This window comes from Pelodiscus sinensis, chromosome 24 (genome assembly GCF_052426305.1).
Source record: "Pelodiscus sinensis isolate ZL-2025 chromosome 24, ASM5242630v1, whole genome shotgun sequence".
Taxonomy (NCBI): Eukaryota; Metazoa; Chordata; order Testudines; family Trionychidae; genus Pelodiscus; species Pelodiscus sinensis.
Genome location: NC_143075.1, coordinates 9731555 through 10296846, shown reverse-complemented (window position 1 = coordinate 10296846; position 565292 = coordinate 9731555). Strand labels below are relative to the sequence as shown.

The 565292-nt window shown below is 47.7% G+C and overlaps 4 protein-coding genes across 5 annotated transcripts; 1 reads left to right on the top strand and 3 right to left on the bottom strand.

The window, feature by feature from the left end:
- Window positions 1–180934: 180934 nt before the first annotated feature.
- On the bottom strand, window positions 180935–225874 carry C1QTNF12 (C1q and TNF related 12). Its single transcript, XM_006127143.3, has 8 exons — window positions 224539–225874; window positions 208819–208938; window positions 206252–206363; window positions 204844–205025; window positions 196858–196966; window positions 195774–195864; window positions 184779–184857; window positions 180935–182832 (listed from the first exon to the last, which is right to left on the bottom strand). Exons 1-8 carry the CDS (start codon window positions 224707–224709, stop codon window positions 182734–182736), a joined length of 963 nt encoding a protein of 320 aa, XP_006127205.2. The 5' UTR covers window positions 224710–225874; the 3' UTR covers window positions 180935–182733.
- Window positions 225875–234069: 8195 nt separating this feature from the next.
- UBE2J2 (ubiquitin conjugating enzyme E2 J2) lies at window positions 234070–252016 on the bottom strand. The gene is made up of 7 exons (XM_075906103.2): window positions 251800–252016; window positions 244315–244445; window positions 244020–244060; window positions 242128–242230; window positions 241857–241995; window positions 241039–241119; window positions 234070–237602 (listed from the first exon to the last, which is right to left on the bottom strand). The coding sequence occupies exons 2-7, from the start codon at window positions 244443–244445 to the stop codon at window positions 237318–237320; spliced, it is 780 nt and encodes a 259-aa protein (XP_075762218.1). The 5' UTR covers window positions 251800–252016; the 3' UTR covers window positions 234070–237317.
- Window positions 252017–297575: 45559 nt separating this feature from the next.
- On the top strand, window positions 297576–334601 carry SCNN1D (sodium channel epithelial 1 subunit delta). Of its 2 annotated transcripts, XM_014575523.4 has the most exons (13): window positions 297576–298202; window positions 310726–311051; window positions 314281–314536; window positions 316628–316821; window positions 321360–321463; window positions 321690–321853; window positions 322614–322712; window positions 323610–323727; window positions 325603–325681; window positions 327189–327246; window positions 328933–328988; window positions 329930–330005; window positions 332527–334601. In XM_014575523.4, the coding sequence occupies exons 2-13, from the start codon at window positions 310735–310737 to the stop codon at window positions 332938–332940; spliced, it is 1935 nt and encodes a 644-aa protein (XP_014431009.3). In that variant the 5' UTR covers window positions 297576–298202; window positions 310726–310734; the 3' UTR covers window positions 332941–334601. The 2 variants fall into 2 exon arrangements, with proteins under 2 accessions (XP_014431009.3, XP_075762386.2); XM_075906271.2 differs by lacking the exon at window positions 310726–311051 and having other exon boundaries at window positions 297577–298202.
- Window positions 334602–346358: 11757 nt separating this feature from the next.
- ACAP3 (ArfGAP with coiled-coil, ankyrin repeat and PH domains 3) lies at window positions 346359–564905 on the bottom strand. The gene is given in 28 exon segments (XM_089773021.1): window positions 346359–352166; window positions 366225–366286; window positions 366811–366921; window positions 368120–368229; window positions 369319–369539; window positions 370349–370441; window positions 375740–375835; window positions 376239–376343; window positions 378868–379082; window positions 379945–380039; window positions 380168–380237; window positions 381721–381929; window positions 384928–385039; window positions 386240–386340; window positions 387610–387661; window positions 392068–392180; window positions 408081–408092; window positions 413684–413758; window positions 415116–415211; window positions 417833–417877; window positions 424294–424477; window positions 431790–431848; window positions 455798–455851; window positions 457403–457522; window positions 469324–469381; window positions 506787–506847; window positions 506850–506902; window positions 564859–564905. Coding segments are annotated over 28 exon segments (2736 nt in total). The 3' UTR covers window positions 346359–352059.
- Window positions 564906–565292: the final 387 nt, after the last annotated feature.

The following is a 565292-nucleotide window of genomic DNA, read 5'->3' as shown; positions in this document are numbered from 1 at the left end:
AGTCCCCTTTATTTCACTAGTACTTAAATTAAAATCAAGACCGGAGTACTCAGCACCTTGGACAATTAAAACCATAAATTATTGTGATAAATATCAAATAGAACTATATCTTGTTCTGTTCTAACAACAGATTTAAATAACAATCTTTTGGTCTGCAATTACCTATCTTTTGCCTCAGCTCAAAAAATAATTGTTTTGGAAGATGTGATCCATTTTTTTATATGTCCCTATATGTTCTGATCGGAATATTTATGCTTGAAAAACTCAAGTGCCTGAAGTTAAAATAACTTCTAATTTGTCTGACACTGTGGATTTGATTGATACTTTAAAACTTCCAAAGTTGAGTTTTTAATGACTGCATGTTGAATGCTCAGTTAAGTTGACATAGTGTGCAACATCTGCAAGCCAAGTAAATTGCAGTTCAGTAAGTTTAAAAAGCCTCTCAAGGTTGGTTCTGGGGTAAAGAGTCTGCTGAGCTAGTCAGCAGAAAGAATTGGTGACCCAGAACTATAAATCCAGAATTGTTAATCAGCTTCACAAACCAAATAACTCAAAAATTGTATTTCTTTAATTAGGAGGTCACATGTTAAAATCTACTGTTAATGCAATGTTAAGATTAAGTATCAAGCACTTGAAAGTCAAGTAACATAAAACACTGCTTACTTGATATTTGAGCCCTAATTATTGCACTAAAGTGTTTTGTTTGCATTTAATTGTGAACCTAATTTTAAAAATATTTAAAATCCCAGATCCTGAACAATACACTCATATAAAATACTAGCAAATTTACCCAATGTTGCTTGGGTCCATAATTCGGGAATTCCATCAAGCGTATTTTGTTTTTCATCCCTATAAACTCTTATCATTTTCCATGCTTTAACAAAAAAGGACTATAGTCAATTTGATTTCCAATAACATTTTCTTCTAGTTTTCAAACCTTAACAATTGATTTAACTGTTCCAAAACAGAATTACTCCAAAATTCAATGTTTAATCACTTTTCTGTGTGGTTGATTGAGAACCAATCCTATTCCAGGTTCATCCTATGCTTCTGGCTCATCTTGGTTCACACCCTTTCAACATTTGCTCAATTATGCCAGTTTTGAAGACTATAACTGCTTTAGCAAGTCTGTTTCTTTTGTGTATGGCTTTACAAGAAGCAATCCCATTTTCCTGGCACAGCCAAACTCTTACATTGCTTTAAGTTATAAGAGGAAGCTGTATACTGGATTTGGTGGTCCTAGCTCTTACCATTTAAGAGGAGTTCTTGATCAGACAGACTAACTTTCTAGAGTATACAGAGAATAGGATTAAATAACAAATATATTTTAAATTCCCATTGACATAATTGAGGCTAGGATTTCACCCAGAATGCCTAAACTCTGATCCTAACAAGTAAAAAGTATTTTGGCCTATCCTTTAAAGATCCTTGTATTGAAGTTAATGGGAGTTTTGCCACTGGTATAAAAAACCAAGATCAGGTCCAAAATATATTAATTTGTAACATTTTTACATCTACCATATGTTAACTTAAAAATATGGAATCAAAACTTTAGTTAAATAGCATTTTAGTTGGCCTTTAAGGGAGTTCCTCATAAAGAAATGTGTGTTTGCTGTTTGTTTGTTACTATTATGGTGTTGGGGGGGGGGGGGGTTATGCTTTCACTCCCACAAATTTCCAATCAACTTCAGGATCATAGTTGACGTAAAATTTATTGTCACTTGGTATTGGACATAAGCTTCCAATAAAGCATGTGTAGGTATGGTCATCCACAGGACTCTTCTCTGGAAGACAAGAGGAAGATGGTTCACCTCAGTTGATACAGGCTGCAAGTAACTAATTGAAGTAGTATAGTCATATTACATTTGTGTTCTTTGCAGGGCTGTAGTAAAACTATTCTGTTTGACAACGTGAAAAGCATTTTAACTGTTTTGTTAGTCTCTGGATGATTTCTTTAATAGTTTTCAAATTGTGTATCATCCATGTTTGAAGTCAAATTTTATTTTCCTTTGAATTATTCTTAAAATGGCATACAGAATCACTTGTGATTGTGTTTAATGTATAACAATGAAACAGTTGAGTTGTCTTCAAGATTTAAAAGTCTTAACAATTAAAATCTTTTTGCTATTTAAAAAAATTGACCTTTCAATTGGCTTTTCAGTGAGGCATGCATCTGTTTTAGGTAAATCGTTAACTGACTTCTAAATACTCTTCTTGGAGCTGCAAGAAACCAGCTATCAGGAAAAACAATTACCTGTGCTTAAGCATTTGATTTCCCTGCTGTCTAATCTTGTCCATATAAAGAATGCTTTAAAATGCTCTATTGTGGCAAATACTACATTTTATCTTTTTACATTAATTTATTTTGGCCTTTGAACTACCGGAGGAAGTATTTCATGCCACAACTGTGTTTGCCATGAAATAAATGTATTATTTTTGTAACTTGTATTAAGAAAAACATGAAGGGTATTGGAATGTGGTTATGCTTTGCACTCCCACATCTTTCCAATCAACTCCAAATCACAGCTGAAGTAAAATGTCATGTTTGGTACTTGACATAAGCTGTCAATAATGCGTGTGTAGAAATGGTCATTTAGGACGTGCTGTCCATAATACTTCTGTAGATATTGCTTCATCTACCTTGTGAAATAACTTTAAAACTATTTTATTCCTTTGCTAGTTAATTTTTATCTTCTAATAGAAATGACTATTAGTTTATATACAATATCCAGTCAGCTATGGGATGCTGAAAGTTGCCAGTTATAAAATGTGCATTTAGAAACAATAAAATAGTTTTGTTTTTTTTTGTTCCCTCCTACAGTCTAAAAAGAATTGAGTGAAGTTGCTCTTTTTAAGCTATGCAGCATTGCCAGTTGGAAGTCACAGTTGTCTATTCTTTCAGCCTTTATATAGAGAAGAATGGTAAGGAAATAAAAGTACTCACTGTGAGAAGCATCTTGTTGTACTGCATATTATAGCTATCCATCTCCTTAGTTTTATGTCTATGTGCTGGAACTTATTTATTAAAATGACTTGCTATAGTGATCACTTTTTTCCATACCATATAAGAAGTGATCAGTATCATATATTTTTCTATACCATTGCATGGTAGAGGTATAAAGAGTTGGCTCAACGAGGCAGTCCTGGCATGCGCAATATTTTCATTGATTTCAATAAATGATGTAAGGTTACCTTCATGGCCAGAATCCCAAATCAGCATCTAGGCCCATTAAACAATGCAAACAAGTCCAAAACACAGTGCATTGCTTACATCGACATTTTCATAAGTTCTTTTTTTCCCCACCTTTACCACTGCAAGATCAGGTCCAATGATATGAACGCATACGATAAATAATGTACATAATACAAAGAAAATACTAAAAAAAGTTTGGGAAAATGATGAACATAGTAACTTTTATGTTTAATTGTTACTAACTATGAAAGGGTTTGATCCTGAGTACAATGAAGTCAGTAGAAAGAATCTCATTGATTTATATCAGTTTGGGAGGGGGGAGGTCATACCCTACCTGAGAACTTCCCCAAAATACTACTGAAGTGAGATGTGAGTGGAATAATGTGATCAACTGAAAGCACATTTTCAAAATAACTTTTCTATTTGCTGAGTTCTGCTCTTAGGCTAGGTCTACACTGCAATGGTAAGCTGGAAAAAGAAATGCAATGTGCAGCATGCAAATTGTGTATCTTTTTCTGCTTTACTGTCGAAAGAGGCTTTTCTGAAATCTGGCGCATCTACACGGTGCCAAATTTTGAAAAAAAGGACTCTTTCGATACATCCCTTATTCCTCGTAAAATGAGGTTTACAGGGATGGCAAAAGAGCATGTCCCCTTTTTTCAAATTTTTCTGAAAAAGCAGACCAGTTCCTTGGTATCCCAAAAAAGCAGTGCAGTTTAGACACAGCCTTACTGAAAAGTTACTTGACTCTTTCCCATCTTCTCTTTTACTGCCAAATGCTTGTAAATTAGTATTGAAAATTTGGACTCCAGATCAAAGAAACAGCTGAAAACTAGCACTGACAAAGGCTTGTCTTTGTTAGAATAGTCCTATGTGTTTGACATTTTGCAGGTAAATTAGTTACAAGTTCAAGATGAATTTGAGTTAGAACCAATTATTCCTCCCACCTATGTACAAATTGATTTTATTTTTTTTGTTGCGAAAGGTTAGCAGTTTTCAGCATCAGCTCTTCAGGAACCCCATTAGTTTTTCTTGGCAGGAAAGAGCATTTGTAAATTCTAGCTGAAGTACTAATACTTAATGTCTCCTTTTTACTATTTTAATCTTCCTGTAAAAGCATTGCAGTTATTCTTGGAATACATCATTTGGGAAGACTTAGCAATTTTTGAGGCATCACTAGCCATGTTGGTTCATTTCTAGTGTGGTATAAAGAGAACAGCTCTGGCCTCACTTTGAATTACTCTGACCTAATTAGAAGAGTTGACTGAGATGCTCAGCGCACTGTGACATCTGTTTTAAGTATTTATATTACTGCATTTGCTGATGTACAGCCATGAGGAAGCAGTTATTTGATGACAGTGCTTTTGAAATGTGTCCATTAATCATTTATAGCTACTTTTGTAGGTGGGATCTGACAAACCTGTGTTATCACTTTAATGACAACCAAAACTAAAGTTAAGATCTCTATTGAACATTTCTTATAACTCACTGCTTTCACTCATGCTTTATTGAAACTCAGAATATGGTTTCATCCCCTTGTTTTATAAGTTAAGAAATCATTTGAATTCTAAAATGACAATAGCCCATATAGCTTGGTCTCAGGTATGTGAGTTTTAAAAAAGGTCAAAATTGTGCAGTGAGACAATGGGAGCCAATCAACTTTGCTATACAAACCTTAACATGTTCATTATTTAACTTGGGTGCTTAAGGTTTGATCTGGAAAAGCATCTAAGTACATTTAAATTTAGACACACGAGCGCAGGTTGAACCTCACTCATTCACCACCTTTGGGACTTGGTCAGTGCCAAACCAGAGAATTTGCCATAGCACAGGAGGTAAATATTGCCTCGCAGCATTACCAACACTTCCAGCTGCTTACTGAGCTCTTAAATGTCTTTAAGACATGGGGTAAATTAGAGCTAAATAAGAGCACAGAACACAGAATCAGGACTGGAGGCCAAACCTACATTTTATGGGACTACGAGAAAATTGGTCACACCCATGGTAAGTGGACATCCAGCTAAGTAACATAATGCCAGACCAGAGTGTGCTGAACTAGAGAGATTCAACCTGTAGTCCCTTTGACTTCATTGAAACTGCTCAGGTGAATAAAATTATGCATGTTCTTAAGACCTTTGCTAGGTGAGTTTATATCTGCAAATTTAATATTATTTAATGTAAGATTGTACTTTGTTAAACATCTGAAAAAGCACATTTCGAAAGGAACAGAGGTTTTAGTGGCCATCTGGCCATGGAATAGGGGCAGTAGATCAGCAGAGGCTACTCAGGCCCCAAGGATGAAATAATCTTGTAGCGTGGGAAGGAGAATCCTTTGACGAACGTGTTGTGAAGTTCTTTAAGAATTTAAGGGTTGCAACCAAACCAATTTTGTGCAGTTGTCTTCAACTGAGGACTAGTTTAAATACTAGCACCACTACTGACATGTCTCCTTACATGTAGCATGTAAACTATATTCAACACAATGGTAAGCAGGACAGACTTTCAACACTGAAGTTGGGTTCCCCCTCCCCATATACACAATGAAAAGTGGAAGCAGACTTTGCCAAAGGACACAGGGCCATCCTGGCAAGGCTATGGGACCTGGTGCAATTCCCCCTCCCCACACATGACCCAGGTGCAGGGCTCAGGGAAACCACCCCTTTGACACAGGCTCTGCCCTACCCCCGCTTCACCCCTTCCCCAAAACTCATTCTGCTCTGACCCTTTGCTCCCTCCCCAAGCAAATGCAGCTGTATGGAATTATGTGGGGCTGGCACTGAGCAACAGCAAGGGTCACCTCCCCCCCACTCACCACACGGGCGGCGGGAGCTGGAGCAGCCCTGCCCCACCGTAGCACCCTCTCCCAACCCACTGTGCCCTTCTTCTCCTATGTGGCAAGAAGTGGAGCACTCGGGGGCTGAAGCGCTCTGCTTCCCACCACTGCAGAGAAGTCGAATGCAGCAGGCCCAGAGGATGGTGTGGGATGAGGGGGGACAGAGCAGGCTGTTGGGCAACTCCAGCTCCCACTGTCCACATGGTGAGTGGGGGAGGGTGACCTCTGCTGTCAGCCCATGCTAGGACCCATAATTTTCCCAAGTCCCTCCTATCCATAGGCTGGTTGGGGCAGCTGCTGCGTGGGGCGTAGGCCGGCTGCCCCGATTTATCTTATAGACAGGATGGCTCTTATTATGGGTGTGCCAAGTCTCCCGTGGTCCCATAAAGTGTCGTTACCTAATTTAACAGTGTTTTACATCCCTAACTTGAAGCTTGCTATTATGTTCCCACTCAGTCTTCTCTTCTTCAGACTAAACAAACTTATTCCCCCCCATCTTTCCTCATAGGTCATGTTTTCTAGACCTTTAATAATTTTTGTTGCTCTCCTCTATACTTTCTTCAATTTGTTCACATTGTTTCCGAAGTGGGGGTCCTGGAACTGTAATACTTCATCTGAGGCCTTACCAGCACTGAGTAGAGTGAAAGAATCACTTCTCCTGTCTTGCTTACAATACTCCACCTGCTAATACATCCCCAAATGTTTGCTTTTTTTTTTTTTTGCAACAGAATTACGTTATTGACTCATATATACTTTGTGATCCGCTATAACCCCTAGATCTTTTTCTGCAGGGTGTCTGCAAATCTTCAGGAGGAAAAAAAATTCACTGAACATTCCGTGCTGCGTTACATCAAGGAGCCGAGCTACATATACATGCATTTAATTTGGAAATGGCAAGCTTCTTACTGGGATGGGGAAAAGGTTTCTCTTTGTCTTGAAGGATGATTATAGAGAAGACAGGGTACATGTATACTTGGTCTACATATTTTAGGGAGATGAGTTAAAGCCAGAAATTCTCCACCTATAGAGACTGGAAAAAGACTTTTACCTTTTTGGAACTTTTTAAAAAAGCCAACTGCTCTAGAGAGGTGGCCTACTCATTCGAAGCAGAGGAGTGGATTCCATGTTTAATTATGGCCTGTGAGCCAGAATAAAAATTCAGCACTTTGTACCTTAAACCACAAATGATTCCCCATTCATGTCAATAAGGGTTTGCACCAAGAACAAGGAGAGAATACCAGTGTTTTTGCAGCTTCAGAGGGGTAGCAGAGTAAGTTTGTACAGGATAAACTTAAAAAACAACAAATGGTCTGGTAGCACTTTAAAGACTAACAAAACATGCACAAGGGATTCATGAGCTTTCATTGGCACAGCCCACTTCTTCAGATGACTGGAATGTTGTATGTCCAGAACCAAAATAAATAAATATACAGCTTTTATTTATTTCAATGCCTTGTTTTTATGATCAGCATCACTTTGTGGATGTATCTAGACTACACCTCTCTGTCGACAGAGAGATATAGATTAGGCATGTCGAAATTGCTAATGAAGCAGGGATTTAAATATCCTATGCTTCATTAGCATAAACATGGCCGCCGCTTTTTTCTGAAATGGAGCTTTTTAAAAACAAAAACCAAAAAAATCCCCGGCAGTCTAGACGCAGATCTGTGGAAAATAAATCCTTTTTCAACAGCTCCTGTATTCCTCAAAAAATGAGGTTTACAGGATCTGTCGAAAAAGGATTTATTTTTGACCGATCCGTGTCTAGGCTGCCATTTTTTTTTTTAAAGCTCTGTTTTGAAAAAAAGCGGCAGCCATGTTTATGCTAATGAAGCACAGGATATTTAAATTCCTGCTTCATTAGCAATTTCGATGTGCCTAATCTACATCTCTCTGTCGACAGAGAGGCATAGTCTAGACACAGCCACAGGCTGTGAGTAAAAATATGCTCTCCGTTACACCCACCACTATTTCTACCTTTGTATTTATTTCTTCCCTATCTTCCTCTTGTTGCCTCTCACTCTCTTTCCTTTCTTTGTACCCTCTGTGCTAGCTTCTCTGTTTTCTGCCTTTTCGTCCTTGCATCAGCTCCCACATCCCACTCCTCAGGCTTTCTCCACCCTCCCTTTTCCCATCTGATCTGCAAAAATGACCTGCAGTGGATTGAGGCAAACAATCAAGTATCGTCCTTTGGCTTTAGAGCTGTCACTCGACGAGATTAGAATGATGGACTGGAACTGGAGAAGAGGGTTGTGTTTTAGGGTAGCACCAGAGAGCTCAGAGAGTCAGGGATGCCAGTGCAGTCCAAACTCTCAAACTCACGGCTTATAACGATGGCAACTAGGGATGTAAAATCCCATTAAATTAGTTAACTGGTTAAACATTAATTTTAACCGGTAAATTGATTAAACTGGAGGTGGGCACTGGCTCCCTATCCCAGCCCACACCAGCCGCTGCCACTTGCAGGACCGCCACTTCCAGCCCCATGCCGGGCTGTCTGCTCCCAGTCCATGTGGGCTGGGAACCAGCAATCCCACAGGGGTGCTTGGCAGGGTTGGAGCAGTCCTCCATGTGCAGTGGGCTGCTCCATGGGTATTGGTTAACCATTACCTGGTAAGCATCACCCATCTGCTATGCTTGGTTCATATTGGGAAGGTTATCTCTGAAACCATGATGGTTGTAAACATACATTTTTCCCAACAGAAATCTTAGATTCTGTAGAATCTGAATGTGTCATGCAGGTCATACCAACATATTGGCTCTGGCCCGAGGGCTAAATGTTTGGCACCCTGTTTCTACAGCCATGTCTTGTTCTCTGTCCACAACAAATCACAGACAAGCAAGAGTTATTCTGTCCTGCAATTTGGGCATAACCCAAAAGTCCACAGGGAATGCTATGAAGTCAGGAAGAAAGTAAACTTCCGTTAAAAGTTCCGTTCAAAAGATAACAGCTACAAGTGATGGATGATCACTGCTAATGTTGTGTAAAGCATCCTGAGCAATAACATAAAATGTGGCAGGAATGAATGTTTTTATTCATTTTGTTGTTGTATTGCCGAGGAAAGTGCTTATGGGAAGATGTATCCTGTGGGTGCACTTTTATTATCGTGTACAAAGTACCCACAGTGTGGCAGGTGGCAATGTATACTAGATTTCAAGGCACACAGCAAGTGATGTGAACTTAGGTAATAATCTCCATGGGTTTGGAGCAATTGATTGTAGGGCTGTTCTGTAATTCAAACGATCTTGAATCCCAAACTCATTTCATAAGAAGAGGACATATTATTCATACGGCAAGCAGTAGCAGATGTCGGGGCATTGCGGATTGGCTTCCAGTTAAGAGGAGAAATCAGTGATGGGGAGTCTGGGTATATTTTTAACGCAATATGTTTACACTATACAAACCAGTCCTGAAACAAAGATGATCAAATAGCATGCAGGTAATTTCTTGTAAGAATTTCAGTTAGAACTTTAATGCCTTGTTCCCAGGGAGCAACTCTACCTGGAAAATTGACTCTAGTTAGACAGATTAAGACAGAGAGCAATCTCTCTAGCTGCTTGCTACAGCACCCTAAAATGAAACTACATTTCATTAGATTCTGTAGAATCTGAGTATATCACACAGGTCACACCAATATATCAGATCTGACAGAAGGATTAAATGTTTGGCACCCTGTCTCTATAGCCATGTCTTGTTCTCTGTCCATAGCAAATCACAGACAAACAAGAGTTGTTCTATATTGTTGTTCATAACACTCACAACACTACAAAGACTGGACAGTGCTCACACACTAAGAAAAGGCATTTATTAGACTACATAAAACTTCCCTCGTGACTGCTGTGAATGTTTTTGGACATATGATTGTTACACTAGAAATTAACGTGCCCTGTTGTCATTTTCTATTATTAACCCAACTTATTTTTTGCCCAGTTAGCCTATTGCGTGTAAGAATTTCACAAGGTAAAGTGCCTAATCTGTATAATTGTTCTTGCTAGAATTGTGAGTATATCTTTTAGAACAATGGTTTCCAACCTTTTTAACCACAAGATCACTTTTTCAATATAAATGCAATGTAAGATCTACCTCAAACCCAAATACCCTTGCCCCACTTCTTTCCTGCCCCTTCTTTGAGGCCCTGGCCCTGCTCCACCCCTTCTCTGAGGTCTCACTCTGCTAACTCCATTCCCCTTCCTCCTTGATCCCCATTCACTTTCACCAGGCTGGGGTAGGGGGTTGGGGTGCAGGCTCTGGTCTCGGGCCAAGGGGTTTGGAGTGCAGGAGGGGCTCCAGGTTTATCCCAGCATGGGAGATTGGGGTCCAGAAAGAGGTTCCGGGTACAAACTCTGGGAAGGAGTTTGGGTTCAGGGGAACTCACGTCTGGGGCAGGAGGTTGGGTGCAGGATAAGGTCCAGAGCTGAGCCAGGGGTTCAGGAAGCAGGCTCTGGCTGACCACCACTTAACTGAGATAGCTTCCGGGTAGTGGAGCAGTGGGGTTAAGGCAGGCTTACTCCTGCTTTGACCCTGCACCACTCCTGAGAGCAGCTGGCATGTACAGCAATGGCTCCATGGCACCACGTGCTGCCCCTCATCTACAGGCACTGAGCCCACAGCTTCTACTGGCCACGGTTCCCCACCACTGATCAATGGGAGCTGCAGGAGTGCTGTCTGCTGGCAGGGACAGCATGTGGAGACCCCTCCCACCTCCCGCCTTGCCTTTCTCAGGGGCTAAAGGGACATGCCAGCCACTTCCAGGAGCAGCAATTACCACAGGGATAATGACTCCAGCCACGCCAGGTTAGGCATTTTAGAACTCGCTACTCAAAGAATTAAATTTAAGTGCAAGAGAAATGAAAATTGTGAAATGCACAGACCAGTCAAAAACCAAAATAATTAGTAACAACCACCCCCCATGTATGTGTTGGGTTGGGAGATGAGAGTGAAGGCCAGTTCGTGTTTGTGAGAATGACAGAGGCACACACAGTGTGTGAGAGTGACAGAGATTTGCATTGCCAAGCTCCCTCCATCCCCTTCTCTCTGTGTGGAGATAGAGGACAGGAGTGGGGGGGGGACAACCTGACATCAGTGGCCTGACATCAGCCCTTCTCCATTCCACACCCTGCACAGCAAGCAGGAGGCTCCTGGGGGCGAGGGAGGAGCAGCTTCAAGGCAGAGGGCAGGAACAGCATGACAGTGGGTGGAGGGGCAACTGAAGTGCCAGCACTTGATAGCTTCCCAGCCAAACCAGTCAAGATCACTTGTCAGAGGTTCCACGATCTACTGGTAGATCCCCATCTACTGGTTGGTGACCACTGGTTTAGAATTTACTTGTCCAGCGTGTGTGTCACATTTCATACTATATATAAATGAACTCATTTAATATCATGTAATAATGCTGCATAGTCAATCAGTCACAAAGAAACATTGCAAGTTATAGGATGTTTGGTACTAGTTGAACCTCCCTAATCCAGCATCCTGGGGATCTGACCAGTACCCAAACTGGAGAATTTGCCGAACCACAGGAGGTCAATATTGTCTAGCAACATTAACAACACTTCCACTTTTCGCTGGGCTCTTAGGAAACATTTAGGGGCACATTAGATCTAAATAACAGCACAGAACACTAGGAGCCACAACTGGTGGCTGTAAACAAAGTTTATGGGACCGTGGGAAACTTGGCCACACCTATGGTAAGTGGACATCCAGCTAACTAAAATCGTGCCGGACCACGGAGGTTGCCAGACCAGCGAGTGTCAGATTAGAAAAGTTCAACCTATAGCATAAAACTATCCTGACACAGAGAAAGGTTAGAGATGTTGGAGGATCTGGGTCCAGTTCTTGATTGTGCTTGTGGTTTGCTATGTGACTTGAAGAAAATAATTTAGGTTTACATTTTTAGTTTTGGGGGGGCCTCATTTTTTGAGTGCCCCATTAGAGACACCTTGACTCTGGTATTGCATGGTGGTGTTCACCCTGAGTCCAGTCAATAGGAGCTGCAGATGTTCTGAATCCCTGCAAATCAGGCCCAAAGTATCTATCTGAGCACTCAAAAACTGCAGCTGCTCTTCAAAAGTTAGGCCTTATCTTTTCGTGTTACAGTGTTTATATTTCTCTCTCTGTCAAATGGATATTGTAACACTTATCCTGAGTTTAATTAATATTTGTAAAGCACTTTATAATCTGACAATCACAAACACAATCTATTATTTCACTAGCATGAAATCAAAGTATCTCTTTGTCGTTGGTTATAAATCTAGTCTAGTATTAAAACTTTAATAACCCATTTAACTTGAGTGCTCCCCCATTCTCATTAATAACCCTAGATATGCTAGGCAGAGTAGGGAACAAACAATAATAAATCAACATATCCATTATTATTTGTATCCAGGGCAGCAATTACGTGCTGGAAAATTCTCTATTTATTCATTTCAATTGATTACTTTCATGTAGCTTGCCATGTTGCAAGTTCAAAGACCAAAAAGAACAGAATGTTAGTAATAGCTTGTCCAAGGATAATAAGCATTTGCACATTACATTGCTTGGAAAAATTATTTTGATCTTAACATGCGACATGAACAGAATACACTTTGAAAATTACAAAAAGGGATCCTGACTGCAGCAGAATTGGTCCAAGCTCACCTAAAATTGGAAGCAACCCTGACCTGAACCTGTTTTTGAGTCTGAAAAAGCCCTTGTGAATTTTCTCCATGTTATTTTTCATCATAAAGTCTGCAGTCTTTGTTTTAGGCCCCTTTGGCCTAAAACAATTGGCTGGTTTTGCAAAAGTTTCATTTTAATACATAGGCCTGAAAAGTTTGCATAGTCCAGATTGATTGCTTTAGTTGGGGTTGGTCCTGCATTGAGCCAGGGGTTGGACTAGATGACTTCCTGAGGTTTCTTCCAACCCTAATCTTCTCGATTCTATGATACCCAGCTTTTGATGGTTCATCCAGATCAGTCCTCAGAACCATTTGTTGTTCACACAATCAAATCTGGCCTAAAATGAAGGGAAGAAATTACTGTTATATTTCAAAAAACCTGAAACACATTTCCATTCCCAACTGACCTTCACTGCTCAATGTAGGCATCAGACTTTATGTCTCTTATTTGACTCAGACATGGAGGTGTTGTGGGTTTGTTGGTCTCAATTTCTATCTCTGCCAAATTTCTTTTATGATCTTGGGTAAGTCATTTAATCTTTCTGTATCTCCCCAGCTTTGCAGTGGAGATGACAAAATTTCATTCACCCACCCCTTGTTGGTCTTGACTTGCTAGGCTGTAAATTCTTCAGGACAGGGAGTGTCTTACTGTCCATGTGTATAACACCGTCGGATCCTCTCTGCATTACAGTAATACAAACTGTTATAATCTTCTCTAGTAATTCTGCCCTTGATTTGCTTTATCATCTCAGAGTTGACAGATGACCTCAGTGGCATGAGGTATTAATGCTCTTCAGCGGGAACATACAGGTAATCCTTGACTTTACAACATTCGACTTATGACAAATGGTACTTGTGATATTTTTTAACTGACACCCTGATTCAACTTACGATGGTGGGTTTGACTTTACGACCCTCGTTCCTGCGACGCGGTGGATTGCAGTTCTGAGTTACAACATAATTTTCAGGAACCAATTGTGTCGTATGTCTCAGAACTGCCTGTATACAAACAAATAGGATTTCCTTGGTTCGTTTTAATTTCTAAGCACTAATTGAATTAGCAGGATCCATTAATTTAATGTATTTGCACTACCTCTGCCTCTTCTGCTGACAGAGAGCCTCACTAATTTACTAATAATTTTCCTGCATCAAATGTTGACTATGACAGCTACTTAAAATTCCACTAGGAAACATTTAGCTGTCAACATCATTTGCAGATGGACTGTTGCCTGGAATGAAAGCAAATAATAATACAAGAAAAGTACCACGTTTAATTGAAAGAATGAAAGTCAATTTAAAAAAAATTAATTCATGGGAACAAAAATGAACACTGTGCAGGTTACCGACTCTCTGAGCACCTGTTTGGTCCCATTTGCTAGGCAAGAAACTAAGAGGGACAAAGGGCCAGATTTTTAAAAGTATGTAGGCTCCTAAAGTGATAGAAATGTAGCCGTGTTAGTCTGGTGTAACTGAAACAAAATACAGGACTATGTAGCACTTTAAAGACTAACAAGATGGTTTATTAGATGATGAGCTTTCGTGGGCTGGACCCACTTCTTCAGATCAAATACTTTTTGATCTGAGGAAGTGGGTCCGGCCCATGAAAGCTCATCATCTAATAAACCATCTTGTTAGTCTTTAAAGTGCTACATAGTCCTGTATTTTGTTTAGGCTCCTAAAGATGTTGATAGGCACATGGTGGATTTTTAAAAGCAATTATGGGCCCAATGGGAGTTCGGGGCCTAGAAAATCCTACTAGGTGTTTAAATAGCTTTAAAAATGTGTCTGTAAGTGAGATTTCTGTGAGGTCTTTACAGCTCAAATCCAGCTGCCCAGGTCAAAGGAATAGAATTCCAGGTAGGTGAGCCAGTCGCATAATGAGCTGTAGGTTTGCTGGGGGTATAAGGAAAGGGGCTGCGGATGCAAATCCTGCTGCCTCTTCTCTGCTAAAATTAGTGTTAGAGAGTCTTCCCTCCTTTCCCTGGTTTGGCTCCAACACCACTCCCCTCTCATCTTTAGCCCACACAGCGAGAGGGCCTTTTTCTCTATCAATTAAATCATTGCCAATAGCATTTCTAAACTCCTACCCTAATGTATCCAAGCTCCATATCTGGAGCACCAAAGAGAGAGAGCAGATCCTCATTCCTTGCTCTAGCTCACAGGGAGATGTACATGACAATACATTTCTATCTCGTGTGGATCGGTGCCTTGGCAGTGCCATGGATAAGACAAGGTTACTGCTACTAAGGGCATAAAGGGGTGTAAATCGCCGTGAGCCGACAGCTAAACACCATGGGGGGGCAGGCGCAACACTGTTAGCTTAATTGATAGCTAGCTAGAGGGCTCATCATCGTTACCAAGAAGAGGAAACTGGTATGGATCCTCTGTGCTGGCTGCTGCTCAGGTACTCAGGGGAAATGAGGCAACGTGGGGACGAAGAGAGGTTCCAAATCGGGGCAGGAGGGGGGTGAGTAAACCCAAGATTGATTTGCCAGTCACTGGTGAGGCAAAGTCCCTGGCCATAGCTCGGGTCATGCTCTGCTTGCCATTGCACCGACAGGCAACTGTAACAGACTCAGGGTAAGCACGTCAAGCCAACATTTCTGCAGCCCATCTTCATTATCCAAGACCCGGCACAGGAGAGAAAAAAACTGTGCTGCCTGCACAGCATTGGGCTGCAGAGTAAAGTCCTCTGCTTTCCCGCTTCTCTCCTTCAGGGCTCTGTGCTGACAGGGCTAGAGGAGAGGGTAGGAAGGGGGGGGGGGGGGTAATGAGCTTTTGCCATCTCTCTCTCACATTTTCATTGCTCGAGGTTCCTGAAGAAACTGCGAGCAAAGGGCTTGGACCGAGAATGGCTTTTGTGAGTTTGCCGGGAGGCACTGTGAATAATACATGAGTTATGCTTTATGCAGGTCCTGGCTATGTTACATCTTAATTTATTGTCTCTTTGGGACATGGCATGTCTTCATTGCCAGATTGGTTCTGGTTTGTATAGACTTGGATGACTGAGTTTAGATAACTTCAGAAATTATTTCAAGCCCATGCAAATATAAATAAGCAGTCACGGCCATAAAACCTTGAGCCTAAACTCGGAAAGGTTTCCTGCTATCAGGGCTGGTGACACATTTTGCTGGACCCTGAGCAATGTGGGGGGAAGGCTGGGCTCCGGGCCCCTGTAAGGGGCGGGACCTCAGGTGGAAGGGGCGGGGCTAGGAGCAGCCAGCCCTCAGTGCTGGCCAGACCATGCTGCACTTCCCCCAACTGGCCCTCCATGCCACCTGGACTGCACCATGCAGGACTCCAGTGGTGATTTAAACCCAGGCCCTTTTAAATTGTCAGGCCCCTGGGCAACTGCCCCCTCTGTCAGCAGCCCTGCCTGTTATACAGCTATAATTCTGGCACAAATGAATGCAGATTGCTATAGCAAAGTATAAAGAGGTAAGGGGGGGGGGGGGAGAATGAATTCAGATAATAAAGTAACAATTGCAACAACCCAACTTCTTCATTCCCAACAGGCTGGTCTGGCCAGGACCAACTGCTGCATAATTCAGTGGGCTTATTATAAACTAAAGAAAACTACCATTGTGTATTTATTTGTATTACAGGAGCACATAAATGGCCCAAACTCCGAATGAGCCCCTTTGTGCTAAGCATTGCTGGTACACACAGGAAGAGGCAGTGTCTGCCCCCCAAAAGCTTACAGTTGCAACAGACAAAGGAAATATTATTGTCCCCATTTTACGGATGAGAAACTAAAGCACAAAGAGATGCCTGTGGCAGAAACAACAGTTAGGTGCCAACTTTCCCTCTAATCACAGGATGTTTGACCCCGCCCCTTTGCCCCAGCCCCGCCCCCACTCTGTCCCTTCTTCAAAGCTGCCACTCTGCTCCGTCCTCACCCTGCCTCTTTCCACCCTTTTCCCCTCAGTGCACCCCATCTCTTCTCCTCCCCACTCCTCCCAGCCTCCTGCACATCATGAAACAACTGTTCACGGCAGGCAAGAGTCACTGGGAGGGAGAGGAGAGGAGAGAGCTTGGCTGTGGTAGGTGGAAAGCACCCATTTCTCTATGGATGCTTCAGACCCAGAGCACCCATGAAGGCAGGGCCTATGGTTGCTCCAGTCTCCTGGGTCCCATTCTTCATCAACGATTTAGATATTAGCATAGAAAGTACGCTTATTAAGTCTGCAGATGATAACAAACTGGGAGGGGTTGTGACTAATCTGCAGGATAGGGTCATAATTCAAAATGATCTGGACAAATTGGAGAAATGGTCTGAGGTAAACAGGATGAAGTTTAATAAAGACAAATGCAAAGTGCTCCACTTAGGAAGGAACAATCAGTTTCACACATACAGAATGGGAAGCGACTATCTAGGAAGGAGTACGGCAGAAAGGGATCTAGGGGTTATAGTGGTCCACAAGCTGAATATGAGTCAGCAGTGTGATGCTGTTGCAAAAAAAGCAAACATGATTCTGGGATGCATTAACAGGTGTGTTGTGAGCAAGGCACAAGAAGTCATTCTTCCGCTCTACTCTGCGCTGGTTAGACCTCAGTTGGAGAATTGTGTCCAGTTCTGGGCACCACATTTCAAGAAGGGTATGGAGAAATTGGAGAGGGTCCAGAGAAGAGCAACAAGAATGATTAAAGGTCTAGAGAACATGACCTATGAAGGAAGACTGAAAGAATTGGGTTTGTTTAGTTTAGAAAAGAGAAGACTGAGTGGGGACATGATAGCAGTTTTCAGGTATCTAAAAGGGTGTCCTGAGGAGGAGGGAGAAAACTTGTTCATCTTGGCCTCTGAGGATAGAACGAGAAGCAATGGGCTTAAACTGCAGCAAGGGAGGTTTTGGTTGGACATTAGGAAAAAGTTCCTAACTGTCAGGGTGGTCAAACACTGGAATAAATTGCCCAGGGAGGTTGTGGAATCTCCATCTGTGGAGATATTTAAGAGTAGGTTAGATAAATGTCTATCAGGGATGGTCTAGACAGTATTTGGTCCTGCCATGAGGGCAGGGGACTGGACTCAATGACCTCTTGAGGTCCCTTCCAGTCCTAGTATTCTATGATTCTATGATTCTAAACCATCCTCTCCACAGAATGAAGAGCAAGACTGATATGATCTGAAGGGGAGAGACTGATCTGAAGAGCCTAGCAACACAACTAATCACAATTTAAAGGAAGCCCTTTACCTCTCTTCCTAGTCATGTCTAAGATTACTGACATGGCAAAGCATTGGCACCCTCAGCTTTCACACCTGCTGTGTAATTTTTGTATTTCACCAGCTGTGACTAGTCAGTTCAGCTTTACTTTTGCTTGTAGCTAACTAGAAGATTTACTCGGCGTTGCTCAGGTCCTTCAGAGCAGGGCAGTGGTGCTGCTCCAATGGCAGCTGCTCCCAGAGGGCCAGGGCTGCGCTACCCAGCTGACCAATAGCTTCTTGTGGTTGGGGATGGGAGAGGGCTGGGCTGCCCACCTACCTCCTCCCTTCCCCCCCCCCCCCCAGCTGCTCCTTGTGGGAGAGCAGGACTGCCCAGCCCTCAGCTGGTGGGTGGGTGGCTCTTCCTGGGCGGGCAGGGGAGGCGGGGCTGCTGGCCAGTGGGACTCCCCTCTCCATCCAGCACTGCAGCCAACAGCTAGGGGGAGGAGTTTGGGGGCGGCAGGGGCCACTTGGGCCAGTGGCTGACAACATGGAAAACCTTGGCCCCAGGTGGGCACTCTCTTGTTGGTGCGGCTGCCCCTGTGGTCACTGTGCAGTATAAATGTCACCCATGCTCGCTGTCCCACCTGGTCATTGCAGAGCAAGAGGATCCCTCCTACAGGAACCCTCCCTTTCCATGTTATGGAAACAATTGAATTCCAAGCACATCCCATTTTCCCCGACCTTCTTTTAAGTTGGGATAAAGAGGAAGCTGCATACTAAATTTGGGGGGTCCTAGTGCTTACAGTTCAGGGAATTCTTGAACAGACTCACGGATGGATGCCTGGACTCATGGACAAAAAAAACAGACAGACACAGAAACTCTCTAAAATATGACCGTAGACGTCATTTGCCAATTCTCATGCGAAACCTCAGTTATCACATGTTTTGCTTTTACAAGATGGTAGGTGGATATGTACATAGACAGGTCTTTTAATTGGACATTTAAAGAAATCATAGACCATCACATTTGATTTGTGAACACACCCGCATGTTGTTTATATTTGCTAATTGATCGAGTCATGCCAGAAGATATCCCAAACTTCAGGCAATGGGGTATACATTTTCAAAAGTGGCTGGAGATTTTAAGGACTCCAATTCAGAGTATCAGGTCCTGTTGAGGTGTTTCAATTTAGGTACAAATCGCTAGTCAAATGTTAAAATGTGGGCTTTGCAATCTATGTATTTTATGACTTACATGAGCCGTATCCTCCTGTTATCTGAGAACCTTAGGCTACATCTACACTGCAGGCTTTTGGAGCAAGAACGGCTGTTCTTGAACAAAAACTTGCAGAGCATCTACACGGCACACGTGTTTTTGCACAAGTAAATTTACAGTACAAGCATCAGAAAACAGGGCTTTTTCCAGAAGAGTTATTCCTCTCCCGATGAGGAATAAGCCCTCTTGCGCAAGAGCTCTTCCACAAGAAGGCAGTGTAGACAGACAACGTGAATTTCTTGCGCAAGAAACCCCTATGGCTAAAATGGCCATCAGGGCTTTCTTGCACAAGAGAGTGTCCACACTGCCATGGATTCTCTTGCTCAAAAGCACATCTCTTGCACAAAAGCACATGGCAGTATGGATGCGCTCTTCTGGAAGACCTTTTGCACAAGAACTCTTGCGCAAAACAGTTCTTGCACAAGAAGCCTGCAGTGTAGACGTAGCCTTAGAGTGTGTCTGCACTGCAGTTGGACACCCATGGCTAGCCTATGCCCAATGACTTGGGAAGGCAGGACTCAAGCTAAGGAGCTGTTTAACTGCAGATGCTGAAACCTTGTGCAGTGGAAGGATCCCAGAGTTTGGTCTGCAGCCGGAGCCTACATGTCTACATCTTGATTAAACAGTCCCTTAGCCTGAGTCAGCTGGCACAAGCAAGCCAGGAGTGTCCAACTGCAGTGTAGACATATCCTGAGGTTGACTTTTTCTTGCCCTGGTGCCCTCTTGAGTACAAAGTGTGCACAAAGCCAGGCGACACAAAGGACGTGGTCTGCCAAAAGCATGCTGGGAAATGCCCTCCCCGTCATCTTCTGGCTCCCTATGAATTCCCATTTCCTATGGTCACAAGGGAAGCACTCTGCTCAATTGAATAATTCAGCACCAGATTAAATTTTAATTCCTTTTCCTGCCGCTGCCTTGAGATTGATGAGTTCTCTTTTGTTTCTTTTATACGTTATTATTGGTTTAATTAAACACAGAGTGGGCCCTTTTTAGTGAAGGGAGTTAGAAGCATCTAGCATCTATCCAAGAGGTTTGATTAATCAAACAATCCTACATGGTCAACATGGAATTAGTGTGCAGATAAAGAGAAAACAGAAAAACCTGGTGCTGGTGAAATCTCATTGGCTTTGGCAAAGCATGGACCAGGGCTAGCCTCTTTGTTCAAAAGTGCTTCTGGTATCAGGAAACTGGAGCAGCCTGCCCTGTAATCTGTTCATTTGTGTAGCCATGCAGGAGAGATTCAAATGCCACCAGCTGATTAGCAGAGTACCTACAACTAGGCATTTTGTTTCTATTGGTGGTGCACATTCACACATGCCTCAGTGCACGTACAATTATTCCACACATGGATGTAAAAGATTAGAAGGAACATTGGACCAGAGTTGCCTTCTTGTAGAATGAGCCTGGAACTTCAAACCAAACCATCTATCCCAAGTTCTGCAAGGAAATCCCCAGTGTCTCAGGAAGCCTGCAGAAGACTGGGGGGTTAACACAATGGGCCGGTCATTCTACATCACTGTGAGGGACTCTCCATCTTTTCTGGGAGAGTTGTTCTAGATAGCCCCATGTTCAAGCCTATTTGTAAACCAGCTCACTGGTCCCTACACCAAAGAACATCCTCCAGCTACGGCATGCCAGAAATCTTCTTCAAAATAACCCTCAGTCAAGTTCCTTTCCTTTGGGTCTGTAGGGACCTACCTGTACTCTACAGGATTATATGCCCCCAGGCAGCTGCTTGGGAATCCCAGCAAGCTTCTTTCTCCCATCACCTGCTCCTTGCAGGATTACACTCTGCAGGCTGTCTGCCTAGAAGTCACATGTAAGCTAAGTTTGCTTCCCTGCCTCTGCTGGTTTTTATAAGGACCAGGTGGTCTTCATGCTATCCCATGACCGATGGCTGCATACCTCATCTCCACCTGGAGGCATATGATCAGATTATAGTATAAGTGGGGTAGCTGCCCCTATTTGCTTTCTCTAGCTTGAATAAAATGAGCCGAAAGGTTTAGACTCACATCAGCTTGTTTCACCAAATGTTCACCCTGTTTAAAAGAAAGACCGTTTTTTAAAGAAAAAAAATCAATGACATTTTTAAAATATGTAGGTGAAAAATGTTCAAAACTAAAATGAAACTTTCTCTTTCATTTCAAATTGACATTTTTCAGCGGGTTTTTGAAAGCCAAAACAAAAAAAATTCACTTCAAAATTAAATAAAATGTTTATTTCATTTCTCTTCACTATTAGAAAAACTGAATTTTTCTGTAATGCTTTCAGAATGAAATTGTTTCATTTGAAATTTTTCATGGCAATTAAATTGAATTTCTCAATTCGCTATTATGATATATTTAACTGCAGTATATCATACAGCCACTAGATGTCATCGTGTGTTTATAGAGTTCCAGACAAGGCTTGGTCTCTGGAAAGGAAACAATGCTGAAACCCAAGCTGTGTGGAATCATGTTTGTGGCTAGAATTGTAGTTATGTTTCTTAATAAATACAGCCTTTTAAGATAGACTCTGAGGGGAGGAGGTTGCCAGCGCAGTGAGGAAGCCTATAGGAATGAATGGGGACCAAGACAGTATTATTAATTGCCAGAGGTGTCCTTCTATGGAGTCGAGGGTAAACAATAGGGCTACGTCTAGACTGGCATGATTTTCCACAAATGCTTTTAATGGAAAAGTTTTTCCATTAAAAGCATTTGTGGAAAAGAGTGTCTAGATTGGCACGGACGCTTTTGCGCAAAAGCACTTTTTGCAGAAAAGTGTCCGTGCCAATCTAGATGCGCTTTTGCGCAAGAAAGCCCCGATCGCCATTTTCGCCATCGGGGCTTTTTTGCACAAAACGGTTCTCAGCTGTCTACACTGGCCCTCCTGTGCAAAAGCATTTGCACAAGAGGGCTTTTTCCCGAATGGGAGAGTCATTGTATTTACGGAAGAACACTGACAATCTTACATTAGATCGTCAGTGTTCTTGCGCAAATTCAAAGCGGCCAGTGTAGACAGCTGGCAAGTTTCTCCGCAAAAGTGGATGCTTTTGCGGAAAAACTTGCCAGTCTAGATGCAGCCCAGGAGCTTACTCTGAGCCATATTCCATCCTCATCCTGATATTGATAACCACCTGATTAAACCAAAGAAGCTTCCAAATATACTGAGAGAACATAACATATGCTCTAAAGTCTCAAAAAATAAAGTATATTTCATGCTGGCAACATGTCGTAGCTGGAAACGAGCTCTCGATGTGACTGACCCTCAGCTGGTGCCCAAGTCCCTGAGTTTTACAATAGTGAAGAATTGACATATTGGAGCTAAGAGGGGATAGGATTCCAGTGACCATTACCCTGTTTAAGAAATGAAACCAGTGCTTGAAGGCTCTTCTTTGCTTGTGTGTTTGTGCTCGGATGCATGTGTGTGATTAAAGCTGGACAAAAAATTTCCATCCAAGTATTTTTTAGAAAAACACGGTTGAGAAACAGCTTTAAGGAAACGGACATTTTTGCAAAAATATTTTACATGTCATTTCAAATTTTCTTGTTTGTTTAAAAAAAAAGGCAGTGGTGGTTCAGCAACTAAAAACCCTTGGGCTATGTCTAGACTGCAAGCCTCTTTCGAAAGAGGCTTTTTCGAAAGATACTTTTGAAAAAGCCTCTTTCGAAAAAGAGCATCTAGACTGCAAGCGGAACTTTCGAAAAAGCAAGCCGCTTTTTCGAAAGGCAGTCTGGATGCTCTCTTTTGAAAAACCCTTGTTTGCATTCAAGAACGCCTTTTTTCGAAAGAGCACTTTCGAAAAAAGGCGTTCTTCCTCGTAAAATGAGGTTTACCACCGTCGAAAGAAAAGCCGCGTTCTTTTGATTTAATTTCGAAAGAACGCGGCTGCAGTCTAGACACAGGTGAAGTTTTTTCGGAAAAAGGCTACTTTTTCGGAAAAAACCCCTGAGTCTGGACACAGCGGGTTTTGGCTGTCAGGTTTGCAACATCACCTTCAAAATTTCAAAGACAAAAGTTTTCTGACCAGTTGTGTGTGTGCCCTCCCCCGCCACACACACACACACACTTTGTTTAGTTAATTAGCAAGTAGGAACTTGATTGATGGATTTTCTTAATTAATATTGATGTGCTAAGCTACTCTTGGAGTCTATCGAAGTACTCCTTTCTGCAAGACAGCAATTGCTCACCTGACAGAAAAAAATCCATTTGTCATTTTCTTTTTCTCTCTCTCTCTCTTTTCTCTTTCTCATTCTTTGCTATTGATTCGGGTGAGAAATGTGGAGAAACTTAGAAAATAGAGAGGGTTTGGGTTTTTTTGAAAAATCAAAAGGCCACAACGATCCTATCTGCCTATTTGCTTATCACTCAGGTCCTGATTTCTGGATGCTGCCATGGAAACAAGACCTCCTAATATGGAACAGTGCATTTTACTTAAGATGTTACCTTTGGAAGGTTAATGAAAATCACAGGTTCCACCTTACGGTAACTCAGTGGATTTCCCTGCTTCAGTTTGATGCCTAAGAGTTGAGGAAGCTGATCTATTCTGCAGAATCTATTTATTTTTCAAAAAGCTTATTAATTCCAGCATAAAAATCAATCATGCCTGATTACAGCACAAGATAAGAAACCATTTCGAGAATTTGGGGGGGAGGTTACTCCTAGCTCTGACACTGCCCCACCACATGGCCTGGAGTGGGTCACCCAGGGCCTGATATTCAGAGATGCTGAGCACCTACAGCTCCAACTGAAGACACTGAGAGCATCTCTTGAAAGTAAGCTGTAACCCCCAGTGCCTCCGTTTCCCCATTAATGGGATGAAGATGACAGAGCATCTTACAAGGCTGCAGCATGGCTTCATCTACAAAAGGCCATTGGAAGCCTTCCAAGAAAGGGACTGTGGAAGCAGAAAGCATTATTACATTATTATAAAAACACAGCCTGGGTCCTGAAACGCTGCACTGGAGGCAGATCCTGAGCCTGGAAAGTTTCTGAGGACAAGCAAAGGGGTAAGAAAACAACAGCCAAGATCTAATTTCTCAGAAGTAACAGATAGGTCAGGGAGGATCTAAGTGAAGTCTATAATAGCTGCAGATAAGATCAGCCGGGGTTACTGTTTTCAGCTCATCCCAGACACTAGGACTGGAGGCACTGAAATAAATTTTAAAACCTGAGACAAATTAAGTGCAGTGGTCAGGAAGCCAAAGGGTCCTACAGAGAAAGCTCAAGAGCGAGAAGTAAATAAATATCGCAACAGGGTGGAACCAACTACCCGGCAAGCTCCCATCCCGAATGCTGAGATCAGTGGAGAAGACAGCGAGACGCCAGTCTCAGGGGGAATCCAGAACACAGGCAGGGGGTGAAATGACCTCAGTTTTAGTCCGAACATGTCTCTTCTGTAAGAAAAAGGACTTTATCCACATAACAAGGCACGCGAGCCTGACCTTTCTTGCAACTGGGGCTCTGTTTGCTGGTAGGACCAGAGCCTGGTACACAGTAGCAAAAGAATCAGATTATTGCTTAGCCCTTGTACATCACCTAGGCTATGTCTAGACTGCAGGCTTCTTTCGAAAGAGGCTCTTTCGAAAGCATCTTTCGAAAGAGCTTCTTTCGAAAGAGAGCGTCTAGACTGCAGGCGGATCTTTCGAAAGAGCAAGCCGCTTTTTCGAAAGAGAGCACCCAGCGAGTCTGGATGCTCTCTTTCGAGGAAGCCCTATTTACATTGAAGAACGCCTTCTTTCGAAAGAGGAACTTTCGAAAGAAGGCGTTCTTCCTCGTGAAACGAGGTTTACCGCCATCGAAAGAAAAGCCGCGTTCTTTCGAAATAATTTCGAAAGAACGTGGCTTGAGTCTGGACGCAGGGGAAGTTTTTTCGGGAAAAGGCTACTTTTCCCGAAAAAAACCCTGAGTCTGGACACAGCCCTAAAGGCCAGATCTCAGCTGGTGCAAAGGGGCACTGGCAGCAGTGAATCTGGTTTCCAGCAACTCAGGAGCTGGCCCAGGGCCAGCTGTGCGAATAGCAGCCCTTGCTGTTGATAACGAGGTAATGGCCACTGTGTGTTACTTTAGTTGTCGTCCAAACCTAGAATCATAGAATCGTAGGACTGGACAGGACTTTGAGACACCATCTAATCCTGTCCCCTGCACTCATGGCAGGTCAAAGTGTTATTCCTGACACGTGTTTGTCTGACCAAACTCCAATGATGGAGATTCCACAATCACCCCAGGATATTTAATTCAATGTATAACCACCCTAAGTGTTGGGAATTTTTTCCTAATGCCCAACCTTAACCTCCCTTGATGTAATTATAGCCCAGTGCTTCTTGTCCTATCCTCAGAGGTTAAGAAGAACAAGTTTTCTTCTTTTTCTTTGTAACAACCTTTTATACCCTTGAAAACAATTATCATGTCTCCTCTCAGTCGTCTCACTTCGGCTATGTCTACACTTCACCGTAGTTTGAAATAAGATATGCAATTTGAGCTACGCAAATTATGTATCTGATTTCGATCTTATTTCAAATAGTTTATTTCATAGTTTGGCGCTGTCTATACAGGGCCAAATTTTGAAATACCTGCTATTCCGAAATGTCCCTTACTCCTCTTACTTACTTTCTCTGGAGGGTAGACCTTGACTATACCTTGACCAACAAATGTGGATCTTGAAAAAAAAATTGATTATCCCTGGTATAAACATTCCCACTGCATATGCTCTTTCCCTCCCTGCTGTGAGTCATGGATCTCTTTCTAAGCAAAAGCAAAACTACGCCTTCCATGTAATCAGAGTTAGTTTATTTCACTGCCTTCCCTTTCATGGAGCACCTTTTGCTTTGCTTGGCAGTCAGCAAATGCTGATTTCGCTTGGCTTTTGTGAGTGAAATGGGCTATAACAGAGACTCAGAAACAACTTGATCAATAATGTCCACGTTTATTTTAAGAGCGGTTGTGATTTGCGGAAAGCCAGCGTCTTTTTCAGATTTGCGTCACACTTTCTGCTTCTTCTGAAAGATAATGAAGGAGAGAAAGAATGAAGGACAATGGAAAAGGAAGAGAAAGCTGTCACTCAGAAACCATTTGGATGTAGGTCTCAATCAAGCCAACTCCGATGTATGTGCCATCGACTTCACTGGGGTTACTTGAGCTTAAAATTAAGTACGTGCTTAAGTGTGTGCAAGATCTGAGATTTACCTCTTAGAGAATCTAAATACATAGTGATGGATGAGGACAAAAGGGAAACTTTAGGCATGTTTTTGCCCTTTTTAAACAAAAATTTGCTAGTAAATTTACAGAGCCCATGAACATGAGTGTGAGATGTTGCTAGACATGGTGCCTCCTTAGATATATAAATGTGCAGTTCAGGAACCAGATAGAAACATAGACATGCATCTGATGAAGTGGGTCTTTGCCCACAAAAGCTTATGCTCCAGTACATCTGTTAGTCTATAAGGTGCCACAGGACTCCTTGTCGCTTTTGCAGATCCAGACTAACACAGCTACCCCTCTGATACAGATAGAAATATGAGCATCATAGTGGTAAGCACAGGGGTTATCTTCATCCATCATTGCCATGCAGGAGGGAATGCACCTGCAGAACTACACTTAAAGGCTACGTCTACACTGGCATCCTTTTCCGGAAATGCTTAAAACGGAACAGTTTTCCGTTATAAGTATTTCTGGAAAAAGCGCATCTACATTGGCAGGATGCTTTTCTGGAAAAGCACTTTTCCCAGAAAAGCGTCCATGCCAATGTAGACGCACTTTTCCGCAAAAAAGCCCCGATCGTCATTTTCGCCATCGGGGCTTTTTTGCGGAAAAGAAATCTGTGCTGTCTACACTGGCCCTTTTCCGGAACAGTTTTCCAGTTTTCCAAACGGGAGCAGCACAGTTTTTCCGGAAAAGCACTGATGATTTTACAATAGATCGTCAGTGCTTTTCCGGAAATTCAAGGGGCCAGTGTAGACAGTTATTCCGGAAAAGCGGCTGATTTTCCGGAATAAGTGGCCAGTGTAGACACAGCCAAAGGGCAGAGCTGCTCAGGAAAAATATATTTCGTATGAAAATTTTCAAAAGAAAAACTTTTTATTTTTTGCTTGGAGTTTGGTTTTTGTTGTGGGTTTTGTTTGTTTGTGTTTTTTTTGGTCTAACTTTTTCCACAGAATTTTTCAGTTTTTGAAAACTGAAAAGTGTTGGGACTGGAACTTTTTCTTTTTGGTTTTAGTAGGCGGAAAGTGCAGAATCTGGCATACGGTTCTAAGCTCTGCTTTCCAAGATGAGCATGCATCTGTCACCAACATCAGTAGGAGCTGCCAGCATGTAGAAATGCCTGGGGGATTTTTGTAGGCACAAGGAAAAGGCCTGTGCTGGAAGCTGGGGAATAAGCTGGAGGAACAGACAGGTATCTAAGGGTACATCTACACTGCACGCTTATTTCAAAATACAGGTGACCCCCGCTTATGACTTAATTGGTTCCTGGAGAACCGTCATAAGTCGAGCCGTTGTAAGTTGAACCCTTATTTCCCATAGGCACAGTGTTATAAATGGCAGTTTCATTTCTGGAAACCCATTTCATACTCTAAAAATACCAAAATTAACTATGGAAATAGAGGAAAACTAAACTAAATAGTTCAAATAATGCACAAAAATAACTAAAAAGTGACGACCTATGTGGTGGAGACGCACGCAGTTCAAGCATCAGCTGCAGACTAGCGAGTCTGACTGACAGGGGCAGCCTGTGCGTATAGACTGACTCGGCCATCGCCTAGGGCGCCGCGTTAAACATGGCGCCCAATGATGATGTCATGCCATTGAGGGCTGTGGAGGTGGGGGTGGAGATCGCGCATTCTGCCTGGGGCACCAGCTGCCGGCAGCCCACCTCAGGCCACCCCTGCTGACTGACCTTGTGCATTTCCTGTTTTGGGATGAATCATGGAGTCTGCATCGTACACCGTCATAAATGCAAGCTGCGGACGTAAATTAGGAGTTTTAGGAGCTATCACGCATAAAAAAATGGTCATAAATGTGTGTGTGTGGGGGGGGGTTTGTAAGTTGGACATGGTCGGGCAAGCTATTCCGGAAGAAATACTCTGAAATAGCTTATTTTGAAATAGCACATCTACACTACAGGGAAGCCTCAAAATTAGTCTGAAGTAGGCTCCCCTAATGTGGATGTGCTACCTCAATTTAGAGCCCCAGGAGGCAGTGGGGAGTAATGACTTTGAATGGCCTCGGGGAGGAGTTATTTTGAAATAGCAGCAGTGGAGTGTCCACACGACTGCTATTCTGAAATAGCTATTTCGGAATAGGCATTATTCCTTATGGAATGAGGTTTACAGAAGTCAGAATAAGCCACCCGTTATTTCAAAATTATTTTGAAATAACGGAATTGCTGTGTAGATGCTTGCATTGCTATTTCAGAATAACGGCCGTTATTCTGAAATAACATTGTTGTGTAGACACCCCCTAAAACAGAAGCATAGTCTAGTTTAGTCTCCATGGCCCATTCAGTTACCGGTTCCAGTTGAGTCTGTCAGCCATTGAGTGCCAGTTGCTTTGGTGGTTCTCTGACGTGGACACCAAGCTCACCAGGAATGGACAGAGACCTTCCAATTCATGTCACCCTGGCCACTTAATGAGATTGAAGCATGACCACTGACCATTGCAGCTCTCACCCAGAGACCGACTGGTTAAAAACCTCAGCGACACCTTGACAATTGGCCTCCAGGTCCCTCCTACAGACCATTTTCCTGTCCTTGGGGAATGTTGGAAAGGAACCAGCATTGTCGAGAGCTATGGAGGGGGGACGCTAATTGAGATATTTAATACTCGTTTGGGAGTGCATCAGTGTTGAAATCATCGTAACTTGGCTATAAAAGACTCTAGTGTCAGAAATACAGGAGCGTTTTTCATGCTGTTCTGGGTTCTGGCTCCAGCCTGGCTGCATTGCTCTGTGGAATCCGTTATTAAAAAATTAAACCAACAAATACTGTGTTAAAGTAATGCTCAGGGTCGGAGTCTGGCCTTCCAAAGGCCGGAGTGTGTGCTGCCAAGTCTGGAATCGCATCCTTCACCTACCCTCTTCTGCCAGAACAGTTCAGTTCAGACAGGGTCTGCCTCAATACAGCCTCAATTCTGTGAGGATGAGCATCTCAATGCCCACTGATTCAGCAGAAGAAGAGAGCACTCAGTGCCTCTCAGACAGTGCTCAGTAAGGGGCAGAGTCGGGCCTATAGAGTATACAAGAGAATACGTTAGGCCCAGAGGGATGTGTTGGCAGAGGCCAGAAAACACTGAGATATTCATTGGTCATCTTTGCTCTCAAGGTGACTTGCATGACTAAGGGACACAGGAAGCTTCTTACGTCACTACGTGAATCATGAACCGCTCCATTTACAAGGTTCCTATTGTCCGCACTATCCTGCTGTGGGGAGAATGGGAGGAGAGAAAGTGTTATTCTCAAAAGGAGCACACAGGGTCTTTTTCAGGGGAGAACAGAATAGGCCGTGTTTATTGAAAATACAACATGAAAAGCAGCATATGCATTTACTCTCTCTCTCTCATACACACACACACGCGTCCAGCAGATGTTCTTAGAGTTACCAGTTTGTCGTGGCCCAAGTCAAACTAGTGGCCAGTTCCATTGAAGAGTGAGGAGCTGGGTTCTGTCATCATGATCCAAAGCTCTGAGGCAGGACTGAACCCAGAGTTCCATGGAAAAGCACCCCGTTTTTATAGGCGGAAGGTTTCATGGGAGTCTATGAATTTTGCAGCATCATGCTGCAATCCTTGATCATAGGTGGTGTTAATCTTGGGGTTTTCCAGCAGTTATCCTTTGCTGATTATTGTCAGGCACCCTGTTGTCATCTCTTGTTTGTCACCTCATCTCTGGGAGCGTCTGCTTTTCTCCAAGGTTCATCAATTCTGCTAATTTGTTTAGCTTCAGGCACAAGGGGTGTTTTCCAATCATCTCCGAGTTGCTCATGTCTTGTTGGCCATCTGGACATTCGTGATGGTTTTCACACTTCTCCTTAACTAGGCACACAACCCTTCACTCACACCACACAATTTTACAGAGAATTTCAGACAAAGGATCACACAGTTACTACAGAAATCACAAAATGACCCTTACATAACTTTGAGTTTGCAATGCAGACAAGAAGCACAATTTAACTTGGGATGCTAGCAAGAAGCAAGGGTGGCTGGTAGAGTGAAAACAGAGAATCAAACACGAGCAAATCATTGTCTAGGACTTATTACCATCATTATACTTATATTCTTATACCAACACTAAAATACTACATTTTGGCTACAATAATTCCCACTTCCCTCCTCCCTTCCCAGCCTGTAGGATGCAGGATGACTCACTGTAATGCTGGTGCAAAGTTCCCGGCTGGAAGAGGTCTCTATGCACAGCACAAGAATAGCTTGAGAGCAGGGATGCCAGCTTCCCCTAGGCTCGGCTCTGCCCTGCCAAAAGGTCCTCAGATGAGGAGGCAGTCCAGGCTTCCATGCCCATTCACTACTGGGTCTCTCAGCTCAGGCTGCTAGCACTCAGGGCTGTGTCTAGACTGGCCAGTTTTTCCGGAAAATCAGCCGCTTTTCTGGAAAAACTTGCTAGCTGTCTACACTGGCCGCTTGAATTTCTGCAAAAGCACTGACTTCCTACTATAAGAAATCGGTGCTTCTTGTGGAAATACTATTCTGCTCCCATTCAGGCAAAAGTCCCTTTTGCCCAAAAGGGCCAGTGTAGACAGCTGAGATTTGTTTTCCGCAAAAAAGCCCCGATCGCGAAAATGGTGATCGGGGCTTTTTTGTGGGAAAGTGCATCTAGATTGGCACGGACGCTCTTCCGCAAAAAGTGCGCGGAAAAGCGTCCATGCCAATCTAGATGCTCTGTTCTGAAAATGCTTTTAATGGAAACTTTTCCGTTAAAAGCATTTCCGGAAAATCATGCCAATCTAGACGCAGTTAGGGAGTGATGTTTTGTTGTGCTGCTGGTTTGTTTCAATGAATGTGGACATCTGTCAGCTGACTGAGCAGCTGGCTCCTTTCATGCTGGCCACCCAATGGCCATCAGATGCTCGCGACATTAGGTCACAGCACCTACCTCTGTAGGATCTGAACAGGTGCCTTAGAGGCAGAAGGCTCCAGAGTCCATTGGCACCCTAAGGATTTTGCTTGAATAAATACCAGTTCTTTCATGACGCTCCTGCTTCCCGTTCTGATTGTTTCCGCAGGGCTCTCCCTAGGCACACACAGAATGTGGAGCTGCGTAGGGCACCAGGAAAGTAGAGGCATCGTTGCCCCACAACTTCTTGGTGCCCTACGCAGCTGTGTGTTGACTATGCAGCGGGAGGAGCAGGCAGGAGGTGCAGATGCCAGTCTACAAGTGGCACAACTTGAGCTGTGGGCTAGAAACAAGAGCAGGGGGTAACCGTGCAGCTAGCGGAAGGGAAAACAGCTGGAAGGGAAAACACCCCTGACCTCCCCAGCTGGCCCTCTAGTTGCTACTCACCAGCTGTTTTCCCTTCCGCTAGCTGCACGGTCACCCTCTGCTCTTCCCTCTAGCCCGCAGCTCAAGTTGTGCTACTCAGAGACTGGCATCTGCACCTCCTGCCTGCTCCTCTGCCAACCTCCCTGCCTATCTCCTGCTCTCCGCAGCCCTGGCCCCTATAGCCCCTGCCCTCATAGCCCTGCAGAACGGTCTCCCCACCAGCTGAGTGGCTGGCTCCCCTATGGCTCACCTCCCACTGCGGGGGGAACGTGGTGCAGGTGCTCGGGCTGTGTAGGGCACCGTGATTTGTAAGGGCAGGGCTGCTCCACAGGTTCCCTGTGGGGCGATGTTGCATTTTTTTGGCCACAGACCCCTGGGAAAGGGCTTCCTTTGGGAGTTATGACCACAAGGGGCATTTTGTCATCCCAAACGCTGCACAGAACTGACGTACTAAGGAAACATCCCCGGGGCGGGACCGGGGGTGGGGAATCCTTAATGGAGAAATAAGTTGCTAGCAACGCGGGCTCCAGGGCCGTGGGAATAAATCAATATGTGACTTGAGGTTTTTTCCCTCCGCCGAGCAGCAGAAGCAATTGATCCACTTTGCCAGCTGACTAGTTGCCCAAGAAATGCCAGTGCAAGCAATGAAGCCGATAGAATTTTGCTTTTCTCTGCACTTCTAGGATTTCTTTTTTTAAACCCAGGACCAGGCAATCTCCAAACCGCTACATTTCTTTCCTTTTACATCCTGGAACATCACCCTGGGCCACCCGATCCCAGCAATTAGGCTGGGAAAGGGTATTGATTCCTATAACTGTATCTTAAATCCCTAAAAGTAGGTTATGGGAGAGACAATAGAGGCAGCTTCTCTCTGGGATGGCAGTGCTAGCGGGCGCCATGGTGATACTCTGATATATGCATGACTCTCCTACTTTCCTATGTGGTTTCAACTCCCAGGCTCTGCAGCAGCGTGGTGGGTGCACACACACAGCGCACAAAAGGCACAATCCTGCCGCACGGGGTTAGTCTGATAAGATCCCGCCCAAAAAATAAAATAAATTGTGTGTCTTTTTTTTTTTTTTGCAAGGGCTGTCATTAGATTAGACTCCCCCGGGTGACGCGAAATGCTGTGCGCTTGTGGGGAAGCGAGAGGGCATCCAGGAAGAGGAGCTCAGGGCTGTGTGGTCCCCGGAGCCATTTGGGAGGCATGGGATGAAGTAGATGGACCCGGTGCTCTTGGAAGAAAGAAGGATAAAGGGGGCCCAGATTGCAGGGAGGTTGGGGGACTCTTCCAGTGGTACAGTGGATAAGGTAACTGTCTCCGGAGCCAGATGTTGACAACGGGCAGAGCCCTGGCATAACCCCAAAACTTGGCTAACTCTCCACCCGCTTGTCAAAGGTCCTTGTAGCCCTCTGGTGTGGGCTCGTGCGGGATGCTGAGTGTTCCCATCCCTTGCCCAGGCTGGCGCTGCTCTGACCTTGAAAGCTTCTTTACCTGTCTGCAGAATCTGATGACGTGCCTGGCTCCCTGCAGCCAGGGATCCCTTCTGCACAGCACCCAATGACCCACAGCAGAACTCATCGCTCAGTAGGCTCAAGGACAACCCTTGGCTAGACCCTTCTCTTTGGGCATCTCCAAAGCGGTGTTAATAGACTTTAATTTAGACACCTCTTGGCTGTGCCAGCCCTGGGCTCTCCACACAGCTCAGGGGCAGAGCTCTGCATGTGTGGAACCGCCGTGCTGCTCACCCTCCGAGAAAGGGCTTTCATGCCACTAAACCCTGGTATCCTACCCGCTTTCTTCCACCTGCCAGACTCGGGCCCTTTCCTGGTATAGATCTGTCAAGGGCCTGCACGGAGGCAGTGCGGTCTAGTGGAAAGTGCACCAGATTGGGGGACAGGACATTTGGATTTTATTCCTGGCTTTGTGACCTTGTCCAAAATTGCTTTACAAAATGGCTGCACTTCTCTTCCCTCCCCCATTTTCTGTCTTCTCTGTTTACAGTTACACTATAAGCTGTTTGGGACAGACACCGCCCATCACGATGTGCACGCAGCTGCTCTCAGATGAAGCAGTCAGGTGCTATTTTGCTGATAATGCTCCTGCTATTCCAGAGCTTCCTCCTACTTGCACCTACTCGGAGCCCTGCTAGGTGCACCCCTCCCACCCCCTACCCTAATCTGTAACCCAATTATCCGGACTTAAACCCTAACCCTTTCTGATATGGTGTCTGTATCCTGACCTGCAACCAATGTTCCTCTAATCTTTTCCATCAATGTGTGGAATAAATTTTATGTGCAAATGTACACCACCAGGAGAAACAAAAACACCTAGCTGTGGGTGTTCTGCTAATCAGCTGGGCAGCATTGGACTCCCTGCAGAGTGGCCAGACAAGTGCACAACTTACAGGGAACGCTGCTGGCAACACCCTGGCTTCTGGTGCAGCATTGGGCCTCTCTTGGTAAACAGAGAGGCAGCCCAGCTTGGACTCCTATGTGTTTTTAAGCTGGATTTGTCCCACGTCTCCAAGAAATAAGACGAGCGCATTGCTCCCCTGCTTGTTCTCACTGATCATGGCTGGCCACACTTTTCAGCAGAATTTGGGAGTGGGGAGCTTTCAGCAGGCATCAGCTGGACTTCAGCCCCCCCATCCCTGTGATTCACACTAGCGCTCAATCGTGTTTCACCAGACGATTCTAAAGCAAAGGCTGTGCCTGGCAGGCTGCCCCCTCTCGCAGGGCGGATTTTAATGCCTCCGATCTGACCTAGGAGGCGGCTCTTTGGTACGTTCCACTGAGGACGAATGAGGCACCATCAGGAGAAAGAGAACTGATGGGAGGAAGGACATGCTCTGTATGCATCTTGTATTGAAGCTGCCACACATGTGCCCAACTCCTGTTATTGGCGTGAGCTGATTTGGAGTGAGCAGAAACCAAATCTTTTCATCTGTCAAAATAAAGGAGACAAAATGAAATCAAGACAATAGAGGGCTTCGTTTCTGGGTTCTGATCATGTGATCTGATTATCAGGGAGGGTGGCATAGTGAAAAACTGGAGGTGCCCTGTTTTTGCATAGGAAAAGAAACCCGAGTTGGGTTTTCCTTAGTGATGGGTGATACACCCTTTGTACAAAAGAGGGCACTAGAGTGTTTTAATTGGTAACTCATGTTTCTCAGCTGGTGCCTGTACAAGTCAATTCCAGCTCATAACTGAAAGCAAATGAATACAAAAAAAATTGGGGCTTACATTTGACCACAGTACATAAATTATGTTCACAAAGCCATCCCCCCATTACACTCGAGAGGGATTTTTTTTCAGCAAAGGAGAGTTAATGTTTCACTTCTAAGCAACGATCAAATTCTCATTGCAGTTCCATCCGTGTGAACCTGGAGTTACTTCACAAAAGCTAGTGGAGTTGTTTCAGATTTACCCCAGTGTTGCTGAGAGCCGCAGTTGGGTTAATATGTCAACCTGAGCTAACCCAAAGGAATAAATTGTTCTTCACTGTGATGCAGATTGTGTTTGAGTCTGGTTTAGGTTTGAGTCCAAGCCGTGTTTTGGGTTCCAGCTGATCAGCACTGAGATCATACGGGCTTCTAGATGGAAAGATTTCAGTCCCACAATAGTAGACGTTGCACTAAGTTATCCAATAGGCAACATTTCTGTCCTCTTAAATGGTGCAAATCGAGTGAAGTGAGTGTCTCTCGTGAGCTTTCCATCATCTCATGGCTGAAAACTTCAACTAAGTTTCTGACACTACCTGAACCAGAAAATACCTCCCCCCCCCTTCCCCCTTTTCTGCCTTTGGATTCTCTCCAGAACCAAAAATCATTCCCAATTCCCAGGTGCTGTGTCAGAAGCTGTCCTGAAAAATGAAGCCATTTTAGGTGTGAAGTTCTGGGTCAGGCTCTCTCTCGTACCTACAGGGATTGATTATTTTAACTCCGAGTGCCTCATGAAGAGGGGGGGCTTTTCTCATATCGGTTGCAAGAAAAATCCTCTCAGCTGAGGAACTTTCAGGCCCCAGGGCCTGACAAACAGGCTGTGTGGCAAAAGGCAGCAAAACAGCAACGCAGTGATACAGGCGTGCACAGCGAGGTTCCGTGGCAAAATGACACGTGGCAGTTCCCTTCTCCAACAGCTGGCTGGGCGGGAACATTTTGGGATCATGCACAGTGGTCCAAAGCAACTCACTTCTGGCAGAGCCGAGCCAGCCACAGGAATGGCAGGGCCACTTCCTGGCACCGGGGCAGGCTGGACTTTACTGGTAGCTTTGAGCAACCTGTCCTTGGGTAACACCCCCCTGCACCCCCCAACACATGTAGGTGTTTGGCAGGGCAGAAATTTGGCAGCTAGGAGAACAGATTCCCCTTGCTGGTGGAACCAGTTTGAGCTGGTCAGGTAGCAGTAAATATTTTCTATGACATTTTTCAAAAGAAACATAACATTTGGGATAGGAACGGGGGTGCTGGGATTTGTAGATCGCATTCACAAACACTTCCTGGCTACGTCTACACAGGCATGATTTTCCAGAAGTGCTTATAACGGAAAAGGTTTCCGTTATAAGCATTTTCGGAAAAAGCTACATTGGCAGGATGCTTTTCCGGAAAAGCACTTTTTGCGGAAAAGCGTCCGTGGCCAATCTAGACGCGCTTTTCCACAAAAAAGCCCCGATCGTCATTTTCGCCATCGGGGCTTTTTTGCGGAAAAGACTACTGTGCTGTCTACACTGGCCCTTTTCCAGAACAGTTTTCCGGAAAAGGACTTTTGCCCGAATGGGAACAGCATAGATTTTCCAGAAAAGCACTGATGATTTTACATTAAATCGTCAGTGCTTTTCCGGAAATTCAAGGGGCCAGTGTAGATAGCTGGCAAGTTATTCCAGAAAAGTGGTTGATTTTCTGGAATAAGTGGCCAGTGTAGACACAGCCTCTGGGTTTTTTGGGCCCAAAATCAAAACTTTCCCATTCTTCCAAAAAAAAAAACCCTAATAAATATTTAGAAACAGACATTTTTTTTCTCAAAATGGCAATTTTTCATCCACATTATTTCTTTGATCAGCTCTAGAGCTAAAAGGTGTCAGAGATTGGAAATTGGTCCCAGTCTCAGGATGGCGGTAAAGGGAGAGAGGGAATGTACTAGCCTTTTCCACCTCTAATGTAACCTGATTCCACTGTTCTCTCTGCGTCTGGGGCTTGTTCCTCTTCACACTTCTGTATTAACCGGCTTGGTGGCTTATCATCATAACCTTTGACCCCCCAAGGCACAGGCCAGCCTGAGCCTTTCTGTGCTCCAAATTCACTTCTATCAGGCATCTCTGCTATTCAGCGCTCATGCACCAGAGGGGGATATAGACCTGGATGAAGGTGAGCCTAGCTCAGAAACAATTTGGATGGATCTTGGGAGTCATATAACCCAAGTAAATGGGCTCACATTGAAACAGGAGACAGCTCTGAGCAGAACTAGCTGCCCAGGACAACACCAGCACCAGCTGGGATCTGGGTGCAGTTGGTATTGGCAGCAACATTTGGGTAAAATCGGAGCAGGGAGCTCGCCCAGTGGAACTGCGGAATATCAGCTCTTCCCTCCCATGGGTCACTCACTATATCTAGGGCCTGACATGTTCATGGCCATGAAAAACGCGCCACAGACCATGAAATCTAGTCTTTTAGGTGCTTTTCCCCTGTACAGTACAGAGTCACAGAGGAGACCCGGGTTCCTCAAATTGGGGGTCCTGATCCAAAAGGGTGTTGCGTATGTGGGGAGGAGAGGAGTATCTCACAGTTATTTTAGGGAAGGTGCACCATTGCCATCCTTAGTTCTATGCTGCTTTCATAGCTGTGTGGCTGGAGAGTGGCAGCTTAACAGGCACTCAGCTCTGAAGGCAGCACACCTCCAGCAGCAGCATAGAAGTAAGGGTGGCAATGCCATCCCATGCCATCCTACTTCTGTGCTGTTGCCTTCTCAGCTGGATGGCTGGGTAGTGGCATCTGCTGACTGAAGGCCCCGTGTTCTTCAGGCTGCAGGGCAGAGGTAAGTGTGGCAATACAACACCATGCCATCCTTATTTCTGTACCGCTGCTGGACGCTGCTCTCCCTTCAGAGCTGGGGTCCCTGCCAGCAGCCACTGCTTTGCAGCTGCCCAGCAACTTCTTCCTTATAGATACCGCTGCTTCTGTCACTTCCACTCCATCTAATGAAGTGGATTTTACCAGAAACGCTGATGCCCTAATAAATCTGTTAGCCTGTAAGGTACCACAGGATTGCTCGTTTTTTCTTTCTGTGAAATTCACCTCATGTGGAGGAGCCAGCATGAGGCCTAGACGCCAATTAAGTACCATTTCAGCCCACTTCTGAGTGCATAATTGGGGTCTCACCCTTGGGGGGCTTTCTGCAGAGGAGAGAGGGAGAGCAAGTGTGCATCTGAAGCTCTTGGCACTGTTCATAAAAGCAGGGGTTTGATCTGCTGTGCCTGGCCCTCCCTCCTCTTATTATGATTCAGGTCATTGGTCTGCAGTGCTCTGCCCCAGAGGTGGCTGCACATCAGTGGTGTGTATAAATTTGGAAGTTCTTACTCTGGCAAAGTTCCTTTTGCCCCTGATGGGAGTCTGTCCTGTGGAAGGAATGCAGGATTCCGACTACCATGTGCAAAGTGCTTGGGGATGATTGGGGCTGCCTGGCACCCTACAAATAATAAATGTATAAATAAAGGCACCGTTAAAGCCATGAAAATTCAACTCCTCTTGCTGTGCACTGCACGAGCACGTTCCTGCTCATCTGGGGACCATGAGCTTTGCTGCGCCAAGAGGCTAGGCTCTGATTTTGCAGTTTGGATTCCAGGGGAAAGTGGGCAATCTTCCAGTCCAGACAGCTCTAGGACTGAGCCGTCATCACAGATCTAATCACCTCTTCTGAAGCTGGATGGCAGGCTCATAGTCAGACTCATAGTCTCCTCAGCCCTCAGGACAAGGCAAACGGAGCATCAGGAACAGCAGAGGGCGGAAGTGGTATTTACTCGGTGTCTAGGCCTCATGCTGGCTCCTCTGCATGGGGTGAATTTCTCTAACAGAGAGAAAAAAACAAGGAGCCCTGTGGCACCTGAGAGAATAAGAGATTGATTAGGGCAGGAGCTTTTGACAAGAACAAGATAAAGTATAAATACTCAAGAATCACCTGAATTAAATTCTGTCTTCAAAGGCAATCATTTGAACTAGCTGTAATTGGCCAATGTCCTTAGTTTTCAGGAACACTGACATGCCAAGCTGTGGCATTTTATCCTGTCAGGAAAAGGTCATCCTTCTACAAATTGCTATCTACACCCGGTAATATACAGTTAGATTGGCTGGCTGAATAGGTCAAAAGTAGGGTAAAAACAATTGTCTGAAACTGATCATAGAATCATAGAATCATAGAATACTAGGACTGGAAGGGACCTCGAGAGGTCATCGCGTCCAATCCCCTGCCCTCCCGGCAGCACCCGATAGACATTTATCTAACCTACTCTTAAATATCTCCAGAGATGGAGATTCCACAACCACCCTAGGAAATGTATTCCAGTGTATGACTACCCTGACAGTTAGGAACTTTTTCCTAATGTCCAACCAAAACCTGCCTTGCTGCAGTTTAAGCCCATTGCTTCTCGTTCTATCCTCAGAGGCCAAGAAGAACAAGTTTTCTCCCTCCTCCTTGTGACATCCTTTTAGATACCTGAAAACTGCTATCATGTCCCCGCTCAATCTTCTCTTTTCCAAACTAACAAGCCCAATTCTTTCAGTCTTCCTTCATAGGTCATGTTCTCTAGACCTTTAATCATTCTTGTTGCTCTTCTCTGGACCTTCTCCAATTTCTCCACATCTTTCTTGAAATGTGGTGCCCAGAACTGGACACAATACTCCAACTGAGGCCTAACCAGTGCAGAGTAGAGCGGAAGAATGATTTCTTGTGTCTTGCTTACAACACACCTGTTAATGCATGCTAGAATCATGTTTGCTTTTTTTGCAACAGCATCACACTGCTGACTCATATTTAGCTTGTGGTCCACTATAACCCCTAGATCCCTTTCTGCCGTACTCCTTCCTATATAGTCGCTTCCCATTCTGCATGTGTGAAACTGATTGTTCCTTCCTAAATGGAGTACTTTGCATATGTCCTTATTAAACTTCATCCTGTTGACCTCAGTCCATTTCTCCACTTTGTCCAGATCATTTTGAATTATGATTCTATCCTCCAAAGCAGTTGCAACCCCTCCAAGCTTGGTATCATCTGCAAACTTAATAAGCATACTCTGTATGCCAATATCTAAATCATTGATGATGATTGCTTTGCATTCCACACTCATTGGCCTCCTGAATTAGCCTGGGCTAATCTGTTCACAGTTACCATGGGCTTTTCTAAAGTCTGGGAAGTTTAAGAATAAGGAGTCAAGTCCTCAATGTTATAAATGGATGCAGTTTATTTGAGATAGATGGGCTGTTACATTGCGGCACTGAGTGTATTGTTGTGTTTCTGCAGAGCAGTTGCAGATTTCAAGGCCTTCAGGTCAGTTTCATCCTTTGGAGGACAAATCAACCACACACATTCTGTGTGTTTTCTTGGTGCAACTTGTTTACTTATTCTATATAAGTTTATACACACCTGTCCTTAAACTGAGGTGGTCACAAAGAGCAAGCACGCAATCCCCGCTTTCAGAAATCTCAGCTCAAACACAAGTGCCAGCTTGCCAGGGAGCAACGGCACCAAGAATTGATTGTCATTACAGAGATCAAGGCAGAGCGTAAGCTCTTCCGCTATTGGCAAACAGGTCCTTTGATAAATTTTAAAAAATAAATAAATAAAACCCAGCATAATGAAACTAACAATATTTCATGTCTTTGAGGGCTGAACATTCACCATATATTAAAGACAAGAACTTGGAAGACTATAAGCCAGGGGTTCTCAAACTTTGTGATACTGCATCCCCCCTCTAAGTTGCTCATGACCCCCCAGGAGGGTCGGGACCCACAGTTTGAGAAATGCGGCTATAAGCAATAACACCATCTGAGGAAACCTGCTGTAATGGTATATCCGAAAGGATTGCTTCACTTACTATTGAAGCCACCTGGACTGAAAAAGAGGAATCCAGTTGGGATAGCAGAAAGAATTTAGATAGGCAGAGTGTAAAACAACCCAAATCAGGATTTAGCCAGGCTACCAATTACCACCACAATTCATTCATACAAGAAGCTCCACGGGACCTCTACTGAGCACCAGAGCTTAGCAACTCCCATGCCTTATGTATTATGCACATTTGTCCAAGATGATATTCCAACCACATGTCAGTCCCAAGAATATACAGGACAGTATTGATTTGTACTGTGTCAGAAATGTTTGGGGGCCCCATTGCTGTCAATGCTATTTAGGTCATCTAGCGAGCTAGTGAAAGAGACAGGAACAGACCCCAGAAATCCTAAATCCCATGCCCTCCAAGTAATTTTCCTATAGGTAAAATGAATCCCATTCTATTGAGGGAATAATCTATGTTGTGTTGTGGCCGGTCCACTTTCCAATTCCCTTGCACCTCCGTTCCATAATGGGTAGCTCATGCATTTGGCTAATTAATCAACACATGGTATATTCATCTGACAACAAAGACAGAAAGACATATAGATGACCAGAGTTCCTGCAAGAGCAATCCTGGGAAAATTGCTAATAGATAAATCAGTTGTAAATAAACTACAGCCTATTCCTCCTCCTCTTCTTCTTCTTCCAGTGGTGTGAAGTTTTGGAGCATGGCTAGCAAGTGTGTGCTTGCTGTAAAGGCCAGACGCTGTGCTCATGGGAAATACCTCATTTACAAAACCCCAAACATTTAGATCTACGTAATACCTCCGACAGTAGTTCAGATGGGCCACAAACTGCTTCAACTGCCGCTGTTTACTTTAGAAACAACAGAAAATGAATGTGGCTCTCAATCATATGCATTCTGGGACTCTTTTTGGAAGAGTAATTAGAGCCCCTTCCATGACTAATTACATTTGCCTGAGAATGGAAACATTTTCTGGAATGAAAATCAGCTTGTTTCACATTGCACAAAGTACTGCTCTTGTGCATCTGCTACTCCGGTTCTCTGCAGGTGTTTGGCTGGATTTCTTAAGCGCCTTCCTGTCATCACAATAAAGTCTTGTGTGAGTGACAGTCTAATATACTTGGCTGGTGTTTCTGGGCACCAGTGAATGGAATCAGATGTCTCCACACGTGTGAATATGTCTCCTCCTTGTGGTTGGTTCACAAAGTGGATGTAAACTTTAATAGTATTGCCAAAAAGTCACGTATCTCATGTCAACCTTCTGTCACAGGCATGTTTGTTTAACTGAGCTGGCAGAGACCTGGTTCTGAGTTCTCTTCTCCTTGCTGGGCTTGCCACACATTGTTAAGGTAGGCATCATACCAGCAATTAAAAATAACAGACACAGTGATCTGGTTTTCTCTTACAGGTGGAAGCAGTAGAAGCAGATGGCATAGAAAAAAATCAAATCACATGGACGTGATATCCAAATTGTATACATGTTGGTCATCATGTTACACGTATGCAACATGGAGTATAAAATGCAAGACCAAGATTTCCCAAGCCATTCACAATGAGGGGTCAGGAAGGGTTACCCATTGTTCACTTTCAGCAGAGAAGAGCACAGAGAGAATTGTATTTGTGGTGCTATAAGGCTTGGTCAAACCCCAATAGACCAGTGGGACTTCAATGGGCTTTGCATCCAGCTATGAGGGAAGACTGAAAGAATTGGGCTTGTTTAGTTTAGAAAAGAGAAGATTGAGAGGGGACATGATTGTGGTTTTCAAGCATCTAAAAGGGTGTTACAAGGAGGAGGGAGAAAAATTGTTCTCCTTGGGTTCTGAGGATAGGACAAGAAGCAATGGGCTTAAACTGCAGCAAAGGAGGTTTAGGTTGGACATTAGGAAAAACATCCTGCTTGTCAAGGTGGTTAAACACTGGAATAAATTTCCTAGGGTGGTTGTGGAATCTCCATCTCTGGAGATATTTAAGAGCAGCTTAGATAGCCATATTTAGGGATGGCTAGATGGTGCTTGGTCCTGCTGTGAGGGCAGGGGACTGGACTTGATGACCTCTCAAGGTTCCTTCCAGTTCTAGTGTTCTGTGATTCGATGATTCCTGCCTTGCCCAGGGGCTAGGAAGGAAAGTCTGTTTCCACAAGAAAAATCAGCTTTCATTGAGGTTCCTTCTTTTGAATAGCAAGGAATGATGCCTGAAAGATTCAGCAGCCCAGTTCAACTAAGCATCCAGAGATCAGGGTGTGAACCAACATTTATATCTATCCTACCTTGGCATCTCAGCGTGGGCTGGAAATCTCATGGGAACAATCTCTTTCTCCAGATTTCTGACTTGTGCTGATCCCAGTTGGGCCAGAAATTGGCAGGGAGAACCAGATACAAAGAGATGCATGAAAATAAAAACAGAATTGTGAAGTTAAGCCAAACTCCAAAAAGTTGTGTTGCCCCTAATTTTACCAATTTGCCCATTCTGATGCTTTATCCACCTTACAGGCTGCCATCCTGAAGGCCCAGGGAGGTAGAGTGACTACACAGTGAGTCCTGCATGTTCACACAAGAAATCAGCCTCTTCACATGAGTTAAAACCTCTGGGATCCTCCTTGCCACAAGACTAAGCGGAACCAAAATGACTCCTAAACTGGATCCAGTGTTGGTGGTGATGGAGAAATTGAATAGACTCAGTAAGAACTTATCTGCTGGGCTACTCAGTGTACCACCCATGTTCAGTAGAACACAGCCCTACTGCTGCTGAAGCTCTAAGTATGTCTGGAGACAATGGGGAACAGTGCCCTATGTCATTACCTCACAGACACTAACCTTCCCCTCTCACCCCCACTCTGTTCTAAAAATTGATTTGTCAATTTCACATGCATTTGTTTTTTTGATTGTACCACTTTGGTATATATGGTTGTGCCGATTTTCTTCCACGTATTGATCTGAGGAAGTGGGTCTGGCCCACGAAAGCTCATCACCTAATAAACCATCTTGTTAGTCTTTAAAGTGCTACATAGTTCTGTCTTTGGAGACAATGGGGTCTGTGTAATGATAAATATTGTAGACCACCCAGGCTAAACTCCCTTGCTGAGCATCTAGGGACATCCAGAAGAACACACCTGAATGTACCAGGTATGAACACACCAGAGCGGAATGTGTCAGGTGAATCGAATCCCTGAGCACACAACATTTGTCTTGATAAAACACACCTGAATTAGAATACACCTGCTGGGTTGCTGAATGTAGCAGGAATAGATTCCCATTCTATTGGCATCAGTAAAATGTTCATGGGAGCAGAGAAGAGCTGTGGAGGAAGAGCAGCCAAGCAATCATAGATGTTTCCCTACTTCCCTTCTAATGGCTCCTTCCTTCTTTTTTTTTTTTTTTTTACACAAATATGAGGCCAGATCCTCCACTGGAGTAAACAGGTGCAGTTCCATTGAAATCAAATGTACAGCCATTGAGAACCTGTTCTATTCATTATGGCCAGCCCAGCAGCCAGCAGAAAGAGATCTGTAGAATGATCTTTTCTTAACCAGTATGTGCAATGGCTTTATTCAACTTGCATTTCCCTCCGCTGTCTGACAGCCTGTGCATTGTGGCATGAGTGCAAACCAGCACTCTTTCACTCAAGCACATCTCCCTCCCTCAGCCCCCACCAAGAAGCCTGTCTTACCAGATGATTGCTAATGATCAAATGAGCTCCCTAGGCATCCATCTTCTCCGAGCAAACACAATAAAGAGCCAGGTTTTCTCTTGTCTAATGTGTTAGTTGCTCACCCCTGGTCAGATGGCCCCAGGTTGTGATGTGACACATTTGCTGCTGTAAAATTGATGTTATCACTCCATGGAGTGTTGCATTCAAAGCAAATAGACGCCCCCCCCACCCCCAAGGGGATATTTTAATGACTCATTTCATGGAATGTGTCTTAGCTGAAGGCTGTAACCTTTTCTTCCATGTAACTGTTAACAATGCATCATTCTTTTGGCTATTGGGCACTTTCCGCACGGAGCCCATCTGAACATACAGAGACATCCCATCCCACCCCACACAACAGCATGGGGCAATAGGTGTCCTAAAGCCATGCCTGTGCTATGTTTGATGGAGGATCCAGAGAGAAGAGAACAAGCAAAAGTAGCATTAAAGGAAGAGACACCATCAATTAACAAAGCAAATGAAAGATCAAACCCTCAGCCAGTTAACATCACTGCGGCCCATGTTGTTGGGACGTTAGCAGGACTGTTGTGTCCTCTGATCTGTTTCAGCCCTATGTTGAATATGGCCTTCAGAAAAATCCATACTGAAGCAAAGACTCCCACCAGAACTATGAAATTTTATCTGATGAATCAACAGCCTAAAAGGGATTAGAAGAGCAGGTTGGTTACTACAGGCCACTGCTTTTCATTCTGTCTGCAAAAGTGGGTCTTCAGGTGGGGGGGGGAGGTGAATTCAGAGGAGATGGTGGCTTTGCAGACCAACAGTCCAGTCCTAGTGGGCAGAAAGCAAAAGTTTGTGAGAGAAACTGAGCTGGGTTAGGTTTTGGTTTGCAAAACCAAAATATGTACTCTTCAGACAGCTAAGAAACAGGCTTCTCCTCTCTATTACTAAACGATCAGCTACATCCATCAGTTATACAAGCTAAATGATCAATGACATTTTCCTTCCCCTGCCACTCTGGTAAAGGAAGCCAGTACCCCCCATGCATTCAAAAATCCTGGCTCAGGCTTCCCAAAATAATGAGATAGAATCACAGAATACTAGAACTGGAAGGGACTTTGAAGGTCTTCAAATCCAATCCCCTGCATTCACAGCAGGACCAAGACCATTTAGAATATCTGAAGAAGTGGGCTGTGCCCACAAAAGCTCATGATACCATCTACATGTTTTGTCTATAAAGTGCTACCAGACCATTTGTTGTTTTTTAAGTTTATAGAATATCCCTGACAGGTATTTGTCTAACCTGTTCTTAAAAATCTCCAATGATGAACATAAGAACGGCCAAACTGGGTCAGACCAAAGGTCCATCTAGCCCAATATCCTGTCTGCCAACATTGGCCAATGCCAGAGTGATTCCTCTCCTGTCATCCATTTCCAGACAAACAGAGGCTAAGGACACCATTCCTACCCATCCTGGCTAATAGCCATTGATGGACCTAACCTCCATGAATTTTTGAACCCTGTTAAGATCCTAGTCTTCATAACATCCTCTGGCAAGGAGTTCCACAAGTTGATTGTGCACTGTATGAAGAAAAAATTCCTTTTGTTTGTTTTAAACATGCTGCCTATTAATTTCATTTGGTGGCCCCTAATTCTGGAAATTCCACAACCTCCCTAGGCAATTTATTCCAGTGCTTAACCACTCTGATAGTTAGGAAGTTTTTCCTAATGTCCAACCTAAAACTCCCTTGCTGCAATTTAAGCCCATTGCTTCTTGTCCTATCCTCAGATGTTAAGGAGAATAATTTTTCTCCCTCCTCCTTGTAACACCCAGGTACTTGAAAGCTGCTGTCATGTCCCCTCTGTCTTCTCTTCTCTAAACTAAGCAAACACAATTCTTTCAGTTTTCCCTCAATAGATCATGTGTTCTAGACCTTCAATACATGTTGTTGCTCTTCTCTGGACCTTTTAAAAACCACCAGATATTACACATAGTCACTGTGGGGTGCTTTTTCTTGGCCTTTGGAATTGGAAGCTTTGGGGTTCATAATTCCATGCTTTTCTCAGCAGCCATACAAAATCCTTATGTATTTCTTTTGACGGAAAGCTATGATTCTCACGTCATCACAGGAATTCAGAAGCTGGAGCTTTAAGAACAAATACCCCCTGTTCTCAGCCTCCTGACGAAACAGTGAGCATCCACCATACTGCAGTCCCACTTAAATTGCACTTCAAAGCCTTCAATGCTGAAGTCTTTTGCTAGCTCTCTAGTTTCAACCCAATATGAACAATGTTAAAGGCACTGTGCAGAAGGTGGGTACAGTTTAGGGTTAAACTCTATTGCTCAGAGTATTCTTGAAAATAAGTCACTTTCAAAACTGAGCTCTGGGCATTCCCAGCCCCCTTCTCATGCATACACACCTCCCAACACTGGGTAAGACAAGTACAGTTTTCACCCAGGGGTCAGGACAGCTTAGAACAGAAATACTGTGTTAGAGTCAGAACGGGCATGATCTCATTTTGAGAGAACCAGAGCTACTGAGCAATGCTTGTTTGTTTAGTAATGTGTGAGCAGGAATGTGTGAAATTGCAAGTTGACAGAGCCAATTAACTTCATTCTGACATGAAATATCGGAGATCCTGACAGTAAAATGTTGATTTCATGCATTGGCTGGTTCAGCCAAGAAGTTAGCTTGTGCTGCTCCTCAGATACAAGATGGCAGGTCTCCCGAGGACTAAGAACCAAGAGATTCCTATCCCAGATCTGCCACTGACTCTTGCTGTGATGCATGTCGTTTGACTGCTCTCTGCCTCAGTTTCTCCATGTGTAAAATAAGCATAATGCTTCTGACCAGCCTCCAGGGACAATGATAAGAATTAATCGGGTAATGTTTGTAGATTCATAGATTTTAAGGCCTGAAAGGAGGTATTGCCACTGTTTCATCTGACCCCCTGCACACAACACGGGCCATAGGCTTAGCACTTCACAGTAGTCAGTTTTTGCATTGCAGGTGAAAAGTGCTACAGATGCACACTGTGGGTGTGTCTACACAGCAGGGCCTAACTCAAAATAAGCTACACAAATTGAGCTACATCAATTGTATAGCTTATTTTGAAATTGGGAGCGTCTACACAGCACTTATTTTGAAATAAAGCACTTTTCCTCCGACTTCCCTTATTCCTCATACAATGAGGGTTACAGGAGTCATAGTAAGAAGTCCTCCAGCCTGACACCATTTCGACATTATTTTGAAACTAGCCAATTAGCCTGTCATAAAACGGGATTTTCAGGTCTTCTCTCCTGAGCTCTCTGGCTCCGTCTCTTTCTCTCCTCCTACTGCCTCCCCCCCCCCAGCTCTCCTCCGCCTCCTACCTCTCTCTCCCTCTCTTTCTTTCTCTTCCCCCCCTCCTGCCTCTTACTCTCCCTTTCTCTTCTCCTCCTTCTCCTGCCTCTCTCTCCCCTCCGTCTCTCCCTCCCTCCCTCCGTGGTGGCTCCGCTGAGTGTTGCGTGCTCAGCCGGGCCACCGTGGGGGAGGAGGGGCGGGGCGGTGACGTACACAGTCAGGGGGTGGGACTCAGCGCCACAGCGGGAGGGGAAGGGGGGACGGTGACGTACACAGCCACGCCCCCAGCCGTGTACGTCAGCACCCCGCCCCTCCATGCATGAGGAGCACGGACCCCAAATGGCCACTTACCGCCGCTTGCTCCCCCGTTGGGGCCCAGCTGAGTAGCTCAGTGCGAGCGCTGCTCAGCTGGGCCCCGGCAGGAGGGGAAGGAGGGCGGGGCGCTGACGTACACAGCCAGGGGGAATGGCCGTGTACGTCAGCGTTACAGACTCAGGGTATGTCTACACTACCCCGCTAGTTCGAACTAGCGGGGTAATGTATGCATACCGCACTTGCTAATGAAGCCCGGGATTTGAATTTCCCGGGCTTCATTAGCATAAGCGGGGAGCCGCCATTTTTAAATCCCCGCTGCTTCGAACCCCGTGTAGCGCGGCTACACGGGGCTCGAACTAGGTAGTTCGGACTAGGGTCCTATTCCGAACTACCGTTACTCCTCGTGAAACGAGGTGTACCGGTAGTTCGGAATAGGCACCCTAGTCCGAACTACCTAGTTCGAGCCCCGTGTAGCCGCGCTACACGGGGTTCGAAGCAGCGGGGATTTAAAAATGGCGGCTCCCCGCTTATGCTAATGAAGCCCGGGAAATTCAAATCCCGGGCTTCATTAGCAAGTGCGGTATGCATACATTACCCTCCTAGTTCGAACTAGGAGGGTAGTGTAGACATACCCCCACAGACACTGGGCTACAATATGTATGATAACTGTCTGCTATATAGATGTACCCTGTGTGATTGGCTTCAGACTCGACTGCCTGCTCTTGTAGCTGTCAGCTGTAAATGTTTTGGTGTATTCTTCGGAGGTCTGCTGTGGGTTTACTACAGATTGTCCACAATACAAGATCTCTGTGCTCTTACGGCTTTAGAAATAACGTGCATCTGGCCAGCTGGTAACTGGGTACGCTGTCTGTGCAAGGGAGTAAGCATCTTCTTTATGTTGCTGCATGGGTTACACACACCACAGAGCCGGGCAAGCAGGTGCACAGAGCAAGTGGGATAGGCAGAATTAACTGCTTGGAGTCTTGGTTTCTCCCCTTCCGTTGTGCCTGCCAACAACTGAAAGCAGCACAGAGGACACTGTCATTTAGAACCCCCAAAAGGTCCTGTTAGTTATTAATCTCTATTGGACTTTCCACATCAGCCCTTTGTGCGTATTTTTAAAAAAAAGCATTGTGAAAGAAACTGGCAAAAGACCAGGCTATCAGGGGCTCTTCCCATCCTTAATATAGCTATCAGGTAGGTCAGGATTATGAACCCCATTTTAAGGTGGGGAAACTGAGGCATGACACAGTGATGTGACTTACTCAAGGCCATGTGTTGAGTCAGCAGCAGTGGGGCTGCTGCGGAAATAACAGGGATGATCATGATGTGAGTTAAGGATGAAATTCATCCCTGGGCAGCTGCTTAGGCCAAAACCCTGTATGTCACTTTGATCCTTAAGGGCCCTAAAGTGGAATCCAAGTGGTGCTTAGATAGTCCTGTCTTTATGCACAGGGGCAAATTGCACCACTGGTGCCAAGGCTCAGCTTTTTTGATCATGCATTCCCTGCCTTTTAGTAGGCTTATGTTTATACAATTTCTGGCCATGGAGCCTGATATAATTCATCAGCGAGACAAGCTGAGTGAGGTAATACCATTTATGGGACCAAATCCTGAGGGTGAAAGACACAAGCTTTTGAGCTACACAGAGCTCTCCGTCAGGTCAAAAGCTTGCCTCTTTCACTAATAGAAATTGGTCCAGTAAAAGTTATTACCTCACTCATCTTGTCTCACTAATATACTGGGACCAACATGTCTACAATGACACTGAAAATAGCTTGTTAGAGTTTGATCGTTTTCTTTTTCAAACCTGAGTCTACATAAGTCCTCCTGGAGTCAGGGTGACCTGTTGAATGTTGAACTAATATACTTTTTAATCTGCCTTCATTCTTCAGCAATGCAGAATGGCTCCGGATTGATTAAATAGGCAGCCGCCGCAGCAGTTTGATCAAGCACCACAGAACCTAATCTGCACAGCTGAGTTAACCAGTACATCATCTCCATTGTGGTCTCACTCCCTATGAGTTGCTAGGTGACTGGGCAACAAAACGGCAGATAATGTTGATAAATGCGAAGTAGCATATATTGGAAAACATAACCCAATTATCTGCACAAAAGGATGGGGATTAAATTAGCTCTTATCACTCTAAGGCAGCTATGGCTAACCTGCAGCTCATGATCCACATGCAGCTCTTCCCCCCTCAGGGTGTGGATCGCAAAGCGCCCCTTCCCCCCCACCACCACTACCATGCCCCTGAAAACAGCTCTCTCCTCCCGGCTCCCTGTAGAGTATTAAAGATGGTGTCGGGACGCAGGAGCCTGAAGTGGCCAAAAAGCTTCCAAACGTGTTTTCTTAAAGGGGCAGTCCTTTTCCTTTTTTTGTTTTTTGTTTCTTTTGTTTTGTTTTTTGCCCTGGCTCTTTGCGCTGGATCCACTGAGATCTTGGCTCTTTGCCCGGAATGGGTTGGCCACCCCTGCTCTAGGGAGAGATCTTGGAGTCATTGTGGATAGTTCTCTGAAAACATACATTCAATGTGCATTAACAGTCAAAAAAGCAAACAGAATGTTAGGAATCATTAAAAATGGGATTGAGAATAAGACAGAGACTCTCTTATTGCCAATCTATAAATCTATCATGCGGCCACATCTTGAATACTGCATGCAGAGGTGGTTGCTTCATCTCAAAAAAGATATCTTGGCATTGGAAAAAGTTTAGAAAAGGGCAACAAAAATGATTATAGGTACGGAACGGCTGCCATATGGGGAGAAATTAGTAAGACTGAAACTTTTCAGCTTTGAAAAGGGATGAGTAAGGGGGGATATGTAAAGGTCTATAAAAATCATGACTGGAATGGAAAAAGTAATAGAGAAGTTATTTACCCTTTCCCATAACACAAGAACTAGGGATCCTCCACTGAAATTAATTAGTAGCAGGTTTAAAATAAACAAAAGGAAGTATTTCTTCACACACTGCACAGTCAACCTGTGGAACTCCTTGCCAGAGGAAGTTCTGAAGGCCAAGACTTCAACAGAGTTCAAAAAAGAACTAGATAAATTCATGGAGGGTAGGTCCACCAATGGCGATTAGCTAGGATAGGCAGGAATGGTGTCCCTAGCCTCTATTTGTCAGAAGCTGGGAATGGGTGACAGAGGATGGATCATTTTATTCCCTGTTCTGTTCATTCCTTCTGGAGCACCTGGTGCTGGCCACTGTCAGCAGACAGGACACTGGGCTAGATGGCTCTTTGGTCTGACCCATTATGGCTGTTCTTATGTTCTAACTGGGTCACAGCTTAAACCTCGCTTGCCATGAAGTGGCATAATCCCACTGACCTGACTGGAGCTACACAGAGATATTCCATCTCACAGTGTGCCCTGTTAGTTCAGAATTCATTGGAAGGCCCTTGACTCAAAGAGAGGGCTCCTCTCCCATGCTTTCCATGGGACACAGCCCCCTTCTTCTTTGTACCTTCCCTCTCCTGCTTCACAGACAAAATGGCAGAGCTGCTCTTGCTTAGCCCTCTTAGGGTATGTCTAGACTACATGGCTCTGTCGAGGGAGCCATGTAGATTTGTTTATTGGGCAAAGGGAAATGAAGTGGCAATTTAAAAATCGCGGCTTCATTTAAATTTACATGGCTGCCCGCGCTGAGCCGACAAACAGCTGATCAGCTGTTTGTGGGCTCAGTGCGCTAGTCTGGACACTCCGCGGTCGACATCAAAGCCCTTTATCGGCAGCCCCGGTAAACCTCATCTCATGAGGAATAACGGGGCGGTTGACAAAGGGTTTTGATGTCAGCAGGGGAGTGTCCAGACTAGCGTGCTGAGCCGACAAACAGCTGATCAGCTGTTTGTCAGCTCAGCGCGGCAGCCATTTAAATTTAAATATCAGAGGGGTAGCCGTGTTAGTCTCAATCTGCAAAAGCGACGAGGAGGGTCTTTGCCCACGAAAGCTTATGCTCCTAGACTTCAGTTAGCCTATAAGGTGTCACAGGACTCCTCGTCGCTTTTAAATTTAAATGAAGCCGTGATTATTTAAATCGCCGCTTCATTTCCCTTTGCCTACAACCCTAATCTACATGGCTCCGTCGAGATTATGAGACGCATAGGCACTGCCAAGAATAATCTAATACCAGGAAGGCATACATCTGCTTGGGTAGGATACACCACACAAGTCGTGAAGGATGGAGCCAAGGGAGGTAAGAAGATGAATGAAAGCAAAGGACAGAGAAGACTCAAAGCTGTGTTGTGCTGAAACACTGGCATTGGATTCTCCCAAGGAGTGGCAACCCAGGGCTGTGTTGGTTTTCTCCACAACTCAGTCCAAACCCCTGGGACCGTGAGCCTTCTTTCTCACAACGCCACATTGTGTGGCCACAGCACTGCAGGCTGGTCCCCTAGCTCCTGGAATTAGATGTTGCCTCCAGCTATGCTCGCCATACTGGGACGCCTTGTCGCATGGCAGCATCCCGAACCCCCACCGTGCCCCGTGGCAAGTTCTCTGTGTGAGTGTTCACACTGACAGGACCATGGAGTTTACCCAGATCCCCCTGGGAGAAATGAATGAACAAACCACCGGTGCGGAACCCAAACATGCTCTTGGTGGGGGGCTTTTGAAAAGACTGCCAAAGGGCCTGGCAATCCATGAGCCCACCGGTGGCACTGTCACCGCAATGCCGTCCCTGGGCACAGCTCATCCATCGTGCTTGTTCTTCATCTCAGGGCCTCCTGCTACTGAGGCCTAGAAGAGATGGACGTTTTCATCCGAGAAAGCCAGGCATGGTCTGCGGCTGCTGTTTTCCAATAAAAGAGGTGGTCTCTGTTTAAAAATAAAATGTTACGAGGCAGGGGAAGATAGTAGCAGCTGCTACAGCCGCCATAGACAAGGATCTCAGGTTATTCCAGGATGAATCCTGTTTTGCAGTAGCTTATAGGCAGGAGCTTGTGGTCTGCACACAGGATGGGACCAGGAACGTCAACCCTCTCTCTCCATCTACCCATCCTTTTATGAATCCATCCAGCCATCCAGGCAGATATCCTCCATCCAGCGGCACTGACAGCCTCTATAGGCCCCTAGGCAAGGTGAAAGAAGGGTCCTGGCTCCGTGCTCACGGAAGGGGCGGGGCAAAGGCTGAAGGGGTGGGGCTGAGGAGGACAGACAGCTTTTAGCACTGACCAGAGTGTTGCACAGTCCCTCCTCCAGCCCAGAGCATGTGGCGAGGTGCTCCGGCAGCAATTTAAAGGGCCCTGGGCTCTAACCACCACTGTTACTTCGGCAACAGAAGCGGCTGGTGTCCAGGGCAACCACCGGGTTTCCCCTCCTCCCCCCGTCGGCAGGCCTCCCTCCTCCCCATTATGGGGCAAATGACCTTTCATTGAGCCTCACTTGCTCATGACAACCCACTGTGCTCCACCTTAGAGTGTACTTCCAGGGGGTGGTTTATTGTCCAGTCAGGACAGGAATGCTGTAAAGGTGATTCACCAGGTGTGCAGGAAGGAAGGGTCGCTCAGCTCAGAGGCCTGTGATAGAACAATAGTGCTCAGGGAGGGAGAAGAGAATTGGAAAGACACTCTGAGGCAGCAGATGCCCAGCAGCAGCAGCAGCAGCAGAAGAGATGGGAAACCCCAGCTTGTGGGGGTGGAGAAGGGTGTATGTAAGGGCTATTGAGAAGAGAAGTGAGAGTACAAAAGAACACACTAGAGACTAAAGGACAAGCCTGATTGGGCTAGTTTACACTGAGCACAAGGGAAACTGAATCATGAAGCTGAGGAAGGACTCTGCACACCATGTACCAGTTATGGGATGTTGGGACATTATGGTTCTGGCAACGGAATCAACAGCAACTGGTATCAAAGCAGATTGCTCAGTCAACTTGTGTGTGAGCTTAATAGTGAGGCAGCCACATGACAGAGATCGTGAGTAGCGTCTTCTGTGCAGCCACTCACAAGAGATTCAAATGCCACCCAATTAATTAGAAGAGTGCTCACAGCTCAAGGTTGGTTTGTTTTTCTTACTGGTGGTGCACATTCACATGTGCCTCAGTGCACATACAATTATTCTGCACGTGTGTGAAAAAATCCACACATAGATGGAAAAGATTAGCGGAAACATTGGTTGTGAGGACCTCCAGAACTGGGGGACACAGTTTTCAGGGTCAGCAAGCTGTGATACAGAGACTTATTGACTGTTGTGGATGGATGGAGGAGAAACCGAGAGGGAGATTATCCACACGAGGACTGGGTGGGACTCACCCTTATGCTGTTTGGCTGGGGAGTTCATAAGAAAGATAGAAGCGAGGGGGGGATTATTGTGGGCACCCCTACTGCATAAGAATGGGGGGCATCCTCACAAGCAAAGGAGCCAATTACACCATGAGAAGTGTGTGGGTGGCTAGGACAAGGAGACACACTCTAAGGAAAACTAGAGTGATTCAGGGGGGGCATAAGATGGCAGGAAAAGCCCATTATGGAGGGTGCTAAGAGAAAGGAAAGGCCTGCGAGTAGAGGCCCTGACTCCACAGAGGGGATCTGGTGCTCTACAGTGAATACTATGCAGATAGACAGGATGGGCCTAATCCCAAGTCTGCAAGTGCAATGTTTGTAGCATGACTCCCCAAGCCAGTGATACGGTCCTGAGGAGAAAGGGGCTAGGTGGATTCTAGGGCCAGGACCTGCAAAGAAAACATTCAGGGTCTGTCTACACTAGCCCCCTAGTTCAAACTAGGGAGGCTAATGTAGGCATTCGAAGTTTAGGACTTAGTTCGAGTTAACGTTTGACTGCCGGGTGCCATGGGCAGTTAGTTCGGACTAGGAGGATTTAAAAATGGCGCCTGGACGGGAAGATGAAAATAAAGCCCGGGATATTTAAATGCCGGGCTTCATTTGCAACTTCAAATGCCTACAATAGCCTCCCTAGTGTAGACATACCCTCAGCGAAGGAAAAGAGGAGTCCTTAGATTTAAAGGGTAGTCAGGAAAAGAACACATGACCTTTTTGGAGGAGCAGTTAGACGAATGAATTCCTCCTCCTGCCTCCCAGGTCTGCACACTTAGGGTATTCTGGGGTACTATGGAATCCCTAACACCACCAGTACGGAGAGGGGAAAGCCCTACATTCTGTGCTCTGTTTTTACTGCTTCCAGAACTTCTATTAACATCTCAGCCCTGAATTCCTGTTGGCCTGAGGACATCTTAAAGTAGCAGGGATTAAATAAATGAATGTAAACATTACTCATCCTGAGCAGACAGAAAGATGAGGACCCTTGCAGATTGACAGTCTAGACTGCCAGGCGGGGCAGGGGGGCGGCTGAGGGGAAAGAAATGGCAACTAACAAAGGGTGGGGTTGTTGGAGGGGGGGATCTTCAGAAAGTGAGGGGATGAATTACAGCTACTGTCACTGCAATGTCATCACCTCACTTTCTACACCTCTCCCCTCACTCCCCCTCCACCCCCAAAGAGCAGGAGCCAAAATCCTCACAGGGAGAAAAGCTGTTTGGAGGAATCCAAAGCAGCCTGAAGGTTTCCGCTTTCAAAGCTGCCTGAAGCGCTTATTAAATGACTGAAAATCTGACTCGCTCTGGGTGTGCCTTGCATGGTGTGTGCAGGTTCTGTGGCAGCGGCAGGTAATGATTTAGGTCAAATCTACACTGGCACTTTACAGCACTGTCACTTTCTGGTGCAGGAGTGTGAACCTCCCTTCCCCTGAGTGTTGCAAGTTACAGTGCTGTAAAGTGCCCATGTGAACCAGGCTATAGTGCTGGGAGCCATGACCCCAGCGCTGTTAGTTACTCCCCTCGTGGAGGTGGTTTTTATAGAGGGCTCTTTCAGCACTTGTGCGGTGGCCTCACTTTCCATTTAAATCGCTGCCACGACTGCACTTTAAACTTTTAAGTGTAAAAAAAGCCTTAGGCACTGGCAACACCAGGGCTCAGTAAGGAACACATGGCAATCACAATGCTTTCAGCAATAGCTTTCACACACAGCCCAGAGAGATGTCAGCATGTCAGGTTGGGAATAGGGATGCTGCTGAGGATAAAGGGGTTATCTCCTTTAAAATTGCTACCCGGAACCAGGGTAAGAGCAGGTGGAAGGAAATGAAATTAAAATTGTCCTGGGGATTTCCTGGAGAATAGTAGCACTGAAAGTCCTGGCCTGAGTGGTTACTGCAGGGCACTGTGGGACACCCTCTGGAAGCCAAGAACATTGACTTTCACAACTCTGCATCTGCGCTACTATAAAGTTGATCATGCAAGGTCAAATTTAGCATCACTCATGAGAAACAGGAGTACCAAAATTGACTTTGATGGCCCTTAAAGTGGGGCATCATTTCAAATTTTGGTAAGGGGGAGCTGATCCATGCACACCATGATGGGAGGAAGACTGAAAGGCAGGTAGACTGAGGAAAGCAGAGTCAGCAGTATTACTGAGCATGCTCAGTACAAGCGAAGCAACAAATTGTGGGGGACCAATCCTATCTGCCCACACATCACCTCTTTCCAAGGCATACCCAGGCACTGGAAAATTATAAAGTTTTTTTGCAGATAACTTAGCAATTAGCTGACAGGAGCACTGTATCTAAGTCCTATATAAAAGAAAGAACATTAAATAAATATTAGACCCACTTAGCTCTAATACTAAGTTAGCTGACATCTTATGGCAAATCACTTAAGGGGCACTGGTTAGCCTTAAAATCTTAATGTATATTCTCACTTTGTTATTAATGCTGCAGAGAAAGAGAGAGAGAACAAGAGAGAGAGAGAGAGAGACTGTCAGGGCTCTGGACTCTATCTCAGCTCTTGAAAGAGAATGTGTGTGAGGGGTCTGGTGTGTTACCAGAAGGGGCAGGCATTTGAACTCTATATAAGAACATCAGAACGGCCATACTGCCTCAGACCAAAGGTTCTGTCTTCCAACACTGGCCAATGCCAGATGCCCCAGAGGGAGTGAACAGAACAGGTAATCATCAAATGATCTACCCCCTGTTTCCCATTCCTACATCCTGGAAAAGAGAAGCTAAAGATACCATCCCCGTCATTTCTGGCTAGTAGCCGTTGATGGACCTATCCTCTTTGAACTTATTTTGTTCTTATAGGAACCCTGTGTATAGTTTATAGTTATTGTTTGGGCCTTTCCACCAGCTCCACAGGATGACCACGAAGAAATAATTTGTTTTGTTTCTTTTAAATCTTCTGCCTGCACATTTCATTGGATGATCTTCTTGTGTTATGTGAGTGAAGGAGTAAATAACATTTCCTTATTCTATTTTTCCACACCATTCATGCTTTCCTAGACCTCTAACATATCCCCCTACCCTTTAGACATTTGTTTTACAGTCTGAGTCGCAGTCTTGTTTACTTTTCCTCATACGGAAGCTTGTTTCTTACCCCTACTCATTTCTGTTGCCTGTCCTGTACCTTTTCTAAATCCGATATATCTTTTCAAGATGGACTGACCAGATCTGCATGCAGTATTCAAGGTGTCGGCATATCATGACTTTATATGGAGGCAATATTATGTTTTCTGTTTGATCTATTTTTCCCTAATGATTCTCAATATTTTTAGACTGTCTCTGCACATTGAGCAGATGTCTTCGGGGAACTATCCACAATGATTCCAAGATCTCTTTCTTGAGTGGTAACAGCTATTTTAGACCCCATCACTTTTGTATGCATAGTTGGGATTATATTTTTCCATGTGCATTACTTTGCATTTATCAACACTGAATTCCATCTGCCTTTGTGTTGCCCAATCATCCAGTTTTGTGAGATCCCTTTGTAATTCTTTGCAGTCAGCTTTGGACTTAATTATGTTGAGTAATTTTGTATCATCTGCAAATTTTACCACAGCACTGTTTACCCCTTTTTCAAAAACAGTTTATGAGAAGTTTAACAGCAGTGGTCCAAATGCAGATCTTTTTTCACTATCTTTTAAATGGAGTACCCGAAAATGTTTTCATGATGCTCTAATGATCCTTCAAATACATGGATAACAAAGTCTTTTGTTATCTTAATGACCTTGCCTCTTCCAAAGGCAAAGCTGGGAGCAGCACAATGCAGAACTGCCTCTGGAGCTAAGGCATGCACTTTAAGCAGACCTCACATATGAAATCCAGGGGTTCAACCTTTAACCGACTCCCCTATTCCCCCCCATAAATGATGCCCATGCCTTAAAGTCGACAGTATGGGCTTGGTGGTATGGACCCATTGTTTAGAAATTTGAGCTAATGTGGCTAAACTTAAAAAACAACAAAGGTTCGGGTAGCACTTTATAGACTAACAAAACATGTAGATGAAGCAAAATGCGGGACAATGTAGCACTTTAAAGACTAACAAGATGGTTTATTAGATGATGAGCTTTCGTGGGCCAGACCCAACATGTAGATGGTATCGTGAACTTTCGTGGGCACAGCCCACTTCTTCAGATGACAGGAGTTTGACCTAAACTCCCAGTGCAGACCAGACCCAAGTTTGCATAATGGCAAAGTTAGGTTCCTTTTTAAAAATCCATCATGGGTCCTTATTTGCTTCACTATCATCTGTAGGCCTTCTGAGGTCTTTTCCGCCTTTCCCACTCTTTGACAGTATTCAGAGTGTGAGCCAAGTTGGTTTAGTTTTATTTGGATATGTAGTATTTTTTCTGTTCTTTTGTTGGATGAACATAACTCATAACATCTGGTTTTTGGTGCAAATTCTTACATTTATAAACTTAGCATCTTGTTCTCCACAAATAATTTCTAATTGTTATTTTGAAGTTATTCGAGTTTCTGACATGCAAAGACACCCATGGGAGATATGGGGGAAAAAGTAAAATTATTTCATTTTCCCACCCAAAATTTGAAATAAAAAAAAAATTAGCAGCTCTGTATCTGGGACAGGGTGGAGTGGAGTACAGGAAAAAATATGAAGAACTGAAAAATTATTTCCTGTTAATACTGAAAGTTTAAAATTCCAAATTTGATCAATACTTCTTTAATTTGAAAAATGTCAACTTGCCATAAAAATGACTACTTCTGTGAACAGCCTAATTGGCAAATTCATTCCCTTATACATAACCATGGATAACCAATGCCCTGAAATGTATAAAAACTGGTGAAGTGAATATATATTTTTATTAGAGTAAATAATTGTGAATATTATTTGAGTTATTTCTTCATCTCAATAAAAAGCCCAACCTCAATAAAATGTGTTCTTTGTCTTAAACTGACCACAAATATTCCTTGTATTAGGATTGGGGCAGAGGAAAGTGATCAAAACAACTCTTGCTTAGTTGACAATAATGCTAATACACAAGAAAGCTGTGTGGCCAAATAATTCTTCAGCTCTACACTGCACTGATTAGGACTCAGTTGGAGTATTGTGTCCAGTTCTGGGCACCACACTTCAGGAAAGATATGGAGAAATTGGAGAGAGTCTAGAGAAGAGCAACAAGAATGATTAAAAGTCTAGAGAACATGACCTATGAAGGAAGGCTGAAAGAATTGGCTTTGTTTAGTTTAGAAAAGAGAAGATTGAGGGGGGAAATGATAGCAGTTTTCAGGTATCTAAAAGGGTGTCATAAGGAGGAGGGAAAAAACTTGTTCATCTTGGCCTCTGAGAATCGAACGAGACTACCCTAACTGTCAGGGGGAGGGTCAAACACTGGAATAAATTGCCCAGGGAGGTTGTGGAATCTCCATCTCTGGAGATATTTAAGAGTAGGTTAGATAAATGTCTATCAGGGATGGTCTAGACAGTATTTGGTCCTGCCATGAGGGCAGGGGACTGGACTCGATGACCTCTCAAGATCCCTTCCAGTTCTAGTATTCTATGATTCTATGAGGGAAGATGGAAAGAATTGGGTTTGTTTAGTTTGGAAAGGAGAATACTGAGAGGGGACATGATAGCAACTTTTAAGTACCTAAAAGGGTGTTGTAAGGAGGAGGGAGAAAAATTATTCTCCTTAACCTGTGATGATAGGACAAGAGGCAAACGGGCTTAAATTGCAGCAAAGGAGGTTTAGGTTGGACATTGGGAAAAACTTCCTAACTGTCAGGGTGGTTAAGCACTGGAATAAATTGCCCAGGAAGGTTGTGGAATCTCCATCATTGGAAATATGTAAAAGCAGGTGTGACGGGGCACCCTGCCCTGCACCCGAGCCATGGATGCCTGTGTGGTACAGCGCGGGCCAGTCAGCGAAGTGGCACTCTGGCCCTGCGCTGAAGATGCCGGAGTGGCGCAGTGCCAGCTGGCTGGCGAGGCAGCGTTCTGACCCCATGCTGCGGGCACCAGCACAGGGCAGCGTGACCCGGCCACTCCCCCCCCCCCCCCCCAGCGATGCTGCGCATGCTCCCTCTGGTGCCAGGAGCTTTAAACACCAGCGCTTTGAGAGGAGAAGGGGGCAGCCACGGGGTGGAGGAGTACCACCCAACGGAGAAGGAGCGAGAGGCAGTTCAGCCTCCGCCCCGCCGGAGGGTTCGGAGACCCAAGACTTGGAGGAAACCCCACCAAGAGGAGGACCCAGGAGTGCTACACCTCTTCCCCAGAGACTGCCCTGGGTCCAGAGGACCGACGAAGTGAGGATGGGGCTGACAGTGGTAGGGACCGAGCGAGAAATATAGCACAGGTAAGAAGTGGCCCAGGGTAGGGTGGCAATCACCCGGGAGGTTGACAGGTTTCAGGGACATGACCCCCGTCAACCAGGTGGAGGCGATTGCCCTTCCTTTAGGGCCCTGTGCCGGGACCCGGGAGTGTGGGTGGGCCAGAGTCTCCCTACCCCCGCTGAGGGGTGGAGAGTGAAACTTCCCCCTCCCCCAGCGACAGGACTGGGACAATTGAGAACTGAACCTACAGGTTATTTAGACTGTGCTAATGTGGTGGGGCTGAACTGTAGACCCTAGGTGTTGACCTGATGAGGTCAAGGGTGAAGAGTTATCATGACGCCCACATGGGAGGCGACCCCTGGCAGGACCATTGGTTTGCCCAGGGCAAGGTGGGAATCCCATGGGCGGGGCTAGAATAAAACAGGCGGGCCTTGTTTCATGGTGGCGACCTCCTGACAGCAGGTTAGAAAAGCATCTGTCAGGGGTGGTGCTTGGTCCTGCAATGAGGGCAGGGGACTTGACCTGATGGCCTCTCAAAGTCCCTTCCAGTTCTATATTCTATGATTCTATATTTCTTATCTTTTCCCTCATAATTTTAACAGTGATGCAACAAAAGATATGTCACGTGTCCAGTGCGAGGGGTGTGTTACATCTTCCTAGTAGATTTCTCACCCAGATGGTGGGGAAGTCCTTGAGGATCATGATTCTCAGCATTCTTCTGAAATGATGGCTTAGCAGCTGGTTGTAGACCTTCCCCAGCGCTGAGTGACACTACTGTGCCAAAATTCCATTGATTATGCTATAGGTGCTGACTACATGGGCAGGAGCACCTATGGAAACTCCTCTTCTGAAATAGCTATTTCAAAATAGCGGTTGTGTGGATGCTCCACTGTGCTATTTTGAAATAGCTCCTCACCAGGGCTATTCTAAGTAATTACTCCTCAGGGCTTCCTGGGGCTCTAAGTAGAGATCATGCATCCACATTAGGGGACCCTGCCTTGGACTAATTTTGAGCCTTCCCTGCAGTGTAGATGTGCTATTTTGAAACAAGCTATTTCAGAGTATTTCTTCCAGAACAGTTTATTCTGAAATAAGCATGCAGCGTCGACGTAACCTTAGGGTGAGTATATATTGCACTGTAGGTCGAAATAAGAGATGTAATTTCAGCTATGCAAATTGCATATCTTATTTTGATCTTTCAAAATAGCTTATTTCATAATTTGGCACTGTCTACACAGCGCCAAATTTCAAAATAACCCACTATTCTGAAACATCCCTTACTCCTCGTGGAATAAGGTTTACAGGGACATCAGAATAGTGAGCCTGTTATATTTTGAAATAATGGGTTTGCTGTTAAGACATGGGATAGCTATTTTGGGATACCCCGAAATAGTGCTGCAGTGTTTATGTAGCCTTAATGTGGACACATTACCTTGACTTAGAGCCCCAGGAAAAACTGAGGAGTAATTACTTTGAATGACTCTGGGGAGTAGTTATTTCGAAATAGCAGAAATGGACTGTCCACACTACAGCTATTTTGAAATAACTATTTCGAAATAAGTGTTATTCTTGGTGGAAAGCGGGAGTTATTATTTCTAAATAACCAGCCCCTTATTTCCAAAAAATGGGCTTGGTAGGCTACACCTAGACTGCAAGCCTCTTTCGAAAGAGCGTCTAGATTACAACCCGTACTTTCGAAAAAGTGAGCCACTTTATCGAAAGAGAGCACCCAGGCAGTCTGGATGAAAAAGCACAGTTTGCATTACATAGCGCCTTTTTTTGAAAGAGCGCTTTCGAAAAAAGGCGTTCTTCCTTGTAAAACAAGGTTTTCCGCGGTCGAAAAAACTGCCGCGTTCTTTCAATTTACTTTCGAAAGAACGTGGCAGCAGTCTAGATGCAGGGGAAGTTTTTTGAAAAAAGGCCACTTTTTTCGAAAAAAAACCCTGTAATCTAGACACACCCGTAGTGTGGACGCTCCGCTTGTTATTTCAGAATAAGGGGATTTATTTCAGATTAACTCCCTCATGTAGACCAGGGCATTGTGTGCACAGACTGCCAGCCTGGGTAGCTCACTCAGGGTTGTGCATCCACTCACAACCAACCTCTCTGAGATCAATCTGTCATGATCGGTGGAACTCAGGGAAGCCGACAGACTCGCTGGGCCCCTGGGCAAGGTCGGGGGCAGCTCTTCACACCCAGAAGCAGAGGGGCCTCGGGAGGAAGGGGTGGGGCTGGAGGCAGACAGCCCTCAGAGTCATCAGGACTGCACTACATACTGCGTCATTCCTCCCTCCCCTGATCCAGCCCTCAGAGCCGTCTGGAATGAGCCATGGGGGGGAGAAGGGGGGCTGTCAGCAATTTAAAGGGCTGGAGGCTCCGGCCACTGCTGTGGTCATAGTAGTGGCAGATGCGGCTGGGAGCCTCAGGCCCTTTTGAATCACCAGGTCCCGGAGCTGTTGCCCTCCTCCTCCCTCCCCTTCCCTGTCAGCAGGTCTGGTAGAACTAGAGCCTGGAGGCCCAGGTTCCCTGGAAGCGTTGTCATTGATCCAGGGATGAGGAGAAGCGGGGAGTCTGACTGGAAGCAATTGAGACCCATGGACCCAACAGTGCACAGGGGTCAATAAAGTGCCAATGGTTCATGTTAACCAGCATCCGGCTTCACTTTTTGCAAATGAAGCAGTCAGGAAAAATGGCAAAGCGACGCACAGGGCCAAACGAGAAATCACGTTTACCAAGCAAATCCGGAGCTGGGAAAATCTATTTGAACCCTCCAAAGGAGTAGGGAGAGAGACTGGCAAGAGGTCCATCCCTATATCCCACAGCAGGAGTAGGGAGAGAGATTGGCAAGAGGGTCCATCCCTATATCCCACAGCAGGACTACTCTCCCTGGTGGCGAGTACCTTTCCTGCCCATGGTATGAGAAACAGAGTCAATCATCTAGCTGGGTGGGCATGAGATGCAGGCTCTAGCACGGTCCATCCCTTCTTTAAGTCCCCTTTGTAATGGCGCTGAGGTTATCTGAGAAGTGGGGGAGCAGGGTATAAGGAGGGGAGGTGATTGTTCTAGCCTCTCATGAAGGCACAGGAAGCCCTTTCCTTCTCCAGCATGGCTTTGGCTGGTTGCACTCAGACAGTGCTGAGGCCGTGATGGAAACAGTCAGAAATACAGCATAAGCAATTTTCCGAAATGCAACGTACAAATAAACGTATTAGCCGTCTTTTCCTCCGCGGCCATAGGACCGGCTCCCAAAAGCAACACAGCCAGGCACTTATTACAGGCTTAATGAGCTGTTGAAAAAAACCACTATTCATCCTCAGCTACTTATTTTCTCCCCCTCCTCCCCCTCTTCTGAAGTCATAACTCACACCACCGCAGAACCACACAGGCAGACTTCAGGGCACACGCTTCTAAATAGCCATGTGCTGCCTTGTGGGCTCTGACCTGATTTGACTCTGACCCCAGTTATGTTATTATAGCCTTCATTTGGGTTTGGGCTTTCAAGCCACAAATGTTACAAAAGAGTTGGTGGGGGGATCATTCCTTTCTCAGGTTATCAGCCACATTCCCCCCTCTGTAAAAATCAGCCACTAATTAAATGGAAAGGGGCTAAGTGCATCCCACAGGTGGGTAAAGATCCCTTTTCCTATTTGATAGATGGGGAAACTGAGGCACAGAGTGATGATGTGACTTGGTCAAGCTTGCAAAGCAAGTCAGTAGCAGAGTTGGGAACACAAACCCAGACTTGCCATGTTCCCAGACCAGCATGCTCAGAGTTAGAGCACCATGCCTCCACCTAGCTTGCTTTATTGCCTTTCCTCCTATCCTCTACAGCTCACCATTACGGTTGGTGCTAAGTAATACCTCTGCCTCCCAAATCTCGTAGCCAGTGCTGCACTAGGGCTAGTTTATTCTGCTCCCGTGCTGGCAAATCACGGTATCACTATTGGTGTATGCATGCGCATATGAGTGTGGCTGTGCATGCACACACTTGCTACTTGTGTTTCTTTTCCTTTACCAGCAACTTCTGGACTGCCAGTTCCCTAGGTGCTGATTCGCTTTCCAAAATAAAATAAGCAGCTGTAAGAAAGCACACTCGACCCTGTATCTCTTTGTCCCTTTATTGTGAGCAGAGCTGCCAAGAGGCAGATCCCGAAATGCCTTTCCTTCCTCCAGCCTGGCGCCGTCTGCTGTATGCCTTGAATTTTTTCCAGTCACAGAACGATCTTTAGATTGCAGCTGAATGGCAAGTATTAGCAACGTTGTCCGCAAATGGGATATGGGATTTGGCCTCCCCTCTCTCAAGTAGTTAATAGACTGACTAGCTCCCTCCAGTTCAGTTGCGGAGACCTTTCTATCACCAAACACACTTTACTAACCAGCTCTTATTCTGATTTATTTACATTAAGCATCCCGGACTCAGCAGTTCTGAGCCCCTTGCATACATATAGCCCCTGCGTGCTATAAGGAGCTATCTACCGAAGGCAAGTTGGGGGGGTTCATTGTAGATCCCTCTCTTTAATCTCTTTTTTAAAAGAACCACAAAATGTATTGGGAGGGGGGGTTAAGTTTGGTTATTTCAAGAGTATGAATGTTTGCACCAAAGGTTTTTAGAATGGAAAAAAACCCCAACCCAACATCCAAACGCTTTGACAGAATTTGCACAATGGTAGAATTGTGGGGGGGGGGGGGGGTAGGGGAGGAGGAATCTCCCATTGAACCATTTCCCAGAATTTCATGGATTCATAAGTTTTGAATGAAATTTTGGAGACCGAGGGAAGTTCATTTACTCCCTCTGCTCCCAATATGTTTCTGTTTTATGCTCTGTGTGTGTTGCCAGGCAGGACTAGAAGCTGACATGCAGAAATACTGCCGGAAAAGCTAATCACCTCATATTTTGTTTTCCAAACAAGCTTAGCAGTTTGGAGAAGCTTTGAGACATTTCAAATCAAAATTCTGTCTCCCACCCACAGCTGATCCCAAACTTGGTCCTTTTCCCTGAAGTTCACCCCTAGTTATAGTATTCCTGTGAGGCTAATGTGAGCTGCAAAAATTATATTTTGAACACAACAAATGTGTGTGTGTCGAGTTCTAGAGGTTTCGCAGGAGCCTATCGCTCATCTACAGGCTTATTGAGATGAAGGAACAAGCGAAAACCAATATCGACTGCTTGCCTTCCCCCAAAAGTCTATTAAAAAAGTAAGTTGTTTGAAAGCCACAAACTACACCAAAGTTGGTCCTGCTCCATCGTCTTAGTCCACAAAGCTCAGGACATCTTCAGACCCTGTTGCTAATAGTGGGATCCCATTTATAAAGAGCTTCTAAGGAGACATCTCCCATTTCCTTGTGATTATCCCCTCCCAACCCTTTCTAAATTAGATCCAGATATCCTTGGCAGATACACACTTGCTTCCCCTCTAGATGCTCTGGGTTTTGCAGACTGCAATGGTGGGCGAGGCGCAAGTTTTATTGCTTGTTTTCCTTTTCGCGACATGCAAAAAGAAGTTTATTTATTATAAAGAAATATTTGCACTTATGGGGAATCTATGCCAGCCTTTCAAAGCACTTCACACACATTGGCTAATGCTCATGACATCCCTGTGTGGTAAATACCTATTTACTGCCATTTTACAGATAGGGGAAGGCCTAAAAATCTCACAGTTGTGTCTGGTTCAGCTCCCGTCAAGGAGAACTGGATTCAGAGCCAGGTTAGTAGCAAAGCTGGAATATAACCCTACCGTCTTGCCTCAGCGCCCCTTTCTCTAACCACTAGACCACATCCTCTGCTCTGCACCGCCCTTTCCCTCCAGGACAATAACGAACCCACTATTCTATGGAAAAAGGCCTGAATACCAGGGCTACGCTATACTAATTTTCAGGAGAACAGGAGCCATGAAGACGTCCTAGACTTGTTCATCACAATCTCAGGCTGTTTTGGTTTAAAAAAAAAAAATCCAGGCTAAATTTTGCCACAGACACTGCCAGCTGCCTAGTTCCCCCTTAGCCAACACAAGCTAGAGTGTAACCAAGATTCCTGGGCAGAATCTTCCGCAAGCAAATGTCAGTCTGTGGGTCCAAGCTCCTCTCTTCAGAAGAAACCCAGCAAACTTTGCACTTGTGACGGACAAATCTGCCTGGATGAAATAAAAACTGGCCTGCGCCTTGACCTGTCACTCACACAGGAAATACCAGCCAAACTTATCTGTGAAAATTCTCCTCTTTGCTGCTGTTTGAAACTCCTCTGACAAGCAGCTAGTACAAAGGGAGCCTGATTGGAAGCTCTGGGTACTATTGTAATACAAGTGCTAACTCACAATGGTTCTTAATAGATAGACAAGGTGCACGAGGGAATAGTTTTTATTATATTGATTTTTGCTGGTGAGAGAGACAAGCTTTTGCATAATGCATTTTGGAAAACATAATCCCCACTGTATGTATAAAATGGTGGAACTAAATTACCTGTTACAACTCAAGAGAGAGATCTCGGAGGCACTGTGGATAGTTCTCTGAAAACATCCACTCAATGTGCAGCATCGGTCAAAAAAGCAAATAGAATGTTAGGAATCATTGAGGAAGGGATAGAGAATAAGGGTATTTCTACAAAGCAAAGTTATTTCAAAATAATAGCCGTTATTTCAAAATAACTTTCCTAGCATCTACGTAGCCAAACCGCTATTTTAAAATTAATTCAAAATAGCGGAGCACTTATTTTGAATTTGTTAAACCTCATTCCACGAGGAATAATGCCAAATTCAAAAGAGCTATTTCGAAATAAGTGCTGTGTAGACACTTATATCGAAATAGGAGGCCTCCAGCCTTCCCAGGGTGCCCTGGTGGCCACTCCAGTCTCAACCAAGAACACTCCTCTCCCTCCCTGGATCCCTTAAAGGGGTTGACTCTGGCCACAGTGCCTATGCCAGCTCCAAGCCTGCCAGTCCAGAGCCAGCAGTCACTGCCCCTGACCCAGTGGCCCAAAAACATGAGCCAGCAAACCAGGGGCTGCCAGCCCTCCACTGCTCCGCAGGAGCAGTCTGCCAGCTCCCAGGAGCCTACCAGGGCCCAGAGAAGGTGGGCGCCTTCCTGGTCCAGAGTGGAGATCATGGACCTTATTCAGGTTTGGGGGGATGTCCCTAACGTCCATGATCTCTGCACTAGACAGAGGAATGCGGCCATCTATGGCAGAATAGCTGCCAGCCTGGCCACCAAAGGCCACCTGTGAACCCAGGAGCAGGTTTGCATGAAAATCAAGTTGGTCCAGCAAGACCCGCACCCCTGAGCCCTGAGCTTCCCCTCCCCCTTCTTCCCCTTGCTTCCCCCTTCCAGCTCCCTCTTCCCAGGTTTCCCCCTCCTCTCTCCCACCCTCTCTTCTCCCCTCTCCCTCCTCCTTTCCCTAGTCTCACCAGAGTTTCATTCCCTCCCCCCAGAGTTTTGTTAAATAAAGAGAGTTTGTGTTCATGAAAATACATGCATTTTATTTGACATCAGGAAGGGGGGTTAGGGAGGGGTAAGTGGAAGGACATGAGGGAGGAATGAGGCACAAGCCCCCAGTGGCAGTGGAGCAGACGAGGGAGGCTCTTAGTACTCCTCAGGGTGGAAGCTCTCCCACAGGGCCTCCTGGATACTGACAGCCCCCGATGGACCTCCCAGAAGGCAGCCTGCAGAAAGTGCAGCCAGGCTCACAGCAACGTGTCCAAGAGAAGCACCGGAGTGCCCAGGGGCAGCTATGGCTCCATGTTGCAGTGCTGTGGTGTCCCGAGTGAGGGCAATGAGAGCACGCAGAGACAAAATGCTTTGCTGTCCCTCATCGAGGTAGACAAGCAATCAGGGAAACCTGAGAACTGGCTGTCCAGGGGGGTCCCTTTAAGCACAGACCTCAGATAGCCTCAGGAAGCAGCCCCACACAATAAGTCCTGACCTGGTTCCCTGCTGGAACTGTTTCTGACCAGCCTTAAATGCAATGCAGAATCCATTCAGTGTGGATACACTATTTTAAAATAGAAAATGCTCTTTTGAAATGCATTTTGTGTGTAGACGCATTATTTTGAAATAAGATATTTTGAAATAACACTGTAGTGCAGACATACCCTAAGAGAGAGAATATCTTATTGCCTCTTTATAAATCCATGGTACGCCCACATCTTGAATACTGCGGGCAGATGTGTTGCCTCATCTCAAAAAAGATATCTTGGCATTGGAAAAAGTTCAGAAAAGAACAACACAAATGATGAGGGGTTTGGAACGGCTGTCATATGAGGAGAAATTAATAAGACTGGGACTTTTCAGCTTGGAAAAGAGATGACTAAAGTGGGATGACAGAGATCTATAAAATTATGACTGGTGTGGAAAAAGTGAAGAGTTATTTACTCTTTCCCATAATACAAGAAGTAGGGATCACCAAATACAATTAACGAGTAGCACGTTTAAACAAACAAAATGAAGATTTTTTTCACACAACACATAGTCAACCTGTTGTGAAGGCCAAGACTATAACAGGGTGCAAAGAAGAGCTTGATAAATTCTTGGTAGACAGGTCCATCAGTGGCTATTAGCCAGGATGGGTAGGAATGGCGTCCCTAGCCTCTGTCAGAAGCTGGGAATGGGTGACAGGGGATGGATCATTTGATGATTCCCTGTTCCGTTCATTCTCTTTGGGGCACCTGGCAGTGGCCACTGTTGGGAGACAGGATACTGGCTAGATGGACCTTTGGTCTGACCTCAGGGCTGGATTAAGGGGTTAACCTATAGGGGGCGCCTGATGGCAGCTGTAAGGGGCACCTTGCGCCCGATTGCAGCTGCAAGGTGTGCCGTGCGCCCAGGGGCGGAGCCGTGCATGCGTCATGCGCCAGCTGTCCGGGGCGCAGGAATGGCTCGAGCCAGCCCTGTCTGACCTAGTGTGGCCGTTCTTATGTTGCACTTACACAGCCCTGAAGAAAAGCTCTTTCTAGCTGGAAAGCTTGTCTCTGTTTCCAACAGAAGCTGATCCAATAAAGGCCACCTTGTCTCTCTTGTATCCTGGGACTGACCCAGCTACAACAACATGGCCTGCAATAATTCTTAATAGCGTTTCACAGCTACCTACTCAAGCTGATATGGTGTGCCCAGGGTCCCTTTATCTGCATGAACGATGATGTATCTCATCCCACAGCCTATTACGGAAACGACCCCTGGTCTCCTCACTAGGGGCTCCATCCTGCAATGTGCTTAGTGTTCTGGCCCCGATCCAGCCAAATACTGAAGCACAAGCTCACTCTAAGCATGGGAGAGGCCCCCTTGCAGTCACTGGCAGGCCTATACCCTGACTGAGAGGCCCAGGGCTGGTTGTCTCCTGATGATGACGGCCACTACATCAACGTAAGGCATTTTTGCGATATTTTGGATCTTTGAGTATCGCCCAAACCAAAACATCGCCGCCGCCGCCCCCTTCCAGCGAACCCACCCGCTGTGTTCTCTAAACCAACATATTTCTGGAATTCCAGGAAGCCCGGCTGAGCTTCATGAATACCACAGAGTTCACAGCATGGATGACGGGGAGTTTTATCCTGCACTTTCGGAAGGGACCAGGCTCTAGCTAAGGAGCGAGGGCTCCTGCGTTAGCAGCCGAAAAGATGGTGGTGTGAGACCTCCGCATGCTGCTGGCAGTCTCCATGATGCCACCGCTCCTGAAAGTTAGCAACTCACAGTGAACTAACTTGAACTTTAGGAGGGGGAGCCAAAGGGATTTGATCTTTTTGTTTTGGTAGCATCTCGCTGCCCATGTCACCGACCAGCATGCTAGGGACTGTACGTGTGCTGTTCACTTAGACTGTGTTGGGTTCGGACGGTCTATGTTTGTGCAGGTTCTGCTCTGTCACTAGGATTCTTATGGGCAATGACCAAAACACTAATCATCACATTTTATAGGCCCAGAGGTGATCTGTTTTATTTCAAACGACTGTATTGCCATCTGTGTTCCCTCTAAGCTGTGGTGGCAGCGCAGCTTCACAGTGAATTAATCAGCTGCACCCAGTCAGAAGATCAGAGCTCCATGCATGGAGCTGACTGACTGGGCAGTGCTGCCTGGAACACTGATGCCAACCTGTTTGAAATTCCAGAAGGGCAGAATCAACCAGAGCAAAAGGCCAGAGCTTAATTTGTGCCTGGGCAGAGCCCCGGCACCTCCAAGCTTGGCAATTCATAGCCCCGGTACCTCCGGGTTTGGCAATTCATAGCCCCAGAACCTCCGGGCTTGGCAATTCATAGCCCCGGTACCTCCGGGTTTGGCAATTCATAGCCCCAGAACCTCCGGGCTTGGCAATTCATAGCCCCGGTACCTCCGGGCTTGGGTAATTCATAGCCCCAGCACCTCCGGGCTTGTCAATTCATAGCCCCAGCACCTCCGGGCTTGTCAATTCATAGCCCCAGCACCTCCGGGCTTGTCAATTCATAGCCCCAGTACCTCCGGGCTTGGCAATTCATAGCCCCAGTACCTCCGGGCTTGTCAATTCATAGCCCCAGCACCTCCGGGTTTGGCAATTCATAGCCCCAGAACCTCTGGGCTTGTCAATTCATAGCCCCAGCACCTCCGGGCTTGTCAATTCATAGCCCCAGTACCTCCAGGCTTGGCAATTCATAGCCCCAGTACCTCCGGGCTTGGGTAATTCATAGCCCCGGTACCTCCAGGCTTGGGTAATTCATAGCCCCGGTACCTCCAGGCTTGAGTAATTCATAGCCCCAGTACCTCCGGGCTTGGGTAATTCATAGCTCCAGTACCTCTGGGCTTGCTGAATCAGTTATGAATGTAAAAAATGGCTTGAGCCCCAGTATTGAATTGCTTAAGCTCTCTAGCACCTCTTTCATTACAAATCAACATTACAAAGGGCCCACCCCCTCCAACACAGAAGGGCCCAGAGAGCCAGGAATGGACTAAACGTGGGGTGTACCAAATACTAAAACATGACTTGGTGTCACCTTGACAGCTCTGGAGACTGGAATCTAGAAACAATATGGACAGGGCAGAGGGAGTTCTCAGATCTATGGCCCTTCTGCCAGTGTAAGTAGACCTCAACCTGCAGAGACAACCGCAACCTGCGCGCTGATGATCAATTTACTCTTGAGATTTTCCACGGAGGATGGCAGCTAAGGGCTGAGTAAGGGTTCGTCTACACTGCATGCTTATTTCAAAAGAAGCTATTCTGGGATAGTTATTCCGAAATAGCTTATTTTGAAATAGCACGTCTACACTGCAGAGAAGCCTCAAAATGAGTCCAGGGCAGATCTCCCTAATGCAGACGTGCTATCTCAATATAGAGCCCCTGGAGGAATAACTTAGAATAGCCCTGGTGAGGGGCTATTTCAAAATAGCAGCAGTGGAGCATCTACACATGCCTTATTTTGGAATAGCTGTTTTGGAATAGGTGCTATTCCTCGTAGAATGAGGTTTAGATTTCGGAATAAGCTACCCGGAATGGCTGTTGTGACATAGTGGGGGTGTTGTTACATTCTTTGCTGTATTGTGCTGTGTGTATACGTGTACATGTACCTCAGTCCCGCCCCCCATTGCAGCACTCTCTGCATGAGGAGGGAAAGGCTAAGCATGACTCACTGCAGATGTGTTTTGGGTTCAGACACCTGAAAGCCATACATAGGAGATAACAACTCCTGCCCAGAAAGGGAGACAAAGGATAGGCAGGGCTGACTCCAGGCTGGGGGCGTTGGGCCTGTGGGAAGAGTCAGTCTCCTCTGGGCTAGGTGAGAGAAAGGGCTCAGAGCAGGAAAAAGGGGGGGAGAAGGATCCAGGACCCCTTCTCCCCAAGATGAACAATGCTGTCTGTTCTTGGTCCCTGTGCTGACATCGATCCTGTGCTACGCTGTGTCCCTGTGAACCAATAAAACTACCATTCTGCCTGCTGGCTGAGAGTCACATCTGGCTGCGAATGGGGGTGCAGGGTCGGGGACCCCCCGACATGCTGTGACAGCTGTGTAGACACTCGCATTGTTATCTCAAAATAACGGTGCAGTGTAGATACATTCTAAGTGTCTGACTGTGACACAATGTGGATATTTGCCCATGGGGAGCCTGCTCCCAGCTCATTTCACTCAAGCCAGTTGTTAACTGGGCACCAACAGCCTCTGTGGACCCCCGGAAGGGGCAGGGACTTGGCTGGAAGGGACAGGGACAAAGTAGGCAGCCCTCCCTGCCACCCAGAGTGCACCAAGATGCGCCCCCAGCCTTTACTGCTGCCCGGAGCACACAGCATGGTGCTCCAGCGGCAATTTAAAGGGCCCAGTAGCAGCAGTAGCTGAGAGCTCCAGGCCCCCAACTGCCCTCTTGGAGCCTTCCCCTCCACTGGTGGGTGTGGCTATTATTTGTTGTTCCCTAGGTAGTTGTCCATCTCCAGTAACACAGTAACTATGCTGTGTAAAGGATCACCAAGAATTCACGCCTGGGACTGGGTAACTAATAATATCCCAATGCACCAGCTCGCTCCTTAGCACTTAGCTGCCACTCAGGAGACAGCTGGGGGTTGGAGAGCAGGGGGTGATGAGGGCCAGGAGCTAGGTTCATGGAGAGAGCTCTGAAAGCGACTCAGAAGTGGACTAACAAGAGGTGCCTGTCAGGACTATCATGCCAGAGCAGAGATGCCCACCTACAGTCTGTCTGGTTGCCCACACTGCTATCAGTCCTTCAGTTTCGCAAGCCCTGGTGCAAACCAAGAAAAAAGAATCTTTGACATCATTTGTAAAACAAGCCGTCCCTTCTGTCAAACCCAGTAGAAGCTTTTGGTGATGGCACCAGAAACCCATTGAGTAGTTCCATTCATCTGGCCACTGCCTTCCCCTCTGTTCATCCCTCCCACCCCCGCCCGTTTCATTTCAGCCCAATCTTTCTGTTCCTCTTCTGGCTCCAACTTTGAACGCAGCTGCTTGGAGAGAGCCTGGCGCAGAGAACTCGCCACCCACTGTCCAGACGTATGGGATATTTGTGGATTTTGTACCCATATTTGTTTAGCGGGGGGCTCTGATAATTCTCCTTTTCCAGCAATGAAATATTTCCTGAAAGATGAGAGCTGCAAAGTACTCTCCACATGCCAGAGGACAAAGCCAAGTGGCTTCCTTCCAAACACAGCGTAGAGCTGGTAACTGGCTGTCTCTGCAGAGGTCTAAAAGCATTGTACTCTCAACTCCTCCTTTCCCGTCAAGAAATCCCTACTAATGGCTTTAACAGCGAGTGTTCATTTCATTTAATCCCCAGTAGTACTGGTTCCCCAGGAAGAAAGCATTGTAGGGAACACTGCAATAAACTACTGCTGCCCTCTACTGCATAGATTTAGAACTGCTCATCTGTGTGTCATAGTGCAGAAAGCTAATGGGGATTTTCCTTTAGCTCAAGTGGCGGAGGCCTGTGCTTTTTCAGGGGAGGAGTCTGAGTCTTATCCCTGATGTTGCCAAGCAGTTCCAGGTGTGACTGTGTACAGGAGAATCACATTCAAACAATCTTAGATGGGCCGGAGATTTTCTTCAATATCAATTCAAGTCAACAAGGAGTGCAGCTGAAAATAGCCTTAGAACTCTGCCATATCCTGAGTGGCTTATAGAAGTCAGAAGCATTGGCTAAAACTAGCTTAGCAACCATATAAAAGTTAACTCACATTACCAGGAAACAAAAATATGTAGCAGGGCATTTCTAGTACTGATCAGAAACATTTACGGTTCTGATTAGTTGTGGCACGGGGGCATTAGAGGCTAGTGCCTTAGAACATTGCAGGATGTTCAGTAAAGGGCACCAAAAACTGCTTTTAGAGTGGGGTGGGCAAAAGGGCCTCTGCGGGCCGGATCTGGTTCTCCAGGCGGGTTAATCTGCCCTGCAGAGGTACTGCCATTCCCCCGCCCCTCCAGGCCAATCAGAACGTGGGGGGAGTGCACAAAGTCTCCTCCTGCTGCCAGTTGGTGCAGGCGACTAGAGGGAAATGCCAGCTGCTCAGAACAACTGGTGGTTCTCTGTGGGAGACAGGGGAAAAGACTTCACCTGTACCCACAGACCAAAAAACAACCACATTGGTGGAGGTGGAATGCAACATTTCATTTGCCCTGAAACAAAAGGTTTCAAGTGGAGGGTTTTGCAGAGAGAACAGAAGGACATTCCAAATCACAACATCTTTCTGAAACAAAAAAATCAAAACACCTAAATATTTTTTTTTAAATCTCCCAATCAAAACAAACTGAAATTGACCCAACTTCACAAATTGTTTCGGTCAATTGGAATCTACATTTTTCAATGGGGAAAACCCCATATTTCCCATGAAACCTCTGCCTAGCTGTGCTGAGGCCAAACAAACACAGCAAGCCCAGAGAGGAAGGTGTGCTGTGCATCATGGATGAGGTGGGCAGAGTTTACCTGGCATAAATCATTCACTTACTGCTTTATGCAGGGCTAGCCTTCTGTGCTGTAATAAAAGTAGCACCCTCCATCTTTGCCAGGTTGGCTGTTACAATAGGATTTCCATGAAAGGAAAAAAACCTGAAGGTTATGCATAAGACAGTACTCTTGGCAAATCACAGGAAAGGCCAACTGAACTGAGCAAGGGTGAAAACCTACACTGCAGAACACCAGAGGGTGCTAGAGTAAGACAAGGTGGCAGGCAGTGTAGCTTTTCATAGAATCATAGACTACGAGAACTGGAAGGAACCTCAAAAGGTCATCAAAGTCCAATTCCTCATCCTCACGGCAGGACCAAGCATTGTAGACCATCCTTGAAAGAGATCTATCCAACCTGCTCTTAAAAATCTCCAATGAGGGAGATTCCACAACCTCCCTAGCCAATTTATTCCAGTGCTTAGCCACCCCGACACTTAGAACACTTTTCCTAATATCCAGCCTAAACCTCCCTTACTGCAATTTAAGCCCATTGCTTCTTGTCCTAACAAGAAGGTCAAGGAGAACAATTTTTCTCTCTCCTCTTTGTAACACCCTTTGAGGTATTGAAAATTGCTATCATGTCCCCCTCTCAGTCTTCTCTTTTCCAAACTAAACAAACCCAATTCTTTCTGTCTTCCCTCATAGGTCTTGTTTTCTACACCTTTAATCATTTTTGTTGCTCTTTTTTGGACAGTCTCCAATTTCCCCACATCTTAAAATATGGTGCCCAGAACTGGACTATTCCAAATGAGGCCTAATCAGTGCAGAGCAGGACAGAAGAATTACTTCTCAGGTCTCTCTCAGAACTCTCCTGTTAATGCATCCCTGAATGATGTTTTCCAGCCAGTTATGCACTCACCTTATGGTAGCCATATCTAGGCGATACTTCCCTAGTTTATTGATAAGAAGGTTGTGTGAGACCATATAAAATGCTTTACTAAAGTCTAGGTATATCACATTTACAACTTCCCCATTATTTATAAGACTTGTTATCTTATCAAAAAAAGCTGTCAGATTGGTTTGACATGATCTGCTCTTTACAAACCCATGCTGGCTGTTACCTATCACATTATTTTCTTCCAGATGTTTGCAGATGAATTCCTTAATTATTTGCTCCATTATCTTCCCTGGAACAGAAGTTAAGCTGACTGGTCTGTAGTTTCCTGGGTTGCTCGTATTTCCCTTTTTATATATGGGCACTCAATTTGCCCTTTTCCAGTGCTCTGGAATCTCTCCTGGCTTCCATGACTTTTCAAAGATGATAGCTAAGAGTTGCCTATATAAAGTCGCCAGTTTTATCTCTCTGATTGCTGCTAGATGACTTCACACCGAATCTGAGTGCATCAGAACTCTGGGCTCTTATAGGTTGCAACCTCTTACTGTCACCAGATGGAAAGGAAAGTAGAATGGTGGTCATCTCCCATGCACCAACAGAGCCCAACAGTCCTACCATTCTCCTTGCTGAGATGTTGGGATTTCAGAAGCCACTCTGCAGGCCTGGTTTTGGGAGGGGTGCATATATTGTTCTGTCTGAGGAAACAGACCCCAAACCAAACCAAGAGTTAGATCTTAGGTGTGTCAACCTTGCCCGTAACCCTCAGATGAAAGACATACCTGAGAGGAAATATTTATTTTAAAGTACATTCCTGGTGATCACATTTCTGGCAGTTTACCTCCAGCACTCTAGGAATCAAGAGTCTTGGGCCCAAGCCAAACATGACATTATCTCTGTGTGCTCTTAATCCTGCTTCGCATGGATTTGCAGCTGGCTGCAGGCACTTGACAGAGACTCAACTCTCCTTGTTCCTTTGACTCCTCTCACCTCAGCAGCATTTGACATTCGAGAGGAACTCTTTAGAGCTGGAACTAGACTCACTGGACAAAAGACCTTACAGTCTTTTGGAACCAAGGGAGGGAATCGGAGCGAATGGGTAAAGTAAGAATTTGGGAATCAAGACACCCAGATTCTGCTCCCAACGATGACATTTTATGATGTCCTGCTCTGGACAAATAGCCGTGGGAGAAATGGTCATCACAAGGCACAGGAGGAATCTAAAGATAAGCACTTGCTCGCTCCATCACCTTGGGTGAGACAGTTAACTTCAAATCATTACAACACAAGAGGTCAGCAAAATGGGACAGTGCAAGGCAGTGCTTTCTCCACCCAGGGCATCCTCTTGTGTCAAGCTGTGATGCTGCAAGGGATTCTTGCACCTCCTCCTAGATGTCTGCCTCTCACCAGTGTTATATCGTTTGATGTTCCACAGTTTAGAAAGAAATCACTGGAAACACAGAGAGCTTGAGCAGTTGCAAGTTTCCATTTATTCCAGAACACAGAACTAACTAGAACCAGCCCAGACTGGCTGGGCTGATCCCTAGTGACCTAACTCAGTTACTATGACAACAAGATCTATATCTACAACAACCCAATATACAACAGCTAGGTCTTCAATCCTCTGGCCAAGTCACACAAAGTTCTGTCCCCTTCCAAGGTAACAACAGGGTCTAACAAAATCCAAGAAAAATATGCCAATAATAATTTTTGCATGACTCTCAGGGTATGTCTACACTAACCCCTTAGATCGATCTAGGGAGGCTAATGAGGGCAACCGAAATTGCAAATGAAGCGTAGGATTTAATTATCCCGTGCTTGATTTGCATGTTCCCGGCCAGTCGCCATTCTAGAAATTGACTAGCCTGAAGTAACTGCCCGCCTCTACACGTGGCAGTGAAATGGGATTCCGAAATAAAGCCCTAACTCGAATTAGCTGGTAAACCTCATTGCAGGAGGAATACCAGCTAATTCGAGTTAGGGCTTTATTTCAGAATCCATTTCACTGCCGCATGTAGACGCGGGCAGTTACTTCAGGCTAGTCAATTTCTAAAATGGCGACCAGCCGGGAACATGCAAATCAAGCACGGGATAATTAAATCCCATGCTTCATTTGCAATTTCAGTCACCCGCATTAGCCTCCCTAGATCGATCTAGGGGGCTAGTGTAGACATACCCTCAGGCTCCTCTAAAGCATTCTTAGACCTTGTCTATACTGTCAAGTTTTGTCACCAAAAAACCTTTTTGGGGGACAAACCCTGGACAGTGTTCACATTGCGAAACGACAAAATTCATGACAAGCATCCAGTATTGGCGACAAAAACTTCCACCTCTGCAAGGGACTTTTATCTCTCCCCCTTCTTTTACTGTCAACAATCATGTAGTGTGCAATCCGGTAGGTTTCTTGTGAAGTTTATTAAACTCAGGCGTGTTTCCCATAATGCCTGATTGGCCAGCGCTTTGAACACTGCTCCTCTGCAGCCCCATGAATAGATGTGCTCCTCCCACCTGCAGTCCCGGGGAACTTTAAAATCCAGTTCCTGCTGTCTGGCTCATTACGTAGTGCTCCTCAGGCATCTTCCCAGAGACACAGGGGTGGCTTGGAGCACTGTGGAACATTTGGATCTTATCATTGTGTGGGGTGAAGAATCGGTGCAATCACAGCTATGAGTGACCCTGTAGAGACTGAGACACGCACGGTCACATTTCTCGCGCCCTGTGTGAAAAGGGGTCTGAGCGAGACACCCTGCAATGCAGAGTCAAGATAAAGGAACGCCGGCAGGCCTACCAGAAGGCGAAGGAGTCAAACGTCCAGTCCGCACCTTCTACATGTCATTTTTTTTAAAGAGCTGGACACAATCCTGGGTGGGGACCCCATGTCCACGCTCAAGGAGAATGTGGAACAACTAGAGGCTGTATTTCTGTGAGCTGGCTGAGTCCTGCCTAGGTCCGCGTTATGTCCAAACAGAGCATCAACGTGCACAGAGACACCAACAGAATCTTGCTGGGAGATGGCCTTGAAGCTTTGCCTGAGGTACTTATTCATTTCCTCAAAGATTCCGTGGCAGGGCTGCTGTGTCCCCACCCCCGGGGTACGACACTCTCCCAAGCTGATCTTCTCACTGTGCTCCCAGAACCAAGGGGGCACCAAGTTTGGCTGCATAAGGAGCAGGGTGCCCCCCGCTCTCATCCAGAAGCTGAGTCCAGGTTTGCCTGTCACCTTTCAGCAGGGATATGTCAGCCAGAATCACGGCAGCCTGGGGACACGTGTGGGATTAGTACAAATTGTTTCCATGTACTCCTCCTGCACAAGCACAGACTGCACTTTCTTGGGGACTCATGCCCTTTCCCCCACCTTTACAACTCATTCAATGCTTCAGAGAAAAGGGAGCAAAGTGGAACTATGGAGATACGAGTCTAAACAGAAACTGCTGAGTCCATGCTAAAGCTCTTGGAAGACCAAAATGAGATGCTGAAGTGTCTTATCAAGATACGGAACGAACAGAGCTAAAGGCTTCCCTGTCAATACATGCATAACTCTTTTCACAGCAACCGTCCTTCCACACCTACACATCAGCCTTAAAGGCTGAACATGCAAAACTCTTTATCCAGAAACCCTCCCTCTATCCCCATATGCACATTTTCACAATCAGGTAATGCTTTTTCCCAACACACTTCATTCCCAATGAAAGCAGCTGTGCCTTTGACAGATGGCTGTTAACGCCATTGCGAGGTTTTCCAATAACTCTTACCCTCCCCTACCCCTGAGCATCCTGATGGAAAAATGCAAGTTTCTATTTTTTATTTTGTGTGACACAACCCACACCCATCACTCTGGCTTTCGTTGAAGCCTGAAATATCCCTAAGGTTTCATGAGAATGCCTTGCTCAGGGTGACCAGTGGTATGAGGCAGGGAAGCAACCCCAACACTCAGAAATGTCAGTACCCCTCATTATCAAAGTGGCTCCACAGTGCTTCCCTGATATTGATGGCCTCCTCTGACAGCACAAGGGCCTGGCTGTTCAAAGTGTGCACCCAGGCACTGTGCCTCAGTGCTCCACCCACGGGCAAACACTTCACCCTTACTCTCACACAAATTATGTAAGCAACAGCATGTGGCCACCACCTTGGGGATATGATCCTCCAAAAGGTCCAGCCTGCCATAGAGACACCTCCAACTCGCTTTCAATCTACCAGAGGCACGTTCAACAACCATGCGGCACCAGCATAGCCTGTTGTTGAGCTGCTCCTTACTGCTGTCCAAGTGCCCTGTGTAAGGCTTCATGAGCCAGGGCTGCAAGGGGTAAGCTGTGGCGCCGTGGATCACTCTGGGCATTTCTACATCTCCCACTATCATTTCCTGGTCTGGAAAGAAAGTGCCAGCTGGAGATGCATCATGCACCTTTCCAGACCAGCCCACAGATATATCTGAGTAACTCCCACAGTGATCCACAAGTGCCTGAAGCAAGGTGTGGCGGTGCTACAATAGGAATATGTGCACCCTTGATAGCCCCGCCACAGTATGGAAAGCCCATCTCAGCAAAGCCTGCCATGATGTCATCCACATTTCCCAGAGACACACTCCTATGCAGCAAAATGAGATCCATTGCCTCGCACACTTGCATAAGTGCTGCCCCGGCGGTAGGCTTCCCTGCTCCAATGGCCACCAAGGGTACATCTAGACTACAGGCTTTTGTCGATAGAAGTTTTGTCGACAGATACAGTCAACAAAGCTTCTGTCAACAAAGAGCGTCTAGACTGCATCCAGTTCTGTCGACAAAGCAAGACGCTTTGTCAACATGACAGTGTAGACGCAAAGGACAGTGTAGATGCAATAATGCCTTCTGTTGACAGAACTCTGTCGACAAAAGGCGTTATTCCTTGTAGAATGAGGTTTACAGCCGTCGACAAAACTGCTGAGTTCTGTCGACATTATGTCGACAGAACTCGGCGGCAGTGTAGACGCAGGTATAGTTTTGTCGACAAAAGTCCACTTTTGTCGACAAAACCCTGTAGTCTAGACACACCCCAAGAGAGCAGCTCCGACTTGGGCATCCATGCACCGCTGCTCAGGGGCCAGCTCAGCACACTGCTCCGGGAAGGTTTCTTTGCTCATCCGAAAGTTCTGTCGCCACTGCCCTTCCTCGCACACCTGCGTGACAATGCGATGCCACCCCTCAGTGCTGGTTTCCCTCGCCGAAGAGCGACGGTCTATGGTGCACCACTGCTTTGTGACAGCCCAATGCAAATGCCACTTCGGTGCTGTCTCTGTCACCACTTGTCATCCTCATCCAAGTCTTCCTTTGCTGCTATTAGTGGCATAAGTAGCCCTGTTGCAATGAAATAGCAGCAAATGAAAGGGCTTGCAGCTCCTGGCTCCTAGCCCTGCCACTACAATGTTGCCTGGGAGCCTCCCGGGTTGCTGTGGCTATTTAAAGGGCTCGCGGCTCCGGCCCCTGCCAGGGTAGTGCCATGACCAGGAGCCATTTAAATAGGATTCTGCTGCCTGAGCTACCGCTTGGACATTCGGTGTCATGGGCACCAGGATACAAATAGAAAGCGGCCAGATGCAGTCTGCAGGACGGATCAAAGCATGAGGTGGGTCGGTCCAGCCCAGGCCACATCTTGCCCAGCTCTACCATATTGCCATCAGCTGGGGGCTAGCTGCTAGGTCCCAGGCCCGGCTGTACCTGCCTTGCCTTAAAGGGCCAGCCACCTGTGACAGAACAAAACACTTTGCCTAATGAATCATTATTTATGCATATTACAATAGCAAAAGCCTAAAGGTTCTAGTCAAGAGACTCACTGTGCCATTATGTTTCTCACTGTATAAACACCTAGTAAGAAGCAGCCCCTGCACTGGAAAGCTTACAATCTCAATAGACTGAGGAAGGAGAGAGGAAAAACTATCATCCTCTTTATTATATTTTTTAAGTCCTTTAAGATCTTTGGATAAAAGTTGCTAAATACTTGCAAAATATTATTGTTGGACATTGGCAGTCTGGCATTCTCCATAAAGGGAAACCATCAAGATACAAATCACATATTTTTCATAAGCAAATATCTTCATTATGTTGCTCTCAAATAGAACTGGTGAGAGACATTTATTTTTGTTTTGTTTTAAATGTATTTTGATGAAAAATGGTTCTTTTTCTCAACAAACATTTCCAGGGATTTCGCCCCCCCCCCCCCATTGTTTCAATGTACAACAGAGCTGAAAAGAGTGCAGATTTTTGTCTTTTGTTGACTCCCCTGCCTCCTGAATATTTCAAGCCAAAAACATTTTTTTATAAAGAGTGTTTTTTATAAAGTGGGTTTTTTGAAATTTTTTTACAGAAATACTGCCCCTTTTCAGATCACCTGTGCTCATAACACCTTACTTTATTGAAGCTGAAAAGTTTCATTTACATTGTCTTTTTCATTGTGATGTCAGTTTGCTTTTTTCCACCCCCTTTCTTTCTCTTATACAAATTAGCAGTGAATTAGACAGGATTTCTCCGCTTCTGTGTATGGTTAATTTCACTATCATTTTTATTAATCATTTGCTTCATTTGTATCATCATTGCGCCCAGGGGTGCTGGAACAATTTGTATAGTGGAGATGTTGAGAGGCTTTCCACCAAAGTGTAAATCCTGTATACAACAACGGGTTTCAAAGGGGTAGCCATGTTAGTCGGTTTCAGCAAAAACAACTAGTCTAGTGGCACCTTAAAGCCTAACAATTTTATTGTGGAATAAGCTTTCGTGAAAATTGTTAATGTTTAAGGCCATGTCTTCACTCTGCGGACGATGCCGCTCCCGCGATCGATCTTCCAGAGTTCGAATTAGAGAGCTAGTTAGACTCACTAAATCAAACTCAGACAATTTCCCCCATTGACGTCTGGTACTCCTGCTCTTGCCAGGAGTAAGGGAAGCCGACGAAGCATTTGCATCCATCGGCCCCCTGCTGTGGAGACTCTGCCAAGCTCTGTTTAAGGTAAACCACCCCCAGCTACATATTCTACGTAGCTGGAGTTGCGTTCCTTAAGCCAAGCTGCCCAGTCTAGTGTAGACCTGGCCTAAGATGCCACCGGACTCCTCATTGTTTCTGTTGAAATCTACTTCAATTCCCCCAGCACCACAACAACCTCTATAGTAGCACCTGGTTGTTGGGCTGAACAGGGTCTCACTGTGCTGGGCAGTGTGGAACAAGCATAAGATATCTGTGTAGGAGTGTAGTGGGGCGGACGGCCGCCCACTGAGCTGGAGGAGGAGGAACCCCTCTGGACGCCATGTCGGGCTGAGGCTAACCCCGCCCTGTCCCCTGACCGGAAGCCAAGGGGCGGGCCCAGGGCTATAAAAGCCCAGGCAGCAGCCTCAGTCAGGGCTGAGCCTGCCAAGCGGCTAGAGGCCTCTCCGGGACTCCCAGCCTGGGGAGTGGGGGCTGAGGCCTGGCCTGGGCCTTCTACCTGCCGGGGCCCAGAGGCAGACTACTGGCTCCCTGCCTGGGAAGCGGAGGCCCAGCACAGCCAGCCTACCCGCCCGGACGCAACGGCGGAGCCACAGGGCCAACCCGAGCCTGTACCCCAGCGCCTGCCCCGGGACCCGGAGAAGCGGCCCCAGCCACGGCTACCTCGACCGGAGGCGCCGCCGGGGACTTCCACGGACCCTGACCTGGAGGCCTGGCTCAACCGCCCGACCCTGCCAGCACCGGGAGCCCAGCTGAGCCCCCGTGACCTGCAAGCAGCCACGGACTGGACCGGACCGGACCGCCCCGGTGGGACGCGACTCTCCTGGACTCCCTGCCTCCACCGCCGAACACCCAGGTACTGCCGGAGGGGGAGAACGGAAGTGGCCCAGAGATAGTGGGGGATGTTAAAGGCCCCTAGGCCGGCGCGTTTCGGGCTGGAGCCCACGCTGAGCCAAAGCAGCCTGCACTGCTGCCCTAGGGCCCTGGGCCGGGGCGCAGTGGAGTGGGTGGGCCTGCGTCCCCCCTGCCACCCACGTATTGGGTGGCAGCCTCTCCCTTCGCCACTGCCACAGGCGATCCGCCTGCACCCCTCCTGAACAAGGAGCTTCCTGACACTGAGTGTTTGTTGCCATGCCCTGAACTGAGGGCCTGGCCACTGCTTACAAACTGACTGTGTTTGTTTGTCGCCACGCCCTGAACTACAGGCCTGGCCCCTGGTTATAAACTGATTGTGTTGGGTTACTGCCGCACCCAGCACCAAAGGCCTGACCACCCCTTATAAACTGAGGGTATGTCTACACTACCCCGCTAGTTCGAACTAGCGGGGGTAATGTAGTCATCCGCAGTTGCAAATGAAGCCCAGGATTTGAATTTCCCGGGCTTCATTTGCATGAAGCCGGCCGGCGCCATTTTTAAATGCCGGCTAGTTCGGACTCCGTACCGCACGGCTACATGCGGCACGGACTAGCTAGTTCGGATTAGGCTTCTAATCTGAACTAGCTGTACGCCTCGTGGAATGCGGATGACTACATTACCCCCGCTAGTTTGAACTAGCAGGGTAGTGTAGACATACTCTGACAGTGGTGGTTTGTGGCTGTCACCCCCTGAACTAAGGGCTGGACTGCGCCTGGTGAACTAACGGGGTGGCCTTAAAGGGGCAGCACAGTGGGGCGGACTGGCCACCCACTGAGCTGGAGGAGGAGGAACCCCTCCGGACAGGCAAACCGACTACAAGGAGATAGAGGTTTTTTTGGTCTGAGACTGCAGAATAACCTTCCATATGCGCTGATCACCAACTTCCACTTCAAATGCAAGGTGCACTTTCCTGACCTGTCTTCTCCGGCAGCGTGTACAGCCCCAAACAAAACCCTATCTCAACAGATCACACCTGTGCACAGAATTCTCCCTCTGGGGAGAAGACCAAAGGAAAAAATGAACCACAAATGACAGATGTTAATAATGCTGCTTAATGCAGTCATGGAAGGTGATCAGGTCGTACCGTGAGGAGGCAATATAAGAACCTCTATAGAATAGACAGGAAATGTGTAGGCTCCTAGAAACTACCCAACTGCTGTAATACTTGAACTGCAGAAACAGTAGGGGAGTGTTTGTTTATTTTTCTTATTTAAAACTCCTTCATGTTCAATATTTTCTAATGTTCTTCAGCATGGCTGAGCTCACTCTTAGAAAAACTAAATCGGAGGGAGGTGGATCAAATGTAACAACAGTGTCTCTTTATATTACAGGGACATAAAAAAGGGGGGAACCATGCCCTTGTCTAAACTACAAAGGAAAAAAAATCTTGCCAATGTTTTCCTTCTCTTGGCTGCATTGCCTGCAGCAAGCAAGATGATAAAGCGATTTATGGGGCTGAAACGCTGCCCACATCCTGTTAGGAGATAGAAAGATGAAGCAAAACACCTATTTGTGATATGCCAAAATGCCGTCTCGCACAAATGCTCAGTGGCATGGAACTTTGTGTGTGCAGGTTAACCTCTCTAGTCCGGCACTCTCTGGTCTGGCAACATCTATGGTCCAGCATGATTTTAGTAGCCAGATGTCCACATATCTACATGTTCTACTTTTAGGACATGTCCACATGTCCTAATCTCTGCACTGATTAGGCCTCAGTTGGAGTACTGTGTTCAGTTCAGGGAACCACATGTCAAGAAAGATGTGGAGAAATTGGAGAAAGTCCAGAGAAGAGCAACAAAAATGATGAAAGGTCTAGAAAACATGACCTGTGAGGGAAGACTGTAGGAATTGGGCTTGTTTAGTTTAGAAAAGAGAAGACTGAGAGGGAACATGATGGCAGTTTTCAAGTATCTAAAAGGATGTTACAAGGAGGAGGGAGAAAAATTGTTCTGTTTGGCCTCTGAAGATAGGACAAGATGCAATGGAGGAGCAAACTGCAGCAAAGGAGGTTGAGGTTGAACATGAGATCTGAAGAAGGCACAAGCAACCAGCAAACATATAATGCTGGCAACAATCTTCTGTCCATCTTCTCATTTGTAGGAAACCGATCCATTCATTATTAACAAGGGGGTGTGCTCATCCCATCCTCGCTCAGACCACGCTGCGGCTGAGGGGGTGAGTGACTGTTCTGTATAATAAAATCGCAGGATTATCAGTCCCTGTGTGTGTGTCACTCCGAACGTCTGCTGAGTCAGTGCGAAGCGATGGAACCAGCCACAAACAAGGCTGTGTGCTCCTTTTCTTTTAGTCTGTCACCAGGGTCAGCCATTTGGGGGATTTACAGCCTGTTGCCATCCAGTTCGAAAGTGCTCAACTGTTGTGACTTTATACATTATAGCAGCAGTAAGAGATGCACAGGGAGAGCTATCAACAGCCCGAGACCACTGTTATGTCAGAGAAAGCTCAACCAACCAATACTCTTGCTCTACAGCTAATTTGCATATAACTATTTCTTTAGTGGTATGAGGGAGACTGCACAAAACAGGGGATTATTTGCTCCAAGTGCCACACCCTGCAATAGCACAAGCTTTCAAGCAGTAATTTGCAATAATTACACCCACCACGGTTCATCAGTTCTCTCAAAGGCATGTCTGTGTCATTAGCTCCATTTTACAGATGGGGAAACCGAGGCACAGAGGGGTGTTGTGACCTCCACAACGTCAACCCGTAGAGCAGTGGTAATGCCAGGAATAGAATCCAGTATCTTGGGCCCCAATACTGTGCTGTATCCACAAAGGTTATGCTGCACCCCACAGCTTTTATAAGGTTGCTATGCTTTGCCACATAGCAGCTAGAGGTACTTTTTTAAGAGGAAAAAAAAAAAGATGGCTGGAGAGCCTGAGCTGCTATCTCCATGTAAAATATTCTAAGCTTTAGCCCTTTTTTCATTTTCTTTTAATATCAAACCTTCTGTCAATGAAAACAGCATAAAATTAAGAAGCATTAAATCTGTAAAGCTGATAAATCCCCCAGGTATCAAACTGTGAAATTCACAGGGCATTTGAAGTGTTTGTAATGCCTTACAGGATCCATTCCGTCCCATGGGGTAAATGAAAGATTCGATGCAGCTGTACATTTGCCCATAGAAATTTGACAAAAGGGCAGAGGGAAGGATGATTACTCTGGCCTGTGTGTGTCATATACTCGACAGAGCTGCTCCCAACATTACACACTCTACTGAGAAGAGACATAAGCCAGGTGAAACCGACATTTGCTGAATAGGGGTGCCCTCTGAGTTCGATTTAGCAGGTCTTCACTAGACCTGCTAAATCAAACCCTGAAAGATCAACCACAGCAGCATCGATGTGTAGTGTAGACATGGCCCAATTTGCACACACATGTGCAGATTGGGCATTTGGAGCACATATCTCAGCCATGCACAAAAGGGCAGGCGCAGTTTTGACCACAAGGGGCATGTTTTCTCTCTTGGGCTGTGTCCAGACTCAGGGGTTTTTTCGGGAAAAGTAGCCTTTTCCCGAAAAAACTTCCCCTGCGTCCAGACTCAAGCCGTGTTCTTTCGAAATTAATTCGAAAGAACACGGCTTTTCTTTCGATGGCGGTAAACCTCAATTTACGAGGAAGAACGCCTTCTTTCGAAAGTTCCTCTTTCGAAAGAAGGCGTTCTTCAATGTAAATAGGGCTTCTTCAAAAGAGAGCATCCAGACTCACTGGATGCTTTCTTTCGAAAAAGCAAGCCGCTTTTTCGAAATTTCTCCGTGCAGTCTAGACGCTCTCTTTCGAAAGAGGCTCTTTTGAAAGATGTTTTCGAAAGAGCCTCTTTCGAAAGAGGCTTGCAGTCTAGACATAGCCTTGTATACACCCTTTTTACACAGATAGAACTCAGTGAACACAAAGGAGCTCCTCACTTGACTTATTCAGGTGGGAGAGGAACATCATCAGGCACAAGCTTCTCAAAATGGAGCTCAACTCTCCTCATGACTGTCTCCAGCGGGGATGGTGAAAATAGGTCAGAAAAGACTGTCAGTCCCCCAGACTTGTTTCCTGCCCCCGGTCCCCTAGGATTTATTCATTTTGAAAACTGACCCTTTTGAAAACTGACCCTTTCAGCTATACGTCTTTGTCTTATTGCTCTGGAGACCTTTGCACTCCAGTGTGCTGGAAATGGAAAGGTTCCTCTGGTGGTATTATCTATTTTTTGGGCTGGTTGCACCTCTATGAACCAGAACTCTTTGGTCTGGCAGCATCTGTGGTCCAGGAGGACCACGGATGTTCCAGGATCAGAGAGACCCAGCGGGTTGCTGAGGGTGAGGAGCTCTGGGAGCTGGCACAATGCAGGGGGAGGGGAAAGCCCAGTTGGGCTGGCAGAGGAGGCAGGAGCTGGGAAACCTACCTGGTGTGTGGCTCAGCTGGGGAGGGGTGGGAAGCCAGGAATGCCGGCATACGGGGGGGGAGGGGGAAGCCTGGTGCACGGTACTTAGCTGGACTGCTGGTGGGAGTCAGGGAGCCACAGCTGGGCTAGGTGTGGGGAGCCGGGAAGGCCACCCAGCTGGGCTGGGAGGGAGCCGGGTGGAGGGGGGACAGGAAGCCCAGTGTGCGACCCATCTGGGCTGCCCGGAGAGCGGCCAAGCAGGGGGTGGGGTTGTCAGCAGAGGGGCCAGAACTGATCTCCCCTGGTCCAACAAAATCCCTCATCCAGGCCCAGTCACTTCCCGAGGCTGCCGGACCAGGCAGGTCCAACCTGTAAACATAAGACCCTACTGGGCTTGGTTGCCACACAAAGACAGAACAAAAGAGACGATCCCTGCCTGACATTTCCCGCAGGAGCCGAAAGGAGAAATACTGGAAATCTTGCAGGAAAGCCTCTTCTCGAGACAACTGCAGCCCAGTTTTACAAACTCACCGGGTGTCCCGAGCCTCTGTTTGCCAGAAGCCAGGAATGGGGGGACAGGGGAGGAATCACATGAGGACTCCCTGTTCTGTTCACTCCCACTGGGGCATCAGGACAGGACACTGGGCTAGATGGACCCGCGGTCTGACCCAGTCTGGCCGTTCTTATGTTCAGAGAAGCAGCCACAGTTTTGAGGTGCTTCTCCCCACCCCAAACATTTTGCAGTTCTCCCATCTCTAGCTCCCACACTCAGTTCCTTTGGACACAATTGTCCTGGGAGATGAGAGCTTCCCCTGTCTTCTCCCAGGACAATTTCTATAGGGGAGGAACGCTCTGCCAGGGAGTTAGACCTGCGCGTCCGCAAAGCGATAAAAGCAGATTGACTTGGAGCTCAGAAGGAGCAGGTTTGCTTTGTAGCCGTGCCAGTGCTGGCTTCTGGAGCTCATTTCATGAGCAGCGAGTTGGCTGCCTAGTACCTCAGAGGCCCAGGTTCATTAACTTGTGCTGCTGGAGCCAAATTCACTCTGCCCAGGTGCTGGTTTGCTCAGCCGCCCTAATTAAAGCCACCTGCATGAAGGGTGGGCAAGACCAGGATGCCACAGTGACAAAAGTTCCTCAGGAGCACCGGCTGAGTCCAGGTTCTGAGCCCCAGGCAGGGAAAGGCACTTTAGTATTCTCTCTGCTCTAAGGACATGCAGCCTGGGAAGACAGATTCAATGCCTCTGGATGCTGATATTTGACTTGGCCCCCTTTTCCCTAGGGTAATTCCCTCACCCTAGGTTACAGGGATGCTCCAAGCCTGTCTGAAGCAGAAGTGAAAAAAAAGGACTGGCAACAACAAACCACGGGTCATTTCAAGAAATGTTCGTACGGCTGCCAGCGTCAGACCTCAACTGCTTCACTGGCTGGGGCCCCAAATTGTGGGATTTACCACTAGGAAGAAAGCAACATACCAAAGGGGCTGGCCAAGGAAGGAAGGAAGGGCAGACGCAGACCTCTGGAGTGGGTCTTTTAAGCACTTTCTGGGGGCCTTGCTGGTGGTTGAGGATGAGAGGGGGTGCTGGAGCCTGTGACGGGGCACAGCTGGGAATCAGCAGTTATGGGTTCTCTCCCCAGCTTTCCCACTGACCTACGATGAGTGAGTCACTTTGCCTCTGTGTCCTCATCTCCTAATTCTTTGTTTCTGTCATACAGAGTTCAGGGAAGTGACTGTCTCTTCTTATGGGGCCGGTCATGCACGAGGCCCTGATTCAGGCTACGTCTAGACTAGATATCCAGCAAAAACCCCGCTGTGTCCAAGGAACTATTTGCTCTTCCGCTTTTTTTCACGGAAGAGCAAACGCGCTCCTTTGGGGAGCCCTGTATATCTCATTTCATGAGGCATAAGGGCTCTGCCAGAAGAGGAGGCTTTTCCGCCATTTGGCCCCGTCTAGACTGGGCCAAATGGCGGAAAAGCCTCTTCTGCAGAAGTGATCAGAAAAAGCGACACAATTTGTGTCGCTTTTTCTGATAAAGTCCCATACTCTAGACCTAGCCGCAGTTTGCAGTCACCAGCTGTTCCTGCAAGATCAGTCATAATGAAAGCAAAGCAGCCTGGAAGTTCGGTGCAGAGCCAGTCCTGTCTGGAAGCGTCAGACTGAATACGGGAATGTCTTCACTCACACCTCTCCAGCGGCCCAACACAAATGCTTCTGTGTGGTCACTTACTCCCCTGACAGGGGGGTTAGGCCATTTGAACTACAGGTTGGACCTCACTGGTCCAGCACCCTGAGGACCTGACCCGTTCTGATCAAGGGAGTTTTCCAGACCAAGAAGGGTCAATTCCAGCTCCTCTGCTGACGACTGCTGGGCACTCCCACGGGCCCCCCAGCCGGTTGCGGTTCCCTCCTAGGCTGCAGGCCCGGGCTCCCAAGCTCCCCTCATGGCCACCAACCTCACTGCTGGCCCCTGACCACCAGGCTCTGTTCTCAGCCCCAGCTGGGTTCCCTGTCCCTGGGCTGCTGGTACAGCTCCACTCCCTGCCCTGGCTGGGCTCCTGGCTGCCAGCCCCACAGGCCCGGCTCCATTCTGCTCCCAGCCCGATCCTGGCCACCAGCCCCCCGACTGCTGGACTGTCTCTGCTCCCAGCCCTGGCTTCAGCTCCAGGATCAGCTCTGCTCCCCCGGCCACCTACCCACCAGCTGCCAGGCTCCTGACCCACCAGCCCCTCCGTCCCCTGACTCCCAGCTGGCCCATGCTCTCAGCCACCTGGGGTCTCTGGTCCAGCAACATCCACGGTCCTGCTGAATCATGGCTGTTGTCGGACCACAGAGTCCTGGACCAGAGAGGTTCAACCTATACTTCACTTAGGGGAGTGGATTTTTCATATCTCTGAGCAACGTAGCTGGATCAATGGAGGTTTTTAGTACAGACCTGGCCTAAAACTGTGCTGCCCTGGATCACAGTCTTTTGTTCTTTTGGGCAGAAGCCATCTTTTTGTTCCTTGTTTCTATAGCAGGTGGCGTAATGGAGTCCTGGCCCCAATATGGTCTCCCGTGCTCCATAAGACAAACAAGAAATCCGGGGGGCTAGAAATTTAGTATTTTTAAATTAAACCTTTAATTCTGCGGAAGTGGAGGGAAGATGTGTCTGTGCCATACATCACCCAGACTTGGCTCCAAGTGAACCTTGATTGGTCTCGTCGCCAGCTGGGAGGCCTTTTCCTGGAAGCCGTACAACGGGCGTTTCACTGAGAGGCTCCGATCAGACAGAAACATGAGCAGAGCGATAAAACCAAGCGAGGGCTGTGTTTGTTTCTCCACTAAGCTACACAGAGCCGCGAGAGGCACCGCCAGACCACACAGTTCTGTTAGTCAGGTATTTTTTAAAAAGGGAGACAACTTCATTTTTGTTTCACGAGTGCATAAATAGAGCACGTGTGTGGTCTCCAAAGGAAAACATTCGCCTGCTTTCTAACGTCTCCTGCTTTCTTCGGAACCAGTGTCCAGCAATGCTAAGACCTGATGGTTATGTATTTAGTGTATTTATGCACGCAACCCACCACCCAAATAACACTCCATGGGGAAAGATATTAAGGGGCTCTGTTTTCAAGGAATGCCAGCCCCTTCTTGTTATTTTTTGCAGCCACATTTATTGGTGCCAGCAGTTCTGGGCTGTCCGTTTAATTTGCAGGCATCAGCTACCTCATGGTGGGCAATAATTTTTAAAAAGAGTCCACTTCCTAAATTTCTGAAGTGGCCCCGGGCCACTCCGGAAGGGGCGGGGCCTTGGGTGGAAGGGGCGGGGTCAGGAGATTTCTCGTGCTCCCCCGCACCGACCCTGATTGGCCTAGGGGTGGGGGAGCGCGTGAAGTCTTTCCTCCCCCCTCCCCCATTTAGAGAGAATCGCCAGCTGTTTTAAAACAGCAGGCGGTTCCTTCTCAATGCCAGAACGGGAGGCGACCTCACATGCTTCCCCTGCCCTCAGGCCAATCAGGGCCTGGGGGTGGGGGAGCACACAAAGTCTCTTGCCACACCCTGCCAGGGGCGTGGGGCTGTTTTAAAACAGCCCGCATTTCTCTCTAGCCACTGTGTGCCTTTGGGGGTAGGGGAGGTGAGGTTCCCCCATCCCCAGGTCTCCATTGGCCTGGGGGTGGGCAGCAACAGGGTGGCTATGGGCCAGATCCACTGGCATGGTGGGCCAGATCTGGCCCGTGGAGGCCCCTTTACCCACCCCCGAACTAGCTGACTGGTGAGCAATAGGGACATTAGATGCTTTAATGCCAGCATTGGCCCCTACAGTGAATCGTGGAGGCAAAAGTGTGGGGACACTTAAAAATCAGACTCTTTGGGTTCTGTGCTGGAAAGCAGTCGGAGCAAAGGAATGCAAGGCGATGAGCTGCAGTCTCAGGGGCTGTGTCTGGGCAGCAGCCGTGAGCATCTCCTGTGACTGAATTGATCTGCAGAGCTAAGAGCATGATCCTGCACCACTGGATATCAAAGACTGAGGGTCTGATGGTACAATCCTTGAAACTAATGGAAAGACTCCCATTGACTTCATGTGGCATTGGAGTGTGTCTTCAGGCCCCTAACTGACTCATATGCTCTGTGGATCAGATCTAGAGGAAGACACGTATACTGAACAGGGGGGTACACCTAGGGCAATGGCAGCCACCCAAGGGTGCTAGGATGTTGAAGGATGGCTCACATTAGACATTAGTGACTTGGGTCAAGTCCCTGCTCTGCCACAGAGTCCCTTTTTGACCTTAGGCAAGTCACTTAGTCCATCTGGGCCCCAGGCCCCCATCTGTTAACTGAAAACAATAGCACTGCCCTGCTTTGCAAAAGCATCATGGACTTGTCTCCACTAGGGATGTAAAATCCCATTTAATTGGTTACCTGGTTAAATGTGATGTTTAATCAGATACCTGATTAAAGGGGGTCGGGTGGGGAGGGGCACCAATCCAGCTGGTCTGGAGCAGCCCTCTGCCCACCAGGATGGAGCACCCCCCACCTTCCCGCTCCCGGTGGCCAGGTCAGTCCCTGCCCATGGCGGGTGGGGAGCTGCTCCAGCCCCCACCAGTTAACTGGTTAACCTTTCACATCCCTAGTGTACATTATGCCAGGGATTGACTCTGCGGTGATCGATCCACTGGCTGTCACTTTATCATGTCTGCATAGCCACGATAAATCAATCCCCAAGCCCTCTCCCATTGATGTTGGTACTCCACTAGAACAAGAAAAGTAGCCGGCATCAATGGGAAAGCAGCCCCCACCGAACTTACAGCATGCGAATTGCTGCCATAAGTATGCCGACTTAGATCACTGGCGGGGGTTAGTATAGACAAGGCCTCAGATACCAGGGGGATGGGAGCCATATAAGCAACTAATGCTATGTCCGTATTTACAGTAATAGAGATGTAGCCGTGTCAGTCTGGTCTTGCTGAAACAAAAGACAGGACTATGCAGCACTTTAAAGACTAACAAGATGGTTTATTCATCACCTAATAAACCATCTTGTTAGTCTGTAAAGTGCTGCATAGTCCTGTCTTTTGTTTCATATTTACAGTGGCATCATGCAGTATAGCTGCTTGCTGCAGTGAAAGGCTCTGTCAGTGGGGAAAGGTTCTGGTAAGGGGGAAGGCCGCAGGGCTGGACATTGCTAAAAGCAGCAGTGTAGACATGGGATGCACAGATTAGCAAGTTGAGAGCCGGTATTGGATCTGTACCTGGGGGTTCAGGTGTAAGATATTGTACTCACCCAAGCTGTCCCTACATGATTTCTATAAATCTACATGGCAATTTATACCCATGACAGTGGGGTGCACAGTGTCTGTACTGTGTGTTGCTATAAATATTGATGTCTTTTTAGATACATTTTAGTTCCACAAATATGCCTTAGTTTGGCACCCAAATTTGAAATATGACAAAGAGGGCCACAGTAATCCCTTCCCCACCCCCCCAACTCCATAGAGTATTTTCCAAAGCCTGCTGGAGTTAATAGCAAGTCACAGGAAAGACTCCTACGAACTTCAGCAATCAGACCCTTTGTCTCCAGGGAGAAATCTACAACTAAAACACCCGAGGGGGAACATCTATAGCGCTGGTCCCCAACCTTTTGAGGTTGTCGGGCGCCGGGGGCATGGCCGTTCACCCGCCGGGTGCCAGGGGGTGGGGACACTTGCGCGCCCGGGGGCGCCCCCCCCATAGCTGCATGCCCGGGGCTGGGGCCCCCCCATAGCCACGCGCCCGGGGCCGGGGCCCCCCCATAGCCACACGCCCGGGGCCCCCCCATAGCCGCACGCCCGGGGCCGCCGATGCCCCCGCAAGTGCCGTGCGCCCGGGGCCGGGGCCGTCGCTTCCTCCCCCCCGCAAGCGCCGCGCGCCTGGGGCCGGGGCCGGGGCCGGCGCTTCCTCCCCTGCCTCCCCGCAAGCGCCGCGCGCCCGGGGCCGACGCTCCTCGCAAGCACCGCGCCATGTGCCCGGTGCCAGGCCAGCCCCGAGCACCTGGCGGGCGCATGCAAATGCCCCCGCGGGCACCGTGTTGGGGACCACGGATCTAAAGCAACAAGCATCTGAACATGAGAAGAGGGATCTCCTGGCTCAGAAGGATGTTAACAAGGAGAGGGGAGAAGGAGGACTCAGGAAAGGACTCACCCCAAATCCCTCCCTATGCAAGAGCAGCCACAAATGCTAATCAAAACTGGGCCGCTGCACCAAATTAATAGATCTTGGTTAACCAGACATTTTCCCTCCTCAGCTCCCCTCTCACTTTCTTGAGAAATCATGTTAGTGTGCGTGTTTCACCCTTGTTCACATGACTTTCCTTCTAGCCCTACCGATCACTATTCTACTCTAATTTTCATACTTAATGCAAAGCAGACCAGTCTCACGGTCTTTTCAGCAAGCAGACGGGATCATTCCCTCCTCCCATCTCTTAAATATAAAAAACATGCGGCATAATCTTCCCTTCAGTCATGAAAAATACAATATAATCTTAAGTAAATATTAGCGTTCCACTTACGTAAATACAAACTGCAGTGGAGGACTGGAGCGCTGAGCCTTTCAAAACCCCCGGCTGAAAATATTTCTTTGGAAAGGACAGTAAAGGTCAGGCGTGAACGGTATTTTGATGTTTGTGATAAATTAGGAAAAGAGTTGTGCTTGAGAACGAAAGAAATGAGCAAGAACTGCACCATAAAGTACTTGAAAAACGTGGAAATGAGAGAGTGCTTTGAATGAAATTTTCTTGCTTTGTTCCTGAATCAGTTTCCCGTGACTACAGGTAGAACCTCTCGGCTGTGTCTAGACTGGCCAGTTTTTCTGGAAAATCAGCCGCTTTTCCGGAAAAATTTGCCAGCTGTCTACACTGGCCACTTGAATTTCCGCAAGAACACTGACTTCCTACTGTAAGAAATCAGTGCTTCTTGTGGAAATACTATGCTGCTCCCGTTCGTGCAAAAGTCCCTTTTGCACAAAACTTTTGCACAAAAGGGCCAGTGTAGACAGCTCAGATTAGTTTTGTGCAAAAGAGCCCCGATCGTGAAAATGGCGATCGGGGCTTTTTTGCGCAAAAGCGCGTCTAGATTGGCACGGACGCTTTTCCACAAAAAGTGCCAATCTAGACGCTCTTTTCCGAAAATGCTTTTAACAGAAAATTTTTCCGTTAAAAGCATTTCCGGAAAATCATGCCAGTCTAGACGTAGCCCTCTAATCTGGCACTCTCTGGTCTTGCCTTCCCCAGCTGGGCTTTCATCTAATGCCCAGGGGGCTGGGTATGCACGGGCAGGCCTGCCGACAACTGTCCCATATTTCAAAAGGTTCCAGGCTCCTGGCCACCACCCCTGCTACTGCAGTAGTGATGACAGCTGGAGCCTCTGGCCCTTTAAATTGCTGCTGGAGCCCCACACGGTGTGCTCCAGGCAGCACTGACGTCTACCTAGGGGGAGACTTCCAGGAATGCGCAACCACCATGACCCCTGACTTTGCCCAAGAAACCAGTGAGGCTGTTGCCCACTGTGCACAGGGAATGCAACGTGAACACTGATCCATGCCCCCACAAGGGCAGTGTTAATCTGTATCTTCCCCTCCACCCTATAATGAACATTCTGGTACCAGCAGCTGTCTGGCAAGAAGTAAACATGTTGATGGCTTAAATCAGGAAGTTGCAAAAATCAAATGAGGTCTTATTTTCCAGCTGTGTCAGGAAGTCTTTCTAGCTCCAAAATGCCACCCGCTTGGAGAGATCAAATAGCCCTTCTTCGACAGCGTTCGAAGGGCTTGACAAATGTTCACATGCGTTCATTATCAAGACTCATCCCTGTAGGTCACAATTATTGATCCTGCTATGCTAAGGAAACTCAGTCAGTGAGAGATGACAGGACTTGCCTGAGATCACACGGGGCGTCTGTGATAGAGCTAGAAATAGTCCTCATGTCCTCTAAATCCCAGTCTTGACCATCCTCTCCGGCAGCAGAAAATAGTTCCATAGCAAAATCTGGACTTCATGCCTGAGCAGATTAGTTCTGTTCAGTTTTATTGGTCTTTAAAATATCAGAGTCTTTCTATGTTCAGAATCTGTCTGAGTTGTTCCCCATTTTTACTTTCTTCTTGCATTGATTTCACATTCTTTCCTTTGTTTAGCACCCTATTTTTATCACTCCTGCTCTGAGCCAGATCTCCACCGCAGACACTTTTGATGCTGATGAAAACTTTAAAAGGGGAGCCTTGTTAAAAACGTCTGCTCCTCGCCGGCGTCAGAAAAAGAAATGGAGCGTGTGTTTGACATCTTTACCCTGGAGGGTGACGTTTAATAGGCCTGTTTGATTATTATACATTTGCATTGTGCCTAGTGTGAGTTATTTCCCTGAAGCGTGAGGTGTTTGTCCCCAAATCAAAACCCCTAACAACCAATCCAATCTCCAATTTAAATGTAGCACAATTGTACCCAACACCAATGTTCCCTGTAATCTGTTCTGTCCATGTGTGGGGGTTTTTCCATCCATGTGTGGAATAAATTTTGTTGTGTCTACTCAGGCATGTGTGAATGTGCACCACCAATAGAAACAAAAAACCTAGCTGTGGGCGCACAGTTAATTAGCTTGGTGGCATTTAAACTGCTCCTGAGAGGCCACAAAAGCACACAGCTTACAGGGAACACTGCCCAAGACCGACAGAAGAAGAGAGAATTCTCAGCTCCTGCCTTCCCTTTCTTTACCTCTAGCAGGAATGTGGCTTCATCACAACATAACTCAGTGGGGCAGATCCAACTCTGAGAGAAGAGAAACATATTACTAGCATTGGGAAGGAATTGGTGTGAACACCAGGCTCACAACCCCTCCTACGAGCTTTGCTGCAAAACTCGGTGAGTGTCATGTAATTCTTTTGGGGTAGTGTTGACAGAGAGCCTAGGTGAAGCTTATTCCTGGGCCAGGATGCCATGTTGCACAATAGCAGAACAAAAAGGCAGTTTCTGACCCAGAGAGTAATAAATGCATTGGGGTGTTTTGGAGACCAAAATTAGAAAATTTCACAGGGATTCTGAAGCAAAAGCCATAAATTCTCCAAGGTTTGCTAGGGTTTGTGTCCATTTCTTTGAACCAGGACTGAATGTTGAGCTGGTAACAGAGGGTTTTGGAAGAGGTTTTAGCAAACGTATTGCATAGCTATGTTTAACTCAAGGGGTTTCCGCCAGCAATTCTCTTCCTATGTTATCCAGCAGCAGATGGATGTCAAAGATCAAACAGATTTATTATATCAGTATTTCTCAATCAGAGGTACATGTACGCCTGGGAGTACACTGTGATTTTCCAGGGGGTGTACCAACTCATCTAGGTATTTGCCTAGTTTTACCACAGGCTACCGAAAAAGTGCTAGCAAAGTCTGTACAAACTAAAATGTCATACAGTGACTTGTTTATACTGCTCTGTGTGCTATACACTGAAATGTGAGTACAATATTTATATTCCAATCCATTTATATTATAATCACAAGGTAAAATGAGAAAGGGAGCCATTTTCCAGCAAGTGTGCTGGGACACTTTTGCATTTTTATGTCGGTGGTTTTGTAAGCAGGTAGTTTTTAAGTGAGGTGAAACTTGGGGGTACACAAGACAAATCAGACTCCTGAAAGGGGCACCATTATTCGGAAAGGCTGAGAACCACTGTATCACCTCGCCTGAGTGTAGCTTTGATGCCTGCTGCCCTGAGAAATCTTCTCTCCCCTTTGCATGGTATCACAGTTAAAGTATCTTTGCAAGATTTTCGAAGGAAAAGGGAACTAGAAGCAAATCCTGAAAATATAGGCAAATGCTCAGATAGTTGGAGCTTCCACATCACCCCAGATCAACCACATAGCACAGCCAGTACAAACAACCCTGCTGACCGGGTTACACCCCGGAGAAGGCCGCTGCCAGCCACAGGAGCCCCTGGAAAGTCGCAGCAGACACACACAAAAAGCCCCAGACAAATGCTATCTGTGCTTTGGAGACAAGACACTTGATTGATCTGTGCCTTGATTTCCCCATCTGCAAAACAGGGATAAGAATGATATTTTCCCCTCTTTGGAGCAGGGTTGAGTAGGGATTGTTTGCAATGCACTTTGAAGATGAAAGCACTGACTTTTTTTCACTTCTGGACAAGCCTGCAGCAAATTTTTGAACTTCCCGGTAGCCTCTCCATATGGGCCCCTGTGCATCCACACCGGCTAATCACCTGCCGGTGGCAGCATGGTCCAATGGGTAGAACCGGCTAGCATGTGCTGAGGATAGCAAGTCCAGCCTCAAAAAATCCTACTCCCCCAAGATGAACAATTATGACAGAAAAGGAAAACTTTGTGAGTTTATTCCCACTATCAGAAAGATGTGGAGAAATTGGAGAGGGTCCAGAGAAGAGCAACAAGAATGATTAAAGGTCTAGAGAACATGACCTATGAAGGAAGGCTGAAAGAATTGGGTTTGTTCAGTTTAGAAAAGAGAAGATTGAGGGGGGACATGATAGCTGTTTTCAGATATCTAAAAGGGTGTCATAAGGAGGAGGGAGAAAACTTGTTCATCTTGGCCTCTGAGGGTAGAACAAGAAGCAATGGGCTTAAACTGCAGCAAGGGAGGTTTAGGTTGGACATCAGGAAAAAGTTCTTAACTGTCAGGGTAGTCAGACACTGGAATAAATTGCCCAGAGAGTTGTGGAATCTCCAACTCCGGAGATATTTAAAAGTAGATTAGATAAATGTCTATCAGGGATGGTCTAGACAGTATTTGGTCCTGCCATGAGGGCAGGGGACTGGACTCGATGACCTCTCGAGATCCCTTCCAGTCCTAGTATTCTAAGATTCTATGATCAGGAAGTATTGCAATAAAAGGTGAGCTGGCAGATTTCATAGCTAGGCTAGTCTGTCTTCACAATGGTTCTGTTAGGATGTGTAGCCAGATCCTAAACTAACCCTGCCTTTCTGGGATCTGTATACATAGATCTTAGGTGCAGACGCACAATGCCTCAGTGACATCTACTCCTATAACATATCTGAGGATCTTGCACTGTTTCTGTTTCACCTCATGTGGCCCTTTAGTTGTAAGTACCCAGGGGCCCTGACAAAAATAAATGCCAGTTGCCAGTAAAGGCTAAGAGACAGGGAATTTGTGAGCTAAAACTCCCGGCTTTGCAGTGAAACCCTGAAAGAGCCAACCTGCCCACTACTAGACACTCTTAACCCCCATTGAGGCGTGCAAGCGCTGGCGAATAATCACCTAAATCCAGCTCTCTCTGGCTATGCCTAGACTACAAGCCTCTTTCGAAAGAGAGCATCTACACTACAAGCAGATTTTTTGAAAAAGCGAGCCACTTTTTTGAAAGAGTCTAAATGCTCTCTTTCGAAAAAGCAGTTTGCATTCAATAGTGTCTTTTTTCAAAAGAGTTCTTTCGAAAAAAGGCGTTATTCCTCGTAAAATGAGGTTTACCATGATCAAAAAAACTGCCGCTTTTTTTATTTACTTTTGAAAGAACGTGGCTTCAGTCTAGATGCAGCTGAAGTTTTTTTTTAAAAAAGGCTACTTTTTTCGAAAAAACCCTGTAGTCTAGACACACCCACTGTGAAGTTCTCTCCTTGCCATGTCTCTGATTCTGTTCTCTGATGCTGTGAGCATGCACAGCCCATATTAACATTTTCCAGCCCGTGAACTGCAGTCCAACTGGGGTGGGCAAACAAATGACTTGTCACCGCCAAGTATGGACCAACCTTGGCTCCAGCAAGAAATTTCCAGCCGCGATGGAGCCAGACACATTTACATTCCTCTATTTGAAGTAAAACCCTAATCCTCTGGAAGATTTGCAGTCTGAGCCGGAGCGCTGCTCTCGCCGACTCCTTTAAGGTTTCCATCTGTCTTACAGCATGGGGCAGCAGTGGGCTTTCAAAGAAAGAAGGAACTGTGGGAAAAAACAGGCTGGGGGCATGGTAGGGGGTTTTGTCCTGGAGTCCAGAATTCATGGCAAATGCAGAGTTACTGCGCTCTAATGTGCATTTACACTTCAAACTAACCGTGGATTAAACCCCTGTGTAAAAAAGCCCAGCGCTTTCATTTTCAGAGTGTATCGCAAATTTTCCCTACCGAACCCTGCTCCAAAGAGGGGGGGGGGGAATCATTCTTATTCCCATTTTGCAGATGGGGGAAATCAAGGCACAGAGCAATCAAGTGTCTTGCCCGCAAAGCTCAGAGCCAAGAGTGGTACCTGGCTTCACAGCCCCATTTAGCCCGCTCGCTCATTCTGCCTGCAAACACAGACGTATTCTGTATGTTTCTGATGGTTTCCCCTACAAATGTTTTTTTTTTTTTCAAAGGGTCACTTCCAGTGTTATCAAGGTGCAGTGTTTATTCCTCCTCTTTCTCCCCAGGGGTAAATGGGTTATTCCTCCTAAAGAGGGGCTGGGTACCTCTGGAAGTCAAAAGGGCTGTTTCATGCTGACTGGAGCAGGAAGGGCCCTGCATACCCACAGGAAGTTGAGACATGTTGACTGTGGACTAAGTGGGGTAGGGAAGGGTAAGTCTAAAAAGCCTTGCAGCGTCATTCACACCTGGACAACGCGAGTGCTCAGAGCAGTGAGGCCTTTTTTTCTGTTTGTACAGCACCTAGCACCAGAGGGCCCTAGCTGTGAGGGAGGGGTCTCTCCCTGCTACCACATTACAACAGATACACAATTCTGTTCATGCACTTTGCCCAGGTGGAAACAGGACAGAATGTAACAGGCAGCAGAGAGCCTAGTTCAAAGGGCTCAAGGACCAAACATAAACACCCTGGGACTTCTTTGAGCCTCAGCCCAAAGGGAAGGGACCCTGCACAGCCTGTCTCTGCCAAAAGACAGGCCTAACGTGGAGCTACTTTCAGCCTGATTCCAAAACAAGAAGGCCGGCCGGCCGCCCTGCCTGCCTGCTTCTGCTAGCAGCAGCATTCCTTCTAGCAACACTAATTCTCTCCCTCAACCCCTAATGCCACCCTACCTCTTCTTCTTATGTTGTACTAGGGGTGGGGAGAAGGCAATCACCCAATTTCCCCCAGCTGGTACAGTCCCTGCTGGCTGTCACCCAGGAAATCCTGACCCTCAGGGCCAGTAACTATGCTTCTTTCTCCAGGAAGAAAGAGAGAGTGAGAGTTTAACCTCTTCTCTGACAAACTCTGGGCTGGGTTTCACCACCTTCTCACAAGGCTGCTTTCTGCCAGTCCAGGAGAGAGCCAGGCATATGGTACTTTCTCACCCTCTCCTAGACGTAGAGATGGGAGGAAGGTGCAGAAAAAGCTCTCAGTAGTTGGTGGTTAAGCCTTGATTTCAGTTTTGACACTCCGCCCAATGAGAAGAAGAGGCCTCCAAAGTACCCTCTAAGCTGCGTGGCAACCTAGCCCCACATCTGCTTAATCAGCCCCGCCCAGTCAGCTCCATGCAGGAAGCCCTGAGCCGGAGACTGGGTGGGGTGGATAAGCAGCTGCAGGGTTGAGTTGCTGCATAGCGAGCCTTAGGGAACCTTGGAGGGCAGTGTATTGTGGCTGCAGAAGTCAAGCAGGAGGGGAAATAAAATGAACATGCAGGTTCTTCATTTGCTCTGGGGTGGGGTTGGAGAGGACAGGGCAAGGGACAGGGTCAGGATGCAGGCTGCCCTGGGAAGAGAGGACAACCCCAGCCCTCTCTCCCCACGACAGCTTGGGACCAAGTGAGAAGCACCTCTCCATGGCCACTGCAGCTCCAGCAGGCACAGCCAGCGGAGGAGTGGATGTCCCCAGGCTGGGGCAGGTCCAGGTTTTCTGCCCCTTGCACTCCACAGCCAGAGTGAGCAAATTGTGCACTTTCCCTTGCTCCCTGATGAAGGGGAACAGCCAGCAATATCCCCATATGAATTGGGGGTGGGTGAGGAGGGGAGCTTCAACCCCTGGCCCCCTGCCCTCCTTAAGGGGCTCCTGTGGGGTGGGTGGCTGGGGACTGGAGTAATCCCAGAGGGGGGTGATGCATCCCCCCCATCCAGCCCCTTTCATGTGCCTGGCAATTCTGTCTCTTTTCTCCATGATTTTCTAAGTAGCAATCCCATTCCAGGCACATCCCATTTTCCTGGCACAACCAAACCCTGACCTTGCTTTAAGTTATGATTAGAGGAAGCTGTATACCAAATTTGGTGGCCCTATCTCTTACCAATTAGGAGGAGTTCTTGAACAAATGAATGGACAGACAAATATGTAGTATTTTCCAGCTGCACCAAGAGGCTGAAGCATGCTAGGGACTGTCACTGTGCTAGCAGTCTATATACTTATAGTGAGACAGCCACTGCCCCTAAAATGCTTACAAAATAAATGGACAAGACAGGCAAAGGGTTGGAGGGGAAGTGACTTGACCAAAATCAGAGGCAGATTTGGGACTAGAACTCAGGTCTTCAGTATCCTAAATTGGTGCTATTTCTACCTAATTATACTTACAGCCCTCCACAGATACAAAAGTTGTATCCACATCAGCATTCATAGCTGCAAAAATGAGCCGTGGATATCTGTATCCATCCATGGATATAAAATACAGATATCTGCAAATTTGCAGTGTTCAAGATACAACATTTGTATCTGTATCTGCATCCTTATCTGCAGATATCTGTGTCTTTGCAGTGCTCTAACTATGCTGTCTCTCAGAGTTGGTCTAGCAAGGCAGAGTTTGGGTTTAGATTAGGTGGAAGCTCAGATTAAGGGTTCAGGTATGATGCTGTGTCACAGATTTGCATTCAGCAACAATGAAATATTGCAAAAGATTTCAGGCACCTTGATCTGCTGTCTGTATAAAGACTTAAGTTGCAGCCAAATAGTGACAGACACATATAGGTTTGTAGGTGTGGACCCAATTTAGAGACAAAACTTTAGGGACCAGTTTTGATATGGGCTATCCAATCCAAACAGTCCCTGAAATCCAAGAGTGCATTGATTCAAGGACCTGGTTTGGATCCATTTCTGGCATGTATACATATTGCAAGAATGCAAATGGGAGGAGGAATAGTCCAGATTCTGAACCAACCTCCCAACCTCTTAGGTCAAGACACTTGACTTCTGCCACACCTGTGCCAGTAGCAAGTCTTTTTGGTAGTTGCTGCATTGGCTCTCCTTCCAAACCAGATCCTGCTGGTCAGGAAAATGAAAATGGGAGATGGGAAAAAAAATCTCATCGGCAACTTCTGTTGATCAGCACCTCTACCTTTGAGGCACGCCTCCCTATAGAATGGCTGTCCACACCAGCACTGGGGACAAACAGAAGGCCACAAAAGGAAAGAGGTGCATTTTAAAAAACACCTGCAGAAAGAGCAGCCTACTGGTGTCAAGTGAGTCAACAAGAGCTGTTTTGCTCCTACATGGCCTAGCACACAGTTTCCTTTGAAGGATGCATTTGGGGTGGAGGAAAACCACTTCCTCTGCATGGTTTTGCCAGATAGCTTTTAAAGCTGTTACACTGATTCCAGCAGATGGTAAATCCTCTGCATATCCCCAGAAGAGAGATTATTAGGAGGAGAATTATAGTAGTGCCCAAAGGAGCTCTGGTTCCCATTGTTCTAGGTGCTGTACAATCAGTAGGACAAAGTCCCTGCTCCGAGGAGATTACAGTCTGAAGAGACAATGCAAGGAGTAGGAGAGGAAGTCACTTGTCCAAACTTGCATAGCAAGTCAGTAAATAAACCACAAACAGTCCTGTGGCATCGTAGGGACTAACAAGTTACAGACTAACATGGCTTCCCCTCTGAATAAATAAACCAAGAACAGAAGTTGGGAGTCCTGGATCAAGGCCATAGCTACTAGACCACACTAAACCCAAAGGGGCTTGTATTTCAGAATAAGAGTGCCTTCCCATGAATTGATTTACTCCTCTGGAAGTGGATTAAACTAATTCAGAATAAGGCACTTCTTAGTCCAAAATAGGAGTGTCCACACATGGTCCTGGTCTACACTAGAGAGTTATTTCGAAATAGCTCCCCTTATTTCGAAATAACAAGCGGAGTGTCCACTCTCCCGAACCCACTATTTTGAAATAACCTACAGGTTATTTCAAAATAATAATTCCTACTTTCCACAAGGAATAACACTTATTTCAAAATAGTTATTTTGAAATAGCAGCAGTGGAGCGTCCACCTACTGCTATTTCGAAATAGCTACTGTCCAGAGTCATTCAAAGTAATTACTCCCCAGTGCTTCCTGGGGCTCTAAGTCGAGATAGCGTGTCCACATTAAGGGAGTCTGCCTCAGACTAATTTCAAGGCTTCCCTGCAGTGTGGACATGGTAGTTCAATGTTGTTATTTCAGGAGTTATTATTTCAAAATAATTTCCTAGTGTAGACATGCCCATAGAGTTAATCGAGAAGAGTTAATCTGCTTTAAATTCATGCTTTAGTCCAGATTAACTGTCATGTGTATAGACAAACCTGAACGCAGCCAACACAATGTAGGGTCTCTCTAAAGCAGTCACATCTACACCCCACAACATTCCTGTTGCATTACACAAATAACAAGAAGTGTAAGGAATCGGGTGTTTTCCTGCTCCCCATCATGCAGAAGGTGTAGTGTCCCCAGCATTAGCCAAGGGAATGGAGTCCCAAGTCTCTGTATGTCAAAAGCTGGGAATGGGCGGCAGGGGCGAGATCACTGGATGATTCCCTGTTCTGTTCATTCCTTCTGGGGCATCTGGCATTGGCCACTGTTGGCAGACACAATACTGGGCTAGATGGACCTTTGGTCTGATCCAGAATGGCCATTTTTAAGTTCTTAAGAGCTAAGTTGCTTTTTAAAAACACGGCATGTTAATGTGGTTTCTTCCCAGAAAGTGCTAAGAGCAAATTCCCGTATATCATAGAAAATATGCAGTGGCTATTTGTAGGTCTAAACACTGGCTTGAGCCAGGCGTTAAGCTGGCAGGTGCAATGCAAGCTTCCTACATGCTTCACTGCCAACATGCCAGGTGGACTGGCAGCTGCAGGGCTGTGCCTCTGTAATGATATCCAACACCCTCTCCTACTTCAGGCCTCGGCAGAGATTGGTGGTTGCACCAAATTGTGCCCAGCAGCTGAGATCAGCAGGCTCAATTTACTTCTAGCCAGAGCTGGGTTTGAACCCATGTCACCAGGCAGAAGGGTCATGAAGGGCAGGCCCCACACTTCCTTATGGGCCAAGTACTGGGGCTGAATGCACAGTTGATGTCATTTTCTTGCTGAATTCTCATAAAGATCACTTACAAGCCATAAATGAGTTCTGCTTCTGGCTTTCCAGTCAAGGGATTGGACTCATTGCCCCAGGCTCTCTTTTTGTTCAGTCCAGACATTGTGAAACTCTGATTCTCCTGCTTTCTCCCTTGATCCCCTTCAAGGCCTATTGCTGGCTCAGGTCACTTGTCCATTTTCCAAGCCATACGTAGCCCACTCCTTGAGAGCTTGGCCTATGTGTATATCGCTGCAAGGGGCTCTCTTTGAATGTCAGACCTCCCTCCTCATGCCTGTTGACCTTTGCAGAGGGTGCCAAATTGCCCTTTGCAGTATAATTTGGGACCATCTGGTTGGAGGGGCAGAATAGACTCAAAGGGGGGGAATACATTTGTCCTACAAGCTGCCTCAGGCTGTGTCTACACTGGCACATTTTATCGCCAAAACCTGTCTTTTGGTGACAAAGCAGTGAGGATGTTTTCATGGAGATGTGACTTTTGCCAGGAAAAACACCCAGTTTTGGCGACAAAAAACTTCCACCTCTGTAAGAGACTTTTTTGTCTTTTCCCCTCCCTTTATTGTCAACAAAGAGCCAGCTGTTTGTTTCATCAAGAGAACTAGCTCCCACCAGTATCCCACAATGCCTGCTCTGATGGATGTGCTGTGTTTTGTGATCTCTGCTGCCCTGCAGGCATGTGCCCCTCCCCTTTCAAAGCTATGGGAAGTGTCTGACTGCTGAGTTAACTGCTCCATTTGGGGAACAAAGAACAAATCATTGGACTGCTCCTGTCCTGCCCTGCTAGGAACACAGTGGCGGGCAGATTGCTGCTGCAGGGTGAGAGCTAGAGGGACTGCTGTGCTGCTTTGACATTCCTTAGCACGGAGAGCACACAGAGCTACGAGGGAATCCAAGAAGCACAGGGACCAGCTCTGTCTTCCCACCACATTGCACCGTGGGATGCTGACCCACATGGATTTGCTCCATCTGTCGACAGGGTGCTCACAATGTGGAAATGTTAATGATGGGAGGCAGAAAAACTGGTTTTCACTTTTGACGACTTTTGCATGTTGACAGCACTTTCATGGCCAACCCTTGCCAGTGTAGACAAAGTCTCAGAAGCAAAACATGGTTCTGTGGAGGCTCTTTTGCCCGAGCCAGCTCACCTGCCACTGCCCAAGGTAGCGGTGAAAAAGCAAAACAAAGAAACCTCGGTGATTAACTGAAGCACTGGCCACCTGCACTTACATGCACTACCCCTTCCCAATAGCCATCAAACCAGAGCAGGAAGCATAGGTGACTTGTTGTAGCACCCAGGAAGCACACTGTGCCCCTACCAAAAATTTGCTTGGTAAGTGAGGTGCTCCCTCCTGCCCTCTCCCTGTTCCTCTGGGTGGCTCTTCTGGCACACCCTTGCTCTCGGAGGGTATGTCTACACTACCCCGCTAGTTCGAACTAGCGGGGTAATGTATGCATACCGCACTTGCTAATGAAGCCCGGGATTTGAATTTCCCGGGCTTCATTAGCATAAGCGGGGAGCCGCCATTTTTAAATCCCCGCTGGTTCGAACCCCGTGCAGCGCGGCTACACGGGGCTCGAACTAGGTAGTTCGGACTAGGGTGCCTAGTCCGAACTACCGGTACACCTCGTTTCACGAGGAGTAACGGTAGTTCGGAATAGGCACCTAGTCTGAACTACCTAGTTCGAGCCCCGTGTAGCCGCGCTGCACGGGGTTCGAAGCAGCGGGGATTTAAAAATGGCGGCTCCCCGCTTATGCTAATGAAGCCCGGGAAATTCAAATCCCGGGCTTCATTAGCAAGTGCGGTATGCATACATTACCCTCCTAGTTCGAACTAGGAGGGTAGTGTAGACATACCCACAGGTACTAGTGGCCTATTGCAGGAATGTTTAGCCAATTTCCTGTTATAAACATCTTGTCATGTTTACCGGAGAGGAAGCGTTTTAGCAGAGCAACCCACAGACGGCTGTTTTATTTTATGACAGCAGAAATTCTGGATTCTTTATCGGGTGTAACAACTTCCCCCCTGACCCCTCCCAGCATGTAGAAATGCAACACGACCTCTGTTGGCACCCAGAAATACTAAAGCCCTTCCTTTATTGATCAGACATTGGAACCCCAGAAATATTGGAGATCACATGTAAACCAACCAGTTGGGCCGACAGCCACTGTGGGTCTGGGCACAAGGTGTGAGGGGGTGGCTCCATGCTCCTGGAAGAGGTGGGGTCTCAAGCAGAAGGGGCGGGGCTGGGGCCGCCAGCCCTCAGGGCTACCCGGAGCAGAAGGGGTGGCTTGGCTCAGAAGCCAGCTGCAAGCTCTAACCCTGGGCAAAGGGGGAAGGCTGTAAGCCCAAACACTGGCCAGTGAACAAGGGACCCTTGCCACAGTGCGTTGGGTCTGTGCCCCCTTGCTAGATCCCCTGCAATTAGCACAGGTCTCGGGGTCCACAAGTTTTTAGAGTGGGACTTCCTACTTCTTCCAGAGTTGAGGAAAGGGGGTGAGTGGTAGTGGCACCAGAGAAACTCCAGGAAGCCTCAGGTTGTGGTCCAAAGCCGATGGAAAACATTGCATTGGCTTTGGTGGGCTTTGGTGCGTGGCCTCCTGAGAAGTACCTTGCAGAGATTCTGTCTCATGATTCTTTCATGAGGGCTTCACTCAGGGAAGGGGATAATCTAGGAGACGATGGCTCAGCTTGTAGCTCCTTGCTCTCTCGGCTTGGAGAACCATAGAAAGCTGAGATGGACTAGCTTAGTTGGGCCTACAACGCCCTCTCCAGCCCCACCAAGATGGGTCCATGCTGCGTTCTCTCTAGTCTCTGCCTTTAAGTGCCTTGAATAATGGTGCTTGCTCTGCTTCTCTTGTGAGACCATTCCACAATCTCACAGCTTCCCACCCACACCCCGCGAGGCAATTCTGGGTCGGCTGCCTCAGTTGTCCTTGTTTATAGCTTCTTCTGCCACCCTGGATAATTCCTTTGCCTCCACGGTGCCTGCTTTGACGTTTCTCTCCCTCTGCCATGGCCGCTAGCTAGACATGTTCTTTCAATTTCCCCCTCATAAAACAGTCCGTCCAGCCCCTTTTGATCATTTTCATCACCCTTCTCTCAACCCCCTCCGAGGCTGGGCCCTGCCTACAGGCCTGGCAGGCCTCTCCAGGATCCTACAAATGCGAGGGTCAGCGTCTCGCTGTTGGCCCTTGGCTCCCAGGCCTGCTTTGAAGTCCCGCCACCACCAGACTCCAGGCTGAAACCCTTGTGTGCTCATTTGCATAACAAAGAGTCAAAAGGAAGCGATATTGGGACAGAAAAACGTTCCTTTGTAGCAAATCCCAAAAGCACGCCCGAGCCCTTGTTCTCCCTCGTCCTCTTAACTTATCCATTTCCCCCTCCCCAAAACCTTCCTTTGAAACACCCTAATTAAATAACGCACGCATACACACATTGCCAGTCTTGTGGTCAGGTATTAATCACGCCTGTTATCGGATCCTGCTCAGAAATCACGTATACCTCCAAATGCCCTTGTAGAACGGGGCCGTCCATGTGAGCTGAAAAATACCACAACCCCCTACAGCTCTTGCACTGCAGCGCAGCTTGCTGGGTATCAGATGCTCTTGAATAAATGAATGATTTAAGATTCAGATCTCGGAGCCTGTTTGGGGGCTAGTTCTGGAGACAGGGACATTCCAGCGGCATTCTAGCTAAGTGGTTAATAAGCTTTGATTAAAGATTGGTACAGTCTGGAGGGGGGAAGGGGGAAAGACTAGCTAGCAGTAAGGCCGTAATCATACAGCATCTACTGCTGAAGAGCCATCCTTGCTCAGTCGGCTAAAATGCCATAAAAATGGTTTAAGCTCCCTTCGTTTTCCAGTCACTTTAAGGCCAAGGGTTAGGGGTTCATTTCAGACTCTCCCTCGTATTTCTAACTCCTTTATTGCCATCTGAGCTGGGCCAGCCCCAGGGCACAGACCCTGAAACCCAGCCCAGCTTCTGTCTCCTCTCTCTTCAGTGGGCCGGGGGGTCACCCACTCATCTGAGGTGGCCACGACGTCTTGCCAGTGACAGCCACGAGTAAATTCCCAATCAGGGTGAAAGTGCCTCTGGCACAGTCCCAGGGAACGTTGCTGCAAAGAACAAGGAGAGATGGCCACATGCCATTGGGCTTGGACATACACATGGCCGCCGTGTGGGCCAGTTGGCTCCCATAGACAAATACTCTTTTGTTCTAGTTTCTTTACGAGGAGGAAAGGTAGCTGCAGAATGGAGCCATCTCCATGTGGCCTGCCCTTTAACTCTTTCATGCTCAAACAAGGGCTACTCAACTTTGGCAGCCCCGGGGGCCACAATGATACTTACAGCACATACCGAGGGCTACAACTCACGTGTGGTTACATATACATGCAAGTATGTATGCAAATGTATGCAAATAGCTTTTTTCACACTGAGGGGCATGAATACAAAAATTAAGGCAAGGCTACACAACACACAGGCCCCCGTTAAGTCAGTTCTGCTGATATTAATACAATGCAATAGTTACCCCATTTCCACACATATGACAGCACTTTTAATGAGCAATGACAGTCCAGGAATTGAACTACTAAAATGCATGTCAGCCCAAACCACGCCACGGGCCGCAAACAAACGGGTTACGGGCTACATGCGGCCCGCAGGCCGTGTGTTAAGTAGCCATGCTCTAACTCAAGAGCAACCAGCTCTTCAAGCCACTACACTGACGTGATGCTGTTGCATAAATGTGTCTCCCGTCCCTCAGTGGTTTTACTTCCCTTTGAGTTGTGCGCCTCCTTCGCCATGATGCCTATGGTTCAAGAGCTGGTGTGCTGTGACCACTACAGCTCATGGTCTCACTAATTTCACTGAACTCTCGCACCTGTCCGTGGCAGAGGTGGGCAATAATTTTTGAAGACGGGCCACTTCAAAAGTTTTGGACGTGATTGTGAGCTGCCCCGTAAGGGGCGGGGTCTGGGGTGGAAGGGGCGGGGTCACATGCTAGCCTACCCCAAGCTTTGCTCGGCCTGGGGTTCCTGCCCCCTAGGTTCTGGACAATAGAAGGGACCTGGAACAGATGGGAGGGTGCTGGGGAGTGTTCCCTCTAAGATTGTCCATCCATGAGCAGAGTGAATTTTTTCTTGTGCACCAACAATGAGATCACATGAGGGCGGGTGCCACTGTGACACCCACCAGTGGCGCTGCTCCCCAAGAGACTCTCCCAGGTCCTGTGGGGAGAAGGTGAGACGTGCCCCCTCACTGGGAGCGCTGCTCCCTGGGCCGCCGGTGTGCAGGGCAGGGACGGCCCCAGGCTGCTTCTCACAGGGCTGGCTGTGAGTCCCCGCCTGGGGCAGAGGGAAGCTGCTGCCAGTGTCCAGGTGCTGGGGGTGGGGTAGTGACATGTGGGGAGCGCAGGGGACAGCGGGTTGGAGGACAGGGGGAGTCTGAGAGGCAGAAGAGAGGTGCGGAAGGGGGGAAGAGAGGTGCAGGGGGCCTCCGCCCCCGGCTGTTCCAGCTTTGGGCCGCTGCCACACAGCCAACCCAGGGAAGAGTCGGGAAGCCACTTTGCAGCCCTGAACACTGCTCCAGCCCTGGGGAAGGGCCATAGCTGGCCCCCGCTTCTGGAGCAGCCCCCCAACATGCAGCCTTGGCTGCCAGAGTGGCCTTGGCTCCCCACCACATGGCCCCAGTCCCCTGAGCAGGCCCCTGACTGGCCCTGGCCCCCTGAGTAGGACCCCGGCCCTCAAGCAGGCCCCTGAGCCAGCCCTGGCCTCCCAAACAGGCCAACATTCCCCCAAGCAGCTGGCCCCAGAGAAAGTCCTGGCACCCCCTGCCCTGCCACACAGCAGGTCCTGGCCCTGGACACAGGAGCAGTCCCTACCCCTCCCGCCAGCCTCAGCCTTCCCCCCACATGCCTCCTCATCCTCCCTCCCCCAGCAGTCCCCTCACCATGCCACCCCAGCCCGAAGCAGCCACCTGCCACGCCACTCGCCTTCCAGCAAGGTGAGGGCTGCTGCACAGTTCTGCAACGTAGGTGGGCTGGTGGAGAATTTTCTGTGAGTGTCCATGCAGGTGCGCACCTTAGCGGGAACTATGGTGCTGGGGGCTGGCCTCCTCCCAGAGTTGTCTGGGGTGGAGGCTGGAGTTCATACAAAAGGGCTCGCAGCTCCTGGCCCCGCTGCTAACCCGTTGCCTGGCAGCCGCCTGGCAGGCTCAGACCCTTTAAATAGAAGCAGTTGAAAGGGCTTGTGCCTCCCCAGCTCCCAGGAAATGCTTTAGGGGGTGGGGCTGGGAGCTGCCGTGTGGGTAGGGTTGCCATATAGTTTCACAAATAATACCAAACATGACGGGGGAAAAATTGGTTGAGCCAAAAAAAAAAGCCGCACCAAAAAAAGTCACAGCACCTTTAAATCCCACACTCCCCGCCCCCACCAGACACGACAGGGGAAGACTGTCCCAAGCAGCCTTCCATCCAAGAAAAACATGGGTTTTTTTTTACCGGACAGAAGCCGCGAATACCGGTCCAATACCAGACACCTGGCAACGCTTCGCGCGGGCCGGATGAAGGAGCTAGGCGGGCCGGATCCAACTGTCTGACAGGCTCTTGCCCCGCCCTGGTCTGTGGCATTCACTTCTTGTCTCTTGTCTTATATTTCGATTGTAAACTCTTTGGGGCGGGCATTGTCTTGTTCATAGTTTATACAACACCCAGCCTTGCAGGGCCCTTATCCATGACTAGGGCCCTGTAGGTGCGACCGCACGACACATGATTCATGATCAACATGGCATTGAGAAGAAATGGTTCATATTTTTAAATTTATTTATTTACTTATAGTGGGGAGAAATGGCCTGATCCCTTTCAAACTCTCACAGTGGAAATCAGATTTGGCCTTTTTCACACAAGTCGTGGGTCTGGGTTTTGACCAGCTCTAAGATGGCATCTGCAGAGAACATAGGCCCAAACTCTGCTGGCCCTTACTGACACAGATAGTATCAATTTCAGTGAGACTGATTCCGTGAGCGGGAACCTTTTTTGGGTGGGAGGCTGCTGACCCACAGAAAAACCAGTCGGGGCCACACACAAGTGAGCCACTGACAGAGAAACAGAAAGGCTACGTCTACACTGGCATGATTTTCCGGAAATGCTTTTAATGGAAAAGTTTTCCATTAAAAGCATTTTCGGAAAAGCGCGTCTAGATTGGAAGGACGCTTTTCCGCAAAAGCACTTTTTGCCGAAAAGCGTCCGTACCAATCTAGACACGCTTTTCCGCAAAAAAGCCCCGGTCACCATTTTCGCGATCGGGGCTTTTTTGCGGAAAACAAATCTCTGCTGTCTACACTGGCCCTTTTGCACAAAAGTTTTTCAGAAAAAGACTTTTGCCCTAACGGGAGCAGCATAGTATTTCCACAAAAGCACTGACAATCTTACATGAGAGCGTCAGTGCTTTTGCGGAAATTCAAGTGGCCAGTGTAGACAGCTGGCAAGTTTTTCCACAAAAGCAGATGATTTTGCAGAAAAACTTGCCAATCTAGACACAGCCAAAGACACTCCCCACACATCAGAGCCTTGGGGGGCCAAGTTAGTGGATTTTGTGGACCCCCTAGGCTCTGGGGTGGAGCCAAAAATGAAGGGTTCAGTGTGTGTGATGGGGCGGAGCTGCTGAGCAGGAGGGAGGATGCAGCAGTGGGTCTGTGCTCATTACTGAGGGTCCTAGGAGCTACTGCAATACACAATAATAATCATTCCACTACTGTGCTTTGTAAATAGATTGGTAAATTACCATAAGAAGTTCACACTCCATCTGTTCGGATGGCAAATAAAAGGTAGGTAAAATCTGCAGGTCTGTGCCAAGATTGAAATGGAAAATTTGCGCCAAAATGAACCTTTGTGAGCTTCTCCAAAACCCTGCGATCATTCCTCTCCGATGTGCTGTGCCTCTTCCGGGTAAGGAGACTGACAGAAAGAAAGTGAGAATGTGTCTATGGAAAATGTTGCACAGAACTCCACTGACCAGGGATCAGATGGGGACGAAACAGAAATAGAAGTGTGATGTAGAATCACAGAATGGTAGGGTTGAAAGAGCTGCTCTGAGCTCATCTAGCCCACTGCACTGAGGCAGGATCAAATAAACCTGCCAGGTATTTGTCCAACCTTCTGTGAAAAACCTGCAATGATGGAGCTTCCACAATCTCCTTTGGACGCCTCTTCCAGAACTTAACTATCGTTAGAGTTAGAAAAGATTTGGGCAGATTATGCAGTGATCAGAACGGCTGTTGCCTATTCTAAACCGTGCGTGTGTATGTGTGCATGCACACTCACAAGCTGTGCTCTGTCTCGGGGACTTCATATTTGTTCCTCCTTGTTTTATTTCCCTGGTGCTGTGCATGCCAGCCCCACACTGGACCTGCAAGGGTTAACCAGAGCTACCTGGCGGAGAGAGCCCCACCCCCTCAGCCCTGCTGAGCATGCTCCAGCTGGAGGACAGCTATAAAGGTGGGTGGAGCAGCTCAGTCTGGGTTGACTGCTGCTGGGGGAGGAGGTAGTGGTGCTAGAGCTCTGGGGGAAGAGTGATGGACAGACTGTGCCATGGTGGGAATAGCTGGAGAAGCCTGCCCTTCTCCTCCCCACCCCCAAGTCTGGAGGAAAGTGATAAAGAAGGCTCTTTCTGTGAGTCTGGTAGGAAGTAGCCCAGGGTGGGGAGATAGATTCCCTAAGAGCTTGGTGTGTTTTGGGTCTGCTGAGCTAGAGGTGGGCCACCCTACCACTGACAGGGCCCTGAGCTGGGACCTGGTTGAGAGGGTGGGTCTGGGTCTCTGCCCCATCTTTATTAACCCCCAAAAGGGGATGCTACAACCGTGTTTGGTGAATTGGCCTGCTATGCCATGCTGCCCTGTGTGAAAGGACATTGATATTGACTTTGGGACTGCAACCACTAGGCCTCACTACCCTGAAAGCAGGAAGGGTTGCTGCTGACTCTAGCCATTAGACCTTGCTGTCCTGAGAATAGGGAGAGTTGCTACTCACTCTGGTATCTAAGCCCCACTGCCCTGAGAGCAAGGAGTGTTCCTACAAACACTGCCCACTGAGCCTCACTACCCTGAGAGAAGGGGGTATTTTATTGACTGTGGCTGTTAGACCAGACAGCCTCATTAGAGATGGGGTGCAGTTATTGGCCCGGAGCTGTAATAGGCATTAGGACACACACAAGATAGAGGACTCTTTGGGAGGTCTAGTGCCCTGGTATGCCCACCCTGTGCCAGTCCCTTTCACTACATTAATATATCCTACAGCTTGGACATATGCACTATCTGGCAGTGTGGCAAATATCATAAATAACATTGTAAGCTATTAAAAACAGCCAGCCTCTCTGGTTTTTTCACCTTAAGGTCAGGGAGCCAGCTAAGTAATGCCCACTATCCTAGCATGTGAACCTCCTCTATGGTTAGTGTGTTGTGACATCACCGTGAGCTAGGGAAGTATTGTCTTCATTTTACAGAGAGGCTAAAGCAGAATTTCTCTGAAACGGGCCTCCGTTCCAGAGAGCTCCCTAATACAACGTAGGGAAGCAGCAAGGCAGTCCCTGGTATCAAACACTGGCCTAAAGAAGTCATGAAAAGTCTCAAGGGAGCCTGTGGGAGAGAGTGAATTGAGGCCAGCTGTTTAGGCAATGCGTTAATTGCAAGCCCATCCTTCCTCCGCAGGAAGGTAATGGAGCTACCATTAACCTGCTCCTTGCTTTCTCGTTCACTCAGTTTGGACAGTGAAGCACATCTGGTTTGCTCAGTCAGTGTCCTATTAAATAATAGTTCTTTATGATAATGATCCTGGGAGCACCTGGAAGTCCCATCTAGGGTCCACGGAGCCAGGGGTGAACAGACACATAGTAACATACAGTGACTGCCCTAAATCTTAGTTTAAATCTTTTATTGTTTGTTTATGCTGGTTGAACCTTGTCTAATCCGTCACTCTCTGGTCGGGCAACATCTGTGGTCTGGCATGATTTTAGTAGCCAGCTGGCTGTTTATCATGGGTGTGGCCAAGTTTCCTGCAACCCCACAAAGTTTGTTTACGGTCCTGGCTCTCAGTGTTCTGAGCTGTTATTTAGCTCTAACTTGCCCCAAATGTCATCTAAGCACCCAGTAAGCAGCTGAAATGTTGGCAATGCTGTTAGACAATGTTGACTGCTCGTGGTTTGGTAACTTCTCTGGTATGATGCCAGACTAGAGAGGTTCGACCTATAGTTTGTTTCACTTCCAAGTGCTCATGCACAAGCAAGAAGCCTCAGGCTATGTCTACACTGCAGGCTTTTTGTACAAGAACGGCTGTTCTTGCGCAAAAACTTGTGGAGCGTCTACACTGCACGTGTGTTCTTGCGCAAGTAAATGTACAGTAAAGCATCAGAAAAGAGGGCTTCTTGCACAAGAGTTGTTCCTCTCCCCACGAGGAATAAGCCCTCTTGCACAAGAGCTCTTGTGCAAGAAGGCAGTGTGGACAGGCAACAGGGGTTTCTTGCTCAAGAAATCCCTATGGCTGAAATGGCCATCAGAGCTTTCTTGCTCAAGAGAGTTGTGGCTCTGCTCTTGCGCAGTGGCTCTGCTCTTGCGCAAGAACTCTTGTGCAAAACAGTTCTTGCGCAAAAAGCCTGCAGTGTAAATGTAGCCTCAGTGTTTGAACCTCCAGCTCGTGGGGAAATGTTTAAACATTTTTTTAAAACGCCTGCCTGCATAAATAAAAATAAATACAAATACATTCATGATTTGAATCTGCTTTTGTATTATACCTATTTCATAACCTGATTTCTGGGCTTAACCTTTCTGACTCTGCCACTTTAAGCCAACTTCCTTGCCATAAGCAAGCTGGAATGTCATGAGACTCCATTATGTGAATACTAAACTAATAAAAGTGAACTTGATCACTAAAGATCTGGTTTTGAGCCTTGGGAATACACACTTTGGAGTGCCTCAAAGCTTTCACAGTATCCCATGGTTCTAATCATGAGCATGACCATGGACAGAGGGTGAAGGTAGGGCTAGGGGAGGCAAGCCCCTGGCCGTGCCCCCATGGGAGCCAAGCTGCGTGCCCCAGCACCATGGGGAGGTGGGGTGGTGTGCAGCCCAAACCCCTCCCTGGCCCCAGCACCAGGGTGAGGACTGGTTGTGCAGCCCTAGCCCCAGAGCATGGAGAGAGAGGAAGGCGTGGGGCCCCAGCCTCCCTGGGAGGGCAGGTACTTGGGGCAGCAACACGCTTCCCCCGATAAGCCTACAGTAGGTGTTCTGGGGGTGGAATGTGGGCGGGGCCAGGCTGGGGATTTGGGAAGGCAATGCTCAGGTTCCATAAGTGCCCCCCATTGGACCTTGTGCCTCCTACAAGACTCCTCTGGCTCCCATAGCTCTGTCCTCTCCTTGCCTGCAGAGGGTGGTAATACAATGATTTGTTGTGTTCCTTACAACGATGCCCGAGAACTGGGCTGCTTTGTGCCTGGTGCTGAACAGCTCAAGAGTAGCATGATCACAGCTGGACCCTAAGGGCTAACTCCTCTGGTTCTCTAGGAAGATCAAGGCACAAAAATATTTGGTTATTTGCCCACTTGATACACAGGAAATCTGTGGCAGAACCAAGAACAGAACAAATAATCTCCTTTCCCTTATTTTTTTGCCTGTCTTATCTATTTAGAAGCTTGTAAACCAGGGGTGGGGAACCTAAGGCCTGGGGGCTTACCTGGATCTGGCCCCTGAGTCTCAGGGCTGCCCCCCCCCCCAGCTTTGGGGAGCCTGTGCTGGTTCTCCAGTTCCAGGGCCTCCCTGCTGGGCTGGAACACACAAAATCTAACTAGCCTGGGACCTGCTAGGCCCTGGTGTGTGAGGGAAATGTGGAGAGAGTCTTTCCCCTTCTCAGTTGGAGGTGGACTTTTTTTTGCTTCTTTTTTATGTGCAGCCTCCACCCAAAAAAGGTTCCTCGCCCCAGCTGTAAGCTCTTTTGGGGCAGGGACTATTTCATATTCACACATGTGACCCACGCACCTACTGAGTGTGGGACACTGTTTCGTCTAGTGCAGGGTTTCCCAACCTATGGGTCGGGATCCAAATATGGGTCGCCATGACATTTCAAAAGTGTCGCCAAGTGTCTCCCCAGGTGGCTCTGCCCTCCCCCAGTTTTTGAATTGCCCTGGGTCACCAAGTCTTCCTGAATTGTCAAAATGGGTCCCCATCTGGAAAAGGTTGGGAACCGTTGATGTAGTAGCACTGAGACCACTTACAGAGAAAAATGAGTCTGTTCTATAGCCCTAGTTACTAGCCAGCTGGCTTTTAGCTCATGCGATAGAGGCTCAGACCCTAAGCTCCAGAAGTGCCAGGTTTGAGTCTGCCTGCCGGTGTTCCATAAGCATATTCCCATTAAGAATATGGAATTCCCCATCACAGTAGTTGCTATTTTGTAACCCTCCACCAAAGACCCAACTTACAGTAGCAGAGAGCCAGGCTGGCAGGGACTCGGGAGGTCACCAAGTCCAGCTCTGCAGTGTTGTGGCAGGACCAAATACAATAGAGTAGACCATCCTTGGCAGGTGTGTGGCCAAACTGTTCTTTAAAACCTCCAGGCTGTGTCTAGACTGGCACGTTTTTCTGCAAAAGCAAAAAACTTGCCAGCTGTCTACACTGGCTGCTTGAATTTCTGCAAGAACACTGACTTCGTACTGTCTGAAATCAGTGCTTCTTGCGGAAATACTGTGCTGCTATCGTTTGGGCAAAAGTCCTTTTGCGCAAAGCGGAAAATCATGCCAGTCTAGATGTAGCCCCAGTGTTGGGGATTCTGCAACCTCCTTTGCAAGCTTATTCTATAGCTTCACTATCCATAGAGTTAGAAAATGTTTCCTAGTATCTATTCTGGGAGGGGTGGGTGAGATTCTGTGGCCTGCACTGTGCAGGGGGTCAGACTAGATGATCATAATGGTCCCTTCTGACAAAGTCTATGAGTCTATCTGACTTAAATCTCTCCTGCTGCAGATTTAAGCCCCTTATCCCTTTCCAAAGCACCTTTTTATGAATGAAAGGGTATAAATAACAAATCTAAGGATAAAAGGCAAAGCTGGGTTGGGACAGGGGAGGGGGGAAGACTTTGAAGGTTTTTAAAAAAGCACATTGGGGAAAAAATTGACGTCTCTTTCATGGCATTTTTTGAAAAGGCTGAAATGGGATTTGAGTGACAAGCTTTCAGATTCCTCCGCACGCTGTTGCAAATGAAGAATTTGCTGCCCAAACCACACTTGCTCAGCTGGCCCAGGTCCTACTGCGCTGATGTTCTTTTCTTTCAGTCCAGACCATTTCACTCCCTTCCCCCAGCCCCAGTTTTTACTCAGGACTGAACCAGGGTTTTCTACTCCTGGGGTTTGATTCACTTGTTCTCTTGTCAATTGCACCTAGAGGCCCCAACCAAGCTTGGGGTTCCATTGTGGTAGGTACTGTACAGACCAATCCCTCCCAGGCAATCGTTATTATTATTGTTATGCCTAGGGACTAGCTAGGTTTGGGCTCCATTTTACAGATGCGGGAAACTAAATGATTAAGTGACTCACCCAATGCCCCAATGGGAAGTCTGTGTCAGAGAACCGAATCCTGTTCTCCCCAGACCCATTGCCCTGTCTCAATCACACGACAATCCTTCATTTCCAAACATGTGTTGTAGGGGTCCACATGGTTGCCAACAGCATGAGAAGCTGGATGCATGCAATAAGGGAGTGTCAATCTGTCCTCAGGACACACTGCTAAGCAGGGCACAAACCCACACTGGATGTGAGGTCACTGACTGACGATCAAGTGTGAACTCCTCAGGTATTATAATAGCCTCAAACTGGAATCACAGACAGTTCCCTTGGGTACGCTGCTCTATCTCACCACCCCTGTAAGCTTGGCTCTGTGATAGATGGTGCTTTATGTCAACAATCACAATATTCAGGTTCTTCCAGTCTTAAAGAACCTGTCACTTAGTCCAGGTCAGTTGTTTAACCCACTCACCTAGTGTGGTTCACTGCCCCATGTAGTGGCACTTAGACCACTTACACCAAGAGATAGCGCAAGGGAGCTCTGCAGCTCTTTTTTGAACTCTGTTAATGTTCTAGCCTTCACCGCATCCTCTGGCAAGGAGTTCCACAGGTTGACTATGCAGTGTGTGAAGATAAACTTCCGTTTGTTTGTTTTAAACCTGCTGCCTATTAATTTCATTTGGTGACCCCTAGTTCTTATATTGTGGGAATAAGTAAATAACTTTTTCTTATTCACTTTTTCCATACCAGTCATGATTTTATAGACCTCTATAATACAGATAGGGACCTAAAGATGTATTGACTAGGAAAAGGAAACAGAATTATTTACAAGGTTAAAGCAGGTAAAATTACCCACGCAAATGAGTAATAAGCACGTGCTGTATGGTCCTTTAGGGTTAACACAGGCCAAGCACAGGGGATCTTTTGCTTATGCCTAGTATCCTTGTCCCTCAGAGACCAAACAGCATAAAAGAGACAGTTCCTCCTTGTTAGAGCTTTGTATGCCTCCCTCACTTTCCACTTCAAGCTGCAAATACAGCTGCTGGGATGAATTCACTTGCACATTTCCTCTTCATAGGGAGAAAGAGAGCAACCAACAAAGTCTTTGTCTTCTGATGTTTCACAACAGTTTGTCTGGTGTTGATGGGCCTTCTTTGTTGGACAGGAGATGACACCTCCTGCTATTAACACTTGTTAATGCTTCTCTTCTGTGACTTACAGAGCAAACCCTTAACTATTATCACTTACTAGAAGATTTATGGGGGGCCTGGGGCTAGGGAGGGGGCGGGGAGGGCACCTGGGAAGGAGGGGCAGCCCAAGGATAGGGGAAACCAAAGGGCCTTGCTATCAGCGCTCCCCATGCCCATCCAGGGGACAAGAGGAGTGCCACAGTGATCTCTTGCTGGTGCTCCCTGAGTCCAGGCCTGGAGGTGGAAGTGGGGTCATGCAGGCTGGCCCCAACAGCGTTGTCTGGGCCAGCCTGGGGAGGGGGGAAGAAAGAGGAGGGGGCCATTTAGGCCAGCCCCTGTAGTGCTCTCTGGGCTGCCTGTGGAGGGGGAAGGCCAGGCTGCACTGGCCTGCCAACGTGACCATGCTGGGCAGTCTGGTGGTGTTGGAGGGGCTGGGGCCGCACTGCCATCTCCCAGGGCTACTTTGCCGGGTGGGGGGAGGGGTGGCAATGGTGCCAGAAGGGCTGCCTGCCCCCAGTCTGGAGGGGAAAGCTTTGGGTTGGGGGGGGTACTTTCCTCGACTGGTGGCCAGCAAGAGGACAAGCCCTCCAGGGGCTGCCCACACTCTGGGGTTAGGGGTGTCACTCACCATGTGCCACCTAAGCTCCGGAGCTGAGGGGGCCACCTGCCCACCCCGTGCTCTAGGGAAGGCTGGGACCACGGGCTGCCCATGCTCAGGGGGGCCAGGTCGCGGGCTTCTAGTGCTCCGGGGGGACCAGGGTGCCGATGCTCCATGCAGACTGAAGAAGGCTGTGTGCCACCCATGCTGGAGGGGGGAGGGCGGACTGCCTATGCTCAGTGGTGTTGGGGGCCAGGGAAGGCTATGGGCCATCCATGCTGGGGGGCTTGCCCGTACAGTAGGGGGGCTTGGCTCCCATGGAGGATATGGGTGGCAGGAGTGGGTTCTTGGGCAGAAGGGGCATGGCTGGGGGCTTGCCTCCCCCAGTCCTAGATTTGCCCACCGCCCATGCCCGTAGAGCTCTAATGCAAAGTAAGTACAGCCAAGCTAACAAACTCCATGATTTTTCAACACACGTTGGCATCCTTCTTGAGCAAGCGGCCTCTGCTAAAAGCAAAAGCATTCAGGGTCCAGAAAATGTGGAAATCCACACCTGTCCATCCATGGATCTCGCAGTGTAGCCCAGGGTCAACTCGGGTGAAATGAATTTATTTCTGCCTCATTTTTGTGGAATATGGTATCTCATACAGGTTAGTTTTTACCCACGTCTTCTTTGAACACGACAACAATCTGTCATTCTAGATTTGTATCCCGTGGCTGCCACCCTGGAGTCCGAGGACTTCTAAACATGCAAACAATCCAGACTGTGGGTACCTTTATTCACATTAAGTGCTCCTGTGCTCTGCAGAGGTCAATGATGGAGTAAGGTGCTATTTAATGCGTGCGTAATCTCTGCAGAGACCCGCATCTCGTAGGTAGAGATAAGTAGGATTCATCAGAGCTGGTCTCTTCCTGCCCTTCTCCTGTGGCCTGAGAGCAGGCAGGGCAGTTCTGCTGTTGTCGGTATCAGGAAGGGAGTGAGAGGATACATTAAAACGTCACATGTGTTCTGATTCCCTAGTGAGGAGACCACCACCTCTAATGCATTTTGGGGGCTCACGGGGAATCACATGGCTCTCCAGTCAGTCTCTTAGTAGGTTAGTTTCCACACAACACTTCTTCCTACCAGCCCTACAGTGCAGGAATCGAAGGAGGAGAGCCTTTCAAACTCATACACAAAACATTTACAGTCTGTCAATCCCTCCGCCCCCCTTACCATCACTCTCTTAAGTTTGTTTACAGTGCTAACAGTCTTGATAATTAATGGCTTCTCCTTAGCATCACCTGCCACCAATCACCATGATTTGCCAGGTCCATGACCGCATTGTGCCGGGTGTCGCATCTTTCTCATGCCTTCCCTTCTCCTACCCTGTCTGTCTGTCTGTCCATCTGCCTCTCTCTCACACACACAGTGACAAATCCAGTATGCAAATCCCTGAGGCAGCCTTGAAAAATCCCAGTTAGTGCCTAAATCACGTCTTTCCTCCACTGGGGCCAATCAGGAGCAATTCTGAGGAAGCCCAGGGACTGACAGTGAGCTAAAACATTTTACGCTGCAGCAGTATCAGGCATTAAGAGTTTACATTCCAAGCTGCAGTGCCATATATGGCCTTTTAGTTCATATCTAGCACACGGCTACTCTGCCTGCGCAGCATGACCCTGAGGTATCACTCTAGTTTATCACTTTGCTGAGTGGAGTGGTGTTGCAACCATGTTGATCCCAGGCTATTAGAGAGACAAGATGGGTGAGGTCACCTCTGTTATTGAACCTGCTTCTGGTGGTGAGCGCAACAAAGCTTTCAAGCTCCACACAGCTCTTCTCAGGATCTGCGGAACGCTTGCTGGGCGCCATTTGTAGGGGGAGGGGAAGTGGTTAATATAAGTTATGTTCTTTTAACTTAACGTTTAGGTGGCCTGTTGGCCAGCAGATGGAGCTAAGATACCTCCCACCATTGGCAACAAACTCCAAATGATTTCTGAGGATCTCTTAGCCAGGAGATGCCCCCTACCCACAAAGCACAGGTTACAGAGTGTTAGTTCCGGGCCTATAGAAGTAAAGAGAGCCTGTGACAGAGTTCATTCCCTCAAAGCCATTTCACTACAAAGATGTGTTTCAAGGGTGTGATGCAGATGTGGTACACGGCAATTATATACACACCAGAAAACCTTCCCTTTCTCTCTCCCTTTTGAGTATATTCTCATACCCAGTGTGTAATCGTCTTATTTTTAACTTTTACAATTTTTTAATGAATTTATTGCCAGGGAAAGGTGTAAGTGAGACAGCCCTTGAGACTTAAGGCCTCTGTTTATCCACGGAAAAAGTGTACTGTGGGTAGTGGCAGAGAGAGCTTCTTCCACACAGCTCTGCAGATGGGCCTTAACTCATCCTAGCAGTAATGAGCCATTCTGTGTGTCTTGACTATTCATATCCTGTACTCTCCATGGAAAACAACACAGGGACTAATTACAATGGAATTTTTATTGTGATGAGGACACCAATTCACTGGGAAGAGCAGTGGCATCACCAACTTACTTCACATACCATCAGTCACTAAACAACTTTCACGCACTGCCAGCTTAAGTGCTAACACCTTACATTCTGACCAGTGTTCCCTATAAGCTGAGCACTTGGGTGACCATCCAGGAGAGATTCAAATGCTGCCCTGCTGATTAGCAGAGTGCCCACAGCTGTCAGAATGCATTTCTACTGCTGGTGCACATCCACACATGCCACAGTACACATAATAAAATTTATTCTGTACGAGAAAAATCAGAACACTGGTTCTGAACTACAATCAAATCACTCTGTAATTTTATTACTAATTCCCTGAGACATTCAACCTGCTAAGAAGAAACATTGAAGTTGCCATTAAACAAACATCTATTGATTAAAAAAAGCAATAGAAAATATTTTTCGGAATACCGCTATGTAGATTAGACTGTAACAAGGGACAGCTCCTATTTGGAGAGGTGGTGAGGTTTAGTGAGAGCTGATTAAATGGAATCCCCCAAATGTTATATTTTATTTAATTTTTTAAAAATTAATTTAAATTTTAAAAATGTAAGGTCCATGAACATTGAGAAAATCTTTCATTTTTTAAAATAAGCCTTTTCGTTTCTAAAAAAAACCAATTCCCCATTTCTACAGAAAGCCCCTTTCTAAAAATCTCATTAATTTTACAAACAAATGTAGTTTTGGGGGAAAAAATTGCAGGTGACTTGTATTTTTTTCTCAAACACACAGAAATTTATTAGCAAAAACATTTTCTGCAAAAATATTTGAATTGGTTGCAAAGCCTTTTTTTTTTTTGGTCAAAAAATTGTTAAAATTACAACAAAAATCCAGCAGCCCTACTAAATTTAACTTAATTCTATGCGCTGTTGCTCTTGACAATGCTGAATGACATACACCAATCCTAGCACAACTTCTGCTCCATGACTGGGGCGTCCATGTGCGATGACAATGCAAATTAGTAATAACAATCAGAATCAGATCAGTCTGATCACATCCATCTCCCACAGCATGCCTCCCTGAGCAATGTTCCCTCTAATCTTTTCCAGCCAGGTGCAGATTTTTCCATCCATGTGAGGGATACTTTTTTCTATGTGCACCCAGGCATGTGTGAATGTGCACCACCAGCAGACACAAAACAGATCGTGGTGGTTGCTCTGTTAATCCGCTGGGCTGCACTGGAATCTCTTATGAGTGGCCTCACAAGTGCACAGCAGATAAGGAACACAGCACATTTTAAAATCGACGTACCTAGGTTCTTCCCGGCACCAGCTTATGCTGTGTCTATACCTATTCTGCTGCCTTCCCTAAGCCATGTGTGGTTTTCCTCAGATAGGTAAAACACAAACCTGGGGGCTACCTGGTAGAAGCCCCCGAGGTAGCTTCTTGTGGCCAGTTGGTTACCATTGCCCGCACACTGGAACCAAAAGGGGTATGTGTCTCTCTGGCAAGTTGCAGAGATTGGCTGAACTGGAGCCAAGAAAAGAGAAGAGGTAGGGGGTGTTAAAAGCTACTGTCTCGCCTCTTCATGCACATTACACGCACGAGTGCCTTCAGCAGCAAGGGCCTGGAGCTCAGACAATGCGCTGAAAGTCTAATGTGTTTCAGATAAGGCCTTTGACTATTACCTGGATTGACAGCCAAAGAATGGGAGGAAAAACCCTGGCTCCGGCCTACCCAGCCGAGCAGAAAGCATCCTAGCTTGCAGGCTAACCTAGGTCAAGTGATTTGGCGCCTTGAGTGTATTAAAGCTATTTATAAGTGAAGAGAGGGATTTATAGGACTTTAAGAAGGGGAACAAACTCTCCGAGTGGGGCTATATATATATTTTTAATCCATGATATGTCCTGGCTTGGTGCCATTAATCCCATTTGGGAAGGGTGCTGTTTTGCTTAAAGAGTAATAAAATGTTTAAAAACCCACCAGTGCTTAATGACAGCCTGGACACGCACACCTGAACAGCCATGCAATGGAACCTCACTCGAGAACAAGGCATTTCCGCAGAGGACAGTGAGAACAGAATGGGGAGAGCACAGAAAGCTGCATGCATGCCGGCTTTTGGTGATGAAAGCATCAAATCAAGCCTATATAGCGAATGAGGGATTGCTCTGTATTTGTGCCTTTTCAGAACAGCCCCGGGTTCTAGGCAGTGTTCTCTGTAAGCTGAGTGCTTGGGCGGCCACCCAGAAGAGATTCAGGTGCCATCCAGCTGATTAGCAGAGCGCTCACAGCTGGCAGCATCTGTTTCTAATGGTGGTACACATCTGCACTTGGTGCATATAACAAAATTTGTTTCACACGTGTGGGGAAAAAAGGAGGGAACACTGGTTCTAGGCCCTGAGGCTTCACCCTTGACTCACAGAGGACAGGAATAAATCCAACAGGCAGTTACTCGAGGTATAATTGTATTACAAGCAGTGAGGCCCAAACAAGATGATAGCCTCTGTGTGCTAAATACTGTGCAAACACATAGTAAGAGGTTGCCCTTGCCGTCAAAGACCAAAGAGTAATATAAGGCAGAGAGATGTGGCGACAAGTCCCTACGATTACACAGTAGGTCACTAGCAGAGCTAAAAAGAGGACTCAGCTCTCTGGCATTCCAGCCCTGTGGTTTGTTCATTGGACTACATTGCCTCTCTTCCTATCCCGCCTGGGAGCCCCTGGAGTACATGGGCAAACCAGGGTGTCCACGTGCTGCTCTCGGGCAAAGAGAACTAAGAGCCATTTCACTAACAGCGGTGGGCGAACCATAGGGGGTCCGGAGTCAGAGTTTGCTAGAGAGAAGCGCCCAAAGGCTCAGATGAAGCCAAACCTTCTGAAAGGGCAAATCCAGGCTGGGAGACCTGCAGTGATGTGTTTTCCTGTGAAGTTTCGGACCGCTCCAGTTCTGTGTAGGCAGGTACGGCATCTCCCAGTCATTCCGGGCTGTCAGTTCTGGCCTCATCCGGCAGGCAAGCTGCCATATAAATAAAACCGATCGTGGCCGAGCCTTCCCTGCATTTCATTTAAAAACACTGGGCCTGCAGGTCAGTGGCTCGCTGGCCCGTGAGTTGTGAGGCCTTTGTTTGACGGACTAGCTCGCACATCCATTGCTAGAAATCCTGTTGACATGAGCGAAAGCCCCTCCGATACGGCAACTGCAGGCTCAGAGATGCTTGAGATGGAAGTGGTTGGTGGGGCTGTCTAGGTCCCCCCTCTTCCACTGAAGGCAGCTTGTGCACTGCAGCAGATTTACCCAGTTGCCATTTGTCCCACCCAGTGTTAAATCTCCCCAGAAATGGGGCTTCTACCTTCTCTCTTGGGAGACCATTCCATGGCTCAGCAGAACACACACCAGTCTTCCTGTAAGCTGAGCGCTTGGGCAGCCATCCAGGAGAGAGTCCAGTGCCACCCAGCTGGTTAGCAGACGGTTTCGAGTGGTGGTGCACATCCACATGTGCTTCAGTGCACATAACAAAATTTATTCTACCCTTGGATGAAAATTAGAGGGAACATGGATCATGCCGTTGGGCCTGATCTCTGGACTGGTTTACCTGGCCTTAACTTCATCCCTGCTTCACCCTTCGGGGCTAGTGGCAGTCGTGTTCCTTGCAAACCTTACCGGATGAATCCAGCAAAGTCCCCCAGGAGGAAGATAAAGCACACTATCCTCATTTGACAGTGGGAAAACTGAGGCAGAGAGCAGGCGGAGCCTGTTGTTGGCATTGGAACTCAGCTCCCTGAGGTGAAGGGCAGTCACTGGCTCCCCAGGCTCAGGCCATGCTCTTGTACTGAAGCAATTTTGGGCCCCCCTAGGATCCAAGACAGGAAACGCTCATTCAATGGAAAAAGCGACAAGGGGGAATTGCCCCTTCAAAAGTGAGTGGCCAGACAACCTCTTGGGAGGCTTAGAGAGCAGCCTTTCCCACCACTTGTTCCCTCTCTTGCAACCATTGTGTGCCGCCATAAATAACACTGGCCATAAATTCATTGATGCTTCTGCCAGATCTCATTGTTCAGAGCCCTGCTTATGGGACCCTCGTTTTATTTGCTCTAAGCTGAGTCACTGATCCTGGGGGCTTTGGTCACATGCCGGGATGGGTGCTGCATGCCATAAGAGCGACCGCCCTCAGGCATGTGACAGGCATGACCCTCTCTGACCTTACTGCAATGCTGATTGTGTTGGGGAGCTCTGGATGAATTACAGGCAGCAGACTGGAACCAGCATCTGTTCAGTGAGCATGACCAGGCTGTTAGCCTCCCTGGTTTGAACAGAGCACAGAGACACTGCGGCGGGGCACTGCGGCGGTGGCAGGGGGATGTGTTATCATTCTCTCGCCCTTCTTTGCATGTTTCTTTTTCTTTTTTTTTTCTGCTGTCATTTAAAACTGCCTCCCATTTGTTTCCATCTGAGCAGCCCCGACCGCACTTCACTCGTTGTTCCTGAAGCTTGGATTCCGAGTGACCAAACACCAGAATGGAAATCAACTTCGCCCACTCCGGCAGGTCATAAGAGGAGATAAAGTTGGCTGTTGAGAAAGCCCTCTCCTCTGTCATCTCCAGAAATGGAAAGTGGAATGGCAGCTGATCGATGGATCTGCATATGATAAACTGTGCCCACTAAGTTTAGATGTACAGGAGCGTGTGTGTGTGTCTGTCTGTCTGTCTACAGATTCCTCTCTGGAGATGCTTTCAACAGACATCACAATATGCTTATCTAATAATATCGCTGCCCTGTTTCTGAAAAGTCCCCAGTTGCCTAGAAAAAATTTGCTGGGAGCGAGTTACTTGCTTCCAGGTTACTAACAATAACAACAAACCCTTAAAGGAACCTGTCTGTGTGGAGACATCCTATCCCACTCCCCATAACTTGAAAACATCTGGCATCTTCACAAGTCTCATTCCCAAGGTGTTTCCCTCATTCTCAGTGGCACTTGGGGACGCATTGCACAATGTACAGCCCTTAACCTTGCAAATGCCTAATAGGTCCCCAAAAGACCCAACCACAGTAGGCCTGATGGATTGGACTGGCCAGTTCAGGAAATCCGAGAAATAAATGGAGCAGGAGCTGGAGGTAGGTCAAGCATGGAGCCATGGTGATTATTATTCATTCCTAATAACGAGGTTTTCTTTTTTCCTCTAAGAAGGCGTGTGTTGGTTTCCCCACTGTCATCAGCCTGAGCTCTTTGATCTGAAGATCAAAGAGCAGAGGATTGGGTGGGGGAGGAGCTGGTCACAGAATATTAGATTTCTCCAACAAACAGCATAGGAGAACACAAAGCAAACAGTCTGACAAATGCCATTGGCCAAGGGGAGACACATCTCCTGAGGTGATTCATTAGGGAAATCAATGGACGCAGAAGTGCCATCCATTTTCTACAAAATCCCAGCCCTCCTGCAGTGCACCAGTTTAGTCAGTGCCAGTACTATCTATGTCCATCTCAGGGAACACCTGACAGGCCACAGCTACAGCATCCCCTAATACCGCACTGGGTTCACCCGGGTTAAGAAGGGAAGAAACCCATTGAGCTAACTCACCAGTCCAAAAACGTTTCTGCCACCACCCACGTTTTCCTCTTGAAAGTGTTCCATCAAACTACCCACAAGCCATGTTCCCTTCATGTTTTCCATCCATGTGCAGATGTTTTTTCCACTGTGTGTGGGATAAATTTTGTTGTACGCACCAAGGCAGGTGTGAATGTGCACCACCAGTGGAAACATACAACCTAGCTGTGGGTGCTCTGCTAGTCAGCTGGGTGGCATTTGAATCCCTCCTGAGTGGCTGCACAAGCGCACACCAGACATGGAAGAGTGACCACCAGATGTGACAAATAAAGCCATAGCTTGTGGTGGCATCGCTGCATCCTAGTACATAGAACGCAGGGCAGGCCAGTCGTGACTGAGAACAATCACCTTCCTATTTGGTGACATAGCTGTGAACAGCTGGTGGTCTCAGGCTACTTCAGACTACGGGGCTTTTCCAGGATACCGGAGATATCCCAGAAAACTTCACTGCATCCAGGGAACGCGTCTGCTCTTCTGCTTTCTTTTGCAGAGGAGCAATTTTGCTGTTTCGGAAGCCCTGTCTTCCTCCTTCCATGAGGAAGAGGGCTCCTCCGAAAGAGGTTTTTCCAAAACGTGGCCCAGTGTAGACGGGCCAAATTTTTGGAAGAGCCTCTTCCGACAAAACTATCAGAAAAAGGTACGCAAATCGCACAGCGCAATTTGCGTACCTTTTTCCGACAAGGCAGTGTAGTCTAGACGTAGCCTCAGTTCCCAGTGTCCAGGGGGTATGCGTCCCTATCTCAAAATCACCACCTTTGGCACTAATGAGTACTAATGAGTTCAACAGGGAGGCCAAAGATTGAGTAGGGCAGGGTATGTCTACACTACAAAGTTAATTCGAACTAACAGCCGTTAGTTCGAATTAACTTTCATAGCGTCTATACATACAAACCGCTAATTTGAACTTAATTCGAACCAGCGGAGCGCTTAATTTGAACTAGGTAAACCTCATTCTACGAGGACTAACGCCTAGTTCGAATTAAGCAGTTTGGAGTAAGGGCTGTGTAGCCCCTTAATTCGAACTAGTTGGAGGCTAGCCCTCCCCAGCTTGCCCTGGTGGCCACTCTGGGTCAAACCAGGGAAACTTTTCTGCCCCCCTCCCAGCCCCAGAGCCCTTAAACGGGCACGGTCTGGCTACAGTGCTCGTGCCAGTTGCAAGCCTGCCAGCACCCAGCCAGCAGACTATGCACCTGGCACATCAGGAGCCAGCCACCCGCTGCCACCCAGCCCTCCGCCTCTTCCCAGGATCAGGCTTGCAGCTCCCAGGAGAACTGCCCAGGGTCACAAGAGTTGAGTGCCTGCCTGGTCCAGTGCGGAGATCATGGACTTCATCAAGGTTTGGGGGGAGGCCTCCAACGTCCACGACCTCTGCACTAGGCACAGGAATGCGGCTATCTAGGGCAGGATAGCTGCCAGCCTGGCCACCAGAGGCCACATGCAAACCCAGGGGCAGCTTTGCATGAAAATCAAGTTGGTCCAGTGAGACCCTCGACCCTGAGCCCTGAGCTTAGAACATAAGAACATAAGAACGGCCGTACTGGGTCAGACCAAAGGTCCATCTAGCCCAGTAGCCTGTCTGCCGACAGCAGCCAACACCAGGTACCCCGGAGGGGATGGACCGAAGACAATGACCAAGCGATTTGTCTCATGCCATCCATCTCCAGCCTTCCACAAACAGAGGCCGGGGACACCATTCCTACCCCCTGGCTAACAGCACTCCATGGACCCAACCTCCATGAATTTATCTAACTTCTCTTTAAACTCTGTTATAGTTCTAGCCTTCACAGCCTCCTGTGGCAAGGAGTTCCACAGGTTGACTATGTGCTGTGTGAAGAACTTTTTCTTATTAGTTTTAAACCTGCTGGCCATTCATTTCATTTGCTGTCCTCTAGTCCTTCTATTATGGGAACTAATGAAGAACTTTTCTTTATTCACCCTCTCTGCACCACTCATGATTTTATAGACCTCTATCACATCCCACCTCAGTCTCCTCTCTTCTAAGCTGAAAAGTCCCAGTCTCTTTAGCCTCTCTTCATATGGAACCTGTTCCAGACCCCTAATCATTTTAGTTGCCCTTTTCTGAAGCCTTTCCAAAGCCAAAATATCTTTTTTGAAGTGAGGAGACCACATCTATACACAGTACTGAAGATATGGCATACCATAGTTTTATACTTCCCCTCCTCCTTCTTCCCCTGGCTTCCCCCTTCCAGCTCCCTCCTCCCAGGTTTCCCCCTCCCCTCTCCCACCTCCTTTTCCCAGTCTCCCCAGAGGTTAATCCCCTCCCCCCCCCAGTTTTGTTAAATAAAGAGAGTTTCTATTTTTGAACACACGTGTCCTTTATTTTTTACATCAGGAAGGGGGGCTAGGGAAGGGTAAGTGGAAGGAGGTGAGGGAAGAATGGGGCATGAGCCCCCAATGGGGAGGACTGGGGTGGCTCTGCGGGCTCCTCAGGGTAGAAGTTCTCCTGCAGGGCCTCCTGGATCCTGACAGCCCCCCGAATTGACCCCCCCAGATGGCAGCCTGCGGCAAGTGCAGCCGGGCTGATGGCCGAGTGTGGGCACTCAGGCACTCCAAGACAGGACTGCTTTGCTGTCCCTCATCGAGGTAGACAAGTAAGCAGGGAACCCTGAGAACTGTCTGTCCGGGGTGGGGGTCAGGTCCCTTTAAGCACAGCCCTCGGCTAGCCTGAGGCAGCAGCTCCACACTCTAAGTCCTAACCTGATGCCCTGCCGGCACTGCTTCCGGCCAGCCTTAACTTCGGTTCAGGGTCCACTCAATGTGGACATGCTATTTCGAATTAGAAAAACACTAATTCGAACTAGTTTTTAGGTCTAGATTCACTAATTCGAATTAGCTTAGTTCGAATTAACTAATTCAAATTAAGTTAGTTCGAATTAGTGCTGTAGTGTAGACATACCCTCAGTGACTGTCCTCCTAGCTGATCCCTCACTGTGCCTCATCCCAGGGGAGGGATGAGACCTGCTGGAGAGGTGGAACAGGTAAACCAGGCACTCCTGTCCCCCCTACCACTACACCCGCCCCCCCACACCCTCAAAAAACTGGTACCTGACTATAGCTGTCAGCCTGTAAAAGCAAAGGAACAAACAAACAGGTACTTAAAGAGTACTTAGAACCCACTCTATCAGCTTCATTTAGCATGGACACTCTAATGCTTGGGTTCCCAAACTGGGGGCGTGCCCCTCTGGGGGGCATGAAGAAATTCCAGTGGGGGAGGAGGTGACCCAGCATCCCACCCCACCACCGTCAATCCTCCCCCCTAAGTTTTGCTGCTATTTTTGGTTTTTGGCCCTGGTGAGTTCCTTTTTTTTTTGGCTCAACAAGTTTTGCTGCTATGGGGGCGGGGGCACGTGTAGGTTTCTCAAAAATCAAAAATAATCTGCGTCTTCACACAAGCAGTTATTTTGACATAAGTTACAGAGCCAAAGAACGTCACAGAGATCTGGCGCTACACCCCAAAGGCTGCACGGGGGTGTTTGCACCATGATGCCGTGCTGTGGCGATGCAATGCTGCTCTGCAAACTTCCCAGTGCATTGGCCCAGCACCAAGTCATGAGGGTCTCCATGATGCTTCCTCTCTGCCACCACCAGCCTCTAGGAGGGATGGAGGGTTTGTGCAGTGAGAGAAGAAGGGGATCGTCTTGCTGACCCTAAAGCAGGGCTTCCCAACCTATGGGTCACGACCCAAATATGGGTCACCATTACATTTCAAAAGGGCCGCCAAGTGTCTCCCCAGGTGGCCCCTTCCTCCCCCCCATTTTTGAATTGCCTTGGGTCACCAAGTCTCCCTGAATTGCCAAAATGGGTCCCCATCTGGAAAAGGTTGGGAACCGCTGCCCTAGAGCATGATGGGTGTTTGATACAGGCTGTAGATCACATGGGCACAGCCTCTGTTCCCTGGGCTCGGGGCTGCAGGCAAGTTTGTTATTAATAGGGGTTTCATTTACAAACCAACCAACCTGCGCGGCTTCCCATTTCAGAGCAGCCTTCCCCAGCTGCCTGCAGCAGCAACATCGCTTAGCTCTCGCCCTGTTCGCCCCGGCACTTGGCTGGCAGTGGGCCAGAGCTGTCACTCAGCATCAGACAGACGCCTTGTCAGCATGCTCTTAGCTGTCACAACACTGTCAGCCCTGGCGTCTAGGCAACAGGGAGAAGATGCTTAACAAGGCCCAATTTGTCTGGCTGCGCAAGGGAGGGGAAAGCGGGGAGCTGCAGGGGGACCGTGTCTGACCCAGTGCTGGCTAGGAGAATTTTAGGACAAGATGGAAGATCACATAGGCTGAAGCAAACAAGTATTTCCCCAGACTGTATATGCCATTCATTAGATACAAGCCTTTCTATGTCTGTTTGCCCTTCCACATCCATCTAATTCCTTCCTTCATGTCTTTCTTCCACCTTTACTAGGAGCAGCCTTCCACTCCCGGGGTGCTAAGCATGGCTATCCAGCGCCTCTACTGAAAAGTCTCAGAGGTAGTCTGTATCTGCAAAAACAACGAGGAATCCTGTGGCACCTTAAAGATTTATTAGGGCATAAGCTTTTGTGGGCAAAAGCCCACTTCATCAGATGAATCGGAGTGGCATTTGCAGAGGCATGGGTAAATATTTATACAAGTGCCCTCTTTCTATTGTTATCCTTATATTTACCTCTGCCTCTGTAAACTCCACAGACCCCACAACCTCTCCCCCCCCCACACCCTCTGCCACTGAGACCCTGCACCTCCACCCCACTCCTCCCCCCAACCTCTCCCCCCAGCCTGCTCCTGAACCCTACCTCCTAGCCAGACCACCTACCCTTAGCCTGCTCCTGCACCCATTTTGTCATCATGGGTGGCTGGCTGGTGATCCGTGGAAAGGTTTGCATTGAGCGGGGTGGGCCACAGGCCAAAAAGTTTGAGAACCCCTGATCTAAACTGACACATCCAAGGTCAGCACAGGGTGTGTGCCATGGAAGCAGAAGAGGTTCCTATTTAAAGTCCTTGAACAATGTACCATGTTAGTCTTTTTAAATGGTTACTTTTAGAGTACAGCCTGGCTCCAGAAAAGGTTAACTCAGCCTGTCTGGAATGTATTGCCTTACATGCCGTCTTTGGACCCCACAGCAGAAAGCAGAGATGGTGGTTAGGATGATCCCCAAATAGCATGAACAGAAATAGACACCACTCTACCACCTGTGCCCTCCTCAATAGTGGAGGGGACATTACAGGAGCAGGAGAAGGCAGGGACAGAGCTTGCTGCTCCCCCAGCTGATTCTTGGTAGCATAATGGCCTGCACCTGCCCATAATGCAGCAGGTTCTCTGCTGCAAGGATTCTGCATCACTAGCCCCTCATTAGTATCACAGTGTAATGCCAGCAGGTGACACATTGTTCTTTTGATCTGGCAAAACTCACTTCAGCTTCACCATCTGTTTTGTTTGCCGAGACTCCTGCTTTCTGCTGCTTTCCACCTGGGCTGACGAGGTCCCAAGACAATCCTGTGACTTGCCTCGTGAGGACAAAGAGCTGAGCCCAGGCAGGATTTGAACCCACGGACAATGGGAAGCCTCAGTCCTTTGTTGTAATCACTGGCTCAGGAGTAAGCCAAAATGCAATCCCAGCAAGGGATATGACCTACAACCATCCCCCACTTTCAGACAGAGGTGCAGCCAGGGAGGTTCCTGGGCTTTGTGGAGTGTTTGTGTGTGTCAAAAACCTTATACTTGCTGACAACTAATAGGGATTTTCCTTGAGCTCTACGGGTGGGGACTGTGGTTTTGGAGGTTGACTGTTCTCTCTGTTACTGGGATACTCTATGTGGCCATTATGTGCATCCTTGTGAGAACTGTGAAGTTCTGACTAGTTGCAGAATTGTTACAGTACTATAGGCAACATGTCACTAGTACAGGTCGCCTGTCTCTCTCTATTCCATGCAGCTATCGCCATACAAACCTCATTGTGCTTGTTGCTAAACAACACCCTGCTTAATAACATACCTGTCTCACTCTGGGGGCTGTCACATCAAGAGATTTCACTCAAGGCTGTCTCTGGTTAACCCCAAACAAAACAAAAATTGCTCCTGGCTTAAAGAAACATTCCTTTAATATTTTATAATCCAGGCTTTTCCGTCACAGCTGAAATCATGTTCCAAGGCACTGACTGAGAACACATTGTGCCTTTAAGTAAGAGAATATCACCTGGATTTTCCATGCGCTCATGCGTACTCCTAGTGTGGAGTGGATTTTCCATTAACTGGGCAGAAGGGACGTGTTCAGATGGAAATGGCCAGCAGTAACTTTCCCTCAACATAGCGGCACATCATTAACATAATTGACATGCCCCAAAAAAGTATTTATTTGTTAAACCACAAAATAACATTGTTCACAGAAATTTTATTTTTTCTTCCGAAATGTCCAGCTCCAACCCCCCAAAAAAGTTTTAAAAAAATCAACTAGCTCTATTTCTTTCATTTGTTCGCTACTGATTTGATGTGGAAAGGACTCAGACGACTACCGAAAAGGATGGTCGAATCAGATGGGTTCCTGATGTGGAAAGGACTCAGACGACTACCAAAAAGGATGGTCGAATCAGATAGGTTCCAATGACCCAGGAGGAAATGCTTTCCTATACCCGTACAACGTGTGCTGTTACACCATGCTTCCCTACAGCCATGTCATCAAACATGAATTGGAACCACAAAGTCTTAAGTAAAAGTGGCCGGATTCTGAAAGGTGCTCAGTGTTTGGCATCCCACAGCTTCCAGTGAGAAAGCATTCACAGCTCCTAGTTTAACTTCCCTGGAAGCTGACGAGTACTCAGCACTCTTTGAAAACCAGATCACTTATTTAGGTGACTAGAGATTGAGGGATTGATTTTTAGTTATTCGATAGTAGGACCCAAAGGCCCAAATCCTAGTCCAGCCCCTAGTGCTGGGCATTCTACAGACACATAATGAGAGACAGTCTCTGCCCTAAAAGTGCTTGTGGTTCAAGAAGACAGACGAAGGATGGGAGGGAAACAGAAGCACAAAGAGGGGAGTTGAACTAATATAATAGAATCATAGAATACTAGAACTGGAAGGGACCTCAAGAGGTCATCAAGTCCAGTCCCCTGCCCTCACAGCAGGGCCAAAAGCCATCTAGATCATCCCTGACAGACATCTATCCAACCTGCTCTTAAATATCTACAGTGTTGGAGATTCCACAACCTCCCTACGCAATTTATTCCAGTGTTTAACCACCCTGACAGGAGGTTTTTCCTAATGTCCAACCTAACCTCCCTTGCTGCAATTTAAGCCCATTGCTTGTCCTATCATCAGAGGTCAGGAAGAACAATTTTCCCCCTTCTCCTTGTAACACCCTTTTAGGTGCTTGCCCAGAAGGGAGCCAGATCTAGAAGCCGAATCTCCTGACTTCCAGTTCAGCACCCTTTCCCCTGCCTTCACCTTCCTTTAGCTGCCTAAACTTTGAATAGTTTGTTAGTTGGAGCCTCCGTCTGGCAGTAGACTAGCAGCAGCTGAGACGGGTGTTTGGACAGGCTCAGCACTAAGAAAGGCTCACTTTGGAGTGGGAGATAGATATGTGGATATCACAGCCACAGGGGTACAGGAGCAGGCAAAAGATGATGAGGTGGGTTGAAGCAATGGTAAAGAGGCCTTTGTGCTGCAGTGGCTTTTGGATGGGAGACTAGCTCTGTGGAGGCCTTCACTCTCTGGTGGAGCTGGTATGAGAAAAGAAACACAGCCCATCATTGTGGAGAAGACAGCAATGGGCTACCTAGGCTAGTGAGTGAGCCACATGAGTGGCCCTCCTCCATCTCAGTGAGCCACAAGACTATCATAACCAAGATGTTCTCCCGGGATAGTTTTGCTCACTGAACTTGCATATCTAGAATTTTGGGGGCGGGGGAGCTGATTGAACCAGAGCCAACTTTGATTGGCCGCAGAGGGAGTGCACGGCTCTTCCAGTCAATGTTGTGTCCAATCAGCACGCGCCTCACTTCATATGTCCTTGCATTATGTGTGTGTTGCTTTAGTAACACCAGTAGGAAAAAAACTAAGTGGATGGAAACCAGCAGCATCTGGGAATCCTGCACATGGATAACGGTAAACAAACTGTTTTGTGGGTTACATGTTGAATGGCAATGGGCCCGCAGGCTGCCCACTGCTGCTTTAAGACAAGAGCCGTACCCTATATCATCACGTTAGGGTGCGACCCAGAGCCGTTCGCTCTAGGGCCTGAAAATGGATCCTTGATCAAGGCTCACGTTCTAAAAGGAGAGTGTCAAAACCAGGCAGGAGAGCTAACCAGCAATAAAACCAGGAGTGTGCGCACTGGGGAGCTGTAGCGTGAAAAGCAAACAGCCCCTGAGCTAGGGCTTGTGTACTAATTATTTAAATTCAGCTGTGTTAGAAAGAGTATCTTGTTACCCAAGCTTGCAGCTAAATACCCTTGATTTGTGCAACCTGAGAAGTGTTTTCTGCCTCTTTTCAAACTTCCTGCTTCCTTTATCCCTTGCAAAGGAATTTGAAAGGGCATCTCTTGTATGCCCAGAAAAGCCCTCCAAATGTCTGTCAGTTACTGTCACCTTGGATTAATTGGTGCGATTACCTGTCGCGTTGCATCAGCTCACGCAGGGTTGAATCGGGATGGTGATCCAGCTGTTACGTTAGTGTAAGACCATGTGTTTAATGAGATCTTCATGCTAGGGGTTTGGTTTTTTTTTTTCAAATTCCTCTTTGTCTGTAGGAAGACACTGTGAAGTGTGAGCCTGGTGAAGGAGACAAGATCCTTGCTTGACAATAAAAAGAATTTTAATTTAATCTCTCCTCTCTTCATGACTATTAGACTTGAGCCAGAATGTCTGAGTCAGAAATCGGATCTGAACTTCTCTCGATGGTCTGAGGAGTTGTTGGAGTCCAAAGTTTTAATTCTGGCCCCATGTCTACTAATAAGTGGTTAATCTAAACAATTCTGAGGCATCCATTCAGAAGAGAGATGGATAAGTAGCATTACTCCTCACCTTAATGAGGCTACGTCTAGACTGCAGGCTTCTTTCGGAAGAAGCTTTTCTGGAAGAGATCTTCCGAAAAAACGTCTCCTGAAAGAGAGCGTCCACGCTGTCAAAGCGCATCAAAAAAGTGACCTGCTTTTTGAAAGATAGTGTTCACAGTGAATGGATGCTATTGCTCATGTAAGCATGATTACTATGGACGGAGTGGCTACCAGAGCACCTGTGCTTTTTCCTCTATCCTCTCCTTTCAAAAGAACTCCTCCTTCCCAGTCCACACACGCCTTTTTCCAACAGAGCTCTTTCGGAAAAAGACTTCTTCCTCGTAGAAAGAAGTTTACCAATGTCGGAAAACCCCCTCTGTTCTTTCGGATTTTTTTCGAAAGAATGAGATTGCAGTGTGGAGGTAAGTGAAGTGAAAACTCTGTAGTGTAGACATAGCCTGAGAGAGGAACTGAAGCACAAAAAGGTGACTTACCATGGCGGAGGGTCACATGAGAAGTGAGTAGAAAAACCAGGACCAGAACTTCTGACTCTGTGTCTCCTGCTCTCTCAGCTTAACCAAAACCGAGGATCAGCTGGGTACATTTCACCTAAAATTCCCTGTCATTGCAGAGGCAGCATCAATCTCTCCTGCTCTCTCTGTCAAGTTAATCTTCTGAGGGCTGAAATGCATTAGTCTAGCTATAGTTTTGGGGGTGTCTGGATGAAATGTTATGGCCTGTGATTAACATGGGGTCAGATGATCTTGTGGTCTCCTCCCACCTTAAACTCAATGAATTTGTCTGAAGGAAATCAGTGAGTCTTCCAAGGTTTGCCCAGTGCTTCCCAAATGGGAAATCACAATGACGTGGGAAGGATTGTCTCCGTGTGTCTCTGCAAAGTTTCATGCATGGTGTCATGTAAGGGCCAGATCCTCAGAGCTGAGCAAGAAATGTTATTCCCGTCTTGCAAAAGTTTTTGAGGTTTCACATTTTTCCCCCTATCCAGAATGTGGGGAGAGGCAAAATCTCAAAAAAGTTCACAGTGACCCTGGGTTCTGTGTAGTTCTAGCCGTGTTGTGTCTCTTTCGCCAACAGAAGTTGGTCCAAGGAAAGCTACTACCTCACCTGCAGTGTCGCTCCAACTTCGAATTCTGTCAATCAAACATTATCCTTTAATTTTGACCTTTTACAAAACATTAACCTACTTTTCAGTATAAATAAACTAAATGTTCAAAACAGCCATTTTGAACCTGAAAATGAAAGTGCCAGGTTAGAAAATTTTAAAATGGGAGGTATTGACTATTTCAAAACTTGTTGGGGGTTTTTTTCCAAAAAAAATTTCAAACCAGAGGGTTCATCAAAACTGACCTTTCTCTACCAACAGTTTCAGTTTTGGGGAACTGACATTTTTGGGTGAAAAAAGCAATTACTTGGAAAATTCTCAACTAGCCCTACTCTCTGCCTCTTCTATACCTTCCTCATCTCGTACAGCGCTACACTCCCCCCCCCCCCATCCTCAGCTATGACCCATACTGCTGTTGGTGCTTGAACCTCTACTAATCCTGGTATTTACTCACTTGCATAATCTCACCAAAGTCAATGTGATTACTTATAAGAATGGGTGCTTCTTAACGCATGTAAAGATTACAGAATCAGCACTTAATAAATACCAATAAATCATAAATATTGATGTATCCGTTCAGAGGGAATGTGGGTAGTGAATAAGCTGAGACGAGGAATATACCTGCTTGCTTTTGCTACAACTAACATTCCCAGCAGCAAAAGAGTGGTATTTGAGGACTGTATTCTTACTAGCTGAGAGGTGATGGTGTGTAAGACATGCAAGCCGTGTATTCAATTGATATCACCCTAGCCAATGTGCATTTGTGTTTGTGTTATGCCTATGTGCCTCTGATGGTTGCCGGAAGCACCTGCTGTCGAGATGCCAGACAGAGATGATATCGAATGAAACTTTGGCACTCTAATTGACATACTTCTGCAAAGCCAATTTACATTCCTTGCTCTGGACTTCTGGTGCCAAAAAAAATGTTCCTTGGATCCAAATCTAACTTTGTGGCTCCAGTTCGCCTCGTGAAGTCTCACTGGCATTAAGCTAAAATGACGTTCTGGCTCCCAGCACTATGTCCTGGATGGATCCCTAGCGGCTTTTGCAAAATATATCAGGACAAGTGCAAGGCGGCAGTTATGAGATTGTGATGAAAAGTGGCTCTAGCTGCTACATTGCCCAACCTTGTTTCCATCTTTGTCATGAAGGGCTTCTCAGGACGGTGATTTGGATAATAAGGGCTTCTCAGGCACTGTGATTTCATAACAATTTTCATTTGGAAAATGGAGTGTCTTTCCCTCCTTCGCTCCTACCTCACCCCATTCCCAACCTTCCTTCCCCTCCCTTCCCAGCTGCTCCTAAAGAACACCGCTGCACACAAAGCAGGCCACACTGGGTCCCCAGCTGGAAGAAAACGGCAGTGTTCCATCGAGTTCAACGTGATTTACGCCATCCAACATTCTGTCCTGGTGATCACACACAACAGACATTGCTTTGAGCTGTCCCATTTTAACCCTTTCTGCTCTGTTGGCTGCTGGTTGAACAGCCTCCAGGAGGTCCAGAACCCAGAGCAGAGCGAGACCTTATACCTTGCTTCACAATTCAGACGTGTGCAAAATGTTCCCAGCTCTGTAAGTGATTACGCCATAAGAACATAAGAATGGCCATTCTGGGTCAGACCAAAGGTCCATCTAACCCAGTGTCCTGTCTTCCAACAATGGCCAATATCAGGTGCCCCAGAGGGAATGAACAGGACAAGGAATCATCAAGTGATCCCTGCCCTGTCTCCCATTCCAAGCTTCTGACAAACAGAGGCTAGGGGCACCATTCCTGCCCATCCTGGCTAATAGTCACTGAAGGACCCATCCTCCATGAATCTAGCCATCTCTTTTTTGAACCCTGTTGAAGTCCTGGCCATCACAACATCCCCCAGCAAGGAGTTCCACAGATTGATCGTGTATTGAGTGAAAAAAAAGTCCTTTTGTTTCTTTTAGACCTGCTATCTATTAATTTCATTTGGTGACCCCTAGATCTTATGTTATGGGAACAAGAAAATAACTTTTCCTCATTCACTTTCTCCACACTAGTCATGATTTTATAGATCTCAATCATATCCCCCTTAGTCTCCTCTTTTCTAAAATAAGAAATCCCAGTCTTTTAAATCTCTCTTCATATGGCAGCCATTCCAAATCCCTCATCATGTTTGTTGCCCTTTTCTGAATTTTTTCCAATGCGAAGATATCTTTTCTAAGATGAGGCAGCCATATTTTACACCCTGCTGTCCAGATGTAATTGACTAAATGGGGTATAGTACAATAGAGAATCAGGCCCCAATTATGCCTGTAGTCTGGGATCTTTCCCATTCAGGCTCTCAAGCCCCATTACAGCTTGAAAACTGAACTTGTAAGTTCCCTCTTCCTGAGCAGTAGCAGATTTTCCGAGCTGGCCAAATCAGGTTCTATATCAGAGCACAAATTGGTGACAGCATCAGGGTGTTTTCTTGATGAACTCTCTCTAGACATGCAATTTGCTTTCTGTTTTCTGCTCCAGATGATATAACCAGCAGGCAGAAACCTCATGTGCAGCACCGCTGCCCTGTGCCAAAACATAGCTCGGGTGCCTTTGTCTCTCCGAGGGACCCACAAACACCCAAGCCAAAAGTGCCTGCTCCATCTTCTCTCCCTCTTCCGTTAACTCACGCTGACTGCTTCAGCACACATGGGAACAACCCCAGGCCACTGCTGAGGGAGCAAGGTTTGGCCAGAATGACTGAGGTTAAGTCTACACTGGCACTTTACTGAGCTGCAACTTTCTGGATCAGGAGTGTGAAAAACAATCCCTCCTCATCCCAAGCTTAGCAAGTTACTGTATGTGACGGCGTGTTGGGGGTTCCCCGTCTCCTGCACCCCGAGATGGCACAAACAGACTGCACCAGCCAGTGGAATAGAGGAAGTTTATTGCCTCTCCAGGATACAGCATAGCACAGATGTAGTCTGGTCACAGAACTGGGCTAGGATGCCTCAGGCCCCCTTGAGTTGGGGGGAGACTGGGCCCCTAAACTCCAGCTCCTCTCCCTAGGCTGTCTCCTCCATGCTCTCCCACAGTAACAACTAAATTCCCTTGCAGCCCTGCCCCCCAGTCCAGGGCAGCATTCACCTTCCTTTGTTCCTCTCCATGGGGGGTGTCTGGCCACTGGTTCGACAAGTTTGGCCTTATCTCTGCCTAGCGAGATTTTCCCTGCTGGGTCTTGCTCCAGACAGCAGGGGTCACCTCAGCCCAGCAAGTACCCCCACTACGTCACACTGTACTATAAAGCACCATTGTAAACCGGGCAACAACCGGTGCCATTAGCCACTCCCTTCATGGAGATGATTTATCTGGAGCACTGGGAGAGCTCTTCCCCACACTTTATAGCATAGACGAAGCCTTAGCTATGAACCACACAGTTGTTCTCTCCAGCTCCGTCTAGACTGGCATGATTTTCCAGAAATGCTTTTAACGGAAAAGTTTTCCGTTAAAAGCATTTTTGGAAAAGAGCGTCTAGATTGGCATGGACGCTTTTCTGCAAAAGCACTTTTTGCGGAAAAGCGTCCGTGGCCAATCTAGACGCACTTTTGCGCAAAAAAGCCCCAGTCGCCATTTTCACGATCGGGGCTTTTTTGCACAAAACAAATCTCAGCTGTCTACACTGGCCCTTTTGCGCAAAAGGGACTTTTGCCTGAACGGGAGCAGCATAGTATTTCCGCAAAAAGCACTGATTTCTTACAGTAGGAAGTCAGTGCTCTTGCGGAAATTCAAGCGGCCAGTGTAGACAGCTGGCAAGTTTTTCCTGAAAAACGGCTGATTTTCTGGAAAAACTGGCCAGTCTAAACACAGCCTCCCAGTCTCCATCTTCTCTGCAGAGAATTTTTACCTCAGCCACCCTTAATGGTGGTTCAGCCCATGTTCCACACCCCCTCTTGACCTGAGCTGGATCTTGTGGATTGCATCCATTAGGATAATGGGGTTAGCTATTTCTTAGATGCAACCCTGTATATGTATGTACATGAAGCCCTGATTCCCTGGACACAGTAGGATTCAAATAATAGGAGACCGTTTCTTTGTTCACAGTTCTAAGCCTCTTTTCAGCCTGCACTCTCTCCAAAAGCTCTCACTCTTTGCTACAATCAGTTTCTCTTTGGTGCTTCCCTGCTGCCTTCTTTGTCTGCCTCTGTGGTGTTTCAGTCTCCTCCCCACCACACAGCTCCACCAAAACAGTGCTCAGGTCTGGGCTACACTTCTTCTTAGCCTATGTGTAAAATATGTCAGGTGGCACATGCCCAGGGTTCATCATCAAATATGGTCTGCTAATTGGATCATTAACATCCCTGGTCCAGGCCAGATACCAGAGACCTAAACTGGCATAACGACATCACTCAGGCTACGTCTAGACTATGGGGTTTTTCCGGGATACCAGAGATATCCCGGAAAAACTCCACCGCGTCCAGGGAACGCATCTGCTCTTCTGCTTTTATCTGCGGAACAGCAGACATGCTCTTTTGGAAGCCCTGTCTTCCTCCTCCCATGAGGAAGAAGGGCTCTTCCGAAAGAGGAGGCATTTCTGAAATTTGGCCTAATGTAGACAGGACAAATTTTGGAAAAGTCTCTTCTGAAAAAATCTATCGGAAAAAGGTACGCAAATTGTGGAGCCCAATTTGGGTACCTTTTTCCGATAGATCATTGTAGTGTAGACATAGCCTCAGGGGTGTAGGTATATATTGTGGCAGGGTCAGGCCAGAGAGCTGCTGCGGTGGGGGGGGGGGGGAGGGGGGGGAGGGAGGCAGACCCAAAAGGGTAAAGACCTGTAAATAGAAGCAGAGGGCTGCAGGACAATTAGATGCAGCTGAGAGGGAGCTGGCTCAGGCAGATTGGGGCCAGCTGACTCCCCTGCTGGCTGGCTGAAGGCCTTTAAGAGCCTCAGCAGTTGGCTGCTGGGGGGAGAGTGGGAGGATGGAAGAGAGGTGCAGGAGAGAGCCAAAGGTTAGAGAGCGATTCATACCAACGTTAGAACAGAAACAGCCAGGGATGGAGTCCCAGGAGGCGTGGCTGGGTTACCTACCAGAGACACCTGCTGAAAACCTCAGCCCCTGGGGTTGGCAGCAAGAGGCTGGCCCCAGCGGCGGTCTGGGTGTGTGGGGCCTTTGCCACAATATACTGATCCAGGACCAGCAATTCTGGGGGGAAGCAGTTGCCCTGGAACCAGAGATTTAAAAGAGCCTGGGGCTCCAGGCTGCCAACTCTGTTACCGTGGCAGCAGCTGTGGCTGGAGAGCCCCAGGCCCTTTAAATTGCCACCAGAGTCCTACATAGTGCAGTCCAGATAGTGTGAGGACCAACTGACCGAGGCCCCGCCCCTTCTGTCCAAAGGCCCCCCCCCCCCAACATTATCCCATGCCTGGTGAAGTCTGTTGCCGGCCTTGTACTGTCCAAAGGCCCGCCCCTTCCAGAGCCACGTCTCGTCCCCCCCCCCAACATTATCCCATGCCTGGCGAAGTCTGTTGCCGGTCTTGTACTGATCTAACGTCCTGCGTGGACTGCGGGAGAGCCTGCTGACATAACCACTGCCTCTCAGGGAGGCAGATTAATGATCCCGACAGCAGCGCTCCTCCCCGCCATTTGTGCAAGGCATCTTCATTAATGCACTGATGCAGAGTTTCAAGTGGAGACACGCTTCCAGTTCCCGGCCTTTGCATTCTGCCCTCATAACTCAGTCCTGACCAGCCTTCTGCAAGGCCTGTGTTTTCAGGACTGCTATTGTTTTACCTACCTCATTCCTTCCGTGAGCTTAATAACTTCTGATATTTATTCTAGGCGAAAGGTGGCTGGTACAGCTACCAGCTTCGCTGAGGTCCCCTCCATCCCCTGCCATAACACTACTAATCCATTCTGCTCTCTGGGAGCTGTATAAGCTCTTAAAAAGGTACTTAAAAAATCAGACTTCTGTTTTTATTGGCGTTTGGATAAGCCCAAAAGAGTCTCATGAAATTTAGTTTTGAAAAAGTTCCTCCTTGTCTACTGTAGTTTCTGTCCAAAGTAAATGGGCCCACGCTTTAAAGTTAAATAGAAGTCAAGGCAACAACCATGCCTTTGAGGTGGCTTAAAAAAAAAAGTATCATCTGCATTGGCAATACATTTCCTTCACATTAAAGACTAGGGCCTTATTTTTGCATTTCGCTCTGTTTGCCCAGTGGCATTGCTTGAGCAAGTGGAGTGATTAAAACATTCACAGTCAATTGGTGAATAAACAGCTCAAACGTTCTTCGCTGTGATTGTAGCTCTTTCTGGGTTAGGGTTTTGCGTAGCTGCTCATCACCACAGTGTCTACACATCTTGCAAGGCAAGAGAAATCAATGGCACTAAAGAGGTCCCTGCAGATTTCATGCACTATCTGCCCCATCTCCCTTTTAGGAGAGATGCTATGAGCAAGATTTTAGATTTGTTTGGGTGGGATTTCAGGACTGGAAGGAGCATTAATGCTTTTGTCAATACTCTGAGGGCCTCCCTTCACTGCAGTTAACTTGGGTTATCCCCACTCAGGTATTGGAGGAGTAGCCATGTTAGTCTGTATCTGCAAAACCAATGAGGGGTTCTGTGGCCAGAGCCAGCCTGTCCGTGGGATGGTGCGCTTTGGGGGGGCTCTCTCAACTGGCCTATGAATGGGCTGGGCATGGGGCGGCAGCATGGGTCACCCCGACCCCCACACTCACTGGGTGGGAAGGAGCGGAGCAGGCTGCTATATGGAAGGGTGGGGGGATATGACCCTTGCTGACACATGGCTCCCATAATCCCCCCGCTTGCCTTGTGCTGGACAAGGGACAAGGGGGCATGAAAGGAGCAGGAATGGGCAGGGCTTGAGGAAGGGGTGGAGCAAGGACACAGCAGGGGCAGAACAGAGGTGGGGCAGGGACTGCAGTGGGGGTGGCGGATTGCTCTAGGCCTTGCACCTGGGACATTAGAGGGAGGTGGGGGTTGCCCCAGTCCCTGTGACTCCCTAAAGACAGCCCTGCCTGTGGCACCTTAATGATTAACAGATTTATTTAGACTTTAATGGAAAAAAACCCACTTCCTCAAATGCAGTAGATGAAGTGGGTTTTTCCCACAAAAGCTTATACAGATTGGATCCCTCCCCCCCCCAGTCCAGCATCCTCAGGACCTGACTTATCTCAAATGAAGGAGTTAGCCAAACCAGTGCCCAGCAGGGCTCCCAGCCACCAGCCTGCTGCTGGCCACCTGGGCTCTCTGGTCCAGGAACATCTGTGGTCATGCTGGATCACAGATGTTGCTGCACCGAAAAGTCCCAGTTTAGAGAGGTTCATCCTATACCTAAACAAATCTGCTAGTCGTTATGGTGAAACAAGACTCCTCGGTATATCCCCACTCAAGTGATTCTTTTGAGTTATTTTAGCTTATGCAGAATTACCTTCAAACTGCTATGTCTGCATTGGTATGAAACTTAACCATGTGTCATTAAGATTTCCAGAGGCACATCATCTTCTGGGTCTTTGGAGGGCAGTATGCTAAGTCTCTTGTGAATGCTTTCCCAGTGAAATGTGTGAGACCTTGTCTATCTTTTTTGGGTGCAAGGAAAGCCCTTGGAGGGCCAGCCCCTCTTAAGACCATAATATTTTCATGCAGTAAGGCAACGTTCAAGCCGTAACTACAGTATACATTTATAGTGGAAAGGCCTATTTGAGGAAGTGCTGTGCTTAGCCTCATGCTAATCTTTATGTGCAGTTGGATTTCTTAAGTGCCTTTTTAAGAGCAATCAAAAGCAGCGCTGTAGATGAGGTCCGTTTTCTTTTTGCTTGTGTCAACCAAGCTGGATAGTCTGACAGGCAATAAAACATAGACCTGAAAGAAAAAGGCACCAAACAGAGAGAAAATACAACACAAGGAGGAACCATTTTAGTCTTCCTGTCGGGCCAGAGATTCCAAAGTTCTTATTCTTTATCCTGCTACTTAGTCACTGTTTAAAAACAATTGGCTCTCAGGATTAGTAGTAAATAAACCTTAAGACAGAACAAGCCTGGCCAAAAAAAGAAAGACTTATTTTGTGGAGGAACATTGTAACCACGGGGCTTAACAGCAATTTCTTTTATGCCTGTGCTTTCTAGTGTGACTTGTGTATCCAGCTAATGCGCTGGGAGCCCAGTGCTTTGAATAATTGCCGAATGAGGCCTTTCGTTCTGGCGCTCGGAGGCAGAAAGTATTCCCAAGAGGAGGGCATTCAGAGGGGCCAATGCTCACAGGAGGTGACCACCAACATGCCTCTGAGAGGGAGTGAGACCTGGCCCAGGGATCCAAGCTCAAATCAACTGAACTTTGGCACCATCGGAGAAGAGCTAGGATCCCCGGCTTACCCCAGCATCGCAGGGGCTTGCTTGCATCCCCTCTTCCCGCTGCCTCCAGCTCTTTGCTAGAACCCTGCCTTGCAACTCACGGTGCCCATGTGCACCCAACTATCCCTGTGCTGTAGAATTGTAGCCTTCTTGATGCCAAGGCTTAAAGGACTGCAGAAGAAAAGAATGGAGGGAAGGGGGGGCAGGGATTTGATAGCAGCCTTCAACTTCCTGAAGGGGGGTTCCAAAGAGGATGGAGAAAGGCTGTTCTCAGTGGTGAGGGATGGCAGAACAAGGAGCAATGGTCTCAAGTTGCAATGGAGGAGGTCTAGGTTAGATATTAGGAAAAAGCTATTTCACCAGGAAGGTGGGGTATGTCTACACTACCCCGCTAGTTCGAACTAGGAGGGTAATGTAGGCATACCGCACTTGCAAATGAAGCCCGGGATTTGAATTTCCCGGGCTTCATTTGCATAAGCGGGGAGCCGCCATTTTTAAATCCCCGCTTGTTCGAACCCCGTGTAGCACGGCTACACGGGGCTTGAACTAGGTAGTTCGGAATAGGAATCCTAGTCCGAACTACCTAGTTCGAGCCCCGTGTAGCCGCGCTACACGGGGTTCAAACAAGCGGGGATTTAAAAATGGCGGCTCCCCGCTTATGCAAATGAAGCCCGGGAAATTCAAATCCCGGGCTTCCTTTGCAAGTGTGGTATGCCTACATTACCCTCCTAGTTCGAACTAGGAGGGTAGTGTAGACATACCCGTGGTGAAGCACTGGGTTGGGTTCCCTAGGGAGGTGGTGGAATCTCCATCCCTGGAGGTTTTTAAATCCTGGCTTGACAAGGCCCTGGCTGGGATGATTTAGTTGGGTTGGTTCTGCTTTAGGCAGGGGGCTGGACTCGATGACTCCTGAGGTCTCTTCCAGCTCTAGGATTCTATGATTCTATGACTGCTGTAATCTTCCAGTGTGAATTCCTGTCTAGCACATGCTGTTCCCCCAGATAACTACAGCAGACATCTCTTCCCCTTAGCCATGTTTTTCCACCCACTTTGAATCTAAATAAAAGGCAGGAGCGGCCTCTTGGGAAGCCAAGCCGACAGCCTGGGTCCTTCCTTTGTTTCATACTCAAATTTCTTTAGCTGTCCCCAGGCAAACAGTTTTTATGCGCACCCCGACTTACGCGCCCAGAGCTAACTCCAGACAAATAGCCGACGGGAGATTTAGGGCATTGATGTGTAAGAACTCTAGTTTCAAGAGGGTTGGGTTTGAGGCGGATACATGTTCCCAGGAAGGACGTCCCGCAACAAAAGGGAAAATCAGCTCTAGGTAAATATCAGTTTCTGCAATGGGATTCCCCCACCGTCCCCAACCCCTATTTTCAAGGACTTATCAAAGGGCCTTGAACAGAAGGGATCATTTTACCTCAGGTCAACTGCAAGCCTTCCTAGGGTCAGCAATATGTTAGATATTAGCACTGAAAGATTACTGCTCTCTAGCCTCTGGCCAGGGGTCTCAGATTCTACCCTTGAGCTAGTTGGTCCCACTCACATATTCTCCTCCCTCCTCCTTCCCCACCCCTTTTCAGGACACCCCAGCAAGATGGTGATACAGTGGTTCATTGTTTGCAGGACAATGTTCTCCCCGGCTTGGAAGTGTCATTGCCTCGATAAAATCAGCTCACCTTCAGGCTCCCTTGCTCTTTATTGTGGCTCCGAGCCCCAGACACCAGGGCCCACCTCATGACCTTTCAGGGGATGTCCCGTATCCTGTTTCAAGCCTTGGCCGCCTTGGCTGCGAGGGAAGGCTCGCTGGTTTACACACGCCCCACTAATCTTCATGTTGCCAAGTTCAAAGATCAGGAAAGGTGCGATTAGCCTCTAGGCTCAGAGCTGGTTGAGTAACGATGCTTCACTTCCTCCCTTCTGTGAGTCCCTCTTGGATTGCAGCATCTAGCAGCCAGGTTCCCTTGCAGACCGAACATGCACATATCTGTAGGTGTCACCCAAGCCAGCAAAATGCTCTTTCCTTCTCCTCTCTGGCTGCCCCAGGCCTCTGTGTCCCTCTCCATCTCTGGCATAATATGTACAGCTGTTCCCCACCCCCAGGTAACAATTATTTACCCTGAGTTTGATAATAAACAAAAGTGTTTGTATTAAGTATAAAAAGTAGGATTTAAATAATTGCAAGTGAACACCAACAGAGGAAGGATCTATGCAAAAATAAACAAAAAATGCCAGCTAAGCCTAATACACTTAGAGAAATTGTTACAAGTCACATTGATCACCCTAGTCCTTATTTCGGGTAAAATCTTTCTAGTCAGAGATGGTCTTTTCTCCGGTCTGGGTCTAACAGCTTCTTGTGTATCCTCTTAGTATGGGGAGGCAGTTTCAATAGCCAGCTGAAGATGATCATTGATTGCTTCCTATCCCTTGAATAGAATTTCCTCAGGACAGAAAGTCTTTGTCTCCCCATCCCAATGGAAAAATACCAAATCAAGATGGATTCCACCACCAGATAGCATGGTCACATGTCTATGTCAGACCAATCACAGTTTGGGCTTACAGGAAAAACAAAACCTTTTACAGATCATTGTCTTGAGCACTGGGCCATTTAGTTCCTTAAGTACCACTAGTGGCTTTTATTAGAAGACCTAGAATTAATAAAACAGGTTTACATTTCATATTTCTAACTTCACATACAAGAATGATACATGCACACAAACGGAATATACACATTCAGGGCTCTTGAATGATAAGTTACTTGCCTAGTTTTTCATAAAGCATACAAATTATGCATATTTATATTCAAAAGCATATTTCCATAAAAATATGGAGAGAACATCATGCATCATGTTGAGTACTTTCAAGCTACTGATTCTGTGAGTATTTTCACCCCAGTATTTTCATGTTAGTGCATAACACCATGGGTATGAAAATACTCACCGAGGTGAAAATACTCACAGAATCAGAATCAAAATAGGATAAATATTTGCACAGTACTTTGAGGATTTTCATGGTGCTCTATTTTCAAAAGATGTTGAGGATTTTGTGGGAGCAATTCCATGGTATGATGGGTATTTTTATGATCCGATATAGGTATTTTTGCAGTGCTGTTTTTTCCATAGCACTGTGGGCTCTTTTATGGTTTTATGGTTCTCTAAGCATGTTAGTATATAACACCACGGGTATTTGAAACCAGGGATATTGTTTTCTTTTATGCCAAACCCTTTCAGCATATAGCTTGTGGAGTCGCCTTCCTCTTCTTCCTTCCTCAGACACCAAAAACCTTTTCTGGTTTTTCTAATCTGTTTTTCCACTGATTGATTTCTCCATGCCCAACACTGGGGGCTTTATTTTACTCTGCACTGAAGAGTTGTAATTCCAGCACATATTAAATTGCCCATTTAAGCACTCACAAATTCCAAAAAAGGATTTGCCTGTGTGTATGTGCGTGTGTTGCAATAAAAGCTGATGGAGAAAAAGGTACAGCCTCAGGGCACAGCCCAAGAGCTCACTGCGAATATCAAAAAGCAGCATTTCATTATGTAACAGCTTATTAAGGAATATGTTGACTTACAGCTAGGCTCGTGCAAAAGAAAAGCGTCTGGGTGCGTGTATGTATGCACAGTGTAAAGCACATGGTGTCCTGGCTGTCTGATTCACACAGAAACACTTAACACTTTCATAGGCGCATAGGTACACACGTGCCTCTTCAGCAAACACCGTATCCAGGCACCTTTGTATGGCATTCACTGGGACTGGGGGGACAGAAGTGAAGAACCAATTAAAACCCTAATGGAAGAGCCATGGAAAATGGTTTAGAACAAAGAAAAATCAAGATTGGCAGGGAGTGAGTGGGGTTTCCAGCGCTGGGCCCTAAGTCCTGATCTACCCCTAGACCAGGCAGGTTGGCTTAAAAGTCAAAATGCATAGTTGGATTTGGCTATCCATAAATCAAGCTGCCGCAGCATCTACACTGGAAGAGGCCGACGGGAGCTCACGCTCCCACTGGCCTCCCTTCTTCCTTACAGAATGAGGAGTATAGGACCCCAGTGGGGGCTGCCCTCAGCATTCAATTTGGGGGTCTACAATAGACCCACTAAATCAAACACTAGAAAATCGACCTCTGGAGGGTTGATCTTCTCTGTAGTGTAGACATGTCCTACGGGGGCACTTGCATAATACACAGATACCCAATGGACCCACCAGCAGACCCCCTAGAAGACAGAATGTGTGCACGCAAATTGGTTAGCGGAGCATGTCTGCGCACCTATTTGTACACAGTGCTGTTCCACGCCCACATGCTGGACTGTCTGTGCAAATGTTTCCTACAGCAAGTATCCTCGGAGACGGCTGGCAACAGATTGTTCTGGGCCCTGGGCAATGTGGGGGCAGCTCTGTTCTGGGCCCAGGCCCACTGATGGGTGGGTAAAGAGGGCAGTTGCCCCAGGGCTCGATAATTCAAATGGGCCCAAGGCTGCCATCTGCCATCACTTCAGGGGCCCCGGGCCCTTTAAATTGCTGCCGGAGCACTGCACAGCTCTCAGGGCTGCCTGAGGGGTGAGCACACTCCGGGAAGCTCTGAGGACTGGCCGCCCCATCCCTGTCTCTTCTGCTTGAGGCTCCACCCCTTCCAGGAGCATGGAGCAGATGCCCCCCATCTTGGCCAGGGGCCTGGCAAGTCTGTTGGCCCCCATATCTGGGCCCCCTGGAAGGGGCAGAGCCTCGGGTGGAGGCTGGGCCTAGCCTTGCCAGCCACTGCGGTCTCTGGCTGCTGCTGCTGTCATGGTAGCAGCGGCGGTGGCCTAGAGCTCCACCCCGTTTAAATTGCCAGTCTTCAGGGTAACTGTCCTTTTTGCCTGTCCCCTTCCCCCACCATCGTTGGCTCTGTCCTCAGCTTCCTGTAAAAACAGCTCTCTGTGTTATAACAATCACCACTGATGGGCAGTAAAGTCTCCGCCAGTTTGAATACTGTGCGAAATCACAGCAGCTGGAGGATTTCTTCTGTGCTATCAGTGGATTACACTTTTCAGTGTCTGGGACTGACCTGCCGAATAAAAGATTTGACGCCCAGCACCCCAACCTGTCAACAGCCTCTTGGCTTGAAGTGAAGAAAGCAGAAAAGAAACGTTCTGAGGAAACATTGGCTCCTTCAACCATGGCTGTAGGAAAGGACATGTAGCCAAATACCCAATTACCTGAAAAATTATAAGGATTCTTAAAACATACACAGCCAGATCTGTCACAAGCCAGAGTTCTGGGGCAGGAGACTCAGCCACAAAATGAGAAGGGTGAAATATCTGAGAACAGACCCAGTATCATGTACTAATAAGAGAATAGTTTTGGCCTAAGCTTGCATAGGTCAATAGTTCCATTGAAGTCAATGAAAGTCTTTCCATTTGAGTCCTTTCCATCTTTACTTTGAATCAGGCCCTCGATTCCCAGGAAATGGAAGTGTGCTGGCCCTTTGCAGGACCAGGGTTTCTATATGGAGAATTAAAATAAGTCCCCAGGGATTGTGAGGCTTAATTAGCTCAAAGTTTTGCATCGAAGCAAAAGTCCATGTTTCCCTTCCCCAGACAATTTACATCCAGGTACAAATATAAGAGAAACCAAAGTCACTGGAGAGCATCAGGCAGAGTTCATTGGAAAATATTTTTGTCCCACTGATATTTTAGACAAAATCCAATGTTTTCCATTTTTGTCAAAAAAGTTTGTTTGGTTCATGTTTTGACACATGCTTCCCCATTTTTCGGTGAAAATGGATTCTCTACTCCCCCCTTCCCCCCAGTAAAGTGATAGTTGACTCAAGAAGCCATTTCTGGTACAAAAAAAAGAGGGGGGTATGAGTATGACACAAAATGTTCAGCTATTCAAAGGGTTTATTGTCCTCAGCGGGAAAGAAGCATGGAGAAGGTAAACCAGACTTGCTCCATGCCATAAACCAAGCCAGGTGGCTGGGAACAGAACCCAGACATCCTGAATCCAGAGACAAGATCAGGCTGAATATGAGTGTTTCATTGAACCCCAAAATTCCAGTGTTAACCCCACACAAAGTGATATGGGAAAACAAGTTTCTTGCAGACCTCACCCTTTGACATAGCTTTCCCAAAGACTCAAGTCCTGCGGCAGAGATGCAGGGCTCCCCTCTGCAGAGCCCCATGCTCCATTTTCACTGAGACAGTCACAGCAACAAATGGGAGAGAATTCAAGATCTTCTTACTCTCAAAGCTAAAAGAGAATTTCTGTTAGCTAGTAGCACTATAGTATCTATGACACACAGATGAGATATTCTGATTCCACCCAGTAAAGGACAGCGAGAAAGACACAGAGGGAGGGACACACACACACACACACACACACAAAAGCTGGTTCATGAGTCAAGGGATACTGCTAGCGGGAATCTGCTCATAATTGGAAACAGCAAACTTGTGTATGTTTTCCATTGACTTTTTTTTGTTTTGTTCTTATACAACTTATGCTGAGAACTGTGACGCTGCGGCTTTAGAAATGCTCCTGCAGTCATTCCCTCTCCCTCCCACTGGCTATCGAGTAAAAACAGAACATTCCTTGCCACCCCAAATGCCTGAATGATTCCACTAGGCAATAAAGGACTATGGGAAGAGGAGGGGGAACAAGACTAATCTTTAAGGTTCACTGGGACTGCTGAAGGGAGGAAGTTGGTCTCAATAGTCCACTGGAATCAGCCAGTTTGGAACTCCCTGTCTTGGAGATGATCCCAACCACAGCTTCCAACCTGTCAGTCCTGGAAACCACATTGCTTCTGTAGCACATGTGGTACAGGAGCTGCCTTTCACTGTCAACAGACAAGGGCCAAGGGTACCACAAGGAATAAATTCTTCCCCTTTCTCCATTTCTTCTAGGCATCACACGCAAATATCTTGCATGCTCGTTTTTATATTTTGCAGATCGACAGGGCTCAGCAAGGGATGGTTTTGTATTCATAGGGGTAGAGTTCACTGTGTCTTCTCGAGGAATGCTTGTCTCTCAGTTTTTACCACAGAGTGATGAAAGTGACAAGAAATAAAACAAATGTTTGGACAGATTTAATCTGATTAGCGGTGGCTTGGAAAAGAGGGAAGAAGAGAGAGAAAGCAAAGGCAGAGTAAGATAAACCAGCTGTGTAATATCCTCAAGACTGGGTAAGAGAAATGGTCTAGGACAGTGGTCTCCAACCTTTTTAAGCACAAGATCCCTTTTTGAATTTGTTAGTCCAAGATCTACCTCAAACCCAAATACCCCGGCCCCACCCCTTTGCCAAGGCCCTGCCCACCTCACTCTGGGAAGACGGGGTACAGGGGAGGGAGACAGAGTGACATCAGTGCCCCTGTGCCTCTGTCTTCCCCACACTGCACAACAAGCAGGAGGCTCCCAGGGGGGCAGTTCTGAGGCTCTGGGCAGAAACAGCAGGGCAGTACAGGGAGGGGCAGCTGAAGTGCCAGCACTTGATAGCATCCCAGCCAAACTAGTCAGGATCACCTGTCAGAGGCTCCAAGATCTACCAGTAGATTCTGATCTACTGGTTGGTGACCACTGGTCTATGAGGATTTCCATCTGTAGCTGATTTCAGAGAGGCAGTTGGGTTAGTCTGGTTCAGCCAAAACAATGAGGAGTCCTGTAATACCTTAGGGTATGTCTACACTACCACCCTAGTTCGAACTAGGGTGGTAATGTAGGCAACCGGAGTTGCAAATGAAGCCCAGGATTTGAATTTCCTGGGCTTCATTTGCATAAAGCCGGGCGCCGCCATTTTTAAATGTCCGCTAGTGCGGACTCCATGCCGCGCAGCTACACGAGGCACGGACTAGGTAGCTCGGACAAGGTTTCCTAGTCCGAACTACTGTTACTCCTCGTGAAACGAGGAAGCCTAGTCCGAACTACACGCGGCATGGAGTCCGCACTAGCAGACATTTAAAAATGGCGGCGCCCAGCTTTATGCAAATGAAGCCCGGGAAATTCAAATCCCGGGCTTCATTTGCAACTCCGGTTGCCTACATTACCACCCTAGTTCGAACTAGGGTGGTAGTGTAGACATACCCTTAAAGACTAACCATTTTATTTGGCCATAAGCTTTCATGGGTTGGAGCCCACTTTGTCAGTTGCATGAAGTGGAAACCTCAGTTTGGCAGAGATATATACATGCAGAGATGGGAGTGTTGCATTATTATGCAGAGGAGCCATGTTAACAAGACCAATTCTATCAGGGCAGATGTGGTCCACTCCCAACAGCTGGTAAGAAGATGAGAATACCAGGAAGAGGGGAAATTACTTTTTGCAGCAACCTGAAGATCCTGATGTCGGGGTGCATTCATTTCACTGTGGCCAAAGCTAGAAAAGGGTTTGGGAATACTTATTTTGGTACAAATCCCCATGTGGACAATAATTCTGGAATAGCCATTTGGTAAATTTCCAATTGTAGACAAGCCCTGAGTGCTGTTGTAAGGGTGAGGCTGGGAAGTGACGAAGAATGTTCTCATCATTACTGGTAGCACATCTAGCCATGTATCACTGAGCAACCCTCATCCACACCTTCATGGCAGGAGGGCATAAGGGATCGGTCGGTAAAGGCTTCCCCAGCCGACAGATCTGTGTCTAGACTGCCGCGCTGTGTCGGATCAGCTGATCATCGGCACAGCGTGGCGGCCATGTTTATTTTAATGAAGCGGGGATTATTTAAATCCCTGCTTCTTTGACTATGCCGAATAAACTAATTTACACAGCTCCGTCAACGGAGCCATGTAGTCTAGACACACCCCTAGTGTTTCTGGCTCCATTCTGGAGTTCATGGAGTTGGTGCTTCTGAGAGGGATGCCAACCAACCAAACCTGACAACACTACAGCAAAGCCACAAAACCCAGGCTACCTAGTCAGACTGGAAGATGCTTCCCCTATGGACGCATGTGTTCAGGGAATGCTGATTGAAGGGGACTGAAGAAAGGTACAGGAATGAGTAATATCAGCATAAGGTGCTTGATCCTGGTGTAACTGCATCCATGCTTTGGGGGTTGGACCCAATGAACGATTTTGATTGCTGAGCTAGAATAATTAAAGCGGTAGGAAAACTGCATTGCTCAGGTCTGCACATCTTCGCTTCGGGTGTGTCTAGACTACATGCCTCCTTCGACGGAGGCATGTAGATTAGCCAGATCGGAAGAGGGAAATGAAGCCGCGATTAAAATAATCGCGGCTTCATTTAAATTTAAATGGCTGCCCCGATCTGCCGATCAGCTGTTTGTCGGCAGATCGGGGGAGTCTGGACGCGATGCCCCGACAAAGAAGCCTTTCTTCATCGACACAGGTAAACCTGGTTTCACGAGGCTTACCTGTGTTGATGAAGAAAGGCTTCTTTGTTGGGGCATCGCGTCCAGACTCCCCCGATCTGCCGACAAACAGCTGATCGGCAGATCGGGGCAGCCATTTAAATTTAAATGAAGCCGCGATTATTTTAATCGCGGCTTCATTTCCCTCTTCCGATCTGGCTAATCTACATGCCTCCGTCGAAGGAGGCATGTAGTCTAGACACACCCTTCCACAGTTAGGAAATAGAATTAATTCTGACCCAACTTCCCACGGTTCATCAGCCTCAGCACGTTTGGGAACAGTGCTTTGAGTTACACAAGTGAGAAGTCCTAGGGAAGCGCAAAGTATCAAATATCTGTGCAGGGTATAGGAATAGGGCAGCAGCCCTTTTAAATAACTTGTGAGTCTTCTTAGGGCCCCCAGAAGTGTTTATGTACTTAGGCCATGCTTGGTGTGTCTATTCAGGAAACATTTCTTTGGCGCTCACCCCTCCTAGGTGTTTCTTCCTGTTCTTATGCAAGGGTAAGAGACACAACAACAACTTTAGTCCTTTGAGCTGGCCATAGACACAGCTCCATGACTGCTGTGCCCTTTGGTGTGTTTGTTGTAAAGCTTTCTGAGCTACAGATATGAAATGCACTCTATAAGACAATGTGCCATGGTTACCATCATTAGCACAAATCATTATGCGAGAGGTTTATTTTTAGGAGGGGTTGTGGGGTATTGCTTTGGGAGTGAAAGGATGTGGGTTCTATTCCTACTTAATCTGCTGGGACCTGGAACAAGTCACCTTCCCCCCCTTCTGTGCCTCAGTTTTCTTTCCCACCCTTTGTCTGTCTTGTCTAGAGTGTTAGCTCCTTGGGGGTAAGGGACTGCCTCCTATGATGTGTATGTACAGCAGGTAGCACAGTGGGGTCATGGTGAGTGCCTCCATATATTACTGTAATGTAAATAATACTGAAAGTAGAGACAAATTCCCCTTCCTCTCTCTGCCCATGCTGAGGAAGAAAGGAGGAAGAAAGAGAACGGTAAAGAGGAGGGTCTAGCCAGGTCCCTGGTTTCAGGAGGATTTGCACTGACCGCTTTTCTCAGAATGCCTAAAGGTGTCTAGTGAAAAGGAGAGGGGAGAAAAATCCCACCTGTTCATTAAGTGAGCTCATGCTTTTTAATTAGCCTATAAGTCTCCCCTGACAACTCAAGCATGAACAAGCCTAAGGAGGTTCCATGTGATATGAAAACTTTACACATCTTGGACTGGGGGAAGGAGGAGCCGTGCAAGAAAGAGAGAAAAGGGACACAAACAACACGCAGTTCGATGTGTGTTAAGAGTGGAACTCCATCTCTCTCTCCCCTCCAAATGCAAACTTCACTGCAGAGTTAACACAAGCTTTTGACACTTGAGTTAATGCCCCTCTTGCCAGCCTATATCCAAGTGAGGGCACCCACACTGCGAAGGAACAATCATGCTGTGCTTTGCATGAGTTGCGCAACTTGGAGGAGTAGGGGCCAGCCCCGAGCGTCTGTCTACATGACAACTGGGTGGTGTGATTCCCAGGGCAGGTAGGTCCATAGCCTCGGAGCCAGCGTGCTGAAAATAGCAATATGGCTATCAGTGCCAATGGGGCTTGCACTCTGGTGGCTAGCCCTAGCCATGTCCCCTTTTGGACTCACCCCTCCCAGCTGCAGGGTGGACACAGTGTGGCCAGGCCAGCCAATCTGAATTAAAAGCACCAAGGCATTCAGGTGGCAGGGCTCTGTGTGTGGACGAGAACAGAATTAGGGACAAGACTTGAGTTGATGCTGCAGTGAAGACAAGTCCACCAAGTCCAACACAGGTGAGGGCAGTGTCTCTCTGGTGCGTGCACACAGCAGCTTTGGGCAGCCGCTGGCCAGCGGCTCACCTGTTCTCACGGCTGCCATCCCCTTGTGTGAAGACCTGAGGGACACCCCCCCCCCCCCCATCATGAACTGAAGCTCTGGACTGCAGCTTCCCATTCCCTGGCACAGCCACAAATCAACTCGTCTTTCCTCCCCCTCTCCCCCATCGCCGATCGGATTCTGTTCCTTGTGAGGGTTACGCTAATGGCTTCCTCATGCAGAGCCCAGCACTGCGTGATCAGCAAAGATCCATATCGCCCCTTAATATATCTTAAGGCTCCAGCTCCTATTTGTTAAATACGGCGGCAAGGGGCAGAAGAATGTAAGTCATTGAGACGGAGGGAGGCGAGTGATAACAGCTGGAGATCCAGCACTGAGATGTCTCGCAGGACAGGGTCTTGCTGGCGTTTTTCTTAAAAAAATAGAAAGAACAGACACTGGGCCTAAGTACAAATCAATTCCACAAATACCTTCGCACCGGGAGCCAGCCGGGCTGCCGTCCTCTCTCTTCCCTGTTGGTCTCACCGCCATCCACACTGGCTCTGCTGCTGCCAGAAGCCAAGTGACAATCAACAGCAGCAGCAGGTTTTCCGAGGGTAACAGTCACCCCCGGGCACAGAGCCTGCGCAAGGTGCATGTGTCTTTTAAGACGAGCTTGCATAGATTCTTTGCACCAGGGTGAACTTCCCTACCCCTTTCCCACTATGCCGCAGAGAAGTCTTTTCCAAAAGCTCACCAGGCCGTATTAGTATAGAGGTGAATCCCCATTTATTTCTGGTGCTTAGCCCTTTGCTTCCGTTGACATCCACCATGGTGGAAACAGAAGACTTCAATGCACCTGCTTCCGCCTGTTGATTACAAAAACACCCTGCAGGAGAAGAACAGTCCACGCCAGGAACTTCTGCTGTGAGATGAGCAACGAGGATACATCTGGGAGTGTGGAATTAGCCCCTTCAATTCAGTTCAAAAGATATTAGGCAGGCCAAGGAAGGCTTTAGCCAGTTGGATAACTGCCACCTTAAATTAGTGATCTAGTTCAAGCAGAAAGGCTTGTTGACACCTGTCAGTCAATGAATGCACCAGTGGGCATCAGCGCTGCAAGGCAGAACCACACCCTCAGCGAAGGAGCACAACACCCCTTCCACCGAGAATCCTGTTCATGTTGCTGGGTGCACCAGATAGACTCTCTTGTTCCCTTCCAGCCATTTCCAGCATCCTCACTGGCCAGAGCACAGCAGGGCTGGCCCACAACATTTTGGCACCTGAGGTGGGGAGCTCAAATGATGCTCCCATGCCACCTTTTCTCCTGCCTGCCTGTTATGTCTCTTGTGCCCTCCTTCCTCCAGCACAGCACTCCACCGTCTCTGTGCATCTAGAGCAGAGAGAATACATATGCACCAGCAGCAGACACAATTTTCTACACTCTGGGTCCTAGTGATGCACCCCCCTCTCCCCCACAGTCTGGCACCTGAGGTGGCTGCCTCAGTTCGCCTCATTGTAAGGCCAGCCCTGGGGTACAGGCATAGTTTAGCAACAGTAAGACAAAAGAAACTTGAAGTCACTACACCCAGAGGCAAATTAGAGGTGTGTGGGGCCTTGCACTGCAGAAAAGTGGGGCTCCTCCCACACTTTCTGCCTGCAGTCCCACCCTGCACCATGTGACACTCCTGCTGGGGAGCACGCTTGGGGTGAGGTGGCTTCCCAAGCTTCCAGAGAGGAATGCTGCAAGCTCCTGCACTCTGCCCCTGCTCCCAGGCCGGGGGGGGGGGGGGGGGGAATGGCTGGGGACCCCAGGCATGGTCCCCATTAGTCCAGTGGCTAATCTGCCACTGATTACCCCTGTGATCTTCCCTCCTGAGCTCTTGTCTCACAAGCTAAGCAGCAACAGGCCAGGGCAATAGATGGACGGGGTCCCATAGCAGTTTCTTAGTCATAAGACCATCCTTAGTCCTTCCTTGGTGGAGGGATAATGGCTTCCTTGGTGGAACTGGCTTGCGATTTTCTCTCTCATTCAAAATGATCTTCTTTGACATGTGCCAACCACAGTTCAGGAGAGCTTTGTAGACATGGACAAAGGATGGAAAGTCTCCATGCACGTTCTGCTGGTTTCTGCAGAAAAGCAGCATCTCTTTCCATGAGTGTCTATGTCTGAACCCCCGGGGGGGGGGGGGGGGGGGGCACAGAGAGAAAGACACAAAAAGCCCACCAAATCATGAAAGTCTCCTGCGGAAAATCCAACAGGACCTGTGTATTCACTTTGTCAAATAACTCCACTGCCTATCTCTCTTCCCACCATGTTTGCAACTGGTTTTAAGTGCTCCTGGGAGAGCACACTTGGAAGGACGAAGACCTCACAGCTCATAGCTTTCTTTAGCTAATTTCAGATATGGCCCACACCCCCCACCCTCAGCCTCCAAGTGTGTGCTAAGAAGTTGAGACACTCGCTAATTAATGTGCTTTAGTTATGGCTTGTGGACTTGCCTCCAGAAAAATATCTGATAACCATGAGATGGGATTTAATGAGCAGAATTTGGGTGTCACCCACTTTTTGCTGATGGAAGACATGAAACTGATTAATAAAACTAACTGCTTTCAACGTGGCATAAAATATTAACCCTGCTTTGCCCCAGGCACTCGGAAGCTCTGACAAAACTGGGTGACAATAAACCCATCCTGCTGGGGGGGAGGGGAAGAAAATGGGGAAAATAAGGAGCTATGAATGCCTCTCAGATAACATGAGTCAGACACCACCAGCATTTGGCTTTAACCATACAAATATAAATAAGCAAAACTAAGATCCTAACAGATTCAGAGGTCAAAGTCTGAAAAATCCCGGTTTGGGATCTAGCTTTGTTACAGTTAAAAGGGCCAACAGGAGCAGAAATGAATGATGGGCCCATCTGAACAGCACACGGTTCAGAGCTTCAACCCAGAGAAGCAGCTGGGTCTAGCCCTGGACTCTTATCCAAAGCCACTTGAGTCAGCAAATTAGGACTGGACATCTTGAAGGCAGGGGAGGCCTGTCCATATAGGCGAACTAGGCGGTCACCTAGGGCGCCAAGGCCAAATGGTGGCACAATATCATTGAGGGGTTTGGAGGCGGGGGTGCCGATTGCAGGGTTCGCTTAGGGCGCCAGTTGCTGGCAGCTAGTCTAGGGCCGCCCCTTCTTGAAGGGCAATAGCTCTGTCCCTCCTGCCTCTGGCTGGAGGCTAGAAATACCATCCCAGGAGGTTAGTCTTGTCTGTGTGCAGCAGGAACCTGGGAATGCAGAGGCAGCATGAAAAAAGAGGTGGGAGGGTGGGAAAGAGGGAAAGGAAAGCTAGCCAGGTTTTCAATCCCCTCTCCTCAAGAAGTTACTTTCAGTCTGAGCTGTGAGCAATGTTCTGGGAGGAAGAGGAGGAGTTTTCCATTTTGCCTAGGGGCTAGGGTAAAGGTGGGCAATACTTTTCACAGGGGGACCACTTAATGAATGTTGGTAGGTGCTCACGGGCCAACTCCACCCCTCCCAGAAGGGGTGGGGTCTAGGGTGGAAGGGGTGGGGCTAGGGACTAGCCTCCCCCCAGAGTTATCTGGATCTGAAGGCATTGGAGTAATAACACAGCAAAGGGCTTGCAGCTCTTGGCCCCGCTGCTACTGCATTGCCTGGCAGCCACCCAGGGTTGCTGGGGCTATTTAAAAGGGTCACAGTTCTGTCCCCTGCTGGGATAGTGCCATGACCAGGAGCCGAGAGCCATTTACATAGGATCCTGCTGCCTGAGCCACTGCCTGGAAATTCGGTGGGATGGGCAGCAGGATATAAAGAGAAAGCAGCCAGATGCAGACCGCAGGCCAGATCAAAGTGTTAGATGGGATGGTTCTGACTCCTGGGCCACATCTTGCCCAACCCTGGCCTAGGGAAAGATGGTTGTATGAGAGTCACACACATAACTATGTGCACAAGGCAGATGCCTGGGTTCTATTCCTCCCTCTACCACTGACTTTCTCTGTGATGTCACTCAAGCATCTAAGCAGCTTTGAGGAACTGGACCTTAACTATTTGTTGCCTCAGTTTCCCTGTCTGTAAAATGGGGGTGATACTTCTCTGCCTCTTGTGCAGGAGTGTGAGACTGAATTAATTCATATCCAGAAAGCATAGTGAGATGAGAAGATGCTATTAGGAGTCTACAGGAATGCGTGGGTACCCCTAAGCGCAAGTCAAGCCCAAGCAATTTTGGAAATTATGTTTTAGAAGGTCTTATATCTCACACAGGCTGTGAAACTCCTGATCTTTGCTATCTCCCCCTGGGGGTAGCAGGGTTAGAGGTGAAGGTGACCATTTTCTTGCAGTCTTCCCCCAGCTGGGGGCCATGGGATTGGAGAATGAAGCAAAACATGGACTGATTTCTCCTCTTTGGGCCACCCTTGCTTGGGATCTTTAGGCCTCCAGGACACTGCAGCTCTCCTGTCCCAATGGTATTGTCCTAAGACCACTGACTTCAAGAGAACAGGCTCAGGTCCCTTGGGGCATGTCTACACAGCAGTGTTATTTTGGAATAACAAACAGTGCATCTACACAGCAAGCCATTATTTCGAAATAATGTTGAACTGGAGGACTTCTTACTCCAACTCCTGTAACTCTCATTTCACAAGGGGCAAGGGAAGTCAAAGGAAGAGTGTTTCCTTCAGCTTCAGCTTCGCAACTGATGTCACTGAAGTTGCGTAGCTTCATTCGACTTTTGCCCTGCTGTGTAGACCTGCCCATACTGCTTAAGCCAGGCACAGTGGTGTTGGTGGTGTGGCAACCTCCCCTACATCTTCTCTTTCCAGCTCACCTCAGAAAACCTCTCCTCTCCCTCATTTCTCTCCCTAAGGCTAGCTCTGCAGGACAGCCAACAGAGGCGATTCCCTGCCTTGTGCACATAGACTCATGCTAGCTCTCCACACGTTACCCGAGTAGACACATCAGTGCAGCCCCAGTCATGCCGGCAGCAGCCATGGAGATACAGCTGATGTGCACCATGTACAAACCTGCTTGAAGTTGGTGGATACGGACTCGGCCTGGCTCAGCCCTGCCTCCACTGCTGCTACCAATGCTAACCAGCAAGTTAGACTCCTGCTAGCTGAGTCTGCTCACTTGAAGTGACTAGAGTTGCACTTGGGCCGAATGGGTGCTAAGGAGGGAATGAGGCCAGTAGAGGAGGCCAGTTGCCTCGTTGCCAGTGGTTCTCCAAGTGTGGTCCACGGACCACTAGTGGTCCATGACTGTCATGCAGGTGCAGGGCCAGTCCGAGGCATTCTGGCCCCCCGGGCACGGGCGTGCGGTGCTGCCCCCGGGCGCACGGCACATGCGTGGCCCAGCTACGGCTGCTGGTGCACAGCCCGGGGCCGGCTACGGGGTGCATGGCGCAAGCGTGGCACAGTCCAGCCCGGCTGTTGCTGCTGGCATGTGTGCCGGGCCGTGTAGGGCGCTGCGGCCATCGGGGGAAGGGTGTTGCTGGTGGGCGACACAGGGATGCGGGCGGGCTGATGCTGTAGGAGCTGGGCGCGCGGCGCCTGATGGCAGCTGTAAGGGATGCTGCATGCCCCTTACATCTGCTGTCAGGCGCCCCCCGTCAGTTGGCGCCCTGAGTAGCTGCCCGGCTCGCCCATGCCTCCGTCTGGCCCTGTGCAGGTGGACTGTGGGCCCGGCCCCTTTCCTCCTGCAGTGGGGAGACTGCGCACAGGTGCTCCAGCCCCACATGCCCCCTGTGGTGAGGTTGGCTTCCCGCTGTGGAGAGTGGGGAGTCCTGAGCCTCGCAGGCTAGATCCAGCTCATGAGGGGAGGAAGCAGCTCCCCCGGCTGGGGAAATGGCAGCACAGGAAACCTGGAGGCTTTCCCCGCTGCTCCCATTGGCTGCAATCCCAGCCAGACCTACCCACCCCTGGCCCGCTCCTGCATGCAACCTCCCAGCCAAACCCCCACTCACAGCCTGTTCCTGCACCTACCTCCCGCCCCGTCCCCACATCCCTGTTCTGCACACATTTTGTCATCGTAGCGGGTTGGCTGCTGGTCCGTGGAAAGGTTTGCGATGAGCAGGGTGGGCCGCAGGTGAGAATTGCTGATAGATAGCAATGGAAAATTCAGCCCAGTCTACATCATAGTGACTTACCTTCTCCTTTGCACTGGTGTAAATAACTGAGCAGAGCGTAGGGCAACCAGGAACCTGGCCCAAAGCCTTAAACTCTACTATCCGAGAAGAAAGGAATGTTCCCAGCATTCGGCCATGATGGGATAATCAAGATGATCCCCCCCCCAACTTTAGCTTGAAGTTCTCCCAGTCATAGTATAGGGGTGGGACTTCCTGGACCCAGATCCCAGTTACTGTCTGGAGGGCTGAATCCCCAGGTTCAAGACCTGTGGGGCCGGAGCCAGACAAAGGGTGGGAGGGAAAACAGACATGACGTGACTTTTAAGGTCCTACAGCAGGTCACGGGCAGGCAGAGCTGCAAACTGAAGACTAGACTCCTGGCTCCATCCAGAGCCACTGGGCCAGGCTGCCTTGCCACACAGCTAGCTGAGAGTTCACCAAACCACTTGGGTGGCACCCACAAGATGTTACATCCAGGACATTACCTCTGCCCTTTGGGCTTCCGCCCAGAACCCGGCCGCCATCCCACACCAGCTGAAAACAGTTCTAGACTGTCCACTGCTCTGGAGTAAAGCTGCAAGACTCACACCAGTTTGGGGCTATTTATACTATTTGAGATCATTTCCCCGAGATTGATGGTTGCTCCTGGTTTTTAGATTACTGGCAGCGCTCTGCACCCCTTGCTGGGAAAGCGACTTTGAGAATTACAACAGCCCCCGGGAACTTTGATTTAAAAAAAAGGATTCCATCAGGCTGTACAATTTTATTAGATTCCAAGTCTAAAACGCACACCTCTCCCTCTCCACCAGCCCTGCTGTAGCGTGTCTGTCAAAAGAGACACCTGAGACGGTGTTAGAAACCCGATCCTCAGCTGAAGTCACTTGCTCATTCTACTAGGCGAGGCTATGGGGTTACACCAATTTACCCCACATAAAAGATGTTTTTTCCTGGATTGAAACTTGCCACACAGCCCAGCCTAGGATCCTATAGAAATTGCCCTACAAACATTAATTAAACCTCGGATAACTTCCATGAAGCAGGTGGGTATTGCTATACCCATTTTGCAGTGGGTAAACTGAGGCACAGAGCCATCATAGTTAGAGGACAAGTCGATGGTACAGGTGGCAATACAATCCTACACAGAGTCCCAACTCTCAGAGCCTTACTTTGAGCACCAAGCCATACTGCCTCAGTCTGAGGTGCCTGCAGCTTTCTCCCATCTGCTTTAGATGCAGGTAGATATGTTGGCTTGGCTGGATTGAGACATTTTCCTTGGTTTTCCTTGGCTCTCTCAGTGGTGCAACTAAGAAAAGTACAAAAAGATGTTACTTATCAACAAATGGGGTGTCACTGGCCATGGAGAGTGAGAACCAGTGCAGTTACCAGGAATTTAGGACTGATTTCTTTCTTTCTGCCATTAGCACTGACTCAGTCTCCCTCCCTCTTTGCTGAATGCTTCATTTATTTTATTACTTTCTAGTTACCTAGTATTGACTCAGCTTCCAAGAAAGTGTGCCGTGAAGAACAGCTTTATGAAAGTGAGCAAGAGAGAGAGTGCCAGTAAATTTTTGTCCTGATTTGTAGGGTCAGATTCTGCTTGGGTTATAACCATTGTGTATATCCCAGTAAACCAGTATACCTCTTCATAGAATTTTTCTGTCCAAAGAACTTTCCAAGCTACAGCTGCTGCATGCAGCCACCTCTGGGGTGGAGAACAAATGTCAAATGGACAAGGAACAAGCAGAGACGGCTGGACCTGCTGTTACAAAAACAAACCCGCACATTGGATTTGCCAAAAAACACACTCCACAGTAATGAAATAAAATAAAAAAATAAATGTACCTCATAAATAAGCAGGTGCCTTGTAAAACCGTTTAAGAGCCTGATTTATAACCCAACAAAAGCAGCAAGAAAATTTGTGGCCATGCCTAGAAATACAAACCAACATTCTGTACTTGGCAAAGGCATGGGGCTATTTTTTTCTTGTTTTCCACAAGCATACGAGCTAACGCTCGAGCTGACCTGATGCTAGATTTTGTTATTATTTATCTGTGCTACTGAGATCAGGGCCCCATTATACAAGGCATTCCATAGTGGCACAGTGTAAGTAACGGTCCTCATTATTTGAGAAATCTTATGGCAACTTAGGGCATGTTAATACTAGGGAGTTATTTCAAAATAAGTTATTTTGAAATAATAACTCCCAAAATAACAATTTTGAAATCGCGCTATTCCTCTTCACAAGCAAGAGTTACTATTTTGAAATAACAAGCCCTTTATTTCGAAATAATGGGTTTGGTAGTGTGGATACTCATCTTGTTATTTTGAAATAAGGGGTGTTATTTCAAAATAACTCCCTAGTGTAGACATGAGACTAACAGATTTATTTGGGCATATATATATATAAAAGAAGGGACTTACTTGTCAAGTGTAGGATCAGTGTTAACAGAGCCAATTCAGTCAGGGTGGAACTGGCTCACTCTCAGCAGCTGATGGGGATATTTGAATAGCAAGAGAGGGGAACTGTCTCTGTAGTGGGACAACTATTCTAAGTCAATATTCAGTCCTAATTGGATCATGTTAAATTCTCAAGGGTGTGTCTAAACTACATGGCTCCGTCGACGGAGCCATGTAGATTAGGCAGGATGGCAAAAGGAAATGAAGCCGCGATTTAAATAATCGTGGCTTCATTTAAATCAAAATGGCTGCCGCGCTGTGCCAATCAACTGATTGTCGGCTCAGCACGGCAATCTAGACGGGGATCTGCCAACCCCAGAACCCTTCGTCGGCAGATCCTTTATGCCTTGTGAAACGAGGCTTACAGGATCTGCCAACGAAGGGTTCTGGGGTAGGCAGAACCCCGTTTAGACTGCCACGCTGAGACGACAATCAACTGATTGGCACAGCTCGGCGGCCATTTTTATTTAAATGAAGCCGCGATTATTTAAATCGCAGCTTCATTTCTCTTTGCCGAGTAAACTAATCTACATGGCTCCGTCGACAGAGCCATGTAATTTAGATGTACCCCAAATGAATTGCAGCTCTGCTGTTTCTCTTTGTCATCTGGTTTTGAAGTTTTTTGGTAGAAGGAAGGCTACTTTCAAACCTGTTACTGAGGGCATGTCTAACCAACAGGGTTAAATGTGAAATAAGCTATGCAACTTGAGCTACGTTAATTGTGTAGCTTAAGTCAAAATAGCTTATTTGGACTTTTGGCCCTATCTACACAGCAGTTATTTCAAAATAGAGCACTCTTCCCCTGACTTCCCTTACTCCCCATACAATGAGGATTACAGGAGTCAGAGTAAGAAGCCTGTTATTTCAAATTTATTTTGAAATAATGGGCTTGCTATGTAGACATGTGTTATGTTATTTTGGAATAACTAACATTATTCTGAAATAATACTGCTATGTAGACATAGCCTGAGTGTCCAGGGAGGTTAAAGTGTTCTCCTACTGGTTTTTGTGTGTTGCCTTTCTTAATGTCTGATTTGTGTCCATTTATCCTTTGGCTCAGTGACTGTCCAATTCGGCCAATACACATGGCAGAGGGCCATTGCTGGCACATGATGGTACATCCATGTATTTTAAATACCTTTTTTTTTTCTTGTTTGCTTTCATGGTAGTTAACTATTTTCTAGGCTTTCATGCTAACTTGAAGATAAGTACACCAGTTATTTAGGCAAGCAAGAGTCCCAGAAGGAAATAGCCATGCTGGTTATCACAAAGATGAAAATATTTCTTCCTTTAAAATGAAATCTAGTAGTGGCTGGAATATTGTTTGTTTTACTAATGTTGCTATTGAGATTAATATGAAGAAAAATGCAACAAGTTTCTAAAAGTACCTCCCTGATGGGAAACTGGAGGCTCTTTAGGGGAGACTGTTAGCACTTCAAATGTACCCACTTCTGCATGGATATCTCTATAGCATCTTCTGGGGGTGAGTGTGGGGGCATTTAGGGTCATATTTGACTGAGGAAATGGGGGGCTAATTGCTCTCGCTGCTATGTGGGAGGACAAGTAGCTAATTAAAACCAAAAGTCAACATTGGGTTGGAAGCAACCAATTACTGTAACTTCAAGTTGAAGGGCACAGAAGTAATTTTAGAAAATCCACGGTGTACTCGACATATAAATGCCATTACAGCTGCAGGAAGGGACCCCATGTCCTTTATACATAACCAAGGCCTTGTCTTGCTGCTGCCATGATCGATCTTCTAGAGTTTGATTTAGCGAGTCTACTTAAGACTCGCTAAATCGAACTCAGAGGGTACCCCACCAGTGTCTGGTACTCCTGCTTTTGCGAGGAGTAAGGGAAGCAGATGGGAGCATTTGCTCCCGTCAGTCTTCTGCTGTGGTGGGGACACTGCTAAGCTCGCCTTCAGGTAAGCTGACTCCAGCGATATATTCTACATTGCGGGAGTTGTGTACTGTAAGCCGAGCTGCTGGGTCTAGCGTAGACCTGGCCCACATGGTTAAATATCTGTCCTAGCACCAAGCTCAATTCAGCCTTAGCTATGGAACAGCAATTGGCACTTCCATAATGATATCAGGCCAGACTGAGAGGGTACGTCTAAACTACATGCCTCCGTCGACGGAGGCATGTAGATTAGCCAGATCGGCAGAGGGAAATGAAGCCGCGATTAAAATAATCGCGGCTTCATTTAAATTTAAATGGCTGCCCCGCTCTGCCAATCAGCTGTTTGTTGGCAGATCGGGGCAGTCTGGACGCGACGCGCCGACAAAGAAGCCTTTCTTGATCAGCACAGGTATGCCTCGTGAAACCAGGTTTACTTGTGCCGATCAAGAAAGGCTTCTTTGTCGGCGCGGCGCGTCCAGACTGCCCCGATCTGCCGACAAATAGCTGATCGGCAGAGCGGGGCAGCCATTTAAATTTAAATGAAGCCGCGATTATTTTAATCGCGGCTTCATTTCCCTCTGCCGATCTGGCTAATCTACATGCCTCCGTCGACGGCGGCATGTAGTTTAGACGTACCCAGAATGTCTACGCTGCATCCTCACCAGGGCTATGACCCAGGTTTGGGCCCCTGTTTCCATTCCATCCACACACAAATCAGTCTGATCTGGGTCAGCAAGCGCTTAGGACCTCGGTCCTAGGATCCTGCGAGGGGAGTGGGTCAGAGCGTAAGTCCTGCTAAGCCTGGGGCCCCAGTCCTGTCGTTTTGCAATCGGAATGCAGTTCAGGCCACAGACCTGAGTCAGAAAGTCTGCGCAGTGCAGTATGGATGCATTCAGACGGCTGTCAGAACTGGATCCAGCAAGCATGTGCAACGTGGACACTCAAGTGAAGGCTTGGAAAGTCCAAATCTACCAGCGCAAGCCCCACGGATGCAGGTTTACACTGCAGGGCAGAGGTGCCCCCTCTAGTGCTGTAGTGGAGCGGAGTGGAGGCCCACTGACCCGGAGGCAGGGGAACCCTCTCCCCGGGAGGCCTAACCAGCTACAAGTGCTCACTTCCTTTTGGGATTTCAATCAAGTTTCAACTTGGTGAGCTTCATGCAAAATAGTTGCCCTCAAGTCACTGTCCAAATCTGCAGAGGCCTTGGAAAAGGGGTGAAGGTCGGGAGTGGGGATCTGGGGGGAGTCCTGAGGGGAAAGAAGAGCTGGGGAAAAACGTATTCAGTTGATGCCTTTTCAAGTGGAGACTGTGTGGTGCTTGAGCGGGCGTGGGGGACAGAGATAAATACATCCTGAGCTTTGCTTCCACATTGTTTACAACAGGCTGGGTCTTGTCTGGGAGTAGGCTAGTGAGGAAGGAGTCTGGCCTGCCCTCCCAGCATGTTCCCAATTGCCTTGTTGATTGCTTGGGTCTGAGATTTATGTTGGTTTTATTCTACTTACATCAGGAATTTTCCTTTCCTTATAAACAGCAAGCGTGTGCCTGCCTCCCCGCCCCCATGCAGTGAGAGACACACAGGCAGCATGCAGTGATCCCGCAGCACATCCACACACAGAACCACATGCATCCACGACACACACGCGCAGTGACATAGAACCACGGGTGGGTATGGCCACCCTCAGTCACCTGCTCACACCAAGCCTCAGACACCCACTGCAGGCTCCAAAGGCGTGCGCTCAATGACACACGTATGCCTGTACAAAAATGCATGCATACATGTGTCCTTGTACACAGCCACATAGAGACACAAACGAACTTACCTCCATGGCGTACACACACACACACACACACTCACCCATGGTCATGGCGAAACACACAGACCTCCTCCTGCTCCCATCTAAAGACATACATTTGCACTACCCACCCCATGCACACCTATCCGCACCCGGACACCCACACAAATAGTAGGACCGACAACCACTGCAGGCCCTGGGGTAAGGTGTGTGTGTATGGGGGGAGGGCAGCGCTGCACTCCCAGAAGGGGTGGAGCTTCAGGTGGAAGGGGAGGGGCCCTGACTGCCCACCCCCACAAGCCCTCAAAGCCTCCTGGCGAACACCCTGCTGCATTCTGGCTGTGAATCAAGTGGGCCTGAGGCTCTGGCTGCCAGATCCCTGGACCCCTTTGAATCACTGGGCCCCAGGGCAATTGCCCCTTTGTGCTCCTCCATCGGTGGCCTGCACACAAATATGTCAATGGTTAAGTAAACAATTACAGAACTATTAGTTATTTGGGAGGCAGAGCATGTTCTGCCCTCCAAAGCAGAGGAGCTGGCGAGGCTGGCATAACACAGAAGAGCAGCCAGATGACAGGGCCTGAGTACAAAGATATTTCCCCTCCGCGATCACACAGCAGCAAGAAGCCGGGGACATGGAGCCGAGCTCGTTTCAGATCCAAAAACGGCTTGACAAGCAGGTTGGGGGACCTGCCCTCAGAGAAACCAGGCCACTTCAAGGTGTCTCCACAAATCAATCCGCACTTTCAGAAAACCTTGCCCTTCGTGAACAGTGGCCAGAATTGTTCACCCAGTTGGAAAGCCTCCTCTCCCACAACCAGCTCCCAATGCCTGCAGAGAGAGCAGTCCTGGGACTCGCTGGGGTAGGAGTCTCAACCTTGCCCCAGAGGAATCGGAGCTTGTTAAAACAAAGCTTCCCAAGGAAGGCAGAGGGAACGACTCATTTCCGCCTCTCCCAGCCCTCTCTACTTACCTACGGGTACATGGGCAAGTTATTTTACAGCACTTGGCTGCAGAGGATAAAGGGGAAATGTTTTACCCTTTTAAGGCTCTACCAAAGGCTGAACACTCACTCGGACACAGTGACAAGGCAGGGGGAGCTCATATCACACCAAGCAGGCATCCCCATTTCCCCAGGCTACCAGCACCCTGAAGATACATACCCCTCGCACCGGGCCTCGGTTGCCCACTGAGCAGCATTCCTGTTGGGATCCCCTGCAAGGCCATCCCCTGCTGTTTTTTTGGGGAAGGATTTTAACCTCTCCTCTGCTGGAACGTGTCCAGGATCTGATTCTCCATTGAATTGTAGGCACCTGACTTGCACCTTGGGTTCTCCTTTCCATCCGTGCCACATGAGAGTTTTTAAAAAAGCGAACAGATCAGAATGGCAGCGCTTTGCACTTCCTTTGGACAGGTGTAAATGATGTCACAAAGCAAGGATCGAGCCTGCTAGGTTATTTAAAGCTTTTTGTATAGTCCCACACCACCTCTTTAATTTAGAAACCTAACAAACTCAGCCCTCTGAAATCCTACCGACAGGGTTTTTCTATGGACACAGTTACAATGCCAAAGTACATTCATTCTATTATGGTCCCCGTGTCATTCTTAAATGTCACACAAGATGAGATGTCGAGAGCACATCTTGGGCTAATTTACCCTGCTTTTATTCAAGCCATGGTTTCAGAGGAGTCTCAGAGGCTGCAGCAGTGAAAGTAACTTAAAATTTCTTACAGCTACTGTACTATTGCAACCCGGGTTCCTGCCAACTCTTTTAATAGCTCCATGCTGGCTTTTGCTGCAGCTCAGCCAGCTCTTGCCGTAGCTGCGCACGTGGGCGCACCTGCTTACTTTCCCCTCTGTCAGAGGGATAGCCATATTAGTCTGCAAAGTAATGAGGAGTCCTGTAGCACCTTAGGGTACGTAATCTCCGCTTCATTTAAATCAAAATGGCCGCCACGCTGTGCCGATCAGCTGGTTGTCGGCACAGCGCAGCAGTCTAGACAGGGATCTGCCAACCTCCAAACCCTCGTGAAACGAGGCATAAAGGATCTGCCGACGAAGGGTCATGGGGTCAGCAGATCCCCGTCTAGACTGCCGCGCTGTGCTGACAATCAGCTGATCGGCACAGCACGGCAGCCATTTTTATTTAAATGAAGCGGAGATTATTTAAATTGCAGCTTCATTTCCCTTTGCCGTCCTGTCTAATCTACATGGCTCTGTTGACGGAGCCATGTAGTCTAGACACACCCTTAGAGACTAACAGATTTATTGGGCATAAGCTTTCATGGGTAAAACCCACTTCATCAGATGAATTGGAGCAGAAGTTACAGAGGCAGAGGTACACAATATATATGCCCCTGCCTCAATAACTTCTGCTCCAATTCATCTGATGAAATGGGTTTTACTCACGGTCTCAGAAGAACTTTCCTATTATGCAACAAACTCACCATTTTCACTACCCCTCTCTTCCTCCTTCTGCATGCAGCCTCCCCCTACAACACAGCACTTTGGGAACATGTTCCATATCTGTGCAATTTCATCATGGTCCTGGGGAGTGATTTATAGCCCGCCCCTATTTATAACAGAGTTTTATAGGACAAACTAATCATTTTGCTTGAAGGTTACTAGCATGCCATTCAAGGGGAGTTTACATACACTGGGCTTTCTTCTCTCAAGTGAGGAAAGGCAGGCAATCTGCTGCTAATCCAACATAAATACCCATGGAGTCAGTCTGGAGCGTGGCATCAAAATCATTTACAAAACCTGAAATTTGAATAGGGCTTAAAACCCCATAACCTGTCAGCTCCCAGCCAGGGAAAGTATTCACAGCCCGCCCGAGATTGGCGTCTTGTACTGTCTAGGTGCCAGGGAGATTGCTTCCCCCCCCCCACACACACTCCTTCTAAGCAGCTAGCAAGGGAGGGGGAGGGGGACTGGACAACCTAGGGGTTATGGAGCCTTTCACTTAGTTCTAACAGAGCTCAGGCTGGTGCGGTTTCCATACAACGTCTGCTCAGTGTCAGATTAGCTAAAGGGTCTCCGTGTAATTCCCACACTGCAAAGGGCCTGATTTAGCACTGCAGGCCCTATGCAGAGGGACAGCAGGCAGGAGTTAGCAGCACCACCAAACACACCCTGCCAGGAGTCCAGAAAGCCACTGACTCCTGGCTGCAGACGCCCCACAAGTGGGGATGGAGAGTCAGGGGTAGGGTGTGAATGGACTTATGTCACAGAGCCATTGATCTCAGTAGAGTTATCATCTATGCTGCTTTTCCCCCAGCGGGCGTATGCCCCTTAGCACTGATATGTTAGTTGTCTTTAGAGCACACTGCATGGTGCATTTTATTGCAAAGTCTGGGGCAGAAGATTAGCTTTACAGGAGGGGCAGGCAGCAGGAAAAAAAGAAGCCAGGGCAGAAGAGAGACAGAAAGAAAATCTCTTTAAGTAATAGCTAAGCCATGTAGGAGATAGGGGACTCCTATAGGGAACATTTCTTAGACTAGCGTCTGGAGCCTACATAGTATTGTGATTGGTGCCGGGTAGAATAGATAGCTAGATGGAGCATTTCACCTTCAAAACATTTTTAAAGCATCAGCTGATTCAGTCGCTCAAGCCCTTTGGTGAAGCAAGTAATAGTTTCTCCATTTTGCAGGTGGGGAAACTGAGGCACAAACATACCAATGACTTGCCCAAGGCCATAGAGCGAGTCAGGGTCACAACTGGGATCAAGACCTGTCTGTCTAAAGGGAGGGTACACCCTCAGGAGGTCTCATTAGCAGGGAAAGGTAAACTGATGCAAGTAAAGCACAAATATCTCCTGATCCTGATGCTTTCCTGAAATGTTGTCCAGAACTCAACACAAGACTGTTCACGGATTTCTAAAAAAATATATAGCGAACGGCTCCCAGCATCCCCACTCTGCTAGCCCCTCTTAGCTGGGCTGCTGATGCAGCAAGTGCATCTCTTTCTATCTGCCACAGCCTGAATGTAAAATACACAGAGCATAGAACAAAGGTACAGAAAAAGGAAGGAGTCCAAGAAACAGACTGAAACAAGACACTTAAATAATTATACATCATATTTTAGGTAGGGCTTCTCCTCTTGTAAGGATCTCATAGTATACACAGCACCAATGAAATGCAGCTTCCTCTGGGGGGGGGAGGAGAGCGTGTCAACCAACTAGACAACCAGCACACATCAGGGTGGGGAAATATTACCCACAGACACTAGGGCAAACCCTTATTTGTATGACAAGTTTCAGGGGCTCCCTAATGACAAGATCTGGTGTGCTCAGAACGGGGTGCAATGGCGTTAGCTGAAAATACAAGTTTTTGCCCTATCGCTGCCTTATAACAACTCCACCGACAACACACATACCCCTTCATACTTTAGAAACGTGGTCCCCAACGCAGTGCTCGGGGGTGCCATGGTGCCCGCCGGGGCATTTATGTGCACCCACCTAGTGACCAGGGCCGGCCCGAGCCATTCTTGCGCCCTGGGCATGCACGGCCCCCGGGCACGCAGCACATGCACGGCCCCGCCCCCACCCACCTGGCAGCCCCAAAAGATTGGAGACCACTGCCTTAGATTAACTGTCGGTATTGATGCCAAACACTGGTAACACAATATGGGTTGGGGTCCTAAATCTAAATCTAATCTTATCTATCTATCTATCCTAGGATAATTTCATGATAGAGCATTTCTAATATAAAATGACCAGCTGTGTGCAGCATGCAGCTACATGGCTGTCTAAAATCGAAGGTCCTGAGAGAGGTATGGATGTGTCTGTCCTGGGAGTGTGAGAACCAACTACACAGCTCATGTGCTGCTGCGGTGCAAAGGGTAGCGAGGGGAAAGCATTCGCAGATGTGCTTGAGGCTATGGGGCTGGACAAATCGCTTCATTTTGTGATAGCTCAGATCCCCAGCTGAAAAATGGAAAAGATGATACTTCCTCTGTCAGCCTCGTCTATTCTGGTCCAGCAACATGGCTGTGCAGTGCCCAGCTCACTGACCCTGATCTGGGCTGGGGTCCGGATGCAAAGAGTGGTAAGTGGCATTGTTCACGGGTGACGAGAAGGTTTGTGTGTATTTTATGGCCACGTACAACTTTGCTCCATTGGTCAACTGGCCGTCAACGTATCTGGATGGGGTGAGATCATAGTGCTGCCTGGCCTAGCAGGTATCAGTCACACAGCAGCCCCCTTCCTGGTCCATGCTCCTTCAATTCCATAATGCCATTCCTTTGAGTTATACATCCCCCCGCCCCCGGCCCCCTGCTTGAAGCCTCGCCTCTCTGAGTCCTGCACAATAGGGATAATTAATGTTTAAAATGTTAAACGGTTAAACGTTTGGTTTAACCAATTAACCCTGTGGCAGTTCCTCCCCCCTGTGTGACAGACTGCAACTGGGGTGACAGGTGTGTGTGGGGGGGGGGGGGGTTGCTCTGCCCCCCAGACCCGCTGAGGCTGGAGGGGCTGCTCTGACCCTGGCCATGGGGGCTGCTCTGACTGTGGCCATGGGGGCTGCTCCAGCAGCAGGGGGTCCTCTGGCCCCAGCTGCTGCCCCGGGCCCTGCTGCAGCTTCAGGTGGTGGGGGCTGCCCCGGCCCCACAGCAAGGTCCAGCCAGCCAGGCCAGTTAACCAGTTACCTGATAAGCAGGCCGATAAGCCGCCTGTTTACCAGGTATCCGGATAACCTCTTACATCCTGACAGCCTACAAATGCTGACAACTCCAACCGGCCTGTTGACAGGTCTGAGGAGAAAAACAAAGCCGTTTCCCTTGTGCCTGTTTCAGTTTTTTTCCTTCTGTCCTGCCACAACTCCCCTCCCCTGGGGGGCCGTTTGGGTAGGATTTATACTTTTTGGCCATTAAACCAAAGGTTGGGGCACAAGGGTTTTGTTATAAACAACCTCTCCTTCCTGCTGAATTCAGGTTCTCCCAAACACGCACATTTCTCCTGGGAGTATACATTTTATGGCGACAGACAGAGGAGCACTGTGACTTTGCTTCTCATACCATCAATCTCTTCAGCATCCAAACAGCATTCAGGCCATTCCATGCCTTTGCCCCAGCCATGTCCTGCTTTGGAGTTTTCTGTTTTCACTTAAGTGGCTATTATTCTGGAGCCTGGTGCACTCCCAGCTCACTGCTAGTCTCCTGATTATTGGCTCTCTGCCACCAACACTCCTCACAGCCTATCTCCCCTTTTGTCTTACCCTTGGAGGGGCTATCTCTCTCTAACACAGGGATCTTAAACTCCAGGCCCCGGGAACCTTCTGCGGACCAAGCACTTCCCCAGTCCGGCCTGCAAAATATTTTGAAAAAGTAATTTAACTGGACCCATGAGGTCCCGGAGTGATCACAGCTTATAATAGGGCAGGAGGCATCAGGTAGTGAAGTTCCCAGATCTGGCTTAATTCTAATAACGTGGCTGAAGCTTGCCAGGAAAACAAAAAGGCCCAGTTATCAGGAGGCTTGTGAGTTGGCATCATTGATATTGAGTCTGTTTCATAACGTGCATTAATAGTTTCACAGCTTACACCTACAGACGGAGAAGGCTCCACACACACCTTCCCCGGGCCCCACGGACGTACCGGCAGTGGCATGGAGCTAGCGTCCTGTTGCTAAGTTAGGGCCCTTGTGCTGCGGGTGGGAGCAGTGACAGTCACTGGGGACAGGGAGTTGTTAAATAGCCTGGAAGTGGTAGGCAAGGCCGAGGGACTCTGGGGGGGAGGAGGGGTTAGGGAGACACCCATCCTCCTAGAGTTCTGCCGGAGGGGGTTCCAGCTGGTCCACTAGGAGGATTTGAGGACTGGTACTGCCCCTAAGGTAAATTGAGTTTCAGACCCCTGTTCTATGGGCGGTAGGTACCATAGGCAAGGGAAGGCATTGCCTTCCCAAAACTGCCTACACTGTCTGGACACCCCGGAGAGCTGGGACCATAGTGTGACAGCCCCACTCCCCAGCCACCAGGGAGGAGTAGAGCCATGGCAGTCTGGCTCTGCGGCTGCCAGGAAGGGCTAGGACTGCAGCACAACAATCCTGGCCCTCTGGGTGGCGAAGAAGGATCAGGCTTGAGGACTTGGGTTGGGCCGGGTGTGGCTGAGGGGGGAGGTTGTTGAAGGGGCGTGGTCTTGAAAAAGGGGTGTGGCTTTGGGGGAAAGGGGTGGGGCTTGCCTTCCCCAGCTGGGCCTTCACCTGCTGCCCATGCCCTGTTCTAATGTGTCCCCCTCGGATTGATGGCCATGGCCCATGAGGGACAAAGTAGCAGCTTTTCAGTGATATTCAGGGTGATCACTGACAGGGCAACACATGGGGAAGATTCTGTACTGGCTTATGCTGAGGATGAAGGGCTACTCAAAGCTCATTGAAGTCAATGAGAAAGGTTCCCATTGACTTCAGGGGCCTTGGGGATGAGGCTCCAAGAGAGGACTTCAGTCCCCCTGGGGCTGCCTGTTGGAACTACTTCACCAGCACTACGGTCCTCCCACAAATGATTTGCTTACTGCAGAGGAACTGTGGTCTGGGCAGCATTTCCCAACCCCCTGTCCGTGCACCAGCTCTGCAGATTTTGAGGGGGGTGGTCAGCTTTAACCAGGACTCCAGGGCGGCTATTTAAGCACTTTGAAAACTCTAATTTTCTGGCAGATCATTTAGCAATTATCTGACAGGCGTCCTGCATCTAATTTCTATATACAGTAAAACTTGCGCTATCTGGAACTTAAGCATCTGGAAAACTGTACAAACTGGCAAATTTCTGATGCTGGGAAAAGCAAAACAAAACAAAAAAAAAGGAAACAAAAGTGCTGGGCCGCTCCTCAGACGAGCATGCAGCACGTACCTGGGGGAGGGGCGAACGGCAGCCGGAAGCAAGCAGCAAGCATCTCGGCTCCCCCCATGGCTCCTGGCACCCCTGGCAAGCCAGCTCCCTCCCCGTCCCGCCTGCAGCTCCTGCCCCCGCCATCTCTGCCTCCCGCCCCGGCTTCTACCCCCCCTCACCAGGCCACATTCCCCCCCCACCCCGGCAGCTCGTGGCCCCCCCAGCAGGCCACATCCCGGACCCTACACGGCTCCCATGCCCCTGCCCCCCAACTCAGATAACCAGAATTTTTAGGTTACTGGCATGCCCTACTTCCCACGTGTGCCGGATAACACAGGTTTTACTGTAAAAGGAAGACAAATATTAGACCCACTCAGCTCTGCTAACAACATGTTCTGACATCTTGCAAAAGCAAATCAAATCGAGGGACACTTGTTAGAGTTAGAATTTTAATATCTATGCTTATTTTGTGACTAACTCTGCAGAGAGCTCTGGTCCCAGAGATCTCTCGGACACAGTTTAGGAAGGCAGCAAGCTGGTCCCTGGTATCGAAAAGGCTGAGGAACACTGGTCTAGTGGATAGCTTGGAAGACAGAAGACCATGTTTCTTTCCTGGCTTTACTGCATGTCAAATCCCTTTCTTCTCCCTTCATATTTTCATCCCTCTGTATATTTTGCCTGTAAGCTCCTGGGGGCAAAGACTGTCTCTTGCTATGAGTTTGTACAGTATCCATCACAATGGGGCCTTCTCTCAGCTTGGCCCACTAGGCATTGTCATACTATCAATAAATAACGTGGGAGTTATGTATGGGTTATGGGTTTGAGTCCTGCCCAGGCCCTACCCTTCTCTGCCACTGGAGCAGAAAGGCAGCCATGATCAGTTTCCCCAGGGCTGGAGATGGCATCCGCTGAAGGTGAGGCGTTTCTTCCATGCATCACTGCTAAAAAGTGCAAAATCCAACCAACGGTGACTATCAGCAGGGAGAAGCACCCACTCAATAAAACAAAGGCAACGTCAGACAAGCACTTTAGTTCTACAACAAAATAAATATTTTTTCAACTCCCCTTTGCCAAGAGCAGCAAAACTGTTCATGGTTCATGTCTTACAGCACACGGAATGGCACAACACTTGGTGAGTGTGCTGCAGCAAGACACGCATGAAATAGCCCTGTTGAGTACAAGTATTTGCACAATATAAAATACCGGGATAGGGATACATGCTGATTTATAGGCTGCTTGCCAGGACCAGTGTGAATAGTCTGTCTTCACTACTTGGGTTAGCTGAGAGAGAGTATATGGACGCACACATGCCCATGGCCTGTCTTCATTGATTGCATTTAGCTGATGTGTGTCTGTATGTCCCCGTTATATCCTTGGCCTGTTTTCACAGTTGATGTGTGTGTGTGTCTCTCTACCAATAATGCCCTTGAATCAGTCAATACCTGCTAATTTCCATTCAAGACTGGGCTATCACCAGTTCCTTGATCCTAGGGATCGGCCTACTAAAGTGTAGTGAGAGGATAACAGTGTACAACACACTTTGGCAGCTGATAACTGCCAGCGATTCTCAAATGGCTGTAGCCATGTCTGGGACAGATTCATCCCCATGTAACTCTGCTGATTAGACCAATTAATATGGCCTGTGTTTAAAGGGACACTCTTTGGCCAGGTTTTCCAACACTACAAGCAAACTGAAAATTACATAACACGCACACACCTTCTGTGCTAAATAGCTTTTCTCCCTGGGTATGTCTAAACTACATGGCTCCGTCGATGGAACCATGTAGATTTGTTTTTTTGGCAAAGGCAAATGAAGCCGTGATTTAAATGATCGCGGCTTCATTTACATTTACATGGCTGCCGCGCTGAGCCGACCAACAGCTGATCAGCTGTTTGTCCGCTCAGCGCGCTAGTCTGGACGCTCCCCTGCCAACATCAAAGCCCTTTGTTGGCAGCCCCGGTAAACCTCATCCCACGAGGAATAACGGGGCTGCTGACAAAGGGCTTTGATGTCGGCAGGGGAGCGTCCAGACTAGCACGCTGAGCGGACAAACAGCTGATCAGCTGTTTGTCAGCTCAGCGCGGCAGCCATGTAAATGTAAATGAAGCCGCGATCATTTAAATAGCGGCTTCATTTGCCTTTGCCTATCTGTCTAATCTACATGGCTCCGTCATCAGAGCCATGTAGTCTAGACACAGCCCCTGGGTTTAGAAGTAACTGATACAAAAGAATCAATTTCTGTTGTACAGCAACTTTCCCCACAGCGTAGTAAATAAATCTTCTGTATGCTCCAGCCTCACTGGAGCGTGGAGAAACATTGCTGTTTCTATGGAAGGAGAAAACCAGAGGGAAGAGTTGACTGTATTTCTGCTGGGGCCATAAAAATGGGATCCTTTGGTTCTTTGCATTCATAGCCTAGGGAGAAGAGTGGTTGATTAGAAAAATACAACACCCCAAAACAAGGGATTTGGAATCTTTCTTCTTTATTTTCTCATCTGCTGAGATCAATGTTAAAAGGATCATCAAGCCTCTTTTTTACCTTGCCAATGTCTCTTTAGAGTTATCTGACTGCGCCATTTCTCTGCCGGGGTTGCATTAACTAAATCCCACCTATTGAACCTGGAACCAACACCCAGGTGCAACAAATTTGCTTTTTTGGGCCACAGGGACTCTGCATCTCCACATTCATGGGTGAAAATCCTGACCCCGTTGAAGTCAAAACTCCCATTGACTTCAGAAGCATCAGGACTTCACACCTTAGCAACAGAGAATGCCTGAATTTGGGAGTTACAGGTCCTATTAAGACACCAACCTGTGCAAACTAGAGTCTGGACAAGCACTGATCCTGTGAGCTGCTCATTCGGTGCCTTCCGGGGGAGATTCACAAGACCTCTGAAACAGGACTTAGCTGAGTCCTAAATGGTGCTTGCATTAGCTTGGAGAGTGGCACTCCCTGTTATCAATCATGCATTTTCATCAATTACACCATCCAATTAGCACCAAATGAAATGACAGCTTTCACATGGCCAGTCTGGGCCTCTGATCCCCAGCCTTTTCCAGCTCTGTTGGCAACTAGCACTGTGTACCTGACATGTTTACAACTTAATATATGGTGTCCCAGCGATGCTGCATCTATGGATGTGACTAAAAATATACATATATCTCTTACTAAAACATAAGAATATAAGGAAGCAGGGAATTGGCTAGAACTGTTGCCCTTGCTTGTTTGTCTTGCCCTAAAAAGTCATCCTGCAGCCAACACAAAATGTTCAGCTTCGTCAAGAGATTAAGGAACGACTTGGACACAAAGTAACAATTCTGCTTAAGTCCTTGGGCCCCCAGAATTACAGTGGGAAATGCTTGAGTTTGATGATAGTTAAAGCAGTCAGCACGCTGTGTACCAGTCATCCAAGAGTCGGGAGGGAAGATGGGGGGTTTCAGCTTGTCCAAAGCATGATATTAGCAGAGTTTGCTGGCAAATCCCTATCTTCTTCCTCCCAAATACAAAGAATCCATCTTTTTGTTAGCTAGTCTGCAAAGAAACTCAAAGCAAACCCATCAATTCCCAAGACACGCTGGATGCAAGCTCTATTGTGTTATTACGTAACACTTTTCAGACCTTGGTATATTGTGCTGTGAACTTTTGGTGAAGCACAGACAATTTAAATAATATACAGTTCTTTTTTTAATTATTATTATTATTATTGTTATTTAAAGTATATTTGTAGGCAGAACTGATGTAGACATTTAACAGCAGCAACCTCTGAAAAGCAAGTTGAGTGTCGGTGGAAGGAAACGCTCTTTATTTCACTGTATTAGAAATGCCAATGGCTAACAGGGAGCAGTCCTCTAGGGTCAAAGTAAAGGTTTCTTCAGTCAAGTGTGTGTTGCAAGGCTCCTGGAGTCATGTCCTTCCCCACCCAACCTGTGGTCCACATCCAGGTTAGATGCCCATAAACATGCCCATGAAATCCGATCCATTCTGAATTGTGATGGAAGCTCCTGCGCTGTTGTCCACAAATATTGAGGTGTATTGTCCAGCCTGTAGGTTCAAAACAAAAGGGGGAGGAAGGGAACTAAAACTGCTATCCAATGTACAAGACGGGGTGGGCAATAAGCAGCCCACGGGTCGGACGCAGTTTGCCACAGTTATTTACCCTGAGCATCCACAAGTATGGCAGCTTGCAGGTGTCAGTGACCACAGATCACTGTTCCCAACCAATAGGAGCTGCGGGAAGTGGCGGTCTGGTCCATGCCACTTTCCACAGTTTCCATTGGCTAGGAACAGTGAACTGTGAGTGGCCGTGCCTGCAGAAACTCAGATAACTCTGTGAACCAGGTCTGGCCTGCATACTGTTTATTGCCCACCCCGGGTGTAAGGGAAAGCATAAAACAGAAAAAACTATTGTTAGGTTGCACTCGAAGCACTTGTGCATGGTGGTTTCAGAGAGCAGGGAGCTGATGAAATATTTACACTGCAGCATTGTGTGTTTGGCTTGGTACTATTCAATTCTATTTATATATGTTTCTTGGCTTGATGTTATTAGAGTATGAAGGCCATGTAGTCTACAGGTTAGAGCAGTCAAGCACAAATCAAATGATTAGTCCTTACTCTGTCACTGTCCTGGTGAGTGACCTTGGGCATGTGGTGCTCCATGCCTCAGTTTCCTTCCAAGAATTTAAGATGATGCTACTTACCCAGTGGTAAAGCACTGTGAGATGGTACAATCAAGATTTTAGGTTTTCACTATTATTAGTATCACAGTTTTTATTAATTCTGTGATTAAATTTGGGAACTTGGAGCTAGGAGATAAGGTCTCCACTTCTAGCCTTGACATAGACTTCCTGGGTGACCATTTAATTTCATGGTATCTTTTATCCTACAATGAAGTTAATAACATTTCCCTAATTCATCGAGGGTGGCAGGGAGAGGAATGGAGCTGGGCTGAGAAGTTTAATTCTATAATACAGGTTGGGCCTTCTTAGTCCAGCACCCTTAGGACCTGACTGGTCACGGATGAGGAATTTTCCCAGATGTCATTTCTGGCCCTACTATTTCACCAAGCTTCCTGGTCCCCCCGGCCTCCTGCAGTCCAGCTGAGCTGTGCATCAGGCGTCCTGACTCCTGGGCCCCTCTTCCCAGTGGTGGCAGCCCAGCTGGGCTGCATGCCAGACTCCCCCACACACTTCCCATTCCTGCGTCCCCTCAGCGTGCTGGGACTCTCTGATGCCAGACCAGAGAGTCCCAGTTTATAGAGGTACAACCTGTACCTATAAAGCACTCTTGCCCCAGCTCCACAAAGGAAGCTTGGAATCTTCATTCCTTTGTGGATTTGGGTCTCTGTGATCCCACCATACTGTGTGCTTTCTGTGTAAGCTCGAAAACTTGTCTTTTTCCCCAAGGGTATGTCTACACTACCACCCTAGTTCGAACTAGGGTGGTAATGTAGGCAACCGGAGTTGCAAATGAAGCCTGGGATTGGAATTTCCCAGGCTTCATTTGCATAAAGCCGAGCGCCGCCATTTTTAAATGTCCACTAGTGCGGACTCCGTGCCGCACGGCTACACGCGGCACGGACTAGGTACTTCGGACTAGGCTTCCTAGTCTGAACTACCGTTACTTCTCATTTCACGAAGAGTAACAGTAGTTCGGACTAGGAAGCCTAGTCCGTGCCGTGTGTAGCCGCGCGGCACGGAGTCTGCATTAGCGGACATTTAAAAATGGCGGCGCCCGGCTTTATGCAAATGAAGCCCGGGAAATTCAAATGCCGGGCTTCATTTGCAACTCCGGTTGCCTACATTACCACACTAGTTCGAACTAGGGTGGTAGTGTAGACATACCCCAACAGAAGTTGGTCCAGTAAAAGATATGGCCTCACCCACCTAGATTCCCTAACATCCTGGGACCATGACACAGCTACAACTACAACTACACAGCGTACTGAATAAGTGCGGAATGTTTTATCACCCTCTTCCATGCCTCCTTACCTGTAGCTGTAGCAATCCATGCACATAAACAGTGAAGATCTTGCTATTACTTTCCAGACCAGCAATGACTTCCAAAGATCTAAATAGCAGTAAGAGAAGAACAGAATATGCACAGTAACTGAGGCGGCTAGTCACATCTGCTCTACACACAAGCAGAAACAGAGACAGCCAGACTAAGGCTATGTCTAGACTCCAGCGCTTTTCTGGAGGTATCCTGGAAAACCAATGCTGCATCCAAAGAACGTGTCCATTTTTTCAGGAAAATTTGCGAGTTCACCATCCCTGTAAACCTTGTTCTATGAAGAAGAAGGGATGTGTCGAAAGAGCAGATTATTCCGAAATTTGGCACTGTGTAGATCCGCCAAATTTCGGAAACGCCTCTTTCGACAGAAACGTGGAAAAAGATATGCAAATTGTGGTTTGCAATTTGCGTATCTTTGTCCGAATTATCATAAATTAGCATATATAGTCCACACCCATGTATAACCCGTGCATAATCTGCGGTTTTTCCTAAATGTATAAAAAAAGTATAAGATAACCCGCGCATGTGTATAGCCCTCGGGTTATATACGCTACTGTAAGGTACCTGGTAATTGCTGGCCGGACTGCAGGAGGGGAGCCGCGCTCGCGTCCAAGCTCTGCACAGCCGTGGCCAGATGAAACCCACCCGCCTCCAGAAGGGGGGGAACAGAGAGCGCAGACAAGCGCTCACACCCAGGCAAGTAAAAATAAACTTGTATACCCCGTGGATATGTATACCCCATGGGGGGGCTGCGGGGTTTGTAAAACTTTGTTATATGCACTAAAACATGGTATCTTTGCAGTCTAGACATAGCCTGAGTCACAGTCCTTCCCTTCTCAAAGAACTTTAACACTCCTGGGGAGCAGAAACCAGTACTAGCACAGACTTTGCTACCTTGGAGCAAACTAGGGATGTTAAATTGCATTTAATCAACTAGTCAATGGAATTTCAATTAGTCAATAAGTGGGGGAAACTATGGAGCGCAGCAGAGTTAACTCCCAGCCCTGGGAGCTAACCCTGCTGCCGCTCTGCCTTTTAAATGTATTAAGAGCCACCAGGTTCTTAATACATTTGAAAAGCAGAAGTGCAGTCCGTGGGTGCGAGCTGGAAATCAGCTGATTCCCAGCTTGCCCAGTCCCCTGCTACGCCTCTGCCTCCCGTACTCCCCCTCGGAGATGGTGCTGGGGGGAACCGACTTTTAAGCCTGCTCCCCCCAGCACCAGCTCCTGCTCCCCCACCCTTGCTGCCTCTCTCAGCAAAGTGTGGGGGGGAAGTGACTAGTCAACTAGTTGCTTACATCCCTAGATCAAACCAATGCTCCATCTCCATTATAAGTTAATCCTCCCCAATGCCTTCTGGGGCTCTAAAGCGAGATAGCGGCTACGTCTACATTGAAGTAGGAATAAGAGATCCTCCGGAAAAGGGCTTTATTCCGGAGGATCGCGCCAGTCTAGACGCTTTTTTCTGGCTTTTCCCCAAGCCGGAAAAAAAGCGGCGGCCATGTTTATTTAAATCCCGCGGGGGATATTTAAATCCCCTGCGGATTTCCCTATTCTGAAGTTGGAAATTAACATGCCTCTTCCAGAGAAGGGGCCAATGTAGACGTAGCCAGCATGTCTACATTAGGGAAGTCTGCTTCGGACTGATTTTCAGGCTTCCCTGCAGTGTAGACGTGCTATTTTGAAATAAACTATTTCGGAATAACTATTCCAGAATAGCTTGTTTCAAAATACGTGTGCAGTGTAGACATACCCTTAGAGACTAACAGGTTTACTAGGTCATACGGCTTTTGCAGGTAAAACCCACTTCATCAGATGAATTGTACAGAGTATTCTTTGATTGAGGTTACAAAGCAGGTCAGCATGACTGCCAGGAGTAAACCAGATCTTCTGAATCCCTGTCCAGGACTGCACTTCAGTGCTGAATCAATACCCTAGGATAGCATTAGGGCAGCAGAAAAGAGGGGTGAGCGACAGGTGCCATCCGCCAGATGAAATCTGAAAACACCATTGCTCCTCTCTCTTGAACCGTCATGCACAGTTGCTGTTTGCTCTAAAGCTATTGCCTCCTTCTGCCCAAAAACCAGCTGCACACGACTTGCCAAGCACTACGGGTGTGTCTAAACTACATGGCTCCATTGATGGAGCCATGTAGATTAGGCTGATCGGCAAAGGGAAATGAAGCCGTGATTTAAATAATCGTGGCTTCATTTAAATTTAAATGGCTGCCGCGCTGAGCCGACAAACAGCTGATCAGCTGTTTGTTGGCTCAGCGCGCTAGTCTGGACGCTCCCGCGCTGACCTGAAAGCCCTTTATCAACCTCCCCGTTATGCCTCGTAGGATGAGGTTTACCGGGGAGGTCGATAAAGGGCTTTCATGTCGGCAGGAGAGCGTCCAGACTAGCGTGCTGAGCCAACAAACAGCTGATCAGCTGTTTGTCGGCTCAGTGCGGCAGCCATGTAAATTTAAATGAAGCCGCAATTATTTAAATCCCGGCTTCATTTCCCTTTGCCAAACAAACAAATCTACATGGCTCCGTCGACGGAGCCATGTAGTTTAGACATACCCAATGGGTGGGAGTTTCTACAGCCGCCTTCTGCCACTCATTGTTTATTAATTGCTTTGTTTTTATCAGGCCCCTGTCTAATGAACAGAAAGTCATTTCCAAGAGCCAGACCATCCTCTGAGTGCTGATGAGCCAGAGCATGTATGGAAATCTCTGTGTTATCTAGCCAGTATTTACCCTCTCTCCACAGCTCTGCAGAAGTCTCTCGGAGAACTGTGTGGGCAGGGAAAAAATCTCTCCATGTCACCCTATGTGCTCTGAAACTCTCCCTGTCGGATAACAGCCACTGGGGCAATCCATGTGAGCACAGCTCCATCCCCACTGTGTCACGGAGCAGGGACAGAGGCATGTGGCTTCCCAGATCTGCCCTGTCAGTGGGTAGTGCCTCCAGCCTCTTCTCCTCAGAAAACCAACCCCACCCTGCTCCTTTCCACAGCGAGGCAATGAAGGGAAACACAACGAGTGCCAACATGTGGCGTTTCCAGCCCCCCAACATGGAGATAACTGCGTCCGGGGAGCGCGCTAACTGCTTGGCACCAAAAGCCAACTAAGGAGTTACCTCTGCGTGTCATATCCTGCCAGATGCCCAGCCCACGCAGGATATTTTCTTCGTTAATCTCTCTCACACGCCTGCTCTCCTTCCCGCTAGTGTCTATCCCTCTCTCACTCCCCGTCTCAGCTGGAAGCCTGCAGGCTCTTTCAGCTCCCTCAGACAAATGACTGGGTAAGCAGGCATCCCTCGCACATTCCACAGGCGGGCTCCGGAGCAGCAGTTCACGGAGTGCCAGCAGAAAGCTCGTCTGAACAGGCTCCCATCATGAGAGAAATGCTCCTCTCCCCCTCCCCCTATTCTTGCACCACTCCAAGGGACCGTCGCGTCCTCACCCGTTGCCAGCGAGCAGGAACAGCCTCTGGTAGAACCTGGCGTTTGCCAGGCTTCGCCACCCCGGCTGTGGGACAACCGTTTCCAACGCCATCCGAAGAGGGCCACGGGAAACGCCCAATGAGAACACAGCTCAGCCTCCCAGTGGGCCCACGAGCTTAGTCTAATCTACTGAGTGAGGCTGAAGCCTTAGGTCAGTTCTGACACAGCAAGAACACGGCAGGGGTCACAGCAGCTACTAGTCAGGAGGCAAGGCTCTCCCCATGTCATGGCTCTAATCCTGTAAAAAGGTCCCTTACGCTCATTGGTGCCAGCTTCTCATTTTGCCAGGGGGTGCTTGACCCACTCCCTCTGTTCCAGGCTGCGCCCTTATTTCAACCCTTCCTCCAAGCCCCCATCCTGAGCCAGCCATCCCTTTTCCCAACTCCCCCTTCCTTCCCAGAGCCTGAATGCCACAAATCAGCCTTTTGTGGCGCTTCAGAAGTGCTAGGAGGAAAGGGGAGAAGATGCTAAGCATGCGAGAGGTACGGAGGTAGGGGAGGGAGCTTGACATCAGTGGGTGCTCCGTGCTAGGGCTCTATCTGATTTTTTTCCATCCAGGTATGGAATAAATTTTGTTCTGTGCACTGAGGTATGTGCCGTGTGCACCACTAATAGAAACACAAGCTGCTGCGGCTCTGCTAATCAGCTGGGCAGCATTTGAATCTTTCCTGGGTGGCCACCCAAGTGATCGGCTTACAGGAACGCTGCTCCACACACACTAATTTTTCCCCATGAGTGCTCCAACCCTGGAGAACCCGTAGGGCCAGTGCCTGTGTTTATACTAAGTATGGCATCGCATTGGACTCAGTGGGACTGTGTGTGTGTGTGGGGGGGGGGGCTCCTCTCTACAGGATCAGGGCCTACAACCATAAATTACAGCTGTGATGTATCCTGGAAAGTGGCAGTGCTCTAAATGACATCTGGCCTAGTTTCCTAGTTGGGGGAAGGATTACCCAAGGTAGTCACGCACCAGCCTTGCAAACTACCCCTGGTGTCAGAAGAGACTGGCTGTTGACAGCCATTTTTCAAAGCAATTGCTCCTAGCAAACAGACAAAGTCCTTGTGGGCGGGGAGTGAGCTGCTCCCATGAAAAGTACTTTGTTTCCTCTCAAGTGTCTTCATCAAAGCAGTCAGGAGTGTGGAGAACATGAGAAGGGAGGACGACTCCCACCCCACCTTTTATTTTGACAAATGATTTATCCCTCTTCCCCTCTCCAAGGCATTATGAGGCCATCAGGCCCAAGTGCTCCTGGCTCTGTAACTCTCAAGCCTGTTCAATAAACAAGGAGAATGCTCTCTTGGGCCCAATAAATCCAAAAGGTACACTTGAATAAGGAAAGCTCTGTTTAAAAACAACTGAAAACAAGACTTAAGGCTCAAAGATAAGCCAATCAAATCAGGAGCCTTGTTATAAGGCCCCCCCAAATTTACACTGCCCCAGATACACCTCTCCTATGTACTTTCCCACCAGCCTAAAATTTTCCCTGCAGTTTCAGTTAGACTTAGTTAACTGAGGGAATCCAGGACAGCCCCGTGTGCACTAGAAAATGGAGATCAGCCGTTCCAAGGGAGGACGGATGGTCCAGCGGTCACAGTGCTGGTATGGGGATTAGGGAACATTGGCTCAAGATCCTGCTCCACCACAGATGTCCTGTGTGACCCTGAGCAAGTCACTGTGCTGGGGATGAAAAGATGATGATAGTCCTATTTCCCAACCTTACTGAGGTGTTCAAGAGTAAATGCAAGAAAAATTGCGACTCTCAGATACCACGGTAACGGGGTCAGATAAAGTCCTTCAATCCATTTCTGCAATGCTATTGAGAAAGCAACACATGGGAATAAGGCTCCACAGCATCTTAGTGGAAGTAAAAATAGTCTTTCACCTTCCTAGAGCCACATACATAGGCTAAGTGTTTCAAATCCCTTTGAAATCTCAGCCATAGATACACACTGGCTGAGGGCTCTATTGAAAACTACCTTGGACATCACTCCACTTCATCCACAAGGGACATTTTCCTACCTAATAAAAGTGTGTGAGATACAGTGCAACCGGCAGCCTCTGCCCATGAGAGTCCCAGGGCTAAGGGGACCAGTCCAGCTCCCCATATAATCGAGGGGGCTATAAGATAGCGAGGAGGCCAGGGTCCAGGCTGGGCGAGAGATGCACTTAGCATAGCTGCCTGGAGGAAACTTGCCCAGATGCCTGATTCTAGTCATGCCACCACATACAAAAAGATGGGGGGTGGATGTGGGAGGCTCTGATTCCTGCAGCTGCACACAGTGGGCCTGAAAAAATTTGGGGGAGATGATGTCCTTCAAATCTCATTTAGGTCTGGTCAGCGCCTCACTTTTCAGAGTCCTGAAATCATACAGGACCACAATAAAGCAACACACCACTGGTCTTGTTAGCAAGATCCTGGCCTCCTTGATGGGACGATGAATGCTCTACACTGATCATTACAGTGGTTCGTAATGTGTCGTTTACTTGGGGACCAACCGAGTCTTTTCCACAGGCCGATAAAACACAGGACTGACACCTGGGAGTTATAGTAGGAGACTTCACTTCACTTTCATTAGAGGCAAAGTCAATCCCATTTATGGCCATCCACGGGGCAGGGCAAGGAAAGCCAAGGGTCTAGCTCAGCAACACATTTAACGACATTAGTAGGTTTCCTGTCAAGTTGTTTTAATGATGTATTTTTAGTGCTCTGTGCCCAAGTCTCACTACAGTTTGGGCTATCAGGGCAGGTAGGCTGGGGTGGGTGGATGAATCCTGGAATGTTCTAAGCAGGAACCTCTGGTAGTGAAAAGCCCAAGAGGGCCTGGCTGCCCTAGCAGAGAGGCACTGCCCTCTGCTGGGCAAAATGCCAGGCTGGCCCGTAGGTTTGTCAGGTCCCTCTGCCGAGCTCCCGAGGGAGAAGCCTGCCTGTTTGTAAAGGCCTCGGCTACTTGTTAAGCTGGTGCCTGGTGGGTTCCAAGTACTTCCTTAAGACCCTGATCCTGCACAGAGAAGGGTGCAGCTGCATGTCCCCGTAAGATAGTGCTAATTGTTCTCCACTAGGAGCCGTCCTTCCTGTTCCCTGATGCAATGTTGGCTCTTGGAGTTCATTGATTTTCCATGACTCTTAGGCTCCTAGGTCACATTATCCCAGTGGCCATGGGTGCGTGGGTGGGAGGCGGGGGTATGCTTTTATAAAGGTCCTGGCACATTTAGCATCAGGAACTGTCACCTTCGGTTCTATGCCTATTCACCCTCCTGACTGGCCCAGCATTTTGAAGGGCAGCGTCAGTGAGATGCTGAGCTCCGTCCAGATGGGCTGCAGATGAAATAACAAAAACCTAGCTTCTGTAGTCTCCCTGCCCTAGCAGCACTCTGGGCAGTGAAGTCTGAGGGACGGGTTTGTGCCTCTGGAAGATTGATAGGCCCGTGGGTCGGGTCGGTTACCATAATGACAACTTGTACATCCCTAGGGTTTAGCACGGCACTTATGTGATTACATTTAGGAAGCAGTTTGTGGGTGTGGGTTGTCGGAAGTCAGGGCAGGGCCGGCGCTCCATTCGCAGCTAATAAAACTTGTCAAAGCCACAGCCGGGCCTGGATTTCAGACCCTTCATCTCATCCCTGCCTCCTGCAAACCTCTAGCTCCTTCTCTCCACTCAGCACTGTTGGCCAAATTCAATTCTAGCCTGTTTTGTCTATGGCGCTCTGAGTGTTTACCTAGATACCCAGCCAGGCTGAGCGCCATCGACTGACAAACAATGAGCAGGCATGACAATGGGAGGCGGGGGGCAAAGGGGGCAGAGGCCCCAGGGCTCAGTGAGTCAAAGGGGCCCAGGACTCCGGCTGCTGTTGCTATGGCAGTGGTGGTGGCTGACGCACCAGGCCCTTTAAATCACTGCCAGAGCACCTCTCCACGCAGCTCTATGGACTGGGGGGGGGGGGGCAGTGCTGCAGTCTGGGGGGCGTTGAGGGCTAGATACCCCAGCCCCGCCCCTTTTTCCCTAGGCCCTGCCCCTTCTGGGAGCACAGAGCCACTTCCCCACCTTGCTCAGGGGCCCAAGGAAGATGTTGATGCCCCCAGCAGTGAGAACTCATAGGAAACTGTGTACAAGGCTCAAGGTTCTGACGGTTCCTATTTCCCGGGGGTTCCTTGGGCCCAGAATTCGTCCCGGGTGAAGCCTGGATCACAGGGATTTCCAGAGCAGGTCAGATCGTTAGTCCAGCAAATCTATTATCCTGTCTCCAGGAGTGGAGCTGACAGCCCCTGTGGGCTCCCAGGCAAGGTCAGGGAAGGGGCCTGGTTCCATACTCCCAGAAGGAGCTGAGGGTGGAAGGGGCAGGCCTGAGAGCAGCTGGCCTTCAGCACTGCTCAGAGCATGGTGCGGCCCTTCCCCGAGCCCAGAGTCTGCAGCAAGCCACTTCAACAGGAATTTAAAGGGCCCCAGGGGGCCAGCCACCATCGGGTTGATATTTCGGTCGCAGAATTGTCAGGCCCTGGGGCCTGGGCCTTTGCCCACCCTAGTCTGCAGGCCTGGTCCTGTGCCCAAGGACAGAGATGAAATCGAATGGTCCTTTCTACTGTGCATGGTGGGGAAAGAGGAAACACACTAATCACCCAGGATTCATGGATTTTTTAAGGCCAGAAGGAAACATGTGGATCATCGAGTCACACAGGCCAGGCAACCTCAACCAATGATTCCTGCATCCAGGGCATGGCTTCTACTTTTCACTAGAGCATCTCTAATTCATGCGAAATGTACCCCTCCGCAGGGGACCAGTCTTCAGCGGTGCATCACCTTGGTGCTGACTCGTGTTAATTAATTTCTTTGGGAAGCATCTCTCACAGGATGGAGCATGCATTTTTCCATCAATTAAGACATGGCAAAAAGCCTTCCTGAAGTTCGCAAAGCAGGGGAACGCTGGGAAAAGGCACCAGCCCAGTAATTTATGCTCAGTTCTGAGGAAACCAAAAAACAACTCTATCACTACCACAACAAACACCCACGTATGGACTGATTGGACCATGTGTAGGCATGCAGGCTTGCATAACCCACACGAGAAGATCATGGATCCTTGTCCTTCTTTAGTGACTGTCCAGAGAAAAAGAAAAGAGCCTACCAGCACCGCCTGCTAGTGCTTAAGTGGTTGAAAAATGAAAATCATGCTGAAGGGAGAAACTCTTCTCAGTACTGCCTGACTGTGTACCTGAACCTCTGTACTCCAGGGGTCCCCAATCTGGGAATGTCTGTGATCCAGACCCTGGCAGGGGAAGGCAGAGTGGCTCCCCCTTCCCCACAGCTGGGAGAATGGTAGTTCAGTGATGCACTTCCCCTGAGGCTTTTCCCTGCCATTCCTATAGCGATGGAAGGTGTGGAGCCACGTGTGCTCCACATGCCAGGTAAGCTCCCCATCTACATCCCTCCCTCATGCCCAGACCTTGCAGCACCCTCCCTGGCCCGGTAAATTCTTTTATCCGGCATTACCCTGTTTCCAGATTACAGAGGTTCAAGTGTAAGAGGTTATCTGCTAGCTCATGTGGTAGGATCTGTGGTAGGATCTCTAGGATCTGAGCTCCCTTCTCACATTCTGAGTGACTATAACATGCAACCAAGAGCTATTCACGAACTCCTAGGTGACCATGAATTCAGAGCTTTCAGAGAAGGACAACCATGGCGTTATAAAATTAACAGCGACCTTGCTTTGTGGGTAGAATGCGAGCGCCTTTGTGACTGAGCGAGAGGCGGGTGGGCAGTATCCCACAGCTTTCTACCACACACCTCAGCCATACCAACAGGCAGTGCCATACAGTCACAAGGGCAACATTTTGTATTAGTAAGCTCATCTGGTTGGGCAGCGAGACTGCTGATCTGTACGGGCAAGTACCCAACATATTACGGTGCCCACCTGCCAAGTTTGCCTGTGCCGGAGTTCCCTGTTAAATTTCCTGTCACTGCTTTTATTAGGGCCAACTCAAGAAAAACACCTGACGCTTTTTAAAATCAAGTGTAAAATGTCTGTCAGTGAATTTCTTGAGGATTTGTCAAGGTCCCATGTGGGGAGTGATGAAAAACAAAGGCCTCTACCTTCTAACAAGCAGATAAGGTAATAAATCAGGCAGCTCCAGTGAAAGCTGCCACATGGATGGGTTCCCCAGCCCTGAAGAGAGGTTACAAGCTCTAGTGTTAAGGAGAAGGTTAGTTTCCTTTGTCTCACCTCAGACAACAGCAATAGAGAAATCCTGGCCCCATTACAAGATATGGCAAAATTCCCACCAATAGAGAAATCCTGGCCCCATTGCTCATAGAATCCTTGCATTCAAATTCCAGAACTATCCCAGCACAAAGGCTCCCAGGAGTTGCTACAAGCTATGGAAAGATAGTTACACCCTTCTGGGCACAGGGAGTTGGAGTGACTTGCCCAGGGCCAGGCAGCATGTCAGTGGCATACCATGGGGAAAAAAGTGATTAAATTCAATCCAGGTGTGATTCTCTGCCATCAGTATTGTTACACAAGAACAGCCACACTGGGTCAGACCAAAGGTCCATTTAGCCCTGTGTCTTGTCTTCCAACAGTGGCCAATGCCAGATGCCTCAGAGAGAGCGAACAGAACAGGGAATCACCAGGTGATCCCTCCCCTGTCATCCATTTCCAGCCTCTGACAAGCAGAGGCTAGGGACACCATTCCTACCCATCCTGGCTAATAGCCATTGATAGACCTAATCTCCATGAATTTACCTACTTATTTTTTGAACCCTGTAAAAGTCCTGGTCTTTACAACATCCTCTGTCAAGGAGTTCCACAGGTTGACTGTGCGTTGTGTGAAGAATAACTTCCTACCCATTGATTTCATTTGATGACTCCTAGTTCTTATGAATTTGACCTCAGGAGTCCTGATTCAGAATCCCCTTCCGTCCCCTTCCCACAGCTCAGGACAGGAGAGCAGACAGGCTCACTAGATCCTAGGCAAGGTGTTTGTGGGGGAGGCGGGGAGGGGGGAGGGCTCTGCCCTCCCAGAAGGGGCAGAGTCTTAGGTGGAAGGGGCAGGGCCAGGGCCAGGGCAGACTGCCCTCAGGGGCTCTGGAGCATGCTACACAAGGCTCCGGCAGTGATTTAAAGGGCCCATGGCTCCTACCGCTACCTCAGTAGCAGTGGCAACAGCCAGGAGTTCTGGGCCCTTTTGAATCACTGGGCCCTAGGGCAGTTGCTTTCTTTTGCCCCCCAAACCTGCCCACCCAGCGGCAGGCCTGGCTCAGGATAGCTTGGAACCATGATGGCACAGAGGAGAGGTGAGTGCTTTATTCGTTAGGAGATCCAACGGTAATAGCCAATCTGTTTACTGAATTTGAAAAGATGAACACCAGGGCATTTGGAGATGCTCAGTCCAGTAGGTTTCTGATTGGTCCCTCATTCAGAGGCTCTCCATGACATTTGCTAAGAGAAGCAGTCTCTGACAGGTTAACACCCGCACTGCAGTGACTCACGTGTATCGATGGCAGAGGGATTCGATGCAGATCAGCACACGGACGTTGTCTCTGGCTCGGAGCTGCACTTTGCTCTTTAGCTCACTATGGTCTTGGAGAGAAGCAAACCATGAAAACAAAGTAAAAAGACACTCCCTTTACAGCAGGGCAAATCATCAACCACCATACGCTATAGCAGCACCTACAGCTGTGTTACAGAAGCACCCCTCTGGTTTGGCATTGGGGTGAATAGGAGGGAAAAGCATCAGTGAACATTTTGGTGGGTTCTGGATGTCCTTTTGGTTTAACCATGTTTGCCTGTTTCCACATACTCAGTCCACACTTTCCATAGTCATGCACGGGGGGGGGCAAGTTTTTTCATACAAATGTTTTTTTGAAAAGCGAAGTCGGGCCCAAAATAGAGATTCGTTTGATTAAGAAACTAAATTACTTTTGGGCAGCAGCAGGACAGCTGATAAAGGGTCAGAGCTGCCCAGTGCCCTTCAGATAGTGAATTCCCAGAGCTATTCTCAGAGAAGAGAGCCCAAGCAACACAAGGGCTGTTCATACAAAAGCCCTACCAACAAATTCAAACTGGCAAACAAACGAGTAACAAAAATTGAGGTCTGCTATCCATGGACACTGTGCTCTCTGGGAAATCAACTGGGAAACCATTCGCTGTAAATAATTCAGCCAGCTCGAGCCAGAACCAAAAGCCACATAAAAGTCTGAGGCATTGTTATCTATGAGAGGCAGGAAATGCAATGGAATGTCTGTAGGATTCTAAAATACCAGCCCTTCCTCAGACTGTACCCGCTTATGGTAGCAGAGAGGACGGCTTGTAACACCTGTGTTATAAAATGGCAAAGTGCATGCAGTGGCCTGCCCACGAGAGGACAACACCCTACTGCTGCGTCCCGCTAATGGAGCTTCTCTGCTAGCTCAGATGGTAGAGGTCTGCGTGGTACTGATGAATCATGCCAATGAGTGGCGCTTACACATGCTTCACTCTGAAGAGCATCCGAAAGGCAGCCAGTGGGCATTCTAGAATCCCTCCCCATGCCTGGAGGCTAAACTAGAAAAGGCGCCAGTGAACAACACTCACCGATGTGGACGTTGGCTGAAAACTGGTAGATGCCAGACACAGGTGCTGTGAAGCGCCCGGTTGCCAGGTTCAACCCTGATCCCCGCAGGAATGCTCCTTTGGCCAGAGGCTACAGGGGGGAAAAGAACAGCAGACCTTGAAGAACATTCCCCAGCAATCTGAACCCCCAGTATCTCTACCCATCGCAAGCAGAAAGAAAGGGCGCGTGAGAGTGCAGAGCAGGGATCTTCCTCTCTGCGGATTGCAGGCCCCACAAGGGAAGCGTTTATCCCAACAGGTCAGGATCAAGTGGGCACTGTGCAAGTTTCCCCTGTGCACCTCTGTGAATGCACCTTGACCTTGATTCCCAGCACGCCTGCTATCCTAGTACTCTATTCCCTCTTCCAACACCAGCTTTATGAGTGCATCTCAGGCCAGGTCTACACTAAACCCGGTAGCTCAGCATAAGGTATGCAACTCCAGCTATGCAGAATGCCTTAAGCTGGTCGTCTCCAACCTTTTTAACCACAAAATCACTTTTTCAATTTAAGTACAATGTAAGATCTCTCTCAAACACAAATACCCCTGCCCCACTTCTTTCCCACCCCTTCTCTGAGGCCCTGCTCCACCCCTTCTCCGAGGCCTCACCCTGCTCATTCCATCTCCCTTCTTCCCCCATCCTCACTCACTTGCACCAGGCTGGGGTAGAGGTAGGGGTGCAGGTTCTGGTCTTGGGCCAAGGAGTTTAGAGTGAGGGAGGGGCTCTGGGTTTAGCCCAAGGCAGGGGACTGGGGTCCAGGGTAGGGTTCAGGGTGCAAGCTCTGGGAAGGAGTTTGGGTGCTGGGGAACTCACGTCTGGGGCAGGAGGTTGGGTGCAGAAGGAGGTTCAGAGCTGGGACAAGGGTTCAGGAAGCAGGCTCTGACTGACCACCACTTCATTGAGACAGCTTCCAGGTGTGGAGCAGTGGGATTAAGGCAGGCTTACTCCTGCCCTGGCCTTGCACCACTCCGGAGAGCAGCTGGCATGTACAGCAATGACTCCATGGTGCCATGTACTGCCCCTCATCTACAGGCATTGAGCCCACAGGTTCTAGTGGCCACAGTTCCCCATTGCTGATCAATGGGAGCTGCAGGAGTGGTGTCTGCAGGCAGGGACAGCATGTGGAGACCCCTCCTGCCTCCCACTCTGCCTTTCTCGGGGGCTAAAGGGACATGCCAGCCACTTCCAGGAGCAGCAATTACCACAGGGATAATGACTCCAGCCACGCCAGGTTAGGCATTTTAGAACTCGCTACTCAAAGAATTAAATGTAAGCGTAAGAGAGAAATGAAAATTATGAAATGCATAGACCAGTCAAAACCAAAATAACCCACTTTGCAAGCAGTAAAAGAAGTAACAACAACCACCCCACCCCCCCCCCCCCACACACACATATGTGTTGGGTTGGGAGATTAGAGTGAAGGACAGTGCGTGTTCGTGAGAATGACAGACACACACACAGTGTGCGAGTGACAGAGATTGCATTGCCAAGCTCCCCCATCCCCTTCTCTCTGTGTGGAGACAGGGTATAGGAGTGGGAGGAGAGGAGACACCCTACACAGCAAGCAGGAGACTCTGGGGGTGGGGTGGAGGGTAGCTCCAAGGGAGAAGGCAGGAACTCCATGATAGTGGGTAGAGGGGCAACTGAAGTGCTAGCACTTGATAGCTTTCTGGCCAAACTAATCAGGATCACCTGTCAGAGACTCCAAGATCTACTGATAGATCTCGATCTACTGGTTGGTGACCATTGTCTTAAGCCAAGCTTGATAGTCTCCCCATAGCAGGAGGCTGATGGGAGTAAATGCTCCTGCCAGCTTCCCTTACTCCTTGCAAAAGCAGGAATACCGGACACTGGCGGGAGTGCCCTCTAAGTTTGATTTAGCAGGTCTTAACTAGACTTGCTAAATTGAACTCCAGGAGATTGATCACGGCAGCACTGATCTTCCGTGGAGTGAAGACAAGTCCTTACCTGCTGCCCCTTCCCACCCTCCACTTTTCCAGTCCTTGGGGCCCTCCTCAGACAGCCAAGAACAGATGTCTTGAACTTGCAGCACCCTATTCTATTCCAGGCCAGAGATTCCCTACTTTGCTCAAGGCTCCTGATCAGCCTTACCCCTCTGCTACTGCAGTCCTGCGTCTCTGCAGTGCCAAGTGTGTGATGATTCTGTGATGCAGACACAGAGGAGACAACAACACAAGGCCTCCAGCAGTTTCCTACCCCTCTAGAGTTTGATAGGATAGGACAGGACTGATTCCCTCGCACCAGCAGTAATGCACAGCCATGCTGAGCTCTTATGGAATCTATATTTAGCTTCGATGTCTTCCGAGTTTGGCTCTGAGAGGAAAAAGATCAGGCAAAGCACAGTGTCTCCCGGCGCAAGGAAGTGGTCTCGAGTCAGACTCACAGCGGATTATCTGATTGAAGCTAAAATAAACTCAACACGACGTGTTTATTGTTAGTTTTGGCCCGCTCCAGATCGGTTTGGCTGGAGGCAGGGAGAATCAGAAACAGCTCTGATGGGCCAAAAAAGCCAATTATTCAGAGACTCTGCCTCCACCACAAAGGCATTATGTGAAATGTAAACGCGTCGGTACAAGTACTATCCCCCGTCCCTGCAAGGTTTATATAGCTCCGGTCTAGGAGGAAGAACAGCTTCTGGCATGTCCCAGGGCTTAGGTGTGTCAATACATGCACTGCATCTAAGGTATCTGCACACACCAGGGAACTAAAGAACTTTAACATCACTGAATTGTCTGGTATTCGTGCTTCTGACTTTACCCTCATAGGCCTATCATAAAGTCTCTCGCTAGTCCCCATGATACACTGGGGGAAAGTCTCTCCCATCCGCAGCCACAACAGCTGGAATGCCATCTCTCCAGATGCACTATGGAGTCCGTTTGTTTGGCCTGATCTTTGCGGCGACCAAGCAGCATCGGACACACGGGAGTGCTGGTATTTGTATGTGGGAGAAGAGTTGAGCGGATTGAAACATGCATTGGAGTGGATGTTTTAATCCCTGGCAGAAAGCACAGAGAGCTTTGAATGGCAGCTCTTATTATTGTTTCTAAATGGAAAGAAAACAAAACCCAATTAAAGTAAAAAAAATCATTCTCGACCTTTATCGAGAATAAGTCACTTGCATTTCCTCAATCTCTAAGCGCTTGGCTCTCTCCAAGGCTGGTTTTAAACCAATATTGCCCCATCTGGCTTTGACACAGTTCTATACTGCTGTAAGCGAGAGGAAGGAAGTCAGGCCCTGTATGTGTAGGTACAACCATGCCTGGGAGTTTTTCCATTCCTTTCTCAGTGAATCAATTAAACTAACAGAAGAAGCAACCTAATTCCAAAACCACTGGCTATACGTGGAAGGCAACTGCAGGCACCAGTAAATTACTGCTGTTAAACCATTCCTGTTTCTTCAAGTCCTCTGCGGCTTTGTGACTCTTTGTGAGGGGGAACACACAATCTGAAATGCTGGGAAGGGACAGGATTCATCGGACTGTATGCCCCAGCAATCACCCTCCCTGCCCCCACACCAATTATAATTCCCCACTGAGCTCACTGCCTGACATTCGCGCGACTCATTCCACAGCTGCCATAATTGCTGCAGGGAGTAATCCGCAAGAAATTTACAATGTGCTCTCAGTTAGTTCCAACGAGCAGCCCCGAAGCATGTCAATAACACGTCCATGCCCAGCCCTCCTCTGCAATCCAAGCCTGGGTTCTTCCTTCCCCTGCCTCACGCCCGCCGAATGATTAACTTGCTGGTAGGAACAGGGAGTCGAGCATCATAGGCTTAAGACGGAGGCTGGGTGCTGCCAGGTGGAAAGATTTCCTTTCTACACATTAAATTGATGGATCCGTGGAAACGAGTCTGTGGAGCAGCCACGGCAAAGCACTGGAAGCCCTCTGACTGCCTAGCCCAGGTGAAAATTCAGCTGTCAGAATGGCTACGTCTACATTGGCATCCCTTTCCGGAAAAGGGATGCTAATGTGACGAGTCGGAATTGCAAATCTGCGGGGGATTTAAATATCCCCCGCGGCATTTGCATTTACATGGCTGCCGCTTTTTTCCGGCTTGGAGATAAGCCGGAGAAAAGCACCAGTCTAGACGCGATTCTCCGGAAAATAAGCCCTTTTCCGGAGGATTTCTTATTCCTACTTGAAAGTAGGAATAAGAAATCCTCTGGAAAAGGGCTTATTTTCCGGAGAATCGCGTCTAGACTGGCGCTTTTCTCCGGCTTATCCCCAAGTAGGAATAAGAAATCCTCCAGAAAAGGGCTTATTTTTTGGAGAATCGCGTCTAGACTGGCGCTTTTCTCCGGCTTATCCCCAAGCCGGAAAAAAGCGGCAGCCATGTAAATGCAAATGCTGCGGGGGATATTTAAATCCCCCGCAGATTTGCAATTCCGACTCGTCACATTAGCATCCCTTTTCCGGAAAGGGATGCCAATGTAGACACAGCCAATGAGTTTAGCCTGACCTCAAGCCAGGAGAGATACCAGGCTTCCTCCCTGCCCTGCTCAGCCCAAGGAGCACCCTCTTAGTCCTGGTGAGTCTTGCATCGCTCCAGCCACGTTCCCTGGGCCTCAGTCAAATGTAAAGCTAGAATCTCATTGCACACTAGAAGCTGTGCCCGATCTTAGCTTTCCTGTGCAGAATACGTTCCCCAACGCAGCCGGGGGAAGCGATGGTCTTGGGAGAACAGAATGTTTGGAGCATGGTAGACAGGCTGCTCAAAGGGAGGAGCAGGAATACCACCCACTCATCTCAGATGCTGTAAGACTGAGGGCATGGTGAGAGCAGCAGCAGGTGTGTGTGTGAGGGCAGAGGTTGGGGTGAAGCATGGAAGCACAACGGGGCACACGCACACCCCGATGCCAAGGTTGGGAGGAGTTCAGGGGAATCGGGAGTTAGCTGCTGGGGGCTGGCACCAGCGGCAGGTATCCAGCCCCCCTGCACTCACAGGCAGCGGGGGGGGTGACACCTCACGGCCCCAGTTGGCTCTGCTCTCCCAGCCACGTCGCTCGGGGGAGGGGCGGGACAGCCCCCACACTCACTGGCAGGAAGCAGAGCGCTGTGCCTGGGAGCCGAGAAACCTGGGGCCACGTTGCTCCACTTTCCCCACCACTGCCAGTGAGTGCAGGGAGGGGGCAGACCCCCACTGCTGGTGCTGGACCCGTGGCTCTGCTAGTCCCATGAGCTGCATCATTCAGGAGAGGAGGTGAGAAGAAGGGGGCAGGGGTGGAGCAAGGGCAGGAAGGACCAAGGGTTCCAGGGTGGGTCATGTGGTCGGTGGGCCCGATGGCCCCTGTCAGCAGTCGCCCCGGGGAAGGATCTAGTGAGACCGGGGAATAGCAGAGAGGGGCAGGACTTGTGAAGTCTCTGGCTCAGGGAGAAGGAAGCTCAGCTGCCCTTAGAATGCCCCTACGTCTGGAGACTGGGGGCACCACGCTGCAGTGCTGGAGACTTTTGAACGGCTCAGTTCTGACCCAAAGCCCCATGAAAGCAATGAGAGTCTTTCCATGACTTTCGAAGGGCTTTGGGTCAGGCTCCAAGGAGCAGAGTTGCTTCCTCCCACTTAAACTGGAAAAGCGTCAACGCCTTGAAAGTTCAGCTCTTAGAGCAGCGCCTTAAAGCAGTGGCTCTCAGCCCTTCCAGATGACTGTCCCCCTTTCAGGTGTCCGATTTGTCTTGCGTCCCCACCCCCAAATGTCACCTAAGTGTGTCCAAAATCACACACAAAAATACAACAGTGTCAGAGAACTCTGTTCCTGAAAAACTGCTCCCATTTGCATGTTATCGTATAATTATGACATAGTTCAATGGGAATATAGATATTGTACTTACCTTTCAGGGGCTAGTACACAGAATAGCATAAACCAGTCCCTATAGGACAGTCGTTTGTACTGACTTCGTTTGTGCTTTTAACAGTGCCTGTTGTAAAACTAGGCACATATCTCCGTGGGTTGAGACCTCTGTATACCCCGGGCGGGGGAGAGGGGACATACCCCCGGCTGAGATCCATGGCCCTAGCACATGCCCAGGCACTTCTTGTCCAGACGCTGAAATGAAGCGTTGGCACACACAGGCCCCATTGATCTGCCAGCTCTGGGGATGGGCGTAACAGACTTGATAACAAGGCCTGGGAAACCCACGCCCACAGGTCGGTTGCTCAGATGTCTTGATTCACATTCTCACTCCTAATTAACCAGGCAGCTCATCTCCCTCCCTGGCCCTGCCTATGTTTCAAGTATAACCTTGCTCCTATGCCAGAGACTGTGGGCAGCTGTCTCCCCTTGCCTGAGAAGTCCAGTCGGTCTGCAAACTGTGTCCCTAATCCTGCAGCCCTGAAGAGTCTCATTAGCAATGGGACTGCTTGACTGAATAAGATCTGTTGGATAGGCCCCTTCAGAGACAGGCATCTGTACAGCTGCCATGGAAATGCAGCCACTTTTGGGGTGTGGCACAGTTGCTAATTAACAGCATGAAACACCTGACTGTTGACTGAGTGACTGATAGCAACCAGCAACTCTACTGGAAAATGACTGTAAAAATGAAGTCATGAAATTGTGCGTCCATAGAGCTTGCATCAAGACTGCCCAACAGTAATAACGAGATTAATAAATTAAAATTATTATTATTATTAATAATAATAATAATCACTCACTCATCCCTTTGCAACTAACAGCCACACTATACATTATTATTCCATTTACTAGTTTATAAAGGCTCAATGGATGTTTTCATAGATAGTTAATCAATTGCCCACAGGTTGCTAACAACCATGGTTTATAACCATTAATAGCATCTCCTACCAATGTCCTTCTAACCATATCTGTTCTATGCTTAGAACATTGAGTAACCCTTTAGTCACCCTTTCTAAGCTATTTATAAATGGAAGCTTAGTTTAAAGTGCAACCCATCTCAGGCTAGGTCTCCGCTCATAGGAACATCAACTCAAGATATGCAACTCTAGCTATGTTAATTAGGTAGCTGGAGTCGAGGTACCTTGTTTCACATTTCCCCACTGTTCCCACAGCGAGAGAACAATGGGAGCAAATGCTTCCATCAGCTTCCCTTATTCCTTGCAGAAGCAGGGGTACTGGTAGTTGGCGGGGGCATCCTCTGAGTTTGATTTAGTGAGTCTTAACTAAACTCACTAAATCAAACTCCAGAAGATCGATCGCAGCAGAATCGATCTTCTGTCTAGTGGAGATATGGACTTTTTGTCACTGCTGGAACCATACATTCACACCAGGGATTAGAGAGGCAGGGGATGGTTCTTGCAAACACTTTGGGCTTGCCTACATGTGAAAATGATTCCACAATAAGGTAAAATGCAAATATAAAGTGGAACAGATAGTCCCGATTAACTAATTTGGAAAAAAAGGCACTTTCATTCTGGAATAAGAGTGTCCACACATAGAATTAAGTCTGAAATAGTTATCCTGGAATAGCTAGTCTTAAATAACCCCATGTGCAGACAAATTCTTATAACAACTCCCAGGAGGCAATCTGCGACTACAGCGATGAGCATGGTAGAAGAACCTAGATACAGTAGTATTAGCTGTGAGAAAAATTCTACAGTCGAGACCTAACTGACAAGTGTTTGGATGTGTGAGGTCAGAGGTGAATGTTCCATTGGGGAAGAGTTTTAGGCTCAAGACAGACACACACACACACACCCAGAAGCATACTCTTGTTTGTCATGAAGTCAATGACAAAGCTACCCATTAATTTTAATGGGTATAGAATTGGCTATGATGGGTAAGAAGATGCCACATTTCCCAACCATAACCAGCTGTTAAGACCAGTGCTGTACTTCCAGCAGCCAGGTCTGAGAAGAGAGATGGGATCCTGGAACCAAGCTGTCCCTTTCTACAACTCTCCACAACAGCTCTAGGGGAGAGAGGTATCACAGGCTCAGTAGGACGTTGCAAGCACAGGCTGCGCTATCAGCTCACCGACTGGAAGTTCTGAAGTTCCACCAGGGTCTTCTTGTCCACAACGACCTGCCCTTTCAGTTTGCAGTGGAACGCTTCCTCCACCCGTTTGTAGGGCGCGGTCTCCTCCAGGGACAACAGGAGCGGAGGCAGTTGGCTGGGGTGGGCTGAGATAGCCAGAGATGCCCGCCGGTCAATGGTTTCTGTAAAGAAAAGAAAGAACATGGAAGGGCCATCTTGGATTTGGACTGAGCCATCACAGCTGCAGCAGGGGAGCATTTTTCTAATGTACACAATTTTTTAAAAACTCATGGTTTTTAAGGTGTATTGACTACAGTATTTGTACGCTGGCAGCCAACGATATTCAAACATATCTGAAAAGCCACCTCATTGTCGCTCCTTCTGATCCCACCTTAAATCTCTCCTTTAGCATAATACCTACAAAAAAATGTGACAACAGCTAGGAAGCTGAGATCACTCCCTGGCCTGGTATTGTTTCCCGTATTATACTTTGATTATAAGCTCTTTGGTAGACGCTGTACAGAACAAAAAAGATGGTCCCTGCCCAAACTGGGATTCTTGGGGCTACTGCAGTACAAATAATAAAGAATAATAAAGAGGCTACATTCTAGCCCTAACATGGCCAGTATGGACAGTCCTGTTCCATCCTCTAGTCCATACCTTGGTCCCTACATATGTTCGCCAAAGCTTTCTCTAGTCCTAGCTTAAATGACCCAATGCAGAAACTCCCTCACTCCCCTTTGGACAGACCCTTTCAAGTCCAGTCCAAAGAAGATCTCACTCTGGAACTTTATTGCTATTGCTCTGCTTAGAAATGTTAGTCCCATGTCGCCAGCTCTCCTGGTTCTATCACCAACCCAATGTTTGGGTTGTTCCCAAAGCATCAGTTCCTGGCCTTCTCGGAATCATGGGGAAATCTGTGCTTTCCTTTTTGATGAATGAGCACATTTCTAGCCTTTATAGTTGCATGGATAAACTTTAAAAAGTGACCCTCATGCTTCCAAATTCGGAAGATGAATAAAGTGTCCACAGTTTCCTGCCCCCGTCTTATGACTTTTACATCAGTTTCCTGATTTCTGAACACTTGTCCTCGGGAATATTACTCATTCCATTCTGTTACACTCACCTGGAACTCCCTAAGCCATTCCTCTTCCTAATATCATTGACGAGAAGAGAGGGGAAGGTTGACCAACATAGGCCCATATCCTGCAACCTTGTGCAAGCAAGCTAAGCCAGGCACCTGCTCAGAACTCCATTGGCTTTGTGAAGTCAAGTCAGTGGAATTTAAGCACTGCCCTGAATCAGGACATTCATGAAAGGAGCTTCCACTCACTTGAGATGGGGCTGTGGGTGCCACATTTGTGGGTGTGTGAAGGAGAGATAGAAATGCAGCTCCAAGCACCTTTACCTTTTAGTATCTGCTTGAACTCCTGCAGCAGGACTTCCTGGGTGACTTCTGCCCCTGGTGCTCCTGGAGGTCCCTGGGGGCCCGGCGGCCCTGGGGGCCCGACAAGGCCACGCTAAGGAAATAGCCGAAAGAAGACAATGGAAATGAGATCCGGCAGTAACTCCTAGCAACACACCAAAGCCACCACCAAAGAGCTGCATCCTGCAAGCTGAGTAGACCTTCTTCACCAGGGGTGCAACTGAAGGTCTGGGATGGCACCCACGGCTCAGGCTGGCTCTCTGCCCATCTGGGACTGCCAGACAGAGGACTGATCACCTGAGGAGTGATGTGAATAAGAGGCTACAAGGCCAGGCCTTTCCTTTGGGTCTTTGGAGGGAACTTGAGTTTGCGCCTTCTGTTTTTACCTTCCAGCATCCCAGATGGCAGCATGTCACCAGCCTTTGGGGGCTGGGTTTGTTATTTTCTCTGTGGTGCTGCTGCTGATTGCCCGGGGGAGCAGCAGAGCCACTTTATGACATAGCTGGGGCCCTACCAAATTCACAGTCCATTTTAGTCAATGTCATGGTTACAGGATTTTAAAAATAGTAAATTTCTTGATTTCTGCTACTGAAATGTGAAATGTCACAGGGTTGTACGTGTAGAGATCCTATCCCCAAAAGGAATTCTGCGTGCACATGTGTCTGGCGGGGAGTGGGAGGTGGGGATTGCACTACTGCTATCCTTACTCCTGTGCTGCTGCTGGTGGCGGTGCTGCTTTCAGAGCTGGGCAGCTAGAGAGCAGTGGCTTCTGGCCAGGAGCCCAGGTCTGATGGCAGAGCTGCTGCCAGCAGCAGTGGTGCAGAAGTAAGGATGGCAGGGTATGGCAATCCCACCCTTACTTCTGCACTGCTGCCTTCAGAGCTGGGCCCTAGGTTAGCACCACGACTCTCCAGTCTCCCAGGTCTGAAGGCATCAGCGTGGCATAGTATGGTAGTGCACTCCTTACTTCTTCATTGTTGCTAGAGGTCGCTGCCTTCAGAGCTGGGCACTCGGCCAACGGCCACTGTTCCCCTGCCATCCAGCTCTGAAGGTAGAAGAAGGAAGGGTGGCAATACTGAGACCTCCCAAAAATAACCTTGCCACCCCCTGCAAATCCCTGTTGGGTCAGGACCCACAATTTGAGAAACACTGGTCTCCCAAAAGGCCAGATGTCATGGTGGGAAACCAGATTTCACAGTCCGTGATGCACTGTTCATGGCCATGAGTTTCGCAAGGCCCCAGACATAGTTAAATAAAATCCATTAGGCTTGGCAACAAACTCATTGATTTCAATTTCTGCAGTTGTGGGAAATTATGGAGGGGAGTCTGACAATAGTTATTTAAAGGCAGGAGATTCTAAAAATTAAAGCTAACTTATGGGCATCCCGTTCCAGCTCCATAAACACCAGCTCTACAATACATTTCATACACATGAAGGTGGGACTGGTTCTCATGAGGTATGGTTCAGATGGTGCCTATTTTTGGTCACTATCCATGGAACTATTTTTTTTCGGACTGCATCTGGATGATGCAACTGAAGCTTACTGGCATTTACTGATACAAATCGCATCCTTCCAACCCTACGAATCTTGCAATGACATAAGGATGGTGTAATTCTATGAGAATGGGTGTTTGGTGTGACTGTTGTGGATGCCAGCTAGGGCTCCTGGAAAGGAGAAGTAACTAATTTGTACTGCCTGGAAGAGGGCCTCTGTGTCCTAAACTGATTAACACATCGGCCTTCAAAAATAATAATAATGCCCAGCCGTTATCTAATGCTTTTCATCAGCAGGTCTCAAAATATTTTACCTAAGAGGTCAATATTGTTATCTCCTTTTCACAAATGGGGAAACCGAGGCATTGAACAGTAAAGAGACTTTCCCAAGCTACCCCGAACAGCAGTGGTTAAACCAGGTCTCCTGGCAGTCAGTTCAGTACTCTAACCACCAAGTCATTCTGCTATATCGTGCACCTGTGGAGGCTAAAATACTTTACGGAGCCTTAATACTTGTCAGTTAAAGGGTAAGTCTCCACCCAAGAAATAGGTGCTCTAAAAGATTTGTTGCGAGAAGTAGAATATGTGTATATCTGTATCTCCGCATATGTGTTTTGTATAAATGCAAACACACACTCATGCACACAGACACACATCACTTTACATTTATATAGCACATTTTGTTCTAGTTTCCCAAAAAGCTTTACAAACTATAAATACATATAGTACCACTAAAATGCAGTCATCTCTTTGGTGGGAAGGCACACAGAGAGCACCATTTATAGCAGCAGTTTAAGGAAAAACCTTAGGACCAATGTTCTCACTCATTTTTTCCATCTATGGGCTGAACAATTTTTGTTATGTGCACTGAGGCATGTGTGGATGTGTACCACCCATAGAAACACCTGCTGCCAGCTGGTTGTGGGCGTTCTGCTAATCGGCAAGGCAGCACTTGAATGTCTCCTGGGTGGCTGCCCCAGTGCACAGCTTACGGGGAACATTGCCCAGGACACAGATATTTGTGATCCGGCATCATAGTCTAGCGGTAACCTACTAATTTCTTGTCTCTCCCTTTGCATTTCCTTTTGGAGTTGTTGCCATCGTCCGGGCGATGTACAAATGAGATCCAGGTGCGCCGGGGATCTGTGATTCGAGGATCAGGAGATTCTAGAATCTGAAGAGAAATGAGAACAAAGATTGGACGTCATTGTGTCTCTTCATCCATTGACAAGAATCCCAAATGCAGACAGCACTACTGTCTGGTATCTAGCAGGAGAACTAATGAGTAAAGGAGGCCTAAAGTTACCAACCCCCTGGATCCAAACTAAGGATGTTAAGGACTAGTCGACTAGTCAATCTCTTCCCCCCTCCTCCCCCCCCCCACCCCGCTTGCTGCCTCTATCAGATAGAGGCAGCAAACTGGGGGGGAGGAGAGGAAGGGAATACTTCTAAGGGGCAGCGCTGCCCTTTGAAACTCAGAGGTGGAGTTCAAAGGGGCAGCCCCGCACAGCTGAGCCTGGGCTCAGCTGTGTGGCGCTGCCCCTTTGGAGCCCAGGGGCAGCTGGGGAGTCCCTAGCTGACCCTGGCTCCACGTGGCATTTCAAATCCACAGCGCAGCATGGAGTCCCCCGCTGACCCCGGGCTCCATGCTGTGCTGCAGATTTGAAATGCACAAGAGCTCCTGCTGGGGACTCCTGTACATTTCAAAGCTGGCATGCCACATGCAGCCGGGAGTCAGCAGGACTTCCCGCAGGCCCCAGCTGCATGTGGTGTTTCACGTTCCTCTTGTGAAATGTACAAGCCCTGCTGGGGCTCTTGTACATTACCAAGGAGGAATGCGGAAGTGTCTATCAACTAGTCAGTTAACCAATATTTAACATCCTTGATCCAAACCCCCTGAATGCTGAAGGACATTTAGTTCAGAGACAGAGCGGAACTTGGCAATTCAAGGCCTATCTCCAAAAAAAAGAGCAAGTCAGAACTTGAAGTGGGGGTGGGGAGGATTCTCATTATGGAAGGATGTGGGGGGCTGGGTGGGGAAAGGGCTCCAGACCAGAGCATAAGAGCAGAGAGGGAGGCTGCAACTTGCAGAAACTGTGTGGGAAATGTTGGAATAACATAAGTGAATTCATTATTAAACAAAAGATGCCATTATTTTAATATAAAGAACAACAGGGGAGGAAGGTGGAGAGTGCTGGGAGGCAATGCAGTCCAATGGTTTGAGCTGGACTGAGTCAGAGAAGCCCTCTATTAGCAGGAAAGAGGCTGAGTCCTTCTAGGATAGATAGAAGAAGAGGATTCCATTTGGGGACCTGAAATTATTCTGGACACCAAGCCAGGTGCTCATAGAATCCTAGGCCTGGAAGAGACCTCAGGTCATGGAGTCCAACTCCCTGCTCAAAGCAGGACCAATGCCAACTAAATCCTCCCAGACGGGGTTTTGTCAAGCCAGGACTTAGAAACCTCTAGGGATGGAGATTCCACCCACTCCCTAGGGAACCCATTCCAGTGCTTCACACACACACCCCTTTGTGAAATCGATTTTCCCAATATCCAACCTAGACCTCCCCCACTGAAACTTGACGTAGCGCTGTCGACACCACTGCAGAGGTGAATAGAATGACATTGCTCAGGGGTGGCATTATTGACAACTCTGAGCAACGTTGCTGCACCCATGTAATTTTGCAGTGTGGCTCTGGGCTCAGCCTGTGCCTGCTCAGGTCAGGGTACATTTGCCATTCTGTATGAAGAGGTGGCATTAACATGGCAGCTTTACCCAAAGAGAATGGATACAAGTGCTTCAATATCTGCAGGGTTCTTGCGCCCTGTAGGAAATTACTTGACATTGGCCAAACAGCCAGGCTTGGTCAGTGCGCCATCTCATTTAGCTGCCTAAAACCCAAGGAAGAGCTCTTGAAACCTTGTCTCTTTCCCCAGCAGATGCTGGTGCAATAAAAGATAAAACCTCACATGCCTTGTCCAACACAGGTACTTTCTGGAGTACTCCCCTGGAGCATTATGTTTAATGAAACCGTATATCGTTGTTTTACACGTATAGATTATTCTTCAGGATGAAAAACACAAAAACACATTGCCAAGAACACAGCCACCTCTGGGGAGGAGGGTATTAACTAGCTGGAATACAGCACACTGTACAACAGGGCTACGTCTAGACTGGCATGATTTTCCGGAAATGCTTTTAACGGAAAAGTTTTCCATTAAAAGCATTTTCGGAAAATAGTGTCTAGATTGGCAGGACGCTTTTCCACAAAAGCACTTTTTGCAGAAAAGCGTCCGTGGCCAATCTAGACGTGCTTTTCCGCAAAAAAGCCCCTATCGCCATTTTCGCGATCGGGGCTTTTTTGTGGAAAACAAATCTCTGCTGTCTATACTGGCCCTTTTGCGCAAAAGTTTTTCAGAAAAAGACTTTTGCCCGAACGGGAGCAGCATAGTATTTCCGCAAAAACACTGACAATCTTACATGAGATCGTCAGTGCTTTTGCGGAAATTCAAGCGGCCAGTGTAGACAGCTGGCAAGTTTTCCCGGAAAAGCGGCTGATTTTCCGGAAAAACTGGCCAGTCTAGACACAGCCCAAGAGTAGAAGAGGGAAGCAGGGGATGGACATTTTTGACTAAAGGCATCAGGGCAAATTCTATCTTTATGTCCATCCTGAGAGAACACCACATTTTGTAAGGTCTCGTTTGAAAGAGCCATAGCATTGGAAAAGGTTCAGAAAAGGGCAAGAAAAACTATTAGGAGTTTGAAACGGGTCCCAAATGAAGAGAGATTAAAGAGACTTGGACTTTTCAGCTTAGAAAAGAGGAGACTAAGGGGGGATATGTTAGGGGTCTATAAAATCATGACTGGCATGGAAAAAGCAAATAAGGAAAAGTCATTTACTTATTCCCACAATATAAGAACTAGGGGTCACCAAATGAAATTAATAGGCAGCTGGTTTAAAACAAACAAAAGGAAGTTTTTCTTCACACAGCGCACAATCAACCTGTGGAACTCCTTGCCAGAGGATGCGGTGAAAGATAAAACTTTAACAGGGTTCAAATAAGAGCTAGATAGATTCATGGAGGTTAGGCCCATCAATGGCTATTAGCCAGGATGGGTAGGAATGGTGTCCCTAGCCTCTCTTTCTCTGGAAGTAGGAGATGGGAGGGATCAAGTGAGGATTACCTGTTGTGATCCCTCCTTCTGGGGCATCTGGAATTGGCCACTGTCAGCAGAGAGGACACTGGGCTAGATGGACCTTTGGACTGACCCAGCATGCCATTCTTATGTTATGAAAGTAAACTGTGTGGAACTGAATTCACCTCTTTCAGCAGGATGACAGGTTGAGTCGAGTCTGTTGGAATTCCATCTTGCGGTTATTAAGAATGGGGTTTCAAATGTGGTGCACAGCCAAGAAAGCTATGCCCCCCAGGCATGAATCTTGGCACAGAACTGCATCCCTCCGTTGATCAGAGAGATTAGGTCACCACCACTCTTTTTATTTCAACATCACTGAGTCAACAGAAGATTTACAAGCTGCCAGACGGCAATCAATCAGGAAGTGACACATGTTTTGTGGAATTGAGGGGAGGAAGGGCAGCGTCTCAGAAAACCTGGGAGCCAAACCCTGTGTCTATCTTGCAGGTGATTTTCTGTTTGGGCATGATCCACAGATGGAAACCACCCCCACAGAAGGGCTCTATTCCGGCAGCCCACTTCCCTCCAGGTAGACACTTGTAAAACAGCTCGTGTCTGTACTGCAAGCCAAAGTGTGGGCATCCTGCATCCTTTTTCCAAATTGTTCATGCATTCCACTTTCATCAAGTAATTAGTGTCAGTCTCGCCTGCCAGGTACACCCCGCCAAGCACTCAGGCTTAGCCGACATCTTGAAATGAGAGCAGGACGAACCATTCATCGGAACTTGTTTATTCAGTGAACTTTGTCCTTTTCTCAGTACGCAAATTCTGAGAAAAAAAATTCTGAGAAAAAAAATTCTGAGAAAAAAATCTGAGCGCGTGCAGACTGATTTTTCAACTTGGCTTGCCATTCAGTTGCATGCTGTATTTTAGCCTGTCAGGTCTTAGCACACTGCTCCTCCCAGCTACGCCTTAGACTATTTGCAGTTGTGGCTGGAACTTTCAAAAGAGTCTAAGGGAGTAAGGCACCAGGATGCGCCTTAAAAGTCATTGGGAGCTGGGCACCTACACTGCATAGTCCCAGCTGGTCACCCTGCTTGCATGACATTGCTTCTGCTCCCTGACTGATTGATTTCCTTCCTCCTGTTCTATAAACATTTCAAAGAGGCCCGATGAAAACTTCTGGGCCATATCTTTGAGCCTCTTTCTAGTTGCACACTATTGGCCAGCGTTTACCGTTCTAAGAACAGCCCCAAACAAAAAATGTGCAATTGTAGAAAGGAGCATCTGCTTCCCCCTGACTTTGCTGGGTCCTTGACCGGTGCTGAGCACCTTTCAGGAATGGATCAGGCCCAGAGGGTTCAGCCCAAGCTGCGAAGATCCAAATGCAAAAACTTCCCTAATGTTTAGAGGCACTGTTTAGAACACAGCTCATGGTTCCATCATGTCTAAGATTAGGAACAAAGGTTATATCTGAACTTCAAGGAGTGGAAGGGGGTTCAGATCTGAGATTCCAGCTCAAGTCCTTTTCAGTCACTGGGTGGATGTAGCATCTCTGCATCTTGCTCTAGGTCGTGCCCAGCTGTTGCGTGGCCATTCATTGTCTGGAGATTAATGTCTCCCTATGAAAGGAAGGGCTGGCAAGTGTCTGGCTGGTGCCTTTCTTCCCCCTGTGAGTGGGTCTGTGGTAGGGATGCCAACATGTAGTTGACTACATGATTAACTGATAAGCCTGGCCTTATCGGTTAATTCTATCGACTACACGCACTCCCCGCCACTTGCTGCCTCTTTGGGAGGGGAGGCAGGAGCCAGCTGCCTCCTCCCTCCCCTGCTGCCTCTGATAGTGTGTGTGTGGGGAGGATGCCACAGAGCAGCCCCTGTCCACAGCAGGCCCAGGCCTGGACAAGGGCTGCTGCCACCCCGCAGTGTTGCCTCTACATCAAAGGCAGCAGCGCAGGGCAGCTGGCAGGAGCCTGTCTGAGCGGCGAGCTGGTTTTTAAACCAGCTCCCTTCAAATACCAGCTCCCACCTGCCACTTCATGCTGCTGCCTCTGTATCAGAGGCAGCAGCGTGTGGTAGCAGGGGGCTCCCGGGAAGTGGGGCAAAGCGCCTGGGAGAACTATCCAATAACAGTGTAACCACTAAGATTTGATGCAGTTACACGACTAATCCATTACACGCTCGCTAACATTCCTAGTCTGTGGTTCAGCTTATACAGCAGAAGGAAACAGCCTATTAAGAAGAGTGCCTGGCGCAGGTGGTGCAGTGCATTCCCTCAAGCCTGCATTGGAATAAAACAAAAGTGCGGCTGAGTGCCAGCGGAAAGGAGGGCAGGATTATTTGGCCTCTGGTGGAAAGGGCTGGCTCACGTGGCAGAAAATCAACAGTGTCACCTCCAGGCTGGATTGGTAGTGGGTCAGAAGACCCGGGGCCATGTAAGAGCCTGATCCAAGCACGCCCATGGACTGCAAGGGGCTGAAGCCTGGGTGCGAAGCCCTCACCCTCCTTAATAACCAGCAGGCCGGCAGATGCTCGGGGGCTGACCCATCCATTTACAGTGAAGATGAATGACTGCCGTCAGCCCTCTGTGCATGGAACAGAAGTCAGCCAGAAAGCAGACCCCACACTGGGGGTGCGGGGAGTGGAGAAGTGTGTGTGTGGGGGGGGGGAGGGGGGAATAAAAAAGCCCAGATGGCCCAGCCCAGTGAAATAAACAACCAGAAAAACCTGAAGGAAAAAAACCCATCGCTCCGGCAACGTCCTTAAATTACAAATCCCTCTGCACGGCAGCCGCGACACTCCCCAATTTCTCTAGCGTGAGGGTGATTGACGGTTAAAATGAATGTTCCCTCCTTGTGGTATTATTATTTAATTACTATGGCATGCATGAGCAATCCTAGGAATAAGCATGCAAACCTCTTTATTTTTCTTGGCAGATGCAGGCTCCGGCAGCTAGAGAGAGCTTGCAGCCAACTCAGGTATTGCCCAGAATTGAGAGCACGCTCTCTCTGCCTCCAGGCAAAGCAAAGGCAGCTGCAGGGAATGGGCCCTGCTGCATGGTTTACTGTTTATAGGCCCAAAGCTGCCCCCAGTGGGAGCTTTCTCCTTGACTTGCATGAGACTCGGATTCTAGGAGCCAGATCCCAAAGGCTTTGTCTACACTCACGTTTTTGTGGCAGAAAATATGCTAATGGGGGACTCATTAGCATGACTTGCGACATCATTAGCATATTTTCTGCCGTTTCTTTTTGCGCAAGGGGTTTTTGTACAAAAAGCAGCAGTGTAGCCGCTTCCGTTTTGCGCAAGATCCTTATGCCTGTCCCAGCGAAGCATAAGGATCTTGCACAAAACGGGTGTTTTGAGCAAAACTGAAGCGGCTACACTGCTTCTTTTTGCGCAAAAACATCTAGCACAAAAAGAAACAGCAGAAAATATGCTAATGATGTCATGACTCATGCTAATGAACCCTTCATTAGCATATTTTCTGCCACAAAAACTTGCAGTGTAGACATAGCCACAGGTTGTGTTTACATTGGCAAGATTTTGTGCAAAAGCAGATGCTTTTGCGCAAAATCTTGCCACCTGTCTACACTGGCCGCGAGTATTTGCGCAAGAACACTGATGTTCTAATGTACGAAATCAGTGCTTCTTGCGCAAATACTCTGACGCTCCCGCTCATGGATAAGTATTCTTGCGCAAGAGGCCAGTGAAGACAGGCAACGTTAATTTCTTGCGCAAGAGAGCGTCTACACTGGCATATATGCTTTTGCGCAAAAGCACTTGCCAGTGTAGATGCTCTTTTGCGCAAATACTTTTAACGGAAAAACTTTTCCGTTAAAAGTATTTGTGCAAAATCATGCCAGTGTAGACGCAGTCACAGTGTTTAGTGGACTTTGGATCAGACCTCCTAACATTACCTTGCAACCCAGATACAACAAGCATTTCTGCTAGTGCATGTGAAACAGACAAGAAACTAACGTCCCCTTGGTGTCCCTCATGGTAGATAAGAGACTAGGCTGAAGTTGGGTGGCAGGCCAGGCCTTCTGATTCCCTCTGGCTCTCTGCCTCCCTCACAGGCTAATGCAGCCAGTTTAACCCAATGCCACCACACAGGGCCTCCTTAAGCCATTGCCTGGCCTCACCCATCGTAGAATGAATTGCCGGCAGCACAGCAGGTTGAATCATAAAAATGTAGGGCTCAATGTGGCAAAGATGGTACCCTGAGCAAGGGAGGAACTTTGCGGAAGCTAAAGTGCATTTGCGATCCAGTTTATTGGTGCAACTCGATGGGAAATCAAAATGAAACGGACGAGCGTCATTTTCAGTGTCTGTGCTGAGCAAAATGAAAAAAAAATTCTTTACATGGTGGACAAGTCGACGGCATTAAATTGAAGCCCCACTCTCTTCATCACTTTACGTATAATCAGTAGCACAAGAAAGGATTTGGAGGTTGGGAGAGGGGAAGAGCATGTTTGTATAGTGGTAGTATCCCGGTACTTTTGAACAGGTTAATAAACATGTCTCTCACCAGGAATCACACTGGCCAAAATTTACTGCAGTTAAGCTTTTTGCTCAATGAACAACTACAGTGTCTACAGTTTGCATCACTCTTGCCATAAACTGAAGTGCAGTTAACATACTTGGTTTAGGAAAACAACCCCAGCTTACTTAATATAATGACTAGCCTTTGACTAGATCCAAATCGGGCCTCGGCCTGCTATTATTGATTACACCAGCAGTGTGAAGGCCCTGGACATCAGCGAAGTCACTCCTGATTGACACTAATCAGGCCCATTGTATAATTAGTAACCAAATGATTTACCCCCCCCAGAATGTATTTTGTTTGGAACTAATTTAAAATGACATATCGCTGTTTTTTGGTCTGAAAAAATCCCATAGCGGCTATTCATGGTTATACATGTTCTTGGTTATTAACAAGACATGAAGCCAAGGGCCTGCCCACATGTGGATTTTAAGGGTCTCGTGAGAATTTTCATGAGAGCCGAGGTGTTAAACTCAGTATCCTAGCCAAATCCCAACTGGAATGCCTCTCTCAAATGACCCTCTGCTTTTAATTGGAGGAATTATTCTTCATCACACTAATTCAATAGTGTTGTGCGGCTCAGAAGGTTGCCTTTCATCCACATTGAGGACACGCACCTGTCACCCTTCCTCCCACAAGAGATCCCTTTGGAGTCAAGCAGCCTACTCCCACAAGGAAGTGCTACTCCAGCTGAACTATGGTGGCAGAGTTGGGTTGGGAGCTTAGCTGCACGGAAGCGGCAGGTGATTCGACCTCTAGACTTACAGGCAAAGCACAAGTTGGGAAAGGCACTATAGAAAGGGAAGAATGGGACAGTTGTGACAGGGTCGTACGACACAGTGTTCAATTCCGGCTCCTGGACACAAACGCAGGTGAGGCTCTTTGGGAAACAAACAATATTAGAAAATCTTGCAAGCTGCGTGGAGACAGAAAGACCGAGGAAATCGAATGATGTGAAAGTGGAACTCGCCGGTTAACGTGCACAGTTACACATAGCCCCCTCGCTGCCTCTGTATCAGAGGCAGCAGTGGGAGGGTTCCCACCACCCTGCCTCCGCCACATGTAACTGCTGAAAATTTGAGTGATTACACAATTATATAAGTAAACACATTTTAACATCCCTAGTTGCTATGAATTGCTTGCAGAGGGCGGGGCGATGCTGGTAACACCGTTCTAAGCTGACCTCTATTACGGGATGGGCAAACAGCAACTGTCTTCTCCTCTGCCATGGCTCCCAGCACATTGGGTCAGGAATGGACAGTCAGGAGACCCGGACACAGGGGATCAGACACCAACCCCGCAGCCTGAGCGGGTTCTATCCACCACAGGCATACAGCTGAGGGCCAGTCTGTCGTACAGTGTTTATACCTGTAGAGTTGGTCAGGCCAATAACATCTCCTTGAATTCAATGGGAATTGAGAGCATCCTCTCCCAGGGGAGGCAACGCACAGATCTCATGACGAGAGGTGGTAGGTGCCCGCCATGCGACACTGGTGGCCTGACCAAATGGAAGGACGGTTGGGTCTTGGTTTGGATTCAGACAGAAAGGAAAGTGGCACAGAAGAAGTTCAGAGGGAGATGAAGTGAGATGCAAACCAAGTAGTCCTGGCCCCAGTAATCTTTTGGGAACAGGTGAATTTGTTCAGCTAAGACATAGACTGAACCGAACCGTCAACCAGAAATGTTAAAAGAAACAGATGGGTCTAGCACTGGAAAGCCCAAGGTCAGTCCCGGCTAGTGGCCCCGTGATATTGGTCATGACATTTTGTGCTTCTGGTTGCTGAGAGAGCCTGACTTGGGTTCTGCCATCAAAAGGCTCCCCTGGATTCTTTTCCTCAAATGCAGTGGTAAGGGTTGGATCCAGCTGCCTTGGAAGCTAAGCACAGTGAGGTTATGTCTACACTGTGGAGATCTTTCAGGGGACCAGAAATAACCCGAAATAGCTTTTCTGTGTCTTTTGAGTGTGCCCATTATTTCAAAATATAACCGGCTTGCTATTCCAATGTCATTGAGGGTGTTAAGAGATGTTTCAGAATAGCGATGTATTTCTAAATAATTTTTTATATAAACTATTTTGAAATTACTCAATTTGCGTAGTGCACATTGCGTATCTTATTTCAAGGTAAGGGTGCAGTGTAGACACCCCCTAACACAGCTGTCCTTCAGCTTACATCTGACCCTTTCACCTTAGGCTGCAGCCAGATCCCATTCTTTTGGCTGACAGAGAAATACAAACTCCACTAGCTCTGACTTCCATCCTTCCCCCACTGTTGGCTTCCCCAGCAGAGAGTTGCAAGGATAATTAGCTTACTGCCTGCAGCCCTGATCTTATCAGATCTCACAAGATAAGCAGGTTTGCACCTAGGCACTACTTGGCTGGGGGGACTACCAAGGAAAGAGCGAAGTGGTGAAAGAAGTGGTGCTGGGGAGAAGAAGACAGAGAATATCTTAATATCTCTATATGATTACATGATACACCCACATCTCGAATACTGCATGCAGATGCGGTCGCCTCACATCGAAAAAGAGATCTTGGCATTGGAAAGAGTACAGAAAAAGGCAACAAAAATTATGAGGGGTATGGAATGGCTGCCATATGAGGAGAGAGTACTAAGACCAGGACTTTACCGCTTAGAAAAGGGACAACTAAGGGGGGATATGACAGAGGTCTATAAAATCATAACTGGTGTGGGGAAAGTGACTAAAGAAACGTTCAACAAACAAAAGGAAGTTTTTCTTCATGCAGCGCACACTCAACCTGTGGAACTCCTTGCCAAAGGAGGTTGTAAAGGTCAGGACTTTAACAGGGTTAAAAAAAGAACTAGATAAATTCATGGCTATTAGCCAGGATGGACAGAGATGGTGCCTCTAACTTCTGTTTGTTGGAAGCTGGGAATGGGCTTCAGGGGAGGGATCACTTTATGATTCCCTGTTCTGTTCATACCCTCTGGGGCATTTGGCACTGGCCAGTCAGAAGACAGGATACTGGGCTAGATGGACCTTTGGTCAAATGGCCCCAAATAACAGGGGGGATTCAAACCCAGATACCTCCTGTGCACTTTGTGGGGAATATCAGCGGCAAGCTCAGCAGGGAAGCTAAGGACTGAATGGGCCGTGGAGACAATTCCTCCACCTGTTCCTGGAAGTGGTCCTTGCACATCAGGGCCAGCGAGCTTTGCACTGCCAATGACTACTCTGTGGATACACCCAGGACACAAGGGGCCAGGGCTGTTCCAGTCTTGCTTCAGCATTACAATCACACACAGCCAGCTGTCAAACAACATTTACTTTTTACTATTGAATTTGGCTCAACAGTAAATAAAATCGCCCCCCATCATCCGCGTGAGATGGACGCCTTCCTAGTGCAGCTGCCCTGACTAACAGAGCAACATCACGGATGAATTTGGCTCCCTGCAAAAGTCTAGTTTCTAACACTGTCATCTCAGGACTCTTTTGCAACCCCAAGACAGCAGTGGCTTGAAAAGGAAGGATATGCCTGGCAGGTGAATGACTCGGGGTGGCTGAAGCACCAAACCAAACTGAAATGGGACTGGCTCCCAGACCATCTCAATCAATTCATTGCACCTTTGGCTTGGAAAGTCCCTCCTTGGACTACACAGAAAAGCTCTTTGCATGGGCCTAGCAAGACAATCATTTTAAAAGTGACCCCGCAAGGGAAAAAATTTGACCTGACTCCTACTTAACAGGTATTGTTTTTCCTTAGGAATACCAGAAATATCAAGTGCTTCACTTCCCAGATTTACCTAGAGATCTCCATGGATGACAAGAGAGCTGTGTGTGCGTGCAAAGGGAGTTTTCTCAGCCCCTAATTGAAAATATGGGCCTCCCAGACATCTGATTAAGCAGCTGAAAACAAAAACTTGATCTTTAAAAACGAGTAGTCCTGTGGCACCTTAGAGACTAACACAAATAGACAGAACCACGAGCTTTTGTGGGTAAAACTCACTTCATCCGATGAACTGGCCACTGAAATAAAAATCACTTCCCCTCTCAGCCAATCAGATTTCACTTCCTGGAGCTTTCTGATATCATTATGCTACAGTTCTCCAGGTGATCACTGAGTCTTCAAGAGTAAACATGGATCTTAATTTTTAGGGTAAAAGACCACAGGTTTTTAAAAAGCAACAACAGAACAAACTGTTAAGCTTTTCTGTGCACAATACCAAAGGGAAAATGAACACTGCCGGATTTTTTTCTTTGCTTTGGTAGGCATCCTTTATCAAATCCTGATAGGTACTGCCTTCAAAACCCAATGGTGGCCAGAAAGGCTAATTCAGTCTTCATGGAAAATCAGCTTCCAACAAATGATCAAGTGAAACAAAGTGAGATTTGGAAGCTTTGAAGCCTGACACCCCACCCGAGCAGGTAGGATATCTTTACCCAGAGTACAAGGGGGGAGACTTCAGAAGTGGGTTGTAATATGCTGAGTGCTAATTAATACAGAAAAATCACAGAGCCTCTTACATGCTCCTTGATCTCACTCTCACTATAACCAGCTAAGGAGAGTAATTGCCTCTTCAAACTTTGCCACTTACCATTCACGGTAAGGTATGAATTACAAGTAGTTTACAAGCCTCTAATCTCTGGCTACTCATCTCTCCCCCCTCATATACTATTTATAGGGTATTTACACAGTCAGTCATTTCAAATGGAAAGAAAGAACCAGGGGCCTGACTTCACCTTGAGACATTCTGCTGCCTGGGTGCTGGGAGCAGCATTGCCACGGCTAAGGGGAAAGTCAACTTTTGCAAATTCTCCACCAAAAGCAAACTTCTTCTGTGAGCAGCACCAGATGTGAAAGGCAGATTTGAAACAAAAGCATTGGCAATTTAACCAATGCTGTAAAACAACATTTTCAAACAAATGGATACCTTTCCCAATTGCTCTGAGCTGCCCATACATGTAGATCAGCAACGGGCAACCCAGACTAGCGAGTGGGACATGAGTGGTTTCCTTCATCCCCCTGGGCCGCAAGATCATTGTAACCAAGGGTATGTCTACACTACCCCGCTAGTTCGAACTAGCGGGGTAATGTATGCATACCGCACTTGCTAATGAAGCCCGGGATTTGAATTTCCCGGGCTTCATTAGCATAAGCGGGGAGCCGCCATTTTTAAATCCCCGCTGCTTCGAACCCCGTGTAGCGCGGCTACACGGGGCTCGAACTAGGTAGTTCGGACTAGGGTGCCTATTCCGAACTACCGGTACACCTCGTTTCACGAGGAGTACCGGTAGTTCGGAATAGGACCCTAGTCCGAACTACCTAGTTCGAGCCCCGTGTAGCCGCGCTACACGGGGTTCGAAGCAGCGGGGATTTAAAAATGGCGGCTCCCCGCTTATGCTAATGAAGCCCGGGAAATTCAAATCCCGGGCTTCATTAGCAAGTGCGGTATGCATACATTACCCCGCTAGTTCGAACTAGCGGGGTAGTGTAGACATACCCCAAGAGAGTCTCCCAGGGCAGGATAGTGTTGCTTCCTACACCTGCCTAGCTAGAATTTGTGGGAAGTGCCGAATGAACTGTAGCAGTGTTTTGATTGGAAGCAGAGAGCTCTCAGTCAGTGTTGTGCGCAATCAGCACCCACCTCCCTTCACGTGCCCTGGCTTTACGTGCGGGTCACTTTAGTAACACCGGTAGGGAAAAAAAAAGATGAAAACCAGCAGAATCTGGCAACCCTGCGTGTGGCAACAGTAAACAAAACATCTCATGAGCTACACACAAAACCTTGATGAGCTAAAAGTGGCCCTTGGGCCACAGATTGCCCATCACTGATAACAGACGGATGCAATTGTGCTAAACTGCCTAATTCACAGTCTGTACTAACAGGTGTCTCATATACCTTGTGTAGCAAGCTGTGCGGGTGTTGGCTAGAGCATTCCACCCCAGAGGTGGAGATACTCATTTCAATGACACTGGACACACAGTGCACCTTGGAAAGCACTTTGCGCTCTCGAGATCAGGTTTGAAATCTCCAGACTCTTTGGAGTTTCAGATTCAAAGACCTGACAAGGTCAGTGTCAGAAGATACATACAAGTTCAAACTGTTGACTGTGTTGGGGTCTTTCAAGATGAGAGACCTGAAAAACTCAGCTCCTGAGTGGCCCTGTTGCAATTTGCTTAACTGATTTCCCCGGTGTCCTTAATCAAAGCGCTTTGTTCTAAATGGTGGTGACATCCACCCCAGAGGTGGCTGCATTTCAGAGTTGCTCTATGTTTACAGTTTGTCTATTACCCCTTGGCTTGGAATTTTGGGAAGGTGCTATATAAATGTAAATACAATACACACTCAGCCACAATCGGGATATATTTAGAAACAAACCTTAACGGATAACTGAACCTTCTTCACCTTCTTATAAGATCTCACCCTATGAGAAATTCAAGTCGGAAACTTTGGCACCAACTATCACGCAAGGAGTGTTATTTTGTTTTGACACCATCTTTATTTCAGAGATTGAACCACCAAGCTGTCATAGCAGCCAAAGATTTGTCAGGGAAGCAGCAAGGTAGCTCCATCTGAGAGGCTTAGCTTCTAAACAACGCTGTCTTGAAACGGCTATGCTACTTCTAGCAATAGTGCAGACGGGGCTGTATTCATTTCAACTGGGATTAGATTTTGTTTACGTTTGAAATCAAGATACAGACGGCTAATGGTCTGGTAAATTACTCAGCGGCCCAGAATGGGCTGCTGCAGTTACACAAGAGATGATCTGGGGCCAGCATGCAGGAGAAAGAAACTTTCGAAGAGGCAACTGGGAGAAGTGGGGACAAATATCAATAGCATGAGCCCTTGGAGAATGAACACAATCACACAATCGGTGATGACAAAGCCTGCAATGAGGTTAACGGAAGAAACACAGCCTCGATCCCCCTAATGATCATGTAAGAGCAGCAGCCAGCTTTTTAATATAGGGGACAGTTCCCCAGGCTTGCCCAACCTTAACCAATTATTCTCACAATGGCTTTGAATGGGATATTGAGACTGTCAGCCCGATTGTTCATCCTCCCAGCCATCCCCCAATTTTTGACAGGTTGGTGCCTCCATTGCTTAGTGACTGCTGCCCCTAATGCTGGCGATCAAAGAAGTCCCATTTTAGAGGTCATCTACATGTGAAACAAGGGACATTTCTGTGTGTGCTGGAGAGAAAGGGACTGCCTGATGGAGGAGGTTCCTGCCTCCTTTCTCACCACGGCATTTCCCTTTCATTCTGTCCTGCGCCTAATCCTAGGCCCTGCTTTAATTCCACCCCACCCCCGTCACTCAATGTGAATTCTCAGCGGCTGTATCTTAAAAGGTTTCTGGGATCCCTGAACAATTGACCTGCAACTTTTTGCAGCCTTCAGACTGGAATGATTCTCACTGACATTTATTGGAAAAGGTCTGCGCTGCAGGACTGGTTCATTTGCTATGGCTGGTAATGCAGCATGAGCAGGCATCAATGGACTAGACATACACTCTATGCTTGTCCTTTCCCACGAGGGGCCTACTGTACACACATCTGTCTTCCCACATTATTACCACAGACTCAAATCCTTCCCTCCAACAGCCACAGCTATTCCCCATCTCCCGGTGGAGACTGTCTAGCTACACTAGGACTTTTCTGACCTGTCATTCCCAGCGTGTGCAGTTTCAGCAGTGCAAACGGAAGTGCAGATAGGGCTCAGGCGTATATTCACAACTCTAAGTCATCTGAGTCTGCTTTGGCACCGGATCCTATGCTCAAAAAGCATGTATGCAACAGACTCACTAACATTCCACAGCATGGGTGTATCAGGATGACCAGCTGACTTTCATGCAGATAGAAGCTAACAGCTGTTTTTGAGTGAGGCTCATTCCTACACTTCAACTTCCAGCAAAGCAGGTGCTGTAATAAATGGTCAGATACTATGTGCTCATTAGTAATGCAAGTAAATAAAATAATCAAACATCATCATCCCGGACATTCTGGCCGCTTGGCGGAGTGAGAGGACCAGAAGGCATGCCGCAGGAAGATTTTAACCCCTCTCTTGCAAAAGGGTTATATCCAGAAATTACTCAGTGCTCTGACTACACATGGGTTACTTTCACACATACCTTGGCATGCTCATGCAGTTCTTCGCTGTTGGATAAGGTGGCATTGAAGGGCTCTGTATACTGATTGGGCTCTTTCATCTTCTTTCTCTCTTTCTTTGCGGCCATCACTTTAAAGAGAGCAAGCTGCTGGCACAGTAAAATCACCACAAGTAGCCAGATCCAGCCTGTCATTGTGGCTTCTTTTCAGACAGGGATGTTGAGAGGAGGCTGAAAACTCTCCCGGAGCAAAATGAAATAATAAATAGGGTTGGCTTCCCCCCCCCCCTTCTCTTTTTTATGGAGGTCACCGCTGCTGAAGATGTTCCACTCTGGTAGATGATGTCAAATTCTCAGCACACACCAGTGGGCCTGGCTCGAAAGAGATCTCGGTTCAAGTCGGATACATTGAACCCACATGGACCTACTTGTTTGCCAATTCTGATCCAGAGCTGCAGTTTGATCAGGCAAAGGTGGGAAGAGGAAGCGAGTTTGCTCAGCTGGGCAGAACTTTCATGAATGGAAGCAGTTTTGATTTCTCTCCTCCCCAAACTTTGCCTTTAAAATTTTACACCCCCACCCCAACAAGTCTTCAGCTCTCAATCACAATTCACTCAGCTAGGAAACCTAGAAAGTCAAATGGCTCAGGGCACGGGTAGCTCAGGCCAGAACTGACAGCACATAAGCCCATGAGGGGGGTTGTGGGTTTGTTCCTTTTCAACGGAAGATTTCACCTTCTGTCATTTAAACCCTTGTGCCTCCATGAGGTCCGTCCATTCTCAGCTTAGTAGTGGGACCCCTTCCTTAATGACAAGCCCCCATCAGTTCTCTTCTCCTTCATGAAGGCTGGAGGATGAAAACCCAAAGCTGCTACAATCACTCTTCTCCCGGAGAAGCAAAACGGGTCGGAATCCAACCAAAGGCTCAGTCCTCTAGGGAGAAAACTAATCTCTCCCACGCGTCAAGAGTTAAAATAGAAAGATACAAGGCCTCTGGGGAGGTATCTAGGTCTGTTAGGAGCGGACAGCCTAGTCCTAAACCAAATTCTGTCTGGCTTTATCTTTTCTTGGCTTTAATAAGACGATGAGGAATCAGCGCCAGTGTTGTAAACAGCTCTCAGAATATGGAGTCCTGTGCCTCCTATCCTAGCTCCTTTCCACCCCAGGCAGGATTTCAGGTACCTTTACGTTTCCATCACTTCTGATTTCTCTCAGTGCTCCTTTCCCCGGCTGCAAATTGGAGAAGCCCTCCTCAGCCTTTGCACTACCTCAGCAAATAAGTACTTCTTTCCTGAAAGTGTTTCCATCAACTTGAAGAAAGAAAAAAAAAGGGGGGCGGGATCACATTCTAATGAGCTGTCAAGCCTATTCTCTTCACATTCCTATTAGAGACGCCCTGTCAGTGGACCTGGCCCTGTGTGCCAGGGAGATTTAAATCACTAACTCCCTCCCCCCCCACCCATACTCACACTCTCCACCTTCCCTTCACTATCTCAGAGGAATCGCAAAACAGCCCATGGGCATGTGGCAGCATTAGAAGTATGTGGCTTGGAATATGCATTCAGCATCACAACACGCATGCATCCAGATGTCTTTTACGTTGTTCAACTCCATGCAAATGTTTTTCTCCAGACCTCTTCGGATTCAGTGCATCCTTCATAAAGGCTGTGTCGTTCTGCCCCAGTGCCTCCCTGAGGAAGAACTCCAAGCACTTGGCATGCGTGTGCCGGCACGCTAGGGTAGCCAGCGCCATGCAGAATTGCAGCCCTAGTTTTTACAGCTATGGAAAATGAAACACTGTGTAATGAAATGGCACAAAGTTGCTGTAATGACTCCCTTTTCATGACTAGGATTCTCTCTCTGGTGATGCTACAGATTGGACCTCCCTGGCCTGGCACCCTCAGGACTTGACCGGTCCCAAATGAGGGATTGTGCTGAACTGGAGAGGTTATTTCTGGCCCCCCTGCCACTGGCCCCACAGCTCAGCTCCGTACCTGTCCCAGCCACCAGCCAGCTCCCTGCCTGCCACCTACCCAGCCTCCCTGCCAGCTCCCCCACCCTTCAGCTCCAGTAGATGGGTTCCCGGCCACTGGCCCCACTGCAGCCAGCCTGGCTGGGCTCCTAACCCCTGCAGGGCTCCTGCCGCCAGCCCTCCACCAGGACTCTCTGGTCCAGGAACATCTGTGGTCCTGCTAGACTATGGATATTTCTGACCAGAAAGTCCCAGTTTAGAGAGGTTCAACCTGCATTTAGCACGTGCAAAGACTGACCAGGATCCTTACTCGCCACTTTGCAAGTGGGGAAACTGAGGCATGGAGCATCAAAGCAACATCCCCCTCAAAAAAATCAGAGTCAGTGCCAGACCCAGGAGCACAAAACCAGATAGTTGAAACACAGCTAGAAAGAGAAGCTAAACAGTTAACAAGCTATCACCGCTCTTCAACTCCCCACTCCCACCCCACTAGCTCACATTCCATCAAAACTATGTGGCAGTCCTTATTTGTTAATAATATTTAACTTTCTTTGGCGCCTTCTCATACTTAAGCCCCCCTTTCAGGTTAGTTGTAGACAAGCCATGAATTTGTAAAAGTGCACTCGATGACACATTAATAGGACAATCTGTCATATTGCAGCTAAACAGCCCTGACAGATCCACACACCATGGCAAGATGACATTCTCGAGGCTGGTGCGGGGCCACGTCTTTTTTGGCCCCGGCACAGGCTGTGCTGGTCTGCATGCAGCGTCCCCTTTCTCATCTCAAGAGCCAGATGCCGAGGGCACCCTATGGCCCTGCGAAATCTGCCACAGGCTAGGAGAAGGAAACCTTCCTTCCCACCCCAAGTCATAAGCAAATGCTACTAATCCCCTAAGTGCCCTTCTGCACAACGGGCTGATCTCCCAAACCAGCAGACACACAAGCAGCCTGCCCTACTCAGTACAAGAGCACCCCAGCCGTTCGCAGGCAGCATTATACCAATGTTACACTCCAGGAAACTAACAAAGGGTGAAGGGAGCCACCCCCTGGTAGGTAGAACGTGAATGGTAGAGCCAGGAGTCCCGGCTCTCAAACCCAACCATTTTCTATGGGATTTCTAATGGTGAGGATTCAGAGGAAGCCACATGAAGCATCTCAGATGTTGGGGAACTTGGAAATAGCCTCTCTAAACATAGCTAGCAATTGACAAGCTAAGAATGGGGGATGTGCATTGTCCAGTGAGTAGGACATGAATACTAAAGCCACACAAGCTAGTTTAGAGGGAGCATTTCCCCCCCAGCGTTATCCCTTTAGAAATCCAACAGTCCTGTGCGTTGGCCACCCCACCACACCTCCTCCCTGAACCATGTGCATTTTTACTTCTGTGATTCATATTTACTTTCAAGGTGACATTATCTTGCCAACAGTAACGGGGTGGCAATTCCAAATCTCAAAAGGTATACAGGAATTTGGAATCCCTTGGGCACTATATGCTCCAGAGATACTGAACAATGCCTAGAACATAGGCCTTGGTGATAATGATCGTGCTGGTAATGCACTAGGGGCACATGCACACTGCCGCAAGTACCAGGTTACAGTTGTTAGATGGAGTATCTAGAACAGTGGTCCCCAACCTTTTCCAGACGGGGACCCATTTTGACAATTCAGGAAGACTTGGTGACCCAGGGCAATTCAAAAATGGGGGGAAGAGAGGGGACAGAGCCACCTGGGGAGACACTTGGTGACCCTTTTGAAATGTAATGGCGACCCATATTTGGGTCCCGACCTATAGAATGGGTTGGGAAACCTGATCTAGAAGATAACTTGGATCAGCCTTGAAAGTAGTGCTCAGGCTTTTGTCTTACAGATGTCTATATCCTACAATTTAAACCCAATCATAATGTGGATGCTTGCACACACACACACACACATCCCTACAGTTAAATCCATCCCTACAGTTAAATCCAGTCATAATGTGGGTGCTCTCTCTCTCTCTCTCTCTCTCTCTCTCTCACACACACACACACACACACACACACACCCACCCACCCACCCACCCACCAGCTTCAAGAAAGGTCAACAGTTTGGGTTGCTGCAACTGCCTTTCATAACATACTTTAGCAGGACAAAATATGCCTCATAATATGTTAAGATGCCTCCTTCCATGGATCCTCTCTCTGTATATATATTCTCCAGCTATCCCGATCCAGAGCTCATTTGGAAAGATGTAGATGGTGTTTTAGCGCCACCCTGTGTCCAAGCACCACAACTCAAAAGGCACAAAATCGCCTAAGCTAAGACTCAATCTTATATTTGTCATTACAATCATTTTGGAGTTTCTCCTATCATTCTGTTCCCTTAAAAGCTGATCAGGGATACAGTGTAGGGAGAAGGACTTAGAGAATCTCCATGAAGAGCTCCAAATAATTTGTTATTTACTTAGGATTAATTTTGAAGACATCAGAATGCGATGGGATATTTTTAAAGGATATGAGGGGTAAGGAAAGGTGGGTGGTGATTATTTTTGTTTGTTCCCAAGTAACTTTAAAAACAAGCCAATTTAATTACTTGCCAAGGGTCCATTTATTTTTATTTAAAGAAAAGCATCGTTTGATGGTTTTTAGTACTGGAATAGGGTCAGAACCAAAGGCTATAAAAAGGGAGTGGAGGGGCAATCTATAAGCCTCAGACTGCGGAGATCCCTGATCCCAGAGTAACAGGGAGAGGCTGTTTTAGAACCAGCAGAGGCAATCAGGAGCAGTGGAACACCTGGGACTAATTGACCAGGCCTGCAGAGTCAGGCCAGCCTAGGCTAATTAGGACTCCTGGGGGTAAATATGAAAGCCAGGTCAAACTGGCTATAAAAGAAACTTTGCCTATTGCTGGGGTGGGTGGGTGTGTGTGTGTAGCTGAGAGGATGGAAGAGGGTACCGATGGGAGTAGGAGGAAAGGAGACAAGAACTGAACACTAGGAGGACAAACAGGAGAGAAGGAAGGTGCCGGGACAGGTACGGGGAAGTAGCCCACAGGTCTTGGAACTGTCTTATAGGAGGTGTTGGGGACTCATACAGGCAGCTACTATAACAGGGCCCTGGGCTGGAACCCGGAGGAGAGGATGGGCCCAGGATCCCCCCAACATCCCCATTTCCACTCGGGGGGGAAAAGGACTGTGGCGTTTATTCTCTGTTTTACTATACGCTGGCCAATGATGAAAAGAGCTCATCAAACAGCAAACGAAAGCCTTGGGTGTGGTGCCTAAAACTGTGGGCCTCTGTGAGAATCTGAGGCAAGCAAAATCTGCCAGGACGCACAGGACCTACCAAGTTTTCATAGGAGCTTTGTCACAGTATCTTACAACGTTCAAAACCTGCCAAGTGTTATTTCAAAGCTTCTGTAAGATCACAAAAAATTCTCATACAATTATTTTACAGCATACGTCCTAAATACATAATTACACAACAGGTTAGAATGGTTCATGATGGAAACAGGACATATTGAGGGGTGTTTAAGGCCCATCCCAACTTCCACTGAATCTTTCTATTGACTTCACTGAACCACTAATTAAACTGGAACAATTCTGTAATAGGAGAGGGGGTTAAAAACCCTATGTAAATATTTCTCATTAAACCAGAAGAACATCATCCTATCTCCTGGACGTATTACACATTTAAAAAAAATTGCCTAAGCAGGGATTTCTCTGAGCAACAAGAACAATTTCAGCATCTGTCAAATGTTATTTTTATGATTTTCTAATACTTAAAAATTCTGGCCTTTTGATAGCCCTTGGTTTTAGGTTGCGTGTGTGTGCCTGTGTCTAGACTGGCAAGTTTTTCGAAAAACTTGCCAGCTGTCTACACTGGCCACTTGAATTTCCACAAGAACACTGACGATCTCATGTAAAAAAAATCAGTGCTTCTTGCAGAAATACTATGCTGCTCCCATTTGGGCAAAAGTCCTTTTGCGCAAAAGGGCCAGTGTAGACAGCTCAGATTTGTTTTGCGCAAAAGCGCGTCTAGATTGGCCACGGATGCTTTTGCGGAAAAGCGTCCATGCCAACGTAGGCGCTCTTTTCCACAAATGCTTTTAACAGAAAACTTTTCCGTTAAAAGCATTTGCGGAAAATCATGCCAATCTAGACATAGCCAAGTAATTTACAGTCAGACACACTTTCCCTTCCCTAACAGTTCCTTTACGGCAGTTTGGTTAGCATAGATGCCAACAGGTGAAAGCAATTAGCAGGGATAATTGGAAGGTAAAAGATGGAAACCTTTTTAATCCCTCTGAAATGCAATGAAGTAGATGGATTTTCCCAGATGACTATAGGAAACCATTAAATCTTTTCTCGAGATTGAGACTGTCCTTCCCAAACAGGAACAACTACTGGCACCTGAAGCTTGCTTACCCAATTTTCTTCCTGTCTGCATCAGGCAGGCAGCGATCCCTTTTTCATATCCTCAACTTCCTGTTCCTCAGGCTTTCTGCAATTGAAACTTGGCTGTTAAGTTCTAGTTGTCACCATGGCCCCCTACTGGCTACATTCACATCTAAGCACTCATACAGCTGCAGCAAAGGGACAATTCTGATTTGGGGCAAGGAGGGTTATAGTTTTGTAGTCTTGTGTGAGGATAACAGCTCAGGTTGTTCTTCAACATTCAAGGAGGCTATAGAAAATGATAGTTAGGACTGTATCCATTTCATCCCAGAAGCAGGCCTTGTATTTGGGCATGTGGACTCAGTGACTCTTCGGATGCACTAATTTATCTATTTAATTTACAAATGATGATGGGTGCTTCTATCAGTCTAAATAACCAAGGTCTGAAGCATTCCAGTGCTAAGAGCTCTGTACACCCATGTGCGGTTCTAGTCTTTGTATAGCTGCTTTGCACAAAAGTTAGGAATGCAGATATCTTGAAGAGAAAACAGACTAGTTTAAGGAAACTGGGGAACACAAATGGACTACTGGCTCTTACTGGTGGGAATCCAGATTAAATGTACTAGCTTCCATGGAATTTCTTGAGTCAGTGTAATTTACTAAAAATAAAACTTGAAAGTTAATTCTGCTCAGAATCTCATCCTACCTTCACTCAACAGAAGAATGGTCTCAGGCAGAAGAGAAATTAAAACTTGGGCTCCATCTACACTACAGGGTTTTTGCGCAAAAACAGCTGGTTTTGCTCAAAACCCTGCAGAGCGTCTACACATCAAGCACGTTTTTGTGCAAGAAAATTTACAGTAGAACAGAGGGCTTTTTGCGGTGTAGATATCTCTCTCGCTAGGAGGAATGTGTGTGGGGGGACGCTCAACAGGGGTTTCTTGTGCAAAAAGAGCCTATCAGAAAAAGCACAGGTGGATGGCCATTCTGTGGGTGGCCATCAGAGCTTTCTTGCACAAGAGCACCGTGCAGTGTGGACGCTCTCTTGCGCAAAAGTGCATCGCTTTTGTAGTGCGGACGCACTTTTGCGCAAGAAGTTTTTGCAGAAGATCTCTTCCGCAAAAAGGTTCTTGTGCAAGAAGCCTGCAGTGTAGACATAGCCTCATTTTTTTTTTTTGGGGGGGGGGGGGGGAGGGACCATTTGATTCATTTCTCAGATATAATACTGACTGATATGCTGTGTTCAAATCAGCAGTGGCTGCGTTGCAGTGGTGAAAGGATAGCTATGTATATCATTTGAAGAGGCTTCAATTCCTCTGCAGGCACAAATGGACTAAAGAAACAAGGTAGTGGCTGGACTTGGAAAGTATGTGGGTTATTAATGTTTTCATATGGATGGGTGTGGGCTGACACTGATTAGACATGAACAAAGCAAAAAGCTGAAATGTCGTTCTCTCACCCAAACCCAGTCTCAATAAGACATTTCTTCCTTACCTAGTGCAAGGCTACATACTGCTGGCATTCCAAGATGCAGATGTGCCAGGGGTGAAAGTAACTTTCATTTCTTAGTATTGTTTTATTGCAACCCCTTCCCCCCAGGGCAGGAGGTTGGAGGGAATTGTAATACAATAATATCTGAGAGAAATTAAGTGTGGGATGGAATAGGGAGGGGCCTCAAGGCAGGGAGTTGGAGAATTGAGGTGTGGGACTCAGGACAGGAAATGAGGATGTGGGGGGGAGGAGTGCAGACATCAGAAGCGACTTGCGGTGTGTGGGGATCAGGGCAAAGAGCGTAGGAATGTGGGGGTGTAGAAGTCAGGGTTGGGATGTGTGTGAAGGGTGCAGGAATCAGGGATGGGGGTGAGTGGGGAAGGCAGGGGGATGAAGCCCCCGATACACATACCAGGGTTCCACTTGCTTTTCCCCTTCCTGTCACGGTCAGGGAGCAAGAAGAACATGCACAGCTTGTCTATCCCTAGCTTTGCCCAGCCAGAGAGAAGAATGCAGCAAACTGCACTTTCCCCTTGTTCCCTGACAGTGACAGGAAGGGGAACACCAAGCAATCTCCCTGTACAAATCTCAGAGGGATGGGAGAGCTTCAGCCACCTCATCCCTTCTAAATGATGCTGGGGGAGGGGAGGCTTAGGGCTGGGTCAATCTCTGAGCAGTGTGGGGACATGCCTCCAGCCAGCCCCACCTACCTGCCTGCCTGCCGCTTAATGCAGCAGCCTGCAGGAAAGTCCTGGGAGCTGGGCTGGGAGTGCACCCATGCACCCCCTGCAGCCGAGCACCCAAGCCAGCTACCTCTTGATGGAGCAGCGCACTGGAGGCAATGGCTTAGTTCCACTTCTGGATGTGACAAAATAGTTTGTGTAACCTAATGTTAATTTGTGGCTATTATACTTCAAGGTTAAAAGTGAATCAGCAATATGAGATGGCACTTCCGCATTTAAAACCAAATTAGTTATAGTCAAGCATGAAGCACAAAACTGAGGTGGCTCTACCTTATGCACAGAAAAAGCAACAAATTTCTTTTGGCAGAAATTCACTGAACTGAAGTAGCTGCTTAACATTAATTCCTCTACTTCATAAAAGCTAGTGCTCCTGAACAGCATGTGTCAAAGAAACCACCTGAATGAAGACACGCACCTGTTTTTCCTAAATTGGTTCACTGAATAGATCTTTTCTTGCAAAGTCATCATTAAAAATAGCATGCCAGATGTTTTGCCATTATATTTAAGTGAGGATGTTGTCATCAGCAGCTGTTTCCTCAGTAGCAAAAAGAAAAAAAAAAGCCATCTTTGCCTTAGTAAGTTTTCCTGTCCATCCAACATCTCCAGTTTTAAATTCTCCCAACATTCCCTTTCCCAAAAAAGTCCCATAGAAAAACATGCATTTTAAACATGAATAGTTCTGTTTTTATTATGAATGGATAACTTTACAATGCAGTCATTTCTACTCCTCAAAAACATGCTTAAAGTTTGCGGCCGAGGCATCAAGAAGAAGTGGTCGTGTAACTTCTGTGAAATGAAGAGTGGGGAAAAATTGAACTACACACAAGTCCAAAAACTGTAATTCTGAAAAATGTAAGACTACAATTGAGATGTCTCATGATCAAAGACAGGTGCAAATCTTTCCCCCAATTGTGCACTGCAACTGTACAGGACTCTAAGGAAATGAAGCACAGAAGTGAAGGGTCAAGACACCATTTGTTCCAGTATGATGCACAAAAGGACAACTTTCAGTTTTATTATGTCATTAAGATAACACACTGCCTCAGGGCATGAATTCAACATTTTTGCATGGCAAAGAATGATTAATTCCATCTACTGACTTTGGTAACAAAATCAAAGTTCGGATACTGCATACCATAGTAAATACTATTTAAGTTCACTAAAACCTACACAGGAAGGGATAAATATTCTGCTACCAACGACAAGGGTGTATACCAAGGGTGTGTTGGGAGGGTGCAGCAAGTCAGCTAGCTTTTCACAGATGGCCCCGAAAACCACTGCCAAATCTTTCCATCCTTCCTCAGCGTGTTGAAGAAGAAGAAGAAGAAAAAAAAAAAAATCACTGACAGAAGACAAGCTCCACTTTAAAAAAAAAATCAATCTTTCAAAAAGAATGCAGCATAGTCAGGGTTCTATAAATAGCATAAATTTTGTATTCCCAATTGAGGCACTTTTTTGAAAATGGACTCAACCTTCAGATGCCTAGGGCTAACTGCAAGGCCAACTTATTGCCATGAAATAAAAATGGTAGATATTTGAACAACATCCTGTCCTATTGTTATTTCACCTCCAGTACACACTAGGGATGTTAAAATAGTTTGGGGTTTTTTTTTTTGTAAAAGTGTAACTGCTGAAGTTTTCAGCAACCTGGCTCCCCATGTGTGCTGGTTCCCGCCTCCTCCCACCGCTCCGCACTACTGCTTCTGTTTTAGATGCAGCGGTGCAGCAGGCGGCTCCCCAGGAGCTGGTGCTTCCAGGGAGCCTGCTTTAAAAGGTGGCTCCCCATAAGCACTAGCTCCCATCTGCTCTCCCCTCACCCTGTGCTGCTGCCTCTGATACAGAAGCAGCAGCAGGGGCTCACATGTAACTGTGAAGGTTAACTGATAAGCCCAGGCTCATCGGTTTACCGTTTAAACACGCTCACTGTCCCAGCCCTCGTACATACATTCACACATGCCCTGAATGTACCACAGCCTACTTCACTTTGCCGTCATCTACATTCCTGTGGCCCAAAGAGCCTTCATGAGAGAAAGATGCACAATCTTAAACATCTGCCTATAGGGAACGACAATGGTAGCAAAAGGCAGCATAATGAGAAGGCTGAAACAGATTTCAGTATTACAATGACATCAGTCAGTTCAACCTTTGCTACAGAGCTGTTTGCTTCCCAAACCAGTCTTTAAAACCCATAATTGCAGAAGAAATAAGACATTTCTCTTTCTCAAGATGGACAGGACTGAACAGTTTCTCAAAACAAGAGCTACAACCAGAGCCTCTCTTTACAGGAGCAGATTAAGCACATACAAGAGGCAAATTAAAGAGCAATTCTAAATAAAAATTTGATTAAAAAACCCAACATTTTAAACCATTTATAAATACATGTTTTAAATCAAGCCCATCACATGCTCTTTCCCACCTCCAAAGGTCTGTTGTAAGATGTCTTCAGTCCAGAGCTATTCTGTTAGTTCTGCAAATCCATACCTACTTCAGAGTATTGATCACAGCACATTTTCTGATTATCTAAGCTACATGGCTCATGGGTTTAACACGTTGTATACAATCCAAAATTTAAAAAAAAAAAACAAAAAAACAAAGAGAAGCAGAAAAATCAAGCATTAAAAACCTTCAAAAGAAAATAAAACGAACAGCCCCGATAAAATGCATTCTTTAACACTTGAGGTAACATTTACTGGGCTCTTTAGAACATTTAACAAAAATATGAAGTTGGGTGCAGAGCTTTTCATTCTGCCATCTTTTTGCAATGTTTATTAGATTGTAACAGAATATTTCATTTGCTGGGTAACTAAAAATCAATGCCAATTTTGAAAGACACAGTAAGATTGCCTTTATAAGAAGTCAAAGCATTTGGGTCATAAGGGCTATCCCTTAATTGCAATGTTTAATAAGGTATGACCTGTAAAAATAGCATTTTTGACAGTAAACTACACTAATAGTTTTAGTGCATATCCACACAATCACAACCTCATTACCACCAACTGGAATGTAATCATTCAGAGGTCATATGCATGGGACCATGACCAATACTTTAATTTAATAGAAGCAAAGGGGCTTCTATAATTCAAGCAAAATAAGTAGTATCTCAGAATAAGGTATTTCTGAAATGGAATTTGAAAACTGGGTCAAGTAATTTAAATGGCTTGAGTTTATTGCAATTAGTAGCACTTCAGAGGAATCCACTAGTCTGAAAAGCTGGCTCAACATTCACTCTCCTTTTGCTTTCCTCATCAGGCCTGGTGGGGCAACGTCATTTCACTCACTGAAAAACTCAAAATCTAAGGAATCCAGGGATGTTTCTTCTCAGAATATACATTTTTCATTACACTTTGCAGATTTTTTTAAACAGAACAGTGATAAACATGTTTTCTTTTTCAGCATAAGTTGTTTCACTGCTAAGTCACAGTAACTTCCAAAATGGAATATTGTAATTAAGCAAACAAAACCAAGAAGTGAAAACAAAAATTACTTACGAGCATCACCACTAAATGCATTTGAAATATTTTCTGCGTACACATGGTTTTCAAAGGCCGGCAACTGCATTTCTTGTAGCCCAAATTAAGCCCTCTTAAATGCTGTGACAATTTAGATTAAACATATTTAACTAACACACACAGTGTTACTTTCCAACTCATGTAATCACTGTTACTGACTACATATGCAATTATATTCATTCTCTATTACAAAGTGAACTAGCTGCTTTCTGTCACACCAATGTTCACATTAGCCAAGCTGTTCAGAAGTACAGTGAGGAAACTTGCATTTTAATTTTTCTGTATTTGTACAATTGACTTTGCAAATGAAATTCTCAACAGAAAATGTATGCTGAACTTGTGATATGCATTTTCAAGTGTCCTATTTTAAAAATTGTTCCATCTGGTAAAAAGATTTAATAACCTAAGATTTTTAATTTCAGAAAACAAGGGATGAGTGCTATAAAAAAAAAAATCAAAGCATTAGAAATGCCAGTTTCACATCACTAGTGCTTTGACTTGCTAGTGAGCCACTTAAAACTGTAGTGAAGACAAAGGAACTGTCTTCCCTTAGAAATTATACCTGCTTCATTTTCCAGACTAAACCCATGAGCCAACCAATATTACCTGAATCATGGTAGCACAAATATTTATCCCAGTCTCAAAGTCTGATGCCCAGAGTCCCGCTCATTCTGCAACTACCACTAATTTGGTCTTGACTTCTGTTATGCTCCTCATTCTTGAGCTATGCTTCTCAGTACATACTTGACTGTGTAGGCAAAGGCTGCAAAACCAACTATAACAAACAAGTTCGCCAAAGCTCCTCCTAAGAGTCCATGGTTACGATTGGCCTGTTGGAGACCTGGGTGATTGGCAGCTGCCAGTGGAACGTGCCCATTAAGAAGTGGTATCCCGTTTTGACCATGGTGTGCTTCCCCATCAGGAACAACATCTGGTAACGGGAGGGGTGGGGGTCTGCTATTGAGCTCTTCTTGTGCTTTCTGTTTTTGTTTGATCTCCTGGAGGGGAAAAAATGACAGGGATCATTGGAAGGGAAGAGGATTAAGTTTCCTGGCAAGTCATCTTATGTTTTTTCAAAAAGTCTATCCATGCAAAGCGAGTTTGATATTGAAGATATTCCTTTTCAATGTATATCCAGGTGCAGCTCCACAGAGAGAGCTTCTTGCTGTTTTTTATCCATAATAAAGTTAAAAGATGGAAGGTCATATTGTTGCATAAGTCCCATCTAGTCCTGGATTGTTGCATACACTATATTTTCTAATGCTCTGCATCACTCTAAACTATTCCACAGAGTAACAAGCTTCACTATTAACAACTTTTCCATAATATCTACCCTCAATGTTTTTCTCTTAATATAACCTCAGTATTTATTTGTATTCATTTAAACAGACCTAAAAAAAAAAAAAACTTTACATTCTTTGGAGGTTTACACCTTCAAATATTAGCAGATAACTATCCCTAGAAGATGTCATAGTTGCTATTTAACCAAACAATATTGAGTTTTAAATGTTCACTTCTACATGCGGTTCAAAATTTTCAATTTCAATTTTTTCAGAAATTCTTTTAAAACTCTCTCTCCACATTTGCTACTATAAAGACCCTTGAATGGGAAAATGTAATTCAAGTACTTTCAAAGAGTGCCAAATAACTCCACAATTCTCAAAGAACTGAAATGGAAGAAAAAGGCATCCTCAAAGCATTGTCTCAAGGTTAGGAATCAAGTAAATCTTTTACAAGTTAAAATGTAGAGATACGAGGGTTCTGACAACAACATTATGGCAGTAGGGCATCAAACTGCACTCTGTAATCATTTTGGGCTTATCAGGAAGAGAGTTAAAGCGTGAGGAACAGTGGGCCTCATGTTCTCTGGTAACTCTGTTAGCTGATTTATAGGGAAAGCAGACTCTAAAGGAGAGGTGGGGAGCCTAAGGCCTGGGGGGTCACTTGACTGGATCCAGCACCCAAGGCTCTGGGCTTCCCTCCCGACCCTGCCCAGCGTTGGGGAGCCTGCACTGGTGCTCCAGCCTCCCTACCATCCCCCATGGGACTAGAGCACACAAAATCTAGTAGGCTGGGATCCTCTAGGCTCTGGTGTGTGAGGGGAATTTGGAGAGTGTCTTTCTCCTTCTCAGTCGGAGTCAACATCAGAGAGGGTTTGGTTTTCTTTCTTTTTTTCCTTTTGCTTCTCACTTACGAGCGGCCCCCGTAGCCTATCAAGTTACTTGCCTATCGTGCTAATAATATGCTTGTGTAAATTTAGATTATTTAGGTAATAGTTAAGAGCTGTAATGTAAGAAATCTGCTAAAGGCTGGTCTGTAGCACAATGTGCCCTGCCTGCCCAGTTCCTCAGACGGGAGAGTGGGAGGCAGGCGTTGCAAAACTGCTCTCGGCATTCCCGCAGGCCCTTTGTGTTACCTTGACTGATGTCTGGGTTCAGTTGTAATACACTAGGCCTTATATCTGCCCATTGCAGTTTGTGAAGGCCCACTGAATACTAGCACTCAGCTCCTTGGGAGAGGGGGGGGCTTTGCTATTGACCCGCCTGGGTACAGGTCCGTGCCCTTTCTTAGCAGGGGCCAGGACACGATTGTAAATAAGAGTCTAGCAAGAGCCCCAAATTAGTGGTCCTGCTACTTGTACCTGTCTGTTTTCATATGCTGCTTGCCACCCTCCATACAGCCAGCCACAAGCCTGTTGGTGCCATGCACTCACTGGGCTGTGTGGCAATCCAGATGCCATTAGGCACAGGAGCAGCATGGGTGCAGTACTGCCCAGCCCAAGGGCTGTCTGGTGAATTGGGTTCCCCTGCAATGCAATGGCTCCTGCTCTAGGGTGTAATAAAACAGTTCAGCCTCTGAATGCACTTTCCAATGAGTACCATGTCTGCATTACAGCCAATTAGAGAGCAGGGTTGCACTCGAATGAATAAAACACACACAAGCTCACAGTCCAGGTCAAGTAATAAGGTGCTATATTCTATCCGTTCTGTAACAGGCTGTTCACAAGATCAGCAGAAGCTGATGTTAGCAGATTTCCGTGGTTGAGACATGGTCTCACCCAGATACCGGTGATAATTTATGTATGGTTTCCTGGGACTGAAAAGGGGAACGTATGTTTGGGACCTTTTACCCACATACTATGGTAGGAAAAATACCCTCAGACTCAGCAGATGCATCATTACATAAAAGTCTCAAAATAACTGGTTCAGGCTGAGTTAAGTAATCAGGACACAGAATACGACAGATAGCCACAAAGGCTCAACGCAACAAACTGACATATATGATAAGTTGAGAGCAATGATACACTAACCAACTGGAAAAGAACACTTCAGCATTAGAAACATCCCCTACTGAATATGCATCAAACATGTTACTGTCAGCGTCACTTAGTATAAAAGTGGAACCCCAGCCTAGGAGCGAGAGGGAGGAGAAGATGTCCTTGGAAGGATCATAATGACGGACCCTGAGATGGGGAAGGTGAAGATAATGGAAAAAATGATGGGCTAACACTTAAGATTGTTCTAGAAGGAATGATGTAAGTCTATGGTATGGAAATATGGATGTACATTCCCTATCTTATGAAACTGGGGTGTTTGACAACTGTGCTAACCATATTAATAAACTATATTTTTAAATATACAAAAGTTTCTACACTGTGAGAGTTGCAGCTGTGCACATCAGGGTTTCCAATCATAGACTAATTGTATACTGGGCCTGATCCTGGGACAAAGAACCTATCAACCCTAAAGGTGGGAAATTAGAAATTTAAACGTAATCTTAGATCAAGCAACACCCGGGACCCAAAAAAACATTCCCCACCCCGCTCTAAAGCTTCAGTCAGACTAATTCTGAGGGGTGGAGGAAGCAGTATGGAACCTATACAGATGTGTAATGGAGAACTAGCTAATCAAGCTCTGAAGTCTTGATTGATTTTATGCACTGTTTCAAAAGCCCTAATTGAACATCTGGAGCAACTGACTGATTATTCTATCCAGAAGTTCCCTTTGTGCCTGTGAATAATGCTAACAGCATTAACCAGCCTCACTTTATGCTCCACCATGTTTGCATACAAATTACAACTGCCTTTCCTGTATAAGTACAGTAGGAGAAAATACTTTGTTCATTTTCTCCCTTTTCTAGCACATCTACAGTGGGCATCTGGAATTTGTCCTTACCTAAATATTCAACTTTTGATTCTCCAAATGAGAGGCCTTCACATTTAAATACAGAATGTTTTACACAGAGAACCATGTTTTCCATTTTTGTACATTGAAAAATCCAGTTCTTTTAGAGGGGTCTCAAGTTAGATACCCAAAATTGAGGAAGAGTGACCAGTATCTTGAAAATCTTGGCCAATTAATTTGTATAATTTGCATATTTATACAGAGATAAAATGTGAAAGCCAGAAAAAAAAAATTAAATGAACTTTCTTACCTCCACCACTTCAGGGAAGAGCTCACAAAAGACTTTATCTTTTAAATTAAATGCTAAACTTTGTACAGCAAGCTGTCTTTTCTATCGAGGAAACAAAAAAGGATCATTAGCTTGAAAATTAAAATTTAAAATACACATTAACCATAAAGCATATGGAGGATATTTCACAAGAGAATGCTAAAAAGGTACTAATCTACCACTTCCTAATATCTGTAGCTATTTCATCATTAGGAATATAGGCTCAACAGTAATGACTTTCTATAAACCCTGCTCTTCAGAAGCTTATAACTTCATTTCATCTGAATGCTTTTTCATTCTGTCACTGCCCAATGGTGATTTTTTTAGGAGTTTGGGGGAAACAGGAAGAGGAGGAGGGGAGAAACAGTCCAACAAACATAGCAGCTACATTTTACAGAGAATCCTCACTACAAAACCGTCAGAAGGTATGGTCTAGAAAGGTGCATAGAAGAAAAGGTTGCCTGGGATGTGAGGGCTGACCTATTCAACAGAATACTGAGTTCCAACTAACCTATTAATAAAACAAATAGGTCAATGTAAAAAGTTAGCTTTATAATCAGAAGCGGTGGCACTTAAGTTATATTTCCCACCTGTAATCCAAACCCTTGACTCTATGTTCTTTTAAACACCCTCATCTTTTCATCATCCCTATGACCAAACTCAAAGGCAGAGCCAGGTTTAGAACCCAGAAATGCTGGATTCCAGTCTCGTGCATAATCACTGTGGGGTGCGCAACATATCCTGACCTGAACAAAAAAAAAAAAAAAAATTAAATTAAAAATGTAATATTAGTTGCTTACTGTAAATTCTGAGGTTTCTATGCTGCCCAATGTGGGGCCTTTTTCCACCATAAAACTAAGAAGGCCTGTTAAGATTGTTGAGACTGACCACGCTGGATTCCATGTATCAGGATGGAAATCAGTGATTGAAAGACACAACCTTTAAAAAAAAAAAAAAAAAAAAAAAAACAAGCAGTGCACTTTATTCCTTGCCATTAATTAAAGGGGGAAATTATGCATACATGATACTTTAACTCTTGTTTCGAAATTTGTATTAGAAGAAAATCCTTACCTTGTATTACATTTAAATCTTCCATTAGGAGTTATCATATAAATACTAGGAGGTTTAAAAGGAAATTCTCTGGGGAAAATTAGTTTTCCATGATAATAGCCACCTGTATTGTACAAAAAAAAAAATTGTTTTGCACTAAGGAAACACTTTCCTCAAATACTTGTAATGTTATGGCATATAAGATTTAAAAGAACTTTTACTATATACATATGCCAAACAATTTAAAACTGATCTGGCACTAAGTACCTTTGGGAAAGACATATTTTTGGAAGTACTATTATTCTGTCAGTGCATATAGCAAGCAACGCTTTCTAGTGAACAAGTTCTTATTTGATCTACACGGGTTTGTCCCTAAATGTATTTAAACATCATGTCTGCACAAATGGCATGGTTTTGCCTACTAACATCATACTGATCATTCTAAATTGGAAAAATCAAATTTCAGAAGCCGATCTTTTTCGGGGGAGGTTTGAGTATACAGTGAAATACAGTAAAAGCTTTGTTATCTGGCATTTTGTTAGCCAAAAAACCAGAACTGACCCCAGAGAGTTAAAGTTTGAATTTAACAGCGTACTGGATGGGTTGCAGCCGTTCCTGGAGAGGAGATTTCCTCCTCCATTGGGGCATAGCCAGCGAGGGCTGCTTTGTTATCTGGCACAATCAGTTAATTGGCAACCAGCTTTACCCTGGGTGCTGGATAACAAAGCTTTCACTGTATTATAATTAAAATTAAGTAGAGCTGATACTCATCCTCTCCAGGGTTGATAATTGGGGAAAAAAAGGCGTATACCTCAACTCTAGGAAGAACAAAGTACAGGCAGTCCCCGGGTTACGAACAAGATAGGGACTATAGGTTTGTTCTTAAGTTGAATTTGTATGTAAGTCGGAACTGGCTCCAGATTCAGCCGCTGCCGTTGCTCTGCCCCTGGCTTCCTGGAATCAGCCGCTGATCAGTTTCAACAGCGGCTGAATCTGGACTCCTGGGACAGAACAGCTGGGGCACTGCTGGGTACGTCCCCGCAAGACTAACCCGGCAGCACCCCAGCTGCTCTACCCCAGGCGTCCCGCAGCAAAAGCTTGGTCTGCTGGGGGAAAGAGGGCGCACTAGCTGCACCCCCCCCCCCCCCAGCAGACCAGGGAGACCCGAGCAAAGCCACAGAGGCGGGGGACCCCGCCGCCTGTGCGGCTTTGCTCCGGGGCCAAGGAGCAAAGCCGCACGGGCAGCGGGGTCCCGCCACCTGTGCGGCTTTTCTCGCCCCTCCCTGCTGTGCTGGGGAGTCCCCCCCAGCACACCAGGGAGACCCGGAGCAGCTTTTCTCGCCCCAGAGAATGCAGTGGCGGGACCGCTGCGCTCTGGGCGGTCCCGCCGCCCGCGAGCTCCGGGGCGAGAAAAGCCCCGTTCGTAAGTGCGGATCCGACATAAGTCGGGGACTGCCTGTACTCAATAACTCAGAAATAAGTTTTATTAGCCAGTTTTTTTGTTTTGAAATAAAAACTGTCAAAATTGGGCTATTTTTAACACTGTTCATCTGGCTAGCTGGGCACTCTCTACTTCCCAGATGTGTGACAATTGCTAAAAATCAGATTTCTTTAAGCAAAAAAAACTAAGCGTGTCACATGAAAAAAGATAATAAAGAACTGTTCTAAGACTTTGAGGAACACTAAGGGATTTGTTAGAATTCCTTGGTGCTACAGGGAATTATTTGAGGACAATGCAAATACTATCACACAAGTCAAAGGCAAGTGTTATAGTTTTATAAGTAAACTGTTGCTTTCATGAATTAAGAACCACTTTTGTTATATAAAAAGACCCATTCCTAGAGTTATGAACTCCTCATCAAATATAGAGAATATACATTCTGTTCATGCTTTTGCAAAAAGTGAATGTTTACCTTCATATGGAGTCATTTCAGGTCCTCGTACAACATAGTGCCTAAAGGAACAATGTAATTTTGTATTAGAGGAGGGACACCCAATATCTTATAAGTATCAAATTTCCAAAGGGAAGACAAATCATAAATGGGTTTACCACCTCAGCTCAGCAGCTTCATATTCTCCCCCCTTTTACTACCCATCACATCAAAAAAGAGAGGCCAACACAAAAAGGAAGGTGTACGTGAAGCTCAGATGATGACCCAGATGGTCTGGGTTTCTATGTTTGTAGGAATAATTCATTCTGATTCTTACCATTCAAGGATATTTGATGGGAGGGGTTCAGCACAGATATAAGGCACTGGATCTTTTTTAATTCGAAGGTAGTCCTGCTTAAGTCTCTGTGTTGCTGTTGTTGGTGCTCTCTTATTACTGTTGTTGCTCATCTGTTTTTTTAAATAAATTTTAAACAGACAATCTCAGTATAAGCTTAATGATAACACTGTTAATGAAAGCAATCTCCCCCAAACTATACAATGGTCACAACTTGTTCTTGTTGACTCAGACAGATTACAGGCAGAAAACTAAACTGCCAACTCTTCCTTACTTTCTGATCCAGAAGACACAATGCAGTTAGTTCTGTTTATACAGGTGAATGAATACAAAGACTAGTTTGAACAACGAACAGAAATGTGAAATGCTATGTTACGAGATAGAACCAAACAATTAATCTCCAGTGCTGAGAAATAATTCGTTTTTCATCTTTATTTTTTCTAAGAGGGGGGCAACTATGCCTCTAAATGTTTTTAAACTCTGAGCCAAATCTACTATATACAAACAAATTGTATTTATTTATATATATTCTGGTAGCAACAAAAGGTGCCGCCAACCTATTCTGTTAGATACTTTTTTGTAGTCTATATTTGTGTGCTGCCTAACTCAGACAAGACAGATATAGACAAAAAAGTAGCTTGTCAAAAAATAGTAAGTTTTTTTCCCAGTTCCCCACTGCATAACAACATACATAACCTCCACCAATCTCCCATTTCCAGCTGTCAGTCAACCCCAGTAGGAAAACATCTAACCTAGCCTTAAAACACTTTTCCTTTCTAAACAGCTAGTTCTCCAGTGATTTTCTTCTTCTCAGACCTAATAGCTTTTTAAAAGAAATTCCACTCAAACCTCTACATATGATGGATTCTTAAATATCAATATCACCACATCGTATGCATACTTGGCAAATTAAGAACATCCTGTTAGTCAGTCACTCTCCAGAGATAATTATAGAATACTAGAACTGGAAAGGATCTCAAGAGCTCATCAAATCTAGTCCCTGTACTCATGACAGCACCAAACACCATCTAGAGCATCCCTGACAGATGTTTGGAGATATTTAAAAGGTTAGACAATGGATTCCACAACCCTTGTACGCAATTTATTCCAGTGCTTAACCACACTGACAATTAGGAAGTTTTTCCTAATGTCCAACCTAAACCTCCCTTACTGCAATTTAAACCCATTGCTTCTTGTCCCATCATCAAAGGTTAAGGAAAACAATTTTCCTCCCTCTTCCTTGTAACACCCTTTTAAGTACTTGAAAGCTCTTGTGTCTCCCCTCCATCTCTTTTCTACACTATAAAACCCAATTCTTATAGGTCTTCCCTCATAGATCATGTTTTCTAAACCTTTAATCATTTTTGTTGCTCTTCGTTGGACCATCTCCACATTTTTTCTGAAATGTGGTGCCCAGAACTGGACACTAGGGGTGTGAATGGGTATCAATTAACCATCATCTGGAAACAGCGCTCTCACTGTGCGTTAACGTTTAACTGGTTAATGAATTAAACAGGATTTTACATCCCTACTGGGCACAATACTCCAACTGAGGCCTAATCAGCGCAGAGTAGAACGGAAGAATGACTTCTCATGTCTTGCTCACAACACTCCTGTTAATGTATCCCGGAATCATGTTTGCTTCTTTTTTCCGCCCCAACAGTGTCACACTATCGACTCATATTTAGCTTGCAGTGCACTATGACCACTAGATCCCTTGTAGCAGTACTCCTTCCTAGACAGTCGCTTCCTATTCTGTATATGTGAAACTGATTGTTCTTTGCTAAGTGGAGTACTTTGCAATTGTCCTTATTAAACGTCATCTTGTTTACATTAGACCATTTCTCCAGATCATTTTAAATTATGACCCTATCCTTCAAAACGCTTGCAATTCCTCTCAGCTTGGTATCATATGCAAACTTTGTAAGCGTACTCTTTATGCCATTATCTAAATTGCTGATGAAGCTATTGAACAGACCCGGACCAAAACTGATTCCTGCAGAACCCCACTTGTTATGTCCTTCAAGCATGACTGTGAACCATTAATAACTACTCTCTGAGAATGGTTATGCAGCCAGTTATGCACCTACCTTGTAATAGCTAAATCTAGGCTGTATTTACCTAGTTTATTGATCAGAAGATCATGCGAGACCGTAATCAAATGCTTTAGTAAAGTCTACGTATATCACATCTACTGCTTTCCCCCTTATCAACAGGACTTGTTATCCTATCAAAGAAAGCTATCAGGTTTGTTTGACAATTTGTTTTTTATAAATCCATGCTGGCTGTTACCTATCACCCGACTATCTTCCAGATGTTTGCAGATGAATTCCTTAATTATTTGCTTCATATCTTTCCTGACACAGAAGTTAAGCTGACCGGTCTGTAGTTTCCAGGGTTGTTCTCATTTCCCTTTTTATAGATGGGCACTAGATTTGCCCTTTTCCAGTCTTCTGGAATCTCTGTAGGCTTCCTTGACTTTCCAAAGATGATAACTAATGGCTCAAATACCGCCTCAATCAGCTCCTTGAGTGTTCTTGAATGAATTTCATCAAGCCATGGTAATTTTAAGACATCTAGATTTTCTAAGTAATTCTTAACTTTTTCTTTTCATATTTTAACCTACCTTCTTTTCTTTAGCATTCACTATTGTAGGCTTCCAACCACCACCAACCAACCTTCTTGATGAAAACCAAAACAAAGAAGTCATTAAGCACTTCTGCCATTTCCACATTTTCTGTTATTGTTTTTCCCTCTTCATTGGGCAATTGGCTTACCCTGTCTTTTGTCTTCCTCTTGTTTCTATTTGTAAAATGTTTTCTTGTTACCCTTTATGACTCTAGCTAGACTGAACTCATTTTGTGCCTTCGCCTTTCTAATTTTGCACCTACACTTTTTTTAATATATTCATCCTTTGTACTTTGACCTAGTTTCCCCTTTAATTCTTTTTTGATTTTTAGAGAATTCACAATCTCCTGTTTAAGCCAGGGTGGTCTCTTGCCATGTTCCTATCTTTTCTACACAGTAGAATAGCGTGCTTTTGAGCTCTTAAGAATGTCAGTTTGCAAAACTGCCATCTTTCTTCAATTGTTTTTCCTCTTAGCTTTGGTTCCCATGGGACATTACCTACCAGCTCCGAGTCTGCTATAGTCTCCCTTCTTGAAAAGCACTGTTATTTTACTGTTCTCCCTTCTATCATTCTTTAGAATAATAAACTCAAATCATTTCAATATCACCCATGCTGCCTACCACTTTCAAATTCTCAACCAGTTCCTCCCTATTTGTTAAAATCAAATCTAAAACAGCCTCCCCGCAGTAGCTTTCTCCACCCTCTGAAATTTAAAAAAATGTTTGCAATACATTCCAATCATGGCTCAGAGGTTTCCCTAAACATTAAAATCAAGCAGAGAAAACTACTACCTGATGAGTAGCAGCCACTGATAGACAAACAAAGATACATGACATGAATGGTTCTGTATTATATAAAACACCTTGAAAAATCAATCTGGTTTTGTGCCAGAGTGCTAACTGCACAGATTGTGATGGCTGATACTCTTGACATGCTAAGCACTAGATCCGCACAGCAGGGCCTCTATTCTGCAAAGCCACTAGAAACCTTAGTAAGAGACACTGTGCACGTGAATTAGAGGACAGTTTTTATAAACTCTTGCATATCTTTTTGTACTTTGATTTTAAAGTAGTCTCCAAAATAGAAAGAAAAGACAGTCATTTTATGACTTTTATAAAAGCTAATTAGTGTGACAATGTATAACAGATCTATCTTCTCTCCACACAATGTCATGTAAAGATTAGAAATGGAAAAATAAAAATCTACACTTTCACTGAACGCAGTCTGTTTAAAGTTGAACCTCTCATCATTAGGAGCAAGGTTTTTAGAAGCTATATTCCTCAGGTGTTTAATTCATTCCTTGATTCACTATGAATTTAAAGCAAAATGAATTTTTTAATGCCACTTTACATGTCCTCGGATGCACATGCAGCTCATACTGAAATCAAAGATGTTAGTAACAAAGGGATAGAGATGCAGCCGTGTTAGTCTGGTCTAACTGAAACAAAAGGCAAGACTATGCAGCACTTTAAAGACTAACAAGATGGTTTATTAGGTGATGAGCTTTAGTGGGCAAGACCCACTTCCTCAGATCAATTTGTGGAAGGAAATTGGCACAATTATATATACACCAAAGTGATATATGTGTTCACTTTTTTTTTGATTGTATCACTTTGGTATATATGGTTGTGCCAATTTTCTTCCACAAATTGATCTGAGGAAGTGGGTCTGGCCCACGAAAGCTCATCACCTAATAAACCATCTTGTTAGTCTTTAAAGTGCTGCATAGTCCTGCCTTTTGTTTCAGTAACAAAGGGAAGTGTCATGTCTCTCTTGGGAAGTACAGAAGCAACACCCCCTTTCAACTAACATCTCAAGAATATATATCAATTAAAAGCCTGCCATTCAACTTTTTTCATACAACAAAAATCACAAAATCAAGCATGTCACTTGGCCTTATTCTTGCAAATTTGACAACTTTTATAAAAAATATGAGACAGTGCTCATTTAATGTTACGGTAGACAATTAACTAAAAAAACCCAAAACACAAACAACTTTCACTCTTTATTAAGACCATATTAAGACCATATTATTAGATGTGTTAGGGATGTTAAAATTAGGTTAATTTACTAATCAAGTTGCCAATAGAATTTGTATCGACTAATCAATAGGGCAAGGCAACTGACTCTCTCTTGCTCTTGGGACCAAATCCCACTGCAGTTCTGCAATTTAAAAGGCAGTAGGAGCCGAGCAGCCTGCCCCCTGGCTCCTACTGCCTTTTATAGTGCAGAGTCGCAGCAGGGTTTGGACCTGGCACGGGCCGGGACTAAGCCGGGCTGCCTGACCAGCCAGAAGAAGTCTCTGCCTGTAGCAAAATACAGGACTATGTAGCACTTTAAAGACTAACAAGATGGTTTATTAGATGATGAGCTTTCGTGGGCCAGACCCACTTGAGTTCACCACTGGCAGAGACTGCTTTGCGGCAGCCTCGTCTGGCCCACCCCCAACACTGAGGCCTCTGACAGAGCTGGCTTCCCCCAGCACTGGCTCAAGAAGTCATTCTTCTGCTCTGCGCTGATGAAGCCTCAGTTGGAGTACTGTGTCCAGTTCTGGGCACCACATTTCAATAAAGATGTGGAGAAACTGGAGAAGGTCTAGAGAAGAGCAACAAGAATGATTAGAGGTCTAGAAAACATGAGCTATGAGGGAAGACTGAAAGAATTGGGCTTGCTGAGTTTGGAAAGGAGAAGGCTGAGAGGGGACAAGATAGCAGTTTTCAAGTATCTAAAAGGGTGTCACAAGGAGGAGAGAGAAAAATTGTTGGACAAGAAGCAATGGGCTTAAACTACAGCAAGGGAGGTTTAGTCTGGACATTAGGAAAAAGTTCCTTACTGTCAGGGTGGTTAAACACTGGAATACATTGCCTAGGGAGGTTGTGGAATCTCCAGTCCTGGAGATTTTTAAGAGCAGGTCAGACAGACATTGTCTAGACGAGGCTACTCAACATGTGGCCCTCGGCCCGTTTGTTTGCAGCCCACGGTGCAGTTTGGGTTGATGCAGGGCTCAACACAAGGCCCATAGGTGGGAGCCAAAACAAAAAAGTAGTCAATATAATGGTCTTCTGTTGATGTGTGTTTTAATAATTAAAAGTGCTGTCATATGGATGGAAATCGGGTAAATATTGCATTTTATTAATATCAGCAGAACTGACTTAACATGGGGCCTGTACGTTGTGTAGTTTTGCCTTAATCTTTGTATTTTCATGCCCATCAGTGTGAAAGAAGCTATATGCATATATATTTGCAGGGCTCGCTGAGCCACAGATCGACCAAACCCTGCTCTTCCGGGCTGTAATCTACTCACCACGGGCGAGTAGATTACCTAGTTTGTCAAGCCCTGTATATCTGTGTGTATATACAACCACACTTAAGCTGCGGCCCTTGGCATGTGCAGTGTCATTGTGGCCCCCAGAGCTTCCAAAGTTGAGTAGCCCCAGTCTAGGTGGTGTTTGGTGTTGCCATGAGGGCAGGGGACTGGACTCGATGACCTCTCAAGATCCCTTCCAGTTCTAGTGATCTATGATTATATCTTGTAAGTGGATTTCTTCATATGTGAATGCCAATTACAGCAAAGTCCAGGGAAAAACAGTGGTCAAACCAGTAAACTTCTGTTTTGGGGGTTATATCTTATGTATGAAATGAGCAGATAGCGCCCAGAGACTTTAACTGAAAAAAAGCTTATTCAACCCAGATGGAAAAAAGCAGAACACCAAAGCCAAATCTGCTAGTAAAGTGACTTTCACACTGCAGGTTTTCCCCTGGTAAGCAAGTTAAATTTCTGGTCCTGCAAACTGCTCCCCATGGTGTGCCTTATTAATTACAGGCTGCATGAAAGATACAAATTATACTGGAGTACCAAATATGTTTGTATGATATTATCATCTTCCTTGAAATTATCTCAAAGAGAGACATTTGTAGCTCCCTTCAGTAAGGAAAAAGCTTACAAAACTAAAAAGAACCCTATCTGGAATGTTTAAAAAAAATTCAGTGAGGCCAGCTTTTTTGTTTTGTTTTGAATCAGGCTTTCCTTTGTAATGTTTCTAAATAAGTTACATAAACATTTGTCTCTCTAAGCACCAAAAGTGGGAGTCCTGAAAACCCTTATTCACTTGGATACAGGGCTGCAGGGTCTTACCTGATGAATGCAGATTACTAAGGAGATGGCAACTAATACTAGATAACAAGTCTCGAAAATATATTTGCTTACAAATACTGCTTTTTATTTAAAAAATAAATCTAACCTGACCATTGCCCCTGCAAAACAATTTCCACGCTATACCCATGAGAAATTCGCTAGCATACGTCACTGCTCACCTAGAGCAGCGAACGTTCACCGGCAAGCGAGGCAATGAACACTCCCCAGCGAGGAGCATCCGCGCTGCGGCTGGTGCAACCCTCCCCCCGTTAGCCTCAAGTCCAGCCGCGATCCCCAGAGAGAGGGGGGGCCTCAGTCAAATCCGCCCAACACGAGAGATCCTGCCAGCGGTAGAGAACGACTGCCGTCCCCCTCCCCCCGCAGCCCATGCACAGGGCCCGGGTCTCCCCAAAGACCCAGCAGAAAGCGGGGCGCCTCAGCCCCGCACCTCCCCGCAGAGACACCGGGATGTGGGAATCCCCTCCAGGCCGGACACCCTCCAGGGAAGGGCCCTGCCAGGAGAAAGAGCCTCCCCCAAGCCGGACTTGTGCTCGGAGGGGGCAGGACGCAGCCCGTCGGGGCCGATCTCGCCCCAGCGGCGGCTCCGCTCCTCCCCCAGCCAGTCCCGCTCCCGCCCCAACAGCTGTCCGATCCCTCTCGCCAGAGCGAGCCGCCCTAGGCCCCGGCCTAAGCCCCCGATCACCTCTCGCTGCTCAGGCGGGAGCCGCGGCCGCTCCGTCCCTCGGGGAAGCTCTGTCCGGCGGCAGACGGCGGGGAGGGGGAGGGGACACGGAACTTCAGCCGGGACAGAGCAAGCGCCGGGATCCGGGTCCGTCCGCTGCCCCCCTCCGCCGCCGCCACAATCCAAGATGGCCGCCCCAGGGAGGCGGAGCCGGGTCCGACCCAGATTCCCCTTCCGGGAGGAGGAGGAAAAAGAACCGAGCGCGCCTCTCCTGAGCAACTTCCGGTTCCGGCGGCAGCACGGGCGCTGAGCCTTTCAACTTTCACCACCCGCGCGCTTCCCACTTCCGGTCTAGAGCAGACTTCCGCTTCCGCGCGGAGAGGGACGGCCCGGAAGTCGCTGCTTGTGGCGGGGCTGGGTGGTTGGGGTTTCGGCCCGTGGCGCGGGGAACCGGGCGGGGCTCTGGGGCGGCCTTTGCTGTGCTACTAGCTCTGCGGCTCCCCTCAGGGGCGCGTAGGGAGCTGCCGAGCCCCAGCCTGAGTCAGGACATGCCGAAGGGCGGGGGGGGGGGGGGGGTCACGCAGGCTCGTGAGTGGGCGGTGGCCTCCTTCATCTCCGTGGGGCCCAAGACTCTGGTGCCAAGACGGTCTCGCAGGGCAGTTTCGCTCACCGGGTTTGCATCCCTCGAATTCGCGAGCCGATGGAACCGTAGCAGCACATTGACCGGAGGGCTGCTTCATGTGCCCTGGCTTTAGTGCCTGTCACTTTAGTAACGCGGGTAGGAACGAAACTGGATGAAAACCAACAATCTGGCAGCCCTGCACGTGGGCAACTTGAGACAAAATCTCTGGCGGGCCCTGCATAGGTGCCTAAGCGTCCTTGTGTGGCCCTCAAGCCATAGGTTGCCCACCACTGCTGTAGGTCCTATATCAGAATTTAGGATTTTAGTCATTTAGGATTTTAGTCATTTTTTAGAAAAAGGTGTTAATTTCACTTCACAAGACTTCAGGGGCTGGGAATTTAAGAATAGCTCCTGATATGGCAAGACTTACAAGAAAATCAAAAGTGTTTGTGGGAGCCTGATGCATGATGATGGCTGCAGCATCATTTGTGCTAAGATACACTGGTATTTCATTAGGTTGGCCTTGATAGCTGTAACAGTAACAGCTTGCTTCAGTGTGCTTGTGTATTATTGTGTATCATACCAAGCTGGGAGGGGTTGTGACTGCTCTGGAGGATAGGGTCATAATTCAAAATGATCTGGACGAATTGGAGAAATGGTCTAAGGTAAACAGGATGAAGTTTAATAAAGACAAATGTAAAGTGCTCCACTTAGGAAGCAACAATTAGTTTCATACATACAGAATGGGAAGTGACTGTCTAGGAAGGAGTACAGCAGAAGGGGATATAGTGGACCACAAGTGGAATATGAGTCAGCAGTGTGACACTGTTGCAGAAAAAAAGCAAACATGATTCTGGGATGCATTAACAGGTGTGTTGTGAGCAAGACACGAGAAGTCATTCTTCCGCTCTACTCTGCGCTGGTTAGGCCTCGGAGTATTGTGTCCAGTTTTGGGCACCGCATTTCAAGAAAGATATGGAGAAATTGGAGAGGGTCCAGAGAAAAGCAACAACAATGATTAAAGGTCTAGAGAATATGACCTATGAAGGAAGGCTGAAAGAATTGGGTTTGTTTAGTTTAGAAAAGAGAAGATTGAGGGGGGGACATAATAGCTGTTTTCAGGTATCTAAAAGGGTGTCAGAAGGAGGAGGGAGAAAACTTGTTCATCTTGGCCTCTGAGGATAGAACGAGAAGCAATGGGCTTAAACTGCAACAATGGAGATTTAGATTGGACATTAGGAAAAAGTTCTTAACTGTCAGGGTAGTCAAACACTGGAATAAATTGCCCAGGGAGGTTGTGGAATCCCCATCTCTGGAGATATTTAAGAGTAGGTTAGATAGCTGTCTATCAGGGATGGTCTAGACCAGGGGTGTCCAAACTTTTTTCAAAGAGGGCCAGATTTGATGAAGTGAACATGCGTGAGGGCCGACCATTTTGCCTGACATTCTTTGAACCATTAAAATTAAATGCAAATTAACTATTTTATGCAAAGTTTATTGCAAACGGCATACTTTTCATTTCGTCACATGGATGACAAATCTAAACAGGTGTTAAATCACTCTGCCTTTCATATCTGAAGGTCAGATGAAAAAAAAAAATCCAGGAAGCTGAAATATATGTCAGGAACATTGTAAAGTACATTACATATTATTGGTAATAAAGGTTGTCTGTCAACTTTTAAGTTCAAAAAATATGAACAGGAACATAACACCAAGTATACATGTTGTGTCCAAATATATTTATAACTGATTTAGACCAACTGACATTAACTGAGATTTTACAATGTATTCATCTCAATACATATGGATTCGTTGGGGGCCATAAAAGATAGATATTGCCAAATTACCTGGGGGGCCGTATTAAACCGGAACACGGGCCGCAATTGGCCCTCGGGCCGGACTTTGGACATGCCTGGTCTAGACAGTATTTGGTCCTACCATAAGGGCAGGGGACTGGACTCCATGACCTCTCGAGGTCCCTTTCAGTCCTAGTATTCTATGATTTTGTATGGCCATAATTGCTCCAAGATATGATAGTGGTGTGGTAGGCTGGCATAATTTCATGGTTAAGTGTGGCAATATCTGTGGGGCTGTTGCATTATGATGTGTGCATGTGATGGGATGTAGTAACTGGGACTCTTATTACAAAACTTTTGATGCAACAAGAATTGTACAGATATGGGCATAGAGCAAAAACAATTAAAATATGTATGTAGCTTACATCAACAGAGCAAAATGCAATACAAAATCAAAAATACTTCAACAATGTGAAACAAGAAAATTTTATGTATTTAAAAACTTAACACACAATCATCGCCATTTACAACAATACTGTCACAAAATGAATATAAATTTCCTAAATATCTGATACTACAGATGTTTAAGAGAAGAGGTTTTGGAGCTTTTGTAACTGAATACCTTCTCACATGTCTTTTATAACAACTACCTGAAAAAACACACAGCTTTAGAGCATAATTTGTACTACTGTATATGAGTAGAAAACACTTTAAAACAATTTTTGTTTAGTATTTGGTGTATTTTATATATGCAGTAACTACTTTTACACAAACTTCTCAGTACAGCCACATTTCTAAATAAAGGTTAGAAATATAAAGAGCCACAAACTTGACTTCTTACTGAGTGTAAATATCATTAAACTTGGAACAAATTCATCCATAAAGCAAAGAATCATAGAATACTAGAACTGGAAGGGACTTGGAGAGTCTAGTCCCATGGCCTCATGGCAGGATCAAGCACCCTAGATCATCCGTGATAGATGTCTATCTAATCTGTCCAACCTAAACCTCCCTTGCTGCAATTTAAGCAGTTGCTTCTTGTCCTATGCAAACAATTCCTCTTGTCAATGGGGAAAAAAGCCAACCAGGAATTGAGCTCTCTCTTAAATATTTAAGATTTTGCTCAACTGGGTCACCGCATGTGAAATGTGTTCTGTTTGAAATCAATACCAAAACTGCCACTGACTACAATAAAGCCAGGATTTCATCTACCACTTCTGTGAGGGGATTCAAGGCAAGGGCAGATATGTTTTCTTATTCTAGTTTTCTTCACTAGACTAAAAATAATGGGCCAGACCCCAGATTGGTACCAAATGTCCCTTTCCTCATGTATGCAATGAAGTCTGCATTTTGCCAGGTAGCAGTATGGCATACAGATACCCCCAATGCTAAGGCATCTGAACCTTGCTAAGACCAAATATTTAAATATCACTTAGATCCAATACAGTGAAACAATACATTTATCAAGGGAAAACAAAGGCTTAAACTTTATCAAAAGTTTTAATGTAATATCCTTACATCTACTTTAATAAGCGGTGTTGAAGTCTGAGATTTAAGAAAGAAAGAGCAAAGATAATATGTGTCCTGTAGTTAAAATAAACAATCTCCTTGCTCTTCAGAATAAAGTGTCTTGTGTCAGCAGGCAAGATTAAGAAATGGAGTTAAGTAACATGTTTAAAGCTACAGAATCCATTGGTAAATTCTTCAAGAGATGTAAGGAATAAAAGATACAGGTTGGTCCTCTCTGATTTGGCACTCTTGGGACCTGACCTATACCTACCAGGGAGTTGGCGGGACCCTCTGCTGCTAGCCTCTGAACTTCATTCTTGATACCCAACTGCTGGTACCTGTCTGCTGGCCCCCTTGCTGCTGGGCTCTGGGCATGCTTCTGCTGGCCAGGTTCTACTCTGGGCCACCAGCCACTCTACCAGGCTCTGGGGTTCTGATCCACTAACATCCATGGTCCTGCTATCTTTTGTGTTTTCCATAGTAAATCAGTTCCAAAAGAAATTCAAAACCAGAGTTATGTGAATACATTATATATTTCTGGATACAAGAAGTACAATTCTGTATTTTTACGATTAAATTCTGCAGCATTTTGTGTTCAGGAAAGTTAAGTGAAAAATTGAGACTAATTTATTCTTATCCCAACACGAGCTTAATTTGAGAGCATTTTGGTAGATCATTTCAGCTTCTGAAGGTAGTTATGTTTCCATTTACCATATTTTTAATAATTTCTTGCATCTTTACCTTTCCTTTCATTCTCCTGAGATAAATGCATGAAGGATGATAGCTCTTAGTTACTAGATGTATGCGGTTTGCCATGCCAATCTTGAAGTATTTTAGATCAGTATACATTACATGACATGTTTTGAATGAGTATATTTATTTTACAACACAGTTCAGGAGCAGTCATTTATCCTTTTCAGGTGACAGAATTACTCTGTTTTTAAAGTAGTACACCAATTGTGGGGCTGCTATCCTATCTGTTTTGAAAGCTTCAAGGTGAGGCTGGGTATCATGTTATATGTCCTTTGTAGATACTCTTTTACCATTTCAGAGATGTCCTTCAGCTTTGTTCTTTGGATTTGGTATTCTTTGGAAATAGGAAATGCAGCTAATGTGCCTGAATGCTCTGTAGCACTAATCTGTCTCCTTTTTCCACACACAACTCCGGTCTTAATCCTTTATTACTTGCATTTTGCATGGAGTGTGTTAGTGTAATATCTGAGCACACCCCAAATAGATTGCCCTGTATAGACTTCTCACATATGGGAAGTTGTTATTGTAGGACTCCTTGTCCCCACCTCAGCACCAGGATTTTAAAAGAAAAGAGACAAGGGAAATATTGATAATAGGTTAAACTGATTTGTCCTGAATGGGAAAGCCTGGGCTTAGATGTGTTTCTTAGTGTTTTTCAAGCATTACTAGGTTTAGGTTTAGGTCAGTTTTTGGAAGCAAGCATCTCCCAACCAAGATATATACATTTGCAATAACTGCCAAAGATCATGCAGATCTCAAATTGGACTATTCAATCACATGAGACATTGCAAATCATTTACATCACAAGCTACAATTCTCACTGTCTCCAGTAGATGAAAGGATGCCTGGAACAGTTAAGTTCAGAGAGAAGAGTTGCCTGAGACTTGTCACTGAGAACTCCTGGGTTCTCGCTGTTTGTAGCTCACCCAAGGCACTATGAGCATGTTTATATAATTCTCTGTTCCAAAGACACTGATTAGCAAACCATGATCATCCAAAGTTTGGTTCTGTATCTTACTAATCCTCAAATCTTATAGTATGTCTCAGTGTAAGATCGTATTTAACTGGCATAACTGTCCTTGTCCAATTTGGTCTCTTACACACACACTGCTGCTTCCTAACTTATTCCTCCTTTTCTGACATTACATCTAATGATCATATAACTCATCTTAACATATTACTACTAAGTATTATTTGTATGCCAATAACACCCTAAATGAGCTGGGAATTGTACAGACATATAAGAAGACAAAGCCTCTGCCTCAGAGAGCTCACAGCCTATAGAAACAAAAAACATAAAGGCTGCGTCTAGACTGGCATGATTTTGCACAAATACTTTTAACGGAAAAGTTTTTCCATTAAAAGTATTTGTGCAAGAGAGCGTCTACACTGGCACGGATGCTTTTGCACAAAAGCATCCGTGCCAGTGTAGACGCTGTCTTGCGCAGGAAAGATCTGATGGCCATTTTAGCCATCGGGCTTTCTTGCACAAGAACTTAACTTGCTGTCTACACTGGCCCTCTTGCACAAGAATACTTGCACAAGAGGACTTATCCCTGAACGGGAGCATCAAAGTATTTGCGCAAGAAGCACTGATTTTGTACAGTACAAAGTCAGTGTTCTTGCGCAAATACTTGCGGCCAGTGTAGACAGGTGGCAAGTTTTGCACAAAAGCAGTCACTTTTGCACAAAATCTTGCCAGTCTAGACGCACCCAAAGGGTTGAGAGACATGAAAACAACATAGAAGTTGAGTGGTCTGGGTAACCATAGGCAAATGACAAGTTAGTTGAATGGTCACATAGGCTTGCTTTTGAATTGTTTTGCTGATGTTTTTTCAAAGAAAAGTTGAATCCTTAATGTCACCCAAAACAAAATACAGGACTATGTAGCACTTTAAAGACTAACAAGATGGTTTATTAGATGATGAGCTTTCATGGGCCAGACCCACTTCCTCAGATCAAATAGTGGAAGAAAATAGTCACAGCCATATATACCAAAGGATACAATTAAAAAAAGTGAACACATATGAAAAGGACAAATCACATTTCAGAACAGAAGGGGGATGCGGAGGGGGGGGGGGGGGAGAGAAGGAAGGTGAATGCCTGTGAGTTAATGATATTAGAGGTGGGGAAGGGTAGATGTCTGTGAGTTAATAGTGTTAGAGGTGATAATTAGGGCAATGATACTTAATGATAGTGCAATCTTCTAATAGTTATCTTGGCCCATAATTTCTTATCCATCTCTAAATCTAACCATCCTAATCTAGCTAGAGCATTGCCCAATTATATTATCAAGAAAAATGAGTCTTAGGTATGTGATTTTTTCCTTTAACTGCTCATCTCTGGAGTTCCAGTCCTGGTTGAGGTCTTTAGATATAGTGAATCTGATAGTCTCATCCTATCACAGATATTGCAATTTCTTCATACACAGCATCTCCACACATTTAGCACTCAAGAAAGGCCCCTCAAAAAACTACTAATGGGATGGGATCATTGACAGGTTGGGATTGAATTGAAAAGAACTGGCAGGACTGGAGTAACAGGAATTGTTGCAACTCAGGGTTTTGAGGTGTGTGAAAAGAAAAATAAATGCCGCAACATCTGCCTACATGAGGTCTGGCTCACATGCGTAAGCACCAAACCTGCACAAGCATGTGGCAATAAAGACATAAAAGACAGTTGTGGGTCCTTTTGCTCTTGCTCTGAGAGAATGAATATTTTCACTGTCGCCTACATATGGAGTTTTATCTCAGAATTCTAAAGAGCAATCTTCTGCTCACTAGCTTCCCTTGCTGTCCTTTCAAGGTTCTTGAGATTTGTTATTCAAAACAGATAATGGTTTTGAAAGTGAAATCAAGGGACTGTACAATTCTTGTAGCATCATTTGATGATTCCCTGTTCTGTTCATTCCCTCTGAGACACCTGGCATTGGAGGAGTAAGTCTGCTAGTAATAAATATTCAAGCATGCAAGCCTGCTTTACCTCATAGAACAGAATTACTAGCTGAAAGCAAAAGCAAATGAGTTGCTCAAAAGATTTGCAATGGCTTCATAGCCACAGAGGACTTTGTGATCACAATGGGAAGAAAACCTTGATTTTTCTGTTCCAAAAAGCTCTGATACCTTCTGAACTCATACCCAAAGCACTATGCCAGATCTTTTGCAATTATATCCAACAGGGGGCAATGGTGTCACATACAAATTAGCCTGTGCATTCAATGTTGATTGTTAGATCTCATTTTATTTTCCAAGACATAGTGATGGGATTAAGTTGTGTTAATAATACACTGCCAGGATACTAAACTGATTGAAACTACCAGAAGAGATTAACATGGACCTGCTAGTCCCTACTGTTTATCTTTGTTGTTAAATAGGTAAAAGAATTCTAGTCTGCTATTCAGTCTTGCTACTGTAATCTCATCAGAGTTCATATGTTAACCAAGGTCAGGCCAAGGGATGTGAAAGGTTAAGTGACAAGCATCACCCTTAATGGGGGTTGCTCCCAGAGAGACCACGGTGGACAGGGGTTGTTTAGGGCATCCAGAGCAGCCACCATCTGCAACAGTCTGAGTGTGTCACTGGCAGGAGCTGCTCCGACCAGGCAGGAATAACCCCTGCCTGCGGCGGAGGGGCTGCTCTGGACAGGACCAGCCCGGCAGGCAGGGGGGACCTTGGAGTGGCCCCCTCCAAATGATTAACCACTTAAACTTCACATTTTACTGATTAGCCAATTAAACAAGATTTTACATCCCTAGTCAAGCTCAACCAGCACCACGATGGGAATTTCCCAGGCAAATCCAGGTACTGGTGATGGTAGATGTCTGATGCGATGGTCGTTCTGACCACATGTGATCATTAAAACCCTATGTTGGTTTTACAAACAAGGGATTGTTAAACACTAATGTCCTTATAAAAAGTCTAATTTAGGTATATATGTTCTGTTTACCTGTAGTTTCAGCTGGAGTAGTTATTTATCACCTCTCTCCCAAAACACTGTTGGATAATATTGCTGATGCAAAATGCTTGCTTTGTTTACACTTCAGGGTTAGCCACAATTCCCTGGCAAGTGGAAGTGGTACCTGGACTTAGAGAGCCAAACTCAGAGCTGAGGTGCAAAATGGTGTAAATTATTGGCTAGAAATTGTTTGCCTGTCTGAGGAAATGTGTGATATTTCAAAAAACATTTCCTATCCCAAACTGAAACAAAAAGTCAAAATCTCTGAATAGTGTTGCCAACTGACAAACTTTAAAAAAAATCAGTTTGGGTCAGTTGAAATGACTAATGTCACTAATTCTGAAATGTTTCAATTTTTTTTGCTCTTTTAGAAATGTTTCAAGTATAGTTAGCTCAAATTTGGAAATGAAATGTCATTTCAACTGGGAAAACGGCAATTTTTCTTTTAGGAAATGTCCAAATAGCATGTTTCAACAATTTTGTAATGTTTGAGCCAAAAAATTCATCTAAACCATTCCTTTTCTACAAGCTTCTTTGGTGTTGACAAATCGATATATTTTTGATGTGAAGATGGTTGGCCAAAAATTCCTGACCAGCTGTTATGGTTCAGGACCACTATACCTGTATTTCCACTTGTGGTCCAACAAAGGCATTTGGCGTCTCTACCATCACCTTCCTCGGTCTAAGAAAGACACTAGGTATCTCCACCATCACCTTCATCATCGCTCTTTCCCTGACTGGGTTTTTTCCAAATGACACAGTTTCCTGTCTAGTCTGTCATATTCCCTGCCAGACAGACTCCCTAAACAGCATAGCATCTATACTTTGCTTTCTCTTCAAAGGCTCTGATTAGGTAATTGTCTACAGTTGTATGTTACCACACAGCGCTTTCTAAGTAAGCACGTATGGTGAAAGTGTTACTGAGAAAACATATTAAAAATAGTAGAAGAACTTGGGTCATACATGCCAATAAACTTAACAGAGATCGCCTCCTCTCCTCTCCCCCACGCGCTTCCATTCCAACCAGTGTCCTGATAGGACTCAGTCTTTTAGACCTCACACAGTAATCTTTCTATGATTACCACTGCAGAACAAGCACCCCCATAAATAGATTAGTCTTTCCTTTATACTACTTGGGCCTTTGATCTTGCATCTCTTGAATCAGGTAATTAGAGCCCTGCAAATCCATAGATGTCTGCAGCTCATTTTTGTGGATAGGCATGTGAATACAGATTTTGTATTTAGAGCCCTGCAAATTTGCAGATACCTGCATCCATAGGTGGGGATGCGGATATCCACGGATCATTGATGCAGAAGCAGATACCAATTTTGTATCCACGCAGGGCTCTACAGGTAATCAGTGGATAAGGCCCTCTTTTCAGGGCATAGCTTTAAGTCTTCAAGTCACCAGGCCCTGATGAAATGCATCCTAGAATATGCAAGCAGCTGATAGAAGAGGTATTTGAGCCATTAGTTGTCATCTTTGAAAAGTCAAGGAAGTCGGGAGAGATTCCAGGAGACTGACAAAGGGCAAATCTAGCACCCATCTATAAAAAAGGAAATGAGAACAACCCAGGAAACCACAGATTAATCAGCTTAATTTCTGTGTCAGGAAAGATAATAGAGCAAATAATTGGTGATAGGTAACAATTAGGTAACAATAAGGTGATAGGTAACAGCCACCATGGCTTTGTAAAGAACAAATCATGTAAAACTAACCTGATAGCTTTCTTTGATAGGATAACAAGTCTTGCGGATAAGGGTAAAGCAGTAGATGTGGTATACCTAGACTTTAGTAAAGCGTTTGATATGGTCTCACATGACCTTCTTATCAATAAGGAAATACAACCTACATTGAGCTATTATCACATAGGTGCATAACTGGCTGGATAACCATTCTCAGAGAGTAGTTATTAATGGTTCGCAGTCACGCTGAAAGGATATAACAAGTGGGGTTCTGCAGGGATCAGTTTTGGTCTGGTTCTGTTCAATATCTTCATCAACAATTTGGATAATGGCATAGTAGAGAGTATTCTTATAAAGTCTGCAGATGCTACTAAGCTCGGAGGAGTTGCAAGTGTTTTGAAGGATAGAGTCATAATTCAAAATGACCTCGACAAACTGGAGAAATGGTTGAATGTAAATAGGATGAAGTTTAATTAGGACAAATGCAAAGTGCTCTACTTAGGAAGCGACAATCAATTTCACACATACAGAATGGGAAGCAACTGTGTAGGAGGGAGTACTGCTGAAAGAAAGAGGGTTCAGAGAAGAGCAACAAAAGTGATTGAAGGTCTAGAAAACATGAGCTAAGAGGGAGGACTGAACAAATTGGGTTTGTTTAGTTTGGAAACGAGAAGACAGAGGGGACATGATAGCAACTTTCAAGAACCTAGAAGAGTGTTACAAGGAGGAAGAAGAAAAAATATTCTTAATCTCTGATAGAAAGATAAGAAGCAACGGTCTTAAATTGTAGCAAGAGAGGCTTAGGTTGGACAATAGGAAAAGCGTCGTAACTGTCAGGCTGGTTAAGCACTGGAATAAATTGTCTACCTGGGGTTGTGGAATCTCCATCATTGGAGATATTTAAGAGTAGGTTAGATATACATCTGTTCAAGATGATCTAGATTCTAGATGGTGTTTGGTCCTGCTGTGAGGGTGGGTGTGACAGGGCTACCTGGGCACCCTGCACGACAAATACACCGGCCCTGGTGCTCTGGGGAGAAGCGGCAGAGGTGCTGCAGACCGACGGGGGATGCGCAGGCACCCCAATGGCCAGGGACACCCGCCTATGCCCACGCGCCGAGGAGTAGGAAGGGGGAGGAGCTGAGACCGGAGACACGGCCCTCCCTACGTCCAACGTGGCATTGGTGGGATGCTTAAAAGAAGCACCGCCACTGCAAGAAAGGGTTGCCAGATGGAGCAGTTGGGAGCAACCATGAGGAGAGGCGGAAGATAGGAAGTGGCCCAGGGCGCGGCTGTTGGACGCCCATGGGTTGGTACGTTACAGGTATCAACTCCACCAACCGGACCAGTGAACCGAATCCTTAGCCATGGGCTGGGGCTCAGAGAGGGGGTGGGCCTGAGCCCGCCTACCTTCCCCAGCTGCTTCCCAGCTGGGAAGGCCTTAGTTGTATTGAGATGTTGTGGGAAACTGCCGCTGGACTAGACTCGTCCGGTGGGTCAGCAGCATCACAGGCACTGAGGACACTTGGGCGGAGGGACGGCGGGCGGAGGAAGGACCTCTAAGGTCCTTAGACTCGATGACTTCCCAGGGTCCCTCCCAGTTCTAGTATTCTATGACTCTACGAAAACGTTGTGGTTTTGCACAACTGAACGTTGGAATTTGCGTTCATCTCGCTCTAGAGAATCCCCAAATCAGCCATTCGACCCTATTGATCCACAATTCTATTACTGTCTGGCTCCATCTTCCATATAGACCTTGGAAGGCCATAACACTTCCCATGGTTCACCCACTCCCCTCCCCCCCACTTGAAAGATTCTATACAATCCTGGCCCTCATAAATTTCTAAATTTTGCATTTAACACAATGGACTCCAAAAATACTTAAACATAATTCAGTAAGATTTCCCAAGGGTATTGCAAGAAATTGGCATAACTGACACACCATCTCTGTTTGACTCTCTTATACCCCCAATGCTTGAATCTATAATTAGTTCACAATTTATAAAGTTCTCTATGGTTCTTCAGGACAGATGGAGCTTTATTACTGTAAGTTGTCATACCACTTCAGGATGAAAGACACTCTATAAATGTAAGATATTATTATGAAGTTGGATGGTTTTTTAACCTAGATATATATATGACTAATAAATTCCCCATGACAACTCGTAATATGTACCTGGTTTTATCCCTGAGGGTAGCTACCTAGTACTTTTCCCACTGTACCATGTCATCTTTTTCTTATTTATCACACTGGAATTTCTCAATAAATCTTTAAGTATGGAGAAGAAAGAAAAAACCTCGTAGAACCAGAGGAGCGTGGAGGCAGTAATGAGGCATTCAGAATACCTGGATATTCACATTTACCTCTCCATTGGTTGCCCTTTGAAATGTCCCTCTAGCATAATGTATTTCATGCATCATATATGAGCCGTAGCTAATGTATAGGACAGATGACGGGAACCATAATCTTTAACATTAATGGTAATGTGTTATGAGAGCTGGTATTATAAAGTTGTTTTAAATGTTTCTTTCCAGTTGTTTTCCAAAATGCAAATGAATCGGGGTCTCTGGTCCCCCTACCACTATTGCAATTTTGGATTCCTATGGTCATATCTGGACAGGGCTCCACAGAAGTTTCTGGGGAGTTAGAACTCAACCCCCATTCAAGCCTACCCAGAACATTATCACTGAGCGGAGGCTTGTGTGTTATGTGTGTGTTTGGAGAATGAACCCACCCTGTACTCATCCCATAGTGTCAACGCCTTTATCGCAAGACTGGGCCCATGCAGGGCAAGTCACTAAGGCAGTGATGGGCAACCTGTGGACCATAGACTGCATGCAGCCCACAGGGGCTCCACCTGCAGCCAGTAGACCCCCTCTCTGGTCCTCTCCCCCACATGCTTCTTGCAGACTGGGGCACCAGAGCCCTGCACTTTGTACACCTCCCTCTTCCCTCCTAGATCTTTCAGAGGAAATGCGAATTGCCTAAGTCGGGCTCCGAGCTCATTCCTCCCCCTCCCTTCCCAACCTAGAATGCCACAAATCAGCTGTTTGCGGTGTTCTAGCACAGGGAGGGAGGGAGGGAGAGGCAGTAGCTGGGCTGGAGCATGAATCAGGCAATTTGCACTCTCTAAAAGAGCTGGGAGGGAGAGGGAGGCGCAAGAAAGTGCAGGGCTCTGGTGCCCAGGTGTGTGAGAGGCATTGGGAAAGGGGGGAAAGACTGGGGGCCTCAGGGCAGCAGGTGGAACTCCAGTGGGCCACGGACTGGTGCAGCCCACTGAGATGGAGGGCCACTCATGCAGCCTGCCCACTATTTGTGGTTGCCCATTCCTGCACTAAGGTTGGGTATGTCTACACTACCCCGCTAGTTCGAACTAGCGGGGTAATGTATGCATACCGAACTTGCTAATGAAGCCTGGGATTTGAATTTCCCGGGCTTCATTAGCATAAAGCCGGCGCCGCCATTTTTAAAAGCCGGCTAGTGGAACGAGGTGTACAGATAGTTCGGAATAGCTAGCTAGTTCGAACTATCTAGCCCGTGCCGCGCGGCTACACGCGGCACGGGCTAGATAGTTCGAACTAGCTAGCTATTCCGAACTATCTGTACACCTCGTTCCACTAGCCGGCTTTTAAAAATGGCGGCGCCGGCTTTATGCTAATGAAGCCCGGGAAATTCAAATCCCAGGCTTCATTAGCAAGTTCGGTATGCATACATTACCCCGCTAGTTCGAACTAGCGGGGTAGTGTAGACATACCCGTTTTCAATTTATGTTCTTAGGGGTTTAATATAGGCAAGGAGACTGAGCCAAACTGTATGGGTGTGTCTAAACTACATGGCTCCGTTGACGGAGCCATGTAGATTAGGCTGATCAGCAGAGGGAAATGAAGCCGCGATTTAAATAATCGCAGCTTCATTTAAATTTATATGGCTGCCGCGCTGAGCCGACAAACAGCTGATCAGCTGTTTGTCGGCTCAGTGTGCTAGTCTGGACGCTCCCGCGCCGACCTGAAAGCCCTTTATCTACCTCCCCGTTATGCCTCGTAGGATGAGGTTTACCAGGGAGGTCGATAAAGGGCTTTCATGTCGACAAGGGAGCGTTCAGACTGCCCCGATCTGCCGACAAACAGCTGATCGGCACAGCGGGGCAGCCATTTAAATTTAAATGAAGCCACGATTATTTAAATCACGGCTTCATTTCCCTTTGCCGAACAAACAAATCTACATGGCTCCGTCGACGGAGCCATGTAGTTTAGATGTACCCTATGAGTGCAACAAGTAAACGGTCAGTACATGTCTCAGACAGAGAGGAATAAGGAAAGTGTGTAACTCCTTGGCATGGGGAGAGCGGATGGAACACAGAGCTCCCTGTTTCTCAACATCTCACTTGTGTGCATGTACACTATTGTTTTTATGAAGACCGAGATTATTTGGCAAATGTGTGATACCATCTCCTGACCCGGAAAATAGTTGACATTAATGGATAGGGAACCTCTCTTCTTTCTGTAGATTTTATGCCTTCCTGATGACTGAGATCAACTTGAGTCATATTTGCTGACCCTCCTTAGATGCACAGTCAATGGAGGCTGTCGAATGTGTTCTATCTGGTGGCCTGTGAAAGCCTGCGTCCAGAGCCCTGCGCAGATACAAAATTGATATCTGCACCCGCATCTGCAAAAATGATCTGCAGATAGTTGCACATTTGCATGGTTTCACATATAAAATTTATAGACATGTCTGCATCCATATCTGCAAAAATGAGCTGTAGATATCAGCATCCACTGCTACCCACGGATATAAAGCAGAATCTACAGATTTGTAGGGTTTTACCTGACTCTCCTGACGTCCAAGCAAGGCAGATCTCAATGGTCAAGAATTTATTTGACCAAGGATCTCTATGTATCTTTACGGATGCTGGACCAATTTAAAGCAGTTGCAGGCTGCTCAGTGGAATGTATTGCTAGTCTTTTTTAAAATTTATGTCATGCATTGGGATTCCAGAACAATGAGGACACTGAAACTATTCAATTATGATCATTAATTAATGTAATCCCTGGATGGATATTGGTAGAATATGGGATGAGGATGAAGAGGGTAGTTTGGAGGTTCTGTTCTATTTAGAAGTTTCATCTGGAATGCTAGTGTGAAACTGTGGAGCTCTGCAGTGAAGGGGATCCATGGAAGAGTGTGTAGAGCTTTTTGAATGAGTGCTGAGTTTGACAGTGTGTCATATGCACATCTGTGTTACGGGCCATAGACATCTGGTCTGGAATCCATTTTAAGGAAAATAAATGTTTCAAACTTTTTAACATATGTGTGCACTATGTTTTTTACAGGGCAGAGGGAGATATTTCTAATGTGTAATGTTCTTCTAGATAATCAGAGGACAGAAATACGTGGGAGCCAGCATCTTAGGGTATGTCTACTCAGCAGCGTTATTTTGAAATAACATCCATTATTCCGAAATATCTATGTGAGCATCTACAGAGCTAGCCCACTGTTTTGAAATAATTTTGAAATAACAGGTGGCTTATTTCAGCATTGTAAACCTCATTCCACGAGGAATAATGCTTCTTCTGAAATAGCTGTTTTGGAATAGCAGGAGTGTGGACGTTCCACTGCTGCTATTTCGAAATAGCTCCTCCTTCAGGTCATTCAGAGTAATTACTCCCCAGTGCTTCCTGGGGCTCAAAATCGAGGTAGTGCACCACATGAGGGGAGCCTGTCTCAAACTAATTTCCAGGCTTCCCTGTAGAGTAGACTTGCTATTTTGAAATAAGCTACTTTTGAGTATTTCTTCCGGAATAGCTTATTCTGAAATAATTGTGCAGTGTAGACATAGCCTTTGGGTTTATTAGTTTTATCTCATCGCTCCCTAGTTTTAGAAACTGATTGCCATGGCAACTGTTCGAAATTTTGGAGAACATAGACCTTGTGTAGCAGTTCTTTCTTTCTTTTTTTTTTTTGTCTTCTTGCTTTCTTGCTTACACTTTGCAGAAAGTATTCATTAATATCTATCTATTGTCCTGGCATGTGGTTAATTATTTAGCAGTACAGCACATTTTAAAATTGAATGCAAACAAATGGGAATTTGGTTCTCTGTTCTATTCTTGGATGATGTTGGGCAACACACCGACTCTGTGCCTTCATTTCTCCTTTTGTAATAGCAAGAAAACAACACTTTCTGATTTCACAGCTTATATGTGGTGAGCAGGCACGCCAATGGTGGGGAGAGGGGGAGAGTCAAAGAGGGAGCATCTACACAGCAATTCCATTATTTTGAAATAATATTGAAATAACAGGTGGCTTATTCCGACTTCTGTAAACCTCATTCTATGGGGAATAACTCCTCTTTCGAAAGAGCTATTTCAAAGTAAGACGTGTGTAGACGCTCCACTGCTGCTATTTCGAAATAGCCCCTCACCATGACCATTCTAAGTTATTCCTCCCCGGTGCTTCTTAGGGCTCTAAATTAAGACAGAATGTCTACATTAGGGAAGCCTGTCTCAGACTAATTTTGTGGCTTCCCTGCAGTGTAGACATGCTATTTTGAAATAAAGCTATTTCAGAATAATTATTCTGGAATAGCTTATTTCGAAATAAGCGTGCAATGTAGACGTAGCCTTAGAGACATTTAGGGGTAAATTAGAGCTAAATAACAGCACAGAACACTGAGAGCCAAGGCTAGTGGCGGTGAACAAACTTTATGGGACTGCGGGAAACTTGGCCATACCCATGGTAAGTGGACATCCAGCTAACTCAAATCATGCCAGACCATGGATGTTGCTGTACCAGAGAATGCCGGACTAGAGAGGTTCAACCTGGATCTTCTTATCCTTTCTTAGCTAGTTAGTCTTGACAGATAGGGATACTCACAGCAGGGAGCAGAGGGGGACCAGGGGGGCGGGGAGAGAGAGCTGGAATTTAATCATACTTCTGCCACTGGTGTGCCGAGTGACCATGGGAAGTCACTAAAACATTCTGCGCTTGATTCTCAAATGCCCTTCCCCTTATGCCAGGGGTAGGGAACCTCAGGCCCGGGGACCAGATGTGACCCCCAGCTTGCCTGGATCTGGCCCCTGAGGCTCAGCATTTGGGAGCCCATGCTGGCGCTCCAACCCCCTGCCATCTACCCACAAGGCTAGAGCACACAAAATCTATTAGCCTGCCCCCTTTCCCCCGAGGCTATGGTGTACAAGGGGAACGTGGGGAGTGTCTTTCTGCTTCTCAGTCAGAGGCCACATCAGAGAGGGTAGGGTTTTTTTTTTTCCACTTCTCACTTGTATGTGGCCTCTGACTCATTTTTCTGTGGGTCATTTTCCTGGGGTTGTGCCACGAAAGTTTATGATACCCGTTACATTTTTTGTGAGTTTTCCAAGGGTTGTTGAGCATTACACCGCTTCAAGCAGTGTGCTGTAAACTACGTGTCAGACTGGTCATCGTCCCCCCATGATCATAAAACTGTAGAGGCAGTGAGTGTTTGTCCATGTTTGAGGTGTCATTTTCCTCAGGGCTATTGAAAAGCCGGAAGGCAGGAAAGCACAAGCACACGCTTATGTAAAGGCACCTCCCCCAGCCTAAGGGGAGGAGCTACTGGCCTTCATCTGGGATTCATCTGTTCTCAGTAGATGTGCTGATATGCTGGCCAGTTGGCCATCTCCCTCTCCTTAGCTATTTTGACCACAGAAAAAGAGTATCTATGGAACAACAGCCGGGCCTACAGGGGTTCAAGGGCAGAGATCGCAGTGTTATGAGGATGTTGTTTCAGCATAATGTTCCTACACCCTGGTCTCAGCTGTGTCCAGTAAGTGCTGAGAGGGAAATCACCAAAGAGCCATGTGTGGCTGACCGATTCGAGGGCCAGTTCTATGCCGGCCGCATATCCCAATAAAGTTGACGTAACTTGTGCCATCTTCAAGATGGCCTCAAGGGGCTAGTATGCCAGCTAGGATAGTCTCAGCATGGTGCTCCCTACCCACCTCCCTAACATATTCTATGCCAGGCACTGGAAGGTGGAAGCCCTGGACCTGTGTGTGCAATGCACACTTACTCAATGTCGTTCTCTGTCAGACCCCCGTAGTGAGTGGACCACGTATAGAGATTGTTAAACCTGCTTCAGCTAAGAAAGCTGGGTCCGTTAGCTCAGGTGAATTCTTCACAACCAGTGTTCCCTTCCACCCATGTGTGGAATATTTTTTTTCTATGTGCACTGAGACATGTGCAAATGTGCACCACCAGTTGAAACCAAACACCTAGCGGTGGGTGCTCTGCTAATCAGCTGATTGGCATTGGGATCTCTCCTGAGTGGCCGCACAAACACCCAATGACAAGGAACAGTGCTTCCTGGAGTGCAGTGTTATAGTTATGTTTGCTCTAAGACACCTAGGATTTCTCCCCATCTGGGAAAGCTCCGGTTTGCCCAGTCACTCTGGTTTTTCTGGCACCTTGGCTCTGCTATTAATGAGACCAATGATTTAAACCTTTGTGTTTGGTGGTGGGTTCAAATCCTGCCCCCTCTGCCTTGGCAGCCCAAGTCCCGCCCTCCCCCCCTCAGCCCACCCTGGGAGCGGCTGGACAGCCAGCATTGGCTGCCCCAGGGATGGAGCTGGCTCCTGCATTTTGAAAGCAGGATAAGGGACCTGCTGAAGGTAGGGTGGAGTGGAGAAGGAGGTGCCCGACATAGTAGAATCTCGGCTACAAAGCATGGACAGCCTAACGGCATGAGTAGCATCAAAACTGAGCAACAGAAAGTTAATAAACCCAGGGTGGCGTGCAGTCTCTTGAGCCCTAAAGTTTCCCTGGAACTGTGGGCCTCAGGGAGTGAAGGTGCACAGACTTGGGAGGCTGGCCCAGGTCTCAGGAATGCAGCATCACTAGAGATCAAGATCAGGAGTGAGTACAAACAACAATGGGAATTGGAAAAGAAAGAAAATGGGATGAGGGAAAGGGTGTAGGAGGAGATTAAGCAACCAATGTAGGGAGGAGCAGAGCTGTGCCAAGCTTTGGATGTGATTTGGAAGGAGGACAGAGACCTTGGGAGGGGCTCAGTAAATGGAGAGTAATAAATGAGATCTCCAAGTGAGGAAAGTGATGGCGGTCAGAGGTGTTTTCAGTGGGCTGGTTGGGGTGAGGCGCTCACTGCACCCAGAGTATGGGACCAGAGATTTTCAGCAAGGATGGGCAGGAAAAGGCAGCTCTTTGAGAGGTTGTAGAAGAAGGAATGATAAGGCTGAGCAATAACCTTGATTGGGGGGAGGGGAATTCCTATCATCATTAGATGTGACACAAGAATCAGTGGGTTATAGGGAGGTTCAACTCTTGGTGAGGGAAGGAGAAAGGTGCTAACATCATTGACTAGCATGATTATTTGTTCTCCAGTCTCTGAACATATTAGGAGGCCCTAGAATCCTGAAGGAGCCGTCTTTCGGTAACTTTGAGCCTGACCGCTTATTGGTTCTCTTTTGCTAATGGATCTTAAAGTCAATGGGAGATCTGCTCTTCTGTCTAGATAAGGTACTTCTAGATATGTTCTCAGAGAATCCCACAGTCTTTAATGTGTTTACCCTCCCAGCACTTTCTGTGAAATTGGGCAGTGCGATTACCCCATTCTACAAGTGACTTGACCAGGGTCACACAGGATGTTTGTGGCAGAGCCAACATCGATCCTGATTTTTCCACAGCGCAGGAGAGTGCTCTAACCCCTGAGCTATCCCACTTCTGGCTTCACTAGGGCCAGGATTTCTCCCAGGGTCTTGAAAAGATCTCAGGGCATGTTTTGTCAGAGTCTGGGTGTTAACCCTAATAGCCTGGCTGGATTCCAAAGCAAATAATTACATTCTGCCTCGCTAATTTCCTCTGAAGTTTCCAATGTATGAAATCTGTGTTACTTTTAGACCTGCACTATTGAGAAACATGGCTTCCTTTTAAACAGCTGGCTGATTTACAACCCACAGGTGGTTTCAGTTCAGAGATGAGTAAAGTGATCCCTTTCTGCACTCACAGGGTGTTGTCAAGCTTCATCCATGTAAATCCATGGCTGAAAGGTGCTATAGGTTTTGCCAGGTGAGAACTTTATTTCATCATCTCCAAAAGAGTGGCATTATGTTACAGTGTAATTTGTAGCACTGTTAATTTTATCAAGAAGAGTTTTTCCTTGTAATTCAGCCTGAGATGCCGTTAGTGTGCAATGAGAATAATTCACTTTTTCTTTCAGTGTAATTCTTTCTACTTTAGGATAGATGCATCTCATACTTCAGACAGCAGCTCTGCATCAGTTCTCTGGCAGTTTTTACTTCGTGTGGATGTTCCACTGCTGCTATTTTGAAATAGCTTCTCCTCAGGGCTATTCAAAGTACAGGCAGCCCTCGACTTGTGACATGATTGATTCCCGGGGAAGCGTCGCAAGTTGGGGGCATCGTAACTTGAACCTTCATTTACGATAGGCGCCAAGCACGTAAGTCGGGGATTTTTGGCCCCTTCTGCACTTACAAAAATGGTTGTACGTCCGGGGGTCATAACTCAGGCAGTCGGAAGTCGGAAGTTTCCTGTAATTACTCCCCAGTGCCTCATGGGAGTCTAAATTGAGGTAGCACGTCCACATTAGGAAAGCCTGCCTCGAACTAATTTTGAGGTTTCCCTATAGTGTAGACATGCTATTTCAAAATAAGCTATTTCTGAATATTTCTTCCAGACCAGCTTTTTTGTTTAAATAAGTGTTCAGTGTAGACATACCCTTACAGACTTTCTGTATGTCAAGTCCTCACTCCCCCATTATTCTCAGTGTAGAAACTGGCAGAGTAAGGAAGGTAGGAGATCACTGGGAGACATTTGAACTAAGGATTCTAAGTGTTTGAGGCCACTACTGTATTGTCGCGCAGGAGAACGTTTCTGTAACAGATGCATCTGATGCTTTTCCCTGACAATTTCTTGGGCTTCCTGGAGTGGGGATGGGTGATGAGCATCGTGCCCTGCTAGTGACCCATTTTTAGGCGGATTGCGGTCAATCTTTATAGAGTTCTCAGAACCCCTTTGTTCCTCAGGTCCCCTTGTTTTCCTCCCAGTGAGAATTGATGCTGAGACTTCTTGGGTGTTGGTGAACAGCCTCAACATTGACTATGATCTAAAGCAGGGTTTCTCCACCCGGGAGTCCGGATCCAAAATGGGGTCACCAGAGTCTTTTGAAGAAGCCCAGCAGCTCCTGGGGCTGTGCTCACCTCCTTGCTGCAGGCACTATACCTCTGGTGTCCCAGCGCCACTCAGTTTTGGCCCAGTTGTCATGACGACAAGCATCTGAGTAGGCCAAATTTGAGGGAATGCCAATGCCACCTCATGAGCCAGGTCACAACTCCACTCCCACAAATTTGGTCCAGTCAGAGATGTGGGGCCAGGTGCGAGAGGTGCTTCCATTCTGGAGGTTGTGAGCACCAGAGCAGAGAGCCAAGCTCAGCCAGTCTCACAGCAGAGGAGCTGCCTCTGTGGGGTGAGTGCCAGTGGGACTGACTCTCTCTGGGGGCATGATCCAACCGAAACCACCCCAGGACCTTCACCCACCACACTATATACTGGGTCGTGACAGGTCATAAACATTTACAAATGGGTCCTGATCCTCAAAAGGTTGAGAACCCCAGATCTAGCCTTTCTAGTCGCACACCACACGCTCTTCCTGGCTCCGCCTCCAGCTCACTCTGACTTGGGGCTGATCATTTAACCTCTCTGGGCCTCTCTTTTCCCCATCTGTAAAATAGGGCTAATGAGATTTGCCTACCTCCATCTGAGGCTGGTGAGGCTTAACTAATCATTGTCATATGTTTTGAGTGTTCTCGTTGACAGGTGCCACATTAAATGCTAAGTATGAATTATATTGTTAATTATTCACAATTATTGCTATTATTAAACTCATGGTCAACAGCACCTATATTTAGGTCAGACTCATTAGCCTTTCCAGGCATCAAGGTGAGTTGGGATTTTTTTTCTTTCTTTGCTTGACTGTACGTTTGCTGAGAGAGATCAGGCAGCCGTTCTTCATTTCCCATGATGTCTGACATCAGAAGGGCTTCAGTGACCTTCCTGCTGCTCAGTAAAGCCAAGGAGATTTAGATTGAGGACTAGCAGCAGAACCCACTGGAACCTGCTGAAAGCAAAGCCCCGTCCTTCAGGAAGGGTTGCCTTTTCCGCAGGAACGTGGTGTTGTTCATTAGAACCCATCCTGTGGGCTAGGAAATCCTTTAAGGTCAAGGGGGATTTTCTAAAGACCAGGACTCCAGGTGTTAAGATTTTCATCATTTTCAGAGAGCCGTTCTTACTGAAAATATGCTCTCTTTAGATCTCCTCCTACCTACCCGCCTACAATCAGTAGGGACTCCTTGGTGATGGTTGGCATGGGGACCATCTGATTCAAAGAGTTTGTTTTGTGTCCACCAAAGCCTGCAAAAAGAGAAGCCTGTGTGTTTCCAGAGGGTTCTCAGTCAGGCAACTGGACACTTGGGTTGTGTCCAGAGTTCCCTCTAATCTTTTCTATCCATGTGCAGAATAAATTTCTATGTGCACCGAGGCATCTGTGAATGTGCACCACCAGTAGAAACAAAGCACCTAGCTAAGGGTGCTCTGCTAATCAACTGGGCAGCATTAGAATCTCTCTCGAGTGACCACCCAAGCACACAACTTACAGGGAACACTGGTTGTGTTCCCCGATCTCAATGACTCTACGCCGCGTCGTTGGTAAGTCCCATCATGTGTCTTTCATGTCATCATTCTTTCCCCTTTTGTAGAACGGAAATATTGATATAGTCCCTCTAAGCAAGCCACTCTGAGATCCCAAAATGGAAAGCCACCACATACAGATTCACGATTATTGTTATTCATTGATTTATAACTTCAGTTTGTTGATTATAAGGCCATTCTGATCATCTGGTCTGACCTCCTGTGTACACGGGCCATAGGACTCCCCGAACTGAACTTTTGTTTGAGCAAATAAAAGGAACCATTTCTTCACGCAATGCACAGTCAACTTGTGGAACTCCTTGCCAGAGGATGTTGTGAAGACCAGGACTTTAACAGGGTCCAAAAAAGAGCTAAATTAATTTATGGTGGTTAGGTGCATCAATAACTAGCCAGTATGGGTAGGGATGGTGTCCTTAGCCTTTATTTGTCAGAGGCTGGGGATGAGTGACGGGAAGGATCATGTGTTGATTCCCTGGTCTGTTCACTCCCTCTGGGGCACCTGGCATTGGCCACTGTTGGCAGACAGGCTACTGGGCTAGATGGACCTTTGGTCTGAGCCAGTGTGGCCGTTCTGATGTTCTTAGCTAGAACATCTCTTTGAGGAAACCATCTAATTTTGATGTTAAAAATTGCCCATGATGGGGTTTACAGGGCTTTGGTTGACCCTGTAAAGTGGTTCCTGGGTTTAATTGTGCTCCCTGTGGAAAAAAATGGCACCTTTTTGAAACACACCCACTGCAGCCAGTCAAAGAGTGAATCAGCAGGATGTGGGCCATTCATAAGATGATGGGGGGGGGGGGAGGCTGAACATTTTTAATTACTGGAGGCCAGCGTGGAAAGCAGCACTATGGACACAGCTAGTGCACCGGCTCATTGAGATACATCAGGGTGACAGAGCCAGCAGAGGCCACTGGAGAGCTTCTGTAGCTTTTTAAGAGCTTAGGATGAATTTGTTCCCAGGAATGTTAGCTGAATTGTTTCTTATTGAAGAATTCACTATAGAGTGCATTAGTGATTAAGAATGGAACAGCTTTCTTTGGGGAGCTGTTTTTTCACATGTTGAAAGGGACTGGTAGATAGGAAGTTCTCACAGCCTGTCACTTTTGAGAATGAATTCCCTTAAGCCACATACATAATCTTTCTAAAACTTTGTGTGTGTGTGTTCCATTTGATATGCCAGATCCGATCCCAAAGGGAGAGAAACTGGAGCGGGACTCTTCTAAAGAACTCTTTGCCAAGTTTTTCTACTTGCATTTTACTTTTCCCCAGCACAGAGCAGGAGGCTGCTTTTGGTCATAGCATCCAAAGGAGTAAATGGGAATTATGCTGATACTATGGATTGTGATTATATGGCCTTGCATACCTGTATCAAGCTTTTTACTCCTGATTGGTCAGAACATAAAGGTGATGTGCTCATTGGTTGCCCATTTATAGCCACAACAGATATCACACGGGCGGCCTTTTCTTTCTTTATCCTCCAAGCAATGAACTTAGGGCAATTATGAATATATGAACATGAGGCTTCAAAATTCTTTCCATTGGAACCCATATGGTTAAAAGGACATTGCTTACAATGTTCACATGTGATTTCTGAGCCAATAATGACTATGAGGCTCTGCTGGTGATTAGGTTGTCTTACCTGCCCTCCCCCCCGATAGTTCAGCTGGTATGTTAGACTGAGGAATCTTATTCCAACCATATCAATAATTTCTTCAAGCCCTTTTCTTGCATATAAACATTCCGTGGGAAGGCAAGGGAGGGGCCTGTTTATACCTCCAGGAGGTGGGAGCAGGGTTTGATGCTGTTAGGTTTTACTGAGATGCTTTTATTCCTGCAGGTCAGTTCTGGTAAACGTGTCATGGATGTGCTGGTCTCTCATTTCCATGACTCTTATGGGGCTGGGTGGTGGGTTGCCACATGGAGCTGGGTTGTTTGCAGTTGGCGATAGGGGAATTAGGGGAGTGATGTTTTTAAAGGGAGCAGTCAGGGCTGTGATTTCTGCTTTGAATGGCGAGCAAGGGAGGGTAGAGGCAGGGTCTGGAGTGGAGGGAGATTGTCCCACCCATCCCTGGGCTGGGGGAGGCGGCGTCATGTGGCCGAAGGCTCACCCTTCACCAGTCACCTCTGACCCGGGTCCATCATCAACATGCATGAAAGTGGCCTCCCTACCTCTCTTGACCTTAAAGGCCTACTGCTATCTCAGTCATTTGCTCAGCCAAGAGTCCAGCTAAACTGACTGGATTGGCAGGTTGACAAAGGGAAGATTGGTGAAGCTCCCTGAATTCAGTTTTATGAGGAACCAACCTTCTCCGGTTACTGCTAGGCAGCAGTGAAAGTAACTTGACATTTCTTACAGATATTGTCCTATTGCAACCTGGGTCCCTGCCAGCTCCTTAAATGGCTCCCTGCAGATTCTACTGCAGCTAAGCTAGCTCTTGCCGGAGCTGCGCATCAGGGCACACCTACTTACTTTCACCTCTGCTGCTAGGTGCGATGGTTTTGCACAGAAATGGCTTCCTATGGGCAAGTCAGCGCACGAGGAAGGTATAGAAGTTACTTCTGCAGCTTTGGGGCTGCTCAGCATGTAAAAAATAGGCTCACCTCCCAGGGCAACTCCCATCCACTCTCTTGCACTGAGTCCAAACATACCAAGTATGCCAAGGTAAGAAGCCATTTTTCAAAGATGGCTCCTCAGAGACAGGCCCTTCATAGAGAAGCTGAGTCATGCAGCCATTTCAGTCAGCCCACAGGACAGGAGAATGTAAATTCTCCAGAGTCCTCCCAATGACTGCAAGAAATACTGCAGCTAACTGGGTTTTGGGGCAGCTCAGGCCCAGTCCAGACTCCTCTAGCAGCATCCGGTGGTTCTATACTCAGTAGCGCAGTAGTTACACTGGTACAGGGAGCAATGGTAGTAGGGAGTTACTGGTCTTCACAAGTCCCTAATTACTTGGTGGTGCCATGGAGTCCTGCCTCAGAAAGGCATGTTTTCCTCCTGCCTTGCAGTGTTGTACCTCCGGAAACAGGCAAAAAGCAGGTCTTGTCAGTCAGACCATGTTGCATCAGGAAGCCCGAATTTAGCCACTCACCTGCCTCAGTTACAATCTGCTTCTCTCTGGGAAGAAATCTACCTCTCAGACACTGGAGGCAATAGGGTCACACTTCAAGACCTGGTATGACCCAAGACATTGAAACCCAATGAAGCCAGAGGCGTGCAACAGAATTGAATTCTTATGGGCTACATCTACACTGGCCCCTTCTTCAGAAGGGGCATGCTAATTTTGAACTTGGGAATAGGGAAATCCGCGGGGGATTTAAATATCCCCCGCGGGATTTAAATAAACATGGCCGCCGCTTTTTTTCCGGCTTGGGGAAAAGCCGGAAAAAAGCGTCTAGACTGGCGTGATCCTCCGGAATAAAGCCCTTTTCCGGAGGATCTCTTATTCCTACTTTGAAGGAAGAAGGGGCCAGTGTAGACGTAGCCATGGTGTTTCCTGAGCCATGAGTGTAAACACTCTTCAGCTTTTTCCTCAAGTCTGTCACAAAGCTTGAGACCAAGCTCCTCCTAGCCTCCAGCATATTTCAAGCTTTCTAGAAGCAGCATGCCTCCTTCACCCTCCTTAGGACCAAGACCTGTTTGTTTATTTTGCAGGACTTGCTTGTACTCTTGTTTCTGCCCCAAAGGACATACAAAGCCATTGCTAAGCATTTTTCAAATTAAACAGGAGAAGACACTAGTTAACAGTGTTCTCTGTAAGCTGTGAGCTTATGTGGCCACTCAGGAGAGATTCAAATGCTGCCAATCTGATGAGCAGGGCGTCCACAGCTAGGCTTTGTTTCTATTGGCGGTGCGCATTTACACATGCCTCAGTGCACATAGAAAAATGTATTCTGCTCACGGATAGAAAAGATTATAGAGAACATTGCTAGTTAACCGTCCAGCAATGGCTGGGGGAGAGATCAGATGACCCCAAAGGTGTGTGCTCTCTTTAGAGTCTGCTATTCCTTAGCAAAGCCATAACTGGCAACCAATGGGCTGTGTCTAGACTGGCAAGTTTTTCCGCAAAGCCAGCTGTCTACACTGGCCGCTTGAATTCGCGCAAGAACACTGACGATCTAATGTAAGATTGTCAGTGTTCTTGCACAAATACTATGCTGCTCCCGTTCGGGAAAAAGCCCTCTTGCGCAAATGTATTTGCGCAAGAGGGCCAGTGTAGACAGCTAAAAAGTGTTTTGCGCAAAAAAGCCCCGATCATGAAAATGGCGATCGGGACTTTCTTGCACAAAACCGCGTCTAGATTGGCACAGATGCTTTTCCGCAAAAAGTGCTTTTGCACAAAAGTGTCCGTGCCAATCTAGACGCTCTTTTCCACAAATGCTTTTAACTGAAAAACTTTTCCGTTAAAAGCATTTGCGGAAAATCATGCCAGTCTAAAGTAGCCATGATGTTTAGCAAATAAGTTATATTGATTTCCCTGCAAACATCAGAGCGACCTCAGACCTGTCATATAGGAAAAATGCCCCATATTTCTTTTAAGCTTTGCTTCCCTTGCTCCTAAAAACCCTGTCATCTCCATGACCACAGATGACCATCCTGCTCCACTCGTCATTCCATTTCCTTCCTTTGAACAAAAGAATGGTACAACATGAAAGGAATATAAACTGTCACATCTCCCACACCACAAAGTGGATACAAGCATCGACATGCAGAATAGATACAACTAGTACATGAGTATTCCTTATCATGTGATGGAGACACAGGTAAAGTGATACAGTAAAGACAAATAAAAGGCAGTGAACTTGTATCTGATGTTTTCTGTGCAAGATAAATCTAGGCAACCCTTTCAATTCTGTTGTATCATGCAAGCATTGTACTAACAAACTTCAATAGAACTTTATTTACCAAAATAAAGTATTTACAAAGCTGCTGCATCCCTTAGTAGCTCTCACTCAGCCCCTGCCAATCTTCTCCCCCATTCTCCTTCCTGTTTCCTGTGCTTCCAGACTCCCAACAGCCAGTGCTCCCAGTTCTAATAATTACAAGCAGCATCTAAAACACCACATTCCCTCCTCTCTTAAGAAGCGCTCTCAATTATAAAATAAACATTGTTGTTCTAACCACAGGAACACATATGGAACAAGCCACTATACTGTTGATAGAAATATTACACTGTAAATTCTACATAACATAGTCTCTAGTCCAGACAGGTGGTCGTCTGTGTCTGAGAGACCGTCTCTCAAACACCATTTCTAATGCAATGTCTTGTTGTGTTGGTACTATAGTGAAGTCATCCAACATGGGCTGGGTGTTGGCCTCATCTTCTCTTGGTGCATAGGCAGGTGCAAGATAAGAAGCATTCCATACCCACCCATTGGAAAGTCGATAGGTACAAGGTCCCTTCTTCTCAATGATTTTAAGAGGAGATGTGAATTTATGGTCCCCTTTGCACAGAATTCCAGGTTTTCTTACTCTAACGAAGGAACAACACTCAAACTTCAGTTCCTTAGCACCCCACCGTTTGTCTGTGAAAGCTTTATACTTTACTTGCTTCTGTTCAACTATTTTTCTCACATCATCCTCTTTTGGTGCATCAGGTCTTGCCTTTAACAAGCCAGCAATGTTCAGTTTAGTATTCATCTGTTTTCCATGCAGTAACTCTGCAGGTGATCTTTGCATTGTGGCAAGAAATCAGTAGTGAAGGTTATCTACAATCACCCTTCCAATTTAGCCATTTGCAAACTCTCTTTCAAGCTTCTGTTAAACCTTTCGATTTCCCCATTGGCTTGAGGGTAATACAGGGATGATCTTCTCTGCTAGATGTTCCTCTCTGCTAGAAAAGTTTCAAATTCCAGGGAAGTAAATTGACTACCATTATCTGAAACCAGTTCTTTGGGATTACCTTCCCTGCTAAAAACTGTAGAGAGGAACTTAATTACTGTAGCAGAAGAGACTTGTGATGTAAACGCTACTTCAGGCCATTTACTGAAATAGTCTATTAAAGTGATGGCATAACGACAGTCAATTGGTGAAGTATCAAAGGGTCCTACGATGTCAATCGCAACTTTTCCCCCATGCAGAATCAGGAAGAGGAACAGGCTGTAATGGTGGGATACTTGTCACTGCTGTCTTATCATGCATTTGGCAAGTAACACAGGATTTTATGATTGCTTCAGTTTGGGAGTCCATCCTTGTCCACCAATACAGATCCCATAGTCATTGTTTAGTTCTGACAGTTCCTTGATGTGTATCGTGTACCAGGTGTATGAGTTTTGACTGTAATTCTTCTGACACAAGTAGCTGGTGTGTACATCATAGCACACAGCCATCAATCAAAGAAAGTTCATCCCAAATTCTAAAATAAGGCAGCAAAACTGGATCAATGTTTTTAGGGTTATTGGGCCATCTCTTTGTCAGAAATTCCATAGCTTTTGTTGAATTGGACATGCCAAACAAGCAGCTTGGCATTGCTCTCTTGTTACTGCAGTAAGAGTGCTTGTAATAAGCACAACTACTTCATCCTCATCCTCCAGCGAACCATCTGGTGACGACAAAGGCAGGCGAGAAAGGCAATCAGCTATCACATTTTAGTTTCCAGGCTTATATTTCAGTTCATAATTGAAAGAGAGTAGTCTTGCAGACCATCTAGCAATACAATTTCCTGCTCTTCCTAGTCCTTTCATGGTTAGAAATGTTGTCGAAGGGCTGTGGTCTGTGTGCAACTTGAATGTGCAGCCCCACAGATAAGTTCTCCATTTTTCAGTAGCTCAGACACAAGCAAGTGCTTCTTTTTCAACTGTAGAATATTTTCTCTCGGCATCACTCAGTGTCCTTAAAGCAAATGCAACAATCCTTTCCGTGTTGTCTTCATGAAGTTGTGTGAGGACATCCCCAAGTCCATAATCAGAAGCATCAGTAGTCACAATTGTGGGCAATGCAGGACTGAATAGTGTAAGTACTGGACTATGTACAATCAAGTCTTTCACAGTTTCCAAACTAGCTTGTGCATCTGTTGTCCACACCAAGGTTGAACTTCTCCATAGTAATTCTCGTAATGGTTCAATGACAGAAGCATAATTGGGAATAAATTTTGCATACCAGGAGGTAAGAAAATTAAATTAAATAGTTCAAATATTGAACAAAAATAACTAAAATGTGCTGACCGATGTGGCAGAGACGCTCACAGTTCAAGCAGCATCTGACCTTGTATGTTTCCTGTTATGGGATGACACGTGAAGTCTGCGTCGTACACCATCGTAAATGCGAGCTGCAAATGTAAATGGGGGCGGGGGGGGTTAGGAGCTATCTCACATGAAAAAAATGGTCATAAATGTGGGGGGTCGTAAGTCGGGCGGTCATAAGTCGGGGGTCATCTGTATATACAATAGCTTTGCAAGCCAAGACTATGATAAAGATACTAATATTTAATGTTTTACGGTATAAGCAGAGCATTTGCAAAACCAGAAAGGAATTTATCCTGTATCTAGCATTGCTCAATTGTCTAGGTCTCTCATATTTCTTACTACCTCATGCCTAATCATCACGCATCAGCCACTGGTAGAGGCAAGATATTGAGCTAGAATGGATCAATCAATTGCCTGATGTGATGTGGACGTTCCTATCTACACACATTTCGCTATCCAGACTCTGATTCTTCAGATATACCCACCCATTTATTCTCATTCACAACTGCACAGTCTGATACCCCAAACATTCATGCATAATGCACCAGATATGGTTACTATTATTATTACTGTTTCTTTTTGCTGTTTTACTGTCATGCAAGCAGATAAGGTCCCTACCCAAAGGAGAATCCAGTCTAAATTAGACAAGGTGTAACTAAGAGGGCATGAGTTGTAATGAGTTTAGGAAGACAACACCTCAGAGAAACAGGAGAAAACAACAGGAATAATACAAGGGCAACCATTCTTGGGAGAGCAATATTTAGTTTAGGTTATGCAGTTATTGCATATTTGTGCATTCACAATGAAACACATCTCTTCATGTATTAGCACTAATACCCTTCAAAGGCCTTTAATTATTTGCAGGTGTAATTAATGGTGTTGACTCATGCCTAATGCATATGTGATTTGGGCCCTTGGTATTTAAGAACCTGTGTCTATCTAAGATTCTCTGGGTATATCTATGCTATAGCTAGCAGCAAGCCTCCAAGCCCAAGTAGGCAGACTTGTGCTAATAATAGCAGTAATGACACTGCTGCTTGGGCTGGATCCCACGCGGCGCCGGGGGTCTGAGCTAAGGTAACTGGCCTGAGACTGCAATAGCCATAGTCAGTCAATATCAGTGCATTCAGGAGCTGGGGCTCCCCTCGTCCTGGACCTCACTTTTCTTTCCTTCCTTGGAAAACGGGCAGGGCGGGCCGCACATAAAAATTTGACTTTGGGCAAAAAATTTAAAACAGAAATATTTTGATTCAGAAATGCCACTTTGCTACTTCCTCGGAGTTGTAGTCCAGGTATCTCATTTTCCTTCATAGACTCGGCTCCCTGATCAGACGCATCTCCCATGATGCACTTAAAGTACAGGGTGATACCAATATATCTGCAGGGGAATGTGAGTGTTCCTTCTGCTCAGTTTTCCAATTTTGGTCTGCTTAAAGAGCAAGCTACTAAATGTGGACCATGCCTTTTTAGAACTACCGATTCCTTCTGTCATGTGATCCTTTCAGTCACCCTCGAAGTCCCCATCAGGTGATCTGTTGTTTGGTTACTTTCCAGCTGAAGTCCAGACAGAAAAAAATTGATGTTTTGGCCAGATTCTTTAGCATATCCATTAGATTGTTACCGTAAAGTCATTCATTGTCAATGACCCTTAACTGCTTTGTATTGTCTCAACTCCCTGTGGAATTTCAGTCTAAGATGGAGGCAAACAGATGACCAAGAAGGCCCAGCCACTGTCTGAGGGTCAAATGGTGCTCACATGACAAAGTGGAGTTTGAAATTTGATATAGACACATTGGTATCTCCCTATATATTAAGGCAAGAGGATCATCAGCAGGAAAGACTGTCATGCATCTTGGGAGATGTAGTCTGACCAGGAAGCCCAGCCTGGAATGGAGAATGAGATACCTGAACTACAAATCCCATGAGGTAGCATGGTGGCATTTCTGAATCAAAATAATTCAGTTTTAATTTATTTATTTTTTGCCAAAAGTCAAAGTTTTCTGTGGAGGAATTCCCCTCCCCCTTCATTTTCCAGCCAGCTCTTATTAGCTGGTAAGTGAATCTGTATGAGAGGCACTGGAAATCCACAGATTAGAGAGCTGGTCCAACCAGAAGTGTACATTGGTAACAGATGTCATCAGCTTGTGGAACTCCTCACAGCAAGAGGTCACAGAGTGAAATACCGCAACTAGAGAATTTAATGAGTGAGTAACATCTGTAGTTTAAACATGGTGACATAAGGTTAATTCTGTTTTCTGCTTCTTGGTGTTAGATGACACCTGCTCGGATCAAGAAGGAAGCATGGAGCACAATTGCTTTGTTTTACTATGAGTTTTCTTTTCTCATTTTTCTCTGAAATGCCTGCCCTTCACTGTAGACAGAAGAGAAGATAAAATAGATTTGAAGGCCTGATGGGATAACAGTGAACACCAAATTTGACTTCTTGTCTAACAAAGGTCAGAGAACTTCCCTGAAATAATTCTTGTTTGAACTAGACCATATTATTTAGAAAAACATCCAGTCTTAATTAAAAAATTGCCAGTGGTGGTGAATCCACCACAACGCTTGGTAAATTGCCAATTACAGAGCTCCTCATAAGTAGGATAGCACTGTACAAAACATAAGAATGTTGATCACACCAGATCACATGTACCATTAGTCTTAGAATAATTAATTATAGGAATAATTTACCAAGACACCTTCCTGTCTGCTGTTTAATATTTCCATCACTGTCTCAAATTACTCCTCTTTGTTGTTTAATATTTTCCATGATTCAATTTCCGTTGATACCCATAATATAGAGTGTACTGTAGTAGAATCATAGAATCCCAGGGCTAGAAGAAACCTTAGGAGGTCATCGAGTCCAGCCCCCTGCCCAAAGCAGGACCAATCCTAACTAAATCTTCCCAGCCACGTCTTTGTCAAGCCAGGACTTAAAAACCTCCAGGGATGGAGATTCCACCACCTCCCTAGATAACCCATTCCAGTGCTTCACCACCCTTCTAGTGAAACAGTTTTTCCGAATATCCAATCTAGACCTCCCCCACGGCAACTTGAGACCATTGCTCCTCGTTTTGCCATCTGTCACCACTGAGAACAGCCCCTCTCCATCCTCTTTAGAACCCCACTTCAGGTAGTTGAAAGCGGCTATAAAATTCCCCCCTCACTCTTCTCTACTGCAGACTAAACAAGCCCAAATCCCTCAGCCTCTCCTTGTAAGTCATGTGCTCCGGCCCCCTCATAATTTTTGTTGCCCTCTGCTGGATTCTCTCCAATGTGTCCACATCCTTTCTGTAATGGGGGGCCCAGAACTGAATGCAGTACTCCAGATGTGACCTCATCTGTGCCCAATAAAGGGCATGTTATTAAGCTCCACTGGCTTACCAGATACAGTAGTCATATGCTGGAGTGAGCAATAAAATAGCAGCGGTTAACAAGGGTTAGCCTCTGGTGGGCCACTGCCATTATATTTACCTGTGCTTCCCCAGCTATGGGAGATCACAGCTCCCATTGGCTGGGAAGGGCGATCAGCAGCCAACAGGAGCTGTGTTGCCCTGTTCCTGTGGAGATGCAGGTAAATATGGTGGTGTGGGGACCTGCCAGGGGCTCTAACAATGGCGGGCTGGTATTTGCCAACCCCCTGGCATATGCCATGCAGAGCATTATCATGTCTCTGGTTTCAATATAATGTAGCACCTGCAAAATTAGGTTCTTTCTGTAGGGATCTATCCATTGCAAGAAAATAATTTTGCAATTTTGTAATGACCTTTTGTGTTTATATTTTTTTCCTCTAGCTGCTCCTTTTAGCATTAATTTAGTACTGGTGGAAGGTGTTGGCTTGACAGTTCTGGAGGCTTGCAATCCTTCATTTAGGCACAAAATAAACACAATGCAGAGCTTCACTACAAGCTTTCTGCACAAATTTGTCTCAGCCCTAACCAGGAGCACTGTCTTCAGTCCTCGTGGATGTTACAGTCTCTGCTAAGATTGCAACATGGCTAATTGAAGTGGTGTTTGGTTTTATGAGACACATGCCCACTAAGAACTTTATTAAGACCACTAAATTCACTTCACTTGCACCGCTGGGCAACCATCTTACAATTATGACATGCCTCAAATAGAGTTGGACTGGCGAAATAAGAAGGCTGTTTTATTCTTTTGCCAATGCCCATAGCCAGTGGATCCCAACCTTTTCGAGCGTACGGACCCCTTTTCAATCTATTAAAATTTCACTGAGCCCCCTAAACGATCCATTTTTGCTAGCCCGACTAAAGCCTTCCCGCCATTCTAATAACTTTTGAATGGTTAGAGTAGGGTGACGTATTTAAAAAGAGAAAAAACTGGTAAAAAAAGTGTCTGACCCATTTATAAGCCGATTCCAGAGGACAGTCGCAGTTTGTCAACCTCAGCATGGGCTGAGGGATGTACAAACTGCAGGGCATGGAGCTTCTCAAACCCCATTGGCTGCTGTTTGCCTGCGCTGCTTCCTCAGCTCCTGTCCCCTCCATCCCCTGTCCATCCGTGGAGCGAGGAGACTCTCGTGGCCAAAGGGAGCTCTGGAGCTGTCAGCTACTCACAGGCGGAACTTTGGGAGGGTAGGATCGGTGGGCCTGATCCTTACTTTTAAAAACTTTCCGCAGACCCCTGCAGTGCCCTCATGGACCCCTGGGGATCCATGGACCACAGGCTGGGAACCACTGCCCTAAGCTATTTGGTGAATCTTACGCTCAATTTCTCCTTTTTCCTACTTCTTATATATTGTAGGGGTTTACACTGTATTGGGTGGTCGTAGCTTTGTTTTGTCCTAGGGCATTTACTCTGCTAACAACATTCGTAAAGCCATTCACATAATTAAAATGAATGAATGAATGAATGAATGAATGAATGAATGAATGAATGAATGAATGAATGAATGGCACCCTCACCCCCCATTAATACATATTTTTAGAAATAAAAGCATTATGTTTGATTTGCTCTAATTTACGGAGTCATATAATTATTTTTATTTATATTATGGTAACATCTGAAAGCCCAATCCAGAGTTGATCCACATTGTGCTAACACTCTATCTATCCCTCTCTTGTAATGTTGTATATTATCACCCATCACAATAGTACTGGAGCACTGTACACACACAGAACAGGAGACAGACCCGATTCTGCAGGGCTTGCGATCTAAAAGACAAGCAGACAGATAGATACAGTCAAACAACCAAACACAATCTTTCAGAAACACGATGTAATGTATGACTCATAGGACTGGAAGGGACCTCGAGAGGTCATCAAGTCCAGTCCCCTGCCCTCAGAGCAGGACCAATTCATTTGTTTAATTAAAATTAATATTAATTACATATTTATAAAGATGATTTGTAAGGATTCAGTCAATGGCAGGTGGTCACGGAAATGACCCTGAATCTTGAAAATTATCAGTTTTGACATAAGGGTTTATCCAAAGATTTATACATTATTATTATTAATTTATATTACTGTAGTAGTGATGGTCCCTAGTAACAGAGCAGGACTCTATTGTGCTAGGGTGCTGTACAAGCCTAGAACAAATCGACAATGTCCATTGTTTGTTGTTCTCCTGTTTTTAAAGGTGAAGTAGCCCTGCTAAGGAAGAAGAACCCATGCCATGTGGCACAAGCGGCCAGCGACACTGTACGACTAGCAGTTAGTCAAAGCAATCCGTTTCTGAATTATTTGTATGCTGGCAATGGTTGATTCCAAACTGTTGGGCCCTTACCAACCATGAACATGTTTACAGAAATCAAGATCCATTCCAAAACAATTTGCTCACCAGTAGCGGCTCTGAATCCATGATGAATTGCCTTCATGCTTCAGATCATGAGCACGTGAAGCAAAACTGCTGCTCAGATTTCACTTGCTAACAAGCTCAACAGAAGTAGTCAAACAAAAGTTCAGGCAAAAGCATAATCTTTCAATGGGGAATGACGTCTTGCTTTACTGAACTGACATGGAGCAGTGCTGAGCTCTAGCTTGAGGTGTGAATCCTTCTCTGACAGTTGTGGCAATTTCCTGCAATATTATCTTTGTATTACATTTATGCATCAAAGGGTTGGAATTTGGCTGTGATTCTATGGGGGAAGATTCAGCCCTTCAGAAGCTAAGAACAATGCGGGGTGATCAGGTAAATCCATTCAAATTGTAACCAGAGGTAACTGGTGAGATGGGCTCCAGGAGAAGCACCGATCCTATGCTCCCCCCTGCTTGGGAAAGGGCTGGAACAGCCCCCTTTGCCCCAAGCCCTGCCCCTGTCTCGCCCTTCTGTGCTCCTGTCCCACCTCTTCCTCCAGCTGTGCCACGTCGCTTCCAGTGAGTGTCGGGGTGGCCCTGCTCCTTCCCCGGAGAAGCACAGCCCGAGAGCAGTGTGGGGTAGAGCTGCCTTGCTGTGCTTTCCCCACCATGGCGCTGCCAGTGAGTGCAATGGGAGGGTGTGGAACCTCCGCTGGCTCCACTAGCCCCCCTGCCAGCTGCTGGTTGGCCATTCCCACCTTGAGCATGCATGTGACCCCCTCATGCATGCCCACACATCCCCGAGGTTGTAACTCTTCTGGAGAGGTATTAGTTCTGGGAGAAGTGCACACACTGATTCTCACTGCACTCTTCAGAGACCAACGAAGAAAGGGGATTCTTCGATGAAGAGATGTCATTTAAACAAACTCAGGGCCATCTTTGTGATTGGGTAATTGGACAGAATCATCTGTTGATGACCAGCGGATAAACTTTGGAAGGCTTGACACTGACATGAGTCCACCAGGCAATTTATTCCAGTGTTTGACCACCCTGACAGTTAGGAATTTTTTCCTAAAGTCCAACCTAAACCTCCCTTGCTGCAGTTTAAGCCCATTGCGTCTTGTCGTATCCTCAGAAACTGAGAATAATTTCTTTCCCTCTTCCTTATAACAACCTCTTAGGTACTTGAAAGCTGTTATCCTCTCCCCTCTCAGTCTTCTCTTTTTCAGACTAAACAAACCCAGTTTTTTCAATCGTCCCTCATAGGTCATGTTTTCTAGACGTTTCATCATTTTTGTTGCTCTTTTCTGGTCCTTCTCCAATTTGTCCACATCTTTCCCGAAATATGGCACCCAGAACTGGACATGGTACTCCAGTAGCAGCCTAATACTCCTATCCTAAGAATACGTTATTTTATTGTTTTAAATTTGTTTTCTCTGCACTGCTTTTGCCTTAAGAAGAAATGTGCCTGCTTAGAAAGAGCGGTGTGGTAACTCATAACTGTTGGGCAATTACAACTGTTCACAGCCTCAGAGGAGAAAGCAAAAGAAAGACACAGGCAGTCTGACTTGCTGGGGTACTCACAGTGCGGTCAGGAGGGAAAGAGATGTGGGTCTCCGCCCAAGAGAGAGGTAATGACTGGAGCACAGAGAGGTAAATACAGGCACAGAGGCCCTGAACTGTGGCACTGTCTTGTTCCATTTCACTCTTTCAGCCACCATTGTCTTTGCCACTGCTAAGACCTACAAATATATGACTATTTAATATGGACTGAGTGCTAACAGGGGCTTGATTTTATAGGGATATAGACGTTCAGACAGTCCTTGCTCCCAAGTTGATGATCCAGTTTAGACACAGGCATAACAGAGCTGAGGCAAATAACACCCAGATGATGGCTCAGGCTCTAAGAGATGCTAAAACCTTGCAGAGGTCATGGTGGAAAAGAGGAAGCTTGTTTGCTAGCCTAGGAATAATACTTGGAACGTGTTAAAGTTAACAAGGCTTCTGAGCCTCTTAAAAATAAATGTATGCAACACAAATGACCCCTATGCCCTAAAACCTTCCAAAAGCTCATAAGGAAAACCATGTCCTATTCTCCAACTTCCATTAAATAGACACAGCAAGATGCAAGGAAGTGTCATGCCTGTCACGTACTGTGGGGTCTCCCATAGGGAGTTAAACACTACTCATACACGGTGTGTAGCCAGTCCAGGTCACAGAGTGTTATGGAGCCTCTTGGGTAAGGGAGCCGACAGCCTTTACGGGCCACTGGGCAAGGGGGCAGGGTCCTGGCTCTGTGCTCCCAGAAGGGGCGGGGCCTCAGGCAGAAGGGCCGGGGCATGGACACCTGGCTACGGCATGGTGCTCCAGTTGCAATTTTAAGGAGCCTGGGGCTCCAGCCACTGCCACAATAGCAGCAGCCAGAAGCCCTGGAGCCCTTTGAATCGTTGGGCCTCCGGGGCAAGTGCCCCCGTTGCCTCTCCTGTCAGTGGGCCTGCTCATGGACTGAGGTCCTTGTGCAGTTAGCATCATGGCTTTTTGTCAAAGACAATCAACATAATGAGATCGTTCTCACACTTTAAGTCAGAGACCACATGCACCTGGTAATTGCTTATACCTAATTGCTGCCAAAATGAACTGGAAGGCTCTGATAAGGAATTCTAGGGGGAAAGCCAAAGTGAGCCAAGATCCATGCGGCTGTATCGTGTGTGGCCATCACCCACATATGGCTTATCCCAAGGCACTTTTCAAAATGAAAGAATACAAAACATGGCATCAGTGGCAGCACACCGCAGTGTAGTGCCAGAGTGTAAGGAGAGACTTTCAGCATTCTGCCAATGGAGAGGGAGAAATTCAGAGGCACAAGGAAGGAAAAAAAGTATCCAGGATTCCAGGATCTGGGCTGTTAGCACAGGAGATGCATTGCTGGGTAAATTTTTTTAAAAACAAACCCAGCCTTTTATTTATTTTAGTGTTTTATTTTCAGTGGCAAGTATGCCCTTTGAGGCAATTAACCAGCAGCACTGAAACGGTAATAATAACCATAGTTACATAGCACCTTACACCTGCAAAGCATTGTACAAATGTTTACTAATTAATCTTCACTATAATCCTGCAAAGCAGGTGTCATTATCCAATTTTAGTGATGGAGAAAGAGGCAAAAAGAAGTGAAATGCCCAAGACTGTATAGTAAGTGAAGATTAGATGTGGACGCATTGGAGAGGGTCCAGCGGAGGGCAACCAAAATGATTAGGGGGCTGGAGCATATGACTTATGAGGAGAGGCTGAGGGAGTTGGGTCTGTTTAGTCTGCAGAAGCAAAGAGTGAGGGGGAATTTGATAGCAGCCTTCAATTTCCTGAAGGGAGGCTCCAAAGAGGATGGAGAGAGGCTGTTCTCAGTAGTGACAGATGGCAGAACAAGGAGCAATGGTCTCAAGTTGTGGTGGGAGAAGTCCAGGTTGGATATTGGGAAAAACTATTTCACTAGGAGGGTAGTGAAGCACTGGAATGGGTTACCTAGAGAAGTAGTGGAGTCTCCATCCCTAGAGGTGTTTAAGTCTCGGCTTGACAAAGCTCTGGCCGGGTTGATTTAGTTGGGATTGGTCCTGCCAAGAGCAGGGGGCTGGACTTGATGACCTTCTGAGGTCTCTTCCAGCTCTATGGTTCTATGATTCTATGATTAGAACTGATTAGTTCTCAGGCCTTGGCTTAATTTACTTCACCATGCTGCTGTTCAAGCCGCAGACTCTATCCGCGTCTCTGTGTGTGTGTATTTTCCAGTGTTTTTCGTCCCCCCTCATTGCTTCGTCTCATGCAACTCTGGCAGACAAAGAAAATCTATTGGTGTTGTGCCATACTTTGCTCATTATTGTAAATGACTCTCTCTCAAGCATCTGTGCGCTGTAGAATCTAATATATTTACCCTCAGAACATCCTGTAAGGTACCGCAGTACTGCTATGCCCATTTGCAGGGGGCAAACAGAGCCTCAGAGAAGCTAAGTAGTTTGCCAGGAAGTCTGTGGCAAAGTAAGGCGTTATGGAGTGAACCCAAATCTTCCAAGCCCAATGCCAGAATCTTATGTGCCAAACCTTCCTATTCCAACTTAGATAAAATGTTTTCTGAAGCTAGGTCATTTTTGCAGAGCACCAGGATACGTTTTGTACCACAGATGCTTAGCTCTTAAATTCACAGCTTGAGAGAGCTTTACATGTCCTGCTGTTGTTTGGTTATGTAATAAGCTGGTTGATTGAATTCATGTGAAAACATCACCAGACCAGAGCCCCGTTGGCTTGCAAACCACTCCCGATTTTTTGGTTTGTTTGTTAGCACTCATTGACTACGATATTAACAAAAATTAAAAGCTGCTCACGAACTGTTCACATGGAATATTCAGTGCTTCTTACGCGTGTTATGGAATTAGTCAATGAAGTCATATGGTGTTGTTTTTATTTCTTGATTGGTTGACGCTTTTCAAGCATGAGAATAATAACCAGCAAATGACTAAGAACAAATCCTCTTGTTTACTCATGAACACCCTACCTTACATGTGAACTAGCATTCCCCACACATCCCCAAGAGCAACCTCATGTGCACAGATGCGCATGAAGAGCAAGTAATAAAGGGCACATTTATGGCTATACGAAAACACCTCTTTGGGCTTTGAATGAACATTGGTGAGTACTCTGTGCAGTATTCACACAGTTCAACTTTTGGGTCAAGCCCTACGATACTTTTCCATGTAAGGTTTTTCATCGAATAAATTGTTTTTTAAGCAAAGAGATCCTGGTTACAGAATGACCTCTTTTCCTATTCAAGACATTTACAGAGTCAGGAGGCTCCCTTTGGGGCATGTCCTAATTAAGAGGATTATTGTTAGTATGTGTAGAAAGGTTTATTGAGTGCCAACAGTGTGCCTAACGGGGGCCAAACATACAGGACAGTGCTGTTCCCGACTCCAGGACTTTACAATTACAGACTCAGATGCACATTGGACATCTTGTGGTAGGGCAAGTTCCAACATGCTGCTGCTGGAAGCTTGTGAAGGTTGTTGATGAAAGTTCTATGTTCCCATTGAACTTAAAACAGGTCACTCTGTGGATCAAAGCCTGTGGTGTCTGGGCATGCAACAGAGCCCTTTATGTAATAGCTCCTTTGGTGCTCTGTTAATTACTGTGTTTTTCCCTTACACCCTTAGTTCCTCATTCCCCTCCTCCATGGTAAGCTGTGCCATACCAGCGCTTCCTCTTGTTGGCATCTGTTGTAGTTTCTAAGGAATGAGCCGGAGGTTACCAGTATCACATGCTTGAAGAATTCCAGTGACTCCCTATAGCTAGTGGTACTCTGGTTCCTCCTCTACATGTGTCTGATGATGGCTCCCCCAGCACGGACAATGGGGAGATGGAACAGCCACTAGGAGAGGCCTTCCATCCTGACCCAAGCAAAGAGGTGTCATGAGACACCTTGCCTGCCTTCCCCTGGAGGCTGGGAAAAGGGAGGCGCTGGGATAATTTTTTCTCAGTAGGAGGGAGACAGAGGCTGTGACTGAAAGGCTGCTGGCTGGGTCCTGCAAGCCGGGAGCACTGATCAGCATTCTCCTAGCTATGCCAGACCTGCTAACATCAGCATTCCCAAAAGATTACAGTAACCCTGGCAGATACTGTACTTGAGCATGGCTGGAGACGGAAGATAGCTGGTTGGGGTGGTGACCCAATACCTGTAATGACTGGGTGGAGGTGAGGCAGGTATAAAGGCTTGTGAGAAAGGAACACAGGGCACAGAGAACAGGCACAGAGGAAATAACAGCTGTTGCCCTGGAGGAATGAGAGGACCCACTGCCGAGATCTCATTCAGACAGGTGAGTGTGTGCAGATGAGAGGCTGGGATTTATTAAGGTTTTGTTTATCTATGGCTGTTTCTTCACTGGAAACCTCTGTGTCGGGGCTGAGTGGAAGAGCAGGGTCTGTGACCTGTTGTTGATCATAAGGGGGTGGAGCCAAAACTGGTTTAAACATCTCGTGACTAGACTAATTCTCAGAGCACCTAACCAGCAAAGGAGCACCAAGTGCCGGAGTTCCCAGAGGATATTCTGGAAGCAGATGGGCTGAGAGATTCCAGCGTGGAACACCCCAGCTTGGCTAGGGGATGGCTGGGGGACTGTCTTCATTGTGTCTCACGCCCAGCCCTGAGCCTGCTGTGAGCATTTCAGAAATACGTCCGTGTGAATAAGGCTCCTCTCGCTGATGGAGGAGCATGTGTAGGAAGTGCACGTCCGTGTCCTCTCTGGAAATGGAGGTGGAGGGGTTCTGACGACGGTAGTACTTACCAGGAGAAAACAAAGCAAGTGAAACTCAGCAGATGAAAGACTGAATCCAGGCATGGCACAGCCAACCGGCAGAGAGGAAATATCCATGGAAGCTTTTGTTGTAGGTGCCCTGGGAAGGTCTTCTGCTGAGGAGGAAGAGGAAGAGGAGGAGGAGGAGGAGGAGGAACACACCCACACAGCCAAGGACCAAGTAGCCAGCCCTTCCTGTAGTGTAAAGCAAGTCTGCAACCTTTTTGAGCACAGGATGACTTTTTGAATTTAAGTGCGATCCTGGATTTACCTGAAACTCAAATACCTTGGTCCTACCACTTTCCCCATCCCTTCGCCGAGGCCCTGCCCTGCTCACTCCTTGACCTTCCCTTCCCCATCCCCTAGGGTTGCCAGGTGTCCGGTATTGGCCCGGCTTCTGTCTGGTAAAGAAAAACAGAAAATACTAGACATGTAAAATCTCCATTTTTTTCTGTTTTTCTCGGGTGGAAGGCCGCTTGGGATATTCTTCCCCTGCTGCGTCTGGTGGCAAGGGGGAGCACAGGGAATTAAAGAGGCCGTGACTCTTTTTTTTTTTTTTTTTTGAGCGGTTGTTTGTTTGGATTTTTTTGCTGAACCAATTTTTTTCCCACCATGGTTGGTATTTCTTGTGAAACTATCTGGCAACCCTAATCCCCACTCACTTTCACCAGGCAAGAGGTTGGGATGCCGGGTGCGGTGTGTGTGCAAGTTCTGGTCTTGAGACAAGGAGTTTGGAGAGTGGGAAGGGCTCTGGACTTCTGGGGAAGGGGGAAGGGATGTAGAAAGGCGTTTGGGTGCAGGGAGGGGCCCAGAACTGGGGAAGGGGTTCAGGCTTGGCACTGCTTACCTCAGGCTCTGGCTGGGCACCGCTTACGTCAGGCAGCTCCCAGGTGGTGGTGCAGTGGAACTAAGGCAGGTTCCTCCCCTGCCCTGGCCCTGCACCACCCCTGAAAGAGACCGGCATGTCCCACAGGGGTGTCTGGAATGAGAAGCAGGTGACTCCACAGGCTGCTTCCCTGTTTGAAGGCACCGCCCCCACACCTCCCACTGGCAGTGGTTCCCCGTTCATGGCCAATGGGAACTGTGGGGGCAGTGCCTGCAGGCCAGGGGAGTGTGTGGGGATCCCCTGCGTGTGGAGTTAATAGGCCGACCTGGCCGCTTTCACCCTTCCCAATCCTTTGTGGGTGTGCACAACCCGTCACAAGGACGTAGCCAATTTCCATCTTACATGCACCCTCTAGAAAAGAAAGTTAGGGGTTGAAAAACAATCATTTGAGGGCTGCTTTCCCTAAGTTCCTGAGCCTGACAGGTGTGTTTGTGGGGGGGGAGGGGAGCCAATGAGTGCCAGGGGTGGCCCTAGACTAGCTGCCAGCAACTGGCGCCCTAGGTGAACCCTGCAATCGGCGCCTCCACCTCCAAACCCCTCAATGATATTGTGCCACCATTTGGCGCCCCATTTAACTTGGCACTTAGGCGACCGCCTAGTTCACTTATATGGACGGGCCACCCCTGATGGGTGCAAATGCCCCAGGGCCAAGCGATACAAAAGAGCCTGAAGCTCCTAGCTCCAGGCCATTTAAATTGCTGCTGGAGCACATCACAATGCACTCTGGGCAGTATGAGGAGAGATGCTAGGGGGTGATGTGGTGCTCTCCAGGTGGCCTACTCCCAGCTTCCCCTCTTTGGCCTGAGGCACCACCCCTTTCGGGGACACGAAGCAGAATCTCCCCCTCCCCACCTCACCCAGGGACCCAGCGAGGCTTACGGCCCTGCTACCCTTGATTGAGCCTGCGCATTGATTCATTTTAATCTTTGTTGTCACCTGCAATGAGTTTCGGGACCCTCCTCTAGCAGTTTTAGTCTCTGTAGCCAGACAGTGACCTCTTTGTGCTGGTCTGTTGGGTCTGGGCTAGATCTGAGACTGCACCAATATTCACGCTGATGCGTAATCAGCTCCGGTTTCTTCTCAGGGAGCATTGTACCAAATCAATACGCTTCAGCTCGCACGTCTAATGATGCGAATAAGCAAGCCAGGGTTGAGGCCAGGCAATGCTCACGACTGGTGATCTGCAGGGGGCAGAGGTGGGGTGTGGTGATGAAAAGCCTTGACTATTTCAAAGGTCAAATGTCAGAGGTTCCCTTTGTTTTGCAATGGCGCTTTGTCCTGTTCTGGTAAAGGTGGGAACAGTTTGCTCCCAGCCAAAGTAGGCACTGAATTCTGAAGTTTCAAGCACTTCTAGCAGCTCTAATGAGCCCTCCTTGATGGCACGTCCCTCTGAGCTGCATCCACAATTTGTCTCCAACGTTCCAACAGGTGGTAACTTGTTTGAACTGTCCAAGTGAGCCATGTGAGCTGTGCGCAGAGAGAAACTTCACCCTCTTGCATGATTGCTCCTTGCACAAGGGACAGCATGGCTTGCATATCCTGTTCCACTCACTTGCTTCCTACAGGAAATGTTCCGAGCTAGAAGTGTTTGTTCAGATGGCTTGCCAGAGCCGGAGCCTAACGAAAGCAAGGCCTGCAGACAATGTGAAGCAACGGAGAGTGTGTTTCATGGGTATTTGTTGTGCAATTTTTGCATCGTCCAAGATTTATTGTTGTCCTTTTCTATTGCACAATGAGTGTTATGGAGTAGAGAGAGAGGGGCAGGTCTTCAGATAGTGTAAACTGCCTTAACATCACAGACTTCAGTGGAATTGTGCTGATGGATGCCGGCAGATCTGGCTTAGAAAGGCCTGTACATTGTAGTGGTGCTAAACATTCTTGACACATCACTGATGTGAGAGCCGCAGCATTCTGGGACTGATCTAGATCTTCTTTCCAAAACAATGATATATTTGGAAAAAACACTGGTCCTGGGGCCATATCCCTCAGGAACAACCTTATAAATCCCCAGGCGTGAATGGGATGGAATTCAATTTTATTTCATGAGAACGTAAGTGTCGGTCTCCTTTTGGCCCACGGCCGAATGGCTGCATTTCTGCCACTGCTGCGCGCAACTAGAGGGGTGACCCTCTGCTAGCCAAATCTGTGGCTCTTTGACTGGGCCAGAATATTCCTCACATCCAGAGAACTGGGCCTTTACACATGCAGCACCGTGGGCTTTAATGAGCTTTCTTGGGAACGCTTTGCAGTGCCAGGCTGCATCTAGCCTCAAGGTCTGAAATACCTTTGTGAGCAGGCCAAGACGCAAATGCATTCAGGATTGTCCAGTCTGTTTCTGCATTATTCATCCTATGAAAGGCTCTTGATCTTGAGAAGGGAGGTCACAGATGAGGAGGGGTGGTCACAAAATCCAGGGCTCTCATTGGTTGAAGGAGGCAAAGTTAACAAGCTCACAAGTTCAGCTTCTGTCTCCCCTCTTCCCTGGTCCTAAAGTTAGCAGAATTCTTGCCGAGGGGTTTTCCTCACACAGGTGAGGAATGATTCACTAGCCTTTAAACAATTAACTCCCCCCCCACACACACACTCACTCAACAGCCTAAGGAGCTACCCTAAAAAATCGACCCAGTGTCCTGGAAGAAAAATATGCAGAGCGCAATTTCAAACTTCCAAATGGCTATCATGTGTGAGTTCCCTCAAGCACAGCCATGGGCAGGGCCCACACAGGCCATAACAGATTTAATAATCAATGCTAATGCACGCCACAGAAAATAACGGAGAGAAAAAAAGGACGTTCCTTAGGTGGCACATTATTGATAGTTTAGAACTTTGTTCAGCTTTGAGGGAATAGGATTTTCTAGGCTCCACTGCCCCTATTACAAATGCATCAATGAATATTTATAAAAAAACATGTTTTAAAAATGCATGTAACCATCAGACACACATGCAGTTTTATTTAAGCTCAGCATAGCCCCTGGGTGCTACTTGTTCTTCCAGTTCATTCACTCCCTATTCCTTGGAAAACGAGTTGAATGTTTCCATCATCTCTGTGCCTTCAGCAGTCCCAGCCCCTTTTGATGTCATCGCTTTCCTCTATTTAGGCCAGACAGCTCCCAGTGTAGGTTCAGTTGTAAAAGAAAAAAGAAAAGCTTTGGGGCCCTCAGTCAGAGCAAAACTGAAGGCAGTCTGGTGTCTACTGCAAATCCTGCTCTGCAAAGACATCTACTACCAAGGTACAGTAATGTAGCCTTCGCCTCTGAGTCTTCATTTTTAAATGTGTAAATATAGCATAATAATTGAAAGAGGTACAGGTATATAGATATATGACTGTATATGTTTTCAAGGTGTATGTGAAGACTGAATTAATTGTGGCAGACATTACAGTATGTGGGCATATATCACTGTACTTTTTTTTTTATTTACAAAGAATGTTATTTCTTCTGGGAACTGGCATCTTCTTTCCAACTTGGCGCTTTTGAAGATCACTGTTGCAAAGATTGACAGCTCTTCATCCTTCTTATTAAACACACCAGTAGGTTTCTGTCTAACTGTAACTGCTGAGTTAACAAGGCAAGTCTACCTAGAAACATTAAGAAAATACAGCCAGCAACAGCATTCTATTCTATTCTATTCTATTCTATTCTATTCTATTCTATTCTATTCTATTCTATTCTATTCTATTCATCAGCTCTCATACAACATTCATCACCATAGTATCTGAGTGCCTGTTTTTGTATACATATGGAAAAATCCCTATAGAACTTTACGCATACTTGTGTTTCTTTTATTTCTTTCTCCAGCACCCCTACCCACCTTCCCTTAGGCTATGTCTAGACTGCAGCCTTCTTTCGGAAGAAGCTTTTCCAGAAGAGATCTTTTGGAAAAACTTCTTCTGAAAAAGAGCATCCAGACTGCCAAAGCGCATCAAAAAAGTGATCTACTTTTTCGAAAGATAACGTCATACTGAAATGGACGCTATTTCACATTTAAGCTGTGATTACTATGGATGGAGTAGCCACTAGGCACCTTTGCTTTTTCTTCTTTCCTCTTCTTTCGAAAGAACTCCCTCTTGCCCATCCACACACACCTTTTTCCGAAGGGGTTCTTTCGGAAAAAGGCTTCTTCCTCATAGAATGAGGCTTTCCAATGTCGGAAAAACCCCTCTGTTCTTTCGATTTTCGTTTGAAAGAATGTGATTGCAGTGTGGACGTAACTTAAGGTTTTTTTTTTGAAAAACAGACATTTTTCCAAAAAATTTCTGTAGCGTAGATATACCCTTATTTATTCTTGGATCTGGACTTCTAATATTCCCGTCATCTGAAGATGTGGGTTGCGTTCACAAAAGCTCATGATGCCATCTACATGTTTTGTTAGTCTTTAAAGTGCTACTAGACTGTTGTTTTTTAAGTTTTTCCTGTTACAGACTAACTTGGCTACCCCTCTGAAGCTTTCTTTCATTAATTTAAAAATTATATGAAATCATTGGCCATTTCCCAATAAACCAAGCAAGCATCTTTATAACTTGTTAGTGACTCAGCCCTGAAATTCATTGTTCTGAAGATCCCTATCTGTGTTTCATATTTATAGCTGTGTATGTGCAATGAGTGCATTTAACACAGGGACATGGGAGTGATTTCTTATCTCTGTCGTATTGCTTCTCAGTTCTATTTCTAACTCAAGTTAGAACAACACTATGTACAGCATGCTTGAGAATTTTATGACACTTGAGAAAATAATTGTAGTTTTAATGAAAGTAACCTTCATGTGTAAAAACAACGAGGAGTTCTGTGGCACCTTAAGGATTAACAGATTTATTTGGGCATCAGCTTTCATGGGCTGAAGCCCACTTTGTCAGATGCTCCAGTCCGGGAAAGCTTATGCCCAAATAAAGTCTTTCAGGTGCCACAGGACTCCCTGTTGTTTTTGCTGAAACAGACTAACCCGTTTCCCCCTCTAAACTTTGTTATCATGAGAAAGACATTCTTAAACTTCCTTTCATGCTTCCTGGAAAAAGCCCATGTTATTTTCAATATGCTATGCATTCTTTGTGGTTTTTTCCACATTCACGACAAAACTTCTTGTTTAGAAATACAGATATTGTTTAGAAATAAAGTATTGAATATGAGCAGGAGGAACAATAAGATTAAGAACAAAAGATCGGGAATTACTGTGTGTCCGAACTGTGGAAGAAAACATTGTCCTCACTCTGCGTTTGTAAGCAACAAGTAGCCAGAGACAGTTTTATTACGAGTTGCAACAAGGGAAAAACTGAGTCGGTTGGGGGGGAGGCAGATCTTCCGAGGCAGATCTTCAAATACAAGCAATTATGAAGCAGTTTATATACTGTCCATTAGATATAATAACATTGAACAATTAGTTTCCTTCCCATTACAAACACCAATGGCAAACAGTTATTTTAGTTCCACCCAGATGCTCCTTATCTCAAGGCCCCTGCCAGAGTCAGCATTCTATCCTTATCTCCGTATGGAGGCGAGAGGCGAAGGCAGCGTCTTATTACAGCTCTCGCGTTGTCAGGTCTCAGACTTAGCCTGACTCTTGCTCTCTTGCTAACAAGACCAAGATGGCTGCACACAAATTCCCTTATTCCCTTTTCCCTGCCTCCAGAGTCCCCCCTTTTGTGCTATTAGCACAACTAACTTTCTAAACTTCTATTTTCATTAGGCATTACATTTCTATTTCCAAATTATAACAACAATACATATTTAGGCAATACATAAAAGCTATTTCTATTATTACATCTTTTTCAATAAAATATTTCTAAAATAAGCAAAAAGCAAAAAAAATCATCTCAATATAATTCTATAATAGGGCTATTCTATAATTTTAGTAACATAACACAACATCATAATTAGTACACAAAAGAGAATGTGCTATGGATTAAATGGAAAGCGTGCTTCTCAAACTGATATATATTTTGGAGCACATAAATTTGACCTTGCAATTCAGAGATTTTTCTGGACCACTGGTAAGAGTGAAGGCAGATTTTGAACTCGGTCGGGTACTAAGGTAATCCAATTAAAGGGTATTTGGAATTTAAGGGTTAATTGCATTTAAAAACCAATTAGCGAGGGCAGTACATGCTGATGGTACCCGTCCATAAGCATAGAGTCCAGATCCTGGAAGAAACCCAAACCACTGCCACAAGTTTCTCCTTGCCAATATACAGTACTTCGCTTCTTTCACCAAGGTCAGTCCTTAATGTCCTTTTGTAGTCAGAAATCTCTGGGTTTTGGCAGTGTCAGCGGAGCGGACATTTCTTCTTCTTTCTTGAAACAGTCATGGTTCAGCATTATGCAGGGGAGAGGTTACTAGCACGTCACCGTGTAATATTTTGGTTCTTCTGGCAGATACTGAATGCATGGTAATGCTGTCAGTGGACAAGGGAGAGGTTACAAGCACTTCACCTTGTACTCGTCTCTTATTGTTCTGCAGGAGGAAAAGCAGGACCAGAAGGAGGGATAGGCTTATCAGCAGTTGGGGTAGGATCATTTCGAGATGGAGGGGTCTTTTTGCAGTGAGAAGCATGGGTCCAGACAGGTGGTTAGCAAAACTTGGTAAAGGTCTTTCTAGAACAGTCTTTTCCTGATGGACATAAGAGTCTCTATTCTATGAGCTAAAAGCCAGCTGACTCCTTTGGATCCAAGCTTATTTTCTAGAAATAAAAGCAAAAAATGAAAAACAATCCCACACGGTTCTTTGGTTGTTTGGTACTGGCCTTATCAAAGTGAGGCCCTTTTGGAAGGTGGTTGCCAGGGAAACCAGAGTCAAGTTTAGCTGTTTTGTCTGTGTGAAGGGATCTGTGTATTCTTGAACCTCAAATTTTTGAGTTGAAAGTTCTCAGCAAGATACCATGGACTGCCTCAGTTTACTCCTATAGTTCCTTTCTCTTGACTTTAGGGTTCTCTTTAACCCACCAGGTTAAATGCAATAGTTTCAGGGTTTTTTAAATTTACTTTGGAAGCACCAGTACAGCACCAGCACTATTATAAATGTTAAAATCAAAACTTCCCACATAATTTGGCGAACACTATTCAAATTCATCCCCAAGTAAAGGCGCTGCCCCGATGATAGATTTGACCTCTACTGCCTGGTTGAGTGCCTCAGAGTGGGTTGGCATGGTCTGCGGTGTTCCCTATCTGTGTGTACCTCAAACAGTCAACCCTGATATGCCTTTGGTGTTGGCCACCAACTCCTCGATCTCTGCCTACAGGGCCAGCAGACCCTCCTCTAGATACTTACTTCCTCCATGCCACTCAGGATCCCATGTTAGGCACCAAAAAAAAAGTGATGAGTATGAAGGTAATGAGGGGAGTCTGAATGCCGCTGCCCAGGTCTCTGAGAAGTAAGCTGATTTCAGCTGCACCAGGGCTCTTCTACGAGGGAGTTCTGAAAGCAAGGGGGGTCAGCCGAACCTCGAGACCCAGCGGATGTGTGAGGGAGTGACGACTCCCCTTATTTCATGAGCTGCTGATAAGGTCTGACACTTTAGACCCAGCAGACCCCTTCTTTGGAGTGTGTAGAGTTAGTTCCCTATAAGCCGCTGAGCGGGCAGGGAGCAGACAGGATACTCCCCTGAGTGACTAAACTGGGTGGGGGTCAGTCTAAGCACACCCCCACACCGCCGAAAGGCACCCCTGTGTACTATATGTATGTGCATCATGATCCAAGGACCTGTAGGCATTTGACAGATTGGCAGAGAAAGAAATTAAAGCCCTGAGGGATGAGACTGAAGCTCAGAAAAGGAAAAATCCTCCCAACAGTGAGAAATGTAACTTACATGCATAAAAGAATGAAATCTATACAATCAATCCTTAAGGTTAAATTTACTCTCTCAGAAAACAAATAATTGTTTTAAAATACTTTTCTTTTATAGATGTTCCTTGCTAATTTTTTTTTTTGAACAGCCTGCTGTTACCCAATGGTATGCTTTTAATTTGTAAACCAGAGAGTTTGGATGGATTACTTCATTGTTCAATTATTAAGTTAAAGGTGGCATGTCTCAGTTTTCCTCTTGTATCACAGATCAGGTTTAATGTGTGAAGCTATAATGCTTTTCCTTAGCACAAGGTGTTAGCCAGTTACTGTTCCAGCAAGCAAAAAGCTTTTCTTTTCCTGAAAAAATCATATTCTATGTTATAGGCTCACTCAAGGAGGGAGGGACAACAGCGGGCCTCACACCCCTCCTGAACAAACAGGCAATCTGCACCCACACACACCCTTGGATCTGAAAGCAAGCCAAAAGTGTTATCAACTCAGTCTTGAACAGAGACACCATGAAGTTTCAGGGCTTGGATTCTTAAAACAATGATTTGTTTTCTTAGAGAGTAAATTTAACCTTAAGGATTGAATGTATAGATTTCATTCTTTTATGCATTTAGCCAATTAAGTATCAATAGAATTCCTTATTTCCCCTCTGCAGATTTAACAAGGTGTCTGTAGCCAAATGTTTACATTTGACTGTTTCTTTGCCTGGATTATTAAAAGAGGCTGCAAGAAATCATTTTTAAAGCAGGTTTCCTTCTCACACATTACGACAATTGCTTAATTCCTTCCACTCTCCCATGGAGTCACTTCTCACCTTCATATATCCTTCATCACTTGCTTTGTCCCTCATGAAATTTTCCTCATTCCTATTAATTTAACTTTCCAATGACTGTATTTCTACTTTCCTTATTCCTTCTACTTTGCCTATCGGGCTCCAAACCTCTTACCCTCTTTTCACATGCTTTTTTCGTCTTATGGTCCGTCCTGATTCCTGCTAAATGGCTTTATTCAAATATTTATTATTGAAGTCAGCTAATAGTACTTTTAAACTTCTTAGTACAGGGGTTTTCATAACAGCCAAGCTGCAGCAGGGTTGATCTATGCTGCTGACTCTAGGGTGGATCACTTGCCCATGATCTGTACGGAGATCTAGGTCACAGAATGTGTGTCTGTGTTAGGGCAGATTTAGCTTCTAGTGATTACATCTTCAAATTCAATTTCTACTGGTTGACTTAGGGTGGCTTTTAATTTACCTCCTCCCACGCCCTCAAGCCAATATAATGGCATGCGAGGGGAAGGTTTTGACTGTTTATTGATATATTTTTCTGGACAGCCCTCACTCATGCATTGTGAAACTTCCTTGGGTTACCTGCGATTCCAGCCAGAGAGGCTGTAGTTATCTATTTGCTAACAAGGGCTTGAGAATCTCCTGAAGTTGCTTGGCAGCCCTTTCCTGCTCCTGCGTTGTGTTCTGTGTATGTTTCCAAGCAAAATGCCTAGGGGTCGGCGGGAATTCCTTCCTTCAGGATTTGGAGGAACACTTCCCACAAGCTCTTAAGTCTATTCCAAAACTCCGGCGTTTCGCTTTGGATTGGGCAGATTTAGTACTAGAGCCTGTTTTTCCATAGGGAAGAGCTGATCCCTTTCAGTTATCTTTTGTGCCTCCTCTCTATCTATAATGATGTATAGCCTGTATGGGCTGGGCATAGGGTATGTCTACACTACCCTCCTATTTCGAAATAGGAGGGTAATGTAGGCATACCGCAATTGCAAATGAAACCCGGGATTTGAATTTCCCGGGCTTCATTTGCATAAGACGGGCGCCGCCATTTTTAAATCCCGGCTGGTTCGAACCCCGTGCCGCACGAACTAGGTAGTTCGAACTAGGCCTCCTAGTTCGAACTACCGTTACTCCTCGTGGAACTAGGAAGCCTAGTTCGAACTACCTAGTTCGTGCCACGTGTAGCCGCGCGGCACGGGGTTCGAACCAGCCAGGATTTAAAAATGGCGGTGCCCGGCTTATGCAGATGAAGCCCGGGAAATTCAAATCCCGGGCTTCATTTGCAAGTGCGGTATGCCTACATTACCCTGCTAGTTCGAACTAGCGGGGTAGTGTAGACATACCCATAGAGAGGAGTAAAGGGGTAATGTTGTGCCAAATTCCCCCCTTAGCTTGGGAAAGGTGGCACAGTAGATATGGGCATGCTAGCGGAGAAATCCTTTCCTCTCACTCCTAGTACATTCTTTTGGCACAGAGGCGCTGCTGCTTGTATGTTACATTTCTCACTGTTGGGAGGATTTTTGCTTTTCTGAGCTTCAATCTCATCCCTCAGGGCATTAATTTCTTTCTCTGCCAATCCGTCCAATGCCTACAGGTCCTTGGATCATGATGCACGTACATATAGTACACAGGGGTGCCTTTCGGCGGTGTGGGGGTGTGCTTAGACTGGTCCCCACCCAGTTTAGTCACTCAGGGGAGTATCCTGTCCGCTCCCTGCCCACTCAGCGGCTTATAGGGAACTAACTCTACACACTCCAAAGAAGGGGTCTGCTGGGTCTAGAGTGTCAGACCTTATCAGCAGCTCATGAAATAAGGGGAGTCGTCACTCCCTCACACATCCGCTGGGTCTCGAGGTTTGGCTGACCCCCCCTTGCTTTCAGAACTCCCTCGTGGGAGAGCCCTGGTGCGGCTGGAATCAGCTTACTTCTCAGAGACCTGGGCAGCGGCATTCAGACTCTACGCATTACCTTCATACTCATCACTTTTTTTCAAAGATACCTCCTTTTTTTTTTCTCCTTTTTTTGTTTTGTTTTTGTTTTCTACATTTTCCACATTGAGATGCATCTCTTTCCATGGATCTCACCCATATTTGAGGCAGCAACCAACACTGTTCCCCCCAGGGGCGGCAAACAAGACGTTTCCCCCCAGAACCACAGCAGTTACCCAGGACTGCATAAACCTCAGGTGCCTGATGTCCAGATGCAATACAACTTTCTTCCTGTACTCGAGGCGGCACCACCAATAACCACAACAACTAACTCTACTTGGGGGCGGCAAAGCAACCCCCCCCCCCGAAACTGCTTTGCGTCTGACCTTGTTGCAGATTCAAGAGGTTCGGATGGCGTGAGCCCACAAGAAGTAGATGACCCCACAGGCAGTCCTCCTCCACACCCAAGTAGAGATTTCAAAAGGTCTCTTACCTCTCATTTGGCACCCTGAGGGTGAAGGGGAACGGTCCGCAAACGCTATCACTGTCTTCAATCGGATGTTGCCCTCCGAGTCACAGCACCAAATTGTGAAAGAAAACATTGTCCTCACTCTGCGTTTGTGAGCAACAAGTAGCCAGAGACAGTTTTAATACTAGCTGCAGCAAGGGAAAAACTGATTTGGATGGGGGGGAAGCCCCGTCCTCCCCGAGGCAGATCTTCAAATACAAGCAATTATGAAGCAGTTTATATACTGTCCATTAGATATAATAACATTGAACAAATAGTCTCCTTCCCATTACAAACACCAATGGCGAACAGTTATTTTAGTTCCACCCAGATGCTCCTTATCTCAAGGTCTCTGCCAGAGTCAGTATTCTATCCTTATTTCTGTATGGAGGCGAGAGGCAGCGTCTTATCACAACTCTCGCGTTGTCAGGTCTCAGACTTAGCCTGAGTCTTGCTCTTTTGTTAACAAGACCAAGATGGCGACACACAAATTCCCTTACCCCCTTTTCCCTGCCTCCACAGGACCAAACAGCAATGCACAACAACAATGCTAATACTGATTTATTTCAAGAGTTTTGTCATGTGCAATATTTTTGTTTTGAAAGGCGTTCAAGTATGAGCAGCAACATGAAATGATTAAGCCGTCTGCAATACGTCAATAGATAACCATATGTAGCCACTAGCATTCACTGGTTGACAGTGCTGTAGTTGAGTGCCCTTGTATATCTGCAGAGATGACAGATATACTACACACACAGAGAATGAGTTCTGTATCAGTAGCAAACACCGTTGATTAAAGGTGAAATTTCAATTTTTGTGTTTATCTCTCCTACCCCCCCCCTTTTTTGAGATGCGTATGGAGGTTGAACCTTAGTCCAGCACTCTCTGGTCTGGCAACATCCATGGTCCGGCATGATTTTAGTTAGCTGGATGTTCGCTTTTCATGGGCGTGGCCAAGTTTCTCACGGTCCCATAAAGTTTGTTTACAGCCACCAGTCCTGGCTCTCAGTGTTCTGTGCTGTTATTTAGCTCTAATTTACCCCAATATGTCTTGTAAGAGCCATGCAAACAGTGGAAGTGTTGGTAATGTCGCTAAACATAAGCATGTTTATTATGCTTAATCTACTTATTTCCTTGTGCCAATACAGTAAAATTGCATAAGAACACAGTTATGAAGAGAGCTGATAAGCCTTAGCGAGGCCTAGGCTTATACAAGGTGTATCAGCACAGTCATTCATTGTTAAGCAGCATTGCAAGCGCTGTTCCATTTATTTGCCTCAGCATCGGCCTCCCTCTGAAGACGGCTCCAAGCTCGGCTTGAGGTAAGCACTTTCCAGCTATGTATTTTACATAGCTGGAATTGCATACCTTAACCTGACCTTCCAGATCTAGTGTAAACCTGGCCTTTCTAGCATCATAGACACTGAGTCAGGGAGGGGTGGGGTGACCTTGGGGGCATACTGGTTCCTCCAGAAAGTGATGCTAACGGAGTTTTCCGTGGATGGAACTCATTCCACTAGATTGCTTTTAGGCCAGAGTCCCAAGTGGTGGAGGGGCATGATAGGGCTTAGCCCCCAACGCATGGGAAAGAACCCACTTAAATATGCTGTGCCCTTGAGGGGAGTAACTAGTTGTCTCCTGGCCAGAGGAGGAGGCGCTAAGCTGGGTAAGGGAGCTCAGTTGTAGACTGCAGAGGAGACATCTCTGAGAGAGAGAAGCTCTGGATTAGGGCTGAACAGGTAGGTAAGCTTTAATGAAGCCTGAGGGAATGGAAGAGCTTTTAATTTGAAGACTGGTGTGAATATTTATTTGGACTGACTCATGCTACCCCAGGAGGCGTTAGACTTTTACATGGGTGGAGGGTTAACCAAGCCAGAGATTAGCCCAAGGGGGAGTCAGAAGCAGTCCCCCTGGCTGTAAAAACCCAGGGGAGAGGGGAGCAAAGCCCCCTGCAATGCTATGTCTGTGCAGCAGGGGACTGTCTTTTGCTGGACACATCCAAGCCGAGATATTAATGATGTGCTCACGAGCATGAAAGTCCATCTGTGTGGTTTTTTTAAGATTCCAAGGCATTTTGTTAGGAGCAGGTTGTTAGCCTTAGGGTCTTAGCCAAATTCCAGTTCACACAATTGCATTTCAACTCCAGAAACTCCCTCGGGGGTGTTGTATCAGGTCAAGGTTTCCACTAAGCTGCGCAGCAGCACAGCCCCATCGCAGCTTAATGAACCCTGCCCAGGGGCTCAGGACTTGCGCAAGGAGCTCCCTGCTGAGGACAGAGCAGCGAGCCTCTCCCAGCCTGTAGGGACATGTCCCCTCCCTCCTGAGTCTTGAGCCCCTGGCTGGGCTGGGCTCATTAAGCAGCTATCGGGGAACTTAGAAGGTGGTGCTTCTCTTCATTTCCCTTTCTAGATGGCTCAGTTCTGCGGCTGCGTGCTGTGACACAGCCGCCGCATCCCAACGCCTGCCACATCTATTTCTTTCTATTGCCACTCTTAAAGGGGCTCCTTATGGTTCTTGATGGGCACAAGGTTTCTTTTGGGGAGGGGTCCTTTAACACAAAAGGTTATGGGCCAGGGATGTCCAAATGTACTGGCCCTCCAAACTGCATAAGGCAATTTTCAGAGTTTCAGGAACCAGGACACACCTCAGGGGGCTGAGCCTTTCACCCCGTAGGAGGCATCTGATGGGGTATGGGGCTTCAGCCTTCAGAGAGATCTCTGATCTCTGAGAGATAGAACCCTTGAGCCCTGGCAGGTGAACCCTGCAGTGGTGAAGCCCCAAGACCTCCCTCCCTCCCTTACCTCACAATGCCACTGCATAGGGTTGCCAACTTTCCTACCAGACAGACCGCATGCCATTGCTGTGAACATTGGCAATCCTACAGGGCAGAGGTCTCAAGTCTCGTCCCGCACCCAATCTGGTACATGGAGAATGGGAGCTCAGCTAGTTGCACTTTAACAGTAAAAGAGACACAATATGGCCACCACTCTTGGGGTATGTCTACACTACCCCGCTAGTGCGAACTAGCGGGGTAATGTATGCATACCAAACGTGCAAATGAAGCCCGGGATTTGAATTTCCCGGGCTTTATTTGCATAAGCCGGCCGGCGCCATTTTTAAATGCCGGCTTGTTCGAACCCCGTGCCGCGCGGCTACACGCGGCACGGGCTAGATAGTTCGGACTAGCAAGCCATTCCGAACTATCTGTACGCCTCGTGGAACGAGGAACGAGGTGTACAGATAGTTCGGAATGGCTTGCTAGTCCGAACTATCTAGCCCATGCCGCATGTAGCCGCGCGGCACGGGGTTTGAACAAGCCGGCATTTAAAAATGGCGCCGGCTGGCTTATGCAAATAAAGCCCGGGAAATTCAAATCCCGGGCTTCATTTGCATGTTCGGTATGCATACATTACCCCGCTAGTTCGCACTAGCGGGGTAGTGTAGACATACCCTTATAGACTATTGGCTGGCATAGGAGATCGATAAGGGCTGCAGATCACATGTTCCAACCCAGCCCTTGGTAGTAAGGATCAAAAGTTGGCTGCCATTTAATGGTGGTTTGGTGGCTTATGTGGAACTCTCAGAAGCCACCACCCTAGCTTGCTCTGATGGGACCCTAGGTTGTTAATCTGAGCAGCGAAACCTAGGACAGAATGAACCCAAGAGACTGAACTCCCCTCCTCCCTCTGGGAGTGGTGCCTACATGTCTGGGATAGAGCCTGGCTGTCCCCGACCTAGGACAAATGGAGCAAGTTGTTTGTTCTCCAGGGACATTCAGAAGTATTACATTCACATTAAAATATTCTTTAATAAAGACACAGGTGTGCAGAGTGGGGAAGGCTTCCAGTGGGATACCACCCAGTCCTCTGCTAACACATCCAACATCATTAGCTGGGACAGGCCTCTTCCCACGGCTAATTCTTTAGGGGACCTGCTCAGCATCATTTCCAAAATAATACCACGTGTGAAAATCGAGCAAGGTCGTGTGTGATCTTACACTGCCCAGCGTCTAAGTGTTTGTATTCATTACCATTCATTTATTTATACAGCACCATAGGCTCATCCAGATTAACCTCTGATCCTCTACTGTTAATTACGACAGCAGGGATTTTCGCCATCCGTCAGTGTTAGCATTGCTTAATGCACATCAGAGGCCTGAGGGTTTTTTTTGAAAAAGAGGAAACGTTCTTGTTCAATTCTGTCTGCAGCACTGGATGCCTTTACACATGCCCACTCTGACAGCTTTGTGACATCTCCCCTGTCATCGCTGGAATGTCAGTATCAAGCGAAGACTATCTGGGTCTTTATTCATCCACTTGGCAGTAGCCAGAATACTCGACCTCTCCACAAGGAGGTTACTGGTGTCCAAGCCCTGGGAACAAAGAAAACTTTGGGTGTTCCTTGTGTAAGCACCAACTCCTTTCACCTATGTGGTGGACCTATTCTCTGCAAGAGTGTTTCTTAAACTTTTTAAGACTGAAGAACATCAAACAATTTTTTTTATGAGGAAAGGATTTTTTACCAAGGATTTTTTTCGTCAGGGGGTAAATAGAGTCAGGGGGAAGTTATTGAGAAAAAAAAAGTCACCTGCCCCTTTAAGGGCGGCCATTTTTAATTCTGTTCTCCGCGGTGTGCCACAGAACACAGTTTAAGAAACACTGCTCTGCATGGTATTGAGAGATGGGGAGCTAGCCTCCACCCGTTGGCTCTTGTAGGCTGACGAGAGCTTTTTGTTTTCTTTTTGCATGGAAACAGCCTTAGAGGATGGAGCAGGAGTGGGTGAATGAAGAGAGGGGGGATGAAGGCCTCATTGAGTTCTACAGCAGCTTCAGGGACATGTTTGAGTTCTTCTGCAAGAACACCACCATCCATGGCACTGTCCGCCTCGTGTGCTCGAGCAGCAACAAGATGAAGACGGCTTTCTGGACCCTGCTCCTCCTTGCCAGCTTTGGGATGCTGTATTGGCAGTTCGCTCTTCTGTTCAGCCAATATTGGACCTACCCTGTCATCATGACCATGTCAGTTCACTCGGAGCCCAAGATGTTTCCAGCCATTACTCTCTGCAATCTGGACCCGTACAGGTAGAGCAGCATTTGGGGTGGGCTGCCACGGTTTTATCACTGTCCCAGGGCAGATGGCGGGGGTTGGGCCTTGATTTGAGTTAGGATGAAACAACTTAGTCGGTGCAGATTTGGGGGAGAGGATTGGACCCCTGGATTGAATAGAGATTCAACCACTTTATTTTCGGTGTAGATTTGGAGTCAGACCTCATTCTGGCATGAAGGATGATGCATAGCAATTTACTTTCTCTCCGTACTCATTCAAGATGAGAGGAGCTGATCTCTGGGGCTGCTTCGACTTCATTAATTGATTTTCTGTTCTGGAAAAAAAGTACTTTTACCCTGAAATAAGTTGCTAGCTGCTGCTAAGTCCTTCATATCAAATCAACAGAGCATGGCCCCTGGACACTAAGGGCATGTCTACATTAGGAAACTATTTCAAAATAATTAAAATGGATATAATAACTCCTAAAATAACAAAATCGAAATAGGGTGTCCACACTATGGGGAAGCCTCGAAATTAGTCTGAGGCAGACTCCATTATTGTGGATGCGCTTCCTCAGACTTAGAGCTCCAGGAACCACTGGGGAGAAAACACTTTGAATTATTCTGGGGAGTAGTTATTTCAAATAGTGGCACCGGAGCAGCTACACTATGGCTATCTCCAAATAACTATTTTGAAATTAGCATTATTCCCCGAGAAAAGCAGGAGTTCAGATTTCGAAATAGATGGACACTCCACTTATTATTTCAGAATAAGGGGGGTTATTTCAAAATAAAGCCCTAGCGTAGACCAGGGCTAAGTGATATATCTAATTGCAAGCTAAAACCAGCTCTTGCAAAACCACTTATGCATACAAATAATTCTGCGTGGGGATAGTCTCACCGACTTCCCTAAGATTGGTCATGTACATGCCAGACTGGGGCCCAGACTATCAGGGACAAATATTCATTCAATTACATTCAAATTATGTAGTGTGCAATGACTTAATGTGCCTGTTGCAGTTACATAACTTGCTTGCAGACATGCCTGTTTATGCAGCCAAGAACAAGATGGTTGCAAATCTGAGGTCCAAATTTGAAAATTAAGCCACACATAGCAACACCATGCTATTTCAGTCACAGTTCAAGTCAACGGCTTCTACATTTGTCCACCCAAGAATGCCCACTCTAAGCTCTCAGATCCACAGCCATCACCTCTCTTGTGCGTAGATCTGTGATGCTCCCTCCTGGCCAGGTTTTTCCAGGCTTACACTACGGTATTCCCAGCAAGCCAGGCTGCCTAAATGGGCCTGTGTCTGCACTTTGCTTTCTCATCCAAGGCTATGAACAGCAGTTCCAAATCACCACCCAGATCTTTATAAGCAAGCACAGAGGTGAAAGCAATACAGAGAAAACACATTACACATAATAAAAGAGCACATGCTGATAAGCTTACCAAAGGTCATCCTGAGTCCAGCCTGGGGCTCTGGTAGGTGTTAACTTTTCAAAACCTACCACTTGGTTTTCCCCATGGTTACAAGTTCACAACTGTCTCAGCTTTAGAACCAGAGCAGCCCTGAATATCTCTCTTTCATTTATACCACCTGGGCCTTTGATCTTGGCCTTCTGTAATAGGTGAACAGCCAACAAAGGCCCACTCTGCAAAGTGTCGTTTCAAAAGGCTGCATTTTGCATAACCAAGGTGAATAATGTTGCAGTCACCTCCCCATGGATATTTCCCAGGGTTCTGGGAATTCCCAGGGTTCAGGGTTCTTCTCAGATATTGTCCTAAAAGTCTATTGTTGTCTGACACATTGTTCCATATAGTCTTTTGATCCTCCAGGTCTTACATCTCTTCTCCATTTCTAGAGAAGCTATGTACAATTCTGGCCCAAAATTATACATAAAGATCATTAACTAAATTTGCATTAAGATAATTCAACTTAATATGGTAAGGATTTGTAAAGACTGCAGGTGTAGCGTGGGGGAGAAGTATAATAGAATTTATGTGGGGAAGGCTCACCCATCTGAATAGAAGTTTCTAGATTTTCGTCCTCCTTACTGCAGGTCACGTAAGTTGAAGCTATAAAGTTATTTATGGAGGCGGATCTGAGGGCTCATAACAGCAGCCATGCTCACAATGAGGACAGTACCAAATTAAAACAAATTTTATTATAACAGGTATTAAGATGGCAAACAAAACAAAGCACCCAGCACAGATTACACAGATTGATTCAATCATCTCCGAGGGCAACATTAACAAAATCTGGTTATATAAATTGTACTTATCTAAGTTTACAGATAGAATTACCTACATACTCAGATCCCTTTCTCCCAGAAGACCGAGTATGGAAGGACCAGCCTCCCTCTGCTTGTGGGACTTTAGCGCAAGGTGAAGAATGGAGAACTAAGAAGCAAAGACTTAGAAAGAATAAGTAAAGTGAAGCAAAGAACTTAAATGAAAGAAAGAAAGAAATACTTGATGAGGAAGTAGATGGAGCTTGTGCTTGAGCCCTGAGGTTCCTTATTCCCATAGCTTTTATCCTTCTTTTTGCGTCATAATACCCAGCCTCCGATAAACAAAAACCAGATTTCTGCACCCTGAGATTTTGTGGGTACGCATACCTGATTGGATGGCAATAGTGGGACAACTTTTGAATATGCATGAATAAAATCACCCAGCGCTCCCTTGGACTTGTTCCCAGACATGGAAAAAGCGGGAACTTTGCAGTTACATAGAGAGAGCCTGTTTCCTCCTGTTTCATTAATCCACAATGTCAGTGAACTGGGGTTTGCAGTTTGGGACTTATTTTAGGTCTCACAAGGCACTGTGTCACAGCCCCCATTTGTGTACAGACCCAAATGAAAATTTTGCCACAAGTCTTCCATAATTTCTAAAAAGATATTAAATATATATATAATTTCTAGATGATAATTAACCCTTACTTATCACACTACACTATTGCTAAAGGCAACTCATACAGGCTACATCAAGTCCTGCAGGCCTTGCATTACAGGAATTTCTATTAAAACATACAGAAAGGAATAGGATAGGAAAAGAGAGAGGTTGGCAGGCTCCACAGAAAAGTACCGTACCAGTTATAACGTCTTTGAAAACTTTGGATACTTTCTACTCACCTCCGTGATTGGTCTTTCCAACAAAGACATCAAGAATTGACATGGCCTAGAGGTTAAACTTTCATCAACGTAAAAAAAAAAATCATGTGTGCGTCCGAATAGACATTCCTATTATTTTTGTCCCTTCTAGGTTTGACCTAGTCAGTGAGAAACTGGCTGAGCTGGACCAAATGGCAGAGGAAGCAATAGCTGGTTTGTATGGCTACCACACATCAATCTTTCCCTCCCGTCATAAAAAGGATATCCGCGTGAAGAACTTGTCAAAGAGAGGACCTGCCAATCAGAACAGCTCCAGTTTCCAACTGAACCACCACATTTCACTGGTGATGCTGAAGGAACCTGATACGGGGTTCAAGAGAAAAGATTCAAAAGTGGGCTTTAAATTGGTAAGTGTAACCAAGCAAGTGAGGCTTGTTAAGTAATTCACCCAACCTGTGGGACAAGTTTAACTCAACCTTTCCTGCTAACAGGGCTGTCCTTACCCATACACAGAATATGGAGCTCCATAGGGCACTTGAAAATTTGGGGCATCGCTAGGTCTTAATGTCCACCCATCCACGCCTTCCTGTTCCTGGTCTGTGGCTCTGCTTCTTCTGGAAAGGATCTAGTTAACTTAAAAGTGAAAAAGCCGATCACTGAACCTGCGAAAAGAGCCATTCGAGTGGTAAAGAAGCCCTTTAACAGGCATTTCTGAACAGGTTTCTGAATTGACTGTGTTAGTCAACAGGACCTTAGTTTAAAATTTGCTTTAAAAATATTGAATTGGCGAGTTGCTGAAGATTCCAAAATCACGTCTCATTCCCCCGGCCTCAGGCTGCTGTCGGGTACAGGGACACCAGTTTAATAGTACTCCGGAGGGCCCCACAAATACTAAGGACAGCCCTGCTGCTAGAAAGATTAAATGGAATGTAGGTGCATTTAAACAATGGAGCCTAATAAGGGTCTGGGGAGATCTAATCCCAACCATAATCCTTTACATGTTATTTTACCTCAGGGGTGGGCAAATACCAGCCTGTGGGCTGGATCTGGTCCACAAGGGTTAGCCCCTGGCGGGCCCCCACACTGCCATATTTACCTGCACCTCCGCAGGTACAGGCAAACACAGCTCCCATTGGCCATGGACTGCCGTTCTCAGCCAATGGGAGCTGTGATCCCCTATACCTGCAGAGGTGCAGGTAAATATAGCAGCAACAGCCCACCAGGGGCTAACCCTGATGAACCACCTCTGTTTTATTGCCCACCTCTGTCCTAACTTCTGAAACACTTGGGCTGTGTCTAGACTGGCCGCTTGAATTTCCACAAGAATACTGACTTCCTACTGTCTGAAATCAGTGCTTCTTGTGAAAATACTATGTTGCTCCCATTCGAGCAAAAGTCCTTTTGCGCAAAGCTTTTGCACAAAAGGGCCAGTGTAGACATCTCAGATTTGTTTTGTGCAAAAAAGCCCCAATCGCAAAAATGGCGATCGCAGCTTTTTTGTGGAAAAGCGCGTCTAGATTGGCCACAGATACTTTTCCGCAAAAAGTGCTTTTGTGGAAAAGCGTCCGTGCCAATCTAGACACTCTTTTCTGCAAATGCTTTCAACGGAAAACTTTTCCGTTAAAAGCATTTGCGGAAAATCATGCCAGTCGAGATGTAGCCTTGTAGAGAGAGAGGCCAATAGCATCAAGGCGTTCCTCAGCAATGACCAATACACCACTTTTATTTTGCAGCCTTTCATAGTCCATGTTTTTGCAAGATCCTTCCAGCAATCCCAGAAATGAGAAAACACACAACTGCCCATCTGTGTGTGTACAGGGAAAGAGGGAGATACTGGGTGTATTAAAATATAATAGCCGGGCAGTTAGCTCTGGCAGTTGGATATGATACATGCGACACATGGACATAATAGATTTGTGACCTTGGAAAAGTCAGTTAGTCGCTCTGTGCCTCAGTTTCCTCATCTGTGACATGGGGATGGTAGACATGGAATTCAAAACCAATGAGGAAATGACGTTGACAAGATGCAAGATGCCCGAACAGTTTCATTTTGACTTATTGGTTACCAGAGGGCCATAGCTTGAGGTCCTTGGTCAGGCTGATACTTGCGGCCAACAGTGGGTGTTCCCCTAGCTAAGGACTTGATAGGAAGTGAAAGCGCTTTGGGGTGTGGCCCACGACTCATGAGCTGTAAAGTGCTTCCGGTCACCTTCCAAGGTCACTGCAAACTATGCTTCTCTTCCTTCTCCTGTCCAAGGAGTGACTCCAGTGAGAGTCCGGGGGACACGTCTAACGTGGTCTTGTATGGCTTAGCTGCATTCTCATTCACCACACATTGGACTGCCCCCACAGCTCCCCTACTGCCAGGACAGAAATTCCCCTCAGACCTCACCTCTGCTGCTCTTAACACCGTCTTACTGCTTACGATGTTCTGTAGCTGGAGTCCTTGGGGTGCTTCTTGGGCTTTGATTCCCTCTCTCCTTTTCTTTTCTCCCCAGTGCAATGCAACGGGCGGGAATTGTTTCTACAAGGCCTACTCATCTGGGGTAGACACCGTGAAAGAGTGGTACAGGTTTCACTATATGAATATCATGTCCCAGCTACCCGTTATAATCAACGTTTCTGCTCAAGGAGAGGAGATAGAAAACTTGGTCTACTCTTGCCGGTATGATGGGGAGCCCTGCAGAGACAGGTAAATCCCTGCTAAGGGGGTAATCATGGGTTAGCCGAGTACAAAGGGATCCATCCGCATCCACCTTAGAATTGTGCCAGAGCCTGAAAGGAGAAAGCTGAGCTAAAGAAGTTCCGTGCCGCTCACAATGAGCTTAACCATGAGAGCCTTTATTAGACTAAAGGGGACCATTCCTTCTCATCCCACCCATTCCTCCCCAGCCACACCTCTCCCACAAAAAGCCGTATCTGCTTGTTCTCTCTGAAGTCGGCTTAATGCCTTGCTGAAATTTCTGCCTGGCACACCCGTATACTTTGCAGTTAATTACAGGAATCAGCTGCTTTGATGCATGTGTGGGAGAAAGGACATGGAGGTTGATTTGACCAGAGAAGTTTCACATAATTATAGTAAAGGGAATAAACGTTTCTCAGTACAAGGTAGAAGATAATTTGTCTAGTGGGTGCAGCAGTGGGCTGGTCTCATGGTTTCAGTGGTCTAGTAGCTAGAGTGCAAGGTTGGAAGCCAGTTCTTGGGCTCTGTTCCCAACTCATCCACCACCTTGCGATGTGATCTTTGGGCAGATCGCTTCATTTCTCTGTCCAAATTGAGCTACCATTCCACACCTGGCTTGTAGCAGGATTGTGAGCAGTGGTCCCTTTTAATTTTTCCATCCATGTGTGGAATAAATTTTGTTATGTGCACCCTGGCATGTGTGGATGTGCACCCCCTGTAGAAATACATGTTGCCAGCTGTGGGCATTCTGCTAGTCAGCTGAGCAGCATTTGAGTCTCCCCTGGGTGGCCACCTCAGCTCACAGCTTAGAGGGAACACTGGTTGTAAGGCTAGGGGAGTGAATGGATAGTGTGTGCTTCAAGATTCTTGGCGAAAGGATGCTTGTCAGCAGCAGGACTTGTCTCCCTGTGCCTATTAATGCAGAAATCTTTGGGACAGACCTTCAGCTGGGGCATACTGTTACAGCTTGACTTCAATGGCACTACAACAATTTATCTGTTGATCTGACCCTCTCAATGCTAAGATTGTCCAGAGTTGGCTTTATGGATAATCCATAACAAGACAAATATACACCTCAGCTTGAGCTTTCTCCCAAGTTGGGCAGAACTCTCTCTGTCCCAGTTCATAGTTTTTTTTCCACCCCAGGAAAGGCACCCAACTCCCTTGATTGACCCAGCAGGAGCAAGTGGAATTCCACTGTATCTTTATGCATGGCTAAGGGATGGGCTATCTCAGCAGAAGATCCCTGTGCAAGGGTCTCAGGTTTGCCCCCCTGCAGGAAGAACTGCCACATATTGTTACTGCTGTTATTAAATATTGGAAATTCACCTCTATGATCAGGAACTGCATTGTGTGCAAGCATGGGGGACTCTGCTTTATGGATACGCTCCCTCCCCTGCATCCCTTTGAACAGACCAGTTCTCAGATGACTAGTTACCTGTATTGCAGTGGCTAAACAAAGTAAGAGGGCAAGAGGGACAAGATAAAAGGATCGTATTGGTGTTGAATGCAGCAACTGTGGGTTTTCTCCTTTTGTTAGTGTTTGAAGGGGCCCTCCATAATGGTTTATCGTGGCCTGTAGTAAAATAAACATAGACAGAAGAATTTATATGGCCTCCTACCATGCAGCTAGGGGATAACAGAGCTGATCTCAAAAGGAAAATGGAAAATGGATGTCCAAAACAACAGCGAAAGGCTGCAGCTTCACAGCTTTTTATTACCAGCTTTTCATTGCAGTTTACAAGTACCTAAAAGGATGTTACAAGAAGAAGGGAGAAAAGTTGTTCTCCTTGGCTTCTGATGATAAGACAATGATTTAGATGATGGCATAGAGAGTACAATTATTAAGTTTGCAGATGATACCAAGCTGGGAGGGGTTGCAAGTGCTTTGGAAGATAGGGTCATAATTCAAAATGATCTGGACAAACTAGAGGAATGGTCTGAGGTAAACAAGATTAAGTTTAATAAGTACAAATGCAAAGTGCTCCACTTAGGAAGGAACAATCAGCTTCACACATACAGAATGGGAAGTGATTGTCTCGGAAGGATTACTGCTGAAAGCGATTTGGGGTCATAGTGGACAACAAGTTAAACATGAGTCAATAGGGTGACCCTTGCGAAAAAAGCCAACATGATTCTGGGATAGGAGTGTTGTGAGCAAGACACAAGAAGTCCTTCTTCCACTCTACTCTGCCCATTGGTGCTCTGTTGGCTTTGCTCTGGAGAGTCTTGCCCTCCAGAAGATGCTAGTTCTGCCACACCACCGTGCCAGCTCATGGATAAGTGGAGCTACACACCCAGGGCAGCCTCCTGTGACCGAATGCGATCAAATCGAGGAGGGCATTGGCTCCTGGAAAACCACCCACCGGCTCTACCCTGACACAGGGATGCCTGAGCAGAGGCTTTCCACCCTTCTGGGCTGGGAACCTAGGTGTATGAACCCTCCATCTTGTGTGGGCCGTGGGAGAATAGGTTTGCCTGCATTGCCTTCAGCATGCCTGATAGGCAGGGACCCGGGGTTTGTTTGTCTGTTGCTGGTTTTCTTCTCTTCCCTCTCCTTTGTCTGCAGTATGGGATGTGCTTCCCTTGTCCATTTTTCCCCTAAGCATGTTCTGCGAAGGCCGGGGTGGGGAACCTCTTTTGGGTCAGGGGCCACCAACCCACAGAAAATTCAGTCGGGGGCCGCATACAAGTGAAAAGAAAAAAAATCCTCACTCGTGGCCCCTGACTGCGGAAAAAGACACTCCCCATAATCCCCTTGCACATCGGAGCTTGGGGGGCACAGCCTAGATTCTGTGTGCTCCAGCCTCACAGTGGGCAGTGGGATGGCTGGAGCACCAGCACGGGCTCCCCAATGCTGGAGGGGACCCTGAGTCTCGCAGGCCGGATCCAGGCAAGCCCGGAGCTACAGTTCTGAGGTTTCCCACCGCAGTGCTAAGTCATTCATGAGGGCACCTTAGTTGCTCTTGTGCTTTGCCTTTGCACACAGTTTACTTAGCCCAAGACATTTGAGTCTTCAGGAGACTACAGTCTTTTGACTCAGGACAGGGCTATTTGAGTGAACTGCAGTGGCATGTGATAGACAGGCGCTCAGACTGCAGGATACACTCTGACACCGAAGAAGCTATGCAGGGTTATCACCGTGTTATCACCATGCCCTTTGTAGTTGATTGGGGTCTCTATAATTCAGTGTTGCTGCACTGGCTGTTCCCTGTGCCTAGCCAAGACTAGATTCCTGTATATGTTTTGTTCCAGTCGTGTCTTAATCGTGAAAAGCAGCCAGGAAATGTTTGCTTAAGTGCTGTTAGAGAAAGTCCTGTGTGCCCAATAAATCACTGGCAGTCAAGGGCTACATTCAGTCTTGAAGTTAATACGTTGACGTGAATTCGGTCTCCGGCAATGAGATAGATGAAATTAACAAAGACGATCCCCCTCGACCTTTTTGACGTATATGGAAAATATGTCTTAGAAAGTTACACTGGGTGAGAGTTGAGTCTGATTATCCTTGGTGTTCAAGGCATCGTGTGGGAGGCTGTCACCTGATATAGTATCAAAGCACAAGAGAAAAGAAGGGGGGAAGTTCGAGAAGCCAAAACCTTTGCTTTAAATTTGAATCTTTGCCTGCACCCTGGACCTTGAAGACAGCGAGCCTCATGCTGCAGTGGGCAAACTGTAGCCCATCGGGGTTCAAAGTGTGGCCTGTAAGACATTTTAGTTACTGTTGCTCACATGCAGGGTTGCCAGATTCTGCTGGTTTTCGTCCGCATCGTTTTTTCCTACCGGTCTTACTAAAGTGACACATACGTAAAGTCAGCGCCCGTGAAGGGAGGTGCATGCTGATTGCACACAGCATTGACTGTGAGAACTGTGCGCTCCCACCACATCCAATCAAAGCACTGCTGTGGTTCAGTGGGCACACTGCACAAATTTTATGTATGCAAGCGCAGTGAGCAAACCTACCCTATCCTAGGAGACCGTCTTGGTTACAACAATCTTGCGGCCCACTGAGATGAAGGACGGCTACTCATACAGCCCACTCACTAGTCCCCATTGTTGGTCTAATGGAGCAGAGACTAGGAAGTCAGGACTCCAGGTTCCACTCCTGTCCTTACCACTCACATCCTATTCAGTTAATCACTCCATGCCTTGCTTTTCCTGTCAGTATAACGGAGATAGTACTTTTCCAGCTTTGTGAAGGCTTGGAGAGCCTCAGATGGCAAGCATTATATAAGTACAAGTATGTTTGATTAATTAGTAGTAGTATAAACAACTCCGAACTAGTTAAGTGTAAGATGGGGATTGGCATGCCCTTGTTACTTACGGCTATCTGTTGGCTAATTGCTAATTAGTTTGAGCAATTTTTTTATATGAAAGTAACATAGGAAGAACATGTTTAGAGAATGTCACTCCTAGATTGTCTCTTCATTCTATGTTTGTGTGCAATGGGCTCTCCAGCCTAGCAGGAGTTTCTAGGCACTGCCACATTACAATAATAATGGGGGGGCATTCAATCATAACTAATAATATTTGAACTCTTTTACTACCAGTGACTACATTCATTTCCACCACCCCGTTTATGGAAGCTGCTACACTTTCAACAAGGATGGGACAGACCTTTTCTGGAAAGCAACAAAACCCGGACTTTCCTATGGTATGTTATTCGGTGAGGGCTGGGGAAAGAAGACGAAGCAAATACCACTCCACAGCAAATGGACCCCCCCCAATCTTTGTACAGCCTGCTAGCAATGCTCACTCTGTAGTACTATGCCGTCTAACGCCCACAGACCCATTGGAGTGCAAGGGATGACATTACTTCCAAGGACTTGCCCTACAGAGTTACAGTTTAAAAAGATACTTACCTTTCCTTGTGTCTCCAGGACTCTCCCTTATCCTGAAAGCAGAGCATAACGATCGCCTCCCCCTGCTGTCTACAGTGGCAGGCGTGCAAGTGATGATCCACAACCACAATCAGACACCGTTCCTCGAGCATGAGGGGTTTGACATCAGACCCGGGATTGTGACTAACATCGGAATCCGACAGGTGGGCAGGCCGTGCTCAGGGGCTCCATTTCCCCTCTGTGTGTTTTCCTTTTCGGATGCCATGTGGGTGGACCACGGGCCTGAGAGCCAGGGACGCCCGAGTTCTACGCTTAACTCTCCCATTAATTTTTGCAAGGTGCTGTGAGAATGTCGGATGGGAATAGTTAGGGAAGGGCAAAGTATTAGTATTGTAACAAACCCTTAACGCAGGGTGTGCAGCCATTTTACTTCCTTTGGCAGGTCACCCTGTAGGGAAGGTGGGTCCCCACTTGCTGACATCATAAATAGGAGCCGTATTAGAAATGCACGGCGCTGACACAAAACGAGCTCGATCGAATCTGGGGAATGTGCAGAAGAAACCGTTTTTGACACCACCTCAGTCATGATGTCCTGTCAGTGCAGCAGGGGCCACCTCTGCCTTCCCAAATCCAGACCATGAGATGCTTTCGAAGGGACCACGACATCTTTTTATTTCCTTCTTTATGTTTTATTATTTAATTTTTGTATTTCTGTGGAGTCCGGATGTTGACCAAGAAATTTAGACCTTGATAGAAAAAATCATTGATTACCCCCGCTCCGTGCCTTTCTTTGCCAGAACACTTGCCTTTCTTTCTGTCTTGCGTGTGTTAGGTTTGAAGCTTTTCAGAGAAGGGACCGGGTGTTGTTCCACATTGGATAGAGTGGCTGCTGCACTTACAGCTCCGTACTAATTTACTTACGTATGCTCCATATTTGTACATGCCTCTATTCTGTATCCGCAGGATGAGGTGCATCGATTGGGTGGGAATTATGGAAAATGCACAACGGATGGAGAAGACGTGGATGTTAAACTCCTGTACAACAGTTCCTACACGCTGCAGGTACTGGCAGAACAGACGGCTGGACTCGTTCAAGCCCAAATGACCCCCCACATGCTTGGTAAAGCAATGAGTTAGAACAGGGGTGGGGAACCTTTTTTGGGTCACTGACCCACAGAAAAATAGGTTGGGGGCCGCACACAAGTGAGAAGCAAAAACAAAACAAAAAAACCCCCAAACCCTCACTGATGTGGCCCCCGAATGAGAAGGAGAAAGACACTCCCCACATTCCCCATGCACCCCAGAGCCTAGGGGGACCCAGGCTAGCAGATTTTGTGTGCTGAAGCCCCACAGGAGACAGCAGGGGGGCTGGAGTGCCAGCATGGGCTCCCCAATGCTGAGGGGGAGGGATCCGCAACCTCTGAGGCTAGATCCAGGCAAGCGGGGCAGGGCAGCATCTGGTCCCTGGGCCTGAGGTTCCCCATTCCTGAGTTAGAGACAATCAGTGCAGTACTAGTACAGTGGCCACCTTTCCAAGAGTAGCATGCACCATGTGGGACAGGACAACTTATTTTATTGAGCGGTGACTCAGAACACCGGAGTTGTACTTCCTTGTAGCATGGCATGGGAAACAGGGTACTGAACTAGATGGATTTCAGCTCTTTTCCCACTGTGGCTATTCTTCTGCCCTTGAATGGTTATTCTATGTGATAAACCCCCATTCTTTGGAAGTCTGCCATATTTATTACATGCCTTTTAAATCTCTCAGTGATAGTTTGCAAGAGCCCACTCCAGGGGTGAATGCATTTGAAATCCTTTCGCCCCCATCTGTCCATGGTAATACCCAGTGTATTCTTGCAAGGCACAGACCTGCAACTCTTCTCCAGGAGCCCCTCGCTGTAAGAAGCAAAGTTTCAGACACAAAGAGCCTCAGACTGACCCAGTGTTCTGCTTTTTCAGGCTTGTTTGCATTCCTGCTTCCAGCACAAAATGGTTGAAATATGCGGCTGCGGATACTATTACTACCCACTGCCTCCCGGCGCCGAATACTGTAACTACAACAAGCATCCTGCCTGGGGTAATGGCACCAGGCATGCAATCGCAGACCTGGCCTGCTACCAATAGTTTTTGCGAGGAAAGGTTTTTCAATACAGGCCTTCTCAGATTACTGCTGGACTACCACGTCCTTGGACTGATACTGTCTAGAGCAGCTATTCTCAATGTCTTTGGCCTGCGGCCCACCCTGTTCAACACAGACCTTTCTGCAGACCACCAGCCAACCACTCATGAAGACACAATGGGTGCAAGACGGGGTGGAAAATATGCTGCTGCTCCCATTGGCCATGATTGTGGCCAATGGGAGCAGCAGGGAAATCCTCCAGGCAAATGGTTTCCTGAGCTGCCATTTCCCCAGCCAGGGGGAGTGGCAGTGCACAGAGCTGCTACCTTCCCCCACAAGCTGGATCCAGCCTGTGAGGCTCACCCCTTCCCCCCACAAGCAGGAAGCTGGTGCTGGCACTGCAACCTCAGGGGGGAGGGGCAGGAGCACCAGTACAGGCTCCCCTCTGCAGCGGGGAAGAGGGGTGAGACTTGAGCCCACAGTCCATCTGCAAGATGATTGTAGGACACTAGTGGGCCATGAACCACACTCTGAGAACCACTGGTCTAGTGTCAGCTGGCAATAGGTAGCCCAATGAGCTAATTCACTGGCCTTTTGCCATAGGAAAATGTTGCTGCTTAAATTACAAAAGTGGTGGTGGTGGGGGGGGGAGGGGGGTAGAATTTACTTCTAGTCTGGGGCTTTACCTGACATTTGTCTTTCAAATGGTCCGGGGACGAGGGGGGTCTCCTTCCCAAAGAGACTTAAAAAGGGCCGGATCCTACCACCTGTTCTTGTGCAGAATCCTGGCAAGGCCCACGAGCCACTCCCATTGCACAAGGACAGCAGGCTATTGACATATCCCGATGCCATGTATTGCCAAAGCCAAACCCATGGCCAAGCTTTTTATTTAGCTTAGAGGTGGGCCATCTGTGGCCCGGGAGCTACATGCAACCCACTGGGGTTCTGTGTGTGGCCCACCAGACGTTTTGTTTACCGTTGCCCACACGCTGCTAGATTCCTCAGGTTTTTGTCTGCTTAGTTATTTTCCTACCCATGTTACTAAAGAGACACATATGTGTAAAGGGATGCATGTGCTAATTACACACAACATTGACGGGGAGAGTCATGTGCTCTCTCTGCATCCAATCACATCGCTGCTGCAGTTCCATCAGCACCCCCCACAAATTCTAGGTAGGAAAGCGCAGTGAGCAAAGCTACCCTCCCACCGGAGGTCATCTAGATTGTGACAGTCTTGCAGCCATGGGGCCACTCCTGCAGCCCGCTCACTAGCCTAGGTTGCCCGTTGCTGATCTATGTGCATGAGCAGCTCAGAGCAATTGGGAATAAGTATGCATCGCTTTAAAAATGTTATTTTATAGCATTGGTGCTTTTGTTAAATCTGACTTTAAAATCAGCTGCTGCCTGAGGGTTTGCTCAGAGAAGAAGTTGCTTTTGGTGGAGAATTTGCCAAAGGTGATTTTCCCATAGCCATGGCAATGCAGCTCCCAGCACCCATGCAGCAGAACGTGTCAAGGGGAAGTCAGGGTTGTATATGACAGTTTGGAAAATCGATCTCTTTCTCTTTTTTCTGGTTGATGTCTCTCCGAGGAACTCGTGCAGTGATTCTTCACATTAAAGTCTTAGCCCTCAGTGGAGAGAGACTCTAACACTCAGGCAAGAATTTATCCAAGCCATCTGCAGCTATTCCCAAGGGGTAGGACAAAGCAGAGCGCACTCCCTCTTTGCAGAGAGGATGCTCTATACCTGGGTGAACCAGACCATCCCAGAGTTGGGAGAGCACATTTCCGAGAGAGGCCGTCTGAATCTGTTCCTTCCCCTTTCCTCCTCCAGGTCACTGCTTCTACCAACTGTACAACAGGCTGGCGGATCACCACCTCAGCTGTTTCAGCAATTGTCCCAAGCCCTGCTGGTGAGTCACTGCTGCGTCCTGCCAAACTCACAGAAGAGGCAGGATGCGGCTTTGAGGCTGGTAGACACCTTGGCAGGTTGTGCTATCCCCAGAATCAGAGACTGTCAGCCGTGATCTGAGCAGTGTTCGCATCTGCACCTCCTCACGAGTTGTGGGCCCTCCACTCTTAGGGTACGTCTAAACTACATGGCTCTGTCGACATAGATTAGTCAGGACGGCAAAGGGAAATGAAGCCGCGATTTAAATAATCGCGGCTTCATTTAAATCAAAATGGCCGCCACACTGTGCCAATCAGCTGATTGTTGGCTCAGCGCAGCAGTCTAGATGGGAATCTGCCAACCCTAGAGCCCATTGTCAACAGAGCCTTTTTGCCTCACGAAACGAGGCTCACAAGATCTGCCGACGAAGGGTTCTGAGGTCGGCAGATTCCCGTCTAGACTGCCGCGCTGAGCCGGCCATCAGCTGATCGGCACAGCGCGGCGGCCATTTTTATTTAAATGAAGCGGCAATTATCTAAATCGTGGCTTCATTTCCCTTTGCTGTCCTGACAAATCTACATGGCTCCGTCGACAGAGCCATGTAGTCTAGACACACCCTTACTGGCATCCGCTGGATCTGAGAGCATGCCTCACTAGGCAGGATCATAGAATCATAGGACTGAGAGAAACCTCGAGAGGTTATCAAGTCCAGTTCCCTGCCATCATGGCAGGACCAAGCATCATTTAGACCATCTCTGGCAGGTGTTTGATTAACCTGCTCTTATAAATCTCCAGTGATGGAGAGTCCACAACCTCCCTAGGCAATTTATTCCAGTGCTTAACCACCGTGACAGTTAGGAATTTTTTCCTAATGTCCAACCTAAACCTCCCTTGCTGCAATTTAAGCCCATTGCTTCTTGTCCTATCATCAGAGCCAAGGAGAACAATTTTTCTCCTTCCTCTTCAGGCTATAGTACAGTAAGATTGGTTTCTGAGGACAGGACTTGGTTTCTGAGGACAGGACAAGGAGTAATGGGCTTAAAGTGCAGCAGGGGAGGTTTAGATTGGACATTAGGAAAAAATTCCTAACTCTCAGGGTGGTCAAATATTGGAATAAATTGCCAAGGGAGGTGGTGGAATCTCCCTCTCTGGAGATATTTAAGAACAGGTTAGATAGACATCTGTCAGGGATGGTGTAGACGGAGCTTGGTCCTGCCTTGAGGGCGGGGGGCTGGACTCGATGACCTCTTGAGGTCCCTTCCAGTCCTATTATTCTATGATTCTAAGATACATCAGCCTAGCATTTTGTTTGCTAAAAGGCCCCGACAAACACTTTGACAAGCCTGAAGAGGCGCTGCCAGGAAATTCCTTGCATTATGGTGTATTTAGCAAACGCATGCTCATGTTCTGGGAGTGTCAAGTGCAAGCCACCAAAAGTGCATGTGGTGAAAGAGTTAAAGCTGCTAAAGCGGTGCTTGCACTCCTTCACATTTATAGCACAGTGACTGATTTTCCTTGTGCCTTCCCAGGGAGTCATGGTACAAGTTGTCTGCCGGGACCGCCAAATGGCCATCAACAAAGTCTCAGGTAGAGTACAGAGTGAATATTGATACACGGTGTTTAGAAATGTTTTCCATGGGTAGCAGACCTGTCTAGGTGGTTGGAATCAAGGATATAAGTGGATTGTGGAGACCCACATGTAAGGACACGGGAGATATTGAGAAGTCTGGTGAAAAGACAAGATAGAAAGTCTGGATTCAAATAAACCAAAATGGCTAATGTGTTTGGGTAGATTGTTTTCAGTTAAGGAACTCTGCTGCGGCTCCAGAGGTCTAGATCCAATTCTAATCCCGCAGCAGACTCCTGGTGTGATCTAGGACACAGCACTAATTTGCTCTGCACCTCAGTTCCCTAGAAAATGGAGTTAATGAAAGTCTACCTCATCGGGGTATTGTGACGGTCAAATCATTAGTGTGTGTGAGAGGCTCAGGTTTCAGAATAGTAGCCATTGAGAATATACATGGCATCTTCCTGTGTCTCATGATCCAATGTCTGTCAGCCATTAGAGACACAGCTCTGGTGATAAGTACAGTAAAACTCCAATAGTCCGGCATCCAATAGTCCGGCACTCCTGATAGTCCAGCATCAAAATGGCAAGAGCCTAGTGAGTGAGCTTTGGCAAAAAATGAGTCACAAGGTAACAGCAGCAGCAGCAGCAGCTGAACTGAGCAAAAAGGGTAAAAAAGGCGTAAAAAAACTAAAACATTACAGTATACTGTATACAGTATGTACAATAAAAAGGGTTAGGAACACTTTATATACAGTATATAATGTATACAGTATATATATAACCAGTTTATAGTACCTCCTGATAGTCTGGCATATCTGATAATCTGGCACCACCTAGGTCCCATAGGTTCCGGATTATCAGAAGTCTACTGTATATATGAAAATGAGCCATATGGACGTACAACTCTATCATACATAGTTGATATCAGTGTGTTTTTGAAAGACCCAATTAGTTTCATTGTTGCCCTCTAAGAATGCTGCCCACATGTATCTGAGATGCTACCATGGGGCTATTTCTTGGTCCTTAGAGGGGATACTGCTATGCTCTTGGCTTTTTTGATGGTGATCACTATATTTAAATCCCTTGCATTCAAAGGTCCTATTAAATCCCCTTTTGGATCTAACAATACTCGTGTTTTCAGAGGTGAAATCTGCCTTACATTAGGTATGCCCCAGGGAGGAAGTTCAATGGCTACCCCCAGAAGGCAGAAGGATTATGGAAAATTATTCAACCTGAGTCATAAAAATGACAACAGTTATTATTTGGTACCTGCTCCAAGCAGCAACAGGCCAGTACATATAAGAACATAAGAACGGCTGTACTGTGTCAGACCAAAGGTCCATCTTGCCCAGTATCCTGTCTGCCAACAGTGGCCAGCACCAAGTGCCCCGGAGAGGGTGGACCGAAGACAATGATCAAGCGATTTGTCTCCTGCCATCGTTCTCCAGCCTCTGACAAACAGAGGCCAGGGACACCATTTCTATCCCCTGGCTAATAGCCTTTTATGGACCTAACCTCCATGAAATTATCTAGCTTCTCTTTAAACTCTGTTATAGTCCTAGCCTTCACAGCCTCCTCTGGCAAGGAGTTCCACAGGTTGACTACACACTGTGTGAAGAAGAACTTTCTTTAATTAGTTTTAAACCTGCTACCCATTAACTTCATTTGGTGTCCTCTAGTAACATAGAAATATTGTGTTGCAGGACTGGATCCTTCCGATTCTGAGTCGTCAGAAGGGTTATAATTCTACTTTCAACAGGTGAGTCATGAAGAGAAGGTATCGGGGCATGGATTTTCACTGAAAGGTACCTAAACTAGGGACAGATCCTGAACTATTTGTCCTCATGGAATTGTAAAGGTCAAAGATGGAAAAAAGACTTGTGAGGACATTCCATCCCTTTTCCCTTTAATTATACACCAGGGCTGTGTCTAGACTGGCAAGTTTTTCTGCTTTGCGGAAAAACTTGCCAGCTGTCTATACTGGCCGCTTGAATTTCTGCAAGAACACTGACGATCTCATGTAAGATTGTCAGTGTTCTTGCGGAAATACTATGCTGCTCCCGTTTGGGCAAAAGGGCCAGTGTAGACAGCTCAGATTTGTTTTACGCAAAAAAACGCCGATCGCGAAAATGGCTTTTGCGGAAAAGCGTCCGTGCCAATCTAGATGCTCTTTTCCACAAATGCTTTTAAAGGAAAACTTTTCCGTTAAAAGCATTTGCGGAAAATCATGCCAGTCTAGACGTAGCCCAGTTGTCCCCTTTATAATCTTTTCTAGTGTTAAAGTCCCAGGTGGTAAAGTTTCCTCCATTTCCCTTGAGACCTCGTCCCCAGAGCTCATGGCCTGCAGCCTGCCAGCCAAACCCCAGTGATACAGGGATTCAATTTGACATCCCAGTTCTGCAAACTAATGGTTTAGACACCAAGCATCGTGGTGCTATGATTTCTGAATGTGCTCCAAAGCCCATTGAAATTGATAGGAAAGACTCCCGCTGATCTGACTGGGGTTTGAATCTGTTTTTTTTATTTTATCTTCCTTTTGTTTAGCCATTTAAATCCATTGCTAGACATCCTTTGGCCCACTGTAAAGGCCTCTTTGTAGGTTTTCTCTGTTGAAAAATATCAAATTTTTGAAGCAAAATTTAGACTTGGTGGAATGTCCTGAAGAGAACCAATCTCTGATTGCCCCCTTCTCTTTTGAAGGAGAGACTTGGCGAAGGTGAATATCTTCTACCAGCAATTGAGCTACAAGTCTGTCGATGAATCTCCTGTGTACACAGTAAGTTGTATTGGATCAATTCATTGTGTTAGTCTTCATTCTTGTTAGGACAAGAAGCAGTGGGCTTAAACTGCACAAGGGAGGTTTAGGTTGGACATTAGGAAAAACTTCCTAACTGTCAGGGTGGTTAAACACTTGAATAAGTTGCCTACGGGGGTTGTGGAATCTCCATCTCTGGAGATACTTAAGAGCAGGTTAGATAGACATCTGTCAGGGATGGTCTAGACCAGGGCTACCTAACATTGAAGCCCTGGGGGCCACAATGATACTTCACAGCACATGCCGAGGGCTGCAACTTAAGTCTGGTTGCATATATATGCAAATAAATGCAAATCGCTTCTGTCACACTGACGAGCATGAATACAAAGATTAAGGCAAGACTGCACAACACACACGCCCCATTTAAGTCAGTTCTGCTGATATTAATAAAAGGCAATATCTACCTGATTTCCACCTATATGACAGCACTTTTAATGAGCAATGTCAGTCCAGGAATTTAACTACTAAAACGCATATCAACAGAAGACCATTATATTGATTACTTTTTTGTTTTGGTTCCCACCTATGGGCCGCATGTTGAGCCCTGTGTAAACCCCAACCACACTGCAGGCCACAAACAAACAGGCCACGGGCCGCGTGTTGAGTAGCCCTGGTCTAGATGGTGGTTGGTCCTGCTGTGAGGGCAGGGGACTGGACTTGATGACCTCTCAAGGTCCCTTCCAGTTCTAATGTTCTATCATTCTATGATTCCATGATTCCAGAGTCTAACATCGGAAGCTTTTGAGGGAAGATGCAAACAGATGGGGTTAAATAAAATCAAAAGATATTTCGCAAACACACAGTACTACACTAACTTTGTTCCCAATCAACATCTAGCCTGTGATTAGTGTTTACAGGGAAAGCCTTGTTTAATAAGCCTTTTGCCATCAAAGAATGGACACATAAAGAGAGAGGCTGCCACATACTCAGGTTGGGGTGGAAAACTCTGGCACTCCCCACTGTGCATGGACTTTCAGGATCCAAGCCAGAGGGTTTGCACTGTGGGCAGGTACAGACATTGCAATAGGCTTAGTTGTCTAGGGGAGAGACCCACACTGAGACTTGTGTGTTACAACTCCCGCTGCATTTGGACACATTTTGGAAAATGTTAGGGTCAAAAGCAAAGTGCTGCAGTGCCCAAGGTAATCAGAAATCAGGTGTGGAGTCTTTAACCTCTAGCTCACTGGTCTCAAGCTGACGTGGGTAGACAGAGACTGGAACCTCTTAGCATCTGCTTGTGCATCATCTTTTGTGAAATGGATTAATGTTCTGTATCCAGCCCCTGGACAGAGAACTTCCTCCAGAAAATAAAATGAGAGTACATTTAAGGAAGCCTGCATCTCTCCTGCCAGTGCTGTATTTGGCCCTTTGGATTTCATTCCCTGGGGCAAATAATCTTTTTTCCCCCTCTTCCCCCAATTTAAAGAACATAAGAACGGCCATACTGGGTCAGAGCAGATGTCCATCTAGCCCAGTATCCTGTCTTCTAGCATTGGCCAATGCCAGATGCCACAGAGGGAATGAACAGAACAGGGAATCATCAAGTGATCCCTCCCCTGGCACCCATTCCCAGCTTCCCAGAGACTAGGGACACCATTCCTACCCATCCTGGCTAATATCCATTGATGGAACTATCCCCCAATTTATCTAGCTCTTTTCTGAACCTTGGTAAAGTTGTGATCTTCACAACATCCTCTGGCAAGGAGTTCCACAGGTTGTGCATTGCATGAATAAATATTTTCTTTTGTTTTTTTTTTTAAACCTGCAACCTATTATTTTCATTTGGTGACCCCTAGTTCTTGTGTTATCAGAACAATTAAATACATTTTCCTTATATATTTTCTCCATGCCTATTATGATTTTATAGACCTCTATCGTATCTCCCCTCGATCTCTTCTTTTCTAAACTGTAAAGTCGCAGTCTTATTAATCTCTCAGATGGCAGCCATTCCAAACCCCTAATCATTTTTGTGGCCCTTTTTCTGAACTTTTTCTGATGCCAAGGTACCTTTTTGAGATGAGACAATGACATCTGCACACAGTATTCCAGAAGAAAACTAAGGCCACATCTTCATTTGCTGCGCGGGAGATAAATCTTCTGGCATTCGATATAGCGGGTCTAGTGAAGACCTGCTAAATCGAACTCTGAGGACAGCTCCAATCGGCACTGGTACTTCTCACAGTCACAAGGAGCCAAGGGAAGCCAATAGGAGCATTTGCTCCCATGGGCCTCCCACTGTGAAGACAGTGCCAAGCTTTGCTTAATGTAAGCTGATTCCAGCTATGTGTTTTATGTAGCTGGAGTTGCGAACCTTAAGCTGAGCTCCCAGCTCTATTGTAGACCTGGTCTTATGTGTGAAATGCTGAGTTGTCCTACCTCTATCTAATCACCTGTTGGTGAAATGCGAGAGGTTCCTATTTCGTGAGCTGCGCCGTGTATCTCGTCAATGTAACCATTCAATCCTTCTATATCCCATTCACAGGTGAATCTGCTCTTGTCCAATATGGGAAGTCAGTGGAGTCTGTGGTTTGGGTCCTCCGTGTTGTCTGTGGTCGAAATGTTTGAGTTGCTCTTGGATATAATGGTCTTGTCGCTCATACTCTGCTATCGACGGTTGAAGGCAAAGAAGACGCTGACAATGAGTCTGCCCCCAACCATCTCCAGTGTAAATTTGACTCTAGAGAATTATCGATCCACACAGGAGGACCTTGCTGACGATCCAAATCGTGTCCAGGCTAACCAGAATGGGGGGGCCATCGCCAAACACAAAAATGGCGACCTGCCTTACCACTCAATTTGTAACAAAATGCAGACACCAGAACTGACGCCACCTGTTGTGCTTAATAGGGTCAGGCATATCAGGGATCAGTGTGTGACAATAGACCCAAGCAGCTAATGCCACGGGTGTGGAACCGAAAGGCATAGGTAAAGATTATGGGATGTATTCCGTAGACATGGCTGTAGAAGCCCACAGACACGCAGGATACATTTCTGCCTGCCACATCTCTGGTGGCAGCTAAGTAATCTGACCAGTGTGCTGGTCTCAGGAATCGTGCAATGCCTGACACAAATCAGAAGTGTTTTTCTTTGGATTAGACTCTGAGTGTCTCTGGCCATTGCCCAGTCCTCGTAAAAGTCTCGAGTAAGCTCTCCTGAACAAACCAGATCTGACTGTACCTCTCCTGGCTTCAGACAGGCCTGTCAGCATTTCGTAACTGGACTTGAGTTAAAAGTTAACCTACCCATAAATAAAGTGTTTCCAGTCAACATTTTTCAAGCATACATTCTAACGGTTAACACCACTTTGAGACAGGAAAGGATGTGATAACACCAGGCTGCTGTAATCCTAACCTCACTTCCCACCCTTCTCTCCTTTCGCATCCTGCCAGGGGAGCCAACAGCCTCTGCAGGTCCCTGAGCAAGGGTGGGGGCAGCTCTGTGCTCCTCGAAGGGTCAGAGACTCAGGCAGAAGGGATGGGGCTAGGGAAGCCAGCCCTATGCATTTGCCCAAGCGCAGCACAACCCCCAGGCCTCAGAGCCCCCCAGAGTCCCCTTTGCCCCTCTTCCCCCATCATTGGGCCTGCATGCTGCTGTTAAATTGTGAGCATGGCACATGGAAATCCAGGACAGGGCCACGATTCGGCTGAACCAAGATTCTTTCAAGTGGGGTTCAGTTTTATTGGGAGGGTTTGGAACACAGGAGGGCATAACATTTTTTCTTGTAACATTTTTTACTGCAGTATGTCTCTATTATAAAGAGATACTAGAAGATTTACCCGGCCTTGCTCAGTTCCTTCAGGGTAGCGGACTGAGGATGAGGGGGGTGCAGGAGTCAGGATTGGGGGGAGAGGAGAGGCTCAGGGCAGAAAGTGCAGGAGTCAGAGCAGGGATTTGGGGGCTCAGGGCAGAGGGTGCTGGAGTAAGGGCAGGGGGCTAGGAGGTGTGGGACGGTTTGGGGAAGGAGGTGGGGGCTCAGGGCCATGGGTGAGCCCATCCACCCACTGGCTGCTCTCCTGGCCCAGGGCAGTTGGGGCTGTGCTGGCTGGCCAGTGGCTGCTCCCAGGGGCAGATTGGGGCTGGGTCACTTGCTGCCCCCTATGGTCATTCGTGAGCACACCTCTCCCTGTTACCACATCTCTCCCTTTCTGTTTGATGAGAAACAGTTGCGTTCCAGACATATCCCATCATCCTGGTACAATCAAACCCTGACCATGCTTTAAGTTACAGCAAGAGGAAGTCTTAGCTCTTACCATTTAGGAGGAGTTCTTGAACTGACAGACTCATGGATAAACGAATGCACAGACAGACAGATGTACAGACTCTCTCAAATACATAATAGATTATACAGCCTTAATGCTAATGTTTGACAAGAATCTATGTGTCAATACAAAGGAATATAGTCTTATTTTTAATGTTGATATTTGGAAAAGTATCTTTCACTTGGCTCCAGTTGTTAGTCTTGATTTCTATTGAAAACGAGAATGAACAAGGAACTAACGTGTCTTGCACTGATGTGTTTTGTAACTTTTTAAATAAATAAAATGCTCTGGATTCAGAGGGTGACTCGCTTGTTCCTTCAATTAATGTGAGATTTCCCCCTGCCTCTGAAGTGAAACTGAAACACACAGAGTGGTTCTCGCATTGCAATAGGTAATTTCCCATTCAGGTACTCTCGCCTTTTCATCACTGTTGGAGGTGAGCCACATCCATTCTGATTTAATTAGCACTGATGTCATACGCCCATCTTCCTTCCTTCCTTCAGTATCTGAGGCTGTGCCTACACTACAGAGAAAAGATACTTCCAGTATCCCAGAAAAACTCTGTAGTCCAGATGTACACTGAGTAAGTGAGTTGTAGCACATGAAAGTTTATGCCCTAATACCCTAATAAATTTGTTCATCTGTAAAGTGCCATTGGATTCCTAGGCTATGTCTACACAACAATATTATTTTGAAATGACAGTCCACGTCTACACAAGCCAGCAGTTATTTCGACATAATGTCAAACTACTGTCAAGCTGGAGGACTTCTTACTCTGACATTTTATGAGGAGTACAGGAAGTCAGAGGAAGAGTGCCCCTTTTCAAAATAAGTGCTGTATAGACAGCACCAAAACTCGGAAAAAGCTATTTCGAAATAAGCTACACAATTGATGTAGTTCAATTTCCGTAGCTTATTTCGAGTTAAGCCCTGCTGTGTAGTCACGCCCCTTGTTATTTTTGCTGCAACAGACTAACATGGCTACCTCTCTGAAACCTGAAAATAGCTCGTACATTTTCCTGCTTTCACTCTCACTTCAGTAAATGCATCTATATTCTCCCCTGAAACGTTAGGGCCTGATCCCATATTTGTCAACGAATTTAAGTCCTTGTCTGCTTCTTGCAGTACATAGACACCATTTGAAAATCTTGGCACTCGGTCTCTGCAGCACCGCTCCCCAGATCTGTCCCAGAAAATGGCAGGATGTTATGTTTTTCCATTAACAAGGAGCATCCACGGGGAGAGTCTAGAGTATGCATTTCCTCCACAGCAGCTGGTCGCAGTAGGATCCAAAATGGCAGCTGCTTTCTGTTCATAACAGATACACACTGTATATCTCAACCCTAGACAGGATGTCTTCCTCTTCCTTTAGTGCAGGGCTACTCAACACGCGGCCCATGGCCTATTTGTTTGCGGCCCACAGTGCGGTTTGGGTTGATGCAGTTGCTTAACTTGTGGCCCATGGGTGGGAGCCAAAACAAAAAAGGAGTCAATATAATGGTCTTCTGTTGATATGCGTTTTAGTAGTTAAATTCCTGGACTGTCATTGCTCATTAAAAGTGCTGTCATATCAGTTGAAGTCAGGTAAATATTGCCTTTTATTAATATCAGCAGAACTGACTTAAATGAGTTCTGCTGTGGCCAAAAATGCCCTGGTAAATACCAGCTGCAGTGATGTGATCCTGGGGCTTTGAAATAACTAGAGATGGCCCCAGCTGGCAGGTTCAGATCAAGTCAAGGGTTTTTGGGACCCAGCCTTTTGTCTGGGCCCCCCTCTCATAATTAACTAGAGCACCGAAGAGCAGCATGAGCCAATGATTTTGTTACCCGCACAAATTTCTCTATCCCTTCCACTGTAGGGACACACATCTTTACCCAGTTCCTAGGGCTCAAGGTGCAACCCTGTTAATTTACACTCCCGCCCTTACCCAATTCCTAGGGCTCAGGGCGCATCTTCCTGCGGGTTGGCAGGACCTTTAGCCACTGAAAGAGCCTCACACAGTAATAGCCTTCTCCTCTATTTATTGACAATTCCCAAACAAGCAGAATACACATGCTAAGCACACGGTGTCGTGCTCACCAATCCTGATAAAGGCAGGCAGACTTCCCCTGTTGGCCAGGCAAGGTCAGTCTCTCTGGATCTTAGCTGCTTCATGTCACGGTTGTGCAGGAGAGTCCTGGCAACACTTATCTTAGGCTGGGTCTTGGAGGTGAGTTCTTCTTCTTGGTGTTCCTTGTCTCCCTTTGGTCTTCTTTCAGCCTTTTGCTTCCTTCCTTCTGCTTCTGTTACTTCCGATCTTATTTTTTTTCTCCTTCTTGGACCCCAATTTATATAATGAAACCTGAATCTTGCTTAGCTATACCTAAACCAATTATTTTAGTATAATTTTACTAACCAATCATAACAAAATGACCTAACCAATCATATCCCACCACCTTAATTGATTTATACCTAGCAAAATTAATCATACAAAAGACAGAAACAGTTACAAACCAGACAGAAATCACACAGTCAAACATTAGGAAAGTGTAATGACAATGATCATAGAATGAGGATTCCACAACCTCAAGTATTGATAAGCAGTTTCTTGCAAGACAGAATGGTGTTACTTGAGTTTTCTTTACCCATCTTGAGATCTGTTTCTTTATCTGGTGACAGGTGGGGGAGCTATCAGGACAAAGTCCCCTCCTCGCAGCCTGGTGTGATACTTTTTAATACAATTTAGATGGAATTGTGAGTATGTGACTCCAGGCCTTACAGTAATGGCTGCTGCTCTTCAGTTTGGGGGCAGAAGGCAGCTTTGGTTACGGCCTAGCACAGGCCTTCCAACATGGCTACAGAAAAGCCATATTGTTACAGCTCTGCTAGAACCTGTCAGCATGCTAAGAGACATGTTGTGCCACGGTGATGAACAGAGCGCTGGCCCTCAGGACTCAGGAGTTCCGATATTGCCTCATTGGGCAGCAAGTCGCTTAATCATGCTGTGTCAGCCTTTCCCTCAGTCTGTAGGAATGGGGAACATGAACCTCTGGTTGCCTCACTGGGATGCTAGGAGGATTAATCAGTTCATGTTTGTAGAGCACTTTGAATAAAATCTTGGGTCAGTTCCAATATTATTCACAATAGACATGGCAGTACATTGCTGCCCATTAATGTGAACTCCTAACCCCATACAGTCAGGCTTGGAAGGATTCAGGAGGCAGGGTTATTGGTGAATGCCGATGTAGTAGAGTTTGACTCGCTGCCACAACACCTGGGTCACACTGGGAATTTGCTAGTGTCTCACCTGTCACTCCGCTAGCTCTCCTTTGACCCACACCACTCTCAGAACAGTGGCGTCTTCTTCGGCACACTGCCTGCCAGCAGTGCCCACTACTCCAGTCTCTCGCCCCCTTCCGAGGATATCATAGAATCACAGAAGACTAGAACTGGAAGGGACCTCGAGAGGTCATCAAGTCCACGGCAGGACCAAGCACCATCTACATCATCCCTGACAGAAATTTATCTAACCCACTCTTAAATATCTTCAGTGATAGAGATTCCACAACTTCCCTAGGCAATTTATTCCAGGGTTTAACTACCCTAACAGGGAGATTTTCCTAATGTCCAACCCAAACCTCCCTTGCTGCAATTTAAGCCCATTGCCTCCTGTCCTATCATCAGAGATTAAGGAGACCAATTTTTCTCCCTCCTTCTTGTAACATCCTTTTAGATACTTGACAGTTATGTCCCCTCTCAGTCTTCTCTTTTCTGAACTAAACAAACCCAATTCTTTCAGCCTTCTCTTGTAAGTCATGCTTTCTAGACCTTTAATCATTTTTGTTGCTCTTCTCTGGTCCGTCTCCAATTTCTCCACATCTTTCCTGAAATGTGGTGCCCAGGACTGGAAACAATGCTCTAGCTGAGGCCTAATCAGCGTAGAGTAGAGCAGAAGAATGACTTCTTGTGTCTTGCTCACAACACTCCTGTTAATGTGTCCCTGAATGCTGCTTGCTTGTTTTTGCAACAGTGTCACATTGTTGACTCGTATTTAGCTGGTGGTCCGCTATGACCCCCAGATCCCTTTTTGCAGTACTCCTTCCTAGACAGTCACTTCCCATTTTATCAGCTCTAATCAATCTTTACACCTGCTACCGTAACTAACTGCAACTCCAAAATCTAGCCCAGGGATGAGGAACCTTTTTTGGGGTGGGGCCACTGACACAGAAAAATCAGTTGGGGACCGGAGGTGGCGGGGGAGGGGAGCTGGAGTTCCAGCGCAGGCTCCCCAATGCTGGGGGAGCCCTAAGCTTCAGGGTCCAGATCCAGGCAACCCAGGGGCCACATCCAGCCTATAGGCCTTAGGCTCCCCACCCCTGATCTAGCCCCCTGTCTCAGGGGCATGCTTCAGTCTGTATAGTCTGTATACTCCTTGGTAGCAAGGTGCAGTGTAAAAGGAAACTATTCGGGGTCCTGGCACAGGGACCCTCTGGCCATCTCCTGCCCTCCATCTCTTGCCTTCCTTCTTTCCCCCTTGACTGTTTCCTTGGGCCACTTCTCGTTTCCCTGGGCCACTTCCCTGTGACCCTTGCACCCTTCTGGCTCTTGAATCAAGGCAACAGCCTGGCAGGTTTCAGGTTGGAGCCTCTCTCCTGCTCCCTTGAGCCTGCCCAGCTCTGATCTCTCCAAGTGTTTCTTCCTCACTGGGAACCAGTCCTGCACCCTCCCTCATAAGGACCCAACTCCCCTCTGCTCTGCTGAGCAGCTCCTTGTAACAGGACTGCCGCAGCAAGCAGCCCTCTGATTGTCTCTTTCTGATTAGCTGGGGCTCTGTGCAAGCTCCCTCCAGCCTGCTTTAACCCCTTCTGGCCAAAGTGGGGGCAGTGGCCCCATTACAGTTAGTTTCCCTGTACACTCAAAAGCCAACAAAAATCTGTCTATTAATACAAAATTTACAGCTAGGTAAGGTAAGAAAAACGCTACTTGGGAACCTGTTAGTGTTTGATTTAAGTATAATTACCTTGTATGTTTTAATATGTTGAAATTGTGAGTGTTAAGAGTTATAAAACGTTACCTTTTTGAATCTCAACATCTATGCTCCCTGAATAAGTATTGTCTCACCCCAATTGTCTGACTCCTCCCATAATTTCCCACCGCTGAGAACATTCAGACTGGTAAACATTGAAGAAAAAACTTAAAACACATCATTTTTTAGAACTGTGAAAATTTAACAATACAATGAAAAAAATAAATTTAATTCTCTCAGATCTACATATAGGGATCTTGTGGGACTTTTCCCCTCTGGGAGCCCTGATTTGGATACTGGATTAGATCAGAAGTGAAAATTATTTGAGTGGTTTGGGCCTAGTCTAAGTGTAAAAACTGGCTGCAGTGATATAGTGTAACGGACATTCTCTGCTCAAGGAGGAGCCAGGACTGGAATAGAGTAATATAGGCAAGCATTGCAGTGCAGTGCATTGGTAGTGCTGTGTTGTGTCTCAGCACTGGAATAACAGGGAGGTTGCAAGTCAGGACAGAGAAGCAGGACAGGACAGGACAGAGAAGCAGGACAGGACAGGACAGGACAGGACAGGACAGGACGAGAGAGAGAGAGAGAGAGGGATGGGTTCGTTCAAAACTGGAATACCCAGGGGTGTTGCAGGTCAGAACTAAGGTGTGCTTGCCAAGAGGTATGTGAGTCTGTGTGCAGAAGTGTGTTGCAGATCAGGAAAGAAGTATATTGGCAGTGCCAAACTGGAGGTTGAGGGAAGGGTGGAGTTGCTGTCTGGCAGTAGAAGGACGCTGGCAGTGTGGTGGTAGTGTCGCAGGGCACAGATATGGGGCAGGTGGTGGAATTTTGTGTGGCGCCTGGCTCTGGGTGGTACCGTAAATATGGGGATTTTGATACCTACTTTCGCAAGCACCAAAATTCATCTCACAATCTTGGAGAGAATTAAAAAAAGAAGTTTTAAAACCAGTGTAAACCCGAGGATGCATGGTTGCCTAACCTGTATTCCACAAAGCCAGCCTACAGCAGCCATTTACACACCTCTGTAGGGCTGGGCCACTGCCATCTCATTACAGAATGTTCTCGAAATCAGCTGGAGTTGAGAAATGAGTCATGCCGATGTTCTGTTCAGGTTTACACGCCTCTGAGCTCACCGTCAGACCCTCCATTCCATGCAAAGTTCCTTTGCCCATTCCATGTTAGCTGGAAACATGCGACGGGGCAAAAAGAGTGAATTTCAAGTGCTTTCCACTGAGCTCTCCCGAAGCATTAGGTGTTTGGCTACTCTTGGGGTATGTCTACACTGCACCCCAAACCCCGGCTCTTATTCAGATAGGAGCCTGAACCCACCTTCTGTCCACAGACAACTCTAGTTAACAAGCACTTGGGGCCAGGTTTGGTCAAAGACCAGGTCTTCCTGTGACAAGAGTCCAAGCAGTGTGCAGGCAGGGCAAGCCATAGACCCAAGTCAGAAAGTCTTAGGCTGTGTCCAGACTCCATGCCTCCGTCGACGGAGGCATGTAGATTAGCCAGATCGGAAGAGGGAAATGAAGCCGCGATTAAAATAATCGCGGCTTCATTTAAATTTAAATGGCTGCCCCGATCTGCCGATCAGCTGTTTGTCGGCAGATCGGGAGAGTCTGGACGCGATGCCCCGACAAAGAAGCCTTTCTTCATCGACACAGGTAAGCCTCGTGAAACCAGGCTTACCTGTGTCGATGAAGAAAGGCTTCTTTGTCGGGGCATCGCGTCCAGACTCTCCCGATCTGCCGACAAACAGCTGATCGACAGATCGGGGCAGCCATTTAAATTTAAATGAAGCCGCGATTATTTTAATCGCGGCTTCATTTCCCTCTTCCGATCTGGCTAATCTACATGCCTCCGTCGACGGAGGCATGGAGTCTGGACACAGCCTTAATGGGGCATTACATCAGGGTTACATTACCCTAACCCTAACCCATCATGTTGCTGTGAGACTTGGGTCCAACCAAGGTCAGTCTGGGTTCACAATTCACGTGGCTGTCAATGTTGGCAAGGACAGCCAATGCTGTATTGCAAAAATACAGGACTGTTTTCTTGGCACCCTAGTGCAGAAGAGCCCCCTAGGTCCCCTTTAATGCCTACTGTACCCCCAGGAGTGGGGGATATGAAGCACATGGCAGTTGAAGAAACCTTCCACTCCCTGCAACAGCCAGGCGGTCTTGGCTGTCGGGTCCCAGCTCCGGGAATGAACAGGGCAGTGCTGAAGGACCAGGGTTGGGAAGGGAGTAAAACGATGCACCCAGGAATGCTGGCCCCTTGCTCATACCAGCCCTTGAGCGTGGCCCCATCTGCTTTCCCTGTGCAGGCTCTGTCTGGCAGTGCAGGTAGACAGGACTGCATGCTGAAGAGGGTCGCAAAGCGCCGTGGTAGTTAACCACCCTTAGCCATGGTGGGAGCTGTTCTCTCTGAACTGATAGGGCAGATTCACTCCTTAGGGTTATGAGGAGAGGGGAGCCAGCGCTGCCAATGGGCTGCCAAGGGATTGGCTGTGGGTGAAAAGGGACAAAGACAGTGAACTGATGGGGGATGGGGGCAGGCGTGAGGGAGTGAAAATAGGAGGCCGATTATTTCCTTCCTGCCGCCAGGTGGAGCGGCTGAGAGGGAAACACATTTTTAATTCTGGCCCAAGACAACAGAAGGGGTTAGATCACCCTAGTGCCATGATTGTGAGGTGCAGCCACTCCCAGAGTGCCTGTGCTGCATGGTGGGGGCTGTGCCTGGCTACTGTGTACTAGTCACAGGGGCCCGCTCATTCCTGGCCTCACCATCTTGCGTCGCAGCTGAGTCAGGGCCAGGACTCCTGAGGGACCAGCTGGGAATGTCCCAGGAGGCCTCCTCCTCCCACTGGAGCTGCTGCAATTGACAGCAAGAAGCACCCAACAGGTTCCCCAATCACGAAACCTCCCTCTTGTCAGAGCCCCAGCAGCTCGGCATCTTTTATCCCCGGAGGTGCTCTGACGCAGGCTGTTTCAAAGGGCAGGGTACCCAGGGCTGCTCCCTGTGAAGTGCTGCTTCAGTAGAGGCTACACTAATTGCATTAAGTAGTCATTAGGAATCTCCTAAAAGCATAGCCTCACTGGCTTGGAATCCAGAGCTCAGCTGGAGCATGAGGCCTCTTTCCTCTTTCGGTCAGGCCTCAGAAACGTCATTCCTTTAATCCAGCGATGGCAACCTAGGCTAGTGAGTGGGCTGCATGAGTAGACCTCCTCCATCTCAGTGGGCTGCAAGATTGTCGGAACCAAGACGGTCTCCCAGGAGACCTGTGATTGTGGGCCTAGAATGTGCGGGTTGTGCAGATTGAGCTGTAGCAGCGCTTTGATTGGCTGCAGAGGGAGCACACGGCTCTCCCCGTCAATGTGGTGTGCAGTCAGCACCCACCTCACTTCCTGTTACGTGTGTGTCACTTTAGTAACACTGGTAGGCAAATAACTACACAGCAAGAAACCTGTGGAATCTGGGAGCTCTGCACATGAGCAACGATAAAGAAAATGTCTCGCAGGCCACACGTAGAACCTCGATGGTCCACATGTAGCCCACAGGGTGCAAGCTGCCCACCACTGCTTTAATTGCTGGGTCTCTACGTCAGGCTCCATCGTGTTCACAATGGTCCGTGTGGGCTAGACACCTACAGAAAAAAGCAGATGATTGCACAACTTCCAACCCTTCAGGTCCGGACTGGCTTGGAGGATGAATGTAGGTGATTAAGTGCTATGGAGCAAGAGGCCCTGAAGCAAACAGGCTTCATCTTCTCCTGTCACTTCCAGTGACCTATATAATCATAGTATCATAAGACTGGAAGGAACCTTGAAAGGACATCAAGTCCAGTCCCCTGCCCTCGTAGCAGGACCAAGCACTATCTGAACCATCCCCAATGACTGTAGTTGGTCAAGAGCTTTTGACTGTGGTGTAGGAGGTCACTGCATTACAAATGAGATGTCAGAGACCCCTAGCAGCACACTAGGGAGCCAGACGCATTACCAAGTGTTGGGAGCCAGGTGATGGAGAGAGCTGACAGCTGATTTAAGAGGGAAATGACTAGAGCTCTGGGACTGCAATACTCCATTGTTCAAACAAGCGCGATCTTCAGTGAAATTCCTTCCAAGAACTTATTCCAATCATAATAACAACCCTTTTAATCAATGCTTTCTTATATAGCACATTGTGTTGTCAAAGCACTCATGATGAATTGTCACAAAGTCCCTGGCAGGAAGTATAAAAATTCCCCTCCTTTTGAAGAGAGGGAAACTGAGGCCAGGTCTACACTGAAAGGGAACATTGAATCAAGATAGGCAATTCCTGCTATGTTAATTACAAGTTAATTAGAATCATGGGGTGATTCTAGGATTGCTTCCAACTGCCTCTTCTTCCATTTTGTCTGAATGGTTTTGAGTTTCCCTACTGTCCCCACAGCTGGTACCCTCTGAGTTTGATTTAGCAAGTCTTAACTAGACTCACTAAATCAAACTCTGGAAGATCAATCATGGCAGTGTCAATCTTCCATTTAGTGAAGACCTGGCCTAAATGAGTGATTTGCCTAAAATTGCCCTCAGCAACTCAGAGCTAGGATCAGATCTCAGACTTCTGAGCCAGACACTAGGCAATGCTGCCTCTCATTATTGCTGAAGGTTATCAGTAATCTCACAGGGTAGGCCCTAATGTAATTACCATTGGAATCTGCGCTTCAGATTAGGAGACAGAAATTACTTTACATTAACCCTGCAGGTACGCTGCATGTTTAGGGATGATGCTTTGCATTTCTACACCACCTACCATCCAGCAGTCTTAAAGTGGTTTATTAAAAAAATGGAATTAAACCTCACCACCTTCTCTATGCTGTGTAGATGTTACTTTTTTTCTAATGGAAAACAAGAGGTGACCCGGCTTGCAAAGGACGCATGGCCCTGTAAGAGGCAAGCAGCAGGAGAGTACACAGGGTATGGCTTGACACCAAGATGACGAGCATGTTAGAAATAATAGCTAGAAATGTGTCTTGCATATATCAGGAGTACACCAAATTGCCCAATGGAAAATCTCATATCCAAACACCTGGAACGTCAGCGGTGTTCATAAGCCAGATTGTACCTGAATGCAGCAATGAGGACTCTGCTTAAAGGGGTTTTCCCCTGTTTCCAAATCTCAGCTGTAATTGACGAGCGAAAATAAACCCATTTGCTCAATGGACTCTTGTTCCGTAATGCTTAATCACCTACATTCCCCCTTGAGCCAGGCGCGGCCTTTACAGCTTGGAATTTGTCCCTGTGGGTGCGTCTTCTGTAGCTCTAAAGCCCACAATGGACAATGATCTCATCAGAGAAATACATGGCAATGCTGTTCCGTTTCTATTGTCCTTTATGTACCTTCCAGACAGTGATCATCTCTCAGACAGAATGGAAGAAGAGACAGGTGGAAGCAACCCTAGAAACACCCTATGTCTGATCATTATCTAACTATCCCCTCAAGACCAAAGTCACTGATCTGGGTGTGTCAGTGGGTGAGAGGGAAGGCTATCCATTTGATGCAGGAGTTGAAAGCCTACAGCAGCCTTTTCTTTAAAAGGAATTTATGCTTTTATGCAATTCTGCTAAAGCTACTGCAGAAGTGCAGGAAAGACCCATTAGAAACAGTCCTGGAGGAATGGAGTGGTCCAAAAGCCCCAAACTTCACACCTCAGGCTCCCCTCCACTTTTGATATAATGACTGGAATTTAAGGCCAGAGTTGAATGAGATGCATAGAGCTGTGGGATGGAAGGGTGTTAGTATGGGAGAATTGTTCATGTTTGTGCCTCTAATAAACTGCTGCATTTCTAGTGTCTCTACTTGGTTAAGTGAGTGTTGAGTAAGTGCCACATTTGTTGTAGCTGTGTTGGTCTCCAGACATGAGACAAAGAAGGTGAGGTATTGTCTTTGATGGGACCAACTTCTGTGAGCAGAAGGGACAAGCTTTCAAGGGTCGCTGTGCTCTTTCTGAGGTGAGGAAGAGCCAGCATATCAAAGCAAAATATGAGGTAGGGCCAATTGCTAAACATAAGGGATTTTACCTTGTGTAGGAGACCACTTAAAATGAATATCACCCCTTATGCTTCACAATCTGTTCCACCTCGTATTTTACCCTGGATGCTCTGGTGACTTTCTCCAGACCCAAGGAAGAGCTCGGTCACATTAAAAAATGTGTCCCTTCTACCAACAGTGGTTGGTCTACTAAGAGCCTCGCCCACCTGCATTCTCTCACCTTTGTTTCTGTCATGACACTGAATAAGAGAAAATTGTGTTGAACAGGTCAAAACCAGCTCACCTCAGAAGGCACATAAATTGTTGCCTGTTCAGTAACCTGCCTCTGATGACCTTGTGGTCTTTGTCCAGCCATTGACATTATTGCACATAGTAGCCCCAGCCTAGGCCAGGACCATATTGTGCTTGATTAGTGGATCTCAACCTTGTGAGATCAACCAGGGTGGCCAAGAGATTTCACTGGGCCCTGGGCAAAGTGCGGGACCTTGGGTGGAAGGGGCAGGGCTAGGGACTAGCCTCCTCCAGCCAGCTCTTCAGAGTTTCCCAGTGCATGCCACCTGAGGCTCCAGCAGCAATTTAAAAGGTCCATGGCTCTGGCCATTTCCGGGCCCTTTTAAATTGCTGGGCCTTACGGCAAATGCCCCCTTGGCCCCACCCTATCATCAGGCCTTGTCAGGACACAGCTGCAGCCCCTGTGGCATCCTCAGGCAGTACTGGATGCAGCGTACAATACGTATGTATCTACCCACTGGGCTAGACTCTGTACAAACTCAGAGCAGACACTTCCTTCACAAGAGCGCTTATAGCAGGGAGAGGGCAATGAAAAGGTGGTGATTCACCAGGGTTAGCCCTGGTAGGCCACTACCACTATATTTACCTGCACCTCTGCAGGTATGGGTGATCACTGCTCCCATTGGCCAGGAATGGCAATTTGTGGCCAATAGGAGCTGTGACCTCCTGTACTTGTGGAGCCACAGGTAAATATGGCAGTGTGGGAGCCTACCAGCAGCTAATCCTGGCAGATTAGATCCAGCTCGTGGGCCAGTATTTTGCCACTCCTGACTTCTAGCTTCAGTTTTTAGTATCTCTCTCTCTCTTCTGATATACACTGATCTTTCCCAGCCACTAAGGGGGATCACAGTTGTAGAGACAACATACAAACAAACAATCGGAGGGCATAGCTGTGGATAGTCGATTAAGATTTGGAACCAAGGAGAAGGGACAGAGAAACAGCCACAAAGAATCTTACATAATAGTAAACATCAGACAACCCAGATAATGGGCATTAAGCAGAGTTAACCCATTAACTGAATTCTTGGTAAAGCAGGGAGAAATACAAGGCTATTTGGGCCCACAGTCTTCTCATAGAGTCTAGGAGATCCCTGTTTCCAGGACTGGTATTTTAGGCTGGTTCTCTACCTCCTCTTAACCTTCCCATGGAGCCTGCACCTTTTCATTTCACAACAGAGCACAACTACCACTAACCAGGGAGACTCGGAAACTGCAACAATCTTGAAGGGAAAGCTTGGCTCCACGGAGGTCAATGGCAAACATCCATTGTCTTTGATGAAGGTTTTTCTTAATCTCAATCAAATAATCCAGCTACCCGAAAAAGCTCAGAACCCCATATCTCCGTGATGGAAAATTCATTGGCCTCCTGACTTCCAGCCATAGAATCATGGTATCATAGAACACTAGAACTAGAAGGGAACTTGAGAGGTCATCGAGTCCAGTCCCTTGCCCTCACAGCAGGACCAAGCACCATCTAGACCATTCCTGATAGGTGTCTGTCTAACCTGCTCTTAAATATCTCCAGAGATGGAGATTCCACAACCTCCCTAGGCAACTTATTCCAGTGTTTAACCACCCTGACAGTTAGGAAGTTTTTCCTAATGTCCAACCTAAACCTCCCTTGCTGCGGTTTAAGCCCATTGCTTCTTGTCCTATCATCAGAGGCCAAGGAGAACGATTTTTCTCCCTCCTCCTTGTGACACGCTTTTAGACATTTGAAAACTGCTATCATGTTCCCTCTCAGGGTGTGTCTGGACTACAGGGGTTTTTCGAAAAAAGTGGTCTTTTTTTCAAAAAAATTTCACCTGTGTCTAGACAGCTGCCTCATTCTTTCAAAATTAAATCAAAAGAACATGGCAGTTTTTTTGACCCCGGAAAACCTCATTTCTCTGGATCTTCTCCAATTTCTCCACACCTTTCTTGATATGTGGTGCCTGGAACTGGACACAATACTCCAACTGAGGCCTAATCAGTGCAGAAGAATGACTTCTCGTGTCTTGCTCACAACACTCCTGTTAATTCATCCCAGACTCTTGTTTGCTTTTTTGCAATAGTGTCACACTGTTGACTCATATTTAGTTTGTGGTCCACTATGACCCCTAGATCCCTTTCTTCAGTACTCCTTCCTAGACAGCTGCTTCCGATTCTGAATGTGTGAAACTGATTGCTCCTTCCTAAGTGGAGTACTTTGCATTTGACCTTATTAAACTTCATGCTATTCACCTCAGACTATTTCTCCAGTTTGTTCAGCTCATTTTGAATTATGATCCTATCCTCCAAAACAGTTGCAACTCCTTCCAGCTTGGTATCATCTGCAATCTTAATAAGCGTACTCTCTATGCCAATATCTAAATCGTTGATCTAATCGAACAGATCCGGTCCCAAAACAGACCCCTGCGGAATCCCACTTGTAATGCCCTTCCAGCATGATTGTGAACCATTAATAACTGCTCTCTGAAAATAGTTATCCAGTCAGTTATGCACCCACCTTACAGTAGCCCTATTTAAGTTGTATTTGCCTAATTTATTGATAAGATGATCATGCAAGACCATATCAAATGCCTAACTAAAGTCTAGGTATACCATGTCTACCGCTTCTCCCTTATCCACAAGACTTGTTATCTTATCAAAGAAAGCTATTAGATTGCTTTGACATTATTTGTTCTTTACAAATCCATGCTGGCTGTTACCTTCACCTTATTTTCTTCCAGATATTTACAGATGGATTCCTTAATTTCTTGCTCCATTATCTTCCCTGGCACAGAAGTTAAACTGACTGGTCTATAGTTCCCTGGGTTGTCCTTATTATCCCTTTTATAGAAGGGCACTATATTTGCCCTTTTCCAGTCTTTTGGAATCTCTCTGGTCTTCCATGATTTTTCAAAGATGATAGCTAAAGGCTCAGAAACCTCCTCTATCAGCTCCTTGAGTATTCTAGGATACATTTCATCGGGCCCTGGTGATTTGCAGAATCTAACTTTTCTAAGTAATTTTTAACTTGTTCCCTTTTTAACTTCTGAACCTACCCCATTTCCACTAGCATTCACTATGTTAGGCATTCCTTCATCATCAGACTTCTTGGTGAAGACAGAAACAAAGAAGTCATTAAGCACTTCTATCATTTCCAAGTTTCCTGTTATCATTTCTCCCTCCTCACTGAGCAATGGGCCTACCCTGTCCTTGGTCTTCCTCTTGCTTCTAATATATTTATATAAAGTCTTCTTATTACCCTTTATGTCTCTAGCTAGTCTGAGCTCGTTTTGTGCCTTTGCCTTTCTAATCTTGCCCCTAAATACCTGTATTGTTTGCTTATATTCATCCTTTGTAATTTGACCTAGTTTCCACTTTGTATATGACTCCTTTTAGATTTTTAGATCATGCAAGTTCTCCTGGTTAAGCCAAGGCAGTCTTTTGCCATACTTTCTATCTTTCCTACACAATGGAATAGTTTTCTTTTCGGCCCTTAATAATGTCCATAACGAGCCATAAATGAGTGCTGAATAAATCTCATGTTATAAACCTTCTCCCACTGAAATGCTCCATTGATTTGCCAAAGCCTGATCTGGAAAGAAGGAGGAAAAGCACCTGGTTTTCAAAACAAAAAAATCTCATATTTTACTGTCACTTAATAGGTATCACTCATACATGAGATTTTTTTTCCATTCCCCCTCATTTAAAAAATACATTTCTTCTGCCATATGATATATTACATTTCAGCATGTAAACATGGTTTATATACATTGTTCTGACAATACACTTTAATATGTCATGGTGCTTAACCCTGTAGAGTCCACACATAACCCTTTTGTATATCTATGAAATAATATTACAGATTTAAAAAATAGTAATGAAAGCCAGGCCCTGCAGAAAGAGTTCTTCTCCCCTAGTTGTGAGATGCACAGTAAGCATGAGTTATAAACAAGGCCCTACCAAATTCATGACCATGAAACATTCATCACATACTGTGAAATCTGGTCTTATGTGCTTTTACCTTATACTATACAGGTTTCATGGGGGAGACCATGAATTCACAAATAGGGGGTTGACCCAAAAGGGAGTTGCGGGGAGCTCATAAGTTTATTTTAGGTGGGGTACCCTCTCTGCCTTCAGAGCTGAGTGATTGGAAAGTGGTGGTTGCTGACTCTTATGATCCAGCTCCAAGGTACCAAAACAGATATAAGGGTGGCCATACCATACCATACCTTGCCATCCTTACTTCTCTGCTGCTGCTGGCAGCAACTCTGCCTTCAGAGTTGGGTTCCCAGCCAGCAGCTGTGGCTCTCTAGCTGCCCAGCTCTGAAGGCAGTGCTGTCAGCAACAGCAGTGCAGAAGTAAGGGTAGCAATACCACAACCCCCACTACAATAAGCTTGCAACCCCCTCTCTCCGACACACAACTCCTTTTTGGGTCAGGCCCCCTACAATTACAGCATCATGACATTTCAGATTTAAACAGCTGAAATCATGAAATTAATTATTTTTAAATTCCTGTGACCATCAAATTGACCAAAATGGACCACAAATTTGGCAGGGTCCTCCTTATAAATCTCTTCAAGAGGGAAAGGCCCAGGATCTGTTTTCAGATCAGCATGCATCACTCCCATGGTATAATAGAATACATAGCACTTTTCACCCAGGAGTCTTCAAGGCACTTTACAAAGGAGATATGATAACATATGAGACACACTCAGAAGTGACGTGACTTGCCATAGGCCACATAATAGGCCAGTAATATAGCCAAGGACAGAATCCAGGGCTGTGAGATCCTAGCCTGAGTCTCTATTAATTGAGCCACATGGCTACTCAAGGCTGCCTGTGGGTAAATTACAGTTTGTGGGTGCGAGGGAAAACCTGCCACGTGAAGTAGTGCAACAGGTGCCGTGCTTGTATGAGCTTCGTGGAGCAGCCAAAATGCACTTCATTTGCAAATCTGGCAGAGCAGTGTGAAAGGTCAGTTTCTTTGGCAGTGTGTTGGCGCAGGAATGTTCGTGCTCCTTTGGAAAACAGGTTTTTTTCAGTGAGATCTCTGCATGCTGAAGTTTTTACTCTAGACAGCCCGGTACTGAGAACCCAGATCCAAACACCACACACCCTCCCGTAAATAGTCAGGTACACAGCTGACTAGTACATCATGAACCCATCTTTGGTTTCTCCTGTGCCCTTGGTCACACTTCTATAGCAGAGAGAAGAATATGTCCCAACAGCACACTGCCTGTGGCATTCACAAATCTTCTGGTTTGGGCTTGGTTTGGGTTATTTTGGTATCATGCCAAAGGAACACTTTCACCATGCTGGGTTTCACTTCAGCCAGCTGATAATATTACCCAGCACCCTTTATGTCACTGCCTCCCTGATAACTTGCGTGGGTGCACAGAAACATTCACATTGAGGATAGCACTTTTCAAACCCTTATGGTTTTCATAGAATCGAACTTGAACTGTTCTCAAAGGGAAGTGTTAAGAAGCCACATTGACTGCTTCCTCTGGCAGGAAGGAGTTCAGAGGTTCTTCACCCCCTGTTCTCTAGGAGGAAGCCACCAAATCCCTCTGCTCAGACACCAAATACACAAGCAATACAGTTAAGACACTCTAAGATCCCCAAAATAGCTGCAACCGCAACAGAAAGTAGCTTTAAACTCTTTGCAACTGGGGTCTGCTGCAGCCTCAGAGCCAATATTTCATGTTTCCAAAGTGGCTGCCAGACTCTATCAACTTTGGGATGTTTAGATTCTTCTCCTTGATGGGTTATTCTGTATCTGAGAATGGATGTATTCAGATGTTAAGCAGGAATGTCATCCCTGGAGTGCATCCCTTTGTAAGGCAGACAGTCACTTCTCTTCCTGCAGTGTTTGCCCCAAAATGACATTAAACGTGAACCATAGTGCTGCTGTGCCGTGCAAATTATTTTGTTGGTATCTGTATCGAAACAGCTCTCCATTGCTGCCCCATGCACCTGTTGGGTCAGCTTTGATATCCCAGTGGAGCAGAAGAAATCAGCATTGGGATTAACAGGGATTAACATAATTTGCAGAAACAGTGCCTGATTCTGCCTTAGTTTTAGTTACTGGACGTGTGGCCAACGCAGCATCTCTCAGTAATTAACACACTGAATTGTATTGACTTGAGCAGGTGTATGGCCCGAGGGAGGCCCAGGGGCTGAGGGAGTGAATTGCAAAGAAGCTTTCTTCTCGCAGTTGGCTCAGGTCTGGTTATATACCCTGGCTGGCTGGTCACCTCCCCATTGTTCTAGGATGTGGCTCCCAAAGCAGGCACCAGACTAAACCCTGTGTGCTCCGTGTGTGTTTGGACGGGGAACAGGTCTCTGGGTCTTCCTCCTTCCCAAACCGCTCCCCCTTTCTGCTCTCCCAGAGCTCCGGTAGCTGGCCGCTGTCTCTCCAACAAAAGGTCTCAGAAGATGGGAGGAGGGGCTATCTGCAGGAGTGGCTGAAGTGCACACTTCGTCGGTTGAGTTTCTCAGGGTTGTTTGATGCCATGTGGGAAAACTCCCGGAAGATGTCGAGGTACGTCGCATCTCCTGGGGAAATACAGGGGAAGACGTGTTAATCCCAACCGCATCCTCTGCACTTCTTTGATGCCTTCCAACCATGGGGCAGGTGCTACGCCTCTCCGAAAACCCAGCCCTACGCATCTCCTTCAAGTAATGGCACCCAGGATTAGTGGACCTTTGAAAGCTTTGGACTGAGTGATTTGTTCAAAGTCACAGGGGAAAGTCCCTGACTGAGACACCAATAGAGCCCAAGCGTTCTGACTTCTTGTTCTTTAGCCACAAGGTTATATTCTGACTTTGGACTCCTTGTACAGATGAATTGGTTTGTTTCTAAACTTTGATAGATTTATTCTTCACGATTCTTGCTTCTCACCCTGACTTGGGGCCATTTCCCCATCTCACTCGAATCGTTGCTTTCTTGTTAAGTATCCTGGAACATGGGTCAGCAGGAGGTGGGGTTTGTTAAGAAGCCAGTTTGGCAGCCCTGTACCACCCCCCCCCCCCCATACTTCTCCCCAACAAAGCCAGCAGCGAAAGCTGCCCCAGCGGTCCTTGCCATCATGCCTCCATGGGTATGTCTAGACTACATGCCTCTGTCTCCAGAGGCATGTAAACTAGACATACCGACATAGTCAATGAAGCAGGGATTTAAATATCCCCCGCTTCATTAGAATAAAAATGGTCGCTGCATTGTGCTGGCTCAGCTGTTTGTCGTCACGAACCAGCAGTCAAGACAGGGATCCGTCGGCAAGGAAAGCCTTTGCTGACCGATCGGATCGGTTGGCAAAGTCTTTCCTTGCCAACCGATCCCCACCTTGACAAACCTGCAAGGACCGTGGATAAGATGGTGATGGATTTGTGGTCCCTGACCTCTCTGCTGGCTGATGGAGCAGGAAGAGAGTGACACCACTCCAGCCGTGGTGAAGGGAAACAACAACTCATTTCTAGAACAGTCACCAAGCAGAAATAACTTTCTGTTCCTGCCAGTCTGGGGCTGGATACAGATTTATGGACTATGAGCAAAAGTGCATAAAAAGAGCCAGGGCCGTCTTTACCCAGACCCAGAATATGCAGGTGTGTAGGGCACCTGAAAATATGGGGATCCCCTGGGTCTTAATGTCCACCCACCCACCTCTTCCTATCCCTGGTCTGTGTCACTGCTTCTTCCAGAGAGGATCTAGGTAACATGAAAGTGAAAAAGCCTGCCAGAGCTATTGGCAGAACACTGGCCCTAGGAAAAAGCCATTCAAGTGGTAATGAAACCATTTAACAGACATTTGCCAACCCCCAGTATATATTGTCAGTTTCTGGATTTACTGTGTTAGTTGATTTTTAGTTTTAGTTTACATTTTTAGTTTCAAAATGTGCTTTAAAATATTTAATTAGTATGTTGCTGAAGATTTAAAAAATCACATCCCTAAAATATCATCATCCCCTCCCCCCGGCTGCCCATGGGCAGAGGGACACGTGTTAAAAGTACTGCACAGTGTGGATAAAGCTCTGTAACATTTCCATATAACCATGTAACATTGTCATATACCTTTGTATTGAGAAACTTTGTAAGTCCTTTTATTTATAGATCGATAGATCGATCTTGTCCTTTTATATATATCTTTGTGTTAAGCCTTCATATAGAATCCCTTGTATTGAGGGAAAGCTTGTATCCAGTCTTTTCCATAGAAACTTTGTATTAAGCCCTTGATGTTATAGGCCTTAGGAATAGGAAAATGTCTTTTTTCTAGGGGTAGAATAGATCTCTTCCCTTTCCTTCATTGTCCTGTTGAAATGAATGAGGTGTGAATGGAGAAGGCTTGAAAGGTGAACACCTCCAGCAACAGTTGCAAAGGTGGAGAGGGGCTGGGAGCCAGATCCAAGGACAATAAGACTTGTGAAGTGAGCTCATTGAAAAGAAGATTGGACATATAGACAGCCTTGGGAGTCAAGCAGCAAGTGCCTGAAGGAGCCTCTTTGAAGCCGCATTAAAAAAGGCGTCACAAGTATCTCATTGCATATGTAAATGATGACTAACTTGGCTGCATGAGAGGGATAAATATGAGGCATCTTGCAGGGGAACCCCGGGTTTTCGTCTTGTCAACATCGGAACTTCGATCCAGATTGACAGAAGCCCAGCTCCACCCCTCCCCCATCTAACTCACCTGGCCAATGTAGTTAGGGGGAGCAACTATTGGTAACTGCAAGACAGAGTGTGCTTGTGTGTGTGTGTGAGTGCATGAGTGTAAGGTGGTATATGCACCATTGTAACTGTCTCTACCGCTGGGCCAAGCCCCCCTCTACAGTGGCATGGAGAGGAGATATGGTGGCAGTGCACACTCCTCAGGTTATGCACAACTGGCGTATGGTCCCAAAGGGTGTGTCTACACAGCAGGGCTAAAGTCAAATTAAGCTATGCAAGTTGAGCTATGTTAATTGTGTAGCTGACGTCAAAATTGCTTACCTCAGCTTTTGGCGTTGTCTACACAACAGGAAGTCGAAGGAAGAGCACTCTTCCTTCAACTTCCCTTACTCCTCCTAAAATAAGGCTTACCAGGAGTCGGAGTAAGAAGTCCTCCAGCTCAACATTATTTCGAAATAACGGCTTGCAGTGTAGACATGCTCTTGGTTATTTTGGAATAGCATCAGTTATTCTGAAATTATGCTGCTGTGTAGACATAGCCTGAGAGACCTTAGCCAGCTGGTGTAAGTTAGAGCAACTCCCAGGCTGTTACGTATCAGAGGGGTAGCTGTGTTAGTCTGGATCGGCAAAAGCAACCAAGAGTCCTGTGGCACCTTAGGGTATGACTACACTACTACCCTAGTTTGAACTAGGGTGGCTAATGTAGTCATTCGAACTTGCAAATGAAGCCCGGGATTTAAATATCCCAGGCTTTATTTGCATTTTCCTGGACGCCGCCATTTTTAAATGCCCCGTAGTTCGAACTACCTGCCCGCGGCTACACGCAGCATGGGCTAAGTAGTTCAAATTAAAGCTCCTAATTCGAACTACCATTACTCCCCATTGCAGGAGGAGTAACGGTAGTTCAAATTAGGAGCTCTAATTCAAACTACCTAGCCCGTGCCGCGTGTAGCCGCGGGCAGGTAGTTCGAACTATGGGGCATTTAAAAATGGCGGCGCCCGGGAACATGCAAATAAAGCCTGGGATATTTAAATCCCGGGCTTCATTTGCAAGTTCGAATGACTATATTAGCCACCCTAGTTCAAACTAGGATGGCAGTATAGACATACCCTCATAGACTAACAGATATATTGGGCAAAGACCCACTTCGTCAGATGCATGTAGCAGAAATTTCCAGAAGCAGGTATAAATATGCAGGCCAGAATAAGGCTAGAGATAACAAGGTTAATTCAGTCAGGGAGAGTAAGGCCCACTTCTAGCAACTGATCTGGAAGTATGAACACCAAGAGAGGAGAAACTGCTTTTGTAGTTGGCTAGCTAGTCACAGTCTTTATTTAATCCTAAACTGATGGGCTGTGTCTAGACTGCATCCCTTTTCTGTAAAAGGGATGCAAATTAGACACATCGCAATTGCAAATGAAGCGAGGATTTAAATCCCCCCCGCTTCATTTGCATAAACATGGCTGCCGCTTTTTTCCTTAAAAAAAGGAATACGGGATCTTTCAGAAAAGGGTTTATTTTCCAAAAGATCCCGTCTAGACTGGCGCTTTTTTCCGGCAAAGCCCCGAGCCGGAAAAAAGCGGCAGCCATGTTTATGCAAATGAAGCGGGGGGGATTTAAATCCCCACTTCATTTGCAATTGCGATGTGTCTAATTTGCATCCCTTTTACAAAAAAGGGATGCAGTCTAGACACAGCCATGGTGTTTCACAGTCTTTGTTTAATCCTAAACCCAGGCTGTTCTTACCACTGCTAGGGCTCAGAACAGCCATGTGAATCATAACTAGCTTTCTGAAAGGCCTGCTTCTTTGCATTGTCCAAGGCTAGTTGTGAACATGGGCTAATAATCCTACAACCCACTTGGATCCCCAAAATAATCAGAACAACCCCCCCCCAACAGAGCAACAGTTCATTCCCTGAGCTGGCTCAGGAGCAACTGGTCTCTTTAACTCACTTAAGGTGAGTTTCACTTGTCAGACATTGCCTATTTTTGGTGCTCAGAAGTGCAGTGTGGAGCCAGATTTTCTTCTGTGAGGCAGCATTGTCTCGCACCATTTATACTTGTGAAAAGTGAGCTGCCAGATCACAAGTGTAGCTTTTCAAACCCATTTTGCACAGATGTAAAGGGCAACCTGGGCTGACATGCTCACTTGAAGCAGATGGTGTCTCAACCTGCTAACCCTGGAGCAAACCAAAGGGTGGTGGTGACTTCACATTGGAGCACCCTCTGGTATATATCTTATAGAGAGAACCGTCTGTCATTTCTAACATAGGGGTTGTTGGCTGGGCTGTCTCTGACAATTGCCCAAGCTGGATTCATTTGCAGGAGGCAAGGGACTATCAGAATGCGCTTACGTTTGCAGTTTTTTACATCATGGGAGCACATTTCTTTGGAACCCTGTAAGTGCATCACGCGGGGCTGATTTCCAGTATATGCAGGTATATGTACAAACATCCTGTCACTAAGTACACTGGGACTGCCACATGGGCAAAGCCCCTGCCCCCAGTGGTCCATCTGTTCCAGTAGCCTGTCTCCAACCACTAATGAAGACAGGAACAGAAGGTGTGAAACTGCCATAATTTAATTTGATATACCATGGTAGGAAATTGCACTCGGTGGGTGATCAAATCATATAATCCAATAAGAAGCATGAAAACTCATAGGTTTTGTTATTGTTCAGATAAAGCCCCATCCAATTCCAAATTAAGTCACTAGAAACATTAGCTGGACATGGGGCAGGCCATAACAAAGCGGTGGCCCATCAGAATTAGTTCCTGGTAAGCCGCCCCCACTGCTAAATTTACTGCTGGTATCAGGCAATTGCAGCTCTCATTGGCTGTGGATCACCGTTCGCGGCCAATGGGAGCGGCAGGAAGTGATACAGACCAGGACAACACTTCCTGCCACTCCCATTGGCTATCTATGGTCAACGAGAGCTGCAATCGCTAGATACCAGCAGAGTTGCAGATAAATATAGAGGTGGAGCCCACCAGGGACTAACCATGGTGGACCGGTATTTGCCCACTGAGGAACTAGATCATCCCCACAAGCCTTGATGTAGTCTTATTCATATAGGCTATGTCTAGACTGCAGGCTTCTTTCAGAATAAGCTTTTCCAGAAGAGATCTTCCAAAAAAACTTCTTCTGAAAGAGAGCGTCTACACTGCCAAAGCACATCGAAAAAGCCATCTGCTTTTTTTGAAAGATAGCGTCCACACTGAATGGACGCTATCTCGCATTTAAGCTGTGATTACTATGGACGGAGTGGCCACCAGGGCTCCTGTGCTTTTTCCTCTTTCCTCTTCTTTCGAAAGAACTCCCTCTTCCCCATCCACTCATGCCTTTTTCCGAAAAGAGCTCTTTTGGAAAAAAAGGGTTCTTCCTTGTAGAAAGAGGATTACCAGTGCCGGAAAAACCCCTCTGTTCTTTTGATTTACTTTCAGAAGAATGCAATGCAGTGTGAATGTAACTGGAGTTTTTTCAGAAAAACGACTGTTTTTCCGAAAAAACTCTGCAGTGTAGCATACCCATAGATAGCTAGTACTTTTGAAAATTGCTCAGTTCTCTGTTTCAGTAATATCCTTCAACAAGCTGTTCCATAGCTTAATGTAATCTCAGGTAGCTATCTGGCCCCCATTATCACAGTAATATCTTGTCATTACCTGAGTGTCTCACAGTCTTTAATGTATTTATCTTCACAGTACCCCTGTGAGGCAGGGCTGAGCTGTTAGTCCTCATCTGTGCAATGGGGATGAGGCCCAGAGAAACTATATGATTTGCCCACGGTCACCAAAAAAATGTGTGTCAGAGCAGGGATGTGACTGCAGGTTTCCAAAGTCCTAACATAGTGCCCCCAATCCTTCCTTTCTATATGTAATGGCCTTGCCATTTTTGGGGAGGTGGGAGACACATCCAGGTATGAAGACAGGTGAAGTAACTGTCATGATCTTTCCCGTATCAAGAGGTTCTGACTGTCCAGTTCCTTCTCATGAATCCACAAACCCAGCGTGATTAAAAAAAATAGATTTGTTTTTACCGCCAGGAAAAGCGGAGCTAATCATGCAAGGCAGTTTCTGCATTTTTCTGCTGCTCTGAGAGTGATGGAAACCTTGAGGTAAGAGAGGCCTTACAAAAGGTGCCTGCGATTAGATTATTTGATGGTAAGCAAAGGACAACTACATTGTAACTGAAGTGGCTTTAAAGTCCACAGCCTGAGGGTGGGAATGTGGGATCTTATCTGTGTGGCCAGGCCTCCTTTTCCAGGACTGATCGTTCACTGGATAAGTCCCATCAGTACTTTTAAAAAACACAGGAGGGGGTATTTTGAACCTGCCACCTTTGACCCGCTGTCCCTTTCAAGCTGGTTGAAATCACGATGGTATCACAGGACAGAGCCAAAACAGCCGCTCAGAAATGCAGAATGTTTACGTGCCATTCCAGTCTATTTGCTGACTCAGTTTAGCATGTGGGTTGCAATGGAAGAATAACAGGCCCAAAGGGGATAAGATACAGTTAATACAGAAAACAAAGCAGGAGACCCTACGTAAATAAAACAAGCCAAAGCAGAAGGAGGTAAGGAGTTGATCTAAGATTTTTATTAACAGTGTTTCAAGAGACAATAGAGGATGGGAGGGTGGAGGAAAAAGCTGACACCATGGCAACTGCTTTAAAATTGTACAAAGATAATAACATATAGAATATTCAGTTCCATAGTTATACTCAGTACAGGTTGGAGAGGCAAAAGGGAGGGGGGCTTAAAAAAAGGGTCACAAAGTTGTACTGAAAGCAGGCAAGTGAAGGAGGTTAATAGGCTATAGCGTATTTACAGCGAGTCTAAGTCCTCTGTACAGCAGCCCCAGCCATTAGTGTGTCCGGAGCCTATTAAACAAACCACACCTAGCAGCTTCGACTTGGCTGAAAGATTCTCTTTCTTTCTGTGCTGTTTAGGTAGGAAGGGATGGAGTCTCGGGCCAGACAAGAAGCCAGCTGGGCTTTCTCCCCAATGGCTTGGAGGTCTTCACTTAGGGCTGCGAGCTAACCTAACCCTGCACGAATCTAAGCATATCCCCCTGTGATTTATCCTTCCTCCGCTATGGCCAGGAGTCTAGCCCAGGACCAACATGCACTAACATTTATGCGCTAGTTGGTGGACGTGGTGGAGAGAAGGTAGCAGCCTGGTTCCTCCGAAGATGCACTTTCATGAAGCACACGGACGTACAAACTAAAAGTTTCCTAGCTATTGGGGAGGTGCTGAGAATTGAGATGCATCTAGGGAGCCTGGGCTTTTTGCCTGCCTGACCCTTCTCTGACATCTTATTCCTGCACTGATGGGTTCCTTTAAGTGCTCTACAAAGTGACATTCTTGACTATGCTACATTTAAGAACTGAGTGACTCTTGCACTGTTCCCTATAAACTAAGAGCTTGGGCAGGCAACCTGGAGAGACTCAAATGCTGCCCAGCTGATTGGCAGAGTGACCAGAGCCGGCGTGTGTTTCTATTGGTGATGCACATCTGCATGTGCCTTGGTGCACAAAACAAAATTTATTCTGCACATGTATAGAAAAATTAGAAGGAACATTAGACTCCCTATCTTTTCTCCCTCCCACACCTATCTGGCTGCCTGACAGCCTGATTTTCCCACCGACTCCTTGTCCTTTAGCTTGAGAGCCTTATCCTCATACCTAGTGATGCAGCGATTGCAGACTTCAGGGCTTTGACCGTTACACATCACATTCCTAAGGAAACAGCACTCAGAATTTTGGTATCGTTAGTTATTTTTTCTCTTGTCCTTTTAAACTCCCATTCCCCCTCTCCTTTCCCACCCAGTGCCCATCCCCTCACGCCCTTTCAATATCAAATCGCTCCGTGCACACACCCATGCACGCATACATTTGTCATCAGCTGATCAGTTGTTTGAAATCACATTTAGTCTGTTCATGCTTTTTTGCCTTTGTATGAAAGCAGGGAGGCCCCGGGGTTTAACAGAAACAACTGCAGCCAAATGGAAGAAGACAGCAACAGCTGTGTCAGTTAATCTGGGGCTACTGAAAGCCTCTTGGTGCATTTCTTTAGGAATTTCATTTTGTGTAAATAACCCTCAAATTTGCCAGTGTAAGATGTTGCAAGTGCCAGAGACTTTCAAGCCTGTCTCAATCTCAGTTTGTTAAATTTCTTGTTTTACTAGCATCAACACTGCTCCCCTTGACAGAATTACTGGAAGGAATGGCAAGACATGCAGACTCTGATTATTAGAATTAATAATATTAAATCATGTGAGTGGGGTATAATCTCAATCTGCAAGTCTTTTGTAACCATCCAATGTAGAATTGGAGATGTGCTTCAGATGCACAAGTCAGAGGCTTCAATTCAAGTATTTGGATCCAGGAATTTAGTTTGGTCTCTAATATAGTTAGAACAAATATTCAAAGCTCCGCCCAGATCTCAAATACCCCCAAAAACTTGAGAGTTTTCAGTCTGGGGAGCATCACTTGGGCCCATCTTTGCTGAGGTAATACCCTGGGTGTTGCTTTTTAGACAAAGGCAAACCAGTTCATGTTAATCACAGTTGCAACCAAGTTACTGTCATATATGTAATGTACAAACTCATTGAAAAGAAGAGATATAACGAAGAATGACAGAAATTTTGGCATTAGAATTTTCAAATAAGATTGTACAACACTCAGAGAAATGCATCCATATTTAAAGAGATAAAAGACCCCAGTGACTTTATGTCTAGACTTCTCTGTAGCCTTACTGGTCCTTTGCTTTGCTGAAAACAAACTTTATGTACAATTTCCCCAAGAATCCCTCCCTCCCACACCCCAAAACATGCGTGCGCACACATTTCTCATTCCAAAAAAATAAAATAGACATAGGAAACATTGAAAAATGCCTCTTAGGCATGTATTTTTCCTGGAGAAAACCATTTTGTTTTAGAAACTGCGGGATTTGCTAAATGGTCTACCATATCTCAAGCTGTGAGGCATCGGATGCCTTGCAATCTATGTTACAAGAAAAAAAAAGAGAAGACAAAAAGAAAGGCAAGTGGGGAGAAAGGGGGGAAAAGTCAAGTTTAAAAAAATATACCCTAACAACGTTACCAAAAAAATCCTGACATTAAATACAGCCAAACTGTATTGAAAAATTGCACTAGTCCTCTGGGCATCTCAATAATAAATTAAATACTTAACATTTTCACCAATTAAAAAAGACAGCACAAAATCCATAACAAAAGAACATAAAAAACCCCAATACTGTAAGTAGGAAAAGTGCACAAAGTTGCTTTATACATTGACTCTAAATAAAGTACCAATCCATTTTAAATAGATCAATTGTCTTGCCAGACATACTGTCTTTAGTGTCAGTATTTACATATTCTTTAACCATGTTTACTGGGGCAGTGAGTGGTTCCAAGCTTGTATGTGCCAAACTGTACACAGTTGTTTTGTATTGTCATGTGTCCCTATTGCTGACTGTGAAATAAAATGGCCTGAAGTGGAAGCCACGTCGTCAGTTCTCACTGATTTAGAGAAAGGACCAGCCACATTTCTAACTCCTCTTAAGAGTCAAAAAGTGAACTGGAGCCAATTAACAGGCGGCATAAGAAAAACATTTCCAGCAACCACCATGCTGGGATTCATTAATGCAGAATAGCAGGTTTAATGATCAACCAGGGTGGGTTTTTTCCCCCGTTTCCGAGATTCTGGAGTGTCCTGACATTTTCTAGTTTTAATTCAATATTGTCTTTTTCTAAAGGAGGATGTGGCTTGAAAGAGACCACTTCCGGGCTGACAAATGTCTAAACTGTGCAGATTAGCCTTTCTGTATAAAATGGGATAATCTACAAGTTTTAATTACAGAGGCGCCTCCTATTTCCTAAGCCAAGATACACAGCAGACTTTCAGCTGCACATTGGTTGAATCCTGCTTAGTCCTGAGCACTCTGAGCACAGTCCAGAAAAGCACAGAAGTCTAAGCACACGAGGATTCCCACAGGCGTTAAGCATGTGGATAACTGTGTTGCTGGACTGAGGACAGAGCATGTCTACGTATATGTAACAGTTTCACTGTAAATCGAGGAAGGCAAGGGCATTTCACTGGTGGGTAGCTTCTTATGCCATCACAGCTCTGCCCAGATGGCAACACCATCACACTGAAAATTTCACACCAAGGAGTTATGAGTCCCGAGTTTTGCTCAACGGGTTTCTGATCTTACTCACACCGAAGTCAACAGCAAAATTCCCATTGGCCTCACTAGGAGCAGACTCACGGGCTATGTCTACACTTCGGGCTTCTTGCGCAAGAACTGTTTTACGCAAGAGTTCGTATGCAAAAAGTCTTCCACAAGAGTGCGTCCACACTGCCATGTGCTTTTGTGGAAGAGATGTGCTTTTGCACAAGAACGTCCATGGCAGTGTGGACGCTCTCTTGCGCAAGAAAGCTCTGATGGCCATTTTAGCCTTAGGGCTTTCTTGCTCAAGAAACCCCTGTTGCCTGTCTACACTGCCTTCTTGTGGAAGAGCTCTTGTGCAAGAGGGCTTATTCCTCGTGGAGAGAGGAATAACTCTCTCGCAAGAAGTCCTGTTTTCCGACGCTTTACTGTAAATTTACTTGCGCAAAAAGCCTGCAGTGTAGACACAGCCATGCTGTAACTCAATAGGATGTGTCAGAGGATGATACACTAGAAGGGACCAGTCTGTTTTAAGGCAGAGGCTATTTACACATAAAGTGATTTGGACAGGAGAGGAGGTGATGGAGTCCAGTGCAGAGAAATGAAAGGTCACTAGGCCAGGCACCATGAGAGCAGATGGCATCTGCCCTTAGTGGGTCTGTGCTTAAAGCTCTGAAGCTGAAGTGGCCGAGGGCAGTGGAGAAGTGCTAGGTGGAACCTGATAGCTTTCAGCACCCCCCTTAAAAGAAAGCAAGAACGTTAAGGGGGGGCATTGTAAGTGCAAATCAAAGGGAAAAGTTCCCACCCCACAGCAGGCCACCTCTGCGATCCCATGCGCACTTCTAGCTCCTTCAGACATGGTTTATACTGGTGTCAATCTGGAGTCACTCCGCTGACTTCAAATGAAGTGACTCCAGATTTACACGAAGATCAGAATCCAGTCACCAGGAAGTTGCCCCCAGAGTGACAGGGACTAAAGATCAGTGTCCATTCTCTGTACTTAAAAGGTCACATTGGCCCATTTCTTTACAACGTACACAACCCTGTGGGCCTTACTCGTGAAGTCGATGGGCTTTTTGCCTGAGAATGGCCTGAGCACAGCCTGCAGGATTTAGCCTCAGCACATGCTCAGAGATGGGTTCAGAGGGAGAAATGCCTTCATATAAATTGCATAAAAGAGTCCGAAATAGGTGCTGTGTGATTCAAGGGGCTAGTGCAGGCAACATGAGGTTGACTGTGGGCCCCACCATGGATCCAGGGCAGGAAGACACTGTGTACAGAGCCCTGGTGTGATCTCTGTGCTCTCCATGACAACATTTAGATGGTGAGGGAGCAGTGAATGGTTGGAGAAAATAGGTTTTTATACTGGGGTGGGGCAGGGAAGCCGTTCACAGTCTGCTGCAGGTACTCTAAGGGCAAGCTGAAGCAACACCAGCAAACTCAGTAGGGTTATTCCAGATTTACAACTCTTGCGTAAAACAGATTTACAGGGGTGTAATGGTGATAGGATCTTGGCTTTCTGGGAGTGACCATCCCATGGGTTTCAAAGGGAGTGGACAGGAAAGAAGCCCTGAGGGAGGACAGGAAGCGAGTGGCACACCTTCAGGATGTGCTCTGCCCCAGTGAAGTCAGTTGCCACACTCATTGGGTGTGTCTAGACTACTGAGTTTTGTCGACAAAAGTAGACTTTTGTTGACAAAACTATACCAGCGTCTACACTACCGCTGAGTTCTGTCGACATAACGTCGACAGAACTCAGCAGTTTTGTCGACGCTGGTATACCTCATTTTACGAGGCATAACACCTTCTGTCGACAGAGTTCTGTCGACAGAAGGTGTTATTGCCTGTAGGGTTGCGTCTAGACTACAGGGTTCTGTCGACAAAGCAGCTTGCTTTGTCGACAGAACTCAATGTGTCTGGACACTCTTTGTCGACAGAAGTTTTGTCGACAGATACTGTCGACAAAACTTCTGTCAACAAAACCCGGTAGTCTAGACGTACCCTCTGGGACTTCCCAAGGAGCAGCATCTTGCCGCTTTGCTGAGAAAGGACACTAAAGGACGCGGGTGGTGTTTCTTTAGTGTGCTACCTGTGAAGGCGTGGTCAGGATTTCAGTGGAACCTACTTCTCGTGCTGCATGTGAGGGCAGAAATATGCCCGCGGAGAGCAACCAGCAGATGGTATAACTTCCCAAGGGCAGCAGCAGGTATGCAGAGCAGGGCTTTTATTATTAAAGGATTTGGGCAAGTATTGGATGGAAAAAATATTATGGTGTCTTCCTGCTGGCTTAACAGAGGGAATGGGGCCTTGGGAAGTCTTCCTGGCCTCTTGTGTTTGAGATGAAGAACTTCATCCTTCAAGATCCTGAACTTCTCCTGCTAAGTACCGATCGCCCCCAAATCCCATTGACTTGAATGGCATTTGCGGTGCTCACCGCCCTGTGGGGCTGGACTCCTCAAGGGGCACAGTGAGGCTTTCCATGGTTTTCCAGGCTGAGCTTCCAATTGGATACATGATCTCCAAGCCCTCTCAAGAAATGACGCATGGTCACGGTATCTGCCGAGACACTGTGAGCTCATCCAAAACACAGCCCATAAAATCCAAAGGGGTTCTGAGTAAAAACAAGTCCCCTGCTCCAGAAAAAACCCCCAAAATAGTCCTGCCAATAAATGGAAATGGAGCAATCCAGAGTCCCTGGACCTGCTCGCATGCATCAGCATAAGGGACAACAGCATTTAAAGGGAGACGCATGCAACTAGAAATCCCCTTCCCAGAAAGGGGCCAAGTAGGAAATCTGACCAGGAAAAAAACCCAGCTGCTTGAGTGAGCGACTCAGGCTGCGGGCGTCTGATTTTTGTTTTCTTCCCTGGCACAAAGCCCATCGCCAGCAATGAGCCGCTCCTGGCCACAAAGGATTAGCCTCGCTGCTTCAGGAACATTAAACACGTCGCGCCCTAACTCCAGGAAGCAGCTGAGCTATGGCTTTGACCGGCTAGCTCCTGGTGGCTTACAAAAGGGAGCGTTGCTGGTTTAAACCTGAGAGCACGTAAGGTGGGCGACCATGTCTCCTTCCTAACCTGTCCTGCGTGCCTTTTGCAGCAGAGGAAGTCTGCCCCGTAGCTTGCCTCCTCCGGACATGAGAAGCCCCCGCATTAGCATTTTAAACTGGATCTGACACCTTCCGAGCTTTGCCGTCACCCCTTTTGTTAATAAGCACTTCCAGTTGCTGAGCACCGTTGATAAGAGAGCGCTCCAGCAAGGGCAGGCTATCCAAACCCATGGGATTCATACAGTCATTCAGTGTATGGCCAATCTATAACACTACAAGTATGCAACAGGTTCCAAACATATCCTGCAGCTGTATCCTTGGTGGTTTTCTTCTGCCGGTAAAGGGTTTTCTTTTCTATTTTACCCCAAATGCGTGTACTCCCCGCACACTCAAACCCATGAGCCATGATCTGTAGTAGGCCCTGAATCTCCTCCCGTGTGAAATTGACCAGTCAAGCATGAGAATTGTACACTAACAAGAAAAGTCCCTCTCCTTCCTCTGTGGCTCTCGGCCTATCTGCCGCAGGCATCAGAAATCAGGTCAATCTGCAAGAAACACCAATATACACCAAAGGTGGGGCTCAGACGGCATCCTGGAATTCAGCCTGCTCAAGACAACAAAGGAGAGGCAGGTAGGGAGTTGTCACTAACACTCATCTATGTTAAGGCTGATGAACTCCTGTATACACTTCCTGTACTGGAGCTCAGTGGGGCTGTTGCTGGGATATTGACCTGGTTGTCCGAAAGGACCCTCGGCTTCCCGCATTTCCTCGTTCATTCGAGCCAGACGCAGCCTGGAGGGAGGCAAAGGGAAATGAGAGAAGAGGTTTTATTATCCTCTCTTGACTAGTCTGGGACTTGCTCTCAAAGATGGGCCGAGATCCAGCTGCAACAGCCCCATAGGTGCAGGAAGCACAGGTATGGGGGGGTGCAGCAGCATCCCCAGATTTTGGGCGTCCTGGCCACATGTCCCTGGTGCCCAGAGTTTTGGCCACTGACCCTGCACCCCTGCAACCCAATGTCCCAGCCGCTGGGCCAGCTGATGACCAGGGACATTTCTTCTGGCCCCAGGACCTGCTCCACTGCTGGCCCTATGCACAGGGACTCAGCCACTGGCCTCAGGTCCTGCCAGGACTCTCCTATGGTATCCCGCCCAGCCGCTGGGCCTGGGTCATGGCCACCAGCCCTGCATGTGGGATCCTGGTGGCCAGCCCCAGCTCTCAGTGTCAGTGAGGGGCAAGGACATAGGAAAGTGGGGGCGCAATGCAGCTCCCCCACTCCATGCCACTGCATATCCCTGAGGGTAGGCTACACTTACAAGGTGACGATGTCTGCATTGGCTGCCTGGACTGCAATGCTGAGAGGGTCCTGGCCATCCTCGTCCACCGCATGCTGGTTGGCGCCTCGCTTTAGGAACAAGCAGACCTGGCTGCAAATGGGAAACGAAAGATGTCAGAGCCGAATAGCAGGTTCCCAGGAGGAGGCCAGAGCCGCAACCGCCAAGCAACAGGATGTTGTGAGTCTTGTGGCATAGGCCACTCTCCTGACCGGGGAAGCTCTCCCTCCGCTCTCCTGACGGGGGAAGCTCTCCCTCCGCTCTCCTGATGGGGGAAGCTCTCCCTCCCCTCTCCCTCCCCTCTCCTGACTGGGGAACTCTCTCTCAGTGCACAGGAGCAAAGGCTGTTTATAGTAAGGCCTGTGTGGATCTTTGCATGAGTGTCAGTGAATGAAGGGGGGGCCCAAACCCCACTGACCCACTCAGATGGCTCCAGCGGCTGGCGACACCAGCTCATATGCGGTGTGGCCAGTATGGTGCACAAGCCCTCGCCTGGCCCTGGGCACAGGGTGAATTTTACCCCAAAAGGAATGCGCCCTCAGAAGCAGAGATGAGCACTAGAGCCCTGCGTGGATACAAAATTTTGTATCCGCAACTGTAGCCGCAAAAATGACCCACAAATACCCGCATCCGCAGATCCCCACGGATATACAGCAGGTATCCTAACTTCAAAGCCATCCAGACACTGGCAAGACCAAACATTCAATTCAAACCTTGACATTCGAGGGTGTGTCCCAGGGAGGCTCCTAGTGCACTCGGGGGAGCTGGGAAATGGCAGCAGAGAATGGGGAGGGGAACACCTCAATCCCCAGGGGGGGAAACGGAGCAGACACTGGTGAGAATTTGGGGTGGGGTCTGTCTCTGTGTTTGTACAGCACCTAGCATCCTTGGGGTCCATGACTAAGGCTCCTACACAGACCATAATACTAAATGCAGAGAGCAGCTATGAATCAGAGCAGAAAGAGGTGAAAAAATAGCCTAATAAAAATAAATCCTGTGCCGGACTTGCTTCTCCTTTCATTTATACTGGTGTAAATTAGAAGTGACTCCACTGAAGTCCATGGGAAGACTGGGATCAGAGTCAGACCGACAGCCTTTCAGGCTCCATTTTTACTAGCTGTGTGTTATACCAGAGAATTGGGCTCTGCTATTCCTAACACACCAAATAGGTTGTCATCCAGACGCTAGGAAAACGTATGGTTTTCAAGTAATTGATTCACCCAAACCCAGCCCACCAGAGCTCTACCGTCCAACCCAGTCTGTGGTCTTGGGAGTGTGTTCAAACACTTACCCAGTGTGCCCCAGGTATGTGGCATGGTGCAGAGGAGCCCGGCCCCGGATATCTCTTTGGTTAACGTCTGCGCCATTTTGGAGTAAGAATTCGCAGGCAATCAAGGAGCCCTGTTTAGAAGAGGAAGAAAGGAACTTTGTCGGGTCCCTGTGGCATTGCCAGATTGCTGACAAAAGCCAGGGAAGACTCAGGAGGATCAACACAACATTCAGGATGGGAACCCCACCCAGGGGCTGACCCAGCGATGTCAGGCATATCAAGAAAGGGAAAACCCCCAAATAATCCTTTCAGTCGGAGAGAGAGACAGGTAAGAATAAAAAGCCCTAAAGCAGCTTCTTGGCTAATCAAACTAGACTATGAATCCTCATCCGATCCCTTCCCCAAAAAGGGAAGGATTCATTTCAGAGGGGGAGATTCTAATTAGAAACAGCAAGCTCTGGGGTTGAGACCAGATGAAGTACAAACAGGGGATGTGCAGGCCTCTCTGCCAATGCACGTTGACCTGGACTTTTGCACCCCATGCCATCCCAGCACAGACCCAACCTGCCACTCTTGCCAATGCACCTCCAACATGGCTCGTGGCACCCACTTTGATTGCAGTCCCAGCACTGGGCCTTTGGCAGTGCAAACAAGCAACCTCTAACACCACCAAACCAGACAGCATCTGAGACCCAAGACAGTCACCAGCTGCATTACATAAGAACGGCCATACTGGGTCAGACCAAAGGTCCATCTAGTCCAGTGTCCTGTCTGCCAACAGTGGCCAATGCCAGATGCCCCAGAGGGAGTGAACAGAACAGGGAATCATCACGTGATCCCTCCCCTGTCATCCATTTCCAGACAAACAGAGGCTAGAGACACCATTCCTACCCATCTTGGCTAATAGCCATTGATGAACCTAACCTCCATGAGTCTATCTAGCTCCTTTTTGAACCCTGTTAAAGTCCTTGTCTTTACCACATCCTCTGGCAAGGAGTTCCACAGGTTTACTGTGTGCTCAGTGAAGAAAAACTTCCTTTTGTTTGTTTTAAACCTGCTGGCTATTACTTTCATTTGGTGACCCCTAGTTTTATATTGTGGGAATAAGTAAACTTTTCCTTATTCACTTTTTCCACACCAGTCATGATTTTATAGGCTCCAGCTGAACTAGCACAGCGACTACCCCCAGTCTGTGTAGTCAGCGTTGCAGTGCTACCTACCCCCATCACAGCTTGAATCAGGGGCGTTTTGTTTTCGTCTTCATCATTCACCCAGTTCACCTCGGCACCGTGGGCCAGAGCCTCTGCCATGACAGGCAGGTTCCGGGCCTGCGCTGCCTTGTAGATCAGCAGGCCAGGGTGCAGCTCCCGGAGGTCCTCTAGGTCTGAGGCCTCCTGCTCTATCTCCGCCTCACCGCTGGACTCCTCCGACTCTTCGCACTCTGGGAGGGGACAGAGAGAGAGAGATGAGCCGGCGGCACAGCCACCAAGCTCTGCCGAGGGGTTCGTCCTTTCCCATTCCTAACGCCCCCTGCTGGTGTTGGAGCCATCCTTAACGAGGGGGATCATGCCCCGAGTGGGCATGAATGGAGGAACCAGGGAAGACACCGGGCCATGCATGGGCAATTCTTTGGCAAACCTGAGGGAGGACTATGGAGTGAGGCCTTCCTCTAGAGAGCCCAGGCATAAAGAGTGGGAATTGCTCCCTGCTCTGGGGCCCGAGGCATGACACAGAGTGGCAGACCCACCAACAAGGGAGGCAAAGGGGGCAGTTGCCATGGGGCCTGGTGATTCAGAAGGGCCCACCGCTGCTACTGCAACAGCCGCTGAAGCCCTGGTCCCTTTAAATCACCTCAGGAACGCCACTCCTCGCCGCTCTAAGAGCTGGGGTGGGCAGTGCCACGCTCCGAGCAGTGCTGAGGGTTGGCTGCCCTACCCCTGCCCCTCCTGCCCGAGGTCTCGCCTCTTCCAGGAGCATGGAGCCGGCCCTTCCTACACCTCGCCCAGGGGCCTACCGGCTGTGCGTCCCCCTGCACATTGGCAGCTCCCCTTGGCAACGCTGAGGGAGATCTCTACCGCCTCGGGGATTGTTATGGAGGTATGCTGCGTGGTGAGCCCACACCAGCGTTTCAGTCCCTTCACATGATGCCGTGCAGCGTGTGCCAGTGAGGTGACCCCGAGGCCCACGCGCTGCTGCGCCGGGCCTGCTGCACCACTCCTTCCAGTATCACCGGCTGTGCGCCCCCCTCACCTTCCTCCGTGACGCTGTCCACCACCGAGCCAAACACCAGGACGTCAGTGCTTCCGTCTGTGCTGCCGCCCAGCCCGCTGTCGCTACTCAGACCTGCGGGGCCAACAGAAGACAAATCGAGATCATTTTAATATGGGGGCAAACCACAAAGCCTGCTCGTGGTGCAGCACGGCGCCCATCTCCCTGGGCCACCCTGCATTTGTGGGATGCTCCGGCCTTCTCCACTGCATCTCCTTCTGGCACAAGGCCCGTGAGGGGATCCTGGAGGCCACGAGGTGGACAGGAGGCAAGTAGCAGCAGCAGCAGCAGCAGCAGCAGAGCATGCTTTACAGCAGGATGTGCAGCATCTCAAGCCAGCAACAACAACTCTCTGCTTTTACCCTTAGCTGCCCTGGCTTCCCCCTCCTAAGTGATTTCTCACCGCCCTGCAGGAGTCACTTTCCCAGCTCTCTGGGCCATTCATTTATATTGTGCTTCACATCTGCCAGGAGATGCCCCTCCCCTAGAACTCCCCACAACACCCTTTCCCCCTCGGGTTGCTAAATATCCCAGGGTGGGCAAACACAGCACAGAAATGGAAGTGCAAAGAGTTGAAGCCACTTGAGCAAAGATGCACAGCACCTCCCTAGCAAAGCCTTTTTGCTCCTAACACCCACTTCTGCAGAAGTGGCAGCCTGAGAAATGGCCAAGGGGACAAGCACTGTGGCTGGGAAGGAAGGTCTCCAGCGTGACCCTGTGCAAACTTTGGCTTGTTGCATTAGAGCACCCCACACCTTCAGGAATTCCACCGGGCTCAGCTCCCTGCTGCTCCGTACTTGCCAACCTCACCAAATCTCATTAGCATCTCATGACAAGGATTCAGTAGTACCATGACCGGTTTCTCCTTTCACTTCCCTTGGGTTGAGGTGGGGGGGGAGGGGAGGAAAATCTGATCTAGCACCCCCTGCTGGTCAGAGTGAAGGAAATCTACCTCTGCAAAAGGTGCACATCCCTGCCAGTGCTGGGAGGGAAAGCAGCAGCAGGGGTGAGAACTGAGGTGCAGGTCCCGGAGAAGGGCTCGCCTCTTCCTCATCCACTTCTCAAAACTCACCACAACCCCAGCCAGGCTCCCCTTGCCCTCTGAACCCGCTGCCTGCTTAAGGCTGCAGAGGAATCCAGGCCAGTGGCAAAGACTCGCTTTCCCAAGTTTGTAATGAAACTTGCTGCCCTGGGCCACATCGTGCCAGTCAGCCTGACCCTCCCCACTGAGCCGTACCCCATCCATTGTGTTTACAGGAGTCAACTAGACAATCCCCAGAACTTTGCCTGTGAACACATGAGCTGAGCACCCCTTGCACACAGCCCCCCAAACAATATCCAGTGAATCCCGCAAGGACTGTGGCCAGGAAGGAGAGACCAGCCGGCTTGGCGCTCTGAAGTCTGCCTGTATTAAGCGCTCTCCAGGCCCACCGGCAGGGGGGTAAAAGGGAACCCCTGTTCCAGGGCCCGGCAATTCTAAAGGGCCTGATGCTTCTGGCCACTGCTACTGTGGCAGTGGCAACACCCAGAGCTTGGGCCCTTTTGCATGCTCCGGGCAGCTGTGAGGCCTGATGGCGGGGAGACCAGCGTGGCATGCTCCAGGAGGCATTGAGGGCTGGCTGCCCTGGCCCCATCCCTTCTGCTCAAGGCCCCTCCCCTTCAGGGAGCACAGAGCAGGTCCCCCCGCACCCCCCACAACTTGCCCAAGGGCCTGGCGTGGTTACTAGCTCTCCTGGCACCCTCTGAAGCTTCTGCTCCAGTCCCCACTGCAGTTACAGCTGAGGCCAAACTAAAGAAGAATCCTTCCAGGAACATAGGACCTGCCAGATTGGATCAGATCTGCGGCCCATCTAATTCAGGGGCCAGCATCAGAGGAAGGTGTAAAACAGATTGGGTTAATCTGCCCCTCACATTACGTCCCATCCCCATAGTCAAAGATGGGTGAAGCCCTGAGCTATGAGGCTTAATATCCCGTCCAAAATTTGCTGGTATTAATTATAACCCTTTGCGAATTGCTAGCAGAGCAGTATGGTCCCAAACCAAAATCTTCAGGATTTACTGCTGAGGATTACTGAATTTAGGATTCAGATCCAAATCACCAAGTTATTTCCCCCAAGTTAACCCACAACCTCTCATTTCAGGATTTGGCAGTTGGAACCACTGTTTAAAGATGCAAACAGGACACAGAGACATCTCCATGATGTCCTGCTGCTGGCTTGGCTTCCCTTTCTGTGCAACGGCATCAGCAATCTTTCCTTCTGAATAAAGTGCCAGCCAGTTTAAAAGCAGGCTTCTGATCTTGCACATCCCTTGCAATAGAAAATTCTACACCGACTTGGTAGTGTACCCAATAAAAACCAATTGCAAGAAAAATAAAGGGAAAAATAAATCGTGGTGAATTTATAAATGAAGTCACTTTGTGTTAGACATTAAGCCCCGCCACTGATCTGTTACAACATCAAAAAACCAGTGATGTAGATGGAATCCTGCCAAACTTACTCTGGGGTAACAACAGAGTCTGGTCCAAATTTGTAGACTTCAGACACTTTTATTTTTTGTCAGTGATCTTGATATACCATTGGGAAATTAGTAATAAATTGTTTTTAGGAGTGACACATATTTTTCATGGACTGATGAACAATTTTGTCAATCGTTTCGGTTTAGTAGGCACTGCTGAAGAGTAAGGTATGATTTTGTACTTGTTTAACATAAAGAATCAGTATTTATAAGGGTGGCTGATTGATTGTCAATTCACTGCGACTTTCTTGTACACTAATGGTGGAAGGCTGTAAGAGCTGCTAAGCACCTCCCACATGGCATGTAGTGTCTGGCAGGATCAAGTCCCAAGTCCTTTCCCTGTATGAAAAATGATGGACGCATAAAAGTCATAGTGTAATAGCATCATCCAGAGCAATGTTCCTTCTAATCTTTTCCATCCATGTGTGGATTTTTCCATCAATGTGCAGAATAAATTTTATGTGCACCAAGGCATGTGCAAAGTGCAGCACAGTAGAAATAAAACAGCTTGATGTGCGCTCTCTGCTAATGAGCTGGACAGTATGTGAATCTCTCCTGAGTGGCCACCCAAGTGCACAGTTTACAGGGAACACTGGTGCAGAGCCAGATATGATAGGGGCAAGTGAACATCCTCCACTCAGCTCAGGCAATGCATATCAATCTTGCCATGACACACACAATATTCTGTTGCTGGCACTCTCCTCAGCACAGGTTGTCAGTTAAGATGAATAGTGTCATATGGCATTTGTTATAGGGACGCTGCACCCTTAGACACAAGACTGAGATCATCAAACTCGTTTCACTTGTGACTTTGAAGACGGGTTTGAGTCCTAGCTGTCAGAGGCACCCAAAGGCCTGTGAACTCCTGGACCACAACTAAAAAAGGGAAAGGAATTCTTAGTTTAATTGGGTGAATTTTGCTGCTTTTCCTTTTTTCCCAAACAGACCACGATTAGGCCTCCAACTTCTTCATTATTCAAAATCACTGCCTGAAAAATGTCAGTGATTAATCCTCGATCCCTGGATTGTTTTGGCTCAATACACTGCAGTGCTTTGATTGGATTAGACCTCCAGAGGCTGTTTCTGTCCCTTTTCTGAATGAGCATAACTTTTTGGATCAGGCATCCTGGGTAAAGAATTAAAACGTCACCGTCCATGAATCTTCCGTAATGTTTCGTTTCCAATTTGCTGCTTTGACAAATGTCTGTGAAATCCTGGTGGTGTTTTGTGGACCACAAAAAAAAAAGTAAATGCAGACAGGCAGGCTACTTTGTTACAAGTGTGAACCAATGTTTGAGGAAAACCGTTGCCAGGATTCACCGGCTCTGGCCAAGAAAAGCCCCAGTTCTGCAACTGGATACACACCTGTGCCCATATGCAGCTTCTTTGGCTTCAGCATGGCTCCATGAATGAGCAGAAGCAGAGAGCGGCCGCCTTAGATATGAATGGGGGATGAGGACCCTGTGCTCTCAGGGTTAGATTTCGCTCTCAATAACAACAGCAGCTCCACTGAGGACAATGGAATTACTCCAGATTAACCCCAAGGTGAGTGAGCAGCACGTGGCCCGTGGCATGTACTCAGGAGAAGCACTCAGCACTAAATTAATTCCATTTCACGGAATCAGTGGTAAAACTCCCACTACCATCAATGGGAGCCATGTCAGGCCAGCGCTGAGTGCTTGGGAATAGTCCAGCGCTAACCACTCTAGTAAAAGAATCATTGCAGGTTAGCTAAAAATTCTGAATCCATGAATTCCCTACAAACTAGTTTTTCTTGCTAGCTGCTATGACATCTTTAAAGCCCTGACTCAGCAAAGTACTAAAGCATGTACTTAATTGATTTCAGTAGGACTGAACCTGTACTTTAAGTTAAGCAGTTTCAGAGGGGTGGCCGTGTTAGTCTGTAACTTTAAAAATAATGAGTAGTCCTGTGGCATCTTAGGGACTAAAAAAATATAGAGAGAACCATGAGCTTTCGTGGGCAAAACCCACTTCATCAGATGAACTGGAGTAGAAATAACAAAATCAAAGATATATATATATATAACAGCAGCAGAAGTAGCTGTCAATTGTAGGACTGTGTTAATGAGGCTAATTGAGTGGGCTGGTTGTCTCCCATTCATAGCTTTTGAAGTGAAAATGCGGATGTTAAAGGCAGGAGAAACTGGCTTTGTAATGCGCCGACCAGTTAATGTCTTTATTCAAGCCTGGGATAACGGTGTCAATCTGTAGATGAATTCCAGCTCTGCAGACTCTGTAATTGGTGAGTGAAATTCTTCTGTAGAAGAATGGCTACTTTTAAATCCATGATTGCATGACCAGGCAAGTTAAAATGTCCCTTACAGGTTTCTGCGTGTTACCATTCCTGATGTCTGATTTGTGTCCATTCATCCTTTGTCATAGAGACTGTGCAGTTTGGCCACTACACATGGCAAAGGGGCATAGCTGGCACTTGCTGGCATTTGTCACATTAAAGGATGTGCAGTTGTATGAGCCCCTGATGTTGTGGCTTATGTGGTTAGGTCCTGTGATGCTGTCGCTTGTATAGATGTGTGGACAGAGTTGGCAACAGGGTTTGTTGCAGGGGTAGGTTCCTGAGTGAGTGTATCTGAGGTGTGATGTGTGGTGCTTGTTTTTTAAAGTAAGCGTGTGCTTTGCTGAATCAGAACCTAAAAAACCACAGCTGTTTTGCTTTACTAGAATATCTACTTATCCATCTATGGTATTTCTAAGGTACCTGTCACAATGTTATCTGAGTTCCAATGGTGTGATTGCAAAAAATACAGCCAAGTTTTGGTTGGAACAAGTCATATCTTTGGGGCTCTTTTGCTGCTAGCTGCTAGGGCGTCACCTTACCTCCGTCCAGGAGGAACGGCATACCGCTCCCACCGGGACCAATGCCACTCCAGGGGCCAGCTGCCAGCGGGTGCTGCATAGAGATGTGGCTGGCACCTAAGAGGAAGGTGGACGGAATGTGAGGGGAGTTAATCGTCACAAACACACGCAAAAAAAAAAAAAATAGCAATAAGACTTGCTAAAAAAAATTGAAAAAGCTGGTGAAATGCACAGGATGGGGGGACAGAGTGCGGAAAAAAAATCCCATTCAGCAAAATACAAATGCCTGGGATTGACTGGAACGAAATTAAAACACAAACAGTGGAGTAAAGAGGGCAATGGGTTGGGGTTTGTGCACGTTAACTCCCCGTCTCTCTCTTGAAACACTGACCCCGGTGTGTATGTGATTTGGTCCGCAGTGAGACAGATACCTCGCCATCGGCTGGGAGCAATACACGTGCCCTAGAAGTGGTGGGAGGCAAAGACGTGCCGAGCGCAGAGTTGTGATATTTGTACTTACTGCGTGGTCCTGAGCCGGCACCGGTGTCAAAGTACGAGAAGAGGGAGTCCAGCTCATCGGGGCAGAAGAGAGAGTCTCGCCGGAATTTCCTCTCCAGAGTGGCAGCTGTTTGCAAGGAGAGATTGTTAAATATGGTGGTGGTGGGAGACACACCCAGAGTTGTACTTGTATAAGCGGAGCCTGAAAGTTGACAAATCTATCCAGTTAACAAGCAAGGAGAATAGAGGAGGGGTTCCCAAACTTTTTGACACGGGGACCAGTAAATCCATTCACGAACTTTTGGAGGACCAGTAATGTTCATTTGCATATTTGCATATTCATTAATCAAATGATGAATATTCAAATAAGTTGTTTCTGGTCCTCCCAAAACCCCCAGTGCCAGCTTTAGCAAAGCTTTTGATATGGTCGCCCACAATATTCTTGCCAGCAAGTTAAGGAATATGGATTGGATAAATGGACTGTAAGACAGATAGAAAGCTGGTTAGACCAGGGTTTCCCAAACTTTTTACTTTAGTTGGAATCCTTTTTCTTCCAATACTGCTTTTTGCAGCCCAAAAATATAAACACATAAAAAACAAACTGAGAAAATACCAGACATATAACATGTCTGGTATTTTCTCATTAGGTAAGTTGTATTATTACTAGATGTATCAGTTTGTAGTTTCGAACTGCCTGGCTGGTAAATGTGCTCAGGCTGCATGAGTGTGTCTACCAGCCAGCCAGTTGGCAACTACTCAAGGGGGAGTGTGTGTGGGGGGACAATAGAATCCCCAGGCTGGACTAACTCATGCGGGGGGCAAGGGGGGAACAGGGGCAGCGTCCCAAGATCTACATATGGCCAGGTCAGTCCCACTCCCCGCAGACCGATTCATTCCTCCCCCCTGCTCCCCCCGCTGTGCCACTGGCCAGCCTCACTTCCCTTAACCCCCTCCCGGGCAGCCAGGTCCACTTCTCCTCCCAATCTCCCTTGGCCAGCCCCTCCTTCCAGAGGCCGCTTCTTCTCCCCGCCCCCATCTTCCCCAGCCAGCTCCCTGCCCCCAACCTCGCACCCCCCGGCAGCCCTGCTTCCACCGGCCCTCCAATCTCCCCAGCCTGCCCCGATTCCCCCGTCCAGTGCTGCTTCCGGTGGCCAGCTCTCCCCTCCTCCTCACCCCAGAATCCCCTGGCACCTGCACCTTCCCTTAGCCCTGCACTCTCCTGGTGCCTCCCCCTTCCCTTACTGCCCCTGCCCCCTTTGTCCTCTCTTTCCCTGATACCCACCCCCTCAGCACTCTCTGCCCCATCCCCTCCTGCCCCTCTGTGCCCTCACACATCACTTGCTCCATCTCCACCTCTCTCATGTCCAGCCCTTCTTTCAAGCCTTCTCCCAGCACCTCCTCCTCCAGCCCCCAAAGCCCTTCCCCTCTCCTCTCCTCTCCCAGCATAACCCTGTCCCCCCCTCCCACTGACACCTCCCCTCCTGCCCTTTTCATCCTTGTCTGCACTTGGCCCCCTGGCATTTGTTTCTCTCTCCTGCACCCTGTCCCTTGGTGCCTTCCCCTCCCAAGCCCCTTCTCCTCCTCCTCCGCGCAAACCCGCCGCTGCCGCCTCCTCACCTCCGCCCAAGCCCGTTCCCTACCTTCTGCCTTCCACATTGCGGGGCCGGAGGCTGCCAGAGCCAGCGTGGCCCCGCCACGTGCCTCCGAAGACTTTTAAAATCTCGGGCCGTGACGTCACGTCAAGCCCGGGCGTCCTCCCCGCCCACGTGCAACGCCGCACAGGGGCAGCAACAGGCGGTGAGGAGGAGCCGCGCACGGCGGGGACGCTCTGGGGGTGGCGTGGGAGGACACGCGGGGGGCCCGCACCAGGCAGAACCGGGGGAGAGACCCAGCTGGCACTTCCGGGTTCAGGGGCGCGGGGCCCGAATCAGCCTGAGGCCGGCCCTGCCGGCAGTCACCAGGCACGCTGAGGCCCGGTAGTTTGGGAAACGCTGGAATAGAGGATGTGGTAAAATCACTACCCTCCCATGACATTTTGGGCAGTGGGTAACCCCCAGACATGGCCGGCCCACAACATTTTGGCACCTGAGGTGGGGAGCTCAAATGACGACCCCATGCCCGCTCGCTACACCAGCAGCAGACACAATTTTCTACACTCTGGGTCCTCGTGGCGCCCCCCCCCCACAGTCTGGCACCTGAGGTGGCCGCCTCAGTTCGCCTCATGGTAAGGCCAGCCTTGCCCCCAGACACTATTCTGAGCCAGCTGAGTAAAAACAACAAAAGAGGTTTGAACCTGATGAAAGAACAAAACATTGTAGTATAAAGGAAGCAGAATAAAGAGCCTGCTGGTCACATCAGTGGAATGGTCCCATCCTCTACTATGAAGAAGCTTTGTTAGAAAGATACAACTTGTTAGGAAATTCCCTAGGTAAGCTGTGCGAAGAGGGATGTGCTTGTGCAGTAGTATTGGGTTTTATAGCCTCTGCAGGCTGCAGCCACAAGGAGGAGAGAGGGACACGGACACTTTATCAGGTCTACGTACAGCAGAGGACAGCACTGTGTGCCATGCACACACGTGCGCACACACACATACACACAAGTGGGGATGGAAGGAGAGCTGTAGCGTATGACATAGGAAAGTAGGTTCCTACCAGATGGGAGTGGGGCTGGCGATGCATTTCCCGCCTCATGCCGGTACTTCCTTCGCGCCGTGGGTGCTTTTGTGGTGCTGTTGTGCCTCTGGCATTTCTTCACACTCCAGCGCCGGGGTTTCCTCTCGCTCTCCGCCAGGGCCTCCCCAGTAGGCAGCTTCTTGAGGAACTTCTTCTCCACATACTTGACCTTGATCCAAGCTTCCTTATCTTGCCTAAGGGCAGTGCAGGAAAAGGCATTTGCTCCGCTGCCTTGGGAAGGGGCGTGGCTCATTTAAACCTGCCAGCGAGGAGGCCTGGCAACCCCAGGCTCTTCTCACACTGTGACTCGTTGAACCTTGATGGCACATGGGCAGGGGCAGAGTGGGACACAGCAGGGATGCTGCCAGGCTCAGGGGCCCAGTGGGGGCACCTTAAGCCTGGTTCCCCAGCCGTTGGACCACGCGCAGCCTGAGTTAGTCAAGTTGTACAAATGACTACGGGAGAGTTGAGGCCAGGAAGAACCAGGAACTGAAAGTCAGGACACCGGGGGGGGGCGAGGGCGAGGGTCTGTTCCTAGCTCTGCCACTGGCTCACTCTGTAGCCTTGGGCATGTCACTAAAGGCAGAATCCTCCAGCGTGGGGGGCCAAACATCAGGCACCTAAACATATGGCCTGGTTTTCAGAGATGCTGAGCAACCGCAGCTCCCAGTGACATCAGGTCTAGTCTGGAGGCTGTGCTCTGGAGCGGCAGCTCTCTGAAAGGGGCTGAAGGCAGAGGCCAGAGCCTGGCTGGGCAGATGGAAGTATTTTCACTCCCAGCACTGTGAAGGAAGCAGGGCAACAAGATCTGTCATAAAGACCTAAACATCGTCCCTGTTTCCAAGAACAGCAGAACGGCTCAGCACGGCTTGTTCTCTGGGGCAGCCAGCAGCAGGCTACGATGTGTAGCTGGCATGTGCCGGGCTAAGCTGATCTCCCACTCCATTTGCCACACTTCCCTGAAGATATACGGGCCCCCTGCTGGCCTGAACCTCAAATTCAGAGAGGTGAGGAGACATCCCGAAACCGGACTGAGCTGGAAGGGCTCCGACTTACCTGGAGCTCCCGGCAGTGGGCTTCTTAAGTCCCAGCTCTTCACACTGTGCCTCATAAATCTGGTTCATGGTGCTGTTCCCCAGCTCGCACATTAGCTGCGATACACCAAGCGAGGGACAAAGCAGGTGAGTAGAGCAGCCTCCTCCCAGCTTACCCTCAGCACCCCCCTGGCTTCCCTTCTCCCTACTTCCTCAGCCTCCTGGCTCTGAAAATCAGCACTCACTTTCAGTAACTCTGGCTCCCAGGAATCCAGGGTGAGAGAGCGGACTTTGGAACAGTGAACGCCCAGACTCCTAGAGAAGGAAAGGGAAGACAGAGACTGGTTACTGGCTGCAAAACAGACTCTGTACAGGGCATCCCTGTTATAAGTTGCCACGGTATACATCCATTCCGCATGAAAGTCACTGATGTTTGTAGGAACTGATGCGTTACAAGTTCTCCCATTCCCCGCTCTTAAGTCATGCAAAAAACTCAAGAAAACAATTTGTGCAAATGGAAGTCAGCCACAGGAAAAAAATTCTCCACTTGAAGTTGTTTCACTTAAGTCCAGGTTTTTTGGAACGTATCTTGGACTTTTAGTGAGGACGGCCTGTACATCAATGCAGAACGGCTAGTGGATCACAGGGTGAAGGAGGGCAAACCCGGTGCGGATGTATATCGCAAAAGGCACTGATTGAAAGAGGGAGAGAATGTCACATATACAGAACCGATCCCTTTCCTGTTCCGGTTAATTCTTCAAAAGAAAATGGAACTCAAGGGTGTTATTTGTCAATGAAATCTTTTTTACTTTTATTCTCCCTACTCACAGGCCCTGCTAGGAAACCTGGAATGGAAACAGGTTGTCTTCATGACACTTGTATTCCACCTGTACATGTGAGTGCCAGCTTGTTATTGCAGGGCGGTTTGTGAGAGCTGAGTTGGGTGACCAGATGTCTTGATTTTATTAGGATTGTCCTGATATCTGGGGCTTTATCTAATATAGGCACTTATTACTCCCCCTTGCTCCACCATCCCAATTTCTCACACTCAGTGTCTAGAATTGGGTTGCACAGCATACACATAGTTTATTATTATTATTAATAATACCATTTTGTGCATATATAGCAACTTGCACCCCTAGAATCTCAAAGCACTTTACAAAAGTGTGCAAGGACTATCCCTATTTTAGAAAAGTAGTCAGCAAGGCACAAACAGGGTAAATCACTTCCCCAGGGTCACAGAGTAAGTACGAAGCAGTTGAGAACAGAGTCGAGAGCTCCTGAGTGGTTAAAGCTGGGAGTCAAGTTCTTCATCAATTCTAGCACAGGGGAGCTAGCAGTAGAGACAATATTAGCTCCTCTGGCTGTTGAAGATGTTATTAGTTGGTGACTGTAAAATGCTCTGTAGATGAAAAATGCTAAGTATTGTTAGCACAGCCAAGAAATTACACTCCTGGCTAGCTAGTATTTCATAGTGGGACTTGTGCTAGTTCCTTTACATATATCAATACTCTGTATGCTGCAGATAGAAAATAATACGTGTGGCTATACAGGCTGAACCTTCCTAGTCTGGCACTCTCTGGTCCGCAACTTCCGCGATCCGGCATGATTTGGGTTAGCCGGACAGCCACTTAGCGGGTGCAGCCAAGTTTCCCGGGTCCCATAAAGTTTGTTTGCAGCCCCCAGCTCTCAGTGTTCAATGCTGTTATTTAGCTCCAATGTTTTCTAAGAGCCCAGTAAGCAGTGGAAGTGCTGGCAAAATTGACCTCCCTTCCCCCAGGCCCTCACCCCACAGTACCTGTGGATCCCAGAGCACTCGATGCACAGCAGAATGCCCAGGTTGATACTGGCCCATCGGGGATCAGCCTGGCCACAGTCACAGCACTGGTCGTTTCCAGGGATGCTCTGGACCCTCTGCAGGATGCTCTCCCCCTTCATACTGCGTTCCCGGGAGTCGGTGGCAGAGTCGATGCTGCTCGTGGAAGGGGAGGCGGTTCGGTCCAGTCTCTGCAGGGAGAGGAGGGGACTCATTGCGTGCCCTGCAGCACAGCCTCTCCCAGTGGACAGCTGGTGGGGAGTTACATGTGTGCAGGCTGATGGGTTAGCTATGATTAGCTCTGCCATTACAGGGGGGCACCAGCATCACCCAGGGGGTGGCATTACAATTCTACTGATGGCTTTGTGCGAGGGCAGTCACAGAGGAAAAATGTCAGCTGGGCAAACGTGAGCTTGAGTCAGCTGAGGGAGAGGTGGGAGGAGGCGACATGGATCTGTGCCTTCCCTTTCAGTACTCAATGCTTTCTTTGCCTCTGTATTCACGGACAAGGTCGGCTCCTGGACTCCTGTGCTAAGCGACGCAAGATGGGAAGAAGATGGACAGCCCTTGGTGGGTAAAGAACAGGTTAGGAACTATTTAGAAAAACTAAACGTACACAAATCCATGGGTCTGGACTTAATGCACCCAAGGGTACTGAAGGAGTTGGCAAATGTCATTGAGGAGCCTTTGGCCATTATCTTTGAAAAGTCATGGAGATCGGGAGAAATCCCGGATGATTGGAAAAAGGCAAATGTAGTGCCCATCTTCAAAAAAGGGAAGAAGGACGATCCAGGGAACTATAGGCCGGTCAGTCTTACCTCGGTTCCTGGAAAAATCATGGAAGGGATCCTAAAGGAATCCATTTTGAGACACTTGAATGAGAGGAAAGTGATCAGGAATAGTCAGCATAAATTCACAAAGGGCAAGTCGTGCTTGACCAATCTGATTAGCTTCTATGATGAGGTAACTGGCTCAGTGGACATGGGAAAGTCAGTGGATGTTATATACCTTGACTTTAGCAAGGCTTTTGATACGGTCTCCCACAATATTCTTGCCAGCAAGTTAAGGGAATGCGGATTGGATAAATGGACGGTAAGATGGATAGAAAGATGGCTAGAAGGCCGGGCCCAGCGGGTAGTGATCAACGGTTCGATGTCAGGATGGCGGTCGGTTTCTAGTGGAGTGCCCCAAGGTTCGGTTCTAGGACCGGTTTTGTTCAATATCTTTATTAATGACCTGGATGAGGGGATAGATTGCACCCTCAGCAAGTTTGCAGATGACACTAAGCTAGGGGGAGAGGTAGATACGCTTAAGGGCAGAGATAGGGTCCAGAGTGACTTAGACAAATTGGAGGATTGGGCCACTAGAAATCTCATGAGATTCAACAAAGACAAGTGTAGAGTCCTGCACTTGGGACGGAAGAATCCCAAGCATAGTTACAGGCTGGGGACCAACCAGTTAAGTAGTAGTTCTGCAGAAAAGGACCTGGGGGTTACAGTGGATGAGAAGCTAGATATGAGTCAACAGTGTGCCCTTGTAGCCAAGAAGGCTAATGGCATATTAGGATGCATTAAGAGGAGCATTGCCAGCAGATCCAGAGATGTCATTATTCCCCTTTATTCGGCTTTGGTGAGGCCACATCTGGAGTACTGTGTCCAGTTCTGGGCCCCCCACTACAAAAAGGATGCGGACGCATTGGAGAGGGTCCAGCGGAGGGCAACCAAAATGATTAGGGGTCTGGAGCATATGACCTACGAGGAGAGGCTGAGGGACTTGGGTCTGTTTAGTCTGCAGAAGCGAAGAGTGAGGGGGGACTTGATAGCAGCCTTCAACTTCCTGAAGGGAGGTTCCAAAGAGGATGGAGAGAGGCTGTTCTCAGTAGTGACAGATGGCAGAACAAGGAGCAATGGTCTCAAGTTGTGGTGGGAGAGGTCCAGATTGGATATTAGGAAAAACTATTTTACTAGGAGGGTAGTGAAGCATTGGAATGGGTTACCTAGGGAAGTAGTGGAGTCTCCATCCCTAGAGGTGTTTAAGTCTCGGCTTGACAAAGCCCTGGCCGGGTTGATTTAGATGGGATTGGTCCTGCCTAGAGCGGAGGGCTGGACTTGACGACCTTCTGAGGTCTCTTCCAGTTCTGATTCTATGATAAGGGGATGGTTGGATGAAATAACATGATCTTGGTAACTAATTGACCATTCATTTCCAGTTGGAAATAGGTCAATGGAGGGATGATAGGAGTTGCTATAGGGAACTTTCTGGGTGTCTGGCTGGTGAGTCTTGCCCACATGCTCAGGGTTTAGCTGATCGCCATATTTGGGGTCAGGAAGGAATTTTCCTCCAGGGTAGATTGGCAGAGGCCCTGAAGGTTTTTCACCTTCCTCTGTAGCATTGGGCACAGATCACAGCTGAAGGACTCTCTGCATGTTGGGGCCTTCAAAGTATTGGAAGGCTTCAATATCTGAGACATAGGTGAGAGGATTATTCTAAGAGGGGTGGGTGAGATTCTGTGGCCTGCACTGTGCAGGGGGTCAGACTAGATGATCATAATGGTCCCTTCTGACCTTAAAGTCTATGAGTCTATGAGTCTATGAGTCTTTCCATAGGGTCATCTGAAGAAGTGGGCTGTGCCCATGAAAGCTCATGATCCCATCTCCATGTTTTGTTACTCTTAAAAACCAGCAAATGATCTGGTAGCACTTTAAAGTTTTTCCATTGGAGTTTGCTACTGTGAAGGAAGGGAAGGGAATCTTTTGCCTGTGCTACTGCCTTCTGCCACCAGATGGCGCCCACAATGCATTTCCCCCCCATACCCCCACCCCACACCAGGCACACTGCTGCAAACAGGCACCACAAATGACTGCACGGTGTCTAACGTGTCGCTGCTTTGTCTTCCTCTCATTTTACCGAGAATGGACTCCCCTCAGCGTTCCTCTGTAGGACAGGAGCAAGGTGGGGGGTTTCCAGTCTGCACTCCATCACCCCCCCCATCCTGCCCCTCTCTGCTGTGTGAGCTACCACAGTTGCCTTTGGATTGGTGCTGTCATCCGCCCCATGCCCCCAGGCAGAGGGAAAGTTTTAGGGCTACTCGTAGGCTCAGCAGCTCCCCGCGCATGCTAGCAGACCGCATGTGCCCAGGAGCGACACTGCGAGAAGACTGTGAGTGCCTGTCCCTGCCCTTGGCCTCACCTCGATGTAGTAGCTGTCTGGGCTCTCTCGGTAAGCAGAGGCAATGCTGGCCTGAACCGCTTGGATCCAGGCTTGGCGCAGCTTCTCCGAGTCGGCCTGCAGCATGCAGCTCCTGGGTGGGGAAAAGGCACACGAGATGCTGGTTGGCAGGAGGATGCAGGGCAGGGGGTCTGGGGAGCTGTGGCGAGGCACCTGAATTTATGACCATCCTCACAGCCTCGCTTTACCGGTACGGTTTGGAGATATGTGGTCAGGAGGCAAAGTTACCCAGTGCAGCATGAGGCAAAATTAACCGCAGAGAAGTCCTTCCTCCTCATCCTGCCGAAGATCATTAAGGCTGCCCTGCTTTCGCCCCCGCATACATGTCGGGTGGGTGGAAAACAGGAATGCGACAGCTTCTCTCCTCAGCCTGAGCCTTGATTCCCTCACACCAGCTGTTCACTGCCCACAGTGCTGCCCTCGTTAGGTATCAGAGTAGGCACCTCCATGAGCCCCCTCTGCAGGGCAGTGAGGCTCAAAAACACCTTGCATCCCCTCATGGTCAGCGCTATTACCCCCCATCTTCCCAGGGGCTCAGCCTGCCCTTTAAGGGGTGACAGCACCACAGTCTCATGATCAGACAGACACTCCTGTAGATGGGGGGAATACATTAGGGGCACCACCAGCCACATGTACACCTCAGCTTCTCCTCCTTACATACTTGCAACCCTCCTCTCACACATGCCCCTATTCCCACCCATTCTCTCCCCCCACCCTCCCTCCTCTCATTTGCTGCTCCACTCCTCACCTCACAATTATCCTCCCTCATCCGCCCCCTTCATCCTCCCACTCACCACATGCTCCCTCTTCCTCCTCTTTCACCCACACAGAAAATCCCTCCTCTTCCCAAACATACCCGTGCCTGAAAACACACTCATGCTCCCCCTGCTTCACCATCCCCCTGACTTATCAGCTCCTTCCCACTTCCCCTTACATGCATGCTCCCTCTGCTCTGATGTTTCTAATGCCCCCAGCAACTGGTTGCTTCATGGAGAGCCATGCTGGTGACTCAACACTTTGTGAGGGAATACGGCCCAGACCCTTGTAAATTCCCCTTGAGCATTATTCATCAGCGTTAGCAGCTCCCCGTCCGACAGGCTATCACCAAACACCGCTCAGCATCTGGTTGAAAAAAATCGACAGCCCATCGAACTGCAACTCTGAGTGCCGACAAGGAGGTCCCCAGGTTGGAATCTACTTGCTGGGTATCTTACAACCCCACACATAAATCACAGCATTGCAGTCTGTGGCTTAGCAGAAGCACCAAACTCACTTGGTAGGTGAGACGACCTCAAAGCAAAATCTTCTCTCTATGTCTTCGCAGGGCTTGACAGTACAGAGCCGCAGGTCTTCCACCACCACTGTGAGGACATCCTGAAAGAAGGAGAGCGGGTGAGTTGACACACCTCCCGAATCTCCACCCAGTTCAGGCCTTCCACAGAGCTCTTCCTCTCCTCGCCAGTTCCCCTGTCCAGATCATTCATTCCTCAGCGTGAATCTCAGAAGGGTCAGCACTTGTGCTGACCCAGCCACCCTTCTTTGGTCTGCAAGACTGGGGAGGCAAATCTCATGGCTGCTGGTTCTTTCATAAAGTTTCTGGTGCTTCCAGCCTATGACGAGGTTGGAAATACTTTACAGATTATTATTGCATGGTATTTTTAAGCACAACCCCTACTGGCAGGGATCCCAAAGAGCAGGGATATGATAACTAATTGGAGGAACAAAGCAATTGAAGCTTTGCATAATTCAGAGACAATTTGTCTTAAGTTTTGGACAAAGGATTTTGTGTGAGGAAGAGGGAAATTGGGGATGCAGAAGGAATGGGTGTTATTGTTGATGATGGGGTGATCATTGTGTTTCCAATTCCCTACCAAATCCACCAACAATACAACTGGCAACTGACCGTCAGTGGGTGTCAGGTGCAGCTTATCATGCTGACCAATGTCGTCTCACTGTTTCCTTGTACTTCCCCGTATGTCTGTTAGAATCTATTTGTTGTTGCCTGTTGTCTGTTGAGATTGAAAACCCTTTGGGGGCAAAGGCTGTCTTTTTGGTCTCTGTTTGTACCGAGCCTAGCACCATGGAGTGTGTGTGACCTGTGACTAAGGCTCCAAGTGCTACAACTATAAAAATTAATGACAATCAGACCCCAGCCTAGGAATTACCAGCTCAGAGGGAAGCCCCGCTGACTTTGCCAGGGTGCTGGATTTCAGAGTGCGACAGTGCTGTCTCCTTCCCTTTTTCCTCTCAGCCAGCCAAAGGAGTAACCAAGCCCACTTTCCGAGCCCTGCCGAGTTAGCAGGCTGGAATGGAGAGATTGCCCCTCCCAGTGAATCTGGGCACACGCAATCCAAACACGGGATAGCAAACACAGACAGCAACAAGACTATTCGACACACCACCTCTCTGTTATTCCATGGGGCAGCAAAAATGGGGACAATACCAGCCACCGTCCTTTGGTTGTCAGAGCAGCTTGGATTCTGAGTGTAATATTATCTGAGAGGAAATTTCAGACCAGGCTTGCTGTCAGACCTTCCTCGGATCCAATTCCTCTTCCCCCTCTCCCCTCCACGGTGCCAAAGTCCCCAGGGCAGCAGACAAGTTGGCTAATCTGCTAATGTCATCGGAGCTATGCTCACTGACCTTTAGCTTCTTCTGGTACACCAGCTGGCTGTTCTGTATGGAGAACCACCTCCTGAGGAGAGAGAGGAAAGAAAGAGGCATCAGCGCAAACAAACAGGGCTAAAGCTAAGGCGGGAGAAGCAGCCTGCCAAACAAGACATCTCTGCACTCACAACATGTGCCATTGACTTTGGGGTGGCGGGGAATACCTGTGCGGGAATCAGACTTATCTTCCTTCTGAGACTATAGAAGTGCTTTGTAACATTAACGAATTATGGCATTTGGCATGGAGGCACCGGGGGGACAGTGTCCTGGAGACTGCTCTAGAAAGATTGACACACAGGAAGAAAGAAGGGGAGGAGTTGTCCACATTGTTTCTTAAGTGGGCCAGGCCTCTTACTGCCCCCTCACTTGGGAGTTTGGGGGCAGAAGCTTGGCTGAGAGGAGTGGGATGACAGGGCCACCCTGGGGAGACGGGGCAGGCCAGGGAGTAGAGGGGAAGGCAAAAGACTTCCAGAGGCCTGGTTTCAATTAACACCACACTGCCAGTGGGCCCACTGGTGCGGCAGGCAGAGGGTGCTCTGTGATGCTTGAGCCCTAACTCCAACCTTTCGCCCCACACCTACAATCCCTGATTTCCCCTGACCCACAGTGACCCTGCTCCCCAACCACAGGCATTTGCGAGGTCACTGCCTCCACCACATATCCAGAGCGACTTTGCTCCCAGCCCCTGGCCTGTGTGAAAGCATTGCCCCACTCCCACCTTGAGAGCCTACTGAACCCTAACAGTTTGACTGGCGGCAATCAGGCCTTTCTGGTTTTCTGACTTTTGCCAAAATCTGCAGGGCGCTGCCCAGGGATGCCTAGGACATTCCCGGAAACGTGTGGACTGATGGGCTGCTGTCTTCAAAAGCGATCACCTCACAGACAGCAGAATGCCATTGAGTTGCGTTGCTAGGCCTTACCTCACATGGCCGAAGACCTCTGAGCCTCCATGCGGCCCATCCGTCCGTCCCCCGCTTCACGGCTTGGCTAAGGCGCGTACGGCACGTACCACCATAGCACTGAAGAGCACTTTACAGCTGGAGAAACTATGGCGTGTGCACACCCGGGTGACATGCTTTGCCCAAGCCACAGAGATCCAGCATCAGAGATGGGATTATAACCCAGGGCTATGTCTAGAATGCAAGCCTCTTTCGAAAGAGGCTTTTTCGAAAGATACTTTTGAAAAAGCCTCTTTCGAAAAAGAGCGTCTAGACTGCAAGCGGAACTTTCGAAAAAGCAAGCCGCTTTTTCAAAAGGCAGTCTGGATGCTCTCTTTTGAAAAACCCCTGTTTGCATTCAAGAACGCCTTTTTTCGAAAGGCACTTTCGAAAAAAGGCGTTCTTCCTCGTAAAATGAGGTTTACCACCATCGAAAGAAAAGCCGCGTTCTTTCGATTTAATTTCGAAAGAACGCGGCTGCAGTCTAGACGCAGGTGAAGTTTTTTCGGGAAAAGGCTACTTTTTCGGAAAAAAACCCTGAGTCTGGACACAGCCCAGGTGTTCTCACTGCATTCCTGTGAGTTAGTCACAAAGACCCTCTTTTTGCCACTAGGGGGGCCGAGGACGCTGACAGCAAGACATAATATTACATCCCATGGTGGCTGAAATATGTGGGCACGCACCAGGAGGAAGGGGAGGGTTTAACAGCCTTGAATCTGGATGTTCTGGGTCAGGTTTTCAAAGGAGCCACCTACGTTGTGTCTGCACCATGTGTGGCCCTCTGTTTGAGCCAACAAAACCCTGGATTTATCGCAAACCATCTGCATCACATTCCTAAGTAAGAGCACTTGAGTCAGCCTGAACATCCTCCCGGGTTTAGACAGTCTGGGGAAGAAGCCACGCTGCAGCTGTGCTAGAGACGGTGGGTTATTTTAAGCATCTCCCTATGCTTGCCATGCAAAGGAAATTGGTGCCCTGGGAAAATGAGGCAAGAGAGGCTTTTTCAGCTCCTTTGCGGAGACGTTGCTCAGTGAGAAAAGGTGCAAACTATGAAGGACTTGATGCATCTGCCAGGAAACAGAGAAGCGTGCAGCCTGGAGGCCAATCTGCCTGTGTGGAAGCCCCCTTTGATCAGCTCCTGAGCGAGTCTGGATCTTTGAGCTCCACCTGGTGACAGCCATTCGCTCCAGCAGCGGCAATGGCATATTCTCAAGCCGCTGTGCAGTGACATGAAGCCGAGTGCAAGGTTCCCTTCCCAGCTGTTTGATCCTGGGTGCTGCTCGTCGTGGCTCACTCTGTACTGCTGCTTAGCTGGAGCACTCGCATCCGGGGCTGTGCTGGAATACGGTGCTGGATCTCATTCTGACCTCCAGGGGTTGTCTTCGTCCCATTTTCTTCTGTGTATGTTTCTAACAGGGACTTCTTCCCAGGGCCCCTTGCAGCCCCATTAGTATCTTCCCACCCACGGTCAGGGAGGATGTGCCTGGCTGTAATAGCTGGGCTATGGGGGGATAGGAATAGCTGCCTTGGGTGGAATGGGGTATATTTCTCAGACCTCCCCTGGATCATCAGCAGGGGAGAGAAGGGGACTCACTTAGAAACACCCATCCCTGCACTGTAACCATTGATCACCATTGATCTGATGCATTCTGGAATGGCGGGGGAAGGGGGAGTGCTTTTGCATCAGGAAGCCTGGCTCTGCTGAGTGAAAGACGCCATGGGAGAGCCTGAGATTCGAGGAAAACCTGCATCGGAAATGCTGCGAGGAAACTCCTAAATGGTTCATAAATTCAGCTCAGAGGCGTGCCCTGTAGGTCCTAGGTTAGCGAGCACCATAGCCAAGCCTCTGCAGCACAGGGCTGCAAACATCACCAGGGCAGCTGGTCTCTCCAGAATCTGGCATTTTGGCTTCTGGTCCCTCAAGAAACCTTGAAGGGCAGAGAATGTACTTGAATGTCACGCAAAGGACAAGCTGACAAACTGGTTTGGAACTGTAAAGAAGGCCGAGCTAGGGGCAGTGTTCCCTGTAAGCCGAGTGCCACCCGGGAGAGATTCAAAGGCCACCCAGCTGATTAGCAGAGCACCCACAGCTGGCAGTGTGTGTTTCTATCGGTGGTGCACACCCGCACATGCCTCGGTGCACAGAACAAAATGTATTTGATATGGCTGGGGGTGAAGGCTTTGGGAGGGAGGGGCTTACTCCATCTCATCTGTCTCTAGGCATAAAGCCAACTGTTTTGGCACAAAAATACAGGGGCATTGTGAGCTACTAGTTGGTTCCAATGATGCACAGCTCCACCAAGCTGCAGAAATGACCCTGCACTTGGACAGGAAGGTGACCTCCAACTATTATATCATTGCACTGCCAGGTGAGAGGGGACAACACCAGCGAGGCGTGGGGGGTCACTAAAACCAGAGGTCTAAATTTTATGCACTAAAACCAGAGGTCTGAATTCTACTTTCAGCCACACGAGCATAAATCAGGCCCACTGACTGTCCCAAGGGTTACTAGTCACACGCAAATATTCACTGAGGAAAGAACCCGGAGCCCTCTTTGCTTTCACTTCACCTAAGTTCATGGGTGCTAGGGAGCCACTAGAGCCATGCAGGAGACATTTATTAAATTGCATCCCCAATGACTCATCCTCTAAAATATTTCTGTGTGACAGAGAGACAAAGCTCTGCCCAGAGGAACCTGCTCACAGCTGCACACCCGACATTTCCAGGCTCCCAGGGAGGTTGGATACCAGCAGCTCTCGAAAGCCAGGCTTGTCCTGCTGCGTTAGATGTTCCTCTTGATGGTTACAAGCTTACGGCTTCCCTGAGGCCAGACTCCAGCTGCTTTGTGTCCTGTGTTCCCTGCATGAAACCCAGTGGTTGTCCCAAGATGGAAGGCGCTCGCTGTCACGTCTGCTGGCATTTAGCAAGCAACAGCAAACTGCAGGTGGGCTGGCTGTGCTCGTCCCCCTTGAGGACCGTACCAGTTCTCAGCAAAGAAAAAAGTAGGCTATTCCCAATCCATTCTTGGTCTCCCACACTACTGTTCCCATGGTGACCATAGGCCCAGCTGGACCAGACTGCTGGTAGCTGGTAAAATAAAGAAGTGCTAACACCAGAAAGACTTACTGATTTTCAGTGGGAAGGCTGAATGGTCCCACAGTTTCAGGGTCAGGAGAAGTCAGTTTGTTCTGCAGACAATCTTCCCTCCCACAAAATACATAGCGTTTACTGAGCCGAACCCTTTCTGTCTAGAACACATCAGCATCACTGGACCCTTCCTACATTAAGTGACTTCACAAGCTCAGCTCAAAAGGAGTTAAGTGATGCTGCACTGACAGACCAACCTTCCTACGCTGTGTGGGTCGGGAGCTGATGAGGCCTCTTCTGCAAAAATACGTGCTCAGAGATATCACAAAGGCAGTGAGTGTGCAGAGGGTCTGAAGAGGCCTTCAGAGCCCTTACCCAGTTATCCACTGGGCTGCACATTGCTACTTACCGATTCCATGTTTTGAAAGCATTGCTTGCTCTCTTGAAGAGGTACCCTTCCATCACCACGCCATTGGGGGCATCGACATTAAATTCCACCTTGGAGTCATCATAGGAGAAGTCCTGCAGATGGAAACATGTTGAGAAAACACATCTGGGGCTGCGGGTGCCACTCAGTGCTTGTCACTATAGTGATGGGGATGACCCTGGTAAAAATACTCAGATAAAGTGAATAAAAAAACAGGACTATGTAGCACTTTAAAGACTAACAAGATGGCTTATTAGGTGATGAGCTTTCGTGGGCCAGACCCACTTCCTCAGATCAAATAGTGGAAGAAAATTGTCACAACCATATATACCAAAGGATACAATTAAAAAAATGAACACATATGAAAAGGACAAATCAAATTTCAGGACAGAAAAGGGATGGGGGGGAAGGTAAATGTCTGTGAGCTAATGATATTAGAGGTGATAATTGGGGAAGCTATCATTGTAATGGGTAAGGTAATTAGATTCTTTATTCAAACTCAGGCGTAAAGTGTCAAATTTAAGCATTAATGACAGTTCAGAGGATTCTCTTTCATTTCTATCAGATAAAGTGTGAACCCATAACACCAAAGCAGCACATCGGTGTCAGAACCATGAGCATCTCCAGTAGGAAAACGTGAACTTGTCTAAGAAGGCTCTGTAGCTCTGAGCTTATTTAAAGCTGCCTTCCCCCCACTGAAGACCATGTTCTAATCCATGATTAGGTAACAAGAAAAAATAAGTTGGCTGGTCTCAGCCTGTGTTGTCAGTGGAGGCTGGTTTGCCTCTTGAAAGTACATCCCCTTTTGGAAGTAACACTCATGATGGCCAGATTCTGGTCCAGAGGCTTAAAGCACAGAGGGGGTTGTAGGTCAGACTCAGGTGTGATGGCAATGCAGAGTAGTGTTCCAGGCCTGGCACAGCTGAACACATCAGCTGGTGGAACACTGGCAGATCTGGACCCGGACAGTAAGAGCAGAGAGTGCTGGCGGTCAGGAGTGGAGTACACGGGCGGAGCTGTGTTAAGCATTAGCCCGGGAACAGCTGAGGTGGTGCAGGATAGAAGACGCCCTCAAGAAGCTTGCTCTGTCTGGTTTCATTTAGTGATCTCTGTCTCTCACTGTCCTGGCTATTAACATTCCTCTCCACAGTGTTTTGGCTTGTCTTATGGCTTGAGAAAGTGTTCACAAATTCACTTAGTTTGGGCATTTCCCACCTCACTATTCTAGGGGGTGAGGGGGGCTGGAATCAGAGTGACACTTCACTGTCGCATCAAATTCTTCCAGTTTCCTGGCACAGACGTTTATCAGTCACGTTTAGGCAAAATAAGACCTTTTTGGAAGATAGTACTAAGTGATTTGGTTTTTTTATAAAAAGGTCGCTGCCTTCTGCTGGGCATATTTTCATACAACACCCCAGAAAAACTAAACCAGTAGAATCCTCTATCGCACACAACATTCCTGCAACGCCTTGCCTTAGCAGGCCGCAGCAATAATGGAGAGCCATTAATTATGCTCCCGGCCAGTATCCTTAGCTTTTCTAGTCTTAGTAATGTGCATGCAGTTAACCGCTGCTTCTGCTCCAGTGAAAGCTGTGGCTACACGAGCAGCCAGGGAGAGATCATGTGGGTAGCTTGGTAACTTGATGGCTGAAAATGTCCAACCTCAGGTGCAATCTCATTCATCATGCAGTCAGGAATCGGGGCAATCGGTGGTGTTTCCAGGAGGGAGGAAAGAAATCACCAATCCTGTTTCCAGTTAGCCACTTATTCACCTGGCAAACAGATTGCCAATCACATCCATCTCTGTCTCTCTCTATCTCTCTCTCTCTATCTCTCTCTCTCACTTCCTGGGTTTGGCATTGCTGTGCCAGTCAGCATCCGTGGATTGTGGTGCATGTGGGCAAACAACAGTAACTATTCCCAGAAAACTCTCATGGAATTCTGCTACCAGCATAGGGCAGTATCTTCTGCCTAATAGAAACCAGATCCTGAATTACTTCCCACCCTAAAAGCGGCGAGGGGTCCTGTGGCACCTTATAGACTAACTGAAGTGTAGGAGCATAAGCTTTCGTACATGCATCTGACGAAGTGGGTCTTTGCCCACAAAAGCTTATGCTCCTACACTTCAGTTAGTCTATAAGGTGCCACAGGGCTCCTCACCGCTTTTGCAGATTCAGACTAACACGGCTACCCCTCTGATACTTCCCACCCTAAGCAGTTTTCTGCAAGCTGCCTTCACCATTATGAAGTCCTCTGTATCCAGCTTCTGCTAGTATGACATGATCCAGAGAAAGGTACAACATGGTCCTATGGCAGGAAGTTAAAGCCAGGGAAATTCAGGCTGGGAATAAGGCATTCATTTTTAATGGTGAGAGCAATTAACCATTGCAGCAATTTATGAAGGGCCATGATGGGTTCTCCATCACTGGCTATTTTTAAATCAAGATGGGATTTTTTATTTTTAAAGCTCTGCTCTTGAAATTTTTGGGGGGGAAGTTCTCTGATCTCGGCTATACAGCAAGTCAGACTAGAGGATCATAATGGTCCCTTCTAGCCTTGGAATCCATCAATGTATGCTCTTGGGCATAAATATTTCTCTCCGCGCTGCTAGATTCAAGAGGCCCAACCATACTACAGTAAAAAGCAACACCATTAACTTAAGTGCCTTTACCAGCTCAGTGCATGGAGACTCTAGTAATGCTGTGTTACTAGGCAACTCGCACTTCGGTCTCATTAGGATGAGTTATTTCCATGTTCAGAGATGCCAGCTTGCCGGAGAGGTATCATAATAATAAGAACAATACTGATGGAGGAGGAGATATAATGGGATGAGACTGAGTCATTTCTTGTAAAGGCAGCATGATGCCCAATTATCCAGGAGAGGCTATGCTGTAAGCCTCTCACTTAATGGGGGTCCACTCAGCCCCAAATTCACTTACCAGAAAGGGGGTATATGGTCTTCTTTGTGGATGCTTTTTATGTAGCCTCCCAAAAAGAGAGACAAGGGATTCTGATCTCACTTCAAGCCATCTACCAGCTTTAGTGGAATTACGCCAGAAAGATACTTGCAGAAATGAGGTCAGAATCTGGCCTTTTCATTTAGGCTACGTCTACACTGGCATGAATTTCTGAAAATGCTGTTAACGGAAAAGTTTTCGTTAAAAGCATTTTCGGAAAAGCGCGTCTAGATTGTCAGGATGCTTTTCCGCAAAAGCACTTTTTGCAGAAAAGCGTCCGTGGCTAATCTAGACTTTTTCATGATCGGGGCTTTTTTGCGGAAAACAGTACTATGCTGTTTACACTGGCCCTTTTGCGCAAAAGTCTTTCAGAAAAAGACTTTTGCCTGAACGGGAGCAGCATAGTTTTTCCGGAAAAGCACTGATGATTTTACATGAGATCGTCAATGCTTTTCCGGAAATTCAGGCGGCCAGTGTAGACAGCTGGCAAGTTTTTCCACAAAAGCAGATGATTTTGCGGAAAAACTTGCCAGTCTAGACACAGCCTTAGTGTAAACACTGAGAGCCAGCAAACAACAGCTCCTTTCCAAAATGAATGACAACAATAGGGCATGAGATTTCCTGTGGTCAACAATAAGCAAATATCTACCCAGCAATTCCGTTATTTCGAAATAATTTCAAAATAACGGTCGGCTTATTCTGACTTCTGTAAACCTCATTCTACGAAGACTAACGCCTATTCCAAAATAGCTATTTCGAAATAAGGCATGCGTAGACGCTCCACTTCTGCTACTTCAAAATAGCCCCTCACCAGGGCCGTTCTAAGTTATTTCTTCTGGGGCTCTAAATCGAGATAGCACGTCTACATTAGAGAAGACTGCCCCGGACTCATTTTGAGGCTTCCCTGCAGTGTAGATGTGCTATTTCGAAATAAGCTATTTCGGAATAACTATTCCAGAATAGCTTATTCCGAAATAACTGTGCAGTGTAGACATACCCTAAAAGTCCTCATTTGCCCCCAATCCCATTTGGCTACCGCAGCTCTTGAACTGTGTTCAAACATCAGGGTGTGGCACAGCAAATGTGTAAAAACAACACCATCTCCCCCGACCTACAATGGATGCAATAAGCCCAGTTGGACTTTCCAACCATAGATGGAGTGAGACGAAAATCACCTTTCTGCCTCGTAAACCGAGTGGCTTTCCCTTCCAATCACACTCTGAAGGGTTTGATGGAACAAGACAAGGGGATTGCACGCTCGCTTCCTCTCCAGCCTCTGCTGCTTTGCCATCTCTTACACGTCACTGCACAAGTTATGGATGGAGACTCAGCTTGATTTTAATAAGCCGCCTTTTGTCAGAACCTTAACATCACTGCAGTGCAAGAACCCGAAAGAAAGCTGGTTTTGGTTTTAATGCTGGTTCACTATATCTATCTCATGGCCTTGTGCAGCGAACACTGGCCTAGGCCCAGGAGAGCTGGACTCCAGGCCTGGCTCTGCCATAGGCCAGCTGGGTGACCTTGGGCAAATCACTTTGCCGCTCTGTGCCTCAGTTTCTCCATATGTAAAAGGAGAATGATGATTCTGAGTTCTTTTGTAAAATGCATTGAGATCTATTGATTACAAGCGAGCTACTCATTAATTTAGCCATCCATGTGTTTTATCGTTATTCATCCATATGGAGTGAGTGTCATTCAGTAATGACAAATGCATTGGGTTCTGAATGCATTGGGTCTGGCTACAAGTGTCCACGCAATAGTAAGGTACCCTCTGTGTTTTGGAGCACACAATGTTAAAATAAAGCCACCCTCAGACACAAGAAATAAGATCCACATTTCCTCCATCATCTGTTCTCTTTCCTTTCATGCCGCTTCAATAAATCACATCGATCCTACCCCTCTGTGCCCCTTCTCCCTGCCCCATCACTTTGAATTTACACCCCAGGCTGCCTGGGAACGGAGGGCCTTTTAGAAATGACATCACAATGGTTTCCATGGGAGCATATTGAATGCCAATGAAGCAATGACAATGAGGTAACAGATTCCAAGAGAGGGATGTGAAAAAGGCCTAGACGTGGATACTTTCAAACTGGCGAGTGGGAAGGGGGGAAAAACCCCACACAGACACGATCTTGTACACAGGGGCATTGAAAAAAAAAGTCAAAGGTTCTTTCAAGGGCTGGTCCTTTAAGAAGCTGCTTATCTATCTCCACAGTGACTCCTGGCACTGGCTATGGCAGAGGCATTTGTCCAGTTGCTTATGTGGAGCCAGCCATGCATGGTGAGAAGGAGACAGATCAAATTCAATAAACTTCCTGATAAAGTGAATAGCTGCAACAGGAGATGTGGAGACGCCCTCCACGCCCTGTAACCAATGGAGGGTCATCTTCAAAGGACAGAGCACTGTCCATGGGCCTCTGGAAACTACCTACTATAGTTGGGGACTCTTGCTTACACCCCCATCACATAGGTCTAACTTTGTCCTGAAGGGGGCGCCACATGAGCGAATGGAGATTATGGTGCTGCTCTCTGCTACCATCACATTCCTCGCTCCCGTTCTGGTATTCAGTCTGCTACCTCGTCCCCACTCCAACGGACTCTAATAACTAATATGCTTTCATGCTTTGTACAGCACAGCTGGCAATAGACAGCTCTGGTTTTGTATAAACCCTGGTTATTAGCAAATCCTGTTGCATATGCTATTTCTGATGAATAGCAATTAGGATAATGGAAGACACACGGAGGTCTATGTACAGGCTGCGTGTGCATCGCCTCTGAGGGGACAGAAAGGTGTTATGCAAAATTGCTTTCTCAATGAGCAAAGCTTTCAGTTATACTCTGTTTAACAATTATATAGACTTTACTGGACACACACAAACATGCACATGTGTCTCTGTGTATAATGTACACTATATGAAAATAAATGCAATGTGAGACCTGTTTGGCTATGTTCTCTCTCTCTCTCTCTGTGTGTGTGTGTGTGTGTGTGTGTGTGTGTGTGTGTGTGTGTGTGTGTGTGTGTGTGTGTGTGTGTACACATTTCCCTATGCATAAATCCACACACATTTTACATATGCACAGAATATAAGTACATACTCTACTAGTACATATGAATATTCAAGCACTTTCTATACATGATCACTTATATGCCTAAGCGTGTAGATTGTATATACACTGTGAGCCCATGTGCACACACAGGTTCTAAGGGGAAACCCTGATACACACATTCTCATACACTATGCACAAACACATGTTTGATGGCTAGATCTGGAAAAGTCCAATTTACAGCCCTTTTGTTTCTCTCATTATGTAATGATAACTGCTCGCCCTGCTCTTGGAGGTGATGCATGGGGACCATTCTCTGTGTCTTTGTCACACCAGCAGACCTCAACAAATCCACCCTTAGCAAATAATCATCCAGAACTAACTAATCTATCACACCAGCAAGCAGGGAGACCTGGTCCTTCATGCCCCTCAAAGTTCTCTTGCTCCCAAATGGAGAGTGCTCCCCGAACTTCCTACCCCAGCCAAGCCTCTCCCCCCACTCCCCTCCATTTGAAAAGCGCCTTACCAAGAGGTACTCAAGCCTGCCGAAAATCTTCATGCTGCCCGTTGCAGGGAAAGAGTTCTGCTGATCTAGCCGAGTGAGCACGGAGCTTCTGTGCGCGCCTCTCCTCTCGAGCCCTCTCTACAGCAGCATCTCTGTGAGGCACCGTGGGATGGGAGCGAAGGCAAGGTCTTTTTTTTCCCTCCTCTCCTCCCCACCCCTCCCACTCTTTTTTGGGTGGCTGCGAGCACCGCTCCTGTCAAAGCAGGAACGCTGCGCGAAGGAAGCGTGCCAGACTCTAGGGACCACCTGCCTGCCCCCTCCTCCTGCCTCTCATTCACCATCCATCAGCTTAGAGAGCAAGGGCTAATTATCATACAGCTGTCACCGTGGGACAGAGGGGCCTGGAGGGGAGCCAGCAAAGCCAGAGCAAAGTTGACAGGAGGATGCTCCGCTGATGCCCCTTGGCCTCTCAGCCGAGCGGCTCTTCAAAGAGATTGGCATGCTTTTGACAGGAGCGACTTCCTACTGAGACCAGCCCATACATGGGACTCTCTCCCAAGGAAAACGGAGCCCTCCTTGGCGGATGACGCCACTCATGCTCCACTGGGGTTGGGGTGTATTGGCGGGATGTAAGTGCCATATGGCCAACGGGTGTGTTATTTACCGTTGCTACTAAATCAGGCAAGACCTGACACTCACTGCTCCCTTCCCACCCACATGCACAAAGCCGTGTACCAGGCTAGGAGAAGAATCAATGGGCTCCTATGGAACGTCTCATTTTCTTCAAATGGCTGGAGGTGAAAGAAGGGCTCGGCAAGGCAAGGAGGTGGGAGAGGATGGACTCACGGTTAAGGCACAGAAGGAATCAAGAGACCCGAGCTCCGTTCCTTGCTCAGCCAGAGATTCCGAGTATTCCAGGCAGGACGGTCTGTGCCTCAGTTTCCCTGCCAGTAACCTGGAGATGTCACTGACTGTTCCCGGCTATACATGGGCGTTGCGGGGTGGTTTGAGATCCCCACGTGGAGGGCACTAGAGGAGGACCAGCTATTACTTAATAATATTTATGTATTTAACTCCAGCTATGGCCGCAGGTGATTTGCCGCGTCCCCTCAAACCACGCCCCTGGCAGCAGATAAGCCTGTGTGTTAGCCTGAGAGAGAAATTTGGTGTTTACTTTTGATGCTCTTATCTCCTTACTACTATGTGTGAACAAAGGCCAAAGACACTGTGTGTACGTGGTTTCTGCCTGGCCAGATGGGGCTGTGGGTAGGATAATGGGAGCAACTAAAAAGAGCTAACTTGTTACTAGGCATGATGGGAGTGCAATATATCAGCAGGCGCTGAAAAGCTACTTGGCTCCTCTCTCGAGCCAAGTTCAAGCAACCAGTTAGGGGGAGGCACTAAAAGCCAAGGAAAAGCCAGGCCTTGTCTAAAACACAACCTCACTCCTTCCCACTCCCGTGGGACCCACAGGGGATGAGGACCCCAGACTCACGACCCCCCAAAAGGGAACAGGACCGTAAGTTGCAAGGGGTGGGATGAGGGGTATGTGCAGCAGGGGTGTCTGGGCCAGCTAAGAAGCAGGAATTAGGAACGGGGAACCGGGACGTAGGCCGGGCTCTGCGGCGTCAGCGCTGGGAAAGGGGACGTGGGTAAATGCTCGGCGGTGTCAGAACTGGGAACTGAATCGTAGGAGGCAGGCTCTGCCGGCATGTAGAACTAGGGATATGCTGCCCCCGATAAACACCCCAAAGCCTGCACAATGGACTTCTGCTCTGCTTTCTGACTGCATGGCCCTCTACTGCCAGCCATGCTCTGGGCCCCTCTTACGCACAGACTGCTCATCACTTCAAAGTGACGGCCGGGGCGCCAAGCTTTCCTATGTCAGAGGGGCAATGCCTGGTTATTAGCTTAAATCAGCGATGGGCAGCCTAGGCTAGTGAGCGGGTTCTTTCCTCTCACTGGGCCACAAGTTTGTCGGAAACAAGATGGTCTCCCGGGACAGGGCAGCTTTGCTCACTGTGCTTGCATGCCGAGAATACGAGGGGAGGTGCCAATGGAACAGTAGCCGCACTTTGATTGGATGCAGAGGGAGCACACGGCTCTCGCAATCAATGCTGTGTGTGATCAGCACGCACCTCACTTCCCGGGCCCTGGCTCTACGTGTGTGTCACTTTAGTAACGCCAGGAGGAAAAAACCTACCTGGATGAAAACCAGCAGAATCTGGCAACCCTGCATGTAGCCAACAAGAACAAAATGTCTTTTGGGTCACACATAGAACCCTGATGGACCACTGGGTGCTCACCACTGGTTTAAACGTTATCCCTTTTCTCGTCAGTCCTTCCCTAAAGCTGTCCCAGACCCATGTATGTCAATGGCTTTTAAAAAGACATCCCTCTGTTTTTCTCCCCCTAAATATCCCTCTCTGCAACTTTCAAATGTCAGCCAGGGAGTGTGATCATTCTGCGCTGTTGGGTCTAACAGGAAATCAACAAACTCGTTTCACTTGTGGCTTAAGACAAATTTGAACAGGAGTCTCCAAAAGAGCTGTGCCAGAGCAGTAACATAATGTATCACCGTGCTCTGCAGCCACACTTTAAATACCATGTTACTTTCCCCCACCTGTACATGGCTGTGCACTCCGTAAATGCAGAATGATCCAGAAGCTCCATGTTAAAACCTTGCCCCCCTCTTTTCTCCTGATTGGCAGATGATTTTAGAAAGGTTTGCTCCAAATCATAACAATTCCGGTCCCCTCCTCTACCTCCTTCGAATTTTATTGGCGTCCCTTCTGTTTAAGCAAACAGCAAATGGGACTCATTTGAGTTTTGGGGATGGAGGCAAGGAGCACAGAGAATCCAGTTGTTAAGATAACAAAGGCAGCTTGAAATGATGGCTACACTGGGGATACACACAAAAGGTGACAGATGTCTCTCAAGACAGCAGGGGCGGAGGGAGGGATAAGAAAAGGACACTTGAATAACAATGCAGAGGAAAACAACCCAGCTGTATTTCAATTTTTTCCTCCTTGGCTGAATTTCTCTTACTTCATTTAAAAAACAAACAAGCAAACAACCCTCAATCCAAACAGCAGCTCCTCCTAGCAAACGGATTCCCAGTGGCCTGCATTCCCCCCATTGCAAACCTGACAAGGGGTAATTCAATTAGCAAGGCATCATCAGAAGAGTCATCCTCTGGGCAGGACCCAAAGTGCAATATTTCAAACGGGAATCTCTCTCCCTGGGGTTTTGCCAACACCAGGGCCATGTTGTTTGGGGAGATGCTGTGATGGGGCAAAATAGATTCCTGCCTGGTCTCTCCAAGGGAAAAGGCAGTTGTGGGTCCTCGTAACACAACAGGAGAGTGGGTATTAAGGGGGGGTGGAATCTTTATCTCACATTTATTACAATCACTGTTGCAGTGGTCAGAGGCATTAATATCTCAGCTCATATTTTCCCATGATTCCATGCCTAACCCACGAATATAGCAGCCAGCCACACAGGTTAAGACATGCACAATTGACAACTTCCTCCAACAATATCAGTTTTCAACCAGCGAAATCAGAGTTCGCCACAAAAGGGAGGATCGTTGTCTCCACTCTACACACAGGGAAACTGAAGCACTGAGCTGGCCAAGGGATTTGCTCAGGATATAGCAATGAGTGGCAGAACTGGGACTAAAACCCCTTTCTCCTGAAGTGCCGGTCCTCACGCTCTCTTTGCTGGGCCATGTTGTTTCCTGATCTGCTCCACAGGGATCGCAGCGCACCTAATACAGACCAGGCTAATCTCACCTGACTCTGGCATCTGGACACTTCTTACTCCCGCCCCCGGATAGCTATAGCCTCCAGAGAGACGCTGGGTCCTTCAAACAGGGCACATGCTCACCACGCACGGGTGGCTTTGAAAACAAAATTCCTGCCTGGCTTCAATGACCACTGGTCCAGGGGTTAGGTTTGGCCCAGGATAGACCTCCAGGTGCAGGTCCAGAATTCAGGGCTGTTCAGACCTATGGTTTGCTTTGTGTCCATCTCTGGACGTTGGACCAAATCCTCCGCTGCTGTAAAGGAATGTGGCTATGTTGGCTTTAGGGGCACTAGGCTGATTTGCACCCCGTACCCTACAGCAGCTGGAAGTGAAATGCTCCCAGCTCTGAGCTCGATTGTGGCTGTCTAACTTTCCCAGGGCCATGTGGGTAGGGAAGCACGGTAAAGAGGAGCGCTGTTTATTGATAAGTACAGTAACTCCCTTCTTCTGATATACCAGTACATCTAGTGATCCCTCCCCACTGCCATTTCCACTCCAATGCATCTGACAAAGTGGGTCTCCCCCACAAAAGCTTATGCCCAATTAAATCTGTTAGGGTATGTCTACACTACCCTCCTAGTTCGAACTAGGAGGGTAATGTAGGCATACCGCACTTGCAAATGAAGCCCGGGATTTGAATTTCCCGGGCTTCATTTGCATAAGTGGGGAGCCGCCATTTTCGAGGTGTACCGGTAGTTCGGAATAGGAAGCCTAGTCTGAACTACCTAGTTCGAGCCCCGTGTAGCCGCGCTGCACGGGGTTCGAACCAGCGGGGTTTTAAAAATGGCGGCTCCCCGCTTATGCAAATGAAGCCCGGGAAATTCAAATCCCGGGCTTCATTTGCAAGTGCGGTATGCCTACATTACCCCGCTAGTTCGAACTAGCGGGGTAGTGTAGACATACCCTTAGTCTCTAAGGGCACGTCTAGACTTGCTTTCACTTTTGAAAGAAGATATGCAAATTTGGCACGAATTTGCATATCTTCTTCCGATCGCTTTTTCGAAAGAGGTTTTTTCAAAAAAGAAAGTAGTCTAGACGCGGTTCTTTCGAGAAAAAAAACTTTTTCGAAAGAACCGTTCTTCCTAAAAAAATGAGGTTTACACGGTTTTTTTGAAAAAGAGGTTTTTTTCTTGAAAGAACCATGTCTAGACTACTTTCTTTTTCGAAAGAACCTCTTTTGCCACAAATTCGTGCCAAATTTGCATATTTTCTTTTGAAAGCGAAAGCAAGTCTAGACGTGCCCTAAGGCTACGTCCACACTGCAACATGTTTCAGGATATCAGAGTATCCTGGAATAGCTATCCCACATCTTGACAGTAAGCCTGTTATTTTAGGCTCGCTATTCTCACATCCCTGTGAACTTCATTCCATGAGGAGTCAGGGACATTTTGGAATAGCGGGTTATTTCGAAATAAGATCAAAATAAGATACGTAATTTGCTTAGCTCAAGTTACATATCTTATTTCGAACAGTGCAGTGTAGATGTAGCCTAAGGTGCCACAGGGCTCCTTGTGGTGGTTGCAGATACAGACTAACATGGCTCCCCCGCTGAGGCTGTTCATAAGGATCCCCATCTAGTACAATTGCTCCTCTGCTTTCTCCAAGTCTGACCCCGAATCGTTCCTCTGTCCTTCCCTGCTGGTCTGGTGAGTAGAGCAGCTTTGTATGAAACGGTTTGTTGCAAATGCAGTGCATTAGAGAGACTCTCTCCCGTTCTCTCCGATGAAGTCATCACTCCCGTTCAAACCCCCCAGGGGACAGGCGGCTCACAAATGGATTTCTCTCCCCTCTGCCTCCCTCCTGAGGGCAATTAGGCTAAGGGAGCATATGCACACACTACTACGCAGGAAACACTTGTCCGTAGTCTTCCAATGTGTTTGCACTTTGATTTCATGAGGCATGACAGTCCCCTGAGAGAGCATTACCCGCCCCAAAAAAGCACCATGAAAGCACGGCTCAATTTTTTCCCTGCAGAGGAACATCAGTCTGCATCAGAGCCCAGATACGTGTGATCTTATCAACGAATTCTGTACCCTGCACAGATGCTTTCTCTCTGCCTTCTATCCTGAACGTCAGTGGTTCTTGCACATCGCATCTGTCAGAGCATCGCATGCGCTGTGGCGAAATAAGAGGTGAAGTGGTTTCTGGGTCCGACTCTACACTGTGCAATGTGGCTTGTCAGCAGTTCTGAGCAGTGGATGACTACCCTGGGCATGTTTTTCTCTTGACGTGATTTACAAAGAAAAACAAAGCAGGGCTGGACTAACATTATAAAACCCAAACCTGGCGTTCCAACACCCCAGCATTCAGGACTGCTGCTAGGAATCAACAAAGCAGAATTGGCGTCTGGATCCAGCCTGGAGAAGTTCAGGATCTATAGTTGCAGATTGGCCCAATCACAATTGAAAGGCAGGCACAGCTGGATTTCATCACACAACAACATGGAACTGAATGTATTTCACACAGGCAAATCAGTTTCTCGGGTGTGGATTTGTGTGGGAGTTTCACACCTTTGCCATTCCAATTTCAGAGTCAAGTTTCAGCAGCCCTCCAAACCTACGGTTTACCTGGTTTCTGGCAGAAACGAGGCAGGAGCTGGAGCTGCACATTTTAAATCCAGTTCCCAACTTTCCTGGGAGCCGAGACATGTTTGGATCTGGGGGTTTGGTTCAGCCCATTACAGTGAAGGGCTCAGCTGAAATGCCTAGATCTGAGATTTAGAAAGTTCTTCTAAACTTTCCCTTGGGCAAGTGACATCTGCACACGGCCTGGTTTTTTCCCCGGGAGTTTGTGCTACCTGTTGTCCTGTCTTCGGCTTGGCAATGATAGCTGGTGCGCAAGGACACCTGTCAGGGTGCACTTTGTGCGATTCTGAGTTATTGGCATGACGAGCATGACTAGCTCTCCCAGCCCATCCACCAACAAGCTTCACAATGAAAGCTTGTGTAATTTGGAAACCATGCAACAGATTCAATCGAATTGTCAGATTCCTCTCTCGGGATGTCGCCTTTGCCTTGCTATTCAGCCATTCAATTGCAGATTATCTGGCTTTAAAGCCAGTTACCTAATCTCATCAGAAAAGGTTCCTAATTCCTTGGCCTCACTGTTGTTGTCATCTCCTACTGGAAAGGACCTAAATGGATCAGAATAGAAAAGCCTCAATAGATCATCTGTCTGCCCCCAGGAGATAGCATGGGCTGCTGCCAAATGGATGGCACAACCCAAGCGGATGGCCCGACATACGCTCTGCCGTCAGCGTGCCATGGGAGCACCACAAGGGTCACTATGTTGGCAGGTGCTAGGACCAAGCGTTCAGGACCAAGCTGACTGGCAGCCTCCGCACAGCCGTGGACGTTCACGGTCAGCCACCTACAGCAGAGGGAGGGATCCCACTGCTGAGTTTAAGTGGATGTAACTCAGGGTTTGTATCCTCATGTCCTTCCTGGCTAACAAGCTGAGAGGTGCCATGCATCTTGCCCCAGCGGTGCAAAATCATAACCCCTCTAACATATGCACACATGTGGTTACCAAATCAAAGAGGCTACGTCTACACTGGCATGATTTTCCGGAAATGCTTTTAACGGAAAAGTTTTCCGTTAAAAGCATTTTTGGAAAAGCACATCTAGATTGACAGGACGCTTTTCCGCAAAAGCACTTTCTGCGGAAAAGCGTCCGTGGCCAATCTAGACGCGCTTTTGCGCAAAAAAGCCCCGATCGCCATTTTCGCAATCGGGGCTTTTTTGCGGAAAACAAATCTCTGCTGTCTACACTGGACCTTTTGCGCAAAAGTTTTTCGCAAAAAAGACTTTTGCCCAAACGGGAGCAGCATAGTATTTCCGCAAAAGCACTGACAATCTTACATGAGATCGTCGGTGCTTTTGCAGAAATTCAAGCAGCCAGTGTAGACAGCTGGCAAGTTTTTCCAGAAAAGCGGCTGATTTTCCGGAAAAAGTGGCCAGTCTAGACACAGCCAGAAGGTCCCATCAGACAGCCGCAGGTCCCTTAATGCTTGGCATGAAGGGGATGGGAGCAGGTATTGAACGTCTGCGCTCCAACAAAACAAACAGCAGATAAGCTAGCTCCGGCCTCCCATGCTGGTCCATCTGGTGGTTTGCAGAACTCTTCCTGTCCTGTGTCGATAGAGCTAAAGTCACCAGGTTTAGGCGATGGAGCTACGGTGCAGCAGCACCTGCTGTGACTAACTGATCAGTGGAGAAGTGGAGAAGACTCTTTATCATTCAGTCCATTCAGCAATGGCCTCCTAGCTGCTGAATCCCACAGCTGAGCGTGTTCTTGGTGGGAATCACACGTATGCCCCCGGACTGCATTTCAGCTAACGCCTCCACCGCCTCTGGTTTTCCCTCTGGAAACATTCAGGCTACATCTAGACTGCAGATTTTTTTGTGCAAAAACTTGCGGAGCATTCACACCTCAAGCGAGTTTTTGTGTAAAAAAATCGACAGAACGGAGGGGGTTTTGCGCAAGAGTTATTCCTCTTTCTACGAGGAATAACTCCTTTTGGCGCAAGCGCTCTCACGCAAAAAAATGTGAGGGAAGTGGAACTGCCTCTTTTTGAGCAAAAAACCTCTATCAAAAAAAGCACAGGTGCCCTGGTGGCCATTCTGTGAATACCTATCAGGGCTTTCTTTCAAGAGAGCGTCCATGCAGTGTGGATGCTCTCTTGCGCAAGAAGCCTGTAGTCTAGACATAGCCTCAGTGAGCAAAGGTAAAATGAACAGGAGGAAGTGTCCATGGTGCTGAGAAAAAGCAACCCAAGCTAGGGGGAGCAGTGCATTGCGCCTAGTGAACCTGCTCCGCTGCACCGTGTGCCCCACGCCAAGGACAAAGGAGCACTGGCTGGATCTAAGAGGAACGTGGGTATGAGCTCTCCAAGTATTGCCTACCCAGCTCCACCCTTATACCTCACACCCGACTAGCCCCACCACCCGCCCTTCCAGTTCTGAGGCCCCTTGCAGCTCTGGCAATGCACCTTACTGCTGAGTTATAAACTCCCCTGTGATTCCAGGCCCGCAGCTCTGCCATTCCCAACCTGCAGCATTCCCTGGTCTGCTGGTCCTGGCCCTTGCCTGGCTCTGCCCATGCACTTTGAGTCTGAATTTTGTAAAGGACTTAGGTGCCTGCAGATGGGGACAGATGTGTAGTGGGATTTTTGAAAGCATTTAGGGTTCCCAGGGGAGTTAGGCACCTTGGACCTATTGAAAACCCCACTAGGTGTCTTCATGTATCTTTGGGTACCTGGATATTTTCAAAAATCTGGCCCAGCCATCCTCATTTGCAGAATTTCTTGCTATTCTACTTCCACTGCTTAGTCAACACATTTCAGTCTCAATCCACAGAGCCTCTGGAACTGGGCCTGTCTTGGGTTCAGACTGCCAGTCCTCTTGTATGCTACATGACAGTTTTGTTATGTGAAGGAAAACCCACAGGGGATTAGGATGAAACCACCAAAATCAGTTGCAGTTGAGTGTGGGACTTAGTTCCCCAGAGATGACAGGTGAGTGCGTTAAAGGATCCAGCCAGAATCCCGTGCCATTGCCAGTGTAGATCTACAGGCAGGGTTCATGGGAGTTCAAGTGTAGCCAAGCACAACTCCTTCTAAGAAACAGAGCTCACAAAGGGAAGAGCCAAGCTCTCACATGCAGGAATGTGGCTGTACTCACCTGCAGGAGGGTCTGGAGGGGACACAGGTCAGTGGTGGGTGATGAAAGAGAAAAGAAGAAAAGGCACATTACTTAACACTTCCCAAGTGATGAAGTGCAAAATCAATCCCCAGCGAAACCCCTCCAGGTTTAGCAGCCAGGTTTTCCAGGAGCCACCGGCCAGCTCAGAAATAGCTCAAAATGTCCGGGCCCCTCCAAATCTTGTATTTCTGCTGGCAGACAGCAGCTGCATACTGAAGTCAGCTAGTGTAACATCTCAATGCCTGATGTGCCTGGGAAAACTGGTACTGTGGGCCAGTGGGGACGTGCATGTGTAGTTCTGGCTTGCAAATTGAGGAGGCAGGAGTGCAGCTGCCTCTTGAATGTCCAGGAATAGCACAAGAGAACAGCATTTTATTGGCTCTTCCACAGATGAACTGAATGGCGAGTTAGAGGCTGTCAGTAGGGATGTTACCAGTTAACTGATTAAGCGGGATCCCAAGCATGAGGGGACTGGCTTCTGCCCCACGGGAGTTGGGAGCCGGCCCCTTCCCTCCCTCGCACTTGGGGCTGCCAGCTGCCACTGTTGGCCCCTCCATGCGGGGGAGAGGGGGGCAAAGGAGGCAGGGAGAGGGCCAACAGCAGGAGCCAGCAGCCCCAAGCATGGGGGTAGCTGGAGTAGCCCTCCATGTAGCTGGAGTAGCCCTCTGCCCATGGCGGGCTGTGCATGGGGCTGCTCCCGGGTACCAGTTAACCAGTAACCAATAAGCATCACCCAGTAAGGGCGATGCTTACTGGGTACTCAGTGAACCAGTTACCTGTTCACATCCCTCGCTATCAGTGCAGCAACTGGAATTCACTCAGCAACAGGCCATGTTCAAACCCATGCTAGAAAAGGAGGGGATGTCGGGGCCAGACACCTGGGTTATCCCTTACCGTTTACACACACTGCTGCAGGATCTTTAATTTTTGCCAGAGAAGACCTCCGTTTAGCCTCTCCTCCCTGCTCATGCAGGCCTTCCCTCCGCTCCTACTGCCCTGGGAACTGGTTATCCAACTCTGGGGGGTTAGCTTTGAATCCCCTGGATGTGAGCCCAGAGTCAAGAACTCGTTCGGCTGCAATTCCCAGTGGACTGCTCCACAGCAGCCAGTAGAATTGGACCAGTTTGACCAGCTGAGGGTTTGCCCTCCAGTGACTTGCTCTGGATGTGGGGGATGGGCAGGAGCAGAATATGGCACTTAGGAGCCAGGCCAAGGCAGGGAGGTGATAGTGGCTTCACTGGCCGAATCCAGGGGCTCCACACTAGCTCCTCGGCCACCACTTCAACGGGGAGTAGAGTTGGGCTCCGGATCGTTTCAAGAGCATGGAGCATGTGCATCCCTTCAAGTCAGTCCTGCTCCGGGTCAGTGAGAAACGCAACAGGCCTCTCTGGGCAAAGCCTGATCTTTGCTTTGGCAGCCAAATGCAGGAATCCCCCTCCTCCTCCCCAGCGGCCGACGACCAAACTGCCCTCGACAACCAAACTGTCCTCCCCCTCCCAGCCTGTCAATCCACTTCCTCGCTCATCAATATGAAATCAGTCTTGGGCTTTGCCGGGTCTCAACTGGGCATTTCCTTTCACTCAGCTCCAGGAAACGCAACCTAAGCAGCCTATGTAGGCCCTAGCGAGGAAAGAGTGACGCAGACCCCATTGACTTCCCTCCCACAACTCAGCAAGAGGCTTAACATTAACAGTCCATAGGAAATAGCCGATTTGTGGTATGAAAAGATCCTAGAGTGATTCCACAAGGAGACAGGTTACACATGTGGCATGATTGTTTCTGCAGCCATGCCCCATAGGACTAAGAATATGGGAATGGCCAGACTGGGTCAGACCAAAGGTCCATCCAGCCCAGTGTTCTGTCTGCCGACAGTGGCCAATACCAGGTGCCCCAAAGGGAATGAACAGAACAGGGAATCATCAAGGGATCCCTCCCCGGTTGCCCATTCCCAGCTTCTGACAGAGGCTAGGGAAACCATCCCTGCCCACCCTGGCTAATAGCAATTGATGGACCTATCCTCCATGAATGTATCTAGCTCTTTTTCGAACCCTGTTAAAGTCCTGGCCTTCACAACATCCTCTGGCAGGGAGTTCCACAGGTTGACTATGAATTGTGTGAAGAAATTCCTCCTTTTGTTTGTTTTAAACCTGTTGCCTATTAAGATGTTCAAAATATGTGGTCTTAGCATATCTTAGAAGCTAAATAGGGATCACCTGAGAGAAGTGTCCAGGGAAAACAAGGGGGCTATTTCTACACTATGCATTTTGCTGGAAGAGGCATTGCAAATGAAGCACGGATTAGCATTTTCTCACACTTCATTTGTATAATCTCTTCCGGTCAGTTTTTGCAGAAGAGATTTTTGCACAAAAACAAGCAGTGTAGACATTTCCTTTCTGCACCTGTTAATGTTAGAAAATGTTAATCCACACTTCATTTGCATTGCCTCTTCCGGCAAAACACATAATGTAGACATAGCCAGACTGTGGTGTCAGTAATTCACTCTTCCTTTTTCATCAGTACTGAACCACTGCTCCAGCAGAGATCTAAGAGGGATCTATGTGGTATGACATGTGCTGTTAATTCAGCCATAGGCATTCTTTCCTTTGGCTCACTAATAGATGAAAGGATGCTGACTTATTCTTCATCGTTATGTTAATTGTTTTCTTTTCCATTGGGGAAAATGGTTTGCATAACTGATCATGCATAAGATTAATGATCATAAAATTGAAGGTCTACTGGAGCACCACAAATTTTCCCCCCCAAATTCTTCTCTAACTGAAAAGGTTACCCATCCCACAGCTGCCCTTTTGATGGAAAAGGCAAATCTCACTGAAAAGGAGGTTTCCCTTCGATTATAATGGTCAAGACACAGGGCATATTCCAGGGGTTAGTAGCGGGCTGGAAAAGTTGATGGCCTGGGAAGCAGTCCTTTTTGGTTTTTATTCAGGCATACCCTGGGCCATGATCATTATTGTGATTATAAACCAGGCAGGAGACAATAAAGTGGGAAGCCTATTAACAATTCCTTTGTAACATGTGAGCAATGAGCAGACAAGGGGAAAATTGTTGGTGAATAAACCACGATGAAAAAGAAATCAGGCCTAATTTATTTGATTGATATTCTTTGACCACTTACAGAGCAGGAAAAAATATATATTTACAAATAAGTGATTTGACAAGGAAGGGACAAAATTCTTCAGAAAAACTTTTTGGGGCTGATTTTCAAGGCTTGGCTACGCAGCCAAGTTCAGACTATGAGGGCATGAACTGCTGCATCTATCAAAGGGCTGTACAGTAATTTCCACATCCCCCTTCAGAGGTGCCACTAGTGTGAACTAAAAGGGACCTAGTTCGTGGTAACATTGTGCCAGCCTGAGCCCATACATATACTGAGATATTTTTACAGCTATGGTGTGAGCCCAAGACTGGAGAACGGTGACTCGCTCCAGATTTCTGCTTGCCACGCAGACACACCCTCAGTGTATGATCTTGGGGAGTCGCTCCAGCTCCCCGGATTTCAATTTGCGCAGTGTCAGAACTGGATGACTAGTACCGATGTCTCAGAGAGCTTTTGTCAGGAGCTACTGATCATTGTTTGTGAAGCCCTTGGAGATCCTCAGGCAGAGAGGGCGTGGAAAGGGCCTCTAATAAGGCCATTTTTAATGGCTCTATATGGAAGGGTCATTTATTCATCCCAGTAGCCTACTCATCCACCCATCCCCAGACATTCCCTCTCTGATCATGCTGCAAAAGGCAATTTGATCTCTCCCCCACCTGAACCTATCGGGCCTCCGTTTACATAGCTTTGCTCTGCTCATCCACAGAGGGCTGCAGCAGGGATCGTTGGTCACAGAGCAGGCTGGGTGTCTGGTTCTTCTCTAGCTAAGAATTCATTCTGTGGGGAAAAGAGGCGCCTTTCTCAGCTCCCTCCACTTAACCCATTAACCTAACTCACAGGGGTGTGGTCTCCGTGTGAATGAAGAAACGGACCAGTCCCCAGGGAACAAATGGCTCCATCCATTCATCCATCTGCTGGCTGAGTTAAAAGGGGGCGCTGACCATCTGGCGGACCTGGGCACTCAGGCGTGCGGCTGCCTCCTGGGGAAAGGTGGAGGGGGCGCCGGCTGGCCAGATGCAAGAGCAGACTGACAGGTTTCGGGAGGGATGAGCTGCTGTAGCTGCAGCCACTGGGGCTCACCAGATGCTTTGTCCAGCTTGTGAGGGCAGGGAGGGGAGAAGAGGAAAGAGAGGGAATGGATCGAGACAAGGGAAGGCAAGTGGAAAATCCACTGGTCTGCTCTAACTGCTCTCCAAGCCAAACCGAGGTTCCCAGATATTGCTGCAATATCCCAGCCTTACATGACACTATTTTCACATGGGGCCTCATGACAAAAACATGCTCTGGAAATAGCCCCCTATGCTCAAGGACCTCCAAGTGTGTCACAGACATTAACCAATGGAGCCTCACAACTGCCCAGAGAAGTAGAGCGGCCTCACACAGAGGGGGAAACTGAGGCATGGGAAGGTTTAATATTTGCCCGGGGGTAGTGTGGGCCCAGAACCTGGGAGACCGGACTCATGATCCCTCTGGTTCTAATCACTAGACATTGCTCCCATTCTGTAAAGCAGAAGAGTGCCCACTGGGAAGGGATCCCCTCGCAGCTGCATCCAAACCCAGCTCCGGAACATGGGAGTAGAGAGGGTGTCATGATCATGAGGGTTAGCCAGCAGCCTGGGAACTGAGGGGTTAACCTTACCTAAGCCAGGTAGGGTTGGCCAATAGGAATGCAGGTAGGAATTTCAAACTGGGACAAAGGAATTTTTGGTTTCTCCCTCCTTTGCCTCTGGGGCAGTTTTTCTCTCCAGCTACTGAGGGAGTCAGACAGAATGTCTCTCTCCAAGAATAGACTCTTCACTCTTCTGTAAGTAGGGTAAAGTTTAGATAAATCCATTAGGTTTTATTGTTTTATGGTTTGGAAAACTGGATCTGATGTCTGTGCATTTAAAATGGGTTTTTCTCTCTTTTGTTAACTAAGTTCTAGGCCTATGGTATGGTTCCCCCATAAGTATATTACTTTGTGACTTTTCCATCTAGTCATGATGCTTGCAACAGGAATATTGTGGTGATAATAAAAGGTCTTTCTCTTTTCTTTTATTAACCCTGTATTGGTTAATTTTTGTGTCCTGGATTTTACTTTAGGGGTGAGATTTCCCAAGTGATCTCCCCCCTGGTTTTCTTATCATTACTTGGGTGGTGGCAGCAGAGTTTTTATCCCCAAAATCTAGGTTGTTAAGATTTTGGGGGGAAGTTTTTTTACCAAAGCCTGGAAAGATAAGGTTTTGGGGTACTTTTGCGGGCCCCCATTTCTGCATTTATCATACCAGAGTGGGGAAGGAGCCATGACAGAGGGTTAAAAGCCATGCGGCGGGTAACCCTGCTGCAGGGCCATTCCATTCACATTGTGAGCTTCTCTTGCCGCAGCCCCCCTTCTGGGAGGCTGAGGTGCTGCTACCCGCTCAGCTCTCCTTGCTGCCGGAACACCATGTCCTGTCACCCTAGCCCGCAGCCCCTGGGGACTCACCCTCTGCTGTATCAGCGCGTGCTTGTGCTCCATCTCCCGCTTCTCCACCGCCGAGTCAATCACCAGCTGGTCCAGCTGAAGACATGGAGGAGAAAACCAGAGAGAAAATTCAGGGAGATGGTTTCCTTCCTGTGCCCCCAGCCACCTCTCCCGCTTCCCCTGCTCTGGGCTCATGCCCAGCCCTGCCAATGCCTATGGCCTCGTGAGGGATGTGCATTTCCTCGGTTCCAAAGAGGCTGCATTTGGGAGGGCGTTGCGGGCTGGGGGAGCAGTTAGCTTTCCACCACTGGGACCTCCTCCCAGAGAACGGGATACGGTATGATGCTCTGTCACCAGTGTTCCCTGTAAGCTGGGCGCTTGTGCGGGCCGCTCAGGAGACTTCAGATGCTGCCCAGCTGAACAGGAGGGCGCCCACAGCTAGGTTTTGTTTCTAGTGGTGGTGCACATTTGCACATGCCTCAGTGCACATAAAATTTATTCTGCACATGGATGGAAAAAATTAGAGGGATCATTGTCACCACCCTGATTATGGGGGCTTCTTAGGCACTGAGGGTATGTCTACACTACCCCGCTAGTTCGAACTAGCGGGGTAATGTATGCATACCGCACTTGCTAATGAAGCCCGGGATTTGAATTTCCCGGGCTTCATTAGCATAAGCAGGGAGCCGCCATTTTTAAATCCCCGCTGCTTCGAACCCCGTGCAGCGCGGCTACACGGGGCTCGAACTAGGTAGTTCGGACTAGGTTCCTATTCCGAACTACCGTTACTGAGGTGTACCGGTAGTTCGGAATAGGAAGCCTAGTCCGAACTACCTAGTTCGAGCCCCGTGTAGCCGCGCTGCACGGGGTTCGAAGCAGCGGGGATTTAAAAATGGCGGCTCCCCGCTTATGCTAATGAAGTCCGGGAAATTCAAATCCCGGGCTTCATTAGCAAGTGCGGTATGCATACATTACCCCGCTAGTTCGAACTAGCGGGGTAGTGTAGACATACCCTGAGGCTTGTTCCTAGGGCACATATCCATCTTCTATGCATCAGGTACTGTGAACTCCCAGCTCCCTCCCAGCATGCACTGGGCTCAGTATGAGAGTAGGGACAGAATCTGGTCAAGAATCTGGAGGGAATATCTCCAGCCCAGTCCCTAAACTTCAGCAAGAAAGATGCAATACAACCCCCTGCTCCCCCAGGATGCCTTCTGTCTGGGAGGGCTGCACAGCCATGGATGGACCATAGGGCTCTTGCTTGGCCCAGCGAGCAGAAGATGCCCAGAAACAGCCGACTTGTTTAGTTCCAGTTGAACTCCCGAATCCCCACGCTAGCCATGCTCTGGGCAAACACATTTTCCAGAGCATTCCTGTCCTGAAGCTCAAAGCTTTGACAGGGAAGCGATCACCGCAGGGAAATGGCAAACAGAACCAAGCCCAGATCCCTCACCTCGGTGGCTAGCTTCTTCATGTAGGGATCCAGTTCATGGAGGAGGCTGTAGCCCTGCTGGAAAAAGGTGTACTGGGCGTGCATGAAGGACAGCATCTGGGCATGGGAAACAAGGCACATGGTCAGAACAGAAGCGGAGCCATTGGGACGGGAAGGGGAGATTATGCCGGGCACCCACTCATCCCCCTAGAATATCTGCCTCAGTGTCAGCCTAGGAAAACAGCCTGAGCAGACGCAATTCTCTCTAAAGGAGCTCTCTAGCAACCCCTTCCTTTTCCAGGGCCGAATGAACCCCCCTTGTCATTTCATTGCCTTCTGTAGGGTGACACCAGGGATGATGCTAGTGTGGGGGGGGAGTTCTCCTCCATGCTGCTCACGGTGAAGGAGCTAACCCCCCTGTTGTCAGGTCACTGAGGCTATGTCTACACTGCCCCTCTCTTGCAGAAAAACATATGCAAATGAGGCTAAGCGTGGAATATCGCCGCACCTCATTTGCATAATTCATGAGGCTCCGTTTTTGCGTAAGAGGCTTTTGCACAAAAAGGATCCATCTACCCGGCTCCTTTTTGCGCAAAAACCTCCTCTTGCACAAGAGCCATTTGTCCGTATTTTCTTCCGGAAGAACGGCTTTTGTGCAAGAGGGGTTTTTGCGCAAAAAAGGAGCTGTCTCTGCACAAAAACCTCTTGTGCAAAAACGAAGTCTTGTTAATTATGCAAATGAGGCACAGTGATATTCCACGCTTAGCCTCATTTGCTTATGTTTTTCTACAAGCGAGGGGCAGTGTAGACATAGCCTAACAGAGTAGGGTCAGGATTTACGGCCATGGTGGGCAGACAGCTCTCTGGCTCTGTTGATGATGATAACCAGAAGGCTGCTTGCGTGGGTGCTCAATGACATAACCCCAATGACCACAGCAGACCCCGAGAGGGCCCCCAAAGACCATACATCAGATAAGGATCAAAGCTGCCCGGCCAGGTTTATTGTTAAGTGAAGTACAGTCATAGCTGTCACTAGATTGTACTGAATCAGTACACACATGTACTTACAACAGTGGCCCCAGCACAACCAGTGGGACATTCCCACTGCTCCCTCCCCACCCCCAGCTGGACAAAGACTATCCCCCCAAGACACCACTTTATATTCAGGTACGAATAAGTTACACATCACTCCTTGCGTGTCAGATTGCCACCCTCTGATGCGACTTAGATACCACCCATCGCCCTGGACCGTGTGGTGTGATTAGCTCATCTCTATCCATCATGCTGTCATTTTAGACCCTTTCCTGAACCTGGGTCTGTATCCTTGGGGAGTGGGTACCAAGGTCTTTTTTAATGAGCTGGTGGTACCGTGTGCTTTCAACTTATACCCAGTACCAATTACTGTTTTACAGTCAGTACCTAGCACCAACTACTGTTCTATACCTCGTCCTATTACCAATTAGTATTTTGCTCTCTCCGGCCTGTTTGTGCCAAGTGAACCTGACTCTTGCTCACAGCTTAGCTTTGCTTTATGTTAGGCATGTTTTGTCCATTGTTAGCTAGGCCTCAAGCCTCAGACTAGGCCTGTGCTGCATGGGCTTATGTTTTAGGCCCTCATATTACTACACCCTCATGTCCAGAATAACACACTCTTGTGGTTCAGTCACTGGGCTAGGACTCAGATGTTGTTTCTATTCTTGGCTCTGCTACCGAGTTGCTATGCAACCCTGGATGAGTCATTTGATCGTTCTGTAAAATGGGAATGATAAGACGGCCCTGCCACCGAGAGGGGCTGTGAGGACACTGCCCCATCTGTGAAGTGATCAGATAGGCTACGTCTACAGACTACATCCCTTTGTCGGCAGAGGGATGTAAATGAAGCACTTCGAAAGTGCAAATGAAGCTGGGATTTAAATATCCCACGCTTCATTTGCATAATCATGTAATGGCGCTCTTTCGAAAAAGCACTATTATGAAATTGAAAGCGCAATCTAAACACGGTTCTTTCGAAAACGGGGTGCTTTTTCGAAAGATCCTGTAAACCTCATTTTTTGAGGTTTACAGGATCTTTCGAAAAAGGCTTCTATTTTTGAAAGAATCGTGACTAGGCCGCAGTTTCAATTTCGAAATAGCACTTTTTCAAAAGAGCGCTATTACATGATTATGCAAATGAAGCACAGAATATTTAAATCCTGGCTTGATTTGCACTTTCGAAGAGCTTCATTTACATCCCTCTGCCGACAGAGGGATGTAGTCTAGACCTAGCCATACTGCGGGGATAGTGGCCTTATAAGTAGCTAGGCAGAACATACTCATGCATATTTCTAGCCCATTCATATCTCCCCCCTCAGGCTCAATGACATCACATCTCTGCAGACATCACCACGTTCTCTTCCCTCACTTCTCTCTCCATTCCTCCTCCCTCTAATCTTATTCCGCTTGCAGATATGCCCCCACCCAGTCCCCACATAGTGATAATGGCACCTTTTCCACCCATGTCACTATCACCCTTGACAGCCCTCCCCTTTCCAGAGTGCCGAGGGATGTTTGGTCTCTTTCTGGGTGTGTTATTGTTCCGTCACCCTGCAGCCCACATCAGCTTTGCTGCCTGTGTCAAACTTGACCCCAGTGCTGGGGCCACGTGTAGATGTGTATCTGCCTGGGCGAAACAGAGGGTGCTCAACTCCCCTCCACTGAATCACCGGGGAAGAGCAAGGGGTACCGAACGGCGCCCTTACCGCGTCCAATATTTCAAACTTCTTCTTGGCTTGGAGGACATTGATCTGTAAGGGAATCCAGACAAGAAACTCAGCAGCAGTAGTCCATGGGCTGCACATAACAAGCAGCACTCATTTCAACAACCCAAAGCAGGCAGACTGGCCCGCTCAAAGATGGGGATATTCCTGGGTAAGGGCCAATGTGTAAAAATTAAGTCCCTGGATAAAATGTTCAAACGTAGGCTCCTAAGGGACAGAAGTGCATTTGACGATGTTGCTTCCATTGTGTAAGTGCAGCTAATGGGAACAGCTGGGCTGGCCCCAGGGGAGTGTTGGAAAATTAGTGCCTGTGGCTTTGATACACATTTAAAACCTGGTAGGCTACTGCTTTGCTTCCTCTTAGAAGCTAGGTCAAGTGGTCAGTGCACCATCTGTTGGCTCAGGGCTACCCGTCAGCCATAGCTCTGTGGGTCAAAAAATCAGCATCCACCATGTCTGCGCTGGAATCTTGTCCCTAAAATAACACATTGTGATTCACAAAGGGAACCCGTTCGGGGACTTTACAGGCTTGGGAAGGGCACCAGCAGCCTGACAGCCCTGGAGACTGACACTCTAGCCTCAGAATACAGGCAACCACTGAGCAAACTTCCCTTGTGCGGCTTCAGTCTGCCTCTGACATGTGGTCACTTTAGGGATGAAAGGAGCCTTCGGTCCCCATCGGTCCCCAGTCTCAGCTAGCGCCATGTTTCCATGGTCAGAGAAGCACTTTATTGGGCACTGGTGAGGCCACATCTGGAGTACTGTGTCACATCTGGAGTACTGTGTCACATCTGGAGTACTGTGTCACATCTCTGTCCAATTCTGCACACACACACACACCATTACAGAAAGGATGTGGAGAAAGTCCAGTGACGGGCAACAAAAATGATGAGGGGGCTGGAGCACTTGACTTATGAGGAGAGGCTGAGGGGTTTGGGCTTGTTTAGTCCACAAAAGAGACGAGTGAGGGGGGATTTGATAGACACCTTCAACTACCTGAAGGGAGGTTCCAGAGAGGATGGAGAGAGGCTGTTCTTAGTGGTGGCAGATGACAAGAGGAGCAATGGTCTCAAGTTGCAGTGGGGGAGGTCTAGGTTGGATAGTAGGAAACATTATTTCCCTAGGAGGGTGGGGAAGCACTGGGATGGGTTCCGTAGGGAGGTGGTGGAATCTCCATCCCTAGAGGTTTTGACAAAGCCTCTGGCTGGGATGATTTAGTTGGGGTTGGTCCTGCTTTTCGCAAGGGCTTGGATTCAACCTCCTGAGGACTCTTCCAGCCATAGAATTCTATGATTCTACTACAGCGCCACCTAGAGTGTTGCTTCTGAAATGCATTGCATCTTTAATCCTCATCATACAAGACATAACATGATGCAGCAGAGAGTCTGGTGGGCACTCATCCCGCATTCATTTAATCATAGCATCTTTCTGAAGCAACCGACAGCTTTTGCTCAGGAAAGGCACAAGGACTGGAACAGCAGAGGCTGCTTGGTGAATTGGCTGCAGGTTACACTGTTATAAGAGTTATAAAGCCAACCTAACACCTGGTTGAAGGACACTACCCCATCTAGACCACTTACGGGAGGGGTGGGCAATAAGCCAGAGGCAGTTCACCAGGGTTAGCCCCTGGTGGGAAGCTAGTGCTTTATTTATCTGCGCAGGCACGGCCACTCACAGCTCCCATTGGCTGGGGATCACCATTCCCGGCCAATGGGAGCAGCAGGAAGAGGTATGGACCAGGATACAGATTCCCACAGCTCCCACTAGCCGGGAACGGTGATCTGCTGCCAATAGGAGCTGCAAGCAGCCGTCCCGGTGCAGGTAAATAAAGCACCAGCATCCCACCACAGGATAACCTAGTGAACTGCATCTGGACCATGAGCCATTTATTGCCCACGCCTGACATACAGAGAGCATAATGAGTCTGTTCTGCCGCCTTAGCTACTAGCCAGCTGGCTTTTAGCTCAGGCAGTAGAGATTCATGCACTAAGGTCCCAGGTTTGGTGCCACCCACAGCCCACTGGCATCTGTCGGTGTTATATTTGCACTGTGTCTATGTTTATTAGTATGCCCCAGTAGCTCACAAGATAACAGATGCCAAAATCAGGTGGGCGAGACTGTTGCAAAGCTACATGGTTGGTGAACCAGTGCACATGCTCCCAGGCCCAGGAAATTCTTGTAAGCTCAGGTCACAGACCACAGGTCACGCGATGAAAAACACTTTTGAGATTAAAAAAAAAACATTAAAGGGACATGAAAAGTGAGCGGCTGCAGCAGCAATTTGCGATAGCGACGCCTTCAAAATAAAAGCGGAATGGCCTGTGGTTGCATAATACCTTTCCCATGGACCCCGTGAGTGAGCCTGGGAAGCCTTACAAGTGCTGTAATTAGCACTAAAGAGACTGTCAAATGTAGCAGAAGACTTCTATGGGGCTTCAGCTGTCAGTGTCACGAACAATATGTTACCATGACAGCTGCAAAATAGGTCCTGGTGTGTTAGTAGCTCGTTTATAAATGTGGCACCAATTAGCTCGGACGGGGCTGTGCTTGTAGTAGCTGAGACTGCAGCGGGGTGAAAGTTACGGGCACATGTTTTCATGGATCAGGCCCTGAGGGCTCCATTCCTCCCCTCATGTCGAAGGAGGCTGTGCTTGGTGTGGGGGATGGGGTGTATCTGTGTGTGGCAGAATCTGCCTCCTGGTTCTTCCTCAGCCATATCCCATCTCCTGCTACAGATACCCTGAGGGCTTTATACCAGTGAGGCTCCTGGACAGGGACTTGGCTTAGACACAACCCAAACCTTCCCCTCCTCCCTTCCGCTGCAGCCAGGATGGGAGTAGGAGGTGGGTGGGAGCCAAATAGGGAGTTCCACTCTACAAGGGGAACACTTCGTGGTCATTCACAACCAGAATCCAGCCTCTGTGCACCACCTGAGGAAAGCAAATTCCCAGATTGCACTGGGGAATCAGACCCTCGATTGCAATCCCCTGGCTCCGAGCCCCTTTTGGACTCTCATTTTTTTTGGCAAACATTCATAAAAGCGAAGTTCTTTCATTCCAGTTTTGGGCCCATGGCCAAAGTCTGTTTCATGGTGAATGGAAATTAGTGTGGCATGGAAGCAGGAGGGGCAGGCATCCTGCGTTTCCCAGGTCGCTGGTCCAGGAAACGAGAGCTTTGGTCTGCTGCTAGCGGAAAAACCAAGCCATAAGGGTGAAGGTTTGCCATTGATGGCTTTGCTAGGGTTGTTTCCTGGACTCTGCTTGAGGCCTAAAGGAGGTGGGTTTTTTTTTCCCCGTCAGATCTCTTTTTCCCACCCTGGCTGCTTCTGTTAATTTGGTCTCATATAGACATTCTAACGAAGAAACGAAACCAGCCACCAGATGGCACTCCCAGGCCACACAAATGCATATTGGGAAAAACAAATTAATCTGGCACTTACAAATACTCAGTTACCTCAAGTAACTGCGTCAGGCAATCCAATTTTGAGGTGTGTTTGTGAGGATGTGTTTGTGTGTTTGGGGTGTGTTTGTGTGTTTGCAGATTTGCACAGTAGTTAATAACTTTAACCCCAGCTTTTCTTGAACACCTCACTGACAGAATGTCTCCTGGCTCTTTCAATGCCTTCGAGGGGCAGTGTGTGCTATCCGGGGCTCCCTGTTCAGTGTCCCCCTCCAGTTCCCTCCTTTTAGCCTTTCAGCCACCACCCCCCGTCCTTGTTTTTAATTCAATTTGTCCCCTATAATTATGTGGTATTCTGGGATCTGTGGATACTCTCCATAGGCTGGGGTTGGGGAAGTATCCTTTCAATGTGAGAGGGCTTATGCCGGCCTACATCCCAGTCCCCAACAGGACTTCACTGACAGATAGATGGCTGCTGGGATAAAACAGGGAGGGGAGAAGCCGGAATCTACTTTCCTTGGTTAAGGTAAGAGGCACATTAGTAAAAAAAATAAAAATAAAAAAAAGCTAGGCCAGATTCTGCATTACAGGCCAACCCCTTTATGCCATTGGAGCAAGACTCCTCTTTTTCCGAGGCGTATGAAAAAGGGAAAGGGAGTTGTCTTAAGGGGACAGAGATTTGTGAAACAGTTGCACGGTGGGTGCAGACTTAAGTTAGATCCAGGGTCCCTAGTGTGTCCACATAAATAAATAAATACATATCGGGTTGCCAGGTGGTTTAACCAAAAATACTGAAACCCCCCCCCAAAAAATGGGGAAAAAATTCTGTTGAGAAAAAAAAAGTTGTGACCAAAGTTGTTGAGCAAAACAACCACAAAAAAGCGCTGTGCCTTTAAATGGCCCCACGCTCCTCACTCCCTCGCCAGATACATTAGGGGAAAATTGTCCCCGCCAGGCTTCTATCAGAGGGAAACAGGAAATACGGGACATTTTACCTGTCCGGTATTTTCTGGTTTTTTTACAGGACGGGGGATGTGAATACCGGACTGTCCGAGTGAATACCGGACACCTGGCAACCCTAAATACATAAAATACTAACCCTTTTCCATTGCTAATGTCTCTGAGCCTAAAGAGGTAAAAAGGGACACCTGCCTTCCTCTGTCTGTGTCTTTTGGGGTGCGTGTGTCTTTTTAAATCGTTCCTCCTGGAAAGAAATCCTACTGGGCCAGCCTATGGTATTAGTGGAGCTTTCTACCTTCGTCAGCCTTGGATACTGGCCTACACCACAGGAACTTCTTTCCCTGGTGACCCTGCCAGCAACCACAGCTGGATTTATCTCTAAATCCCAGAAACCCAAGAGCTACAATCCACCAAGTTTAGCAAAGCACCCATGATTTGCAAATTAAAGGGACAGTGTCCTCTATCCACCCACAGATGAGTCTCCGCAATCAGTAGGTTGTGACATCATAGACTAGCTCGTGATAAGACAGAAGGTGCTGGCAGATGGTCCCAATTTGATGCTGCAGGGAATGAAGGCGAGTGGAGTGACACATGGATCAATATTAGCACTGAATTTGTTCAGCTAATAAATCCATTGTCTGGAAGCAGGAACTTGAAGTCAGCTGATAAAAACTGCAAATGATGCAACAAAACCTTTGGGGGAGAGCAAGGAATAATCGTAGGGGCAAGCACTATGTTCCTTGAGAAGACTGTAATGCTAAAAGAAGCTTCAATCAAGGGACTTGGTAAATGCCATAATAATGTTTCATAAACAATTTCGCTTAGGCCAGCGATAGGCAACCTAGGCTAGTGAAAGGGCATCTCAGAGGGCCGCAAGAATGTCACAACCAAGACAGTCTCCCGGGAGAGGGTAGCTTTGCTCACTGTACTTGACTACCTAGAATGTGCAGGGTGTGCTGATTGCACTGTAGCAGCACTTTGATTGGCTGCAGAGGGAGAGCCCGGCTCTCCCAGTCAATGCTGTGTGCAATCAGCATGCACCTCACTTCACGTGCCCTTGTTTTATGTGAGTGTCACTTAAGGATAAAGAATACCCGGGCAGAAACCAGAGGAATCTGGCAACCCCGTGCCTGGGTTACAGTAAACAAAATGTCTTGTGGGCCACACATAGATCTCCCAATAGGCTGCATGTGGCTGCAGGTTGCCCATCACTGAGCTAGGCTGTGATTTTACAAGCAATGATTACACAAAAACACGCACACGTGTATATGCACGCACTCACACCACTGCATACAGTCACGCGTGTGCATGCACAAATATATATGCAAACACACACACACATGGGCGCACATGCACCCAGAATAAAGGAAACGCTCTGTAGGAACGGGCTGTGACTCACAGTTAGAGAGATAATGCCCACGAGGGTCTTTCCTCCCCCACATTCTTTCTTACTTTGGCTAATTGCACAATGTCATCCTGTACGTCCTACAGGAGAGATCTGCAGTCAGATCCGAGAGGCAGAGAGAAACTTGCTCTCCCTAAGACTCTGACCTGCTTTAAGCGGGGTGGGATAAGTTCCACTATTGTACAACTGCTGGAGGGGCTGCTCTATCGACAACTAGACTTGATTGCTTGACAAATTCCTAGGGATGACAAAGTAAGCATTTGATATGGGCAGGCTGGGCTACGCCATGTAAAGGATGGTCAAAGCAGACCTGGGATCTAGGGAAAACTGACTTTCCTGGTTATCCTTGGAGCTGCCACAGCCTGGTTACCCAGCAGATGAAATTGGGGCAAACACTCAGACATGGCCTTTGGTTCCAGTTCTGTTCCAAATGTCTTTGACCTGGTCCCTCCTGGTCATACACTGACTTTTAAGTCCCTCCCCATTGAGGCAGCAGGTTAAGTGCTGGATAATTTTCCCAACAGATGCCATTTCAAACCCAAATGTCAGACACTCACCTCTCACATCCGTCCACTCACTGCCTCCTCTAGCCTGGGCTGATGGATACTCAGCCTTTATCCTAGGCACACCTGATTCTATGACAGGAGGACTGGACGGAGCTGGTAGACCAGAACCTCACCTGTAACACATAGTCCAAAGCCAAGTGTCGGAAGCACTTCCTGGTGATGGTCAAAGTGCCCGTCGCTTCCTCCACCTCATGGGGCTTGTGCCGCGGCGCCTGCGCGTTCTTCACCAGAGAGATCTCCATGTCCTCGCGCACCTTGTCGAACTGTTTCTTCGTCTCCTTGAACTTCCGGACGTCACTGGAACCCAGAGGGGGCAGAATGGTAGAAACCACCATTACAGGGTAGTCAGGACAAGAAAAGAATCGGCATTGGAATACAGCAAGGATCCCAGTGGTGAACGATCTATTAAATGGCAGATCCTGAACTCACACCGTACTCAGCTCTGCCAAAACTGGAAAGAATCCCCTCTCCCCCAACTCAGACTGGCAGGAACCTTGGAAAGGAGGGAGGGAGGGAGGGGTTTGTCTTCCTCTTTGGCATGAAGGCTGGTTTGCCAGTTGGGATTATCTGGGCATCTGTGTCTGTGGCACACAGTTTACTCTCTGAGGACTGAAATGTTGTGTCTTTGGGCTTCATACAGGGGTACCTGGGTGAAATGTAATGGCCCATGATAGACAGGAGGTCTCACTCGAGGTTTGTCCACCCACTAACTCCTTTAACCTCAGCTGATGGATGTCTGGCCTTAAAGCGCCATGCAGTGATGAGTCAGAATCTGACCCAAAGCATCTGGAGGCAAAGAAGAACACTGCCCTTAAAAGTGGTTCCTTCAGAACATTCAGGGATACCGCCCAGGCCCATACCCAGCAACCGCACGACTTGAACGGTGCGCTCCAGCGGCCTTGGTGTGAAACTGGGATGTTTCATAACATGCAGTGTTGAAAACAGTCAAATTATATGTCGCCCAAAATACTCTACTGGCGCCTGTGAAAATGCTATGAATTGGCTAGTTTTCGTGTTTAAAATTCACTGCCCAGCCAAGTGCCCATGGCCCAGATGTGTGTCTCTACCTGCCAGCTGGGTTTGTTGATTTGGAGTGTTAAAATTAGAAGTTTCATTTTTTTTCAGACTTTTTTGGATCCTTTTAGCCAGCACATTTATTTGTTTAATGTGCAAGAGGGGAGATATTGGATCCATAAAGTGGCCTTTAGCAATAGTTAGTAACCTCTACAGACATCAACTGATGCTGTGCTAGTGCTGTATAGAGAGTCCCCTTCCTGTAAAGCTTACAAGAGAGATAAAGAGGGTAGAGGAAACAAGTGACTCACCTAAGGTCACACAGCCAGTCAGAGTCAGAGCCAGTAATTGGCACCCAGGTTTTCTAAGGTCCATATCCGGACCATATCTGCCAACTTTGCTGGGCACAGGGTGAGCTAGCTACTTTGTGTTGTGTATTCAAGAACCTCTGTGTTGTGACACATCTCAGGTGTGGCATTACACAGCATAGTTCAGGCTGAAGTGCTGGCTTGATGATAATCACCACACCTCATGAGATGCTTACACACATATACGTTTGTATTTCAGTGCTCTGCAAACACAGGAATCACTTTACCCACCCTGAAATGCAATTACTTCTGGGATGGAAAACAGCACCTGTTTTACACTGCTTGGCAACACGACACTGTAGAACAGGAGGTGAAATAAAGTACTATAACCAAGAGCAGGCCTGGGCAAAATACGGCCCGCGGGCCAGATCCAATGTGCCAAGCCACCGGATCCAGCCTTTGGATGCTGCAGGGAGCCCCAGGCAAGCTCTCTGCTTGTCTCACCCTACCTGCACGCTATTCAGAAACGTGGCTGTGGGGCAGTTTCACTTTAAAAACTGTGAGTCCGGAGGAGAGGGGGAAAGTTTTAGGAGCTACTCCTGCCCCCAGCACAATCCCATTGGCCAACTTCTGGTCAGAAACTAGCCAATGGGAGCTGCCTGTTTCAATAACAGGCAGCCATGAAGCACAAGGGGCTCCTAATTATTCACAGAGCACATGGCTATAGCCTGTGCAGGGGCAGAGAAGGCAGGGAAACTGATACAGGAACAGGCTGCTGGCTGGTAAGTCTCCAGGCCAGGGCCTGCCTCTGGCACCCCAGCCCCTCCCTTCTCCAACACTCTGCCCCCCAATCCTGCCCCCTATTCCACATACCCAAATCCTCTGCCCCCCTCCTGTACCCATATCCCCTCCCAGATCCGGCACCTAATCCCCTGCCCCAGATCACAGTCCCCTCCTGTCCTAGCTCAGAACCCAAACCTCTGCACCCCCTCCCATACCCCAATTCCCTGCCCTAGGTCACAATCCACCCCCTGCACCGCAGTCCAATGCCCCAGGTCCCAACTGCCTCCTTCACCCAAACGCCCTCCTTTACCCCAAGCTCCCTTCTGCACCCAACCTCCATCCCAGACCCTGCACTTCCTCCGTTAATATCAAGAAAGAGTACAACCCTCAGCCACTTTCCAAATTCTTGGCGTGGCCCCCCCCAACAAAAATCATTGCCCACCCCGACCACGAGAAACTAGTCTGCTATGGATTTTAGTTCCTGACAATAGCAGCTGGGGGGTGAGGGTGAGGTCTTAAAAACCCCTTCAACTTGAAATCTAGTCAATTAAATAAAAATAGTTACATCCACACTGCCCTTGCCCCTGCATCCCCCGACAATGATTGTGGTTTGGTAAGATTCTTCACGCGTGTTCACCTCCCCGGTTGCTTTAAAAAAGACAAACAAAAAACCAGCAGAAACTGAATATGCAGGGCAACCACTGAAGTATTAGCATTCTAGGGATGTGGAAGGTTAACTGGTTAACTGTTAACCAGGGGAGCCTGGAGCAGCTCCCCACTTACCATGGGCAAGGTGCTGCTCCAGCCCCACGGGAGGACTGCCCCAGTCAGGGGCTGCTCCCGTCGTCTAGAGCAGCCCCTGTCCGCAGCAGGCCTGGGCTCATCACAGGCAGGGGCTGCTTCAGACAACCAAAGCAGCGCCTGCCTGCGATGCACCCAGGCCCGCCATGGACAGGCCTGCTGCGTGAGGGGGAAGGGTTACTCCAGCCTGGCTTCACAGGCAGGGGAGCCCCCTTTAATAGATTAAACATCACATTTAACTGGTTAACCAATTAAGTGGGATTTTACATCCCTAATCCATACTGGAGCTACAGTCTATGAGCAGAGGAGAACTGCTGAGGCAAAGCAGAAGTGCCAGCAGCATAACTCTCGCCACAGCCGCATGTCCATTGTTAATAAATCAAGTAATACGCAGCGGCACCTCCTGTTCCATGTGCCACAGGCTGTTCAAAACGCAAATTAGCCTGAGCAGCCGTTGACGTAGGCACGGAAACCAAACCGTGGCGTCATCTCTGCTTTGAACTCAAAGGCCCGACACCAACAGGCCCTCAACTTTAACTCTTCACTGCTGCTCATGCTGGAATGGCAGACGAAGGCACCCACGCACAAACACGGCCTGCCCCTGGTCTCTCGCCTGCTGCTGCGCATGAAGACATGCCCGCACACTCATCTGTTGAATTTCAAGTACCACAAACTTCTCCATGAAAACACTCTCTTCTTGATCTTAAAACTATCCCCTCAGACTCTATTATTAGCACTGCTGGGCTCTTGCTGGTGGGCTTGGCAGAGCCAAGTGGCATGGGCTCTCAACAGCCCAACAGCCAGAGGCAGGCTTTATGTCACCAAGGCTAAAAATGAATGGTGTGTCTTCCCTCTCCTCCCCCACTAGGATGCTTAGCCAAGAACAGAGGGAGGGGAAAGTGGCTGCTATCTCTTTACCTCACCCTCAGCCTAGCTGCACACATAATAAGCAATGTTCCCTCTAATATTTTTCCATCTGTGTGCAGAATAAATTTTGTTACGTGCACCAAGGCATGTACGGATGTGCACCACAAATAGAAGCACATGCTTGTGGCTATGAGTGCTCTGCTAATCAACTGGGCGGCATTTGAATCTCTCCTGGACAGCTGCCCAAGCGCTCAGCTTACAAGGGAATACTGGTCATAAGCCACATGGACCATGAGATTCCAGCCGAGTGGTCCTGGGGATAGTGCAGGAATTGGATTCCTTTGGTATGAGAGACCCGGCTGTGGAAGCCAGACAAGGCTGCTAGGACTCCCTGCCCAGCCCTGTTTGGGCTGCTGGCCGCTGGCTGGGCTTCCTGCCCCCAAGCCACAGGCCCTCCAGGCTGCCTGCCAGCTAAGTTCCTAGCCTCTGGCAACCTCTGTGGCTGGGGCTCTCTGGTCCAGCGACATCCATAGTCCTTCTGGACCATGGAAGTTGCTGGATCAGAGAATCCCGGACCATAGAGGTTCAACCTGTACAGTATTTATATTGTCATTGATTTATTTTAGGGTTATATGGTAAAAATTCTCCACAAAATACTATTCCATTTCCTCATCGAGGCGTGGAGGGGACCCTGGGCTATCGAAGGCTATGCCAGCGGAGCATCAGCTCTGGCAGGTTCTACCAATCTGGAAAAGTTTCGAGTCTGGCCTTGGCAGCGGACTCTTGTCTCCTCCATCCACAGGCCAGCCTAGCAGAGCACGGAGAGGTCCGTCAGCAGAAGGCTGGCCACCAGGTAACCATCTGGCCACAGCAACTACCAACACTATGTTAATACAGCACCATGTTCAGTCCTGTGCCGTTCCTCCTCATGGCGGTGGAGTGAAAAAGAGCAAGAGGAAGGAGGCCTCCAGCATGCTGGAGGATTCATGGAAGAACGTAGACGAGAACCGCACAAAACAAGACGGCGTGGAAAAGTGGCAATCTGCATCGGTGGCGAGATTATTTGCATTGATGAGATCACAGATCTTCCGAGTATATGGTAAGAACAAGGAGATGAGCCATTTCCCAATCACCGTGTGGCTGTGACACCTCGGTATTTTTCAGTCGGATTTTGTAAGGTGAGGTGCAACTTGGGGAAGGCAAGATAAATCGGCCTCCTGAAAGGGGTACACTTGGAAAGGCTGAAAACCAGTCCTTAGATACCCCCTCGGCATGCCAGGCTGGGTGAACAATGACTTCTCTCCGATGGTGGCTCAGTAGCGAGTGAGAACAGAGCGTAGCGGGTCTCCACATGATCCCTAGTGGGCAGGAGTCCACATCACAAAATCTGCCATTGCGACGGTCACTAGCCAACCCCCTTAGCCGACAGACATGGCCTGTTCTCCCCTTTCCTGATAGGGCTGGAACACTTACCCTGGTACTGCCTATGCTGGGCCTGACTCCCGGAGAAACACAAGCCTTCAGGCTCCATGGCTGTCAAGCCAGCAGTGAGTTCAATCACATCGCAGTGGCAAGGAGCGAGAGGGGCTAATTAGAGAGTGACCGTCATCCGATAGGCTGTGGCTAAAATGATGCCTCCCTTTCAATGTTCACACCCAGGAAACTGCCAACAGGGTTCAGGGGTGGGGGGGGGGGGGGTGTAAGGGAAGCATCTTTAAAATTATGCCAAGCGCAGAACCAATTTCCAAGAATCGGCAGCAGTTTGAAGATCAAAGAGCCTGGTGGTGGGGTCTGATGGGCACGACAAAAGGAAAATCGAATGCAAATACGCTGCCACGGTGACAGCCCCCAAAGGAAGGTGAAATTCCCCCTTCCGGTTGCCAGGATTTAGGCGGATTAAATCCGAGCTCATCAGAGAAATGATTCGGCAGAGATGAGGGGGAAGGGGGCGTGCTGGGGGGGCAGGGGATCAACTGTAGGTCCCGCCCCCATCAAGCCACCCACAGCTGCTGATGGATTCGTACTCAATTACCCGTTCCCATGGAAACCGGCTCCCGCTTAGCTGAAGGCCGCCATTGCCTCACTGACCTATATTCAGCTGCTTTGGGATCTCACACTGCTCCTGGGTACCTGCCCATGGGCTGTGCGAGCACGCAGAGCGGGTGGGAACAGCCTACGAAGGCAGAAGAGAGTCTGTTCGCCCCTCCCAAGGGAAAGAGCAAGTTGATCTAAATTGCAGGACCTCCACATCCAGATGATTCTCAGGCCCTGATTCTCTGCTACTTTGCACCCGCCACATGGCCGCACTTACTTATACAATGGATCCTCTGTCACACAGGTGGGCGTTTTACACCCCCTTTGCACAGGTGTTGAGGAACAAGGCAGCGGGGACTCAGGCTGACGAATAAGAGCAGGTGGCCATGCAGCATCGGGGCAAGGGGAGTTATGGGATGTCTGACTCCAAATCTTACCCAGCTGGAAGCTAGGAGGCAGGCTGGGATTTGACAGTGCCAGGGTCCTCACAAGACTTCAAACCAGAGTGGGACAATGATTTCATGGCTGGCTGATCTCTCCCCGGAGATGGGGAAGATCTAGGTTGGATATTAGGAACATTTCCCTAGGAGGGTAGCGAAGCACTGGGATTGGTTCCCTAGGGAGCTGGTAGAATCTCCATCCCTAGAGATTTTTAAGTCCTGGCTTGACGAAGCCCTGGCTGGGATGATTTAGTTGGGATTGGTCCTGCTTTGGGCAGGGGGTTGGACCCAATGACCTCCTGAAGTCTCTTCCAACCCGAGGAGTCTACGGCTGCTTCCTCCACATCCAGAAAGAACCCTTTCTCCTACCTGCAACGTTTACATGCCACCCAAGTCCACAGGCTCCATTTTCTGCCTCAAAGGCTTCCTGGGAAGCAGGGTTTGATTTGGAAGGATACAGGTGCCCTGAGAAGCTTTGAATTTCATGCCGCTGCAGGATTCCAAAGTGAAGTGAAGCCCTTGTGGGAAGAAGTGTCTGTGTGCATTGTGGCAGATCGTGGCCGCTGTCTGGTGCTTTACAAGTCATATCAAGCAGAGCAGAGATGGGCAACCTAGGCTAGTGAGTGGGCTGCATGAGTGGCCCTCCTCCATCTCAGTGAGCCGCAAGATTGTCAGAACCCAGACAGTCTCCTGGGACAGGTTCATTTTCCTCACTGCACTTGGCTACCTAGATTTGTAGGGTGAACCATAGCTAGAGCCCTGAAAATCTGCGGATATGGGCTTTATATCCACAGGTATCCACATGCGCCGATGTGGATGCGGATAGCCACAGATCATTTTTGCAGAGGCGGATGCAGATATGCATTTTTTATCCGCACAGGGTTGTAACCCTAGCAGCGCTTTGATTGAATGCACGGCTCTCCCAGTCAATGCTGTGTGCAATCAGCATGCACCTCCCTTCCAATAGGAAAAAACCTGCTTCACAGATCTGGATTTTTGTGGGGTGTTGAGGTTGGAGGTTCTTCAATCAGCTTGTAAAGTATAGACCGTAACAGAACTTTCACACCTTTCTGGAATGCTCCGATCTGGGGTTTGGCTTCATGCGCAGCTTTAAATTTTAAACTTTTGGGGGACCTTGTATTGCACCCAGAAGTAGGGACCTCTGCCATGACAGCCCGGGGAGTTGACAGCACAACAGCAGTGGGGGTCACCCTTTCCGATTGCAAAGGTTGGACCCTTGGAACCCCTCCCTTCACTCCAACCAGGGCCAGGAATATATGCATGGCCAGTGTATTGAAATCTTGTTTTTACCACAGACACGAGAGGGCTATAGTTCACCACTGAGCTCCAGCTGGTACTCACTCTTTCACAAAGTTGTGCAGCTGTTGCCGGACCGACCTCTGGGCTTGGTCAAAAAGGATCTAAGATAAAAGAAAAAAAATAACAAGAAAAGATGAAAATGGGAAGCTGTCCCCAGAGCGAAGCCGAAGCGCAGTGCTGGGAGGGTTACCTGGCCCGGCCTGACAACCTCAAAGTGAAGGGGGAAACCTAAGCGTGACTCCTCTTGGAATCCAGGCTAAATGTTCAGGGCTCACTGTTGCTGTGTGCGGGAGGTGGGTTTGATTCCTGGCCTAGCTCCACGGGCTCAGTGTCCATGCTAGGCACCTGTGCACACTCCCTACTCTAAGAACAATGCAGAAGTGGCTGGCACAGGAATGAGTGTTTCCCCCTCGCCAGTGCTAGTGTGAGACATGAGAATGCATCCTTCCCAAACTGTCTGGCCAGCTCCCATTTATCCCGAGTTCTGGATGCCCAATGTAGCAGGGTTGTACTGCAGAGACACACAGATGTGTCTCCATTCTGCACTGTTCTCTCTGGACACAATGGCGTGTCAGGTGGCATCCTCAGCAGCTAAGCAATGGGTGGGGAAGTGGCCCCCGACTTGTCTGGATCCGGCCTCCAGGGATAAGGGCTCCCCCTCGGCACTGGGGAGCCTGCACTGGTGCTCCAGCCCCCTGCTGGAACACACCGTAGCGGGGCTGGACCATACAAAATCTACTAGACTAGCCCCCCCTAGTCTCTGGTGTGCAAGGGGAATATGGGGAGGGTCTTTCTCCTTCTCCATCGGAAGCCACATCAGTGAGAGTTTGTACAGCCCCCGACTGATTTTTCTGTGGGTCACCAGTTCCCGACCCAAAAAAGGTTCCCCACCCTTGAGTTAAGCCAACAGGGCTGACCCTGAACACAGACACAGGTTTCAGATGAAGCATTCCTGGGCTCCTAAGGGGATAGCTGGTATTACTCCCATGGTGGGGGAGAGGATATGCACATTAACTAAAGCGACCACAACCACTTCGGATTTATAGCAGAACTTTATTTCCACCCATTCAGTGCTCCCATCACCATAAAAGCTCCTGGACAGTGGCTCCTAAGAGCTACTGAAGGTTAGGACAGCCTCTCTCGAGAGAATGCACCTTCATATGCAAACACCCCGGCTCCCCAGCATCTGCCCCACTAGCTTGTATTCTGATTGCACCGCTCCTGTTAGTTCGGGTTCCTTGTTGTGTCAGCAAAGAGCGCTCTCCCCTCAAACTGCCCCTGGTGGTTTTAATGTCAGCGGTGGGAGAAGCGTGCGGGCCTCTGAGGTTAGGCCCAGGCAGCAAGTTACGTCTCCCCTCTCCTCTTCTATAGGCACACACCCACTGGGCTTGTCCGCAGACAGCCCTTAGAAGCAGCATAGTCACAAGTATAGAAGGCGAGAGGTAGAACTTGCTCTTAAACATCATCTTCCCCTACTGGTCCCAGCAGGGCCCCAATCACACCCATCATAGCTCTAGTGATTCAAAAATCTCCCCTCCGTGTCCTGAAAGGCATCTGGTCTCTTCGCTCCCAGTGACGCTGTCCCAGTAGGGTGAGGTCTGCATATCTGCTCCCCCTGCCCCATGGAGACGCTGCTGTGAGGGGCATTTCAGACATGCCTTGCAATGATCACAGAATCATCGAATCCTAGAACTGGAAGGGACCTTGAGAGATCAAGTCCAGTCCCCTGCCCTCAAGGCAGGACCAAGTACGGTCTACATCGGGGGCTGGGAACCTTTTTTGGGTCGGGGGCTGCTGACCCACAGGAAAATCAGTCTGGGGCTGCACACCACACAAGCGAGAAGCAAAAACAACCCCCCTCCCACTGATGTGGCCCCCAATTGAGGAAAATGTGGGGAGTGTTTCTCCTTCTCAAACACCAGAGCCTGGGAGGGAGAGAGGCTAGTAGATTTTCTATGCTCCAGCTCCACAGTAGGCCAGCAGAGGGAGCTGGAGCACCACCACGGATTCCCCAAAGCTTGGGGGTCCTGAGCCTCGGAGGCTGGATCCAGGGTTCCCCACCCCTGGTCTATATTATCCCTGACGATGTCTATCCAACCTGCTCTTGATGCAGCACTTTCACTAAATGAGGTCAAATGGACAGGGGATCTCTGGCAGTGTTCCCTCTGTTTTTTTTCCATTCGTGGGAAGAATAAATTTTGTTATGTGCACCAAGGTATGTGCAGATGTGCGCTGCCAGTAGAAACACCTGCTGCAGGCTGTGGGTGTTCTGCTAATCAGCTGGGTGGCACCTGAATCTCTCCTGGGTAGTTGCCCAAACACTCAATTTACAGGGAACACTGCTCTCTGGTCATACCCCGAGATCCTGCAGATGTGGAGACGGGCAGAACAGCAAATCATCAGCTAATATGACACTGTTCATTGGTTCTGGCCGGGACCCTGGCTCTCCACCTCCCAAAGCATCCCAACTCTGGATGCCTGTAGGAAAGCATGGAGGAAAGCTTGTTTTGCTTACTGTCTGCCCCCCACCCAGATACTGAAGCCTTTGCCATAGAGTGGATCTCTCTAGGTCAGAGTCTGGGTATCTTGGCCCCATTCAGCCCTTGGACTTTCTGCTGAGCCTGCCAGATGCGGGTAGTTTTTATGCCAGGGGCGCTTGTATTGTGGGAACTGAGCTGAGACCCACCATACTCAAGCCGCACAATTTGCCAACAGCCCACAGCTCTTGTGCCTGAGTCTTTCCAGAGATGGTTACTCTGAGGTGAATCCCTTCCTTTAAAATCCTGCTGTCCAGACTGTGCGCTGGACCCTCATAAGAGCTCCCTGTAAAACACCTTGCACGGAATTGCCACTGAGGAGCGGAACATGGGCCCTACTACAAGGCCCCTTACTCTAACCAGCTTGGTAAACAGCCCCAGATGCTTCCGTGTTGCTTGTGATCAGCCTCTGTCTGTATTCATGTGGTGTCTTTCACCCAGGCCTGCCAATGAGGGGAGCAGAGGGTACAACTTCTCCAGGGCCTGGTGACTTAAAGGGGCCTGGAGCTATGAATCCTTTAAATTGCTGCTGCAGTCTGGGTGGACCCGCCTCTTCTGCCTAAGGCCCCACCCCTTCTAGGAGCATGGAGCCAGCCCTGCCCTCCACCTTGCCCAGGGGCCCAGCAAGGCTGCTGGCCCCCTCGCTCTTGCCTTAAACTTAAATGATCAGCTCTTTGGGACAAGGCTGTCTTTTCGTTCCGTGTTTGTACAGCGCCCAGCTCGTGTGGGGAGCCACGATGCTCCTTGCATGCTCATCCTAAACAGACAGGGAACCCTCCCCTCCTGTCTTTATGTTGTGCCCTGAGCTGCCGATTCGCCCCCTGTTCCTGGAAGCCAGTGAACCGTTCATGCTTCTTTCCTTCGGAGGATGCCATCACCAGAAGCTGCCTTTAAATTACTTTCCTTTGGCCATGCAAGTTCTTTCCAGAAGATCCACACCGTTGTCACTGGAGGCTGATTCAGCCCCAAGATTAAGTGCCGAAGAATGTTCTCAGCCACTGGCTATGTGAGGCGGCTGCAAGGCAGCTGGCCTAGGCTGGTCGTGTTTTTAACCCCTCGCAATGGGCTTGTAAAAGGCTCTTTTCCCCGTTTGGTTTGGTTTGCGGCCCCCTGCGGCTGCCCTGCACACCTGGGTTTCTAGTGCCAGGCTCCAGGGCATCATATCCTGCCCCTGCAATGGCCAGTTCTCCCTTCCTGTTTTCAGGTGGCCTTTTGCATCTTGCCAGGCCTGCCGAGAGTAGGGGGCAAAGGCGGCAATTGCCTCGGGGCCTGGAGAATCAAAGGGGCCCGGAGATCCCGGCTGCCCCAAGCCCCTTTGAATTGCCACTGGAGTGCCAGTCAGCCCCGCTGCACCTGCTGGTGTAAAAAAAGCACCAGCAGAACTGGCAGCACAGATGTGACGGGCTGGTCTCTGGCTTGCCCACTCCAGGACTCAGCTCTGAGAGGACGGAGCAGTCGCCCAAACACAGGCCATGCCCAGCCGCATTCACACCCAACACAGATGGCACTGCAGAAGGCAGCAGCCTGGTTGGAGGACAAGAGCATGGCCCTCAGGGATCCAATGGCCTGTTCTGATTTGCCTCCATCCCTCAGAAATGCCGCTTCAAAGTCTGGCAGAAGGAGTCACACTTTCATCCTTTTTTAGGCAAATAAACTGAGATCAGCACTGTTTCCTGCAAGGGAGATTTACAGGCAGGACCTTCAGAGAGCCTCCGATAGGTGCCAAGATAAATACCTATGCCGACTGAGTCACCCTTAAACAGCCCCAGATGATCTCGGCAAACTGTTTGGGATGGGTGGTTGTAACTACGTGAAAATAATAATATACAAGACAAGTACACCCTTCGCTCTTAGCAGTGTTCGAGCTGAAAGGGCTTCATAGAATCATAGAGCTGGAAGAGACCTCAGGAGGTCACCAAGTCCAGCTCCCTACCCACGGCAGGACCAATTCCAACTTCACAAAGGAGAACCGTATCATTCTCTTCATGGTAGAGATGGGGAATTAGAGGCACAGAGAGATGATGTGACCAAGCTTGCAAATGCGGGGGATAGGGTTGCCAGATACTGGAATACTGTGTACAGATGTGGTCTCCTCACCTCAAAAAAGATATTTTGGCCTTGGAAAGGGTTCAGAAAAGGGCAACTAAAATGATTAGGGGTTTGGAATGGGTCCCATGTGAAGAGAGGTTAAAGCGACTGGGACTTCTCAGTTTAGAAAAAAGGAGACTGAGGGGGGATAGGATAGAGGTCTATAAAATCATGAGTGGTGTGGAGAGGGCCGATAAAGAAAAGTTATTTATTAGTTCCCTAAATAGAAGAACTAGAGGTCACCAAATGAAATTAATGGGTAGCAGGTTTAAAACAAATAAAATAAAGTTCTTCTTCACACAGCGTGTAGTCAACCTGTGGAACTCCTTGCCAGAGGAGGCTGTGAAGGCTAGGACTATAATAGAGTTTAAAGAGAAGCCAGATAATTTCATGGAGGTTAGGTCCATAAAAGGCTATTAGCCAGGGGATAAAATGGTGTCCTTGGCCTCTGTTTGTCAGAGGCTGGAGAGAGATGGCAGGAGACAAATCGCTTGATCATTGTCTTCGGTCCACCCTCTCTGGGGCACCTGGTGCTGGCCACTTTCAGTAGACAGGATACTGGGCTAGAAGGACCCTTGGTCTGACCTAGTACAGCCGTTCTTATGTTCTTATGATACTTTCACAAAAAATCGCAAAAACTGGGGTTGAGCCAAAAAAAACCAAAATCCACTGCACCTTTAAATCCCCGTGCTCCCCGCTCCCCCCGCCAGATGCGGCAGGGAAAGAATGTCCCCAGTGGCGTTCCATCCAAGAAAAACAGAAAGTACTGGACATTTTACATGTCCAGTATTTTATGGGTTTTCTTTACCAGACAGGGGCCACAAATACTGGACTGTCTGGGCTAAAACTAGACACCTGGCAACCCTAGCAGGGAAGCAAAGGATGCAGCTTCCCCAGGGCATGGCGATTCAAAAGGGCCCGAGGCTCCTGGCCACAGCCGCTGCTATTGTGCCAGCAGCCAGAGGCCCGGGCACTTTAAATCGCCACCCGAGCTCTGGGCAGCATGCCACAGGGGGCACTATGGACTGGTGGCAGCAGTGGTATAATCTGGATGGTGCTGAGAACTGGCTGTTCCCAGCCCTGCCCATCCTGCTTGAGGCCCCGCCCTTTCTGGGAGGGTGGAGCTTCCACCTTCCCTCCCCCAACTTTGCCCAGAGGCCCCGCAGTGCTGTCCGCTCCCCTGGATGGGACTTGCCCATGGTCAGCCATTAACAGAGCCAGCATCTGAACCCAGGTGTCCCAAGTACTAGCCCAGTGCCTTGTCTCACAGGCTATACGGAGTCAAGTATGGCCTGTAAGGGGCCAGTTTCAGATGGGGGGGACGGTTTTCAAAAGTGCCTAAGGGATTTAGCAAAATAAGGCTAATTGATTTTCAGTCAGATTTGTGCTCTCTGTCCCTTTGTCTACCAATGAGAAACAGACCAAACAATGCATTGACTGATAGGTTTGCCCACGGGAATCAGTTGTCCATGTCAGCCCACTGAAATGGAATTTGAATTCATTCCACTACAGGTTGAACCTCTCTTGTTCAGCACCCGTGGGACCTGACGGATGCCGAACCAGAGAATTTGCCAGACCACGGGAGGTCAATATTGTTTCGCACTGCTCACTGTGCTCTTAGGAGACATTTGGAATAAATTAGAGCTAAAGAACAGCACAGAACACTGACAGCCAGGGCTGGTGGCTATAAATAAATTTACGAGACTGCAGAAAACTTGGCCACACCCGTGATAAGCGGACATCTGGCTAACTGAGATCATGCCGGACCACGGATGTTGCGAGACCAGAGAGTGCTGGACTAGGGAGGTTCAACCTGTGCACAGTATGGGTATGTCTACACTACCCTCCTAGTTCGAACTAGGAGGGTAATGTATGCATACCGCACTTGCTAATGAAGCCCGGGATTTGAATTTCCCGGGCTTCATTAGCATAAGCGGGGAGCCGCCATTTTTAAATCCCCGCTGCTTCGAACCCCGTGCAGCGCAGCTACACGGGGCTCGAACTAGGTAGTTCGGACTAGGGTGCCTATTCCGAACTACCGGTACACCTCGTTTCACGAGGAGTAACGATAGTTCGGAATAGGAACCTAGTCCGAACTACCTAGTTCGAGCCCCGTGTAGCCACGCTGCACGGGGTTCGAAGCAGCGGGGATTTAAAAATGGCGGCTCCCCGCTTATGCTAATGAAGCCCGGGAAATTCAAATCCTGGGCTTCATTAGCAAGTGCGGTATGCATACATTACCCCGCTAGTTCGAACTAGCGGGGTAGTGTAGACATACCCTATTAGACTTACACATTAGCATCTCCAAAGTTTTTGGCTGAAGACAAGCAGCACAGTGATTGTGGAGGCAATCACAGCAGTTTTCAATATCTATTTCTCTCCCTCCCTCCCTTCCCTCCTCCCTCTACTACTGAGAGGGAATGACAGCCAGGACACTGCGGGAGGAGTCCCTTACACTTTTTGACAGTGCTGTGAGACTTTACGGGAAGCTTCCAGTGACAGGCAGAGGTGATTGCAGTGGATGATCTCCATGGCTGGTCATGACTTATCAGGAGAGGCTGAGGGATTTGGGCTTGTTTAGTCTACAGAGGAGAAGAGTGTGGGGGGAGGAGGAGAGTTGACAGCAGTCTTCAACTACCTGAAGGGAGGTTCCAAAGAGGACGGAGAGAGGCTGTTCTCAGTGGTGGCAGATGACAGAACGAGGAGCAATGGTCTCAAGTTGCAGTGGGGGAGATCTAGGTTGGATATTAGGAAAAACTGTTTCCCCAGGAGGGTGGTGAAGCACTGGGACGGGTTCCCCAGGGAAGGGGTGGAATCTCCATCCCTAGAGGTTTTTAGGTCCTGGCTTGACCAGGCCCTGGCTGAGATGACTTAGTTGGGGTTGGTCCTGCTTTTAGCAGAGGGTTGGATTCGACCTCCTGAGGTCTCTTCCAGCCCTGGGACTCTATGATTCTAGGTGCCCGTTGGGAGAGAAGTGAATCGTGCCCTAGACTACAGAGTGGCCTGCTACCGTAGGTCCATCTGCATTGTGGGTAAGAGATTTCAGCAGCAGCGTTGGCTGGATCCTCAATACATTTGCTACACAGATGACAGCCGCCAAGGACAAAGCGAGTGGGATGCCAGAGTCTAGCCGGATACAAACCGTCAAGAATGGCCTCTAAATATGAACAGATGCAAACGAGGAGGTGGAGGGAGGGGACAGACCACCCAACTCTCTGGCTTCACCAATGTAAATTATTTGCTGCTTTTGGCATGGGTCTGCCCTCTCGGAACAAGCTACAAAAGCCACTGGCCTCCAACGTTTCCCATGAAGCTGCTCCCCGAGTGATGTTTACATGTTGACCGTGCCTCCCTAGGCTTGTAATGCTGTTCAGGGGAAGGAAAGAGCAACAAAGCCATCTGGTTTCCACCTGAACCCGCATTTGGAATGTTTCTATTATTGGCGTCCGCCATGAGGACATGTTTGCTTAAGTCAAGGGGAAGGAAAGGCCACTTCTTTCTGCTGGACACGGGCTGCCTGCAGGGACTGGCTACTTGAGGTCCAGCGTAGGAAAAGATTTGAGTGACTAGCTCCAGACTTGGTGGCTGAGGGATGAGGCTTCTCGGAGTAATGAACTAACCCAGAGCAGTGCATAAAAAGACGTGTGCTTAAGGGGGATTACTCAGGGCAGGTCTGCACTTGCAAATGGTGCATTGGCACCATCACATCGGCACTGTGCTTTAAGGAAGATGCTCTAAGCTGATGGGATGGAGCTTTTCCCATTATCTTAGTTACTCCACCTCCACGAGAGGCCGCAGCTCTCCCACCAACATAGCTCTGTCTACACCAGTGCTCGGGTCTGTATATGTGGACTATTCACATCTCCAAGCAACGTATTTCAAGCGGAGTAATTCTGCAGTGGAGACCAGGGCTTAGAGTCCAGGACAAGAGAATGGGATCTTAGGCGGTCCTCACTATTTCAGTTTGGATGTCCTGCCCCGAGTATAAACGGTGACTAGGATTGCTGTGTAGGTTGATGCCTAGTTAGGGAGGTAGCATCTGCCACTGGGAAGAGAAATGACCCTCTGTTTCCATGGCATCGCTCTGGGATTCATTCTGGGACAGGGATGCTTGGTGGGAACAACCTTGGGGTAGGTACAGGGAGGAGGAGGAGAATGTGGGAGCCTTTTCTTTTTCTTAATTTAATCCAATATTATCACTTTTCATGAGTGGGTTAAGTGGAAATGAAGCCAGGGTCTGGTGTAATACAGAAAGCTCCCTCCAAGCACCCCACACCCACCTCTGCTCAGACCTTCAGTCCTGAGTTGCAGCCTATCCCCCCACCCCGCACACACTAATCCAGTCCTGGGCCGCAGACAGCTCTGCCAATGCCCCTCACTCCTGACCTGCAGCCATGCCTGCTATTCCCGACCAGAGCAGACTGTTAGTTGGCCCAGCGGGTGGGTGATGTGGATTGACCCCTAAACCCTTTTCTAATGAAGACAAGGTTTGTACCCTGAGCTCTGATGATAAGAGGTGGGAGAACTCACCTCATCCCAAAACCCCAGGTTAGGATTTAGGCCATGGCACCGGGCAAGCATTCCTGCCCCTACTGCTTGGACACTTAAATGAGCACATGGAGCAAGGAGGGCTGTTTCACATCCCTTCTGGAAGATGCAGGGAACAGGCTGAAGGCCTGTGAGGATACAGCTCTAATTTCAACCCTCTCCATGGGACCCCTGATAATAGATGTGCATTTCAAGCCTGCCAAATCCCAGCTGAGTAACAAGAGACTCCGACTTTGGTACCAGCTCTTCTCATATTGCTCTTTTATTCATTCTGCCAGCTGAGATCATCCACTGGACACTTTATAAATGGCTCCTACATTTAATTTTAAAAGCAAAATAAAACGGATTAAATCCAAATGGGTTTTATAAGCCTGATTTTTAAATATGGAATTGTTCCCTGCCTGGGTCTGGCTTTCCCAGATGACATTTGGGCTAAGATCTTCCAAACTCTATCACCTACCCTTTCTCCCAGCTTGGCCAAGTCACTGGGATGTCAGCTTGACTCAAAAATCTAGTGCAGGAGTGGGCAAGATATGGGGACCAGATCCAGCCCACCAAGCCTTTCAGTCTGGCCCATAGCCCACCCCAGTAGACCCACAGGCAGGGAGCATCCCCAAGTCTCAGAGTGGCTGGCTTCTCCATCTGCCTCTCTGTGTCAGGGGTAGGGGGCACTTCGTGCACTGCGAACCCCCTCCTTCACCCAAACTCCTTCTCAAACCCCACTCCCTCTCCTGCGATTCAGCGTCCAATCAGCGAGGATGTGCTATTTCAAAATAGCAAAAAGCTATTTTGAAATGCATTTTGTGTGTAGATGTGTTATTTCTAAATAAGATATTTCGAAATAACGCTGTAGTGTAGACATATCCTAAGTCTTTAAGATGCCACAGGACTCCTCATTGTTTTTTTAATGGGAGGTTTGTCATTTACTTGCATATGGCCAGGATTTCACCCTGGGAGCAACAAGAAGGGATCAGCAAACACCAAATGCATGGTAACTTGGAGGTACGGCCATCCTTGGACAGCATCCCTGTTGCTTAGGTATTGTCCCACCGATACATTAACTAGAAGGATTGTTCTGTACTGAGAAAGGGAAAGTAACACTAATTTCTAGACAAAGCAGAAGTGTCAGCTGATCGCAGGAGAGTCATTCTGTTCATCGCTAAAATGCAGCCACTTCTGGGGTGGAACATGATAGACGTAAGAGCATATAGTTACACGGCACTACCTATAAGACAGGAAGTGAAAAGTAACACATCTCAGAGAAGAGGCAGGGATCTTTATGGAGGCATAAGGTAATATCTGAGTGGGAATATCGTTAGTGCATTGGGTTAAGCATCCCTGCTAAAAGGCTCCTGGGATCATCTGTGTTCAAAAATACTCCAAAGTTTAATTTTATGTTCTGTTGAAAAAACAGCACCTCCTGCAACAAGCACCTCCTGGGCCTGAGCCAGTGCCCACAGGCGTCAACAGAAAGATTCCCACTGGCTTCAGTGGGAGCTGGAATAGATGCCCTGTTGACCCGGAGACTAATCCGTGCTACTCTGCCACGGTAACTGCCACGTTTTCCAAAAGAATGGCCCGCTCTGCTGCCTGTGCAGCTCTGAATGACTCCATGGGCTACAGCGAGGCCTGCAGTCAGCTCAGCGGAGAGTGTTCCTGACATCCACGCCTCTGCCCTTGTACGCACAGGGTAGCAGCTGCGGCAGCAGCCTGTCTCTCCCTGAACCCCTGCCCTGTGCAACTGCTGGCGTAGTGGAGCTAAGCTCTCCATGCTGAGCAAGGGAGTGGCCGACAGGGCCATGGAAAGAAAGAGCAGGCAAACACTTTGCAGGTTGTTCCAGCAGACAGGAGACAGGACAATTACAACATTTCTCCCTGGTGTCATACTCTTCCCGCAGCTCATTTCCTTGCCACTCCACTGTCAGGGGACTGAACCGAGCAAGCCGCCTAGCAGGAGGCTCCCTGGACTCCAGTCTGGTGTGTCGAGAATATTGTTCATGGGTGTGACTGGATGTACCAGGCATTCATTGCCCCCTGCGGGAGGCCCTACACCTCGCCCTAAGAAGGTGGATAAAAGGAGCCGTGAGTCCAGACACCTGGAGGTTGCCTAGAACGTGACCTCCCATGATCAGCTGCAGGTAGATCCCATGAGAGGTGGTTCTCTGACACCGAGAAGGGCCTGGAGCTGACAGAGGCCAAGGAGAGCCTAGTGTAACCACCACTGGGTGGATTTGAACCTGGGATCTCTGGAGCTTACTGCAGGAGTCTCTATTGTGTGAGCTAACAGCCAGCTGGCACTCAGCCCAGGCTGTAGAGGTCTCTTGTTGTTATCTCTTGCTGTAAGTGATCTAGGTGCCACTACATGGGATAGTGAACCACACTTGGTGTGTGGGTTACACTAGCAGGTCAGATAAACCACACTTGGTGTGTGGGTTACACTAGCAGGTCAGATAAAAAGGGCTGGCTGCTTTCACTAGGGCTCAGTTGTGGGTGAAGCTAGAACGGGAGAATGGGTCTCTCTGCCCTTACCCCAGTAATCTGGCCCAGAGAGGAGACCACCCCAGGACAACACGGCGAAGGGCAGTGTGTATACCATGGAGTATTCTGAGCTATCCCAAATTCAGATTTAATCTGTGTTCTGCGAACACAGAAAGAGAACCAGACTGAGAGCTGATTGAGCTGGAAGGCTAGGCTGTGGAAGGGGAGAACACATCTGAATTAGGACACAAGGGGGCACTAGAGAGGAAGAATTCCAGCAGTGCCTTGTCCTAAGCCAGGGGGGCATGTTAATAATCAGTGCATGCTACAACCCATGGTGGGAGAAGCGGGATGACCAAGCCCCCACCTCCCTTGTCAAGTGGGGAAGGGAGGATTTGTGGAGGCATCTTGCAGAAGAACAGCAGGCCGGGGCTGAGGCCCAGTAGCAGTTCCTGGAACAAGAGGCCGAGCAAGCCACCTCATGGCGGCATGTCGTGCTCCTTGAGCTGTTTCACCCAGAGTGAGGGACTGGGACACCTCATCACAATGGGAAAATCTCCCCAACTGCTTTTCAGCAAGGTCCTTCTCACTCAAGCCGTGTTAACTGAGCCACAAGGAGGGGACAGGATTCCCGGTCAGTGAGTTAGCAGGGATTACACATAGGGGTGGGTGTTATAGTTTGGCAGGAAGACAAACCAAGCAAATCATTCATCCAAAATGTGAAGGGCACTATATGGGGGTGTCTGCCCTGCACTGGCCCTTTAAGGGTTCAAACCCAGCCCTGGAAGAGGGCTGGAGCAGTGGAGCCAGCAGCTGAGGCAGAGACAGCCAATTAGGCCCAGCTGAGGCTGTATAAATAAGAGCTCCTGGTGCAGAGACAGATTTGTTCTTGCTCTAGCTGTGGAATAGGAGGGACCTGGCTGCCAGGGAAGCTAGAGGCTTCCTCAGACAGAGAATAGCTGGGGAAAGGCAGGCAGGCAGGCAGGCAGGGCTGGGGAAGCTCTGGCCAGGCTTGAGGCTACTAAGGGACACAGCCAGGATAGCAGAAGGCAGCAGGTCCACACCCCCTTGCCAATGCTGAGTGGTTATTGCAGGCCAGGCTGCAGTTTGCCCCTGAGGCAGGGGCTAGATGACAACTGGAAGTGGGTCACTGAGGCAAGGTGGACATAAAGGGTTGGGGGCTCCCTGAAGGGGAGGACCCCAGAGTGTAGGGGTGTTGTGGCAGGGTGGTACCCAGAGGGGAGGATGCCACAATCTGGGAGAGACGGGGGTCCGAACACAGAGTGGCAGAGCTGATAACAGCAGGTGTGACACCAGCTGAAAGGGGGCTCTCCAGGGCTGAAGGACTAATTCCCAGAGTCACCAGCAGGAGGCACCGTGGTGGTGAGTCCTGCCATGCAACCAGCACCTAAAACTTGAAGTCCAGATCAGATGCTCCTGCCCCTCACATGTTGTTACTGCTGCTTCTGAGCTTCACCCAGGAGTAGGAAGCACCTAAATGTCACAAGGAAACTTGTTCTCAGCCCCAAGTGATTCAAGTAGGTCACAGAAAAACCCAGGCCTTTGGGGGTTTTTTTGAACACAACCTCCAAACTTCTGGCAACTCAATACACTAATGAGAATCTGGAATCTCACTGGGACCCCGCACTTTTGCTTTCACGCTCGATCTATGTCCCAATTCTGATTATGTAAGAGAGCCCACTGGACATTATCCCAAAGTTTTGGGGTAGAGGGAAAAATGTCATTGCCCTGTGACATGATGACACCGACGTCATGACACTAATCCTACTGAACTCACTTTGTCAGCTAGCAATTCTGCATCCATGAAAATGTTTCCTAGCGGAGCTGCTTGAGGTATCTGGCACATCACCATGTGCTATAGGAAACTACTCCCAGCCCCACCAGCTCTGTGGGGAGCATGGAGCTTGGAGGAATTATCCTTTCCCATCCTTTAGCTATTTCTCTCTCTTGGCCTAAAAAACAACAGTCGGCCCCGAGACATCTGGCATCAGCCTCACTGACTCCTCACAGCCTGGGTGGTTCTTTTTTCCTTGACAGCAGGAAATGCTTCTCAGCCCGTTCAGTGAAGCTACGTCTCTTCGGGAGGCGGCTGCTAGACGCTGTGACGTAGCCACGGCAATTAGAGATGGACTGCACGCTTTAAGGCCAGATGAGGCACAGAGCTGTGGCCTGGGTGGAATCGTGCTGGAGAGAGCAACTATAATGTCACAACTTTGAAATCTGAAAACAGACTGCTAAAGGGCCATACATGGATATAAAGGGCTCCACCCAAATAACTGTATTGCCCCTGTATTTCCACTGGCATGGTTTTCCTTCTTAGCTCAGTGATTCCTGATAGATGAGGGAGCGAGAGGGGAACATTCGGGGCAGATAAGAGGTGAAAGTAAGCGGGGTGCCCTGGTGTGCATCTTCTTTTGGAGCTGGCTGAGCTGCAGCAAAAGCCAGCAGGGAGCTATTGAAAGGGCTGGCAGGGACCCGGGTTGCAATAGGACAGTACCTGTGAGAAAGTTTATCTCACTTTCACCTCTGGGGCAGATAGATGGAAATGGATGGATGCATACAAAGACAGAAAAGGGGGGAATTGGGGTGGGGAAATAAACCTGGTAGGAAATTTTCTTCATTTTGTTTTTTTTCAGTGAAATTTCTCAATTACAAAAAACAAACAAACAGATGAACTTTCCATTAAAAAAAAACTTGTAAAATACACCCTATTTCCCCACCACTTCTGACACATAGATACATCAAATCAACTGATTACATTAGTGGTTCTCTACCTGCAGCTGCTGCCCTGTGACATTATCAGGGCTATATGGTAGTCTATATATTGTGTGAATGCAGACCACATAACACACAGAGAGCTGTATATCCGGCCCACAATGGAAGATAGTTTGAGAACCACTGGGATAGATAGATAGATAGATAGATAGATAGATAGATAGATAGATAGATAGATAGATAGATAGATAGATAGATAGATAATATTTTTGGTGCGTTCCCACAGATCGGGAGCTCACATACAGCTCAGTCAGTACTATCATGGTACCCCCTTCATACTAGCACCATTGGTGAGTGGAATATAAACATAAAATGCTTTAAAACACCATTGCACTGGACAAAAATTCCCCTGGCGGGTTCTGTGACTCCTGTGGATTTTAATGTCACCAGAAACAGCCCCTTGAGGGGGTTTTTTCCCTGTGTCTCCTTGACATTTGTTCCCTCTCATGGGTCCGGATGACAAGAGTTTTGCTCTTGGGCTTTGAGTCATCACTGGATAGCTGCCAGGGCCGTCCCTGCCAGTGCTGGTTCCCTATGCAGCCCAGCACGGCGCCCCACCCCCACTCTGCGGGAACAGGGGGTTGTCAACTCTCCCAGACCGGATGCCGGAGCAGGGCAGGGAGGGAAGCTCACATGCAGCCGCAGGGTAGCAGACGGGCAGCGCAAGCGCAGGCCGCAGGAGCAGAGGGTGGCCATGCTGCCAGTCGGAGAGAAGCGGCTGTTGGAAGGGGAAACCGCTGGCTGCACAGGCATGCTCTGCTCCTCCTGGGTCCTCCGGCCCCCGCTCGCACCACTCGCCCCCACCTGGTGAGCAGGCGCTGAGCACAGCCTGCAGGGGCAGTGTTGGCTGGGACTGAGGGGGGGAAGGGGCTCAAGCCTGCATGGACATTTCACCAGAGACGTGGCCAGGGTTAGGGGGAGCCACGTTAGGATACTGATGCTGGGAGTGAAGTCATCACCAGGGCTAGCCCCTTCGGTACAGCCCCAGGATTTCCCTAGCTGTTTCAAGTGGGGTGCAGACAGCTCTCAGCTGCCAATTTCCAAACACACTTTATTCTGGGCGGCCAATCAGCCGTGACGCAAAGGACAGTCCCTGTTCCCTACATCCCTGGGGGGGATTCCGCTATCCCTGCAGCAGCTCTGCACTCTGATGAGACCAGTGACACCACTAGGCAGAACCCTTGTCCTTAGCAGCAGCATGGGGAGCTGGGCTCTCCAATCGGCCCCTCGCTGGGGACCAGTCTCCAGAGCGTGATGTAATGCCTGTTAGCACGAGGCTACAGGATACATACGTGAGCTACGGCACGGCCATAATTCCACCCGCCACCGGGTTGCCTCGTTACTCTCGGTCCAGCCACCCGTCAAGCTGAGAATTATTGATCTGGGGCCGGCAAAGCCCTTTTGCTGCGGGCAGATCTGGGGACTCTCACATTTCAGGATATTCACCAGAGGCTGTCGGAAGAGGAAAAAGTTGTTTTGTCATATGGAAGGGCCTGGCACGTGGCTGATGGCTCTTGTGTGCATTTTGGGGCAGGTGATGGGAGCAGAGAGAGAAAGAAAAGGGGAGACTCAGTGACTTAGCGTTAGGGAAAGCAGCCCGTTGGCCAACTCCCTTGGTTCAGTAGGAGCCTAAGTGGAGACGCATTTGGGACGAAGGAAGAGGTTGTACTATAAGAAGCACGGATCCAGCACGCCCTAGTGGGCAGCTATAGGGCAGCACGGACAGACCCAAGAGAGGAGAGGGCACCAGGTTAGGAGCAATAAAAGGCGTGTTTGCTGGGGCCTGGCTTTCCCTCGTTCTCCCACCATATTAGTACTCCAAATATATTTGTCACATTTTCTTTGTTCTGTTTATTCCATTTCAAGCTTTACTGTTGCCCAAGCAAAGTTCGGGAGCTGGAAAAGGAGAAACCAGTTGAGAGTTGACCCAAAAAATCCCCACCCGCAATCTCCCAGCACGACATTGAGGGCAGGTCCACATGGCAATTAGAGGGGAGACGGCAGCACATGCAGATATAGCCAAGCTGGCTTTGATTTGGCTAGTTGGATGGCAAAGGCCTCTACGAGACCCAGTAAGGGGCTAGCCCAGGCTGTGATGACTTCACATCCCCTTAGTGAGAACACACTCGACTACTGAAAAAGATGACCGAGGGAACGGATCGGCCGAACTACTCTAAGTGGATCAGAATCCCTGCTACTGAGTAGCTTCTCCGAGTGCATTAGCCCTGTCAGGAGCTAATGTAGATCCCAAAGAGGCAGGATGGAGCCACAGATGTTGCCTGGATTGTTTCTAGTGGGAGCTTGGGGGGGTTACAGTGAAGGAGAGCAGCACAGAGAAGCCCTGAAGCTCCCCACAGCCCAGGGCAGGGGAGGAGGAATCTACCGTGCAGTCACACTCTGTGTTTCAAGCCCTTAAGTGCACACTACCAAAAGGAATGTGCTGGGAAGCCTACTGTTTCAGCCTTTGGAAGGCTATTTTCTCCAGAGAAATGAGTCTCCCTGACATTGCTGGCATGTGACAAGAACACTTCCTTCAGGCTTGGGAAAGCAAGCCCTGTTCCCCAACACATCAGCCAAAACAAACAAGACCCACTGAAGAGTGATTAGTTCCAGGTATCATGGACCTTCACCTTCTACTTCTTCATCATCGTTATCATCACAATGTCTCTTGGTCTCTCCTTTGTGGTATAAAATACACATTCTCAATGAACTAACCACACATCAGAGCCACGCAACATTGTCCGGGCATCCGATCTTCCATACACCAGCACCCCCTCCCGTCTGCCTGCCCGGCATTACTGATCTCACCACACCCGCTGCAAAAGCAGATTTGGTCTTCAGCAGGGCAAACACATCACAGCATTTGCCTCTTGCTGCCGCTACTTGCCAATTAAGTGAGAGAGTCACGTAGAGTTAGAAATGGAAACGACCGCCGCTTACCGAACACTCACACGCCAGACTGAACTACCAGAACAGACCAAAGCGTTGCAGCTTTTAGGAGACAAAACGATTATGTACCATTGGCAAAGAACAGGTGCACCAGTACCTGGCAGGCAATTGAGTGAGTGAGAGAAACCCAAATGATCCTAAAGTGACCTCCACCTCATGCTGCAAAAGAAAGTTTAAAACAAAACAAAAACCAAAAAACAAAGTCCCTGCCAATCTGACCTAGAGGCAAATTCCTTCCTGACCCCCTACCATGGTGATGGGTTGGATCCTTAGCATGGCATGTCCCATCTAATGAGCTCCTTTCGCCAATACAAGATTGTTCTCTGCGCTGTATTTTCTAGTGCTCTGCCAAGCAGTCTCTTCATTGTGGTAGAGTAGTTGGAATTCCTCCAGTGTGGGATTTTTCCATGGAACAATCTTATTTTCTCACACTGTCTCTTTTGAACTCTGCTAGTAGCCCAGGGCATAATTGAGAGACGAATTTTGCTCCTAGCATCCTTCATTTCAGTACTAAACTTATTGTCCTTGCCTCCACCCCTCTACTTTCCCCTCCCCCACCTCTCACTCATATTAGGACAAAAATAACTTAATAAAAATGTTGGCGTGACGGCTATCTTGAGAACTTTACAATTGCTAATGATCTGCACAACACCCACTCCAAAGTAGGAATGTATTATTGATCCCATTGCATGGATATGGAAACTGAGGCACAAAGCAATTAGGGGACCTGCCTGACGTCCAAAGAAAAGGGTGGTTGTAGATCTAGGTCTTAAACCCTAGAACTAGCTCACTTCCTTATCTATAAAATCATCCATTCTTTTGGACTGGATTTTGTTTCAAATAAGCTATTTTCTTTCTGTGCTTGCATCTTGTATAAAAAAAATTGGGCATATTAGTTTTCTCCATTCAACAATACATCTCATACATGGATTTTGCAGGGAATGCTCCTAGTAGGACTAGATAAAAACTGGGCTGTTTCCCAGACCAATGCTCTAGTAATGAAGTTAAAGCATGAGTGATTTTAACTTCCTCCAACTGAGTTTTAGGGCATGCTTCCTTCTTTGAAATTTGTTCCAGTCATACATACAGTACTGGACCTATGCCTGGAGTCAGTGCTGGTTACTGCTTCGTAACGGACATCTTTGTGCCCGGATGAGTCAAGATGTTCACACACATACACAAGAAAGGAGGCAGCAGAAAACCACTAAAAAGCTTGGCTAATCACACAGGCTTCATAGCTAGCTCAAGGCTGTGACAGTCATGCCAAAGACATTTCCAGGAGAAGGCCCCAAGTGAATTGCCGTTTGGAGATGAGCAGAAGTAAGCCTTCCAGCTAACTCCTTGCTGCGTGCAGCTAGCCTAAAATGAGATGCTGTCTCTTTAAAACGGTGCCAGGGGTACCTGTGAACTTCCCCATTGAAGGCAGGAGGGGTTACACTAGACTAGAGGCAGCACCTCTGTATTGGACCTGGGAAGGCTGCCATTGCTTATCGGCTGGCAGAGGCGATGATGTTCCCAGAAGAGTCACTTTTGGAGAAGGTGGGGTGTGATGGGATAAAACCCAGTCAGGGAAAGGCTAGCACACTCTTCTGGGCTCAGCCAGTACTACTAAGCACGGCTGCAGAGCCTGCTTTGCTGGGGCCAAACAAACCTAAAAGGAAGAGTTTGTCATGGGAAGGGGTAGCAATCACAGCAGCTGATGTGTCCCAGAGTTCGCTGACTCTTGCAACAGACCTGCTGGGAGGAAGACAGCTCGCAAACCTCTGCTGGCCACAAGGGTCCACCAGGCCAGGTACAAGCCAGTGACAGCAGGGAGGGGTTGGAGGTAAGTCCTCACCAAAGATCTAGCTGTACTGCACCTTCATGAACAAACCTGACAGAGACCGAGTGCCCCCCTAACTGGAAAGACTTTGGAAGGAGTAACCTCAGAAAATGTCCAGACATAACCTCAGAAAAGCCTAGTCCACCCCCTGGGGGAACAAATGAAAATTACAAATCGAGTTTGGTCATTTTCATACCAAGTGGCCTGCTTAATGTAGTTTTCTTTCAAGGTAGTTACCCCAGCCCCTTGCACCTCCGTGCTCCAAACCTGCCCTATCCGTGCAGATGAGGTTGACCTACATTTTTCTAGCGTTGATCCCAGAGTTAAACAGAAGTCTGAATAAACTCTTGCACTTCTCACCTACTCCCACCCAAGGAGAGCTCTCTTTGAGTAACAACTGAGGCTATGTCTACACTACGAGATAAGATCGAATGTATTAAGCTCGACTTTTTAGCGCTCGGTTTTGTAAAGTCGAAGATGCATATCCCCACTGCGCGCAAGAATTCGACACGGTTCAAAGTAGTGCATCCCCAGTAGGGTGGCTACCGTCAACTTTGAAAGTGATGCACTGTGGGTAGCTATCTCAGTGCCCACATCCCTTTGTATTCTGGGTTGTTCTCCCCATGCACGCTGGGACCAAAACTGTGCAGTGGTTGGTTCTGGGTACATGTTGTCAGCGTCCCAGTGTAGACCAGATGCTTCAGGTTTGCACCCAGAGAGATCAATGGCAAAACTCCCCCTGACGTCACTGGAAGTAGGATTATCCTGGATTAAGTTCACAGGAATTACATGTAGGACTCAGGGGAAGAAGGCCTTCTCCACGTTTTGGGGTCACCATGTGCTGTCACACGTGAGTAAATTCCTGCTTACAGTGTTGCCAAAATAGCTAACCCACTCATGAAGGAGAGAAGGACTAGGCTTAGAGACCCCCCCATTCACCCTGGGGACTAGTGATCTGGGTGCCTCAGCCTTTGATGCCCCCCCCGGGACACCTGAAAGGGGCCTGGATTTTCAGAGGGGAGCTGCTCAGCAGTTTTGGAGAATCAACCTCTTTGCTGGGCCTCAAGGTGGAGAGCTGGGATCTCCAGTCCCATTGGAACATCCCGGCCTCCCCTTCTTACTGCTGTTGCTTTTGCTCAGGCCAGGGCTTCTGGGAGTCACAGGGAAAAAACGTTCCCCTCCCACCACAAGGATTCTGATCTCACATGGGGGGTGAGACTTTCAGTGAAGTCACTGGGGGCCTGAGTAGGGTTGCCAGATGGTTTCAACAAAAATACCGGACACACTTGACATTACATCTTATTTAGAAAACACTGGACATTTCTATTTTCTCATTTATATTTTCTCAATTTGTTTCCCGAACAGAAAGCTCAAATACTGGACTGTCCGGTTCAAAACCAGACACCTGGCAACCCTAGGCATGAGGGAAAAACTAGGCCCCAGGGTTGGTGGAAGGGCCAAAAAGAGAGTGAGAGACCAAGAGTGGACCCATGCCTACCAGCTTAGTCCAGGCCGTCAGTCTGCTGGGATAAATGTCGCCTGTGCTGCCAGCTCTGGGCTTCCCCTCTCACACCACATCCTCCACAGTAGCAACAGGGGTTTAATTAGCTAATCTCCTCTGAGGCTGCACGTTTGGCACTTCTAGTTCAGCAAACTGCATGTTGTTAAACATTGATAGATGTTTCAACCTCCCGTAGGCTCAGCTAGGGCTGGGGGGTTCTCTTGTGGGCCTTCTACCAGAATATAGGGGGTTTGTCTTCTCTTCTCATTCCTTTGTTCCCCACACGCTCCGTTCTCTCTCTCTCACACACATACACACAGTGCATCAGTCAGGGGTGTGAAAAGGTGTGATTGCCGACTGACAGATAGCCAGCTGATAGAGCTGTACTACCAGAAGCACCTCCTATACACACAAGTCTACCAGCAGAGCTTTTACCAGTATAGCTTATTTCACTCCGGGGTGGAGCTGGAATGAGCTATACTCGCCACAGCTTTCCGGGTATAGCTGTTTACACTGGGACTGCTTTGCCAGTACAATATACTGGTCCAGCTACTCCAGCAAGGTGCGCTTAGTTTAGACTGGCCTCTCACACCGCTTGCTTTCTCCTCCCCTTCCCCCCCCCGCCCCCCCCCCCCCCCGCTTCTCTGGTTCGCTCCCACGCTTGGGACAGTTCTGCTGTTGGGTTTCTATATCACTGGTTGACTTTGTTCTCGCACGCTAACGTGCCCAGAAAGCCTCGGTGTGTTTTTACCTCTTCCCCTATCTCATTTCCCAAGTAGGAAACTTGCTCTGCCTACCTGCTTCCCAGAGAATAAGATGGACACACTGCGGCTTTGCCTCTGCTCGCATACAGCTAGCTTGCATCCCACATGCATGCATCATCCCTAATGCGCAGTGACAGGAGCACCGGGGGCAAAACGGGGTCACACTAGGATGCCTTCTTAGGTCTGTGGCGCTCTCGTTCCCGACTGAGTCCAATAAAGTACAGCTGTCTCAGGCCCCTTTCTCCTCTGCAAGGCTCATAAATATGAGCATTCAGCGTGGAGTGCAGGATGGGGTCTCCCAGCCCAGGTGCTCTGGTTTTGAGACACATGGATGTCTAGACTCAGACTTTATCTGGCGACTTTCTTCCTTAACTCTTACTGTGGCATTAATTTACTTCAGTTTGTCCCTGACCCCAAAGCTGCGCACAAGCCGGCAGACTGTGGTCCCAGGGGATTGCTCATTCCAACAGGCTCTTGGCTTCCAGCTATCTGGGGCTCACCCCCCCCTGGAATATCGCATTGGCTTAGTCCATGCCGTCAGTCTGCTGGGATAAATGCCGCCTGTGCTGCCAGCTCTGGGCTTCCCCTCTCACACCACATCCTCCACATGGTCTTCACATGGCCATCTCAAGCCAATGCACACCCCAAAGCATGCCCGGCATCAGGAGCAGCCAAATGTGATGACGTGGGGATCCTATTCGCTCTGTTTGCTTTGTTACGTTGCATGGGATTTCAACTGTCCTGTAGTAACCCATGTGTGTGCCTCAGTTTCCCTGGGCACTGCACCATTAGCTAGATGGGAATGGGAACTTCGATGTGAGTATCTCCCTCACGTACACAACAGCTGATGTTTTCTATAACCTGAGCCTGGGAGGGGTGTGTGACTAGGTGACATCTTTTCCCCCAGGGAAGCTGGAAAAAGGCTAGAGGCAGGGCTGGCTGCAGGAAGAGATGGGCTGCTGGGTGTGTGAGTTACTCTCGCTGGTTTGGGATGCAGGGGCGGGGTCGGGGCCCTTGGCTCTGGGCCTCCTGTCCCCAAGATGGATTGTACTGATGGCTTTTGGGTTCTGTGCTGCCAAGTCTGTGTCCCTGTCCACTCATACACCTTCTATTCTACCTGCTGGCTGAGAGTCACATCTAGCTGTCGACGGGAGTGCAGGACCCAAGGTGGGAAGAGGTCAGTGCAGATAGGGAAGAGGTCAATGTTTCTGGGCTTCCAAGAGGATCCTGTCCTTTCCCCTCCAGTCTGGAATACGTGCAGGCGATGCAACTGAGGCATTCACGGTGAAGTGCTGAGTCCTGGAGTTCCTCTGGACCCCATCTAGCCCTGCCCTGGCCTCACACACAAGCCCCCTCCATAATCATCAAAGAAAAACAAATCATCCACAGTGTTTGGGTTTGCCTTTTCCATTTGGGGAACCAGCATTCTAGCGCCTCTCCCTTTGACAGAGGTTTCATGGCCCTGATGCTTTGGCTGCCGTGAGGCTCCAGCAAAAGCCAAGACAGAGATGCCGCATCTTCTCCCATCCCCCCCTCAACCTGCTGCTGACAGCAAAGTCGCTAGTTTTCTTTCCAGTTGCCCCAGGCACCAAAAGGTCACAGCATGTATCTCTCTCTCCCAGCCCTGAAGGTAACTTAACATTTCGTGCAGGTCTTGTCCTATTGCACCCGGGTCCCTGCCAGCTCTTCAAATAGCTCCCTGCTGGCCTTTACCACAGCTCAGCCCGCGCTTGCCGGAGCTGCGCTCCAGGGTGCAACCGCTTACTTTCACCTCTGCTCTCTGCCTAGCTTTTTGAGGCAGAGAAGATTCCTTTGGTGCCTGGGATGGGGAGCACGCAGCAGATTCTTCAGAGAGCATGGCCTGGTTTGGCGCCTTGCCTTTCCAACAGAAGAGAGTGAGGCTAGCACCCCTGCAGCTCGGGAGGGTGCTGAAAGTCTCCTATTTGCCTCGCTGGGTAGAGCATTCGCCCACCCTCCCATCCAGTGTCCTGCATGTTTGGTCAAAACCAGTGAGGCAAATCCCACCTTCCACTACCCTATTAACCAACGGCACTGACGCCCTCCCGGATCAATGCGCCTGCTGCACCACCGTGGATCTATGCACTAGTGCATCTGCACTGATCAATACAATAATCAAGGTAGCCTGGTGCAACCCCACCGATCAATGTACCCCTGCAGACCAGTTCAAACCCATTCACTGGTGCACCCAATGCAGTCCCAGTGACTCTGGCACAAAGAGCACTCCTGCGAGTCATTGCACCAATGCAACCCCATTGGTCAATGCAAGGCTGTCCCTGAGCTGGGACGTGACTCATTAAAGAGACAAGAACCTTGTACAACTGGCAGCAACATCCCCTCCCCCCAACCCCTTTACCCTTGTAATTGCAGCCAAGTGTTCCAGCAAAGGGACTCTTAAGAGGATCCTTTCATAGATCCACCCTTTGTCCAGTGTCACACGACCGCTGCCAGATCCCAACCCAGCGGATCATTAAGGAGCATCTAGCAAGGGAGGCGAGATGATTAAGGGCCAGCAGCCAACACACAAAACAAAATGAGCAGCACCTTACCATGTGATAGTTAATCATTTCCTGCAGACTGTCTCCAAATTTGTCCAGGCACTCCTGCGAAAGGAGAAGAGGACAGGCAGTGAATGGACAGGCAGCTGCCCTTCCTCCAGCACGGGCAGGAGGTGAAAGCCCTTGATGAGCTTTGGCAACTGTGCATTGAAATAAATGGCTGGCACTAAAGCCAGAGGACACTTGTCCTTTCTGGTTTAGCTCTGAAACCAGCCCTGCTTGGCTGTTTCTTTTGCACAGTGGCTCTTCATGTTTCCCAAATAACTGATGCTCACTGACCTACATTCCGGGGATCCTGCTTGCATTCTGGCTTCTTAAAACCATCATGCCTCTTGCAAACAAGAAGCTGATTCTGAAACCTGTTCAGTGCTACGTCATCTGGGGAATCTTTCAGACGCCCAGGTGAAATCGCCCCCTATGTGAGACTCAGATGGTGAATAGACCTCAGGCTGGTCCTCTCTACAGGCACAAATTTCACCTGAAGGGACCAATATTTTGCATCTCTTTAGCATGGCTTCCTTCTAAAGATTGACCAATGCTTTGGACAGACTCTTAGAGGGCCCGGGGAGATTTTGGTTACAATTCTGACTCCAGTGGGAATGAGGGTTGGCATGATTTCCTTGCCTCCGATGGAGTCCGCTGGATATCACTGATCCTCCCTGTCACAGCTGATAGCAGCAGCACATAACTACAAAGACCTCAGTGTCCTTTGCGGGTGTTATGCCTCACAACCATCTGCTCTCCAGTCCTTCTCTAGCGAGACAGGTAAACTGAGCCCACTTCACAGGAAGGCAAACTGAGTCACAGAGCGCTCATGTGTCTTTTTTGTCCAAGGTCTTACACTGAGTTGGGGGCAAATCTGGGGAGGGGACCCAAAGCCCTGATTCCTGGTCCCCTCACTTGCCTTCTGGGAATATATAGGGAAAAGATACTACATGTGGGGCCAACATCCTATTGGACCATGGATGTTGCTGGACCAGAGAGCCCTGGTGGCTGGAAGCAGAGGATGGCCAGGAGTCTGGCGGCAGAGTGGCTGGTGGCTGGAAGTGGAACCAGGCCAGCAGCCGGAGCCGGAAGCACGGTTGGTCCTGGTGGCCAGGGTCAGGAGTGTTGGCAGGGCCAACAGGCAGGACCAGGGCTGGGGCCAGGAGTGCGACTGGGAGTGGAGTCAAGGCTGGTAGCCAGAGCTGGGACCAAAGGCACGTCCAGGGTGGAGTCAGCGGCCAAGAGGCTGGCAGCCCCCTGGAAGAGCTTGAAGGCCAGCAGCAGGGGGCCAGAATTATTCTCCCCTGATCCAGCAAACTCCCTTTTGGGAACCACTCAGGTCTTGAAGGTGCTTGACCAGGGAGGTCCAACCTGGAGCATAAAGCACCTCTGGTGGGAAATCAAAGGAAGCACCACCTAGAAACCTAGTGCACCACGGCATAAGGAAAAGCACCTACCTACCATCACAGGTGTCTACCCACTCCTGGGAAACATTTCTATTAGCGCTGTGTGGAGAGAACCCCCCGCAGTCCTCCTCCTCTATAGAAGGCCCCAGTCTCCTGTTGGAAAGTTTAACCCTTTCTGATGCCTCGTCCCCCCGAGGCAACTCACCGAAATCATTTCATCCTTCTTGCATTGCTGGGACAGGTCTCGGACTCCGCTGACAAAGTGCTTGTTGGTGGTGATGTAGGCTTTCCCAGCCTCAATCATCCCGCTGCAGAGCTTCACCAGCTGCAGGAAGAGGAAAAGACGTGAGTGGGGAATGTGCTATCGGGCTGGCCAAAGAGTTTTGCAAAGAAACCTGCTCCCAGAGCCGTTCTTACCCATGCACAGAATACACAGATGCATAGGGCATCTGAAAATTTGGGGCACCCTCGGGTCTTAATAGCCACCTATCCACCTCTTCCTATCCCTGTCCTGCGGCTTTGCTTCCTCTGGAGAGGGTCTAGTTAACTTCCAAGTGGGAAAAGCCTACCAGAGCTATTAGCAGAACCCGTGAAACAGCCAGCCAAGTGGGAATGGAGCCATTTAACAGGTGTTTGCCAACCCCGGTCAGTTTCTGATTTTTGTGTGTTAGTCGATAGGACCTTAGTTTAAAATTTGCTGTTAAACTATTTCATTAGTGTGTTGCTGAAGATCATCATATCACAGCTCCAAAAAATCATCACCTTCTCGCCCACGACCCAGCTGCCATTGGGGACGGGCCACTAATTTCATAGTACTGTGCAGGGCTTCGTCAATCCTAAGGATGGTCTTGTCTGATTTCCAAATAAAACTCACTGAGTTAGGTTTAGTCTGATCCATGGGACTGATGCCATGTCTTGAACTCACAACCGTCAGCAGTAAAACCCTGCATTGCTGTTTGTTGGGCTAGTGCGGTAACTTTGTTTGCAGCCATTGCATTACTCTAGTTTACTGACTGGCCATTAGTGGGAGACCAACGCGCGCACTCCCAGCATGGGCCACAGTCAGAGAGCCCCCCTGTTGTGAAACATCCCTGAATGGAGACAGTCTTGCCAATTTTAGCCCAGAGGTTTATCAGTCTGAACATCTGAATCCAAACAGAAAGAACCACTGCAGGACAGAATCAGGAAGTGACGTCAAATCCCCAGCTGTCATTTAAGAAAATAGTTCCAGGCCAGAGCCTGAGCTGGGGTAAAGGTGGTCTGGGTTTAACCAATGCTCTGATATCTGCCTGAGCGTTCTGACAGCCTGCGGCAGAGGTAGGAGCAGTGGGACTAAAACTACCTGGCCCCACAATCCTACAGAACTCTGGGAGGGACAGCAGGGGGATCTTGGCACCATGTGGGTGCTACACTTCCACTGCCCAGGAGAGGAAAGAGACTCCTGCGGCTGCTACCACCCCTGTCAGGAAGGGAAGAGGCATACATGCCCAGTCCACTCTGCTGGGGTGGTGGGGCCCCCATGTGAGGGCATGGCCAAATCTCAGGATTTCTGAGCATCAGCTGTCAGAGGGCAAGATGAATCTGACAGATCACTCTGCTAGTCTGGCCAGATCACCCTCCCAGTCTGGGGAAGACTGGAGGTGGTAGGGAAACTGAGGCACAACCACATGCCTGATGGTGGAGTGGTAAAAGGCTCCTTCACGCTGGCCAGGGATGGGAGAATCATAGAATCATACAACAGTAGAACTGGAAAGGACCTCAAGAGATCATCAAGTCCAGTCATAGCTCACGTTCTCCAGACCTTTAATCATTTTTGTTGCTCTTCTCTGGACCTTCTCCAATTTCTCCACATTTTTCTTTAAATGTGGTGCTCAGAACGGGACACAGTACTCCAATTGGGGCCTAATCAGTGCAGAGTAGAGCAGAAGAATGACTTCTCGTGTCTTGCTCACAACACACCTGTTAATGTATCCCAGAACCATGCTTGCTTTTTTTTGCAACCGTATCACACTGTTGACTCATAGCTTGAGGTCCATTATGACCCCTAGATCCCTTTCTCCAGTACTCCTGCCTAGAAAGTCACTTCCCATTCTGTATGTATGAAACAGATTATTCCTTCCTAAGTGGAGCACTTTGCACTTGTCCTTATTAAACTTCATCTTGTTTACCTCAGACCATTTCTCCAATTTGTCCAGATCATTCTGAATTATAGCTCTATTCTCCAAAGCACCTGCAACCCCTCCCAGCTTGGTATCATCTGCAAACTTAATAAGCGTACTCTCTCTGTCAATATCCAAATCGTTGATGAAGATATGGAACAGAACTGGACCCAAAACAGACCCCTGCGGAACCCCACTTGTTATGCCCTTCCAGCAGGATTGTGAACCATTAATAACTGCTCTCTGAGAATGGTTATCCAGCCAGTTATGCACCCCCTTCTAGTAGCCCCATCTAGGCTGTATTTGCCTAATTTATTGACAAAAAGATCATATGAGACCATGTCAAATGCCTAACTAAACTCTAGGTATACCACATCCACCATTTCTCCCTTATCCACAAAGTTTGTTATCCTATCAAAGAAAGCTATCAGATTGGTTTGACATGGTTCTTTACAAATCCATGTTAGCTGTTACCTATCACCTTACTATCTTTCAAAAGGGCCTGATGCAATACATCCTAGAATACTCAAAGGGTACGTCTAGACTACATGCCTCTGTTGCAAGAGGCATGTAGATTAGGCTACCAGACATAGTAAAATGAAGCGGCGATTTAAATAATCGCCGCTTCATATAAATTTACATGGCTGCCGCGCTGAGCCGACAAACAGCTGATCAGCTGTTTGTCGGCTCAGCAAGATAGTCTGGACGCGCGGGTGTCGACATCAAAGGTATTTGTCGACCACCCAGGTATACCTCCTGAAATGAGGTATACCTGGGTGGTCGACAAATACCTTTGATGTCGCCACCCGCACGTCCAGACTATTGCGCTGAGCCGACAAACAGCTGATCAGCTGTTTGTCAGCTCAGCGCAGCAGCCATGTAAATTTAAATGAAGCGGCGATTATTTAAATCGCCGCTTCATTTTACTATGTCTGGTAGCCTAATCTACATGCCTCTCGCAACAGAGGCATGTAGTCTAGACGTACCCTTTGAGTATTCTAGGATGTATTGCATCAGGCCCTGATGACTTGAAGACATCTAACTTTTCTGGGTAATTTTTAACTTGTTCTTTTTTTATTTTAACTTCTACCCTATTTCCACTAGCATTCACTATGTTAAGCATCCCGTCACCATCAATCTTCTTGGTGAAAACTGAAACGAAGTCATGAAGCACCTCTCCCATTTCCAAGTTTCCTGTTATTGTTTCTCCCTCTTCACTGAGCAATGGGCCTGCCCTGTCCTTGGTCTTCCTCTTGCTTCTAGAAAGACATGGCAAGACCCCACCTTGGCTTAACCGGGAGATCTTATGTGATCTAAAAATCTAAAAGGAGTCATATAAAAAGTGGAAACTAGGTCAAATTACAAAGGATTAATATAAGCAAACAACACAAGTATGCAGGGGCAAGATTAGAAAGGCAAAGACACAAAACGAGCTCAATCTAGCTAGAGACATAGACGGTAACAAGAAGGCATTCTCAGGGCTGGCTTTACCATGAGGTGAACTGAGGCGGCCGCCTCAGGTGCCAGACTTTGGGGGGGCGCTACTAGGACCCAGAGTGTTGAGAATTGTGTCTGCTGCTGGTGCACATGTATTCTCTCTGCTCTAGATGCACAGAGATGGTGGAGTGCTGTGTTAGAGGAAGGAGGGCAGAATTGAGACCTTTCAAAGTTTTGGCCCAAGCAAGGGGGCATAGGGGTGTCATTTGAGCTCCCCCTCTCAGGTGCCAAAATGTTGTGGGCCAGCCCTGGGCATTCTACAAATATATCAGAAGCAAGAGGAAGAAGGGGGGGGGGAGAGGGTGAGTAGCTGAAGTGGATGGTTTGCAGCCCACTTGTGTGCTCAAAATGATTTGTTAGAACTATTCAGTGGAGATTTCTGAACTCAGCTGCAGGGCTAAGCGATGTGTTGTGGACAGTTTCAGGCCCGTACACAGGAATTTCTGAGGAGGCCCTTTTTTTTGTAAATGTGGACCACATTTATTTTAAATGTAAAGGGGTTCAAAATAGTCATGTTTACACACACTAAGACAGCCCCTCTTGCAAAGGGCTTACATGCTGTGTGAGATAAGAGACAACAGGTCATACAACAACCAACATGGGGGACGAAAGGGAGTAGCAAAACAGGTCTCATTATTTTCAGAAGCTGTGGTCACAGCGCACCAGCAATTTAGGAATGCGTTGCCTCATTTCAAAGCAGTGTCTGCAGAAATTAAGTCTGTTGCATTCATAGAATCATAGAATCAAAGAGGTGGAAGAGACCTCAGGAGGTCATCAAGTCCAGCCCCCTGCCCAAGGCAGGACCAATCCCAACTAAATCAACCAGCCAGGGCTTTGTCAAGCTGAGTCTTAAACTCCTCTAGGGATGGAGATTCCATCACCTCCCTAGGGCTATGTCTAGACTGCAAGCATCTTTCGAAAGAGCCTCTTTCGAAAGAGAGCGTCTAGACTGCACGGAGAAATTTCGAAAAAGCGGCTTGCTTTTTCGAAAGAAAGCATCCAGTGAGTCTGGATGCTCTCTTTCGAAGACGCCCTATTTACATTGAAGAACGCCTTCTTTCGAAAGGAACTTTCGAAAGAAGGCGTTCTTCCTCGTAAATTGAGGTTTACCACCATCGAAAGAAAAGCCACGTTCTTTCGAATTAATTTCGAAAGAACACGGCTTGAGTCTGGACGCAGGGGAAGTTTTCGGAAAAAGGCTACTTTTCCCGAAAAAACCCCTGAGTCTGGACACAGCCTAGGTAACTCATCCCAGTGCTTCCCACCCTCCTAGGGAAATAGTTTTTCCTAATCTCCAACCTAGACCTCCCCCACTGTAACTTGAGACCATTGCTCCTTGTTCTGCCATCTCTCACTACTGTGAACAGCCTCCATGCACTGCTGCTTGACAGCGTTTACCCCTCCCCTAAGAGGAGAGAGGAGAGACTGCCTCTGAGCCCAGGTGAACTCACTTGGGCTTGTACTAAACACAGCTGTGTAAGAAGTGCCTGCTCCAGCCACCCTTTCCATGGTCTCCATGGAACAGTTTCTGCAGGCATCTCCCCGGAACTGAGCAAGTTTGGGGCATCGCATGCCACGGAACGTTCTTTCTGATTGGCTAGCGGGACCCAACCTGAAGGGCAGGGCGGGAGCCGCTTTGGGCGCGTGCGCACATGGTTGCATGGCCCTGGCGGGCATTGAGGTGGTAGCTGGGACGCGGCGCCGCAGCTCTGTTGTGCAGCATGGCATGGGGGAGGGGGGCTGCGTTTGCACCCTTCGCACCCCTCCTGCGTATGGGCCTGAGTTTGCTCCAGATGTTTTCTCTGGATTTCTAGGGAGGAGGTTGAGAGTGGGGAAGAAAGCAAAGGCAGAGGCTGTGACGTTTAGCAACCTGGCAGACATTTATCAGATATAAAGGATCTGAGGATTTGGGGTTTTTTAAGCTGTGTAATGTGTGTAGAACCAAGAACCAGATCCCTGCAACATCGGAGGTACTCCAGCTAACAATCAGTCACTGCCCATGTCACAGTGACTTGGCAGGGGGGTGCAGCAGATGCAGGCAGACTTAGGATCCCAGGGAAATACTACCTGCGAGTAGTAAAGATCTGAAGGGTATTCTGGAATTCCCCACTGAGTGGTTCATGATACTAGATAGTTATTTTCATTAAGACCCTGGCTCCAGAGAGGGATGTGTTAGCAAGAACACTGCAGGCAGGGCATTTGATTCTCCTCTTAGTGTGACATTACAGACGGTTACCACGCCACTGACGTTAGTCCAAATGGCCCAGTTCTTTGTTTTAAAGATGGGTGCACAGCACGTCCTGTAAAGCTCTAGAGCTGAGTTCGGTTGAGTCCCACTGCAACCCACTCATTTAGTCACAACTGCTTGGAAAGTGTCCAGCAACAAGGGATTTCCATACACACACATACAGGGCTGTCCCTAGGGGGAGATGGGGCCTGGGGTAATACCCCTCAGGTGTGCGGCCCAGGGCAACTCCTCTGCCACAGATCCCATCCCTGCCCTGCCTCTGCTCCACCCCAGCTCTGCCCCTTCCTCAAGCCCCACCCAGCTCCACCTGCACTCTGCCCCCTTCCCGCCTCCCTGAGCAACACAGCCCAGGGAATTATAGGGCCTAGTGCAGGGCAGCAACAGGGGTCCCCAAAGAACTCACTGTGGAGGAGGGTATCTGGAGAGCCTGCTCCATTACCCTCCCAGCCCGCTGTGCCCGCTTCTCCACTCCCAAAGAAATGACAAACGCAAGAAGGGTTTGTTCAAAACCTGCCACCGAATGTTTCGGTTTTTGGACAAAATGAAAAACGCTGGCTTTTAACCATCAAAAATGTTTGGAAACTGATTTTTTTTTTCAGAAAACCCAGCAATTTTCCACTGGGGGGAGAAACCAAAATAGTCCATTTGAAAGAGGGGCAAGCCATTTTGAATAAATGTGGCCAACTCTCTCCACAGCCCATCCGGTGAGTAGATTGTCCCAGCTGTGTTAGCAGAGTAAGATCTGAATGCAGTTCTCACACTCCCCTTTCTCTCTTGTTCCTATCATTTGGCAGAACAGACCTGGGTGTTAGCAGACTATTTGTGCTGTTCCATCCAACCTAAAAGAAAGAAAACAAACCGAGGCAGCTCCTGTGCCATCTGGAGCCCAGATGGACAGCAGGGGCTTTGGACAGATCCTCTGGAAAGGAAACTCGGCTTATTCTGCAACGTGGCGGGTTTTAAAATACCTCCTCACACACACGGCCAAGGCTGTGTTCCTAGTAGCTGAGGGTCATGAAGCATGCACATGCTCTGAAATCATGTTCTTTAGCTTCAGAAAGACTCCTGAAATACTAAAAGGCTTGGGCACCATAGGAAGGAAAGCGTCTGCAACAGCTGGAGGCAAAGTTGAGGTCAGAGGGAAAGCAGTAGCCGGGTTTGCACAGTTTAGAAATAACTGTTTCTACCTCTAACTGGAGAAAGCAATTAAAGACCGAGAAACCCACCAAACCACAGGAAGGGCAGAGAGTTCAGTCTTAAACTTTAAGAGCCAGATCCTGACACCCTTACTTGTACTGAATAGCACCTTATTCCACAGGGCTGTGTCTAGACTGGCATGATTTTCCAGAAATGCTTTTAACGGAAAAGTTTTCTGTTAAAAGCATTTTCGGAAAAGAGCGTCTAAATTGGCACGGACGCTTTTCCGCAAAAGCACTTTTTGCGGAAAAGCGTCCGTGCCAATCTAGATGCACTTTTGCGCAAAAAAACCCCAATCGCCATTTTAGCCACCGGGGCTTTTTTGCGCAAAACAGTACTGTGCTGTCTACACTGGCCCTCTTGCGCAAATCAAGAGGGCTTTTGCCCGAACGGGAGCTGCATGGTATTTCCGCAAGAACACTGACAATCTTACATGAGATCGTCAGTGTTCTTGCGGAAATTCAAGCAGCCAGTGTAGACAGCTGGCATGTTTTTCCGCAAAAGCAGCTGATTTTGCGGAAAAACTGGCCAGTCTAGATACAGCCCAGGTGTTCCCAAGGAGGAAGGATTGCCAGTGGATAGAGCAGTGGTTTTCAAACTACAGGTCATGACCCAGGACAGGGTGGTGGAATGTCGAGCACTGGATCTTGTTGCTGTCAGGGGATCAGGTGACCAGCGGGGATGCTAAGGCAACTCCCTGCCTGTCCTGGCACCGCAGACTGTGCTGCGCCCCAGAAGTGGCCGGCAACAGGCCTGGCTCCTATATGGGGGGAGGAGGAGCACACAGGGCTCGTGCATTGCCCCTGCCCTGAGCACTAGCTCCGCACTCCCAGTGGCTGGGAACCTGCTGCTGGCTGGGGCTGTGGTGCCAGATGAAACAGGAAACTGCCTTTGCACCCCGCTGCACTGCTGACCGGGAGCCACTCAAGGTAAACCCCTCCTGCCTCAGGCCTGACCCACCCCCCAAAGCCGGAGACCCCTCCTATGCCCCAAGTCTCTCCTCCTCAGCCCCACCCTGGGGACTAAGGACTGTGAAACCCTCAAGCACCCTGGTAATCCAGACCATATAAACATTGCTATTAAATGTGAGCAAAACTAACAGAATTTGGTCCAGACCGAACCCTCAAAGCACAACCACTTTGAATTTCAATGGGGGCCTTTAGCTTCAAATTGCTGGCTCCAAACTCCCCTTTACTTGTTTTGGTTCCCAGCTGAGTGGACCAATTTCTGACTCTGACTGTTCTCCAAGAGTAGCCATCCCGGGAGATTTTGGTGCAAGACGGTAGAAACAGCATGAAAACTGATCTGATTTCATGAGACCTGTCATTCCACATGGAAGGTGCTTGGAGAGCAGCCTATCACGGATGACTGGAGAATGCCCAAAGACAGTCCCTGGCCACAGGAGCTCTAATTAATTAGCTCTCTTTTTAACTCATAAGCATTTATTTATTCATCTGCGCAAGGACGTTGTGAGTCCTGACGGTTCATAGAATTCTAGTGCTAACAAAGTGTTCCAGATTGACAAGTTTGGAAACCAACAGGCTTTACCCACAGACTAGCCAAAATAATGGCACTAATGAAATAATCAGAATGAGCTTCCTTGACTCTGTACAGCTAGGCTACGTCTACACTGCCATGATCTTGCGCAAATACTCTTTAACGCAAGAGTTCTTGCATTAAAGTATTTGCGCAAGAGAGCATCTACACAGGCATGTGCCTTTGCGCAAGAGATGTGCTTTTGTGCAAGAGCATCGGTGCCAGTGTAGACGCTTTCTTGCGCAAGGAAGCTCCGATGGCCATTTTAACCATCGGGCTTTCTTGCGCAAGAAATTCATGTTGCCTGTCTACACTGGCCTCTTGCGCAAGAACAGTTGTGCAGGAGGGCTTATTCCTGAGCGGGAGCATCATAGTTCTTGTGCAAGAAGCACTGATTTCACACATTAGAACGTCAGTGTTCTTGTGCAAGAACTCCCCGCCAGTGTAGACAGGCAGCATGTTTTTGCACAAAAGCGGCCGCTTTGGCGCAAGATCGCACCAATGTAGACACAGCCTTAAAGTCCCTCAGTCCTACCTCAGAGGGACAAAATAGGGGCCAGTGGACAATTCAGGGCTCTTTCCAATTTCCATGATGGGGGCTGATTAACTTAGACAGGTGCCTATGCACTGGGAACTAAACTAACACCACCTATTCATTTCCTGCAGACTACCAATTTCTTAGGGCTCGTGGCGTGAACAAAGCCAACCTCTGAGTCTGATGCGAAAGCTCTCTCTCCTTCTAGCTGCACACCATCTCCTGCTAAAATCCAAACCTGTTGCTGGTTCCTCTGCCACATTTCTGTCCTGTGTGCTTCTGTTCAGAAACAATGTGGCTGATGCCTCAGATGTTTGAAGGGATGACGTGATCTCATATCACTAAGTGTCTTGACTTGGATCCAAGACTGTTTCAACTCCTTTTCCATTAAAGCGCCTGGATATTGAAAACTGTTTTTGCTGATGGAGGATTTTGGATCCATAGCTGGTAATAGAGACCTCCCCAAGTGATGCAGTAGCACAGCCAGACCGATACTTGAAAACTTTAAAGGGACACAAGTGAGGTTAAAAAGCAGGAAATTTTGACCTGCCTTGTTGCTTTTTCCACATCTTTTTGCAACATCCATGTGTTTCTTTTTTGTTTCTTTGAATGCATTTTTTTGTTTAGCACTTGGTTCAATGCTGTGTTGTCTAAAATTAAAGTCCCATCATCCAGAGAAACATGCAGTAAGAGAAACCAGTCAGTGAGTAATGCCCAGCAGAAGAAACCCTCCATTAAACAGATCAACCATGCCAAGCTAAGCACTCACGCACACCCTTACCATAACAAGCATGCACATACAATAGGAGAGAGGAAGCGTAGTAGACAAGCAAGTTTCGGATTTGCACTTCCAATGGGGAAACGATGATCTTATGACTCAGGAAGTCTAGCTTCAGTGCAGTTTTGGTTCTATCCAGCAGAGGCCAGTGGTGAACTCCTCTGAAACGATAAGAGCTAAGACCACCACATTCGGGAGCCTCTTCTCCTAACTTAAAGCAAGGTCAGGGTTTGGTTGTGCCAGGATCATGGGATATGTCTGGAATTCAATTGTTTCTCATAAAATAGAACGGGCGGGGTCCGGCAGGAGGGAGTTATCACAGAGGGCAACAAGTACCCCAGCAGCAAGCCACTGGCCGGCAGCAGCCAACACCTCAGCCTGTCCTGGAAAGCAGCTGCTGGTCACAGTGTGGCCCCCCCCCACCTCCCCCCAGGGAGCACTGGTGGGCAGCCTGCACGGCCTCCCCAAACCCTTGGGCCAGGCAGCTCCCAGCTGTGGTCTCTCACAGCTGGTCGGGAAGGAATAAATTGCCTAGAGGTGTTGTGGAATCTCCATCACTGAAGATATTTAAGAGCAGGTTAGACAGACATCTGTCAGGGATGATCTAGACAGTGCTTAGTCCTGCTGTGAGGGCAGGAGACTGGACTCGATGACCTCTCAAGGTCTTAGACCTGCAATGAGGAGTAACGGTAGTTCAAATTAGGAGCTTTAATTCGAACTACCTAGCCCGTGCTGCGTGTAGCCGCGGGCAGGGAGTTCAAACTACCAGGCATTTAAAAATGGCGGCGCCCGGGAACATGCAAATAAAGCCCAGGGTATTTTAATCTCGGGCTTCATTTGCAAGTTCAAATGACTAAATTAGCCACCGTAGTTCGAACTAGGGTGGCTAGTGTAGACATACCCCCATTGTCCTGGCACAACCAAATCCTGTCCTTGCTTTAAGTTACACTCAGAGGAAGCTGCCTACCAAATTTTGTAGTTCTGACTCTACCATTTAGGAAGAGTTCTTGATCGGACAGACACACTCACTCACAGAGGCTACGTCTAGACTGCTGCTTTTTTTCGGAAAAAGGTTCGCAAATTGCGCTGCGCAATCTGCGTTCCTTTTTCCGATTTTTTTTTTGGAAGAGGAATACAGGGCTTCTGAAAGAGCACGTCTGCTCTCCCACAAAAAATGTCGGAAAAGCAGACGAGTTCTCTGGACACAGCGGAGTTTTTCCAGGATATCTCCAGCATCCCAGAAAAACTCCATAGTCTAGACATAGATAGATAGACAGACAGACAAACTCACTCAAATATATAGTTGATAATAGTTTGCATTTCGATAGCACCTTTCATCCAAGAACTTCAAAGCCCTTTAAAAACCTTCATTAAGCTACAGAAAGTCTGTGCATGATAGGTGTTATCTTTAGTTTGCTGATGGAAGAAAGGCAGGGCAGAGAAGCTAGAGTTGCACAACAAGACTTTGGCAGAGACTGGAGTAGAATCCAGGAATCCTGAACTTCCTCAGTGGAGCTCTAACCAATAGGCCAGACATCCTCTCCCAAGGGAAAATATTTCAGCCGACTGTGACAATAGCAAATGGTTTTTAAGACTTTAGAACACTAGAAACAGATTCAACGCAACATGGGAAAAACCATTCCCAGTTGAACACCACACACTCTCCATGGGTGAACCCCAGCTTTGCATTAATGTGCACTATTGTAACCAACTGAGACTGCGTACATACAGACATCATAACCAGGCGAACACTGCACGTTTGTTTCGGTCACAGTGGCACTGAGAGGCCATAGCTGAAGCGACAGCTACACCGAATTAGGTGTTGCACAGCCGTCGCACAAGACACATCCCGGCCCCAAAGCGCTCCCCGTCCAAATAGACAAGAGCAACACACCGTGGAAGGGGAAACAGAGACACAATAAAGTGGAGCTCTCCTGACCGCATTTCAGCTAAAAGGGAGCAACCAGCTCCCTTGTGTACAGCTGAGCAGCCGTGGCTGCAGACAGCCAGAACAGGAAAGCATGATCATATACACTAAGCCAGCATATCAAACAATGATTTCCTGACCGTCTGAGCAGGGGCCCTTTGCCCAGAATAAGATGGGGTGGCCACGTCCCTAACCCAAAGACCCGCCCTCATCTCCCCCAATGCCTCTCCCTCAGCTTCTCTATCTTACCTTGTCCAGCTTCGCTTCTATCTCCACCACATCTGTTTCCACTTCATCTATGGTCGCCCTGTAATCAGAACAGCAAAAAGGGGGAATCAGCTGGTTGCCTAAACACAGGTGATGGGCAGAAAAGCCAAACTGTCCTGGAAAGGCAAATATCAGGAGGGCTCCAAAAGACAGAGGAGAGAGGTGAAAATTCACACACACACCAATTGGGGTTTCCTGTACAGAAGTTGCCATAAAAGCCGAGAATTCCATTTCCAGGATCCTACATTATCTGGGGTGGATTTTGCTCTTAGGCCAATGAAAAGCTATTGGAAGGAGGGGAGGACATTAATGACAATCTCCTGTCAGTGTCACTGGCTAGTTACTGGGCTGTATTGACCGAGGGCAACATACAGCAAAACCACCACCCACTGGGTCTTCTGATTTCATTTACACTCACGTAAATAGGGAGTAACTGTTAAGTTACAGCATGAACAAGAGGAGAATCAGACCCTAAAGGGAAAATGTACAACTGAGCTAAATGGGGGCACCTCCCACTGTCAGCCAGCATTAGCTGTGCCTGCTCATTAGCTGTGAAACTGGATCCTGGGTCATAACGATACCTCAAAACCACCCACACATTGGCTTGCCTCTTCTAAAGCCCAGCAAACCTTGAGCCCAAGATGGGCCTTTCTTGGTCCCGTTACTATCTCCCTCACACATGCCTCTGAGCCCTACACTAGGACTTTATTTAGAAATAACCCCCCTCAGGTCGAATTTATAAGCAGAGCGTCCACACGACCCAGCCCGTTAGTTAATAATGGGCCGCTTAATTCGAAATCCATACTCTTGCTTTTCATCAGCAGTAATGCTAATTCCAAAATAGATATTTTGAAATAGCGGGAGTGTAGACGCTCCGGTATCACTATTTCAAAATAAGTCATCCCCAGAGTCATTCGAACGAATTACTCCCCAGGGCTTCCTGGGGTTCTAAGTCCGAGGTAGCGAGTCCACATTAACGGAGCCTGCCTGGGACTAATTTTGAGGCTTCCCTGCAGTGTGGACACACAAGTTCGATTTTGTTAAATCGGGAGTTAAGTCAACTTTGCTAATTTCAAAAAATAGACACGGCCTGAGCGTTACCCTTAGCAGCCTGGCCGTCTGAGGGAGAGATCCATTCAGTGCTTATAGGATCTGTTTTCTCTCCATTCGTTGGGTGCTGGTGACAGGATGAAGCCATTCAGATTTGGGCCTCCCCCACTACGGGAAACATGCAAATGACGTTGGCAAAAGGCTTTGGGATAAATCCACTTTTCTCTCAGGCAAGACTCTGCCTGCACGTGAGGTAACGCAGAAGCCTTCCCTAGGAGACCAGCTTGCTGGGATCACATGTCCACAGCTGGGCAGCTGTTCCCTTCAGCAAGCACCTGGAAATGTGGTCCACCTCACAGCAATCTGGAGCCCCACACAGATGCAACCCAGAGTCCACTGCTTTTTAGAAGTCCAGCCTTGGGCACGTGTCCAGGTAAAAGGTTTGGGCGGAAGGATGTGCTGGCCCAGCACCAATTCATGGGGTTTTATTACAGCCCAGGATGTGATGCACACAATTCCAAAAGGAAACAGGAGAAAATCCATGGGGTATTAGTCGATCAGACAACACAATCTATTCTCTAAAGGCTCTTGTTTTAAGTGGATGAACAGGTGCCTAAGGACAGGCTGCTGAAACATGAAGGACAAATAAAAAATGATTGATAGGGCAGAGTCACAGAATTTGGACCCAGATCCAAACTTCCACTGCATTGGGGAGGAGAGTTTGGCTCTGATCATATAAACATAGAAATATCAGGCTGGAGGGGACCTTGGGAGCAGTGTTTCCTATAAGCTGATCCAGCCACCCAGGAGAAATTCAAATGCTGCTCCTCTGATTAGTAGAGCGCCCACAGCTGGCAGCATGTGAGTCTACTGGTGGTGCACATCCACACATGCTTAGTGTACATCACAACATTTATTCTGCACACAAAAGGAAAAAATTAGAGGGAACGTTGCTTGACAGGCCATGTGATGTTGTGATTCAGCCCATCTCTCTCTCTTGCAGAAGTCATGCAAGTAGCAGGGAAAACTCAACACTTCTCCACATTCAACAGTCTTCCAAGGGAAATAAACAAACAGCACCTCCTATAGGGGAACACAGTTCCCATCCAACACTGCTACAAGGTGGCCGACATCCTGTGGCCCAAATGGAGACCGGAGACTCCCTCCCCACAAAGGAAATAAATCAAATAGAAGTCCAGGCACTGATCTCGAGCAGGTCAGCTCTGTCCTGAACCTTTAAGGTGATCACAGATCCCAGTTTTAGGAGCAAGCACCTCTCCCAACAATGCCCATAAACCTTCCTTGGGGTGCTGTGAGAAGCCAGATGATTCAGAAGACTTACAGTGCACGTTCAGTGACAACACCAACCATGTGATGCAGCACATGGCTGTGTGAATTCTCCTCCTTGCACGCTATGCCTGTCCCTATTACAGTCCTGCCACCATGGGCGGACGAGAGTTTTGCGGGGCCCACGGCAGCACAATTTCGTGGGGGCCCCCTTTGGAGAGAAAATAGAAAAAAGGCGTCAAATGCGCAAATCGAAAGTTATTTTTCATATTAAATGTGAATTGGGTAAATTTGATCGAAATTTAATTTAGTTGGATATTTTTTATTTTAATTATATTGTAATTCATTCTTAAACACAATTCTGCATTAATAATTAAACATTTTCATTTATATTTAAGTCTACTATAGCTGTCTAGCTCTTTTGGCAGCACATTCTTTAATTATGTCAGTAAAGTCCATTTCTTTACACAGGTCGTTTTCAATCGATATAATCGAAAGACCTACAAAACGCTCCTGGCTCACAGTCGATTCTCTTTGGCTGCCCATGACTGGTATTTGCCAGGCAGCGTTGGGTGTTCTGCAGCCAGGCAGCATTGGGACTTGTGGGGGCCAGGTGGAGTGTGGGTGTTGAGACTTGGAGGAGAGCGGGGGGCGTGTGGGTGTTGGGGCTTGGGGGTAGACAGCATTGGGTGTTGAGGAGAGGCAGCATGTGGCTGTTGGGACTTGGGGGTCCAGGCAGCATTAGGTGTTGGCATTTGCGGGGAGACAGGCAGTGTGTGGGTGCTGGGATTTGGGGGGCAGGCAGCGTGTGGGTGTTGGGACTTGGGGGGGGACAGGGAGTGTGTGGGTGCTGGGAATTGCAGAGGCAGGCAGCGTGTGGGTGTTGGGACTTGGGGGTAGGCAGCATTGGGTGTTGGGGAGAGGCAGCATGTGGGTATTGGGACTTGGGGGGCAGGCAGCGTGTGGGTACTCGGGTTGGGGGGCAGGCAGGGTGTGGCTACGTGGAGGATGGCGCACAGATGGGCCATAGGGAGGACCAGCGGGCAGGGGTGTCTGACTCATCAGACAGGCCAAAATGACCATTTCAGCCTCTCAAACAGCTCCTGGCTGGGCAGGGGCAGCTGGCAACTCCCCCTGCTCCCAGGGACGTGTGGGGGGACGGGCGCTGTTTGTGGAGCTGGATCGCGCTGCGCCCACGAGTGGGGGGAGGTGGGGACTGGCGAGAGGAGACGGGGTCTCCCCGGCGGGCGGGTCGCTCTGCCCCCGGGCGCGACGGGAAAGGGGTCTGGGCTCCCCCCGGGGGAGAGACTGCGCCACCCCCAGCCTCTCTCTGGGCAGAGCAGGAGGGTGGAGCAGCAGGATACCTGGGGGCCATGGGCAGGCGTCGCCCTTCGCCTCCATGGTAACGAGCTGCCGCCACGCGCATGCCACGGGCTAACGGAGACACTCGTGGACCCGCAGCGAAGGGCAGCGGCGGAGGCAGCTCCAGGAGGTAAGAGCAGCAGCGGCAGATACACGGCAGGGCGAGGCCTATTGAAGCGCGGGGCCCGGGGCAGCCGCCCCACTCGCCCAGTTGCTTTGAAGGAGAATTAATACCCAGTGTATGTGAGGACAATAAGGTCTTTGGGGCAAGGACGGTTCTTTTTTTAATGACATACAGCACCAAACACAATGGGCCTGATCCACAACTCTGGTCTCTGGGTGCTACTGACCGCTACAGAAATACGCAAATAATCACGATGGTGTTCTTGCTGAATGCTGGGAGGGGCGAGGGAAGGTCCTCTCTGCCATCCTGGGCCTTCAGGTTCTGAGGCTGTTTTGTTGTTTCCTAAGGGTCATGGCAAGCGGTGGGACTGTTTCCTTAGGGGGGAGCAGAAACAAACTGGTCTACGTCATGTAATCTCCTAGCAGTCAATGCAGCAGTGTGTTTAGAAGGGTGTGTGAAAGGGTTCTCATTGCCTGAGGGTGCTCTGCACACGGAGAGTTCACAGTCATAGGACACACTGCCGCATGACCTGTTGTGACTGAACATTAAGTGCATGTTGTCAGACATCAGCATCACCTGGTTCCTCGCGTGCAGAGAGTTCAGGTTCGGCTGGGCTCACGCCAGAGCCGGATGGCGGGGGGGAATTTTTCTGAGCAAGACCTTCTATCTCACCCCCTCTCTTGCTTCCTCTCATGTTTTACGCTTCTGGGAGGGGTTAACGAGACCCACCTGACCTGGGTGCCTGTAGACTCAGCAGAATCGCTCTGCATCTCCAGGCTGCAGCCAAGAACCCAAGATCCCGTTGTAATCTTATAAGGGGCAGAACCATTCCCTGCACTATCCAGAGAGTTTGAGATGTGGAAGCCCTGGATCGGAATGCTGAGAAGTGCTCTGCTCCGGCTTCAAGGACCAACATCTAAGCAGGAAAGTCTGAGATGAAAGGTTTCTCTTCACCGCTAGAAGAGGGGCACCAAAGGTAGCACCAACACACACACACACACACACACACACACACACACACACACACACACACACACACACACACACACACACACACACACACACACACGAGTCTGCTCTAGGAAGACCCCAACAAGGACTGGGAGTCCATTCTCCAGGCACAGTGAGCGCTCAAGGGGGAGGGCTAGCAGTGCTAGGGCATTTGTGCATGTGGTTATTATTTGTATAAGGTGACCCCTTAGAGACCCCAGATGAAATAGAATCCCACGTCTGTCAAGCCTTGTACAGTCTTTTCGTAAGAGGCAGTCCCTGCCTTGAAGAGTTTACAATCCAAGCAAGGAAAAAGCACGAGAGGGGAAATAGAGAGTGCAAGGGTATGTCTACACTACCCTCCTAGTTCGAACTAGGAGGTAATGTATGCATACCGCACTTGCTAATGAAGCCCGGGATTTGAATTTCCCGGGCTTCATTAGCATAAGCGGGGAGCCGCCATTTTTAAATCCCCGCTGCTTCGAACCCCGTGTAGCGCGGCTACACGGGGCTCGAACTAGGTAGTTCGGACTAGGGTGCCTATTCCGAACTACCGGTACACCTCGTTTCACGAGGAGTAACGGTAGTTCGGAATAGGACCCTAGTCCGAACTACCTAGTTCGAGCCCCGTGTAGCCGCGCTACACGGGGTTCGAAGCAGCGGGGATTTAAAAATGGCGGCTCCCCGCTTATGCTAATGAAGCCCGGGAAATTCAAATCCCGGGCTTCATTAGCAAGTGCGGTATGCATACATTACCCCGCTAGTTCGAACTAGCGGGGTAGTGTAGACATACCCCAAGTGACTTGCCCAAGGTCATCCAGTAGATCAGTGGCAGAGGTGGAATCAGAACGTGCCTATTCATTGATCAGCACTATCTCCTTACAGAGCTGCTCAGAATGGGGCTGAGACCATCAGCATGTGTCATGTAGGCTGCTATCGGATCTGCCTGCAGTAATGAATTTTTCAGTCTCCTCCAACCAGGGTTGGATTTGAACTAGCATATCAGAGGATCCTGTTATGTTCTGTGTTACCCCAGCTCCAGTCAATGCAAAATAGAGCTGCTAAGATCATTTGCCTTGTCTGTCTTCTGTCCACATCCCCTCCCTCCAGTCAGTCCCCCATTGCTATCGTATCCAACTTCTCTGGCCTTGTATTGGTCTGACCTCCGTGCCTAGAGACCTTCTCTCCCCAGCATTTGAACCCTTCTAACGTAGAGGCCAAGCTGGAATATTTTGGATTACATGACTTGAGAATTTATGACAGAGCTAGGGGAAGAACCCAGGAGTCCTGGGGTGCAACTCTCAGGGGTTCTCAAAGTGTGGTCTGTGGACTGACTGTCTTGCAGGTGGGCTGCAGGATTGGGGCTTGCTTACTCCCCCCCCCCCCCCCGCCCACAGAGGGGAGCCTGAGCTGGTGTTCTAGCCCTGCCCCCTCACTGTTTGGAGTGCCAGTGTCAGCTTCCCACTGCAGGAGGAGGGGGACAAGCTTTTTGGTCCAGATCCAGCTTGTGGGGGGAGGAAGCAGCTCTGTGCACTGCTGCTCCCCCTCTCCCAGCTGGGGGAATGGCAGCACAGGAAAATGTTCCCCTGGAGGCTTTCCCTGCCGCTCCCATTGGCTGGAACTCTGGCCAATGGGAGCAGCAGGGGGCGGGGCCTGGGAGCAGCAAGGTCCCAAACCCTGCACTGCCATCTCTTACCCTCTCCCGCGGAGACCTCCTCACCCTCAGCCCGCTCCTGCTCCCTCTCTCCCCCTACCCTCAGCCCCCTCCTGCATAGAATCATAGAGCTGGAAGAGACCTCAGGAGGTCATCAACCTCTCTCCTGCCCAGATCTCACATTCCCACCCCATCCTGCACCCATTTTGTCATCATGGGTGGTTGGCTGCTGGTCTGCAAAAAGGTTTGTGTTGAGCAGGGTGGGCTGCAGGCCAAATGTGTAGAGACTCGCTGGTGTAAATTGAGCACAGCCCTAGGCTGTGTCTACACTGGGCCACTTATTCCGGAAAATCAGCCGCTTTTCCGGAATAAGCTGTGAGCTGTCTACACTGGCCCTTGAATTTCCGGAAAAGCGACGATGCTCTACTGTACAAAATCAGCCGCTATTCCGGAAAAACTATTCTGCTCCCGCTCGGGCATAAGTCCTTATTCCGGAACACTGTTCCGGAAAAGGGCCAGTGTAGACAGCCGAGAAGTCTTTTCCGGAAAAGTGCGTCTACATTGGCCACAGACGCTTTTCCGGAAAAAAGGCTTTTCCGGAAAAGCAGCCTGCCAATGTAGACGCTCCTTTTCCGGAAAAACTGAAAACGGAATAGTATTCCGTTTTAAGCATTTCCGGAAATTCATGCCAGTGTAGACACAGCCCTACTGTCTTTAGAAAAAGTTCAGGATGGATTCAACGAAGTTACACATCCAACTTCTATTTGGGTTCCTAACTTCCACTGAAATCGACAGCTTAAGAAAATCTACAACTGTGTAAATTAACGCAGCTCCAGAAAACTTCACTGTTTCTTCCTTCATAACATTTCTAAGACAAAGCCATCACTCTCTGTGCTTGCTTTCAAGTTCTCCTCAAGACCCTCATCTTCTCACTTCTTGTTTATAGGAACTCTCTGGGCCCACTCTACGCTAGCGGATAATACAGCCTTTGATTTCTAACCGCCTGTTTTGAACGATAGAAAACCATCCCACCCTTAAATTAAGTCCAGTCCCTCGCTCCACGGAGGTCTGCTGATTTACACCAGCTCAAGAGCTGGCCTTTATTTGCTGAGGTTTAACAGCTACAGGGCAGATTGTTTATCTTTTACATATTTGTTTCTGAACCAGATGCTTTAATTGGTTACACACAGCCCTTCCCAATCTGCTATAAATGTGGTTTCCATAAAGAGATCTTTCCCATAGCTGTTAAGCCTCAAAGAGTATGTGTATTGTTTTAAGAATTAAGGAGTCTAGTTACCTAGTTTCTAATAACTGTCTTGTTAAATCTAAATTAGCTGCATATTTGGAAACTGTGATGTACTGCTTTGAGTTTATTATACCCCCTCCCCACCAAGCCACACGATGTTACTCATGAGCAAGAGAAAGCTTCATATGTTATCAGCATCCTCTCTTTTCATGCAAAACTGTTTCTGTCTTGTGGTTTGACTGTATCCTTCCTGGCCATTTTGGCCATGATGGGCCATATTCTGGTTTAGATCAGGGCTACTCAACACGCGGCCCATTTGTTTGCGGCCTGCGGTGCGGTTTGGGTTTATAAGGGCTCAACACGTGGCCTGCAGGTGGGATCCTTTGAACATGGCCTCCACTGGGAACACACTCCACAGCTGCGAGGCATAGGGCTGCCAGGTGTCCAGTTTTCGCCCGGACAGTTTGGTATTCAGGTCCCCCGTCCAGTAAAAAAAACAAACAGAAAATACCAGATATTTGAAATGTCCGGTATTTCCGGTTTCCCTCGGACGGAACCCTGGCAGAGACATTTTCCCCCTGCTGCGTCTGGGGTGGGAGTGAGGAGTGCAGGGCCATTTAAAGGTGCAGCGACAGTTTTGTTTTTTTGGTTTTTTTTTTTTTTGCTCAACAACTTTGGTCTCCCAGGGTTTTTTTTTGTTCAACCAAGTTTGCCATGTTCGGGATTTTGTTGAAAGCATCTGGCAAGCTCACCTAGGCGGGGTGAACATTGAAAGACACAAGCGGATGGGCTGACTGGAACAGCGGGTACAGAGTGTCGGCATTTCTAGCACCCAGGGAGGAGGTGCTGGGAGCACCGGGGCATTGTGGGATGTGCTGGCTACTTAGCCTTGTGGTCCGAGCCTGAGAGGTGTTAACTGGCTTACGCTAGCCACATTTGGGTCTGCGGCTTAAGGCTTAATCTTTGTATTCATGCCCATCAGTGTGAACAAAGATATTTGCATATATTTGCATATATATTCAACCACACTTAATTTGTGGCCCTCGGGATGTGGTGTGAGTATCATTGTGGCCTCTGGGGCTTCCAAAGTTGAGTAGCCCTGGTTTAGATTAAACCAGTCTAAATCCTTTGCGGTCAAAGGCATTGTATCTTCTTGCATCCGTATTGTACTGGGCCCAGGATCTGCTTTCTCTCCTTTGTCTGGGTTCTGTAGCAAGGCACCTATCATTTCTACATGTGCCAGGTATGCTCTGACTCCTTGCAACCGTGAGACGTACTGAAGTCCCACTGATGCGCTGTGCAGAAAGTTTCTCACTGCTTACTTAGAGAAACTGACACTCCCCCCAAAACAAATCTACTTCCTGATATAAGCCAAAGTTTCAACGCAGAGGAAGTGTCGTGAATTGCTCATCACCGTTTTGTGCTCCAGAAGATGACCTGGGATCTGTTTTTTTCAAACAACATTGGATAGAGAAAATGTAAGTGCCCTTTGCAGCTGGGATAAATCATCTGGGTCTTGCTGGCTCCCACACCACAGGGGGAAACATGTACTGACACAGACAAAAGAAGTGATTCTACCGGCTGGGCACTTCAGATGCTCCTGTACCTAGCCCAGACTTCTTTCCTTCCCTAGCTTCAGAGTCCCTTCTTGCACCCCGGATAGCTGGATTGACCTCCTCCTGCCATCAGCGATGAACCCAAAGCCAAGGATCCCAAAGTAGAGGGAGAGATGGCAGGTTCATAAGCATTATTTGGATCAAGATCTGGGTTTCCCAGCTGGCCTCTATCCCTACAATAGACCCAACCAAAATCTTGGATCTGAACTCCCTACACTTTTGTGGGGGAGGAGGAAGGGTAGATTTGAAATCTGGATCCAGAATTTACCAGCACAGTCCTATGTCTAATCAGACTTGACCAGCCTTTCAGGTAACTGGTGAACCTCAAAAAAGTGTCCGTCAGATATAAAGCCTAAGACTTGGTTGCGTCTCCAAACATTATTTGGCTCCAGATAACCTTTAGGTACAGATTTTCTCCTTTGACCTGTGATGTGCCTTAACTTCCCTTTCTGCAAAAAAGGGCTACTGAGTCTTATTACCCTGAGTGAAGGGCTCTCAGATCTAGGGCTAGGAAGCACTGTATAGCTACATCTACACTGCAATACCATTTCGGGATACCTGAGTACCCCAAAATAGCTATCTTCACAGCATGCCCATTATTTCGGGCTCACTATTCCGACGTCTCTGTAAACCTCATTTTACGTGGAGTAAGGGATGTTTCAGAATAGCGCTTTATTTTGAAGTTTGGCACTGTGTAAACAGCGCCAAACGATGAAATAAGCTATTTCGAAATAGCATCGAAATAAGATACGCAATTTGCATATCTCACTTTGAGTTATGGTGTGGTATAGACGCACCCTATAAGAGCTAAGTCCTACTATAAATGTATATAAGATAATATATGGTGCAGAGAGAAACACTGGTGATATGATCTAGATACATTTATCAAACCTGCCCATACAAACCTCTAAGGGTGGAGATTCCACCACCTCCCTTAGGAATCCATCCCAGTGCTTCACCACCCTCCTCGTGAAATTGTTTTTTCTAATATCCAACTGAGACCTCCCCCACTGCAACTTGACTTAGTTCTGCAGATGGAGCACCTTGAAAGCCATTCGCCCCCAATCGAAGCAAGGGAATTGGCTGCCTTGGGTTTTCAGACAAGTGCCATCTTCTCTGATGCCAGCAAAGGGCCCAAGAATAGCAATGCTATTTCTTTTTAAAAATGTTATTCTTTAAGAGTAAGATCTCAGCACAATACTATCATATTTCCCACAAACACAGCTCTGCTCTGCTGCAGCTCCCCAGGCTGAGTTGGAAGAGGAAAGTGAGCAGTGTTCAAGTGGCTAACGAAGCTCTGTATCCCGCCCACAGTTGCATTTTAACTAAACTTGTCAATTACACGTTGGTGCCTCATTGGAATTCTGACCACATCCGCACTGACCCTAGGCTTCCAGCAAAGTCACAGCGGGGATGTTATTGATAGATCGTGGCATGGTTCTGCTAGCACAATAGAAACCCTTCAGTTACGTCCACACTGCACGATTATTTTGGAATAAGCAACTCCAGAAAAAATATTCGGAAATAGCTTATTTTGAAACAGTGTGTCTATACTACAGGAAAGCCTGGAAATTAGTCCGTGGCAGGATCCCTTAATGTGGATGTGCTACCTCAATGTAGAGCCCCAGGAGGCACCAGGGAGTAATTACTGTGAATGGCTTGGGGGAGGAGCTATTTCGAAATAGCAGCAATGGAGCGTCCACACTACGACTATTCCGAAATAGCTATTTTGGTAGAGGTGTTATTCCTCATGGAATGAGGTTTACAAACACTGAAATAAGCCTCCCGTTATTTCAAAATGATTTTGAAATAATGGGTTAGTTGTGTGGACGCTCACATCGTCTGTTATTCCGAAATAATGCTGCTATGTAGACGGACCCTTCCTGCGTGCCTCGGCCAGCCAGCTAACAATGCTGCTAAGGTGAGCTGCATTTTAAAGGAAGAATTGGCTGGAGGGATGGTTCATAATCAAGAGGGAATTTAATGCTGCTGGAGAACAAGGGTCTCTGCTTAGCCACACAACAGAGAATTCATAGTGGACAGTAATGATACCAGTTTCCCCACACACCTCCAATCCTCACCCCAGACAATGGGATGTCCGCAGTCCATTAACATCGCCTGGTCACCATTCCTGGTCAGAGACTGACCCCTGTATGCTTATTACATCTGCTCCTTTCACCGTCCACACACTTCTCCACACGCACAAACACTTCCTGTATGAAAGCCTGGGGAAATGAATTAAGAGAGTCCCAAAGGCTAGGAAAGGGTGAGTACGGCATTTCCCTCAGCTTCACTTTCTGCCTTATGGCCCGCTCATTAACCCAAATCAAATACTGTTCCGTCCGTCCGCATAGTTGCTAGGGCTTCCATGGGACCAATGCATCATCATGGCAATTTCAGTCTCCTTAGCCATGGCAACATCAATCAGACTTGGGGTAAGCATTGGGCTGTCCCTTTCCAAAGCTTGTTCTCCCAACAGCTACCTCAGGCAGGTCCCCAGCAACAGCTCTAATATCAGGATGGGAATCAAGAATCCCCCATAGCCCCGTGATGACTGGGCTGAACACAAAGTCCTAGCGACCAGCGTTCCTTGTAAGCTGTGCACGTATGTGGCCACGCAGGAGAGATTCAAATGCCACTCAGCTGATTATCAGAGCACCCACAACAAGGTTTTCCTTTCTGCTGGTGGTGCACATTCACACATGCTTTGGTGCGCATACAATTTATTCCACACACAGATGGACAAAATCTGCACATGGATGGAAAAGATTAGAAGGAACACTGCTGCTGACTCACAATCCCTGTTCAGATTCTCCACTCCCCATGGAGGTCAGACCATAATTGATCCATCACCCAGCCCTTTCAAACAGCTTCCCAAAAAAGAGCCTTATTTCCTCCTTTTACAATGCGGTGCGCCAAGCTCTTTATTCCCATGCATGTGGACGCCCAACAGAAATGCCAGCCTGCCTGTCTGAGCTGGCGGCAAAGCCTGGGCAAGAAACAGAAATAATTAAAGGGCTTCTCTCGGGCAGATTTCTCAGCTATTTTTATTCTTCAGACTTGGAAGTCACATGTCTTCATGCATCATCCCCTTATTGCCCATCCGGATTCAATTTTTCCACTTGGTTTCCTCTCGCCTGTGAGACAGGGATAGAATAACCATCTGAAAGAGGGGCTTATTTCTGCAGCAACAAAACAAGAGCAGCTGTTAAACGACAGATCAACTTGAAGATCCAGGGAGAAGGCAGCTTCAATGCCAAACTAGCAGCGGGAACCCAAGCAGGTGAGGCAGGGAGCCCCTCTAATTTGCTCCCCATCTTTGTCCCTCCTGAAAAAGGTTTTGATATATTTGGACCAGGCATGGGAGGAAATTTTGGGTCCAGTCTTTGGGAAGTAGGAATAAAGGCAAATGTATCCAAAGGAGGAAAGTTCTGCATGAGACTTGGGCTTGGTACTCAGTGGGGGCACTTGGTCCAAAGCGACGTTGGTACTTTATTTGAGGAGGTGATGCAAAGAGGCTAGGGTAGGCTCTTGGTATCCAGACCTGAATGCGGAACAGGCAGGATGAACAGTTATCAATTGTTCTTTAAAAAAGGGTGTATGGCCTAGTGAGTAATGGATCCCGAGACCAGGATGTGCCAGGTAACAGCACGGTAAGGTGGTTCACAAACAGCCCTCATGGATACGCCTGGAAGGCCTCGGTCCTTGATGATCCATCTGCCTCTTGACCTGCAGCACCTCCTGCTATTCCAGGCCTGGTCCCCCTGTAGCTCTGCCATTGCGCATCAGTGCTGAGCCATACGCCTCCGCCTCTCAGTGAGGTGAATGAGCGTGTTCCTTGGGATGCTGCTGGGAGGTCTCTTGGGGATCGAGGGGGGAAGGTCCAGGCACCTCGGTCATGTGAGTAGCGATGGGAGCAGTCCCCAAGTTCCCCTTACAGAATGATCTTGTCATGGAGCCTGCTGCTCAGATGGGTGCACCAGGGAGTCAAATCCAGGTGACGCCTCTGTTCCCAGCTGGTGTAGCTCCCCACTGTGCTCCCCTGGGGGCCCGCACGTGACAGGCGCATGAGCACCAGATTCAGTCATTCATTGCAAACAGGCTGGTCATGAGTTCGGAGGAGGGGGGTGTCTAACCTCCTTTCTGACAGGGAACTGGTTGCTTGGGAGAGCAGGGACCGCCCCAACGTGCTGCTGTCTGATGGGGGGATGCGTGGCTTTTCCCTGTTCAAGGTAAGCTTTTCAGAGGTCTGTTCCCAAGAACACAGGAGTTGGGTTGAGCCCATGGCTGGGCCCACTGGGATTGATGAAACATCGGGGCCTGATCCAGCCTTGATGGGGTCAATGGAAAGATTCCAACTGACCCGAAAGAGATTTGGATTGGGCCCTTCTTTGTCAGCTGAGAGGAACATTTTGTTTCATGGGATTAGATTAGCTCTGGGCTAAGACGCTACCAGGCAGGCAACTAATAATGGGTCCAACCCAGCCCTCTGCCCCCCCAGGCATTGGAGATGTTTGGTTCTGGGGTGGTTCTTCTGGCCTGAGTAACCGCTGAACTAGCCACATATTGGCTGAACTAGTCACACATTGGCATGTGCAGGCCAGTCGGATCCTGCCCAGCGGAATTTGCAGGGTGGCCTCCTGTCCCATCAGTGGATTGAGGAACCCAGCTAGGGCTGCTCTCCAGGATTTAAACACACACTAGAAACTAGGAACCTCCAAGCTGCCCTTCAGCTTTCTCCCCCTGGCATAGCTTCATCAGCCTCCCAGTTCTCAAGGGGAAACAATAGGTGGTGACTGAATGTTTTTGATCCCCTCCTCAAGAGTAATAAAGGCCACGGGGCAAATTCTCTGCTGACTTCATCCTCTATGTCAATAGAATGGGGAGAGCAAGGGGCAGACAGAATTGCAAGGTGGGGGGACAGCTCCATGCCCCTGGCAGGGCCGGGGCCTTAGGTGGAAGGGGTGGAGTCTCAGGCTAAAGGGGCAGGGCTAGGAACAACCAGCTCTCAGTGCCACCCAGACCACGCTATGCCCCTTCCTCCAGCCAGGCCTTAGTGCCCCCTAGACCACACCACCCAGGGCTGTGATGGTGATTTAAAAGGCCCGGGACTCTGACTGCTACCACAGTAGCAGCAGTAGGTGGCTGAGAGCCCCTTTTGAATTGCCAGTCCCTGGGGCTGTTTCCCCTTTTGCCTCCCCTCCCCCACCACCACCACCACCACATCGACAGCCCTGGACGGGAGTGGAACATTCCGGTGCATTCTACACTGAGATTCCGACCTCGATGATAGAAACATGCTGCAATCACTGTACTCCACTGAGAATGGCGTCACGGCCGTGTGGCTGAGATCAGAATCGGGCCCTTAGCACTTAGGAAGCAAGATAATAGGCAGCATATGCCGTTCCTATGAGCCACGGCACACCTCAGTGCTTGCTGCACCGATGGAGGGCGCCATACGCCTGAGCACCACCCGGTCACCTCAGACATCGATGGCAGCAGTTGTGTGTCAGAAAGAATGTGAAACATCCCGGGTGCTCACATTGTCAGAGCAACCCAACTAGAAAGACAAGTGACTGAGCGAGAGGAGATTAATTGTTTCCCTGGCACCCCAAAAACCTGGTCCCAATTATCCAGTGGCCAAGGGCTGTTCAGTCGCTTTCTGGAAAGGTGCCCTGCTTACTCCCTCATGCCACACTCCACCTAAAGATTTTCCAGGCCTCAAGCTATTTCCACCATGAGAGAAGAGAAAACAGCCCAGGACCTAAACATTCAGTGGCAGTACAAACTACAGCCCTCCCAAATGGAGAGACGAGATGCTGTTTCATTGAGGGAAACCAGACCCCAACTCTGAGGGTGTCTGCAATCTGCATTTTGCTTCAGGCTGAGCCTAGGGGAAGCCATGGAGAAGTGTACCCTGCCTCTGAGGAAGCTGTGGTCCTCACAAGCATTTTTATATCCCAGGCAAAAGGGGGATAATATTAAACCATGTTGATTAGGGGTCTCAAATTCCCAGCCTGTGTGCTAGCCCTGGTCAGAGCAATTGCTTAATTTGGCCCAGGATTCCTGGTGGGCCAAGAGACATGTTCGTTACAGGCTCCCAAGTCCCATGGGCTGAGAGTTTGAGACCCCTGGTGTAGATGAAGTGAATGCACTGGGCTTTTCCTCCCTGCGGAAGTGGTTTCACTGCAGTTAGATGGTTTTAGCAAGGTGCTGAGTAGACATTTCTCCTTGGCAGAAAAGGATAAGACAACAGAAACATTTGCCGGCACTGACAGACTCTGCACCAGATCCGTGCGAAGGTGCCTCAGCAGATCTGGTGGGAACCCAAGCCCGGAGCAGCGCAAGGTGTTAGAGAGCCACGTGGAGAGCAACCAGCTGAACTACGCAGGTGAGCCGAGATGGGATTTTCACATGGAAGGACTAGGGGCGCACAGGCAAAGCAGGTGGGGGATGGAGACAGGATTTGGGCTGCAGAGTGCCTCAGGGCTAAGATGCATTGGTAAAGTTGTGCGATGCTACATCTGGCGTGTGCTGTGCCTACTAGAACTATCCCTGAAATCCAGTGGGGTTGGGAGCTTTGTCCTCCAGCCCTGAGTGCATCTGACCTGAATGTACCAGTAAGAACAGAAGAAAGGCTACAGGGAATTACAGAGCCACTCCATGCCATGGCATGGATGGGAATGCACCAGTAGGGTAACCCTGTGAGTAATGAAAAGTCAGCGGCAAGTACAGGAGCTATGGTAGCCAGTGTCGCCCGGGCTGCATTTCAAGCACCATCTTGGGGCAGGTGACTGAATGGGATCCCAGCCTACGCCAAGCATTGCTCACTCTCTCACTCATTCCGCACCCCTTGGACTCTGGCCATTGACTGACAAGGCAGCAACTTCAGAAATGCCACCCGCGGTTCTCTATACTAGCATTCCGACTCCAGTATAATTACCGAGCATCAGAAATAAATACCACAGCTTGTAATCCTGCAACACCTCAAGGACGGGCTGGCATTACTTGACTTGGCTGCTACCCTTGGATTGCTGGGGTTTCGAGCCTTCTGTTGTGTTCACAGCAATTATATTTCAGGTGCTGAGGCAAATGAGAACAATAACGACTTGTTTTTAATTAAAAGAATGAATTCCAGAGGAAAGGCCACGGGATGATCTGTGCTGAAGAGCTCCAGCGTAGAACTGGCTTTGCAGATTCCACCCACACAAACTCTCTACCAAGAAGACCAACACAAGGTGGGTGAAACATCCCCTAATAAAATCCAAAAGGCACCTTCAAACCAAATTATCCATTTTTTATATGAACAGTCACCTTGGCTATAACGTACAAAATTCTGCGGTTCTGCAGGCCTTTGTGACCAAACCATTTAAAACCATGATATGTCGGGAGCATGAAAAGAGGCAAAACAAAATGGAAAACAAAATATGGGCCCAAAGCATCGGCACAGTCTTAACAGTAAATTCCAAAAGTGACTTCACCCAAGCACACATTCATGGGCGGATTAGTAAACCCAGACGTGAGTCACCATCGTGTAGCACCTCGTGCAAACTCCATAAACCCTTTTGTGGACCCTTCGTGCATCGTAGATCCCTTTCTAACTAGCATTGGAAAGGCAAATTTCTTTTTCCACCATGTCCAAATGGCTCTGAAATCACTGAGAGCAGCAGAGTTTGGTCCCTTCCCATGGCAAGAGGTCCATAAAGCAGATACTAGTGCATCTTCTGCTGCAAGTGTCATTAGGTCAGAGTCTCCAGAACCAATCCCTCTCAGCCATTCTTGGCGGAGGGGAGGAAAACAAAGCCACCGGCTGACTCGTATTCTGTTGGTGCGGAAAGCAGAGCTTCTCTTTGGAAATATAATTGAATGGACTTAGCTCTGTATCCATGTTCCTTATCTTCAGATGGTGGTATTAAGCTATTTCAAAGAACATGGAGCTAATCCTACCTCACTTGTGTCTTGTGTTAGATTGGAAACTCCTCCAGGCAAATACTGTGTTTTTCCACATGTCCAGCACACTGGGAGCTAGGATTGGATTGAAACATTGGGCAACGTAAATAGAAGATGATAATGGGACTGGATCGTGGTGATGTGAAATAACATCCACGTTATTAGACGGCCTCATGACTGGACCTTGTTTAGTGAGATGTAGCGATTAGCATGATTCACAATTTGACTGCAATTTGTCTGCATGTGCAGGCTGACATGACAGGTGTAAAAGTGTAGGGAGATACATGTTGGCCAGGATCATTACAGTGGCAATCATCAGCAATCATCTCTGAGCCTTAGCTTCCCCCATTGCTAAAATGATAGATATTCCCTTCACAGGAGTTGTTAGTGTGAGACTTAATTAATAAGTTAATTAACTCTTTGATTCATGTTTGTTACATTCTTAGAGATCCTTGAGTCACAGGCACTACAGGAAAGCAAGTTTACATGGTATAATCAGTATTAAATTAATAAGCCTTAGCATTAAGAATTAAAATAATATTAAACAGCTTAGGCATGAAGAGATCAACATACATTTCCTAGAGTGGCATTTAGCACCTTTTTTGTTCACGGGGGAATAATGATTGTTGTTTGGCTTGACGTTCCCCTGTTAATTGGGAGCCCTTGATGCAAATACTCCACACATTTCAAGAAGCGAAGAATGGAGGAAATCCGACATTGAGCGGTACATAATAAGAAGCAAAACAACTTTTAAAAATGCTTAGTTACCTCTGGGAGCTACAAGAGCAAGGGGTTGCAAATGGCATAAAATATTACCCAAAATTATGTTGCTTTAATAACAATAATTTTAATCCGTGGCTGCCAACGCATTTCACAAACAATGCTCGTATCCCAGGGGACGTCTATTTGATCATTATTCCTTATTTTACAAATGAAGAAACCAAGGTGTAGAAAGACCAAAGGCCTGATTTTTCACACTAGCTAGATGCACAAGGGCATGAAAACAATGCAACTACCCCAGCCAATGGCTAATTAAGGCCCATTTCCATGCAAAACTTCTTTATCGGTGACCACTATCTTAAGAGTTATTCACATTTGGCATGTCTATGCTAGAAAACTATTTTGAAACAACTAAACTCAATTTAATAACTCCCGAAATAACAGAATCGTACTAGCGTGTCCTCGCTACAGGAAAGCCTTGAAATCAGTCCGAGGCAGGCTCGTTAATGTGGAGGCTCTACCTTGACTTAGAGCTCCAGGAAGCACTGAGGAGTAATTAATTCAAATGACTCTGGGGAGCAGTTATTTTGAAATAGCGGCACCGGAGCATCCATATGAATGCTATTTCGAAATAACGATTTTGAAATTAGCATTATTCCTCAAGGAAAGCAGGAGTGCAGATTTCAAACTAAGCGGCCCGTTATTTTGAAACAACAGGCGTGGTAGTATGGACACTCTGCTTATTAATTCAACCTAAGGATGGGTTATTTCAAAAAAGCCCTCGTGCAGACCTGGCATTCACAATACAGATGGGCTTCTCCATTTGTTAATCTGCTCCCTAAGACTCATGTTTCGAAAAGCGGTCGCTAATTTCAGGTACTTCTCTTTTGAGTGGCCAACTTTGCATACTCAGGGACGGCTCCTCATAGATGCCAGTAGGAGGCACTTTCCTCCCGGGGATGTAGGCGCCTACCTTGCACAGAGGAGCTGTATCTTAGAGCCAAATCCAGCTCCCTTGAAACTCAACATAACTTCCACTGACTTCAGTCGGAGTGAGAGCAATTCCCCGAGGGCCTGATTTTTCACTGGTGCCAATCCTGGTTCCAGTGCACAGCAGTTCATGCCTCCTTACTCCCACTTCTGTGTGCTAGCCCCTGTACCGTGTAGCTGGGATGTTCTTCACCATCACTGCACGGCTGGGTGTAAAATCCCCCCAACTTGCCCTAATGACAGCTGGTTTCCTTGGAGACTCTGAATGGAACCCCTCCTGCAGGCCAGCTGATCCCAGTTGCTTGTTGGCTGGCCTGGCCTCAGATAGACATGTTGAGACAGGGGTGGGCAAGATGCAGCTCGGAGGCCGGATCCAGCCCGCCTAGCACTTGGATCTGGCTCCCGGACTGCATCTGGCTGCTTTCTATTTCTATCCTGCTGCCCCAATTTTCCAGGTGGTAGCTCAGGCAGCAGGATCCTATTTAAATGGCTCACAGGTCCCAGTGCTACCCTGGCAGGGGCCGGAGCTGCGAGGCAGTTAAATAGCTTGGGAGGCTGGCAGGGTAGCACCGGGACCCACACACAGTAGTTGCGGAGCTGGGAGCTCTGAGCCCTTTTCTGTGTTTTTACTTTAAAGCCTCCAGCCGCAGACAGTTCTGGGGGAAGATTAGTCCCTAGCCCCGCCTCTTCCATCCCAGGCCCCGCCCCTTGTGGGGGGCTGGAGCCGGCCCGGGACCACGTTGCAAAATTCATGAAGTGCCCCCTGCCCTGCAAAAATTATTGCCCACCTCTGTGTTGGGATCTCAAGTACCTCAGTTCTCCCCAAACCGCACATGAAATAAGTCCAGGCTCCCAAGGACCTAGCGTCTGGAGCTGTGATGTTGCGCCTCATGCTGTACATGCTCTGCATGCTGAGCGGCAAAGGAACTTTTTCCTGGAAAAGCCACTTCTTTCTGCGGCACATCGGCCACAGCCGGGTGTCTGTGTGCAGCCCAAATTCTCTAACACCCGGCAAAAGAAGAAGCAGGGTGAGCAGGAGAATTAGCCATCGCCATGACAATAGGCACAAGAACATTTTTTGTGGTCAGGAAAAGAGATGGACTGATGCATCGAATGTGGCTGGAAGCAATCCAGTAGCTGCTCTGGCAAAGGTTATTAGAGCCGCCATGAGAGTCACATCTCTGCATAGTGTGGCTTAACTTCCCTTTCTGAGCATGATGGTGATTCCAAAGACACCCGATCTATGCATATGTAAAGCCTTCCTGCTCACACCACAGCTCAGAGGCTCTCTGCCAAGCCACAGGGAACTGGGGGAGAAAAGGCCCCTTTTCATTTAATTCTAGGGCTTCCCCCTTTAGCTTAGTACCTTGGATCAATCAGGATGGAGACTTGTCTAGAGCACAGGGCTGGGAGCCAGCACTCCTGGATTGTTATCCTGACTCTGTCACAGACTTACTCCATGTTCCCTCCAATCTTTTCCATCCATATGCGGAATAATTTTATGTGCACCAAGCAGGTGTGAATGTGCACCAGCCTTAGAGACAAAAGCTTAGCTGTGGGCGTTCTGCTGATCAGCTTGGCAACATTTGAATCTCTCCTGAGTGGTTGCCTTGCGCACAGCATACAGGGAACACTGAACCTGCTGTGCGACCTTGGAAAAGTCACATGCCACACATCTGCATCTCCTGATCATTTGAAAAAGTGGGAAACAAATCCTTGCCGGCCAGCCGTGGTGCTGGGAGGAGGGATGAAGTGATGTTTGTCCAGCACAGGGGTTCTCCAACTTCATTGCACCACGACCCCTTTTTGACAACAAAAACGATTACACAACCCCAAGAGAGGGGCCCGAAGCCTGAGCCCAGCTGCCCCAAGGAGCAGGGAGGAAGCTCTAGCCCTGTCATCCCAGGAGGGGCACCACCACCCAGCGCTGAAATCCTTCAGTTTTGGATTTCATCCTAGGCAACAGGGCTCAAGCTTTGTCCCTGGCCCAGGCCTCAACAAGTCTGAGTCAGGTCTGGTAAACATAAGAACGGCCTTACGGGGTCAGACCAAAGGTCCATCTAACCCAGTGTCCTGTTTGCCGACAGTGGCCAATTACCAGATGCCCCAAAGGGAGGGAACACAACAGGTAATCCTCATGTGATCCCTTCCTTGTCATCCATTTCCAGACAAACAGAGGCTAGGGACACCATTCCTACCCATTCTGGCTAACAGCCATTGATGGACTTAACCTCCATGAATCTATCTAGCTCTTTTTTGAACCCTGTTAAAGTCCTAGTCTTCACAACATCCTCTGGCAAGGAGTTCCACAGGTTGACTGTGTGCTGAGTGAAGAAAAACTTCCTTTTGTTTGTTTAAACCTGCTGCCTATTAATTGTATTTGGTGACCCCTAGTTCTTATATTGTGGGAATAAGTAAATAACTTTTCCTTATTCACTTTTTCCACACCAGTCATGATTTTATAGACCTCTGTCATATCCGCACTTAGGGTACGTCTAGACTACATGCCTCTGGCGACAGAGGCATGTAGATTAGGCTACCCGACAGAGTAAAATGAAGCGGCGATTTAAATAATCGCCGCTTCATTTAAATTTACATGGCTGCCGCGTTGAGCCGACAAACAGCTGATCAGCTGTTTGTCGGCTCAGCGCGATAGTCTGGACGCTCCCCTGCCGACATCAAAGGGAGTTGTCGACAACCCAGGTATGCCTCCTGGGATGAGGCATACCTGGGTTGTCGACAGCTCCCTTTGATGTCGGCAGGGGAGCGTCCAGACTATCGCGCTGAGCCGACAAACAGCTGATCAGCTGTTTGTCGGCTCAACGCGGCAGCCATGTAAATTTAAATGAAGCGGCGATTATTTAAATCGCCGCTTCATTTTACTCTGTCGGGTAGCCTAATCTACATGCCTCTGTCGCCAGAGGCATGTAGTCTAGACGTACCCTTAGTCTCCTCTTTTCTAAGATGAAAATCCAAGTCTTTTTAATCTCTCTTCATATGGGATCCGTTCCAAACACCTAATCCTTTCTGTTGCCAAAATGACCCCATTAATATAGGGTTGTGATCTACTCTGGGGTCCCGACCCACAGTTTGAGAACTGATGGTCTGGTGCTCGAGAGGCAGGAGCTTAGGTGGGCAAGGCTTGACGAGGGGGTTATTTACAAAATCTGACTGGGGTTCATTGGAAAGAGACGGCCAGATGGAGTTAGCTCCTCTCCTCCCTCGCTCAAACTAGTTGAAGGAGTTTGGCACAGACATGGCTGCTCCTCCCTCAGTTCCCTCTCCCTGAAACACCAGCCGCCTGCTCACTCGTGGCTGCTGCGCTCCCATCCCAAAGAGCAGAGACTTAATTTGTGTTAAAAACCCCACCCACGTTCTTTGACGCACATGTTCTTCAAGGGGGGAGGCATTGCAATGCCCCTGCATACTGCTAGGGGGCGCTGTGCTGCTAGCCGTGCCTTCTTTTAGAGGACATTTGAAACCAAGGCACTGAGCTTCCAGGGTCATGAGAAATCCGGGGGCACTTTCTGCAAAAGACAAGGGTGCTGAGCTCACTGGCTGGGGGCAGCAACCCCCATCGCCACCCCATTCAGTAATTCCCCTTCACTAGCTGCTACCATGAAACGCCAGCATTCAAACAGATTTTTAATGCAGGAGCCTGAGAAAAATGGACAATGGAGGTTGGGCAAAGCTTTGGTGGAGCAATTGCTGACCTCACTAATAGCTGGTTAATATAAAAAATATATAATGCCCTCCCCCCCCCACACACACTGATATTGACTGCCCCTCCCCCTCTTTTTTAAAAAACATTATTTTGCATCTCTCTCCCTTTCACTGTGAGCAGACACCGCCATGGCAACAGCTCCATGGTGACCGTCTCCATGGCAAACGGATCCAGTAATGGCTCTGGCTTCCAGTTCAAAGCTAGGACTTGATTGGTGTGGATTTTCGCATTTCCTAGTGGAAAAGGCCTGGGCCCAGTGGCAGGATGCTCCGCAGGCCAGAGGAGAAAATGAGCAGAAGATGGCTCTCAGAGGTGGAAGGGCTCACGGGATCATGAAATTACAGCCAGCATCATAAAGTGCCATCTAAACAGCTTGCTCTCAGGAGCCAGGAAGGCCTAGGTTAGATTGTTTCTTGAAGCCACAGCTGCAGTGAGTTTGTGGTTCTTATGCAGGGGGTGAGAGGGGACCCGTTTCAGCATCTGTCTGTCTATCCATGCTCTGTTATGATCATCAGAATCCCAGGCGCAGAGCTGTCCAAGATCTTAACCGCTTCCCTAGGACTGAGTCTTCCAGGCAATGCACCACGCCACCCCAGTATCACCCTGACAATCACACGCCTGCTCCGTTGTGGGTTAGTGACAAATGGGTTCATGATGTAACCGAGAGGCAGGGTTTCCCCTTTCCAGGTCTCCCAGGAAGCTGCCGAGGGGGTTTCCTCTATGAGCTGCTGTTAGTAATAATACTTTATACTCACGCTTTCACCTTTGGCCAGAGGAACTGAAAGCCCTTTGCAAACATGAATGATTCTACACACTGCTGGGCAGGAGCTCTGTTTTACAGGGGGGAAACTGAGGCACAGAGCAGGGAAGGGACTCATCCTACGCCCGCCACAGGGCCATGAGTAGAACCCAAGAGTCCTGAGTCCCTTCCCCCCAGCTCTAACTACTAGACATCACATCCACTCCCATCTGGGAATCTATCCCAGATCGGTAGGGGAACCCAGGGCAGGAGAAATTGACTGCAGGAACCCACCCTAATAGCAGGCCACCCTAGGGGCCTAATATGTGACATCTATTCAGACCAGGATGATCTCATCTCTGAATCCATCACCCCCCATGCAGACCAGGAGCCAGATCAAGACGCCAAGCACTCACACTCCCTAATTACACACAGCAGAGATGGGAAGCCTGGAGGCAAAGAGTGTTAATTTGGGATGAAGGTGCACCTGAGGCTTCTGCCACTCTCTGGCTGAGGGGCAGGGGCAGAAAAGTCTGTTGCCATCTGCGTCTCGTTTTCCTCCTTCCTATTAGCTTTCCTCGCTGAACAGCCTGTGCCTGGGCCAGCCACAGCCCCATTGAACAGCTGATGGTTTTTAAGTGCTGTTGCATAATAGCCATTTATAATCAAGGCAAGGGCTCTCCCCCCAGCCTCTCTGCACCTCCAGCCATGCCTCTGTATAGACACAGCTTTTTAGAATGACTGAGGAACAATGCACAAAGCACAGCCTGGACACATGGAAGCTCTCCACGTTCCAGAGGCAAAGGGGAAGCAATTCATTATTATTATTAATAATTTGTTGCATGGATTTAATGTGGCTGAAAGGAGCCAGCTAGACTGCCCTGGTGTCTGGCGCCCTCAGCTGAGTCGCTGCACAGGAACAGCATAGCCTGCATCCATGCAAATTCTGCCCTGCTGGCTCCTCGCCTCTCAATAAGGGAGCCAACTTGAGTGATGTAAATATGTTTCCATGGCCCTTGAGGTCTGCTTCTCCTCTCACGTCGATTTGCCTTAACCTCTGAGGATCGGACAAGAAGCAATGGGCTTAAATTGCAGCAAGGGAGGTTTAGATTTGACATTAGGAAAAACTTTCTAACTGTCAGGGTGGTTAAACACTAGAATAAATTGCCTAAGGAGGTTGTGGAATCTCCATCACTGGAGATATTTAAGAGTAGGTTAGACAGACACCTGTCAGGGATGATCTAGACCCGTGTTTCTCAATCAGTGGTACGAGTACCCCTAAAGGTACTTGCGAGAAGTCTGGGGGGTAAATCAACACAACTGAAATTTGGAGAAAACTGAATTTTTGTGTTAAGTTTTACAGCGCTTTATTATTTTTGTATTTTTTTACACTCAAAAATTTCATCCATCGCCTGGCTATGATTAAGTTGTTTAAACAAATGGGTTGCAATGGTAGAAAAAAATTTAGTGTGTCTGAAAACTGTAGATACTGTGGTACTTAAAAAAAATAGAGGTTGTACTTTATTAAAAAAAAGTTGAGAAACACTGATTTAGATGGTGCTTGGTCCTGCCATGACTGGATTTGATGACCTCTCGAGGTCCCTTCCAGTTCTGTGAGCCTAGAAACCAGGTCAAATTCCAATGCAATCAATGGTGTTAGACCAGAATAAAACTAGCTTGGGTGAGAAAAGAATCAGACCCTTGGCCTCTGTAATCACATTGCAAAGAAGGCCATCTAGTACCAGCTGGAGCAGTGGGTTTCAACCGGTGGTCTGCGTACCACTGAGGGTGTGTAAGGGGTCTGACAAAGGTAACTCTGAACATAAAGTTTCAGGTCCCAGAAAAGGCATTTCTGATCAATCAAAATATGTGACCCCCCACTTACAGGCCAAACCCAGAAGTGTGGCCATTCCTATAGAAGCCCACCATTTAGTGCCCTTTCTCACACTGTGATAAATGCCGTGCTGAACACATGCAACATTTGTAGCTGAATTCTGTAGCTGAATTCTTTCCAGTCAATTTTCCATCTAGGGGCATGTCTACACTGCAACACTGTTTCAAAATAACTTAGTCCGCATCTACAGAGCAGGCAATTATTTCGAAATAGTGTCAAAATACTGTCAAGCTGGAAGACTTCTTACTCTGACTCCTATAACCCTCATTGTAGGAGGAGTAAGGGAAGTCAGAGAAAGAGTGCTCTATTTTTAAATAAGCTATTTCAAAATAAGATACACAATTGATGTAACTCAAGATCCGTAGCTTATTTTTAATTAAGCCCTACAGTGTAGACACACCCTAAGACTTCTGTGGGAGGGATCTGTGGACCACAGGTGGAATTTCCAAAGGGGTCTGTGCCACCATTTGAAATTTTTTTAGGGATCCCCACATGAAAAAAGGTTGAAAACCCCTGAACTAGGGTGATGGCTGAGGTCAGGTGTCCATTGAGAAGTGGACAAAGACCCATCACGTTCACTCCGCTTTGGCCACTAAAGTGGATGCGAATACAAGGGGCGAGGGAGAAATTGTGAGATTTCATGAATTCCCTTCCCCAGTTTTTTATCAATATTTCAAATTTTGAAACATTTCAGCCACTTAGTTGCTGATGGAAAAATAGGAAAATAATGTCAGAAAGCTTTCTAATACATCACACTTTCATCCACCAACCCACACTTTGTGTGTGTGTGTGTGTGTGTGTGTGTGCATAGAAATGTTCACAATATTTTTGGTTGAAACGTCATATGCCAACTTTTTTTGCACAGCTCCAGGCTGAAATGACATCAGACAGTATTCAGTCACAGGTTGACCTGGGGAAGTGGTTAACTGTTTCCTTTGATAAATTCCACATCAGAGCTGCGATAAGGTGGTGGGATGGAATTTCCCAGCTGTGGGAGATTGGACTAACTCTTCTCCAATTGAAATCAGTGGTAAAACACCCATTCCATTCAGTGGCAGCAGACTCAAGATAACTCTAAGTGCTTTGGAAAATCCCACCCACGAAGTCCTTGTTCTGGATTCACTCCCCATGGGTGTAAATCACTGAAGTCAGTGGCAATGCACTGAGGTCAAAGACCTGGGGTAAGTGAGAGGTGCATCGGCACCGTGTGTTCCAGGGAGCTGACTGCCCTTCTCAGATGATTAATGTCACTTGTCCTTCCACCTTGCTGCTCATAATGCAACATCTGTGTCTATTTATCGCTATGCATTTGCCCACGGGTGATGGCTACTGATTCAGACACCGCTTGAGTCAATCAGAGGAGGGGGAGAGATACGTATGGGGTGTGCAAGGATCTTGATCCAAGAAAGGGGGCGGACGTCAGCCGTTATCACGTCTGATGCGAAGCTCGAGATGGCTCTGGGATTGGATGGCTTCTCAAGGCAAAGGATGGAGGGATCAAGTCCAAGATAGCCGGAGAGCTACCGCTGGGCCCGTTCCAATGGAAATCCTCCCCCGCCCTCCACTCCCTCAGATTAGGAGCCTCTTATCCCAGGGAGTGCTTACGTCTCAGGATTTCACTCCCCCCCTGCGAGGCATTTATCTCTGCAAACGTCCTGACACACCAGCGCGTGCTGAATCCTGCCAGGCAGCCAGCCAGCTTGCCCTGAACTTTTGCCTGTCTGGTCTAGATTTCCTCTCTGGATCCTCTCCGAAGACCATCTGTCCTCTGCAGGGGGATCAGACACAGATTCCTCCACCCTTCCCCTCTCCTCCCTCCATCTCGCTTCCACATGCAGCCTCTCTACCCCCGCACCACAACAAGAAGCTGCCGCCACCAGCTGGGCCCCGTGTATTAGAACTTCTGTGAGATGTCAGTGTGGGATCCTCAGGGCCGGTTGGGAATTCAGCTGTCCCCTGCCCTTCTGTGATTGCTAGTGCAAAAGGAAGGGGTATTTCTCCAGTCACTGCCAGCAGCAGCAGACACACACGCAGTAAATGTAAATGTTTCCCCAGCGCTTTGGCAATGTGTGCGACTTCTGAGCGAATGGCCCCGAATATGTGTCTCATTTCAGTGGCAGTGACTGTGCCTTGCTAACCTAGTCCTGGAGCAGGGTCTGAAGAAACTGGAGAGAGTGCGGCCTACTGGTTCAGAGTAGGAGCCTGGGAGATAGAATTGCTGGGTTCAGTCCTCTGGCTTGCACTGCGATCCTGGGGAACTCGTTGCTTCCCCCTCCTAGCCTCAGTTGTTCCATCTGTAAAGTGGGGATAATACCTGCTTTGCAGGGCTGTGTTGTGAGGCTTAACATCCCAGACCAAAGGGGCTATCGATGGGCAGTTATTATTATTTGTTACTATGACGACTGACAAACCCTTCTGGTGACGTACCTACAGTTACTCTGAGCACCAAAGCCCTAGCTCCAAATGCTGACCTGGCTTTTAAGCAATCCTGCTTGAATCAGGCCAATATAAAGCTTTCATTCACTACTTCTTAAATGCACCGAATTACTGTCAACAGCCACATCACAGCCACTGAGCCTTTCACAGCTGGTCCACACCGTGGCAACTCAGAACCCTGCAGCAACAAGAGACTTACCATTCTGTAGCTTTGCAAGCTCGGGACCCTGAATCCTTGTTAGCTGTGAGCAAAAAAGAGCCTGCAGTCACAGTGACTGGCAGTAGTGCTGGAACACTTTTAATAGTGGGGGGGACACACACCCTTAGCGCCGGGGCCAGGAGCAGGGCTGTGTCTCGAGGAGTGGGGGAATCTGGACAGAGGTAAGGGGGCCGAGGCAGGGGCCACAGCTGGAAGGTGGGTACAAGAGTGCTCGAGGAGCTCCAGGCATGGGGCTGGGAGCCAGGACCCCTCATGCAGGGCTAGCCATGGAGCCCCACATGAAAGCACTTAAACACTGCCCACCCCCCTAGTTCCCACGCCTACAGTGTCTGCAGCTGTGCATGCACACATGGGCTCCCCCATGCCAGCTGGTAAAGTCCAGGCTTGGGATGATGCCAGTAGCCTGACCTTTAAGTGACAGTGAACCTTACATAATGCACCTGGTCAGTGGTGTATGTCGTGCTGGCAGGTGCTTATGATGATCAAGTGATGCCTTAAAACATAAGACTCACTTACCTGGTCTGATCTTGTATGTGTTGGTAGATGTGTAAGGTGGTGGATGTCTTATCAACATCCTCTTTATAACTCCCCTCCAGTGTAAGCTCTGCACTTGGGAGGCCGCTCAGGAGAGATTCAATTGCCGCCCAGCTGATCAGCAGAGTGCCCACAGCCACATTTGTGGTGCATATCTGCACATGCCTTGGTGCACTTAGCAAAATTTACTCCGCCCACGGCTACCCTCCCATTCAGCTCCACAGGAGGCACCTGCTGATCATCCCAAAGGAGAGTGCAGCTATGAATTGTTAACTCGTTTCCCTCTCCTTTGTTAAATAAGGGTTAGGACATTTCCCACCAGCTGCCACTAAAGACATGAAGCCGCAGGGGCCTGCCCCCGCCCCTGCCTTTGCACCCCGATTCCAAAGGCACCAAACTGCAGACACAACAGAGCAGCAGAGAGCTCCTCTCACCGCCAAGACAAACACACTGCCCTGAATGGCCTGTAAGAAATAAACTGTACCAAGGACCAGGCTCCAACACAACAGCATGTGGCGGTGGAGTGTATTTACCTCAGCAAGGGGCAACCCAGGGCTGCATGAGTGGCCCTCCTTCATCTTACAGGGCCACAAGATTGTCGTAACAAAGACAGTCTCCCGGGAGAGGACAGTTTTGCTCGCTGCACTTGCACACCTTGAATTGGCGGGGGGGGGGGTACCCATTGCACCATCACAGTGCTTGGATTGGATGCACAGGGAGCTCCCGGCTCTCCAAGAGAATGTTGTGTGCAGACAGCACTCACCTCCCTTCACGTGCCCTGGCTTTACGTGTGTGTCACTTTAGTAACAACGGTAGGGAAAAAACGACAGGGAAGGAAACCAGCAGAATCTGGCACCCCTGTATGTGGGTAGCAGCAAACAAAATGTCTCATGGGCCACACACAGAACCCTAATGGGCCGCCTGGGGCCCACAGTTGCAGGTTGCCCACCACTGATGTAACTGATACCCAGGGAAAGCCTCAGTCTCTTCTGAGCGCTGAGTGGGAAGGAGTCCACCAGCATGGATAAAATAAGAGGAAACATTCTCTGAACAGAGGTCTAGGACATGCTCTATTCAGTGTTGAATCAAGTTCCAAAGAAACCCGGCTGGACTATGGCTCCAGAGCAGCTTTCAAGGCGGAACTCATGAACAACGGTCCCATTTATTCAGGGTTGGTGGTTCCCCGAGGAAAATCACGTTCCCTGAACTAGACGGTCAAAGGCTCAGACGGATGCAGCCTTGAGAGAACGGCGGCACCTTGGTGAGAACTCATGTTTGATCCCAGGAGAATGCTCATTAGGCCTGCGTCTGATCCTCACAGCAAAAGCAGAATGGACTTGGGAAGTACAACAGGGTTAGAAAAGAATGAGATGAGTTCATGGAGGATGGAGCCATCACTGGCTATTTGCCAAAATACTCAGGGATGCCCTCCAATGAGCTGGGTGTCCCTAAATCTCTGATTGCCAGATGGGATTGGGCGACAGGGGACAGATCACTGCCTAATTGCCCTGTTCCGTTCGTTCCCTTTGAAGCACCCGGTCTTGACCACTATTGGAAAATGCACACGGCTGCACAGACTTGAAAGACCCTTCAACTTTTCCTCTCTGGTCAGTTCTGCTCATCCTACCCCCACGCTGCCTCTGGGACCCATCACGCTCCTTACTTAGGGTTGCCAGATGGTTTCAACAAAAATACCGGACACACTTGACATTACATCACAATCTTCATTACATCTTATTTAGAAAATGCCGGACAGTTATATTTTGTCCTTTACATTTTCTCAATTTGTTTCCTGAACAGAAAGCTCAAATACTGGACTGTCCAGTTCAAAACCGGACACCTGGCAACCCTAACCTTACTTGGAAAGAAGTCTCCTGGCAAATGAATTGTGGTTCCTTAACCTCGCTGACCCCGAGCAAGACAGCGCAGCCTTTGGTTGCAGGGAGGGGATGCTATCAGCAGTGACGTTGCCAGCCATCCTTGGAGCTGGAAACATTAGAGTCCAAGAGCCAGCAGCACACTAGTTTCAACAAAAGCCTGTCCTGAAATAATAACCCAACTGGAGTTGACCAGGTACAGACTCACCAAAGCATCCTATGTTGGAAGAAGTACTGCCCAGGGGCATCGCTACTGCCAGGGTCGGGAAGGGGCTGGAATGGCAAGGGGTTAAGGATGAAAGTGGCTCCCTCCAGACCAGCAAAGAATGAGAAGCCTTTCAAGAATGAACTCTTGGCTGTTTCATTGTGGTTTTGTTTAACTGACTGTTCTGTAAGAGACTATTTCGGAGGTCAGGACTCCTTTGGCTGGCCAGAGCAGAGCTCTACAGCAGACTCGGCAAGGAGACAGGATTTAGTCATGGGATCCGGCTGACGCAGCGGTGAATACCGGGTGATGAATTGCAGAAGCACATGCTAGCTGACCACCTCAGCCCCGCTCTGCCCACTAATCAATTTCTGCCTGGATCACCCACTCCTTAGGCATGACCTGCATACGCTCAATACAGGTCGAAACTCTAAAATCCTGTACTCTCTGGTGCAGCAGGACCATAGATATTGCTGGACCAGAGAGCCCAGCTGGAAGTGGGGGTGGTCAGGGTCACAAGCCAGCCCCAGCTGGTGGCAGTGGGGCCAGCGGCTGAGAGCACAGCCCAGACCGGCAGTAGGGAGCACAGCCCCCGCCATACAAACAGACTATTCAAAGCATGTGATTTGTTGCCAAAAAGAGGCTGGAGTGCAGCTGATGCTAATTTTTCCTGAATGAATTAGGAAAGATTCTCAGCACCTGGTCCCAGTTAGCCTTGGATGGAGCAGAAACACAGGAGAGACACAGACCCAGAGAGATAAAGAGACTTGACCTCTCCTGGTCTGGGAAACTCCCTGGTTCAGGACTACTGAGGTCCTAAAGGTGCCAGACCAGGGTGGTCCACACGGAATAATTTGGCCATGCCAACCTCATTCCAATAAACCCCCCCAGGATGCACCCTCTTTCCACCCTCCCACCCATTTATCTGTCACTGATGTGCTGTACTCATGTAACATGGCCCTGATTGGGGTCAATATAACCCTGTGCTGGGTGCCCCCCACTCCATCCAGGATGTGGGTCTGTTAGGGTGTGTCTACACTGCACCCTTTTTCTGGAATAACAGCCATTATTCCGGAAAAACAATACTAGCGTCCACACAGCAATTACCTTGTTTCGAAAGAAAATCGAAATAACAGAGGGCTTTTTCCGACATTGGTAAACCTCAGTCCATGAGGAATAAGGCCTCGTCCGAAAAAGCTTTTTCAGACGAGGGGGTGTGTGGACACTCCTCTGCCGCTGTGTCGAAATAACTCCTCCCCAGGGCCATTCTAAAGTTATTCCTCCCCAGCGCTTCCTGGGGTTCTAAATCGAGGTAGCACGTCCACATTAGGCAGGGCCGGCCCACAACATTTTGGCACCTGAGGCAGGGAGCTCAAATGATGCCTCCATGCCCCCTTTTCTCCTGTCTGCCTGTTATGTCTCTTGTGCCCTCCTTCCTCCAGCACAGCACTCCACCGTCTCTGTGCATCTAGAGCAGAGAGAATACATACGCACCAAGAGCAGACACAATTTTTTACACTCTGGGTCCTAGAGGCGCCCTCCCCCCCCCCAGTCTGGCACCTGAAGTGGCCGCCTCAGTTCGCCTCATGGTAAGGCCAGCCCTGACATTAGGGGAGCCTGCCTTGGACTGATTTTGAGGCTTCCCTGTAGTGTGGACACTCTGGCTGCGTCTAGACTGGCAAGCTTTTCCGCAAAAGCAGCTTCCTACTGTCTGAAATCAGTGCTTCTTGCGGAAGTGCTATGCTGCTCCCATTCGGGCAAAAGCCCTCTTGTGCAAATGCTTTTGCGCAAGAGGGCCAGTGTAGACAACACGGTATTGTTTTGCGCAAAAAAGCCCTGATCACGAAAATGGCGATCGGGGCTTTCTTGCACAAAACCGCATCTAGATTGGCACAGACGCTTTTCCGCAAAAAGTGCTTTTGCGGAAAGGCGTCCGTGCCAATCTAGAAGCTCTTTTCCGCAAATGCTTTTAACGGAAAAACTTTTCCGTTAAAAGCATTTGTGGAAAATCATGCCAGTCTAGACGTAGCCTCTATGTCTAAGTAAGCTTTTCCGGAAGAAGCTTGCAGTGTAGATGCACCCTTATAGTCCATCCCCTGCCCGTAGAGCCTGGCTCTGCAGAAGAAGCAGCTCATGCTTCCACCTCTAGGGGCCACATTTCAATCCCAGGCAGCCCTCGCCGCAGAGAAATAAGCCATTGAGCACAGACGACCATAAAGGCCAATAGACAGCATCCAAAAGGCTTGCTTGGCTGTGCTGGGTGACCCTATTGGGACAGAACCTGACCTGGAGGGGTACTAGGAAGAGACACAAGGTTACACATTCTGCCTCAGCGGAGGCTGTGTTGCTTAATACAGTGTCACCAAACCGTCACTGACCCTATGGGAACCCATCACCCACTGAGGCAGTGTGGCACGTGACAGGCCCGGTCTGTATGGAGTGTGCTGCATGTCCCATTCGTTACCATGTCTCCAGGGCTGAAGGTGAAACACAAACCCAAGGGAGGATACAAGCCCAAGAGCAAATTGTGTCAGGAAGGCACCCACAGATGTATACGATCTGGAGACATTGTCCAGAGCAGCAGCCACTTGGCCTGTTTCTACCTCAGCTCTGTCCACCTTCCAGCTAGGTCCACAGCAGAGCTGGCAAGGAGACAGGGTTTAGTCATGGTATCCTACGTACACAGCGGCAAATACCGGGTGATGAAATGCAGAACCACATGCTGACTGGCCTCCTAAGCTGGAATTCCATCTTAGTCCTAGGACTTGCCTCTCGAGCTAGGTTCCAGCAGGGTCACTCAAAGTCCAAAATCAGTCTGAAGCAACGTAAACAAAAAACTCTTCCCTTTCCACCAGGAGATCTCCTAGGCACTGGTCTTCCCAGGACATGGGAACACTAAGGGCACAGATGGTCACCCCTGAAAAAACAGGATGTTGTTTACCAGGAGCACCTTAATGGTAATGATAAATATGATGGAGGCAGATGCTTTTGAGATGCTCCTTCTGACTTAGCCCAGTGCATTCTCTGGCTGGTTTCTGACCTGTGGGCCCGGCGTCCAGGGCAGTATGCAAGTTAGGTCCTGTTCTAAAAGCCAGTTTCATCATTGTGAATTGTTCCAGAGTATGGAGGGTAGCAAAAAAGGGGTTAACAGAGAAACATTAAAGCTCAAATTAAAGCTAGCTGCTTTTTTAATAATGCACTGAAAACAAAAACATAACCCTGAAAGATCCACATTCCCTGTAAGTTGTGCACTTGTGCGGCTACCCAGGAGACAACCAAATGCTGCACCGCTGATTAGCAGAGTGTCCACAGGTAGGTTTTTGTTTCTACCGGTAGCGCACATTCACACATGCCTCGGTGTATAAAGAACATTTATTCTGCACATGAATGGAAAAAAATCTTCACATGGAGGGAAAAGATTAGAGGGAACACTGTTTAAGATCTGAGAATTTCTCTATGGGCCACATCCCTTGTAGGCCACGGGATAAATGATTGTCCCTTCAGTGGTCTCTGTGGGGTCGTGCTGATGTTCAGCGGCTCTAGATCTGACCGACAGTGGTGGGTTTATTTTCCTCAGCAGAGTTGCACCTGCTTGCATTAGCGGTGGATTTGGCTCTGTGTCCCTGAGGCCTGCCACCACCTCAGTGCTTCCTGCCGTTCAGTGACAAAGCAGCTGCCCAAAGGCCTGTGGTCACGGATCTCACTTCACAAGGAGCCAAATGAAATGTGAGAGCTGCTTTTGTGCTCTGCCTGGCTGTCTGGGCTGGAAGTCACAGCTCCAGACAAAGTGGGGGGGAGTGTCCAAAGGGATGAGGAGCAAGCCCCACAGTACATCCAGCCGGTGAGGAAAGCAGCCAGGGCCCTTTCAGTATTTACTGGCTTGCTCTCAGCTAGTCACTGGGTACCGTATAGTCACAAGTCTAGTTAAGCGTAGGGATGTAAAATCCTGTTTAATTGGTTAACCAGTTAAACATTATGTTAATCAGTTAACCTGATTAAAGGGGGTGCAGCGGGGGGGGGGGAGTACGTTCCAGTCCCACTGGACTGAAGCATCCCCCCTTCTCCCTGCCTGCCAAGGCCTAGCCAGAGCAACCTCTGCCTGTGCTCCGGATGCAGGAGCAGCTCCTGCCTGCGGCGCACCCTGGCCTGCTGCAGACAGGGGCTGTTCCAGACAACTAAAGCAGCCCCTGCCCGTGGCAATTAGGGAGCTGCTCCAGCCCCCACCGATTAACGGTTAACTAGAACTCTGATGGCTTTTATGCCCTTTTATAAAGGACACGAAAATTTACCCAGCAGTGCTCAGCGGCGGGGAAAGGCCATGCACCCTGCCCACCAGCTGCTCCCTGGAGTGAGAGGGGGCTGTATGGCAGCCAGCAGCTGCTCCCCAGGGCAGGTTAGGGTGGCAGGGGGCCATGCTGCTGGCCAGCAACTGCTCTGTGGCAGGTTTACTGGTCATGCGTGAGTGTAACTGTCCCTGCTCTCACACTCCTCCCTTTCCATTTAACACGAAACAGTCACATTCCAGGCACATCCCATTGTCCTGGCACAGTCAAACTCTGACCTCGCTTTAAATTAGATAATAGGAAGCTACCTACCAAATTTGGTGGTCCTAGCTCTTCCCGTTTAGGAGGAGTTCTTGAACAAACGGACTCACAGGCGGATGGACAGACAGATGCACATTTCTAAACTATATAGTAAGACGAAAGCAAAGCCCCCAATTCAGCAGAGCATTTGATTACTTGCTTAAGCGCGCCTGTATTCGGCAAAGCACATAAGCCCATACTTAGCTTTAAGAACGTACTTTGGTCACATTGAAGTCAGCAGGTTTAAGCACACGCCTGTCCTTAAGCACATAATTAAATATTTTGCTGCGTAGCGGTGGATTGCTAAGGGGCCAAAACAAAAAAATGTCCATGTGAAGCCATTTGCAGCAAGAATGAGATCCAGTGATGTCTGGAGAGAAGCAGAGCAAGGAGTTACTGAAAGGTGCTGGTAGACATGCAGCTTTGGGTACCCAGTCATCCAGATTCTCTCAGATCAGGGAGTGAAACGCACATCTTGCTAAAACAGAAGCAAGGCGGTAAAGCACTGGGTGCTTTCCCCAGCAGGGGCGGATGAGAGTGCCGCGGGGCCCAGGGCAGCGCCGTGGGGCCCCGGGCAGCAAAATTTCGCGGGGCCCCCCCCTTTGACACAGCGCATGTGCCGTGGTGCCAAGGCGCATACGCGGGGCCTCGGGAAGTGCGGGGCCCGGGGCAGCCGCCCCGCTCGCCCTGCCCTAAATCCGCCGCTGTTCCCCAGTCAGGCTCCATGTGCCTTGCTTAGAATTAAAGAGAAATTTGGTGCACAATGTTCAAAAGGTGTGTTTGCTAACACATGGGCACCCAATATAAAAGTCAGCCACTAAGCCAGTCTCTTAATCCCAGCAGAGCATCTGAGACCAGACCTAGACAATGTGGGGAAAATATCAGTAGTTGCAGTATGTCAAACTACAGTTTTGCTAAGTTCCTATTAAAGGTTGAACCTTTCTAGTTTTCAGCACCCTCGGGATCTGACTGGTGTGGAACCAGAGAACTTGCTGGACCACGGGAGGTCAATATTGTCTAGCAGCATTACCAACACTTCCACTGCTTAGTGGGCTCTTAGCAGACATTTAGCTCTAATTTACCCCTAAATAACAGCACAGAACACTGAGAGCCAAGACTGGTGGCCGTAAACAAACTTTATGGGACCGTGAGAAACTTGGCCACATCCAGGTGGACATCCGGCTAACTAAAATCATGTCATACCCACAGATGTTGCCGGACCAGAGGGTGCCGGACCAGAGAGGTTCAACCTGTAATAAAAATATTCTCATGATTCTTTTTGTTTTTAAATGTCAGTAAAGATATGGGGCGGAAGGCGATTTTGTTTATTGGCGGGAGGGGAAGCAGCTAAACATCCCCAGATGTTTTTGAAACCCAGATGCAGCTACATGGGACTAATGCACGAGAAGTCAAATATGAAACCCGCAAGAGACAAGAATGTTGTGTTTGTCCTTGGAATAACAGTGCCAATCCAAAATATTCAAAATTCAGGAACCAGACTCCCACAAAAAGCTTTACAATTAACTTAAAACTCATGCAATATTTAAAAATAATACATCTGGAATTTTTACTTTATTTTTAAAAGGCTTTTGGGTTCAAATTTTTCTCTGAAACTGCCAGGGCCTAAGGATGAATTGGGCCCAAGATGTGAACCTGACCAGTCTAGATTCAAGAGTCTAATTGAGTCTCACAGCAGACTTGTCAAACCTAAGCAGTGAAATGGGGGATTATTTACAATATCCTACATATGTGATGGTGATAGCCAAGTGATAAATTGCAACACAGCATTGTAAACTCCTACTAATGAAGCTATTCAAGGCCTGAGCTGGACATGAAATTGAAACTGCCCAGTATTGATTCACTAACCTGAATGAAATGCAAAACATAAAGGGTTAAAAAGCAAATCTGAGTTCTAAAATTCTCTCTGTTTTCACAATTTAAGGTAGTTTCTATGCTAATGAAGGGAAGGAAGTTCTTGTAACAATTTTTTTTTAAACTTGACAGTGACTCTTTAAATGTTTGGCTCCCATTTTTGGTAAAAATATCTTGGCATAAAAATATACCCTGTGGAATCTCTTCTCTCTGCGTCAGGGCGTAATTACTACTGACATAATAGGAAGTCAACAGCTCCGTGGGTGCAGAACAGACCCCTTTTTAGCAAACAATTCCCAGCCCTCCACTCTATTATGCAGCACTGCTGGCCTGCATGCTAATTTTCAGACAGTTTCTGTGCTAAAAACTCACCAGAGATGGGCAGAAAACTTGGGGAAAATGTCATTATGCCGTATTAGGCAGACAACACTAATTCCACTCGCCTTCCATCTCGGGAAGCCAGGTTAGTTGGTCTGCAGATGTAGATACTGTTTCGTTTAGTCTATTTTGGATATTGCTGCAAATGTTCTTTTCCTCCCTATTCCCCCTTCTTCTTTCACACACACAATCTGGCATGACCAGCAGATTCTGACTAGAATACAAAGGGGTTTTGAAACGCACTGCCAGAGCTGTATGGGAAAAGCCAGATGCGGAACAGGAAGAGGGGCTGTCGGTCAGAAGTGATGTGCATTAGCAGAGCTGAAGGGGGGGGCAGTTATGTAACAATGGGGGGGAGTGGGGGCAACAGTGCATGAGAAGTGAGCTGCACTAACAGAGCAAGGGGAAGAAGCACGCCAGCTTCTGCAAACAATTCTTTCTTTCCCCTCTTAGGGCCAGATTCTCAGCTGGTGTAAATCAGCATTGTCTTTAATGAAGCTAAGCCAGCTTACCACCGTGGAAGACGTAGCCCATAGACATTCACCCTGCACTTTGCTCACTGAAAGGGAGTTTTGCCATTTACTTCAACCTGTCCGGGATGGCGCCTTTTGTTTGATTCCGCGCCCCCTTTTTCTTTCAAAATGGCAGCCCCGGCCTGTTACATAAGCTCGCCTGCCAGCTGGCATTTTCAGCCGTGTTTAAAGAGTGGGAAATAGAGACGGTATCGGCAGCAGGACGTTACTAGTTTCAAGGCAAGGCCGATGACAAATATTCCAACGATACCCTGCCTGAATGCCGATCATTAGTGTCCCTCTGACTGTAATGACAGTGATAAATATCTCCCCGTCCACATAACCAGCACAAACATGCTTCCTTTCTTATTCCCATTGAGTCTGGGAGAGGCAGCTACACTGGCCGTCTGCTCATCCCTAGACTTGATTGTGCGTTTTTAGCTCAGAATTGCGTGGGGAACACTGAAGTGCTTGAGAGACCCTCACCCCTGCCACGGGAATTCAGGTGTGAGCCACAACGCTAGCACTACGAGGAGTCCTTAACAACTAACAGATTTATTTGGGCCAAACCCCCACTTCAGGTCAGATCCGCTGATGGGAGTGAGAGTGGTAAAGGGGGCAACTGCCCCAGAGTCCGGCAATTCTAAAGGGCCCGGTGCTCCTGGCCACTGCAGGCAGCCCTGGGCCTTTTGAATCCCCACAAGAGCACCACCTGGCATGCTCCTGGCACCTTTAAGGGCTGGGGAGGGGGCGTGGTGTGCTCCAGAAGGTGCTGAGAACTGGCTGCTCCTGGCCCCACCCCTTCCACCTGAAGCCCCACCCCTTCCACAAACACAGCGCTGGGCCCCTTCCACCTGGCCCGGGGGGTGGCATGGGTGTCAGCTCCCCTCCTTCAAGTAAATCTGTTAGGGTATGTCTACACTACCCCACTAGTTCGAACTAGTGGGGTAATGTAGGCATACCGCACTTGCAAATGAAGCCTGGGATTTGAATTTCCCGGGCTTCATTTGCATAAGCGGGGAGCCGCCAATTTTAAAACCCCGCTGGTTCAAACCCCGTGCAGCGCGGCTACACGGGGCACGAACTAGGTAGTTTGAACTAGGCTTCCTAGTTCGAACTACCGTTACTCCTCATTTCACGAGGAGTAACGGTAGTTCGAACTAGGAAGCCTAGTTTGAACTACCTAGTTTGTGCCCCGTGTAGCCGCGCTGCACGGGGTTCGAACCAGCGGGGTTTTAAAAATGGCGGCTCCCCGCTTATGCAAATGAAGCCCGGGAAATTCAAATCCCGGGCTTCATTTGCAAGTGCGGTATGCCTACATTACCCCGCTAGTTCGAACTAGCGGGGTAGTGTAGACATACCCTCAGTCTGGAAGGTGCCCTAGAATTCCTAGTTGGTTTTGCGGATACAGACTAACACGGCTGCCCCTCATATCTGAACGCTAGAGCTGTGTTCTGTTCATCTGGGCTCCCCCAGTTCTCCCTGCACTGTGAGATTTCCTTACCCACCGCCCAACCTAGATCTCGCTGGCCATGGTGGGCTAGCATTTTGCTCTCCATTGCCCAACATTGGACTGCGGCAGCCAGCACTGGCAGGAGCAAAGTCACAAGCACCCACCTGCAGCAGAAGCCCTTCTGGGCCTGGTTAGAAGACACCAGGGCAAATATTAACAAGGGCTCAGTTCCCAGCGAGGCACCTATCTCAAAGTTAGATTTTCAACCCTGCTCAGCAATGGGCAGCTCCCGCTGGGTGTGCGTGGGTAGATATTCCAAATAGGGGTGTAAAATCCCATTTAATTGGTTAACCAGTTAAACAATGTTTAATCAGTTCACCAATTAAAGGGGGGCTGGAGCAGCCCACTCGCCTGCTGTGGCAGGGCTGGAGCGCCCCTGCCCGCGATGGGCCCCATGGGGCTGGAGCAGCTCTCTGCCTGTGTCGGGTGAGGAGTTGGTCCCTCCCCACCCCTGGTTAACTGGAACCTGTATCCCTCCCCTGTTAAGGATGAGGCGTACTGGTTAACCAGTTAACCATTCACATCCCTTCTTCAAAATCGCTCCACACCCAGCTGCCTGTGCTCTTTAGAAAATCTTTCCTATGGTTCTTAAAATGCCCTTGGCCAGGCTGAGTGTCCCCATCACTGGGGGGTTATAACACTGCTAATGAAACAGTGGAAGGTCTTAAAGAAAAACTCACTTGCAGCCACTGAATTGGTGGCAAAACTAAGTGACTTCATATATTCATAGGTGTTGTTGCCAAAGGGGACTATCTTGGCTGGCCGGCATAACTCCAGCCACCGAATTTCACCAGCTGATTCCTGGGGCAAGCCTTTATCATCTGGCTGTGTTAGGGCAGCTCGTTCAGCAACACATCCAAGGGGACCCATATTGAGCCAACATGTTGAGCTGGTCAGACATTTTCCTGCAGAATGTTTTTCCGGCTGAAAATGTGGCTTCTTCTAAATCAAAATGTTTTATGGGAACAGGTTGATTTCGACAAAACTTTCAGCCCACCCAAGCAGGCTCCTGATGGATTTCTGATTTCCTGACAGGATAATGGTGCCAGACTTAACATCTCAGCAGGTAAAGCAGTAGGCTTCATTCATCCCCATTTGCATCTCTCCCAGAAGCTATCCTCGTGCTCCTCCCCACTGACAGCAATCTTAAACATTCACTGCAGTACCATCTACTCTAGCTTTACTTTCCAAAGTTTCCTCAGTCATAAAGAACTTGGGGGGCAGGGTGTAGTTCTCATGCCCAGGAAAGGCTTTTGCAGAGCTCTGCTCTGTCCACTAAGAAGATAAATGAGTGGCTGCAAGCCTCCAAGTTCAAACTCTGCCATTTGTTTTTCCAAATCCACACCTTTCACCTCCCACGAGGCTAGACTTCCTTAACCGGCGAGCAGCAGGAAAACGCCTTGCCATGGATGAAAGGTACAGACACAAAGACTCCCTGTCTACAAGACTGAAAAGTGTCATGCTTCAGTCCCATCCATCTAATCATCCACTGATCCACTCAACATCCTTCTACCCATCCATCCATCACTCCAGCCATGCCCTGAAAATGGATTCCCTGCTACGCGGCCTTTCCTAAGGACAGGAGGAATGTTATGAAGATGAGGAGAAGCCCTGTAGCCTAATATGTTGCCTCTTTCATGTTTATTTTAATCCCACCTTCTTGTTCTGCCACCATTTTTTCCCTCGTCAGTTGGGGGTCTCAATCTCCTGAGTACAAATGCAACACTCCACTTTCACTGAGGAGAGTTGATGGGCTCAGGTGTTGAGGGGAGGTGGGGTTTTTGGCTTTCGGCTCACTTGTTCAAATCCACCTGGACAGAACTAGTGGCCAAAGATTTCCAACATTTATTCTAACAGCTGCTGAGCAGCCCATGTGAAATGGCTTTTGGGAGGTGCCTTCTAATCCCCAGGAGATCATCTTACCCATCAACACATTTGCCGCTCCCTCGGCATAGAAGTCGAGGATTGAATGGAGAACCAACTCCCCCTTCCTCCTCCAGGGGAGTTGATGCAGCTGCTCTCATGAATACTGAATGAGTATACAGACAGTGTCATGATTCAGTCTGGCCTAAGTCTATCATGTGCCAAATGTTTCCTGGCTTGCAAGAGGAAGGAATCAGTCTGTCTTCTCAATGCAATGATTCTTCAGAACAGAAAGAGCCACGTTTCCATCTGCCTGGGAACCAGTGTTGGTGTTCCAGATGCCCACCATCATGTCCTCTAATTTTTTCCTATTCATGTGCAGAATAAATTTTGTTATGCACATCAAGGCACATGCAGATGTGCACCACCCATAAACACACGTGCTGCCAGCTGTTGGCGCTCTGCTAACCAGCTGGGTGCCATTTGAATCTCTCCTGGGTGGCCACCCAAGCACTCAGCTTCAGGGAACACTGAGGCCCACCCTCTGATAACTCCCAACTGTGACATCTCCTTCCTCTTGGCAGAAACACTGAACTTGAGCAAACTGAGACAACAGGGTGGGCTTACAGAAGTGGCGTAGGCAGCAGTGAAGCCAGTAGTATATCAGGGTATGTCTACACTACAGCGCTAATTCGAACTAACTTAGTTCGAATTAGTTAATTCGAACTAAGCTAATTCGAATTAGTGCACCCAGACTTAAAAACTAGTTCGAATTAGCATTTTGCTAATTCGAACTAGCATGTCCACATTTAGTGGACCTTGAACTGAGGTTAAGGCTGGCCGGAAGCAGTGCCGGCAGGGCATCAGATGAGGACTTAGAGCGTGGAGCTGCTGTCTCAGGCTAGCCGAGGGCTGTGCTTAAAGGGACCCGACCCCCACCCCGGACAGACAGTTCTCAGGGGTTCCCCGCTTGCAAAGCAGTCCTGGCTTGGAGTGCCCTGAGTGCCCACACTCGGCACATCACAGCACTCGGCCATCAGCCCGGCTGCACTTGCCGCAGGCTACCATCCGAGGGGGGGGGTCAATCAAGGGGCTTCAGGAGAGCTTCCACCCCGAGGAGCCCGCAGCGCCACCCCAGTCCTCCCCATCGGGGGCTCATACCCCATTCCTCCCTCACCTCCTTCCACTTACCCCTCCCTAGCCCCCCTTCCTGGGATACAAAATAAAGGACACGTGGTCAAAAATAGAAAGGGTGGGAGAGGGGAGGGCAACTAAAATGATCAGGGGTTTGGAACAGGTCCCATATGAAGAGAGGCTAAAGAGACTGGGACTTTTCAGCTTACAAAAGAGGAGACTGAGGGGGGATATGATAGAGGTGTATAAAACCATGAGTGGGGTGGAGAGGGTGCATACAGAAAAGTTCTTCATTAGTTCCCATAATAGAAGGACTAAAGGACACCAAATGAAATGAATGGGTAGCAGGCTTCAAACTAATAACAGAAAGTTCTTCTTCACAAAGCAAATAGTCAACCTGTGGAACTCCTTGCTGCAGGAGGCTGTGAAGGCTAGAACTAGAACAGAGTTTAAAGAGAAGTGAGATAAAGTCATGGAGGTTGGGTCCATGGAGTGCTATTAGCCAGGGGGTAGAAATGGTGTCCCTGGCCTCTGTTTGTGGAAGGCTGGAGATGGATGGCACGAGACAAATGGCTTGGTCATTGTCTTCGGTTCATCCCCTCCAGGGTACCTAGTGTTGGCCACTGTCGACAGACAGGCTACTGGGCTAGATGGACCTTTGGTCTGACCCAGTACGGCCATTGTAAGCTCAGGGCTCAGGGTCGGGGGTCTCAGTGGACCATCTTGTTTTTCATGCAAACCTGCTCCTGGGTGGCCAGGCTGGCAGCTATCCTGCCCTAGATGGCCACTTTCCTGTGCCTAATGCGGAGGTCGTGGACGAGGTCCACAATGTCTGGACTAGAGCAGGTGGGCGCCTGCCTCTTGCGGACCCGGGCAGGCTCCTGGGAGCCGCCAGCCTGGTCCCGGGAAGAGAGGGAGGGCTGGGTGGCAGCGGGTGGCTGGCTCGAGCCGTGCCAGGTGCAGGGTCTGCTGGCTGGGTTCTGGCAGGCTTGCACCTGGCATGGGCACCGTAGCCAGCCCGTGCCCCTTTAAGGGCTCCAGGGCCGGGAGGGGGGCAGAAGAGTTTCCCTGGTGGTGCCCAGAGTGGCCACCAGGGCAAGCTGCGGAGGGCTAGCCTCCCACTAGTTCGAATTAAGTGGCTACACAGCCCTTAATTCGAACTAGCTAATTCGAACTAGGCGTTAGTCCTCGTAAAATGAGGTTTACCTAGTTCGAATTAAGCGCTCCGCTAGTTCGAATTAAGTTTGAACTAGCAGAGCGCTAGTGTAGCGCCTATCAAAGTTAATTCGAACTAACGTCTGTTAGTTCGAATTAACTTTGCAGTGTAGACATACCCTCAGAGAGCAGTCCGGGCAGTAGGTCCTCATGCAATGGCAATGCTGAGAGCTGCATGGCTCTCCCAGGCCTGGAAGAGCACAAGGTACATCAGATCAGGCTTTAAGCAGAGTCTGGTGCTTGGGAAAGTGTAACACCAGCAGACCCCAGTCATCTGTGGGCTGAACTGAACCTGGGACCTCTGGAGCATAGTGCAGACTTAATGAACCATCACCATGCCACGGGAGGAAAGTTGGTGTTGTTATATGTTATGGTTAGTTTGGAAAAGAGAAACCTGAGAGGGGACATGAGAGCAGTTTTCAAGAACCAAAAAGGGTATTAGAAGGAGGAGGAAGAAAAATTGTTCTCCTTGGCCTCTGAAGCAATGGGCTTAAACTGAAGCAACGGAGGTTTAGGCTGGACATTAGGAAAAACTTCCTACCTGTCAGGGTGGTTAAACACTGGAATAAATTGCCTACGGGGGTTGTGGAATCTCCATCATTGGGGATATTTAAGAGCAGGTTAGATAGGCGTCTATCAGGGATGATAGTTGGTGGTTGGTCCTACCATGAGGGCAGGGGACTGGACTTCATGACCTCTCAAGGTCCCTTCCATTTCTAGTGTTCTGTGATTCTATGAGATCACTGTGGGAGTCTAAAAGGGTGCGTCTACACTGCACTGTCGGTCGAAATAAGAGACACAATTTGAGCTGTGCAAATTGCGTATCCTATTTCAATCTTATTTTGAAATAGCTTATTTCGTAATTTGGCACTTTCTACCCAAAGCCAAATTTCAAAATTACCTGCTATTCCAAAACATCCCTTACTCCTGGTGGATTGCGGTCCTCTTGATTTCTTCCGGTTCTAGTGTTCTGTGATTCTATAATTCCCCCACCTTATCTGAGGGACAAGGGCTTATTCTCCATCCACTTACACCCGTGCAATCGGGGGGGGGGGGGCGATGCCACTGACATTAATGCAATTACACTGATGTACAAGCAGCGTGAGAGGAGAATCAGGGAGTGAGTGTTGCAGGGCGAGGCGCTGGTCCCTGGGGGGATCATCTCAGCCTCCCCTTTGCCATACACAGGCGCTGACGGGGCATTCTAGGCAGAAGGGAGCCCGGGCCCTGCGCCAATGGGATTACAGGACCGGACTTGGGGAATTGTCTGTGACTCATTCTTTTCCTTGATGAGCAGCACACTGAGGACTTCTCCTGTGTCTTTTTCCTGTTGCATGATTCCACCGGCTCGCCCTAGGACATGGAGGGGGCGGTGACCTTATGCCAGACATCAGTTCAGCCCAGAGAAGTTATGGAACCTGCCCAAGGCCACGCCGTGTGGTTGGTATCTATCCCACTCTCTTTCTGTCAGCCCTGCGTATCCCTTGTTCGCCTGTCTTACCTTTCCATGGGATTCCTTGGCAACCATTCATATCTACTGGGTTAACTACAATCAGGTATAATTATCATGATGTCTAAGGGAGGTGTGAAGGATGTCTGGCTGCCTACTAGCCTCTGTGCCCCATGCAGATGGTCACAGAGCCTTATTGCCCATGGCTCTAATTGGTATCCGATAGCTGTGCTTCCAGCTTAGCCAGGGTAGGGCCTGGTCATACCTGCCATGTAACCTAAAAGCAAAGGAAGCACCAACTCCAAGCAAATATAGCTGAAGAGGAGACAACGGACAAATTATTTGGGTGCTATTGATCATCCGGCAGTGTAACACATCCTCATATAAACGCCAGAGCACTGTAGGAAAATGTTGGATTTTCGCAAACCCAAAATGGGAGAAACGTCCTGTTTGGGTCAACTGTAACGTTTTGCTTCAGTTTTCTAAAAGTATTGGCTTACGTTTCTAAGTGAAATGTCGGCTTGTACCAGAAAACCAAACAGTTGTTTAAAAAATGTCAAAAGGGGATATTTCAAAATGTTCCTAACCTGTTTTCAACATTTTTCTCAAGTCAATAAATTCTTCCGCTGACAAATGTAAAACAACTGGGACTTTTCAGTTTAGAAAAGAGGAGATTAAGGAGGGAGATGATAGAGGTCTATAAAATCATGACTGGTGTGGAGAAAGTGAATAAGGAAAAGTTATGTTCCCATAACATAATATGAGGGGTCACCAAATTAAACAAATTGGTAGCAGGTTTAAAACAAATAAAAGGAAGTATTTCTTCATACAATGCACAGTCAACCTGTGGAACTCCTTGCCAGAGGATGTTAAGAATTCCAAGACTATAAGAAGGTTTAAAAAAAAAAGAGCTAGATAAATCCATGGAGGATAGGTCCATCAAAGACTATTAGCCAGGATGGGCAGGAATGGTGACCCTAATCTCTGTTTGTCAGAGGCCAGGAATGGGTGACAGAGATGGGATCACTTGATGGTTCCCTGTTCTGTTCATTCTCTTTGGAGGCACCTGTCAAACACGACACTGGCCTCGATGGACTTTTGGTCTGACCTAGTATGGCCATTCTTATGTTCTTGAATTTCAGTTTCACTGAATTGGCATTTTTCGATGGCAACACCGTTTCACTGAAAACCTCCGACCAGCTCTTGTACATATATATGCCACTACATGCACACAGATTAATAGTTTTGATGCCAGCTCCCCAATGATTCACCTAAGACCCCTCAGTGAAGTTGGTCTCTGTCCTGCCTTCCGACCCTTGCTGTCTTTTGTAACTATTCTAACCTTTCTATGGGACTGCATGATTAAATCAAAAGCACCTGACTCAGGCTGAATGCTTGGTGCAAAAATAAATAAATAAATAAATAAATAAGACTCCTTTGTGCTAAAATAACTGTTATTTTTCTTCAAAAAAATGTACAGAAACAGCCCTGTTACTTCCATTGCCGAGCTGTTCTCAGAGGACGTCTGGAAAGGTTTTTTCCTCTTGCCAGGAGAAACAAATGTCTTCTCCCAGAGGGGGCTGCAGTTAGGCTGGGTTCTCAATATACTCACTCTGTCCTCCTCTCCCGCTCTCTTATTCTTATCTGCTTCACAAGGAAAACCACAAATGGACTCATGACTGAATTAGATTGATCTTTGTGAGAGTTCTGGTTTCCTTTCCGGACACTGACTTCCACCCCCGCCAGGCAGACTACATTCTCTCCCTTTGCATACACCCATCCCAAGCCCAAGGCCTGAGCTTTCACCATGTAAACACAGGCAGAAACCGGCCTGATAACCAATTACTATGGCCAAAGCCAGTGGGAGTTGCATGGAGAGAGAGAGATGAGGGCATGTTTCCTTGCTCTACTTTGAAAGCAGTTCTTTGAAAAGTAAAACAAACTGAAAACTCTAAACACACTGTACTGTGGCACTGATGGACACACGCAGAAGCCAAGATACATTTGGTGCTTGTAGATTTATGATGTCCAAGATGTATGTGTTTGCCTATTGGGCCTGTCCTAAACAGATGCCTGGGGTATATCCTTCACATCAAATGGCAAAGCTTTGTCACAAATGAGAAGCTTTGGAACAGAGCAGGACAAGAACCACTTGACATTCAAATCAAGAGAAGAAAGTGAGGATGGCTAGGCTACACTCTCAGAAAAAACATCATCCAGCATAGTGTGTCAAGCTCTCACGTGGAACCCGCAAGGAACACGCAAAAGAGGAAGACCTTAGGTAACGTGGAGAAGATTTACTGAGATCGAAGGACAACAACTGGGGTACTCCTGGAGTCAGCTAGCAGTTTTGTCTAAAGACAGAGTGAAGTGGAGGAGACTTGTAGATGACCTATGCTTCACTCGGAGTACAAGGGTTTAAGAAGAAGAATGACATGTTTCCAGAGGGCCAGTCATCAATGTAGCTAGGATATATAGCCCTACAGTGTGCATTATCTGTTGCAACAGATGAGTAAGATAAGGCTGGAATTTAAAGCTTTCCATGTGAATTTCTGGGTTGGGTAGTTTTACAACTGGCCCTTCCTAGCTACTTTTGGATTCTTTCACTGGTATTTTAATTAGCAATTAGTGATAATAATAATAAAGACATTCCCCTCTTTGGCATCTAGCACTTCCTGAAGCCCAATATATTATAGATCAGGGCTACTCAACACGCAGCCCGCGGATGGAAGCCAAAACAAAAAAGTAATCATTATAATGATCTTCAGTTGATATGTGTTTTAGTAGTTAAATTCCTGGACTGTCATTGCACATTAAAAGTGCTGTCATATGGGTGGAAATAGGGTAACTATTGCATTTTATTAATATCAGCAGAACTGACTTAAATGGGGCCTGCATGCTGTGTAGTCTTGCCTTAATCTTTGTATTCATGCCCGTCAGTGTGAAAGAAGCTATTTGCATATATTTGCATATGTATTTGCATGTATATGCAACCACACTTAAGTTGCAGCCCTCGACACGTGCTGTGAGTATCATTATGGCCCTCGGGGATTCCAAAGTTGAGTAGCACTATTATTGATCATAGCAGAGCTATCTGATTGGTAGCATTCTCACCATGGTGCTACAGTCATAGTTTCTATTCATAATTACCCTCCACTGACATTGTGACATAGTATGAGTAGAAATACTGTCCTTCACATGAGAGATCAAACCAGGGGAACCTTGATGTGGTCCAAGAAGAGGAAAAGGATTTGGCTAAAGATGGGCTAGTGGGTAGATCACTGGGAGGCTAGAAGTCTGGGTTCAGTGCCTAGCTCTGTTATGTATCCATATCCCCTTCCAATGTAACAGAAGTTGGGTTTAGCAACTTTAGGACTTTTTGTAAATCTCAGCCTTAATCACCCCAGGCCAGGTTCTTACATGTATTTAGGGCACTGAAAGATGGAGATACGGTGCCCAAGGGGTTCTCAGAAGTGCTTAACTCCCTTTAATTTCAACAGGAGAGAGGCCCCAAGGTGCTTTTAAAAACCAGGCACCTGTCTGCCGCATTGTGCATCTTTCAGAATCTGGATGCATTGGGCGTCTTTCAGAATCTGGCCCTCGGGACGAATCTCCTCAGTTATAAAATGGGGCTGTGAGGAGAACTTCATTAATGTGTGCAAAGCTCCGCTATTGCAAAGACAGGGTGGGGGGTACCTCCTCAATGGAAGAGTTCATGACCCCATTGAGAATAACTGAGGTCTTTTGACAACTGCCCTTGCAGCCTCCCTTCACCCCTGAAACAGATTCTCTTGCCCAAGGCTAAGCAAGAGCGATTTCACGTCCAAGGCTGCTGCATTTGCCCACTCAGTCGTCGCACTGCCAGCATCTCGCTCGCTGCATTGCAGCTTGCTCTGGGTTGACATTGATTGCATAAGATTCTATATTAAACTTAGAGCTGCTCAAAGAATTTTCGACTGTCAACTTGTCAACGGCAACACATTTTGTGGCAATTAAAAAAAAATATTTAGGAAAAAACAAACAGAATGGAGTGTTCCCTTTCAACTGCTTTTCATTTCATTTTCCATGTGGAAATGACTTTGGGGAGCATTTTACTGTATACAAGGGGTCAGCCTGTGGGCCACATGTGGCCCTTCCGAGTTCTGTATGTGGCCCACCAGACATTTTGTTTATTGTTGCCCACGCATGGGGTTGCCAGATTCCGCTGGTTTCTATCCGCATAGTAAACGATGTTACTAAAGTGATACACACGTAAAGCCAGGGCACGGGAAGTAAGGTGCCTGCTCATTGCACCTGACACGGACTGTGAGAGTCATGTGCTCCCTCTGCATCCAATCAAAGTGCTGCTACGGTTCCATCGGCACCCCCTGCAAATCCTAGATACGCAAGCACAGTTAGCAAAACTCCCTTATCTCGGGAGACTGCCTCGGTTCCGACAAGCTTGTAGCCCCCTGAGATAAAGGAGAGCCACTCAGAGGTCAACTCACTAGCCTACGCTGCCTATCATTGCGGTATATTCAAATATAACATTTTTAAATGGTCAGAATCAGAGCACAGCATTTTGATCTTACCTATACAGAACATTTCAATCCACATGAAACGAATCCCTCAGGAACAGTCCACTTTTTTTTTTTTTTCATTTTATTGCAAAAATGGAACAATTTCAAAACTGAGGAAAATCCTGCTCCCGCTCAGCTGTAATTAACCTGCAGCTCTTCCTTATGAATTGGCACTAGTTTGAAGACCCATCTGCGCTACAGGTTAGTAAAACTCTACTGATTTCCAGAATAAGAACTGGCAAGCGGAAGAGAAGGATTTCACACCCTCGCGCCCTTAAATGAGGATGAAGCATTTAATTAGGAGCACTGCCTATGCGTTAATTATATTCTTTATGTGTGGTTATTAATATCCCTTTGCATGACTCATCAAGCCTTGAGCTATATTTTTTTCTATAGTGGTCTGAGTCATGATTTAAGTTTTTATAGGATCTCTCTATATTTGACATATTCAGGAACAAATAAAATGGGTTCCCAAAGTTAAAGGGGAACAAAAGAAGAAGATTATTTTTATTTATATACAGTAGCACCTAGAGCAATGGTGGGCAAACTGTGACTCATTGGGGTTCTGTGTGTGGTCCATCGGACATTCTGTTTACATTGCCAACATGTCGAGTTGACAGATTCGACTGGTTTCCATCCACGTACAGTAGTTATTTTCCTAACAGTGTTACTGAAGTGACACACACATAAAGCAAGAGCACATGAAGTGAGGTGCGTGCTGAGTGGACATAACATTGACTGGGAGAGCCATGCGCTTCCTCTGCATCCAAGCAAAGTGCTGCTACAGTTCAATCAGCACCCCTTCCCCCCAAATTCTAGGTACACAAGTGCAAGTAGCAAAACTACCCTATCTCAGGAGACCATATTGGTTCCAACCCTCTTGCAGCCCACTGAGATTAAGGAGGGCCCCTCAGGCCACCTACTCACTAGCCTAGGTTGCCCATTGCTGGACTAGAGTTCTCAAAGAGGATCAGAGCCCCATTGTACCAGGTGCTGTATAGCCACCTACTATAAGATGAGTCCTTGCCCCAAGAATTAACCTTTTCTAGACACAATGGACAAAAGGAGGGCGATAGAGGCACAGCCAGGGGAAATGATTCATTCAAGATGGCCAAGTAGGTGAGTGGCAAAGCTCGGAATAGAACTCCTGGGCTGGTATCATAGGGCAGAGGACTGGACTTGATGACCTCTCGAGTTCCTTCCAGTTCTAGTGTATTCTATGATTCTGTGCTCTGCCTCTTTTATAATTAGAACTCAGCTCCCCCGCAATGAATAAAGTTAAAGAGCCACAGGGAAGAGGCTCTAACATGCTCTGACATCAAGGCTGTCAGACTGTGGAGCCTCTGTCCGCTGCATCCTGCATCTTTACTTTTCTAAGAATTTCCCTCATGTGGTGAAACCAGCAGCCATTTTGTCCTCCAGGCTGTGGCAACCCAGTTCAGAAGGGACATGTGCACACTGCATTCTCTCACCAAGTCTCCTGACTGTGGTTCTTTCTTGATTTTTGTGGTTTTCTTTACACTAGAATAAAAGTGAGTTGAGTCTGAAAATGTGTGAGCGGAAAGCACCGAATGAGGCATGGTGGAGTTGGGATGTGGCATTGGAAAGATCGCCTGGTTCTCCGGGGCTCTGGGTCCTTCCCCGAGCTCTGCAAGTTCGAAGATTGCTGCTCTTTCCTAAAATGTCTTGGCCAGCCTGCAAATCTCTGTTATAATCCAGCCCCGCTTCTGCTAATGGTACCTTTGTTTCCTTTTCTTCTCGACAAGTGACAAAGCAGGAATGCTGCGGCCGCTGCTGCTTTACATTCCTCCCCGTCCCACAGGAAACCATAAATCCAAATAAAATAACAACATACAGAGAGAACTTGAACCTGATGGGCAGCTCTGTGCGTTTCATTCAGCCTATGGCCAGAGGAAAAGGGAAGGGATCGGAGAATCTGTCAGAACTGGCCACGTTTCCATAGGGATCAAACCTAAATGGCCTCTCCATCTAGGCTGAGGGCAGCGCCGCTCCGGGGAGATGGGGCAGAGGATGCCGAGAGATGGTTCTGCTCGCAAAATCGTCCCCTATACCTGCTCTCTGAAGGGGAATATAAAATCCCCAGTTTGTGGCTTGCAGGGCAAGAGTTAAATAAACTTCCCACAGGTGCCTGCCCTCACTGCAGGGGACCCAGCTGGAGAAGGAGCAGAATGCAGGCTGGACTCAGCTGTGGCTAATGTTCCAATTAGGGGGAGAATCCAAGCAACACAAAAAGAGGAGGGCTGGAGCAAGCTGTTTTCTTTCCTGCAGACGGACCCCTGAGCCTTCTGTTACCTGGAGAGAGCTGGCAGGAAGACCCCTTTGCTGGGTTTGGAACTGGCTACTTTCAGACGACTAGTGGCCTATTTGCCTTTGATCCCTAACCCTCCACATTGGGAGATGTTTCTCCTGCACCTGACCTTGACCCATCTAACCTGGCGAATGGGGGAAAAGCCACATGCTGATCTGCTCCCCGGATACTTCCCTTACAGGGCTGGTTCCATAGCAGCGAGAGCAGGAAAGCACAAGCATTATCCCCTCTCCCTCCAGAGCAATGGCTGGGGGGTGCTGTGCTGCTTACGGTACTGTGGCGCCTGCCCTGAGGCTGAACAGAGGCCTCCAGCACCCTCGAGTCAGCACTGACCCTTTCTAAAATAGAGCCAGCACAGGGCAGGCCTTGTTGGCAGCCCTTGCTTTGTGGATGGGATTTAAGCAGCCCTGGAAAACGTGTTGGGTTCAGCGTCACTGTGCACAGCGATCCTTGCAGCGCTGCAGACTTGATGCAATGAACTTGGTCTGCAGCCAGGTAATAGGAAGTGAACTGCATGGCTAGTCGCCTTGGCCTTTGTGATTATATACCTGCTTTATAGTTGTCCATTGCCTACGCTGGCTATGGCTTGGGTCTAAATGCTTCCTCCAGCCTGCTGAACATAGCATGGACCGGCATTGTTCCGAAATGAATCATGATTCTGGCCAATAGACGATGGGGTGATGTTTAGTTTGGCCAGGTTATAATTTACTTTTAATGAAGGTCAGGCTAATTCCACACTCATCTGATCACTTCCCTGCTGACTAACACAGGAAGTGGTCAATTTTGCTGTAAACTTCCTAGGTATATTTAATTCTGCCTTAATGGGAAAGAGAGGGGAGGATGAACTAGATCTCTCGAGGTCCCTTCCAGCCCTATATGTCTATGATTTTATGTAGACATCTGCCATTTTGTTCTCAGATTGTTGCAGCATGTTAAAGGGGAGATGCATGCTGTCCTCTTTCTCTCTCTTTTTTTTTTTTTAACTAAATCACAAAGTATTTTGTCTCTTGAAGTTCTGTTGATCTCCGGTGGTGTATTCTCTATGGAAATCTCCAGCTCAAGCCGAGTTCTGAGTTTTGTTTTATTTTTAATCATTGGTGCTCTCTTGTTTAAAGTAGAACAGAGAGGTAATTGTCAAAGCCACAGATACCATGAGTCACTTAACTAAAAATACTTTGCACTGTTATTGTTCTCCTCATCTGAAGATCTCAACATGTTTTGCAAATATTAATTTCCTAATGTGCTTCTGAGGCAGGTAACAGCTGTATGGGCTCTTACTCTTCATTACTATGCAGCCACCTCTGGAGGGGGAGAGCACATCTGCCCACAGAGTGGGGCAACCGCAGTGCTGGCTGGGGTGTTTGCTGAGTCTCCATGTCTGTTGTGGGATGAGGCTAAAACATCTTGACATGTCATCTTGAAGACAAGGTGACGACGTTGTGACAAGGCAGAGCAAAGGTGCTGGGATATCGAGAGCCAGGTGCGGGAGTCTGTGGAACAACTAGGCTAGGAAGGAAGAACTTCTGCCAACGCAAATTGTTCTAGGTTACATGCTCCCTCTGCCTCTTGGTTTTTCCCTAGTTTGTTGTCTCAGAAGCTCCCTTGAAAGATTGATTTCCCTCCCACCACTTCTGTCTCAATGCGCCTCAGGCCGTCAGATATGGCTAGGAAGAAGTTTGCGTATTTGGGTACAGATTTGGGATGTGAGCGTGTACACAGTTATCCACTGACAGTTAACCCTCATGGTTACACGCTCCCCCCCTCCCCGGCTGCCTCTGTATCAGAGGCAGCAGCATGGGGAGAGGGCAGGTGGGAGCTGGCTTAAAAGCTGGTTCCCTGCAAGCACTAGGTCCTGCCTTGCCTTTCCTTCCTCAATCCCCCCCCCCCATGTAAAAAACATGTAAGTGCTGTAAATTTCAGTGGTTGCACATTTACAAAAATCAATCTATTTTAACATCCCCAGTACAGATAAGGGACTTGCATTGCCCTCAATCCCACTACTCCTTAGCTAAAGGCATCTCACACCTCAGTGCAACCTGTGCCATAGTACAGGTGACCCCCGACTTACAACCACCCAACTTAGAAACCCCCCTTTGCACTTTTGACCTTTTTTTTCATGCACAATAGCTCCTAAAAAAACCCCAACTTACGTCCGCAGCTCGCATTTACGATGGTGTATGACGCAGACTCCACGCATCATCCCAAAACAGGAAATGCGTAAGATCAGTCAGATGCACCAGTCTGCAGCTGCTCCTTGAACTGCGTGTGTCTCCACCACATCGGTTGTCACTTTTTAGTTATTTTTGTGCATTATTTGAACTATTTAGTTTAGTTCTCCTCCATTTCCATCGTCAATTTTGGTATTTTTAGGGTACGAAATGGGTTTCCAGGAACGGAACTGCCATTTATCACATTGCGCCTATGGGAAATAAGGGTTCGACTTATGATGGTTTGACTTATTACGGTTCTCCAGAAACCAACTAGGTTGTAAGTCCGGGGGTCGCCTGTGTGGGGTGACTGAATAGGCTCCATGTTAATACCGAGGCTGGAGAAATACTTTCTGGTGTTCAGAGCAATGGACTTAGTGTCAGGAGATCTAGCATCTGCTCTTGCCAAGCTGGAGGACAGAACTCCTGGATTATCATTACAGGTTGGCCATGAACCACTTGCCTGGCCATGGGCAAGTCATAAGAACAGCCAATACTGGGTCAGACCAAAGATCCAGCTAGTCCAGTGTCCTGTCCTCCAACAGTGGCCAATGCCAGGTGCCCCAGAAGAAAGGAACAGAACATGGAATCATCAAGTGATCCCTCCCCTGTCACCCATTCCCAGCTCCTGACAAACAGTGGCTACAGACACCATTCCTACCCATCCTGGCTCATAGCCATTGATGAACCTAACCTCCATGAATTTATCTAGTTCTTTTTTGAATCCTGTTAAAGTCCTGGTCTTCACAACATCCTCTGTCAAGGAGTTCCACAGGTTGACTGCGCTGCCCTGCCTTTTGTTTGTTGCTGGGCTTGAGCTGGCTGTTATGCCCAGTAGGGCGCTGAGCTTCCCCATTCAAAAGCTTTGAGACTGTGCCTTGCCTGAAGAAAAACTTCCTTTTGTTTGTTTTAAACCTGTTACCTATACATTTCATTTGGTGACCTGTAGTTCTTGTTCAAAAGCTTCAGAGGGGTAGCCGAGTTAGTCTTTAAGGTGCTACTAGACTATTTGTTGTTTTTTAAGTTTTTCCTGTTACAGACTAATAAAACATGTAGATGGTATCATGAGCTTTCGTGGGCACAACCCACTTGTTATGGGAACAAGTAAATAACTTCCTTATTCACTTTCTCCACACCTGTCATGATTTTATAGACCTCTAACATAACCCCCTTAGTCTTCTCTTTTCTAAGCTTAAAAGTCACCGTTGAAGATGAAAAGTCACCCATCCACCCTGGGTTTCTGTTTTCCCATCGGCAAAGGGGGGTTAATAACACTGTCCAGGCAATGATGAAACTCCGCAGATGAAAGCCCAGCCGAGAATAGAAGGTGCTAGAGAGAATTAAACTCTGCATCCGCTGTTAATTTCTCTAGCGCCGATTGCTTTGATACTGGGAGGTGGATTCAGATGGCCCTTCAGACTGAGGAGTCTGTCGCACTGAAGGACTTCTGTAGGATGTCACAGCTCCAGGGGCTTTTTAAGCCCAAGACAAGTGAAGCATGCAGCCGGCTGCCACCGTTTGCCTTGTTTGAGGCTGATGTGAGTGACGTGTGTGTGAGAGAGCTATGCCGCCTGGCTCTCAGAGGAGCTTATGTGTGGGGAGTGGGGGAGGGAATGGTCAATCTTTGGAAATCCTTTTAGCCCTCGCCTCTTAGGGTATGTCTACACTTGCACCCTCTTTCAAGAGAGGGATGCAAATGAAGACATTCGAAATTGCAAATGAAGCCGGGATTTAAATATCCCGCGCTTCATTTGCATATCCACGTTATGGTGCTATTTCGAAATAGCACTATTTCGATAGAACAGACGCTGTTAAGACGCGGTTATTTTGAGAGAAAACCCTTCTCTCAAAATAACTGGTAAACCTCATTGTATGAGGAATAAGGGTTATTTCGAGAGAAGGGTTTTCTCTCGAAATAACTGCGTCTTAACAGTGTCTGTTATTTTGAAATAGCATCATAACATGAATATGCAAATGAAGCACGGGATATTTAAATCCCGGCTTCATTTGCAATTTCGAATGTCTTCATTTGCATCCCTCTCTCGAAAGAGGGTGCAAGTGTAGACATACCCCTTAATGTGCAGCTGAGCTGCCACTTCCATCTGCATCTTGCCCCTGTGGAGTCATTCAAAGGAAGTCAGGCTGCAAAGCAACCCCACCCCCATTCTCGCTCTGCTCCCCTACCCCGGACTGCCTCTGTCCCCACCGTGCTGCCACTGGCCCTCATGAGACGAGGGGTTATTCCTAAAGGAGACGCTTGTCTCGTGGTGGGATGTTCTGTATCGTGAGTCCTGCCTCTCAAGCGTGGCCATCCATGGCAGAGCTCCGCCATTTGGGACAGACCCTGGGTGCCCATGCAGCACGGAGCGTATATGCTGTAGGCTGTCTCCTGCGTCTTTTCTGAGTCTGGCAGGAGCCTTTTCAAGCGAGCAGTGCTCTGCCTTTGGAAACACCCTCGTGCTTGAGGAAAAGAGAAGCCCAAGCGGCCTAGCAAGAAGCAGCTGAAACACCTCAGAAGCCAGTGACCTTCTCAGCAATTGTCCCCGGGCCCGATTCTGGGGTCCCCTTGCCGCCCCTTTGCGCTGCCCTGCCAGAGCAATGGGAATGGACGTCCAGGGGGTCTCATCACCAGGGAACCCCTCTCAACACCGCGTGCCCCTAACGCAGGCACACAACAGAACCTTTCTCTGCTTTGGCTACAAGAATGACCCTATGGCGCCACAAACAGCTCGGTAGAAGGCTGCTCTGATGTCTGCTTTAGGGGCTAACGCCCAAATCGGTCCCAAATTGAGGAGTCACAAAAGTGAAATAAAACTGCCCTTGTCCTGCTCAACCTCCGGGCTCTGCCTCCCCTTTGCCTGCTCAGGATCTGCTCCAAGTGCAGCAACTTTGGAATAGAGACTAAGGACTCTGACTCCTTATACTGTCGGCTCTTCAGGGCAAGGCATAAATCTACTTGCATACAGCACCTCGCACAAGAAGTGCTACCGTAATATAAAGAGTAAAGGGAGCTGGTTTTAAAAAACACCAAGTCCCCTCCCCCAACTTTTTTTTTTTTAAAGTCAATTCCTCCCCCTTTTTTTTTTTTTTTTTTTTAAATTTCAACCAGCTCCAGTATTTACTAGCAGTAGCCATGGCAGCCTGGTCAGGACAGACGCTTAAGCAGAAGGGAGAACAAACTAGCTGGGAAGCTGCATGTGGAGCAGAGGTGAGGGGAGTTTGACTTTGCTGCAAAGTCATGTTCAAGACACGGGTCTCCCTTGTGTCAGTGACTGTATGGCAATTGAAACACATTGTGTCGGGGGGACCCTTAAGTGACCAAGCAACCAAGACCTTCTGCGGGTGCTTTCTGTCCTTCCAAACGGCAATTGGTCTGAAATACCTGCCATGCTCCGTCAGAAACATCTGTGTGACATCTAGTGGCAACATTAGGCTGTGGAATTGTCTCACAGTGGAAGCGCGTCACTTGGAACACTTAAAACGAGATTGGACGGTACCCTCCTTGACTGGGTTGCAGGGAGCAAGCCTGCATTGGCAGGAAGACAAATAGAGATGAGAACTGACTGCTTTAGGATGATTTCAGCTCTTCGTTTTATTTAATTTCCTGCTCCACCCCGTTCCTGGAAATAATTTAAATTTGAAAATGGGGGTTAGGGAGGGGAACACCAACATCACTCATACGTACATGCAGCAGCAACAAACATCCTGCTGGCAAATCTTGGAAGGGAAAAAAGTTATGAAAATGGAGTAATTAACCCCAGTTTGGGGGGGTGTACATGATAGCATTCCGAATATGCTAGGCACTGCCCAGACGTGTAAGTTCTTTGAGGCAAGGTCAGTATGTTCCAGTCTAAAAGGGCAGAAGCAGAGGGTGTTTTTGGTTTGGATCACTACTGTACTAGGCTATTGTATTTTAATCAGGAAAAGATGAGACCTCCTATTGTAACAATATAGTCTATTTTCACTGGTGACTGAAGCCATTTCAAAATTGTTTCCATGAACCACCATGGGATGTAGATTGCAGTATGTCTTTTGTATGGAGAGTTTTGGCAGGTGTGTAACAGTACTGCTCCATGTTAGAGGGGCACGAGGAGTTCTAGTTTTAGAGGGCGAGGGAGTCTTTTATGAAGGCTCCCCATATTTATTCAGGGAGGCTGCATCTACACTCGCGCGTTCTCAAGCAAAAACTCTTTTGCGGAAGAGTTCTTCTGCAAAAACTCTTCCAGAAAAGAGCGTCTGCACTGGCATGTGCTTTTGCGCAAGAGCATTCATGCCAGTGTAGACGCTCTCTTGCGCAAGAAAGCTCTGATGGCCATTTTAACCAGAGGGCTTTCTTGCGCAAGAAATTCATGTTGCCTGTCTACACTGGTCTCTTCTGGAAGAGCTCTTGCACAAGACGGCTTTATTCCTGAGCAGGAGTGTCAGAGTTCTGGCGCAAGAAGCCCTGATTTTATACATTAGAACGTCAGTTTACTTGCGCAAGAACACGCGGCCAGTGTAGACAGGAATCAAGTTTTTGCACAAGAGCGGCCGCTTTTGCGCGAGATCACGCCAGTGTAGACACAGCCGGACTGTTTTCCCCTTTCATCAAGACCTCCTTGGCTTGTGGGTGAGCATGTTCTTTCTTTGGTGGCAGTGGAGGGTGGAATGGATGCTCCATTTGGGTCATTGCTCAGTGTGAATCCAAATCTGCAGGTCTCTAACCATAGGTCTGATGGCCTCTCTGGGGTCAACCCAGAGTCAGCACAGCAGAACTGGGCACTGACCTCCCATGTAGTGAGGCCTCTGTTTGGGCTGGGATGACACACCCCAGCAAGAGCCTGGGGCACCTCCAAAACTCTACAGGAATGAATGAATTAAAAGCCCTTCAGAACACGCAGCAGAAGAAAATCCTGCCAACAGCTGTTGTCTGTGGCACATGAGGCTTGAACCACGCCTCCCGTCCCATGAGGCATTTCCCCGGCCTGCACGTAATCAGATTTGCATCCCAGGGAATACAGGAAATGATCATTTCAAAGGGGGAGGAACCTTGATGGCAGCCAGAATGGGGGTGATTAAAAACAACAAGCTTAGACCCGGGGTGACACAATCCAATTAGCAGCTAAACCCACAATCACGTCTTGCTTTAATAAGGATAGAGGCGCAAACCAGCCAGAACTGTTAGAAGGTTCAAGGTCCCCCATGAACCTCCCCATGTGAAATCCACCATCTTTTGCTTCCATCTTGCTCCGTCATGGGATGCTCTGCCCGGCTTGCTAATCCCTAGCGTCCACTGAAGACCACTTCCCACCTCTCAAGGGCCACATGTTGCAGCACGTGCGACGCTGGGGACAGGAACCGAACTCGGAGTGTGGTGTTTCTGTTTTCCTGCTCCTGAATGTAGCAGGTGAAGTAATGAGTGGCAAACAGAGTCTCAAAGGCCTCCAACTCTGTTGTAAAGGTCTCCAATGAAGGCCAAGATTTCTAAAAAAGGAGCCGTAGGGTTTTGTTGGGTTTTTTTTTTTTGATTGGCCAGACTGAGACTCCCCAAGGGGCATGGATTTCAGCCAGCACGGAGCCCCTGCGCTCTGAAATTTTAGCCTCTTTAAAAGGGATTGCACGTTGGACAACCAAAAATCACTAGTCACTCTTGGGCAAGGGAAGAGGATCCTGGCATGGGTGGTGGGTAGAAGAAGCAGAGGAAGGCAGTGCCTTCAAACTACCAGGCGTGGCCCCGCCCACACTTTGTCCCCAGAACGCCCCCTGCTGCCCCTGAGCTTCAGTTGCACTATTGCTGGGGGACACTAGGGCAGCACACCTTCCCCATGCTCCGGGGCAGGGAGGCTGGAGCCACATCCTCTCCCCCCCCCAGAAGAGGTGGGTGTGTGTGCTTGGATCCCCCAATCCCTATGTTCACTCACCACCGTTGGATCCTGGCAACCTTTCCTCTTCCTAAACCTCATCGCTATCCCGATTCTAACTCCATAGCCTGGGACGCATTGTCACATACATGCACTCTAGGAAGTGGGTATATGGTAACCACACTGCCCCATTTACCTGTCGGATCACGCTTCATCACCTGCTGACCCCACTTCACAATAAGTGCGTTTAACCTGTTCATACAGCTTCCAACTGTTGTGGTCACCTGGCTCAGTCACCTGAACATCTTTAAGGGCGACTGAAACACCATGAGACTGTTGGAAGCCCTCCTCAGGATGGCGAGTACTCTGCCTTTCCCATCTAGCCATCTCGAGGCATTTTGGGTGTGCCCATCAAAGTAACAGTTATGGGCTTTGAACGTAAATAGTTGTGTAACCCAGAGGCCCTGAGAACACTGAGAAAGGAGAGTGAAGTCCGCTTTACAGCCTTAGCTACAAGTTGGCTTGTAGCTCACGCGGTAGGGACTCATGGCTTTAGCCCCTAAGGTCGCAAATGCAATCCCACCTGCCAACTACCGGGGTCCACTGGCTTTACAGTTGGATTACTGAAACTGAATTAAAGGCAGAGCTAGAATTTCTAGGAACCTTAGAGTTGAGAAATCCACCTTCTGAGTCACGAAACCCATCTGTGCATTGCGCTCTTTGGTGCGGGAGAAGTCAGATGATGCTATTAGTCATGCCCAGAAAAGCCACTTCCCTTCCCCTCCCATGATGTAAATTGAGAGAGAGTAGGAAGGAAAGAGTTATTGGGTGAAATCCAGGACTGGAATCACTGGGGACTTTCTAGATCAAGACTGAGGTGTGCTGGCACAGTAGGAAGCACGGGACTGGAATAACAGGGTGAGCTTCAAGTCAGTTTGAGATGCATCACTAAACCCATGGATTAATGTATATCTACTATATATTTGAGGGATATTGTCTGTCTGTTCAAGAACTCCTCCTAAATGGTAAGACCAACAAATTTGGTCTACAGCTTCCTCTGATCATGCCTTAAAGCAAGGTAAGGGTTTGGTTGTGCCAGGAAAATGGGATGCGCCCGGAATGGAATTGCTTCAAGGTCCTAGCTCTTCTCATTTAGGAAGAGTTATTGAACAGAAAGACAAACGCTGTAAAATATAAAGTAGATTAAATAGCAAACTCAAAATACATACATATGACGTACACAGAAAAGAGCAGTATGGAAAGTTTTGAAACCATCGTAGTTTCAAAAAAAACTACATCCAGTTCATTTTAAAAAATTAATTTAAGTTTGAAAAAACATAATTCAGTTACAGACCCGAGCAATGCTGGGTAAATTTCCTACTTTGAAATACAGGAGTCTTTTGTATAAGTCAGGATGGAAGAGCATTGAAAGAGATCAAGTGAGGTATAATGCTGACATAGAAAGAGGTGCTGCCGGTCACAGCTAAGGTGTATTAAAACAGCTTTATGGCACGGTGTAGCTTTCTCCTTAACATTCTTTGGACCCTACGTGTTGGTGTCACCAGTGCAATGTTTTATCAAAGCTCTCCTCCTCTCCCCCGCCTCTGGATGGACAGTAAACAATGCTCTAGTCTAGTGTTTCTCTACCAGTGGTATGAGTACCCTTAAGGGTACTTGAGAGAAGTCTGGGGGGGTTGTCAACACAACTGAAATGCAGAGAAAACTGAATTTTTGTTTTAAGTTTTACAGTGCTTTATTATTGTTGTACTTTTTACACTAAAAAATTTCATCACCCACCTAGCTACGATTAAGTTGTTTAAACAAATGTGTTGCAGTGGTAGAAAAAAATGGTGTGTCTGAAAACTGTAGGCGCTAGGGGTACTTTTTTTTTTTTTTTTTTTTTAAAGAGGTACTTTATAAAAAAAGGTTGAGAAACACTGCTCTAGTCTACATGCTTGCTCCATCATAGGATGCTCTGTCATGCTCGTTAATCCCTAGCATCCCTCGAAAGCAGCTGAAGATCACTTTCCACAACTCCAGAGCCACATGTTGCCTCATGTGTGAATCTGGGGAGATGAACCTAACCTGGGAGCCTGGTTTTTGTATCTTCCAGCTCCTGAATGTAGTAGGTAAAGTAATGAAGGGCAGACAAACTGAGTCTCAAAGGCTAGAAGGAGATACTATCTCCACCTCCAATCCAGCCATACAAGAGTCATGTCATGTTACCCATTAAATTCCACCTGCCAGCAGAGAGAAACCTTATCCAACATCTCAGGGAACGTGGAGTTAATAAGCCCTGACTTGGTGCCTTTTAAATATTGTTTTAGAAATACTTTTGCAAAGTTTTTTTCTCTACAGTTTTGTCCTCAGTTTTCCTGCCTTGAAATGTCACATCTGTTGTAGAAAATCTTGTGAGCACGGTAACTTCCTGCCTGCAACATGCAAAGTCATGACATTTTGCACATTTCCACAGTAAATACAACTCCGGTAAAGAATAGTTCCATTTTTTGCCTGGGAAACAGGACTAATTGCATTTTTGGAAGCCAAGTGCATCAGTGCTCTAGTTCTGAATTTTGCCCATCTCTGGGTACTAGGGTTGGCATGCAGGTAAAGAATTATGTGTGTTCATAAGCTACATCTTGCCTGGTTGACAGCTAACATGGACTGGATGACACTCCCCAAATCCATTTTCGACACAGTCTGGGCCTCGTAGAAAACCTCTTAGGTCCTAAGAAGGCTGTCTCTTCTTGGATCGTTTTAACCTCCTATTCCAGGCATACAGAGGCTACGCTATATAAGAGAGCGTATACACCTTCATTGGTGAGATGGATCTTTAGCTAGTAGTCAGAATTGTCTTGAAGGCAGGACTCCTTAGTGGTCATGTTAGAAGGGTCTCGAAGTGGGCAGAAATGGGATTTGTTCTTAGCTCTGTATGACCTAAGGCATGTCCAAGAACCTAATTCTGCAGCCTGTATACACATTGAGTAGAACATGCATACATTGATCTCAGCGAGACTAGTCATATGATGTACTACTTAATGAAAGTACTGTATGGAAGAATTGGGCCCATAGTCTGTATTGGTTTTCTCATCTGTAAAATGGGGATAATAGTACTTAATTACCTCTCAGCGTGGTGTGGGAAAGACTAATTAGTGTCTGTAGAGTTTCATGAAAGATGCTGTAGAAGGGCAAAATACCCTTATAAAAAATGAGCAAAGAATCTACCGCCTGTGTGTTCCCTGTTGCTTCATTTTCCCTGGCACCTATCAGCCAGAAGTATTGTGACACCGGTGCCCTTCCCCTTAATTGTATCACTGCTTATTGGGCTTCATTGCTAGTGAAATGTATCCCTTTGCCTCCTCTGGTTCTCACGTCTTCAAGCAGTTTTGCTCTGCCTGGTGTGGTGCTTATCCGCCATATAGCTAGGTAACCAGCTCCAAAACCCCGAGCAGCCAGGATATATTCCCACAGGTGAAGAAACACTGCAGCAACGCTCTGCGTCTTCAGCTGGTGTGAAAACACCCATAATGCTTTGCCCATGAACAGGCTCCTGTGTATACAGACACGTCCTAATCTCCTTGGGAGATATGTGCATGGAAGTGTCCGTTCACTGGAAGCCCTCCAGAGAAGAGAAGCGTGTGAATGGTTAGGGTGAGAAAATTTGAAGCATAATGAGTAACTATTTTCTTGTGTCAGGGGATTTAATATTCAGCTGACATTAACACAGCGTCTTCAGTGGTTTAAAAATGGCATCTTCCCCCCGGAGCCAGCCAGCCAGCCACTCACAATACTTATACACTTTCTCAGCTGCACACTCGCTCACTCAACACGTGTGCTCTGACGCATATCCTCTCACATAGGCACACCCACAATTTACAGCAACGTCTCAGGAGGTTTCCTCCCGCACCCCCACCCCCAAGCCAAGTGATCCTTGCTGCTTCCCGTGCGAGACCATGTCTCTCTCTGAACACTGGGCAAGGTCATCACGTGACTTGATGGATTTTGGAAGCTCCTGCATGTATAAGATAAGCAAAGAGAGAGCACTAAGCAGAGGGCCCGGGGACAGGGGGAGGGGAGCTCCGCACGTCTCTCATCTCTAGAAGGAAACAGGCTCAAATTCTGATTTTTTTTTTAACTCGCAAAAATTGGCTCATGGGCCATTCCCCAATACACGTCCTTATGGCACCAGCAGGAGCCCGTAATGACAAGATCAATGGGGCCTTCTCAAATGATGAATGTGGGATATTAGCAGAGCTGGGGATTGCAGGGGTGGGGCAAGACCGACAGCATGGCAGCCAGGATACACGCTGCTCCAGTCCATGCTCTGGCCAGAATCTTTCTTCTCTGAGGACTACAAGTTGGCCCAGAGTCTTTGTCTTTAAGACCTAGGTAGTGCTGCTCCCAGGCAGAAGAAGCAGTACTGCTACTGCAATGACTGGAACACGTGCTCCTGGATTGCTATCCCCCATCTAAGCCATGCTAAAGGTGCACAACAGACCCAGAACCGTGGCAAACACCCACATATCTGCAGGCCAGAAGTTCTTCTCTTACTGGAGACTATGATGTTGTGAAGACCAGGACTTTAACAGGGTTCAAAAAAGAACTAGATAAGTATTGATGGACCTATCCTTCCTGAATTTATTAGCCAGGATGGGTAGGGGTTGTGTCCTTAGCCTCTGTTTGTCAGAGGCTGGAAATGGGTAATTTCCAGGAGAGGGATCACTGGATGATTCCCTGTTCTGTTCACTCCCTCTGGGGCATCTGGCATTGGCCACTGCTAGAAGACAAGATGCTGGGCCAGATGGATCTTTGGTCTGACCCAGTATGGCTGTTCTTATGGGCTCTTCCAATGCATCTCAAGGTCTCAGCAATGCTTTCTCGGAGGAACATTGCCAAGAGCTGACAAAGCTTGTGAAAGAGGGTGCTAGGACTGGAGCAATTAGTACAGTTATTTTTAGGTATCTATTTATTGACCTTAAAAAAATGTCCATTGTCTGAGAGACTGAGAAGGAAGATGCTTCCCTTTGATTCCAGCATACGGGTGACAGAAGTGGTTATGGCCTGTTGGTTTAGCAATTCCTCGTGCTCCCTAGGACTATGTCTAACCTGCATGATTATTTCAGAATAAGCTATTCTAGAAGAAATACTCTGAAATAGCTTATTTTGAAATAGCGCATTTACACTGCAGGAAGCCAGGAAATTAGTCCGAGGCAGGCTCCACTAATGTGGATGCCCTACCTCAACTTAGAGCCCCAGAAAGCCCTGAGGAGTAATTACTTTGAATGGCCCTGGGGAAGGAGCTATTTCGAAATAGCAGCAGTAGAGTATCCACACGACGGCTATTCCAAAATAGCTATTTCAGAAGTGGTATCATTCCTCGTGGAATGAGCTTTACAAAGGCTGAACTAAGCCACCTGTAATTTCAAAATGATTGTGAAATAAAGGGCTTGCTGCGTAGACGCTCACATAGTTATTTCGGAATAACGTCCCTTATTCTGAAATAACGCTGCTGTATAGATGTACTGGCCAGGTGACTTCTATCAATTCTGCTTGCTGGCCAGGACAGGCAGGTCTGAGCAGTGCTCCACTTGCAGTTCATGGGCAGATGTTCCAGCATTTATCAGACGATGGAGTTCTATGAGAAATGACCCTCTCCCCTCCACAGCCCCTTACAGAGAGTGTCACAGATGTCTGGTATGGCAGGTCAGCTCCCAACCTAATCCACTGCCCAGCCCTTATTTCACAGTTAAAGCCCATTGGTGACAGCAGAAGTGAGAGCTTGAACTATTCTCTGCTTATTCAGTCCTGAGCCTGCCTTCCAGGCCTGCCGGCACGGGAGGGGGGGACAAAGAGGGTCAACTGACCCGGGCGATGCCTGGTGATTCTAAGGGACCTGGGACTCCTAGGTAGAAATAGCAACTGAGGCCCTTTAAAATGGCATTGGTGCTCCCGGCCTTGCCCGTTCTGCCTGAGGTCCTGCCCCTTCTGCCTGATATCCCACCTCTTCTGGGGGCACAGAGCCAGCCCTACCCACCCACACCTTGCTCGGCGGCGGGGGGGGGGGGCTGCGAAAGCTGTCAGCCCCCCTACTTCCCTACTGGCTTCTGTGCTCCCCAAGGACCAATGTAGAGCCAGTAGTGACGATGCTTTTATGTGACTAGCCAGCCCCTAGGACAGGGCTACTCAAAACATGGCCCGTGGCCCATTTTTCTGCAACCTACGATGTGGCTTGGGTTTACGCGGGGCTCAACACGCAGCCCGCAGGTGGGATCCTTTGAACGTGGCCTCCACTGGGAACACGCTCCACAACGGTGAGTCAATATAATGGACTTCTGTTGACATGCGTTTTAGTAGTTAAATTCCTGGACTGTCATTGCTCATTAGAAGTGCTGTCATCTGGGTGGAAATCGGGTAAATACTGCATTTTATTAATGTCAGCAGAACTGACTTAAATGGGCCTCCGTGCTGTGTAGCCTTGCTTTGTATTCATGCCCATCAGTGTGAAAGAAGCTATGTGCATATATTTTCATATAGGTTTGCATGCACCTGCAACCACACTTAAGTTGCAGTCCTTGGCATGTGCTATGAGTATCGTTGTGGCTTCTGGGGCTTCCAAAGTTGAGAAGTCCTGCCCTAGGACATGGACGCCAACTGACTTCTCATCTCTCACAGATCATCAGACTGATGTCAGAGAGCAGCTGCTTTTGATCACTAACCCTCTGTGTTTGCTTACAGCCATTAACCTAAAGAGGAGACTCCCTATCCAGACCATTGGAATGAAAGTAGCTGAACCATGTATACGCCACTTCCAGAAACTCCTGTTGCTGCAGATCGAGAGGATCCGGCGGAAAGGCAGGAAGCTGATACAGGCCTGAAGTCATAAAGGAACCAGCAAAATAGGCTGGAGGCCAGTAAAACATCTCATAGTCTCAAATCAGCAACGACAGCGCGTGTAAACAAATCCAAGTCGTGTGAAACCACCCGGCAGCTTGAGAGTGCTGGGTTCTTTAGCGCTGCTCTTCTGCCACATGCCAAAAGAACTGCTTGGGTACCTCGAAATGGGAAGAGATGCTTTTCCAGGGGAGAGGTTCTAAAATTTGAGAGAGCTCAATCCAACTCGAGCCCCCTCTGAAAACAAATGAAAAAGGGGCATTTGACCTGGAGAGAGGGTCACTGCTGCTCATATCCTGTAACCAAATCATAGAATGATAGAATCCTAGGGCTGGATGAGACCTCAGGAGTTCATCGAGTCCAGCCCCCTACCCAAGGCAGGACCAAGCCCAACTAAATCATCCCAGCTAGGGCTCTGTCAAGCCGGGACTTAACCTCCAGGGATGGAGATTCCACTCCCTCCCTAGGGAACCCATGGCAGTGCTTCACCACCCTCCTAGTGAAACAGTTTTTGCTAATATCCAACCTAGACCTCCCCCACTGTAACTAGAGACCATTTCTCCTTCTGCCATTCGTCACTACTGAGAACAGCCTTACTCCATCCTTTTTGGAACCCCCCCCTTCAGGAAGTTGTAGGCTGCTATCACATCCCCCCTCACTCTGCTCTTCTGCAGAATACATAAACCCAAATCCCTCAGCCTCTCCTCATAGGTCATGTGCTCCAGCCCCCTAATCATTTTGGTTGTCCTCCACTGGACCTTCTTCAATGCATCCACATCCTTTCTATAGTGGGGGCCCAGAACTGGATGCAATACTCCAGCTGTGGCTTCACCCGTGCCCAATAAAGAGGAAAAATCACGTCTCAAGATCTGCTGGAAATGCTCACCTCAAACCAACTGACTCTTTACAGAGCAGTAAGGGGCATCCCAGGCTAGTGAATGGGCCACATGAGTGACCCTCCTTCATTCTGCTGGGCTGCAAGATTGTCGTAACCAAGACGGTCTCCCAGGACAAAGTAGTTTCGCTAATTGTGGCTTGTACCTAGAATTTGCGGGGGGTGCTGACTGACCCATCGCAGCGCTTTCATTGGATGAGGAGGGAGCAAGACGGCTCTCACAGTCAGTGCTGTGTGCGATCAGCATCCACCTCACTTCATGCGCCCTGGCTTTATGTGTGTGTCCCTTTAGAAAACAACTATGCAGATGAAAACCAGCGGAATCTGGCAACCCAGCGCATAGGTATCAGTAAACAAAATGTCTGGCGGGCAATATCGAGAACCCCTGTGGGCCGCAGGCAGCCCTCAGGCTGTTACGGAGAGACTGCAAGGTCTGGGCTTATCCCAGGGGCTTGCTGCCAAGCCCTGCTCTGTGGCTTTCACCATTTCACTTGACCTCAGCTTCCTCACTAGTAAAACAGGGATGAAATCACTCTCCTGCCTGCTACCTACCTCACAGGGGGAGGGTGAAGATTACAGGGCACGTTCTGAGGGACGATGGGCACCCTCAGTGCTCATTAGATTCAGTGGGCATTGAGGACTTTTAAGGGGAGGGTCTAACCCACTGATGTTTGTAAAGGGCTTTGAAGTTGGAAGGGTGGCGCATTATTGTGTAGCTAAATTCTGGCTTGTTGCAATTCCTGCTGCCACAGGTTAGAAAACACTTGTCTTTGATCTTTAGAAGCTTAAAGATGAAAGGTTGATCTCCTTAGCTAATATCTTGGGATGGTAACACTGGCTCGGTGTGGGGTTTTTTTTTCCCCTTCCCAATGCTTCCATCTTTCCATCCCTACCTTCAGCCAAACTCTGATGCAGCTAGATTAGCCTCCTTTCCAGTTGCTACTGGGTCTCTCACTTTCAAACCCAGACCAAGCTGCAGCTCACAACACATATACAAACATGAGCAGGCGGTGAAGGTAGGCCCGGGGGAGGCAAGTCCCCAGCTCTACCCATTTCTGCTGAGGCCCCGCCCCAGCCCCACCCCTCCTGCTGAGGCCCCGCCCCCATGGGAGCCAAGCTGCCTCCCTGTCCCCCAACACCCCACCATGGGGAGGCAGGGTAGCACATTGTGCGTTCTCACCACTACCACTGGAGCAAGGGGAGGGTGGGTGGTGCACAGCCCTAGCCTCCCCAGCCAGGAGCATAGGGAGGGCGTGTGCTGGGAGCAACACATTCTACCCTGCAGAATGCCTAACATCAGTGTTCTGGGAGTGTGGGCGGTGGTTTAGAAAGGCTGTGCCTTCCCCTGCCTCTTATACCGGATTCTCATGTATACAAGGCAAAGAAGAAACACTATATCTGACAATTCTGAGTCACATTAGTTTGTCCACTTGTCTTCCTGACTCTGGGGAGCAGCTCGCTGCCATTTCTGGCAAAATAAACCCAACCCACTTCCCACTTCTCCCTGAGAATGTGAGCAACATCCAAGATCTTGAAAGGGAAGGAAAAGCTCAATCTACAATGCCATGGTAGCTTTAATTTCCACATAATACTCTGTTTCAATAAAAACCAGCTGGTATGGGGGAGAGAAGTGCCTGTTTGAAAAACTAAACTGGAGGGTTGATTGGCCTCGGGGGACGGGTGATAATAAGATCCAGAGAACTGTGCCCTGTGAGGCTCCTGGTTCAAGCCCATCCCGGGTGAGCAGACCTTTCTGTGGTGTCAGACGAGCAGTATCCAGATGCCAATGTAAACTACTGCTAAAATCTCCATTCCCTTTTGCTTCTGTTGCAGAAATCCTCATGAGCAGTGTTCCCTGTAAACTTAGAGATTCAAATGCCACCCAGCTGATTAGCAGAGCACCCACAGCCAGCAGCATGTGTTTCTACGGGTGGTGCACATATACACATGCTTCTGTGCACATAACAATGTTTATTCTGCGCATGGTTGGAAAAAATTAGAGGGAATGCTGCCCAGGAATTCTACAAGAGTTCTGCTATTCAGTTCTTTCCGGACTAGCTTGTGTGTGCACTCCTGGTCACAGCATTTATCTCCGTTGGTTTTGCAAAGGACCTATCCCCAGAGAGGCTTCTCTGCTCACCGAAACAGCAAGGGGGTCACTCTTCTTGTTCAGCATTGATCTTGTCCTGCCTTCAATTAACTTAGAAGTCTGCTAGCATGCTGGTGACTGATTTCCCACACTTTGTACTTCAAAGGCCAGCTGAAAGCAGGGACTCTCATACACCGGTAGAGCGGCAGGTGAAATACAATGAGAGAAGAGCATTGGTTGGCACAGCAGGTTACTGAAGTAAGCGCCCACAAGTGGAGTCTTAGATTCTAACTCTCTTCCGGTCCCAAATGGGAGCTGAGATCCCAAAACTCACTATCTAGATCCAAAAACTTCCAGCACAGACCTAGCAGTCTCTCTGCAGCGCTGCCCGTTTCCATTTCTGGTCATTACATACATATCCCCTGAAAGTTCTCCCACGTGGAGGCAATATTCTCCTCTACTTAGATCCTAAAATCTCATGTGTGCTTGTAGCGCTGTTAAACAACATTTCAACTCTCTGGTTAATATCCAATGCTATTCATCTCCAGATAGAATCAAATCACAGAACACTAGAACTGGACGGGACCTCGAGAGGTCATCAAGTCCAGTCCCCTGCCCTCACGGCAGGCCCAAGCACCAGATCATCCCTGATAGGTGTCCATCTAACCTGCTCTTAAATATCTCCAGTGATGGAGATTCCACAACCTCACTAGGCAATTTATTCCAGATAGAATCGTGGAATACAAGAACTCCCTTGTTAATATGCACCAGGCCCAGTCCTCAAATCTCTTAGAAAAAAATTACAAGGCAGGCGGGCAGAGATGTGGCTCTACCGTATGAAATCTACAGGGAAATAGTAATCCCAATGGTTGGTTGCCTAGTGCTTTCCAGTTCTCTGTCAGCCTAATCCAGCGCGGTTCAGTCCAGCTAGCAGCTGCTTAACTTAAGGATGGGCACTGAGGGTGGAAGGAGAAATCCCCCAAAACCAGTCATAAGGTGAACCAGGTTCATTGTGGAGAGGCAGCTGTAGCCACACCCTATGTACGCCTGAGCGGGAGGCTCCCTGAATCTGCCTTTGATGTGCAGGAAGATATCGGGATGGCTTTTCCCACCCACAAATGTGGTTTCTGGCTTCTCCCTTGTGCTGATCCAGGCCTGCCTATTGGGCCCCCCATCAAGCAGGAAGTGAAAGAACGAACCTGCCTCGTTCAAGCCCTTGGCACAAGCTCATCCTTCTGACAAATTCCACAGCAATGATCTCACTGGAGCCAGCAAAAACATCCCCACAGATTCCCAAATAAACCCCATCGGCAAGATCTTGTTGGAAGGCTTCTCTGGGCCTCCCCCCACCCCCACTGGTGCTGTTTCCTTTTTCTTTACACTTCAGTTTAGCTGGGAGCATGCAGTAATACTGACTGGTCCCTCTAGTCCCTGCAGCCTCGGCTTCACTCCCTGTGTCATGCACCACAGCCTGTGCTGTTGCATCTGGGACACAGGAAGTGCGGGGAACATTTGAATCCACAAAAATAGCAGACTAGCTCCAGAAGGAAATGCTCCCTGGCCGTGCCCCTCCTTGGGGGAGACTAGACAGCTCCTCTTTCAAAAGCAGAACGGATTTGACAAAAACCTCCCTCCGTGCTGCCCCAATAGCTCTGATGGCGAGGCACGCCCAGCGGCATTCATACACCAGCAGGGCTGGAGCAGTTCCAGCTGCCTGAGGAGAGACTTTCCATAGTCAGTCGCTTAGATCCAAACTCCCCCAGCAGCGCTGAACACTCCACGGTTCTTACTTTCCCGCTCCTCTGTTTCAGCCGGGCGCTGAGGGTCCCCAGCCTCTCCCTGCTCCTTTTGTCTTTGTGCAAGGCCACCCCTGCGCCACCAGCTGCTGAGCACAGCTCCAATCTCGCCCTCTGTGGCGGGAGAAGTGGGGAGCAACTCTCAGGGCCCACGGACACTCCCTCAGAGCTTTGGGTGCCACTGGGGCCTTCCCCTGGGCGCTGTGGGTCTCGCCTTACGTCCTGCTCCTCTTCGCACCACCGCAGCAAAACCCTAATTGTTCTCAATGCCATTGCCACGCGACAGAGTAACACAAAGGGCCCTTCCCAACAGGATGCAGCCGCGTCCTCTGCCAGCTACACAGATGTCGGGGGTGGGGGGAGGAGGGGCAGGGGCTGATGGCCTAGCAGGTGAAAGCGGGGGGGGGGGGGGGGGTGTCAACGTACATATAATTCTCATATGGCCACTGAGTATGGAACCTGGATCCTTCCCATTTTCTCGTTCTGTGCTCTCCCCGCCCCTGCTCTGTGCTGATGTGACTAAGTGGGGGAAATACAAAACAGCACGAATCCCAGGGTTTCAGACGACAGGCAGTGTCCCGCTGTGATGCTTATTGCCATGGGAGCCAGACACCAGTCATCTGATTTTTGGTTTGGTTTCTTTTATTTTTTATACAAGCAAACAGACAGACTCACTAGACCTCTGGGCAAGGGGTGGGGGCAGTAGCATAGCATGGGGGGGGCAGTTGCCTGAGGCGCCACACTGGGGGGGTGCCAATTGAGTATCCCCCTCCCCCTGTCATCCCTCGGCTCACTGGCTCCTCCTCCGCCCACCACCGCCAGCTGGAGCCTCCTTCCTGCCTCTCCACCCCCAGCCTGACCCTCCTCCATCTCCACCAGTGGGTTAGTGCATGCGGGGCCTGGCCCCAAACTGGAGGGGGCAGGGGCTACCCCCCCCTCCTCCCAGGGTCGGGCTCAGCTGTGCGCCTGGTTCAGGGCCCTGCCGCGCGGCAGCAGTTCGGGGGCAGGGGATGCACATTTTTCCTTTGCCCCCAGGCACATAACACCCCCGCTATGCCTCGGGGCAGGAGGAGTTGCCTCCATGCTCCCAAAAGGGGTGGGGCCTCAGATGGGAGGGGCAAAGGCAGCCCTCAGTGCGGCCTAGACTATGCCCCCCCCACCTCAGTGCTGTCCGCAGTGCACCACCTGGGGTGATGTAAAGGGCCCAGGGCTTCGGCTGCCTCGGCAGCAGCCTGGTGTCCCAGCCCCTTTGAATCGCCACGCCTCCCTCGGGGCAGTTGCCCCCTTTGCCCTGCCCTGTCGGTGGCCTGTACATATAATTCTCACAGGGCTGCTGAGTATGGAGCCTTGTTCCTTCCCGTTTCCTCGTTCTGTGCCTCCCCCACATTCCCTAAGCCAGTGGTCCCCAACCTTTGGGAGCTGCCGGGCGCCCGGGGGTGGGGCCGCTCACACGCTGCGTGCCTGGGGGCAACGACCCCACGCGCCGCACGTCCAGAGGGGGGGGGCCACCAATTCACCGCGCGCCCGGGTCCAGCGCCCCCCATAGCCATGTTTCCAGGGCCGGCGCCTCTCATGCACCATGCGTCCGGGCGTGAGGCTGCACATTAGCTGTGTGCCTGGGGCCGGCGCTCCCCATGTGCCGTGCACCCGGGCGCAGGGCCACCCATTCACCACATGCCTGGGGCTGGCGCCGCACATGTGCTGAGCACCCAGGATGGGGCCAGCCCTGAGCACTTGGTGGGCGCATGTAAATGCCCCGGCGGGCGCAATAGCGCCCACGGGCACCACGTTGGGGACCACTGCCCTAAGCCAGGGCTCTGTGACTCAGTGAGGGAAATGCAAAACAGCACAAACCCTTGGGCTTCAGTCACTCTCGGGTGCATCTAGGGAGCCAGCGTTAGTACCGCAATCCTTCAGTGTTAGAAACTCGCAACTCTAGCAGCCCAGTTAAAGAACCTCTCTCTGGGTGGTAGCAGTGAAAAATACCTCCCCTTCTCTGGGGGGGCACCCACTAGTCACTCAAAGTCCATTCCTTACACTCCTGCTGTCAACACTGTTACCTTGGCATGTGCCCCATGGTAGCTTAGCCTTTGCCCCGGACGCAGGACGGCCGGCCTTATGAAATGGGAACAGACGCGGCCGTAAACGCTCCCAAGCCGGGCCAGACAATAAAACCATCAGGGAAATCACGGAGCAGGAAGTTTGGATGCACGCTGCCTGAAGCGAAAATGAATAGGTTTTCTATGCCAGAGGATGTGGCCCAGGCGCTTCCCAGGCACCGGGAAATAAAGCCGGCATTGTGGAGGCAGGGCCTCAGCAGGCAAAGAAGAACTTGAGCAACCAAGGTCAGATCCACAGGGCTCAATCCCAAGGGGATCATTGATTTCCTCCTCCCTCTCAGCCTCCCTTCTTACTGGGAACTTGGCTAGTCGCCCGTGTTCCTCCTGAGGTGGCCATCGCCACGGCCCTGTCTCCAAGCAGGGTACAAAACAGCCTCCTCAGTGGTTTGTGGCTGAGGGAGGGCTGGGGGCTGTTGACCTCCAGACTCTGCTCCTTGAACAGCGGGAAAAGGTCGGGACCCTTCTCACAGGACGTTTCCTCTGTTCCTATCTCCATCGGGCCAGAGCCAGGCTGATGTGTTACTGCTGCTTCCCCCATTTATTTGCTTAACCCAGCCTCCATTTCCCATCCCTTCCCTCCCTTCCCCTGGTCTGATTCCAGCTTGAGCTTTTCTTCTCTAGCTGGGGTGAGCAAATATAGTGCTCTGAGGTGCTGCCATTTTCCAGCGTCACTCCTAGGGGATGGGTGCTGCTGGGGCCAACACCGTGCATGCCAGAGAGATAACTTCTAGTATCCTGAGACCAACATTCCTGTGAGAAGTGGAAGGTTTTTTGGGTCTCTTCATGTCTTTCTTGCTCAGTAGACAATGGTCTCCAGGGATTGTGGGCCTAAATTGCAGCCTGGAGATGAGAGAGGCTGAGGGGGTGCGTAGTTGTGTGTGCGTGATCTAGAAGGGAAAGGTCCTGGATTCTGCAGCCAGGCAGTCCAAATCCCTCTCCCAGACCCCGACAATCTGCCCATTGACTGCAGTGGACTTTGGGTCAGGTCTTAGGCCGGCTGTAGTAGATATGTACCCCAAGGCCATATGCGCAGTGGCCACCTCGCGTGTCTGTCCATCCCTGAAATGGGCATCTTATGTAATCATGGCTGTTCATTACGTCTAAGGCCAAATGGTGACCCTCTAGTCAGACGTCTGGCCTGTGCTCTACAGGAGAACTCCCAGAAAACACTGCCTAGAGCAGAACTTTTAAGGGAAAAAAATCCCATGTTGATTTAAAAATAGTGACAGACAATCCACCACAACCCTGGGTAAACTGTTCCATTTTTAAATCACTCTTACTGTTAAAAGCTGCCTTATTTCCGGTCTTGAATTCGTCCGGCTCTCACTGCCAGCCATTTCTCTGCTAAAATGAAAGGCCCATTATTAAATATTTGTTACCTTTACAGGTATTTACTCTGTGTAACCAAGTCACCCCTTAACATTTTTTGTTTAAATAAACAGAATGCCTTAAAAGTCTCAGAGGGGTTGCCATGTTAGTCTGTAATTTTAAAAACAATGAGTAGTCCTGAGACTAATAAAAATATACATATGATATCATGAGTTTTCATGGGCAAAACCCACTTCCTCAGATGAGCAGAGAGTCTATTGCTATATGGCATATTTTCTAATCCTTTATTTCAGTGTTTCTGGGGCTCCGCGAGACATCTCCAGGGGCTCTGCGAGGTTGACAAACTGGAAACATTGATAGGTACAGCACATACAATCAGTGGACTGCTGGGGCGCCGCATACATTTTTATGCATGTAAAGGGCTCTGGAGCCCAAAAAGTTTGAGAACCACTGCTTTATTTAATCTCTGGGCTCTTCTCTGACCACTTCTCCAATTTATCAATCTCCTTCCTGAATTGCAGGCACCAGAATTGGACAGCAGATTCCAGCAGCCGTATCACCAGTGCCAAAAACGGATGTAAAATAATCTCTCTGCTCCAACTTAAGATGCTTACATTTATACATTCCAGGATTGCATTCTCTCTTGGCCACTGTCACACTGGGGCTACATTTACAGTGCAGCGCTATTTCAAAGTATCCTGGAATAACTATTCTGCATTTTTTGAGCATGCCTGTTATTTCAAAATATAACGGCTCGCTATTCCGACATCCCTGTAAACCTCATTCCACAAGGAGTAAGGGACATTTCAGAATAGTGATTTATTTCTAAATAAGTGCTGTGTAAGAACCGCTAAATTACAAAATAAGCTATTTTGAAATAAGATAGTAATAAGATATGCAATTTGCATAGCTCAAATTGCATATCTTATTTCGAACTATGGTGCAGTGTAGATGCACCCTAGGAGTTCATGTTCTGTTGACTATCCACCACATCCCCCAGGCCTTTAGAGTCACTGCTTCCAAAGCTAGTCCTCCATCCTAGAAATATGGCCTTTGGTCCTAGATGTATATATAGCTGTGCTAAAACAGCATTTGCTAGGCACCCAGTTTACAGAGCGATCTAGCTGTGCTCTGAGTCAGTGACCTGTCTTCTTTACATTTTGCCACTAGCCCCATTTTTCTGTCATCTGTAAACTTTAATCAGGGATTATCTATTTTTCCAGGTCACTGATAAAGTTGTTAAATATCATAGGGACAAGAACCATTCCCTGTGGGACCCACTCGAAATAGGTGCATCTAGACAACAAAGCTACATTGACACTGTGGGTACGTCTACACTACATGTCTCTGTCGGCAGAGGCATGTAGATTTGTTTATTCAGCAAAGGTAAATGAAGCCGCGATTTAAATGATCGCGGCTTCATTTACATTTACATGGCTGCCGCGCTGAGCCGACAAACAGCTGATCAGCTGTTTGTCGGCTCGCCGCTAGTCTGGACGTTCCCCCTGTCGACATCAAAGCCCTTTGTCGGCAGCCCCGGTAAACCTCATTCCACGAGGAATAACGGGGCTGCCGACAAAGAGCTTTGATGTCGACAGGGGGAACGTCCAGACTAGCGGCGAGCCGACAAACAGCTGGTCAGCTGTTTGTCGGCTCAGCGCGGCAGCCATGTAAATGTAAATGAAGCCGCGATCATTTAAATCGCGGCTTCATTTACCTTTGCCTACAACCCTAATCTACATGCCTCTGCCGACAGAGGCATGTAGTGTAGATACAGCCTGTGAGACCAATCAGGTGGCCAGATTTGACCCACATAATCTGTGCCACTAACTTTATATCATTCTAGTTTTTAATCCAAACATCATATGGTACCGAATCAAACAACTTACAGAAGTCTAACACATCAACTCTATTGCCTTTTATGAAGGATAACTTTTGAGAATTTAACATCTTCAAATGACATTGTTCTTAAATATCAAGACAACTGGCTGCCCCATACATCACCCCGGGTCAAATCCTTATCAAGGTTTTTACTCCAGCCTTACCCAAGCAAAACTTCTACAGGCCAAGACTATGCACCCATCATGCTACTACTTTGAACTATATCCCAGACACACGGAACCAACCTTGTATTGGTTGTTACACATCGGACCAGTGTTCCCTGTAAGCTGAGTGCTTGGGCAGCTACACAGAAAAGATTCAGGTGCCGCCCCGCTGATTAGCAAAGCGCCCACATCCAGCAGCATCTGTCTCTACTGGTGGTGCTCATCCACACATGCCATGGTGCACATACCAAAATGTATTCCATGCATGGCTGGAAAAAATAAGAGGGAAGATTGCCTGGGACCTCCACTTCAGTAAGAGAATTGGCTGGAAAAGTGGGATTACTGGTTGCATTAGAGAAAGCAGTGTTTATTAGTGACACCTGGGCCTAGGATAAGCATAGAACAGTAGGGCTATGTCTAGACTGGCATGATTTTCTGCAAATGCTTTTAATGGAAAAGTTTTTCCGTTAAAAGCATTTGTGGAAAAGAGCGTCTAGATTGGCACGGATGCTTTTCCACAAAAGCACTTTCTGCGGAAAAGCATCCGTGCCAATCTAGACGCGGTTTTGCGCAAGAAAGCCCCGATCGCCATTTTCGCGATCGGGGCTTTTTTGCACAAAACAGTTTTTAGCTGTCTAAACTGGCCCTCTTGCGCAAAAGTATTTGCGCAAGAGGGCTTTTGCCCGAATGGGAGCAGCAAAGCATGTCCGCAAGAACACTGACAATCTTACATGAGATCGTCAGTGTTCTTGCGGAAATTCAAGCGGCCAGTGTAGACAGCTGGCAAGTTTTTCCAGTCTAGACACAGCCTAGGTGTTTGTCTTTGTAAGCTCTTTCAAGCAAGGGCTGTCTCTCACTCTGTCTGCACAGTGCCTCACCTAGGGCAGTCCTGATCTTGGTTGGGGATGCAGACAAAGGGCCAAGTTTCTCTGAATGTAGACTCCCCGGAAGGTCTGAGCATTGCTATCAGCAGACTTACTGCTTCCCAATTCCTTAATACTTGTATCATGCCACCTCAGTTCCTCTAGTATCTCACCGTCCATCAAGCTCACACCCACTTTCCTACATGCATGTTACATATAACTTGCCACAGCACGTGCTTTTAGCTGCATTCATTAATCTACATATGAGGGAGTCTTACATCATGCCCAAGGCTTAGTCCAGCAGATCTTTTTATCACAGGCTTGGAATAGTTAAAGCAGAGGCCTTCCTGTGAACGTCTGACTGCGGATGCCTCTTTCCTAAATGCAGACTCAACCACCTCCTCTTCAAATCTTACCCACCCCAAACTCCTAGCTCTCAGGCAGTGTAAGGAGAACCGGGGGTACGGCCAAGGAGCGACAGAGTTGGGGGGGGCTGTCATAGAGGTTGTTTCCTACATCCTCTGGCTGGGTCACAGTGCAGAGACAAACCCACACTTCCTGCCAAAAGAGGGTTTAACAGAGAGGACAAAGAGGTGCTATGTTGGTGAACTGAGAGCAAGCTGTGGGAAAGAGCCCTGTTTCGCTGATGCTGGAACAACTCAGACACGCTTAGATGACTGGTTTCTGCTAAAGCAATTACATCTAGTGCTGTACTCCCGCAGCAGAGCTAGGGTTGCTGAAAGGGGGAGGGATTTAGAGAGCATGGCTTTAAAGGGGCCCCAAAGCCGGACACAAGTATGTGTGCATGATCAGCTTATGACTTTACCTGGGTCCCAGAGGGAAAGGAGTTATCACAGCAGATCTCAGTGCATAGATAAATTACACTGTACATGCTATATCACCTTTATGCTCACAAAGAACATCGACATAAAATTCCACATGCAGTGAAATGTATTTTTGGCCTGATAGAGACTTAATTGCACAGTTTGTCAGGTAACTTCTTATGTCTGCTGCTGCAAATGTCTCCTCGTTCGCTTGCCTGTGGGTACATCTAGACTACCGCGTTTTGTCGACGGAAGTTTTGTCGACAGATACTGTCGACAAAACTTCCGTCGACAAAGAGCGTCCAGACACATTGAGTTCTGTTGACAAAGCAAGCTGCTTTGTCGACAGAACTCCGTAGTCTGGACGCAATGTTACAGGCAATAACACCTTCTGTCGACAGAGCTCTGTCGACAGAAGGTGTTATGCCTCGTAAAATGAGGTATACCAGCGTCGACAAAACTGCTGAGATCTGTCGACGTTATGTAGTGTAGACGCTGGTATAGTTTTGTCGACAAAAGTCCACTTTTGTCGACAAAACTAGGTAGTCTAGACACACCCTGTGTGTTGCTGAACATGTGTAAACTCCACTGAAGTTGGACTAGTCTATTTGCACCAGTATGTATATATGATGGGTATGGGTATACTCACATACTTGCCTGCCAACCGCTATCTTGGGTTAGTTTTCAGAAATTACATACAGACACACACACACTCTCACACACAGAGAGAGAGAGGCAGAGAGAGAGAGAGAAAAATTCCTGCATGCATGCACACAGAGCGCAGCCAATGCCCATTCTCCTGCACAGTTACATGTGCTGTTTCCAGCAGTGATTGTTTTTAATAAAAATTATGGTAATTATCGAGTCTCGCACTAGCAGGATGCAGCAGACTGTGTGTACACTGGGAGGGGATTAGCTCGCTTTCTGATATTATATAATCTGTTTAGACTGTGTCACTCTATACTCGTGTAGGGAATGAATGAGCGTTTTGCTCTGGATGTGCCACCCATGAATTCCGACGTCACTCTAATCCATTGTAATAAATATACTGTATTATCCCAGCTTGGCCTTTTAGCTCTTCCTTGGTCTCATTCAACACACCGGCCATTAAATGTACCAAAGTGATTCCTGGAGGGGTGGGTATGAGGAGAGAGGGTATGTGTGGGGTGGGTTTCCCTAATAAATTAAGTGTTGGCTAAATGCGTCAGACTGACTGCTCATAGAGTCCTGCCTATCCCACAGCAGAGTAAGGATAAGGGATGTTAAAATGCATTTATTTTTGTAAACATGTAACCACTGACATTTTCAGTGGTTACATGTTTACATGTGAGGAGCAGGCAGGAACCAGTGCTCCCAAGGAGACAGCTTTTAAGCCAGCTCCCACCTGCCTCCTCCCCCCCACCCCTGGTGCTGCTATTGCTGTGGGAGACAGCAGCGGCGGTAGGGGGGGAGGAGATGCACCAGCTCCATCCCCCTCCCCTGCATTGCGGCCTCTGATACAAAGACAGCGGGGGAGGGGAGGTTGTTGCATGTAACCATGAATACGGACCCACCCATCCCTACAGCAGAGTACGTTCCCATAGCTTGTCTCTCTCACGATGAAGCAGCAGCAGAACTCAGCAGAACTCATGAGCAATGAACAGAAGTTGAATATGGATTCTTCAGTGGTGCATGCACCCCCGGACTGGTTCACACTTTGTGAGGCCTCGTGTCCACACCCCTGGCTGTCCTGGAGTCCTGGCTTGGACAAGCAGCATCATGGCAGGAACTGAGGATGGCACAAACCTTGAACAGGGCTCAGATTGGAGCTGAGATGACCCACTTCTGACACTAAGGCCCAGGGTGTAGTTGCAGTTCCTGGGATACAGAAATCAGGAGCTGCCTTTGCCCATGTTAAATGAATGGAGATGCCTATCTCCTAGAACTAGAAGGGACCTTGAAAGGTCATTGTGTCCAGTCCCCCTGCCTTCACAGCAGGACCAAGTACCATCCCTGGCAGATTTTACCCCAGATCCCTAAATGGCCTTCTCAAGGATTGAACTCATAACCGTGGGTTTAGCAGGCCAATGCTCAAACCACTGAATTATTCCTCCCCCCTATGTTGTCAGTGTCCAGGGCAGCAGGCTGCTCACTGTGCATGGTCTGTAGCACACTGGAGCTCCCTAGAGCACAGCCCCTTTCAGTTATTTCCTCCTCCCCCCCCCCCCCCCCCCGTCCTTCTTCTCCCTGCACTAATCAAAAATCAACCCCTCTGGGCTGAAATTCCTTCCAGCATGAAATCAGAGGCTGGAGGAGACAAGGAGCAAAGATAAAAGGGGGCACAACAGACTTACATTACACACAGGCTCCCCATAAGTCGGCACACACTGCCCCAGCAGAAAGGAACAGGTTGCCAGGAGGTCTGCGGAGGAACTGTGCGCCAGCCTCCTTTTGGGGACAGGGCTCAGAGCGGCAATTGGTCCCGGCTGCATGTGAAGTTATGATGCCAAAGTCCTACCTTGCTGCCATTTCACCCTTTCTCTGCCCTGGCAGACACCTGCTCAGAGGCAAAGGGCCCTGCGGCTTTGGGGCCAGGCCCACTGTCACATCGATGCTCAGCTCAGGTCAGACCTGCGTTACGCTGACTGGAAGCGGAGGGGTGTTGAACCCTGGGACAGACCCCACGCTGAGCCTGCCGGGGGAACACCCACACATCGGCATTCGCGCCCCTCTTCTCATTAGGGACGTGGCGGTTTAACCAGTTAACTGGTAAGCTTCACCCTGAACAGGTGACGTTTACTGGCTGTGGCTAAGGGCTGAGATCCAGCTTCTGCGCTGGGCCCTGGGGTGCTGCAGCTGCCCTGGTCTGTCTCACACACCCACCCCTGCCAGAGCGTGGCAGCTCCCACTCCCTGCAGTGCAAAAGAGAGACGAGTTTGGAACCAGGCAGGATCCTCTGCACCACAGCCCCTGCTGTGCTCCTTAGCGCGGGAAAGGCTGGTTAGAACAGTGATGGGCAACCCGGGTGAAGTTGTGAGCTGCATGGGGGCCCTCTTCCATCCCAGTGGGCCACAAGATTGCGGTAACCAAGCCGATCCGGGGAGAGGGCAGTTTTGTTCACTGCGCTTGCCTGCCTAGAATTTGCGGGAGGTGGCAATTGAACCATCGCAGCACTCTGATTGGACACAGAGGGGGCACGCGGCTCTCACCCACCTCCCTTCACGTGCCTTGGCTTTAAATCTGTGTCACTTTAGCAATCCCCATAGGGAAATAACTACATGGACGGAATCACGGGCAACCGTAAACAAAACATCTCGTGGGCCACACGCCGAACCCTGCGGGGCCGAGGGCCACAGGATGCCCACTGCTGGATTAGAAGGTGGCTGGCAAGCCAAGGTCTCCTGCCCACGACATTGGTGGAACTGCAGATCACATTGGTTGTAAAGGTCTGGATTCTGCTTTCTGTTACCGCCGTCTCCCCCCGTGCAATTCTGCAGGGAGCGAGCTAGAGTGTGGGAGCAGATGCTGGATTTGACCATTGGAGTCCAGCAAGAGAAACACTCCTCTCCCACCCCTGTATTTCAAACAGGCTTTGCACAGAGAGAAGCCCAACCTCAGACACCAGGGGAACCACATTAACCGCAGCAGGAAGCAACCGCCACTGAGTGTGCAACAAACGGCTGAGTGGTAGGGACAATGACAAGCAGACAGACTCCGAGCATAGCCCCCCGGAGGCAGCAAAAAACTGCAAGGAATCAAGCACACTGGGCCTCGCCAAGGCCTCCCTGAAATATGCGTGAGTTGCTTTTTCTCCTCTTGGAGCGCATTTCCAAGGCCTCGTTTCTTTGTCTCAGATAACCGGCCCCTTAATGTTACCCACCCTGCCACAGAATAGTCACATTTCAGGCCCACAAAGGCCGCTGCAGCGTGGAGGTCTATGCACGGGCAGCGCCTGGGAAGGAGAAAGCGGATGGCTCTGCCAACCTCATTGCTTCAGAAAAATAATTAAACAGCTGAAATTTCAGTGTTGTAAAAGCAGGATTTAAAGGGACAGTAGCTTTTTAGTAAAAATTCAGGGCTCTCAAAAATGGTCACTTCCTTTTCACTGCTTTTGGTTTGGGGGAGCAGGCAAATGTGAATGAAACAAAGACAATTACAGTTTGAATCTCTTTAAACCAGCAACCTTGGAACTTGACCAGTGCCAGACCACGGGAGGTCAATGTTGTCTAGCAGAATCACCAACCCTTCCCCTGCTTAAATGGTTGCTTAGAGACATTTACGGGTAAATTAGAGCTCATTAACAGCACACTGGGAGCCAGGAGTGGTGGCTGTAAACAAACTTTATGGGACCGTGGGAAACTTTGCCACACCCATGATAAGTGGACGTCCGGCTACTAAAATCAGGTTGGACCTGAGAGTGCCAGACTATAGAAATTCAAAAAAACCATAATGTGGACGAAAGCCAGCGGAATCTGGCAACCCTGCACGTGGGCAGCAGTAAACAAAATGTCTTGAGGGCCACACATAGAACCCTGGTGGACCATATACAGGCCGTGGGCCATGAATAGCCCACCATGGAACTACCCCATTCGCACCCACCTGGAATGGCAGCTTCTGCTGTGGAGCTTTTAACCTTCCACCCCTTTGCTTTGCAAGGTGGAGATAGGGGCCACCTTAACTCACTGCACTTGTGTGGCTCACCCTGGAACGTGGCCTGCACTCGTAGGGGTGAGTGCCCGGCTGCTCCGTGCAGATCTGAATAGCAGCCCCTGTTGAGTTTTGCAACTGCCCTGCCAGGATCCGAGTGCAGTGTTTACATAGAGTAGGCAGCGCTTTGGATCGCTGCCCTGGGATGATGATACAAACCCAAACTGCCCTGTCAAACAGCACCAAGCTGCATAAAGTGCCCAGATTCACAGCAGCTACATCCCTTGGAACACGCCACAAGCTCCCATGTCAGAGGCTGTCTGGCGGGGCGGTAGGAGGGAGTGGAAAGCTGCCAGCCACTAAATCCAAGCCATTCCAAGCCAAGCCTCCCCCACTACGCAGCTCCATTCCTGCTCCTTGGCAAGGCCAGAGAGCAGCCCCGATGATGCCATCGGAACTGCAAAAACAGCACCACTCCAGGCACCGGTATTGCCTACTGCCTCCCGCAGAACCAAGGCAAAGGCCTCCCCCATTCTGCAGCCAAGACAGATCGCAGCTTCTGGTATCCAGAGCAGCTTCTCTTTATGTCCTAGACCAGAAGTGGACAAGATACAGCTCATAGGTTGGATCCAGGCTGCCAAGCCATTTGATCCGGCCTACCTTGCTGCTCCCCCGCCCCCAGGTCAACAAAAAGTTCAAAAAAGGGCAACAAAAATTATAAGGGGTTTGGAACGGCTGCCATATGAAGAGAGATTAAAAAGACTGGGACTTTTCAGCTTAGACAAGAGACTAAGGGGGAATATGATAGAGATCTATACAATCATGACTGGTGAGGAGAAAGTGAATAAGGAAAAGTTATTTTGTTGTTCCCATAACATAAAAACTGGGGATCACCAAATGAAATTCATAGGTAGCAGATTTAAAACAAACAAAAGGAAGCATTTCTTCACGCCACGCACAGTCAACCCGTGGAACTCCTTGCCGGAGGGCATTGTGAAGGCCAGGACTTTGTAACAGAGTTCAGAAAAGAACTAGATACATTCATGGAGTTTAGGTCCATCAATGCTTATTAGCCAGGATGGGTAGGAATGGTGTCCCGGGCCTCAGTTTGTCAGAGGCTGGGAATGGGTGACGGGATGGATCTCTTGATGATTCCCTGTTCTGTTCATTCCCTCTGGGGCAACTGGCACTGGCCACTGTCGGAAGACAGAACAGTGCGCTTGATGGACCACTGGCCGTGCTTATGTTCTTATGGTTTCAAAGGGAAAAAGAACAATCCCAACCAACACATGAACGATGTTATGGAAAAGGAAGTGTCATTGGCTGTTACTATCCGTACACACTTGGCTTTCTGCAGTCCTTGCAGAGGCAAAGACCGGAACTTGGAGCCTCTGCATGATGCCAGGACAATGTGCAAAGTGTAATTATCAAGCCGTATAGCAGCCTCTAAAGAGGAATCATTGACAGATGCATAGTTTCAATAGCAGAGATAAGCTAATTTCAGTCACCCGAATTCATCACCTCTCGGTCTAATGAACGTAATCAGCTCTGATTTTCATTTTAGCAACCTCCATCTTCCAACTTGCAACCTACCTGTGTTTCCATGTTGCAGCTAGGAAGCTGGCTACTAGCAAACTAGCCTCAGCCTGATCTTTGTGTTCTCTGGGGTTTTTGACCCTCCTATAAAACAAAGTTGACAGTTCCCAGCTCTCTGTCTCTCTCTGGAAGGCTTTCAGGGGAAGCAAGCCAGCCTCACGCCCTCAGCATGCAATAGCCAAAACTTGCGCTTTACAAAACCTCCTCCTGTGAAATCATTCAAATTGCACCAGCCCCCTCCTTGCACGTACATTACACCATCTGGTGGGACTTAGTTCCAGGGAAAACTACGGAGAGAAACTTTGAGAAGAACATCACTGACAGAAGAGACTGTTTTCGCTTGCTGTATAGCTCAAGTGATCAGTTAAATTCATCACGTACATCCCAACCCACGGACAGATATAACTGAGAGGGACAGCTCCCAAAACCAAAACCGCCCTGCTTCAACTAATCCAGAAGGCAACACCCTAGAATTAAGTCCAGTTCGCACTTTAAACCTAGCTAACATCTCCAGCACACAAACCGCCTACATTAAAAGAACATTATTCAGATTGCAAAGTCAAACACTCCAAAGTTAGGAAATAGCAAAATTCATGTTGCCTGCATACCACACCATTAAACTCGCAATCCCAGGATCTTGAGAGAAGAAGTGAGTTTCACAGTTTAAGACCTTGCATTGCAAAAGCCCTGCTCTCAGTCGTTGAGAGTTTAATCTCAGAAACTGGGGACAGAATCTGGAGTTGTTGGGATGAACCATGAGGGTTTTAGATTGTGCAGGTCCCAAACTCTTGTGCCTAGCACATTTGGACACAATTTCAGAGATTACAGAGGAAATAGCCTACAGAGCACTCAGAGTGAATCTCCATTTTCTAGGGCCAAATCGAAAGCTCCCGGATGGGTTTGTACCCAATCCTCACGCTAACGTCAATGGGATTTCGCTTGAGCAAACCCTGCATAAAGGTCTCCATTGTGGGCTCCTGAGAACGTATACTGAAGGTCTTTACTTTTCCAGTGCATTGCAGGATGCAAATGGCAGCTCTGAGGACAGTGAACCTGCAAAGGTGCATGCTACCCCTATGTGCCACCTTCTACAGCTGCTCAATGGGGGAAAAATACCCTGACTGCACCAGTAGGATCTGTGGAGAATATGATTCACCTGCCATGGAAACAGCCGAGTTCCAAAGTAGCCTCCCTTAGGAAGGGACCCCCGGGGTGGTGATGGTGCATTTATGTTCCATGCATCGCGTGACCAGCACAAACACTGTGGCTATCACACAAGCGGTGAGTGGAGGTAGGATACACCGCTAGATGAGAGATGGACCCAAACGTTAAGGCTAGATCCAGATTCCACAGGCTCCAGAACAACACTGGGAAAAGCCAAATCTGAGCCTGAATTTTACGACCCAGGTTCATCTCTAATTCTGAATCGCTTGTAACAATCTCATTGAAAACTCTCTGTATGAGGACCCTGGACTGCAATTCCAAGGTACAACAGAGCTCAAGCCCCATTGTGGAGTGGCTGCCAATAACCCCCTGAAAATATCAAGTGTATGTGTTATCTATGGTTCTTATATGGTCCCGTAGCATTGGCGTCCATCACAGTCTTCAATGTATTTATTAGCACAATGCCCCTGGGCAGCAGGGCAGTCCTAATATCCCCATTGTACAGAGGGGAAACCGAGGCACGGAGCAGCAAAGCAACTTCCCCACAGTCTTGCAGGAAGCCTTTACTGGAAAAGGGAATTGAATGTAGATCTCCCAAGTCCTTCATCCCATACCTATGTTGGGCCAAATTCTGCATGTATAGCATGCTCACTGAACTCAGTAAGAATCAGGTATATGTATATGGGGCAGAATCTATCCCACACCCTATCATGCCTAGATCCAATAACAAGCACTGATACACACATAGAAGTCAGGGCTGCAAAAAGCCCAGGATTTTCTCCTACGTGGCAGATCCTGGAGCAGACACTGCAGACTTTCCATGTGCACACACGATTCCCATCAGCGGAACAGGAGTCTTGCCCAGGCATCAATGGGAGAACGCAGGGTTCATGTGGAACACCACTCGTGTGCACTGCCCACCTCAGTGCTTCGAATGGAGTCTCTGGAGGCCTGCAGCCATTGCTTGGGAGAGGAACACTTTGCCCTACACGACACCATCAACCTCGACGACAGAATGGAAGCCAGCTCGTGTGGGACACCACAGCTCAGCCTCCTTTGCTGCCATTTATTTTAGCAATGAAGTTTCAAAGCTGGCTTTAAGCTACATGGCTTGGGGTCATGGTGTGGCTATCACCTCTCTGTACCTGATCCCAGCAGCTAAGATCAGCTACTGTCAATGGTCCCTTGTTAGAGGCTGCTCTACAGCTTGATCATTACACTTTGCGCATTGTCCTGGCATCATGCAGGGGCTCCATGTTACAGTCTTTGTCCACCCAAGGACTGCAGAAAGCCAAGTGTGTACAGAGAGGTACGGCTCAATGACACTTCATTTTGCATAACATTGTTCATGCATCGGTTGGGCTTGTTCCTGCTCCCTTTGAAACCATTAGAACATAAGACTAATCAGACTGGGTCAGACCAAAGGTCTGCCTCTCCCAGTGTCCTGTCTTCCAACAGTGGCCAATGCCAGGTGCCCCAGAGGGACTGAACAGAACAGGGAATCATCAAGTGATCTCTCTCCTGTTACCCATTCCCAGCCTCTGACAATGCCCTTGTGCAGCAGGGCAGTCCTAATATCCCATTGTACAGAGGGGAAACCAAGGCACGGAGCAGCAAAGCAACTTCCCCACAGTCTTGCAGGAAGCCTTTACTGGAAAAGGGAATTGAATGTAGATCTCCCAAGTCCTTCCTCCCATACCTATGTCGGGCCAAATTCTGCATGCATCACATGCTCACTGAACTCAGCCATCCTGGCTAATAAGCATTGATGGACCTAACTGCCATGAATTCACAAGTTACAATCCCTGGATTTGAAATCCACTGCGCTCTCTTTGGTCTGCCTGGTCTCGCATTTTCTTGACTTACTGGGCACGCTGTATACACAAGCTTTCTGGCCTGACGGGGCAGGTTGAGCAAAGTTGGGAGGAAGGAGGATTACGGTGGCTGCTATTGTGATACGTTTAGATTGTAATCATTTCTGCTGGGAGAATGGCCCATGCAGCACCCGTAAGATCAGACTTTTGCTTCACCTTTCTCCATTTACGTACGAAGTGGATCATTGCTTTGGAAGTGCAGTGATAGATGGAAGAGAGAGGAGTTTAGATTGCACGTGCTGTTTGGGTGATGAAATCTCTTTTGTGCAAACAGGCCAGCCAATAATGAAAACTTTACACATTACGCCCTCATTCTGGACTGAGCTCAGTGTGGTTGGATCTCTTTGCAAGTAGGATCCCATTACAGAATCCAAGGGGCTGGCTCTATATAAAACCTTGCACTGGTGTAACCCAATTCATTTCAAGTCATTATTGGTCTTGTCTACACACATTTGAACGGATTTGATTAGGCAAGTTTCAAACCCCCTTTGTGGCCCCTCCCAATTTGGTTTAAACTAGTCTGTTGAAATTAAGTCAATTTAAACTACTGGAGAATAAATCTAATTTACATTCAAATAAGAGCATCCATCTAGTTTTTTGCAATGATTGAACTAAACCAAGGTAAAATCATATCTTAAGTTAAACAGTTGCAGCATTGATGTCAGTGCAAACTCTTAACATAGACTCATTTTAAATCAGCTTAAACTACGCATATACCAGTTACTCAAAATTAGTTTAATGTAGTAAATTATAAGTGTAAATGAGATCAGTAATTTAAGTCAGTGCGATTTGGTACAAAAACACCCCAGTGTAGTCCAGCCATTAGTCTGCATTATCTTGTGACAGCAGGAGCTGAAAATGATCAATGCCCTTGACAAGACTCTGAGATGACTGACGGCACCTTTTTGTGGGTTAATTGACTTTAATTCACCTGTGTTTGGAACAACCTGTTAGGTACTTTTTGCAATAACAGTGGTGTTTCTCCTGCATTCGCGTGTAACCCACCTGTAAAGCCAACAGACCCGGCTCATCAGCAGGTGGGACTGAACGTGCGACCTTAGGAACTAAAGTCATGAGCCCCTACTGCATGAGCTAAAAGCCAGCGGGCTCGCTGTGAAGGCTGCAGAGCAGACTTCACTCTCCTTTCTCAGTGATCCAAGTGCCTCTTGAGTCTCCTTTTCTAAGGAGACCAGTAATAACCCCCAAGCCCCTGCATGCCGTCAAAGGAAACACCTTAACTTGTGGCCCTGCCTGATGATGGTGCTGCTCCAGGGGAACGCGCTTTTGGGAACCACATCTGCAAAGCCTGCGGAGGGATTGCACAGCTTTGGGGAGAGGGGGAACAGCGCGCCTCCGATCTATGCACTTGGCACGGTATGTGGGTCTCACGTATCCTGTGCTGAAAGAGCTCTGCTGCCTTCTGGGAATTTTTTTTTCTTTCTCGTCTGTGCTGGTCTCTGGATCGGGTGGGCTTGAGTGGGGCAGAAGGAGGCTGCCTATTCCCTGTGGGCGAGATACCTGCTAAAACGGGGATCGGGGGTAACTGTAGCCAGAGGGATCACCTGTCAACAGGACCCAGTGTGTCCCGTGTGAGCACTGCGTCCGGAGCTGCTTTGGAGGTACAACACCTCCAGCAGAACCTCACAGTACCACAGCCTCTTCTACCCAATGGCTAGAAACTACAGGGAACCTCCCGCAGTGGTTCTTTCCTTCCCTGGCCCCTCTTGGGTTTTGGGCCTCCCAAAACTCAGGCCATACTTTGCTGCCTTTATTCACAAGGAATAGCCCCTGGCTCAGGAAGCAGCCCCATTGACCTCCATGGGATTGTCCGCCGAGGAAGGTACTCAGCATGAGTATGAGTGGCAGAACCTGTCCCTTGGTACCGACTGCAATGGCTCCAGCAGGGGTCTTCCCTCAGCAAGGACTGACTAAGGACCAGGTCTGAGCCTCCCGATTTGGCACTAGATCCTAAAAGAGTGGCCAGACTTGCCCCGATATATGAACCCGCTGAGTCACAGCAAGGACAGAACTGATCTCAGGTGGTTACATCAGAAACCCGCACAGATGAGGGTGTTAATCGGGCCTTAATTCATTTAATCTCAACACAGGCCCTGGTTCCTCTTGAGCAGGGGGTGGGGAACCTAAGGTCTGGGGGCTGGATGTGGACCCCGGCTTGCTTGGATCTGGCCCCCGAGGCTTAGGGCTCCCCCCTCAGCACTGGGGAGCCCACACTGGTACTCCAGTCCCTCTGCCATCCCAGCATGGAGCTGGAGGACACAAAAGCTACTAGCCTGGGCTCCCCCTCCCCAAGCTCTGGTGTGGAAAGGGAATGTGGGGAGAGTCTTTCTCCTCCTCATTTGGGGGCCACATCAGTAAGGGTTTGGTTTTACTTTTTTGCCTCTCACTTGTGTGCAGTCCCCGACTGATTTTTCTGTGGGTCCGTGGCCCCTGGCCCAAAAAAAGTTCCCCACCCTTGCTCTTGAGGTTCCATTATTGACAATAACAAGTCAGAAATCTCTTCCTGTATTTCACAGGCTACCCTGTGAGTTAAGCAACAAAAGGCTCCGCATGCCAGACAGATGAACGCTTTAGTATCTATTGGGGATTGCATGCAAATGCACTAAAAACTGGTCTTTCAAGGTAATTATGTTTGTTTACTGGAACTGAGACTGTGCATGTCTCGACAAAGTGCATAACAGGAGCAAGGTTTACCTACCAATCTATAGATCTGAACATATTTAAGGGGGAAAAAATGGGGAGGGGGGACAGAGGTTTCTCCTCCCAGCAGATGGCCTCTATCAAGCAGGAGGTATTGGGTCTAATGTTGCATTGAGCTGGTGGTGTGGAGCATTGTAAACTATAATTGGATTTGATTGCCAAAGGAGGCTAGAAGCATTGCATTGTTAGCAGCCTTGTTATAGGATGCCTCATGATGTGAGTATGCGCCGCACACGTAAATCCTCTAAGCAGCTGTGTTTCTTCCCTTCATGTGTGACAGTGAAACAGATTTGCAATGATTTAGGGATTATTGCTCAGGGGAATAAACCAAATAGAGTGCAATAATCAACAGAACTGGGGAGGGCAGAACAATGCCTATAAGGGTAACACTGCTATGGCAATGGTTTCCAGTAAGGACAGAAGGATGGTCATTTGATTCAGACACTGGGCTGGGAGATAGAAAATCTGGGTTAAATTCCTGTCTCTGCCACAGACATCTTGTGTAACCTTGGGCAAGTCACTTATGGTACGTCTCCACAGCAGGGCTAAAGCCAAAATAAGCTACGCAACTTGAGCTATGTCAATTGCATAGCTGAAGTCGAAATAACTTATTTCAGCTTTTGGCTCTGTCTACACACAGGAAGTCGGAGGAAGAGGGCTCTTACTCCTCGTACAATGAGGGTTACAGGAGTCGGAGTAACAAGTCTTCCAGCCCACCATTATTTTGACATTGTGTCAAAATAACTGCTCATAGTGTTGAAGCGGACTGTATTATTTCGGAATAACAGCACTTATTCCGAAATAACACTGCTGGGTAGATGTACCCTCAATCTCTCAGTTTCCCTCTCTGTAGAATGGGGTCTGGAAGCTCTTTGGCACAGGAGCTGTCTCATAGGGTATGTCTACACTACCACCCTTGTTTGAACTAGGGTGGTTAATGTAGTCATTCGAAGTTGCAAATGAAGCCCGGGATTTAAATATCCTGGGCTTCATTTGCATCTTGCTGGGCACCGCCATTTTTAAATCCCCGTTAGTGCGGACTCCATGCCCGCGGCTACACGCGGCGCGGAGTAAGTAGTTCAAATTAGGCTTTCTAATTCAAACTACCATTACTCCTCGTTCCGAACTACCTACTCCGTGCTGGGATATTTAAATCCCAGGCTTCATTTGCAACTTCAAATGACTACATTAACCACCCTAGTTCGAACTAGACATACCCATAGTGGAGCAGCGCCTAGCACAATAAGACCAGATCCTGCCCGGGCACCACTTGTAATACAAATACAAGTAACAGAAGGACTTGGTTAGAGGAGGAAAAGTGTCAAGGGAGGACTACAATAAACCCTAATTGAGTTTGGGGAGGGTTTGTTTCTTTTTACCCAACACTGGAGTATGTCACTGTTCTTTTGAGTTATTTAGGACACATCAGTCAGTTCCCCTGACATTCTCCACTGGCACTGCAACCGCTCACTTCCCTACCAGAACATTTCTCACACACTCGCTGCGACAGGCAGGCTGTGTCCAGCCACGTGGGAAAAGGCTTCGCAATTCCATGTTTAAACAACTGGCTCTTGGTAAAGGTCCAGCAGAGCATTCTGAGAGCCATTTTGTTTTTACAGACAGAGGAGACCAGGCAGCAAGGATGCTGCCGGCCTGCTGAGAAACCTGGCCGACCGCCCACCCAGCCGAACGGCTAAATAAATAAATAAACACATCCATCTGTCCTGACGTCACGCTGCAAAGGGTCACCGCCATGTGGAACAAGACATCTGGCCCATGAAGTCACCACCCTGGAAAGATGCCACAGCCCCGTTCACAGGCTCTGCCACACAATGGCACCCGTCCACGGGGGTTGTTTGATGCGAGGTGCGTTCAGGTGTGAGGCACGAGTCTCAAACACATCACAAAGCCTTGCTATGCTTCTATCTGCTCTGGCGGAGGGAAAACTCCTGAGAGTCGAATGCAAAGCAGGGGAGGGAACAGCACTGCCCTGCCATCTCACATTGGCTCAGACTACCCACACAGCATTACTTGACATTGCACATTAGCAATAGGGTTTGGGACAACTGAGAAGAGGGCCTAAACTCGCAGCTACATTTAAAGTGTCAGGGGAAAAGAAACCTCCTTGTAATCCCCTTAAACACACGCATGCCACAAACACAGGGAAATTCACTCTGTCTCTCATACACACACACACTATTACATTTACACATACACGCAGGGAAATTCACTCTCTGTCTCTCTCACACACACACACACTATTACATTTACACACACACGCAGGGAAATTCTCTCACACACACACTATTACATTTCCACACAAACACAGGGAAATTCTCTCTCACACTGTCTCTGACACACACACAGACACACAATTACATTTAACACACAAACACAAGCATTTTGAGCACCCCCAGCAATAGCCTATGGCAGCCTTTCTAATGAATGGCACCAGTCCACTGGGTTTTTTCTTCATCTATTTAAAGGGAAACCCTCGTTTTTCCACACAAAAAGCCCTTGCAGCGTAGGATGACAGACTCATCTACAAGTGACCATTCCCCGTCCTCACCCCATGAGACTCTTGCTATTTGCAGTCCTATTTCTGCCCCACTGTCCCTTTCACCCGCCCCGTTTTTGCCGTCTATTGTCTTTCCTGGCTTCCGTCAGCACCCAAGTATAGTAGGAGAAGCAGTAGCGGGGTCATTAACCTTGGAGAGTCTGATCTTTTTTGTTACAGCATCCTCCCCAGCAAGCGTCTGGTGTAATGGGGCAACACTGTCAGGGTCCATAAGCTGGAACCCTCTCCCCAGCCTCCTGCATTTGTGCAGTAGCCTGGCTTCCCTGCAGTAGGACTAGGATGGAGTCTTTTGTTGTGAGAGCCTAGGATTCCTTGTTACAACGGCTGCCAACAACCCTCAAAGAGAATGAATTTGATGCCACCGAAAACGGTTCTGTGACACCAGGACAGATCCTCAGCCTGGGTAAATCAGCATTGCTCCAGCAACACCAATTTCCGCCCGCTGCAGCTGGGAGCCTTTCTTTGACGGCTACACGCAGGCCAGAGCTAACGATTTTAACGGCACCGGGAAGCAAAACGAACCAGGCAGCATGTACAGAACAAAAGTCAGCACCATGTAAATCAGAGCCTAACCCTGCTACAGCAACAGCATTGGGACATTTATCACCTAGACCTGGGGGCAAAGCTTCTAACTAATTGAAAAATCTCATCCATCAGCCCAGCTGTTGCCAGATTAAATGGAGTACCCTCTTCCCCATCATGCCGTTGGATTCTGTTAGTACCGATGCGGCCGCTTACAGTCACCTTCTTCCAGAATATTGGGCAAAGAGGCGGATTTTTTTCCCTTTTGATTGACAGAATCATTTATAAATTGTGAACTGTCTGGATCAAAGCCCGGAATAAGGGGATAGTAATTGAATTGAATCCTTTATGTGCTTTAAGCTCTCCTCCTACCCCACCACAGCAGATGACCTTGACAGCAAAAAAAGATCATTAAGTACGAAAATGAATTTCAAGGTTTTGGGGGTTGGTTCTGAACTCTGGGTAATTGCCTCCCGTTGGAGTGACAAGGCTACCCGTGCAAGATGTTCTTTGTCCAAGGCAACTGGATTTTTGCCCAAGACTTCTCTCCAGGCTCAGTTGGGGTCTCTCTTTTTGGATTTAGCCTTGGGAAAATCCTAGAACTTGTTTGTATCTGGTGGCTGGCGGAACACAAGGCAACACCCAGCCCCAAGGAATCACAGCCCTGCCTTGCCTGTGATCCCAACACAGCTGGACAGCTGACACTGAGACATCTCCATCTGCAGGGCATGTGGAGGGGACCGGGCACACGGGCAGCCCTGCCCTGCACATCCATTAGGCTTAGGGCTTTCTCATCCACAGCCCGCAGCCATCAGGGTTGGAACTAGGGGTGCGGAGGAGGGGGCTGCACCCTCTGGGTTGAAATGGTTTCCACCAGATACAGGGTTCGCCGGTGGGTTGAGTGGTTCTCGGCACTATACAGACTGGTGCAGCACCTCTGCCCACGAGCTAACCCAGGAGACAGGCCCTGGCCATGCAGTCTGCCTCGCTCCAGGCTTGCCCCTTTCTCCCCTTCTCAGTGCAGATCCTCAGACAGACACACAGCCCCTTCCCGGATTACACAGGCCACTTTCTCCCCCTCTCCCTCTAATGCGATTAGAAAGCGTGGAGCTTCGCAGCGTCCCTCCAGCAGCCTTTCCGCCTCTCTTCCCCGGGCTCCTCCGGCCGCTGCTCATTTGCAGGGGCTGCGCCAAGGCTGGGCGCACTCGAGGGCAAACACCCAGTGCCTATCGGGGTGCGCACGTAGGAAGTGGCGGCTACGAATGGGAGGACCCTAAAAAACAAACGCACCCCCCACCCCGCTCTCTTTGCAGCATTTCTGATGGAGCCCTGGGAAGCGACACAGGACCCACTGGGTCCTTCTCCCATCTCATTTCGGCGCTTCTAGGGTGGCGTGCCAAGGCAGGGCAGCCCTGCAGGTGTGTGCCTGGCATCTGCATGCACCTGGCGGTCGGAGATGCAGCTGAGCCCTCTGCCCTCCACCCCCCCGACAGGGACAAGGCGGGATCCCTTACCGGAACCGGGGCGAATCCTTGATGCACTCCTCAAATTCCACCGTCATGTTGGCAGCTCGGCTCCAGGCGCTTTTAATTGAGAAAGTTCATCTCCCACCGAGAGGAACCAGCCCCTCCTCCAGCCGCTGCCCACCCCCCGCGCTTCCTTCCCCCCGCACGCCAGGGGCCCCCGGTTTCCTCTCCTCCGTCCGCCGCAGTCCAGGGGCTGAGTGGAGCCACCGCCAGGCACATGCACGCTCCCTTCCCCGGGCTCCCTGTCACTGGCTGCGAGAGGAGGGAGCGAGGCAGCTCCAGCCCCGCCGGCCTGTCACCGCTCAGGGAGCGTCGCCAAACTGCACAGCTGCGAGCTGCAGCCACGCTCCCGCCCGCCCCGGCCCCTTTGGGGAGGATGAATTCCCCGGAGGTTTCGTCACATGACACCAGCAGAGCCGAAA

Coding starts and splice junctions, on each gene's coding strand:
- C1QTNF12 (XM_006127143.3), bottom strand. CDS start 224,709: ATGACAGGCTGGATCTGGCTACTTGTGGTGATTTTACTGTGCCAGCAG. Junction 196,967..204,843: donor AACTTCAGAACTTCCAGTCG/GTGAGCTGATAG, acceptor TCCCCCCTGTAG/CCTCTGGCCAAAGGAGCATT. Junction 195,865..196,857: donor TTCAGCCAACGTCCACATCG/GTGAGTGTTGTT, acceptor CTTCTCTCCAAG/ACCATAGTGAGCTAAAGAGC.
- UBE2J2 (XM_075906103.2), bottom strand. CDS start 244,445: ATGAGCAACAACAGTAATAAGAGAGCACCAACAACAGCAACACAGAGA. Junction 241,996..242,127: donor AGATTTAAATGTAATACAAG/GTAAGGATTTTC, acceptor TTTTTTTTAAAG/GTTGTGTCTTTCAATCACTG. Junction 237,603..241,038: donor TCTTCCCTGAAGTGGTGGAG/GTAAGAAAGTTC, acceptor TTTCCCCTCCAG/GAGATCAAACAAAAACAGAA.
- SCNN1D (XM_014575523.4), top strand. CDS start 310,735: ATGGAGCAGGAGTGGGTGAATGAAGAGAGGGGGGATGAAGGCCTCATT. Junction 311,052..314,280: donor TGCAATCTGGACCCGTACAG/GTAGAGCAGCAT, acceptor TGTCCCTTCTAG/GTTTGACCTAGTCAGTGAGA. Junction 314,537..316,627: donor CAAAAGTGGGCTTTAAATTG/GTAAGTGTAACC, acceptor TTTTCTCCCCAG/TGCAATGCAACGGGCGGGAA.